This window comes from Candoia aspera, chromosome 3, assembly GCF_035149785.1.
Source record: "Candoia aspera isolate rCanAsp1 chromosome 3, rCanAsp1.hap2, whole genome shotgun sequence".
NCBI classification, from domain to species: Eukaryota; Metazoa; Chordata; class Lepidosauria; order Squamata; family Boidae; genus Candoia; species Candoia aspera.
In genome coordinates this window covers 141812475-142375869 of record NC_086155.1, presented here as the reverse complement: position 1 = coordinate 142375869, position 563395 = coordinate 141812475, and the positions used below count along the sequence as shown (strand labels likewise).

The window sequence follows — 563395 nt, the reverse complement described above, 5'->3', positions numbered from 1 at the left end:
CCATGGCACCAGAATCAGTCTTCTGGATGATCTTCTGACAGATCCAAGTTTTTATCAGCCTCCATAAGGCCATGAAGTGGGGGCCATCCTCACCTTGGTACGCAGGCTGTTCACAGGAGAGCTGTTACAGAGAACACCTGCCACTGAGCCTCAAGAGAAGCGGCTTAGATTGCCATAAACAATACGTTCATACAGTATAATGTTATTGTTAAATACATTTTTCACTGTTCATAATCAGCTAGTCCTCTAAGTAAATGAGAGGCAGAATGTAATGCCTGAATATCTAAGATACTACATTTCAAGGAAAAGTGTCAATAGGAAAAGATAAATTTAAGCACATTTATATTGAGATGATCATTTATCAAGAATCTGCAGCAAGATTTTGTGCCCTAAAATAAACTTAGAATACATTTTGCCACTTCTGAGCACATAAACCAATTCTGCCACACACATACATATGGAACATTCTCCCATTTGTTCATGTCTGTGTTCATGTATTTGTTCACATACATGAACAAATGGGAGAATGTTCCACATGTATGTGTAAGAACATAACAACTGACTTTTGAACTGACATGTTTTGGACTTTAATCTGCGAGCACATTACATTATCTCTCACTGCAGGAGAGCAGTGAACCACAAATATTACCAGAAAATGTCAGGGTACTGAGATGTATTCAAATCATCTTCTTAGCATGTAATTTTTGTTTTAATACTGTATAGCATTTGCATCTATGGAGATTATTCTGCAATGCAAAATATAAGTACATGGAAATCTATACATTGAAACACACATCATCCATAAAGAAGTTGTTCAGGTAAGGTCAGCTGTACTATTTAAACATTTTTCAGTAATACAAACTTTCTTGCGATTATAATCAATGAATGAACTTTTAGACATCTTATAATATGTGAGCAAACAAACAGAAAAATCTAACCTTCATTTACTACAGTTCCTTGGCAACTTTGTAAAATGCTCTTTGTACGTGGAGGATGGCATAAGTGTACATGCAGAAATCAGAAGAATCATTTACACTTTACAACTGCATGGTTTATTTCCAGATACAGGAAATTATTTAATGGGAGATGTTCTTCCACCAATTGGAAATGAAAAAAACAACAGAACTTTTCCACTTAGTTTGAACAGGGTTCAGGGTTGATCTAGGGTACAATGAAATTGCTTCAGTTCCTCTAAATTGGTAAGATACCAGGAGACATGTGTGGACTTCCAGTCCAGTCCCATAAATATTATGGAGAAACAAGACCCACTGATTTTTGCTGGGATTGTGCCAGGTACACATACATTAAACAAGAACATTAATCATTTTACCTGGACATTACTGTAGTATATACTTTGCCCCTTTGCCCCTTATGCAAAGAAGATCTCAGAACTTATGCTTTATCTTGACTTATGCAAATTTTAGTGGCCCATTTGTAGAAACTATTATAGGCTGCATTAAATATGTTCCTTCTCTCTCAAATGACAGCCCATCTGCTTGACCTCAGTTCATACATATTTATATTGCCCTTTCAATTTTTTTCAATAACTTTCAGGTAAGAGACACAGAACTGAGGTTACACAGACCAGTGCCAATATTGGTATTCATGAACTGTGGTAGTACAATTCATGTTTTAGAAAGACATGCAACGTAGAGTTTTAAAATGCATTTTTTAAATTTTTTGCTCAGCTTCTAATTAGTTGACATCAGCTCAGCTCCTATATACCATATTACACTTCTGGAAGTAATTTTCCTTTCAAAGAAATGAATGACAGTCAAGTATATGCATGAACCCATTGAATTTAATGCCTCTGTTTAATCATTCAGGACAAGTGCTAACTCTTACAACAAGTGGCAGAATCAAAAATACTGATTTAATCACACTGCTTTCCCACTCCAGTGAAAGTGTCCAAATGAGAAGCACTGAATGTGTCCTGTTGTGCCTCCCTGTCTTTCCTTATGCCCTGTCAATTTGTGTCCAGGGCTTGTCAAAGATATTTGCTGCATGACAAGAGATGGGCCTTTCCATGATATACAAAGCTGATTATTGGCTGATGAAATGTATATCAATGCCTGTTATGGGATGGAATCCTGCATTGTGTGATGCATCTGAAGGTACCAGACTACTTGGAAAAGTGGAAATTATTGTACTAATGTTGGAATAAAGCCATGAATGTCAACAGTACATAAACTGTGTTTTCTCAGTGGCTGTCCCCACCCTCTGAAACAGCCTACCTTCTGAGGCAATATTTCTCAATCTCAGCAACTTTAAGATGTGTGGACTTCAACTCCCAGAATTCCCCAGCCAGCCATGCTGACTGAGGAATTCTGGGAGTTGAAGTCCACACATCTTAAAGTTGTTGAGGTTGAGAAACACTATTCTGAGATATGGACTGCTCCCAACTTCTTAGCCTTTAAAATGCACTGAATGCTGTTTTGTTGCACAGAGGTTTTGGGCACTGATGATGCAAGGATTATTTAGTAGTAGTGAGATATACCATTGTTGTGTCTTAAATGTTAGGGTTTACTTTGCTTGTTTTGAGTGCAAACCACTTTGGGCTTACTGAGGTAGGCAGCATGTAAAGCTTTGTAAAATAAATAAATCAATAAACAAACCACACCATTCCTACATTCCTTTAGGAAAATCTGGGGTCAACATGAAAGACTCAGATTATGACTCCCACAATTCCCAACTGGCATAATCAAAGACTGGGAATTATGAAACTGTAATCTGATACATCTGGAGGACATTACATTAGGGAAAATTGCTCCATTCGTTTAAAAATATTGATATGGCTTGCCAAGATAAACAAAGCAACTCTTCATTTTGAATTCCCCTTGCTTGAAAAATAATCATGCTTTTTTAAAAAAAAGAATAAAGTTTGAAATTAATGGAGTTTCAAAAGACATAAATGTTATTTCTTTATCCCAGAGTATCTCTTTAACTTTATCCATATCTTAATGATTCCACTGAAGTTTCAAGGTAATTGAATAAAATATGTTTTTAGAAAGGAACATGAAATACAAAGGGACTACAAGAGACATTTTCAGCTGCAATACAGCCTTGTATTTTAGTAATGTTATTAAATTACACACAAATGCAAAAGCCTCCTGATGTCCAGCAGCTTTGAAGAAAAATGTCTCGCTGCATTTTCTCATATATATCAATCAGGTCATCTCCGATTCTCTGCTTTGCTTTATAGGGTAGTTTATGTGGTTAAAGTTTTAAAAGAAAATTGCAAATCTATTTCATAATTTTTCATATTGCAGGGAAACAGCCTTTCAACTTCAAACTGAAAGCATGGCTACCAGATTAGGACTACAAGAATTTAAAGGTCCAGGAGATGGCAGCAAAGACAGACAGAATACTGTAATTCTTTCTTGCCATCTGGTGGCTACCTGGAGTTTTGCAGCCTAGCTCCTGTAGCCTGTTAATTGACATAGACCGATATCCTGGAGCTCTAGACCTCTTGACTTAAATGCCAACATTGTACATCTCTCAGCCTCATGCCAAACTTATTGTGGAAGCAAAACTGCAGTTTGGTTGACTACTGTCCCTTCTGTTTTTGCAGCACATATTTCTTCCATTGAATAAATAGCCACAGTTAATCATTATACTGTCAGTCAGGTTTAACAAAAGTCACAACTAAATTGAATTTCTTTTTACAGTTATAGATACAAAAGATATCAAAAATGGGATAAAACTAATGTCAGATTTTGGAATAAGCAAATTTTTGCTTTGCCCTAATCACAGAAACTGCTGCTGATACAACATTTAACCAGGGTTAAGTTTAAACAGAATGTTCTGGTTCATGCTTTGCATTAAGCCATATTGTGATTGGTTTGGTTTAACCTTATGGTGCCTTTTGGGGTTTTATAAACCCAGCGATTGTAGCTTATGAGTCAGTGCAATGTGTGAAACCAGCTAATTGTGGTTTCCACCTGCCTGCACAGCTACAAACATGTAGAAGAGGCATCCTTCTTCCTCCAGTTAAAGCAATATCATAAATCTGCTGTATTAGTCATAACTGCTCTGTTTTTTGTGATTTGGAATTATCCCAGAAAATGTAAAATTAAATTATATATTGTGTTAGAGCAATTCTTCATCGTTTATATTATTTGGAATATTTTAGGGTTATATGATTAAGGCTGGAGGTTAGCTAAAAGTAAAAGGAGATGCAATTTGTGTGTGTGTATGTGTGCATATGGTTTACATTTGCTGAATTTTAGAAGTGATTTCAAAGGCATCCTGATGCGTATTTTCTATGCTGAATTTTATATCCCTTTTAAAGTTCATTTTGTATGATTTATCTGATTGCTGGATATGTTTGGATCTACAAAGTCCCCCAAAATGATGCTATCCAAAACACACTGGGGTTCATATTAGAAAAAAAAGAGTTGCTTTCACAGTTGGGAACAGAGCTGTGCTGAGCCTTCCTTTTCTATCAGTCACATGTCTTAAATATTATCCCCCTTTGACATAATACAAGCATCTCCCGGGAGAGAACCTTCCTTGAAGTAGCTATACATTTCAAAGTCCTATCCTGCAGATGATCATAGTAAATGTAGATGCCAGGAGCAGACACCGTAAGAGGAGGGTTACCCATCTGATGTAGGAATGGAGTCACTACACAGAGGATTGATTGGTTCCCACCCTGCTGCCCTTTCAAAAAGCATTAGAGACCTGGAAGTGCTCCCAGCCATGGAGGTCGGGGGGTTGGTTGGAGCCCATGGGGGATTCTTAGTTTACTGTATTAGATACGTTTTCTTCCCAGTGGTCACGATAGGTTTTATGTAATGTTCCATTTTAATTTATTAATTGTATGGTGTTTTTATCTGTTAGCCGCCCACTGTGGCCAGATGGGTGGCCATATAAACCTAATGAAATAAATGAATGAATGAATGAATGAATGAATGAAAAATATCACATTTATTATTTTTTAGTCCAGTGTCACACTGAATCAAGACTCCTCCATTCAAATCGTATTTGTGCTGATCCAAGATCACGCTGGGACCCCATGTTCTCAGGATGTTGGCTCTCTTTAGCAGCTCTTCTGTGGATGAACCAGCAGACTTCTGATTCAGTTGTGGCATTAGAGGAAACATTGCAAAAGTACTGGAAATGATCATGCTGGAGGTGTGGGGTGTTTTTTTATTGGCAAGAATTCTCCCTTCATTCCATCTTCTAGCTCTTCCTTGTCTCTCCCCCTCCCTGCTCGACTCAGGACACCATGGCATCTCACCACCATTACACCATACTTTTTAAACTTGAAAGGTCAGGCTTTTTTCCTAGTTGTGAAAACAACTGCACTATGGCAATGACAAGGACGGGTCTGAGTCACTGACTAAATGCTAATATTTGTGGCTGGCTCATGGAGAATAGTGAGTGTTCTGATGATGGCAGGGAACAAGAAAGCATTTGTGGTTGTGGGAGTCTAAAAGTGAACACCACCCAGTTGTATTCATCTGTAGTTGTTCTGCAGTTCTATTTTTAATTAGCTATGAAAAGCTTTCTAAAGGTTTTAATTTTTATGTGTTTCAGCATCCATCAAGCTTCCTACTTCATGACTATGTTGAAATGTGTTGCTTTGCTTTCTTTCATATGTTTACCAAGACTGATATAAAACATGTGGCATGCTTCATCAGCAAGTCCTAGTAAAAGCTGGGTAAAATGACAAAGTATAAAAATGGCACTGCCAAAAATCCAACATGATTATTTCCCCACCAGGAGATGACTAAGTAAAAGAGCATGCTTATTCCCAAAGGGTTTCAATACGTTTTCCACCATGCATCACCCAAAACAAACTCCCCCTTCATTCACTGAATATGCAGTTCCATTGCTCTTTAAATGTTTGGTTCTCACTCCCTGAATGGGGTGACTGAATTATACTGCAGAGAAAAAATAGGATCTTCTTGACAGCTATTCAGAAGAATTAGATCTATGTTTTTGAAAAGGTGTACTGATAGGCTATATGCAAAAAAATGCTGGTTCTTTCTGGCATGAGCAACAATAAGTTAAAGAATGTTCATGAAATCCAGTGAAAGCAATGTGTTTATTAGGAACAACAAAAAGATGCAAAAGTGAGTGTGCAAGAGCAATGAGTTCTTCAGAATTCATTAAGCAATATTTTTAGTTTTATTTATTGTGGATTGTCTTTATTGTGATTTTATGGATTTTTTGGCTTCAGATATTGGAAGTCACCTGGAGTCATTAGATGTAGAGGAAGGCAGAGACAACATTGGCAAAAAAATGCAAGATCCATCAGCAGGTAAGAGACAGTAAATGTGGGAGGGTGCGAAAGAGACTCAAAAGAACCATGGCTTGATTCTGTCTGGTATCAAGAGAGGCAGCAAAGAGATCTTGAACTGACAAATGAAGATAAACAGAATATAGCCAAGTCTCACCCTAGAGAGGAAAAGGAAAGAGAAGGACAATGAAAAGGAAGATCTACTACTAACTCAGGAGTGAAAGAAGAAAAGAAATCCAAATAAGAATGGAATGGGGAGAGGCCCAAAGACAAAAGAGAGGAATGAGACAGGTAGACGCAACTACATTTTTACAGATAGAAACAGCTAGGTTATTCACAATTTTATACTGTAAAAAAAAGAAGTGAATTAAAGGTAGGCAGAATAAGCAAACATGAGTATAACTGAAAAATTATTATCTTAAAAAAAACAAAGGAAGGGAGAAAAGGAAAGGATGGGAAAAGAGACAAAAAGTTGAATAAACAAATGAACTGAGAAGAATCAAAGCTAATCACTTGGTTTTCAAAAGAGCAAATAGAACTCCTCAAAGAGAGCCTAGGAGACAGTGAGGAATGATTGCTGCAGCAGTAACAAATCTCTCCCTCCCTCCCTCCCTCCCTCCGCTGTGATTGGGATGAACAATCCCAAGAGTTCAGAAGCATCTTTTTCAAGCCATTATAACATCAAAATCATTTGGGGTATGTCATCACATCATCATACAGAGAGTATCACCTGATGCAACTTCATGCAAGTATGTAATGATGTTGCACACATCACATGTCCCCCCTTGTCATGCGCTGCCTACCTCTGAATAACACTCAGACACTGGTTTGCGGATCAGGCTCTGGTTTATTTGCAGGGCAGGTACAGCGTTGGTAGAAAAAAGCTGAGAGTGACAGGAGCGCGCTGGTGCGGGGTTTAAATACCCCGCGCCGGTCAGCGCCCCCTCGCTCACGGTCACGTCACTCCCCTTTGTCCAATACGTTGCCCTGCCGGTGGGTGAGGGTTTCCGGGATCGCCCATCATCAGGTTTCCCATTCCTCTGCTGATTGCTTTCAGCTGGGCGATCCCCGTTGTATTGCCGCTGATGGCTTGGGTGGCTCCGTGATCCGTTTAGCTATTGTTTGTTAGCCGTTAGTCGTTGTGGGTTGATGGCTACTTATCTTGTACCCCTTCACCTATTTCCTTGTCATTGTCATGTGTGCCATTGCGCTGATGACTTTAGCTCAACGGCACTCATGACATACTGCCCCCTTTTCGAATAGTGTTCTCCCCCGGTTTTCTGGGTTTTCCCCGTGGAGCTGTCAAAACGCCACATTTTTTTTTTTTTTTTCAAAGTTCCCGCCGGAGTAGTTGTCGCCCCTCCCTTTGCTCCTCCCTCTACCACGTGCCTTCCCAGGGTGTGTCCATGGTGCGCATGCTCGGGTCCTGACCTGGCGTGCGCATGCTCCAACCACACCCTGTTTGTTTGGCTCAGTTCGGCGAGGCGAGAGGCGTGGCTGGTCGGGTGCTTCTCAGCTCCAGGTAGGGCCCTTCTTTTTCTTATTTAAAGTGCGTCGCCTTTGTTGTGTCTCCTGGCCTGTCACTCTCAGCTTTATGTCATGCGCTGCCTACCTCTGAATAACACTCAGACACTGGTTTGCGGATCAGGCTCTGGTTTATTTGCAGGGCAGGTACAGCGTTGGTAGAAAAAAGCTGAGAGTGACAGGAGCGCGCCGGTGCGGGGTTTAAATACCCCGCGCCGGTCAGCGCCCCCTCGCTCACGGTCACGTCACTCCCCTTTGTCCAATACGTTGCCCTGCCGGTGGGTGAGGGTTTCCGGGATCGCCCATCATCAGGTTTCCCATTCCTCTGCTGATTGCTTTCAGCTGGGCGATCCCCGTTGTATTGCCGCTGATGGCTTGGGTGGCTCCGTGATCCGTTTAGCTATTGTTTGTTAGCCGTTAGTCGTTGTGGGTTGATGGCTACTTATCTTGTACCCCTTCACCTATTTCCTTGTCATTGTCATGTGTGCCATTGCGCTGATGACTTTAGCTCAACGGCACTCATGACACCCCTTTCCTACCAACAGTTGCCCATGCAAAGGTCATTCTGACTAGTAGGTGGGCCTATTGATCTCTGAATCCTATATTCTCACTCTTTTCTCATTTTTTCAGTTCTTCATCAAGCACCAAAAGATCCTATTTTATTTTTCCAGTTGTGCCTAGCCTACTGAAGTCTTGATCTACATATAAGAGGTGGAGCTCTGCAGAAGATTTAGTATCAAACCAGAGATTCCTGTTCTGACCTGGATGAGTTAAAATTCTTCTCAGATTGTCCCCCTTGGGCTGAGTCAGAGCACAGCCGTACAGTATAAAACATATAAGCAAGTGTCCCACCAGCAGAAAAATTATACCTACAGAGTATCAGCATGATTTGCATGGTTCCTAGATTCAGTAGAGATTTTAGCCGCCTCCTTTTTTTGATGAAAGATCCACTGTATCATAGACCTATGAAGAAGTTCATGCAAGGCTGGTTATTCAAAACATTGGCTATGATTTAACAAAACCCACTGTGATTTAGGGTGAGGCTATTGAAGGAGGTTCTTATTGGTAACTGTTCCCCCATGCTATAATTCTTTGCTGAAGGCAGGCTATTTTCATTGCCAAGGCCACTATGTCAATATTGTTGGAGTTAGATTTTATTGGGATATGTTATTTGTTTCTGACTAAAATGCTCTAAATTGTTGAGTTTTAAGGTTTTAACTATACTTTACTTCTTTTATTTGCATTTTATTGTTATCTGATTTAAATTCTGATTTTGCTGGGATTACAGGATATAAAGTTAATAACTACTGTATATTAATTAACCACTGCCAGCAAAAGTCAGAATTTTTCAAAATCCAGTCTGAATATTCACTATTTCTTATTAGCATGCTACGGCCAAGTTGAAAACTCTTCAAAGATACCTTCACATTTCTTTTCTTGGCCTCTCCTTCCCCACTGAGAATATAAATCTTCCTCTCCAGTTCTGTTTTATTTATTATTTCGTCCCAGTCTGATTTCTATTTTGTGGTTATTCAGGGAGGCATATATGCACTGTCTGACAGGAAACTTTAAGCTGAATTAAACTCAGAGATTTCTTCCCCAAGGATTAAATAAAGTCTGGAATGGCGAGAGACATGGGATGAGGTCAGAAGTAGCCCTTGGTAGCAGGCCATAGAGACAAATAAGATTCACAAATTTTCTTTTAAATCAGGAGTCAAATCCTTTGTAAACAAGGGCTGATTTATTGAGTTTGCTCCCATGTACAAGACTATTCTCCAGGATTCCACAATTCCCACCAGAAGAAGAGTGGAGGTGACCTTCAGCACCTCTCCTCAGCCTTTTGTCCCATGAGATTCTGCTCTGGAGGTCTGGGAGATCAGATTCCTCAGGAGGAGAAACGAGGAAAATCGCCACCTTTCTGATACCTGCAGAGGATTGATGATGGTACTGGTGCAAATTGGTGACATGTGCATGATGATGTCATCACACAAGTCTCAGATGTTGAAGTGCAAGTACAATATGATGCATTAGCATGGTATCGTTACGCATATGTAATTCTGACATCATCATGGTTTGATGTGGATACTGCTGTCCCCAAGGATCACCCCTGGACCATTTTGTCAGTGATACCACATATTAAGAAAGGAGCCTATGCCCCATGAGCAACACCACTCGAAATGACCAGATAAGGCAGTGTTTCTCAACATTAGCAACTTTAAAAAGTCTGGATTTCAAATCCCAGAATTCCCTAGCCAGCATGCTGACTAGGGAATTCTGGGAGTTGAAATCCAGACTCCTTAAAGTTGCCAAGGTTGAGAAGCACTGACATAAAGAAACAAATAGGCTTCATATCAATACCTAGATTGACATGGGCTTTTAGGGCTCAGAGGGAATGACAATGTCCCCATTGTATAATCCCTTCTCTTCCTTAAAAACAAATGGATGGATGGAAGCTTTTGCAAACAGTTACATTGTTCTTTTTGGAAACAATGATAGTGCTTGCTCCCAGGATTAGTTAAAAGAGTGAATGATGGGCATATCATGAGATTCCATGGTCAAACATTATCATCATTATTAATATAATTCCTCTCCAGAAAAAAAATCCATTTTGTACCTCCCCATGAGCAAATTATAATCCAAATAAATTTAAATTTGCATGCATATAGTAAGATACTATGGGTGTTCCTTCAGTACCAGTTGTTAGTAGAACACAGCCCTGCTATAGCAGAAATACCAGCTCTCTGAACAATATATTTCTCATTCAAAGAGAGTATTTGTAGCTCAGGGTTGAACTGTGGAGTCCTTGGTGCTCTCTGAGCCTTGTTGTTTTCTTGCAGATGTTTCATTGCCAGACTAGGCAACATCTTCAGTGTGAAACGCACTGAAGATGTTGCCTAGTCTGGCAATGAAACGTCTGCAAGAAAACAACAAGGCTCAGAGAGCACCAAGGACTCCACATATTTCTTATTGATCTCCTCTGTTTTAAGTTGGGCAGATATTTTACAATATAGAGCACAGTGGGATAAAGCTTTGTAAATCATGACACAGCAACAAGGCAAGGCTGGAGCCATGGAAAAAGGGGGGCAAGAAGGAGCAACACCCTCTAGTCTGTCCAAAGCTGCCCCAGGCCCTGGAGCATTCTCAGTTGCAAGGGGAGAGTTTGTGGGTAAGGGAGGTTTGGTGTTGCAAGAAGCAGCATCTGAGTATGGAAAGCAATAGAGACACATTCATGCCTGTTCCTGCTACTCCTTTATAAGGGTTTGTGTGCACTAAGAAAAGTTGAACTAGGCCTAATGCTGAGAATAAATACTTCAACTGATTATGGGGATCTCTTTTACTTGCTTTGTATCCTTAAAGGTGCAGCAGCATTGCCTCCTGAAGAAAAAAAGTTGGCAATGAATTTTTTTGTTTTTAATGTCAATCTGGTATGAGTGCATTCCAAGATTTCCTTGGAAAAAAATTAGAACATTTCTTAAAAATAACGTAACTTCAAAGTGAACTGATTATCCTACTCCTCAGAGGCTTTCTCTGTCTCCTTCAAGTATTTTGTTTTCTTCTCTTTATGGATAAAACACTCAGCACATATTTCTTCATGGGCTATTAATGTAGTCCAGTTGTTAAACTGATTTTTAAAATCCACTCATGGGCACTCAGTTAGAAAGCAATAAGATGTGAACATTATTCAACAGAAGAAAAGACGTGCAGAAGAAAGCTCTCAGAGAAACAAAAGGTGTTTTTGGAAATGGAAATGAATACATTTCTAGGGGCACATACCTGGAATATTGCAAGTTTTTTGTCAAATAGTCACCCACTCATTCTAAAACACATGACCTTCTTTCTCATATTTCTTCCTGAAGTGGTTTACTCATCTGGAAAGCTATGCAAAATGTGATCACACCACTGGTCCACTTAAAGGCATTATTTCATTCAGAACCTGTATAGGTAAAAGATTTAAGTGATCCCCATTTTTTGTGCTGGATTCTGGAGGTTTACTTGTATTCTTGCAATTTATCTTGATGACATTTTACTTAAAAGCAGAAACTTTTATTACCTTTCTTCCTGCATTGCTGCTTGCCAACTACCCTTCTCCCACTGAAATTTCTGACTTTCTAATTCTATCTTTACCTTTCCTTGGGTCACTGCTTATCCTCCATCAATTATATCTTGACTTCTATGACAAACTTCACTGTTTCCATAAGAACTAGGAATGTGTTACTCCCTAAATCAAATACACATTACAAACAAAATGGGGCTAAATGTATGTTCTATGTATCTGCTTGCATCTGAGTTTTGAGGCCAGTTTTCAAACATATGATTGCTTTGGAGTTATTTACACAGGAGAAGTCATGACGGAGAAAGAGAACAGGTGACCTTTTCCTTGCTTGCTATTTCTAGGCTCCAAAGTTCTGCTTCCTTCTTTTTCTGCCACAGGCCTCCAAAACCATCTCATTTTAGTACTTAAACAAGATGGCGCTCTAATTATCCTGAAGTCAAATTTATGAAAACATACTGATGGTTATGAAAAGTAATGAAAGGATATTACTTTTGTGATAGGGTAACACAGCATCTCAGCGGCATTTGTGAAATTTAAACTACTGTAGATGTTCAAGTTTTGAAGCACCAACCAGAGGCTAAATGAAATATGACATAAATTCTGTTTAAGTATTATATATGTTACTTGTCTAATATATTCTCATGAAGCTATATTCCTTCAAAAAAATTAATTTGTCTAATTATTCTTTTGGGTAAATGTAGCTTCAGTGCATTAAGGATATGTAGCAAAAGTGCAGTACTATCCCTTTAACTTAAGTAACATTGTTCAGAAAAGGTGTATAGCATACTCTGAGGAGAGCAAATGAAGCTGATTTTTGTACAGGCGCATAGAGGGCAGGCTCCCAGACAGAAAGAGCCCTAAAAATAACTAAAACTTTCAATACTTATGGGTCATTAAAGCATATGATCTTTCCTGAGCTTCCTACTTCTCCATACTTTGAGGAGTATATCTCATGCTCATGTACTAAAACCAGCAGTTATTACTGTGGACATTTTATCTATTACAATACCTATTAGCTGCAACTGCATTTTGGAGAACTCCCAAGCAGAACCTCAAGAGCAGAAGGGGCCCTGGTGTAAGTCCTGCCCACATTGGCTTTTAATAGTCGCATTGCAAAAACATTGAGGTCTATTAATATGTTTGGGCTTTGTTCCAATAGCAGGCCTTGAGCAGTTAAACAGAAAAAGCCCACTCTAGTGGTGATGAAACCTAATAAAAGCCTTTCAGGCACTGCTTTGTCATGTTGACTATCAATTAAAAGTTGCATTGTTAAGAATGACTTAGGAATTGTGACGAAGTGTCTGAGCTGGAACGTCTTGACTGAACATTTTGTTTTGCTACCCATTTCCTACAAGTTTGGTGATTCCACCAGAGACTTTTTGAGAGCAGCCACTGGAAAGTTTTGAGCTTATTAAATGGCTTTCTTTATGCTGGCAAATACAATCAGTGATCAGTGGGTATCTGGCCTCTGCACAGTGAGCTGCTTTGGGTTGGATGTGCTATCAGTCATGCCTAGGACAGAGGAAGCAATGGCTTATATACAGAAGAGCTAAGAGCAGCACTTCAGGAAGCATTTCACAGAGGAAGCACTTCATTAAAAAAGCATGCAACAAATCTCATGCAAGCTCTGACACAATGTAAAGTGGCAAAAAGTTATCAGGAAGGAAAGATCAGAAACAGAAAATGTGAAGACGGGTAGGGGCCTATGTATACTTAAAGGATAAAATGTCAGATACCTGAGCTCCAACTGAAGGTTGCTTGGTGAGTTTTGCAAGCTATTCTCCTAGCCTGAGTTAAAGTTCAGTTTCCAAATGTATAAAAATCACAACCAGTATATTCTGGAGATGGTAGACAGCCAGGCCTCCTATCTGTTATGAGGGATAAGACATAAAAGGCAGGCAAGAATCTTCATGTTCTGAATATTCTTGCCTTCTTTATAAAAAGTGGTCTCCCAAAAGATAATTCAATTTTTTGGAATCCATTATTGGTGTGTCAAATCACATTTGGACAGCTATAGGTTCCCTTAACCATGTAAAATTTACATTGGGAGTCTTGGTAGATTCTTGCTTTAGTCATGATTTGAGTGTGTGCGTGAGAGAGAGAGAGGGTCCCTGAAGAGCAGTGAAGGTTTTCTATGGTTTTAAATAGAACCCAGAAACAATGCTGGCTGGGAATTATGGAAGGTCCTGTCCAACACATTTGGAAGGGAGGAAGCTGAGGTGATCAGTACAAGACTGAAGACCACTGTATGTTCAGATTGCCCCCCACCATCACCACATATATGTGAATGGAAACACATTTTATATTATGTCTTTAAATTTATAAAGGTGGAGTTCTTATGATTTTTATTTTTTATTTTTTGATGAATTGCAAACTCTTGGGCAAAACATAGTTCAACTGCAGCCACGGTGAAATCAATAAAGTTGGAATGTAAAGGCCACACAAGAGAAAGAGGGAGACTCTATAACTGTTATCAGGTCTTTTCCAAGAATTTTCAAATCCTAGTGCTATAGCAGCAGCAACACAAGAGCTTTAACAGAATATATACAGGAAGATTGTAAAGAGTAAAATTTGGGAAAATAAAATGCAGAAAGTACTTGCCATTGTTTGTTGTTTTAGTTTTATACCTATCTGACCTCTCTGTTTACAATCTCCCCCAACTATCTATCTTATCTCTGTGTAGACCTATAATATTATATACTGTATGCCTATACAATGAACAACAAACCATCTTGGCATCGTAGGAAAATAGAGAAGATTGTGCACTTGGTAATGCCTAGCACATCGCACAGTAGAGATAAGAAATTGCTTAGTGCATATTTTTCTAATATGCGTGCTTATCTTACCATGACCTCATCTGTACCTGAGTACAAAGTTGCTTGACACCTAATTTGTAACCAATAATCTGTTTGTAATTTGAGTCTCTTTGTTCCTGGAAAGTAGATTTAGTCTGTACTTGGTGATGAGAGGGAGTCGTTCACCTTGGCAGCATTGTTAACCTGTCCTTTATGTGATTGATCAGTCTCTGCTGACCCTCAGAAATAAACTATATGGAGACTGAGTATTGGGTTCACGGTCTGGACTGAGTGGATGGAAGAACCGGATGAACCTTGCTGTAAAAACAGCTGAGAAGGGAGAGGGAGCTGTGATTCTCAAGAGTTTTCTCTCCAAAGGCACACATATAATAGAATAAAGGTATTTCATAAGGCAGATTCTAGGCCACAAAAGTTTAAACCAGTAGCCACTAGCATAATTGTAATTTAAAATAAATAAATCCCAGGGATCTTGTATTCCGTCGCACCCCGCCTCCTTAGGCTCTGTAGCAGCCTCTGCCAGCCTGCCCACACTCCGTGGCGCCCATTCTCAGCCCCCGCTGGCCCGCCTGTACTCAGAAGCGCATGTCCGGAGCTCCTGCTGGCTCCCCATGCTCAGAAGCACCCACCCACAGACCCCAACATCCCACCTGCAGCCCCCGCTGCAGCCCCCGCCAGCCCACCCACACTCAGAAGCACTCCCCCCATGGCCCCTACCGGCCTGCCTGTGCTCTTTAGCACCCATCTGTGGCCCCTGCCTGGGACACCCGCCTCTTTCCACTCAATGACCAGCGTGGTCCTGGGGTTAGGACAGCAACCGGGGTAGCCAGGATTGCTCTCACTAAGCGATGCAGTCATGTGATGTTGTACTTTATGACTGCATCATTTAGCAACGGAAATTCCAGTCCCAATTGCCACTGTAACCCAAGGACTGCCTGTATTGCTGGAGATATTGTAATTACTAGCATTTAGTCATGTAGTGTAGGAATTCTGGGAGGTGCAGTCTCAAAACAGCTGGAGGATGGTACTTTGGGAAAGGTTGATACAGATGAATGTAGCCTAATGGTGTAACAGGTTCTTCTTCCATCTGGATACCATGCAGCTATTCATATTTATAACTATTTATTCATTCATTCATTCATTCATTTATTAAATTTATATAGCTGCCCATCTCACATCCATGACTCTGGGTGTCTTGCAATGTTAAAAACACAGAAACAATACAAAAAATGACCAGAAGCATAACAACAACGATCATTAAAAACAATAAAAACTAATTAAAAACCATTTTAAAAAATCTGCGGGAGAGCACAATCAGTTTCACTAGTGTTACAGACACTTTGCAGGCTTTACACCACTGTTACCAGATCCCTAGGTCAGATGACAAAGCCACGCCCTTCAAGAAGACCGAAAAGGGACCAGTTTGACCTCAGGAGGAATGAAGTTCCAGAGATCGAGTGCTGCAGCAGAAAAGACTCCCTTCCTGGGTCCCATCAGATGACATTCCTTCAGGATTTACTTAGTATGACCATATCAATTGACAAAGGTTGCAGTACAACATGGAAAACAGCATGGGAAAAATGGCAGGTCTCCTTTTTTGTAGTCTTAAAAAAACAACTCTCACTATCAAGTTAACTTTGGCTCTGATATCTTTTTATCAGTTTATTGCTTTGGCCTTTTTACTTACTTGAAGCTTGAAAAGCTCTAAATTGTCTTTCCTAAAGACATCAGAATATCTGCAGCAATGAACAAACATTGACTTAACCTTTTCCTGTAACAATTGCCAATATCTCCAGTTTGAGTCCCTGGATGCATGACTTCATTTCCTGGCTGAATTTCATTAGTTTGTTTTGAAGTGGACAACCTTCATTTTGTTTGCTGGCATATTGCAGTACTTCTAATTTGTTGTCCTTAGACCTGATTATCTTATTTTGACTCCAACAGTGCTTTCTCTGAGAAACCAGCTCAAAACCTCTGTTTTTATTCCTATATCCACTCTAATTCCAGGCAATATCTGTGGTGCCATTAATAGCATTTATGGCCTAATTTACATCGTTGTTGTAATGTCTAACTTAACTTTTGCTATGACAGTTACAAAGAGGCTATTCTTACTGGCTAGTTCATCTCTACTCATATTTTTTTCTTAGGAACACTGGCTTAAAACTTGGCATAGGCTGCTTCTAACATTAAGTCTAGACCGTGCTAGGGAGCTAAGCATACACAGGATGGGGAAGAGGGATCATAAAAGAACACAGCCTATAGTCAGGTTACCCAAAATGTTTTGCATGGGCTGACGTCTCGATGGATTTCGCCACCTCTGCTAAGAGATCAGATGTCCAGCACTCTACCAGCAGTGGCTTAGTAGCAGCTCAGCCATTTCAATAAGGCTGTACAGTGGAGAAAAGGCCCACCGCCTTGGGCATTGTGAGTCCAGCAGGACTGTGATCATGCCGATCCACCATTTTGTGCATGCGTAACATAACAAAACATATGGCCTGAATTGGAGATGGGTGAAAACTTTGATACATATACTGAAGTCTGCCCTATAGTTATCAGTCACAGATATGCTATGCTCTATGCTCTATGCTCTATGCTCTGTGTTCTATATCTATGCTCTATGTCTATGTCTATGTCATCCATATCTATATCTCTATTGATAATTTGCCATCAAGTTGTTTTTGACTCTTAGTAACCACATAGATAGATTTTCTCCTTCTGTATCTATATATCTATATTTAAGCATTTATACATGCATCTCTTTTTTTTTCATCTAGTTTCTCCTTCATTTTTTATAGTATTTTTAGGCTTGGCAGTCTGAAACCTTGAAAAATTGAATAGGGAGAATAAACAAACATGAGGAAGAGAACACTAACCAGGAAAGTGATCTGGAGGCATGGTAGAGAGTTACATGAAAACTCTAATTTGGTGCAGAGCAGCTGTGAAAAAAGTAAATTTAGTTTAAAGATCACTGAGAAAGGGACTAGAATCAAATCTGCCATTATTGTAAAGCTTTGAATTGCAAATTGCAAAAGGGGATACAGTACTTTAAACCTCCCTGGCAGATCATGTCTTTGAAGTGTTTCTTATTAAAAGACAAAAATGATAGGCTGAACTTCCTGATACAAACTACTTTGTATGGCTGGGAAGTTCTTAGTCCTTCTGCCTAGGACTTCTTCCTTCAGCTCAGCCCTAGGAAAAATAGGAAATGATGGTGCTTTGCATCTTGCCGCTTAGAGCTCAAAAATTTAGAATTTATCGAATCTTACACCAAATCCTGAGCACACAAAAGGCAGCTGTTCAATCCCACAGTCTTGCACTTGTGAAAACTTTTTATGAGAAGTTCCCTTTTTAAACCATAGAAGGCTGATCTTGAGATACAAACAGTTCACTGAAACAAGGAAATCTAGGAATGCAAAGAATGGAAATTACCTCACAAAGATTTCCAGGTGAAATCAAAACAGCCCAGCTGAGTTACTTATTAGCTCATATAATAAAAAGATACTGGGTTTCTGTACATAGTCATGGTTTTTCAGACAGAAAAAAAATCTGCCTCCTGTTTCGATGTGGTCTTCATTTTGCCCTTCTTTTTCCCGCTCTTGGGCTCATTATTCAGTTTTACAGAATGTGGAAGATAAACAAAAGCCAATTTCTTGGGGAGACTGGTGCTTTGCCCGATCAAGCCAAATGCTCCATCTCTGATGTCATGGATTGAGCCAGCGCTTCAAAACAATAACTAGCAACCAAGCCCGCCTTCCTAACAACTTCGATTCATGCAATGGCAAACAATAGGATTTTTCACAAAGTTTGTGATTGCAAAGGAAACAGAGCACCTCATAGTGATATAGCAGGATCCCATTACTCAGGAAGAGCAAACTGAGGCAAGTAAATATCAAGATCGATAGAAGATTGGGAGAAGGAAGAGATTCACACAGGAGCACAGTAATAGTAGTTTGAACATACATCTCTGCTTGGAGAAAGGAAAAAAGGCATAGCTAACTTCAACAACTAAAATGCAAAACAGAAGTGGAGGAACAAAAAAGAAAGGGTAAATCAGGTCCAGTATAAATACTGGTGAAGCTACATTTTTTGGGATAAACATAAGAATGTTACAGGTTTGCAGGGAGATTTGCCCCATCCCCAGCAATATTTTACCTCTAGTTCTTTTTTCATGAAATACATCTGTTACCTTGGTAAAATTCTCCCAACCATATCCTCCAAAGCATGAATTAATTTCCACTGAGAGTTATGACCACAAGCCATTGTAAAATCCCAGGCCACCTAGGAGTTTCCTGAGAACCCAGAACAAAGTGGCACAATAATCTTTTCTCTCCCTTATTTGTGGTGTTCTTATCCTGATCCAAATAGAAAGTAATGAGGAAAATAAGACAGCATTTCTGCCTTACATCACTTCCTTCTTTGTAGGGATCTGTTTGAAATCATTGATTGAATCATTTACCGCCAGCCAGAATGTTTACCTTTTTGGATGAATGGGCACTGCAATAGTGTGGGATGTTGCTGTTCTTTTATTTCATGTAATAGAAAACAAGGTCTCTGACCTCTCATTCTGAGCTGATGATTTATTTATGTATTTAAAAGTTTCAAGTACCTATGAATACCCTATCTGTATTTCTATTTGCACTTAGCATGCCTTTTTTAGTGTTTCTTACAGAACAGAAAACATAATGTCTATATGAATGGATCAAAAGCTTGGCAAGCAGTTGTGGGTACTTCTAGGTAGGTATACCAATTAATTTCCATACAGACTAATGCTTTTCTTTGAATATTCCAGGAATTGTCAAGTCATTAGTAAAAGAGTCCAAAGTGCCTCTCATTCATGAATATATGCATGTACTATTTATTTATACCTTAATATCATGAGGAATTGATTAGCAGTTAAAAGATTAATATTACCATCTGGAATGGAAAATATTGATCCAATTGATCATTTCAGATACTGAATCTGATTTTGGATGGCTTGGGGCCATTGCTTCCGCCACCAAAGTAGTGGACTTGGCTGTTGTTTAGGTGGGATCATCAGGGAGGCAGATTTTGCAATAGAAATTCCAAGTGCAGAATCTCTTCTTATTACTGTTAGGACTCTTCAGGAGTAACTTATCTCAGATGGGCAATAGGCCCATTTTTTCAGCCAGCCAGTGGTGCCAACGAGCTTTTCTTCTTATATAGTAATTTTTATTAGGTTTCAAGAGAAGAATAAAAACTACAAAAAAAGCAAAAAACTACAAAGAAAGAAAAAAAACTTTAAAAGTGCAGAAACACAAGAGAAAAAAATTCCAAATTTACAAAAAGATGTGGCTTCCAACTTTTAACAGCAAGGATATACAAAAATTTCCATAATCAATCTCTTACTCTACATTAAACCAAAACACCACATTATTTCTATAAGTCATTCCACTTTAACACATAACAAAAATCACTAAATACAGTTATTCCTCCCCCTTATATTAAAATAAAAAAAGTTCATATAAACCTCCTAAACATCTTTCTCCCCTCCAAAAGACAAAACATATTTAATTATTCCCTTCCTACCACTGTTCTATACATTTCTCTCTACTATAATAAGAATCAAATTAAAAAGCACTTAAACTGTCTGCTATTATACTTAATAGTACAACAATTTTAATAATCCCAATCTTAATAAACCCAAAAAACAAAGATAGTAATTCCATATCTTTAAATAGTAATTCCGTATCTTTAAAAGGGAATAACATCGATCATATCTTAAAGCAACATTCTTTAACCCTAATACAACAGTTTTAATAATTTTAATCTTAATAAACCCAAAAAACAAAGCCAATTCAAAACAGTAAATCCAAATCTTTAAAGGCAAATAGCATCCATCAAATCCTTAAAGCAAACCAGATAAACGTTCTTCAATCCTTATCCCACTTGAAAATAAACCAGAGCATTTACATATCCCCACAATGTGCACAGAGCTTTCCTCTTGAGTGAATCAAACAGCCCAACTCCCCCCCGCCCCTCAAAGATCCCAGGTTCTTTTCATGGCATTCCACCAGGAGACCAATTTCACTTATGGCTTGTAGATCACTCTCTCCCTTAGATTTCTCCAGCTCCATTATCCAATCTTCATCCAGCATCTTGATAAAAATCTAAATCTCACTCTTTAAAAAGACCTTTCTATCACTCTTAAATTCCTCAATTTCATCTACCACATCCCCAACCTGATGGGACATTTTAGATCTCATATTTTCCACAATGTCCTGAATGCCTTGCATAAAAGCTTGATAGAAGTCAGAAGAAATCTGTTTAAAATCTTGGTGGAAGTCAGAAAGAATCTCTTTGAAATCCTCCATGTCTCACGCAGTAGATTATGGCGCCCCCTAGGAGCTTAACCAGTGAGAGCTGAAGATATGGAAAAGTTCTGAAGTGTGTTTATATAAAGTGAGAGTGAGATAGACAGTTCTCAAGGGAAAGTGAAAACAGAAAGCTGAAGGTTCAAATCAGCTGATTCAACGTGTAGGAAATATCTTCAAATTTAATACAAAAATAATAACAGGAAGACAATTGTTTACTCTCAATCTTTGGAATTTCCTTTGGAAGGAAAATGAAATCCAAAACTTAAAATAATTTTTTTTTTTTAAAAGTAATCCCCAAAATAATGTTAAGCATCAATAGAACCAGCTTCTCCTCACTGTAGAAAGCCTCTCTAGGGGTACATATGCTTAAAAAAAAATACAAATTGGTGACTTAGAAATGGGGTGGACGATCTAACCGTCCCTTTAAGGCTACAGTATGGCTTGGAAAGTGATGAAATCCCCACCTCCCAGCTGGCTCTTAACAGTTGAACATGAAAAGCTGTTTGCTATCTTCTGGCTGCAAGCAGCCATCTGGAGGACAGATGGGATGATTCCAGGTATTCTCCTTGATCCAGAGAACATCTCTGGGCTTCAGGAAAACTTGCCTGAGCCCAAAAAAGTTACCGCGTTGTCAGCTCAGCCTGCTGAACCCACGGGCACAGCCATTCAGTCCGCCATTCCCACCAGAAGCCGCCAACAAGCTTTTTAAGTGTTGCAAAACCAGTCTATCCTAAAGGCACATGCCTGAATATACTTGAGGGGCCATAGCCTGTATCTTTGTTGCTTTTTGGTGGAAGACAAAGAAACTTTGTTGTTACTTAAAAGGAATCTTTCCCAGGTTTTATGGAGTCTTTTGCAAAGAGAGGCCCTCCAAAGATTAAAAAAAAAAAACAAGTAGACCAAATAATGGCAAAGGCTTTCAGGGTCTTGAGAACACAAAGAAACTTTGAGGGCTCATACTGTCTGTCTCCTTGATTGGCTTGGCAGGAACTCAAGGCTGAAGCCTGTTAGTGTAAACTGTAAAGCAAATATTCAAAGGGCAGCACAGATTAACTGGCATCAGAGCAAATGAGGCTGCTGCTTCCAGTCCTGCCAAGTCATTCTGTCAGTTTACACTGAGACTTTTCCCTTTTTGGAAGAACCCAAGACTCTTTTCAGTCCTAACCTGTCAAAACAACTTGAGCTTCGTGCAAAACAACCCAATGGCCACCTTCTGTTCCAAGGCATCAATGGGAAATAAACAAAAACCTCTTCTCTGCCTTGAGAAATCTCTGGGAATGTGGAGAAAGGGGTTTCTCCTCACACGTCAGCAGCATTTTGCCCTGGCCTACAACAGAAGTGACCAGACTGCCTTCTTGAGCATATCTGGATAGAAGAGTGAAGCTGTGAGGAATATTATTTTCTGATGGAGCATACGGAGGGAGAAGGGAGCAAACTTTCTTGAGAGAAGGTGGCTGTGTTTCAACCAGCTTAGCCAAGCTAAAAATGAAATTGTCTAAGTATGTACAATCGACTGTGTATATATGTTTGTGCTGTATTTGAGTTTACCTTCACACATGAAAAGAATACATTATACGCATCACCATCATTCCCCCACCCCAGGAATATAGAAGCTATTTGATTCCAGGTTAGGTCCTTGATTTAACTAGCACCTTTTTGTCTACACCAGTGTTTCTTAAAGTGTGGTTCTAGGACCCCTGGGGCTCTCCCAAGACCCTCTCAGGGGTCCACAAAATCAAAATACCAGCCTATATTGAAAAATAATACAATATTAATATCCCATTACACAATTGTGAGTAGTAGTAGTGGAGGCAAATACATCAATTTTAATTTTTAATACGGTGTTTTGTTGTTTATTCGTTCAGTCGCTTCTGACTCTTCGTGACTTCATGGACCAGCCCACGCCAGAGCTTCCTGTCGGTCGTCAACACCCCCAGCTCCCCCAGGGATGAGTCCGTCACCTCTAGAATATCATCCATCCATCTTGCCCTTGGTCGGCCCCTCTTCCTTTTGCCTTCCACTTTCCCTGGCATCATCATCTTCTCCAGGGTGTCCTGTCTTCTCATTATGTGGCCAAAGTATTTCAGTTTTGCCTTTAGTATAATTCCCTCAAGTGAGCAGCCTGGCTTTATTTCCTGGAGGATGGACTGGTTGGATCTTCTTGCAGTCCAAGGCACTCTCAGAATTTTCCTCCAACACCACAGTTCCAAAGCATCTATCTTCCTTCGCTCAGCATTCCCTGTGCTCTAGCTCTCACAGCCATATGTTACTATGGGGAATACCATTGCTTTAACTATGCGGACCCTTGTTGTCAGTGTGATGTCTCTGCTCTTAACTATTTTATCGAGATTGGTCATTGCTCTTCTCCCAAGGATTAAGCGTCTTCTGATTTCCTGACTGCAGTCAGCATCCGCAGTAATCTTTGCACCTAGAAATACAAGGTCTTTCACTGCCTCTATGTTTTCTCCCTCTATTTGCCAGTTATCAATCAAGCTGGTTGCCATAATCTTGGTTTTTTTGAGGTTTAGCTGCAAGCCAGCTTTTGCACTTTCTTCTTTCACCTTCATCATAAGGCTCCTCAGTTCCTCTTTGCTTTCAGCCATCAAAGTGGTATCATCTGCATATCTGAGATTGTTAATGTTTCTTCCAGCGATTCTAACCCCAGCCTTGGATTCCTCAAGCCCAGCATGTCGCATGATGTGTTCTGCGTACAAGTTGAATAGGTAGGGTGAGAGTATACAGCCCTGCCGTACTCCTTTCCCAATCTTAAACCAGTCCGTTGTTCCGTGGTCTGTTCTTACTGTTGCTACTTGGTCGTTACACAGATTCCTCAGGAGGCATACAAGATGACTTGGTATCTCCATACTGCTAAGAACTTGCCACAATTTGTTATGGTCCACACAATCAAAGGCTTTAGAATAGTCAATAAAACAGAAATAGATGTTTTTCTGAAACTCCCTGGCTTTTTCCATTATTCAGCAGATATTGGCAATTTGGTCCCGAGTTCCTCTGCCTTTTCTAAACCCAGCTTGTCCATCTGGCAATTCTCGCTCCATGAATTGCTGGAGTCTACCTTGCAGGATCTTGAGCATTACCTTCCTGGCATGTGAAATGAGTGCCACTGTTTGATAGTTTGAACATTCTTTAGTGTTTCCCTTTTTTGGTGTGGGGATATAAGTTGACTTTTTCCAATCTGATGGCCATTCTTGTGTTTTCCAAATTTGCTGGCATATAGCATGCATTACCTTGACAGCATCATCTTGCAAGATTTTGAACAGTTCAGCTGGGATGCTGTCATCTCCTGCTGCCTTGTTAAGGCCCATTCAACCTCACTCTTCAGGATGTCTGGCTCTAACTCATGACCACACTGTCAAAGCTATCCCCCATATTGTTATCCTTCCTATACAGGTCTTCCGTATATTCTTGCCACCTTTTCTTGATCTCTTCTTCTTCTGTTAGGTCCTTGCCATCTTTGTTTTTGATCATACCCATTTTTGCCTGGAATACACCTCCGATGTTTCTAATTTTCTGGAAGAGGTCTCTTGTCCTTCCTGTTCTATTGTCTTCTTCTGCTTGCGTGCATTGCTTGTTTAAAAATAATTCCTTATCTCTTCTGGCTAACCTCTGGAATTTTGCATTTAATTGGGCATATCTCACCTATCACTGTTGCCTTTTGCTTTCCTTCTTTCTTGGGCTACTTCTAGTGTCTCAGCAGACAGCCATTTTGCCTTCTTGGTTTTCTCTTTCTTTGGGATGTATTTTCTTGCCGCCTCCTGAACAATGTTGCAAACTTCTGTCCATAGTTCTTCCAGGACCCTATCTACTAAGTCCAGTCCCTTAAATCTATTCTTCACCTCCGCTGCATATTCCTTAGGAATATTAGTGAGCTCATATCTAGCTGATCTGTGGGTCTTCCCTAATCTTTTTAGTCTGATCCTAAATTGTGCAATAAGAAGTTCGTGATCTGAACTACAGTCAGCTCGGGGTCTTGTTTTTACCGACTGTATAGATGTCCACCACCTTTGGCTGCAAAGGATGTAGTCAATCTGATTTCGGTGTTGTCCATCTGGTGAAGTCCATGTATAAAGCCGTCTCTTAGGTTGTTGGAAGAGAGTGTTTGTTATGCAGAGTGAGTTGCCTTGGCAAAATTCTATCAGCCTATGTCCTGCTTCATTTTGTTCTCCCAGGCCATGCTTACCTGTAATTCCAAGTGTCATCTGACTGCCCACCTTAGCATTCCAGTCTCCTGTGATGAAAACAATGTCTCTTTTAGGCGTGTTGTCCAGTAGGTGCTGCAGATCCTCATAGAACTGCTCTACTTCAGCTTCTTCAGCCTCTGTGGTTGGGGCATATATTTGGATCACTGTGATGTTACATGGCTTGCCCTGAATTCAAATTGAGATCATTCTATTGCTTTTTGGATTGTATCCAAGCACTGCTTTAGCCACTTTACTATTAATTATGAAGGCTACTCCATTTCTTCTGTGGTCCTCTTGTCCACAGTAGTAGATCTGGTGGTCATCTGATGTGAGTGGCCCATTCCAGTCCATTTCAGTTCACTGACGCCCAAAATGTCTATCTTTAATCTTGACATCTCACCAATAACCACATCCAATTTGCCCTGGCTCACAGATCTTACATTCCAGGTTCCAGTGGTGTGTTGATCCTTAGAACATCGGATTCACCGTTCACCACCAACACCGTCAGCTGCTAGCTGTCCTTTCGTCTTTGAGCTAGCTGCATCATCACGTCTGGGGCTAGTTGAACTCATCCTCTGTTCCTCCCCAGTAGCATTTTGACCATCTTCCGACCTGGGGGTCTCATCTTCCGATGGTATACCGACATATCTCTGGTTGTACTGATCCATTTAGTTTTCATGGCAAGAATACTGGGGTGGGTTGCCATTACCTTTCCCAGGGATCACATTTAGTCTGACCTCTCTGTCATGACCTTCCCATCTTGGGTGGCCCTTCACGGTTTAGCTCATGGCATCATTGAGGTGCTCAAGCTCCAGCACCACAACAATGTAACGATCCTTTGCTGAAGTTTTAATACGGTAAATATAGATAAACATAACCAATACAAATTTAGGCATGAGATGGAAGTAAACATCAGCAATGCTTATTCAGTAAAGCAGGGTAGGAAAGCTGTGGTCCTGCAGGTATTTTTGAACTACAACTTCTAGCCTTTAGCTTCATTGGCTGTGCTGGCTGGGGCCTCTGGGGGGTGGAGTCAAACATGGAGTCTTACATGTTTCCCACTCCTGCCCTAAAGCCACGTTTCACAACAAACAGCAAAAAGCAGTTGGTAGGGGAGTTAGCCAAAAGGCCCACAGAAAAGGAGGGATATGAGAAGGGGACTGAAGTGAAACAAGTTGCTCATTTAGGAGAGAGTTTTGGCCCAATAGGTGGCAGGAGAGAATAGGTGGTGCTGTTTAAAGGAACAGGTTCTGTTGCTGAGTGTTCAGAAAAAGCAGACAACAACAAGCAGCAAATGCTTCCAAATTAATGAATAAAACTCAAATGTAACATGAAGTAGGAGACATGCAGTTTTCTTTTAAGTACCATGATCATTTAGTGCCATTAATTTTAGACTAACCTTAATAGCATTTTTATATCTCATTCTAGTGAGCAATGTTAATGTTGTTTATTATTATTATATAGCAACAATGCTCAACCCAACACACATCTACATTCATGGACTTTATTCACATAAGTTGATAATATTTTAGAATTATCTATCAATCATTCCAGGAAAAAGTTTTGCAAGTAACTATCTGAAAGCAGATAGAAAGGGAATCTCTACTTAGTTTTAAAGAAATAGTTGCTTCTGATAGTTTGTGGCTGAGAATTGGGAATGGTGGGGCACCATTTGAGTTTGAAATTCACCAGTTCTCATATTATTATACTATTGTTTAGCATGAGAACAGCACCTAGCCAATCTTGCTAGTTTTGCAACCTAAGCATGGTCAAATCTGGTCAATACTTGGATGGGAGACTAATAGGAAACTCCAGGATTTATATTAGACTGGGAAGTATAAATAAATAATCCTGAAGAAGTCAGTAAGTTAATGGTAAACTACACAAATGTGTCCATGAAATCCCAGGAATCAAATTCACCACAAAGGACATTAATAGCTCAGCATAATCCATGCAAAATAGACAAACTTTTCTGAATCTCAGCATAAACAAGTTCCTGAAATGTTCCAGCTCAGTCTTTACATTTTGAAATGCTGAGCTATAATGAGTATAGGAACCACTTTTAAAGATGAAGTAAATGAAGCAACATGACTGTAATGGAGAACAATTACACTTGGAGCCTATACTTTCATTCTTTTCTTCCTCATTTGATAGGCAAATTGCATTTGATACAGCTGAATCTTCCTTATCCTGTCAGGAATGCAATGCTTGATTAATGTGGGTGGATTTAAAAGTCCCCAGGCAAAGGAGTGGGAAAACTCTAGGTAATAGTATAACAAGGGATCATTTGGAGTCCTCTGAGAATGTTTGCAATGTTTATGCTATCTTGGCACACTCCTTCTTGCCCCACCTTTTTGATGGATAATTTCTATCTTTATTTAAAAGAAAAACCCACAAATGAATAGCTCCTATAACTTTCCCGTTTTGTTGCAGCTTGCCAGATCTTCTGATAAAACATGGAGTTCATTTGCATGATGTTTTCTGGAACATTTGCAGGCTCTCAGGTAATATCTATGAATAGCTTTGAAGGTTTGCATCAGAAATGTTGCAGAACAAAGTATTTTCTGTCTGTCATTCGCAGCAGCTCCTAACCCATCTATCTTTTGATATTCTAGGTTTTATTCAAATGCAAATTTACCACATGGAGAGTGAGTACCATTCTATCAACTAGAAAAGCTTTTTCTGGACTTCAGCTGCTATCTGTAATGCCTCTCTCACACATACACATACACACACACAGATCAAGGCTGCAAAACTCTAGACAAACAATTAGTGCCAACAAAAATGAGAGTTTTTGGTATATATTATGAGAGTTGAGCTCCCACATGTGTGGAGGGCAGCAAGTTAGAGAAGGCTGCTAATAGCTATCACTGATAAACAAGAAGTGCCAGAAATACTATGATCTCTTTCACCTATCCCAAATTACAAAATTGCCTGAGATTTTATTAAACAATCCTTTAGCAATCCCTTGTTTAGGCTGTGCCAGAGGCACCTGAAAGAGGGATTAGCTATATACTATAGTAACTACTAAGTGCTGAATCAATAATTATACTTTAATTGCCTGGTTGATATGTTTCCTGTAAAGTGGTAAATGAAGATAAGTGATGAATATTCAACACTAGCAAAAAAAAAACAACAGGTCATGTATTCAAGTTTGCTTCGTCATTGCTTAAGTTTCTGACTTTCTTTGATCTGTCCTTCAACTGAAAAGCTCATCTTTGATGTCATTTATGAAGGATGGAGGTAATAGAAATTATTAAAAAGCTGGTACCCTTCAATACCTAGCATGAAAGGCAGGTCATTTCCATGTTTATTCCTCCCCTGTTGTAAACTCTTCTTTCTTTGTAATACCTTTGACAATCAAACTGTACCATGAGATTCTTTGACAATGTACATTTCCCAGACTTTCCAGATTAACCTTGCATTCTCTTTATCATATGAGCTTTTCTTCCAAAATCAAAGCTTGAAGGGATTTCCTTTTGAAAATCCAGGCCTTACACTTTCTAAATCCAGCATTTTGGCAATTACCTAAATAATTTTTTTAATGGGATTGTTTGCAGCAACTTTCAAGATAATCATCACTTTAGTTACTTGAAGCAACATTGTAATCATACATGCTTCCAATCTTGCAGGAACACGATAGCAGCCTTGTCATCAACATCAATTTCTCTAGGGAAGAGTTTGTTTTCCTTATTTTGTTAAATTGGAGTTCTCATGAGCTCCCTAAGGATTTTTATGGGGGGGTTTTTTCATCAGCAAAATATAATGCTTTTGTACTGAACATTTCTTCAAGACCTAATTAAGTACACAGGAGAATACTAAGTGTATGGTTATTGCATACACTTATTCAGCCTGCTGCTGCTGCTGCTGCTGGGGATCGTTAGTAGACACATGGAAATGAATCACTTTGGCCTTACTCTCACAACGTGCTTAACCAAGTCAGTCATTAACCCAGTCAAACCTCCTTGCCAATAATTCTGACAGCCCACATTCATGCTGGGTCAAAAGTTACCATTTTGGGAATGCAAATCACCCATTCATTTTCTTCAGAAAGTATGTATGTATGTATGTATTTGCTATGTTTGTACGCCATCCATTTCCAAAGACTCCAGGCAGCTAATAGTGAAGTATTTGATATTCGGTGAGCCTTCACCCAAGGTTTCACATTATAAATAGTCTTTTCTGCTTTACCCAGGCAGAGAGCAGCAGGAGTAGCTTGGCAACTGTAGCCAATCATGTTTGGAAATCATTGCCAGGCCTTGGCTGAATTCTGTAATAGGAAGGCTTGCTATTAATTAGGTGTTTATGTTTTCACAACATGGCAGAATTGGTGAAGTTAGTTTAACTTTATGCAAGCATAGGTCTGTTTGGAGCTAAATCTTAACATGGTAGATGTTAGTTGATTGGATGGACATTTGTCTAAGATGATGTATTAGTGGATGTCTCAACTTTACAGGGGGCTGGACAGATTATCTACAAAGTCCCTTCCAACCTAATTCTATTATTCTGATTCTACTAACCTTTGATGTTCTATCCCTAATTGACCCTGTTAAGAGGGTTATGAGAATAGACCTATAATAGAGCAATACTGTTAGGAACTGATTTGGGGTCAATTATCCAGGAACCTGCAGGTCAGGGAGGAAAAGAAATGCTGGCAGCAGGTTAGAGCAGCAGTATAGCCAGGAAGGATTGACTTTTAATACCTGTAAGGTTGGGGAAGAGCTAAAGCTGAACCTTTCCTTCCTTCCTTCCTTCCTTCCTTCCTTCCTTCCTTCAATGTTTAGATCCTAAACTAGCACTTTATTTATTTCAAACTGGCTGGGTACATATTAATAAAAAGTTCTTCCTTTAGTCCTGGTTTAATATGTGTAGACCCAAGAATTATGGTTTTAGAGTCATGGTTTATGATTTAGTATTTTTTGTGTGTGAATCCAGATATTATGGGCTTATCATGCCTAATAAATTATACCTTAGTGGTTCCCAAACTATGTACTGCAGCACCCTGGGGTGCCACAGCAAACTCACAGGGGTGCCATGGGATATTTAAAATTTTTGAGGGAAACATGGTGATATTCAACATTTGTTGGATACCACATAAACTACTAGCTCAAGGTAATTCACAGTTGGCCTAAGGGTGCCATGAAAAATTTACAGAGATACTAAGGGCTCCATGAACTGTGAAAGTTTGGGAACCTCTGCCTTAGTGTGATGTGTGAAACCAGCTGCTGTGAACCTGGCTGTTGTACAGAAAGAAAGTAATAAAGCCTCCCCTTCCCCATTTTCTGAATGGTAAACTTGTGAGAGAAAGCAGTCAGAGAAGTGGGGAGTGGTAAATGGGGTGGAGCAATCAGGGCAGTACTGAGGAAAGAATAGCCTGGATAATGAATACAAGAAGCAATTTCAATGGCCATACTGTGACTTGCATTGTGAAAAACCTCCCCTGGAAGCATAGGTAAGTGCACTCTCGCCTTATATTAGGTCCTTTGTGTGTTTTGAGACTGCAACTAGCAAAAGTATTCCCCTTTAACACATGCTATATCTGCTGTGCTGTGAACCATGCAGTCTTTTGGAAACTGCTTAATAGATTCCCAGGTGTTTCTTGGTTGCTGGGCCGTAGAAGTTGGTCCTGAGAAATATTTCCTTTAGTTGCTTGCTAATAAAACAAATCAGGTGCCTCTTCATGAGGGTTTTTTTTTTAAATCTCCCTCTCATACTTTGTTTGCCCAGCAAGGGCAATGCTACTTTCAGTCCAGTATGTCCCTTGCATGCAGGAAGGGTCTTAAATTGACTCCATCCATTTGTTCGATATTGCAACTATTCTACTAGAAAATCAGCAACTCATTTACCATCACCACCAAACAAAGGGAGTATTGAAACAGCCCGTGTGTTTTTATGAGTCATGATATCAGTGGCTACACTGTCAGAATAGTCACACATGAGAATTCCCTATAATGATCTTGTATTTAGCAAGCCCAGCTTGTCTAATGAAAGTTCAAGCCAGATGTCCAACAGTTACTACACCCATTCTGATAAATCATTGTCTTCTAATTACTGATATCTGCAAAAATCCAAAAAGCAGCATCATGCATACATTATTCTATTATTCCATTCCTGATTGTGGTTCTGCTTCCACCTACTGTAAGCCTTCTAGGTAACTAAAAATATGACCTATGAAAGGGATTTCAGTTCATAAAAATCTACACCAAATTTGATAGTTTTAAAATTGTTAACAAATGTCAACAATTTTACGAACACAGCTGTCATACTGGAGATTACAAAAAACTGCTTATTCATACATTGTTTTATCAGATCATGGATAAATACATTATAAATTCATTTGCTAACACATTTTGAGGGCAAGTGCATTAATTATAATCAGTATTTAGGATTCGTGACCAAAACTTATGCAGGATCTTTGAACTCTCAATACTGAAAAATTCTTGCAGAATCATCTCTAATGTGGCATCATCTATTCAGAGATGTAGGGCAATTTTTTTTATTACATGTAAGATAGAACATCTCCTGTCTTTTCTCAGTAGCATCTGAAGTATGCAGAGATGACATCTGTTACAATGAAGAAATTTCATTTTCTGTCAGTCAGAGAAATTCAGTTAAAAACTGACAGGCAAGTTGTATGTGTTATTTCAGGCTTAGATACAACCTATAAGTGAGTGACAGAGCATATTTGAAATGTATGTAGTAATGCTATTTATAATACATGAACCAAAATAAAATCCAATCCTCTCTTCTTCCACTGCCCCCAATAGCTATGTCAGGCCAGCAAAAACATGTTAAAAAAAAAAAAAGAGGCAGGGGGGACTCAGTCTAGGCTTGCTAATAAGAGGTTACAGGAAGAAAGTCCAGTTTTGTGCTCACAATATTCTCTGTGCCTTTGTGCTCCAATAGCTTATTTGTGAACAAGTAGCAATCATTATAGATAGGTAAAAATTAACATCTGTACAAGTGTAAGTCATTAATTTGAGGACTAAGTTAAAGAATGGTACATTTTGTCCAGGCAGCTACAGACTGCTAGGATTTTGTTCAGTCTTGTTCAAACCAAATTATCATTTAATTTCCCAGAGCTCTGGGAAATGTTTTGATTAAATAATATATTCTGATAGCTGCAATTTTGCAGCAGACTTGCATAACATGACAAAAATAACATAGTGCAAAGAATTCCTCAAAGGAAGCAACAGTAAGTGTACATTGTAACTGACTAAAAGCAACCTTTCCACTAATGTAATTGTAGAAAATAAAATACCTTGTTATTTAAATGGAAGGAAACAAGTGTGAAAGCTACTGCTATAACATACCTTGCTTCTCTGACACACCTTTTCCCCCAGTTAAAGGTTACAGACACGAGAGTTTTAGTAGTGTATAGATATACAGGTGGAAATCTTTTGGTCTTCATATTTTTTTGAAATAGGCAGGACCACCGAAGGTTCAGCTGCATTACAAAACAACCAGGTGGGATTTTTCATTTTGATGAAGTTTGGGGAATGGGGTTGAAAAGTCCTTTTCTTTCTTATTGAGTGAAACCCTATGTTTATTTATCTAATACAATTTGGAAGTTGCCCGACTCTAAATGACTCTAGGCAGCATACACTTACAAAAGCAGGTACAAAGGTAACAACAAAATAAAGCAAGAGAACATACATAACCAGAAGGCAAACTCTTAATATCAAAACATTCTACAAGGGTTTTAACCAACATCCTGCCCCAAGACCTGGGAGAATGTGCACTTGAGAGCCAACTGATAAACAGTGCAGCTTGCAAAACAGTGGTGTCATCTGGGCATATCACGGCATGTTCATCACTGCCTGTGCTACCACATTCTGGACCAGCGGTAGCTTCTAAGTAGTCTTCAGGAGCAGCCTGATGTAAACTGCATGAGGTGATTAGAGTGTGAACCACTATCTGAAGGATCTTCCAATCCAAGAACAGGCCCAACTGAAACCTGACTGAAACCGATTCAGGTAATCTGTTTCCTCCAGGGTATTCTGGAGTTGTTGCCGAACAACCTTCTCAGTAAGGGAAAGTTGTCCAGAATTAATGGGTCCAGCAATGGCTTCTTGAGGAGAGGGTGCACACTGCCTCTTTCAAGGCCAAAGGAACCACCCACTCTCTCAGAGATGCTGACACCTCCACATGGACCCAATCACAGGTCTCCCCCAGGCAGCCTTAACAATCCAGAAGGGGCTTCTATCTAGTAAACAGATGGCTAAGCTCATAGTCTGAAGGACTTTCTTCACTTCATTAGGTTTCACAGGCTCAAACTCATTTCAGATAACTCTACATAATTCTGGTATGTTTCCCATTAAAAAGTGGAGGCTGTCTGGTAGCCACATCTATTCAGTCTGGAGGCTGAGTGGAACCATGGGATTGCAGGTTTTTCACTCCTACCTTAATAAATCAGGTATTTTTACTTTTTAGTCAGAAGATCAACTTTTGTTCTGCGCTTTTGTAGTCTTGCATTGATGTGGAAACTAACACATGTGGCAAAGCAGAATACCGGCACAGATGGAAATAATTGAGGTTTATGAGAGGACTACTGTGCCCTCATATAAATTCACTGTTTAAACGAAGAAGAGTGATGCTTTTATTGCATGGCAATATGCCATTTTCTGAGCTTTGATTGTGCCTGTGCTGATGAAAAGCACATGCCTCCAGCCAGTACCCCATAATCTGAGGAACCTTAGCATGCTAATACCCCTGCAGATCAATAAATCCAACTGTTTGCCATATTTTCTTCAGTACAAGTGAATAGTACCAACAGTAAATTGGAAAGAACATAAGACTCACTAGAGTTGACTCAGCCATCTGTCTGTTGAAACGGTGGTGTAAAAGTTTAGGGGTGGGAAGCAAAAGCTATTACATAATGTAACACCCCATATTCAAGTTTTGTGGTGGCTAATGCCATCATGTATATAAGGATCTCCAAAATGCACAATAGATTGCTAGCAACTTAAAATTCTAAAATTCATCTGGCACTAGTTAGCATAATTCCTATTTTATTTTAAATGCTTATGATGTAGCATTCTGCATATTGCATAATACAGTACTGTATTTCAGTATGCCAATTGGCAAACAGGACTGCAATGTGCTCATTTTTCTCTGGAAGAGTCTGTGCCTTTTAATAGGTGGATATGCAACAAAAGTATTTGTATCAAATACTGTAGATATTGTCAAAACTATTCCTGGTGAATTTTTACTTGTCATGCAGCTGACAAAGGTACAGCTATTGTACCAAAAAAAAGAAGCAGCCTTTTAATTACCACAGACTCAAATGCTAAAACTCAATAAGCAAATAGTTTATAGTGTATTTTCAGATTTTATATTACTTTGCTTTTGGCTGGGGGAATGGAAACATTAAAGCAGAATTGACAAACAGTCATTATGTTACCTCTTTTTATTAGAACAAGCATTAATAGAATTTGGATATTTCCCACCCCTTTGGGATTTGTTATCTCACAAAGATAATTCAGTCTTAAATAGGTTGATCTGAAAAATCCAAGGGAGATTTCAGTCTAATCTTATTTAATGCTGTATTACGCATAAGTATCACACTGTAGTTTTTTCATATTCAAACTGCATTAGCTTTAAGGAAGAACTGTGTTTTGCTAGAGGTGCATTTTCATAAGAATGCTCAGTATGTGGAGTGCCGAACTGATCCAGGCATTGCTCGTAAATCACCAGCGCAGAAGGTACCTTCTGAAGCAGTGTTTCTCAACCTTGGCAACTTTAAGATGTGTGAACTTCAGTTCCCAGAATTCCACACATCTTAAAGTTGTCAAGGTTGAGAAACACTATTCTAAAGCTTGCCTCATAACTCACAGAGTCAGTTTACTCAAGCATAGAAGAGACTTTACCTTGGCAAGGTAAGGTCCCCTGCCTTCTGTGGTGCTAAAAATCCCCTATCTAGAATGATGGTGTCTCTGTGGGGATGGGGAGGTAGAAACAATGCAGCATGTGCTACTTGCTTGTCAGTAATACAACAATGTATGAAGTATCTACAGTGCATCACTGCTAGTGGACTCCCCAGGCATTTCTATTTGTCTTGCCTACTGTCTGGCAAGAACAGACTGGGGGAGATGGGCGGTAATAATAAAAGTATGATAAATAAATAAATAAATAGTCCACCATAACCAGAGTTGTTGCATGTGAGATGGGTGGTAGAGAAATATGACAAATAAACAAATAAATAATGTGGAAAATTTTGTGTGGCAGCATGTAAGATCAGGAAGATGCTGGTTCCTCCAAAATGGCTTTGACTTTTTTTATTGTTTTGGTTTTTAGTACCTACTATGGCAATTTTGACTATACCTCCCCCTCTTCTTCATATGATTTCTTTACTTTTTATATTTTATTGTTCTATGCTAGCCTTTGGTTTAATAAAGTTTAAGAAGACTTAGTGTCCCTATTGTTGCTCAAGTAAAATATTTTTTTTTCATAAGTTAGAAAACTGATGAAGACAAAGGTGGTAATGGAGCAGAAGTTTGCAAATATTTTGTGAAATTTTCAAGTCCATTATGTTACTTTGTTGTTGTTGTATGCTTATATTTGCATATCTTATGTAATTAATCTTCATGTTATGTGCATTGGGATAAAAAATTGCCCATAAACTGTACTGGATGGCTATAAAGACTTGAAGCCAAAGCTGTCACTGATGCTGGCCCAGAGAGTTGTCAAGAAGGAGTAGCCTTTCCCAAGGCTATTTAACCTAGCAGTCAACTCAGCCTGAATTCCATACAAGGTATACTGAAAATAGGGAATATGGTAGCCAAATTCTTACTCTTCCAAGGAAATTCCATATGTCCTGTTCCTTTTCTTTTACAAGCATTTGATAGGTAAATAAGTCTATATTTTTCATTGACAAAATTCAGGTATGACTCAGGGGTAAGGCACATGAAATCTTAGTTTTCTTTGCATGGGACAAAAGGAATATGAGTTAGTTTTGCAGCCTAAAAGCAAAAACGGGTATTCAAAGACTATTTTGCAGATATTTTGTAATTCATATATTGTAAATGTATTGTAAGAATACATTAATAGGTTCAAATAATCTTTAATGAACTCTTACCCTTATACCCAATCTCTTAAAGCTTGTCAAACATATCTAACCATGTCCTTTAAGCAGATAAACTTTTTTATTGGAGAACTCTTATTTATAATGCTCACAAAGAGGCCTTATAGCAGTTAATATCATTCCGGGGGAACACAGGTACATGCACTGTAAAGTTTGGTATGTACAAATAGCAACTCATTTATTGTACACAGCCTGCAAATTCCTTCCAATGTGAAGAGATAAAACTTTGGAGTCCCATACAGGATAATGAATGTCCAATGTTAGACAGTCAAGCAAACTTGGCTTAATTCTGCTGGCTAAGCACAATCATCTATTGATAACACATTTGAATTGTGGATTCTTGTTAGAGAGGGCATAATTACCAAATACAGGAGATCCTCTAACTTAGTGGTTTCTGGCGTTAACTTCATAGGATTAAATAGAAGCCACAGTATATAAATTAAATAGATATGGGGACAATAGGCATTTCTGTCTCAACTTTTCCCCCTATTCCTTAATTTGAGCCACTGTAGATTTTTTTTTAATCAATTCTTACATTAGCTGCTTCTTCACTGTAAAGATTCCTCAGGAGAATAATTAGCTATTTTGGCACACATTAAACTTAATACGTTCTACGTCCTGGGTTGATCTATATAGTCAAAGGCATTGCTAAAGTCAATAAAGCAAAGTAAACTATTGTCTTGTATTCTCTTGCTCAATTTTATGTTTTGATTTCATGTCTTTTCTGAAACCTGCCTATTGGAATTTCTTTAGTATTGACCTTTTGTATTTGCAGGATCTTAAGCAAAACTTTGCTTATGTGATGAATAAATGCAATGGTTTGCATATTATTTTTCATCTCCCTTATTTAGTACTATATAAGTATATAAACCTATCTTTTCCATTTGTTCCATATTTGTTGACATAGATCTGTGAACATTTTAACTGCCTCTTATCTTACAGATTTAAACAGTTCAGTAGATACTAAATCTGCATCTGCTGTTTTCATATGGAAGCTGAACAATTACCAACATACAACACGTTCTGCATAGTCAGTTCCCAAATATATTCATTCTCTAAAAATATTTCTGTCACTCTATAATCCTATTTGTAAAGAACTTCAGTATAACTTCAGTCTCCATTTTCTTTAATTTCATCTGCATATATCAGGTATCTTTGGAGCTTATATATTTCTATCTTAGCAGTAAATTTTCTTGTGATTTATGTGAACATCCTTTTCTTATTAGTTTCCTCTATTTGCTAACATTCTTGATAGATCTTGTTCTTTTTCTTTTATGTTGGAAGTCAGTGTTCAGTCATCATACACTTTCTTGTTGTCAAAGGATTTTATCCTGTCTTTCCTTGGCTATTTTGTTAGTCATGTGGTTTTTTTTCCTCTATGGAATTTTGAAGAGTTTATTTTATTTCAGTTTTCACATCTCTTACTTCTTTCCATAGCTTTTTAGGTTCTCTTTCACTTAAGTGTACTAAATCTATTCTTACTCTGATGCTATATTGTGTCCATATATTCATGATCTGCACCACAATCTGCACCTGGAATTATACTGGCTGTCTAGATTACACATTTACACCTTTTGTTCAGTATTACTGTATATAGTTAATTTGATTCTTGTGTTGTTCATCCACGTGTAGAGTCTGAGTTTATATTGCTTCAAAAAGTATTGACAATAAACAAGGAATTCATTTTGAAAAGCTTGTTAACCTATGCAATTAATACACATTTACCCAATCGAAGAGTTCCTGTGACTCATGGTTCTTCCATGTCTCTAAATTTTGTGTTCCAACCAGTAGTTTATCGTTTCTTGATGGTCTGTGTAGCACCTCTGACAATTTATCATAGAATTTGCCAGTGTCTTTCTCCATTGTATTTGTAGTAGGTTAATATAGTTGTCATGAGTAAGGATAGCGAGCAGGGGGCTCCCATCCAGGCTGTTAAGCGCATGCGTAGCACTGAGGAATTGGGCAGCCATTCAAAGAGACACAGATCGGGACCGCCTTAACCTTTGGGGTTTATATGTCTGGGTTTTTCCCACGCTTCTTCAGTTTGTTAGGATTGATGTCCTAACAGCCAGGAACCACGCTGAGACAAGGAACTGGTCTCTAATGTTTTATTGCTTGTACATAACAGGAATCCTAACAAACTGAAGAAGCGTGGGAAAAACCCAGACATATAAACCCCAAAGGTTAAGGCGGTCCCGATCTGTGTCTCTTTGAATGGCTGCCCAATTCCTCAGTGCTACGCATGCGCTTAACAGCCTGGATGGGAGCCCCCTGCTCGCCATCCTTACTCATGACACTTGTATAACATTGAAGTTTACTGATTATCCATTAAATTTAATAGATATGCACTGTTATTTATTGGCTTATATCACGTTCTTTTTTAAGGGATCCCCTGAGTTTTTGTATAGAATATAGCATATATCCTATATTAGTTTTTTGGCTTACAGTTTTAGGGAGGTGTTTTTGATCTGATATTTTACCTGGCATCTATTCAGAGATTAGGCACATGACAGATTTCTAGTAGGAAAACTTGAATATCAGCTACATTCTTATGTAAAGATGGAATAGCTCTTGTTTTTTACTTGTTTTGCTTTACATTCTCTCATTTCATGTTTTCCTAATCCCATTGGGCTGGAGCTAAATTTAGTCATTCTAACCCTCAGATGGCACTGGGTTTTAGTCTTGCTATTTTAGTGGATTTACTCTAAATGCAATTATTTTACACACTCCTCTTTTTTAGGAAGTTCCACATCAATTTACCGTGGCTTATATCCAAACACATAATTAGTGATATCTTTTTGAGTGTCATTGGTTCTCCATTCCTTCGTAATGGATTTGTGCCCTGAATATATAATGTAGTCATCTGAGTTATAGTGGCCCTTTCTGGTTCACCTAAATTCACTTATCCCTAAGAGTTTAATTTTGGACAGTTTATGACAGTTTCAAGTTTTCCTTGGTTCAGTCCATTGACATTCTGTATTCTGACTGTATGTGTCTTTGTGCAATAAAGAACTCATTTTTCAGTCCTGGCAGCATCCCTGATTTTGCAGCATTAATCTGGATGCATCATCATCTCAGATCTATTCGTCAGTTCAGTACTCTAGTATCTAGAAGAGTACCTTCTGACTTGGGAGTGGGGGTGTCTCAACGTCTGGCACCCAAACTTGTCTAAATGTTTTGTCTGTATAGTTTCTGTGGCAACAGTACAGAAGTGCTTTGTCAGTATCATTTTCCAGGTTTGATTCAGGGGTTTCTTTTCCTAAGTGGGTTGCTTCCCTTGTGTCTGCAGAGCCACACCTCCCATCACATTCATTGCTGCATCACCTGCATTGCTGCATTACTTTTACCCTCCCCCTACTCCCTGTGACTTTACCAGCAAGGACGATCCTACCAGGTGTTCCTGTTCCTGCTAGTGTTATTCTTAGAGACAATGGAACTATTGAGCCCCCCTGCTATATCAAGGTATAATCTCCTAGAAGGCAAGGTGAAATAGGCATGCAGATAAAGGACATACAATAATTCCTGAAGCATGAAGTTACATAGCAAAGAGAAGGATAAGCAATACAAATTGCAACTTATCCTAACCTCCCTGCCACTCACCCACCCACTCTCATATGTTACAGGAGACACTTTTCTTGGTGCCTGCCAGGGTTCTACCTGACTTGAATATTCAAAAGTAATCAATTTTTTAAAAGGGAAAAGGTGACATACCACCTCAATCATATACCAAAGCAAGTCACCTTTGTTATGTTCTCACCAGTTTGTCTTCGGGTAAATTGGTGCTTTGTGACTGGCCATAACCATCCTGAAAATGTTTTGTAAATGGGATAGCACTCTTAGGGCAGCCATTTTATTACTGTCACTCTAACCTCAAAGGGTTGGAGATACGGTGCCTAACTGTTGATGAAGACTCAAGATTAGCTGTTATTCCCTACTGAAAAACAAATTCACTGTACAGCAACATGTTATTCCATATGTAATGCTTGTGACAGGTCCATTTCTTGATCCAAGCTAGAATTCAGAAAGTTCTGAAATGCAATCCGTTCTTGGATTTATGTTAGCTTGGAAAAGCAAAGGCCAACCAGCCTTTCACTGCAAGGGAAGAATGAACTACAACATAAATACCTTTTCTAAACTTGATTTTCTCCTGCCAACCTAGCAGTTTGAAAACATGCAAATGTGAGTAGATTAATAGGTTCCACTTTGGTGGGCAGGTAACAGCGTTCCGTGTAGTCATGCCGGCCACATGACCACGGAAGTGTCTACAGACAAACACTGGCTCTTTGGCTTTGAAACGGAGATGAGCACCGCCCCCTAGAGTCAGACACGACTGGACTTAATGTCAAGAGAAACCTTTACCTTTACCTTAAACTTGATTTTATTCCAAAATCTTAATACTAAGAGCCCCTGAACACAAAAACTGGCAATTTTTCTTTCATCAAGAAGCAAACTACTTATAATAACTATCTTTTCTTTTGCAATACTGTGTTAAATGAAGCCAGTGTTTATGTCTGATATGTAAGCCTTCTTGCATAATTGGTGGTGCGTCCTCAACTTGGTGAATCACAAGTTATGTAGATCGGACATACCTTTTAATGCATGTATTTGAAAATTGTGAACCCTTTGGTGAAGAACTATCCACAAGGCTGTAGCCTGCTCTTAATGATGAGCTAGAATAGGATACATATTAAATAAATGCATTCTGTATGTTGATGATGTCACACAGAACTGAGGAACAGTTTGCATCACAATATCACTCTGCACACATTTGCTTCTCCTTGCCTTCCTTTTGGACATGTCAATGGGACCACCATATGAGAAAATTGTGGCATTTTGGCTCTTACTGTCAGTAGCATATAATTTAAAAGTTTTTTTGAAGTTACATTATATGGCAATGATTTGGGTGATGTTCATTTTTTGCTGATGATAAAATAAGAAATAACAATAGCAACAGAAAAGGGTCCATCAGAAATAATGCTTTGTAATTTTTGTCCTCTATAACTGTTTTTAGGCAAGTGCTTTATGACTTCTCTAGTGGAGAAACACAAATCAGTGTGCTTTTTCTTATCCTTGTGTCAGTATAACAAATCTGCTATAAAAAAATTTAAACTTGAAACCTATTGCTTCTTATTCTCTTGAGGAAACTAAAGTAAAAATCACAAGTTGCATTAACATACTTTTTATTTCAATACCCAAACTACAGTACAAGATGCTTAACCAATGAAGATTTTAGAAGTAGAGGCTGGAAACTAGAAAAATGATATACCTTGCAATATTTGTCTGTATTATTAACATTACTTCATCAACTTGGCAATCATTTGCAGGAGATTCTAGCTTAGTGAATCTGAATAACAGCTGAATTTACATTTTAAAAAATAAGTCAATCAGCAGTTGTGTGTGTGTTTGTCAGTTTCAGCAATCCTAAATGTAATATGTAAATGTAATATAAAACCTGCATAATATTTAGTGGAGTTTATAATCCATTTAATTCTGTGCCTTCCCCTATATGCCATCTTGGATTTAGCCATTAAGGCTTTAAGACTTCAATATCAGATCAGTTTTCCTTCTCCAATCCTATCTCCTTTTATTTAACATGCTTAATTTATTACTTAATATGCTGTGGATTTGATTAAGACATTAAAAAATATATATCCCCGAAGAAGAAAAGGGCAAACCACTTGTGTATCCACTGCCTGAACATATCCTGGTCAAGCTTGATTTGAAGGCAACTTTCCTCTTTTAATTTAACATATGATTGCCCTCAGCGCTTTTTGCATTTTTTAGTCCCAGTATAGATATTTGAAAATTCCAATCATACACCATGCCCTTTCAGTTGTAAGTTGGAAATGTAATGGCACATACATCACCCACAGATCACAATTAAGCCTCAATAATAAATTATCTAGTTTGCAATGCTGTGTGAAATTCCTAGGAGTAAGAACAGCAGGGGGTGAAATATTTTGGACAGAGCTCCTTTCCAATGATAATATCTCACTTTCTTTTTGCTTTCTATTGATTACATTGTACAAATTGCTATAGTTTTAGTTTCAGTTTTCATTCATCTGTGACTAGTTTCTGTGAACATTACACAGGAATAGCTGTCCAAATCATCTTGAGTTGTTGCCTAATCATGTTGCATTGGCATAGCAATTGATGAATACCATTTGTAAGTTGGATTTTGCTGTGGGTACAATAACTATAGGCATTTATTTCATAACAGCTTTGGTGCCTTGGCAGTTGTTGTTGTTGTTTATTCGTTTAGTCGCTTCCAACTCTTCGTGACTTCATGGACCAGCCCACGCCAGAGCTCCTGTCGGTCGTCAACACCCCCAGCTCCCCCAGGGACGAGTCTGTCACCTCTAGAATATCAATCAACCTCTATCAGCCTTGGCAGACACATTGGGAATTCACAAGTACAGGTGATTTACAAATTTAAACAGAATTGTGCATTGTGCAGGCTTACTTGTAGAATAATATCATACATGCAGTATATGTGTGGATTATATACTGAGTTATGTTTGCTATATGTTTGCTTTGCCTGTGATTATTTCCTTTGTATACTGCAGATGAAAATAGATTGCAGAGTAATCTATCATTTACTGTCCTATATAGTCTTCCCTGGAGTAAACCCACTGATATAGTGGGATTTATTTTCATATGACATGAATAGAATTTAATTAAAACTACTTATTACTTATGTTTTTATAGCCAGGTATGAATTTAACATATGTAATATTCTTTGATTTTATTAGGACATATCTGGAATAAAATGCACATATATTAAAACCTAAAATCTTTTTAAAAATAAATTTTAATTAAAAGATAGAAGTAAACTTAACATTAACAATAAGTTAATATGTACATGCCTTAACATATCAAGAGTTGAATAAATAAAGTCTTCAAGTCAACCCCATTCACCTTACAAAAATATACTTATGATCACCAACTAATTTCCTGTTTATATGGTGAGAAAAGAGGTCTTTTTGCAAATTCTCACATAAACTTCTTAAGTCAGTCTAGAATCACTATCTTTTTTTTAAAAGATTATATCATAATTAGAAATATGTAAGAATAATTGTGTGGGAAATATTGCCCTTTGAAACTAAGAGATGTTTGTTGTGATGTTTATTTAGTAGTTTCTAAAGAACAGCTGGAGAGCCAATTTGGTGTAGTGGTTAAACCACTGCGATAGAAACCGGGAGACTGAATTTTAGTCCCGCCTTAGGGACAAAGCCAGCTGGGTAGCCTTGGGCCAGTCATTTTCTCTCAGACCTAGGAAGGAGGCAAAGGCAAACCACTTCTGAAAAATCTTCCGAAGAAAACTGGAGGGACTAGTCAGGCAGTCGCCAGGAGTCAACAGTGACTCGAAGGGACAAAAAACAAACACACAAACACTGGTGGATCTTGGATGAGGGAAATAGGATTGCTTTGCATTTGTTTTTCAGTGGAACTCCTACTCTTGAGTAGCGATAGCCTTAGGAGTTGGCAGCACCTAACTAATTTTCCCTGCTTTATTTCAATTTGACATTCATTCCTATTTACTTCCACCATTCTGGCCCCGCACATGGAGCACCATCGGGAACCAGAAGTATCTGTAGCAATAGCCGAGACTGTTTCTCCTTAACGAAAACAAACCGCCTTCTGAGCCTGGTGCCTCTCGCGGCAGCGCCACTTTTCGGCGCATTCATTGGCTAGGCTTTGTCTGGGGGCGGGGCCTGAGGAGGGAGGGGGAGACCGAGAAGATAAAGGAGCGCTGTCTCCAGAGAGCCTCAAAGCACTGAAAAGACTTGAGGGTGGGGGGAGTGTAGTAGCGGGGACTGAGGCGGCTGGCAGGGACTCTTCGGGGTGCGTCTTGGCGGCGAGGGGCAGCCATGCTGTGCTATGTGACCAGGCCGGATGCGGTGGTGATGGAGGTGGAGGTGGAGGCCAAAGCCAATGGCGAAGACTGCCTCAACCAGGTGAAAAGCCGTGCTTCCCTTCTCCCCCCTCCCCTTTGCACCGGGGCGACCGTTCGGGGCTCGCGGCGGGGCCCCTCTCGCGCGCGGCCTTTCCTCCGCTTCGTCCGGATGCCGCGCGCTCCCCCTCCGGCGACCCATGTCGCTCACGCGCAGACACCGTAGGGAAGGTTGGCTGGCTGGCGCGGCGCGAGGAGGAGCCGTGGCTACTGACTCCTCGCTCGATGCAGCGGCTCCGAGTGAAGCCAGAAGGAAGGCGACGTGACTGTCCCCGGTGCGGTGCCGCTGCTCTCTTTCTCATCTCCCGCGCGCTGCTTGCGAGCCGCTCCGTTTGTTCTTCGGCTGACTTATTCGTTATTTCCCCGCCGGGAAAACCCCTCCTAGCCCCCTTTTAACTGCACTAGCCACGTGGCGCTTTGCAGAGCTGATGGTACTTGTTCGACTAGCACCCCCTGAGCTGTGCGCTGCTCGGGGACACCCCGCCGGGTTTCATGGACCTGTTGGGGATACGGAGGGAGAGGGAACAGGAGTGCTGGTAAGAAAACATTGTAATGCAGAGTGCTTCTAATTTTGACCGGTTCTTTTCAATGAGCGAATGAAGCTCGTGGTTTGATGCATTGCTCCAGCGGCAATAGCTGCTTATGTTCTACAGGACGTTACAGGTTCATATTTTAGTTAATCTGTAGGCAGATTGTTTATGTTTTTGGTTTTATGCTTGCAAATTTGTTGAATCCTTGAAAGCCTTAGATGTAGCTTCCATAAGAGTACTCTGAGCTGACTTCATTTTGAATGCATATTCAGAATACTGTCTCAGCCAGTGTAATGGTAACAAGTGGAAAACTGTTTGGGTAACCTTGTTAGGTAAATGGGCATCTTACAGCATCCTTCTCTGGTGCTCATTACAGTAATGTTTACGATATTTAACTTGTAATCGTAGGTTTGCAGGCGACTGGGGATTATAGAAGTTGATTACTTCGGACTCCAGTTTACAGGGAGCAAAGGAGAGAATTTGTGGCTGAATTTGCGAAATAGAATATCCCAACAGATGGATGGCTTGCCTCCTTACAGATTCAAACTGCGGGTCAAGTTCTTTGTGGAGCCACACCTGATCTTGCAGGAACAGACAAGGTAAAAAGAAATAAACCTCAATGAAATTTGTTTCTATTTGTATATTATTTTTAGTGTGCAGCTCCATAGAGTAATCATGACTTCTGACTTTCAGCATACCTAAGGTGTCTAATTTTTTCAGTTGATTTTAATTTTTATGGTATTCTTTTAATTAAGTATACTATATTGCCAGAAGGCAATCCCCTGAGCTCGCTGTTAAAAAGCATTGGTGTTATGTAATTATTAGTGTTCACATATGGACGTGGCAACAATTCATCTAGTTACGGAAGTTCTAGAAGTAAAAGTAACTCCAAGTATTGGCTCCGGTGCCCGACAGTAACCTTTTAGCAGTGTTATTGCAGGTCATTTTAAAATGTTCATGACAGGAAACTGTTCCTCCAGTGTTTTAGTTTACAGGACTCCTCCTTTAGTCTGTGTCATATTACAGTAATATTCAAATTGCTGTTTCAAGCTACAAAGAGAAAACAGATGTTTTTCTTAAAAATACATAATACAATTCTAAACTGGACTTAGAAGTGCTCACGAGAACATTGTCGTTGCACTTTTAATGTTTACTTGGAAGACTACTATTTTATTTCTGGTTTGTGAATGGTAACATATCTGAGCTTAAAACTTCAGGGTGCGTGTCCTTCATTTTTCCAGCAATAGTTTTTGTAAAAATTTCCTGTATGTATGGTGGAAGAATATTCCTTACATAGATTGTTTTAAATCCTTGAATTATAGTTTGAAGGGTTCACTGAAGCTGTTAATCATCTTCTCTGTGTAGAATCAAAATTATAACCTTGCTGACAGATGACTATGTTAACGCATCCCTAAAGAGGAGCCCTGCCCCTCTCTTATTCTATCTTTGTGAGGTAGAATAATTTGCTCAATATTTTGCTTAAAACCTTGTAACAGTGCATCACTAATAATTATTCTTTAAAATATAGTTACATTTCTGTGGAGTAGTGCAGAACATGACTTATACCAACTTGAGATTCTGTTGGAATTAAAATGTACTGATTTTTATGCTGTGATGTACAAGTCTGCAATGTGATGATCAAAATTTATGTTGTGTGTCAATCAGCAGGGTTTTTGGCCTGCTTTAAAAGATTATGAATGTTAGGGTACTTCCAAAGAATGAGATTCCAAGTAAAGAAGTATATTATTTGATACTGCATAATTTCCCCCAATTGTTAGTATTTTCTCCTTAGCCTATTTAATAAGTGAAGAAAATACAGATTTGGAGGCAGTACCAAATGGAATAGATGGAGTATTGACACAGAATATATATATTTTTAATTTTATTTTCTATCCCTCCTTTATTATTTTTATAAATAACTCAAGGCAGCGAACCATGTGCTCATATTTCTTCCGCTTCTCATACGCGTGCATCTATCCTTGGTAAAACAAGTTATTTTTTAAAATCATATTCTGAAAGGTATTACAGTATGGAAGCTGACTCCCAAACACTTCTGGGTGTGGCTTATTTTGCAGTTGTAAAAGTCTCTGGCTTGAAGGAAGTCGTCTGCTCCAGAGAAGGAACGACAATGTAACTATAGGTCATTGACTGACAGTAACCCTTGTTAATAGCTGCTAGGCTGTTCTACCAAATCAGCAGCTGCTCCCCTGGAAGAAAGAGGAGATTCTGAAGAAATTCGCTTCCTGATTGGTCTGCCACAGTTGCCTCTGGCAGAAAGTTCTGCTTTTGTAGTTGAACTGTTTCAAAGAACTTGTAGCAGTCTGCTATAACGTTTTTTTGTTATTTATTTTCTAAGTACTAATGGATAAAGATTATGACAAAAGTTACCTTAAACTTATTTCCCATTTAGTGAATAACTTAATTTCTCTAACTTGAAGTGAACTATGTTAAATGTACTACTTTGTTCAAATGGCTTCCTGCAGTTAAAATGCAGGTTTCATTAGAAATTTGCAGTTATTAAGTATTTATTTGTAACTTGTAGTCTAAACATTAGGCCACTGCACTAGATAAAATGTTTGCTTATCTAAGTGTTGTAAAATCTGTTGCTTCTTTCTGAGATAAGTGCCGAATACCCTTAACTGTATGCAGTAGAGTTGAACGCCCAGAGTTAACCTTTCCCCTGATTAATCAGCAGTGGTGGTTGGAGCCTGTGAATCTTTTGTCCTTTGCCCAAAGTCTGATATGATATGGCACTGTATTATATACCAGTCTTACCTATTTTTCCTATCTGATTCAGTTCTTGTGGACTGAGAAAAAGTGAAGCTATTTCCTATTCTTGCTCTCTTTCCTGAGCTACACTGGTAGGTTGGTGTATCCTGCCAAAATAATAGTTTGGCTTTTACTCACAAATATTCAGTAAGGAAGAATATTAAAAGTTTATTCTAGAAAGTTGTTACTATAAGGAATGTAAAACCAAACATTAGATTAGATTGGCACTCAGCAGCAACAGAGTTTCATGTTAACTACTGGGCATGTTCAAAGAGGCACAAGTGGTGAGTCCAGATTCAGATCTCAAAAAACCCAACTTCAATAGGGACGAGATCAATTAGTTTTGAGATGTCACTAGCTGTATATTTAGAATCATATTTCTGAGAAACAGCCTAATATATCACATTATGGGATATTGGAATTTTTCTGTATCTAACTGAATGTTCTTGTACCATTTCACATTTTTTTTTAAGGGATCCCCTGAGTTTTTGTATAGAATATAGCATATACCCTATATTAGTTTTTTGGCGTACAGTTTTAGGGAGGTGTTTTTGATCTGATATTTTACCTGGTATCTATTCAGAGATTAGGCACATGACAGATTTCTAGTAGGAAAACTTGAATATCAGCTACATTCTTATGTAAAGATGGAATAGCTCTTGTTTTTTACTTGTTTTGCTTTACATTCTCTCATTTCATGTTTTCCTAATCCCATTGGGCTGGAGCTAAATTTAGTCATTCTAACCCTCAGATGGCACTGGGTTTTAGTCTTGCTATTCTAGTGGATTTACTCTAAATGCAATTATTTTACACACACTTCTTTTTTAGGATGTTCCCCATCAATTTACTGTGGGCTTTATTGTGGTTCCATTTTTATTCACAATTGCTCTATCCTTCTGTTATTAATTGGGTATGAAGGCAGAAGTTAAACTTTTTATCTTAAAATAACCCTCTTCTGTTTTTACTATTGAATCTTTTAAAAACTTTTTAACTTTTTGAAACTTAAATATTGTCTCTATTTCCGTTTCTGAAATGTAACATTTCTTACATTTAATATCATCCTTGTATTTTATAGTTAACATTTTCATTCTTTTAGATAGAAAAATTAGAGCATTATGTAAAATAATCAGCAGCAGAAATATTTTTTTAATGCTTGAGCAGTCTTAAATGTTGCTAAGTTTCATTTCTACATTACAAAAAAATAAATTTCCTGTTTTAGGCATATGTTTTTCCTGCACATAAAGGAGGATCTTCTGGCTGGTAATCTTCAGTGTTCTTCTGAACGTGCTGTTGAGTTAAGTGCATTGCTTGCCCAGTTGAAGTTTGGTGATTATAATCAAAATACTGCCAAATATCACTATGAAGAGTTCAGTACAAAGGAGCTTACCTCTTCTACTTTGGACAGGTAATTTTTGTTGTTAAGCTTTCAACACAGCAGCAGTACATAAGAATGATTACTTGCAGGTTTCACAATTTTGTTTTGTCTTAAATGTGCATCTAAACTCATTAGATGCAAGGGTTTTAATTTTTGAAAGCATTATTTGGGGTGAAGTTATTGTAATATTAAACATGGGCTGCTTTTTGTGAGAGAATTAGTTTTTCTTGCCAGTTCCATTGGGCTGATGAGAATAGTCAAAGTGATTAATTTTGTCTTGAACTTGAGGGGGATGTAAGTATGAGGTCATGTTTTTGATTCAGTAAATGAATTTTCTCAAAGAAGACACTAACTTAGAATAATAATGAATTCAGTAAAAATTGTAACTTTTTCATCCTTGGTGTTGTTTATGCCTTTTAATTAATTGCCTTAAAATTAAGTCAAGAGTTATGAGTTTTCTGAAATCTGTTTTTAAGAGCCCCAAAATAAAATCTGGGATTTTCTAGTTGCAAATCAGTACATTTAAATGATAAAATATAATCAAAACTAATGTTCAAATGTTGGATTTAAAGATCAGTCAGTTTTGCTTAAGTGATTAACCTACTTTCATATTTTTATCTACAGTATTACTGCAAAACATAAGGAACTTGAAGGCCTTAGCCAAGCTTCAGCAGAATATCAAGTTTTACAGATTGTGTCAACACTAGAGAACTATGGAGTGGAATGGCATTCTGTTAGAGACAGCGAAGGGCAAAAACTTTTTATTGGAGTTGGTCCTGAGGGCATTTTCAGATGTAAGGATGACTTCATTCCCATCAACAGGTGATTACCAGAAAGTCCTGCCTGAAAAACTTAATCAAAAGCTTGTAAAATTTCAAAGGATTATGAGGCATGTTGCTCTTTTAAGTGAGTCGCTTGCGTAAGGGCACTGAACTTTTCTCTCTGTGTATTGTTGAAATGGATTGTTTCATTCAGGTTTATTTTGTGGGGGGAAAGATGCTAGCTCCAAACTAGATTTCTTTACTGCAGAACATTCAGGGATTCTTTTTATACCTCAAAGCTGCTACCAAAATGTTATAGAAGGGTTAATTTATATTTCTTGAAGTGGCAACATGTTGGCAAAGGTGGTCATTGTTATGAAAGGTGGTTTCATTTCTTCATTCCAAAAATGGTCAATTCATCTTTAATTTTACACTGCCAGCCTGTAGTTGGTCTGTTTTTGTTTTTGTTTTGGTAACAGCATTTTCAGGCTTAATGTTATGGTTTCATTCTTTATATATATTTTTCCATTGCTTTAGGATTGCATATTCAGTTGTTCAGATGGCTACACAGTCTGGAAAGAATGTATACTTAACGGTCACTAAAGAATCAGGAAACAGTATAGTCCATCTTTTCAAGATGATCAGCACCAGAGCTGCTAGTGGGCTGTACAGAGCAATAACAGAAACACATGCATTTTACAGGTTTGTATTTCTGGGAAATAGAACAGCTTTACCTTTATATATTATTTTTAAGTCAAGTTGTGACCTTGACACTGTTATATAAGTGGTTTGTCACACTGTGGTTCCAGGATGTTGTAAACAGATTAAGTGGATAACATCCATTTTAAATCACTAACTTTGAAATCTGTGTTTCCATTAACCACAGCATTTTTTTCTCAAAGTGATCTTCCACATAGTTGTTTCAGTATTGGGATATTAAGGGGAAAAAAGTTGACTGATTTGTGTTTCTTTTATATTTTTCCTGTTAGGTGTGATACTGTTACTAGCGCTGTCATGATGCAATATAGCCGAGACCTAAAGGGCCACTTGGCATCCTTGTTCCTGACAGAAAATATTAATCTTGGGAAAAAGTATGTATTTGACATTAAGCGGACATCTAAGGAAGCTTATGATCATGCAAGACGAGCTCTTTACAATGCTGGCATTGTGGATCTAGTTTCAAGAAATGACCAAAGCCCCCCCAGTTCTCCTCTTAAATCTTCAGAGAACAGTATGAACTGTAACAACAACTGTGAAGGTCTCAACTGTCAGCAAATGAAAGCTCTCCAGGAAAAGCTTCGGAAGCTTAAGGAGTCTCTGCTGTGTATGGCATGCTGTGAAGAAGAAATAAATTCAACGTTTTGTCCATGTGGCCACACTGTGTGCTGTGAGACATGTGCTGCACAATTACAAGTAGGTATAAAATCAGTTGCCACAGTAAAGTACTACATTTTGTCTTGTTATTTCAAAAAATACTGGAAGGTCTTTAATTCTCAATAAAACATACAATAACATTGAACACGGGATTTAAAAACCAGTTCATGGCTAGGTATAGCCATGCATCAAGATACTTTGAGGGGAAGAAAGGGTTAGGCCTTACTGATCAATGCGCTACTGGCCCTGTTGATTACTTGCAAGTAGTGCGTTAAATATAAAAAGTGAAACCAATCTTTAATTGAAATCAGTAAATGTTGCATTCAAACTAAACATTTTCTAGAATTTCAGTGTTTCCTAGACAACTGTACCCAAATATGGGTAAATTTGCAAAATGTTCTTTGTTGCCATGTTCCAGTTCTGGAATCTCTGTCCTTGCATTCCATCAGAACAAGTCAGTCCAGATGTTTCATATGTTCATTTGTTTCTGGAAGTCGATTCACTTGAACCAGAAATGGTTGGTTGGGCTCCAGACAATCCACTTCTGGAAGTACATAAATCTTTAGTGGAATGCTTAGAATATTTCTTTCCAGAAAAGTCTGAAAGTTTTGGAGCTGGACCATTCCAACATGGTATGTTTTGCATATCTCTTACAAATACTATTTGTGTGGGTGCTGTGAAATCTATCTCAGTAACATAATTAGAGTTCTGTGGCCTCCAAAGTAAATTTTTCAGATAGAGATACCGAATAATGAAAAAGCACAATAGCATAATTAGAGGTCTCTAATCAGTAACATAATTAGAATGCTCTGGCTTCCAAAGTAAATCTTTCAGATAGAGGTGCCAAATAGTGAAAGAGCACAGGGCTGCTTGTACCTGCAAGGTTGCAGCAACTTCAGATGTGCGAGAGAAAGAGGGATGTCTGCTGCTACTTCGCTGTTGCAGCAGCTGATCTCACAGCTTTACCTGCCTAGTCACTGTGAAGTATTCCTTTCCCACCTGGGGAGAGAAGGAAGAGGAAGCTAGAAGCAGTAGCAGAAGACACTGGCATTGGAGCTACCATGCCTGCATTGCAAAAATCCAGACCGCCACTAGATAACAGAAGAGATACAGAAAAATCTTAACTTTTTGTTGCCATTGCCATCTAGTGGCGGTCTGGATTTTTGTAGTCCAGATATAATTGTCCACATTGGAGCCCCATAGATGTGTTTCCAGACCGTAACTATTTCTGTGCCCCTATTCCTCCTTTTGGAAAGGAGTCAATGGAAGCAAGCAGTTGCCTTGTAATAGTTTTATGTGTATGTGTGTGTGAATATATAAAAAAATCCATTGAGGTTTTTGGTATAAGTATTTAAAAATAAAATTCAGTATTAGCATCTTCTGTTTATGGGAACTAATAAAACTTACTCTGGACATTCAGTTGGTAACGCTGCTCCTGTGTTTTCCTTCTAGTTGTGTCCAGTCTGCAGATCTCAAATAGAGCATGTGCAGCATGTATATTTGCCTACCCATACCAGCTTGCTTAATTTGACTCTAATATGACCATGCACATGTTACCTTCTGAACTGTTCCATACTTCCAAAGTCCTGCCCTAATGCTCCAACTCCACTGATAAAGAAGAACTATCACTTCTGCATCTGCCAGCAATTACTGGAAGGACCACAACGAAACTGGGAAGGGGAGAATACGAGCAAGCTCTTTTCAGAGCAGAGAGAATAAATTTTAGAGGATATACTGTGTATGACTTGTAGACAAACTGGTCTTATCTGAAACAACATTATTAATAAATTGGTAATATTTTGAGAGAAGAGATGGAAATTTACTCTGCAGTATCCAGCAGTAACTCAGATAGTTTTACGCATTTTATTAAAATTGTTTTAAAGGTTACTTTATCTAGCATGACCATTCCCATTTATCTTTTAGAAAGACTGGTTTTTAATATGTACATCTATTGTAGTATAATTTAGTTTCTGCTTTTGTTTTACTAAAGTAAGAAACTTTTTAAATTGGTGCACTTAAGAAATTAAGACTGCAGATTGCAAAGCTTTAAGCAACTAGCTGGATTTATTTCAGATCTTGCAATCAGATTACTTGCAAAATTACTATCAACATTTCAGTCAATTTGGCAGCCTGTTGGGTACCTAAGAAAATGTGGATAAACACTTAAAATGTAACTTTGATCATCTAAAGAATTTTTTTACTTAGAAAACTCAGCTGTTGTTTCTGTTCATATGCCTTGTGTTTGGAGAAATGTTCCTCAGATTCTGTAATCTTAGTGTTGTTTTCTTAAAATGCAATTGTGTTAAATTTCTTAAAACCATCTACCACGATCCCTATCTTACCTTGGCATTTTGGACTTTGGTCAACTAGTGAATGCTACAGAATATTGAAAGCTAGATGATCATGTGCAATACTAGCTGAAATGAAAGCTAGAGAAGTCACTTTAACTGAGACTTTCTAAATATACTTTTCATATTGCCTTAATGTAGCAGTAATATGTGTATGCATTTGTTTCTTTGCACAGACATTTTGTCAAATATTAAAACTCTACTTTTTTATGGCACATGAGCATATAGACCTTGTTCCCAAAAAGATATTTATTTTTTCACTTTGTAAAAACGTTTTGTTTCCACATGAAGCAAGAGCTTCTATATGATAGAAAACTTCTCTGTTTTATATATTCAGGTTAATAAAGGACTTTTAAAATAGATTTGGCAATCTTCTCTACATCTCACTTGTGTATTAATCTTAAGTATTCAATTCATCACAAAACATTTGCAACCATAGCTATGATGCCATTCTCTTGCCCATACTTGTATATGGCTGCAGTGTGGTGGGACATGTATGAGTACTTGACCTATAGAACTAATGAAGTAAAGGAGCTTTGCTTACATAATGTCCAGGTCCTTCATGTATGATTCCATGGCTTGGCTACAGATTAATTTCCCAAGGACAAGAAAGGAGCTAGTACCCTTGTAGCTGATCAGCTACTGAACCAGCTGGCAGAGAGGGAATGGAGGCATTTGGGAAGGAGGTGTAGATTATATCAGCATAGCACCCCTTAGAGCTATGGATTGAGGGAATTTCAACCCTAAATGTAAATTACTGAAAGCTCTTTTGGACAGAAAAGGTGGAATAGAAGTGAACATCAAATAAGTAAAACAAGCCTGCCTCCACTATGAGCTGTCAGCTAGGATGTGTAGTACTTGTGAGTGGAAAACCTTGGGGCAGAAGTTTAATTGTAGTTAAGCAGTTTTATTGGAGGGGGGGCATATGTATGTAGTTGCATTTGTAAGACTTCTAGGTTGCTCCAGTCTATGATTACTGGGCAGCTTACCAAAAAAAAAATACAAAGGTAAAAAAAAATCTAAAAGTCTGGAAACAACAACTAAAACACCACACAGGTCTGACACCTACTCTGACCCAAGGACTAGAGGACTGGCCAGTTGCGAGGGCTCATTTAAATAAGGGCATGGTGAGAGCCATATAACTCTCAAGGGGAGTGTTCCAGAAGGCATGGCATGACAGGAGGTCCATTTCTTGAGTTACACCAGATGCCACTTGATGGGTATTGGAGTATGCCAACTTAGAACATAAGGGACTGGGAGAAACTACTAGAGACACGGAATCCCTCAATGAGATCCTGTGCCATGAAGGGCTTTATAGGTGATAACCAGTATGTTGAACTACAACTGGAAGCTTGCTGGTAACCAGTGCAGCTGACAAAGCAGAGGTGTTACATGTGCATGCTGTGCTTTGACCATAGCTGCCCAGACCATCACATTTTGGACTAGTTGCAGCTTCTGAGTGGTCTTCAAGGGCAACCCCATGTAAAGTGCATTGCAGTAGTCCAGATAACAGGTGATGAAAATATAAGTGACTGTCCTAAGGGGCCTTGTGGTCCAGGTATGGGCACAACTGGTGTACTAGATGAACTTACATGAAGGCCTTCCTGGCCACAGCTGCTACTTGCTATTGAAGCAGGAGGCATAATCCAAGAAACTCCCCAGACTGTGTACCAGCATTGAAGGGGGAAATGGGAATCTGTTTAGGGCTAAAAATAGAGCCACTCCAGACTCAGGCAGTCAAAACAGCCTCAGCCACTCGGTCTTGTTAGGGTTGAGCCTAAGCCCATACTCACCCAAACTGCTTCCAGACATTTTTTTTTATCCTGCCTTTATTATTTTTATAAATAACTCAAGGCAGCGAACACACCTAACACTCTTTCCTCCTCCTATTTTCCCCACAACAACAACCCTGTGAGTGAGTTGGGCTGAGAGAGAGAGACTGGCCCAAGGTTTGGTACATACATACATCTGAAGGGTCACCTGGTTGGCCTAGGGCCAAAATGTATAGCTGGGTAACATTAGCATGCTAATGATGCTTGAAAAGGAAAGGTAAGAGCATTGAGCCTTGAGGTATTCCACATAAGAGAGGCCTCTAGCTCAATTTCTACCTTCTCTCTTAATACTGACTGGAACTGACACAGAGATGAACAACAGGAATACTCCTAATTCCAGTAGGCAGTCCAGAAGGATACCATGGTCAATGGTATTGAAAGTAGTGACAGAGATCTAGTACAGCCAGGATGGTTTCACTACCACAGTCATCTACAAGTGCAACCAGTATTGTGGTGCTGACCACCTACTCAGCAACATTCCCTTTTGAGGCAAGACTGGATGAAAATTGTCTAGAAAGTTGGATCCAGCAAAGGATTCTTGAGGAGGATGCTTACCACTTCCTCCTTAAAGGTGGGAGGCACTGCCCTTCCCTCAGAGAAGCAGATACTACCATGGAGTCCTTGGTGCTCTCTGAGCTTGGTTGTTTGCTAGCAGATGTTTCATTACCTAACTAGGTAACATCATCAGTGCTCTACATATCTACTAAGCAGATATTGCCATATGGACCCAAAGGCATGTCATCTCCCAGGTGGCCTTCACCAGCCAGGAGGGTCATGGATTTAATACAGTCTCATAATCTAATCTGAGATGAAGTTTGCAATCAAAATGACATTTTAGTCCCAGATGTTCAGGTATTTGCTCACCTCAGCAGCCTTTGAAGCCTTTATTTGGCTCTGAAGCCTTTATTTGGTTGCCTTATTTGGTTGGAAAGTTAGTCAGCTTTTATTTAAAGTTTATTTTTCTGTCACTCTGGGGTGGAGGATCACTTTACACTGCAAACTGGATGCCCTGGAAGATTTGTGGGACTCATCACTGCTGCTGTTGAGAAACCTTTTTCTTTTTCGATTCCATAACCAGTTAACCACCTGATCTCCATCCAGTTTTATTCTTCCCTTTCTTTTCCCTTCTACCTGCATCTCCCCACTTCATTCATTCATCTCTACCTGGGGTTTAGTTGGCTGTTTCTGCTGGAAAGAGGGCAGGGCTTTGAGAGTGGTATGCAAAGGAAAGGTTGGTGCATGCAGATAGGATTAAGTTTATAATGGAGGTACCTTATTTCACAGGCAATTAAACAGTAATTCAATATTTTGTCCTAGCCCCATCCTTTTGGGACAGTGGCTTCTGGTGCACATTTGCATGCATATATATGCACACCCACATGTACAAGTGTGCCACGTACACATATTTATTGGGAGGGGAGAAACGCCAGGATTTACTTCATTTATATTGAAAAGGCATGATGGGAAAATGTGTTTATTATCATATTTAAATCCAGTCTTCTTTTGGTGGGGAAATCATCTTAAATTAAATCTTATATTTTGGGGGCAAATAATATAAACTTAAATATGTCAGGGTACTACATCAACATTTGTATTAAACTAGTATCTCTAAAAATTAGATGTACATATAACACATGAGCCAGGCACAGTCTTGTGTGATATGTGAACTTTTTAAATAAATGCTTTCTTCAAAAACACTTTGATACTCACCTTGGAAAAGAGATGATCTATTCAAAAATATGCAAAAAGTACTGTAAGTTTGCCAAGTTTCCCTGACAAAAGGAAGCCTTAGTGAAGAAGGGCAAATCGTAATCCACTTATAAAGGTCGTATTTTTGCCTTCTTGATCTACAATGTGGCTGTGCCTGTCTAACTGAAAACAATGAGACAACTATATGAAAGATAAAGTGTTAAGATAAATGCAACCTTTATTCAGGAGCATGTGAATGATAAGAACTTGCTGATTAATCCTTGCAGGTGATAAAGTTCAACCTTCTGTACTCCTCTTCCTAGGAAAGAGATAAAAGATTAAAAGTCCCAGGACAAGCTATATACTAGCATTTTTATTAGACACCTAGAAAATTCTATTTATAAACAACCAATTCTAAATTTGTTATGGAAGAGCTCTGATGAGGTGTTAAAATTTCAAAGAAACCATTAAGCTAATAGTACGTTTATAGAGGTAGGATTTTTGGTCCTCTTTCTGAATTGTTTGCTACTAAAGACAACAAGGCTGGATATTGTGTGGTCTTCCAGATGTTGATGTTGGCCATGTTGGCCAAGGTGATGTTGGACATGTTGGGAGTTTTTGGCCCTACACATCTGGAAAGTGGCAGGATAGGTAAGACTAAATTAAAAAGCCACGTTCCCATTTTTTAAAGGGCAAAAAGTGTAAGTAATGGATGACACAGAGTGCATGTCCTTCATGCGTAAATTACTCATGCATGTGTAGCTCATCTCCTCTGTGCTTATAAGGCAAGGAACCAAAGGAATGGCATTGGCAGGGGGACCTCCCACAAATACAGGCTTCTGTTTTCTTGCTGCAGTATTAAGACATGAGACCCACAGCACTGCATCTATAGGGAGAAGCAAGCTTCTCAAATAGAAATCTAAATGCCTTAACTGTTGGGCAATGTTTGTACATCAAATAGAGGGAGCATTTTCAAGCTGCAGATCTCTGTTCTTGGAAGACTGATTTTCCTAGCAGTTGTTAGGTTTGCTGCTTCTTTAGTATGGTGGTAATGGCAGCTCTTCATAAGCCCAGATGCGGTAAAATTTCATTCCCAGTCTCAGAAACAGCTCATGTGATTGAAAATAATAATACCCATTAAAAAAATTCTGAATTTCAACCAGGTATCCAGAAATAAGGAATTTGCAAATTATGGTTCCTGTCTTCACAGCTTCAGTGATGCAGAAATGGACACCGAGCCTGACTCTCATATACTTTCTCTTGTCTTTCAGCCCAAATTGCCTTGTCCTGCACTTGGGGGCAAAGCTGAAGAAAATGCTCTGTCAGTGTTTAACAAGATATATGCTAAACAAAATTTCTGAACTTCTAACTTGGACAGTCAAGTTCTTGCAAAGTTTATTTTCAGTGATGTGTTTAATTTAAAGTAAAACCAGCAATTCAAGCACTGTCAGAATGTCAGATAGGTTCCATGTGGGTTGTAAATTCTAAAAAAGTCATCTTTTGCCTAGCTCAATCTTATGCTTGTTTACTTACAAAAGCAGCATGAGCTACCTCCCTTCTCTTGATAACAAGAGTTGGCATGCTTTGGGTCCCATCAATTAAAGAATGCTACCTGATGGGACCTAGGAGGTGGGCCTTCCCTATCACAGCACTGGCCATCTGGAGTAGCTTGACCTCAGAGATTTGAATGGCTCTCCTCTGATCTTGTTCACACAAGCCTTGAATACTCTGATCTTCTCTCCAATAGATAGTGTGGTGGGGTCCCTTTTGGGAATATAGGGAATTGAGAGTTATGTTTTTATTGCCTCAAGATGTCTTTTTTGTTTGGCTATTGTGTTTTTTATTGTTTTTAATATTGTACACCACCCAGGATCATTATGGAGTCAGGTGGCTTTAGACATTGGACAAAAAAATAAATAAAAGTTTGGTTAAGCTCTATGAAAGGCAGGGGCCGTTATATAGAAGAAAGCATTCTCTGAAGTAGCATGGAGTCAAATCATATAGGACTTTAAATGAAGGTAAAGGTAAAGGTTTCCCTTGACGTAAAGTCCAGTCGTGTCCGACTCTAGGGGGCGGTGCTCATCTCCGTTTCAAAGCCTTGGAGCCGGCGTTGTCCATAGGACACTTCCGGGTCATGTGGCCAGCATGACTCACGGAACGCCGTTACCTTCCCGCCGAAGCGGTACCAATTAATCTACTCACATTTGCATGTTTTCGAACTGCTTGGTGTGCAGAAGCTGGGACGAGCAACGGGAGCTCACCCCGCCGTGCGGTTTCGAACCGCCGACCTTCCGATCGACAGCTCAGCGGTTTAACCCGCAGCGCCACCGCGTTCCTGGTTTAAATGAAAAGACCAGAATATTTATGAAATGTATTTCAGAATTAATTAGAATCAATCAGAAATTAATTGGCAGCTAATATCATGCCTTCAATACAGGTGTAATAGGGCTGCTTTAAATTTCCCCAGAGACCAATCTGACTGCAGAGTTCAAATACAAGTTTCTGGACTAGTCATAGGCAAATTTATGTTAATTGTAGCGCAGTATTCAAGGTAATTTTTTTCCCGGCATAAGAGCTGAAGCTGATAAAAGGCAGTCCTAGCTGTTGCCCCAGTCTGAGAAACAACTGCATACCTGTTTCTTCTAGGTCACTACAAGATCAACCCCTTCCCTGGAATTCTGAGATCTCACAATAAAACTCCACCTTGTCTCCTCTGGATCTGATTTCCAGTCTCTCATCCAACTCTGCTGACTCCAAGCAGATATGCAGGGGAGTCACACGTTACCTGAAGAGGTTACTGAGGAATAGATTTCAGCAAGAGTGCCCAGTTCCAAATATCATGACAATTTACCCAACCAATTTAATGTAGATTCTGAAACACACCAGAGGTGGAATAGATCCGTGAGGGACACTACACTGAAGCTCCTGTTTCCAAGCAACAGTCTGGAATGTATATGCAGACAGGACCAAGTTCCTAAATCTGCAGAAATATATCTTGGTATCAAAAGTCACTGAGAGTTTAAGAATTAACAGAGACAAATGCTTCCTTGGTCAATCTCCATCAGGCCAATTAAGACATTCTGAAATCCATGGCTTGCTCTAAAGTCAGTGTGAAATGGGTCATGGATTCAAACTGTGTCAGTGACTCTAACAAATGCTCTGTTTCAAGTACCAGTCAGGGCACTCACAGAATCATTGGCAGATTCAACTACAACTCTTTCAACATCTCTTGTAAAGTAACTGGATCCCACAGTCTTTTCAGGCAGTCATCTTAATCCATCTACTACTTCTACAGAGATAAGGTGTACTACTAATACAGTCTTAACCAAATGCTGATCCATGAATGACAATTAAAAAAAAATACTAGGCTTATACGCTGTACAGTACCAGTTATTTCTGAGTTTTAGCAGTTTGCAACCCTACCATATATAAACAGGATTAAAACAATATAAAATATAAACCAACCAAAATAAGAAAAAGCCTTAGAAGGGCCTTGAAGACCTGGATCTTCGCTCAGGCCTTTGTCACAAGAGAGTGAAGACCCTTTGCTTCATCCATGCCTAGTCTGTCATTCTTGCCATCTTTTATTTGTTTTTACTGGTCATTATTTTATTTTCCTTGTTTTAGTTGTTGTGAGCTGTCCAGAGTCGCTGGGTGTCAGGTGGCATACACATTTGATAGATAAATAAATAATAAAAAAATAAGCAAAGGCAGTAGCAATATTTTCCCATGCTCAAGAACTTTCAAGGCATCCTCACCCATGGGCATCTCCTGGAGCATGTGACTTACGTGATGTGTTGTCCCTCTGACCAACTGGAATAAGCTTATGGTGCTCATGCTGTTATGAATTCCTGATCCAATTTAGACAAACCAGCTGCTCAGTGGATATTGAGGTCACCCAGCTTCATAAATCTGGAGATATAATACTGATATCATATCATTCAGATATGAATCTCCAACATATCCATGGTCCCAAAAGTGAGGTAGACCTACTCAGTATGAACCATTTCTTGTTATTGGAACAACATTCTGTTCCTCACACACACACACACACCTGCTTTTTCAAGTGTATAATAAAGGTCAGTAGCTATATTATAAAGAAGGTGATTAATCTTGCAGAACAGGAAATCCTTAGAATAAAAATACACATTCAGGTAAAGCCATGTGTAGTCCTAGGCTTACGACCACAATTGGACTGAAATTTCCATCGCTAAGTGATACAGTCGTTAGGCAAAACATCATGTGATCACATCACTTAGCAATGGCAATCCCAGCACTCCCCATTGCTGTCATTAAGCGAATTCCGCATGAGCTGCAGAGTGCGCGCCGGACTCTCCAGGGGTGCTTCCAGCACGTGCTCTGCAGCTCACGTTAGAAGCTGCTGGCTGTTCGTGAGGCTTTCTCCTTCCTCCTGCAAAGCCCCAGAGCCATAGTGCAGTACAAAGCCCAGGCCCAGCCCCTGAATTTTGATCATGTGGCCCCATGGGGGTGCTGCAATGGCTGTAACTTTGGGGACCGGTCTAAGTCCATTTTTTCAGCACCGTTGTAAATTCCAACAGTTGATGAACGAATGGTCATCAGTCAAGGACTACCTGTAACTATTTCTGTATTTCTTAAATAATAAACATATAAAAACAAGCAGCTAATATACAGAATGTACCCAAGGTCAGGCCCCATAGGCCAATCACAATATGTTTTATTAATTTTATTTTATTTTTTCAGAGAAAATGTTACTGTACTTAGGAATGTTCAAAAGTCATGCCTCAAACAAGTAGGGAGGATTTAGAAGAAAAGGGCAACCAATTCGCCTGACTTTTGGTCCGCTCTGTATATTTTTAAACACTTATCTTGAAGGTACTTAAATGATTCCATCCATTCTGTATGTGTATGTTTAGGAAAACTAAATTGGTAATTAAATGGGAAAGGAAGATGGTGATTTCTTCAGGCTGTTTGCAGCTGGAACATAAACGAGGTCTCTGTAAATATACCTGGTTCATGTATTGTGCATTTAAGTTTTGTTTGGACATGATTGCATTTTTTGTTTGTTTTGTTATATGCAGTGAGTACTTAGTTTTATTTTATTTTATTTTCCTCCTTTCAAATCAACCAGACTCTTCCCTCCCCCCTCCCCCCAGCATCCACCCATAAAGCAGATTATATGTTCTGTGCTAATCAAGTACTGTACTGTTAGTCAAAACAAAAAATGATTCACAGGAATAAGAATTCAGCAGCAGCTGCCCTGCCTCTACTTGCCTGAATTCTTTGGTAGTTCTTATTCATTATCAACTTACCCACCCAAGAAAGAGCAGCTGCTATTATTTTTATCATCATCATCATCATCATCATTATTCACAACCATGTGAAATCACAGCTCCCAGTTCTTTAGCTGGTGATGGCCTTCATTCACATCGAGTTCTTCCCAAGAACCTTGGATGTCATAATGTATTGGTGTTGTGTTATGTGTGGATCCAAGAAGTGTGGCCTTTTGTAATTGACAGATCGAAATTTTCTTAATGTGCAGATTTTCTAAGCGTTGTTTTTTTGGAATGGTACTCAGTGTGCTGATAACCACTAGGACCAGCACAGCCGGTTTATGCAATAATATGTCAACTTTGATTTTCAGATCTTGATACTTTGTGATCTCCAATTCTTTGACTTCTATTCTACTATCCCCTGGTATTGCCACATCAATTATCCACACTTTCTTCTTTTCAACCACTGTTAAATCTAGTGTGTTATGTGCCAAAACTTTATCAATTTGTATTCAGGTATTGTAATGGTTGCCTAATCCCAAATACTCAGTCTCACAAGCTCGGGCTTAAAGATAACTGATTTATTAAAGGAATAGTATGCAAATACAGAGAAAGCTGAGAATGAGCCAAAGCGCGCGAAATACAAACTAAATACCCTCGCTTCAAACCCAATCCCGCCCCTCACCCCACCATAGTAACCACCCCCTCCCAGGTGTTGGCAACCGTCACACATCGGCCTGGGAAAGCAACCTTGAATACATGTCATAACCCAAACATACATTCCTGCAGAACAGCAAGGAGATTACAGCCTGGCACGGCTGAAATTCCCCTCCCCGCAAATGACAGACACGGAACAGGAAAGTGACATGTGAAACGTTACGATGTATTCAAACCATTGGAACGATGAACATGACAGGTATCTCACAATATTTTAACCTCATTTTCAACTACATTTTCAAGTATATATGTTCCCACCAATTTTTCATTACTGGCAAATGATAATTTTTACAGATGTTCCAGTGAATCATTTTGGCAACTGTGTTATGTCGTTGCTTATAGTCAGTTTGTGCGATCTTGTTGCGTGAACTAAGTATATGATCTATTGTTTCTTCTGCTTCTTTGCACAATCTGCACTTCGAATGATTTGATGATTTTTCAATTCTGGCCTTGATTGCATTAGTCTGAATAGCTTGCTCTTGGGCAGCCAATATCAAGCTTTCAGTTTCATTTTTTAATGTTCCAGTTGGAAGTCATTGCCAGGTTTTATCCTTATCCACTTTCCCCTCAATCTTTTGTAGAAATTGACCATGTAATGCTTTTCCTTGCCAGCATTCTTTTGTGTTTCTACATTATTTCAATACTCACATTTTGTTTCCTGTACATTCAATAAGTTCAAATTTTTAACTTGTCAGTGCTTGTTCTTGACTGTCTTTCCATAATCAACCAATACATGCTTTTCTTCTTTGACAGATTATCATCATCACCACCATCATCCTCAGGTAATCTTCAATTTCTTAAGTATTCTGAAAAATGAAAAAGAGACGTATTAGGGTTGTGCAGGGCCTTGGATTTGAAGGGAAAAACATGCTCTGGAGTGTGAGAGGCCACACACTCATGTAGCACCTGTCTGCAATTCCTTAAGATAGCTGTGGCCTTTACCCAGATGGCACAGCTGCCCTCCACAGCTGCAGCACAAGCCAGGGAAGAAACACTGAAGAAGTTGCTGATGTGTTGCATGCACATCTGCTCATGTTCCAAAGCACCCTATTCTCGTTTGAATCTTAAGTTTTGCACAGCCCAAACACATACAGGAAATGGAAAGGAGGGACTGGTCAGCCCAGGAGGGTATCTAAAGGTAAATAGGAAAATGTAGAAATAGTGTCAGAAATTCACCAATCAGATTGGTGAAGGATGCTTCACCAAGGATTTCATCAAGTATGTTCAAGAAAAAAGGAAAAGAATTGGTATACCAGTTACTCAGAAGACCTCAAAGAAAAGGCAGAGCTACTCAGCTCATTGGCTGCCCCATGGGCAGCATGTGTGTCAACAGGAATTCTGAAGAGCAAGATGAATCAGAGTCAGGGAGTATCTGTTTATTCTGAAGGAGCTTAAACCTCCAGAGTAGATTAATAGCATTCCAGGGTTCTGTGGGAACTTGCTGACAGCTTGGCCAAACTCTATCCATTATCTTTGAGGAATCCTCGAGAATAGATGATTAGAGGATGGCATAAATTGCTCTTATCTTCAAAAATGGAAGAAATGCAAAATAGGGAGAATTTGTTACAAATTTGTTACAAACAAATAACATCAAGAATTGGAAGCATTCTAAAGCATTTAATAAAGACATCAACCTGTAAGCACACTGAAAACAGTGCAATGGTTAACAGAAAACAGGATCAGTTTGTCAAGAATAAGTCTTGCTAGACTAACCTTATCTCGTTTTTGATTTGGTAATTTCCTTATTAGATTGTGGGGATAGATACATAAAAGTAAAGCATCTAGATTTCAGCAAAACATTTGCTAAAGTATTTCATAAAATTCTGATTGGTAAGCTGGTTAAATGTGGGCTGTATAGAATGGCAGTTAAATGAATAAGAATTCAAAACAATTTTGTTAAGGAATGTAGTTTGAAAAATAATAGTATGAAATTTAACTGACATAAATCATTTATTGTAGGGCTTCCGGTGGGAACACAGACTGAACAGCTGTGTCCCCAGGCTCAGAGGGCAGAAATGACAATGCGGCAGTTTTTTCAGGCTCAGGCAGGTCATTCCTGAAGCCCAGGAGTGCTTTTCCGGGAAAGGAAAACACTTGGAATCACCCCATCTGTCTTCCGGATGGCTGCTTGCAGCCAGATCACAAAGAGTGTTTAAGAGCAGCCAGGAGGCTGGGATGTCACCATTTTCCAAGCTGTGCTGTAGCCTTAAAGGGACACTAAGACTGGTCACCCCATTTCTAAATCACCCAATTTATATTTCTTTTAAGTATGTGTACCCTAAGAGAGGCTTTCTACAGCAAGGAGAAGCGGGTTCTCTTGGTGTTTATCATTATTTTTGGGATTAATTTTTTTTAAAAAAAATCTTTTAAAGTTTTGGTTTGTTCTCTATCCAAATATTAAGGAGAATTGAAAGTAAATGTCTCCCTGTTATGATTTTTGTTCTAAATTAGAAGATATTACCGTTTTCCTACATGTTGAATTGGCTGTTTTGAACTTTCAGTTTTCTGCTTCTACTTTCCCTGGGGAGCTCTCACTTTCAGTTGTGTAAACACATTTCATAATTCCTTCATATCTTCGACTTTTGCTGGTTAAGCTCCTAAGGGATGCAATAATCTACTGCTTGAGACCTGGAGAATTTTAAACAGACTTTCTCTGACTTCCACCAAGATTTTAAACAGATTCTTTCTGATTCTTACCAAGTTTTTATGCAAGGCATTCAGGACATTGTGGAAAATATGAGCTCTAAAATGTGTCATCTGGTTGGGGATGTCGTGGATGAACCCGAGGAATTTAATGAGAGAAATGTCTCTTCGACTTAAGTTGAAATGCTGGATGAAGATCAGATAGTTGAGTTCAAGAAATTAAAGGGAGACATCGAGTTGAAAGCCATAAGTGAAACTGATCTTCTCATGGAACGCCATGGAAAAGAAGGGGTTATTATGTATGGGAGGTCTCCTGAAGAGAAGTCAGAGTTCTGGAGGGGGGCAGTTGGGCTGTTCGATTTTTTAAAGAAAAAAGCTCTGTGTGCATTGTGGGGATACGTAAATGCTCTGGTTTATTTTGAAGTGGGATAAGGGTTTAAGAATATTTATCTGGATTGCTTTTAGGGTTTGGCTGACTTCATTTATCTTTAATGATCTGGATTAAGATTATTAAGGTATAATAAAAATAATAATAAATGTATGGTTTTGGGTTTCATATGATTAAGATTATTAAAATTGTTGTATTATCAAGTATAATGGCAGACAATATGTTTTTTAGTTTGATCTTTATTGTAGTAGGCAGGAATGTGTAGAATAGTAGTAGAAAGGAAACAATTAAATAAATGTTATCTTTGCAGGGGAAGTTGATTAGGAGATATATACAGTATAATATATATATGTGTGTGTGTGTGTGTGTGTATTTCTTTTAATATAAGGGAAGGGAGCAACTGTATTTAGTGATCTATATACTGTGCCAATATTTATAGAAATAATGTGATTTTGGTTTAATACAGAGTAAAGGATTGATTATGGAGAATTGTTTTATATCCTTGCTGTTAAAAGTCAGAAGTCACCTCTTTTTGTAATTTTAAATTTTTCTCTTGTGTTTCCACACATTTTTAGTTTTTTCTTTTTCTTTGTAGTTTTTTGTTTTTCTGTAGCTTTTATCTTTGCTTGAAACTTAGTAAAATTCTTATAAAAAATAAATAATTTATTGTAGGAAACAAACAGAATGCTGGGCATGCTGGAGATGAAACCTGTGGCTTTCAGCATATGAAATATGAGCACTGAGATATACCTCCTCTTCTAAAATTAAACACACAGTTGCATTCCCATATCACTTTTGGGGGGACTAGTCAATATTTCATGAGGTTGTCCACAGTTCATAGGGATCCTAACATCATTTGCAGTGGCAGGAAGAATAATCCAACATGCCTGTAAAATTGTTGCTGTTTTTAGTTTGCAGAAATAAAACAATTTTTAACCAAATATATTACATGGCCATCTGATATCTTTCTACAACGGTATCAGAAGGTTACATGTTTTACTTGTGCTGTTTGAAACTATTGCTGTCCTTAGCATTCTGTTTATCATTAAAGAAATGCGTTGAGAATGATTATTTTTGTCCAGTATGAAAAAGTGTGAAAGCACTTTGTTGGTGAGGGACCCTGGCATTTTCATGCCAGTTATGCCAGAGATCAAACTTGGTCTCAGAAAACCTTCGCTAGTTGATGTTAGTGTTTAGAAAGGGAACCAATTGATCGCTGTCACTGTTTTCTTCCTTTAATTGATTTTTTTCTGACAGTGCAATTGGTGTAATCATTTTAAGTGCTTTAGCTTGGCCAAATGCATCAACTGTGATTTGTAGGTTTTTCCAAGCAATGCTGTACTTGCCTGAATTTAATCAAAATGTGGTGAGAAGTGATCACTTATTTTTCAAACTGTTGGTAATTAAATCTTTCCTGGTCTTCAGTTTATAACAGCAAGACATAAGTTTGATGTATGTGAGGTGCAAGGAATGCACTTTTTCTTCACTGTTATCTTTGAAAATGCCACTAACAAGAAAGAGGCCTGTGTTCTTGGTATTAAAAAATCAACATTCTGTGTCAAGAAAAAAGTAGTTCCTCATTTCTTCACTCTTAAAACTTGGTATCTGTTGCCATAAGTATGCTGAAGTGTTTTCTGTTGCCCTGATTAAACATTGTTGTTTGGTGTGACCTTTGCTGGTCAGACTTGAATCCCATCCTTTTTAAACAGAGAAACCATTTCTAGCATTGACAGGAACTTAGAAAGAAGCCATAAAAAGCAGAAAAGCACTAAGTAAAGGGGTTGCCAGAACAATCTATTAAAAAGCGTACAGAAAATAAAATCTGCCTCCTAAGTTATTTTATTTTCAGATGCTGAGATTGTGGAAGAAAGGGAAATTACAAGATGTACGCAGACAGACAGAATCTTCTGTATACATTCAGGTCAAAGGAAAATATCAGTGAAGACCACGTTGGACAAGCAAAATTGGCTTAAATGATTTGAAGGCTTGAGCTGAAAGCAAGATGACATCTCCCATACATAGACTCCAACCAGGCTAGTAGTTAAACCTGAATTCTAATGTGGTTGTGTTCTCCTCTCACCTAAGGGCAGAAGAGTTATCTTACAAGGTGCATGGTAGACATCCACCATTGTTCTTCAGTACTTTGGTCTTGCTCTTGCCACCACAATTCTTCACTATTCAGTGCCTGAGGCACCTGCCTCATTCAGCCTTGGGACAGACTGGGCAGAGGCATCCACAGGGGGAGTCAACGAAGTTAAGATGGAGGCTGCAACCATGCAATTGAAGGCCCTACCTTTTTTACACGCACTGCACAGGCAACACCTGTAAAAACGCTCCAGGTTTTGACTGCACAGGCACAGCCGCCATCTTGGTCTTTTGGCTGCCTCTATAGTCCCCCCTGCATGTGGGCCTGCAAAAGAGGAGCACATAAGGAAATGAATGATTATGCATGAAGGTCAGGAAATGGCTGGGGACAGCCAAAGGGTTAGTCAGCTTAGCCCAGTAAAATTTAGACATCTGGCCTTCAGAGGTAATTTTTCCTCAGAGGAAGACTAAACCTCTTTATTGGAAGTCACACTGAAATCACACTTGTTTCAGTTTATTGTCTGCTAAAGTAAGCTGCCTACATACCACAAGAAAGCAATTCTTCTGGAGCATAAAATGTATTTTCTAATTTAGAACATACCCATCACATACTAAACAGCTTTCAACTGCTTGTAGCATCTGAGGATTCAAAATTCAAAGCATAGCTCCTTCATTTTGAACCTTCCTAGCATGAAATACTCTTTCCTTTTTTCCATTTTTGTTTTTTGGACCTGTTGTATTCCCTTGTGCTTCAAAGGAAAACCATATTGTTTATCTCATCAGTGACACAATTGTGATTTTGTTCTTCAGACTATTCAGCTTTATTTCAAGACATTTTCTGAACAGACTACTTCAGAATATTTTCCTGGTTATTGAACTTATCCACAATTTTATTAGTCATTATTTATTTTCCAACTGTATAGATGCTTTTGTACCTTTCAAGTTTCTGGTATCAAGTACACTCTCTTAGAGAACCAAAGCCAACAAACTTACTAGCTGTATTCATAACAGTTTTGTTTCTTCCCAACTTAATTTCTGGTCTAAAGGATCTGTTTTATTCAAGCAGGAATGTCCCCTTATATATAACATATCACACAGCAAGGCAAGCTAAGATACTTAGAAAATGCTTTTTGAAGAAAAAGAGAAACTGTTAAAAATAATAATCAAATTGATCCAAATAAAAATAAGTAATAATCACAGATATCCAAGATATATGTGATTACTACTTGATACTACTTTAAAAATACTCAAGTAGTAATTAGTGGTGGGGGGAAAGGGGGATGAGAGGAAGGCTACCAAAATGCCCTTTTTAGTATGTTTTTTATCGTTTTTTTTTTTTTTTGCCTTTAACATTTAAAACGAAATATAACCATCATTTATGTATGTTTATATAGGGACGCGGTGGCGCTGCGGGTTAAACCGCTGAGCTGTCGATCGGAAGGTCGGCGGTTCGAAACCGCGCGGCGGGGTGAGCTCCCGTTGCTCGTCCCAGCTTCTGCACACCAAGCAGTTCGAAAACATGCAAATGTGAGTAGATTAATTGGTACCGCTTCGGCGGGAAGGTAACGGCGTTCCGTGAGTCATACTGGCCACATGACCCGGAAGTGTCCTATGGACAACGCCGGCTCCAAGGCTTTGAAACGGAGATGAGCACCGCCCCCTAGAGTCGGACACGACTGGACTTTACGTCAAGGGAAACCTTTACCTTTACCTATGTATGTTTATGTATTCCTTTCCCTTTGTTTGTCTCTTTTTTGCATGTTTTACTTAATAAAAAATGTTAAAATAAATGTACTATTTTATTTTTTATGTTATTTATTTCAACATTCTTAAAATATTTATTCCTGACGCCAAGGCAGAAGGGCAGCATTTTCTTCTTCCTGCAGTTTTTTCCCTCTTCCCATTGAAACAAATGGTTTGAAACATTACTGCAACTCCAGATTTATGTAGCTCACAAGCCTGATCCCCCTCTATTGAAGAGTGAGAGGCCTTGAGATCTGGCAGATTCAAACCTGCCTAAAATAGCGCTCTTCATACTTTCACCCAGCGGAAACCCTACCAATGCTGCAGCTCTGTCTCCATCATCATCAGCAGCAGCAGCACACCAGGTGCCTAAAGCTAGCAAAGCTTCCAAAATAAGAGAGTCTCTTCCAAGTCTTCCTACCCCATCCTTCTGCTGACCTCTACTTATCCAAATAGAAAATGAATGGGAAGAAGGATCTCCTGGAAGAAGTTTTCCAGGAGTAGTGCTGGAATAGTTTAGATTTTATGCAACAGGGACAGGTTGGACTAGATGACAAAAGAACCTTTCTTTTGGTGATTCAGTAATTATTGAAAAGATAAGCACCATTCTATTAGTGTATACTTTGTCACAGGACAAGTCACAGGATATTTAAAAGACGAAGAGAGGATGATGCATTAATTTTAATGAATTATTTTATGGAAGCTCTGTCCCTCTGTATTAATATAATGAGAAATTATTGTGAAGGTTTTACCAGTTATGCTGTTTTCAATCCACACTTATAAAGAAATCTTTTAACTGGAGATAGGTTCTTTTTGACAATGTAAAGATACTGTACATAAGGACACACATGGATATATTTAAATACAGATGGAACTGGAATGCTTCTTAAACATCCAAATCTCAATAAACTTGTTTCAGTAAAAGGTAAATCTGCCCTCTACTGGTTCATCTACTGAAGTATCTTAGTTTGCTAGGAAAATTCCCACAAGGGTAGAGAAGCAGGAACATGATTGTTTAATGGGTGGCCATATAAATAATAAACTAAACTAAACAATTTTCTTAAGGGTGCCAGACAAGTCGAATTTATTAATATCAAATACATAGGAAATAATTTTTTAAAAATCCAAACTTTCAAGCAACCCGATCCCAGTCTGTTAATACTTGCTTGTCTGGAGGGAAAAATGGAGACTAATATAATTTATTAGGAACATGCAGGTTTGCTGTCTGGTAAATCTCTGAAGGAGGGAAGACAAATACATTGCAGCCACCACCACCAATTTATACTGATTTATTGAATTTGCTTTAGTTGTTTAGGTCTGTCATGTATATGTTATATAATTTAGAAGGCATCCAATCGACATCCATAAGAGATGTTCTCTGTCATTAAGCCCAGACGGGTATCCTAGCCCTTCCCTTTATTTGGGGGACAGAAACTCAGTCCTTTAAAAACACAAAGGCAGAACTGGAGAGGGCACTGGAAAGACAGCTGGCTGAACTGGGGATCACAGTGGGGTGTACCGTCTTCCAGAATGCCCAAGAACCCCAAAAAAGTGAGAAGAACAGATGTTTCAGAAAGTTACTTCTGAACAAATAGGTAAAAAGAGCAAGCAGGAATTTGCATGGAATGTTTTCTCCCTTTTTTTCTACATGGAATTACATCAAACATAATGCTTTTACTTCTCCGTCACCCTGGAATCAAAGCTCAGGCTGTGGATTATATTACTTTTATTTATAATTTTCTTGCGGTCTACTTGGAGGATTTATTTCACATTTTTTTGTTTAGTTGCTGACCCTGATTAAAGCAACTACATAATTCGTTTTCTACAATTTAGCATCTATGCATTTTGGGTTTAAAGTTAGGAGTGCATTTTCTGCCCCCCCCCCCCAACATTTGATTAGTATTATTTTTTTGCAGTTCAGAAATTTTTTATTTTTTGAGAAAAAATCTTTGATCTTAAAAAAATTTAAAAAATAGAAAAGAGACAACCCCAAACAAACTAAAAATACAAACTAAGAAACAAAAGAAAGAAGAGAGATAAAGTTTGATTTTGTTTATCTCTAGTGAGGTTGGTCTGTCTTCCAAAGATGGTAGGAAGGGCTGAAACCTCTAGACCAGGGGTTCCCAACCCCAACCCCAGGGCCATGGACCAGTACTGGTCCGTGGCCTGTTAGGAACCAGGCCGCACAGCAGGAGGTGAGCAGTGGGCGAGTGAGCGAATTTACAGCCACTCCCCATCGTTCACATTACTGCCTGAGCTCCACCTCCTGTCAGAGAAAGCAAACCCATTGGCTGCTATCTCCAAACGGTGCGAAGAAAAAATAATAAAAGGTCGGGAAAAAGAGGAAGTGCTTGAATCATCCTGAAACCACCACCACCACCCCGGTCTGTGGAAAAAGTGTCTTCCACAAAACCGGTCTCTGGTGCCAAAAAGGTTGGGAACTGCTGCTCTAGACACATAACCCAGTGATATTTGGCCAGGAGATAGCATTATACTGAAATTATTTCTATTTTTAAGCTTTTTAATCAGCAGAGAGGTGTTTCTCTCACACCTCCACCTTGGGGGAGGATTTCTGGAGGAATAGTGATGGCAGCAGCAGGCAGCAACATACTAACCCGAAGTAGGAAGCAGGGCCAAGTGGGATCACCCAACGGGCTTCTAGGAATGGAGATTTCTGATCCTATAGGTTCTGCTATACCGCTAGAGGGTTATATAAAAAAACAGTTGCACTGAATATTATCATTTCTATTTATAAAGCTGAAATGAATGCAGCAATGATTATAAGGCTGCCTGGAGCAGAGGTCTACTTTATTATCGAGATTTCTGACCATTTAATCTGTAGAACTGAAGATGAAAACACAGCCTGTTAACACTGTGTTTTCTGAGAAAATCAGATGAATAGCAATTTCTCTGATTTGCAAATGTTACCTCTGACTTCATTTAAATGTAACCATCTGTGGAGAGAGATATGGAAATGATTTAAAATTAGAATATTATTTAAGAGCTGAATCCATATATAAGGAGAACTCAGAGCAGTCCATTATTAAAATAACAATCACTTTGCCTGGAAAATAATAAACATTAGGAAACAAATTATATTTTCTAGTGTCCAAGGCATAGTGTAGAAGCGTATTACAGAAATACCAAGCATCCCAGCTTATATTAACTGTGCTACATTTTACCAAATAATTCCTTTTTTAAAAAAGTTACAAATATGCCTGAAGTCAGAAGTAGGCCTTTGAGACTCATACACTTGCAGGAAGACAACTTTAAATCCTGGGAATCTCCTTACTGTGCTCCTCCTCCGTGTAACTCCAACTCACCTACTGGTGTAATTGTGCAAGCTGGATTAAGGAGATAGACATGCTTCCTTCACTTACCTTGCATAATTCTTTTGAATGGCTGCAGACATGAGTCTAGGAGGAAAGTACAAGTAAATGGGTACTGTAATCAGAAACAAGAAAGTTTTATCTCTTAAGAAAAAAAGCGTCAGCAATTCCTCTTGTAAGATTGCACTGGATCAGTTTCAGTTGGTGATTTCTGAAGATGGCAGAAATGAGGGAAGCATGGCTCACCATCTATTCTTCAGGACCTGGCTCAACACGGTTGATTTCATTAATCAACCATGGTCTTGTTGATATCATTAAGGAAGGGCAGGATGCCTTCATATTTAAAGAAGGCAATGGTTAGACCTCTTCTTAAGAGGCTTACCCTGGATCCCTTAGTGATCAGTCTAGGCCGGACTCTAGTGGTTGGTACCTAATCTGCTTCAAGTTGTCTCAGAAGAAAAAGGTTATCCAGAACCATTTTAATTAGGCTATGGAAAGTTCTGTAAGAGTAAATAAAGAAGGAAAAAACAACTCTATATGAAACTGACCCCTGACCACAATCGCCTATGTGAAAGGTGGTGAAAGGTCCCTTGTGCAAGCACCAAGTCATGTCTGACTCTTTGGGGGGATGCTCTTTTGCCATGTTTTCTTGGCAGACTATAGTGGGGTGGTTTGCCATTACCTTCCCCAGTCATCACTTTCCCCAGCAAGCTGGGTACTCATTTTACTGACCTCGGAAGGAGGGAAGGATGAATTGACCTGAGCCGGCTACCCGAGAATCCAGCTTCCACTGGGATTGAACCCGGGTCGTGGGGAGTGTTTCGGTTGCAGTACTGCTGCCTACCACTCTGTGCCACATGAGGTTCTTTTTAATAGCCTATAGGTAAAGGTAAAGGTTTCCCTTGACGTAAAGTCCAGTCGTGTCCGACTCTAGGGGGCGGTGCTCATCTCCGTTTCTAAGCCTTAGAGCCGGCGTTGTCCGTAGACACTTCCGGGTCATGTGGCCAGCATGACGACACGGAACGCCGTTACCTTCCCGCCGAAGCGGTACCTATTGATCTACTCACATTTGCATGTTTTCGAACTGCTAGGTGAGCAGGAGCTGGGACTAGCAATGGGAGCTCACCCCGCCGCGCGGTTTCGAACCGCCGACCTTCCGATCGGCAGCTCAGCAGTTTAACCCGCAGCACCACCGCACATTAATCTTCTGTTCAACCAACAATAGCTTGTTATGCTATCTTTTTATGCTGCTATGCTTTGTAGCTGTCAACATAGCTAGATAATAATATAAACACTCCTAGACTGGATTGAACTGGATCAATCCAGCATCCTGGATTCCATATTTATCTACCTGAAACTTCTTGAAAACCAAGTTCCGTTTGATCTTTCACAAGAGAAAGTCATATTGATGTTTCTGTAATTGAAGCCAATCTATTGTAGTACTCAATTCTAAATATCAAAATCCACCTTAATATGAAGTCCAGTAGATTCCTGAAGGCATCTTTATCAGTTGATAAAGCGATTGATTAAGGAAGTGAGTAATTTATCAAAATTGACTTCCAGTCCTTGGGAAGTCCTTGCTTAATGACCCGCAATCCTTGCGTAACAATGGCAACGGGGACTGCAGGGATTGCTTTTGCTAAGCGATGTGGTCACGTGATGTCGCACTTTATGACTGCATCACGGAGTGATGGAAATTCCAGTCTCAATTACCATTGTTAACCAAGGACTACCTGTATACAGAAAGCCACCTCTTTTGCTTTTTATTTCTGGGAAAATAAGAAAAAGTGTTCAGGAAGTACTGATTTGCATCGTTAAATGTAAAGTTGCCTTTACCTTCCAGCACCCTGAATCAAAAGTGCCCATTTTATTTCTTTGTGCAACCACTGTATTAAAAAGAATGGTGAGAAACATAGAGAACGAAAAAGAACGGACAGGGATGGAGAGATACAGCGAATGTCGTTAGTATAAAGTACATTTAATTAGATTTCCTTTTCTCTTATCTCTGCCTTTAATTTTTTCTTCTTCACCGCTTCTTACGCCTTTTCTGTGTTTTGTATAACTTTCCCTTACCCTGAAAGAGAACAGTGTGAGGGATATATATGTATGCGTTTAACAGAACTTTATACGTATTAAGAGATAAGTTTAGCAACTTCCTCCCTTTCCTAATATAGACTTAGGTCCTCTAACCACAACTTTCCTGCCTAAAGATCTGGCTGCAGCTTACTTAAAATTCTCAAATAGTACCTGCGGTTCCTTTGTCACTTACACACGTATGGGCACCTAGTACAGTTGACTTGAATACTAGTAATGACTAGTATACCCTGAACCAAGCTAACGCCATGTTTAACTCCATGACCTTTTAGTATACAAAACAATAAGATGCACAAACAGCACAGACTATATCTGGGAATGCACACTGAGGTAATGCCAGGTGCGGAGATACTGAGGAATTCACAGGAAGGGCATTTCACTAATAAGCTAGTTTCTCACATATTTTGTTTTGCGTATGGTTATAAACACTTTACCAACCAGCCCCTTGGCAGATCTGCCATGGCAGAACACAGCATACACGCCTAACACACATAACAGGGATCACTGCTTGTTTACTCCTGTAAGTTTTTATCTTTAATAAAGCTTGTGATCACGCTCACTTTCTTCTCCTCTTTCTTGGAAATCTCTCATGGATATTGGCCCCTGGAGGGTATTTACATTTGGGCATTAAACAGCTCCTGAACAAATCCAACATACATACAAATAAATAACAACAACAACAAAACACCCAGTACTAATAATGAAGCTTACATTGGAAAAGTCAGTTTGACAAGATGATTAGATACTATCACTGATATTATAAGCAGGAGCTTACAAGAACTCAAATAAGCAGCTGCTGACAGATAACTCTGGCAAACTGTTGCCCATGAGGTCACAAAGAATTGAAAGTGATTGAACTGAACAAAATGTGTAGAAAGTGCCATCCTGGGAAGATCTGAATTAGGAAAAGTGAGGCACAGGTTTACACTTACTCAGCCATGGAGGTAGTAACTAGTTGTAAGTGTAACACACTTTGCTAGAATTAAAGGGCAAGTATGGAGAATCATGCATATTGCTGGTGTAATGGAGGAAGAATGGAATACACACTAACAGATTACTTCAAAAAAGAAATCTGAGAATCCCTGAAATATTTTCAGTATCAGAATCTGTCTCACGAGGATCACAGAAGATATACATACATTATTACCACCCTATTTCTAAGCGCTGTTTAAGGCAGGCGTCACAGCTGGGTACCTGCCAGATCTGTGGGCACTACAACTCCCAGAATTCTCAGAGGATGTGTTGTCCCACCCGGGATTCTGGGAGTTGTAGTCCCAGCACAAGGTACGGACAGCATGTCTTCAAGGAGCACTGTTGCGCTAGCAGCTGAGCTGCAAATTTAAGGCGAGGGGAAGATTTTACTCACCTCCTCTTCCCCGGGATTTAAACATTTGTTTAAACAACCACAACGGCAGCGAAAGATTGATCAGCCCAAGAAATACAATGTAAGGAAAGCCCTTCTGAAGAACTAACGCACACCATTGACCAAACAGACTGCGGGGAGGAAAGGAGGAGAGAAAAGGATGCACGAAAAGGAGAAGCTCCAGTTATTTTTCCAAAGACACAAATAAGGAACATTTGGGGAAAGCCGCTATCCCTTCTGCCCTTGGGTTGCCCTTAATTCTCCCTCACGCTCCCGATTTGGGGCGGCGGCGTCGAATTGCCTGCACCCCCGTTTGCCCGGTTTCCTTGCCCCTTCCCGGGGAAACCAGCACCGAGCTTCTTCCCGGTGCCTCGTCCGGGTCGGCGCCTGCACTCCTGCATTAACGGCGGCTGCCGCCGTCGCCTCAGTGCAGCAACGTCTCTGGCTCGCCGCTCCTTAACTGCATTGCTGTAGGAGCGCGCAACGCTCAGGCGCAAGCGAGACCTGCAGTGCCGGGCGGAGAGGGGAAACGCGAGGTCGGGCGAGGAGCCGGCGGCGGAGAGGGAGGCCGTCTGACCTGCCTCCTGGCCATGTACATTCCGTGCCAGCCCGCTCCAAATAAAGCTATGGGGCTGGGACGCTGCCTCCCGCTTCCTCAAACCCTATAAATACTCACCCGGCCCCGAAGACCCGCTCGGGTGGCTTCTGGTCTGCCTGCCCCCCGCTCAGAAGAGCAGCCGCCGCGGGAAGGGAAAGCCAAGCCAAGGCAGCGCAGCCCAGCCCGAGCGCCCCTCCTCCCAGCCAAGCCGGCGAGATGCCCCGAGTAGATGCAGATCTCAAACTGGACTTTAAAGATGTCTTGCTCAGACCTAAGCGGAGCAGCCTCAAAAGCAGAGCAGAGGTGGGGGCATTTCCAACCGAGCATGCCTTTTCTCTCTTTTTTCCCCTTTAATACGCGGCGTCTGACTTCAGTATAGATAACCCCTGTTCTCTTCCTATTTGCATTTCAGGCTAATGGATTAATGGTTCCGCCCGCCCTTCCCGCCTCCTGTCTTTTTGTCCCTAATTCGAAGTAAAATAATTTCAGAACTTTCCATGTCTAACCTCGCCGGTGAGGTTGGCCCTGGGGATCGGCTACTGCTTTTCTTTTTTCACCTTTTGCAGACTGCGATCCAAAGGAGAATCTTAACGGGGTTGTCAAAGACAGTTTATTCTCTTTGCTCGCTCTGTCGTGACCGGTGCATCTGATGGAATTGCTTCCAAATTTGCAAAAAGCCAGCACGGTTGTGGGGGGCGGAAGGAGACCTAGAGTCAGATTGCATTGTGCTCGGAACTGTAGAGGCGCCGATAAACAAGTGGCATGACATATCATTTTGCGGGCGAAAGGAAGGGAGAGCGGTGGGGGGGCCGCGATTCAAGTTACAAACCGCGCACCAGAGGCCTGGCCTTTCTTGAGTGGAAGCAGGCTAGAGAGGCGATTTTCTGAGGACGGCAGGTCAGGTGCCTTGAATAACTAAGTACACGCACGCACGCACGCACGCAAAGACACAGAGAAGGGGGGGGTGGAAGTGGAATAAAAAAATCCTTTGGGGTTTAGCAGAAAATTAGCTTATGTTTGGTCATTAATCTAACAACATTTATTCTTAATTCAGTTTTATTTAACATATGGCCTTCAAAAGGATGTTGAAGAATTCGTATTTACACGAACAGCGGCGTTCCACGTGTAATGGTCAAAATGTCACCATTGACTTTGAACGTTGAAGCCCCATGCGTTTTGTAGGTGCATCCCTGTCACAGCATGTACAAAGGGACAAAGCTTTGATCACTGCTTGTAACTGACCATTCCTAAATGAAGGTTTTTAGAGCAGGTTTACAGAACAAGTCTCCAGGGGCTGTGGGAAACAGTCAGTCCCTCTAGATGATCCTTGGCCAGGATCTGACAAAAACTCTCCTTTTCCTTACAGCACCTTTATTTGTGCAACTGAAAAAAGGAAGTGGATGGTTGTGAATGAAAATGCAGGGTTCCCCTCTCTCCCTCTATTATGCAGATTACTGCAATATCTTTGGTTGAAATCAAATGGTTTGTATAATTACAATTATTGCTCCATGATTGCAGGCTATGTAGACATTTGTCTACATAGCTGTCTTTAAAACACATATCTGTGTAACAAATTACTGTTATGGGAAATATTTCTGGAATATGGGTTTCCAGCATGCGTCCAAAATGTTTACCATGACCTATAATTTTCCTGTGGTTGGGAAGGACTTTGAAAGATATTCTAGAATTGTGGGGCCTTTTTAATTGAGTGAGATTGGAGCTAAAAAATGGTTACAATCCACCAGGATATGTTTGATAAATTTGTGTTAATTTTAAGCCTAATCACTACACAATCTTGAGCATCGTTCACAGGTGCAGGTTGCAAATTTATAAATTAACAGTGGCTTCTAGTGAAATAACATTAAATATTTCTTTTGGTGTAGTATGACCATTATATTCACATATGGATTCCATCTTACATGTGAATTTGAAAGTAGGCCCTGTTGGATTCTATTAAACATTATTGGAATAGAGTAGCCATCAGCCTTGAACCTGAGCTGTTTTTCTCTTATTTCTGGAAACAGAATGTTAGGTATTGACTCTTGATTCTTTCTGAACATGACATATGAAATTCAGTTTTGTTCTTAGGATGGATTTTGTGGGTGAGGTGTCCTCCCCATGTGAATATTTAGTACATGGAAGGGTTTGGGGGTCTTGAGAGTGTCACATAATCCAGGAAGTTACACCCACCCACACCTATTGCATATAAACTATTCTTATAAATCTTTTTATCATGCTGAATTGGATTTAGCCAGTTACACATCAGCTGAGCCTTACTTTCTTTAATTATGATTTGTTGCTTATGCCAAAGTTGTGGGTTGATACCTAATGCTAAACTATAATTTGTGTGTGTGTTTGTGTGCCTTCGAGTCAGTGTTGACTCCTGGTGACTGCCTGGACAAGTCCCTGCAGTTTCCTTGGCAAGGTTTTTCAGAAGTGGTTTGCCATTTCCTGCTTTCTAGGGCTGACAGAGAGTGACTGGCCCAAGGTCACCCAGCTGTCTTTGTGCCTAAGGTGGGAGTAGAACTCGCGGTCTCCTGGTTTCTATCCTGGTACCTTAACCACTACACCAAACTGGCTCTCCAAACTATAAATTAGGGTTCACAAAACTAAACAAACAAAATTTTTGTTTATTGTGATATATGAATTCAGCCCCCCCGCCCCTCCTCCATTGGTAACTTCTGCTCTCTTTTAATTCCTGAGTTGGAAAAATAAGTCTAGGTAACTCCCAATGAATTTGGAAGATTTTAAATCTGTTTTTCTTTGCTGTTAAGAATGGCAACTAATATATATATAATACAACTTATAACAAAGTAATTCCAAAACTGGTAGGCAGGACAATTAAATAAAGCTGGTAAACCTGAATATAATCAGTATCTGACACCAGAACATTGTCTAAATATGATAGGTCTTCAGAACTGATTACACTGTCAAGACTGCTACTCTACTGGATTATAATAGCAGCTGGTTTCATAATTTGGAGATATCCAGGGTCATTGATGAAGGAATGATCACATTTTCTAAACTGAATTTTAGTGCATAGATATGGAGAAAAAGATGTTCCCTGAAATTACTTAGTGGCCAGACTAAAGTAGCATTAAAAGTAAAAATAGTGCTCTTTAAAGCAAATTGGTAAAGCTGGGGAGATCCTGTAAAACTCAAATTATAATTTCACAGGTAGTAAAACTTCTTGCTAATTCTGGAGTCCAGACCAGTTGCAATTTCTGAAGAGTCTCTGAGGGCAGCCCATGTTAAGTATATTGCAGCCCTGTTGGGAGTTTACTAGAGCAGGTACCATAATGGACAAGTACCTCTCTTTCAAGAATTGAGTTGTTGATGAAAAAACCAATAAAGCGTGATAAAAATATTCTCAACCACTTCACTTTTGTCATCTAGGGAGCCCTGGGTCGAAAAGTATGTCTGAATTACAAGTTTACCCTTTCTGTGAGCATGTGATTCCATTGCTCACCTTTGCTGACAAGTTAATACTTGATTCGAATTTCAGGCTCTTCTTGTGGTCTTGGCCAGCTTATTGCCTAAACGGGTTGCTTTACAGTGCTAGAAACAAACTGGCTGGCTATCTCCTTCCTTGCCATTTTAGTATACTAAAGCATTTATTATGAGATTGTAGATATTTACGTAGAGAAATAATTATTTAAACCTGTTATCTTAGTGTTTACATTTTCCTAACTTTATGCCTTAATTCTATATTGAGTGCATTTTTGTCACTGGATATGAATAAAAAGCAGTGCTTCTTCCTGATGCAAAGCACAGATTGAAAAAGGTGTTGTTTTTACAGGTAGACCTTACACGTACCTTCACGTTCCGTAACTCCAAGCAAACCTATACAGGCATCCCCATTATTGTAGCAAATATGGACACTGTGGGCACTTTTGAAATGGCACAAGTTATGGCTAAAGTAAGTGCTTCTTAATTCTCCTGTCCTATAAAAAAGAAATGAAAATAACATTTGAATTAATTTTAAGTCATTGGAATCACTTAAGCCATTGACCTTGAGGTGGTCTGTTGTCTGTAGTAAATGTCATCTTCCATAGAAAGTCAATTTTATGACTTGTCTGAGTTACACCCATGTGAAGCATAAGGCAATTAAGGATAGCCAATTTTGAATATTGGTAAATTTTGTAAGAAAGTTACCCGCTTATTGAAAGAGGTACTGTAGTTAAGTTGTGAAAGAACTTAGCTGAATTTGTATTATTCTCAAACAGCCCATTTTTCCCCTCAAAGAATCCTAGGAACAATACATCAGTGAAGGCAGGACTCTTCCACAGGTTTTTTTTTATTCTTTTGATAAGTGTTCCCAAGATTTCCTGAATGAACTTTTAATACTTGGGAGCTTGAAATGAATTTCATTGGAATGGTCATAATATGTAAACTACATCTAGAAATTTCACTAATGTTAATATGAAATTAAAATTTCATAAATTAGATTTTCATTATCTTTAAGTTGAAAACATTTGTCATCTATACTATAACTCTTGAAGGATTCCACTGAACATCAGATTAACATACTTAATAGTTTTACTACTATATACAACATGGTATAGATTTGGTAGTAGTATTTCAGATGTGTACTGAAACTGAATTAAAATGCACTGAAATAGTACATTTCTAGTTTGTATATAGCTCCATATTCTCCTTTGTAAGCCACAGTCATCTGCTCCTTCATTCATTCAGTTTATATCCTGCTCTTTTATTTATTGATCTCCAAACAGTTAGCATCAATAAAAATATACCATTCAAAATAAAAGTAAAATAACTACACCATATAGACAGAAAATTACATGTAGACATACATGCATGCTTATCACACTATTCCCTTTCAAGGTATCATGCAGAGTGCAGAAAAGGAGTAAAAATTATTAAGCTAAAGAAGTTAAAGGCATGAAATAAAAAAAAGGAGGAAAGATAGCTAAAACTAGTTTACACCAACATCATTCACTATACCTCTCTTTATCTTTCTCTCCCTCAATCTTTGCTTCTATCACATTCATACATCACTTCATACATTGTCTTTTGATCTTTAGATGTTTCACCTCTCTGTTTTTGAGGATATCATCAACTTTATCAAACCACAATTTCCTCAATCTTCCCTTCCTTTTGACTCATTTACTAATTTATTTTGTGAATTGATCTTCATTATTTCTCTCTCTGTATGTTCAAACCACCTCAATGTACTTCTTGCCTACTAGTTACTCATTTTTATATTCAGTCCCATTCATTCTTGACTTTAACTCTTGTTTGACCCCATCTAATTCTTAAGTAGACCATTCCTGTTGCAGTCAACTTATTAAAATGTTTCTCTTAACAATTCCAGTGCTCACCTTCTTGCTCTCTTGGCCGCATTCCTCGCAACTATATTTTTCTCTATATACCCATTAAACGGTATTTTCTTCTCATATTTTGTAATAATAATTCTCTCATATGACTTTCTCATGTACAACCTTCTACTTTCTCATCTCACCCGACAACCTTTTTTCATACTTCCAGTTTACCTCACACTTCTGTGGTAGTCTGTAACAGTTCTTAGATAAGAACAGCTCTTTTATCACAGTTCTTAATCATTTTTTTCTCTAATGGATTCTTAGTATAATTACTAAATTGTTCTAGAAGGCTTATTATTCAGTCCTATAATGATTGAATTCAAATAAAATGATTTACAAATAATGCTAAGATTCCACCAATTTGGAAATCTATGGCAGTTATACTATATATGGACAGGATTCATATTTTAAGCCAGTTTCTTGAATCTGGAGGACTGTTGACCTCCAAAGGAGCATTCAGCCAAAAGCTTTAACTCCTCACTGCTGTCTCTTTCATGTGTAGTCTTAAGATCTCTGCATGGCTTTCTATTTCTGTATGAAGGTAACATCTTCCTATTGCTTAAACAAGAACTGTTCATATATTGCAATGACACCATGGATCTTTATTTTTTTGTGTGTGGCTGCATCAAACAGTATAATTATACCATATTTGTTTGTTTGCTTTTCTAGTACACAATGTTTACCGCAATACACAAGCATTACTCTCTAGAACAGTGGAAGCTGTTTGCAAGTGATCACCCAGAATGCCTAGAGGTACATTTTCACAAAGTTAATGTTTGTATTAGACTGTGTTTCTTCAAATACAAGAAAAACTCCGATATATCCTGTACTGTTTGCAAGAGAGTGCTTTATAAGGGTAAAAATGTTTCCAAAAGATACTAGACCTCTAGGATTAGAGGGACCCAGTGTTATGGGGGCAGTGGCACTTGTGGAAATTAGAGTGCATGTGTGGATGCAGAGACTGCCCAGTAACAAAATGACTGTTGTGATCCTACCAATCACAAAACACTCATTTACCAGAACACAAACCGGTGAGGGTACCCTCACCATCATATCTAGCACAACCAGATACTCTGCCACAACCAGCTCATGTGCTTCCAGACAAAGCATTGAACTAGAGCTATTTGTCATATTTATTTTCTAAAAAATATATTTGGAACCTATGTGAGGCCTTGAGGCATTCTTGGAAAACTAGATGATAGAAGATAGCCCTTTGTTTAACAGGATGCCAACTTCTTGCTGATAATTATTTTTAATTAAAATAATATTTAAAGATAAACTAAATGTGGCTGACCAAGGAGCCTGGAGGGCAATAGAGGTTGTGTTTGTAGGTACATTGGTGCTCAGGCACCATGTTGGTATTATTATTTATTTATTATTCAAATTTAATTACCACCCATCTCCCCCAAAAGAGGGACTCTGGGCGGTTTACAATAAAATCAAACTCCAATCAGAAATGTTAAAATCTCATAACATTATATTTTTTATTTCCACACCATCGTGGCTACCCCATCCTGGTATATCAAGGGTATAATACGTAATATAATAAGAAATAATATTATAGAACACTGGAAAGATGTGTGCATATCTAAATGATCATTAATAGATTTATTATGTTGTGCAATCCTTTTCATGTTTCTTTACAAATAAATTCACTGATAAATGCTATTTAGGGTTTCAGCCTTAATGGCATGGAAGAGCAAAATGTTAATGGAAGATAAAAACCAAGTTTAAATTATTAAAGTTCTCAGTAGATGATTTGTTGGCAAATTTAGAAAACACTGTATAGAGGAAATACATTAAAGTAAAGGTAGCCTGAGGGAAATAGGTAAGAAAATGGTTTATTGATCAGTGGTAGGCTGTGAAAACAGCTGCAGACACAGTATTTTATTCAGGCAAAAACCCTGAGGTCAAATAGGAAGTAAAACATTGTACAATATGTAAAACAGTTTTGCAAAAGAAAACCCAAACTAAATTTTTAGCTTTGTAAATGTCATTGAAAGAAATGAGAATTTTTATAATAATGCAGATATATTCTAAGTGGCAAGGAAGCAAATACTTTAAAAGAATAGACAGAAGATTGTCCTGGTAGGCTTGCTAATCTCAGTGTTTCCAAAGATACAATATTGATAAATTAGCCGAAGGCTTCATTAATTTTTGGAGATTTCTAGGCCAAACCACAAATCACTAGCTTTTGTCCCATTGTGTTCAATCTGAAAATTCCTTGTTATTTTACAACTTGTTTTTGGAGGGTGGGTGGGTATGCTTATGCATGTGTGAAATTGTAGTCAGAGCTTGAGATGCGATGGTATGAATGTCTTCAAGGGGTTGTGGGGGGAGGGTAAAGAGCCCAGATGACTTATTTGGGAGAATGTAGGCTTTAAAAGTTATATAAGGGCTTCATAGATTTTGTAGTTCTTTGAATTTTGCCTAGAAACAGTCTTAAGAGTTGTTTTCATATAGGAGTCACATGCTGCATATAATCAGCCTGTTAATAGTATGAACAAATCATTTTAGACCAGTTGAAGTTTCTAAATATTTGGTGCACTAGTCTCATTATAGTACTTATGTTGGGTGTAACTAAGAGATGTGTCACCATGGAGCAGATTTGGCATCTTCAGAAATGGATGTAATCAGAGAACAGCTTGATTACATCTGAGAGCTTTGTATCAATTTGATCTTGATTACTTCGTAAAACCAGACGTATTCCTGGTATTCTCAGTAGGTTAAACTGAACTCCAGAGAATATAAAGGTATCTGGGACAAGCTAAATTCCTATTCCTTGATTGGGTTTTGACTAGCCAGGGGCACTTCAGTGTAAGAGAAAAATCTCCAGATCCTGGCCAAGGACATCCATTTCTCCCTATCCTTACCGCAAAACATTCTCCTTCCAGATTCTGTAGCTACTCCTTGTAGCATGCTCACCAATCTCTCAATGATGAAGGGAAGGGCTCTGTTTTACATGCAGGAGGTCCCAGGCTTAATCTCTGTCTCTTTCAGATAGAGTTGGGAAACCCCCAGTTTCAAACTCTGGAGAGCTATTACTAGTCAATGCAGATAGCTCTCAGCTATATAAAGCAGCAAATGGTCTGATACAGGATGAAGCTTCTTATATTCCTAGTTAACTTTCTCCTTGACATATGAACTCATCAAAATTAGGAAAAAAGTAGGTTACCAAAAATACCAAGGATGTTCTTAAATGCTGTATTCTGTTTCTGTCACAAAAGAGATGCAGCCTACATGGCAATAAATAAATAAATAAATAAATAGTTGTAGTGGAGTGCATTATTCACGCACATTTAAAACTTCATCCTATATTGTAGCTTTGTTGTGTTCCTAGAAACCCCCCCCCCCTGAAAAGTCACATATTTAATTGTCTTAGGTATTTTCCCATTTGGCTTCTTCTGCAAAGCATAGCAGTGTGAATGCTTTTGACCTCATTTCTATAAAAGCCTTAACCGTTCTCATCTTCTTTTTCCAGCATATAGCAGTGAGTTCAGGCAGTGGGATGGCTGACTTCGAGAAGCTGATAAATATCATTGAAGCTATTCCCCTTATCAAGTACATCTGCCTGGATGTGGCCAACGGTTATTCAGAACACTTTGTGGAATTTGTGAAAGCTGTCCATGTCCAGTTCCCAAAGCACACCATCATGGTAGGGATTGGAGAAGTAGGGAGATGGATAGGTTTGTAATTTGGCAAAAAAATTTCTTGATTCCAGCAAATGTATTCCATGTCCTGTGTCTTAGCAAGGAGGGACCATAAATAATAAAGTTAATAAAGAATTTAGTATGTAAAAAATCCAGGTTTAATCTATAATACCTCTATAGGTTGTATAGACTCCAGTATGATATCTTGCTGTCAGTCAGTATAGTCAATAATGTCAGACAATATTGAACAGAATTGATGCATGGTTTGACTTTGTATTTCTATTCCAGGGATGGGTGTTCTTTTCTGCTACCTTTGCATATTGCTGTGAGGTGATCTAGAGCATTCCATTCCCCCCAAGTATACTTTAGAGGGCATTACATGAGAGAGATGCCAACACTTCACAATACATTGATAAAATCATGCAAGATTTCTGGGATTACAAAAAACCCAACATCTTTATTTTGGGATGGACCAGGAGTAGGCACTACATAACCATCCCTCTGTGGAAATGGCTTTCCACTCTCATCTTGTTGTACTGGAAAGCAGATAATTAGCTCTAGAGCAGGGTTTCAAACTGTTCCCAAGAACTTGATGCATTTCTCTGAGAGACTAAAAGAAAAAAATAGAACTCAGCCAATTTTCTATCACTAGAGCTTTGCCTCTTGATCAAGGATTCCAGGAATTGTTTTTTTTAAACTAATGTTTTCTGCAGCCTGAAAAAGCTTGAAAAACCTGATCTATATTAAGTTAATGGTCTACTTGTTCAAATAGTGGATAACAGGAGCTGAAACCTGATGTGAGATCATGGCTCATTTTACGGTTGTTGTTTTAATTGCAATGTTCCTTGCACTAGGCAATTTGGATTTGGAACAAGGAAAAAATAGTTAATAACTTATGCTGGTAGACATTTCTGCAGCAGTAAGAAGAATCAGCATTATCAATTTTGATTCATTTTGTTTCTGAGTTATCTTACAAATGAAAGATGGAGAATGAACTCCACAAAAGGGCCCATTCGGACTTCTTTCTATAGTACTATTTGCATGCATGCACACATTTTAGAGTTTTAGTAATAGGCACATCTTTAGATTTATTTATTTATTAGAAATTTATGAGGCTGTCCAACTCTAAAACAACTCTAAGTGGGATACAGTAAAAACAATAACCGATAGTTAACAATATTATATTTGTGATCTCATTTCTCTTTATTTAAAAGGGTAAGCATGTAAGGCTTATGGGATAGGTTGTGCTGAGATATAGGGCACAACACAAAGATTGGCACGTTTGTTAACAGGATCATGTGTTGAATTGTAGAGGTAATAATGTCATTAGCGAGTTTTAGAATGAACCAGGGATTTGAACCTGGAATCTTCATCTTGAAGGCTAGCTTTCTAGACTCTGTATTGTACAGGCTTTAATTTTTTTTTATAAAAAATAGGTCTAGAAATACCTACAATATAATTTTGAAACGTATAATATTGTTTCATGCATTGTAAGCTTGTTAAAAATATTCAAATACAGTATTAGCACAGAAGAATGGTCAGTGCTTTTCCAAAATACAGGTGAGTAACTACACAGGGGACCTTTCACACACAACTACATTATTATTAGGAACACACCATTCCAAGCTTGTTGGAGGAAAGATGAGTTACGTCATAACAAAAAGAAAAAAAAAATCATGCACAAGTAGAGACATTGAATATGCAAAGTGGTGGATAACTGATTTTCGGTAAATGCTAATAGAATGTAATATTGCCTCTTTTGTAATTGTGAGCCTTTTCTGAAGAAGTAGTTCATCATGAGCAAATCAATTTTTGAAGCAAAATGCTTTTTCTTTTGTGTCTGGTGTGACCATTGTTATCAATGAGAAAATGCCTTTCTATAAAATGTGACTTATTTAGAAGAGTTTCATGGCACTGAATCATTCAGTCAGAAAGGGCAAGTTTTTGTCCTGATGTTTCTGTTCTGATCTCAACCTTCCTGGCTTGCTGTATTAAGCAAGATTTCCATTCTATTAAATAGAAGCGTTGATTGTGCAAAATGGACTATAAGAATGTACTTGCTATGTATGGAGTTATGGCTATGATAATGTTCCCCTTTCACTATTTTAAAGAAATGTAGATAAGAGATACTAAGAGAAGGGGGGGACACCTAACTTGCTAGAGTGACCTAGCATAGGAATTATAAGATCCAGTTAGTGCCCGGGCAAAGAAACTGCCTATTTTAATGGAAACTTTTGCATTTACAGGATAGAAAGTAGGGTGTCATACACCTGCTGATCACCTGAGAACTTAGGGTGTAAATCAGCCAAGATGATGATTGATTGCTGAACAGCACATTGGATAATCACATCCCCATCTTAAAGGAGTTTGTGGCTTTGAAAATAAGGCAGTTTTCTGCATACAAGTGAAAATGCACAATGTATGTAATCTGCTCAAAGTGGAGGGCAGGCAAAGAAGGAAGGAAGGGAGGAAAGGGAGGGAGGAAGGAAGATAGGTAAATACATTTGTTCACTGTTGCAATCATTGTGGATTTATTCATTATCTGTAATACTTTTGCCTACACTTCAGGCAGGCAATGTAGTAACAGGAGAGATGGTGGAAGAACTTCTTCTGTCTGGAGCAGACATCATTAAAGTAGGAATTGGACCAGGTAAGCCGGCTAAAAGTATAATTGCTTGAATCACTTGCTTGTACATTTATGTCAGGAGTATTTTCTTTGCATCCTTACTGCCTATAATAGTGCTGTAAACCTGGGAAATACACTTGTAAAATAGGTCACATTACATGCCTTGATGGGGCTGTATTCTAAGATTACATGCTATAATCAAGGAGCTTCTTCTGATGAGTTGCAAAGGAAAGAAGGTGACGCTCCACTGAGTTTAGCTCAGTCATCAAGGTTCAGGAACTTGGAGTAGTTTGGGACAAGCGAAATGAACCTTAAATCCTTGTCTGTGAAATAAATCACAGATTCCTGTTGTACAGCTGCTATGAGGATGAACAAAATGAGAATTACCAACATAAACAAAGCAGAGAATTTTACAACAGATGAATCAGCAGCATTTACTTCAGGGAAAATTATTCCTCTTTACACATGTAAAAATGGAATCTCAAGGAAAGTGTATCTCTGAGGAAAAGGAAAAGGATCCCTGAGAAAGAACCCATTTCTTGGCTATGAACATAAACCCTCTCGCACATATCATTTAGATAAACTGCTAGAGAACAGAAATCTAAAGACCAAAAAACTGTCTGATGCAGTGTGTGGATGGACAAGTTGGAAGGAAGACTGGTTTGCGGGTATAAAAAGATAGGGAGAGGTAGAGTGAAAAGCGTTGCTGTAAACTCGTTCTAGTTATATTTCCTTTTCTTTTTCTTATTGTATGCCTTTAATCTCTTTGACTTATAACTTCCTTTTTTGCGCTTTGTGTAACATTACTTTCCCTCAAAGGGAAAATAATGATGACTATGTATGTATGTTCCAACATCTGTGAAAAAAATCTGCCTTCACATAGTCTGGGAAAATACACATTCTGATAATGATGCAGAGAAAAAAAAATCTAAATACCATAAGTATTTGTGTCCTAGAATAGCTAGGCATGCAACTCTTTGTTGAAGACACATTGCTGAAAGTGACCACAAAGCCCTTAAGTTCAATGCAGAAGTAGGTGGATCATTGCCAAATGACACATTTGATTTGAAAAGAGAAATCTTTTCCAGAATTAGGAGATTGCTAAAAAAGAAGCTGAAAGACGAAGTCAGAGTCAAGTCTCTCCAGAGACATGCAAAAATTATTTAAAATCACAATACGAAAAGCTCAGGTAGAACATTGAATAAAAAGCAGTACAATTGTGCCATTGAAATTTGGCTGTTTTGCCATCAGAATTCAATGATGTGAAATTGGGGCCTGGGGGAGGGGACATGCAGCCCAAGAGAACTTATTGCCTACCTATGTGGGGGAGTTAGCCAATAATTGATGTTAATTTTGCTGTGGATTTCCTGACCTAGTGGAGATGTGGATTTGGTGCCTCCAAGGCTGGGTCTAGCCCTGTTTCCTATAAAGAAAGGAGTCAAAAGAGGAAATGGGTATTTACTGGTTTTGTTGCTCTTACCTTTCAATCTTTATGGGTCCTATCAAGTGTTGTTTTGCCTTTTGTGGATATTATGTCCTGTCCCCTAGTAAATAGTTCTCTCATTCTGTCCAGTCCATATAATTTTATTATGTGTGTGTATATGTGAAAAGGCTTTCATATGGTTCATCTATCTGAAGGCATCAAGGACTGCATTTCATCTAAATTGCAAGATGCTATGATGTCCTATTTTGTTTCTTCTTAATGCCTAGGTTCTGTGTGCACTACTCGGATAAAAACTGGGGTTGGCTATCCACAGCTCAGTGCAGTAATTGAATGTTCAGATTCTGCCCATGGACTGCAGGGACATATCATTTCAGTAAGCAGAATCTGTGTTAAATTCCATAAGTGAAAACAAGGATCCAGAAGCAAAGTCCCAATAAGCAGAAATCAAGGGAGATTTTTCTTGATTATTTTAAACTTTTCTATTTTTTTTTTTTAATAACTTATAGACCACTTTCCTGGTCAAAGATATAATTCTGCTCATAAAGATTTTGGAAGCTTTCAGGTATTTGTTGCCTCTTGTATTATGTTTGGCAAAAAACTATAGAAACTATAATTGATTCTGGCATACAGAGCTCATCCTTGGTTTGCACCAGTTGCACCAACAAGGTGGTTTACAGAACAATCCCATGTAGAGTGCATTATAATTGTCACTCTTTAGTGCATGTGTTTAGTAACAGAATATTCGCAATTGGTGCAAAGTGAAGGGAGTATAGATAGATCATCCCATCCCACTTTTCTGTGAATGTCTTCATTGTGCTTTATAAATTACCATAATGGTTTCTACTATCAAAGAATTTTTTTTAAAAAAAAAGGTATTTATTTAATACCTTCCTGCACATGCTGAAGGATGGAATGCAAGGCTAAGTACATACTTCACTTTCTAATTTGTACAGAGAAATAACATCAGGCTTATAGAATACAGTAAAATAAATCAAGAAAAATAACACACCAGTCAGTCCATGGATATTCCAGAAGTGCCCTTGAAAAGGGAGTAGATTTTCCAAAACACTTTGGGACATATAAAACCTTCTTTACTGACACTTAGGATTCTTCCCCCTCCGTCAGTGCTTGCCACCCTCCTTCACTGTAGTGAGATTAAATGGAGGAAAGTGGGCATCTTCCTTAGTGCCCCTGTTTTTCTGAAAAATCTCCATATCCACAACCTGATGCTGATGACTGCTTGTGTGGGCGAATATATCTGATTAATTATTGGAATAAAATTATGTCTAAATCCCATTTCCAGAAAATTTTAAAGAAATCTGCATGCTTTCAAGACAGACCACATAGTAAATGGAATTTTAATCTGTTCCTTTTTTTGCGGGGGGATGCCTTCAAGTCAGTGTTGACTCCTGGTGACTGCCTGGACAAGTCCCTGCAGTGTTCTTGGCAAGGTTATTTTCCGAAGTGGTTTGCCCTGGCCTCCTTCCTAGGGCTGAGAGAATGACTGGCCCAAGGTCACCCAGCTGGCTTTGTGCCTAAGGTGGGATGAGAATTCACTGTCTCCCAGTTTCTAGCCTGGGGCCTTAACCACCACACCAAACTGGCTCTCATAATGTGCTTAGTGTATTGAAATTAAACCTTTTATGAAAATAAGGTTGACGCCCTCAATTTTCTAGTTCTCATTCCTATAAATGCTTAGGCCAAATCCTTTGGCCAACACCAGTTTAAATTGTCACTGTGTAACAGTAACAAATGGAGATGTATGCACTGACCTCTTCCCTTGTTTCCATACTTTATTCAGGATGGAGGATGCAGCTGCCCAGGAGATGTAGCCAAGGCTTTTGGTGAGTACTATCTGTTGCTGAAGAGTGGGAAGTGCATTAAGATGAATCTACTCCAATTAGGAATAAACAGTCTGTCATTTTGCTTGTATTTTTTTTTAAATCTCAACTTATTCCCATTCCACTTCTGAAGAAATGCACAAATTTGGCAGGCTCTTACTCTGTAATGAAGCAAACAATCTTCTCACTCATTCCTACTAGGATCGGCTGATCCCATGATGGAGAGTCTCGGTTGCAATTGTCTGTCATATAGCTGTTAAAGATGAGGAACCTGTCAGAAAAGAGGTCCCTGTGCTCATATAGCTTCAAGAGTAGGAGTAAACACAGAGTTTCAATTCCAAACTTTTAAGGATTATTCACAACTCAAATCCTTTTTTCCTATGATGGATGACTCTGCCAGTTTTGTTTTCCTTTCATTCATCTCTGACACTTTAAGATCACAAGTTATTTCCATCTCCTAAAAAAAGCAGAGTGCAATTTTGTTGTAAGACACCTGGAATGAAATCTGCATCCATTGTAGATAATGGCTAAAATTTATAACATAATACTTTCTGTAAATTGATTATCTTCCAAGTATTGTGGGAATATAAAATAATACAAACAGTGTAGGTATAAAATGGGACAGATAGTTTTATAGCCTGATGCAAATGGATTTGTTTTTCCCTGTTTCCTAGTACTTAAGAACTACCACTAGTATCTGATACTACTGATAATAATGATACTGATTGGATATCAGTAGTGGTACCATTAACCAGTAGGTTTTTGAAAGTTCTCATTCTCTGAAAGCGCTTCTCTAAATAATGATCCCAATAGGCATATGCTCCTCAGGTACTATATATGCATCATTTCCTTCTACTTATTTTCCCCTGATGTTACTGCTTTTATGGATGTACATTTATACCAAAGAGCTTGTTGTTGTTGTTTATTCATTTAGTCGCTTCCGACTCTTCGTGACTTCATGGACCAGCCCACGCCAGAGCTTCCTGTCGGTCGTCAACACCCCCAGCTCCCCCAGGGACGAGTCCGTCACCTCTAGAATATCATCCATCCATCTTGCCCTTGGTCGGCCCCTCTTCCTTTTGCCTTCCACTCTCCCTAGCATCAGCATCTTCTCCAGGGTGTCCTGTCTTCTCATTATGTGGCCAAAGTATTTCAGTTTTGCCTTGAATATCATTCCCTCAAGTGAGCAGTCTGGCTTTATTTCCTGGAGGATGGACTGGTTGGATCTTCTTGCAGTCCAAGGCACTCTCAGAATTTTCCTCCAACACCACAGTTCAAAAGCATCGATCTTCCTTCGCTCAGCCTTCCTTATGGTCCAGCTCTCGCAGCCATATGTTACTACGGGGAACACCATTGCTTTAACTATGCGGGCCTTTGTTGTCAGTGTGATGTCTCTGCTCTTAACTATTTTATCGAGATTTGTCATCGCTCTTCTTCCAAGGATTAAGCGTCTTCTGATTTCCTGACTGCAGTCAGCATCTGCAGTAATCTTTGCACCTAGGAATACAAAGTCTTTCACTGCTTCTACATTTTCTCCCTCTATTTGCCAGTTATCAATCAAGCTGGTTGCCATAATCTTGGTTTTTTTGAGGTTTAGCTGCAAACCAGCTTTTGCACTTTCTTCTTTCACCTTCATCATAAGGCTCCTCAGTTCCTCTTCACTTTCAGCCATCAAAGTGGTATCATCTGCATATCTGAGATTGTTAATGTTTCTTCCAGAGATTTTAACTCCAGCCTTGGATTCCTCAAGGCCAGCTTGTCGCATGATGTGTTCTGCATACAAGTTGAATAGGTAGGGTGAGAGTATACAGCCCTGCCGTACTCCTTTCCCAATCTTAAACCAGTCTGTTGTTCCGTGGTCTGTTCTTACTGTTGCTACTTGGTCGTTATACAGATTCTTCAGGAGGCATACAAGATGACTTGGTATCCCCATACCACTAAGAACTTGCCACAATTTGTTATGGTCCACACAGTGAAAGGCTTTAGAATAGTCAATAAAACAGAAATAGATGTTTTTCTGAAACTCCCTGGCTTTTTCCATTATCCAGCGGATATTGGCAATTTGGTCTTTAGTTCCTCTGCCTTTTCTAAACCCAGCTTGTACATCTGGCAATTCTCGCTCCATGAACTGCTGAAGTCTACCTTGCAGGATCTTGAGCATTACCTTACTGGCATGTGAAATGAGTGCCACTGTTCGATAGTTTGAACATTCTTTAGTGTTTCCCTTTTTTGGTATGGGGATATAAGTTGATTTTTTCCAGTCTGATGGCCATTCTTGTGTTTTCCAAATTTGCTGGCATATAGCATGCATTACCTTGACAGCATCATCTTGCAAGAACCAAAGAGCTAATGCTGTTAAATTCTTAAGTGAAAAGTGTGTTGCTGTTTTAAGAAATCCACTCATGAAGGTTAAAGCATTAACTTTAATGAGTCAATTCCTTAAAAGAGCACATGATTTTTCAGCAGTAAAAAGCCTGAAAGAAGACAAGTCACCTTAATGAATAGCAGAAATGAATCTGCTTGTGTAATGTTCAAATAGACTTACTTTGAATAATTTTTGAAGCATGCACAGCCGTAATAAACAGAATCTAAACTAGTCTGCAGTGTTGTGGATGAGTACAAACAAATAAAAGTTTAAACAAAGTAATAGTTTTGAGTTGAAAAAAAGATGCTGGTTAGTTGAAAGGCCAATCAGAAAATAAGAACCACAACTCTGTGAGTTAAATTTCTCTTGAAGATTTAAATTAATGGATTTGGCCCTTAATCTAGATTTCCAGGTTTTGTAACTAAAAGTACACCTCAGGTTTGTCCTTGGTAACTTATGCCTTAGAATAGTGATGAACAAGATGAAACTCCCCCCCCCTCATGCAGCTCCCCAATATTCCATGATTGTGCCACTGTATTCTAGTAAAAAATGGCTGAACTTGGGTGATGCAGTTTTGGGGTTCTTTTTCAATAGTAAGTCTAGAAAGGGAGAGGAAGGCTCTAGGACAGTGTTGGCTGGGGTATTCTGGGAGTTGAAGTCTGCACATCTTAAAGTTGCCAAGTTTGAGAAACACTGCTCTAGGTAAAAACAACTCCAATTTCTTCCCTCAAAACCTCCCTCACACCTCCACAAGCACTCCAGACTTGGGCTCACAAAATTTGCCTCTTCTGCTGCTGAATTTTCACAGCATAATTTCAAGTTATATGGAAGACATCATGGGCTTTTCCAGGTAGGAACTGAAGAGAGTGACCTATCAGTTCTCCTCACTTTCTCACCCTGAAAAATGGGAAACCCAAAAATCAGCATCATTCCTTCATGTGATATCATCACCCTTCAACTACAGTACTCCATTTGATTGGGTGAGCAAGAGCTCCCATCTTGGGAAAGTTTCCCAGCCTTGCCTTTGATATCTCTCCATTTGGGCTACCATAACTTATATACTGGATTCCTTGGAAAAAATGTTCAGAAACTGCAGCTAATTCAAGATGTCATACATAAAATATTGATTGTGGGGCAGCGGACTGCCTTAGTGAAACTTTTTGGTTATTAGTTTAATTTTGGATGCAGTTCAGTGTTACTCTTCTAAACTCCTATCAGCTTCTTTGAAGAGTGGTTCTTTCATTTAGAAGGCTGCCTAGCTATCAGTTTTATAGAATGGATGGTTATGCAACCCAGAGGTATCTTTTGTAGGAAGATGGAATTTAATTTAATATAAGTAATTTAATTTACTTAATTTATGCACCGCCTGGCTTCACAATGACTCTGGGTGGCTCACAACATGACAAAAAGAATAAAATACAATGTAATTTAAAAAAAAACCCAACCCAACAACAACAAATAGGATAAGTAAAACCTCAGTGGCTTTGGAACTCCCTGCAAAGGGAGGTTAGACTTCCTGTTATCATTCCATAATAAGGCTACATTTCTTATTAAGTGTTTTTGTATTTAACTTTATTTTTAACTATCACGGTACCATCGTTTGGAAAAAAGGGGGGTTGTAAATGTAATAAATACAGTGAAGTTGAACAAGAGTGGGTGCCTTCAGCAACCCCCATCCCCCGATATAATTCATGAACAAGAAGCATTTATTCCAGAACAGAGCTTTGGAGACTCTTTCCAATATAGTGATGGTCCATTTATTCTTAGTCTTTTTCTTTTCTTTAAACATTTATTCCACAGGATGAACCAACCTTTTATCTAAATAGTCCCATAAATGCTTAAGCCTTTACTACAGAACTTTATAAGAAACTTTTTGAAAGTTAAGGCAAATATCCCTCGGATTACACTCTGCATAAACTTACTGACATCTCACAGACACAGAGCTGTAATGGAGTTAGTGATTTTTTTTTCCAGAAGCATTACTGAGACATCTTGAACAAGACTTGTACTCCTATATTTCAAAACACGTTATGCAATAATGTTTGCTGTCTACCTGGAACAGATGTCGCCTGTATTTTTTTAATCTTTAAAAACTGGTGTTATATTTTTCTAGCCCATAGACTGATGGTAGTGGCATATATCACATATATTTTACAAAAGCGGCAATTTCACACCTGACTTCTTTCAGAATGGCTGGATGGAGTTCTTCTTCAATTTGTTTGCCTTGCATTCCTCTTCCTTTCATCATCACTATCTGCATCCCTTCATCAGGTTCCTTTGCTGAAAATGTCTCTGGCGCCACAGGTTTGTGTCCTCTATCTTCTGCGGCGAAAATAGATACAAAGAAGTCTTTTAGTTTTTCTTCAGTCTCCACATTCTACTGTACCCTTTAAGTCTACTGTTACCCACTGATCTAGTTGCCTTCCGATCCAGTTTCCTGTAATGCCACTTGTGCACAAGCTGTGAGATAGAAAACACACCTCTACATTTTTTTTTTGTGGCCACCATGAATTTCTATATTTACATTTATTTTACAATTAAACTTCTTTCAAAATTGCATTTTTCCCAAATGTGAGAAAGCCTTCTTCAACTAATGTGGGCATATGCCATATCCTGTGACAGAGTTTTGTGGATTGAGGTCTCTTCCTGTTATATGTCTCTAAATACTGTCTGTGTGTTGTATATATAATACTTGAATTGATGAGGAGATTGCAATTATTAATGCAGCCCTGATCGTTAGCCCTGCTATGTTGTTTTGGCTTAATCCCTCATATTCATTTTTTTCCTTTATGCCAATCACAGGAGCTGGTGCTGATTTTGTGATGCTGGGGGGCATGTTTGCAGGACATGATCAATGTGCTGGCGAGGTTATAGAAAAAAATGGTAAAAAAGTGAAGCTCTTCTATGGAATGAGCTCTGACACTGCTATGAAGAAGCACGCAGGCGGCGTTGCAGAATACAGGTACCAGGTGTACTAACTTTTCAGCATAATATACAAGGCCACTGCTTGAAACTCTAATTTGGTTAATGTGATATTGGCAGCAAACAGAAGCGCAACCTTCTGCAATGTGCTCCACACGGGGCTGCCTTTCAAGGCCAGTTTGGAAGCTGTAGCTGATCCAGAACGCAGTGGCATGGGTAGCAATGCAGGTGCCTCAGTACACCCATGTAATACTGCACTGGCTCTCAGTAAACTTCCAGGTACAATTTAAGATGCTGGTTATCACGTGTAAGGGCCTGCATGGCACAGGAGCAGGTTACTTGCAGGACTGCCTTTCTCCTGTTGTCTTTCCCTGTCCTTGAGGTCACAGAGAGTGGGCATGATCCAAGTCCCTTCTCTGAAGCAATATGACTTAATAGGGCCTAGGAGATATGCCTTCTTTGTTGCTGTGTCTGTCCTTTGGAATGAGCTCCCCCTGAAATTTGGATGGTCCCGACTCTACTGGCTGTCCATACAGCTGGACTGTGGCTTTTCTCCCATGCACTGGCCCAGCATGGTAGATGAGCCAGTTCTCTGACAAGTGTGTTATTGTTGGCAGCCTTATGTGTTGATTACATATTGGCTTTGTTGCTTATTTTGTTTTTGCATAGTATTTATTTTCTTTGATTCTGAAAGGGGTGGCCTTACTAATCAAATCAAATCATAAAGCAAGCAAGCTTTTAATGTTGCGGGGGGGATTAAGATGATGGCCAACACATGATTGAAACTGTCCCTTTTATATGCCTGACACAATGTATTTAAAGAAGGGGTGGAGTTTCAATCACATGGTTGTCTTGAATTTTTTGCCACTACCTCCACCCCTCCAGACACTCCCAAACACGAACACTTGGCTAGTTGCAAGCTCAGAAGCACATACTAGCAATCAGTCTGGAAGTCTACTCAGAATGTCATCACTCCTTCTCCCACCCTCTGAAAATTAGATTCTGATGACATGGAGTATGCATGGTGATCACAATCCAAAACAAAGTCGGGGTGATTTCATTGGACTTAATGAATCTGGCCCTGCCAGAGTTGGCAGCTGCATAGGTAGTAATGGGTCAGGAGCAGTTAAGGTCATGACTGCTCAAGAGTAGGGTACCACAGGACTTGGCTTTCTCCTCTGTTATTTAGGACCTATATGAAACCACTGGGAGGTATCTGTTGGTTTGGGGCAAATTAATATTTGGGAGGTATAAATTTCTGTAATAAATCAAGAAGTAAATAATTCCTCTAGTTGAACAGAGGAACGACATCTTCCAAGGGTTAAAAAGATTGGACTTTTTAACAACTTTTAAGTATATTGTGGGGATTTTCATAAGAAGCAAACAGGTGTTAATATATTCCCTTCAGTTCAGAAAAGCAGTCCTATAAAGTGGCATTCTCTTTGATTAATACTAACCCCCAATATATATACTATCAAGATTAATTATAAGCACAGTGAACAAATGCCTGTGGTTAACTTCCAAATTGATTTATTTTGGACTGGAATACAAGCAAATATATCTGTTTGGATGAGATAGGCACTGTGGGAAAAAAAACATGTTTTAATATTGGAGGAGACAGCCTACCAATGCAAGTAAAACTGTTTCCCTCTCCAGAGCCTCAGAGGGCAAAACAGTGGAAGTACCCTACAGAGGAGATGTAGAAAATACTATCCGTGACATCCTGGGTGGTCTCCGTTCTACTTGTACCTACGTGGGAGCTGCCAAACTCAAAGAGCTTAGTCGAAGGACAACCTTTATTCGGGTAACTCAGCAGCACAGCCAAATCTTTTCTTAGCCAAAGAAGAAAACACTGGGTCTTTGGAGATGTGAAATTTGCTAAGTTCTCTTTCTCCTCCACCTCTTCTTCTTCTTCTTCTTAATTTGTAGGATGGGAAGGTGATTATATAGCTTCTGCCGACATATTCCAAGCTAGGAAAGAAGCAGGTTGCTTAATACCATTATTGTAGTGGTGTGGGCCTGATGAGGACAAGCCGTAAACTGCCTCTATGTCCATGATTATGTTTTTGTTCAGAATTCAGTGGTATTCTTTTTATAGCCTTGTCTATGTAAGAAATCTAGTTTGATCTTTAAGAACAGCCCATCGTAGGGACCTAGATCTCCATTCATAAAGCATTTGTCTGTTGGATCAGCCCTGTAACCAGTATAAGCAAAGCCATTCAGGGTTTTATATTCAGAGTTTCAACTGCTCCTGCAATGTGTGGTGAAAGTCAGAAGACCAGGAGAGCAGCTCTGAAGCCCAGAAAACCCTTGCTGCATGGATACGGCCCCAGCATGCCAGCCTGCCTTAGAATAGCACTTACGTAATGAAGAAATGCTGTTTTATTTTCACAGAGGCATCAAGTGCCCAATTTTTAATGTGTGATTATATGAAAGTTCTTAAAATGGTTGATTAAATAGTTACACTCAATTTATTGTAATGCTTTGTTAGGGAATAGGTTTCAACATTACAAATGGAGATACCCTTTCTGTTCATTCATGTCATTTTAAAGAAGAAACATGTAAGCTAATGATGGTGGCTAACTTTCTCAAATGCCTTTGGGCAAAGACGGAGAAGGCACTACAGCTCCACATCTGAGCCTACTGTGCAGAGCCAAATTAGAAAAAAAAAACCCATTCATCAAAAAAAGATCAAGTGCTTTCAAAAACTACAAAACGGAAGTAGAGACGTTTCTCTGTAAATTGAGCAGTCTCAGGTACAGGTTGACTAACTCCAGTGAAATTCAATTCATAAGCATTGGGCAGGAAAATCAGGTTTAACTATCAGGCCCCCGTGTGCAGCCCTTTTACTTACTTGTGCATGTAATATGTATCACTGCATTCATTTCTATTAAAGAAGATTCAACATCTGTTGTTACGAAATGTTTGAAGTAGGGTCAAGACTGGCCTCTTTTCTTGTCATTAGCAGAGAGTATGGGGTGGGGGTGGGGTTTAATTACTGAGTCACTGCAATCCAGCAGTCTTCCTTAGAAACATTGATTTTAATCAAAGAATATGTGGGCATAGCAGGGAGGCAAGAGATATATGGTAGGGGAACAATTGAGTATCGTAAGGAACAATCCCCCCATCATTTACTGATTATTTTACATAGACAGCTAAGAAATAGGCAAATTATCACAGAAAAGCAGAGTGATTTGGAAAGAATCCCAAACAAAGAATATCATTCCAAATCTGCCACCAGTTTTCAGTTTTCATGGGATGATAGAGAATGGGATGTTGTATGTCTCAGATGCACCTAATTAGATGTTCCATAAAAAATATGAAGAAATTTGATCTTCCATATTTAGGTCCTGGCAGTAGATACTATAAGGGTGTCTGCCTTCTTGTTACGTCCTTCTAGTCTTGAGCCTCAAAGGCACAGACACTGATACTTTTGTAATCAAATCGGAATTACAAGGGTTTCCCTGCCAACCATGTTTGCCATTATTGGTTCGGAGGGCCCATTTGTGGGACTAGATTATTTTAATTCATGGGTTGATTTCTCATAAACCAGGACTACCCATCACACTCCTCTTTCCTCATGAATGTTCCAGAACTGCTCTAGAACCTTCTGGGCCTGATTTGGGAGAAACTACATGGCATTCTGCATCTGTTCACTGATGAAATGGTATTGTTAGATATTAGGGATATTCCATCTTCAAAGGAAAACAACTCAAGCAGCAGGGCTAGGGTCCGCTTTTTGTGATCGGACCTTCAACTAACCAAGTATTTTGTTTGGATTAAACTTGGATTTCTTTGCAGTCTTCCCCTTTGTATTACAATTACACACTGATTTAGGACCTGTGCGTTAGGACTGTCCATGCTTTAAAAATGAGTCAGAAGGAATGTTTCAGACTTGGTATCAACAAGTATGAGTCTGTAAAAAGATGTGGCTGCTTTAAGAATCAAATTAACAAGTCAGTTTTTTAAAAATCACCATCTTTTTTGGGTCACAAAAAAGCCTGAAAAAAGACAGGCTGATTGAATGAATAGGAGAGAGGACTTCTGGTTGTGTAAGATCTAGATCTCATTTTCCATATCACTGCTGTAACATGCACAACCAATTCTGGGACTAGTTTTTCACAATTTTAGGAGGCAAACTTTTTATGTGGAACCTGATGGATGATATGCAGAGGAGATTCACTACTCTAACACTCAAAGCTGCACACCTCCAATGTAGTTTTACTGCAAGTAAAGTTCCTTATTTTTTAAACTACCTGACAGAATCTTAGTATACCATTTTTTTTATTTTCAGTGTCCATGTAAACTTTGAGTAATTGTTAATCAAAGTGTAACATACACGTTTGTGACACTAGACTTGGAGTTTTTTAAATCTCTTTTCTGTCATCCAGTGGTTGTCTCATTTTTTGTAGCCCAAATCTGGTGGCTGACTTAAGTTTACAGTGAAACAAACAAAACAAACCACTGATTTCTTTTAGAGGAATGATAACATAAGGCCATACTACAAATAACTCTTCTTTTCTTGGGCTGATTTATATACCACGTACAAATATTTTAAAAATCCTTTTTTCTATAGAGAAATTACATTCTGCATTGCAGAACATTGTTACACTTGTCTGTGTTGATTCCATCATCTGTATATGGAGAAATTAAGGCACATTCAATGGCATTTTAAAACCCATTTTCCCATTAAATGTTCCCACTTACTCCACTGTGGGCAGGCAGGCAGACCTAACTGTAGCAGCAGCAACAACAAAAACAAGGATATCTATGCAAGCAGAGGAAGTGGTTTGCATGTCCAGAAATAATGCAGGTGCAGGTGCAGGTGCATCTGAAATATCCCGATAGATTTTAAAAATACAACAAGGAATCATACAGTGACAGGAACCACACCCCTCACTAGCATACGAGAATTCGAAACTTTGGATACAAGGCAACTCCATGATATAAAACAGGGAAGTCTAAACAGACCATATTATGCTAAAATTAAAATTATTTTATTGGCTACTTGTTTCCAGGCGAAATACAAAATGCTGGAGAATTACTAAGTGACTCAAGTCTAGGTTACCTAAGCAAATGTCTGTTGCTTTACAATCGTACCACATGAAAATGAGCCCTGGAAATCTGTATTTGCCACAGGTTTGCCTGATCATGATTTTGAATCAAGCCTGCTCCTGCGCTCTGCAATGGAAATAACAGGGATTAATGACATTGCTGACCTTGAACAAGGCTTTGGAAACAGAACTTTCTAGTCTATTTAATAGGGTTGTTTGTAATTGTTGTATTGCGTAATTTGTAAGCTTGGGATCTTTCATAATTAGCGACTCTTAGCTGTTCAATAAATGACAGAAGGGGATTCGCTATGGAAGCCTAAGAACTGTCTTGCATTTAAGAGTATTTTTCATAGGCCAGTTCTTAATAGCATCAGCCAACTTTCACACAGATAGAGGAGCTGTGTTGGTAGTTTAAGTGGGACATTTTTTTTTCTCAGATCATCTGGCCTCTGGGAAAATAAATGCCACCAGGCCTCATTTTGTGAGTACAGGTAGTCCTCGCTTAACAATCATTCATTTAGCAACTATTTGAAGTTATGACAGTGCTGGAAAAGGGACTTACAAATAGTCCTTGCACTTAAAACTGTTGCAGTGTCCCTGTGGTCCTGTGATTGCAGTGTCCCTGTGGTCCTGTGATTGCAGTTGCACTTGGCAACTGTTGCACATTTACGAGTCACAGCATCCCAGTCAAGTAACCACCATTTGTGACCTTCCCAGCCAGCTTCCAAAAGCAAAGTCAATGGGGAAGCCAGCAGGAGGTCGCAAGTTGCAGTCATGTGATATCTCAACAGCCATGGGTGATTCACTTCACAACCATAACTGCGACTGCTGGAACTGCCGTTGTAAGTTGGCATAGTTGTGTTTTGCTTAATGACCACTTCGCTTAGTGACAGAGTTGCTGGTCCCAATTAGGGTTGTTAGTGAGGACTACCTGTACCAAGTACCTGCACTGTACAAAAGGACATAATTGCAACCACTTTATCTTAAGCTTTGGAACTCTGAGTTCTGGAATTGCCACTTTTGTGATAAATGTTCTAAAGCACTGTTCATTTTTTCCCCACTTCCAAAGTTTTCTTCATGTTAAGCAAAACAAATCCTCACTATACAGTTTGGCAGTACTAGAGTCAAGCAACTGGAAAAAAATGTATGTCAGAGCTTGCTGCAAGTTTTTAACGTGATTTGTAAAAAGGGATAAATGCAAAGCTAAAACAAAACTGAATGATAAGTACATTTGGAACATACTACCATAAACTGCATTGTTAAATTACCTGGATCAGCTGGTAGCAGGGGTCAAACTTGACAGCGCAAATGAATGCTTGTGTACTATTTCAAAAAGTTCTGCATTGGATAAGGTATGCATGAACCTATATGTGTTTTTGTTATGGAATTCTGCAATCTGTGAACAAAACTTGTAAAGTAAAACCTCAAGGGAAACATTCATATGGACAAATTGCTCTTTCAAAGAAGAACCACCACCAACCCCTTATTTAACTTAAACATTACAAAGAACACTAATTTGCAATTGGCACTGTTATTTTATTAGTACGAGTATACTGAAACAATAAACTTGTACTGGTATACAGACAATTTCTTTAAAACAATTTTGTTCAAATTTTGAATCAAACATTGTTTTATTATCATAATGAAATAATTTCTACCTAGAAAACCTGCAAGCACCATCAAAGAAAGGGACCATAAAATTCAATAAACAGACTCGAGTGTATCCTACAAATAGACACACCACGATTAGAAAATAGAATATGAATTCTTCCATTTTTTAATATTTGTTTTAAAAAAAGCTAGTGCAAGTACAATATTTTACACTGGAATTACAGAGAGTATGCACGCATATGGAAAAAGTTCTTGTCACAATAAAAGCTCTTACCTATGTCGGTATGCAATTTCTCTTCTCATTCTTTAAGGTGCAAAACATTCCCTCCCTATTTCTCCTTTGTACTGGCCATGTCAGCCCAATATGACCTCAGCTTAAAGCTATGGTACCCCTTTCCCTAGGCCAACATCTGGCAGGACATTGAAAATGTAGTCATTTGACTAAAAGAAAAATGCACAGCATGAACTATTTATTGATTTGGGAAATGTTCATCAAGAATTTGCTGGGTGCTCAAACCACTGATGAAATGCTACCAAAACTGAAAGTAGGCATATGAAAGCTGTCTATTTAACTTAACTATTTAAATGCAAGAGATACTTTCTGAAGTCATGCCTTATTTTAAAAACACAATCATAATTTTGAGAGGCAAGAATCCTGAGGTACAGTAAAAACATGGGGAAAATGATCAATCAGCGAAGTAAATACATGTTGTCCAGGCACCCAACATTTTGAGGCATTTCAAGTACTTGAGGCCTATTCTCTGGGGTTAAATAAATGCAAAACAATTTGCAATTTAAATTTAATCAAACAATCATTAAAAAGATAAAAATTAAAAATATTTAATCATTTCAAAATTTATCTTCTACTACCAACCACAGAGCCTCAAACAATGTATGTTACATTTGCATCATTTTGGGGGGCAGTAAATAGTTGCATTTACTGTACTCATTCTTTGTCTCTTGGTTGGAAAAGATTTATTGGCAGCCATTTTAAAATTAAATTATAACTTCAGTTACAAAGAGATAAATTGCAGGAGAAGCACACATGCTTGTAATTTTCTGAGAACTCTCCTGGTGCCCCATTTTTTTGGCTGGTACATCTCTGTCTGCCCCTGCTAGTTCTGAATACAGATTTAGAACTCAACAGAATACCTTAATGATTTTATATAATCTGATGTTTAGAGCTGTCAACAGTTCATAAACTGCTGTTGCATACAAAATTGTTGTCAAAGCAGGACCTTTGTAAGTTGCAAGTCTGGACCTTTATAACATCACATCGCTGGCCTCAATGAAGCTGACTTCCATATTTATTATAAGCAGTTCCAGCACCAGCAAGTTAAATCTATTGCAGAAGATACATCCAGTGCTGCCTATTGGCTGGCTGAAGAAAAGGGAACCAGAGCTTTAATCAAGTGAAAGCAAATGAAAAAAAAAAAAAAAAAGCAACCTTAATAAAGCCTCTGATCAATTTTCATGGAAGACTCAAGTCCTTTTCAATAACAGTGAGAATAAACTAATTTTTGTAATCCCTATTATAGAAACACTAATCATTAACCAAATGTACTTCATTTGATTGTGTGAGAGACCATCCCACTGCACCTGAAAGGGTCATATTAATACAGAAATTACACCCCTTCTATATTAAATACCAGAATTAGACTCAAATTATTACTAGAGACTACATGGGAGAAGGAGAGAAGGATTCAGAAAACTATCAGCCTTCCCGCATCCCTTCATTTTAAAGGCTTCCTATCGTAAATATATTTTGGACCTCTTCCTCAGAAGTACTAGTTTTCCTAGATTCCCTTCATTTTTGGTGTGCCAGTAATAAACATTTCCAGAACCAAATGAAAAATAATACAAACTCTCTGTACAACTGCTAGAATAACTAACATTGTCTTTAACAGTTCCAGGCATAAAAAGAGAGGTGTGCAAGTGTATGTGAGTTTGGGGAAGAGGGGAATTACAGGAGGCAATATGATCTCCCTCACTTCTTTATTCACTTCGAGAATCTCTTGTAACAAACACTTTTTGTCCACTCTGAAATTCTTTGGGCTGTTTTGTTTTTTTAAGTACAGGAAGTGCCAAAAAAAAAAAATCATCCTTAGAAGGTATAATGACATCCCAATCAAGTTCCAATCTAAATTAAGGAGGGACAAACAGCACTAAAATGCTGTTAAAGGTGAATCATTCTCCCCTGCCCCAATAATGTGATTTATATAATGAAAATACAAACCTAAGTATAACTGACTTTGAAACCTGTTAATTAGGCATTCTTTCCTGCCAGAACCAATCGGATCATCTAGTGAGAGTTTTCTATATACAAAAAAAAATGTAACTTTCACCCTTTCTCAACTTTTGTATTTTATTTAATTTTTACAAACAACACACGATTTTCAACATATCCATCGCTTTTCAAATACTGAATGAATCATTCCAACATTCGTTTCTTTTGTGCAATTTTTTAAAAAACATTACCTGTACTCCTCTCAATGTGAGTGCTTCAAAAATGTTTAACCATCTCTTCAAATTAGGTTCACATAAAAAAATATTCCCACAAGTTATAGTGCTACAAGTAAAGATCCTATCAGTAAGGTAACACATCTGAAGCGAGGTCATCTATGTAAAAGAAACTGGACTCTGGAGTAGAAGTGTGCAACTTGTTTGGAATTTCCCCATCAACAGAAAAACACAATACTGCATTGGAATCTACAAAGGAAATCAACAGAATATTTCTGTGCTCTCAAAAGCAACAATCACAATTTGGAGGACTATTCATTTCTTTTTCAGGAATCATCAGGGTAATAAATATAAAAAAGCAAAACATTAACCACATTCTGCTTAAGATCAGATACAGAACTATGTCCCTTTGTTTTTATATTATTACTGTGTCTTTCCCTGGGCTGGGCAACATCTATCCATAATAATCTGAGGCGGAGGAATCATATTGCTGCTAACAGTGTTGATTTCACAGGAGATGAGACAAATGCTTAATTGCAGTTAATTAAATAAAGGGAGTGAGCAGAAAGAAAATAGCTACTAGTTCACTTGTATGATTATTAACAGAAGTGTTCACATGGGGCTATAATAAAGTAGGGCCTATTGTCATCTGTCACCACTCTTTCCATACAGAGAAGTTCCCTTCTGTATGTGGAACGCCACTTCTGAAATTCTAAGCACTGATGCCACAAAGCCATGCTGTTAATACAAACAGATGGTACTGTGGAACTTGCTTTTAGACCTTGCTTTACTATTTGCTACCATTGCCACTGGGCCACATATCACCTGCTTTCTTTCCCTTCTCAACTACTAGTGAATAGGTGTGGCTAAGTCTACCACTAATCTCATCTATAGCCATTTTCACTGTATAATTTGAGACTGAATGAGCAGAAAGTCTATCCACAGTCATCTAATATCAAATTTAAGTCTATGGCATCATCCATAATAGCAGTTGTATTAAGAAACAGCAAGTGAATTTTGACACACAAGTGGGCCTTCAGTGAACTGGGCATTCATTGAAAGGACTGCTCAATGCATAGTTCTGACCTGCTAAAATGAGTATTTTTAAGTATAGTTAGATCTATGATTTCAGAGGGGTAAGCATACATTCACTTTAAACATTTGGGAGACTCATGCCTACTTTCTTAGACTGAATCCTGAAGAAAGCAAGAATTTACAACACTGTGGCCTGGATATATATGGCATTTATTTAAAATAATGTTTAAGAACCCATGTCAAAAATTAGAAGCACCACAAAATATCTTTAAAACAGTTTTCTTATCTTTTAATTAAAAATTATCACCGTTGTAGGATTTCCCTCCCCCCCAGCTTGGCAACATATCGAAGTAAAACAAGCCACTGTGTATAAGATGTCTTCTCTATCATCAAAAGCTACAGCTCCGACTGGGTCTGTTGCTTTATACTGCACACCAGATTAATCTTAAAGTTAGTTCATAACCATGCAGGAAATCCAAACGTCTCCTTGGAATTGAACATCCCTACTCCAGAGCAGTAAAAGTGCTCCTTCTGGTCACATCAGTGTACCACACCATATACCAGCCCCATCCCTGAGTAAGAGGTTTGAAAGGTTTCTAAATGTTCCTTGATTTAGGGTAATCAAGCTGTGATGTCACTTCCTGGCTCCCAAACAATAGAAAAATACCAGAAGGGGGGGAGGGGGAAAGCCAGGAATTAGGCATGCGATTTTTTCCAGGAAAGGAAAGGAAATGGGGGTAGGGGGAGAAAAAAGACTTTTTTTTTTACAATCCAGATTTACATGAAGAATATGAGGTAAGTGACATCACACTCTGAAACCCCACCATGTGGCCCAGACAAACTGAAATGATGCCTAAGTTAAACACTATTAAGGAACAGTCATTTTATATAGAGATATATAGATATAGATATAGATACATTTATTTAGAAATTCCTATAAAGAGGTTCTGGTATTTTTTTCTTTGCCCTGACTAATTTTATTGGTGATTGTATAGTTTCATTGTAAACTAAAGAAGGTCTGATACAAAAATAAAACAAGGGGGAAAAAACCTGGTGTCAGTTAATATTGCCATGTGGATACTGTACAGACTTCTTACAATGAAATTAATCTTAAAATGTCCTCTACAACTGTCACTATTTCAGCGATTAGAAGGAATTGAAAAGGGAGTGACACTGTGAACCAGAGTTTACAAGTTGCAGGAACATGCATGGCATTAAAATATTTCATGTGAAATTAGGTGCCTTTCAAAAAGAGAAACTAAGGCACTTGGGAGCACAAGACTCAACTCTCAATCCCATTGATGAAGAGGACAAAAGAACCCAACACAAATTCCACTGCAAACATCAATAGGACTAGAACTTGCCTTGAGTAATTTTGGAAATTGGGAAATGTAGGACATAAAAATGTCATATAACTAGCCCCAATTTATAAGCTCATTACCACAACCAAGAAAGCAAGGTAAGATGCTCTAAGGGCAAAATTATACGAACTCACAGAAGATAGCTACAATCCAAAAGCAAGCTTTCATCAGTCATAGAAAGACAAAGGGGTGCCATCTTCCTATACAAGACTGAATTTATCCACATTTCCAATGAAAGTGAAGATTAGTCATGACAGACATAAAATAGAATATGATGCTGGTACTTCTCCAGAAGACTGCACCCACCTAAGAGTGCCCAGTAATTCATTACTAGGCATTCATCTTCACAGAATGCGTCTCACGTCATATCATCTTTTCCACCATTAACATCCTTTGAGGGAGAGAGATATCTAATAATATTTTTTATCTGCTTGGATTTTTTTTTCTTTACATGTGAAGACCAACAGGGTATACTAAGAGCTGTAAGAAGCCCTTGGTCTAGGGTGTGCAACTTGTTGACATCCAGAGAGATTTCATCCCTACTATAGTCAAAGGAAGGCATAAGACCCTACATTTAACACTCCAAAAATGATGGCATGAGAAAGGTCTGTTGTCACCATTAGGTGAATCTAAATTGGCACATAAAATATTGCACATACTAAAAAGAAGCAAAAGCACAGCAACGGGAACAATGTTTGGACAGAATTAACAATTGCAAGTTCTAAGTCTCTAATGCAAGTAGAGAACAAATACATTCCTATTGCTTGAACCATTTATTAGTATTGGTTTGTTTGTTTTGTTAGTGTTAGTTTAATAGATGTGGTCAGTTTTGTAATCCCTGCTTCTTTATATGTGTTGTTCTCTGAGGACACATGAAAATAGTGGTACTTATGGGAATGAAATAGGAATTTTGCCCCATATTTTACTGTTCTTCTTGCTATCAGAAGTTGAAGTGAAAACAAAAACAAAACAAAAACAAGCCAAAATAAAACTTCAATAAACAATAAATTGAAAGTGCCCTGAGCAGAGTTTATGGAAGAATAAGCAAATTCTCTGAGCAGAAATGTTGGAAAAAAAATACAGCACTAAAAAAGCAATATGATTGTGAGAAGGAACCTGCCCAGTGATTTGGTGAATTGAAAGGTCATAATAACAATTCAAGATAGATTTTCAAGCTATTTTAAAACTTAAGCACATTTTTGGTGCGTCCCAAAAATTGGTACAAAAAAGGATTCATTCTGGTGTGAACGAAGGTTCAAGTAACAAAGAAACACAATTAAAGAGAGGGTTATATTGGAATTTTTAAACATATGTATAGTATTTAGGCAAGTGGGCAGGGAAATGAACATTTGGAGAAATTGTTCATTTAAAGTTCTGTTTTGATTTCTAAAATTTAGATTCTTGCTAAGAAAGAAATCTGATATTGATGGAGTTATGTGCAAGCAGCAAGACATCAGGGTCAAAGATAAAGAAAAATGATCTCCTGTAGGGCAACTAATTGAACTACAAATTGGTTAAACTCAGCTAAGGTCTCAATTTATCATTCACTTCAGTAGCAGGAAATGCCAGTTGTCTATTTTGGCTTAATCCATTCCATTCTGCAGACAATGGCCACTTTAGGGCAATTGAAATGATCACAGAAAAGAAATCAGGGTAAGCAGCCTGCTTATATAGGCAGTGTACCACATCTTCTACCTTACTTGTTCTTTCTTTGGATTTCATCCAAACCAAACTGCAAGTAGGGAAAGAAGATAACTGATGATCACCCACCTAATCTGGTAAGCTGGAATACAGCACTGATGCCAACATGTTCTTGCACCATTTTCACACAAGACACTAGACATCTTTGAGGCTCCCACATAATATTTGTATTACATGTGAACATATTTAATAACACAGAAAGAACATGCCCATATAGAGTTACATTACAAATTCAATGGATACTCAAATTTAGTATCATGTGTGAAAATGCTCACAGCATCTCTTTTCAGGAGATCCTGATCTTAAAGCTTCAGAAATTAATGCAATATTTTATTATCTAGACTTTAAAACAGGCTAATAGTTTAAGTGATTTTTTTTGGTTGGCATATGTTCAATCACTTATCTGTGAGTAATCAACTGGGTTTTAATGCGACTATTCATCAGAAACTGGTTTTAAGATGGAAGCCATTAAATCAGCAGGAGTTAGGATCTTTGAATCCACTCTTGAATTTATTTCAGATTTCTGAGATCAGTCATATAACCACTGAAAGAGTTTAATTGGATAAACTTTTACCCATCATCCTGTTGTACCAAATTTTGACAGTAACATTATACTTCTAATCAGAAGAAAAGTAATTGAAAGTAAGAAACAGTGATTTTACAATAAAAAAATAAGAAAGAATTAGAACTGAATTAAAACAAACACAAAAATTGCTTCTGTGTCAAAATGACTCTTATGGAAAACTCAGCAAATCTGAAGAGAAATTCTCAGAAGCTTTTCTGGTTCAGGGTGACAGATATGATACAAAGAAACTAAAAGAGATTGAAAGGAAACCTAACCCTATTAAAATGGCCTAGAAATTAGGCAGGTTAGTAAATAACTGCTACATTTGTTTAAGCATTTTCAGCCCCTCTCCCTTCCTCAAAAATTAAAAACTGCAGGAATACCACACAAATGATAAACTCAAGATGTGCAAATTGCAAGATTCTTTAAAGTCCATCTTTTTCAAAAACACTGGACAATATTGTTTTTCTTCTCATTCCCTTATACTCTTTCTTATTCTTTTATTATCTGTCAGCTTGCATATACCTTTAACTTTTTCACAAGCATAAAAGTTTTAAAAGTGCCTCCTATTAAGTAGTCCTCGTGGACAATGACTGTCACATACGAGTTCATAATTCACATTCATCCCTTTGATACCACATGAAAACTTTCAGCATCTTGCTTGTGAAAAACCTCTACTTTGTATGTAGTTAACAGTGTTGAAGATGTCAATATTCTCTTTCCCCCACCCCAAAAGAGAATAAAACAAAATACAGGATTTGCCGAGTGTTAGGATTCTCAGCAAGGAAAGTCTGATCATCATTTTAAGTGCTCAAAGACGCTCTATGTTCATCCATTTCCTTGTATCACACCGAAATTTGAAAAAAAGTGGCACTAGTCCTAGTACAGAATTAAAAAAAAATAGTACTAGAGTTAAAAAAAATGCAACCTAACTGCAAACAATTTTTATGTTTACTTTCCCAAAGGAAAGTACATAGTTACTTTGTGGAAGCAAATGTTAGCAGCAACATGCTGTATACAAGTTACGATACCCACAATTTGTAACATGCTATATTGACACCAACAATGTCACACTTTAAGCAAATTACCAGTTTTAGCAAAGCAAGAATCAGCTGCTACGCTCTTGCTATGCCACTGTGCTAGCAAGTGGAGATGAAATCTCTATGTGGCAGTCTCTGAGAAGAACAATAACAACAACAACAATATTAATAAAAATAGTGCAGTTAGGCCCCTCACTCTGGGGCATGGTATAGGATTGGGCTGGGGGAATGGAAAATACAAGAAAAAAAAATCAGAAAATTAAAAAGAAAATCACTTTATTGTGCAAAGCCCGAAAGAGTGCTCAGTTCTCAATTATTGCCTCTGGACTAGACTTCATCAGAAGTCTGTTGAGAGAACCACCAAATCACACTGCTATGGAACTCTCAATTCCACTCTCTGATTGAATCAGGCAATAGTGTTTGTCTTTCCTAGAGTTCTCTTGCCAGATTAATTCTGCTTGAAGTGTTGAAAAACAGGTGCCATGTCAACATTTGCTTCCACAAAGGGTGTGTGTTCACATGTCAAGCAGATACTGCCCTTACTGTAGCTCTTGATAAAAATAATCACCAATGAACACCTAGGTGGGGGAAGTATGCACCTGTCTCCTGCATAATACCAACTGCAACTATAACAACGTTATAAACATAAACCTAAAATAAGATGATAACATGTAAATACTCGGTTATTTAGCCTACAGTACAGTAATCTGGATAAAAATGACAAGGGATATTCTAATTTCCTTTCCCTAATAGACTTCACTTGCCTACATTAGATCGCCCTTCAATGCAAATCTTAACCTCCTGAGGAATAAAAGAAGGCTTGGGAAGAGTCAACGGTGGCTCCTCTTCTGACTTCTCTAGTTTCCGTGTTTCAGGGGCTGACCACCTCCTCTTCCGAGTTGCCGTGGGCTTGCTGGATTCTGATTTGGTGAGTAGAGATGCTGCAGGTAATCCTATTTTGTTTGGAAACTTCAGTTCACCATTTTCAGATGTCATCTTTGCACCTCCCTGATCAATCCCATTTTCCTGCTCTGCATACCTATGTCTACCACCAACTAGACTGTCATTTTTAGAGTGCTTCAACAAGATGCTAGCTGAGTCCATGGACTGGCCCTTTTTAATTGAGCCATTCTTCAGATTCTTGAGCGTAAGTGATATGCAGACATCACCAACAGAGAGTTTGGAACACGGCAAATCAAAGAGCTGGCTTGTTCTCTCAGGGCAGCAGGATGACCAGCCTTGTCCAAATACAAAAAAGGGATATTCTACCAAAACTTCAACACTGACCTGTAAAAGGGAAAACAGAAAACATGGATATGAATTTTTGTATGTGCATTTTCTTGTTCTTTACATGTACATTTTCAAAGCCTTATAAATGTATTTCCAGAGAATGTGATCTCATTCACAGAAGAACACACCTATAGCATTCAGATTAAGAAAATGCTAGCACTCCAAGATTTATCACAGCCATGGCAGGAGAAGTAAAAACGTAAATTCTCTTTGTATACTGTACTTCTGAAAAGAACCTTCAAAGGTGGTGGTGGTGGTGGTACCAGGTAAAACTCTGACTCTTCAGAAATTCTGCTCAGGTGTATTGTATCTGGAGTGCTCAACATAAGTAGTTCAAATAAGTCCCTTCCCTACAACCGTCTCTCAAAGCCTTTGCATGTGAGCATATATGCATATTGATTTTCACATAAGCAAGATGGACATATACATATAATCACTTGGGCTCTTCTCCCGAGAACACTTTGCAAAGGTGATTTACTGAAGTGACCTCACCTGAAGCTAAACGAGCAGGTTAAAGAAACATTTGTGAATCCTTTTTGGATTTTTTTTTGCTAAGAAATTGATTTGATTTTGTACAGAGATAGTTTCGTAAAGCAAAACTATTCAGTAGAAGATAAAGTAAAACAGTCAGGAAGTTGTGGAAGGCCTTTACTTATTCTAACCAAATTGGTAATCCCTGTGTTTAACCACATCCTGAATATATCCAAAATCACCACTTTATGTTCTTGCCTATTCTGTAGATGTTCCAAATTTTATTCTTCGTTTTTAAAGAGTTTTGATCATGAAACTCAATTCTCTGCTGCAAGACCTTCTGGGAGTTTGCCTGGTATATGTTTCTTACTTTTACTTCTGACCTTTCCTTTCCCTTTTTGTATGGGACCAAATCTATGTTTCCAGTCCAAAGCTTCCTTCTGGGCTTGTGCTAATTTGTTGCTGGAGGAGTGATGGAACTAAAATAAACATCCTTAAAGGCATTAAGATGGGAAGACTGGACTAAACAATCATGCCAGCAAAAATTGGAAACCTATATAGGGACATGTAACATGGGAAGGTCAGCCAACCTGAAAATTACTGTCATGGAACCAAGTTGCAGGGAAAATGTTCATAATCAATGAATGTAAAATAAAAACTACTGTTGCAGATGTGCTACACAAACTGATGAAGTAGCAAAAATAAATGTACAAACCACTTTTAAAACCACAAGATCAAAATGTTCTAAGGCAGAATAAATACAGGTTGCGCCTGGAACTGGGAATGTTAATTATTTATATGGTACAGTATATGTTTCCACAAATGAGTTCTTCAATTATATTCTTTAGCACTTTGGGGCATTAAATCATATTGCCTGCTTTAAAAAAACTGGCTTAATTATGTAGCACATTAGAGGCCAGATCCTACATTCAAAAGAGATTTTGGGTTGGGGTAGCAATCAACAAAACATTGCTGCTGAGAAATCAACTTTAATTTCAGTAGAGATTCTCAATAATTTAACTAGAATTAATAGAGGTTGTGCACAATCATATTCTGATGGGGCAGAACCTAAGTCATATGTAAGAAACTGAAATGTAAAAATGAATCTATTAATCTACTTAGCAAAATTATGATCTGCTTCCAATATGAGTTACAGTTTTATCAGTTTTTATTCTGAAGAATAATTTAACAAGATTAAAAGTTTTCACCAGAAATGATCATAGGACTCTGAGGCAAAACAGTATCTGCTTCTAGTTGTTCACATCCCTTCATTGTCACATTGCTATGGAAGCAAGTACAGCTGCATTATACAGCGTGAGGCAATTGATCCAACTAGCTCATCAACCTTTTTAAATCTGGGCTCTATAGCTGCCAGAATTTCCAGTCAAGATGGCCAAATTGGGAATTAGGAACAGTAATAATAATAAATCTGGAAGGCTAAGGTTGTGGAACACCAAAGTCTTTTCAAGCAATCCTTACTGCCTCATGATAAGTCCTTTTGAATACAAAGTAACTGCATCTACCACAAATTTAAGACCTTTTCCCATTGATATATTAGAACTATATGATATTTGTAGCTCTGTCTTCCAAGATTAATACAGTTCATGCATCTGATAGTGGATACTGGTCTGTGAAAGTTTAAGCAACAATAAATTTATTAGTCTTTGTAACCACAAAACACTGTACTATATCCGCTGTTATCTTGGATGCTGTAGCAATTTTGTTGTCTGATCTGTGATTATACAGTTCTTTATCCATTTATAATGTCAAATGTAATCAGTGCAGAATTTTACTCATATAGGAAGTGATTTTTCAGTGTTTATCAACAGCCTGGCCTAAGCACTGCAATATTTTTGGGATGCATTCAGACATATACAATATTTTTTCTCCCATACTTTAAGCCTGGTTTTTGTCTTATTCACAGCCCACTCAATAGATTACTAACCCATGAATTAAATGTTGATTCAATAGTCCTTCCTTGTGATTCAGTACACACACACACACACACACTCTTTCAGTAAGTTAAAACTCAGGGAGGGAGAGATAAGCAAATCTGTGATGTCTCTTAATTTCAGCCAATAAGTAGTGCTTAGAATTCAAGCTTTTCCCCCCTTTCTGAGTAGTCTAGTTTGCTTTCTCTTCCACAATACATTCCTCTGCTTCAGATTGTCAGAAATGGAATAACAATAACATGTCAAGAGGAAAACTAAGAAAAAGCACACTAGCTCTGTCCTCTCAAAGCTGCCTTTAAATGTTTAATGCAATACCACAGATATCCCATTTGAGCAATCTTTAAGAAGTCTAGCACTACCTTATCTCACAACTGCAGATCAGAGGAAGAAGAATAAGGACATCAAAGCTATCTAAGGAGTTCATGGCTGCAGGACTATGTATGATGTACTTCTAGACTCACAGTCACTTATAGTCACACACACTGTATATTTCAACAAAGTTCTGTCAATACACTGAAGATACATTCCAAATGAGAGATGCAAAAACCTATCTAGCTGGATGTATTTATTTATTTATTTTTAAAAAAACCTTGGTAGAAGAGTAGCTGCTACTACAGAAGAACATGATTGATCTGGGAAAAAATCCAACTCCTGGAGTCTACAGAAAACCTAAATTAAACTCACATTTCTACATGACTGTCTCTGCATTCTGGAAGCATCTCTTGCAAGAAGCACAGCTGGTAAAGTATTTTAAGGTGATGATATCAGCTACATTTTGTTAGACTTCTGCATAAAGTGACACTTTAATAGAAGAGGTCACCATCATTTCTTCTACCAGATGATGGCACTCTCAATCTCTGAAAGGGAAGCTGTAGTGAGACTGTCAGTGAGCAAGAGAACATACAAAAACACTGCTTCCACACTTCTGGATCTGGCACAAAAGCCGTATTATAGCCGTACAGTATTGGGCAATATTAAAAGACTCAAGGATGCTAATGAACTGTATTATGGACTGTCATAGACACAATGTTTTACATATACATATTTTCTGCAGGTATTTTTTCCTATTTTTTCATTAAGTGCCTCAGACTATCTGAAATAGTCAGCAAATTTCACCCATATTCCAGGTTGAAAAATGTTCCACTGTTTTCTGGGAGAATTCCTGTACTTTCAATAATGATATGAAAGGCAGGAATATATTTTTATATCACTACATCTTCATATTCAGGGCCAGTTCTGCCACTGCTAAAGATACCAGATCCTATTGGGGCGGGGGGGCAAAGGAGATATTGGCAGCCTTAGAAAACTTCAGCCAGGAAGATCAGAATTAGAAGGCAACCATAAACCTTTAAGTTACTCAGTAACCTCCTGCCCTTTGAAACATACATCCTTTTGGTCAGAAAAACGCTCATGGTCTGTCTTTTCTACTCTGGTTTTCTCTTCTATTTCTGGTTGCCAATTTCTACCTATACCCAAGCCATATCCTGTTATTTCAAAACCTTATTCTATCTCACACTAGATTATGTTCTTACCAGCCAAGACTCCTCCAGTTTGAATTCTTTTTTTGATTTTGTGTGCACCTTAGCTATCAAAAACAACTGATCTTTTTACCTGAGATGTGAACAATGATTTTGGCTTGCCTCTAGTTTCTCCTCATGTAAGCCGACCCTGTAATTTATTGCAGTACTCTGCCTTTTGTAACAACTTAGTATTGCATATAAACAGATGAAGTTTTCCTATCACTGAACCAGGCCAGGAAAATAATATACAGACATACTATTTTGTAATGTGGTTTATGTGAACTACTGCCCAGACACATATACGTGCATTCACCTTGTATGTTATTATATTTCAGACATATTTTCTAATTAAAAAAAATTTATAAGTGTCCTTACATATGATCTTCAGATATATAGATTAAAAAAAACGAAAGAGTAAAATCTTACCCCAGGCCTTTGATCCTTAATTTTCATTCTTAGAACAATACTTCAAAAGGCTCATTTCTTATAGCAAATTTTTACATAGGAAACCATTACTGATTCTCACATATGCCAAATATATGGGCACTACTTTATTTCAGTACCAGTGGCATGGGATAGGTGACCTTGGGTATGTCTTCAAACTCAACCTCAAGTGTCCACTGGTACAGCAAGACTTCTGGTAACCTATTCTCATAAAATTGCTTTAAAGACGAATTCACAGCCTTACAGAACTGGAAGTTTATTCATGAACAAAGAGCCCTAGAGAACAGGTGCCTGGGGATATTTTAACCACCCTTTTAATATAATTTTAATTTAATTCAATGTAATTGTCATATTTCTAGGCTGCCCAACTCTCAGATGACTCTGGGTAGCTTCACAAATTAAGAACACAATAAAATCCAAAAGGAACATTATACAACATAAAGTAAAATAAAACTGGTACGTGGAGGAAAACCACAAAAACCCCACATGCCTCCACTTCAACCATTAAAATGAGATCTGCCCAAATATCTACCCTAAGCAACCTTGCGACAGGCTTGGGGAGACAGCCAGATTTTTAAAGATTGCCTGAAGGCAGGCAAAGTGGGGACACTTTGGACAAAATAGGAATAAAGTTTTTATATTTCCTCTCTTTTGTAAATGGAAAGAATTGTATAGAATTTGAAAGATTAAAATTTCTTAATCTTAAAACAAACCATGTTTTGCTGTGATGCTCAAAATGAGAGAATGTTTTTGTTTTATAATTAGTTCCCATCAATGTATTATTAGGAAATTTGTATTCCAAAGTATTACTAACTCTTCCAGCCAGAAATGACTTGCCTAGGTGTTTGTCAAAAACAAATGAGTATCTCTTGCCAAAATATCTATCCTTTTTTCACTGGCTTATCAGAACAGATCATTTTATGTGAAATAAGGAATCTAATCTGGAACACTATCTTTATAAGGTTGGAGAGTTTAATAACCACAGTGAATCTGAAAGTGATGCCAGAGATAGCAAGAGCTCCTGGTATGGACAGTCTTAAAGGAAAGGGAGGAAGCTAACAGTAATCCAAAACATGTTGAAAGCAAGTAAGGCTCTGCAGACATGAAGGAAGCCAACTCCAAATCAAGGCAATGAAAAGCCACTCTTGTATTTGCCAAAAAACAAACAAACCTGTTTGGACATGAATGTAACATGTAGGCAAGGTTAGGTGCCAGATTTTGAGACATCCCCTGAACAGAAGGCATTTCTATAGTTACTAGGGAAGAGCATCAACCTAGGGAAGAGCATCAAACTTCCATTATTCAGTCTGGAAGAGTGATGTGTCCAGACCAAAGTTACAAGGAATCTTATTAATGCTAATGACAGTACTGAAGGATGAGTTCCTCATTTTATAAGGATAAAATGTCAAAGGGAAAAATAAACATATAAAATTGGATACCTTACAATCAGTGATCTTAGGTAGATAGACCAGTCAATAGACAGAATGGCTCTCTTTAACTCAGTTCGGATAGTTACACAGTTTATTACTGTGGACATCAGTCCATATGAAGGGAGAGACTGACCACAATACTCAGGAAGGATATTGTTTAGTATGTGCTAGGCTATAACCAAATAAACAAGAGGATAATCTGTTAGAATTAATAGGTATCAGTGTAATACAAGTGTATGTACATATTTACAGACACAACAAAGGAAGACACTGAGGAATTCTATGGCAAATAGAAAGGGGTACTAGGTACAACATCAAGAAAGGATGCAATACTACTAATGCATGTTTGGAATAATGGAGGAATCTGGAGCTTCAGGAAGATTTGGATTGGGTAAATGCAATAATGCAGGAGATACATTAACAGAGGTTTGCAAAAAGAATTATTGACAACAACTGCTTCAAAAAACATAAATACAGATTGTACAAACAGAACTGGATGCACATCGCTGAATCAGATCAATTCCATAATAGGAAATAGGAGATGGAAAAATGCAATCCAGTCAGCTAGGACTCTTGCAGTACAGACCACGAATTCTTAAGTGTCAAATATATAGTTTAGACTTAGAAAATTAAAGAGAATGGTTATGCCAGACAGTCACAACATAAGGAACAGGTTGAGGTACATTTTATTGTTATGAAAGAGAAATGAAGGAGCTATGGAAAGAGATAAGAGATATTATAGAAACCAAAATGGGGAAAAAAGATTCAAGAATGGCTTTCAGGACAAATTATCATGAGAATCTGAGGAAGACAGGATAAAAGCTTTGCAAAACAAGAAGGATGTATGACAACTGAACTCAGGCTTGCAACACCAAGGAAGAAATGCCAAGGAAAGGTATCTCAAACAAGAACATCAACTCAGAGGAATATAACAAGAAAAGGAAAATTATAGATCTTTAAATAACAGGAAAGTATTTAGCTGAAATAGTAATAATCAAGTATAATTATGGAAGAGATATAATAAAGGCAAATGAGGTTGAGGAGTTAGGGTAGAATAACAACTATGCTGAAGATGGAAAGAATATCCCTTTACAAATGAGATTACAAAATTACAGAAACTTTTGCAGAGAGAAAATATACTCCGGAAGTACTTCTACTAGAAACTGAGGACTGACAGACTACAGACCAGTTTTAAGTATGAAACCATTTGGTGCAGATGAAGCAGCCAGTGAACTGTTTAAAAATGCAGGAGAAAAGGCAATTATAGTGCAAACAGCCCTGTCATCAAATATAAAACAAGGCTGTGTGACCTAAAAATAGGAAAAATCAGTGTATATTCCTATACCAAGGAAAGGTAATGCAAGAAAATGAACAAATACCTCACACAAGTAAAGTTTTGTAACAGATTTTATACAAAAAAATAAGAGAAATCTCAAACTAACAGGTTTCAGAAAAGGCAAATTAACATAATATCAGTTAACTATCATAACACAGATAAGAACAAGAGAATCCAAGATTTACCTTGCTTCATTGATTACAGCCATGCCTTTGACTCTAGATGATGCCTGATATGGAACCTAAAGGCTAAAGGATGTATCAAAACACCTAAATTATTCTTCTGAGGAATCTTTACCATGAACAAAAAGTAACTGTTAAGAACTGAATTTCGAGAACCAAAGTGAGTCAGAATAGGGAGAAAGATGCAAATTGTCCCCATATCTGTTTAACTTATACCTCAAATCCATTATGGGAATGGCAGGATTGGAAGAGATGACAGCTGGAATCAAAATTGGAAGTTCGAGATGTTTTGAGATATGCAGATGATACCACTTTGTTAGTTGAAAGGAAAAAAGACTTTAGAAGAGCTCATTATGAAAGTGAAAATGGAAAATGAAAAATGAAAAATCTGGGTTAATATTAAATATTAAGAAGATAATGTCAACCCGCATGCTTAATGAATTTACAGTTGATGGTGAAGAAGTGAAGGCAGTAGATAGTTTGATTTATCTAGCCGAATAATAAAGATAGACAGTGTGCTGTAGAAATGTGCTGGAGATTAATCTTAGAGAGGAAGGCAATGACAAACTCAGACAAGATCATGAAGGTTAAAGACGTTTCAATAACAGTGAAGGTTAGAACACTTAGAGAAATTGTCTTTCCAGGGGTAATGTATGACTGTTGAAGGTGGATACTGAGAATGAATAAGAGACTGAAGGTAGATGCTTTGAATTATAGAATTATGGATTATTACTATGATCAATTAGTTCTGTACCAAATAAAGGCTGACTGGTCTCTTGAAGTGATGACTACCAAGAAGAAATATGCACAGCTGTTATCAAGTGAATGATGGGCTAAAGAAAATAATTACATGTTGGGAAGTTAAGCAAAGGAAAAGAAGAAGACAATGGGGTAAGATGGTTGGATAGTATTAACAAGACTATTGGAATAGAAGAGCTATGAGTTATTACTAAAGATAGGTCAGTTAACAAGGGCTTGTCTCCGTAGTCCTAGGAGTTGAACAGATTCAATGACACCTAACTAAACTCATTAATCTGCAGATCCTTCTAAGTAGTGGAATGTAGCTTCAAAGAAAGTACTGCAAGTTTTCAAGTTCAAACCACCCACTGTGTCTAACAGTTCTAAAATGTTACTGAGTAATGGGAAGATCAGAAGGAAGGAGACTGGAGGAATCAGTTATTTTGGCTAGGAACACAGTCTTTTCAACTCTTCTTGCTACTATGAAGCAGGCAAAAAAACCTTTGAAAAAAACATCTGCTGACATTTCATTAATGCTGACAGAAATTTGTGACTAGATACCACAAGGTTAAGTGTTTACTGAAACCCTTAACCCGAAACCCATATTTACCATGCCACTCATGAAAAATTATTAGCGCACACACACTGCTACAGATAGAATCTTAAAATATTCCTGGACTGCAAGCCATGGATGTCTGTATAGGTTCTTTCACTCTTCCCCACTCTGTTCTGGCTTATTTTTCATTATTTTTTTTTAACAAACAAGATAAACTTATAGTTTAATTTTTCTTTGTTTATTAGAGTTAAAGTTAACTACTAAAGTTAAAGTAATAAAACCGAATGAGAAATGCAGGTACCTATGTTGGTTCTCCATTGTTCAATTAATTGGGAAACAAAGTAGTAACTATAAGAGTGTGCTTTTATTTGGGCAAAGTATAAGGTCATAAAACAATGATCCACCATTCCTCAAACAGGAGAGGTTTTGTTTTTTGTGGTTTTCTTTAATGCCTAGCCTAAAGAAAAAGTCTGGCGTATTTGAACTCTGTATATTTTAATTAGTCCCAATAAAATGTTCATCCTTCTGTTACTTTGGGATTTAATCCAAAAAGCAGAATATCTATTAAGCATGTTAAGTCACACAATATTTATATTTCTTTGGTTGTATAATAATGATTTCATCAAATTGGTTCCTCTGTCATTGGTATAATTTGCGTAAGTCGATTCACACACACAACTAGTCACCAATCTATTAGTCTGAGGCTAAGAGACTAAGAATCAAGAGCAGGGATAATAAGGATATTATGTCTACTTTCCTAATTACTTCTTCCCTCCCCCTATAAGCCCTTGTGTTGATTACCTGTGCTCGGTGCTCTCCAACTGCAAACTGTATCATAGCAATGCCTGGATTATGGCTGTCATCAATTCTTTCCACGGTGCTGGAGTCTATTTTCAGGTCACTGCTAATTTCTGCACTCTGTATAAAGTCTTCTGTTTTTAAGTCTTCTACCTTCTTCAGCTCTCCATTTGCCAACTGAATGATAGAGCCTTTCATAAAATAAGGAGGCAATATAGCAGGAGCTGTTGCTGAAGGTGGTACTGGCTGGACCAGGGGGAGATGGATCTGGGCCTGGACCACAGCTGCCTGGTAAGCCGGCTGGCTTACTAGTGACTCAGCACTGAAATTCTCATTTTTTGGAATGGTGGTTGTTACAAATGTATGAGGCACTGCTGCCAGCTGGGGAGATGAAGTGGCTATAGCAGGTGATACCCCTGAGGAGTCAATATCTGCACTTCCTACTGGTATTAAGAGAGGCTGGGTACCAGGGATCACCAGATGCTGTGGTAGATTTCCAGGATAGCCAAAGGCTTGCTGTTGACTGCTCAGATAGCTAATTACTGGTGGCTGAGTCCCAGTGTAAAAGGCTGTAGCTGGCAACCCAACAGGTAGCTGCTCTGAAGCACTGTGGGTGGTCTGAATGACTGTGTGAGGGGATAAAGTGGCAACTGCTTTCACCCCTTCATGACCAATAGTCTGTTGTGGAGATAAAGCATAAGATCGGTGGCCTGTCTTTCCTAAATGCAAGCTTCCCTTTTCATTGATGGCTGAAGGAGGTGTTTCTCTGTTGATGCTCTGCTGAACCTCCATGTCTGCAGTAGGCGTACTGCTGTTGGGGACAACCATAACAGAGGGACGGACATTGGAGGAATCTCGTGCAATATAATCAGAAGGACCAGAGTGGACCACCACATGTCTGGCCTCATAATGATGAGGAGATGGTTTATTGCCTGATTTGATAAGATTTACTTCAGAAGATGGTGAGATGCCATATCGTCTACTCTTTTCTACTTCCCCATTCAGTATTTCCTTTGCTTGCATAGCCTGCAACCTGCTGCTCTCAGATTTCTTAGTGGACTCCCTAGTAACAAAATGGCCACCAGAATCTGCATATTGCACTACCACCTGGGAGGAAGGGCCAAGGGCGAATGCATGAGGAATCACTGTCTGGTGAGGATGCAAATGGACTGGGATGGCTGGAGGAGAGACATTTCTGACAGCACTCTGAGAGCTGGAAATATGGACATATTGGTTTTGCTGAGTAGGTGGAGGAGATCCTGCTGTGATCAATCCAGGTGTCCTGACTAAATGCGGCTCAACTTTTTGGCCTTGTTGGCTAAGATTGCTCATGGTGGCCAGCAAAGAAGTATATGCCTCCAGCTGCGATCGCTGGGATGGAGTGGTTGCAACAGCAGTGGCAGAGGCTGCTGTGGTAGTTACAGAATTAGCTGTTGGGGAAATTAGTGGGGAAGGGATGAATCCGGCATATGGTCCACTATACTGAGGCCCAACAAACTGGAAAGCATGCTGCAGGTGTGCGTACTGCACCGGCGAAACAGGTGTTCCTGCCTGTGAAAGTGCAGAGGGGTACACTGTGGAAAGTGTGGCAGAGGCTGGAACAGACCTAGGAGCACTAGGTAGGGAATAATCCATTCCTGTAGAAAGTGATTTGTGTAAACCTACTCCCTGTTGTGAACCAGCCTCCACTGAAGTACCTCCAGACCGATTCCGCCCACTGCTGTGGCTGCTGGTTGTACTTGAGAGCCATGTTATATTATCTGCACGGTGATTTTCACTGGCCAGAACTAATGGCTTCACCTCAGAAGGCAGGCTGGTGGCAGGGATTTCCCGCTTCTTGGGTGGCAGGCATTCATTGCTTCTCTCCTGGTTGGATTTCATTTTTCACTGGCCCCTGCCCTTATCTTCTGTGGCTTCACTGCCTGGCTGGCTCTGATTTCAGTCTGTTAAGTGGAAAATCACATCTGATTTCTGATGTGGATCCAGAGACTTCATGAGGAATCATCTCCTTGTGACCACAATCTTCTACCAGCATCTCTGGAATGAGTGAGAAAGAGAAAATAGAGAGAGAGAAAGAAAAGAGGAAATCAAAATTTTAGCATGAAGAAAAAAAAAAGAAAACTATGAAACTAAGAACATCCAATCAATTAAAACTCTAACCAGCAATTTTACAGCTACAGCTTAAAACAAAAGTTTCCAGTACATCATTGTTACTAAAGCACCAGGCTAATCAAAATTACTTTTTTTTCCTCAGTATATTTCTGTGGGCAAATTTTAAAGAATGTATCCTTCAACCAGAAAGTCTAGGTAAACTCAGGAACAAGTCCTATTGCAGGACCTATTTCTAGGTAAGAATGTGATGCTAATACAGTAAAAGCTTTGTTTAACAGACCTCAGTTTAGTAGACTTTGGATGCAATGGACAACATTTTCATTTGGATTCCACTGCATTTAACAGATTAGTGTATATCTAGGCTTACTCTGTTAAGTAGAGGGTTTGTCCATAAATCAAGGTTTTATTGCAAATGCTGCCATTTACATCAAGTAGGAAAAAGACACAGAATGATGCAAATAACACAAATTGGGTTTTAACAGATACCCCCTCCCTCTAAATGGTTTTGTAAATCAAGTACTTGTTGATTACAAGATGGCGTAGCTAGCTGACAAAACAGTGAGACTTTCAACTGGAAATGCCTTAACGTTTTAGACTGTAGTACACAAGAAAGGAAAAGAGAGAGATTTGGAGGTAATTTGATACTCATACTGAGTTAAGTATGATACTGAATAAAGACCCAGTTCAGTGTAGTGGTTAAGGCACCAGGCTAGAAACCAGGAGACTGTGAGTTCTAGTTCCACCTTAGGCACAAAGCCCACTGGGTGACCTTGGGCCAGTTACTCTCTCTCAGCCCTAGAAAGCAAGAAATGACAAACCACTTCCAAAATCTTGCCAAGAAAACTGCAGGGACTTGTCCAGGTAGTTGCCAGGACTGACTTGAAGGCACGCGTGCGCGCACGCACACACACACACACAAAGATACTGAATAATTGTAAGGATAACTCATACCAATAAGCTAAATCAATATAGACTTTTTCAAACAATTACAAGATGGGGGAATTCTTTTGCAGCCCTTATTAAGAGCTCTGCTCTGGGCCATGTGAGCAGGAGAGGAGGGGCTTGGAATGGAAGAGTCAGCGACATTCCAAGCGCTGTCCAAGTGCCCCACCCATAGGGATGTTTTGGGGATATTGTTTTCCTGCAACATTTTTCTCTGCAGCCCCCAGATTGATCTGGTGCAGAAATCCAATTTTTCTTTTGCCAGCTTTCCCTGCCATACCAAATTTGATCCCAATCTGTTCAGTTTTTAGAAAAATTATCTTATACTGAGTCCCAAGGTCCTCTGCATACTTTTTTTTACAACATACCATTGGATGGAAACAGTAATGAAAAGAGTTCACAGTTGCTACCATCACCGAAAGATAAGGCATACATTCTAAAGTTTAATCAGGGTTGATGTAATTATTGCACCATTTTCCTCAATTTAGTATTGCAATTTCTTTTTCCTTACAAACTTCTCCTTTCTTTATGGATTCTGAATTACCAAGCAGATTGGAGCAGCCCTGAAGTGCCAATGATCTCATTATTCTGTTTATTTCTGGACTCTGTTTTGACTTTTGTCCATGTGTATTTTGATGGAATTTTCAGTTTGTGTGTGGCAGCACTTAGTCACACTATTGATTAAAACACTACACTGTAGTAAACCATGCATGAAATCACCACAAAACTGAAAGAATAAATTTAGTTTATTTATTTTCCTCTCCTTTTTGTCCATTGTGGAAATCAGGGTTCCCTCAAGGAAGTAAGAGGCAATCAATGAGACAATACTAAGGCAGGAGACTTACCTTTATTTATTTCCTGCACACACATTTTATCTAGGTCAGAAGCACAGTCAAATATGCCTCTCAATTCCTAAAGTGTTATGCTATAACTATTGAGATGTCTCCAGCTCTTTTTTCCTCCATTTTTAAAGCATATTCTTCAGAGAAGTATATATGTAGGATTTTACTTTTTGATCCTTTCAATCTGTATCTGCATACACAAGTTTAAACTCTACCTGCATGGTTAAAATTACATATTACAGTAACCCCATATGCAGCTCTGATCGTATCAAGTTCCCTTGTTCCTTAGTAACCAATGAATTGTGAGCTGCAACTGCTGCATGATTGAACTCTGTGTAGGAGGGAAAACATTAACAAATGACTGGGAACTATTGTGCATAAGGAGCTTGGTTCAGTACAATTCAGGGGAGGAGGTGAACTCATATATAAAATAGGATGAGAACAGACTTAAACAGCAGCTTAATATTTCAGTAATATTACAATTAGATTCATAACGGAATATTATTATTAGAACAAAACTGAACTGTTACGATATTATAAACTATAATATTTTGGTACTACAGTAATACTACTGTAATACTACTGTAGAATATACATGTATTCTATCCAACCCGCCAACCAAATTTAGAGCACAGAGCAAAACAGTCATTCCTCCTACCACTGGCCTAACTCCATTAAATTAACCAGGTATTCATTCAGTCAGGCATTCCCTGAAAGGAAGAAAAAACACCCGATTCTCTTTAATATACTGCCTAACAGTCAGCAATATGCACAAAGAGTACACCATACTAATCTCACACATATCCACTTAAGGCCAAAGGATGGAGCTTCAAAGCATAATTTTTCGAACTGTTTAATATGAATTAAATTCAGTATTAATTAGGGATTTAACTGCACACGTTTCTTTTTTGAGTCTGCAAAGGACAGCACCCCTCTTTGCAAACAAATTACAGGTTGACCAAAATGTAACCATTTTGAATAATAATGGTAGGATAGCAACTGAAACATGTAACTAGAAAGCTAGCAATTTAAAAGACTGGTGCCAGTTTGCTATAATATGACAACACAATAGGAAAATGGGGAGTAGCCAAGAAAAGAATACTCAGTACCCTGGCACAAAAAAATATTGGCACGATCCAGTCCCAATCATTTGTTGAGTAGACCCACTGGACTTGTTAGGGTTAGGGTTCACTGATGCAAAGAAATTTGACTCTAATGCTAGGAACAGAAATTTAATTAATAGAACTTTTTCATATGTTTTTTAAGATTTACTGGACATTTACAAACCAATACAAGACTCCCTTTTCAGGAAACTGAAATGAGATATTCTTTTGCAGCTTACAACATTCAGTTCAAATCTTCTTGGATAAAGTGCTTATAATCACTCAGAGAAACTACCCTTCAATGACAAATGTGTTATACAGTCTTTCCAAGCTGATATACAAAAAGTAGAAAAGAAATACTACTACTTATTATTACTATTGACAAGACAATGGAAATTGCACCATCTCCTTTCTATTCACTACTTTGAAAAACTCATCAAGGATCACTCTATGTCTGATCCTATACAAAATGGAAAAAGGAAAAACTTGGTAGGAAACTTACCAATAAATGGCTCATAGTATTAATAACAGTATAATACCAGCACTTCAGTTGTTGCATTGGTTGCCATTAGGGTTCAAGGTGCTGGTTTAGCCTATAAAGCTCTATATGGCTTGGCACCCATGTGTTTACAGGACTATCTGCCAGACCTAGCTGTCCTGCATGTTCATCCTAAGAGGGGCTGCTGAAAGTCCCCACCCCACATGAGGTGCAAGGAGTGAGGCCTAGAGATAGGCCTTCTTGATCGCAGTCCCTATAAGGATATAAAAACTATAATTGATGAGTTGGCATGGATGGTGGACCTAGACTGCTTTTGTAACCTATCATTTTTGTGGATTACGGTTCTATTTTTTGTTTACTACTGATTTTACCTTCACTGGTGTTTTTAAACCATCCTGGGACTTTCGAAACAAGGTGATACACATTTGGTTGTATAAATAACAGTACATAACTAAAAAATCATTGCTCTTCTGCACTAAGTGGAAAATGGAACCTCAGTTGGCTTTCTGCATGCATGAGGCTTTTTCCTGTATGTACATCTTATGTCAATATAAGTGGGTGTGACTTAGCTGCTGTGGCTGTGGAAAGCATAGGTCCCATTTACCTGAGCAGCTTGTTGAGAAGAAAATCCCTTTTCCCAAAGGAAGTCCATTATGAGAACATCCATGATATGCCCTCATAACCCCAAATGTATCCACTGGACCTTCCACTGATCAAAATGAGCTTTACATTCAAGATGTGATTTATTAGAGCAAATCAATTAATATAAGTATTATAGCCTATTAGTACCCATGTCAAAATTAAGTCTTTACTATATTATTTTGGATTAGAAGTGTTCAACCAGTAAAATTCCACATACTACTAAAATGGTGATGACCAGAAAGTGTTTTTCTTCTAGTTTTTAATTTATTTTATTCTTAAAAATTCAATCTGTACACCTAAACATGAAAAACTGTAATACAATAAAAGTAACAGAACAATCAAAGAAGAAACAAGGATGGCAAGACCAGGAAGCAACAAACACACCCATTCCTCAAAGGGGGTTACATTCATCCTAGCCAAAGATCTGAGTGAAGGACCATGTCTTCAAGGCCTGCTAAAATGCCAGGAGGGTGAGAGCTGTGAAAGAGAAGGCATGCTTCTGAGGTCACGAGAGATGATATTGTTTAATTGAAGGAATCTGTAGCACACCAACCATGCTGGATCAAAGCAGCTGGGCAGATACTAGGGAAGATAGGCAGTTCCTCAAGTAGCCAGGCCCTACGCCATATAGGGTTTTACAGGTAATGACCAGTCCTGAATCACACCCAGGAACAGGCTTGCAACCAGCGCAGCTCATGAATTAGATGAGTTACATGGGCATACCAAAGCATGCCCATCACTCCCCATGTCACTGCATTCTGGACCAGTTGAAGCTTCCAGGTAGTCTTCAAGGGCATTACAAGTCAAACAGTCAAGTGTGAGGCCTGTTGTTTATACATTTTTTGTTGTTGTTTATACAACAATTTATAAATTGTGTGAAGACTTAGCTCTCTGGAAAAGGCTGTAATGCTGGGAAAGGTGGGAGGAAAGAAAAGAGGATGACCAGCAGCACGATGAATGGACTCAGTTACAGTGGCAATGGCTGCACTGTTGGAAGATCTGAAAGATTAGGTTATGCACATATTGTCATGGAGAAAAATCTATGTGGTCACTAAGGGTCAACACCAATTTGATGGCCATCCATCCATCCATCCATCTATCTTTCAATGTCTGTTATCCTTAGTATCAGGCACAGATGTTTTTTCTTTTTCTATATTATTTATTTACTTTGTATGTTTTCTCAATCTTTACAATGTATTTTAACGTATGAGCGTATTAAGATACCCTCTTTGTATTTTATTTTATTTTTGTAAAGGACGTTGCAAACTCTGTTGAAAAATAGTCTAGAAATCTTTCAAAGAAATTTGTAGGAGTTGAAATTTTTATGGTAGGAAAATAGAAACAGCACTTGGAAAACATGGGAGTATAACCAGGTATACTGATTCTATACCAGATTATGGCAAGTTTTGGGGAAGCAGCCATACTTCTAAATTATATGTACAAAGATATTGGAAGGAGGCTGCAAACTTTAATCAGTTTATAAGGAAGACTCATCAAGTAAAACTTCGTTGGATACAAATGTTTTCTGGAAGAAAGACAGATGGCTGTTTCTTCTAACAATAAGTGGCAATTTTCTTTGTTAAAACTGTCACATTTTTTAATATTAAAACAGCCATGTGAATTGTTACTTATTTCTTTGACAAACCTTTCCAATGAGTATTTTGGAAAACTTGGTTGCAACTATTTTAGCACAAGCCAGATCAGCTCAAAAGAGAATGGCTACCATGTCCAGAAATAGAACATTTTTTAGTGTTGCCTCTTGCCTCCCTTTCTCTATGTAGGCTTTTTTCTCCTACCTCAAACACACACACAAGCTTTAACTCCCTATTTTAATTTGTGTATACAGTGCTTTCACAGCAAACAAAAGATTATTTGGAATAGACAATATACTGTGTGTTTGGTACAACTAACATATAGGACACTTATGTTACAACTGTTGCGCTACAAACAGAATGGATAAAAAAGTACCCAAACCTTTTGTTATAGCTGGTTAATTTACTGTAAGGACAAGGAATTAACATGTTTCAGTACATGCAAAATGGAGACAAAGAATGCCTCTTTTCAAACATAGTTATGGGGGAGTATACACAATAATTTCTTGCATAAATTAATTATATACCTTCCTTCTAATATTGCTAGATGTTGCCTGCTGCTGCGGATTAAACACATTTGCATCTTGTAAGCTTTTTTTAAAAAATCAACTGATGCATATATTAACTAAGGTAACTTACAAGAACATTATCCTATTTTAAAATCTTATCAGTAAAAGGCAAGATTTGATTCACACATAATGCCAAGATTTAATATAGCTTGTTTGGTTTTAGCCGATTGTGATATACAAACCCATTTCAAGATGGAAAGGTGGCTTACCAGCTACAATGAATGGATTCGCATTATTACATTGAGCAAGGAAAAAAAATGAACAAGTCACATTATACTTTAGTGTTATAAGTAAAACAGCAAAATCTCAGATTCACATTTCAAAAGTGCTTCTGCCTTCATCTACCTTGTTGTGATATTCTTTTCCATTTGGTTTGTTGAGATTTAATCTGACTTGCTTAATAATGCTATCTTGTCACCAATCCAATGGTATAAGCCAAAAGTGAGGAATATAAGGAAGCAAAGCTTGGCTTGATCACATTAAGAATCCTGGTATAATTGAACAGTTATGTAAAACAAGAGTCAGCACTAAGACTCTAAAGGCTAAGAGTCAACAATGACTTGATAGTACATCATCATCATCATCATGTAAAACAAAGCAAGCATACCACTATTCTTTTTACTCTCATTGCTTACTCAGAACTAATCTATAATAGGCTTAAATAAATTTATGCTAATGGAAATTGGGTTGGGGAGGAGGAAAATGGTTAGGATTAGCGTACAAGTAGTCTTCGCTTAATGACCATTTAATGACCGTCTGGAGTTATGCCACTGAAAAAATGACTTACAACCATTCCTCACACTTATGACCGTCGCAGCATCCCTGTGGACATGTAATTACAATTCAGGCACTTGGCAACTGTCGTGCATTTACAACAGTTGCAGTGTCCTGCAGTCACGTGATTGCTATTTTTGACCTTCCCAGCCAGCTTCCGATAAGCAAAATCAATAGGGAACTGAGTGATTTGCTTAACGACCATGTAGTTTGCTTAACAACTACCACAAAAATGGTCGTAAAATTGGGTCTGGATTCACTTGATGACTATTGGCTAGGGATTAGCAACCTAAATTAGCAACCTAGCAACTTAGCAACCTAAATTTCAGTTCCAATTGTGGTTGTTAAGCGAGGACCACCTGTATATGTTGGAAGGAATCAGGAATATCATGCTCCTCATGGAAAGCTTTTCCCATCATATCAGATCACTCAGCAAGTGTAATATTTAAAAGCAAGTTCCCAAGTCTGTTTCTCAATAGTGTATAGCATGTTTGTGTTGTTGAGTCAGCTAATAGGAATAAGATGCAAAGCATGAAACCTGGGAAACATTATTCCAAACTTGTGAAAGGGATTTTAGAAATCAGTTATATGAAAGTAGTGCTGCAATAAGGTCAAATTATTTTTAAAAGTGTCTTTGGTATTCAAACTCATTAGTAATGTAATCCCAGATTCCTACAATAGTCACTTTTCATCTTGTTACAAATGCTCTTCTTCTGGACATTTAAATAGCAAAGAAGATCACATCTGTAATCAAATCTGTACAGAACAGCAACTACAAAAAGCGCAATAAAAAGAATGCTGTAGGCTACAGCTGTCATTCTCTTCTATGCAGTGATGTTGCATTATGGGGCAAGAAGAACTTATTGAGGAAAAAGTAATGGTTATGTTCAGGTTTTGTTATCAGATGTTCACTTGGGGCAAGTTAGCCATGTCTGAAGGGTTGGGAGCTGCAACTTAGCCTCCTGAACATCTGGAAGACCATGGGAGGATATGATCCTCATACACAAGAGACCAGGGGCTGTTTTTCACATTTCTAGAATTTAAAGGTTCAGAATTGAAGCAAGAGACTTTTGGGAGGCAAACCACTTCCATTCTCAACAATCACCCCCCCCCCCCAATATCAAACAGTTAAAAAACGTGCTACCAATTTGGGGTAGTACAATGGTTGAATTTCGGAAGCATGACTTGGATCATTTTTCAAGATTTCCTGTGGAGCAGGGTTAAGAAAGTGAATGGAAGTGGCTTGCTTCCCAAACATTTCCCATTTCCATTCACATCCTTAAATGAAAAAAAATAACAGTGCCGTAAATTGCCTTTTGGCAAAAATTTTATGGTGTTGGAAAGCTGCATGAGGCTTGTGAGATTATAGTAAGTACCACTTCCTTTTCTTTAGGAAATTTGGAAGACTGCTCAAGCTTGCCTAGGATAGGTATGTCCCAATTTTTTGTGGCCCAAGTTCTATTGGGCTTTTTCATGGTTTGAGGAATCACTCCTCTTGGACATGGTAATATGGTCAAATACTTTGGGGAGCGAAGTAGAATCAAGTTTTCTTGTCCATCTGCTAAACTCAGAAAAAAATTAGGACAAGCTGTTTCCTGTAAAACATCTTCGCTAATGCAAATACTTGCATTATTCTTACTTCACAGATATAGCACCCTTCATTGTATTTTAAATTTTGGAAGTGGTGCACTCTTATAGCCTAGTAACAGAAATTGATCCAATTCTCAGTATTTCAGTGGATATCTCCTAATGTTTCCATATTATGAATATGGAATTTATTCAAGTGTGATTTGGCATATTCTTACACACAACTCCAGTTTTTTAGTGGCAGTTCTGATAAGCATAGGGTTTTCCAAAACGCAAGTACATTAAAGAAAATCATTATTCAGAAGCTGAATTTGGACATATAATCTTACATTCTGATGCATTCTGATGCTTTTTCTATCTCTAATTATATTCTATTTAGATGTTATGGTCAAGATTGGAGACAGAAGAAATATATGAGAAAAACATCCAGGCAGGCCAAGACTCCACACTTAGCTTCTTCCCTGGACTTGTCAACTTTTCAATTTCAATGACTGAAAGAGAAAACTCCCCTTCAAGAAATCTTTACAGCCATTGCCAGATTATGAATGAAATCATGTGGTTTGTGAATTGTGGATAGTCTAAAAGACCAAGAGAAAAAAATGCTTAAGGTTACTTCCAATGCAAATTGTGATGCACACTGAATCAACAGATGCAGACATACTCTGCATGCAAAGGTGAAGGAAAGGGGAAGCATTATTAAATATCATGTGAGCATTGTTACATTTTCTCACACTTCATATCTCTGTTTCAGTCAAGACAATACAGTTGTACAGCAGTAAACTATGAGAGAAAATCTAGCCAAAATAAATGTCTGTATGCATTAATTGTTTTCTTTCCACTTATTAAAAATTCAACCTATTCATTGTCTTATTAAAATTATAGCATTAAACTTGTCTATTTCAGCAATTTCTAAGCTCTCAATCTTCATTGTTTATGAGGGCTGTTATGGCTATGCAAAATTTCAAATGGCTAATACACTTTGAATAAGGTTAAATTGAATTATACTTTTGACTTGAACTCAATTGTTTTGAGACACCAAATCAAATCATGTGCCTTTGAATCACTTTGGAGAGATTTAAGGCAGTTTAGCAATTCAACTATCCTTTGAGCTTTGTAGATTTTTCGAACACTGTTTCTTTTTATATAGGTAGCCCTCGTTTAGAGACTGCCTCATTTAGCAACCGTAAAACCATAAAAGTAACTTGGTGACCAATCCTCACATTTATGACCTTCGCAGGTCTGTAAAGCAAAGGAAACCTGAAGTAAGATCATAAGCACAGTTGCAGTTTTACTTAGCAACTGCTTCATTTAACGGCCAACTTGTCAGTCCCAATTGTGGTAGCTAAACAAGGACTGCCTGTATATGGTGTTATGGGCTGATACTGACATGAGTAGTTGGTAGTCTATAAGTGGTGTATGATTTCCTTATTTAAGCTCTCAGACTAGAGAGACAGAGCTGTTATCTTATGTCATGCCCTCATACTAGAGGTTACATTGCTCCCCCACCCAGAGGGGGACTATTTTAGTATATATTCCTGTGATTTTACACACTTCTTGACCATCAGGGAGGAAGTGTCCCAATAAGGACTAAACCCAATAAGCCTCCTAGTAGTCAAGAAATGAGTAGTTGACGAGTAAGTTTTATCACCTCCACAAGCCCTGTATATCAGATTGCTTAGTGGAATGGTGCTCTGTGTTTCATTCTTCTACTAGGGTAGCTGACAGAAAGAGAGATTGAGTGATTTAGTCTATTGCTCTTTCTTGTCTGATTTTTTACCTTTCCCCAAACCCATAGCCTTTCATCCTTGTCCTTCCTACACTGTCTGACCTGTACAGTTCTGCTATTCTCTGTCTCATTTGTTTGCAATTATAAAGCCTTTTCAGTTGCCCCTTTCATTCCCCCCTCCCTTGATTTTTTAAACAAACCAATTCTTCTCTGTTTTGTCTTGGACTAAGTGAGTTTTTCACTGCACCAAGTATGAGAAAATCTGCCTTTTCAACTTCTGGGTGTACTACAGACGATTTATACCACAGGGTTTTATATACAGTAGTGGTATGATATTTCTCACACATTTTTAGTTTTATGTTGAACAAGCATCACATAACCTGTCATTCACAAGAGAAGGCTAACTCTGCCAAAGAGCTACACCAACAAACCTACCAGCCCTGAAAAACAAATAATCATAATGTGGTGGTGGTGGTTTTCTTAAATCTGTACAACTTTTTAAACCATTGGTGAAAGATTTTTAAGTTGGAATAGGACAGTTTCTGCATGGTTCAGTACAACTTCCCTTTAGACTTTCTGACAGGCAATTTGGAAGTTACCATGCTGCCTTGTCTTTTTTTTTATAAGAATTTTATTAAGTTTGAAACAAAGATAAAAACTACAAAAAAGCAAAAAAAAACCTACAAAAAGAAAAGAAAAAAAAACTAAAAGAGTATAAAAGACAAGGAAAAAGAATTTTGAAGATTGCATAGAGGTGACTTCCGACTTTCAACAACAAGAATATAAAGCGATTTCTATAATCAATCCCTATCAAACCAAGATCACATTATTTCTATAAATCATTCTACTAGCACATTATAAAAACTACTAAACACAATTGCTCCTTCCCCTTATATTAAAAGAAAAAGAAATATAGAAACCTCCAAATCAATTTCCCCCCCACCAAAGACAGCATTTTTATATTTTTTCCTTCCTACCAGTATTCTATATTTCTGTCCACTATAATAGAAATCTAATTATAAAAACATTTAAAATGTTTACTTCTATATTTAACAATACTATAACAATCTTAACCCCATTAAACCTAAAACCAAGCAATTATTATCTTATAAATCTTAAAAATCAAACAAATCTAAAAACAATCCAGTAAAACTTAATCCAATTCATTAAAGAAAGATAAAATCATACAAGCCTTAATATCGATCCAATTAAACGTTCTTAATTCTCTACCCCACCTCAAAATAAACCAAAACATTTACATATCTCCGTATTACACACAAGGCATTTTTCATACAGAAATCAAACAGCCCAACTGCCCCCCTTGGAAACTCAGACTTCTCAGTAAAAGAAAAAAACCTCACAGAACAGAGCCTCTTCTTTCCCATAACATTCCATCAAAAAAAACCAACTGCATTTCTGATTTGCAATTCAGTCTGTTCTTTTAACTCCTTCAGCACCAAAATCTGGTAATCTGGCACAACAAGAGCTTCAATTTCGCTGTCGGTAGAAACATTTCCTTCTTCATTAGAATCAACTTCTTCCACAACCTCCTCAGCCAGATGAACCATTTTAAAGCTGATATTTTCTGCAATGTCCTGAATATCTTGCAGAATAGCTTGACAGGTATCATAAAAGATCTGTTCTGTAGGGAGATTATTTCAAAAAATAAATTGCAGTAAAACCCTTGACTTCAGCAAAGGGTCGTTACCTTGTCATGGTGGAGCTTGAGCACCTCAATGATGCCATCAGCTAAACCGTGAAGGGCCACCCAAGATGGGAAGGTCATGACAGAGAGCTCAGACTAAATGCGATCCCTGGGGAAGGTAATGGCAACCCACCCCAGTATTCTTGCCGTGAAAACTAAATGGATCAGTACAACCAGAGATATGTCGGTATACCATCGGAAGATGAGACCCCCAGGTCGGAAGATGGTCAAAATGCTACTGGGGAGGAACAGAGGATGAGTTCAACTAGCCCCAGATGTGATGACGCAGCTAGCTCAAAGCCGAAAGGATGGCTAGCGGCCGACGGTGCTGGTGGTGAACGGCGAATCCGATGTTCTAAGGATCAACACACCACTGGAACCTGGAATGTAAGATCTATGCGCCAGGGCAAATTGGATGTGGTTATTGGTGAGATGTCAAGATTAAAGATAGACATTTTGGGCGTCAGTGAACTGAAATGGACTGGAATGGGCCACTTCACATCAAATGACCACCAGATCTACTACTGTGGACAAGAGGACCACAGAAGAAATGGAGTAGCCTTCATAATTAATAGTAAAGTGGCTAAAGCAGTGCTTGGATACAATCCAAAAAACGACAAAATGATCTCAATTCGAATTCAGGGCAAGCCATCTAACATCACAGTGATCCAAATATATGCCCCAACCACAGAGGCTGAAGAAGCTGAAGTAGAGCAGTTCTATGAGGATCTGCAGCATCTACGAGACAACACGCCTAAAAGAGACATTGTTTTCATCACGGGAGACTGGAATGCTAAGGTGGGCAGTCAGATGACACCTGGAATTAGAGGTAAGCATGGCCTGGGAGAACAAAATGAAGCAGGACATAGGCTGATAGAATTTTGCCAAGACAACTCACTCTGCATAACAAACACTCTCTTCCAACAACCTAAGAGATGGCTTTATACATGGACTTCACCAGATGGACAACACCAAAATCAGATTGACTACATCCTTTGCAGCCAAAGGTGGCGGACATCGGTAAAAACAAGACCTGAAGCTGACTGTAATTCAGATCATGAACTTCTTGCACAATTTAGGATCAGACTAAAGAGATTAGGGAAGACCCACAGATCAGCTAGATATGAGCTCACTAATATTCCTAAGGAATATGCAGTGGAGGTGAAGAATAGATTTAAGGATTTAAAGATTTAATAGATTTTAGACTTAGTAGATAGGGTGGTGGAAGAACTATGGACAGAAGTTCGCAACGTCGTTCAGGAGGCGGCAACAAAATACATCCCAAAGAAAGAGAAAACCAAGAAGGCAAAATGGCTGTCTGCTGAGACACTAGAAGTAGCCCAAGAAAGAAGGAAAGCAAAAGGCAACAGTGATAGGTGAGATATGCCCAATTAAATGCAAAATTCCAGAGGTTAGCCAGAAGAGATAAGGAATTATTTTTAAACAAGCAATGCACAGAAGCGGAAGAAGACAATAGAATAGGAAGCACAAGAGGCCTCTTCCAGAAAATTAGAAACATTGGAGGTAAATTCCAGGCAAAAATGGGTATGATCAAAAACAAAGATGGCAAGGACCTAACAGAAGAAGAAGAGATCAAGAAAAGGTGGCAAGAATATACAGAAGACCTGTATAGGAAGGATAACAATATTGAGGATAGCTTTGATGGTGTGGTCAGTGAGCTAGAGCCAGACATCCTGAAGAGTGAGGTTGAGTGGGCCTTAAGAAGCATTGCTAATAACAAGGCAACAGGAGACGACGGCATCCCAGCTGAACTGTTCAAAATCTTGCAAGATGATGCTGTCAAGGTAATGCATGCTATATGCCAGCAAATTTGGAAAACACAAGAATGGCCATCAGATTGGAAAAAATCAACTTATATCCCCATACCAAAAAAGGGAAACACTGAAGAATGTTCAAACTATCGAACAGTGGCACTCATTTCACATGCCAGTAAGGTAATGCTCGAGATCCTGCAAGGTAGACTCCAGCAATTCATGGAGCGAGAATTGCCAGATGTACAAGCTGGGTTTAGAAAAGGCAGAGGAACTAGGGACCAAATTGCCAATATCCGCTGGATAACGGAAAAAGCCAGGGAGTTTCAGAAAAACATCTATTTCTGTTTTATTGACTATTCTAAAGCCTTTCACTGTGTGGACCATAACAAATTGTGGCAAGTTCTTAGCAGTGTGGGGATACCAAGTCATCTTGTCTGCCTCCTGAGGAATCTTTATAACAACCAAGTAGCAACGGTAAGAACAGACCACGGAACAACAGACTGGTTTAAGATTGGGAAAGGAGTACGGCAGGGCTGTATACTCTCACCCTACCTATTCAACTTATACGTAGAACACATCATGCAACATGCTGGGCTTGAGGAATCCAAGGCTGGGGTTAAAATCGCTGGAAGAAACATTAACAATCTCAGATATGCAGATAATACCACTTTGATGGCTGAAAGCGAACAGGAACTGAGGAGCCTTATGATGAAAGTGAAAGAAGAAAGTGCAAAAGCTGGCTTGCAGCTAAACCTCAGAAAAACCAAGATTATGGCAACCAGCTTGATTGATAACTGGCAAATAGAGGGAGAAAATGTAGAAGCAGTGAAAGACTTTGTATTTCTAGGTGCGAAGATTACTGCAGATGCTGACTGCAATCAGGGAATCAGAAGATGCTTAATCCTTGGGAGAAGAGCAATGACAAATCTCGATAAAATAGTTAAGAGCAGAGACATCACACTGACAACAAAGGCCCGCATAGTTAAAGCAATGATGTTCCCTGTAGTAACATATGGCTGCGAGAGCTGGACCATAAGGAAGGCTGAGAGAAGGAAGATAGATGCTTCTGAACTGTGGTGGTGGAGGAAAATTCTGAGAGTGCCTTGGACTGCAAGAAGATCAAACCAGTTCATATTCCAGGAAATCAAGCCAGACTGCTCACTGGACGGAATGATATTAAAGGCAAAACTGAAATACTTTGGCCACATAATGAGAAGACAGGACACCCTGGAGAAGATGCTGATGCTAGGGAGAGTGGAAGGCAAAAGGAAGAGGGGCCGACCAAGGGCAAGATGGATGGATGATATTCTAGAGGTGATGGATTCGTCCCTGGGGGAGCTGGAGGTGTTGACAACCAACAGGAAGCTCTGGCGTGGGCTGGTCCATGAAGTCACGAAGAGTCGGAAGCGACTAAACGAATAAACAACAACAAAAGTTGTGATTTTGCAAGCCAGTCCAAAAACTCTGTTAAGGATAAAAAACAAGAACTTAACATATATCCATGCTTTAAGACTGGAGGCTGTACTCTTAGGCCCAATATTAATTAAGATCTAATTGGATGGTACTGGTTAGGGCCATTGTGACACTGGTCCCACAATTTTGGAACTGTCAAGAAGGAAAAGGTCACGAACTCTATATAAGACGTCAGGCAACCAAGGAAACAGGTTTGCTATATCAAGTCTAAATTTCTACAATCAACATGAGGATTTTCTTTTCCTATGAAGGATCAATAACTAATGGGAAAAGTGAATCAGGGCTGCAGCTAGAAACATGCATGGATTTCAGCTTGCATTAAATCAGGCTGAGGACCCCAAAGGCTACAATTTCTCCTTTGCCCCAGGTATAGACCTTACAGGGCTATGTCTTTAAAACCTGTACAAGAGACAAATTGTGTGTCTTATTACAAGACAAAGAAAGCAAGAAGACTCAAGAATCATTGATTGAACCAAAAGATCCATTTTATGGTAGCATACTTAATAATATGTTATTAGCCACAAATGCTATATGGGACAATAAATCCTTTCTGTTATAATGATAATTTGAATAATACAGTAGAGCTATCCATGTTTCAGAAATTATTGAGAAGTAGTTTTTTGGACCTCACATAAATATAAGCATGCTACTCATGCTTATATTCTCTCTGCTACTCATTATAGCAGTTTACAGGAAGTCCTTGCTTAACAACCATCCGTGTAGCAACTATTCAAAGTTATGACAGCACTGACAAGTGACTTACCACCGGTCCTCGCACTTACGACTGTCACCGCATCCCCACAGTCACATGATTGCAATTCAGGCGCTTGGTAACCAGCTTGCACTTAAGACAGTTGCAGCATCCTGCAGTCACACGATCACAATTTGTGACCTTCCTGGCTGGCTTCTGACAAGCAAAGTCAATGGGGAAGTCAACAGGAGGTCACAAGTTGCAGTCATGTGATGTCTCACTTAATGACCATGGGTGATTTGCTTAACAACCATGGCAAAAAGGGTCGTAAAATCGGGTGTGGTCACATAATGCCTCACTTAATGACTGCACTGCTTAACAATGAATTTTCTGGTCCCTACTGTGGTCATTAGTAAAGGACTACCTGTAATGAAGGAAGTTCATTCCAAGAAATCCGGAAGAAAGATGCAGTTGCTTTCAAGAGTTGATATTAATGTTGTGAGCTGGGGGTTAAAAGTAAAATAAAAAGTGTCTCGATTTCATGAGGAACAAGGATGAAAAATTTGACCTTTAAAACATTTTGCATACGCATCAAAAGGAACAGGGAAGTGACAGCTTATCTATTGTAAAATTGGTGATGGGGCAAGGTAATGTGCCTAAACAAAGGGGAAGTATGCCTCCGGACCCTGAGCTGGAGGGAGGGGGATGAAAGATATATGAATGTCAAATACAGTCAGTAGGACAAGAATTTGTAGTCAATGGTGTATAAACTGCTGGCTGGCGCCGGCAGAGATATGTTTGTATTAGAATGAGACCCTGAAACAAGTAGGTGATAAGAGTTGCAGGAACATCCTGCTAACATATGAATATGGCAATTAGGTCATAAAATGTTTTGGAAATAGATAGAAAGATTGTGAGCTGAGCCCTCGTAAGAGGGGGAGGACAGTTAGGGTATAAAAGTTTTGTGTTAACTTCGTTCGGGGTTCCTTCTTGCACGGAGGGACCCACCTTTGCAAACGCGTTACAAATAAACTCTTTTCTCTGCATCATCGAACCTATTGATTGGAATTCTTTTGGGAGGTTTTCCTGCTGACAATGTGATTCTTAAAGCAGCAGCATTTATTTTCCTGCAGGAGCCTGAAAAAACGTGGGCTGCCTTTGCCTAAGGTCCAAAGTACTTCTTCTGAATCATTCTTTAGGAAGCACGTATAGCCCATATACATACCTCTTGATACGGAATGGAAAGTCAACCATATAGGATGCACTGATTACAAATGGGCCCACAACACAGAACTGAATGTATACTTCATACTGAATTTAAATATTGCCTTTTCTATGGAATGCATAATTTAAAATTTGATATTCCAGCCATATTTATGTCATGTTGTATGTGTAGGTTGGCACTAGGACATTTTAAATACAGGACAGCACATTCTTTAAATATTTAAAAAAAGTAAAAAAAGAATTTTGAACAGGCACCTCAGCCCTCTCTCTAGCAAATTGGATATTTTGTAGTATTTTGTCCATCAAAAAAATCTGTGAGGAAAAAATATCTTTCTTTCTCAGTAATGTCCTAACCCAAATACATGAGATATATACAGCAGTTCATGACACCGATATAAACATGAGGTTCCATATGTTACACATTTTTAGAGATTTAATATAGTTGAAACTGTGGGAAAGGTACCAAAATGGCAAGAATATAAATACTATACCCACTAAATAAAAAATAGATTGTCTTTATAGAATCCATCTGTCCCTCTTCAAAAGTATATCCAATTAAAGTTTATACTGGTGTTATTTATGGACTGCACAATAAAAACAGAGTCATGGATTTAAAATACATATCTTGATTATTCATATTTTTTACATGGAATAACCATAAAATCATTTGCAAGAGGCAAAATATCATTTTACAATGATCCCAGGAAGAGGGATATGAATGTGCTTTATCAGATTCATGTTTTTGTCCCAAGGCAATGAATCCATGATTGTTACAATTCAGTCCATGGAGACAAACAGTATGTTTGATTTGATGGTGGCTGTGTGAAGCTTATGTAAGAGAAAGAGAGAGAGAGATGGCATCCACTGTACTGGATCTGACTTTTCTGTCTCTCTCTCTCTCTTGTTCAGAGTCTTCCTTTCTTGGGCACACATTGTCCATTTTTATATTCTTCTTCCCTTGCATGCTCTCTCCTACCTCTTCCGATTCCTGGATTACAATTTTTTCTTCCCCACTATAACCTTTCTGATCACAGTGGTCTCTCCACCTAGTACCAGTGTTGCTCTGTTTTCATTCCTACCATCTTTGTATTCACTATTAGGGGAAAAAAAGGCTTAAATGTTATTGATTCAGGTAAAGGGTACAGTGGATTGGGGAGGGGGGCAGCAGGGGTCAGAGATGGTCTTCACTAGTGGCATTGCATTTGCAAGCATTGCATTGGGAACACACCAAAAAAAGGCATCTTGTTTCTGACATAAATTTTCGTATTTTGAAAAATATATTCATATTCAGCCTTTCAGAGCCTTAAATCAGTTTGAACATTTCCATGACATGCCCATGGAACTTAATTGAGAATAAATGGGCTATACAACAGCTGAGCTCAACAAATTAAAAAAGTGCAGGCAACTGTTTTTGAAAATAAGCTATTACACATATACAAACTGATAGGTTATATGACTTTACAGTCAACTTTGTTGAAAACTTAAACTTGCTTGATCTTGGAAACAAAGGCTATAGAATCAATTAGCAGTTCTGCTAACCTTAAATGGCCTTGACAGGTGGATACTCTTGAGGAGAACACACACTTCTTCTCTATTAATAAAGTGTAAGTGTGAACAGCATGTGTGTGCATGTGTGATCGAGCATTTGTTTTCAAGAAGCATAAATTATACAGTTACTAGGTTTTAGCAGTCATTCCTTGAAGCTATGATAAAATCTTTGGCAAGGATGCTTACCAAAGAATAAAAATCTTATATTCAAAGGCTGACAAAAACTCTGGAACAAAGTGACAATGACAAGTAAAAAGAAGTTGCAAGTAAAAAGCTCTTGGATGATTAACTGGAATCAGAGAACTCCACAGAGCATGGAATTGTGTGGGGCAGTATCAGATTTGCATGGAAAAGCTAAATTTGGTAAGTCATGTAACATCATCCATTTCACAGGATAACTATAGTTCCAGCTAACTGCTGTAACTTTTTCTCTTGGAAACCTTGGCAGCTCAGAGAAGTGCACTCCATTCTCTTCCTATGAGCAAAGAAAGACACGATTCCTTCTTCAATCCCAAAGGAAGTGACTCAGTGCTCATGCCCCAAAGGGCTTCCTATCCCTGCTTTATTGCACAGTAAAAATCATCATCAGTATCATCCATAAGGACTTCTTTTGGACCTTGCATAGTTATTTTTAAATTATTTCTCATAAAAATATTTTCAGATGGAGATAAGGGTAAGTAGATTATTGACCAGAAGTCAGATGTTTATGAAATGAATTCATGGATGGCAGAGGAGGGAGAGTAGAAATAATAAATGCAAATTAGAAGAGTTTATCATTGTCCAGCCTGCCACAAGGGACTGTGAAGAGTTAGTAGTACTTCACTAAGAAAAACAGCAGTGGGGAACAACATGAAATAGTTAAAAAAATGTTTTATGGCCACACACATGCTGCGTACAATCTCTAACACTTACATTCCAAAATATATTATTGGATTAAAAAGGGAATAAATTCTGATATAACCTTTGTGATTCAGGAAAGAGCCATGTTTAAAAAGTAAGCAATGCGAGAGAACATAGAAAACATTAGTTTAATTGTGACCTGCCTGCCACACTTCCTTGTTCTTTATCCCAGTTTTTCATATTATTTATGAGCTGTGGCAAATATAAGGCAAAATGGAGAAATAAAATAAGTGGAAGATGTTTCATTAAAAACTATGGTCTATCGTTACCTCCTATGTGACATTCAGTTGTGCTGTGAACTTTTAAGATGCAGGAAGACAAAGAACACCAACATTTTGAGATCGCATATAAATAATATATATAGTACCTTATCGCAAACTCAAGGGTTACCAAATATCAAGGTTCTCCAAAATTATTCCCATGTTTTCTTGTCGTGCTTGATTAGCAAAACCAATCTGTGGCAATTTACGATTCTCTGTAAATCCCTGATAATGTACTTCACAATCTTATTCACAGCTTTATAATATTCAGTTACATAAGAACTGTGATGTTGCAGAAAATGTTAAGTGCATCTGTAGCACATAATTATAAAATACATATCACAGCTAACAGGCCAGGAAAGAGAAGAATATGTAAAATATGAGAAAAGGTTTGAATAATCAGTGGAATAACTGACAAATGAACATGTTTCTCTAGAAAAATGGAACTCATCTGGCTTACAGTTGCTAAAAGAGCTACTGAGGCTGGCTTTCTCTTCCCAACCCAATATCCTATCATGTAGTGATCAGGTGAAAAAGAAAGTTTCTTACTGAGAATTTCTATTCCCAAATGGTTCGAGAACATTTGGTTAAAATCTCCATCCTGGCAAGCAGAATGTGTATCTTCCCCCTTGCTTCCCCAAACTGGACAGCAAAACCTACCCCTTAAGGGGTATCTGAGGGCATGCAAGGAACTTGTAGAGGATATTCAGTCCTCTGTTGGGCTGGGAAGCCAGATAATTAATTTGTCCTAGTTGCTCTTACCACAAGCAGTTTGTAAATGGCTTTCCAGGGGAAAGGCATTACAGGGACTCATCTTCTCCAATGGAAAGGCAAAGAATTGGAGACAGCCCAAGAAAATGCTTTCCTCCTGATGCAGAGGCACAGGGAAAAACTAGAGCAACATTTCTGCTTGTTGCAGCTGGAATATTTGGCTGCCTGCAACAAGATGCTGGCAGATTACAGATGCTTCTGTGAGTATGACATTTCCTTTTCTTCTGTGGTTTCTGCAGGATATTTCAAAACTTCAGGATACATAAAGCCAGGATTGTTGAGACAGTGCCTCCATAAGGGCACTTGAAAGCCAGACCAAATTAGGTGGTTTCTATAGATTTCAGTTCATATGCATAAAAAAAGTATATGCTCTGCTTTCCCTGGTATTGCGCATTAACCACTTGACCATCTGGAAAGTGTTATCTGTCAATAAGGAATCCACAGATAATGGTACTGCAGAGGAAGATTTTTCAATTAAACTTAATTCTGAAATATCTTCAGGCATGCTTGTTATGTGTATCCTTGCAATCCCTAGGGAACTAGTGCTGAAAACAGCAGAAGGCAGCATGAAAAAGAGAGGAAAAAAACACTCATAGTAAGATTGATTGTGTTACAAGGGATGACCCACCATAGCATGCAACCCTCAAGTAACCCCCCCTCCCACATTTATTTACTTTGATTTATGTCTGCCACAATCAAGGAGACTCTCATTGGTTTACAATATATCTATAAACAATTGTTTTGTGCTGCATATCCCTTTTCTATACCAAGGTATATTACCTTACAAAAATGTATGTACCTTGCTACGATTAAGGGTTGCTATTAGTTCTAAAACTGTAATTTGGAAGCTGGTGGAGATAATAACTTCCTGAGCACAACACACGACTAGCAATTAAGCAACTCCCCTACTCACCAGGACATCAAGATTTCTTTTAATTCCCCTTCAGTTTGTTCATTTTATTTTTTGTTTGTTTTCTTTTTCTTTCCTTTTGAACAAAAAGAAAAATTGAGAAGGAAGGCCCATAATAGGTTGGCAGAGTCATAGGATCTTAAATAGAGGATGGGGCAGTATCTCTTCAAGGTGTCAGTTTGCAAGTCTGTATCTCTTTTGAGACAGGAACACGTTTTAAATCACTTTCCTTGTTGATGGGGTGAGACAAAGCTGTCCCTATTCATTCCTAAGAACATGAATGTGCAGCTTTGAATGGACTTGTAGGAGCTCTACTTGGAGAACTAAAATAATGCTGCTGTGATTAACACCCCCCTTTAGATAAATTATTTCCCATTTTTTTTCTAACCATCTCAAATTTATAACAACAGCTGGATAAAGTAATTCATGAAAATCATATTATTTAGAAAACAAATGTAGTGGATTGTGTTTGCCTGACATGCAGTTTATTCTGGTTATTTGGGGATCTTGTGAAAATTGAACTGCACTACAAATAAATTTTTTTGTCTCCACTCTGCTTTAATTAAAGTAGCGTATATAGGGGTGTATATGTGTACAGATAGTCTTACTGACCACTTGCTCAGCGACTGTTCAAAGTTGTGACAGTGCTGAACAAGTGGTACTTACAACTGGTCCCTGAAGCTCCAGTCATTGCATTCCCCCCGTGGTTGCGATTTGGATGCTTGGCAACCAGCTCGCACTTATGACAGTTGCAGCATCCTGTGATCATGTGATCATCATTTGCAACCTTCTCTGCTGGCTTCCCATAAGCAAAGTCTATGGGGAAGCCAGCTCAGAAGGTTGCAAGTCACTTTGGTAAGACCCCCTAGCCTTCCTGTGCTCGTGCCCTACCATCCATCACCTGGCCTTCCTGCGCTTGCACCCTGCTGTCCCCCGGCTTTTCTGCGCTTGCATGCAGCCTGTGCCAGGCCTCCCAAGCCCTCCCCGACATCCCCCAATTCATGTGCCACCTGTGCTGGCCCACCCAGAGCCTCTCACACCCTTCTGTGGCACCCCCATGTTCCTTACCTGGGACTCTCACTGCTTCCTACTTAACAACCTGCATGTCTTGGGGGTTACAGTGGCAACCAGGACTGCTGGGATTCTTGTTCATTAAGCAATGCAGTCATGTGACATCATGCTTTACAACTGCAATCCCGGTCCCAATTACCGTGGTAATCCTCAGATTACCCGTATGTATGGCAACATGCTATACATGGCTCTACAGTTCCTTATCAACTAATGAAAAATTATTTTTACATATTAAAGCTATTTCTAATCACCAAAGACCTTCAGTAATGTTCCCTTCAGTGGTTATGGTACAGAAGAAATGAACAAGGGAAAAACTGTTGAATTAAGCAAAATCTGTATGTAAAAGTAACTCAAATAACTAATATTCTGAGTTTCTATGAGTAGCATTTCTTCAGTGTAATTTGTAATAATATCACACCTCAGCTTGCACAAAGGCACTGCAATGTATAATAACAGCACTCTTACTAGATTTTCTGCATGGTTACAAAAGCCCATAAATTTTTTTAAAAAATGTAAATGATTCAAGAAGATACCCTTGCAGTTTTCATAAAGTCTGTTATAATCTGAGGACCCAAGAAAGATCCCTGCTGGCAAGACAACATCACTTTTAATGCTTCATTAAAATAGCTCTTTTGAGCATTTTACAGGAAAAAGCTGATAGGCAAATGAAGCAAATACATTTTTTTAAACAAGTGTTTTTGCTATTTTCCATTATATCTTTCATGCTTATATTCTGAACATGGTTTTACGTAGCTTCCCAGACTAATAGTTCTAGTTTGTCCTATAATGATATGAAGTTATATGCAGGCACACATTAAAAAAAAAATGACTAGGAAGGGAAGGTAATGCTGAGATTCTCATGAGAACAGAAGATATGAATTTTTCATTGCAATGCAAAATTTAAATAATGTTGTCTATTTCCAAGGAACAATTATAAATCTTGTTATTTCAGGGATTATGGCTATCTCATGGAATAGCCGTAATCCCAGAATATGATTAAGATCCATGTGATAGCTAGTATGTGGCACTAGTAGCCCTGCCAGGCTTCCAGTGTTCTTTAATTTAACCTTAGAAAACTAGAGTAAATTTCAGGTAAAATGAGAGCCTTGAAATTTCATGTGATATGCTTTGGCTGATAGGGATGGGGAACTCCAGCTGGTGCTCAATATTAAGTTTTAATTTAAATCACAAGTGCACAACCTGTATTCACGCCCCCAAAACACTGTTACTGAATTATAACTTTTTATATGATGTAAAAAAAATAGTAAACCTACTGCAAACAACCAAGTTAATAATATTAATTGTAATCAAATATAAATTAAATCAAAATTAGTTTTTCCCTGGTTCCACCTTTGTCCTGATCCTACCGACTTTTTAAATGAAAAAGACACATCAGATAGCATATGCAATGGCCAAATACAGGGACTGGTTTTAAAAATATTACACACTTCTGATTTAAATACATATAACTACTGTATTTACCCATAAAATCATGGTAGCACAGTTGCCTGTTCCAACAGTCTATACAATGAGGTTTGCTGTGCATTTTTGGAAAGGTATATCATTGTGTCTTCCTCTTACATTACTTTTTTATGCACACAAAATATAATACATAGTAGCCTTAGCTTTGAGCTGCAGTGGTTTGGCAAGAGAAGAGAGGCAACCCAAAGCTGCTCTCCTCTTCTAATAAATGTTCTATGAAAAGTAGTTCTTTTTTTATGAATTATTCATTATGTTTGTATTCCTATTTACAAATTTTGCATGGTGTGGAGAAAATGCTAGGAAGAATTTTTTTTTCCTCCCGTAATACTAGTCCTGTAATACTAGAATGCAAGGTCAGTCAATAAGTTGCATGCTGGGAAAGTAGAGCTGGAAGAAAAGGATTTCACACAGAACTACCAAAGAATGAAACCCGTCAGAAAAAAATGTGATGATGTCCATTAACAGGTTTTTCAAAGGTTAAAATACAATTCACCAATGATAAGGCTAATGGCTATTTTTTTATATATCTGTTCATTCGTGTCCGATTCTCAGAGACTGCCTGGACAAGTCCCTGCAGTTTCTTGGCAAGGTTTTTCAGAAGTGGCTTGCCATTTCTTTCTTCCTAGGGCTGAGTGAGAGTGACTGGCCCAAAGTCACCCAGCTGGCTGGCTTTGTGCCTAAAGCAGGACTAGAACTCATAGTCTCCTGGTTTCTATCCCAGTGGTTTAACCACTACACCAAAATGATTCTCAATTAAAGATGGCTATATGATGCCTCAAAAATGGCTGAAGGAGGCAAATGTTCCTTGCTCTTGAGTCCTACAAATATTGTGCCCATCAAGTGCCAGTTTAGATCATCCTTTGGTACAAAACAGCAGGGCTACTTTTTTACAGTTAAGAATCTTTTCAAAACCTAATACGGAAAGATAATTACCGAGAGAAAATGTTCCTACAACAGTTGCTAAAATGTATTCCAGCCTGCAAAGAAAGTCACTTCGTCAAAAACAGAACAGTGGTTGAATATTTCAAGATATTAAAGAGATTCTTAAATCCATTCTCTAACAGAAACCAGCTCATTTTACCCTGAATGGTCATACAGTAGATGGGTGTTGTACACCTAATTCATTTTCTTCTGCAAATCCTCACAAAGCCAACTTCTGCTTCTTTTGTTACTGCAGTCTTCACAGACACTTAACACAATACTAGGCAATAGTTATTTCTCATGGCTCATCCATGAGTACCACAAGAGCAGACGATTCTCCACTGATGAGGTTTATTTCATGCAAACCTTTATTGCTTACATGGCTAGAATTTCTGCATGCATGAGTATATATGGTAACGCAGAGAACAGACACATCTATTTCTTCCCAAATGCACAGGAGACCTACTGTAAAAGCAAACAGGTTCCATTAAGACCAATCTGAAAATCCATATCATTTTGTTTAGTCTTTTTACCTACTGTAACTGAAATAGTAGACAAAGAGGCTGGCTTATTGAGATACTGTATGGCAAAATAATGTTTCCACAGAGAGCTGTGGGGGAAAACAGAACTACTGCTTTTATCAAATAAGCACACATTTCATATTTGCAACACAGCCAGCCAGATTTTTGTAACTAAATCCTGAGAAAAATGTGAAGAACTGTTGACTTGAAACATTTTTTCCCAATGAAAACACAAAATGGATTTTTAGTAGAGAACACGGCGCATATACATTCATTTCTACTCAACAAAGTATGTCTTGATATAGATTTTCTCTGCCTGGATCTCTAGTTTGGTAGATTGCACAGCTAGGATAGTTTCAGGCGTCTGTGTTTATAGATCTAGTCTATGAAACTTCATTTTTCATATTGTATTTGATGCTTATGTTAAGATCTGACTTTTTATGGAATTAACAAATTCCATTATTAAAAAATAATCCCTAAAGCTCATTGACCTCCTACTCTGTAAGAATTCAATGCTTAGTATCAAAATATTATACTGAAAAATTATTGTATCATGGACTGTGTTGGTGGTAAAGTGGCAATGTCTTGTAAATTATAAGTTATCAATAAGTACGATAAACAATGCTGAAATATCGATCATGGTGTTTGCCCTCTCTCCTACTAATATGTGACTGTAATGTGATACAGTTTCATGTGATGTCAGATTTCCTTTCTTATGTGTTTGTTTTCCAAGAGAGGAATAGTGCAGAATACATTCTGTTAAGAATGTATATATATTTTAAAATAGTTAAGAGCAGAGACATCACACTGACAACAAAGGCCCGCATAGTTAAAGCAATGGTGTTCCCTGTAGTAACATATGGCTGCGAGAGCTGGACCATAAGGAAAGCTGAGCGAAGGAAGATCGATGCTTTTGAACTGTGGTGTTGGAGGAAAATTCTGAGAGTGCCTTGGACTGCAAGAAGATCAAACCAATCCATCCTCCAGGAAATAAAGCCAGACTGCTCACTTGAGGGAACGATATTAAAGGGAAAACTGAAATACTTTGGCCACATAATGAGAAGACAGGACACCCTGGAGAAGATGCTGATGCTAGGGAGAGTGGAAGGCAAAAGGAAGAGGGGCCGACTGAGGGCAAGATGGATGGATGATATTCTAGAGGTGACGGACTCGTCCCTGGGGGAGCTGGGGGTGTTGACGACCGACAGGAAGCTCTGGCGTGGGCTGGTCCATGAAGTCACGAAGAGTCGGAAGCGACTAAACGAATAAACAACAAAACACTTAAAACCAGTCTAATGTTTATTACAATGTTATTCATCTGAGTCTTTATTTGAATATTAGAGGTTAGCATTTCTGAAATAACTTAAATACCTCTCATTTGTCTTCAGTATTTCACAAAGCTGGTTCTGGATGAAAGATCTATTAAACATATTTTACACATTGGCAACAGAGAGCAAAATAATTTCAGGCACAGGGTAAGTGGGTTGGAATGGCAGCTACAAATACACTGGGAGATTGTTGTATGCCATCTGTACTGGGAGGGGAAATATCAGAACTATGCATGATCTTGCAGATGTACCAATTACATAGCTATAACTATGTAGCTATGTAGCTTTCCAGAAGTGTTCTAATCAACATTTTTTTCTACTTTGAAACTATTCCGAGCAAGCACCAATCTACTTGGTTACCTATTTATGGGAAAGGCACACTGTCTTATGCTGCAGATATAAATAGTCCAACATAATAATTGATTTGCTGCATGGACTAAACCAAGAATGACTATTATGTTTGCCTAGAAGCTAGCATCCAAGAAACATTCCATATTCAATAATTTAAAACTTGACAAAAAGGAAGGGTATTTCACTTTCTTCGCACTGGTAGCCAGCCTATCAGAGACTATTCAACATCCATTTATAACAAGTATGATTTTTCCTCACTATATGAGGGAAAATATATTTCATATATATTCAAATGTAATTATTGCTTTCAGTCTTGTCTGAAGTATGCTTGTTAGAATCAACTGAAATTCAATTTATGGGTGTTGTGTGTAGCTTTGGCCAATATGATGATGAGAGAAAGTTGCACTGAATCATCTACTTCTTTCATAGAAAGACATGCATCACCTGGCTTACTGGATATTAACTGCTTATGCCGGCTACACTTCTCTTCCCAAGCCTTTGTGTTTCAGGCAGGAAAGTGAATGCCTCAAAGGCCAAGGGTGTGAATATGGGCAAAGAAAGAGCAGAGGGGCAGGGCAGGAGTACAATTTTATTCCTTCTGCTAGGAAACAGGAGGGTGTGAGATTAAATTTCACCAACTATATGCCATACTCACCATTCAATGAATTACAACAATAATAGTGTAAATGAGCATGAATCTTATTTTAAACATATAGAACAGTTGTCACCTCCTATATGGAGAAATTAATGTAACAATGGACCTTTTGCTGAGGGAGTGGTATTTAACAACTTTAAGACTTGTTTCTTGTACTTTGTGGCCTTCTTTGCCACTGTGGTAGGGTAGATCCATATCCTGGAACACTTACTGTCATTAACATTTCAGATAGTATGTTGCCCATTCTGATGGCTGATAAAGGCAACATTGTCTAGTTTCAGGATATTTTTTGAATCTATTGCTTATAACAAAACTCCAATATTTTATTGAACTACAGAACAACTTTTGGAAGAACTCTATACAGGGACTATTATGAAAAGGAATTAACCTATATGTCAGTGTTATAAACCTAAACGTAATTATTTACACTTAAATGAATGGTATTCACCTCTTCCTTCATCTTCAACTTGATAGTCTTGACAAGTGCTGCTTAAGGCTGTAAAGCAAGACAATTTTCATGCTTTCGGTGATGGCTCATATTCTAACAGTTAAAACCACTACTCAGTGCCCTGATGTATAACACCACAAAAACCCTTGTTTCTTCCAGTACTGTTCTGAATGGTTAAGTCTGCAGGTAAATTCTTGGGTGACCAAGAGCAACTCCTAATTTTCTCTCACAGTAAAGTGATTTTGCTGAGCAGCTTTTTTTCACAGCTTGGCTTGTAATGAAGCATTGTGAACTCGTCCACGGCTAGAATGAATGCTTAGATGACAATACTGGAATTCAAAGCCTCACAATATGGCCTGAAGTATTTCAAAGCAACTGCTTTTTCTTTGCTCCTATTTATCTTTTCTTTCTCCAGGCATTTAGAACATTCTTCTATTCCAGATGCTATTATTAAACCTTGCAACAACAGCTTGATCAAGTCTTAATGTGCAGATAGGCCACTCTATATAGAGAAAAAGGATTTCCACCACTACCACCACTGGAGATACTGTTTCTAGGCCAAATATATAATTTGCCACTCTCCAGCTCATCCATGAACAGCAACTGCAGCTGAAATGTATAGCAGTAGCAATCTGTGAAGGCTGAAACTGGTAAGGCTGGAAACTAAGAGTCTGAGACTAGATAAGGCCATTATCAAGACATGGTACAGGTGCCCTTCACATCCAAAGCTAACAAATTAACAATAAGTTCACTACTATGTAAAGGCAGAAAAAGAGATGCAAGATTCAAATCATGGGGCTATTATAAATATTATATTTACCTGACAACTTGATTCTGTACTAGCTGATCTTTATTATTATGGGTTCTGTATCAATAACAAAAGGATCTCATCTATTTCAGCCTTGTCCTGGACTCTTTGCTGCAAGCTCTTTAATACGGGCTTGAGTTCCTGGGCAGAAATTTTATTACCAAGCCTTGGGTACAATTTTCTGACATAACCTCTGCCATTATCTAAACTACTTTTCCAAGTAATGAGACAAGAATATACTTCCATAAAGTTATATGTGTTTTTTTGTGATTTAGACAATTGGCTATCCTCTTTTTAGTACCAGAAATAATTTCTTACTACGAAATATTCCAGGCTCCAGTAGTTTAAACTGAAAATGGACTGAAAGACAACAGAAACACTTTTTTCAGGCCAAGGAACTGGAAAGAATATACACTACGTAAAGTTGCAGAATTCCCTCTGCTAAAATCAGGTGAGGTCTCTGAAGTAGTTTTTTCAGGCTGAGGAATGAGTTGGAGGTGGCGAAAAAAACGTCAAGTAACGGAAGTCTGACAGCTCTTTGAAAGGCTGCTCTGTGGGTGTGCATGCACACCTGTGCATGAACATGCAAGAAGGAAAAGACTGGGTCTCCATTTTAAGTGTTTTGTGTTAGGATCATGCAAAGCCTTGAAAATATGTGCTTTGCAGCACACAAGAGCATACTCAAGTCACTTCGTATTCAGGTGTTAAAGCAACTGTACCATTTACAGGGCTTGCCTAGTGCTTCATAAACTACTCCTAGTTGCCTCCACATGTGACCATTGCCACTTCACTACACCCAGCCTCAATGACAATAAGAAATTCATCAAGGAGTATTAATGAGTATTTCAGGCTTATAATACGTAGACAGGGAGAATGTTCACAGATGACACTTCAGCAACAAACACATAACATACAGAGTTTTTATTTATCCAAGGACGTTAACAGAAGATTTTTCATTATTATGTTTTATCTCTGTCACTCACGTTTGTCCCACACAATATATTACAACTGCATTTTGAATATTGTCTATAATTCTGGTTACCGTACTTTGAAAAAGGTACTGCGGAATTAGACAAGTTACATAAAACGAGAAGGAAAAGATCAAGGAGCTACGGTACACTCTGGGGGGATTATAATGTTTGGGGAATTTTAGCTGAGGAAAAAGGGTGAATAAGAGAGAGCAAAGGTTGCTATTTGTTGCTCACTTCAGGAACAACTGCTATTCAAGGATGACTCAGAGAGTGGCAAATTACACCTCTGCCATAAAAGCAGGAAGGATTTCTTCTTGGAGTAAGATATGATGACATCATTATCATTGTTACCAAATGAAATAGAAGGCTATATGATCCAGGACAGAGCATGAACCCATTAATGATTATTAGTCATTACGGCAATATATTATCTCCAGTATCAGAGGCAGAATACCAGTTGCTGGGGAATGAAACCAGATGAATTCTCTTGTACTCACCTTGGCTTTCCATAGGCATCCAAATAACAATTGTATGAACAGACTGCCAAACTAGGTAGACTTCTGATTTAATTCTATAAGTTTCTTATGTTACATATCTGAAGAATTGTATATAAACCATCTTTACACCATAATATAAAACTAATTGTTTTTATCCAGGATTTTATTTAGATTTGTAGTTTTCCTGAGGAAAAAAGGGAGAAAAGGTAAGAACAGGAAGAAAAGACCTGATTATGAACTCTTTCTCTGCTTTGATGAAAGCAAGAGGTCCTGGAGGGGGAGGGAAGAAGGAATAGGATGAGGAACTACAACAGGTTACAGTTATACTCACTGCACCTAAAGGAAAATAGCTTGGACAGATAATAGATTTATATTTTGAAAATCAAATTTAGTTACTCAAAATGTCAATTCTTTTTCGTTCTATGCTCCAAGGACCTGAAAGGATGTCTCTCCCCCACCCTCCCTACCACACTTATTCAAGTTACTGGCTAAGCCTTTCATTTTAAAGACTCTTGTGAATACCAGTGCAGGCGAACATTTTTTTTTAAAGTAGGCATTTAAAACTAAAATGGTTAAGAATATATCTAGAACACAAGTCCATTTATTGTCTGCTGCAGGCAGAAAGTTGGCATAGAGGCCATATAGAAAAGTGGGGTCTCACATGATATAATGGGACCAAATCTCAATCTAGTTGTAGGTCATGATGGACCAGCATCTGGGTTAAGTGAGTGGCATGGTCTCTTTCTCTAACATAGGATATGGTAACATTCAGAACTGGGGAAGAATTGTGAATGATAGTAATGCACATTAGCTAAGCAGAGGAAGATTCGCAAGTAAAAAATAAAGCTTTTTAATACGTAAGTGTGTGCATAGTCTCAAACATGAAAAATGGAATCCATGACTGAAAAGGAGCTGGAGTCAGCTTTATCCTCCAAAAATTGAAGGATTAACATTCTCAACGATTTCTCATTGGAATTCAAATATTAAAAGAGACAATTTTCAAGGAATAATATACAAAGAGACATGGAATTAGGAAGAAATCTGCCAGAGCAATCAGACTGCAGTTACATTTTATATAACTAAGTTTGAAAAGCAAACTATTATCCTAGCTAAGAACTATTTATAATAGTTGTGAAATACACTCACTTGTAACACATAGCTCTACTCTAACTGGGATGGCACATAGGCATGTCATTACTTGTCATTGCCACAACAATTATTTCACAAGATGGGAGATTGAAAATTTGATACTTCATCTAGTTTTAGACTAAACTATGCTATTAACTGAGATTGTGATCTTCACTGAAAATTAGAAGCAGATTCTGTTTAAATCAATCAAATACACCTCTAAATACATATCCAAAGTAGAAGCCATCTACTGCTTAGTTTGAATTTTGCAAATCAAAATACTATGTGTTGAAGAAAAGCTGCTTTTACAGACATGCAGTAGTATCCCACCCATAAATGCTCTCTTTAGATTTAAATTCAGATATGAATAAGACCAATCCCTCCCCTCCTGTACCGTAAAATGCACCACTTTTAAGAGTGCTTGAAGAAACTATAAAATATCGCTGTATTTTAAATCAGTAAAAACTGTTCTTACAAAAGTTCCTTACCGATGTTTAGCTGGTCCATAAAAAGAAATATATTGAATGGCTCTGGTTATGTTTGCCAATGGTAAGGAAGCCAATGTGGAAGGTGCAAATTCCTAAAACATTATTATATGATCAGGAAAAATGTCAAGACATCTTTAAAACTGAGTAAATTTTGGGCAGGCTTCTCTCTCCTCTTTAGATGAAACTGACCCACTGCTTTGTCTTTCTACACAAACTACGCACGTGGCTTCTAGACAGAAGAGACAAGCTTTTAGAATTGGAATATTTTTCAAATATTAGGCTAAAAATACTTTTGACTCTCTCCTATGTTTTTGTGCCAATTGCCAATACAATTAAGAACAAGACACAGTTTAGTCTAGTAATTAAGGCACCAGGCTAGAAACCAGGAGACTGAGAGTTCTAGTCCCACCTTAGGCATGACAGCCAGCTGGGAGACTTTGGGGCCAGTCACTCCCTCTCAGCCCAACTCACCTCACAGAGTGGTGGTTGTGGGGAAAACAGGAGGAGGAAGGAGTATTAGGTATGTTTGCTGCCTTGAGTTATTTATAAAAATAATAAAGGCAGGATAAAAAAAATCAACAACAAGGCACAGCAAAAACCACCAGAATGTGGCTATGATTAAAGCTTTGATTACACTGATCACTGTAAACTTAACACTAAATAGTCAGAGGTACCTGAGATAGATGTACAACCAATTCAGGAAGTGTAGTAGCCTTGCCTTCCTGTCTATTTAATACAACTCTGTTTTTCATTTTACTAAGCAAAATATTCTCCTTTTCAGCAGTAAGAATGGGACAAAAGGTTGTAAGATTTGTATTTTAATGTGTAGGCACACAATCTGCACTTCCTATACAGATCTGTAAGCCATAATGTTTTTATAAAGCAAAATCTGCAGTTTTATGAATTTTGTAATACAGTCAACTATTTTATAATATGTATATTTAGGAAAGGTATTCCTAAAAGCCTTTTATGGAGAGTTCCCTGGAAAATGTGATTCTTAGGAAACTGAGAATAGAAATGGCATAGGGCCTGATTACTTGAGGGACCACTTGTCTCCCACAGTATCTACCTGGCAGTTCAATCTGGCAGAGTTGGTGCACTCCGGGTTCCATCAATTAAACAATGACATCTGTCTGGACCCCAGAAGTGGTCCTTCTCTGTATCAGCATGTGCCCTCTGGAATGATGTTCCTGCTGAGATTTGAATACCCCTCACCCTACTGATATTTTGCAGGGCCCTGAAGATGTGACGAACCTGACTCCATTACTGCACAGCTAGATTGCATGTCTCTCATGTAGCCTCAGAATGTTGTATATTCCCTTATAAGGGCATGACTTGTACTTCCCTATTCTCTCTGTACTCCCTCCCCCGCCCTGATAGAGCTGCTGAATAAAAAGGAGGTGAGGGCGCGGCAAGGGGCGGGCAGTACCAGCACCCTCCTGAAATGTAGCGTCTCTCCTCACAAAAGAATCTTGTACCTAACGTTGTCTTTTCGATCTCACCCTTGCGAGGGAATCGTTGGCTCATTCCCCCCCCGGGGAATCTCATAGACCGAAGGTTGAAGGACTGGTCGCGCGACGCGACAACTGGGGGCTCGTCCGGGATCCCTTCGGTCTCACGGTGTGATCTCTGTCTAGAGGTGCACTGCCTTCACTCTCGTTACTACGCACCTGGTAAAGGCTCTGCAATCGTAAGTAATGGGCTCCCCACTCTCCAAAGTTTCGTCAGTTCATAGGGACGAACTTTATGATTTAGTGAAGAAGGCTAACTCTTGTCAAAAGGCTAACGGTACGACCATCTTTCCCATTTCAAAAAAATCGGTGACTCAACTCCTACTGTACATGGAGAGACACTGCCCTGTCTATCCTTCAGAGGGGTCGCTCAAAGCATCCACTTGGGAAAGGATAGGAAAATATTTTCATGATACCCCACGAGCACCCGTGCCTATTTTGACTGCCTGGAAGGCTGTCATGGCGGCCATCAACACTCTTTACCCTCCCTCGTCTTCCTCGGAAACTTGCCCTTCTCCTCCCGACCCAAAACTCCCACCCCCTCTTGCCGCCCATCTCGATGCTGTCTCACCACCACCCCCTCCATACCCAGCCGTTCCTTCTCCCCCTTCAGCTCCAACGCCCGACTCCCCTCAACAATACCCCCTCGGAGGCACCATCACTGAACTCCTTTCCTCCCCTCTCTCATTGGAAATGGAGAGTCCCTCTGCCTTTCCCATGACCATCGGCCTAGGGGCGGCGGGAGGAAATTTGTATAACAATATTGAACTTAAGGTTTTGAAACAAATCAAAGATGCTGTAACCACCTACGGCTTGCATTCTCCTTTTACTAGGGGAGTTTTAGACTCTTTAGTTACTGCTAACACTGTTATGTTATTGTATGATTGGAAAATGCTTTTTTCCATGCTTATGACCCCGGCGCAATATGTTGTGTGGCAATCTGAATACGACAAAGGGGTGGAAGTAGAAATTAGAAGAGGTCTTCCCGCAGGGGTGACCGCAGATCAATTATTAGGAAAGGGACAATTCGCAACCTTAGTCCAGCAACAGAACTCCCCCCGTCGTAGTTTTGCTATCATTCACATGTGCGCCATGAATGCTCTCAAAAGAGTGGATGATTCCGACTCTCAATCCACCCAAACGTTTCTGAAAATTATGCAAGAACCAAATGAACCATACGCTTCCTTCATAAGTCGCCTTCAGATTGCTTTAGATCGACAAATTGATAATGCCACGGCTAAACAAGAGCTGCTAATGAAACTTGCTTTTTCTAACGCTAATCATGACTGCCAGACCATTCTGCAACCCGCAGTCAATCAACCGGGTGTAAAACTTGCAGATTTCCTGCAACTTTGCAGAATCGTTGGCACCACCTCTCACAAAGTGAGTGCCCTCGCTGCCGCCATTACCACCTCGCTGCCTTCTGCTAACCCCTCCTCTCAGCTCCATTCCCCGGAAGCCCTCGCAGTCACTCGTCATGGAAATTGCTTCAATTGTGGGAAGCCGGGCCACTTTAAGAATCAATGCCGTGCACCCGGGGGAGGTGGTGCGCCCCCTTCCACTCAGAGGGGGCCGCCCCCCCCTTCCAAACCTAAAACTCCTTGTCCCAGGTGCCGCAAAGGCTACCATTGGGCCTCGCAATGTCGCAACAACTCCTCCCTTCATCAGCCTTCGGGAAACTAGATCGGGGGTTCTCAGCTAACCCCGCCCCAAAGGCTGAATTACCCATCACCAGCTTCCCTGTGGAGTTGGCAGAGGATCTTTTGTATGACGATCCAGGGGCTGTCCTTTCCCTTCCTCTCGTTGTCACGCTGAATAAACCCCTTCCTCCTCTTACCCCTGCTTTGCTCATTCCCAACTCCTCGCTCACGCTTGAGGGAATGGTTGCTGCTCCCTATTTGTATGACTCGTCAGATCTGACACGAATTGCTCTGGCAGGAGTGGGAGATAGGTGCTTTTCCTTAGATAAAGGAACAGTTGTCGCCACGCTCATACTTCTCCCTTCTCCTGATACGCCATCATTGTTTGCCTTGCAGCAACCAGTCCACACCTCTAAACCCACCCTGTCACGCTAAATGGTCGCTCTTTCGAAGGCTTGATTGACACCGGCGCCGACGTTTCTGTCATTCGTTCCGCTGAATGGCCCTCCTCCTGGTCTCTCGCCGAAGCCTCCTCGGTGCAAGGGGTAGGCGGAGCACAGGCTGCTAAGGTCAGCTCTCATTGGCTTTCTGCTGCGACTGCTCATTCTAGTATCACAGCCTATCTAAAGCCTTATATCCTGCCTTTGCACTGCAACCTATGGGGCCGTGATTTGCTTTCACAGTTCCACGCTTTTATTCAACTTCCCTAATGGCTTCGCAGGACCCTTTAAGGCCTCTCTCTCTCTCTCTCAAAACCTCTGTGCCGGTATGGGTTGATCAATGGCCACTCACCAAAGAGAAACTGGACGCCTTACATATCTTGGTCCAGCAGCAGTTAATTGAAGGCCATATCGAAACCTCCACAAGCCCATACAATACTCCGGTATTTGTCATCAAAAAGAAGTCTGGCAAATGGCGCCTCCTGCAGGATCTTAGGGCTATCAACACCATCCTTCAGCCCATGGGACCTCTGCAGTGTGGACTTCCCAACCCCAACTTGATTCCGGAAGGGTACGACCTCATTATAATAGACCTCAAGGATTGTTTTTTTTCCATACCTTTGGCACAAAAGGACAGAATTATTTTTGCATTTACGGTACCGGAGCTCAACAATTCAAAGCCTACCGCTCGGTACCAGTGGAAGGTCCTCCCACAAGGCATGTTGAACTCACCTACAATGTGCCAATTTTTTGTTGATAAAGCATTGCAACCCTATAGATCCCAATTTCCGCATTTTCTTGTGTACCATTATATGGATGACATTTTAGTCGCTGCTGAGGGCCCGAAAGGGACAGTTCAAAAAACTTTTCCTACTCTTCTGGCCACCCTAGCAACGGCAGGGTTACACGTTGCACCAGAAAAGGTCCAGTCTCGTTACCCAATGCAATACCTAGGCCACAAAGTTTTAGCCTCCACGGCTGCCCCGCTCCTACCTATGCTCACGCTTCCCCAGCCGACCACTTTGGTCCAATTACAACAATGTCTGGGAGTCATTAACTGGGCCCGCGCATACCTCGCTTTAACTACACCCATGTTATCACCTTTATTCCAAGCGTTAGTGGGTTTGACAAATCCAGCTGACAAGGTGTACCTTACAGAACAACAATTGCATGCCCTACAACAGGTTAATGCCGCCCTTGCGACCCAATGGGTGGACCGTGCGCTCACGGACAAACCACCCTCTCTTGCCATTCTTTCAACACATCAATTATTGACTGCCATCATTGTCCAAACGTCTGATAAAAAACATCTACACATTTTAGAATGGCTACACCTGCCACACACACCTAAGACATCCATCATCACCAGAGCGGCACAAATGGCCTCTCTTGTTGAGAAAGGCCGGAAAAGGATTAGAGCCTTAATGGGACTGGATGTTTCCACCCTGTACATTCCCTTTAAGGTTACTCAATGGGAACCCCTCCTACAAAACTCCACTGCATTGCAGGATGCCTTGGAGGACTGGTGTGGCCAGGTGTCATGCCATCTTCCCCCTGATCCTCGATTGCAACTGTTGCGAACAGTACCTTTCACACTAAGCTCGCCGTTCGTTCAACAGCCACTCAAGGAAGCTTTCACTGTTTTTACAGACGGCTCCAAAACCATAGGGGCTTGTACATGGCAAAATAATTGCAAATGGCATAAACGCCTAACAGACCCACAAGCATCCGCCCAACAGGCTGAGTTAGCCGCTTTTCTGTTAGCCTTGTCTCTTTTCCCAGAACAGCCTTTGAATGTTATATCTGATAGTATGTATGTCACTCAAATGGCTGTGGCCATGTTTGATGCATATATTTCCCCTGTTACCCCCCCCTCTCTCATGACGCTTTTTTTGCAGCTTCAAACTTTCCTGAAGGACAGGACATCCCCTTTGTTTGTAGCGCATATTAGAAGCCACCAACAGCTACCCGGTTTCCTGTCCGAAGGCAACCACATGGCAGATGAAGCTTGCAAAATTATGGCCTCTTCCCCTTTTCCTCCGCAGCTTTTAGCAGGGGACAGCCATGCTTATTTCCACCAAAATAGAAAGGCCTTGGTGCGCCAATTTGGCATTACATATCAAGAAGCTACCGCCATTCTTCAACAATGTCCAACCTGCAGTTTGCAGGCAAAGTGCATCCCTGAGGGTGTTAATCCCAGGGGTGTCCAAGCTTGTGACACATGGCAGATGGATGTCACTCATTATCCCTCCTTTATACCTTGGAAGTACATCCATGTATCTGTGGACACTTACTCGGGATTCATTCTGGCAACTTTGCAAAGAGGAGAAGCCACGAAAAACGTAATCAATCATTGTATTCGCACTTTCGTCACATCGGGATGTCCCAAAACTTTGAAAACTGACAATGGCCCTGCTTACGTCAGCGCTCCCTTTGCTGAGTTTTGCCGTAAGTGGTCCATTACCCACAGATTCGGTATACCATTCAACAGCCAAGGTCAGGCTATTGTGGAAAGGGCTAACCAGACTCTAAAGAATGCCCTTGATCGGCAAACGGGGAAAAAGGCTTTAGGCCCCCCGAACCTCCCGATGTTACAAAATCTCCTTAATCTCACTTTGTATACTTTAAATTTCCTTAATCTTACCGGTACCCCCTCTGCTACGGCCGCATCTCGACACTTCTCTAAGCCAGTAGTTCCCTCTTCCCATCCCCTTGTTTATTTTAGGCAACTGCCCAGCCCTGAGTGGAAGGGCCCTGCGCAACTCGTCACCTGGGGGAAAGGCTACGCTGCTGTGCAACTTCCTGATCGAGTGCTTTGGGTTCCTGCTCGCTGCATCCGGCCATATCATGGGCAGCCTCCTGACAAGCACATCCTTGATCCTCCTTCTCTGTTATCTCTCTTCCATCTCTGCTCCCCTCACAACGAACCCTAAAACAACCTCTCTCATTCGAACCCATCGTTTACGCTACCCTGCCACCATCGGCCGCAGCTCAGCATCCAACGCCATGGAATGTCTTCAACGCTCTCCCATCAAAAGAAAAGGCACCTTCTGGCGCTGGTTCCGCGACAACACCCTTCTCCAAGATGGCGATTCCTACTCCATCACTTATCACTTCCGCCAAACTACCCTTGCTGTCACCAACGTACAGCTGACCGATCTAGGACAATACCACTGTGAAATAACAAAGTTAGTTAAGGGGTTCGCCACCTCATCTCGCCTTACGCTTACCTTGTTTCAACTGTCCCTTCCTGAGCCCGCCCGTTGGCGGGGACGACGCCTGCTGGCATCCGACGCCCAGGAATCGCATCGCCCTTACAGTATCACCTGGACAATCCGCGATGCCTTGGGTCAGATCCTGAATACCTCCTCTTGTTATAGCCCAATTGCATCTTGCTTCCCTAACCTGTATTTTGACTTTGCAGAAATGCTTCTAGGAGTGACAGCCTATAGGAGGCTGGACGGCACCCCATCGCCCAGCCACTCCATCGTTAAAAGGTATCCCCTGTATGTGTGCCCAGGACATGACACCCGCCCTGATCACGTGCACGACTGCGGAGGCTTAGCAGATTACTTTTGCAAATCTTGGTCCTGCGTTTCCACCGGCCACATCAACTGGGCCCCTCCATATAAGACTGATTACATCACTCTCACTCGGTTGAGAGAGGACATTACGTGCACCGCAACCAAAAAGGGTGCGGCAGGACAGGGGGGTTGGAATAAATGTAATCCGGTTGTTGTACAATTCACTGCTGCAGGGAAAGCTCAGGGGAATGCCTGGGACTCAGGTGTAAAATGGGGAGGTCGTATGTATGCCAGATGGCCCGGGTTTCATTATGGCAACATGTTCTACATTCAACGACAGGTCACTCTCCCTCAGTCCCCACCTCTTGGGCCCAATGCCGACGACATTCACTCCACCTTTCTTAAACCCCTCAACAAACAAAGAAACCCCCTTGTCTCCCTTCTTAACTCCTCCTTTTCCCTCGTTCACACCGCTTCTAACGTATCTCGATGTTGGCTCTGCTTGTCTTCCTCTCCACCATTCTATGAAGCAGTCGGTTCTCCTGACCCTATCCGGAACTCTACCTCAGCCTCCTCCTGCCGCTGGCAAAACACCACGTTGACTATCACCTCTATAATAGGACAGGGCTGCTGCCTTGGCCGTGTTCCTGCTGACTATACTCAATATTGCCTTAATTCTTCTCATGATCACTGTGCCCTCTATCTCCCAAAAAATCGCTTGAACATCTACGGTTACACCGGCCATGGTGGCTACGGTGTACTCTATACTGCCTCTGGTAATATCTCTGCCCGATTGACAGGCCAATACTTCATCCCTGGGAACAACTCTGTTTGGGCATGTTCTTCTGGCCTCACCGCATGTGTATATGGGGATGCCTTGTTACAAACTAACACCTTTTGTATTCAGGTGCTCCTACTCCCCAAAATCTCCATCTATTCCCCTGAAGAACTTACCTCCATCCTGGAGCCCCCTCATTACCCCATAAGGGCTAAGCGCGAAGTAGTGACTGCTGTAACCTTATCAGTCCTACTGGGCTTAGGTGTGGCCGGGGCTGCCACCGGTGTATCAGCCCTTATTGTCAATGATCAGAACCTGCGTCACCTTACTGCTACCATTGACACTGACCTTCGCGCTATCGAACAATCTATTGTGGCGCTACAAGATTCCCTTACCTCTCTATCTGAAGTGGTTTTGCAAAACCGTAGGGGTCTCGACCTTCTGTTCCTCAAACAAGGGGGACTGTGTGTTGCTCTGAAGGAAGACTGCTGTTTTTATGCTGACAACTCAGGAGTAGTATTGGACTCTATGAAAGAGCTAGATTCCCGTTTAAAAACAAGGGAATCGGAGCGCCAACAATCCATGTCATGGTATCAAAATATGTTTAGCATTTCCCCGTGGCTGACCACACTGCTGTCCACTCTGTTGGGGCCCCTCCTTTTATTGATTCTCGTATGCACCATAGGCCCCTGTGTGCTGGGTCGCGTTCTCCGCTTCTTAAAGCAGAGACTTCATACATTGGACTCAGAGGTATCCGAGACGAAGATTGCTGTTCAACACCTGGTCACTGCTGTAGGTATGGAGAAAACACCACTCTTGGGATGGTCCTCTGATAGTGAATCGGAAATGGACAAGGACCCCCAGTCACACTACCCCCCGGAAGAGGAAGCTGGGATGGGTCTCCTTGGACTGAAGAGTCCCTGGCTCCCCGACTCAGACCCTCTGGGGGGGGAACAAAATTAAATAAAAACGGTAGAAATGTGACGAACCTGACTCCATTACTGCACAGCTAGATTGCATGTCTCTCATGTAGCCTCAGAATGTTGTATATTCCCTTATAAGGGCATGACTTGTACTTCCCTATTCTCTCTGTACTCCCTCCCCCGCCCTGATAGAGCTGCTGAATAAAAAGGAGGTGAGGGCGCGGCAAGGGGCGGGCAGTACCAGCACCCTCCTGAAATGTAGCGTCTCTCCTCACAAAAGAATCCTGTACCTACCGTTGTCTTTTCGATCTCACCCTTGCGAGGGAATCGTTGGCTCATTCCCCCCCCCGGGGAATCTCATAGACCGAAGGTTGAAGGACTGGTCGCGCGACGCGACAATTTTACTAAGCAAAATATTCTCCTTTTCAGCAGTAAGAATGGGACAAAAGGTTGTAAGATTTGTATTTTAATGTGTAGGCACACAATCTGCACTTCCTATACAGATCTGTAAGCCATAATGTTTTTATAAAGCAAAATCTGCAGTTTTATGAATTTTGTAATACAGTCAACTATTTTATAATATGTATATTTAGGAAAGGTATTCCTAAAAGCCTTTTATGGAGAGTTCCCTGGAAAATGTGATTCTTAGGAAACTGAGAATAGAAATGGCATAGGGCCTGATTACTTGAGGGACCACTTGTCTCCCACAGTATCTACCTGGCAGTTCAATCTGGCAGAGTTGGTGCACTCCGGGTTCCATCAATTAAACAATGTCATCTGTCTGGACCCCAGAAGTGGTCCTTCTCTGTATCAGCATGTGCCCTCTGGAATGATGTTCCTGCTGAGATTTGAATACCCCTCACCCTACTGATATTTTGCAGGGCCCTGAAGATGTGGCTCAGGCCTTTGGCGAAGACAATTGACACCCTTTTTCTTCATTTTTCTTGTTCCTATTCTGGTTTGTTTTGTGTTGTTCTTGTGTTTTTGCATTGTTCCTTGTTTTAAATGTTTTTAACAATTTGTAAACAGCCCAGAGTTGCTGAGAACTGGGTGGCATATAAATTTAATTTATAACAACAACAAGAAAAACAACAACAGCAACAACATTTACTTCTGGAGAAATGTATGTGAAATTGCATGGTGAACATCCATGCAGTTTAATTTGTGAAACTGCAAACTGAGAAGCAAAATGAAACCAACCTGGACAAGTATGTCTTTCTTCACAGCTGCCACAGCTCAGATAGACACAAGCACTGCATGTTGCAGTCTTTGCACTGGGCAAGGCAGTTTAATAATCCTAGCTGGGGAAGATAGATTTCCAAGATACCTTCTACTTTTCTTAATAAAGCTTTCTTAATCAATAGTTTATTTTAAATGCCCTAAAACTTGCAAATTCCTTTGGGAATATACAGTATTTTCTTGAATAAACTTAGCAAATGAATCTCTATGTGCATACTGGATTTCAATGCGTGGCACTTTATTGAGCATTTCTTTCTAAAACACTAATACCTTACCTTAGTACAGCACAGATCCAAAGCATTATGGTAAAACTGTTTATTATTTATTAGCCTGAAGCAAGTCATAGATTGTATGCATCTGTCATGCTCTGGCTGTCAGACATGAGCTGGAGTAATTAACAGGATGTATGAAAGCAGATGTCATGAGCTTCAAGATGGATTTATATTCATTACTGCAACAGCAGCAGTGAATAATAGAAAGGAACATTGCAAGTAGATATACTAGAGTTCATATAAAATAAATATAATAGTTATAGTGTATTTTTGTGTTTTAATATTAGTGCACTGCAAGGACAATTTTTATTTAGTTTCATGAAACCTGGTACTGGTTGTTTTAGCAAAAAGAAGGAAGCTGTTTTATAAAATACCTATGCCGTTTGGTCTTTTCAATTTTTAAAGAATGCTTCACATATACCATAGAATCTTCAGGAAAAGGTCATTAAAACAGAAGATACAGTTTCAAAACCCCATGGTCAGATTTCTTCTTTCAGATAACTTTCTTGCTAATTATAAAAAAAAAAATCAGCAGATTCAGCTATCTATGTTATTACCATGGTCTGTCTGGTTTTTTTTGTTTGGTCAGTTTGATGGCAGTAGATTGGCAGAATTTCAGTGGAAAGATTCTCCCTTTTCCTTTAGAACACTAACTGGAATGGAACAAAAATTCTAAATTTTTCCTTCTGTCTTCTAACCAGGCAGTTGGGAGGATGTTTTAAAATATTCTTATGCAAAATTGTTTAGCAATCTGGCTATTTGAAACTTCTTTCCTTCTTCAAACTGTTCTAAATTCTGAAACCTTTAAATGTCATAGAAGCAACTCAAAAAGCAAACATTACTCAGGAGTATGCATTTTAGGGAAAGCAGGCATAATTTGGAGGCAAATTTATATGGGAAAAGCCAGAGCATAATATGAAAAGGTCTGGCACTGACTAGGAGAGCAAACTGCAGTGACTGGAGATTTTTTCACTTGCGTACAACCCATAATCAGCATTATATTCTGCCACGAACACTTAAAAGTTTAAAAACTAAGTAAATAGCATCCACCCAAACCATTTTCATCAGCCCTTTGTAATATTAGAAAAACAAGTAAGGAGGGGAAATGTTGCCTCTAAAACTCCCACAATATGTTACCATGAAGTTAACAACAATTTGTTTCATTTAAAGCGACTGTAGAACTGCTTATACTTCCTTGCCAGCTATTTTTGTTCAACAAGACTAAAACAGATTTCATACGGCTTCCAGACAGTGGGAGGGAAACGCAATCTCACAGTTGAGTGCTTCAATAATGTGCCAAACAAATGTTTCTGCAGTTCCTACTTGTGGAAGATACACTGGTTCTAATGGTGCCAATAAGTTAAAAGAAGCTGCTTAATCTAGTGTATAGAGGCAACCACAAAATATGAAGATTTTGTTAACATGACAAAATGATGCAAGCGCTCCCATTTGTATACAAGTGTATGTCACAATGCATGTAAAACAAGCAGCAGCTTCTGTCACAATGCATCCAATAAATCAGTCATAAATGACTCAGTATATCCTTTTAGTTCATGGATTAGAAATGAACAATGTGTTTTTGCATCTCTAGTTTAATAGGTGAAGAAAAAAACTGATGCAGTCCCTAAGTTCTATAACAAAAGTTCAAGAAGCTACTGCACATGGAATAGGATCCAATTTGTTAACATTTCCTTTCTCATTCTTTTAACTTTTGTCTGTTTTAGGAGCTATGACAACAGAACAATAGGCCCGTTCTTTTCCTACAACTTCGACAGTGTGTCACTCTGGTTTTCATATGATTTTATTTAAATAGTGTGCCCAGCAGTGATTGACCAGTTTATTTTTCTTTGACATTCCTAAAAAGCAAACACAATAGCAGGAAGAAACAAAGAAGGAGCACCTATGAAAACAAGGAATGAGCCATAGCACCAGACTGGCAAGATTTAATCATATTATTTATGCTACTGTTACTATTTCTCTATGAGGCATTTATTTCCACAACATGTTAATTAAAACCTCTTCAGAGGCATTATGCCTCTGTTTTGCTCTTTTCTTTTCCTTTGAGAAACTCTGACAGTATCCCAGATAGCTATTTCAGTATTTTATCAAGAAATAAAGAAGTAAGTATTGGTACTGTGTGAGATACTAGTAAGGCCTATATGAGAGGGTTCTTTATGTATCAAAATAGGTGTTTGAAAAGGAAAGCACAACAAAAAACTCAAATAATTTTAGATCAAATTAAGTTAAAAGAAAAAGAGCTCCAATTAAAGCCATCTGATGAGGAAATAAATCGCCAAATAAAATTTTTGCAACAACAATTAAAAATACTTACAACAGATGAAATTGAAAGGAAACTGAGATATATCAAACAAAGAAACTTTGAACATGCTAATAAAGCGGGTAAATGGTTGGCATATAAATTAAGAAAAGATAAGGAAAAAAAAACATTACCAAAATTCGAGAACATGGGGAAGAATTAGTTGACAATGAAAAACTTAAGGCATTTTATAACTTTTTTACAAATTTATATAAGAAACAAGAAAAATCAGTTGACAAAATTGAAAACTATTTGCTAAAACACAATTTAAAGAAACTAACTAAAGATCAAAAAGCAACAATTAACAACCCCATTACAACACAGGAAATTATAGATGCTATTAGAAAACTGAAAACAGGCAAAGCCCCAGGACCAGATGGTTTTTCTGCAGGATACTATAAATATTTCCAAGATCAAATACTACCACCATTTAAGGATTTATTGAATATGATTGTATCAGGAAATCCAATACCTCAATCTTGGTCTGAGGTGAATATTATATTAATTCTGAAAGAGAAACAGGATCCGACACTATGTAGAAATTATAGGCCTATTTTGCTACTGAATAATGACTACAAAATATTTACATTAATTCTAACTGAAAAATTAAAAATTATATTACAAGAAATAATTGATCATGACCAAAGTGGATTCCTACCCCTAAGACACATAAAAGATAACATAAAGACTATCATAAATATAATAGAGTATGCCCAAATTCATAATGAAAAACAGATTATGCTACTCTTTTTAGACGCAGAAAAAGCCTTTGACAATTTAAACTGGAATTTTATGCTTAAAACCTTGGAATTTATGGATTTTGGCAACACATTTATAAAGGCAGTCAAAGCAATCTATACATTCCAAAAAGCCAAAATTGTGATAAACGAAGATACAACACAAGAATGCGTAATAGAAAAAGGTACCAGGCAGGGTTGTCCACTCTCCCCCTTACTATTCATATTGGTTTTGGAAGTCTTAACAGAGAATATTAGAAAGGAAAATCGATTGAGGGAATAAAGGTAAAACAAGAAATATATAAATTAAGAGTGTTCGCAGATGATTTAGTTATTACCCTACAAAATCCACTAACATCTCTTGACTACTTATTAAAAATGCTACAAGAATATGGAGAATTAGCTGGTTTCAAAATAAATAAACAAAAAACAAAAATGATAAACTTAAATACGTCACAAAACATTCAGAATATATTAGAAAATAAATCAGGATTCTCTAGTGTTAAAAAAGCCAGATATTTAGGGATAGAGATTACAGCTAAAACTAACGATCTACACCAAAACAACTCTGCAAAAATATGGAAGGAAATTCAACAAGACTTAGGAAAGTGGGAAAAACTAAATTTATCACTTATGGGGCAAATCTCTGTAATCAAAATGACTATCTTGCCAAGGATGTTGTTTTTATTTAAAAATATTCCAATATTATTAACTGACAAAACTTTTAAATTATAGCAAAAAGACCTATCAAAGTTCATTTGGCAAAGGAAAAGACCAAGGATTAGACTTAAATTAATGCAGGATGCTAAAGAACGAGGAGGCTGGGGTCTTCCAGATTTTAAATTATATTATGAAGCATGTGGATTATTATGGGTAAAAGAGTAGAATACTTTACAAAATGATAGATTATTAAATCTAGAAGGCCACGACCTGAAATTTGGTTGGCATGGATTCCTATGGTATAACAAATTGAAAGTAAATAAAGTATTTAATAATCATTGTATTAGAAAGTCCCTTCTTAGAATTTGGGAAAAATATAAATCTACTCTAACACCCACTCTACCATTATGGATTTCCCCGCAAGAAGCGTGTAGTAGGAAAGAAAAAACAGGAATTTGCAAATGGCTAAGATATTTGGACCTAATAAAATTTGAAGGGGCTATATTTAAAATGAAAAGAAGAGATGAATTGGAAAATGAAGGACATCCATGCCAATGGTTTTTGTATTTTCAATTAAAGGAACAATTTAAAATTGATGCCCAAAGTTACAAATTCACAAAAGATTCAACCTGGTGGGATAATTTAGTTTATGCCAACAATGACCACATGATTTCCAAAATATATAAAATGTTATTACAAATAAGAATGGCAAATGTACAAATTAAACTATGTATGATTAAATAGGAGAGAAATCTTGGACATCACATTGACTATGATGTTTGGGAAAGAATGTGGACCAAAGGGCTGAAATTTACTTTAAATTATAATTTAAAAGAAAAGTTTTACAAAATGATGGACATGTGGTACATTACTCCGGACAAAATATCCAAAATGTTTCAGAATACTTCAAATGTCTGCTGGAAGTGTAAAAAAGAAACAGGAACATTTTATCATATGTGGTGGACTTGTAAGAAGGTGAAAAAATGTTGGACATCTATACACAATATAATTTGTAAAATGTTGACTAAAGAAATTAATAGAACACCAGAACTCAATTTATTGGGCATCATGGACAAGGATTTGGAACATGAACATGGAAAACTTTTACGATATTTGATCACCGCAGCTAGAATTACGTATGCATCAAAGTGGAAGGAAGAACTGACTCCCTCAATGGAAGAATGGACATTTAAATCCCTGGATCTGGCCCAGATGGCAAAACTTATGGACCAGCTAAATTATAAAAATGTGGAAGATTTTCAAAATGACTGGACCCCCTTCTTCAACTATGTAGAATCAACCCAAAAATTAACATAAATGTGTAAAACATATGAATATAATACAAGATGTAAATATTATGTATTTGACTTATATAATCTCAATAGAACTGTAGAATTATTGTAACCAAATTAGTGAATTGTGAAAAGAAATTATTTAGTTAAGGTATAAAATTGTATTACTTAGGGAGTTGGAAATCCATTTCCTTTCTTTTAAACCTCTTCTCTTTCTTCTTTCTCCTTTCCTTTTTTCTTTCGCTTGTTTTTGCATTTTATGTTTATTGTTGATTTGTCATTCTATGTATTATTTGTGTAAATAATTTAATAAAGACTATTTTAAAAATAAATAAATAGAAGAAATAAATGTGAACAAAATAGTGACATAAGAGTTTTTCTTTGGAAACAGGCTCCCAAATTTTCATCCCCACCTTTCAAAATGTGCTCTGTACTCCCAAATAAGTAGTCATAAATCCATCCTTTAGCCTAATTCTGTGATTTGGGATATGTTTTGCCATTCCTTGCTTTCTCCACATTGTAATACAAATGGGACAAATTCCCATCTCTCCCTCAAATATCTTCTTCATATCCTAGAACTCTGAAGAGATAAGATTATTGGCAAGCCTAAAGGATATACTCTCCAAGGCAGTTTATGCAAATGCAAAGACAACTAAAAGCTGTAGATGTACTATTCCATGTCAGATGCTCCCCTAACTACAATTCTTTGCAAGCTGATCTCTGGTTCTTCATTTGTTATCATAAAATACATTCAATTATTCCACACAAGAAACAAAGTTACATAGGAATCATTGTTTAACAGTAAATATTGTGTGAATGGGTCTTTGCTGCCAGTTTATGATGTGAGGCAAAGGATCCAAGAAACTGTAGGTAAAGATGTGTGGAACAGTTTAAAACAAAGCATGGGTGTGTCAAAAGTTTTGCTTCAAGCATGGAACAAAATGTAGCTACACTTTTCTGGTCTCTGAAGTTTCCTAATAGTTGCTATGGGCTTAGGGTAGGTGGTGTTATATAGGGAAGTGGAATGCTGGAGTAAATGGCTCAGTGCAGTTTATTTCTATTTCACAGAGAAAGGACTAGAACTGCTGGGAGGAACTGGACTTCAACTGGACTTGTTTGCTAGGTATTCTTACAGACAGCAGAGTATCTTAACGAGCAGCAGAGTATCAAAGTGCTTCAGGTCACGAAGGCCTATGCTTTGCTGCCTGAAACCCTGAGTCAGCAGAGGGAAGGACAATAAGCATCTTTGATCTTGGGGAAGCTTAAGCACTTGCTTAGACATCCCCCAAGTATCCTTCCCACTGCTGGCAGCAGTAAGCCATGGACTGGCAGTTAGGCACCAGCTTTCAAGCAGAGCAAGGTGCCAGCAATGATTTAAGCAGCTGTTTGGAGACAGATAAGGGTGCTGAATGATCAGTACCAAGGTCATCCCAAGGTTGCTACAAGTGCTCATATGGAAATTATCATAAAATCACTGGTTATTTTCACTGCAAAAGGGGAGTGAAAGGAGAGAAAGATGCTACAGTAGATCATCACTAAGCCAAGCTCAACTTACCCCAACAGTTTATTCTTTGGGGTGTGCTCTTGGATAGAACTGAACTGATCTGTTGTTCGAATGATTCCTTGAGAAGCAGTAGCTTTGTATATGGCAAGACATTCATTCAAGAAAAGGAGATTAGGCCACATTTCAAGAGGTGGTGGTGGGATGCCCAGTAAATGTTGCACTCGCAAGAAGAGTAACAGCCAGAGCCCTGGGTCTGACATGGAATTCTCCTTGGTGCTAGCATGACAGCTTCTTCTTGGGGCAATGCCAAGGCAAATAAAGATTCAGCCTGCTAGTTTAGCCACTATCTCAAAACATTCCACTCTACGCTACCTGAATGAGCAAGAGGAAAGCAGATGACAGATTTGTCCTGTTTTGGTTATATCCAGTTACACTTATCCAGTGGTACACTTTTTTTGCCCCACCAACCAACTTCCCATCCGAGAGGGTGTTCCCTAAGGTAAGTGACATGGTGACACTCATTGCTCATATATAGATGCTGATTCGGTGGAGCAACTTCACTTCCTTAAGGCAAATCTGTCCTGCTTGACATTGCCGACCTACCACTGAAGGGGACTGGGGACCAATCTTTAATCTCACCCATCAGGTGGTGAAGGGTGAATGCTGTTCTTCAGACAACTTCCCTTCCTCATATTTACAGCCTGTCACTGATTCACCTGAGCATACTGGGATGAGTCACTGGCTTATGTTGCCTGAAAGATGCACATTGTGTCCTTACAGGCCAATCTGATTCTCCTCACAATAGATGGAGGTCCACATGGGTCAGCTATGTCACCTTCTACTAGTCTATGTACCATCTTATTTTTTTATTTTTATAAGAATGTTATTAAGTTTAAAGCAAAGATAAAAACTACAAAACAAAACAAAACAAAAAACTACAAAAAGAAAAAAACTAGAAAGTGTGAAACACAAGAAGAAAATAATTTTAAAGATTACATAAAGAGTTAACTTCCAACTTTTAACAGCAAGAATATACAACAGTTTTCCATAATCAATCCCTTACTCTATATCAAACCAAAATCACATTATTTCTATAAATAATCCCATTAGCACATTATAAAAATCACTAAATACAATTGTTCCCTCCCCTTATATTAAAAGAAAAAATATATATATAAACTTCCTGATTGACTTCCTCCCCCTAAGACAACATTTACTTAATTATTTGTTTCCTACCAGTATTTCTGTCTACTATAATAGAAATCAAACTAAAAAAAACTTACAAATTGTCTACTTTTATGATTAATAATACTATAACAATCTTAACCATATTAACCCTAAAACCAAATAATTATTATTATACCTTAAAAATCTCAATAAAACATTAAGAAGAAATAAATACAAGTAAACTTTAAAAGCAATCCAATTAATCTTAATCCAAATTGTTAAAAAAGAGTAGAATCATGCAAGCCTTAAAATTAGTCCAAATAAACATCCTTAAATTTATCCCACTTCAAAATATACCAGAGGATTTACATATCTCCATAATACACACAAGGCATTTTCCATAAAAACGTCACAGACCCCCTTAGAAACTCAGACTTCTCAGCAGAAAACCTCCCACAAAGCAAAGTCTCTTCTTTCTATAACATTCCATCAGAAAAACAATTCCTTTTGTGATTTATGATTTGGTCTGTGTCTTTAACTCCCTCAGTACCAGAATCTGGTCATCATCATCCAGCACAACAAAAGCTTCAATTTCGATGTTGGTAGAAACACCTCCATCTTCACTAGAATCAACTTTTTCCACAACCTCCTCAGCCAGATAAAACATTTTAAAGCTGATATTTTCTACAATGTCCTGAACATCTTGTATAATAACTTGACAGGAATCAGAAAATTTGTTTGATCTCATGAAACTCTGAGAATGTCTGCTTAAGATCCTCCATGTTACAGGCAGTAGATTATGGCACCCCCTAGATACTTAACTGGCAAAAGTAAGAGTTAATAGAAAATTTCTGGCAGTGTTTAAAAAAGTAAAAGTGATAAGGGGCAACTTCCCAGAGAAAAAGCTGATGACTCAAAACAGTATAGGGAAAAATTAAATTCTTCAAATTCAATACAAAAATAATAGCAGGGATGCACTTATTTATTCTCAGTCCTCCTTAATATTTAAATGGGGAAACAAGCCAAAACTTTGAAAGATTCTTTAAAAATTAATCCAAAAAATAACGATAAGCACGAAGAGAGATTGCTTCTCCTTGCTGTAGAAAGCATCTCTTGGGGTACATAAACTTAAAAAATATAAATTGGGAGATTTAGAAATAGGGTGGCTTGACTTAGTGTCCCTTTAAGGCTATAGCACGGTTTGGAAATGGTGACATCCTAGCCTCCTGGCATCTCTTACCAGATTATTGCCAATGTTGTTCACGATCCTCTGGCTGCGAGGCACCGTTCTGGAGTACAAAAGGGATGATTCCGAGCATTTTTTGTCCATGAAAATGCTCTAGGGCTTCAGGAAAAGCCTGAGCACATAAAAAAGCCGTGTTCTCAGAACTGCCTGTGGAGCTCGCGGGCACAGCTGTTCGGTCAGCCATGTCCCCACCGGAAGTTCTAATCTATGTACCATCTGAGTTGCAGTGGGATTCAGGCATTGCTCCCCTATGCCCCCATCTACTTTTTCATTGATGATATTACTGGGCTCTACTCACTGAACTGGTTGGGTCAGACAAGATGGGCTGGTAACCATATAGCCCAGAAAGAAGGGAGGGACATTCACAAGTTCATGCCAGAGCTACTTTTTAAAGATTCCTTGCTATGTAGAAATTGGAATTCACTGGGTTGATCTATAAATATTTAGCCTGGAAAATAAATCAGGTAAATACAGGTAGAAAGTACTTAGATGCAAGGGTGTATTTGTCAACATTGCTGTGCTTCACACATAAGTGTTTGTAATTCAGAGGGACTACAGGTTAAAAGACTGCTAATACACTGTGAGTCTGTTAAGTCTGTTGAGTAAGGCATGCTTGTGCATGTTCTCGTATCCTAATGCCTTCTAAAATAGAGTGAGTCTTCATTTCCACAGGAACTCTCAAAACTCAATGTATCAGGACACAAAACTGCAACAGCATATCAACACTATGCTAAATAAGCCAATATTTCCATTGCTCTGCTAAGGGGATTTATTTTTAAAAAATGTTTTCCAATTTTAAAAGTGTATCTTTGACCAATTTTTATGTAAGCTAAATGCCAAGCAGAATTCAACATAGATTACCATGCCATCTATTCTTATGGTCTTGTGATGGAAAACAAGGGAACAAAAGTTTATCCCAAGTTTCCATTATTTCTTAGGGTCAGAAGACTTGAAAGTTGGAACACCATTGGAAACTCAGAACTGTTTGAGCTTCTGGATGGGGTTCTTTATTCTGAATGCAAAACAAAACATGTTTTCCATTTTGTGCACATGCCTAACTGAAGGCTGTTTAAGTGATAATCTTCCCTCCAGCCTGGGAGTTAGACCCAACCCATAGATATGGTGCACATATTGCAAAAAGCCATGGTTTGTTTAACCATCATTTATGGCAGAAACCAAAACTGGCTGTGTCAAGGCAGCATAATTCACCATAAGCAACTTTCTGTAGACCACAATAATTGGATTGAAACAATATGCTAAGCCCAAATGAAACAAACCACATTATAATTTGTGCAATGGGTAAACCCTTCCATAACCTCTATCCAAGCAGGAGTTTAATGAAACATAATTCAACGTGAAGTTCATTCCTCTTCCCCTTATAGTACTGCTTTAAGGCATGAAACAGAATCATTTAATATTATTTTCAATACAGTCTAGATTTATTAAAACAAGTAAGTTTCTAGAGTTCGTTGGGCATCCAATAAATTTAAATAAATAAAAAATAAATATCTTTAAACTGTATTTAATGATTCTGGCTTGTTTCAGAAACCTATAAATAAAAATTAACTACAGCACCTGCCTGACAGTGAAAGCAGATCCCTCTAATCTTCCTGCAGCAGTTACACTGAAGGCACATGAATCCAAAGATCACCTACACAAGTTGTAGAACTATGCAAAATTTTTCAAGTTTGGAATATTCCCAAATATTTCATGTTTAGAACACTTCCAGAATGATTCAAGCAGCAGTCCATTTTGAACTCAAAGCAACTGTATTGGGCTTGACACATTTTGAATTTGAAATGCTTTGCAAACTTCTAATAGCATGTGTGAACCAAACCATTATGTCTGAACGAAGTCAGTGGGTCATCCAGTGAGTGATGCCATTGACCAGTTTTGAAACTTGGTTTTCAGTGTACCACTTTCGTCAGTATACTGGCTCTCATTCTATGTTTTTTACATATATATATATATATATATATATATATATATATATATATGAATATACATCATTTTATTTGGATAACTTGCTCCTTTTGTTTAAAAGAACAAACAGAACAATGTCTACCCAAAACAATTTGATTGCCAGTTACAGATTGCTAACTACAGTGGCAATCTGCATGACTGTGTATGTGTATAAGAAGGAAGCGCCAAGAAAATTTGTAAACAAACATTTTTCACCAAGAATTCCTTTGTTAGAGTGAAGGAAAGAGTCTGCTCTTTCAGCCTGTAAAATTTCAAGCTTTTCGATATAGACAAGCCATGACTGTGAACAAAAATACCTTTATATATATGTAAGCCACATGTCTGAATTCTGTCTCAAAAAAAGTCAGTTATGCAAGACTAGAAATTACTGAAAATACTTAAATGGTAAACGTACTTCTCTTACTCATACATGAACAGGACTGCAACCTCAAAGGATAAATAAGTAATATACCATGGAAAATGGAAAGACAATAGGATAGGATTGATACAGATTGTTAAGTATAATAAAAGCTACTTTTAAAAGTAAACCTCAAACATATAAAAGAGTCAATCATAGCTTAAGAGAATGGAAGAGCTTAAGAAAATGGATTCTTAACAAACAATGCTTTGGTCTAAAAATGGCCATTTTTTCACAACATAACTAACACCTAATTGGTATAATTTGCACACAGGGCTGGCCCTGGTTTGTTTAACCTTGTTCATTTAACTGACCACAATTTGCTGAGTTTACCCTATTTGCTAAACCATAAAACACTGTTTACACCTTTTAATGACCAAGTTTACACATCACCCAAAGCCAAAATGACCACAATGGCTTTGTGTGATGTGTAGCCACAGCAATTAAGCTGGACTGTATTTTTTTTCACTTGAACTGGTTACCTGTTCCAGCAGGAAGGCAGATTCCACCTAAATGTTAAGCAGAAATAAACTTCCTAACTGAGTAATTCAGCAGTGAAACCAATTGCCCAGAAAGACAGTGAGCTTCCATTCACTGATGAGTTAAAGCAGAGGCTAGATAGCCATCTATCAGGAACATTTTAATTAGGATTCTTGCACTGGGGAGGGGGGTACTAAATGGCCCCTTCCAAGTTTATAGTTCTACCTAAAACTCTTGACTTTTTAACACATGTAGCAAATCAAAATGAGTTTATTTTGTTGCACTTCCCCTATCTTCTTTCTTCTGTTTTTTACCCCTTTTCTACAGACATAACAAAGCAGGATGAACTTGGGAAAATTGTGGTAATTGTGGGTCTCAAAATTGGAGGCCTCAAGCTTACAGAGCAATCTCCACTTGTACTGGGAAGGACAGATATGTGATTTCAATAGTTTTCAGTGCCAATGGATGATGCAATAGATCCCCATGGCAGCATTCAAGTCTCAATGTTACATTTGAGAAAGGGAAGGGAAATAGGCGGAACCTCTAGATCACCATTGTGTTCACAGTTATATAAGCAGAAATATAATAGGGGATACTTGAAAGTGGTATAAAATTAAACTGAATTCTATTTAAAATTAACTAAGAACTATTTTCAGCATTTTTGATGTCTCATGAAGCCAGTAGATGTTATCTTTAACGGAAGCAATTCTTCCATTTCTATATACTACAGAGATACTACAATTTCACCTATGTGTTATTTCTAGTAATGACTCATAACCCCCTACACAATTCTAAAAACATATTTAGAATAGCATCACTTCACAAAATATTTTTAAAGAAGAGCTTACTAATTATTAACAGCAAGCCCACTCATCTCCATCTTAAATCTGAAGCAATCTGCAAACTTGTGCTTAATTCTGCTAAAAAAAAGCTTTTGTATAATCTGACATAACAGTAAATACTAGTTGACTATTTTACCACTGTTGTTGAACAAGAAACCTATTGCATAACTTCAATTCAAACAAGAGAAATTTCTAAGTACACAAATATCTTTTCTGGACAAATTTCTAAAATAAGGGCATTGCCACTTGCCAATGAGCTGTCTAATTTTAAATTGTTACTGAATTGGTTTGCCTAGTAAATAACTAGTGTGGGTAATTTTAATAGGGCAGCATGTTTAATAACTCACCTAGTGATCCAATTAAATTAAGAACATGGTTTTTCCTCAAGAGGACAAGACAGGCTTTTCCATTTTTGTGACAATGACATATCTATTTTTCAAACTGCTACCTACACTTAAATATTAATTACATTTGCTTCAAGAATTTAATAAAAAATTGAATAAAACTCATAAAAGGATCAGAAAATACAGAAATGCCACTTTACCAGTCTGGTCACTAGTTGCTGCATTCCACAGCCATTTATTTTTTTACTAGTTCAGTGGAGCAATGAAAAGCGCCCCCCCCCCCCCCTTTAATAAGTTTAGTGATGGAACCATGGAAGATGGACCTGTCTTTTTCTGTTCTAACCAGGTGAAAATGGTAAAATGGTGTTTCCTCTTTTCTTTTTTTTATCCCAGTCAAGGTAGTGTAAGAAGCAGAGGAATCCCCTAATCAGGGCTACATTAGCCTAAACATTTAGACTATTGTTTCGTGCAGACTATGTTTATCACTGAATTCAAAGTGAAAGAACGGGTTGAGAGCTGGAAAGAGATTCTTATGCTGGTTTCATTTCCAACTGGTTTACACATTGCAGGAAAGTGATGGTACTGGGCTGTTACCCAAGACACACTATCACTGAGCTTGCATACAGAAATTAAACACCAGAGACAACAGACTTCAGAAACCATAAAACCTAAGTAGCTACACACATTCCAAAACAAACTATCTTTTGTGATGTTTCTAGTTCAAACTTGTTGTCTATTCCTTAGAATGGATCACTCAACAAGCTGGAGATGTAAAATTGGGCATCATCACTATATTAACGTTACTTCATTCTATGTTGAATTTGAATAATGCCTCCAAGTTTTACCTGGAACATACCTGGAAAAAGCAGACATTGTCTTTACTTGTAAAGGAAGTACATTTTGAATTAAGTCAGTGAGTGAGTATGCATTTTTACTCACATCAATAACTGAGACAAAGCTGCTGGCTTAATATCCTAGCTGACATTCAAACATGCTGATTGCTGAACATTCTAACTTCAGAGTTCACTATTTTAAAAATGCAAGCAACCAAATATCTCTCTCAAAATAAGTTCTGAGAAAGACCTGTTTAAATTCAGATCCAAAGAGTGAATATGCAAATAGTATTCATTTATAAAAAAAGGTAGACCAGGCATTCAAAAAAAGGGTTAAAGCACTTGAGTTTCAGGTGCTATTACAGAATGGTCCATATTATCTTTTATTCAAGAAAACACTTATATATTTTTACAGCTAGAATTTGCTCAGATCTGTCAGAAAGTAGTGTTATTTACAATTCACAACTAATTCAAAATTTCTGTTTTGTAAAATAGGCTACAACTACTACTCAAAATCAAGCCTCCAAAATATTTAAAGCCCTTCAGTCCCGAAATATTCTGCTACCAACAACACATAATTTTTTGTAAGAAAGTATTACAAAGCATCTCAAAGAGTCTGAAAAGTTAATCCATGGTCTATTGCAATTATTTTATAGCACAGTATTAAATCCTTTTGCACACTTTTACTAGTCAACTGAAATAGCGAAAGAACAGCCAATTTTCTATATGCATTTTATCTTTACATAAAGAACAGTTTAAAATTATTTACTAGATAACTAACCATTATATAAATTAATGCTCAGTTTTATAACTGAAATTGTGTAATGGGAATGTACTGGATTTGGCTGATCAGACACAAAGGCAAAACAGATTAATTTCAAACAAATTTAATTTATATGGGACTGGAGGTCCATTCCAACTGTGGCTTCCATGAAACTGGTCCAATCTGTTTTTCCAGACTCTGTTATATTGCCTAGCTCTGTTAGGTACACTGAAAATCAGAAATGATCTTCAGTCACCTATGTCAAATGCTATGGGATGTGGGACTGATATCCCTTTATCTCAGATAAGGCCTCCCATCACCGACCATTGCAGTCAATCACCTTGAGTGCCCCAAATATAGCATCTTAGGAGAAGAATTTAGGGGATTCAGAAAGATATTTCAAATCAAGTCAGAAGTAAATGCAAGATTAAGATTATTGCATTTATCCTGGAAAATGGACTGAAGTACTAAATTTGTTTTTACATATTTATGTTAATCTTATGAGAAGAGGAACATGATTTATTTACCAACCCATGTATTATATTAAGACATATTAAAAATATAAAGAACTGTATTCTACTGGGTAAGACAAATTACAATATTTCGCTGGAAGGTTTACAAGAACTGCAGAATTCATTCATCAATCCATCAAGTAACAGGGAGTTCCACCATGCACTACTTCATTTTACATACAGTATTGCTTTATCTCTCTCTCACACACACACACACACACACCATATTACAGACAAATGGGGAACAGGGCTGATACTACATAAAGCTATATAATCTCATTTTTACTTAAAGAAAGCACTTCTCACAAGTTTTATATAAACCATTTCCAAATTGTGAACTTTGTGCATGTGGCACTATTCAGTTCCTTGCTGGGATGAAAGGAATGTTATGTCCCCTTGCTTTCTGAAATCTTTGGTATAGTGTGAAGTTATTAGCAAAAGCAGCAAAAAAGTGAGTTCTGAGAAAGCACCAGCCTGTCAGCACAGTACGTCAGTTGGGCTGCTTACTAAAACACAGATCCGTCATGGGGCTTCAAGTAATTAATAACAATGTAGTAACTGAATAGTGAAACAGCAGTAGTATGTATGGATGGAAATCACATTTGTTGTGGCTTGGAGGAAGAAATAAAATGCTGGCAAAATTAGAATTATGTGAAAATCAAACATATTTGTTGCGGAGAAGAAACAGTATTTCATAACTTATTATAAGCTTAAGACATCTTATCCTTTTGTAAGTAACCTTTATTTGCATTCTTCTTATTACTTCTGGAAAAGAGTAAAAAGTGTTCATTTTTTATGATGCTGGATGAATAAATTCCTCAATTTTATTCTATTGTATTAATGAGAGGGTGAATGATGAACCCTATAAAAAAAATAGGACAAACATTCCTGAGTAGTGCTATCTAATATTATTACTATGCATCAGGCCTAAATTAACAATAGTTGCATGTAATTTATATGTTCTCCCATTACACTGCTATCATTGCCTCACTATTGTTGCCTTGTTTCCCTCAACAAGGCATTCCGAAAGCCTGTGAACACCTGGCTTTCCCCCACAAGCACTGGGCTAGATGTTAACTGAACCCAATATAGATGAATGTGTGTTGTCAGTTTATTATAGTGCCTCAGGTATTATAACATGGTAATTTTGGATGTCTGGATTTGTGTTTTGAGGTTTTATAAATGTGTATGTACGTGCATACACATATACACACCTGTACCTAGCTGGACTAATAAAAAAATACCGTATCTTGATAAACATATGTACGTATGACTCTAATTTAAAATACTTGGTTTGATCCTATTTAAAATCTTCTGTGTTGATTAGATCAGCTTAATCAAATTTTAAAAACAAAAGAACCAACAAAAAAAAATATTTCTCCATTACATCCTGTCAGGTGTCACTAGCACTTAAATGAAAGCATAAACTCTGATAGTTGCCTGGAAAAATTTTCCACGCTTTCACTGTTCTAACAAGTGCTAGTCACAACTATTCAGCCTATCATTTCATAATTTAGATTCTGAGAAATCAATGAAAAGTTACTAATATCTGAGCAACTACAAAGCAACAACTACTCAAACATTTGCAGAATGTTGTACAGTATTTCATAAACCTGAGACATGCTGTTTATAAACTACAGGAGGAGAGCCGTGATAGTTTATGATGGTTGAACTTCTTAGTTGGAAAAGGTGCTAGAAAGGTTCTACAACACTCCTGACTGTGAACATAGTAATTTCTTTAAGCAAAGTGCATTTTTGTTTCAAAGAGAGTAAAACCTGTTCCAAAGATACCTAGTAAACACATTTGCACTACTTGAGGAAGTACTCAATCTAGAGTAGCACAGGAGATAGAAACCTGCAACAGTATAAAGGAATATGCACAGAAACCTATCCTGTTAATCCCTCTGATAAATACTTGCATCAGCTTAAATTTACTACTACAACAAGTCTTAGCTGATACTCCTGAACGTAGCTGCAGAAGTATGATAATTTGATTGCACTTTACATACAGCAATCTTTCTGGGAAATCAAGTTGGAGGGGGGAAAAAAACCAGAGGGGTAACTCTCTGTGCTCAATTCATGAAAAAATATTTTTAAATGGATGCAAAAGGAGAAATGAGAAGGCTGTTCCCAGTCATAAGCCAAACTGAAGCTGCTTTAAGACTGTTTAAAAAAATCCTGAAAATGCAGGTTATTTTCATAAATCAATCTAAAAAAACCTGTTAGTTGAGGGAACTTTGGGGAAGCCATCTTGGAAAGGGAAGGCTATATTACTATGTAATATTAAAATATTACCTATATTACTGGTCCATTCTTCTGGGCCTTTACATTAAGATACTATATATACAGGCAGTAAAATGGTATCAGGTTCTTTATAAAACGAATGATTGGACTATATATAACAGGGCTATGTAAAAAACAATGATTCTAAAGAGGTACTTCAGAATGCACAGATGTGAAGCAGCCTTTTCTTTTCTTTTCTTGTTTTCTGCATGAGCCTGAAAATGCTAGAATGGTGATATTGTTTCACAAAGAGTGATTTGTGAAGAGACACTATTAGGAAAGAATTTAGTATTTCACAAAGTGCACATAAAGGTTATGCAATTAGCTCCCCTAAAATGTGGTTGACAGTCATCTACTTAAAAGTTTTTTTTTTAAGACTCTGGAGACAGAAGACAAGGCTAGCAATATTTTATATAGCTATATAACGTTGATATGAACAAGCAGAGGGCTATGTCCTTTTTCCTGTTTGAAAGGTTCCCAAGATGCTTCATTAAACACCAAGGGAATCACAGTGCTTTAGTCAGATCCAGTGAGAATCTTCTTAAATTCTGAGCCTATATATAAGGCCAGCTGCCACATCATAATTCTCCCTCATCTGTTCATTGAAATAACTTGTAGCATTGCAAGCTTATAGTAATTTTTGAGATGCAGCTGCAGTCATGCAAAATTACCACATGATGTCTCTGCAAAGTAACAAGGACTTCATAAAAGGCACTGACACTCTCCTACCAAAAGGAACAAAGAATTTATTCTACAACATTTTAGGTCTATTCTTTCCCCAGACTGTGTTACTGAGTCTCTCTGGACATCGATTTTGGAATCAGTATGCCAGATTTGTGGCAGAGAAGTGCTATAAGGAGTTTTTTTTAAAATAATCTTCCTATATTTTATAAATATAGAAATACATTTTAAAAAATATTTTAGAACATTTTTTGCAGCACGTCAGCTTACTGGTTTGTAGCGTTATTAATCTAGATTTAATAGAATCAAATCCTGAACACTATCATAAAATATGTTCAGCTTAACTTACTCCCTAGTGCTGATCATAACGTCCTATCAGTATGTGGATCTATCTAGTATCTTAAACTGTAATAGCCAGGATATTTCAACAGTTTAAAGTAAAATGTATTTATGAATTTGGAGGGCTGAACTTACAATAGATCCAAAATCACTCTCAAAATCATATTTCTGTGTTGTCAGGTCCAGATCATTTTACTGCAACCTGTCTTTAGATGTTATATACATAGGCCTTAGAAAATGAGTAAAATGATAAATGAGCAAAGGAGGATCCTGTGCACTGCCAGCTCTGGCTTTATCCACTGTGATTTTGAACCTGCTACAGCTGGAATGCATTTTCTAGAAAAGAACCATGATGGAATGCAGCTCTTTGATTGAAATAAAATCCCCCTTCCCTGGTATAAATAATCAGTTTTTTAGAAAAAAATTCTAGAGAATGGTTCCGCAGACAAGGAAGCTTCAGCTTCTTTGTCCGAGCTGCTAGCAGTATCTTTATTTTCCGTGATACTTCTGGCCACACAAAAGTCCCACAGACATTACTAGAAAATAAAAGGGGTTGGCTGTTTGGAAAAATGTGCATTAGCAGGGAAGGGGGGAAAAACAGTGTGGCAAAGGGCATCTAAGGGGAGATAAAAAGAGTGGTACGGAACAACTTGCGTGTAAAATGGAGATCTGTGACCAGAGGAGCCATTTTAGTGAATGTGCAAGGATCCTGGGGCAGCCATTTTATGAAAATATCACAATATGTTTTCAAAATTACAATGTACCTACTGGCTTTAAAAGATTGCTTACCACTATGCTGCACTGTCTTTTATTCTAAACAGAAAACAAATCTGCCTAGGAACTTAAGTCCATTTATTTGAATTTGTTTGTCCTTCCACCACTGAATACAAAATGATCTTTGCATAATTTGAATTCTCCTTCTTAGCCAATAAGCATCCCATCCAAACCCTCTATTCTTACCTTTCTTTGTGTTTTGAATGAATGCTACTGCTATGCTCATTTAACAATGCAATGTTTGTAAATGAAACAGAAAAAAAAACTTTTAACTTTTCCTGGCTTCTCTCACTTTGCTCTCTATTAAAAACAATATTAGCTTTCTCCCTTGTTGACTGTACTTCTGCAGTATTGCCAATTGGTCTTCATTCTAGATTTCTGAAACATTCTAATCTTGCTACCCAGAATTCCTAGCTATGGAGCAGCTACAGATTTTCCATAACGTTGTTGAAGGTTTCACTTGGCCTGCAAATAAGCTAGCTTCTATCAAAAATTTCTTCTCCTGACAACATTTCTATATTTTTAAATTTCTGGATTAAACAAGCACACCAAACTTGTATCTCTATGTCCGTTAGGTACCAGGTAAGCCACTGTAAATATCAAAGTTATCTGTATGTTTTCGGTAAACAATAAAGGAAAAGACATGGGGATTAGCCTCTTCAGTGGTTGTGATTGGTACTCCTGCCCAAATTTCATTTGAATACTCATGCTCATCCTGTACTTACAAATATATTAATTATGTGAGAATAAAACTTATTCAAATAACGTCCTTCAAATAACTGAATCAAAGCATACCTCATTCTTATACATAGCCCCAACCAGCTGGATGTAAACAATTCAAGGAACTGAAAAAGTCTTGAACTTTAGCAAGACAGGACTTTATGGTACTGCCAACATGCACTTTCTTTTGACGTGCCCCAAAGGTGAGCACTAAAAAAGAATTATTATTGCAACAAAGCACAAAAACACTAAGCATCCTTCAATCAAGGGCAAAATTTACGTATTTTTATAACCACTACTTAGAATGGCCGGATAGTTGTAAGATTAACAGGCCTCATGATTTTTAATATATCCAATATTTCTAAGGCTGAGGTGCAGTGTGAAAATACAATAAAGGCTAAATTTTAGAAGGAGGACTGAACACTGAGAAACTGGAATTCCTCCAAGAACAAGATGGCTATTTTATTGATTGATTTGATTTATATAGCCACTCATCTCACACAAGTGACTCTGGACAGCTTACAGGATTAAAACACACAAACCTACCACACATAACACCCCCAGTGCCCAAAGATACCACCCCCCACTCACCATCAGAGGGAACTCGACATTGTGGTAGAAGTAGAAATCATCGGAATAGCTTCTAGTAAGATGCAAGGTACCACAGTAGTTACAACAGTCAAAAGAGGTCTGGAAATGGCAGCAGTCATTTATGTTCTGCTTCTTGTAGTTGATATCAAGGTCAATGATAAAAACAACAATCCCACTCACAAGGATAGAACTATACAGAACAGGATAGCCAAAACCACTGGTCTTGGTCCTTTTCTGATATCTATCAGCAGTTCCTCAATCAGTCATGCTACACTATCTCAGAGAAAAAGATTGTCATGATATCACAAACAATTTTATAACAAAGCCCTAGTTTTTGTATAGACAAGTGTCCCCTAAAACACCTGAGAAACTGACCTATTGCTGAGAGATATGAATAGAAGAAATTCAGCTTTTATTTTCACCAAAAAAGCCTCTCTATGTAAATGCATTTACACAACTGGGTCACCAGGAATGTGGATTTAGTCCCTAAAAATTTTCTGATTTACTGTTTAGGCCTAGGTTATTACAGGTCCTCAGTTGGACAAAGCAACAGCTAGTCTCCCCAAAGATTCTGGTTTTCACTTAAGAACTGAGAGAGGGGGCAGGGAAAGGAAAAGGAAAAACAAGTAGAGCCTGCCTACAAACATCTAAGCAGGAGGTTATGGTCATGTTTGTCCAGTCATCCTCTCTACAATGAATATTTGTTGAAACCTAAGACATTATTCAAGGAGATAATACATAATTACTTTAGCTAGCTATTTATTTGGAATTCTGTGTGCCTGGTTATTCCTTTGTTTCCTTTCTATTTCATTTTAAAAAATAAACTCATTTTTATATTTACGAGTTCTAGCTTCATTGGTTTCTCATTCATTTCTCATTAAAACCTTCCTCATGTTCAAGACTGCAAGGTTACACAGCAACCTCTTGGGTTCAGGATTAGCACAAGAGTTTTTATATTCTATATAAATAAATATAATTATTTTTTATTGAGGTAATCCTAGAAAAAGGGCTGTGCCAGCTATATTATCTCTCCCCCCGACTGGTAACAGATTAGCAAAAGCAGCAAGAACTACTGAAAAGTAACTGAAAGACATGAACTCTGGAGATCCATACTGCATGTAGCAGTTTCAGAATCAAATGGTGCAGGTGATTTTTGTATTTACAAAGCTCATACTAAAGAAAAGTGTAAATTGTTAACTTTTGCAAATAAAATATTCAAACTAGTTGCAAAAACATACTTTTAACTATTATTTTCTTTTTGGACTATTGTTCACATTACTTAGGTACTATTTGGAAAAGTGTTTAGATGTATAGCATCCTAAAGTATGTTATCAATAGACATTTATCAATACACAAAGCATCTATGAATTCAAAATAACAAGGGCCTGGAAAGTTTAATAAGAAGAGATGTTGAAATTCACTTTCTTTTCCATGAAGTGATTAAATATAATATTCAAACAATAATATTCAGGTATTTGGTTATCAGCCTAATTTGAAAAGCCATTTTGAAAGTGGTTTCCAAATATAAATCAGGTCTTTTTTAATGTTCATAATGAATTAATGCTGGTTAAGGGAGACATAACTGTGTGAAATAATTGTAAGGGTTGAGTCTGAGTCAGACTCAGAAAACGAAACCTATGCTGAGTCATGAAAGGAAAACAAAACTTATTGGGAAGGATTTGGGGAAATAGAAACCAGGAGTGACTCAGCAAAGCGGGGAAATTTGAGAGGCTGATTGGGCAGAATCCAGAGGAAAGTCTGAATCCTCCAATCAGTGCTTGAGAGAGGAGAGCAGAGAAGCGCGCCAGGCAAAATGCCAGTCATGACTCCAGTCCCAAGTCTTGCCGCTCCAGCCACACTTTGTCTTGCCTCCAGTTTCGAGTCCTGCTGCTCCAGCCACGCCTACTTTTGCTTCCAGTTCCAAGCCAAGTCCTGCTGATCCAGCTGTGCTGAGTCTTGTCTCCAGTTCCGAGCCAAGTCCTGCTGCTCCAGTCATGCCCAGTCTTGCCTCCAGTTCTGAGCCTTGTCTTGTCGCTCCAACCGTGCCTAGTCTTGCCTCCAGCTCTGAGTCTTGTCTCATCAGTTCAGCCATGCCTAGCCTTGCCGCTTCTGCCGAGCTTACTCTCACCTTCAGTCCAGAGCCTCGTCTTGCTGTATTGCCAAGAATTGGTTCTACCTTTGATCCTGCAGATTTACTTTGTTGCCTTTCACTGCCTGGATGGACTTGATTATCTAACTTACTAAGGTCTTCCTTCTGATGTAAATAGTTGTTGAAAATAAAGAATTCTTTTTGTAATTCTGTCTGGACACAGTCTGAACAGGACAATAATATCCAGACTCTGGGAAATGAATGACTTTACAGTTGAAATGGACATCAGCACTTATTTTAAGCTTCAATTATATTAACAAGAAAAACATGAGATTAAAAAACCATTTTCAGTACTACTCCATCCTGAACAAATCCTCTGAATATTCATTGCATTGGTTTTCAGTTATCAAATTTAACTTTTGCTTTCAGTATAAGCTACAATTTTCAAGACAAAGAGCCTGTTTAAAATATACTATACATCTTTCAACTAGCAGTATTATCATAAACAACATTGTTATTGTTCTGTTGTCAAATCCATGTTACAACCCTAAAAACAGGAAAATTATGCTAAGACAATTAATATTGAATCAAAAGGCTAATGATACAATGGAATGCAATTTAAAAATAGATTTCTCAGAGTTGTTATAACAACATCTTCATAATATCTGGATGTCAGGAAGAGAATCAAGCAGCTTTGGTGTATCCACTGAAAGGCTAATTCTTCCATGCTAGAAGAGTAGGAAAGTAGGTAGCTTAAAATCCAAGGTGAGTAAAAAAGGAAATGATATATGTTTCTTTACTGATTTTTTAAAAATCTGTTCAATTGTGTCTGATTCTTGGAGACTGCCTGGACAAGTCCCTGCAGTTTTCTTTAATGAAAGCCAACAGGATTATCAGCTTTAGGTGACCAAAGCTCTTCAAATTTTGTGCTACCAGTTAGCTCAGAGGTGGTCATTTTGCTATAGAAAATCTATGGTTGTTCTAATTTCTATACTTCATATATGTTGGGGGAGGGAAACTTTTACCACCTCCCTTCATATCATGCATAATAGCAGATTGGAATAATGAAGATGACATAAAGGAAATGAGAACCAAGGATCATTTCGATTTGACTGGAAGTTACCCAAGACAATAGCGTAAAGGAAGTCCACAAAAGGACAGAGTTTTGAGTTATGTTTTGATGTGATGAAAGTAGCAAGTTGAAAATAGATAAATTAATGATACCAAGCAATTTTAGATTCCTGATAATTTTATATGAAATAAAATGAACTGTTATAAAATACTCAGGAACATCACCTCTTCTACTGTAAAATTTGAAGTATTAGAAAAAGGAATTTGTTTCCTACAAAATAAGTTTGCAATTGTTTACAGAATACAGTTTTAACCCAGTGGACTTCATGAATAAAAGATAGCTGATTAGACTGAGCCTTACTGAAAATAGAGATTTATTAGAAATAGAGGAGGAATTGCTGCTGGTATACCATCCTCCCTGCTATCCAGCAGCATCCCTGCTTGAGCTGCTGGATTCCATTGCTAGGTTGGCAATAGAGTCCCCAAGGCTGTGGTCCTCAGGGATTTCAATCTGCCACCTGGTGACGTTGTATCTAGGTCAGGTCAGGAGTTCCATGGCAGTCATGGACCTGTCCCACTTCAATCTTTCAGGGTTGGTGTGCTCTGGGTTCCTTCAATAAAATAATTTCATCTATCAGGACACCTTCTCTGTAGCAGTGCCAGCCCACTGGAATGAAATTCCCTCTGTAAGTCCCCACTCTGCTGTTATTCAGAAGAGTGGTGAAAACCTGGCTCTTAACCCAGGCCTTTGGTAAGAGAGAGTGTCCCTTTGCTGTCATGCTTGCCATCTCTTATTTTTTATTTATTTTCTTGTAATTTCTTTGTTTAATTGTTGTGAGCCACCTAGAGTCATTAGGAGTTGGGTGGCATACAAGTTTATAAATTATTTGAATTTGTACTTGAAACATAGCTTGAAGAATTCGTTCTAGACATCTGAAAAACAATGGCATCTCCTTATATCACCCAACCAATTTCTTTTTATTAACTAACAATCAAAAAGCAATCAAGGTGGTTGTTTTCTTCTTCTCTGCCTTCTTTCTGACCTTTGTGGCATCTGAAACGTTATCAGTATCTATAATGCTAACTACAGTATCCAATATAACAAGAAATATGACCCTTATTCTGGCAAAATATAGACAACTCTAATACCATGAAGTGTTCATAAACTTCATAAACTTCCTACCCACGTTTAAGAGTACTGCAGATATTTTAGTAGCAGAAGTGCACCTGGAATAGCCATCAGCAAACATGCTATTCTCAACAGAATAGTTTTTCTCCCATAAAGATTGGATGGAATATGACTGCTTTCCCTTCATGCATCAATAACATTAAACTTTTTTTGGATAGGTGCCAACTGCAGCAAATTGAAAAATGGGATTGTTGGCTGGCATTACATGCTACTTAGTTCAAGATCATCTTGCCACAATTATTCATACTCCATTTATTGTTAAGTTTCACAAAAAATCCATTATCACCCATTTTTCTTTTCAATTGAATGTCTTGCATACTATTGAAGCAGACTGAAATCGACACAATTTTTTATGGATGGATCATTCCCCAAAGCAGTACTATTCAATAGGACTTACCTTTGAGCACAAACTACAGTGTAAGAATAGTTTCTGATATCCACACTTCAGGTTAAACCTCCACTATTTAGATCAGTTGTGAAATCCTAATCAAAGTCTAAATCGACCTTCTCCAATCTGATGCTCTTAAAATAAATTGGAGTACTTAAATATTCCTGCAGGCTGGGATTAAAGCGAAGTGCAGTCAAAGATTAATTATTTTGGAAAAGCTAATCTAAAATAATCCTCTATTTGGATTTTAATGCAAAATCTTCACAGAAAAGGTTGAATATACTACATCCTTGGGTGATTTGCTTTTTTTTTTCCTTTTTAAACAGAATTTCTATTGATTCAAAAGTAAAGAAAAAAAGTAAAATGAGGAACTCCAGTTTCAAAGCTTGATTATAATTATATCTATTTAGGAATCTGACTGATTGACTTCCATAGGGTTTATGGCCAAAGACAATTTGCTAGGAACAGAATGTATTGTATTATTTTTTTGAAGTAATGAAAAAGTTAACATACTTTTTTTTTAAAGGAGGGCTAGACTTTCGTTGCAATGAACAATTATTAGTTGAAACACATATTCCTTCCTGCTAGTCTCAACTACATCTTACTTAAGAGGTAAAATATGTTCTTATTAACTCATTCACATTTTAAATCTGTATAAATGAACATCAACCTTTTTGTTCTTAGATAGTTTGGGGATAAAGGACAAAACAAGCAGGTTGCAATCTTCTTTTTTTCCCCACTGATTTACTTTGCCTCATATCTGTTTCAAAAGAATGAAAGCTCAGCAACTCTAAAAATCCTTGCTGTGTTAGGTTACCAAACAGCCTCAAAATAGCTGCCTTAGAGTGGCTCTTATGACAGTACCTGAAGACAGTGGTTCTGCAACAGAAGCACATGATACAAAATAGAACCCAATTAATAGAACATGCTAATCATTGATGCTAAATAGTTACTATTTTGGCGAAGATCTTGTAGTCCTTTGAACCCTAATGTACAGGTTGCCTACCGCGTTATGCCTATTTAAAGGAATGCAGCAGCTGTCTTCTATGGCTCTTACTCAAGAACAGTGCCTGAGAATAAGTCATTGCCTTTTCTAAAACACATGCTGGCCCCATCCCTAAATATATGAGGTGGTACACAGAAGTATGTTGCTTATAGGAACAGAAGCATATGAATCTTTCAAAGCCTGTAATTCTGGGGAGGAAAACCCACATAAGGTAAAGCTGTAAATAGATGCAAACAAGTTTTTGAAGCAAACTAACCTGGAGTTTTAAATTGTGTCAAAATTTTCCATTTATTCTGTAATGGAAAAGAGCTGACAATTCTCCAAAGAGATATACAACCATAAGTTAGAACTGCTTTCCAGTTTTATCTTCTTGCATAAAGTTTTTTTCCATACTCTCAGAATTCTGTTGTTGCCACATAGTACTAATGAAATAATTAACAGGCATACTCTAAGCCTAGGGAAAGGGAGTGTTATGAAGTCTGCCAGCTACTGCAAGAAGCAGCATGACACAAGCTTCACAGGTTACTCAATGACTGGACTTGCCAATCTTTATGGATCAATACCACCTAAAAATTCTGGGAATTCTATATTGCAAGCTATGGGATTTCATTGGCTAATCTTAAACTACAATTCTCAGAGTTTCCTATTGTAATAATGAAGGCACCCTCAGGGTTGAGCCAACCCTTTCCTCCGAGGTACTTTGGTCTTGAGGTAACTCATACCTAGGGGTGAACAGCAACTGGAAAAGTAGGTCCCTTTGCTGCCAACCCCCCCTGTTACAAACCAGTTTCTCCTTTCCACGCAAGACCTCTGGGGAACCAGGAGAGGATTGAAGGGGAAATCTTCACCCTACCCCACCCCAGGTCTAGCTAAACTACTAAAAGGGAAACCAAACAAAACTGTGGGGAGTCAATAGCTCAGCCAAGCTGAGGTGGGTGCTAGAAGATTCTAGGATTTAAACCAAAATTAACTTTATTAAAGGGGCCAAAAGAAGATAAGGTTATACACACACAACACAAAGTTAAAAGGAGATAAAACACAATCCCACCCCCGAAAAACCCTAATGCAATTCCAGCTACAGCCAAACAACTCAATTTCCAGCCTTGCCTGAGGTAACCTCCCATCCAGGTCTCCAGCCAACTCTCTTCAAAACCCCAAAAACTATTCCCACCCCAAAACCTGACAGAAACCACTTCTTTTCCTTTATTGGCTCTTGGGGATCTGGGCACATAAGGCTGTTTGTTATAAAAAGGGCCAGCTGCTCCCCACTACACCTATCAACAGGGGATTATTGTTAAACCACTTTAATTCCATAATGTAAACAAGCCAATAAGAACCAAAGGAGCCAGAAAGGAAGTACTCAGCAGAAGGCCAGACATTCTTAAAGAATTACTAAATTCTCAGACTATTAAGTTGCATGAGCTATGGATACAGTTTCATAGGGTATACCAACTATTCTGAAATGAACTCTGCAACATTAAAAAAAACTATCATAGCAATAAGAGACTTGTCAAATGGAGATACTTAATCCCCTTTTTTGTCAACTGCTACTGAGATAAATTCTTCATTTACTGTTCCAAATTTAGTTGTAAAAATCTATTTTCTCAATTCTGTTAGAATTAGATTTGATGATATATTACTCTAGAACAGTGTTTCCCCATGCTGTCTGGGGAATTCTGGGAGTTGAAGTCCATATGTCTTCAAGTTGCCAAGGTTAAGAAACACTGCCCTAGAATTTAATGCTGAATATACAAGTGACTTTCATTACTTGCTGTTCCAGCCTGCCAACCACAGGTTAAAAAAACCCCTGGATAATTACACCTTGAAAAGATGTACATTACACATCTGGAAAAGCTGATCTGCCATTACATACATGCAGAAAGTAACAATAACAAACAGATAAAAACCTTTATCATGGATACTGAGGTCTCCTCTCCTTTTAAATACTATGGACATGTAAAACCATACAAGATGGAACTATAGATAACAAATTCTACTTTATGCACATAACAGTAGATTTAGTCATATACAAAGGGAGCTAAATGCAGTCTCTTCAGTATGGGGGTTTGGATATGGGAACCTTGAATATCTGTTCAGCAATGAAACTCACCAAGTAATCTTGGATAATCTAATCTGTATTACCTAGCTGTTGGGAGGCTCATAGCGAAATAAAACGGTAACCCCCTATAGAATGAGTGCATAAATATTTCTTCTTAAGGCTTAATACTTGCATATATCCATCTTATATAGGAAATGGAACATAATGTTGAGTTGCACATATTTTTCTAAATTGAATTATATCCCTAATTACCAATGTGTTTAATTTGTAACAAAATATCTTGGGTAAAATGCAAAAGAATAAAAGAGGGGATAAACTAAGAAGGCAGTGATGATGCTTTCTAAATTGTATTTTTAATTTTTATTTGGCTCTAGATCTGGTGATGAAACATTTAGAAATGCAAAGAAAGCTGTGGTCACAAGTAAATACTGACTACACTCATCATGCAAAGCAAAAACAAACACACACACCTCCATCACTTATTCACTTAAATGATGTCATTTTTTCAGGAGATTTATTCCCCATCTCAATCCTAATAGACTCCAGGCAGTTTACAGATACTGTTTGCAAAATACTGTCTCTTCCTTTAAATGTAACAGGAACATGTATTTCTAAACTCAACAGCTCAATTGTTGAATGAGCTTTGGTTGTCTTTTTAAAATCTTCCAGTTCTAACAAATTAATAGGCTACAGTTTACATAACAATGATAAAGCCACATATACCAAGAACTGTCACCAAAACATGAACTACCCTAAAGAAAAAGTGCAGAATCACTCTTTTCCATTTAAGTATTACAGAAAAACCAAAAACAACTTTTACGGTGACTGGTGTAGCCCAATCCTAAGGATATTAACTTAAGTGCTTCCTGTTAAAAAGTAAGAGTACATAAAACGGTGGCCAAACAAGTCTGATACTATATAATTTTAGAAAAAAATAATTGACAAGTTAACTTAATCTCAAGCTTGTTTGTTGAGAATGGTAACCTACTGTAATTCTAAACTAAAGTTACTTACAAGTTGCATTGAATTCAGGTGGACAGAGTCCAAAATAGATATGTGAGTCTAGAATTACTGCTACCTGTGAATGCCCTCTTCTGGATAATGTCACAGAATTAATTTATATTGAGAAAAATAAATGTTTATTTTGACAGCTAAGATAAGCATAAACATTTCTAATACTATTTTGCCACACCTTCTTTTGAAGGCTTTATTGTTGAAATATACTGGTAATACTCTTCAACTGACATATTTTATGTTTCAAAGAAATTTCAACTATTATCTCCCTTTTCTTTTCTTTTACAGACCCTAAGAACTGTGGAAAAGATAGATCTGTGAATATTTAAAAAGTCTGACTTTAACAATTCTCTTGGTTACTCTTATGTAAAGAAAAAGACCTTTCATAAAAACCATCATGACATTAGAAGCACACTGACTTACTAGACAACTCAGACCACGTCCTCTTCTTACTGCAAAATCATTGAAGTTTATTTGTCATCATGGGTAAGTAAGTGAAAAGTGGCATCAATCCTTCCTCTGATTCTAATTACCTAATGCCAAATATAGTTACACAGGCAGTTTTCAATAACCATTATTGTATAGCTTACTCACACCATTCACTGCTGTCTTCTGGATATCCCAGATTATGCTTCCCCTTGCAGAATTTGCAGATGTTACTGGATTGCTGATAGGTCCGTCAATACTGCTTCTTTTAAATAAAAAATTTAAAAAGTAGTGAGGAATAAGGTGAGGAAAAATATCACTATATCATATTTCTAAAGATCATTGGCTTTGAATAATTGCAACTGAAGACCCACCTCAAAGTGCTCTTAGAATCCTTGTGTTAAAAAGCACAAACTATAGTGTATTAATTTACAATTTCTAATCCCTATTTTTTGTTTTCTACTTCCAAATATGTCATAAACACACACTTATGTGTATATAAATGTGTATGTATGGCAATGATTCAGTAAAGAAATCCACAGGGATAGGCTTTATAATTTCTGTATGTATTCTTTTGTTTAATACATAGGGATTAAAAGATCTACCCACATACCAAACTATGCACGGTCAGAATTGTTTGGAGGCCAGGTAACATTGTACAATTTACACTATATGATACACTATACAATTTTGCTGTGCTGTGAAAATTTCCATTTGGATGTAATTCATACTTGCCACTTAAACACACACATACAAACTATAATCTGCAACATTATTTAAGAAGCATTCAATATGTTCACTGATTCCTAGCTTGAATCTCTACTAAGGAACATTCTGTATGGCTTGTTTTTTGACATGATTTGAGCTATTTTTTTTAACAGACGAATTTTTGCTTCCTACTTATCTAAGACATATAATAGAAGGCTCAGAAAATTTTGCTGGTGAACATATAAAAACCTTCCAAATGCTAAATTAGAAATTAACCCCCATATCATGCCAAATTATTTTTCCATTACAAGTACCTTATACAAAGAGATACATCTGAAGCACATGGAAAGTCTAAAGCATTAAATTCTAAATTTACCAGGTTTTCTTGGAACAGGGGCATGAGTTCATAGCTAAACATACAAGCAATCTGCAGTTAAACTGCATGGTAGGTATACTACTTTCTGTGTAGTCAACATTTATGAACCTAAAAGCTCATGTTATATTCTCTCACCACTAGTTAAATTAGCCTAGCCTAGTACATCTATTCTGAATGGATTTAGAATACAGAATGGGAACACTTAAAGCATGAGCGGTTAAGACATCTATTTATTTGAGGCAAGAAAAAGAATACTAGGCCCAGATGAGAGCCTCAAGGAGAATACTGTGCAGCATGATGATACAACCTGAATGCTGCAATATGTTGAATCAGGATTATATCTGGCATGGCACAACTCTTTGGCTAATGATGTTTCTAGCTGGCTTGACTTGAAAAAGTCATTGGTAAGAAGGTAAGACAGATAGAAAGAGGCTGATAACAGCACATAACAGGCTGATTTCCTGTCTTTCTCTCTCACGGCTCTTGTCCCAGAAGATACCCTCAAGGGCAATTCAAGTGAAAGATCATCTGGCCAGAGAGTTCTGTCTGTTATCTAAACAAATCCTCTGATTCAATTGATTGTAGCAGCTTCTGCTAGATAGCATCTTCTTTTGAATCAGAAGCAAGCAAGCAAACAAATGGAAAATGATATGTTTATTCCTTCTTCAATTGTTGATACTGATGTTTCTGAAAATAATGATCTCAACCCATTAAATCTAAATTTGGTTTCTTTAACAAAAACTTCGTCACTGCTTCTTGCATCCTTCAAAAGGCATTTACTCCTCCAAAGTCCATATCTCCAAACCAACTCTGGCAGTTTTCAATGGTCAGAAAGTCTGTCCATCCTCATGGAACATAAAAGTCCCCTGAAATCATTTTCACTATCAGTCAAGAAGCCTACAGTTACTCCCACCAGGAACTCTGCTCCAGCCGGCATCTCCCTGGCCTCATTATTACAAGCCTCCAAATGTGCCTTATGATTAACTCTGCCTACATTAAGTTTTGGACTTCATGCAGTAACACTGCATTTACAAGGATATCAAATTCATTTATTAATTAATTACATTGTTTTTATACAGGTTTGCCTCACTTTATGCTAGAGTTATGTTCCCTGAAAACTTCGTATTAAGCAATTCACATAAAGCAAGACAGTGAACCAGGGAAAAAAGGGGCGTTGTGGGGCATGATACCAAATTTTGTAGCCCAATTGTGTTGTGCTCATACATTTTTAGAGTCTTATTCTTAAGCACTCCATTCCTCAGCCATGTTTTCTTCCTGTTCTCTGTGTATAGCAAAGGCATTTTTGACATTTTTTTCTATAGTGGATTTCTAACATGCATGGTTATCATGGCAGACAGAAGCAGAATGCATCGCAACACTATGAATTTTATTAGCATTCTTTATTATGTTGTGCACAGTAGTTTTGCCCAGGTTAAAAGCTTGTCTTAGGGCAGAGGATCCTTCACCAGCTTCAGCGGGATGTGACATGTCCACTTTTGCTTCTAGTGTTAGAGAGGTTCTTTTCTTTGCTTTTTTGGATAAGATGTTGATGGGCATTTTGATCTGACTTTAACAGTAACAGCTATTGTACGTATGGAAGCAAGTGGGAGACAGGAACACAACTTGAACAACCTCACATTTACAGTGGTAAATGTACAAATGATGGCAGAAAGGGGTTTTGGCAGGAAAATGTTCAAGCAATTTTGGTGGGAAGAAGTACCAGCATTTTCCTGGCCTTTCGTGCAAATGGACAATGCTGGCAGAAACTGCAATAGCCTTTAGTTTTTCATATAAAGCAAATTCTTAGATTAAATAATCAATCCCTTAAAAGGGAATTTGCATTAAGCGAGGAAATAAGTATTTGTTTAATTGTAATTTTAAGTGTTATTCTATGCTATTTCAGAGAAGCCTACTCCAAAAATAGTTCAAATGTTTTAAACAAGCAAATATATTCCTGGATTGTCTTATTTGGAAAACAAATTATTAACTAGTCTGTGCATTACAAATTCATACTACAAGTTAAATCCTACAAGTATTGGATGGAAGCAAAATTCCAACATGACTGCATTTTTTCTTTGTTTAGCATTGTTAAAAAAATAGCTAAATTCAATAAAAAATACTAATTTTCAAATAACAATAGAAACAACACTGTTTGACAGAGAGGTCAGACTAAATGCGATCCCTGGGGAAGGTAATGGCAACCCACCCGAGAATTCTTGCCGTGAAAACTAAATAGATCAGTACAACCAGAGATATGTCGGCATACTATCGGAAGATGAGACTCCCAGATCAGAAGATGGTTAAAATGATACTGGGGAGGAACAGAGGATGAGTTCAACTAGCCCCAGACGTGATGACGCAGCTAGCTCAAAGCCGAAAGGACGGCTAGCGGCCGACGGTGCTGGTGGTGAACGGCGAATCCGATGTTCTAAGGATCAACACACCACTGGAACCTGGAATGTAAGATCTGTGAGCCAGGGCAAATTGGATGTGGTTATTGGTGAGATGTCAAGATTAAACATAGACATTTTGGGTGTCAGTGAACTGAAATGGACTGGAATGGGCCACTTCACATCAAATGACCACCAGATCTACTACTGTGGACAAGAGGACCACAGAAGAAATGGAGTAGCCTTCATAATTAATAGTAAAGTGGCTAAAGCAGTGCTTGGATACAATCCAAAAAATGATAGAATGATCTCAAGTCGAATTCAGGGCAAGCCATCTAACATCACAGTGATCCAAATATATGCCCCAACCACAGAGGCTGAGGAAGCTGAAGTAGAGCAGTTCTATGAGGATCTGCAGCACCTACGGGACAACACGCCTAAAAGGGACGTTGTTTTCATCACGGGAGACTGGAATGCTAAGGTGGGCAGTCAGATGACACCTGGAATTACAGGTAAGCATGGCCTGGGAGAACAAAATGAAGCAGGACATAGGCTGATAGAATTTTGCCAAGACAACTCACTCTGCATAACAAACACTCTCTTCCAACAACCTAAGAGACGGCTTTATACATGGACTTCCCCAGATGGACAACACCGAAATCAGATTGACTACATCCTTTGCAGCCAAAGGTGGCGGACATCTATATAGTCGGTAAAAACAAGACCTGGAGCTGACTGTAGTTCAGATCATGAACTTCTTATTGTGCAATTTAGGATCAGACTAAAGAGATTAGGGAAGACCCAACAGATCAGTTAGATATGAGCTCACTAATATTCCTAAGGAATGTTCACCTTCCTAAGGAGATGAAGAATAGATTTAAGGGCCTGGACTTAGTAGATATGGTCCCGGAAGAACTATGGACAGAAGTTCGCAACATTGTTCAGGAAGCGGCAACAAAATACATCCCAAAGAAAGAGAAAACCAAGAAGGCAAAATGGCTGTCTGCTGAGACACTAGAAGTAGCCCAAGAAAGAAGGAAAGCAAAAGGCAACAGTGATAGGGGGAGATATGCCCAATTAAATGCAAAATTCCAGAGGTTAGCCAGAAGAGATAAGGAATTATCTTTAAACAAGCAATGCACAGAAGTGGAAGAAGACAATAGAATAGGAAGGACAAGAGACCGCTTCCAGAAAATAGAAACATTGGAGGTAAATTCCAGGCAAAAATCGGTATGATCAAAAACAAAGATGGCAAGGAACTAAAAGAAGAAGAAGAGATCAAGAAAAGGTGGCAAGAATATACAGAAGACCTGTATAGGAAGGATAACAATATCGGGGATAGCTTTGATGGTGTGGTCAGTGAGCTAGAGCCAGACATCCTGAAGAGGGAGGTTGAATGGGCCTTAAGAAGCATTGCTAATAACAAGGCAGCAAGAGATGACGGCATCCCAGCGGAACTGTTCAAAATCTTGCAAGATGATGCTGTCAAGGTAATGCATGCTATATGCCAGCAAATTTGGAAAACACAAGAATGGCCATCAGATTGGAAAAAATCAACTTATATCTCCATACCAAAAAAGGGAAACACTGAAGAATGTTCAAACTATCGAACAGTGGCACTCATTTCACATGCCAGTAAGGTAATGCTCGAGATCCTGCAAGGTAGACTCCAGCAATTCATGGAGCGAGAATTGCCAGATGGACAAGCTGGGTTTAGAAAAGGCAGAGGAACTAGGGACCAAATTGCCAATATCCGCTGGATAATGGAAAAAGCCAGGGAGTTTCAGAAAAACATCTATTTCTGTTTTATTGACTATTCTAAAGCCTTTGATTGTGTGGACCATAACAAATTGTGGCAAGTTCTTAGCGGTATGGAGATACCAAGTCATCTTGTATGCCTCCTGAGGAATCTGTGTAATGACCAAGTAGCAACAGTAAGAACAGACCACGGAACAACGGACTGGTTTAAGATTGGGAAAGGAGTACGGCAGGGCTGTATACTCTCACCCTACCTATTCAACTTGTACGCAGAACACATCATGCGACATGCTGGGCTTGAGGAATCCAAGGCTGGAGTTAAAATCGCTGGAAGAAACATTAACGATCTCAGATATGCAGATGATACCACTTTGATGGCTGAAAGCGAACAGGAACTGAGGAGCCTTATGATCAAGGTGAAAGAAGAAAGTGCAAAAGCTGGCTTGCAGCTAAACCTCAAAAAAACCAAGATTATGGCAACCAGCTTGATTGATAACTGGCAAATAGAGGGAGAAAACATAGAGGCAGTGAGAGACTTTTTATTTCTAGGTGCAAAGATTACTGCAGATGCTGACTGCAGTCAGGAAATCAGAAGACATTCAATCCTTGGGAGAAGAGCAATGACAAACCTTGAAAAAATAGTTAAAAGCAGAGACATCACACTGGCAACAAAGGTCCACATAGTTAAAGCAATGGTGTTCCCTGTAGTAACATATGGCTGCGAGAGCTGGACCACAAGGAAGGCTGAGAGAAGGAAGATAGATGCTTTGGAACTGTGGTGTTGGAGGAAAATTCTGAGAGTGCCTTGGACTGCAAGAAGATCAAACCAGTCCATACTCCAGGAAATCAAGCCAGACTGCTCACTTGAGGGAATTATATTAAAGGCAAAACTGAAATACTTTGGCCACAAAATGAGAAGATAGGACACCCTGGAGAAGATGCTGATGCTAGGGAGAGTGGAAGGCAAGAGGAAGAGGGGCCGATCAAGGGCAAGATGGATGGATGATATTCTAGAGGTGATAGACTCGTCCCTGGGGGTGTTGACGACCGACAGGAAGCTCTGGCGTGGGCTGGTCCATGAAGTCACGAAGAGCCGGAAGCGACTAAACGAATAAACAACAAAAATAATTCCATTTTAATCATATATTTGCTTTAAAATATGATTAACTTCCTCTTTACTCTCACATGAAATAAACCTGTACAGATTCATTCATCTCAATGAGGCTGGGATGAGAGAAAGCAATGATTCTTTTTTTAAAATAATGTAATGTGTGTATTATTATGTGTTTTATAAAACAATAAGAAATGTGCTCTTTTCCTTTTTAAAAATTAAAGAGATCAAACAATCTAAAATCAGCATGTTTGTAAAATGCCCTTTGCCATTTCACATACTGCTCATCATAATGAGTGGGTTCCAATAAATTGGGGAAAATTCCCAAGGTTCACTCTATACTCTACTGAGGTCAAGGGCAAAACTAACCATAGCTAGTCTTATTAATAAGACCAGAGTTATTTATTTCTTTACTTTATATCCCTCATTTACAGTCACAGAAGATCATTAATGTAATTAATAACACAATAAAATACAAACATTAATTTAAAGAACACAAAGGAACTACAGTCCAATGGAGAATTACATTCATGTTAACTCATTCACTGGACATATGCTGGCTTCACAGTGTTGGACAGTGGTCAGAAAGCAATTACCTTTCTCTGTAATTGAACATTCTCTTGCTAAGATCAGCAGAACAAAGATGGCCTCCATCCATTCTTGGAATAAGAAACCTGCTTAACCAGTTGGATCTGACTGGTTAAGCTGACCCTTTGAGACAGAGCTGTGGGGAGAGGACCAAGGAATGGGATGGGACACCTGCTCTAAGCGCATGGCTGCCATATAGGTTCTGCACAGAGACCACCTCTTTTCTTCCACTGTACTTGAGAGCAGCAGCTAGAGGCAGCATACCAGTCCACATGGGCAGCTAAGTCTGCTCCTTCCAACAGAAAACACCAGCCAGAGCCTGCGCGGGTTTAGTCAGGGGTCTTTTCCCCTCCTGTTTAAAAACTTCCTGTCCCTCTGTTACCCCTACAGGCCTCTTCTTTCCTTTTCCTGTCCACAGTTTTTTTCTTTCTGCAGTTCATTGCAAAGAGCAAACCTTGGTGTTGCTCTCCTGAGCATCTGACTTCACTTTTTTCTCTTTTTCTGCAGCTGAAGCAAGCCTTCTATTCTGCAGTGTAATCTCTCTTAAGAAGCTAGTGCAGCCTCTCCAATTAAACTGCCCTCTGCTCAATAAACAAAGAGCATTATTCAGCAAGTCCATCCTTCAAAATTGAGGCCCTTGATGCTTTTATTGAAACAACCAGTTATTACAATATATTAGATGTCAACAGAAAAGTTCTAAATAAAAAAATAAGCCTTATCTGCATTATCCTCCTCTAAGAATTTAGCACTTTTTCTAAAAAAAATTCAGATTTTTTTTAAAGGACAAGCTAATAGCTGTGAGCTCACTTTTGTAATGCACACATTATGGGGGGTGTTTCATTGTTCCAAACACACACACATGCTTTGCACAAATATGTAACAAACTTTTCAATGGAGAAATTCAGAAATGTAAGATAACAAAATTAATACTTTGCACGCTGAAATAAGCTCACAATGAAGTCAATTACTTGCTTGCTTTCATGTGGAAAGCACATGGTCACCTAATGTTCCTGAAGCAGCATCCCAATATGCACCAATGTGTACCATACCATCCTGTTACATTAACAGCTGCAGAAAAGGGTCCATGGCTACATAAAAAAGCCATTAGAACCAGGGCAGAAGTGAGAATGATGCAAGGACAAAGGTCAGTTAGTAAACACCAGCTAAGATGCTAGTAGAAATGTGTTACCTTCCCCCCCCCCCTTTCTTGCATTATCCTCTGTTCTGCTCCAAAACTTTTATGGTTGTACCTGACATAAACCTACCAGGTTCAGTTCCCACCTCTGAAACAGTTTCCTATGCTTGGAGACTGTTCTCACTGCTGAGTTCCCTCCTCTCGTGTTGCCAGCCAGCACTCCCTGCAGCTGGGTAACTGCAGTGTATAGGGTAAGACAATAGCAACTGCTGATGCCTTACCTCTGTCTTCTTCTCTTATTGCTGCCCCCCTCCCCCCAGCAAGGAAAAAAATAGTTTAAATACTGACTATTGTCTGAGGGATGATATAGGAAAGCTGCTCCTCCTGCAACTGTGAAGGATAAGAGGTAGGGCAAGGTGGGAGAGAGGAAATCAGGATTGAGGATGAGGGGGGACACCTCCTGCTCCAAAGTTCCAGAAGGAACACTTCACAGTGTTTTGTCTAGGACTGAGTCAACAGCTAATTGGCTCCACTTTCCAAACACCTAGGAAGCCCATGATATTATGGGGATGCAATGTGATAAGGCACCAATATCAGCCTGTTACAGTTGCTGTATGAATAAGGGGCCTTGGACGAGTGACAGAAGGCCCTGGTAACTCCAGGTTTGTGTGCTACTGGAAAAAGTTGCTTTCAAATGGCCCCCACCAAAGATGATTGGGATAGAAATGAGTTTTCTTTTCCACCTTCTCCCATTCTTTCAGAGCCTCTCTTCACTGAGGGTCTTTTATTTATGTTAGATTTTAGAGAAGATTAGAAGCAGACAGACTCTCCTACTAAAACAGACTGGATACAGTTGGTGAGCTTTCAAATTTTGCAAATCAGATGCAACCACAAATATTGCAATATGCAAGGATATGGTGGGTGTCTTTCACACCATACTATCCTATGATGTAAAGTGAGAGACCATTTGCCTTCTGATCTGGCTATCTATTACGTTCCTTACATCTCAAATGGAATGAAAAATGGATCTAATGCTAGTGATTACTAGACCATAAAGCATTTTATTATTACTTTTAGCAAATAAAATACACTGGTGGCAAAGAGATTCCATGTGTAGAAAAAGTAAAATAATTTTGTTTCATAATTTAAACAAATTTACATGGATGCAAATTCCTTTTGCTTTATTAGAATTCTAAAAACAATCATTGATTTCCATAGCATTTAAACAACAACTCTTTTTTTGGTCAACAATTGAACACATTTTTATATCCCTGCTTAGGATTTACAGGAACTAACTGTACATAAAATATACATATAACAGAATATATAATTATCCAAAATGCGAAGTCATAAAGAACAACTGTCCTTGAATCATAGCTGAAATTATCCATAAGTAAAAAGAAAACCAAGTGCTTTAGCTCAACTTCAAAGCAAAATATGGTCTACAAGGTTAAAAGACCCAACTGCTGATTGCTACATGCAAGAACATGAGGAGAACAATGATTATTCTGTGTAGAGTATTTCCTCCTAAATCTGAATACTCCACCCAACTCGCAACGTCTTGAATTTATACTGAAAAATGTAATAAAATGCACAATTGGCTTCTGTACTTAAGCCACATCAAAAGATTTTTCCTTCCAGCTCTTCAACAGGTAATCTTTGGATTTATTGCCAAGTTCTTGTTATGTGATACATAATATTGAATCCACTAAAATTTCTGTAGAAGGCAAGCATAGCTTACAGAACCACGGAGAATAATATTAAAGTCATCATTTTAATGAACTAGTTTTGTTATAAATGTAAGGATTATTTACTTCCTTGAACTTCTGAAGCAGAAGTAACTTAGTTCCATATAGGTCATGCAGATGAAAAGTTAGAGGATAATAATCATGCTGTACAAGGTAACGGGGGAAAGTTAATCAACCTGTCTTTGGTCCCATCATTAACTCAATCTGAAACATCCAGGCTAATGATGCTTAAAACAGTCATATGGAATAGAGTTGGAAGAAACTGTAAGATTAACAAGGTCGACTGGAGCATCTCTGACAGATGACCATCCAGCTTCTGTTTGCAGACCTCTAGTGAAGGAAAACTCACCATATCATGTAGCAGCCTATTACAATGGCTGACAGTTTCTACAGTCAGGAGGTTGCTCCTGAAGTTTAGCCTGAATCTTTCTTTGTGGATTCTGGTCTTGCCTTCTGAGCAACAAAGAATAAGATCACTCCCTCTTCTGTGATCTTCAGATATCTGAAAATTGCTATCATATCTCCTGTTAGTTATCTTTTTTGTAGGCTGAACATACCAACTTGCTTTAACTATTCCTCACTGGGCTTAGTTTCCAGACCCTTCACCATCTTGGTAGCCCTCTCTGAAACTTCTTCTGCTGGCCTTGGTTCTTTTTCAGCTGTGGTGCAGAGAACTGGATACGGTACTGCAATGGGGCCTGAACACAGCAAAGAAGAATCAAACAATTACTAGCTGTGATAAATACTCCATGCTCCTGTTCAAGGAGCCCAAGACAGCATGTGCCATTTTAGCAGCTGCATCACATTGCTGACTTATGTTTAAGTTGTGACTGACAAGGTCACCCAGACTCTATATCCTTTCAAATGTACTACTGCCAAATCAGGTCTCCTCCACCCAATATTTATGCTTTACATTTTTCCTGCCCAGATGCAGAATTTTATGTTTCTCCCTATTTGTTTCAGTCCACCATTCAAGCCTCTCTAGAACTTTTTGAATCTTATCTCTCCACTTTGAATCCCACCCCGTTTCATCTGCAAATTTGATAAGCCCCATGAACTCCTTCATCACTGATAAAAATGTTTAACAGCACAAGACTCAGGAACAAAACTCAACAGCAATCCATTTGATACTTCCCTCCAAGCTGAAATGGAGCCATTAACAAGACTCTTTAACTGTGGTCATTTAGCCAACTGTAAGTACATACAGTATATCATATCCTATGTAGGTTTATTATACCATGTATGTAAACGAATCTTTAAATCACTAACCCCCAGGAAATGTGCATGTTAAAACATGTAAATATTTCAATTTTTTTTGGTATGCCCAAGAAACCAACAAAGCAATTAACAACGTGATATGGTTTTACTGAAAGCCACAGGACTGGAATATGAATCCACTGAACAGGGCTTTCACTTGTTGGAATCATCTGAAAACTGGGGAGAAATAGAGTGCAGGAAAATAATATGAAACCAAAAGAACGGGAAACTTCATATGGCAACATAAAGAGAATGTTAGCTCCAGTCTCCTAACTGCTTCCTGTCATTATCCATGAGTTGAAGGGAAAGCTTCAGAAAAGGGGGACTTCTTTGCTCTTCTAGGCTTTATACACTATTTACTGCTCAAGAAAAGCAACGACTCAAGATCATAAAGGAACATTACATTGGCAGAAAACTTTCAAAAGTGATCCCCCAATTCATGAAAGGCAAAAAGGATGGCAATTAAAAGGGTAAAACTGAGCTGTCTGCCCGCCTTCTCTTTCTTTATGTACTTAATTTGCTTAGAATCAGAACCTTTCTCCTACACCCAGAGAATGTTTAAGAAACAGTGTGTCCTGTATTATGTAGTCCTATTTTATTTTAAATATTATTTTAAAGAATAGTAATCATCAATTACATCTATTTGTAACATACTTGAATGTTTGTAGGTAGAGAAAAGGTAGAGATGGGACTACAGTGTGAAAAACAAGAAAGAATTTCTGGGGTCCCAATTCTGTTTGAAAATTCATTTTAATTTTTTTCCTAGTAACAGCCACTGGAAGGCAGAGATAATTTAAAAGAAGAAATAGCAGCAGCAAAGACAATAAATATAGCACACAGTCTCAGTGAGAGCATAGTGAGAGCATAGGTTGGTAAGAGTGGGACAAAGCATGGAATCTCAAGTTGAATCCTAGGAACATTAAGTTGAGGAAATTCATAGAGGGAAAATTTCCTGGTCTCCTTTCCATAACTGACACTGTGGCGCATCCCATGTTACTATTCCAGTGAGGCTTTTGAGGACTCAGATGGCTGCAGCCAGAAAGGAAAGCAATGGGAAACTTTCTATAAGATATATTACATAGGTGATATATATTACATAAGTGAATGAACCTACAGCAAAGGATTGTTACCTTGTCGTGGTGCTGGAGCTTGAGCACTTCAATGATGCCATGAGCTAAACCGTGAAGGGCCACCCAAGACGGGAAGGTCATGACAGAGAGCTCAGACTAAATGCGATCCCTGGGGAAGGTAATGGCAACCCACCCTGGTATTCTTGCCGTGAAAACTAAATAGATCAGTACAACCAGAGATATGTCGGTATACCATCGGAAGATGAGACCCCCAGGTCGGAAGATGGTCAAAATGCTACTGGGGAGGAACAGAGGATGAGTTCAACTAGCCCCAGACGTGATGACGCAGCTAGCTCAAAGCCGAAAGGACGGCTAGCGGCCGACGGTGCTGGTGGTGAATGGCAAATCCGATGTTCTAAGGATCAACACACCACTGGAACCTGGAATGTAAGATCTGTGAGCCAGGGCAAATTGGATGTGGTTATTGGTGAGATGTCAAGATTAAACATAGACATTTTGGGTGTCAGTGAACTGAAATGGACTGGAATGGGCCACTTCACATCAAATGACCACCAGATCTACTACTGTGGACAAGAGGACCACAGAAGAAATGGAGTAGCCTTCATAATTAATAGTAAAGTGGCTAAAGCAGTGCTTGGATACAATCCAAAAAACGACAGAATAATCTCAATTCGAATTCAGGGCAAGCCATCTAACATCACAGTGATCCAAATATACGCCCCAACCACAGAGGCTGAAGAAGCTGAAGTAGAGCAGTTCTATGAGGATCTGCAGCACCTACGGGACAACATGCCTAAAAGAGACGTTGTTTTCATCACGGGAGACTGGAATGCTAAGGTGGGCAGTCAGATGACACCTGGAATTACAGGTAAGTATGGCCTGGGAGAACAAAACGAAGCAGGACATAGGCTGATAGAATTTTGCCAAGACAACTCACTCTGCATAACAAACACTCTCTTCCAACAACCTAAGAGACGGCTTTATACATGGACTTCACCAGATGGACAACACCAAAATCAGATTGACTACATCCTTTGCAGCCAAAGGTGGCGGACATCTATACAGTCGGTAAAAACAAGACCTGGAGCTAACTGTAGTTCAGATCACGAACTTCTTATTGCACAATTTAGGATCAGACTAAAGAGATTAGGGAAGACCCACAGATCAGTTAGATATGAGCTCACTAATATTCCTAAGGAATATGCAGTGGAGGTGAAGAATAGATTTAAGGGACTGGACTTAGTAGATATGGTCCCGGAAGAACTATGGACAGAAGTTCGCAACATTGTTCAGGAAGCGGCAACAAAATACATCCCAAAGAAAGAGAAAACCAAGAAGGCAAAATGGCTGTCTGCTGAGACACTAGAAGTAGCCCAAGAAAGAAGGAAAGCAAAAGGCAACAATGATAGGGGGAGATATGCCCAATTAAATGCAAAATTCCAGAGGTTAGCCAGAAGGGATAAGGAATTATTTTTAAACAAGCAATGCACGGAAGTGGAAGAAGACAATAGAATAGGAAGGACAAGAGACCGCTTCCAGAAAATTAGAAACATCGGAGGTAAATTCCAGGCAAAAATGGGTATGATCAAAAACAAAGATGGCAAGGAACTAACAGAAGAAGAAGAGATCAAGAAAAGGTGGTAAGAATATACAGAAGACCTGTATAGGAAGGATAACAATATTGGGGATAGCTTTGACGGTGTGGTCAGTGAGCTAGAGCCACATCCTGAAGAGTGAGGTTGAGTGGGCCTTAAGAAGCATTGCTAATAACAAGGCAGCAGGAGATGACGGCATCCCAGCGGAACTGTTCAAAATCTTGCAAGATGATGCTGTCAAGGTAATGCATGCTATATGCCAGCAAATTTGGAAAACACAAGAATGGCCATCAGACTGGAAAAAATCAACTTATATCCCCACACCAAAAAAGGGAAACACTAAAGAATGTTCAAACTATCGAACAGTGGCACTCATTTCACATGCCAGGAAGGTAATGCTCAAGATCCTGCAAGGTAGACTCCAGCAATTCATGGAGCGAGAATTGCCAGATGGACAAGCTGGGTTTAGAAAAGGCAGAGGAACTAGGGACCAAATTGCCAATATCCACTGGATAATGGAAAAAGCCAGGGAGTTTCAGAAAAACATCTATTTCTGTTTTATTGACTATTCTAAAGCCTTTCACTGTGTGGACCATAACAAATTGTGGCAAGTTCTTAGTGGTATGGGGATACCAAGTCATCTTGTCTGCCTCCTGAAGAATCTGTATAACGACCAAGTAGCAACACTAAGAACAGACCACAGAACAACGGACTGGTTTAAGATTGGGAAAGGAGTACGGCAGGGCTGTATACTCTCACCCTACCTATTCAACTTGTACGCAGAACACATCATGCGACATGCTGGGCTTGAGGAATCCAAGGCTGGAGTTAAAATCGCTGGAAGAAACATTAACGATCTCAGATATGCAGATGATACCACTTTGATGGCTGAAAGCGAACAGGAACTGAGGAGCCTTATGATCAAGGTGAAAGAAGAAAGTGCAAAAGCTGGCTTGCAGCTAAACCTCAAAAAAACCAAGATTATGGCAACCAGCTTGATTGATAACTGGCAAATAGAGGGAGAAAACATAGAGGCAGTGAGAGACTTTTTATTTCTAGGTGCAAAGATTACTGCAGATGCTGACTGCAGTCAGGAAATCAGAAGACGTTCAATCCTTGGGAGAAGAGCAATGACAAACCTTGAAAAAATAGTTAAAAGCAGAGACATCACACTGGCAACAAAGGTCCACATAGTTAAAGCAATGGTGTTCCCTGTAGTAACATATGGCTGCGAGAGCTGGACCACAAGGAAGGCTGAGAGAAGGAAGATAGATGCTTTGGAACTGTGGTGTTGGAGGAAAATTCTGAGAGTGCCTTGGACTGCAAGAAGATCAAACCAGTCCATACTCCAGGAAATCAAGCCAGACTGCTCACTTGACGGAATGATATTAAAGGCAAAACTGAAATACTTTGGCCACATAATGAGAAGACAGGACACCCTGGAGAAGATGCTGATGCTAGGGAGAGTGGAAGGCAAAAGGAAGAGGGGCCGACCAAGGGCAAGGTGGATGGATGATATTCTAGAGGTGACGGACTCGTCCCTGGGGGAGCTGGGGGTGTTGACCGACAGGAAGCTCTGGCGTGGGCTGGTCCATGAAGTCACGAAGAGTCGGAAGCGACTAAATGAATAAACAACAGGTGAATGAACAATTACACTTTTACACAAGGAAATTGTGGGGCTGGGGGGGAATACTACTGTAAGATTCTAGGTTTATCTTTTGATACACAGCTAACCTGGTTGTCCTCTGCAGTATACGAAAGCAACCTGCCAAGACTTATTTCAGTAAAATGCACACATGATCCTGTACTAAATCTGTTCATTAACAAACAGTAGAGCATTCAGCACAGCAAACTTCCATTTCTGTTTTATGCTAATCCTGTATCTTTAGTCCACAATATATAGACTAAGAATAGGAACAGATGATAAACCCCTAGCACAAGCAAGTGGCATATCAAGAAAAAAAATCCAAATTATTTTATTTAAAATTAATGTTTCCACAGAGAGATTGAGATTAGTATTTAAATTTCACACAAACTCAGTGAAGAAAATATAAACACCAGCATTCTGAATAACCATACAATACAGCATTTTCCAGCTTCTAATTCCTCTTCACTGCCAACCTTTAGACTGAGGACCATGCCTTCATGAGAGAAGAATAATCCATGTTCAATAATCCTGCTAATGCGCCTGTTAAAAACCATGTCCATCTGCAACTGATCAAAACAGCCCACCAGGAACTATTTAAAATTGTAAATTCACTTTCAACCAAGCCTTTAAACTGAAATGAGTTCTTAACTATCATACTTACCATATTACCAGGATCACAAGTGAAAATAATGGTGCTTGAAGTGTTAAGCATTGCTATTCAAATTATGTCCAAAAGGAACCTAATTTCTTTCCCTTGGATATAGTTGGAAGGCAAGGAATGGTCCTTCTAATTAATATTTTAACACAGATTTTTAAAATGAAATCCTCAAAGTGCCCATTTAAAAACTGTAACAATAAAAACAATAAGAACAGCAGAAAAACAAAATAGCAAAATGTTCAAAGGCCCTGGAAACTCAAAAGATTTTGTTTTGGTACTAAAATAGCATCTGTGAGCACCAGATAAAGGATTGCAAAGATCCAGCATCATAACTGAAAAGGCACCTTCATGGCCTAGTTACTTCCCTCTGACAGCACCCAGAAAAGGTTTTGTAATTAGATTATCATATGGGCAACTTTGTTTGAGAGAAGCTGATTAGGACAAGTTGCAAGTCTTAACAGCCTTGAAAATAAGTGTTTAACATGGGGCCTGAAATAAGCCTGCAACTGCTGAAGCTATTTAGAACTGGTGAAATGTTCTTTTTCCATCTAGGTCTATTAATCTAACCTAGGCTTTCTCAACCTTTTTACCATGGAGGAACCTTTGAAATAATTTTCAAGTCTCAGAGAACTGCATAAAAATTGCAAGAAATATGAAAACTTCACAACACAATTCACTTCTAAACTACACAATTCCCATTTTACAATGCTTACAACAACAGCAAAGTGTAAAAATTTACGAAGCATAAACATTCCTAGTGCAGTGAGTGTGGCACACAAGATACAAAAACAATGTTTATTTTTTCAACCATAAAATCCCAGTTGAGAAAGTCTGCAATTTGTTCTATATTACCTAATTCAGATAACTTCAAAAATTTCCATTGGAATTACAGTGAAACTGTGTCCATTATACTGAATATCTAAGTCTACCTTATGTGTGTAATTATGCAATGACTTAAATGACATAAATTGTCACAAATAATAATCTATGCAAATCATCTTAGGTAATTTAGATACAATAGAATTTATCTGTTATTCTCACTCAAATTTTGTCTACCGCATCAAAAGTCTACTAAATCTGGATCCATTAAATGAAGGGTTCAGTGTTAGGTCTTCTAGCAGTCTAAACCAATTACACAGATATTAAAGTGGAATGCTTGAAATAGAGCCTAAAACACAATTTGAATCAAGGCAGCCTGGTTAGAACTTAAGAGTAGTGGTTTTTTAAAATCACAACTATAGTATGTTACCATTTTAATACAATGAGAATAGAAGGGATTACTTCCTCTAGATGAAATGGGGTTAAATAATGTGCCAGTATTCCAAAACAGCAACAATCTAAAATACTCACATGCAGAGATTTCAGACATACTTAATTAGAAAATAATAAAGACTTTCTAAAAACAGAGAGCTCTTCAGTTACCACTCTTGCCATTGTTGGCATGAGTTGCAAACCCAGACTCCTTAAACAATTAACAGCATTAAATTGTTACAATCTGGGAACAGTGTAGCAATGCATGGAAAATGTCATCATCCAGGAGTCAATTAGCAGGCAGGAAAGCTGAAGGGATTGGCTTAACAAAACTGGCCTTGTGAAAAAAACACGAAGACATTTTCTCTTATAAAAATGCAGCATTCTTCGGAAACAGTAAGGTTGCATTTCCTTATGTTGTAAAAAATGAAATACCCTGAAAAGCTCAAACTCTTTTTGGATTCCTAACAACAGCTCTTCATAAAGGACAGTAAAATTACTTTATGAAGAGCTGACCCCATTAGCTTATTTCATCAAAATTAAAGGTAAAGGTAAAGCTTTCCCTTGACGTAAAGTCCAGTCGTGTCCGACTCTAGGGGGCGGTGCTCATCTGTTTCTAAGCCTTGGAGCCGGCGTTGTCATAGACACTTCCGGGTCATGTGGCCAGCATGACGACTCGGAACGCCGTTACCTTCCCGCCGAAGCGGTACCTATTGATCTACTCACATTTGCATGTTTTCGAACTGCTAGGTGAGCAGTCATCAAAATTAAATTCATTATATTCTGTATATTACTCTCTTACATCAACTGTGCAACACTTGTTGATAAGAAAGTGTCAGAGTTGAGCTTTGCACCTGACTCAGTTATACGGAATCTGTCAATTTCTTTTTCCCAAGGCTTTATACTCGGAAATCATTCTCTATGTGCTGTGATTAGTGTACTCTGAAAGCCAAAGACTTCTCAAACTCTGTTTAAAAACTGACATATCCAACCACATTTCAAATTTAGAAGAAAATAATTATTACTCTGCAATCTTGTCAATTTTACAGAAGTGTTGCCTCTCTCTTTTATTACACCTAACAGCTAATCTATATTCAGAGATTTAGTTCAAATTGTAACTAGATGTAAACGAGAAAATGCATTTTTTTCTCTTAGAAATAACGCAATAGCCCTTTCTTTTGTTTTAGTAAACAAAGAATAGTTTACAAATCAGTACCACTAATAGTGTGACCATGTAGACTGAACCCTACACACAATTCATCAGGCGTTTAGAATACTAATTTGGACAGTGTTACATTTCATTGTAAATCTTACTATAATTTTTAAATACCCCAACTGTATTTCTGCTGTGATTCTTCAGTGTTATTATTAGCCATGAAGACTACTAAGCAGAGAGAACTGATTTTACATTCCCTGATTCACTTTGGTTTTGTGCTGTTACATTTCTTAACTGGCTTATTTTATAGCACAAGAGGAAATAGGAAAGAGAGAGAAAAGAGAAAGCTCTTTAATCCCACTTGTGCACAAGAGACAAATTATCTTTCTCCTGCATTTGTTCTTTTGCTGCTTCTAATCTTGAATAGTTATGCAAACACAACAATGTGCCAACGGCTATACAAAGTATTAAAGTAATATTTGACACTTAAATTGGAAGCACAGCACAAAAAGAAAATTAAACAGCAAAAGCTGTTTAAGTTTTAAGCTGTTAAAAAGCATCTGTGGCATCTGCTTTTTATCTCTGCACCCAGGTAAGGTCTATCAATTCTGACTATAGGATAGGATAAGGAAGGATTCTATTTCTCCAAACTGGAAGCTCGTAACTTTTACCATCCGACTGCTTTGTTTTGCACCATGTCACTATTATTATGGTGCAGAAGCATTCTATAATTGCTGCATCCTTGCTCTTCTTGACCTCTCAGCGGCTTTTGATACCATCGACCATGGTATCCTTTTGGGTTAGCTTAGGGAGTTCAGGGTGGGTGGCCCAGTTTTGTGCTGGTTCACCTCCTTCCTCCAAGGCCGGTCCCAATCCGTGTTGATAGGGAGCAAGAGATCTGGCCTGCAGCCCCTCCTTTGTGGGGTGCCACAGGGTTCGGTACTCTCCCCGCTTTTTAACATCTACATGAAACACTGGATGAGATCATCCATCACCATGGGATGAGGTATCATCAATATGCAGATGATACTCAACTATACATCTCCATCCCAGGTGTTGTAAGTGATGCTGTGACCACCCTCTCTCAGTACCTGGATCAGGAAGCCCTGCTCTCAGTCACTTGTGCCCTAGTCATCTCCCGTATAGATTACTGCAATGCGCTCTACATGGGGCTACCACTGAAGAGTATCTGAAAGCTACAGCTGGTTCAGAATGCAGCCGCATGAGCAGTCTTGGGTGCCCCAAGGGTGGTGCACATAACACATTTGCTGAGGGAGCTGCATTGGGTGCCAGTTTGCTTCTGGGTCCAATTCAAGGTGTTGGTTATGACCTTTAAAGCCCTACATTGCATGGGTCCAGGTTACCTGAGGGACCGTCTCATCCCCATTGCATTGACCCATCCCACCCAGTCAGGCAGGAGACATGTTATAGATCCCGTCCATGAGAGACTGTCGACTGGCAGGGCCCAAGAAGTGAGCCTCCTCTGCCATGGCCCCCACCCATGGAACACTCTTCCCCCAGAGGTGAGGCAGACCCCTTGTCTCCTGGCCTTCCGGAAAGGGTTAAAGACCTGGCTCTGCCATCTCGCTTGGGGTGGGAAGGGGGGTAGTCAATCCTGGGGGTGGCTAGTGCCTTAAAGTGGTTCCCATGTATTTATGAATTTAAATCAGAACTTCTAATATTGCCATCCCAGATGCTAATTTATATTTATATTTAAGATATCTTGTATTTATTGTATCTTAATCTCTTTTTAGCTTTACTGTAAATGGCAGAGTCCCTCTTTTGAGGGAGATGGACAGTGATGAAATTTGATAAATAAAAAAACTTGCCAGAATTTTTCATTGTTTCACTGATCATAGTGAATCACAGTAATGTTTGGCATACAGATTTATAATATTTTGAAGTTTACCAAACCCTAACAGTTTAGAGGTCTTTAAATGTGGGAAATTACTCAGTTCTCACGTGAAAGTTTTCGATGTTGTTTATATGCTTAACTGGCTACCAATTAATCCAACCTTGTGGTATTTGCAATGATCAAGATATATATTTACACTTTCTCCCAAAGTAGCTATTGGAGAGGGGGAAAGTTGCACATTCCTAACATGGCTGCATGAGGGATATAGCCAGGGAGAAATCACCATTTGTCAGAATGTTCACTATAACCTTTGGCAGTACCCCTTTTGCAGTATGTTCCTGTTGTGAATGTTGTTCCCCTGCCAGCCAGCAGAACTCAGACATCCCCAATGTACAACCTCTTAGGCAGACTGCATACTTTATGAGGAAGAGATGTTGCTTGTCATGAAGAGAAAAAGAGATTCCCCCCATATTCTTTCTCTTTCCCCCAAAAGATTCTTCCACACAGCTCCAGAAATATGTGGGCAAATACAGGTAAATTGAAAAGTAGAGGAATTGTCTGTTAAAGAATATTTTCTGTAGAAATAGGAAACATGTCCAGCTAGCAACTTCCATCAAGATTTTGATTTCTCTTTATTGTGTTTGTGCTATGTTTATGATTTGTTAATCCTTGTAGAAATTAGGAAACTGGAGTTTTAATGTCAGCCTCAAATCATATTCCAGCCACATTCCAAATCTAGTATTAGTTAGATTTATTGTCTCTTTATTGGGAATTTGGGGATGTAAAATTCATATTTGTTGCTGACTATTTTGTACTCTGTTTGGAGCATGATATTGTCTTTTTTAGATATGCCTTTTTAACAAGTTATATTTATGACTTTTAACATGAATGTCTGAAGTTGGACATTTAATGTTAACAAGGGATTTCTACATCTTGTCTTTTATTGTTTTGTAATAAAGTGTGATTCCATTTATCTCATGTGAGATTGGTCTATCTCCCAAAGAAAGGCTGAATCCTCTACCCAAACACAACTAAGTTTGCAGCCAGCAAATAAAATAAAGTATTTATTTTTCCCCTCATTTTTGCCTTTTAATTACCAGGAAGTCAACATAGGTAGTGGGAGCCCTAAATCTCTTATAAATTGAGCTTGGGGGGGATTGTAGGTGAAGTATGCCCCAGAAATAGGAAGTGACATTCAGAACTAAAAAGCCATTAACCCAAAACAGGAGGCAGGGCCAGATCAAGTAGGCTTTTGAGAGAGTGTGTTGAGACCTCTAGCCTTCTCCGCTATAGGCTCAGTCTTTCCCCTATAGCTCCCTACTATATTGCTTGCTTTTGTCCTTACTTTTGGCAAATGGGCACTCATACAAGCAAATAATTGTTACGTTTTAAGCCTGCTGCTTCTTCTTTTTTAAGTAAAAGGATTTTAAAATGTAAAAATTTAGATGGGATAGGGAGTCTTATTGATATTAGAATAAGAATTCTGTCTGTCTGTCTTATAGAAGACTGCCAGACTGCATAATGGCTGTTTGTGCACAATGGCTGATCTTGAAAAAAAACCAAGAAGGGTCAAAACTGTTAGTATCTGAATAGAAGACTACCAAAGAATCCCAGGGCTATAGACTAAACTGGAAAGTTGAGAAACATACCAGAAATATTAAATGGCAAACCACTTCCATATTTTTTGCCAAGAAAACTATCTGATTTGCCCATGTAGTCACCAGTTTAGCTTGACTCAAAGAGTGTTTATCTTAAATCTTCTGATTACAGATAGTCCTCAACTTACGACCACAATTAGGACTGGAATTTCCATCGCTAATTGATGCGGTTGTAAAGCATAATGTCACCTGACCGCATCGCTTAGCAATGGCAATCCCGGCAATCCCTGTTACTGTTGTTAACCGAATTCTACCAGTCGTTAGCCAAGGACCCACCTCAATCCAAGCTATTCCAGGCTCGGTCCCTCCCAGCCCCAAGCCTCAGTTCTTCCAAGTTAAGGGACTGCCTCCCTTTCAACTTCCCCCAACTGCCTGTTTTCCCCATCTCTGCCCTTTTGGCCGCCCTGCACCTTGCCTTGTGGAGCAGCAAGCAGCTCCAGAACTGTGTGGCTCTGGGGCTGCTTGCCATACTGCAGCTCAGGGGCTTCCTGGCATGCCATGGCTCTGGGGCTTCTTGAAGCCCCTGAGCTGCAGTGCAGTGTGAAGCCGCAGGTGCCCCTGGAAGCCTCAGGTGCCCAGCACGGCGCAAAGGGGCTTCTTGGCATGCTGCAGCTGCAAGAAGCCCTTGAACCACAGCACAGCATAAAGCCCTTCACAGCATGAAGCCCAGCCCCAGCCCGGCCCAGCAGTGCAGTGCAAAGCCACAGCCACCCCAGCCCAGTCCCAGTCACCCTTGACACCTGCACTCCAAAGCCCCTGCCACCCTTCACTTCGCCACCCCAGCAGACCTTTGCCATCTTCTTGTTCCAACTGCTGACAAGGCATGCCCAGTCTGGCCCTTCGCAAGGCAGCTGCTGGCCATGTGAGGCCATCTTCCACAACTGCCATGCATGACCTGGGGAAGAAAGTCTTGTGTGGCCAGCAGCTGCTTCATGAAGGGCCTCCCCAGGTCATGCATGGTAGGCATGCCTGGTCAGCAGTGGGAGCAAGATGATGATGAAGGTCAGCTAGGGTGGCAGGGGCCACAAAATGCAGGGGGCCGAAAGGGCAAAAGTGGGGGAGAGATAAGCAGGTGGGGAGTTGAAGTGCCCCTGTGGTTGTAAGTGTTGGCAGGCTGTCGAGTGCCGGAATTTTAATCATGTGACTGCGGGGGGCACTGCAACTTCAGGGATCGGTTGTAACTCTCTTTGTTCAGTGCTGCCGTAACTTCGAATGGTCACTGAACAAATGGTTGTAAGTCGAGGACTACCTGTAGTCTTCCTCTTTGAGGGGGAGGAGTTTTTTCCCGTAATTTTATTATACATATAAAATGCAGCACAAGCCAAAGAAAATCTGCTCTTCCTCTCAATTCTTAACTAAGTCCCAGGAAACAGGCAGAAAACAAGTCTTTGCTGCCACAATTTGGAACATCCCACAAGGACAAAAGAAAATAAATGCACTTCAGTATCTTATTTCTAATTAGAACTGAAGCAGAACTGTGTAATTCTAGGTTAAAATTCATCTTGTTTATCAGATATCAGTTCACTGTTCATCACAGCAAAGTAGCAATTAAGGTAATTAAACTCTGGACCTACGAGTCCAGATATGAATATGGACTGATGACTTGTATATCATATGGACTCATATGATATACAATATGAGAATATGCTCATATTGTCTTACAACATGTGATTAGATGTGGTATAACTAATGGAGAATGCATCTAGAAAAGAAGGAGCATGAAATGGAAATATGGCACCTATACTTGAATAACTTCTTTATCAGGGATAGGCAAATTTGGGGGGGCTAATAGCTAATATTCAATTTAGTGCTGTGTAGAAGCACAGCATCAAAAAGTGACCAGGTCCAAAGGTAGGTAGGTAGGTAGGTAGGATTTAAAAGATATACAGTCAAAACTTTAAGCCTAACAATATCTGAGGCAACTCCTCATAATGGAAGACAAAAATAAAATGTGAAATTTTGCTGGTGTTTGTGCTAATTCCTACGCATGACATTTTTTTACTAAAAAGCATCAAAGAGTGAACAGGGAAGAAACCATTTATGCAAGAGTAACATCAATTGGCTATGCATCAAAATAAATATTGCACTGAGCAATTTATTTTCCCTTTGCTGTAATAAATGAAGGATTTGTTGATATAGCAAACTCATAATTTTGAAACTGGAATTTACTTGTACATAAAATATGATTCCTAATTTACTACGTTCAGGCATTGAAAATGCTGACCTACAATGTGCCTGAGGGACCCAGTGCTAACTGCACACATAGCTAAATGTTAAAAAAATTCTTAAGAAAAAGAGGTAAAGTTCTATTACTCAATTCAGCATATGAGAAAATTGAGAAATAGCTACACTTAATAAACCTACTTCCATTGTTTGGGATACTAGCTCAGTAAGCAGCTTTCAAGTGTATCTATGATTCAGAATGCATAAAGACAAATTTGTATATTGCTTTTTTCAACTTCCTGTTAAGTAGAGGTTGCCCTAGTTTATTTCCATAATTCTACATCTTACATTAATTTAAAATGGTATTAACAACCAAATGAAGTAATATAGTTGTTAATAATGCAAGGTGAGTAATAAAAAACCCCTCATCTCACCCATGAGCTCATCAATGGCATTAAACACAATGTTACCTCTTAGACTCAAACTTTTACAATGTAAGGATATTGATACTCACCTGTGTTAAACATCGTGCATTATAGTGAAGATGGGAGAATATGCATTTAAATTTAGGGCAAGTGATTTTCTTTGAAGTATCCTATAAAGATGCAGAGAAGCATTATCATAATAACACTACACTGGATATTTCAAATCATACATTTGTTGGTGTGCATGATATATAAGAAAGAGGAAAAATCAACAATGGAATGGAAAACTGTGGCAGGAATAAACTGCGCATAAGTAGAAAAATTAAACAAAATTGAATTTCCCTGCTTCATTAGACACAGTTTAAGAAGCTGGTTAGGTCTACGATGGCATTACATGGACACATCTCTTTTTGCACCCTAACCATAATTACAATCAGCAGAAGCATAAGTTATATTAGTCCTAAATGGAAATTGTTACTGCATATTCAGTATCATGATCATAAATTCCCATTGTTATAAGTGCAGTTACAATATCTAATAGAGCTCCATATATTGTTTTAGACATAATATGTTTATTAAACCTCTCTGAAGAAAGTTACTTTAGAAAATGGGATTGTGTATTAGGGGTATGCAAGTCTGTCAGAAGAGGTGCTTCGCAATGTACAGAGGCAACTTATGGATAAGTAGCAAGTCTGGAAAAAAACACAGCTGCTTTAAAGATCTGAAGACAGGAGCTTCTTATGTACTCCTATGCACTGCAAAGCACCTCTTTCAAAGCATGTGCATAACTGTGATATCCTAGTTTATAGATTCCTAGTCTATCATGACTAAGCAGTACCATTCCTCTCTGGGAAGAAAAATACTGCAAAAGATACTTCTGTGAAGTAGTTACACTTCACACCATATTGATTTTTACAGCTGCTTCTTGTTCTTTTCCCAAGGAAACTTGGAAGATGTGATAGGGTTTTCTTGTTTTATTTCCTTAACACTGCACCCCAGAGCAAAAGTCAAGGCAGTTCAGAGTACCATGTAGACTTAATATTTTTTTCTTGCATAGAGCTACACTATTTTTCCTGCTTTTATCTATGCAGCATTTCGGATGACTTCCAGATTAGGCAAATTACAGTTAGTAATAATATTAATATTAAATAAGAACTGTCTTTAAATTATGATCTGAATGAATTTGTAAAGTATGATATATATGCAGTCCCTGATTAATGCAGACTACAGTAAATTCAGACCACTTGACAAATATTAACTAAACCAAAACACATTTAAGCTACATATACAAAAATGGGGGGGGGGGAGAATGAACATTTGTTTTTCTACTCATCACCCTTGCATTTATATCGTACAAGCACTTGTACAATATTAGTCTATGAAGAATGTCTACTATTTACATACCTTATCTGAGTATACTTTCTCTAAATGCTTTTATTCACTGGATAAGAATGCAGAGATGCAGAGAAATGAAAAAAATATATAATAGAGAATATATAAATTATGAGATACAGGACAATGGACATTAGAAGGCTGCACCTGATTCAGTAATATTCTCCCAAAGTTTCAGAGTCTGAAACTGAATTATCACCAGAACCTCCAAAGTACTGCTTGATATACAGGAACTGGATAACTGCCTGATGTCAGCAATACAGACTTCAACTGAATGAAGATAATTTACTGTACAATAAAAATAGGGTCCCAACTGGGCTGACCCTCAATGACTCCATGATGAATCATTGCCTTCCTCTTTACTGATTAAAAGTGAATCTTAATTCCAAATAGATACACTTTCACAACCAGTGCCTCCCAACATCTGGGGTAGTGTATATCTAGTTGTTCCCTAGAAGGCTTGCCTATTCCCAAAATGACTTCCACACAGGGCTACCAATCTGGCTGTATGGTCATGGAACAATACTTGATGGCAGCAAAGAGGTACAGGAAATTTACTGTTTGTTGATACCTAGTTGCACCTACTTTTACAGCCCAGATCTGGTAGCCCCAAATATGGCAAGTTACAAAAGACTTCATTCCCATACTGAGTAAGGTTAAAAGTAAAGTAACTTACCAAAGAATCTAAGTAAAGGGTAGAAGCATAGTCAGAATTAAAAAAACACTCAGAATCACTCTTTTCAATGAAAGGTTTTCAAATCCAATTTATATTTCACAGAAGTTTAATTAATGAGGCTCAGAAATGTTTAATTGAAACAAGAAACTGTGAAAAAAAGCACAAGAGGGGGCTGAACCCCAATTCCAAGCCACACATTTTCTCTACGAAGTAGAACAAATTCCCCATTTCTCATAATACAAAACAAATATACAGTATACAGTTACCAAATCCAAAACCACATGATACTACAAGGAAGTACAACCTACAGCACCCTCTTCTAGCTTCCTGGGCACTCTGTACACATGCCTCTAGGTTTTTTCCCCCTTTATGATGGCATCTTTCAAACACGAAGCGCTGTAATTTCTAAGAATGTCTTTGGTGCCCAAGTATTTCATGTAAATAAGAACCAGTGTTTTCTTTGCAATATACCAGCCTAATAAAATAAAAATCTAGAAAAAAATCTTTTAAAAAACTGGAAACAAAACAAAACTGGAGGTTCTTGTAGAAATGATCCACTATTGTAAGGACCCAAGACGTACTAGTACCTTTATCTTTATTCATACATAATAATGCAAGCCATGAACTGGCAAACAGGGATGCCCCAAAGGCTCATGTACTCCCTTCCCCTCTTAAATTCTGGTTTCCTCCTAGCTATATCTCCAACCTCCAACTTCAAAGCATGGATTGCCATGGGTTTCTGGTAATCAAGGTAAACTTAAGAAATAGAAGAGAGAATCCACATGTAGTGGAGGAGAATGAAGGCGCACACAAGTTCTAAAAAAACTCCAAATGTCAAGCCAGAATTTAGCATTTGATCAACCAAGCAAGCTGTTGCATTATAGCAGGGTTTCTCAACCAGGGTTCTGTAACACCCTAGGGTTCCACGAGAAGTCACTAGGGGTTCCCTGGGAGATCGCGATTTATTTTAAAATTATTTCAAATTCTGGCAACTTCACATTAAAAGAGGTAAGGTTTATTCTTTATTTTAGTTTAAGAACACTGTTAATGCATATTTATAACACATATATACATGAAATGAATATAATACTATTGTAACCTCTGGCCTATATTTGAGCCTGAATGTGCAGGGGTTCCCCGAGGCCTGAAAAATATTTCAAGGGTTCCTCCAGGGTCAAAAGGTTCAGAAAGGCTGCATTACAGTATGACACAGATGAGATTGAATCATTCTTCCTGTCAACATGTATTATAAACTGAAATTTAAAATTAAATTAAATTTTAAATTTTAAGTTAAAAGGAATGTTTTAGCCTATTGCTGCTTGCACAGTTGTTTAACTAAAAAGTATATTTCAGCATTTATAACAGCCCCAAATTAGTAAATGTTGTATTAAATAAAGTATTCTGCCTCAGTTACAAAACTCCTTTTAATACTGATTCCCAGTCACATGGTATCTTCATCTTCTTCTTCCTGATCAGAATATAGTATTAAATTTAAACAGACTTTGGAGGAAGAAGGTCTTTCATATTATTAACATGGTATACAAGTTCCATTGCCAACTGACGTTAAGTCTTTTCATGCACCTATCTTTAGGTTTGTAATGGAGGTGAAGGGAACAAAAGAGATACTAAGTAAAAGGACTAGAGCACCAGGAACTACTGATGTTTTAGCTACTAATTTCTAAATCCAAATAGCTCCAGGCTAAAGAAAATATAAAATGTGTACCAAAACCACAGGCTTAAACTTGAAAAACAGAAACGAAGTTCAGTCCTCAGTTCTGCAAATATTCTTAGTGAAGTTCAAAATAATTATTTCAAAGGAATAATTGTTTTTTAAATTAAGATGTGTATAAAGGTATCAGAAAATTAAAAAACAGAATATTAAAAGATTACAAAACTAGTGAATCTTAGAAAGGTAGCTGTAAGATAATGAGACAGTCCATAAAAGTTACATTCCTTCATAAAGAAGAGGTAGAGGGAATGCAATCACATTTGCAGAAAATCACAAACTTAGATGGGCTACCTAATGCTGGGGAGAATTCTGCCTAGTCTTCAATCTTCCATTTTGGGGGAAGTTTCTCAAGAAATTAGTGGAATTCAGTTTGGATGTAGAAAAGAAACAATATTGGTTGCTCTGTTTGTGACCTTTGGTGGAACCTGGATGGGTCGAGTGCTCCCTCCTAATCCTTTTAGACCTCTTGGTGGTGTTCAATTTCATGGATTATGGTATGCAGGCAAGCCAATTCTTAGATGATCACAAGAAAACAGCCCAATACCAGATTAAGTATTCACAAAGCAAGAGACAAACGGAAAGCATCTATCCTGCCCCAAGGAGATGGGCTTCCAGCCCATCACAGCACATGGGAATAGAAAGAAGTGCAAGAATTTGAATCTTGAATTCACTATAAGCAGGTCTTGCAAACAAACAATCAATGCTTTCAACTCTGTGTTGCCAGCTGCTGGTGTTCAAATAATAATCTACTACCTGAACTCTCAGAAAGATCAGTAGATCAGTGTTAACAGCACCATTTATATGAGAAAGAATGCAACAAGAGCACATGGACATTCATATATCATAGGAGTACATAACTATTCTTTAGAGTCTTTTACTTTTTTTTAAAAAAAGAAGTTGGATTCCAAAGGTCATAGGTTGGTGGGTACAGTTGAATTTTTCAGCTGAGTTTTAGACATCTGTTGAGGTTCTTTAGGAAAGGAGAATCAATGGCAATAGCCTAGCAGAGGTCTAAAGATTCATGTTCTATGCTATGTCAATGAACAGAAAAATAAAACATGTCACTGAAAACCGCTGCTTTGCTTCCATATCTCAGTCATGGGATCTTGGGAGGCTTCAGAGGATATAAAATTCTTATAAAGAATTTTTTCACTTGTGATCTTTGTTCATCATAATTAGAAGATAATGAAATTTTCCAGTAGATATAATTTATTGTAATTGCTATTAAAAGAGGGGGAAACATGAACATGCTCACCATATCACACTGAACAATCTTCTTCAGAATTTTCTGCTTGGTTTTCAAATATATCTGTATACCATCTGATCTTCTCACCTGCAGGAAGAAGATAATGAATATTTTCTTTTTTACCTTATTTTCTTAATTTTTAACACCTTGTAAAGGAACAAAGCATATCATTAAATATTGAGTTACAGAATTATTTTTCTTCATTTATTTATAGTTAATGTATCTGAGTAAAAATTCTCCAACAGTTTTTAAGAATTTTTAAGTGGCTCACAATTTCATACTGTGATACAATTATACCATAACAATTCTTTTAAAATTATTGACATGAATGGTAAAAAAAATCTGAACAAGAGTAAAACAGTAGATAGAATAGCACATAAAAATCTCAGAAAGACTTGTTCTTTTAATCACGAAAAGCACTGAAAATGTATGTACAATTAGGTTTTGCAGCTGTTAAAACAAAAGCAATTATTCTTTGAGGGTTTTGCCTGTTCTCTGCAAGAGTTATCCTGAGATGCACTGGATATTTACACAATCAGATCAAATACAATTATGTATTTTACTGAATGCTTCTTCTTTTAAAACCCAGGTAGAAGGCTGCTGATTTGTTATATTTATCATCCTATAGTATTGCTACTTCCTGGCTGCATTATAGACCAGGAGTCCCCCAACCATGGCCTCTGACCACTGCAGATAGTCCTACGGATGGAGGGAAAGAATCTTGCCTATCTCTGAAGTATTTAATGATATGTTGATTGCTGTGTAATTTTCTGTTCAAACACCTTTGTGTAATACAGTGTCCTCTGAATTTAAACACTGGTGTTTTTAGTTGATGTGAACATCTACCATCTTTCTTTGCATGTTCAATAATTGGAATGTGGGACTCTAAAAATGGATTAGTGTTTTTTTTAATGTTGGGAGTACAATTCCCAGGATTCTCAGCCAGCTTGATCAGTACCTAATTTGTACCTCACTATTTGTGATACTCTTATTGCAGTACATTTAGATAGAATAGTTACTGATTTCCTTTATTAATAAGGGTTTTTTCTACATCATCAGTGTAACTCCTTTTTTACTGGCCATTCATCTATTTCCCGCCAATGCATGTAACACATGAAATCAGTTATGGTTTAGCGTAGTTTAACTATTCTACTGAGCTCACATAACAGTTTCTCAAAGCACATAAGGATTACATTCTGTCCATGAAAATATGCAAGGTAATTTTTCAGCATGTACACCTTTACTTGAATAGAATTATCAGTAATTTTCATAGTGCTTAGTTCTTTGAAATTAGGCATGCTTAATTGCCACACAAACCGATTCAGCACCATTCTCCCCACAATTCTCTCCATGTTCATTAAATGCAACAAGATTTTCTATATATAATGCTTATGAATATTAAACAATTTTGAGCTGTTTCAAGTAAATGGCAACAATTTGTATGCAGGAATTATGATTTAGGCAGTAAAAACAAAAAACTGTTAAAATATCAGATATATCAGATCACCTAAAAGTATTGTCTTACTCATAAGAAAATGCCGGACCTTTTGAATAATGATTGAACTGCATTCAGTTTGCACTATATTAAATGTTAACACTAAAATAACTTTTTTTTAAAGAACAATGCTTTTTCTTTCCCTTTATACTTGTATCATCTGATATCTCTCAAGGTCATGGTCTTGTAACTTAATAAAAATTACATCATTCTCCTCTATCCATCTGTAGGAGAATTACATCATTGATCAATAATAATGGTCTGTGTTTGCAATTACCATATTATTCATAATAAAAGAGCTACTTCCACTATTAAAACAAGATACATCGTTCGCAAATAAATCAATCTTCTTTCTCGTTTTAAAGATTTATTTTACCACAAGGCAAAATTTATTTTACACTCTGTGAATAAATAGGTAAATGAAAAGCAGACTACAGTTCTCTCAAAGCAAATAGCCTTTACCATGTTTAATGATCCCCAGGATGAGGGTTATTTAGATTCAGCTACCATACCGCAGATTTTTTTAACTGGGAGAAATCCAGTCTTATAACTGTAAACCTTTCCCAAAAGATCTTTAGTTATAGAGCTCACTGGATACTGTAAAGCATCATCTAATTCCATCCACATGAACACTGTTCCTTTGCCCTGCTATCATGCTGAAGAGTCAACATATTAGGCTGGTATAGAAACAAACTTCTCTGGGTATAACAAGTACCCAAGAATTAACAAGATTTATCAATATGCTTATATAAATAATCCTACGCTTAGTCAAACTCACTGGTGGCTATCTTCAAACTGTTTACTAGGTAATGTAAAATAAGCAGCATGATGGTATGGTGTTATAGGCTGCTGCTGGTGTTACAGGCTGGAGAAATGTGTGCTCCTACAAATGCTGCTGAACTACCCTAATCAGTATGCTGGAAGTTGCACTCTGAAATTACCCAGGAGGCACAAGGTTTTCCATCCCTTCTTTAGAAATAATATTTTATTTCAACAAAAAAAAGCAGGATTAAATGACAGAGAAGTCTGATCTTGGGCTTTTTACATATTTTTCTATGATGCCATAGTTTCCCCATCAGCATTCTAGAAAGAAACTTCAAATCTACTTCTCCAGTTGTTTAACTGTTACTCTCTGGTGACCATTCCCATATGTCTCCTTCTAGCCATTGAAAACCATTCCGAAAGTACAGAAATTACCCGTACTGTAGTCTTTCCTTAAATAGAGAACTGCTTGCTTGATTTAGTGCCCTACTGTAGAAGAATGCCTGCCTTCAAAATGCAATTTTAATAAAGCAGTGAAAAAGTCAAACATTAGCAATTTAGAATATGAACTGCTAATTCCCAGAAGGACTGCATCATATGCTAATCTTGCCCATAGAGTATCTTGTGGTGGTTGTGCATTCTGATCATTTACATTTGTCCTAAACAACCATCAACTAACTGTGGATCTCGCCATTAAATCACATTGTAGCTTTGCATTATAATCACGAGTTTTTAAAAAATGCAGCAGAAAGGGGAAGTAATATACATTGTTGTTTCTGAATATTTCACACAAATCCCCAAACTATTCTTTAAATTTTGGGAGCATCAATAGGAGCTGGAATTTTCTTTGATACAAATTCTAAAATGTATATGCCAGAAAAATTCAAGTGCATATTCACCATAAAAATTAACGGTAGAAACTATAACTTAAAACAAATCATGCTGAAATAAAAGAAAATGCTCAGACCTGATTAATATCAACAGTAGAAAATTAGTGTCAAGAATATCCCTAGGACTTTATTTTTGCCTATGAAATCTTTTTTAAAAAATTAAAAACATTTTTCAAAATTGGAAAGCAAATTCTTTATAATTATAGGACATTGCAATTTGCCACAAATAATCTGTCTTCTTAGCAAGTTGTATACTTCATAAAACTTGTGAATGTATGTAAATTAAGTGCTCCCTATTTCATGACTATTAGTTATATGTGGACTTCCGGTGGGGATTACAGTGGCTTGAGCAGCTCACCTTTTAAGCTGAACCGGTGATGCAGCGCTTTTGAGGATCGGGCAGGATCCCTGGACCCCAAAGCATTCTCAGGAACTAAGATGAATCCAGGAAATTATCTCATTTGTCCTCCAGATGGCCATTCCTCACAAGTGGATCGTGAAACAGAGTTCCAGCGATCAATGGGTGAGTGCAGCGGCTGGGAGGCAGGGCTGTCATCTCTTTCAAAACTGCATTGAAGCCGGAGTATGGACATTAAAACCAACCACCCCATTTCTAAAACACATTACTATTTATCTATTTTTCCATTTAAGAAAGGCTTTCTTCAGCGCAGAGAAGTATATACTCTTGGAGATTTTTGTTATTTTTTGGGATTATTTATTATCTGATTTGGAATTTTGTGATTTGTTCATTTAGGGTAAGGACCAAAGCTGGGATTATTGGCTGTTTTTTAAAGAAGCAAAATAAATTTGTATGTTTGTTTGTTTTTTACAAATCTGCATTGGAGGAGCTGGATCTTGTCATATTGATGTTCCTGTGGGAAAGTGGTTTGTTGCTATAACTTCTGTCAGTGCTGATTGGTTTGAATATATAAACAACAGTAATTGGAGAACTTTCCCCTGCCTTATTGGAATTCTATTTTGACTTTCAATTTTGGAGTGTTCTTTGCTTGTATTTTGCTTGTATTTTGCATTTTGAAACACTAGAGGGAGCTATAGACCATGGCAATGAGAAGAGTACAAAGGCGAAATTCAGGAGTCACGAATTTTTTAAAAGTATGTTTGAGGAGTTCACTGCTAAAGTTGCTTAATCTATCAAAAATAAATTTCTGGAATTCAAGAAGAGATTGGGTGATAAGTTGGAAAAGACTGCTGGAGATGTTAAACAAGTAAATGACAGCGTGGAAGCTTTAGAAAATAAGATGGAGACCAGAGATTTGGAGAGAGAAAGAGAACTGGGTAAGATTGTGTTGCTTGAGCTTAGAGAAAAAGAATTCTGTTTAAGACGGGGGCGGGGGGGTTTCCCAGAAAAGAGAGATGAAGATATAATATAAAAGATATCTCAAGCATTAGCAAAACTTCTATAATGGGAAGAAGAAACAATGGAAGAGGAGTTGGATAAAGTTTTTCATATCAACTCGAGATACAACTCAAGATACGCAACAATTAATAAGAAACCAAAAGATGTTCTGGTCCATTTTGTTAGGAAAAGAACAAGAAATCAAGTTCTGCAAAGTCATTTTGATACAACATTAAGAATTGACAATGTGGATATAATTGTCTTAAAATAGATTCCTGTTAGGATTTTAAGGAAAAGAAAAGAATATCTGACAGATGTTTTGAAACAGAACAAGATTGCATTTTGTTGGGATAAGTTAGAAGGCTTAGATTAAACTCCATTCCAAAAGCCAAGGATTTCCTTGCCAAATATGGGGCAGGCTTGCAACAACGCTCTGTGGAGGATAAAGAAAAAGCTCTACAAGATTACCAAAAAGGTAGAGGATACTGAACGGGATGATGGATTATTTGCCTAGAAATGGAATACAAATACATCACTTGGAGTATAAATGGAGCTAATGCTCCTCAGAAAAGAAGGGCGATTTTTCACCATTTGAGAAAGTTAAATTATGATGTGACATGCCTACAGGAAACTCATATAAGAAAAAAAGATGTTAAATATTTGACAAATAAATTTTGGAGGGAAGAATTTATTTCTGCAGGTTGGAAAAAGACTAATGGGGTTTTTTTTATATGTTAAACCAGAACTAAAACCACAGCTTTTAATTTCTGATGAACACGGTAGATGTAGATCCGTAGCAGTTGAAGTACAGATGCAAGGACTTAAATCTATAATTGTTGGAGCATCTATGCCAAATAAAGACAAAGAGAAGTTCTTTAAACATCTTATGGACCAACTGCCACAATTTTCCTATCAGAATTGGTGTTTGTTCGTAGATTAGAATGGAGTAGTTTCCCCACTTATAGAGAGAACTTCAAGTAAAGAAATTAAACTTAAACAAGGGAAACTACCGAAGTCCTTTTTTTACTTGACTGATAATTTGGTTTTGGTGGATTCTTGGAGACAACAATGGAATGGCAAGAGAATATGATTTTTTTTCTGAAAGACACAAATCTTTTTCAAGAATTGATACGACATGGATTTCAAAGAACTTGGCTAATAAGATTCTTAAAGTGGATATTTTACCTAATACCTTTTCTAACCATAATCTGGTTAGTTTAGTAATTATAAAATGATTAAGATGAATGTCTTACCTAGGATGTTATTTTTATTTCAGACAATACCAATATTGACAAGAGATGCACCATTTAAAAAATGGCAAAAAGATATTTACAGAGTTTATATGGCAAGGTAAAAAACCAAGAATTAAGTATAAATTGTTACAAGATGCTAAGGAAAGAGGGGGGTTAGGATTTCCTGATTTGAAATTGTATTTTGATGCCTGCTGTTTGCTTTGGATGGAGTGGGTAACTTTGAAGAATAAGAAGTTATTGGAGTTGGAGGGACATGACTTGAGGTTTGGGTGGCAGGGCTATTTATGGTATGAGAAAGTCAAAGTTAATAATGGGTTTTAAAAATCATTTCATTAGGCGTGCCATACTGAGACTTTGGAGTAAATATAAAACAAGATTGTCTCCTAATGTACTTCTTTTGTCACCCCAGGAAGCTTTTTTTCAAAGAGAGATGAGTGTGAAATCATCACAGCTGACAAATGCTAAGTTACTAACTTTTGTGGAAGGAGAACCTAAGTTAAAAACAAGAGAAGAACTAAAAATGGAGGGTTACATTTGTCATTGGTTTGCTTTTGTACAACTGACAGAATGATTTAATTTGGGTAAGAAAATCTGTAATTTTGTTAATGAAAAAACCTGGTTTGAAGTGGATCTATGTACTAATGATGAGCATGTTATTACTAAGATGTATAAACTATTATTGCAAATGAACTTGAAAGATGAATGTGTTAAAGACGGTATGATTAAAAGGAAAAAGAATTTTGGATATAATATCATGCTTGATCAATGGGAAATTATGTGGAACGAAGGTCTGAAATGTACACTGAATTACAATTTGAAAGAGAATTTTTACAAGATGATGTATCATTGGTATTTAACACCAGATGAACAAATATAATGTCTTTGATACATTTGTTTAATTGGTTTCTTTTTATCTAGTTTTAGGACTTGTGTGGAGAACAGATTGAATTTTAGGTCATATTTATGCAGAAATATTGAAAATTCAAAAGGGTTCAAAAACTTTTAAGCACCACTGTATATAGGACCTGCTACTTCAGGAGGAGTGTCACCCCATCCAGAATTACAGCTGGAGCTGACAGACAGTCTGCCTGAATAAATAGCAATTCTATCTTACTAGGGTTCAATTGCATCCCGTTTCATCCTATCCAAACCTCCTGACATCAGGTCAAGACTTCAGTGGCATCTCTGGTTTGTTTGATGGTGGAGGTATAAAGCTGTGTATGATACCTCACTCATTCATGACCTTTCTCAGCAATTTCCTGTAAATGCAGGAACAAAAACAAATCTAACTTCATCAAGGCTTGTTTAGCAACCACAATTGGGACTGGCAGCTCTTGTCGTTAAGTGAAACAGTTGCTCAGTGGGAAATCATGTGACTTGATTGTGCTTTCCTTTCCTCCACTCTCCCATCCTTTGGAATGCTCACCCTGGCACTGGGATAATTTGCAAGAAGGGGTTGTTTGTATTTACAATCACTGGAGAGGAAGGGATTACAAGAGAGTAAGCAGGCACACAATGGGAAATACACTGAGCTATTTGCATAGTGTGCTCCCGGCTGCCAGCGCCACTGCATTCCTTTAGATATTTATTCCCTACTGTGTGCCTGCTTACTCACTTATAATCCCTTCCTTTCCAATCTCTCTGCTCTGCAAGGGGGGAAAAAAAAGAAAAACATTGGATCAGGCACAAGACAACACGTAATGTAATGGTGATCATATGACTGAGGGTTGTAAACGTGGGCATTGGTCATAAAGTTATTTTTTCAGCACTGTCGTAACTTCAAACAGTTGCTGAATGAGACAGTTAGTAAGCAAGGTCTACCTGTACTGTCTATCTTTTGTTAGATTTCTAGAAATAAAATATTTTTACCCATTTGGTAAGAATTTATTGAACTATCCACTGTATAACCATCTGTTCTAAAATAAATTATAGAGTTAATACAAAATATCCAGAATATTCATAAGAATGGTATATAAACAGTAATGATTACAAACAACTGAAATCCTATCCCATATTCATCTTGTGATTCCTAGGCTAGAATAAGGTAAAACCATTCCCTAGTGCACTCCCACAAATCCTCTTCTTCAAGCTATTTCCATTTTTTGCTGATTTGCAGAATCACACTCAGCTTATTTCAACAGCTAATAAAGGTGAATTTATCTTTAGTTTCAGTCTTGAATAAGAGCACCCTATATGAGCTATAACACATTTTTAACATGTAATTATGAGTTACTTGAAACACTCTTATTTATACTCCTTTATTCTGTTTCTTAAAGCTCAAATTAATGAGAAGCAAGATTCATTCAGAAAGCATTTTAGGCTTTGAACAAAAAGATGATTTTATTGCTAATGAAGTATTCAGACCAAGAGTTAGCTTTTACATTTTTGAGGATGCCAAGTATTTCAGAAACAAGTGACTAAAATTATGTCTCTGTTGAGCAGTAATAGTTTTATAAAGTAAAAAAATCTTTATAAATAAATGCATATATAAGAAATGTAATACTTTCATACAGCCAAATAGGTTATTACTTGTTCTGGTCATGGTTGAAAATGCCCATTAAACTGTACTTCAAGATGAGCCCAGAAGAGCTCTTTGACCTGCCCACACTTATATACCAGTCATGAATATGTTTAAGTCTCTTAGTGAAATTTTTGGACTTTTCAAGGCAGGCTGTAAAATTTGAGTTTGACAAGAAGAAAGCTCTGTGTATAATACTGAGATATGTAAACGCCTTGCTTTACTTTGAAGTGAGATAATTGTTTAAATGTGTTTATCAGTATGGTCTTTTGCAGGTTTAGATAAACGGTCTTGCCGTTTGGATAACACTTATATTTTTGGTAAAAGGGTATTAATATAGTTACTTTTCTAAATATATAATAGTAATAAGGTGTTGGCAGGTTACTTTTAGTTTAAATGCTTGGGTTTACCTTGATAATTGTTTAAATATGTTTATCAGGATTACTTTTTTTAAGAGTTGAGATGGATGTTTTTATTTTTTGGATATTTGTATAAATATACCATAGTAATAAGACGTAGTTAGGTTATTTTTTGTTAGTTTAGCTGGCAGATAGGAGTAAATTAGAGTGAAGAAGGATAATGTTTATTAGTTTAATAGGTGAAAAATTATGTTTGAAGGGGTTTCTCATGTTCTTTAACTGGGAGGGAAGATTTATTTTAGAAGGGAATGCTATATTGAGAATTGAAATGTTTTATAGAAATAATGCTTACTATAATTTAAATTGGAATAAGAGAGTGATACTGATTTATCTATATCTTTACTGTAGAAAGTCAGAAGTCAGCTCTGTAGTAGTCTTGTTTATACTTCCACACTTTTTAGTTTTTTCTCTTTTTCTTTGTAGGTTCTTTTGCTCCATCCTTTTTAGTTTTTATCTATATGTTGAAAAAATTAATAAAGTTCTTAAAAACAAAAAAAGAAATAATATCTCCAATGCACCTAAGCGGTACCCCCAATTTTCCCTTTTGGGGGGGGTCTCCTGAGTTCTGACATTAGGGAGGGAAGGGTTGTGGGAGTAAGATCCAACATCAAAATACTTCCTCAGAATTAAAGCTTTCTCTCTTTCCTTATGGAGGAAAGAGACACTGTCCAAGGTACCACAGTACTGCAACATAAATCGCAATATATAGGCTGAAAAGTGATATGAAAGCAGCCAGTAAAGCCTTCCCAGTTACATAAAAACCTGTAGTCCATTTCTAAGGACAGTCTTCAAAATAAAATACAAATGACAGTCAACTTAATATATTACTGATATCCATCCCAGAAAAGTACAAAAGACAAATAATACATTCAAGACCAATAGCAGTTGAAGAAAATACTATTTTAAAAATATACAGAACAGATTACTTTTTAAAGCCTTTCTAATGCTTGTACTAATAGGATTTGACTAACTCCAAGATGGCAATTTCTACCACAGATGTGGAAGCATTACTAAAAAAAACCCCTTTGTTTCATATTCATCAATCTAGCTATTCTCAATAGTGGTCACTAGACCTTCACAGCTGATCAAAAAGTGGAAGTATTTGACAAGACTGAAGGCTATCCTTCAACTAGTGGGGTAGCAAGCAATTTAAAGGTGTGAAGCGTAAAAACAGCACCTTTTGGGAAACAAACTGGTAAGAATGCAACTGGGGCAAAACAGAGCTTGCCTGATCAATATGAGTGGCTTCTACCAATACTCTGTGGCCCTACATAAGAACATTGCATTGCATTAATCCTGCCTGGATGTCGCTAGTACATGCTTATCTAAAATAAAGAGATGCTCTTTTAAGGTAGATTGGTTTACCAAGTGTGACCCTTAGCTGGTGAAAAAATACCCCTGACCTATGATAGATCCCATACTTCCTAATTGATCTTTAAAGGAAATATAAACCTATAAGGAGTAGGCTTTCTTCTTTACAATGCCTCTTTCACTTTTAGACTAAGGTTCATTCACCGCTAAAATACTTTCAACCATCAGTTCAAGCGTGCACGAATCTGATTGTATACAGATGCATTTACTATATGATGGCTCATAGAGGCATTTTCCATACGAGTCAGCTCAATTGTTTGGGTGTTGAGTTGCACAGCACTTAGATTAGATCACTGGCCTGCTGTCTCTATAAGAAAATGGACCAACTCACATGATAAATGCATTTAAAGTGACTGAACTTACACAGGCAAGCAATCTGTGGCTGCTATCATATCCATTTCAGTCCTGAGACCGAATACCAAGGGAGTTAAAGAATGCTTTTACAACAGCTTATATTATTCATTTCTCAAACTGAGAATCAATCTGCAATGTTTTTCTCTCCCCAAGAGCACAAAGTTAACATACCTCATTGTTTTGCAATTTCACTTACCAGAAGTTTCAGTTATACATGCATTCATTGCAAGTTTGTTACATTTATTAAACAAACATATATTAAACAAATGATATCCACTTTTGAGTTTAAAAATAAATCCCACTTGCAAAACTCCCAGAGCTATTAGCTATGTAGTCAGATTTTTAAAAGATGTGCTATAGACTAATTTAGTCAACCTGCCACATTCATGTGCATACATAACTATCCCACTGATGATGCTTTTTACCTATAGTTTTGAAAGCTGCTGGCTTTTAAAAACATTTGTAACAAGTGCTGCATTCCAACCATTATAACAAGACTAATGAGAAATTTGCATTTTATAGCATTATAAAATGGTCAAAGTCAACTTATCAAAGGGTGTGTGTATGTGTGATTGAGTCATGTGATGGTTTTGCCAATGAGTTGTGTCATCTTTACAAATCCTGCCCATCAGAACACTTGGGGAAGTCCTGGTCTTCTACTTGTGTCTGTCTTCTGTGAAAATTAGAACGGTTCACTTGGGTAGGGGGAGAGAGAGGGGGAGAGGGAGAGAAAGATTAAATTTTGTATATTACATGAGGGGTCTGAGATTATATCAACTACTTTATTTCAAGAGTTAGCAAATTTCTGAGGAACAAGGGCTGCAACTCACTCTTCCAATGACCTGCAACATCAGACATGACATTACTGGAAGGATGTACAAAATGTTGCAAATGAATTTAGAAGACGAGTATATTAAAGACTGTATGATTAAAAGGGCTAAGAATTTTGGATGTAACATTATGCGCGAACAATGGGAGAACATGTGGAACAAAGGTTTGAAATTTACTTTAAACTACGATTTGAAGGAGAACTTTTATAAAATGATGTATCATTGGTACCTAACACCTGATAAGTTGTCAAAAATGTTCAATGGGATATCAAATGTTTGTTGGAAATGTTTTCGTGGTGAAAGAACTTTTTACCATCTTTGGTGGACATGTGAGAAAGCTAAGAAATTTTGGGACCAGACGCATTAGTATTCAAAAGATTCTTAAGGTGGACATAACAGTTGAAACCAGAACTGTTTCTCCTGGGGCTGATGGATAAACAGCTTGAGAAGCACTATGGGACTTTGCTTCTATGTATGATTACAGCAGCAAAACTTTTATATGCTCAAAGATGGAAAGATCCACAAATTCCCACAATGGAAAAATGGATAGTTAAATTAATGAAATTGGCACATATGGCTAAGCTAACAGCATTGATAAGAGAAAATACTGTGACTGGATTTGTTTCTACTTGGAAACCGCTTTTGGACTATTTGCTTGTATCTGAGAAAAATGAAGTTTTGATCTTGGGTTTTGATGATTAAAGGGTTTGATTTTATAGAAATAATGTTACTAAAAGTTTAAGTAAGAGATTAATTTTGTATAATATGCATTTATAGCTGTGTCGGAGAAGGTCGGAAGTCACCTTCTTTTTCTGTATTTTTTTAATCTATCTGCACTTCTATAGTTTTTCTTTTTTCTTTTTTTTTTTAGTTCTGTATTCTATCTTTTCTGTGTTCTGTACTTTGCGTTTTAACTATACTTTGAAAAATTAATAAAGTTCTAAAAATAAAACAAAGGAAGGGTGGTGATGACACAGGAAAGGGTTAGTGTATTTTTTTTTCCAGTCTGTTTTTCTGCATTTTTATGAATGGGAATGAACATGCAAAACGTTGGTGGTACAATTTTAGGCTGGTTTGGGAGATTTGAGGTTGCTTGCCATCCAGAACTTTTCTGTTCTTATTTCTTTCCTCATTTTGGAGGGGAAAAAAACTACTTTTTCTGCTGAATTTCAGTTATATCATCTTAGGGTTCTGGAATGACTTGGGTTGTCCTCCTTGCTTTACATTATAGCGCATTATATACACAACAGTGATAATGCACACACTTAAACATTTTTAATTGTTATGTAAGCTATTCTTGTCTATGAACCATGCCAACAAGTCTGCCAGCCCAGAAAAACAGGTTATTGAAGGATGGTAGAATCAATTTTTTGAGAAAGCTTAACTTTTTTTTAAAGAATTTTTATTTTTAAAATAAAGTAAGATTTTTTTTTGTATTGATTCAGAATGACTTCTCTATAACCTTTCCACTGGGTAATTTGAAGGTTGTTGTGCTGTTTTTTTTCCTCATCCCTACCATCTCTGTCTTTGATGATACTGTATATATGGGCAATATTTAAAAAATGCATCATAGTGAAACTACTGAAACTAATCAGATGTATGGTCTACATACATGTGGTTTTTATCCCATCTGACCAAAAAAGGAAGCAGTTGTAAGAGTTTTGATGTTTCCCCATTATAGGCTATGGTTGATTATTTGAATTCAAAAGTTTAAACTGAATTGTGACATTAAATAATCAAATTCAGCTGGAATCTAGCACTTTCACAGCAACTGTATTTATAGTATTTATTCAAAAAGAAGGTAAGGTTCTTCAATTAATATATTTTAACAGTTGGAGGCCTATGGAGGCAGACAGATCCTTTAAGATAGATGCTGCTAAAAGAGAAGATTTGCAGGCACCTTGTTACAAATAATTTAAACAAAAGGCTACAAAAGAAATTAAGAAGTCAGTAACTGCTGCTTTTGCCTTACCAAGAATGTCATGGAATGGGAGGTAGGCCCATGAGGTGGGAATGCAGGGCACAAATACTTCTGCATTGCCAACAATGAAGAAATCAAAGGGATAGAAAGGAGAAGGATATAGTCTATAGGTCTCTTGAAATTTGGTCTTGTTACCAAATCTTGTCTGCAGGAAAGATGAGAAGTAGCAGACCATTAAGACTTTGGGAGACTCTATATGTTGGGCTGGGTTGGGCTAGACAGAGGGCAAAACGGGAGAGCACAGCCACACATCACTTTTTCCCACTGGCACAATAATTCCTTTCCATTGTTAAAATATTTCTGTATTTTATTTTGCAGATTAAGCATCACAGAATTAATTGATCACTTTTTATTTTCCAAGAATAAATGTGAATTTGAGCTTTTAGCAATCTCTTCTTCGCTGTTTAATGTACTGAACTCTCCTAAATTTCCAAATAATCATGGACTTTCTTATAATAGTAAATTGAAAAAACTTCAGAAAGCATATAACTCTGACAACAGAATCCTATGCATCTTCTACTTAGAAATCCAATTATATTCAATTAGGCTTTCTCCCATCTAAGAATGTTTAGGATTAGAATCGGAATAGTTTTCTTGACACGTACTGGATTCTCAAGAACATCTTTTTAACCAACACACTCTCTCTCTCTCTCTCTCTCTCTCTCTCTCTCTCTAGGAAAACAGAAGCAAATTTGAAATAACTATAGAGAGATGTTCTTAAGAGAGCTCAGAATCTGATGCCTATATTATTAAATAAATTATGCAAATTCCTAATACTATTATAAAATAGAAAAAGTACACCACTTGTTCACACATATACACCGATCACCATATTACATATTCTATTTTTACTAGTAAAACATTGTAGAAAAGAAATTTATTTTTATACTAGCATGCCACCCACTCCTAATTAACATCAATCTGTCTTCTGTGAACAGTACATGTTGCAAAAATGTGTGCCCTTGTCTACACTAGGGTATTTTGGCAAGATGTTCCACAGTGTTGCTAAAAACGAAAGTTGTTTTACCCATTGCTGTAGGAAATGCATGAATCTTTATTCTCTTGTGACTTTTCAGAAAAATAATCTTTTTTACCTTTCTGTGATTTTTTTCTATTTATTAACGTAACCCTATTGTGACCTTTTTGACTTGGCTCCTCCCAATTTTACCATCACTGGTTCAGCTGTTTCTTAGCTCGTTAGCCATAAAAAAAAGCAAATTAAGTGTGATGCAGAACAGAGAGAGAGCAGCTACACATAGGAAGGACAGTCTAAATGAATAGACATGAGGAAAGGGCAGCTAGAACCGAAGACTACAACTGAAGATTACAGCATTCATCCACACATCCTGCTTGCTCTGGCACTGGTTTCTCAAGAAGGGGATGTTGTCTTCAACCCATCTCCAGCTCCAGCTCATAATAAAGGCAACTTCCACTCATCTTTTTTTGCTCCACATCAAAAGTAGTGCTTTCTGACTTGTGCACAAACTTTCTGACTTATGCACAGACTTGTGCACAAACAGTGAAAATTTAAAAGAGTAATTTTGTATTCGGAAATTGGTGCCATAAAACTTAAAAGCATGAAGGAGCTTCATTGGGTATCCTTTACAACAAAGGCTTACAACTAGAGACTCCCTGTATCAAGGCGATAAAGTGGTAAAAAATATATTACACCCAGATTCTAATCCCCACTCAGCCAGGAAGTTCACTGGTGAAGGTGGGCCAGGAACTGTCTCAGCCGATTGGCCTCATCCATTGTAAACCTGAAACTGCCTTCTCTCTGCCTGGAATTCTCTACATATGCCGCTATTCTTACTCTTAGAATTCCTTGCCAACAACACATCTAGGAACTGAAGTCCCAATTATTTCCGAGGGAAGTAGACTAAGGAAACCTGGAATAAAACCCAAATAGGGGAAATACATGAATGTGGTTTTAAGTACAATTAATGAAAGACAGAAGACAAATATGAGGAAGGATGGGAGAGAAATTTGATCCTGAACATATATTTTGGACTTTATCTCTTTACACAATAAAAATACACATGGGGAAGAGGGTTAAACAGCACAAATTAAAAATCAGGTTGTTTTATTTATTGGAAATGTTTATTGAATATGTACATGGCTGCTTTATCTACTTAATAAATATCAGACTAAAACATGCATGAGAATAAATGAAATAGAGAATGGTGCAACACTGAACAAAAGTAAAGACAAGAATGTGAGATGTTTCCTTAGTTATTTAATGTATTTAAGGATGAATATATAAGGAATAAATGTTATGACATTAAAGGTATGTATATTGATTATGGATGTGAATGTATGTGCATTTTAGTAAGCAGTAGTACAGTGCTGTTAGTTAAGAAGCTGAACGATTTGCAAATGTTAGATTGTATGATACAATGAGGAGCATGAATTTTAAAACTGATGTACTGAAGATCAAGGTAGTTGTATTTGAAAGGAAAAGTGGGGTGAATGATTACACGTTATACATAAAAGGTAAAAAATAGAGCAAGAAGCAAGAAGAAGACTTGCTAAGATGAGAAAATGGAGAAATTTTAAGATGTGCAAAAGCTGGCAGAAAGTGGTAGGTAGTACAGAATCTCTTATGAGGAATGAATGCTTGTCAAAAAAAGGGAAGATGGCTGTGTCTGAGAATGTGCTTCGGCCCACCCACTATTATATGGAATTAATGAGTACATCAGGAAGAACGTAGAAATAAGTTGAATGCCATAAAAATGGGTTTATTAAGAAGTGTGCAGAGCAACAAAAAAAAAGGCAGAAGGCCAAGGATGCACAGGTAATGAATGAATGTGGATCAAATATAAAGTGAGTAAGCAATATGAAAGAAATACACTAAGGTAATTTGGGCATATTATTGTTTATTTGTTTAGTCGCTTCCGATTCTTCGTGACTTCATGGACCAGCCTACGCCAGAGCTTCCTGTCGGTCGTCAACACCCCTAGCTCCCCCAGGGACGAGTCCGTCACCTCTAGAATATCATCCATCCACCTTGCCCTTGGTCGGCCCCTTTTCCTTCTGCCCTCCACTCTCCCTAGCATCAGCATCTTCTCCAGGGTGTCCTGTCTTCTCATTATGTGGCCAAAGTTTTTCAGTTCTGCCTTTAATATCATTCCCTCAAGTGAGCAGTCTGGCTTGACTTCCTGGAGTATGGACTGGTTTGATCTTCTTGCAGTCCAAGGCACTCTCAGAATTTTCCTCCAACACCACAGTTCAAAACATCTATCTTTCTTTGCTCAGCCTTCCTTATGGTCCAGCTCTCGCAGCCATATGTTACTACAGGGAACACCATTGCTTTAACTATGCGGGCCTTTGTTGTCAGTGTGATGTCTCTGCTCTTAACTATTTTTCGAGATTGGTCATTGCTCTTCTCCCAAGGATTAAGCGTCTTCTGATTTCCTGACTGCAGTCAGCATCCGCAGTAATCTTCGCACCTAGAAATACAAAGTCTTTCACTGCTTCTACATTTTCTCCCTCTATTTGCCAGTTATCAATCAAGCTGGTTGCCATAATCTTGGTTTTTTTGAGGTTTAGCTGCAAGCCAGCTTTTGCACTTTCTTCTTTCACCTTCATCATAAGGCTCCTCAGTTCCTCTTCGCTTTCAGCCATCAAAGTGGTATCATCTGCATATCTGAGATCGTTAACGTTTCTTCCAGCGATTTTAACTCCAGCCTTGGATTCCTCAAGCCAAGCATGTCGCATGATGTGTTCTCGTACAAGTTGAATAGGTAGGGTGAGAGTATACAGCCCTGCCGTACTCCAATCTTAAACCAGTCCGTTGTTCTGTGGTCTGTTCTTACTGTTGCCACTTGGTCGTTATACGGATTCCTCAGGAGGCATACAAGATGACTTGGTATCCCCATACCACTAAGAACTTGCCACAACTTGTTATGGTCCACAAAGTCAAAGCTTTAGAATAGTCAATAAAACAGAAATAGATGTTTTTCTGAAACTCCCTGGCTTTTTCCATTATCCAGCAGATATTGGCAATTTGGTCCCTAGTTCCTCTGCCTTTTCTAAACCCAGCTTGTACATCTGGCAATTCTCGCTCCATGAATTGCTGGAGTCTACCTTGCAGGATCTTGAGCATTACCTTACTGGCATGTGAAATGAGTGCCACTGTTCGATAGTTTGAACATTCTTTAGTGTTTCCCTTTTTTGGTGTGGGGATATAAGTTGATTTTTTCCAATCTGATGGCCATTCTTGTGTTTTCCAAATTTGCTGGTATATAGCATGCATTACCTTGACAGCATCATCTTGCAAGATTTTGAACAGTTCAGCTGGGATGCCGTCGTCTCCTGCTGCCTTGTTATTAGCAATGCTTCTTAAGGCCCATTCAACCTCACTCTGCAGGATGTCTGGCTCTAGCTCACTGACCACACCGTCAAAGCTATCCCCGATATTGTTATCCTTCCTATACAGGTCTTCTGTATATTCTTGCCACCTTTTCTTGATCTCTTCTTCTTCTGTTAGGTCCTTGCCATCTTTGTTTTTGATCATACCCATTTTTGCCTGGAATTTACCTCCGATCTTTCTATTTTCTGGAAGAGGTCTCTTGTCCTTCCTATTCTATTGTCTTCTTCCACTTCCGCGCATTGCTTGTTTAAAAATAATTCCTTATCTCTTCTGGTTAACCTCTGGAATTTTGCATTTAACTGGGCATATCTCCCCCTATCACTGTTGCCTTTTGCTTTCCTTCTTTCTTGGGCTACTTCTAGTGTCTCAGCAGACAGCCATTTTGCCTTCTTGGTTTTCTCTTTCTTTGGGATGTATTTTCTTGCCGCCTCCTGAACAATGTTGCGAACTTCTGTCCATAGTTCTTCCGCGACCCTATCTACTAAGTCCGGTCCCTTAAATCTATTCTTCACCTCCACTGCATATTCCTTACGGATATTAGTGAGGTCATATCTAGCTGATCAGTGGGTCTTCCCTAATCTCTTTAGTCTGATCCTAAATTGTGCAAGAAGAAGTTCGTGATCTGAACTACAGTCAGCTCCAGGTCTTGTTTTTACCGACTGTATAGATGTCCGCCACCTTTGGCTGCAAAGGATGTAGTCAATCTGATTTCGGTGTTGTCCATCTGGTGAAGTCCATGTATAAAGCCGTCTCTTAGGTTGTTGGAAGAGAGTGTTTGTTATGCAGAGTGAGTTGTCTTGGCAAAATTCTATCAGCCTATATCCTGCTTCGTTTTGTTCTCCCAGGCCATACTTACCTGTAATTCCAGGTGTCATCTGACTGCCCACCTTAGCATTCCAGTCTCCTGTGATGAAAATAACATCTCTTTTAGGCGTGTTGTCCAGTAGGTGCTGCAGATCCTCATAGAACTGCTCTACTTCAGCTTCTTTAGCATCTGTGGTTGGGGCGTATATTTGGATCACTGTGATGTTAGATGGCTTGCCCTGAATTCGAATTGAGATCATTTTGTCGTTTTTTGGATTGTATCCAAGTACTGCTTTAGCCACTTTACTATTAATTATGAAGGCTACTCCATTTCTTCTGTGGTCCTCTTGTCCACAGTAGTAGATCTGGTGGTCATTTGATGTGAAGTGGCCCATTCCAGTCCATTTCAGTTCACTGACGCCCAAAATCTATCTTTAATCTTGACATCTCACCAATAACCACATCCAATTTGCCCTGGCTCATAGATCTTACATTCCAGGTCCCAATGGTGTGTTGATCCTTAGAACATCGGATTCGCCGTTCACCACCAGCACCGTCAGCCGCTAGCCGTCCTTTCGGCTTTGAGCTAGCTGCGTCATCACGTCTGGGGCTAGTTGAACTCATCCTCTGTTCCTCCCCAGTAGCATTTTGACCATCTTCCGACCTGGGGGTCTCATCTTCCAATGGTATACCGACATATCTCTGGTTGTACTGATCCATTGAGTTTTCATGGCAAGAATACTGGGGTGGGTTGCCATTACCTTCCCCAGGGATCGCATTTAGTCTGAGCTCTCTGTCATGACCTTCCCGTCTTGGGTGGCCCTTCACGGTTTAACTCATGGCATCATTGAGGTGCTCAAGCTCCAGCACCACGACAAGGTAACATTTGGGCATATACAGAGAATAAATGAGGATGAACTGCAAAACACTATGTGAAGAAAAAGTGAACAGGTTGAGAGAAAGGGGAAGGCCAAGGATCTCATTTTTAGATGGAACGGATGAGATCATCAAAAAGCAAGAGGTGAAAAGTTTAAATAATAGAAGGCAATATATGAATTGTTGTACAGATGTGATCAGAACAACTGTGATTTGCAAGGTAAGAAAGGTATGGGAAGATACTGCAAATGTTAGTGTAAACTAGATAGTTTGTTTCTCTCATCTCCTTTTTCATTTTTTTCTTATGCTTACTACTTCTTAAGTTATTTGCTAAGCTCTGCATGCTACTGCTTACCCCAAAAGAAAATTGAATAACATAGGTATTACATATGTACATTTTTTTTGCAGTGTTAAATATCATGGCACATTAAAAACAGGCAACTTCATCTGTGTGAAGGCACTTGAAAATATATATAATCAATTGAAGAGTCACTACTAATGGCTTATATAACATAATTTACATATAATTATACAATTAATTAGCGTAAAACCACATGCATTATATCTTCCACATGCAGTGTTAATTAGGTAACTGAGAATTTATCACAGACAAATGTATGTACTGTTTTTTATTTGTAAATCAGAATGGTGTGAGAGCCATATTGGGTGATGAAATGATGCAGAGTAGAAGAAGGCCATGTCACATACTTGGTTTTATTTAGGATTTTCCATTTCTCTCAGACTGAGGGGGATTATTTTGTTAAAACTATTTAATATTTTAAATCTTAAAACTTTTTTTCCAATGTGTTTCCTTTCTCATTATGGCAAAAAACCACACTACCGGTTAGTCAAATTACAAGAGGCTTCATTCAGATGCAATATAAAAACAGTATTTAGGATCTGTAGGATGCCCATTACTGACATATATTTTTAAAAAAGCAATGCTATGTACAACACTTTATTAATATATGACATATTAACAATTCATCATCCCAAACATACAGAAAAATACTATGGATAAAGGAACTGATATGACATGTCCTTCAGAAAGTTATACTCAAATATTAAAGCTTCTTTTAGTTTTCTATCCCATTCATGAATCTTAGACCCATTCAAATTATTCCCTTTTTTCCACAATGATAATACATGCTTGAGGTTGTTTCACGAAAGCCCCCAGATCTGTCCCAGGGAACTGTACAATCAACCAGAGCAGTTTTTAGGAGGAGGGGCTGCAGAGGAATGAAAAGCCAGTCTGGTCTAGTGGTTAAGGCAATGAGCTAGAAACCAGGAGACTGAGCGTTCTAGTCCTGCCTTAGGCATGAAAGCCGGCTGGGTGACCTTGGGCCAGTCACTCTCTCTCAGCCCAACTCACCTCACAGGGTTGCTGTTGTGAGGAAAAGTGGAGGAGGAAGGAGTATTTGGTATGTTCATCACCTTGAGTTATTTATAAAAAATAATAAAGGTGGGATATAAAATAAATTAAATAAAAATAAATAAATAAAAAACTACCCTCTTTCCACAACAGAAGCAGCTAATTAATTGGATTTCACAGTGGCAGATTTACTAAGTGTAAAAGTCCTTAGCATGAGGTATGGATTGCATGTCCCAGTTCACAGCTCAGCTTTACATGAATTCACTCAGTGGCCTTGCATAAAGCACTCCCTTGTCCTTGGAAATACATAATAAATCTCATTGTTTCAAGGGTGCTTATCAATTCCGGTTTATGGCATTACATGCTAGTGTTGTCATTCTATTATTTTATTCTACCATAGCTACCTATGTGCCGAAACAGCATATAATATATACATATAATAAATAACAAAATGGCAACAAGGGCTATACAAAGCATCCAAGAGGAGCACTTAACAAAGCCTATTAAAACAAGTAACACACCTCTTCTCAAACTATTAAAGCAACTTTAAAGCTCATATAGCTACTCTAAAGGCTATTTCCAGATGTCTGTAGAGAAGTAGAAAAGTCACTGAAACAAATGACTGCACCAAGCACGCTTATAGGCAGGGAGGTAGGAACAGCCCTTGAAGCAACTATGGAACTGCTTTAACATACGCTAACACATTTTATAACATGCCTCTTTAAAATGTTTTTCACCATCCATCCTAAGAGCACATGGAGGATTATTACAGATTTCAATAGGCCTTTCAAAACATCATGCTACACCAGACAATCCATTAGGAATTCATACTTACATAAGCAAAAACAAATCAGCAACAAAATAGTTCTCATTTGTTACATGAGGATAGCTCTTTAAGGTTTGACAAGGTTTTTGCAAAATTATGAGCTAAGTTCTAAGAACACTTTCTACAGGATTTCAGAGCAGTATGATTTACTCACTTTATAATAATTATTTACCAATATATTCACAAAAACAAAATACGTTATCAGCACCTGTACAGCAACGCACTAATTTTAGTTGCAATGGAAATCTAAAACAGAGAGTGTTAGCCTGTTACTCCAATTGTATATTTGTGATGTTTAGGAATTTCTCTCTTTTCACTATTAGTCAAGACTGCTTAATTTCAGAGCTACCTAGAGAATAATCTCTTATGTGGTTCTTTATGTCTGCCATCTGGTTTCAAATCAAGCAATTAAAAAACCGAATAGGAATAAAGAAATACCTTATCATTTACTACACTGCACTAATTTTTTTCCCAATTCAGAGCTTCAAGAATACTTAGTGCAATATTTGGCTCTTTGAAGTTATATTAATATTAGAGACATATAGTCACTTTTACTTCCACTAAATGGGAGATTTGCACAATCACAAAACAGCTGCCATAGTCATGAACCGAGTCTAGAGGTAGTCCTCACTCAACAACCTTTCATTTAGTGACCATTTGAAGTTCCAGTGGCATTGAATGAATGGTAATTAGATCTGGTCCCTGAAGTTATGGCCGTTGCAGCACCCCCATAGTCACATGATCAAAATTCAGGCATTGGCAGCCCGCCCACACCTACAACTGCAGGGGCACTTCAACTCCCCCCACCTGCCTATCTCACCCCCATCTCTGCCATTTTGGATGCCCTGCACTCCACCACCACTGCTGGCCCTACCGCTGTGATGGATTTTGGGCCAGAGAAAGGAGGGAGCGCATTCCAAGGAGATAAGCATTCTCACAGCCTTGAGAGCCTTGACTGGCAGACAAAGAGAATTAGAGTAGCCCCTCCTTAGAATTCCTGGGGTATTTACCCTTAGGTTAGTTAGGATAAGTTTAGTCTGGCAAGATTCTGTTTTATGGTAAGAACTATAAAGAACTAGAGTTGGAATATCGGCTCAGCATCATTCTTTTCTCAATCTCTTGACAGCCGCCCCCCGTTGACCTTCGCTATCTTCTTCCTCCTGCTGATGAGGTGTGCCCAGCCTGGCCCAACACGAGGCAGCTGCTGGTCACACCAGGCCTTCTTCCCAAGGCTGCATGCGAGGCTTTGGAAGGCTTCAATACCTCATGAGAAAGCTGCACACGATTTGGACAAGGCGCAATCTTGAACTTGAGTCTCTCTATTGCAAGACCAGCACCTTAATCACAACATTACAGGTAGTCCTCAAGTTACAATGGTAATTGGGACTGAAATTTCTGTTGCTAAGCAATGCAGTAGTAAAGCGTAACATCACATGACCGCATCGCTTAGAGACGGCAAACCCAGCAGTCCCCGTTGCCATCGTTAACCGAATCCTACTGGTCATTAGGTGAGGACCACCCCAATCCAAGCCGTTCCCAGCTTGGTCCCTCCCAGCTCTGAGGACTGCCTCCTCTGCCTCCTCTTCAACCCCCCCCCCTTTGGCTGCCTTGCACTCCACCACCTCTGCCAGCCCTGCATTCCGCTCGCCCTGTCGCCCTAGCCTCAGCCAAGGAAGCACACTGGGTGACTATGGACCAATCATTCTGTCATGTTCACTGATTCAATGTAGTTTATACATCGTAACATTTCACATGCCATGGGGCTGACATGCGTTTCTGTTTGGGAGGGAGCTGCTGTGAGACCTTGTGCCAAGCTCTGTATATGAAATCAGTACAATGGAATGTGTTTGGGTTATGTTATCTGTTCAAGGACTTTTCCCACAGACCATCACAAACCGTTAGGAGCACCTGGGATTGTGAACTTGAGAAGATTCTACGGGGGGAGGGATTTCATTTGCACCAAGGGTTTTTAGTTTGAATTTGGCACGCTTTCATCATTCTCAGCTTTCTCTGTGATCCTGCATACTATTCTTTAATAAATCAGATATCTTTGAATTCACACTCATGAGTCTGATGGTGTTTTAGAATAGGCAACCTTTACATATTCCCTCTCAGCCCAATCTATTTTATAGGTTTCTGTGCTGAAAAATGGGAAGAATGCAATGTACATGCAATGATCTGAATAAAAGACAATATAGGATTCTAACACATACATAAAAATAGTAGCAAAACATTTTTTTCTTGCGATGTGCTTTTCCCTCTACTAAAAAGAGCACACTGTTAGAACAATGTTTTCTAATGGTGCATACATTACTTGATCAGAGCCAAGAAGACTATGAAATAATCTATAAAATAAATTTTCCATAATTATTTTCTTTCAGGCTATCTGCTACTACTGAATGTACATCTCTGAATATCATGAATGCTCAGAGGGTATATAAGTAAAAAAGCTGGTCAATAATGTTATGGACTCTCTTAAACTAATATAGAATAGTTACACTGGTCTCTAAAGCATATAACAACCCAATCCAAATATACAGCAACATGGGCAAGGGGGAAGATAGGGAGAAAAAATACTCTTTCATATTCAGTCAGATGATAAAACAACAACCCTCAAGCTTCATTTCCAAAGCAGAAGAAATGAGTCAGAAGGAACCTCAAGACATCTTATCAGCCGGATCCTCATACCATTAAAAAAAAATCTATGAAAAGGTTTCTCTAGTGAAGTATTTCTCTGTTCTGTGCCAAATGTTAATTGAAATACAAAATGTAAGAGTTTTTACACCCAAGCTCTTTAGAAGCAAGAATGGGATAAAACATGCTATAATGTTATAATAACTACTGACCTGAATCACTTTTGCCTTCAGAGAGAAAAGTTAACAATTATCACATCACTTAGTATCCAGAACACCTGTATGTGTCAAGGGCATAAGCTGGAAGTATCTAATGTTATATTGCACAAATGAGTGTATGTCTTCTATCCATAAGCTCCAATTCAAAACCCTGAGGTGCAAATGCTGCACAGTCAGCAGTTTTGGCTCCCTAAAAAAAAAAAAAAATCCGTGGGAACCTCAGCAACAGATTCTGATTCACAGCAAGGAATTACTACAGAAAGAATTACTAATGTATACATGACCACTTAAAGATACGTTTTCTTTAAAGTCATCTTCCTAAAATTTTGGTGAAATAATTCTTTGCCCAAGTAAAAGCAGTAAGTCACCAAGGCTTTATTACCACAACCTACCGTCTGAAGTTCTCCCTATTTTTCATATCAACTCACTCTACATCAATACCTTTTGTATGTTTTTTTAAAACTAGATTGGTAACTAAACAAACATTTTACCCTCCTATAGCTAAGGTGATTATGAGTTTTAAATATGTAAATGTACCGATCACCCAGGAAATCATTTCATTCTTCTTTCTGAATCTGATAGTCAAAGCTAGTGAAGCAGTTTGTGGCTGTTTAGATTTAAATTTGTGCAAGATTATGTTCCCCCTTAAATCCCACATCCTATCACAATGTTGGGGTGGGGAGGAATGTTCCTGGGAGGGATGAGTGAAAAATGTCAGATGTGTAAACAAAGAATATATACTCCCAGCAGAAACATCAAAAGCATGAAGGTCATTCCAGTAAACAGGCAACTACTTTGGGCAACAGCAATATAGAAGACGCTAGATGCAGATAATCACTTTAGAGGCAATGGCAAAGGCATCGTTTCATACTATGCAGGAAAAGGCAATGGAAAACTTCATTTACCATTTTCTTGTATTTTACCAAGAAAACCACATGGAGAGAAAAGATAAAGTGCTGGATGACACTCACTATGCTACTGAAGAATAGCTAAGGATCCTTCAGAGTGCTAACAGTGTTCATGATGCAGCTATATCAAAGCCTTTGGGATGTCTGGTTGCTGAGGTTGCCACACAGAGGAAAAAAAAAAATCTGAAGCTGCATAGACAGAATTACAATCAGAACATGGAACTTAATGAATATGGGAATGCTCAACTCAGTAAAAGATGAAATGAATCAACTAACATTGACATCTTAGGCATTTGTGAATTGAAATGGACTGGAATTCAACAATTTTAATCAGAAGATCATACTGTTAACTATTCAGGACATGAAAAACAAAGAATGGACTGCCCTGCTTTCATGGTCAGGAAGAATATAGCAAAGGCAGTATTTGGGTAAAATGCAGTCCATGACCAAATAATATAAATTAGACTTCATGGACAACCCTTTAACATGACAGTTATCCAAGTTTATACCCCAACCACTGATGCAGAAGAAGAGGATGTTGACTACCTGTATAGTTAAGTTCGATCTATAATGACAGAACATGAAAGCAAGATGTACTGCTTGTAGTTGGAGAATGAAATGCCAAAGCTGGAAATATTAAGGAGGAAAATGTAGTCGGAGTGTAAGGTTTGGGAAACACAAATAAAGCAGGACAATGACTTACTAGTTTCTGCCAATCCACTGATTTCTTCATTAGTAATACAGTCTTCCAACATTCAAAATGGCACCTATATACCAGATAGAGTACACGGAAATCAAATTGAGTATATTATTGATACACAAAGGTAGAAGAACTCAGTTATAAAAGCAAAGATGTAGCCAAGGGCTGACTGTGGAAAACACCACACACTGCTCATACGTAAGTTCCATAAGGTCAAGCTAAACTGGTAGAAGAAAGCCTACCAGTTTGCACAATATGCTCTTGAGCATATACCCATCATTTTCTAAGAGAACATAAAGAATCACCTGAAGCCCTGAACTTCCCTTATAGGGAACCAGAGGAACTGTGAAATAAAATCAAAGAAGCTAAGGATGAATATAAAAAGAGACTACTAAAGGCCAAGAAACCGAAGAAACCAAACTGGATGTCTTTGAAAGTATCTCCAAACTCAGAAGGAAGTTCAAATTCTGAATTGGTCTACTAAAGGTCACCAATGGACAGACAGTAACTGATTCAAACGAAGTGACAATAACTGAATCAAACCAAGATGGAAGGAGAATACTGAAATTCTGTACAGTAGAGATGTCAACTTCCAAGATACTTTAGAAGATATTCCCTATTTACAAGAACCTCTAATACTAGAAGATGAAGTGAAATCAGCACTGGTCACTACCAAGCTGGAAAGCTATAGAATTGATGGAACATCTACAGAAATAGGGCAAGCAACAGAAGAATCAATATAGGTTAACCAAACTACATGTGCAAATCTGGAAAATGATACAGTGGCAAACAGATTGGAAAAGGTCAGTCTACTTGGCAATAATAAAGAAAGGAGACTTAATAAATGTGCAAGTTATAGTATATCCTTCTCTATTAACTCTGCTTGTTGCAAGCCAGTTGCAAAGCACACAAATGGTGATCAAGTGACCATGGGATGCTGCAACAGTCATAAATGTGAAGATTGCTCTCAAAGCTTTTATTTACACCATTGTAACTTCAAATTGTCATTAACTGAGACAGTCAGTAAACAAGGACTACCTGTATTTGATTTCAGTCTTTAGTCTTTAATTAGTATGTAAGGTAAAATGCACTTAAATATGTTCTCTTGATTTCAGTAGGGTTTACAGATAAGCTTGTTTAATACTGAAGCCTTGAATTAAATAATATAAAGGCTAATAATATTGAATAGTTTTTCTAAGCTGCTGTTATGTGGACAATATTTTAACCCAATGAAGAGCTGCAGGAAGATTAGAATGATGTGTTTCTCAAAACTTACATAATTCACTGGGTATACAAAGCTCATAAAAAAGCAAGAAACCTTCCTTTGCAACTGGACTGATTTTCAACTAAAAATCATATTCAGAAACTACTGGAAACAGGCAGTCCCTCAGATAGCCAGGCCCTATGCCATGAAGAGCTTTAAATAACCAGTACCTTGAACTGTACCCAGAAGCCAACTGGCAACCAGTGCAGCTTACAGAGCAGCAGGGTCATATCAGCATAACACAATGCTCCCAGAAATGCCATGCCATGGCATTCTGGACCAGCTATAGCTTCCAGAGGGTTTTCAAAGGCAGCCCCATATAGAGTGTGTTATAGTAATCTAACCACGAGGTGACCAGGACATGAGTGATTGCCTGAACGACATCCCGGTCTAGAACAGGCAGATCTGGTGCACTAGATGTACCTGTGCAAAGGCCCTCTTGACCACAGCTGCCACCTGCTCCTCAAGCAGGTGCTGAGAATCCAACTGGACCTTAGAGAGAGAAAGGAAGATAACCTTGATAGAAATATGCAAGAACCGTTACCTAGGAAAAAGTGGCTGAAATATTTTTAAAATCCAGAGCAACGAGTTTACATTTGGAAGTGCTTCCCTGATTCATTGGAGTATAAGGTGAGGGAGCTACAGCACGATCAGACTTGCAAGATTCTGTTATTATTTCATATGGAGTTGATTTCTTGTCTGGTCTACCTAGTGGGGCTGACAGACGCCCAGACTGTATACCAATCTTGAAAGGGGAAGTGCAACTCCACTGAGAGTTAATGATGGAACATCCTGAGAATCAGGATGGCCAAATAAACATAGCCACTTGGTCTTGTCAGAATTGGGCTTGAGTCTGTTCCTCTCCACCCAGACTTGCACAGCCCCCAGGCACTAAGTTAGGACATACTGATGCCTGACCACAAACCAACAGATGAACTGTCATGAGTAAGGATGGCGAGCAGGGGGCTCCCATCCAGGCTGTAAAGCGCATGTGTAGTACTGAGGAATCAAGCAACCATTCAAAGAGACACAGATCAGGCCCGCCTTAGCCTTTGGGGTTTATATGTCTGGGTTTTTCCCACACTTATTCAGTTTGTTAGGATTCTGTTTATGTAGCAGTAATAAACATTAGAGTACTACTCCTCGTCTCAGCGTGTGTCTCACTGTTAGGACATCAACTCACCCATCAGTTACATGTAGATGTTAAACAGAAGGGGAAAGAGTGTTGAATTCTGCAGCAAGCCACAAATAAGGGACCATGGTGGTGATCTCTCCTCACCTGTTAACGCTGATTGAAAGTAGCCACAGAAAAAGAAGAACCACTGCAAAATGGTGCCTCCCACCCTGAACCTGCTCCAAATGGATACTGTAGTCATGTGAAATGGATTCATCATCCTCATTTCAGCTGTGCCACGGGTCATTGACAAGCTTGACCAATTCTGTCTCCACACTAAATCCCTGAAATCTGAAATGGATCCAGATAATCCACTTCTTCCATGTGCCTCTGGAGCTGAAACCCAATGATATTCTTCACCACCTTGCCTAACAAGCAAAGGCTGGCGACTGGACAGTAACTGTCCAGGACCTTTGGTCCAGCAATAGTTTTTTGAGGCAAGTGTGCACCACAGCTTCCTTCAAGACTGAAGAGACCACCCATTACTCAAGGAAACCAATACCGCATGGACCCAACCCCAGGTTACCTCCCAGGCAGCTTTTACCATCCAGGAAGGACTTGGATCTAACAGACGAGAGAACCCTGTCCACTTCCTTAGGCGTCACAGTGTCAAACTCACTCCAGATAACTCCACAAGGCCTTGCCTCAGGTACCTCAACTGGACCTGTCCAGTCAGAATTCAACTAAAAGAATCTGAGTGACTTTATCTGCCAAATAGCAAGAATATTGTCAGGGTTAAGGCAAAGAAACTACACTGAGCCAGGAATGAAGCTCTAGTCTTTATTGTTTCTACCATGCAAACAGAATCTTGCCAAACTGAGCAAAACTAGCAGGTTCTGAGGGGAAAACTTCAGAAACCCTAAGGCAGGTCCTGCCTGACCTTCTTGGCTAGGTACCCAAGGTCTTCTACACTGTGAGTGCATTTCTCCCCCTGGAAGGCACCCCCTCCTTCCTCACCTGTGATCTCCATAACATCACCTTCCCCCCCAGAGACACATTCCATCACAAATATTCCTTGCGCTAGCCCTGCAGATGGTCCTGTTGCCTGTTCCTCCCCAACAGGGCTAGGATGCCTTAAACAGAACCCGACACCTACCAGAGGTTGCATATTAAACCTGGTTTTTGACTTGGTACAGTTAATACATATTCTGGCCTTGGAGAACATAGTCATCAGACCATTGCTATGGTCAAATCACTTTCTTGCTGGTGCCACCCTCCCACATAGAAGATAGGGCCTGTTAGATCAGCCTGCCCCAGGTGGCTAAGGGGCCTGATAGGGTTCCAAAGGAAGCTTGGGGTTTACTCTGAGGGTCTGGTGGATTGTTTAGCTGAGGCCTTAGTTGCAGCCTATAATGGCTGATGCTTTAGACCAGATTACCCCATGCAGCCTCTCTCCATGCACTGATCCCAGGATGTATCTTAGTTTTCTCAGGAGCACTAGGAAATGGAGTGAGTGAAGAGATGCCTGGAGTGCCATTGGAGGAAGACAAAAAGTAGATCCACCTAAGAGTAAGTAAGAACCTACACTATGGATTACATCACAGCCATAAGGGTAGTGAAACATTCTTATTTCTCCACCCTTATTGCATCTGCTAGTAGTTTACCCTGAGACCCTGTTTAGGTTGAATCAGTCTCTGCTGGGGAGGAATGGGCCACAGGATTGTCTCCAGGACTGCTATGTGGAATATTATTACTATCTGGCAAATAAAGCAAGAACAATTTTTGCAGAGATACAGAAGTAGTCCATTAAGGTAATTTATAAATATGTTCATAATGAAAACTGTCACATTCAAAATAAGAATATCCATCTGCAGTTTTTTGTATACATGTATACAAATAGTGTGTCTCAGGAAAAATCATAATTCATTTCAAAGAAAAGATAATTATACTTTTGTCAGTCCAGTTCTCAAAATTCAATAAATCTTATTATTCATCCATACAAAGAAGGTATGATTTATATAACAGAATTATCCATGATATACAAACCAAATAATATACAAATAATTGGTTTCATGAATGCCACTCTTTTAAGAGTAAATGGTTCGTTTTATAACTGTCTACATTTTTTAAGTAGGTTTTCAACTTCTGTTCTTTTGAATTCCTGGCAATCCAACAATATAAATCCATAGGAAGTGGAGATAGTTTTTTAAACATTTTTTTTCAAAAGAAAGTTTAGGAAGGCAAGTTATTCAGTTCACTCAGTGAATGACAGCAATCAAAAGATAGATCACTGTTAAATATAAATAACAGCATTTTAAGAGACTAGCTTAGTGGAGCTGAGAAGCCAGAACATGGTTGGAGTACAAACCATGTGCATATCTATTTCATAATTCACCCCTTTTTTTGTGCTGGAGCCCTTGGAGATGTAACAATGGGAATAATTAAGTAACCACCAACTATGGTTTACGAACCGTTTCAGTTCCTGATTCTGGTTTCCCAGACAGCAATATTCTTTGGGGGGGGGAAGGAAAAATGGTCAGTTCTCATAATTATTATGATAACCCCTTGTGCTTTTATTTTAATTTTTATCCTACCTTTTTGCTTACAGATAAATTGTTACATTTTGTGCATATTTACATCCAACATTTCTTCTCCAAAACCAGATCCCATTTCATTTAAATAGCAAAAGTTATTCAAGCCTACTGTTTTCATGCTTCACCATTAAGGATATACAGCAATAAGAACTGCTCCATAGATCCCACTGTCAGTGGATCCACAGCAAGACGAATATTAGCCAGAACAAAGTATGGGAAGAAAAAAGCAGTTTGCAGATGGCAGATTTACTTTCCAAAATTATAGGGTAGGTAAGTAGTCTCTTATTCTTTTAACTTTTAAAACATCTAAAAGACTTACAGTAACTCAAGGATCTTTGAGGAGTAGGGTATTTCTTCCCTGCAACACCCTATCCATATGATGTTGCACAGTCACATACTGTAGTTTACTTGGATGCTCCCAATGTATTTTACATAGTAGTTGTGAGGATTGGATGAAGATTATACTTATCCCTACTTCCCAGGTTATTGTAATGACCTGAACGCTCGAGCATTCACCAAAACACTTTGTGCTCAGTTAACTGTTTAATAAAGTGACGTGTCCGATACAAGGCAAAGTTGTGAATGGCAGTTTCTGTGCAAACTACAGTTTAAAATCACAAAACCTCCAATTCCCCCCCAACTCCCCGAATAGGCATGTACCCCCCCTCCCTGGTACCAGCAGATGGCTTGAACGGTTTCTGCCCATTGACCTTGGGCAAGGGGCATCTAACCCAAACAATATAATTCACACTCCAATCTTGCTCCCCCCTCCCTGCTGGCGACTTGTAGTCTGCTGACACGGGTTTCTGGGTTTCTTCAAAATGGAAGCGAGTTCAATCAGATGTTGTGTGTTAACATTTGGTCAAGGAGTCTGACAGTTATATTCACCACAGCATTCCTCATCCTTACTATGCTAAAGGGGGACACAGTTTTTAAGATATGTATCAATGTTCATCCATGTTCATCTTTGAAATGGAGAATTTGTGGCCTCCAGCTGTTGAGCAACATAATACCCAGGTCAACACACTGAAACAGTGAGGGATGCTGTGAGCTGTACTTCTACAAAATCTGAGGGATCACTAGCTTCTATTCTTGCTTTACAAGATCTAAACGACCCATATATTTAAAACAGAAATCTTAACTGCAGAAAATTAGCATTGGACTAGCATTGTATGCTAACAATCAATCAAGTGGACAAGTTTGCCACTTGTCAAATAAGTTAAAGAGTGAATATTTAAAGAGTATAAATTTAGATTACATAAATTGTTCTTTAATCACATTAACTTTTTAAAAGTACAGTAAAACCATACAGTTAGAGTTGCATTCACTGTGAAGTCTTTGGTGTTCTCTGAGCATGGCTGCTTGCTTGCAGACATTTCATTACCCAATTAGATAACATAATCAGTGCTAATGAGTGTGGGGTTTGCTCCCTGTTTATATACAGCAGCTTGCCCTGCCAGTGTTGTTGGGGGCAGTGGCTTTCGCCTTGGTAATACCTTGATTAGGGTACTGTTTTCCACTTTGTCTGTCTGGTGTTAATCCCTGTTTATCTGGGTGTTGGTTGCTAGAAAGGATGTATTCTGGTCTTTTTGTTTCCGTCTTAGCTTTTTTATCTTCCCTTTCAAATGGTGTGTAAATGTGGTTTGCCTCTACGTGTCTACTGATGGCTGATTTGCTTGAATGCCAAGCTTCCAGGAATCCTTAGCATTTTGGCTTTAGCTTGGTCTAGGATGCTCACACTTTCCCAGTTGAAACTGTGGCTGTGGCTGAGTATATCCATGTGTTGTGAGATTGTTTTTTTTAATAATGAATTTTATTAAGTTTTAAGAAAAGAATAAAAACTACAAAAAACTACAAAAAAGAGAAAAAAACTAAAAAAGTACAGAAACACAAGAGAAAAAAAAAATACAGAGGTGTGGCTTCCGACTTTTAACACAAGGATATAGAAAATTTTCATACTCAATCTCTTATTAAACCAAAACACATTATTTCTATAGATCATTCCACTAATAAACACATAATAAAAATCACTAAGTACAGTTGCTCCTCCCCCTTATATTAAAATGAAGAAAAAAGAAAATTCATATAAACCTGTTAAACATCTTTCTCCCCTCCAAATGATAAAACGTATTTAATTATTCCCTACCACTATTCTATACATTTCTGTCTACTATAAGATTCATATTAAAAAGCACATAAATTGTCTACTATATTTAATAATACAATTGTAATAATCTCAATATTCAAAACAGTAAATCTAAATCTTAAAGGCAAATAGCATCAGTCAAATCTTTAAAGCAAACCAAATGAACATTCTTCAATCCTTATCCCACTTCAAAATAAACCAGAGCAGTTACATGTTCCCAAGATATGCACAGAGCTTTCTTCTTAAGAAAATCAAACAGCCCAGCTGCCCCCATCAGAAATTCCAGGTTCTTTTCATGGCATTCCACCAGGAGATCAACCCTATTTATGACTTGCAGATCACTCCCCTAGATTTCTCCATTATCCAATCTTCACCCAGCATCTCGATAAAGATCCCAATCTCAGTCTTAAAAAAAAATCACTCTTAAATTCCTCAATTTCATCCTCCACATCCTCAACCTGATGACACATTTTAGATCTCATATTTTCCACAATGTCCTGGATGTCTTGCATAAAAATTTGATAGAAGTCAGAAGAAATCTGTTTAAAATCCTGGTGAAGATCAGAAAAGTATCTGTTCGAATTCTTCCATGTCTCACCCAGTATTAAGAGCACAATCAGTGAAAGTCAAAGATATTTGGAAGTTGTTTACTTGAAGTGAGAGTGAATTCTCAAGGGAAAGTGAACAGAAAGCTAAAGGTTCAGATCAGCTGATTCAACATGTACGAAAATACTAATATCTTCAAATTTAACACAAAAATAATAACAGAAAGATAATTGCTTACTCTCAGTCTTTAGGATTTCCTTTGGAAGGAAAACGAAAATCCAAAACTTAAAAAAAAAAATTAATCCCAAAAATAACGTTAAGCACCAAGAGGGCTGGCTTCTCCTTGCTGTAAAAAGCCTTTCTTGGAGTACATATACTTTAAAAAAATGCAAATTGGTGATTTAGAAATGGGGTGGCCGGTTAGTGTCCCTTTAAAGCTACAACGCAGCTTGGAAATGATGTCCCCACCTCCCTAGAGCTCATACCATCAACCGTGAAAAGCTGTTGGTGATCTCCTGGCTGCTAGCCACCATTCCAGAGGACAAATGGGATAATTCTGTGAGTTCTCCTTGATCCAGAGAACAGTTCTGGGCTTCAAGAAAGCCTAGTAAAGGTAAAGGTTTCCCTTGACGTAAAGTCCAGTCGTGTCCGACTCTAGGGGGCGGTGCTCATCTCCGTTTCAAAGCCTTGGAGCCAGCGTTGTCCATAGGACACTTCCGGGTCATGTGGCCAGCACGACTCACGGAACGCCGTTACCTTCCCGCCGAAGCGGTACCAATTAATCTACTCACATTTTGCATGTTTTCGAACTGCTTGGTGTGCAGAAGCTGGGACGAGCAACGGGAGCTCACCCCGCTGCGCGGTTTCGAACCGCCGACCTTCCGATCGACAGCTCAGCGGTTTAACCCGCAGCGCCACCGCGTCCCTTTCAAGAAAGCCTGCCTGAGCCCAAAAAAAAGCCACCACACTGCCCCCTCCACTCATCGAAACAGTGGGCACAGCCGTTTAGAATGTCATTTCCACCAGAAGCCCAGCAATCCTCATGCCTGTGAGATTGAGTTTTCATCGTGTCTTCTGCTAGTTGGTATTCATGGATGTGCTCTGCTAGTCTTCTGCCTGTCTGTCCTACATAGTGGCTGTTACAGTCCTTACACTATATGTTGTAGATGACTCCTTTTTTTTCTTCTTGGGCTACTAGGTTTTTTGGTTTACTTAAGGAGCTTTGGAGGGCTTTAATTGGCTTCTGTGCTATGGTGATGCCGTGTTGTTGTAATAGTCTGTTGGTTGTTCCTGAGCTGTTTTTGATGTATGGTGGTGTTATCCTTTTCATAGCTTGTGTTGGTTGTGCTGTGGTGGGTTGAGTGGTCAGGCTCTTTGATAAAAGTTGTGTGTGTAACCATTTTGTTGGGAGATGTTGTATAGGAGGTCTCTTTCCTTCTGGGTTGCATTCACTATTTAATGGACTATACTTTTATTCACAGATTACATTATTCTTTTAAGAAAATTAGCACACTTAACTAAAAGTATTTAATGAAGCACTAATTAGTATTCCTATTTTTCCCCAGTTTAAACATTCCTTTGAGAAATAATGTCAGAAACATGTGATGCATCTTTTTAAGGTTTGGGGAATGGTATTAATATGTGCATGTACTCATCACTTTTGCTGAAAAAAGGAAAATTCTTCAAAAGTGATGCAGGGCTAGGCAAGAAATAAACCTAAAGGTGTTGTTCCTTATTGCAAAACAACGAGGAAGTAAACTGAATCCTGTAATTAACAAATTGAAGAGTAGTAACTGACAGTGTTAGTCTCATATCATTCCCTTTCACTTGTTCAAATAAAGATTGTATTTCTCATTTTGATTTTCCAGCTTGCTGACAAATCAGTCTGTTTTGCAGAGCACTTCTTGAGCGGATGGCTAGAGCAAGTATGGCATATTTGCAAAAACAGTTTACTCAACCTTATTTCCATAAAATGCAATGCAAAATGGGAGGCAACACTCAACATTCCTCTGCAGCAAAGTGCCTGACAGTTCTGTGGCTTCTTGCCATCTGCTGGAGCACTTGCTGTTCTTTGCAAAAGGCGTGGCAAGCAAATTAGAGGTTATGAACACCTCTGACAGAAGGAAAAATTCCTTTACAACTAGCTCACTAAAATAATTCTGCCATGCAAAAAGAAAAAGCAGAAAAGAAAAATAAAAACATAACATTGCATACTGCAAATAACTCGAATGTTTCAAATTTAAGTAAAGTCACCCATGTGTTGTGTTGTTAGGGAAACTACTAGCATTATTTAAAGTGTGTTTAGTAGTTTCTTTATTTCACAGGAGACACATTTCAAGTCCGTAGACAAGATGTAGTTCTCACAAACGTAATAAATCTGTATCTGGGTTTTACACATCAAAGATCAAATAGGGAACACAATTTTATGTTGAAGGGATTTTATACAGGAAACAAGCTCAAGTGAATGAGCCTTGCTTGTGTTCCTAAATGATATAGCCCAAACGCTTGTTTAGTACCTCACTAAGAATTACATTCAATAAAACATCCACTTTCAGGGCTAAAATAAAGAAATAAAATCAGAGTATTAGATTGGAGAGCATCATGGCTCCTGCTGTGGTGGGCAATTATCCCAAGAAATTTCTGCCAGAGCAATCAATCATATCTTGAACTTTTTTCTGACCCTCACTTCAGGCACTCAAGCCAAATTTAACTATTTTTGTCATGAGCATGGATGGTGAGCAGGAGGGGGCCCCTATCCAGGGGGGAAAACGCATGCGTAGTACTGAGGAGTTGAGCAGTCATTCAAAGAGACACAGAACAGACCCGCCTTGACTTTTGGGGTTTATCTGTATGGGTTTTCTCATGCTTCTTCAGTTTGGTAGGATTTTCTGTCTACTGTAGCAGTAATAAAACACTAGAGACTTATTCCTCGTCTCAGCGTGGTTCCTGCTTGTCAGGACAATTTTTCACACATAAATACAAGCAATAAATGGGAGTACTGATAGTTATTTTCCATCATTTGTATGCTGCCCCTATTCTGTTGTAGTAGGAAGAACTAACACACAAGACTAAATACAATTATTCTTTATAAACAAGATGGCAGACAATACTAACAGCTACAGCTCTTTTAAACTGCATGAACTGCATTGGGCCAAAAAGTATTATTAGCACAAAGCACCATCAGCACACATAACAGCTTCCATCCAAGACCCAAGATTGCTCACAATACAATACAGGTAGTCCTCATTTAGCGACCATTCAGTTACGACAGTGATGAAAAATAACTTTATGACCAATCCTCATGTTTACAACCTTCGCAGGTCTGTAAAGCAAAGGAAAGCTGAAGTAAGATCATAAGCAGTTTCACTTAGCAACTGCTTTGCTTAATGACCTCTGCTAGCTGCTGATAAGAGTTGCTAGTCCCAATTGTAGTAGCTAAACGAGGACTACCTATAACACAATAGCAGAATAAAACACAGTAATTCAACATCATAAAACCCTTGAATCAGAAAACATAATAAAAATATCTCAACTATTCTATAGCAGAAACCAATCTTGTAATGAGCCATTCCCCAGACAATCCAATTCAAAGGTTTTATGAAAAAGTACCATCTTCATGGCCCCCTGGAATGTCAACAAGGAGTAGCCAACCTGACCTTGGGGTCAAGTTATTCCAAAGTTGGAGGCCATGACTGAGAAGGCCTAACAACCACTGCATGGCCTCTCATCCTGTTCGTACTGGAATAGTGTTCTCCCCAAATATGAATTCATTTCAGTATCAGAAATATGAAACCAACATCAGTTACAAACAATATGGAAAGCATCCTAACACAGTAAATAGTTCTGCTTATGCCACAGACATACAAAGCACAATCTAGAGTTTGCTGATGCTGTATCAATCACCAAATAATGATGGGAAGCTGCAACTGGTGAAAAACGCAGCAACTGGTACAGGGATGGTATTATGTTGTATTGAACGATCTGCACTGGTTGTGACTTGCACACTGGGCACAATTTATGGTGTTGGGGCTGACCTTTAAGCCCTAAGCAGCTTAAGGTTTTACAATATAAATGGTCACATCTTCTATTATAAACCTGTTTAGCTGTAAAGATATATAGGATAGTCCCTTTCGAAGATGTCCAGTTGTCAGAGGCCTATCTCTCTGGCACTCAGAATGGGTTACCTCCAGCATTTCCCCAAGATATAAAACGTACTACCTCAAAATTTTAGTACCCTTTAAATGTATTAAATGATTTTAGTATTTATGCTAACATTAGTTTTAATTTGTATTTTTAATATTTTTATTCTGTGTTTGTTCTTTAAACATTATCTGCCTTGAGGCAGTGCTGGAGTAGAAAGAGATACGAATCAAATAAATAGACAGTTGCTTGACATTTATATATGCTACTTTTACCATATGGAGATATGCTCAAAGAATGAACCATGTGTCTTGAGACAAAACCATTCTAAAGTACTCAAACACAAATAAAATATGAACTAGTTATTTATATGTAATTACAGTTCTTTCAATGGTCAACCATGAACTGACATGTGTGGATAACATACCTGCACAAAGCCATGTTTGGAACTTTCTATATCTTACAGAATTGAACACCCTCCCTCCACATGTACTGTGCAACTAGGACTTGCTCTCACTGAATCACTTCAGTTCCTGACACAGTGGATCTGAAGATGCATATCCTGAAAATCTATGGATGTGAAAGTTAAGGATAGAAATGAGTGCACCTCAAAAATTAGCAAAGATTATGAACGTCTAAGCTTACTACCCTTGTTACGATGGTAAAATACTTAGAAGTGCAGGGATACTCTCAATTGTCCCTTTTCTGTAGAAGGAGGGTGGCTTACAGAATTAGACTGGAACTCAATATGGTAATCCTGCAAAACTACTAAAAGTACCAAAAGGATGTTAGATATGGAAGGCAGTGTACATTAAAGTGAGCCAGGCAGTCCCTGAATAACTGGTGCAGAGGAACATCAGTGATGCCACTTGGAGCTTTGAGGCTCACAGCTATGACTATACTGTGCTGGGTGGACCAACATCTTGTGAGAACCCCTGGACCTACAACTCTATGTGAAAGTTCAGCAGTCTTTCATCAAGATATATGTGGCATGATAGGTGGTAGGAAGAGGGGACAAAATAGACTTGCTGCAGCCCCATTTCTGTGCAGTTATACCATAACTTTTTAACCCAATCCAGGGTGTCATTAGTCTTATTGCTGAATAATCCATCCTCATCAAAGGGAAGGTCCTTATTCTAGCCTTAGCTTGCAATGTTAGTCCAATGGAGCAAAGCCAGGCATAGGGATCCCAAGCAATAAAAGAAGCCATAAATTTGGCTGCTAAGCCAGCTGCTTGGCAAATGCTACTTCTATTTGAAAAAACTGGGCTATTTGCCTCTTGTCCTCTGGCAAATGAGACAGGAATTGAAATATCTTCTTCAACATAAAATGATGGTATTTCATCATACCTACTTGAAAGTTGGCAATATAGAGAGAACTCCAAAATATTTTTAGCTTGTTTCTAACACCATCTTATTTTCTATCCTACTTGTCTGTGGGTGGTAAATTTTGTAGATGGTAAATATTGCTGATTCTGTGCCTCTTTCTCCTGAATATCCCCTTCCTACATCTGTATTTGAAGAGAAGACAGTGATGCCAAGACAGTACAAACTGGAGTGTCACTGGCACTAGGGGTACTGATGAAGGCTATCGCAGAGAAAAACTTGAAGTTGCTGGAATGGGGGGCTTTCCACTTTTTTCTTTGTGCTCTAGTCAGAATCAGCTGGGACAGACCTCTTATAATGCTTTGAACCCCTAATGGGCAATTTCCTTGGTGCAAATAATTGCATGGCCAAGACCTGCTTGTAATATTTCAGAATTGTCTTAAATACTAGCTCATACATGAGTGAAAATTTTCAGTAACAATGAACGTAAATTTGCTTACTGACAATCACTTTGCCAGGCATTTAATCTGTTTGTTTCATCAGTTGTTAGAACAGATCTTCCTAAGAAACACTGGCTGTTTGGCAAATTTTTGCTCTCTCTACATCCATTTAAAAAAATGGGGGGGGGAGAGAATGTTTAAATATAAAACACAGACATATCACACATCCAGAATATTTATATTAGTTTTATTGTCAATTGCATTCCTGTAAGTTTAATCATCTGTAAAATGACATATGAATTCAGCTTACATGGCAGAGACTATTCAGAGCACAAGGTCATTAGATACCATAAGAAATGGCATAATGTCACATTTACAAGATAATCTAACCATGAAGACTAAATCATTTCCAGTCATCACCTTTAGTGTTGTCGGCTCATTGCACTCAGTTCTTATTCAGACTGAGGCTAAAGCTATGGCATTACACAAAGTAGTTGGTATTTATTGCAATACAAAGCATCAATATGAAGCATTATTAATTCCAACTATTACTGAAATTCAAGGAAACAAATTTAAATCTAATGAAACTAAATGGCAAACTGTATTCAGAACATGCATTCTAGTATTTGAAATATCATTGTCTGATATCTGAGGAAATATGAGGGGAAATGTGTCAACATATAATAATAGAATATATCTAAAAAAATCTGGAACAGAGCAAAAAAAAAGCTCAGAGGGAAAATGTTGATTAAGAAACAATGACCTCATGAAATCATATCCCTTGACACCATAATACTTGCAATTAATATTTATGATCAATTGTGGTTTTGTTTGTATTGTTCCATCTTAACATTTAATTTTAAAAAAAATTTCCCCTCCTGTTTAGCGCAGGGTTAGCTTAGAAGACAATGTATTTGAACCATATTCCAAGATGCACTCCTTTACAAACATACGGTGCCTGTTCCCTTATGCATAAATGCAAGCACCTCTACTTCTTTATTGGTATAATTACCTTCAGCTACCAGAATTTGAAACAAACGTGTGCCAATTCAATCAAATACAATCTACTGTTTTAAGACTAAGCACTGTAGTTGTTTGTATACAGTATATATGGTAACAGATATGAATGCATTTAATTCTTAGTTTAGTTTTCCAGTGAATCCCTACAAGACATGATACAAATCATAACTACCATGCCTTGCTACCAAGTCAATCTTGCTGCTACTGTAAAATATTATTTTTGTTGTAATGGGATTAACCAAGAGCCTGGCTAGCAATGGGGGAAGAAACAAGAAATCTAGCTGTGGCTGCTCTTAATCATACTTTGTAGGTTATTCATAAGTTTTTCCCTTACTCTTGATGATTCAGTGCTCAGTATTCACAAATGAGTAACTGTATTTGCCTCTCCAAAATTATTTTAAAGTCATCTGAGTTCTAGCAAACCACCCCTATCTGTTCTGAAAAGAAGCAGAAAACAAAGATAAAATAAATGTTTGACACTGGAGTTCAAAAACAATTTGAAAGGCAAAACACTGTCATGAATGCAAACTAAAATCATATAAGTTATAATAAAGTTCTTAATAAGAAAGACCAATAATATGTAGTTAGATATTTGTTTTTAAAGAAATCTGCCTTACAAATTATACTGAATAGCAAACGAATTTCAAGGTGGTCCTAAATAACTCTCCAAACTCTTTAGATATAAAACTGAATAATATCTGTAGTGGATGACTTCTTATGAAATCCTACTATATCACTAAGAGTCATCTTGTGAAATCATTGGTTTTTTAAAACATGTTACTGGCTGGCTAAAACTGCACATTAGCAGTCTTGTTTAACCAACTGCCTGCAAAAGTGTGTGTTCTTAGATGTTTAGATAAATCTGCATTACATTCACCTATTTATATACATGACATTTCTACTGATATACTTGACATGCAGGATGTTATTTATTTCATACATAAATACTCATGATTTTATTAAGACACAATACAGCAATATTAACTCCTTCATGGAAAGGCAGAAGACTTTTACTCCGAACATTCAAAGCCAGATAGGGAGGGAGGAAAATCAAATTAGCATGTCAAAGAACTGAATACTGTTATTCTGAAATCACTAAATATTCTACATGCATGAAATGGATGCACGAAAGGGAATTCAACAGCAATTATGCCATAGCCTGGATGCCTCAATTATAATTTGAAGCAGCATAATTCAGATAAGCAGTAAGAATCCTATAGAAAGCCATCATTTTTATATAAATATAATTTTATGTCAATTCCAGTCATTGAGTAATATTGATTTTTTATTAAAAATTCTAAATAGATATTGAAAAGGGAAATACGACTAGACCTGAGGACCTATAATCATAGAAAGAATCATTAAGTTCAATGCTGCAATTCATACATAAATCAGAATGCCTCATCAATCCTATCTATCTATCTATCTATCTATCTATCTATCTATCTATCTATCTATCTATCTGCTACTGCATACTGGCCTATTACTGTTTGGCTCCACCCACTAGAAACAAATTTGAAAAAGCTTAGAGTTTTGTGTCACAGTACAAACTTACAATGAACGAAGATACAACAATAAAACCGTGACAAGTAGTATTAAAATACAACAATGCATACAGATTCTTCCAGTAGGACAATTAGCCTTATCTAGTCCCATGCAAAGAGGGAGGGCCACTCAAGCTATAATGGCCTTGTTTGTTCCACAAATCTTCCTGCTGAGTACCTGGTAGCAATAATTCTGTGGAGGAATGGAGAAGTACAAGTGGCAAGGCCACCTGACATGGTTTTTGTCAGGCTCTTTCCCTTCCAAACGTTTCCCATATAGCAGTGGGTGGAAAGACTGGAAGGGTAACATTCAAAGGCAGGGATATACCATGTTAAAATCAATATGGTACAACCTAATTCACTTACCTTCACAAAAGAAATGAGGAAGAAAGGTATGACAAAATTATACCTTTTGAGATTATAAGATCTCAACAAAGTAAAAATATAGTTTAATGTGTGTAGATTTCTATCAGCTGATGCTAGAATGCCTAATCACCATGACTAGTATTATGCAGTGGTTATAATAAAATAAGCTATATATTGTATTGGTTTCCTTTGTGGGGTATAAGAATTCCTGAAAACAGGAATGATAAATTACAGAATCTACTAAACTCTATATTCTGTTAACATTGTTATATCAAAGCTATTTTTCATCTGAAAACAGGAATAAAAAAATTCCTTATTTACCCATGTCATTTGTTTAGATATTAGATTTGTACATTATCCTTCCTTCAAGGAACTTAAGCCCATATACCCACTTAGCTTCATAATACCCCTCTATCAGTGATAAGTCAATGGAGAGTTTAAGGGCTTAAGTTCAAATCATTTGATTCTTATTGCTTTACTAATAAAATTCAATAAAAATTCCCATTAGATTGCTATATGTTCATTGTATTAACATTACCTGCCCCCCATATCTATCTATCTATCTATCTATCTATCTATCTATCTATCTATCTATCTATCTATCTAGTTAGTTTTATTTCTTCTTTGGGATGGCATAGATGAGTAATTTCCTATGAAAGCTGTTCCGCATAAAAAATGGTAGGCAAAAATGACAGACAATATTCCTTACTTGTTCTAATTACAACTCTATGCTTGTAATAATCAAATAAGAATAGAGAAGTACAAGACATGAAACCTCAAGTATCTTTAAGATTAACACATCCTGCACTTATCTAGTATTACAAAAAAATACCTTGCTTTGGGCAAGTTTGGAAATTAAAATTATGAGGTACCACGAATATTATTATTTTCAAGAGGAAATGTGTACTTAGGTTTTCTAATTAAGTAAATGATGCAAGATTGCTGATCTATCCCTTAAATTTTAGTTATGGAATCCTAGGCAGTTTTTCCTGTTCATTCAACTGAAGAAAGCCACAAAAGACCACTGGCTGATTATGACCACTTTTGAAAAGCACGTGTATTTTAAGAAAATATACCTTTAATTTTGTCAAGTTAGATTATACTTTCTTGGTAAGCAGGACTTTGGGAAATTATTCTTGTTTAATTACCGGCCACCAAAAAGAAAAATCAAATAAAAGAAGCTGGAAGATCTGAGCAAATACATAAGAAAATTCTAAATAAAGCCAAGCATCAGCTTCCTAAGAGATTCTACAGCATTTAGAAACGAATGTATCCTAAGGAATTCTGACAGAAAATTCAGGTTAATAAAAATACTGGAAAAATATTTGCTGACGTAATTAGCCATGGAAACAACAGTCAGATAATTTGCCAAGATTATCAGCAAGCCATCTATTTTATTATACAGTAGTGACAAAAAATTGTGAACTCTTTAGCGATATTTATTTATTTATTTTTATTTAATTTATTTTCTATCCCACCTTTATTTTTTTATTTTTCATAAATAACTCAAGGCAGCGAACACACCCAATATTCCTTCCTCCTCCCGTCTTCCCCACAATAGCAACCCTGTTAGGTGAGTTGGGCTGAGAGAGTGACTGGCCCAAGGTCATCCAGCCGGCTTTCGTGCCTAAGGTGGGACTAGAACTCACGGTCTCCTGGTTTCTAGCCCGTTGCCTTAACCACTAATCCTACAGTACTGTGACTTACAATGTGATCACAGCTTAATCTAAATCCAGTTAATAAAGAGATTCTGGTTAAACAAACCACACATAAAACATTGTACTGTGTCAAGTCTTTACTGAACACACGGAGCCAACATTCACTGGAAAAAGGATGTAAAACCTAAGGCTAATCAGGTTTCTGAAGGGGATAAATTGAGTCAGATATTCCAATCAATGAAATGATAAACAAGTATGAGTTTTGAGTAAGTAAGCTGCCACCATCAAAGTCTGTTCTTTACAACACAGGTCTGTAAAAGTAAATCACACCCTTAAGAGATCTCTGCAGATCTCAGAAAAAGGGTTGTTATGGCTGGAAAGGCTACAAAGCACTGCCAAAGACATTAGCTCCTTCAGTTCATGATCAGTTGTTACACTTCCCAGGAAGATTGTAAAAAAAAGGGGGGGGCAGGGGGCATAGAGAACAATACTCCAAGAGGTCATAGGTAATGGTAAAAACTCTTGCACTGCATTCTAGTCCGCCATAGAAATTTGGGTCAGCCACACACTCTCAGCTCAACCTACCTCATAAAGTTGTTATGAAGAAAAATGGGAGGAAGGAGACCACAGGGGCCACTACGAGCTTCCAAATGAAAAGTCTGGCTATAAATCAAGGGAAAAAAAACCCTTGAGGCTGTTGCTTTGCTTCACAAGCATGCTAGGTTTCCATTTATTTTTTAAATCTTTAAATATAAGATAAAGAGGTTGGCTCTGCTACAGAATGGGTAGGGGAGATATCCAGATTCTGAAAACATTATTTTGAGGTTAATTCAGAATTATTACAATTATTATTGTAATATGAAAAGTATGATTTGCTTTCCTAAAGCCCATTTAGTATTTTTGTGACTTAGACTACAGGTAGTCCTCGACTTACGACCATTTGAAGTTATGACAGTGCTGAAAAAAGTGACTTATAATCGATCCTCACACTTACGACCATTGCAGCGTCCCCATGGTCACATGATCAAAATTTGGCAACCGGCATGTATGATATTTGCGACCTTCCTAGCTAGCTTCTGACAAGCAAAGTCAATGGGGAACCACGTGATTCACTTAACAACCATGGTAATTTGCTTAATGGCTGCCTCAAAAAATGTCATAAAATCACGTGATGCCTCACTTAACAACCACACCACTTAACGACAAATTTTCTGGTCGTTTCTTATAACGTATTGTGGTTATAAGTCAATTACTACCTGTAAATTTCTACTGGCTACACTCTACATAAAAATTTCTGTACCTACTCTTTAGCTCAGTGTCTTAGCCACTATGTTACACAACTTCAATCTCATGCTTTCCATTCCCACAAAATTAACTATAATTAAGTCAGAGTAATTACACAAAGCACAAAAGTTTGAAATCTGCAAACTTTAATGCACAATTCAAAAGAATATTTTCCCACCATTCTTTAATCCCAGCTCAACTGAGTTTTCATAAAAACTCAAATCCACCCTCTGCTTGCCTGATTACTAATTATGGAGTCTGCCAAATAAATTTAACACTAACACGAAATTCTCTCTGAACATAAAGTGAAATAGATTTTCTAACCACTGCTTACTTATAAACTGTAGATGGGCCTATTAACCAATCACGCCTTTGGCTCTGCATTTTCTTTTTAATACCAGATTTACTATCCCTCCCTCAATTGTGCCTCCAATTGTCATGTTCATCGTTTCAATGTTAAAGTGCATCGTAACATTTCGCATGTCATTTGGCTGATGCGTGTTTCAGTTGGGAGGGGAGGAGGACTCTGTCTCCTGGGATGTTATCTGTATTCAGCAGGGTTGGAATGTGTTTGGGTTATCTTGTGCGTTCAAGGTTTTCTTCCCAGGACATCAGCAGAAATTGTTACCAGCACCTGGGGTGGAGAATTTGAAACGGTTGGGTGAGGGGAGGGATTACGTTTGTGCCGAGGGTTTTTAGTTTGTATTTGGCGCGCTTTTCCTCATTCTCAGCTTTCTTTGTATTTGCATACTATTCTTTAATAAATCAGATATCATTAAGCTTCTACTTGTGAGTCTGGTTCTGTTAGGGTAGGCAATCATTACATAAAGCTGAGAATCTTAAAAAATTTACCGTTAGCCCCTTTCCGAGTTTATCTTGTGAAGGAGTAGTGCTAGCGATGACTGAACCAAAACCTCAAGCCAGGGAAAGCGAGGACACAAACAATGGGGAACCCGACTCCATGGTGAGGAGAACGGAGAGGGTCCCTACTCGAGAATTATCTGAAATACAGGAGATGTCGTGTTCCAGTCCGGAAGAAGAGGAGGTTGGAGGAAAAGGAGCCTCTGAGCCTACCGAAGGATCGCCAGGCAAGCTGATGACTTGGGATGAAGCACAGGGACCCCTACCAGGGACGTCCAAGATGTCTTGGAAGCAGCGGTACCCAATGTCCCCAATTGTTGTGAGGCAAGACGGGGAAGGGAAAGAGGATTCTCAAACCCCGGAAAGGATAAGACTATTGGAGGCCAAATTTGAGTCGATGGAATATATGTTAAAGAAACTGTCAATGGACTGGGGGCCTCGGGAGAGGGGGAGAGGAGAATCAAGCACCAGGTATTCGTCCCCTTCTCCTCCTCGCTCGGAAAGAGGTAGGAGAAGGCACCGGGCTGAGCCACAATCGCACAGCCCCAGGTATTCGTCCCCTTCCTCCCCCCCTCGATCGGTGGAAAGAGAAAGGAGACGGCACAGGGCTGAGCCAAAATCTCACAGAGTGAGAATTTCGAGGTCCCCTCTTCGAGAGCAGAGATCCCCAGTACCCAAAAGAAAGTCAGACCACCCAGACGGGGCGAGGGGCCCACCGGGAGCAGGGGTCAAAGACTTTATAGTCAAATTTGACGGGAATCCAACTAAGCTGTCATTCTTTCTTACCAATGCAAGCAGTTATATGGATGAATTCGGACCGTATTTCCGTTCCGAAAGGGCCAAGATCAATGTCATTGCCACCAAACTCAAGGGGTGGGCTGCTGACTGGTTTGTCCAGTTAAATGAGGCGGACACTCCTGAGCTGGAGGACTTTGAAGAATTTCTCTGGGCATTAAAACTGCACTTTGTGGACCTGTTAGCCAAAGAAAGGGCGAAGAGGGCTCTTAAAGAGCTCAGCCAGGGGCAAAGATCCATAGCCGATTACGCTCTGGAATTCAAGGCTTTGGCTGGAAAGGTTGAGGACTGGTCCCAGGCCACCTTAATAGAGCTGTTTAAGGATGGGCTGAACATGGAGGTCCTGCGGTGGTCGTTGGGTAGAGACGACCCAGATACTTTGTATGAATGGATACAGTTGGCAGGGAAGGCTGAACATGCCCATGAGACCTTCGCACACAGTAGGAAGGCGTTGAGACACACGGCGCTCAGCAAGGGATCCAGACCCACTACCATGACTGGAAAACCTGGGAAACGTGCCTGGGAGGAGGAGAGGGAGCACCGTTATGCCAAAGGGCAGTGCCTTTGGTGCAGGAAGGAGGGCCACAGGGTGGCTGCTTGTCCAAAACCCAGGTCAGATGATCGGTCCAGAAAAGCGGCGGCCAAATCGCCCTCACTGCCCAGGAAAATGAAGGCAGCCAAGGCAGAGACCGCGGTGGAGGAGGTTCCGTACTTCGGGGTAGAGGAGGAACACGATCTAACAGAGCCGGCGGGAAACGCCAGCCACCTGCTCTAAAAAGCGCCTGTGGGCAGGTGGTGGATGATGGGTGCGAAGATGTTTCGGTGAGTGCAAATTGTCCCACGCTGAATGTGAAAGTGAAGTTAGGCTCCCGCACTAGGACCGTTGAGGTTTGGGCGTTAATCGACTCGGGGTGTTCCAGATGTTTAATGCACCCCGACGTGGTGGCTGCTTTGGATTTACCCAGCTTCCCATTGCAGCGGCCCATGATCTTCACCCGACTGGATGGTTCAACGGCGGGAGGGAAACCGATGACTCATTTCACGGGAACGGTGGCGTTGCAATTGGGCAGCCATCATGAGGGGTTACAATTTGTTGTAGCACCCGTGGGTCATCCCTTTGTCATCTTGGGGATTCCCTGGTTAGTCCAGCAAAACCCCCACATAAATTGGGTCCACAGGACTTTGACTTTTTCTGATGGCTTTTACCAAGCTCCTGCAGCGGAACAAGTGCCCTGTTTGTACCATGTCAAAGAGGAAGGGGGGTAGACCGCAGGGGCTTTTGCAGCCTGTTGCAAGCCCTTCTGGTCCATGGGAGGAGGTTTCTGTGGATTTTATTGTGGACCTCCCTCCTAGTCAGAAAAAGACTGTGATTTTTGGGTGGTTAAGGATTATTTTTCAAAGCAAGCCCATTTCATTCCGTGTGCTTCCATTCCTTCAGCCCCACAATTGGCACGTCTTTTCCTAATCCACATCTACCGGATTCACGGTAGCCCCTCCCGCTTGGTCACGGACCGCCAGACACAGTTTACTTCCCAATTTTGGAGGGTGTTTTTGAAACTGGTTGGCACTAAACAGGCGCTGTCCACTGCGTCGCATCCAGAGACTGACGGATCTACAGAGGTTTTAAATTCGACCCTTGAACAATTTTTAAGGTCGTTTGTAAACTATCAGCAGGACAATTGGGTTGATCTCCTGCCTTTTGCTGAAGTGGCGTACAACAACGCTGTCCATCAGAGCACGGGGCACACCCCTTTCCGTGTTGTTTTTGGAAGGGATTTTGTGCCTATCCCTGAGTTGCCACAACCTTCTACCCAACCCTGTTCTGCTTCGGATTGGGCTGCTAGACTGGCTGATTCGTGGCCAGTGATTCAGCAGGCGTTGGCTGATGCTCAATCTACCCATAAGCTGTACACAGACAAACGGAGAGCCCTTCAGCCTGATTTTAAAATTGGGGACCAGGTCTACCTGTCCACCAAATTTATTAAGTCTCCACAACCATCCCAAAAGTTGGCCCCTAGGTTTGTGGGTCCTTTTCCCATTGTCGGGATTGTGAACCCTGTTACATTTAAATTGGATTTACCTCACAATCTGAAACGTTTGCATCCTGTGTTTCATTGCAGTTTGCTCAAGCCTGTCAGCCACTCGTCCCGTTGGCATCCACAGCCTCCACCTCCTGCTCCGATCATGATTGACGGGTAGCAGCATTTTGAGGTGAAGGAGATCCTTGATTCTCACAGGCTTCGTGGAACTTTACAGTACCTGGTTCGTTGGAAGCACTTCCCCCACCCTGAGTGGGTGTTTGCCCGTGATGTTAATTCTCCTGTTTTAGTTAGACACTTTCATTTGGCTTATCCTCTGAAACCTGCTCCCTGATGAGTTACTTATTTTGGGGGGGGCGGTATGTCACGTTCATCGTTTCAATGTTAAAGTGCATCGTAACGTTTCGCATGTCATTTGGCTGATGCGTGTTTCGGTTGGGAGGGGAGGAGGACTCTGTCTCCTGGGATGTTATCTGTATTCAGCAGGGTTGGAATGTGTTTGGGTTATCTTGTGTGTTCAGGGTTTTCTTCCCAGGACATCAGCAGAAATTGTTACCAGCACCTGGGGTGGGGAATTTGAAACGGTTGGGTGAGGGGAGGGATTATGTTTGTGCCGAGGGTTTTTAGTTTGTATTTGGCACACTTTTCCTCATTCTCAGCTTTCTTTGTATTTGCATACTATTCTTTAATAAATCAGATATCATTAAGCTTCTACTTGTGAGTCTGGTTCTGTTAGGGTAGGCAATCATTACACCAATGAGGTAAAAAACACTATGTGCTGGAAGCTGGCATCCTTATGCTCTAGAAGGAAACTGGCAAGCAGGTCTGGGTGGCTTGCAAAATGACCCTAGCCTAAAAGAGAAGCTCAGAGACTCTTTCCATGAGCCCCCAAATTCTGATATCAGGAACAAAATTACATTAAAGTGCCCCAAGACTTTCCAAGATAGGTATGTTATTTAAAATTGAGCACACATTCGTACAGCTTTCCTATTTATGTTGCTGATTGCTACTTCATGGTAAAATAAAGGCAAATTGAGCTGAAAGATACCTGCATCAGTAGTGCCTGGCAACTCTGTCAAGAAAGTAAGCAAATACCAATATTCTTTAGCAACACTTTCATTAATGCCAGCAGGACAGCTATTAACCAAGCAAGCCACTGAACTCTGCTATCATTTTAACTTATGCTTCTCTTCATTAATCACTCTTTTCATACTTTAATTTCATACTAGGATATAACTTTTCCTAAATACCAATTGGCCAGTGCAACAGAGAAGGGTCCTGTCCTATCCTTTCAATATTTGCTCCCTTTAAAAATCTTTTTCAGCCTTCCTTGTAGCAATTTAAACTAGAAAATTACAAGCTGAGTTACTATTAAGTTGAGCGTGCTCATCAAGTTATCCAATCATGTTAGTCAAAGTAGAGTCATCTGATAATCCTTTTTGGAGTAAAGTACTTCATGGCAAAATCTGTTTACTTTTTTTATTGCACTTAACCCTATTGTGATTGCATTGGCCATGCAAGTGATTATAGGAGGAGGTACCACCCTGCAGATACCACTGTGTGATATTCCATCCTGGTGAAGGCACAGGAAAAACCATGACTGAAACTCAAGCATGTATGTAAGCTTCTGAACACCTCTAAACTTGCTTGATGCTTTCCCTCTACTGTCAACTCATGTAAAATCTGCTCTACGCTAGACTCCAAGCGTGAGGCAGGGTCTGTGGAGATACCAAGGGATCATACTTACCATGTTATCTGGGAACAGTTTGATCCTGTTGGACCCAAGAAAGTGGACAGGATCCTCCAGACAGTAAATGCCACCACTTGCCAATTAGATCCATGTCCCTCCTGGCTGGTGAAAGCAGCTCAGGAGGTGACATGTGGTTCGGTCCAGGCGATGGTTAATACATCCTTGTGGGTGGGGCTGTTTCCAGCTGCCTTTAAGGAGGCGCTGGTACAACCCCTCCTCAAGCAACCATCGTTGGACCCTACTGTACTGGATAATTTTCATCCAGTCTCCCACCTCCCCTTTTTGGGGAAAGTGGTTGAGAAAGTGGTGGCATTACAACTCCAGAGAATTCTGGAGGAAATGGATTATCTAGACCCCTTTCAGTCAGGTTTCAGGCCAGAATATGGGACAGAAACGGCACTGGTCGCACTTATGGATGATCTCTGGCGGGAGCGGGATGGGGGTAGTGCATCCATCCTTGCCCTTCTTGACCACTCAGCGGCTTTCGATACCATCGACCATGGTATCCTTTTGGGTCAGCTCAGGGAGTTGGGGGTGGGCGGCGTAGTTTTGCACTGGTTCACCTCCTTCCTCCAGGGCCGGTCCCAGTCGGTGGTGATAGGCGGGGAGAGATCTGACCCTCGACCTCTCCTTTGTGGGGTGCCGCAGGGCTCGGTCCTCTCTCCTCTCCTATTTAACATCTACATGAAACCGCTGGGCGAGATCATCCGTCACCACGGGATGAGGTATCATCAGTATGCCGATGATACTCAATTGTGTATCTCCATCCCAGGTGAGGTAAGTGATGCTGTGACTGCCCTCTCTTGATGCCTGGGGGCTGTAGGGGTCTGGATGGGGAACAACAGGCTTTGGCTGAACCCTGGTAAGACGGAGTGGCTGTGGGTTAAGGGTTCCTCCGTATCTGGGACTTTGTCATCCTTAGTTCTGGATGGTGTTGCACTGCCCCAGACAGACCCGGTGCGTAACCTGGGGGTCCTCATGGACTCACGGCTCCTGCTGCAAGAGCAGGTGGCAGCCGTGGCTGGAAGGGACTTTGCACAGCTTCGTGTTGTGCAGCAGTTGCACCCTTTCCTGAATCGGGAAGCCCTTCGGTCACTCATGCCCTTGTTATCTCCCATATAGACTACTGCAATGCGCTCTACATGGGGCTACCCTTGAAGGGTATCCGGAAGCTTCAGCTGGTCCAGAATGCGGCCGCATGGGCTATTTTTGGTGCCCCTAGAAGGGCGCACATAACACCTTTGCTACGTGAGCTGCATTGGATACCAGTTTGCTTCCGGGTCCAATTCAAGGTGTTGGTTATCACCTTTAAAGCCCTACATGGCATGGGACCGGGTTACCTGAGAGACCGCCTCTTCCCTGTATCATCAGCCCGTCCCACCCGCTCATGCAGAGAGGGCATGCTGTGGACCCCGTCAGTAAGAGAATTCCATCTGGGGGGGTCCAGGAGGCGGGCTTTCTCGGCAGTAGCGCCCACCCTTTGGAACATCTTGCTCCCGGAGGTAAGATTAGCCCCATCGCTTTTAGCCTTCCGGAGGAAGTTGAAGACCTGGCTCTGCCACCAGGCTTGGGGCAGGGAGGAGAATCGACATACTTGGGGTTGGCTGGTGCCTTGAAGTGCCCCTCCTACATGATGGTCGAAGAGATCATAGCCATCTGGGTTTTACGAGCTGGGGTAGTTAGGAAATTGTTTTGGTTTAATGGGGTTTTATTGGAATTTTGCCGTGTATTTATTTGAGTTTTTACTGTATATTTATTCTGTGTTGTAAACCGCCCAGAGTCCCTCCAGTCGGAGGAGATGGGCGGTGACAAATTTGATAAATAAATAAAATAGCGACCATTGCCTATGGACAAGATATACAGAAGCAGTCACCAAGTAAGATCTATGTTGATTTGAACCTCCCTATTTAAGGATGGGGAAGGATAGGTTATATAGTACTTGCAGGTACACATACACACACATACATATTTCAACCACAACTCCTATACTTTTTTTAATATGATGAATGTGAAAGAAATAGACCAATCTTGAGATGCAAGAATAATCTGTAATTAGTGTTCAAATTTATCAGGTCTTAACTGATGTCAACAAATCCAAAAACCTAAGTAAATCTTTTTGGTTAAGGCAGTAATTGAAAGATCCTATTACTGATCATATGCTTTTCTCCCTCAGCCTCTCTAAATAAAAGATTGTTTTCTTTTATTCTGATATTTTACTGATTTCCCAAATTCTGAAGTGAGAACTGCCTGACTGAATCAGGTGGGGGCCATTTTATTCTTTCCCTGGGGCATCTGTCAAATTAAAAGGGCAAAATTAAACTCTCACTTAATTTTAAATAATCTTCTGATATTTTACTGATTTCCCAAATTCCAAAGTGAGAGCTTAATTTTGCTCTCTTAATTTGACAGATGCCCCAGGGAAAGAATAAAATGGCCCCCACCTGATTCAGTCAGGCAGCGAACAACTCCCCCCTCTTTTTATCCAACAGAAAGTAAGCCAGCTTCCATCACACCCAGCTCAATGTTGCCAGGAAAGATAATTCTCTCTCTTCCTTCTCTCCTTCCATAATCCAGACATTCTTTTTCCCCAAGAGCACAGCATTTCCTGCTTTTATTTTTCATTCCTATGTAAACAATGCTTGCGCAAATGTGTTCACTTTAGCATGTGTGTGTATGTCTCTGTGTTAATGCTATATATATAAACTATTTGCTTGGTGAGAAGCCTTGCACTGCATTTAGTAGGGTTTTTCTTTTCCCATTTTACTTGCACAGTATGCATGCTCTGTTAAGCAAATCACTCTTCAAAATGCCTCCTGGTTCCCCACCTTTATATGAATTCATTCTTTATCTTTCTCTCATAGAAATGATTGTATTAAATTTATCAAAGAATGTTATCTGCTTAAGTTCTCTGGGTGGCCCTGCACCTATTAATGATCACTACTGAATACCAAGTGATTGTTGGACTGCCTTGTTTGACATAAGCTTCAAATATTCTTTAATAAATTATATTGATTTTTTATAATTTTATTTTTTAAAGTCCTGAACAAGTAAGTTTGGTTAATAATGTTTGATTCTGATTTGTGGGAGGCCCTTATTCACTGTATCTTATTCAGAAATTGAGACTTTGCAAAACCTTTTTACAGTTGCACAAGTCCAAGGTTTGTTTCCAAAATATTCATTCTTATACCACTAAATTATGGTTTACTTTTATGTCTAAGCTGATTCTATAGAAGTGTAGAATGCAACTATGTACAATAAGCCTAACTTTTACCTCACAAATGGGGTTACAAATTCAAAGAACTCCACAGAAATAAATAATGTAGGCCTTTCCAAAGAAAGACTGTTTATGCACAAAAGGATCATCTCAAATATCATCTAACCATCACAATCCTAGAACAGGATCCCTACCCATCGTATCTGGGGCCCCACTATGCTTGAAAATGCCTACCTTGGTGCCTTTTTGACTCTTTACCACATCTGACTTTTTAGATTGTCTATTGTTCTACCCACCTACTTATTTTTTTTTTAAAAATGGAAATTTATTATATTCTTTATATCATCTTTATTTCCAGTACTGTAAAAAAGGACAATAACAAGCAGGAGTAGAAAAGAGCATACTTCAGGAAGACAGCTAGTGGAGCTGGCATATGACATCTGATAAATTGTGTTTCCCCCATGGCAGTACACAGTACAGCTCAAAATATCAAACGTGTCCATCAGCCCTAAAAAGTTGGAATCCTGCTGTAAAGTGTAAATACTTGGTATTCCTCTCATATCAAGCTCTGAAATAAGGAAAAACAATGTTCTACCTAAACCAGCCTTTCTCAACTTTTTGACCCTGCAGGAACCCTTGAAATATTTTTCAGGCCTCAGGGAACCCATGCGCATTCAGGCTCAAAAAGAGGCCAGAAGTTACAAAATTACTATATTTGTTTCATGCATAGGCCTGTATATATATGCATTGACAGTGCTCTTAAACCAAAAACAAAGAATAAAACATACATACCTCTTTAATGTGAAGTTGCCCAAATTTGAAATAATTTTTAAAATAAATCATGATCTCCCAGGGAACTAGTGACCTCTCGCGGGACCCTAGGGCTCCACAGTACCCTGGTTGAGAAACCCTGACCTAAACAATCCTCCCTTATTGAAAGCACTGCTATTTTGAGTAAGTAATGCAAAGTGTAAAATAATGTCAACTGTGAGGATGACATGTTAAAAAAAAGCCACAATCATTTACTACATTTATGAAGAAAACCTAAACATCCATTCTACTCCATAATTCTGCTGGCCTGAGTATTTTCATCCATTCTTCTTTGGTAGCAAAGAAAGAGATAACAGCATGCAGAGGTCCAGTGCAAGTAAGTAGATATGTCAGACGTTATACCAAGTGGTTTCTGAATATAGCTTTAACTGAAAATTCTCCTAGTAAATATAAGTCAACATTATCAATTTCTAGTGGCTTTCCTACCTAGATAAAGTACATGTGTATTATATTTATACATCTTTAATTAAAAATGCATTTTTATCTTTCTTTCCAAGTCCCACATTCATGTTTTTTTTTGGTACTGCCAATGCTTATCATGATTCATACAAAATAGTAAATAAATCACAAGTCTTTTGTAACTCTTTAGGTATTTATTATATTATAAATGTGAGAAAAGGATACAGAGCACCTTGACAAACAGCTACAAAATGGTTTAGCAATATTTTGTTTCCAAACAGTTGTCTGCAGGGCTGTTTTTTTAAGGTGCATTCTGTCAGTTATTTAAGATCTTGAGACAAAATTAAATGAAGATTGATTTATTTTGACAATGCTGTAAAAATACAATATAAAAGTTATTCATAATTTCTATGTTCTGTTATGGGCTTGTCTACATTACATATGCATGTTTATATAACACATTGGATATGCCTGCCATTGTTCTGGGTAAATTCTCAGGGCTAGTATAAAAGGGTTCTCCCAGGATTTTTAAAAAAAAACTTCCCTAGTTTACAGCCCTAGAATTCATTTGTGATCTCCTATCCAGGCTTAGATATCAGCCAGCTGCTGCTACCTGATGAAACAATAGTCATCTTAATAATAGATACACAAAGCTCCAATGTGATCCATACACTCTTTTCTAAGGCCTTGGCCTTATACCTGTCAAACAAGAAAAAAAAAATGATTCAGTAGAACAGCTTTATTCTTTTCTGTCTCTAATGCCCTGAAGGCAAGAGCCAATTCCAAGAGACTATATCCATCCATTAGTGATTTTTTTTTCCAAAAATAACTGATGATCAATTCTATAATAATGAAAGGGGAAGAAATATGTTGTGTTCCCTCATATTAATTACACTTCTTTTTTTAAACAGACTATGCCTACTGTCCTAACAACCAGGAAACACACTGAGACAATGAACTGGTCTCTAATATTTATTGCTAGTACTTAACAGGAATCCTAACAAACTGAAGAAGCGTGGGAAAAACCCAGACATATAACCCCCAAGGGTTAAGGCGGTCCCGATCTGTGTCTCTTTGAATGGCTGAACAATTCCTCAGTGCTACGCATGCGCTTGACAGTCTGGATGGGAGCCCCCTGCTCGCCATCCTTACTCATGACACCTACAGTTTAAAGAAATGTTTGGAAAAATTGCTGGCATTTGGGGAAGGTGTACACCAAAACACTACAGCTTCTGTAAATAAGCAAGTAGACAAATTTTACTTCAACTCAAATCATCTACATTTATATGTAGGCTGAATATTAAATAAAACTACAGCTCATCTAAATGGCACGTTCCAGTAATAATAACACACAATCATAAATGCATAGAGTTTCGGTAGCCAAGAAAACATAATAAAATATAGTCAATAGTAAAATAAGTACTTATATGCTGATTTCTTTATGGTGATGTAAACAGACCACAGCAGTCTTACAGGATAATTATTTCTCACCATCAGCAATTACTGTGAGCCATTCTGCAACTGTAGAAGTTAAGTACCACCACAACATACTCAGTTTGCAGCCTTGGAAATTATTACACAGAGTACTCTTATATATTGATAGTGATTTGAGAGTTCATCTTTCAGGACTAGAACTCAGAGTCTCCTGGTTTTTAGCCTGGTGCCTTTAACCACTACACCAAACTGGGTCTCCTAAAACAGGTTTCTAAAGTTCATTTATGTCAAATGAAATTAATGCACTCATCACTTTTCTAAATTCTCAGTGTACTGCTAAGGGTAACACATGAGGTACCACACCCTACTAAGGAACGCTTAGAACTTCAACTGAATATACATGTCCCCTGTATAGGACCACATTTTTACACTCAGAATTTTAACAGATTCTGAATGGTTGTGAATGTGAAGCTTATCTCACTACAGCAACATACCACAATGCTGTTTTCATGTTAGTCCAACCACAACCCAATTCTATTTTCTCTACTACCTCCTTTTTGAAGATCACACAAACAAATGTTAAAAAAAAACTATGCTACATGCTTGGCAATCTGGACAGTTTTTTCCAAAAAATCAGTATATTAACTAGAAGATTCATATACAAGAAAACAGCCTGCAAGAAAATTATATATACATAGATATAGACATAGACGTGTATGGGTGTAATAATACTTCAGTTATATTTCTCTCAAAGTCCTTTGGGAACAAAACTGCTTATTGTGGAGAGAGATGCAAACGTTTTTGGTATTAGATGAAAAAAATTCAATGTCCTCTTGAAACTAAATTGAATGTTTTAGAAAAATGGAGTGATATGGGAATAGTGGATATAGGCACTGAGCGACTATTTACAAAAATAAAACAAATTTTAAAATAGCTATTATTAATCTTTAAAAGATTATAGTTTTTCCAAGTTCCACTTTATGGAATAATATTGAAATATTATAACCAATGCATTCTCTCAGCATCTCCTTGTTCAAAGCATATACACCCACATAAGTAGAGATTTAAAAAACGCATATACTGACAGTCTAAAAATAGTTCTTGCTGTTCTATATATTATCTCTTGTCACCACAGATTTTCTCTTTACACCACCCCAAAGCATTCTGCTCTATTTGCATTGTAGAAAATGAATTTTCCATAGCCAAAAAAAGAATGTTATTCAAATGAATAGCCCTGTACTACAATGCAGATATAATATATAGATTTCATTTGAACACCACCTTAGTTAGCAAGACCAAAAAAACCTCAATGGAAAAGAGAAACTCTGCAGGTGTTTTCCCTTGTGAAATTTTATTGATATTTAAGTACAGACAAACAAAAGTAATGGAAACAAACTTAAACTAGAAAGCATTTTTGTACTCAAAAAGGTTCTTTCCAAAATAATATTCCAGCTGGTAATCAAGTAACATCCAATTATCTTCATGGGTCAGAAAAAAGTCTTTCCAAAAGAAGAAGCATGAAGGATAATGAAGGATAGGACTTTGAAACCCCTCTATTTATATAGCAAATAAAAGTGCATCACATTTCTAAGAAATTGTTTTGCTTGCCTGCATCCTTTGCCAGCTTTCTTTGTCTCTGCAGAGATACTGCAGTCTTACATCAGCCCTTACAAATCATACGAAATTGAGACATGAAACTATGTTAAACTGTTAGGCTTTCCCTTCCCCTCTGCCCGAAAACACAATATATAAGAAATATAAATTCTTTTGAAATCTTTAGTCAATTTGCCAGATATTAGTGCCACCATTCCAACTTATAAGCTTCCCATCCACCATGATTTTTTATATGTTAGAAATTGCAAAGACCCCTGCTTCAAGTAGGAACCTTATCTCAAGTATTTGCGACATATTCCAGTGCCAAAAAAGTCATACAATATTTGTTAAGAAAACTACTTCTTTACTGAAAATGGAATACATATTTTCTCTTTTATTTTTATTCTATATAAAGTAATTCTTGTACAAGCATGCTAATGGATTTTGTTGTTGTTTGGTATGAAACAAACGAAGTGCAAAAATAAAAATAGTATTTTTATTTTTGCACTTTGTTTGTTTCATACCAAAACTGGGCAAAACTGAATTTGAATAAAATACTCTTGAGTAAATTTAGCTCACTGAATGATCTGTTGACAGCTGATCAATGTGACAATCAAATGCTTATATATTTCATTAACCCAGGTATAATTAACATATATTAAATTAAATCAAATATAGCTGTCATGAGTACTGATGGTGAGCAGGAGGGGGCCCCAATCCAGGGGGGAAAACGCACGTGTAGTACTGAGGAGTTAAGCAGCCATTCAAAGAGACACAGGTCAGACCCGCCTTGACTTTTGGGGTTTATCTGTCAGGGTTTTTCCCACGCTTCTTCAGTTTGTTAGGATTTTCTGTCTAATGTAGCAGTAATAAAACACTAGAGACCTATTCCTTGTCTCAGCGTGGTTCCTGACTGTTAGGACAATAGCATACAAATCCAACACAATCTAATCTGTAACCTGAACACAGTTATGCACAATCATAGCCCCGGTATATAGGCAAGGGTGAGGAAGGAAAGACAAAAGGAGAAAAAAATAGGAGAGGAATCCCGTGTATGAGGTTGAAGAAAGAAAGCTGTCAACCATATCTAATAATGATATGCAAATACAGCTATATGAATGAATTCATTCTGGTTTTCATTTTACATATCAGGTACAGCCTAAAAAGATGTATCATTCTATAGTTAGAAAAACCTTAAGTATTACAACGTTACAACTGCAAAATACAAAAGCTAGTATCAAAAATACAGCTAGTTTGCTTGATCCTAAATTAAAGGTTCTAGGTTCTTCACTTACGAACAGCAATAATTCAGTAATTGTAAAGCAGCATGCTTGTATAGTCAGCTGCTTCACAGCAAACCTCTAAGGCAGTCCTTCCCAAACATTTTCCTTCATTACCCAAAACCGCTTATCAGAAAGTCCTTTTTACCCAAAGTAGGTAAAATTCTTTAAGTCAATTTAATGGGTTCATGTGTCATCACCCAAAGAAAAACCACTTTTATCCAATGGGTAATTTACCCAAAATTGCATACAAGAAAAGCAAACAGGGTGGCTTTTTGTCTTTTTTTTAAATTTACCTTTCGGGCATGCGTTTGATAGGGTTCCCCCCCCTCCCCCGGGGAAGAGTTTACATCTGGTAAATCTGGGCACCAAATTTACTCAGCTGTGTAGTTCTGGCTTCTAAGAAATATGCATACCAAAAGTACTTTTGTTATTTCTCAACGGGCAAAACTGCTGCTGTCATCAACAGGTAGACTAGTATCAATGTCTTTCCATCCATAGGTGTTTTTGTCTGATTCTCTGTTTGTATATGCACAAAACCAAGCTAGTAGCTATCAACTTTACAGACACCCTCTCCATCCCCCTAAAACCATTAGCACTATAGCAGGACACCTCAATGGAAGATTGCAGTACACTTTTAGCTTTCCTTCCACCAGCAAACAGGATAATAATGCATACCACCTTGAGTTCCTATATGAAAGGTGGGAGTAAGGTAAGGTAAGGTAAGGTAAAGATAAGGTAAAGGTAAAGGTAAGGTACGGTAAGGTAAAGTAAAAATAAAAAGTCTGTTTTGCAGGAAGGGCATGGTACATTTTCGTAGCTACAACTCTTGTAGATTTACAGTACACTACTTTTTAAAATCAATGTTTAATGTTCACCAAGGCTAAAACTCTTTTCTTTAATGAAATAAGACCCAAGATAAAATGATAAGGAATTCCCTATCTTATTCCTACTATAACATTATTAAAACCTTGGATTTCCAAAGATTCATCATCGCAATTATAAAAATGGTTTAAAAAACAAACAAAGAAGTTACTTCTCAGAAATATGCATCACTCATTTATTTATGCCATTCAGACAACCGTTCTATGATCACAAGCTAAAGATAAAGTTGTAACATATCTGGAGATCATTAGTTGGGGTGGTTTAGGATTTTAATTCATACATGAATGAGGAAAGCAACTGTCACAGCCTGTTCTTTCATAGACACTCATGTCTCCTTGCACAGAGATTACAGTCAATGACCTGACAAATGGCCATTATGCATTTGTAGCAAGGTACATAATTTTTTAGAGGGTAGATGCCGCAATGCAAGAGATTTTTGCTGGGAATTCCCAGAAACAAATTCTATGCTGAGTTAAAACCAAAAACCTACTGCTTTCTATGACTACTTGTTACTCTAAATGAAGAAAAAGGTGAAACTATGCTAATTAGGATAAAATTGCTTGCAGTGATATTTTTCTATCCATTTGCAAAGTAACAGATTTCTAATAAGGGAAAAGCCTGTATTTCTGTTTCCCAATTTACTAACTTTTTATTGAGAAATGATTGTATTACAGTCATTTCCTCCCAGAGCTTATGCCAAGAGAGCGCTTCGGTGATCATTACAAAAGGATGGAGAATGAAGAGAATGAAAAAGATGAAGCTCTTCACTACAATTCATATTACTTGTCTTTGTTTTTTTACACAACAAAAATAGCACAATGTAGTCTGAGTCATAAGCTGCTAAGCATGCTATTCGAGCATTTGGAGCCATAGTGCAGAAAGGGAACTTTGTTTTTGCTTTCTTAAATGTTGATTAAAATATCTACCATGAATACTACCAATGCAAACAACGTTGAATTCCAAAAAAATATTAATATTGTGATAAAATGCATCAGAATATATGATTTAAATCCATTATCTTCCCTTGAAGTCCCTGACTTTTTCCTAATACATGTATTGTTAACCATATTGACTCTTTGGGTATCTTACACAAACAATTGACAAAGGTTTTGCGGTCACAAGCAACAAAAGCAGCTTACCAGAAAGCAGACCAGGGAGAGCAATTCTAATGTATTCCACTTCTGCACATAGCATGGGACTTCTGATTACAAATGCCTGATATACTTAAAGACAATTAAGTTTCACTTCCTCTGATATTTTGTTTAACAGGCACTTCATTTAATATGCCGAAAGAGAGTTCTTGAGAACTCAAAAGCTTACTCACTATTTTAAAATATTAATTGGTCCTAATACAGAAATATTCTCCCACTATGGTTTGTTGGGGGGGGGGGGTTCTACTCTACTAGAACACTCTGCAAGTTCAAGCATAGATCACATATTTCAGACTTGCTTCCACTTACTAAGAATTATCACATAATTGAATAACCCAAATCAGAGGGTCTGGCGTATTATAGTGTACAAGGAGAGAAATAGCTGCCACAAAGAACGCATCACTTGAAGAATTCATAATAGAGAACAATGGAGAAAATAAGAAGCAAGGGCAGTAGCAAACCTGATAATAACATGCACCTTTCAATTATACAGGCTTAGGCTTGGCTAAGGTTGTAGTTACAGGAGCATTCAGGGACATACTAAATTTAACAGTCCTCTTGCAAACCAACAAATAAAACTTAATATTAAGTTAATCATTAAAGCAGTTAAGGCAGGGGCAGGCAACCTGGTATCTTCTAGCTCCCCAAACCCCTGACCACTGTGGTCATACTAGCTCAGAGTACTGGGAGCTATAATCCAAAATTCTTGAAGCATCAGATCACCTAATCCTGCCCTGATATATCAGAACTTCATTAGTACTGAAATTATGAGTCCATGCTAAAGATTTATCCATTTTCCTAAACGCTGAGAGAGCAGAGGCAAAACCCATTTCTAAGTAGTGGTTTCCCAGTCAAGCTCATTTCCCATGCAAGAGAGGATAGGGAAAGAAAAAAAGTGCCAGGAGTGGAAGTAAGCTATGGGCAAAGGAGCAGTTAGCACCAAGGCTGATGTATCACTTTTGATGTTACAAACAAATCTTCTGGTTCACATCCTCTTTCTGCAATATTGTTAAGAATACATGAATATGTCACTGTTGTGTCTACTTTAATCCTTTAGCAATCTCTCTGCATGCACTGGACAGAAGTATCGACGCAGTTCTTGATACCCAAAACAAATTAAATACAACAATTTCCCTTGTATCAAAAATGGTTTCCCATTACTTACTTCAAATGCCAGGAGGGTTCCAAAGTGCCCCAGTAATATCTTCCTTTTGCGTCCCTTGTACTACTTGCTGCTGCACTTTTTTGTGAAGTCTGTGCATTAAAACTCTTTCATTGTGCTCCAGGATGCTACAATTAAAAACAAACAGGAAATATTTAGAGGAGAAATGTCAACTTCAAGTGATTAGTGGGGAAATCCCTGAGCTGTCTGTTTTAGATTGCTTTAGTAAGCTGGTTTGAGAATCAAAATGAACAGTTAAGTGGACATTTCTGAGGTTTTTACTGTCTCTGTAAGCTAAAAAATATTGTGGGATAAATACTGTTTGCCTGTTATCATTACTTGATTATCAGCTTAAGTTCTACTGCTGAACAAACAGAATGTCAACACACAGACAACAGGAGTAACCACAGAGAAATCAGGACAAATAATTGTTGTGATAAGCAAAATGGATGACTTGAAAGCTAGAGAAACCAAATGAGTTACCCTATCTTCATAGCCTAATCTAAAGATGTAAAGGCTATTTTAAGCCTTCTGCTACCTTAAGCATCTTCTTCATAGCTATATGAATAATTCCACCTTAGTATGAACCTAGGTCTTAATTTGCTTTATATATCCAGCGCAGAGATCAAGGAGGTTGCTTGCTAGTTTAGATAAGTATAAGAGACTCTCCATTCTAGTTCCCAGCAGTCATCTTAGACCATTAACTCCCATCATCTCCAGACAGCAGCTGGGAATGTTGTAATATATAATTACCACTTTCTTTAGCATGCCAAAAATAATAGGTAAAAATTGTAGTCGCACATTTTTTAATCTTTTCACTGCCTTGTTATGGTAGGATATAAATTCATTTTGCTCAGTCTGCAGCTTTGTTTCGACTCATCTGGTCAATCATTTTTTTCTCTGCATGAACAGAATTCTCATACCAACTATGGCATTCCAGAGTTCTATCAAAGGAATACTACCAATGAACAGAAATATCATTTTCCAAGAATTCTACAGTACACTCATAAGATTTTACTTTAAAAATATTACATATACAAAGTTGCATAAACACTTTGCCCTACTGCCCTATTTCACAGATTGTTAAAAGAGTATCAAAGCAACTAATTTGTTAATAATTGATACTGGACATTTGGGGGTAGCTATAAAAGGTGAGTTGTTGTGGTAATTTTGAAAGGGGAGAGAAAGCATTTATCTATTCAGATCAAGGGCAATACAGTGCAGGAAAAATTGCCCTGGACACTATCATCATACAGCCAAATCTAACTATTTGAACTGCGACATTATCACTTTTACTGACTTGAGATTAGTTGGTATCTTTTGATAGAAAAAATGAAGGGAAAGGAAATAATGGCAGAAACAATGATAAAGAAAACAGAATTAAAGAGATTAGGAAATGTTTGGCCTTTTTTATTAATTTTTGTTGTTTTGTATCCTCTGTTTTTTATATCTTGACCTATGAAGAAAAGTTCTGTAGAATTCAAATGCTTTCATGCTTGTTTTTGTTATTTATTATGTTGGCCTTAACAGAAATATTGCCCAATTATAGAGGTTTTTTTAATTGCTCCAGTGTGCAAAATGACCCAAAACAATTGGATTTGAATACTGAATCTCAGCTAATGATGGTAACAGCAAAAAGCATAAGAACAGAAGAACAGTCCTGCTAGATCTGGCCAAGTCCAACCTGAGAAAGAAATTATCCTGCATTCTGATTATCACACAATGGTGAACAACCAACGTGGTGCTTACAAGAGACGGAAGAAATACTCTCTTCCCATTATTGCAATTGGTATTCAGAGGCATGCTTTCCCCAGAACAGAGATAACACTGGGCCTTAAATAGACTTCAATAAACCTGTTGTCCATTAATTTATCCAGTCCACTTTTAATAATCCAATATGTCAATGTGTCTTGAGGTAATTAATTCCATAGATTAAATGTGCATTTTATGAAAAACTATTTTTTTCTCAGCTTTAAATCTCCTTTCAGCCAGCTTCATGGTATGACTGCTAGTGTTTTAAGAGAGGGAGAAAACTTCTCCCTTTCCATCTTCCACATATGATTTTACACATGTCAATCATCTGTTGCCTCAATCACCATTCTTCTAAGCTAATGATTCCCTAGCATTCAAGCCTTTTCTGATAAGAAAGGTACAGGTACTCCTCAAGTTATGGTCACTGGGACCGGAATTTCCATCACTAAGCAACGCGGTTGTAAAGCATGATGTCATGTGACATCACTTAGCAACAGCAATCCCAGCAGTCCTCGTTGCCATCGTTAACCGAATCCCAGTGGTCATTAGGCGACGACCCACCCCTGCTTGGTCTCCCCCAACCCTGAGCCTCGGTAATATAAGGGACTAACTCCTCTTCAACTCCACCTACCTGCCTATCTCCCATCATCTCTGTCCTTTTGGCCACCCTGCACAGTGGCACTCCTTGGCATGGCGCCAGGACTGAAGTAGAGGCCCAGGGCCTTCAGCAGTCTCAGCTGGCCACCACTGCCCCTCTATTTCAGCCCCAGCGCTGCTGGCACAACCACTGAAGAGTGCCACCTCAAGCCTCGCACCGCGGCCAGCCACCCCAGCTCCACTGTGCAAAGCCCCAGCCACCCCCACCACCCTGCGCTCTATAGGCCCTGCTGCACCCAGCTGACCTTCACCATCCTCCTCCCACTTACAAGTCCACCCAGTCTGGCCCTACGTGAGGCAGCTGCTAGCCTCACCAGGACTTCTTCCCAAAACCAGACACACTGTTCTTGCGAGGCTTTAGAAAGCCTTCAGAAAGCTTCCGAGGTCTTCTGAAGCATTGCAAAAAGGCTGCACCTGCTGTTCTCCAAATCACACATGCCATCTCACAATACTTTGGAAAGCCTTTGGAAAGCCTTCAGAAAGTTTCTGAGGTCTTCCAAAGCACTGCAAGAATGGCAGGCGTGACCTTCTTTCAATGCTTCAGAAGGCCTCAGAAGCTTTCCGAAGGCTTTCTGAAGCATTGTGAGAACAGCATGCATGGCCTTGGGAAGAAGACCTGGAACTTCCAGCAGCTACCGTGCATAGGGCCAGGCAAGACATGCCTGAGCAGCAGCAGGAGGAAGATGGCAAAGGTCAACTAGATTCAGCAGAGCCTGCTGAGAGCAGGGAGGTGGGGTGACTGGGGCTTTGCGCTATGATACTGGGGTGCCTGGCCACGGGGCTTGGGGCAGTACTCTTCGGCAGTGGCACTTGGGCTAAAGTAGAGGCCCGGGGATGGTGGCAGCCGGCTAACATGGCTGAAGGCCCCAGGCCTGTACTTCAGCCCCATTGCTGCTGCCACCAAGGAGTGCCACTATGCAGGGCGGCCAAAAGGGCAGAGTTGGTGGGGAGATAGGCAGATGAGGGGAGTTGAAGTGCCCCTGCAGTTATAAGTGCAGGCGGGCTGCCAAGCACCTGAATTTTGATCACATGACTGGGGGGGACGCTGCTGCAACGGCTGTAAATTTGGGGACCAGGCGTAAGTATCATTCATTCAGCGCCACCATAACTCCGAACAGTCACTGAATGAATGGTCATTAAGTGAGGACTATCTGTATTCGAGGCCCCTGATTGTTCTGTTTTTCCTCTTTGTTTTCTCAGATCTTCTTATAAAGTTTTTCAAAAGTGGTGACCAGATCTGATTATAGAATTCCAGATATGGATTTACAATAGAATTGCATTAGCAGTTTTGTTTCCCAATGAGCCCTAGCACCCAGAGTAGACATCTTTATTGAATTATCCACCATAATCCCCCAGAAATAATATATTCCACAATTACAGACAGCTCAGACACTTTCAATGTTTGTGTACATGTATTATATATGTATATATATATAGAGAGAGAAAATATATATAAAATTCATTATTATTTACTTATTTATTTCTCAAATTTATACTACCGCCCATCTCCCCCCAAAGAGGGACTCTGAGAGGTTTACAGTAAGTTAGTCAATTAAGAATTAAAAACAGTAATCATAATAAAACATAAAATATAATACAATACAATATAAAAATAAAAATAGAAGATAAAAAACTAGATGGCTACAAAAGATAGTAAATATAAGGGGAGCACTCTAAGGTGCCAGCCATCCCCAGGAATGACTACCCCGCTCCCCACCCCAGGCATGGCAGCAGAGCCAGGTCTTCAGGGACTTCTGGAAGGTCAGGAGGGATGGGGCTAGCTTGACCTCTGGTGGCAGAATGTTGCAGAGGGCGGGTGCCACTGCAGAGAAGGCTCATTTCCTGGACCCCGCCAAACAGAGTTCTGTAACTGACAGGGTCCTTAACATGCCCTCTCTGCATGACCAGGTGGGATGGGTTGGTTTATTTTTATGCCTCAATGTATCTAACTCTACATCTATTTAAATAGAATCATGCTTGGTTGACCAGTCACCCAGTGTAAAGAGATCCTGAATGATTTGGTATCACCCATAAAGATCACCAGCTCAGTATCTCCCCCTTAGTCAAGAACATTTATGAACAAATTAAAAAGACCAACTCCAATACAGATCCTTTAGGGACTCTGCTTCTTACTTCCCTTCACTAAGAAAATTTCCTATTCATACCTATTTATTTTTTTATTTCACCAGTTAGCAATCTATAAATGGATTATCCCATGACTCAAGAGCTTCTAATGAAGAACTTTGCCTATTTTTTTTTAACTTCCAGGTGTTCAGTGCCAGCAGGATCAGCTCCATCCACATGCCTGTTGACTTTCTTCCCTCCCTCCACCAAAAAAAAAAAAAAGCCCCTCTGATGTGCAGGGGAGATAGGATGACCATTGGAGAATCTAAGCTGATTTTCTTTCAGAAAGGCCTATCCACTTACACGTTCAGTTATTCTTTCCTTTGATTACCATTTATATAAGTCACTGCCAGTTTGTTTTGCAATCACAATTCACTTGCAGGATTGCCTCCTCCCATACAAATCTGTTCAGCTACTTGGGTCAGCAGAAGACTGTAAAGACTTTTGTCTTTAGGTTCACGTTTGAGGCAAAGTTATCAAGGGGGAAAAAAAAGGAAGAGGGAGATAAATGAAGAACCACTTAGCCCTCCCCCCCCATTTTTTTCAATCCAAATGGAAGATAGTTTTTCTCAGATTTTTAAATTCACGTATTAAGAAGAAAACACTACTTGTTTCTGAAGGTTGAGCTTGCTTTTTCAAAAAACAAAGACCCAAATCAGATTTAACAGGAGACCATGGGTTCTCATCACAAGAATGAAACCACAGGATAGCCAGGCCTTACATGCTGTCATTTTCTTTCCTTGTGTTGTGGGTACAAACAAAATCCCTTTGCTTCCAATTTAAACATTATTCCCCACTATACCCAAACTAAGGGAGTTGTATTTTTTAAACTATAGTTTCAGAGCAAACCATGATTTAAAACCATGGGTTTGATCCAAGCTTGTTATAAAATCACACCTTTAAAAAAAAAACAGTTCCCAGATGTCTGCTGTAACGAACTGTGGTTTATTTTTTAATTATTGGACATTAAAACTTCTATTTCCTTACAGCTGAGGAGAGTTTAAGACTTGCTCACATAAAATAAAAACAATGTTTTCCAATATATCAAGACTAGAACAAAGCAAGAGTCAATAACCATAGCAAAGAGACTTCCTAAATAAAAAATCTAACATGACATCAGACAAAACAAAAACAGTAAGGATAAAAGAAAGGAAAACAGGCTTAACTTACTTCAAATTAGATGCTAAGCAATTCTAGATGAATAACTAAACCTGTGCACCATCAGTTTTCTCCCCATTCCATATAGTTTTTCAATCATGGTCTGAAGCTTTTTTAAGGATAAACATGTTATCCAAGCTCAGTTTGGCTGCCACTTTCAGTTAATATGAACTGTATTTTGAAAGCAGGGTTAATTAGGAAAAAGATAGCAGAGTGCTTTTTCTATTTAATCACCCAGAGTGACTTAGTATGGTGCGGAAGTACTGTTAATGTTTCATTGTTCCTCTAAAGGCTGCTATAACTGGTATGTGCTACTAAAGAAGCAGATAAAACCATTGTCTCCAAACAGATGGTCCTGCTGCTTTCCCTAACAGGGCATGCCAGTCCAGCTGCCAGAATATCAGTAAAAGGAGATGGCAAATCCTCACTATCTGTTGCTTCTTTATTCTTTCAACAGAAACTCAACTGGCCGCTGCAATATTAAGTTATGGTAATTTTACTGCTTTCAAGTTTTGTAGGCTGTTTCATACTTTTTAATTTTATTACCTTCTTATACAGTTTTCTCATATAAGATAAGCAATTCTAAGAATATTTACGCTAAAATGTGCGGAATAAAAATAAATGTAATGAATATGAATCTACATGTTTTGTGGTGGTAAAACTGACCACAAGACAGACTTCTGAAAATGACAGTAAATCAGAATTCTGATAATTTATGGATTGTGAACAAAATATGTGCTAAAACACATAGCCTGAATGGGTCTTCTTATGAATCAGTACAGTAAAATTAGCCAAGGACTGAAAACTTAGTAAGAGCTTGTGAATGATTGCTATTAATAAATTTACACATCATTTTTTCATCTAATGATCACAAAGCAGTTTACAGCAATAAAAACAAAATATGAACAAGAAAAAAAAAGAAAAAAAAATTTGAAATTTGAACCTCCTACAGCAATCAAGAACAAACACAAAATGAGGAAGTAAAGGCCTGAATAAAGAAGTGTGTCTTAAGCAGTCTGCAAAATTGAACTGCAGAAGCAGCTTGATTAATCCACAAAAGCAATGAGTACCATGAAGGCACCCATCACTGAGAAAATTCTCTACTATCCTTTGGGTACCACGCACTGCCAGCATAACAGTAAATCCTCCTCCATCTCAACTGGCACATAGGAGAAGTATTCCAACAAATATTAAGCTTCACATTTTTATTGATTTATTATGGAATGTTTGAATTTTCAATTTATCAAATTTTACAGGTAGTTCTTGCTTAACGACCATTCGCTTAGCAACTGTTTGAAGTTACAATGGCACTGAACAAAGTTACTTACAACCGGTTCTTGCACTTACGACTGTCGCAGTGTCCCCACAGTCATGTGATCAAAATTTGGGCACTTGGCAACTGGCATGTATTTACAACAGTTGCACTGCCCCCAGGTGACGTGATCACCAAGCTCACCATTTGTGAGCTTCCCAGTTTCCAACAAGCAAAATCAATGGGGAAACCGCATGATTCACTTAACAACTGCATGGTTCACTTAACAACGTGATTCACTTAATGGCTACCACAAAAAATGTCATAAAATCGGGTGCAGTTACATGATGCCTTGCTTAACAACCTCAATGCTTGACGACAAATGTTCCAGTCCGTACTGTGGTAGTTAACTGAGGAATGCCTGCACTTGTTTGTTATATACAGTAGCATGATGGTATTATGTTAGTCTAAGCCCCTTAGACTGAAGGAGTAGAAGTAGCATAAACAAATAAAATAAATGCCTTATAATTCTAGGGCCTTATAAATCTTGAAGGTGGTTGAGAAGTGAATTGATGTAATGAGAAACAGATGTAATGTGACATTGGCCATGCATACATAATAATAGCTGAATGGTAGCTTTCTGTAATACCTGAAGTTGTTTTCAAGAACAGCACTGCTTGAAGTGAATGACAACGATCTAGATATGAAATTACTACATTGTTGATACAGTGGTGCTTAAAAGTTTGTGAGCCCTTTTGAATTTTCAATATTTCTGCATAAATATGACCTAAAACATGGTATGTTCTTCACACAAGGCCTAAAACTAAAAGGCGAACACTGCATTCATTATAAGAACCTGTGTAACATGTTGGCAGCATTACGATAGTTTGGACCTGTTTCGCTGCCTCTGGACCAGGACGGCTTGCCATCATTGATGGAACTATGAATTCTGGATTGTATCAGCCTATTCTACAGGAAAATGTCAGGGTATCTGTCCGTGAACTGAAAGCTCAGGAGGAAGTGGGTCCTGCAGTAAGACAATGACCCAAAATACATCAGTCATATGACCAAAGAATGGTTAGAGCAGAAGAAAGTTAATGTTTTAGAATGGCCAAGTCAAAGTCCTGTCCTCGATTCTATAGAAATGTTGTGGGAGTACCTGAAGTGGGCAGTTCATGCAAAGAAGCCCACCAACATCCCTGAGTTGAACCTGTTCTGTAAGGAGGAATGGGCTAAAATACCTCCAAGCTGATGTGCAGGACTAATCAACAGTTATCAGAAACGTTTAGTTGTAGTTATTGCTGCCCGAGTGGGGACACACCTGTTACTGAAAGCAAAGGCTCGCATTTTTTTGCCACATGCAAATAGGTAGCTTTGGATTATTTTCCTCAATAAATAAACGAACAAGTATAATGTTTTTGACTCATTGGGTTCTGTTTATCTAGTTTTAGGACTTGTGTGGAGAACAGGTTGTGTTTTAGGTCATATTTATGCAGAAATACTGAAAATTCAAAAGGGTTCACAAACCTTTAAGCACTACTGTAACTCTGGCACTTTAGTCTGATCCATAAAGGACTACAACTAGTGAACCATTACATACACACATACACTAGAACACACACATTCATTTCTACAAAAAGACTATTTTTGATTACAAAAAGGTGAACCCTGTGATTCTTGTAACAACAACAAAACTCATTAAATAAGATGGCAGTTATTCAGGCCCGCAACTAGGGTCCATGTCACCCGGGGCAAACATGGATTCCATGCCCATTTTGGTGCCCCCCCCAGCGCTCATTTTGGCACCCCCCTAGCGCAGCCCCGCTTGCCCCCACCCAGTTGTGGCCCTGCAGCTACTTAACTCTGGCATGGCTAAAGAACTGCTCTTGGAAAGAAATATCAAATCTAAGACATATCCTCAAGACAATCAGTCCATATATCTAGGTGGTCTCAAACATACTGATTCTTTCCTCAGTATTTCAAAGATTTGCCTATTTTTTTTTCTCTGCTCACTGATCTCATGTAGATCTACAACTTCCACTATCCTCAATCAACATAACCAATTCTTATGCTGGTTTAAAGGAGTCCATTTTAGTTCAAAGAATTATGGTAGGCATCAGGATGGCATAGCCTTCAATTAAAGATCCTGGAAAAGGAAAGAGAAGTGAAGGAAAGAGGGAAAGAAATGAAGATATTATAGATAAGCATTTTTTTTAATGTGAAGTCATCCGAGGCCCTGAAAACCACAGAAAAAACCGTGTGTAGGAGATACAGTCATTCTTTTCCAAGAACTTTCCTCAAAACTCCACGTTAATTTTTATGTTCAGCATATTTTCCATTTTTTTCCCCAGTGAGAAATCTATAAAAGTTTCTTCAGCAGAAGAAAAAGAATCTGGAGCAGGTCTGAATATTACTATGACATTGTTAAGAAAACAAAATTCTACAACATCTGCATCATTAACGTAAGGTCTTAATACATGATGCCACATAGAAAATAGATTTGGCAAGGAGGTTGGAGCTGGTATGTGAAAATAAGCACATTATCTCTGAGGTGTTTATAAACTGTAACATATCACTTTGCTGCAGTTGACAGCAGCTTAAATCAAACAAATTAAACCCCCCAGTTTGAATGATTATTTGCATTCTCTTAGGAACACTTTTCCATATTTTAAAGTTAAAATCCTGACCTCTCTTTAAATGCACAGTCAAAGGCTAAATGCAAAGAGACCGAAACAAGCTCCAAGCAAGAACATACATCAGATTTACCATAGCCAAACATAACAAAGTATAAAGAGTAGGATGGTTAATCAGTAGAGTAATGGATAAGGTGTCAGACTAGGACTGGAAAACTCAGGTTCAAGTATACCCTCAGCAATAAGCTCACTGAATGATTCAGGGCTTCTCAGTCCAATTTACCTTCCAAGATTGCTGAGCTCCTAGAGGAAAGGCAGAATATAAATCTAATAAATATCAAATAAAATAAAATAATTATTGCACATGTTTTTAAGATTCTTACCTTGCCTATCGTATTTGGGACTGTTGTCATCTAAAGACTATAGTATGCAGTATTACGAAAGCAAAGCTGGTCACAAAAAGACACCATTATTTTCAATTGGGTGGCAAGTTTTAAAAAAAAAACTTTACATCATCAGGATTTCCAAACCATTAAACTCCCTGAATGAGCGTATTCATAGGAACTTGGCTTATATGTATAAAGGCAGGGGGGAAAAACTTACTGTCTTGTACGTGGTATACAGTCCTGTCATAGTTCTACTCAATTCCATTTAATTTAGTTTTTAGGAAAGACGTAGCCAAGTATTTTAGTTGAAATAATTAATAATGATTAATTGTCTATATCAGATTTTAACTTTTCATGTTGTTAGCCACTTTAAGTAACCTTGGTGCAGAAAGGTGGGAAATATATTGAAACACAACAGTAACACCACATAATTATCTCAAGAAAACATTTTTATTATCAATGAACGCATTACACTGGATATAAGAAGTCTATACACCCCTATTAAAATCCCAGGTTTTTGAGATGTGAAAAAAATCAGACCAAGATACAGTAAATCACTTCAGAATTTTTTCCACCTTTAATATAACATACAAGCTGTACAAGTCAATTGAAAAACAAACTGAAATCTTTTAGGGGGAAAAAATAAAAATAAAAAGCTAGAACAACATGGTTGCATAAGTGTGCACACCCTTAAACTAATACTTTGTTGAAGCACCTTTTGATTTTATGGCAGCATTCAGTCTTCTGGGGTAGGAGTCTATCAGCATGGCACATCTTGCCTTGAGAATCTTTGCCCACTCTTCCTTGCAGAAGCGCTCCAAATCTGTCAGATTGCGAGGGAATCTCCTGCACACAGCCCTCTTCAGGTCACCCCACAGATTTTCAATTGGATTCAGGTCTGGGCTCTGGCTGGGCCATTCCAAAACTTTGATCTTCTTCTGCTGAAGCCATTCTTTTGTTGATTTGGAGGTATGCTTTGGGTCATTGTTGTGTTGAAAGGTGAAATTCCTCTTCATCATCAGCATTTTAGCAGAGGCCTGAAGGTTTTATGCCAAAATTGACTGATATTTGGAACTGTTCATAACTCCCTCCACCTTGACTAAAGCCCCAGTTCCAGATGAAGAAAAGCAGCCCCAAAGCATAATGCTGCCACCACCAGGCTTCACCGTGGGTATGGTGTACTTCTGGTGATGTGCAGTGTTGTTTTTGCACCAAACATACTTTTTGGAATTATGGCCAAAAAGTTCAACCTTGTTCTCATCAGGCCATAACACATTTTCCCACATGCTTTTGTCTGACTTGATATAGGTTTTTGCAAAATGTAGCTGGGCTTGGATGTTTTTCTTTGTAAGAAAAGGCTTCCATCCTGCCACCCTACCCCACAACCCAGACATATGAATATGGGAGATGTGACCCTACCCCACAGCCCAGACATATGAAGAATATGGGAGACTGTCACATGGAGTACACAACCAGTACTTGCCAGAAATTCCTGCAGCTCCTTTAATGTTGCTGTAGGCCTCTTGGCAGCCTCTCGGACCAGTTTTCTTCTTGCTTTTTCATCAATTTTGGAGGGACATCCAGTTCTTCGTAATGTCACTGTTGTGCCATATTTTCTCCACTTGTTGATGACTGTCTTCACTGTATTCCATGGTATATCCAATGCCTTAGAAATTTTTTTGTACCCTTCTCCTGACTGATACCTTCCAACAATGAGATCCCTTTTAAGCTCTTTGCAGCTCTTGCTGTAAGAGGCAACTGAGTAAATGTCAGAAAAATCCTACTAGAACAGCTGAACTTTATATGGGCCTGATCAGAGTCACTTTAATTGATGGCAGGTGTGTACTGACTATTTATCATCAGTTTGAATGTGATTGGTTAATTCTGAACACAGCCACATCTCTACTTATAAGTGGGTGTATACATTTATGCGTTATTCTAATTTATTTTTATTTTTCCCCCTAAAAGATTTCAGTTTGTTTTTCAATTGAATTGTACAGCTTGTATGTTATATTAAAGGTGGAAAAAATTCTGAAGTGATTTATCTTGGTCTGTTTTTTTTTACATCTCAAAAACCTGGCATTTTAACAGGCATTTTTATATCCACTGTAACTAGACCTCTGAAAATCTGCAGAATTTGAGCCTAAATATCCTTCCCTTAAAACCAACCCCAGGAAAAATAATCAAATCAAATCAACTTATTTATTTCCTATGCACAGAAGGAATAATTCAGAAAGCAGCCTGAGGTGGAACATTTTCTTTTAGAATTGGCCTTATATTCCCAGAGCTGGTATAAGGCTCAAAATTCATGTCTTTCAAAAATACCATCCATTTAAATAATGTAACATCTTATTATGCAGTGATTCCTAATTACTATAAGGTATTGATATAAAACAGCTCATGTATTTAAAGAAGCTAAGCAAACAATATAGATTATTCAAAGAAATATGTAAGTTATCCTTCATTAAAAAGGAATCTCAGTCATCTATTTTAACACTTCATCTCTGTCTCCTAGAAACAGTTTATTGTATATATTTGAAAATACAAATTATGCCCTAACTTATCTTTATGTGACAATAACTGTTCATGTTTACAGAGGATATTTGAAAGAGATATACACCAGTGATAAGCACTGCTGATCAAAGTAGGAATTATTTAACCGGAAAAAAAGAAAACAAATGGGCCTCTCATCCAACAATTCTTCTATTTTCTTCAATGATCCCAATGACTATTGGATTTTTGAATCTGCTTCATTTTCCAAACAACAATGTGCATTAAAACAAAAAAGGAGAACCCTAAAACCTGTGTGGTGTGGCCAAAGAGAGGTTGAGATTATTTCTACACATAGATGGAATAGTTTTCAGATTAAAGCAAATGAACATGATACCCAACACTGAGCACCTCTCAGACAAAAATCAAACCTTAAGATATGGCATATTCTTTAATTCATAAGTTTTAGAGCAAAATACTGGAAGACACCAGTCACCAAGTACTAAATGTAACAAATACATCTTGTGGTTTGAGATGGCTTCTTTAAAAAAACTAAGTCACTCAAAAATCAAAGACCTTATTTTCCTTAAATGTGAAATAATTTAGTTTGCATTTGTATTTAAGCTAGAAAACAGTGAAATTGAGCATTAGCCATTATGGGATTCATAATAACAAAACAGAACACATTTTGTATTTTTTTATCTTTTCCTCCAACCTCCAATCTTAATTCTGGGAATTGTTGGCTTAGCTTCTCCTCTGAGTTAGTAGAATTGTCATAATAGAAATCTAACCCATGCAACAGCTTGGGGACCAACAGAAAATGTCACTTCACTCTTACCATCCCAGGATCCTTCCCCTTCATAACTTCATGTCTATGAAAATTAAGTTTTGGGTATACAAGCTTTGCAGTTTATTATTTAATTTTAGTGGGCTTGTGTGCTGCTCCAATTGCTGATATACCCAAAATCCATAAATCAAGTTACAAAAAATAAACAAAAAAATTACAGTGATAAAGCCAAAGCACATCTACATACATAAACAGGGGAACATCAATTACACTAAACAAATATGGCAGTGGAGTCCTTGGTACTGAGCTTGGCTGCTTGCTTGCAGACATTTCATTACCCAACTAGGTAACATCATCAGTGCAAGTGAGTGTGGGGTTTGCTCCCTGTTTATATGCAGTAGCTTGCCCTGCCAGTTTTGGTTTCCTCCTTGGTAGTTCCTTGGTTAAACTATTATTTTTTGCTTGATGTTTGCATGGTATTAATCCCTGCTTATCTGGGTGTTGGCTGCCGGAGCAGGTATGTTCTGGTCTGTTTCCTTCTTAGGTTTTTTTATTCTCTCTTTTGAACAGTGTGTAAATATGGTTCATGTCTATGTGTCTATTGATGACTGATTTGTCTGAATGCCAAGCTTCCAAGATTTCCATAGTGTTGTTTGCAAGGGCAGCAGGTGGGCACTGGGGAAGGTGGACAGGCTGGCAAGGGCAACAGGCAGGCTGGAGAGGGCCGCAGGCAGGCACTGGGGAGTGGGGGGCGGGGGTGCTAAGGAGTACAAGATCCCTGGGATCTCGAACTCTGTAGTAGGGCTCCTTGGGAGAAAAACCAACTTACAGGAGCAACTTGCAACCTTACCTGCTGGCTTCCCCATTGACTTTGCTTGTTGGAAGCTGGCAAGGAAGGTCCCAAATGGCGATCAAAAGACTGTGGAGATGCTGCAACTGCCGCAACTTCACAGACTGGTCTTAAGCCCCCTTTGCTCAGTACCGTCATAATTTTGAATGGTTGTTGAATGAGTGGTCATAACCCAAGGACTACCTGAGGAGGCAATTGGGACTGGGAACTCCATCACTAAACAACATGGTTGTAAAACGCAATGTCACATGACCGCATTGCTTAGTGATGGCAATTCCAGCAATCCTTGTCGCCATCATTAAACGAGGACTTCATGTGATCACGACTTCTAACTTCTTGCCAGCTTCCCCATTGACTTTCCTTGTTGGAAGCTGGCAGGGAACATGGAAGTTGTGATCACCTGACTGCAGCTTCCTGCAATGTCATAATCATGAGCTGGGCACCCAGATCACAATCATGTGACCATGGGGACGCTGCAATGGCTGGAACTCTGAGGACCCGTCATAAGTCCCCCTCGTTCAGTGCCATTGTAACTCTGAACAGTCGCTAAACAAATGGTCATAACCCAAGGACTACCTTGGAGACACTTTCTCCTATCTCCCAGATAAAATTCAGTAAGTGCTGTGTACTGAAACAGGAATATTTAGTTAAGGTATTTTTTTTCATCCAGTCATAAATTGAAGCCTGGATACTCAGATTTGGAAACAGGACAAAGTAGCAGCACTCATATCATCAGCTAGGCTGAGATAAGTTCTAGTATATAATTTAGAATCATACTAGAAGGTGGGTATTGTCTGAGTAAATAGGGATAATTTAGCCCGCAGAGGGATTTCTGTGTAAATTTTTCATGGCAAAAAATAAAGCAAAACAAAAAAAAATTATGACATTTTTCACATATAACTAGCCTGCTCTATATACTTGCCCAAGTGGCAATGCTTTCCTTTAGTACCTCTACCTTGTGGGATAGCCTCCCATCAGAGGTTCAATCAGCACCTATCATAGAATCTTTGTATAAGGCCATGAAGTCAGAGCTCTTCCATAAGGCCTTCAAGATCTAACTGTGCCTACCATTAAGCTGAAATTGATGCAGCTGCATTTTCATAATTATTTTTGTTGCTTTTTTTTTACTGATTGTTTCAATTGTAGTTTTATTGTATATATGCTGATTAGACTGTAACTGTCAAGAGTCAATTTGATTATGATAATCTATAAACAAACAAACCAATTTATTATCAAATAAACTTTCATGAATTACATACCCATTTCAATTAATGCATCTAATATTGTCCTTGACAGCCAGTTTGGTGTAGTGGTTAAGGCATCAGGCTGGAAACCAGGAGACTATGAGTTCCAGCCCCACCTTAGGCATGAAGCCAGCTGAGTGACCTTAGGCCAGTCACTCTCATTCAGCCCTAGGAAGGAGGCAATGGCAAGCCACTTCTGACAGCTCACCAAGAAACCTGCAGGGCTTGTCCAGGCACTCACCAGGAGTCAACACTGACTCGAAGGTATCCCCCCCCCCAAAATTGCCCTGGAAGATCTGATTTTAAATTCCTTTCTTCAAGGAATTAACATTTTATGATCAGCGAAAGTATCCCAGTGAGATAAAATATTCCTCTACTGATTTTGGAATATTGCTATTTTTAATGTTAGATTTGTGTTCATTTATTCTTTATATAACGATTGACCAGTGTGGAATGAACTGGGACACATCATGCCTTCATCAGGAAACAGCCAAGGAAAAATTATTGGCACCATTTCAATGGATTAGATACCAACATATCATACAAAATATGCTTGTATGTATGTATGTATTATTAAATTTGTATGCTGCCTCCCAATTAACTATGTTAATGCAAAATAGCATTATTCAGACTATAAAAAAGGTACTACTTGCCTCATGAGCAGCTGGGATACTGAAGTTGAATAAGTGACATCTAAATCAATGGAGGCATCTGTTCACCTATGCAACTCTGGCAGAGGTAAGGATTTATCCATTCCACTCACATGGTGAGAGTATCCTTTTCTGAACAGGACCAATTTCTCTGTCGTTTGCTTTTTTATCATCACAATCTGTTTTATCTTTCACTTCTCCTTTCCCTATTCTCTTTTTTCTCACCTCTACTCTAACAAAGTTGAGTGCGTGTGTGTGTGCATATGTATATGTATAGGTGAAAGATGGTGAAAGGTCCCCTGTGCAAGCATTGAGTCATGTCTGACCCTTTGGGCGGACTCCGCTTTCGCCATGTTTTCTTGGCAGACTATAGCAGGGTGGTTTGCCATTGCCTTCCCCAGTCACCTTCCCCAGCAAGCTGGGTCCTCATTTTACTGACCTTGGAAGGATGGAAGGCTGAGTTGACCTGAGCGGGCTACCTGAGAATCCAGCTTCCGCTGGGATCGAACTCAGGTCATGGGGAGAGTTTCGGTTGCAATACTGCCACCTACCACTCTGCGCTACACAAGGCTATATGTATATGTATAATCATATTCCTTTTGCAGGATTTACTCCATGCATCAGATAAACTGAACTGTGGTACATGAAATTTGCCATAAGAAACTAATTTATCTTTAAGGTGCTACAAGACTTAGTAATAACTCTGCTGCCTTGTCTGTCTGGACCGCCACCAGGGATCAATGGGCTCTCAAAAGGTCCACTGTCTCTCAGCCCCTTAAGGCAATTATTTAGCTTACACAGTGGGGGTAAGGACTAAAGGGGAATTAGGTTTCTTAGATTAAAATTTGTAAAATTTTGTTATCTCCTCCCATGATGAATTTCAAAACACTGACCAGGCCATTTCCTCATGAAAATCAATTCCCACCTCTTTCTCTCTATCCCAAGCTTTTCATAGCTTTTAGTCTAATTTAGATCACAACTGCCCAGTTTGTTTTGGGTTTGTGAAATTTTTCTAGTTCTAATAATAGTATTTTTAATTTATGCTTTCTTTTTTTTACAAAAGAAGATGGGTTTACTTTGTTCCAAAAGTAAAGCTACTGACAAAGTCCCATAGCAAAATCTCCAAAAGCAACATAGTAATGATGGGATACAGCATATTCTTTTATGGATAAGAAACTGGTTAAAAAGAAGAAAATGGCATTGAAAAAACTGGACAATTTGGAGGGAAGTTAATAATAGGATTCCTAAAGTGTTTTTACTGACATTAATAGTAATAATGTAAAAACAGAGACATGCTCCTTTTTATAAAGAGCAACTACCTGAACTTATTAAAATATAATGTGCATTACAGAGGCACTTCTGGCATCACCAGACTCAGGAAAGCATTGATTCCTTGTAGAAGAGGCATGACTATAAGCAATATATAAGAGATACCTATATTGGTCAAAGAGTGCTTACTGGGATTAAATGTATATATAATTGAAGGTGGGTTAACAAATGTTACTAATGAACCGGAAAAGAAGAGTGAAGTCCCTCCTCTGCCATGCTATTTCTGGATAATTTGTGGGTTTCCATTTAAATGATAACAGTACAGCTTGCAAAACTATTTTCTAAAGGTGATACTCTCTTTGCTATTAATGTGATTATACCAGCTCTTCTTAAAAAAGAAACACGTTCAACTCTTAAATTTGCTCTCCAGAAAAAAAAAAAGGCAAAATAAATCCTATGCATTCTACTGTCATCCAAACAATGGTATATTTCAGCCGAATGGTATAATGCTATATGGTCTCTTTCACCTCAAGTAAGCAAAACTCTTTAAGTTACTTCAACATCATTTATCAAACCTTGTCACCATAGCAACCTGTACCTTTTTGTACATAGCCACTAGTACTGAAATTGAAACGAAAGGGACTTTCCCCACCTTCAAAGAAACCGTATGTCATGTGGCCAGGGCTCTCCAATAAGCACAAAACTATATATGCACAGAAACCCATGGAGGTGGGGAAACTCCTATAATCTTCTCAGAACTTCTGCTGAGAAGACATTTCTGGAGTAGAAATAGTAAGCATAGAAGAGTACTACTGTCTTGTATAACACTGATACTCAGAGACACTACTTCGAAATACCTTATGATCTATCATACATCCACCTTCAAATTCAATATTAGAAATAAAAGCACCATAAAGCACACCATGTGATCCTAAAAACATTTGTTAAGAATGAAGAGCCAATGAATTTTGTGACAATTTTTCAAGTGTATGATCTGATTTCACAATTTTAAAAACAGTAAAACTATACTTTATCTTGCAAATAGTGTGAAGAATTAATCAGAAAATATACATGGAATAAAGGGTTGGCCATCCTACATATGAGAGAGATAAGATGGTAATTAAATGACTGTTGCTGGTTTGGGTGGCAGCAGGATATATAACATAATGTAGCCATGAGCTTAGTTTTATTTTCATTCTTCCGAAGGCAGTAACTGACATTTATACAGCACCACTTTTAAATCATATAGATCCATTAACAAAATTCTTCACAAATCATAAATAAAGTACAAGTTTGAATGAGATACATCTCAACAGTTCTCAAAAACAGTACATTTAAGTGATCAACTCTCTCCCTGTGCCATTCTGAGCTGTATTAAAGGTTGCAACTATTAAATTAGAACCAACTGTAAACTGTTAAGCTTAGTTTAGATTTACTTATGCAATTCATAGGGCTGCACAAATACTTCAAAAGAAGTGCTTCGTGATGGCCAGGCACACATCATTCTTTAAATTATTATAGCAGTCACATCTTTTCCTAGGTGTTTGGGGCTGCTTCATAAGCAGCTCCTTAAACTGCATGCGCATGTACTGACAGCTTGCTTCCCTGGGAAAAAGGCAAAACAAAATGGCTACGCATGCATACCTACGTGGACACAGCCAGGAACCATTTCCAAAGCAGCTGCAGGAGCCTGGGAAAAGTCATAACTACTGTAATGTTCCAAAGAGAAATATTTTGTCACATTATGAAATGCGTGTTTTGAAAAAAAAAAATTGGACAGCCTTAGTCAAAAAATGTAACATCACAATGATACTACTGCTAAAGATTCTATGTGGTTTGGGTATGATACCATAGTATAACAACAAGAATAAACTGAAAGTTAAGTAAAGGTCTCATATCAACATAGGATATTCATTTTTGTTATTACAGATTAACTCTCTGAACACTGATCTGCTTGATCTTCAAAGCTAGAATTAGAGGTTTAGTTCTAAAAAAAACCCCCAGCATTTCCCTCATGAGTCTTATGCACGTTTTCCAGCCATTTCAAATTAGCTGGCACTGGAACTAGTTTTTGCCAAAGCCTTGTCACCGTTTAAAAAACAAAATGCAGCAGAGATAGAATAGCCATCACAAAACAGATGTCCACATTTGAAACATTTGGTTATCTATATATTCCCAAGTTGGTACATATTAAGACAAAGGACAGCTGCCATATGGAATAATTGTTTAACACGTGGTCTATTCTCCCCTGATAAAAATAGCACACACTAGACTCTCAACTATAGGATCAAAGTATTTCGAAGGAAGATGAAGAAGCATCAGACTGGTGGCTTGGTGTCTGATGTAGATATACATGGATGTTGTATAGCAGAATTCCCAGAGTCTGAGACAATATGAGTCAGTAGTTTCTCCTGTCTCACAATAAGCAATGTGGTATGATCTTCCTCACCATGAATCTAGGACAATATGAATCCCTAATTATCTTTCAGGTACAAACACAAAAGTGGGATCCTGCTCTGAAGCTTCAAAATTGGGATGAAGTAGAACATCCTTCAAGCAAACTCTGAATTGGAGAATTAAAGTAATAGAGGAGGGGGCAATATTATAGTTGGAGATGATAGAGGTATCCTTCTTAAAAGACTATTGCTTGTCCTGGCAATGCCTCTATCTCCCTGGATATCTAAGACAGCTATGTGTTTGTATTTAACAGATCACATTACAGCCTTCTCTTAGATATCCAAAGAGAGACTTGTATATCTCAACTAGAATTGGCTGGAAGAATGTCATGGACAGAACCATTATTAGTTCTAGGTCACTAAGTAACCCAAACTAAGTAGAATTCTAGAATTGGGCTATGGAAGGAAGATTATGTGCCAACAAGTTGGTGTTGAATCTTAGCAACCACATAGATCTTTTCCATAAAAATCTGTCCCTAACATAGTCTTTCAGGTCCTCCAACAGTGTACTCATCACTACCGTAACTGAGTCCATAGACTTTGCTGCTGGTCATCCTGTCCTTCTCTTTCTTTCTACCTTTCCTAGCATTAGAGCCTTTTCTGGAGAGCTAGGTCTTCACATAATGTGCCAAAGTAGGATAATTTGAGCTTGGTCATTTGTGCCTGGAGTGAGAACTCTGGGTTGATTTGTTCAATGATTCATTTGTTTTCTTGGCTGTCCATGGTATTCTCAGGAGTCTTCTCCAACATAGAAGGAAAAAGCTTAGAGCAAACAGAAATGGCACCAAGGATTGAATGTGATCTCAAAATCGATATAGGTGCCTGGATCCCTTTTTCCCACAACAATGCTTAGAAGCAGAAGGGCCTATTACACCGTGTCTGCTTCACAAATGTTTGACAATGTGGGGAGGAATGCACAAGGCATTCTGCTCCACAGCACAAAAGAGTAAAACTGTCAATAAGTGACAGCTTGCCACCACACTTAACACATTTATAAAAATTATCTCTAGTGACCATAAGCCAAAGGAAAAAAATCAATCTTCTCTGAACATTCATGCACAAGAAATAATTTCTATTGTTTTTCAAAATGTGGAGCATTAACAGAGGTATCTCAGGCACAGTTACTCAAAAAAAAAGTTACTGTATTCAAATGAAAGTTACTATAACTAAGCACCTCCAAAGAAGGTACTTTTTAAAAAGTCTTTTACAGATAGTAAATTAAGATGCCTGATTTAAAGGCCTTTTTTTAAATTGTTAAGCCATAACAAGCACATTCTGTGCAAAAAAAATTGGCACTTTTAAAAAATGCAAACTGAGGTAAAATGAAAATATATATGGTTAAAAATCCTAGTATCTATGATCAAAGAGATCATGGGTCTGTATGCTCTTCATTATTTCAGTAATTTCAGATGACCAAACTGGGTGATCAAATCACAGGACAGATAAAAAATAAAACATATTTATATATAGTATATAATTACTGAAGTTGGCATATAAATCTTTGACATGCAATCAACTCTGGGAATCTCAACTATTGTAGTACTGAAAATCAGAACATCTGTGCAAAAGCACTTTTGAAAGATGCCCTATTTTAATGGAAATGGCTTCATGAGATGAGAGTAAGTACAATGACTTTTAAAGTATAAGCATACTGCATTCTACTATTACAGAATAAATCAGTAGGCACATAAAAATAAAATACTTTAGAAATCCACATGGGATTATCAATAAACTCTTGTAACTATCTCATGGCAATTGAAATAGTTTTAAAATTAAAAATCATATTAATAGGATTTTCCCATTTCAATCATTCCTTTTAGTTACTCCCCACTTCAGTATTTCAGAGGATACTTGTGTGCCTTTAGTACTTGACATGATCATATTATAAGGTTAACCCTCTTTAGAGATGCCTGTAATAGATTTACTTGAAAATAAAGTTCAGAACAATAAATAACAGAATATGGTTAACTTACTTAAATTCAGAAATATTGCCAACTCTCCTAATATTAGGAAAGTTCATAAATGTAATCTGATTTATTTAAATACAAATCTCAAGAAGCAAAAGAAAAAAAATATATTTATGATATTTCCCCAAGAAAAAGCCCACTCACACAAGGACTAATCTATGACTAATTCAAAAACAGGAAACTTTCAGAAGTCACAGCTTCTAATTCTGCAAAAGGATAAATATCTCTGAAATATGTTCTTAAATATCACTGAGTTAAGCAGATGTTCATTGTATGTAAAACATTTACCTGAACAACATAGCTTCTAAGAACAAGAGCATGACAGTTTCCCAAGTAAAAACACTGCAATAGATTTTCAATGGTCATTATCACTTTCGGGAATTCTAACAGCAAGAAAAGCTCTTGAATTAAATTATCTAAATTAAACTTGTAGTTCCACTTTCAGTATTTGATGACATAAAGCATTGTGGTTGAAATTTCAGGCTTATTATAGAGCAAGATATACTACAGAGAGTCAGTAATGAACTGTAAAGTTCAAAGCTGAATTATTGTGTAAAATCAAGATAACTTCTGAAATTCTTATTTTTAAAATGTAACTATAATAAACTAGCAAAAAACAGCTGTGACATTTAGAAATACTAGTAATGCATTTCCCACACTCCATGTATGATGCTGCTTCAGCCATCATAAAATTCAAAATAGAGCAGAACCTGATGGAAGGCTTCACAATTTCCTAAGAAAGCAAAACAAAAGAAGTAAGGTTTTTAAACACTCATTAAACATGGCTCCCAAATGAATGCAACCTTCTCATTTATCTGTTTACTACAGAAATTACTAGTGGAAACAGGGCACTATATTAAAACTGAGTGGGTCCTGAGCTTTTTTGTTGATAGATATCCACAAGGTGACTATAGATCAATATAAATTTCCTAAAATCAATCTATAAAACTACGTCTGCAGTCTTAACACACTAACCAGGATACAAGAATATGATGATCTGTGGGATTTACTTTAGAGCAAGCAGCGTTAGAATCCATGGGCAGCAGTTACTGCGGTTTTAGTTAACACAGAATTAATGATGAGCCAATGATACCAATTCCTGGATTGTATATGTATTTAGGGATAATCTTGAGTTTAATATTAAAAATATGCTTCCCTTACTTTCTTGGACAATTATTAGACCTTCAGGTTATAATAAAACTAAAAAAATGAACCCACAATTTTCAAGTCTGCTCATCCCTACTTTAAATCATGCAATTAATGTAAGGTAGAGCTGTGCAATTTTCACTGGCCTGAGGGTTTCAGCAAACTTTAAATAGTGTGATGTGATGAACAAGGCCTCACAACACAGTGGCAAGTAGTATCACATACATTTAAATAGTGAAAACAAGATTTTTTTAATTGGGGAGGGTTAGAGAAGGAAGGCTTAGTAAGAAGGCAGCAAGAGGAAGAAATTGGAAGGAACACTAGAAGAAAAAGGCGGGGGGGGAAGTGACTATGACACTGAGGTTTATTGCTTGGGAGAAGAAAAAGGATGAGGTACCAGATGTACTGGGGATGACAGCACAGTGAGAGATTGGCAGCAGAATGAGGCAGTAAATAAGGAAGATGAGGTGGTGGCGCACTGAGTCAGTGACACTGAATTTGATAGCAAAATCTGGGGAACTCTTCGGACCACATCTAAACCCCCAGTAGATAGCAGGTTATACATCAACTATGTAAAGAAATAAAATAGAAAAAAGATACAAAAGAGGCCAACACAAATAAAAACCAATAAGGATAGGGCATGTCTCATGTGCTTACTTAATTATTTCAGCGGGTGGCATAACCTCTGACAGATTTCAGATAACTAGCAGTGTTATATGTAATACAGGTAGTCCTTAAGAAACACAACCTGGAATTACAGAGTAACATTTCTGCCCTGGATCACTTCTAGGAGTAAGCATAGTCCCAAAGTTCATTATTAAAATCAACTGCCATAACGCTAAAATATATAGCATGGTCTCAGATTAATTATTTCTGCCGATGGAACCATTCCCATCAACGTACCCATGAGGGAATAATTTCCTCTCCCCCATGCAGGCTCCCAGTTGCAGAAGGAAATAGGATAATTGAAGCAGTTGATGGCCATGAGGCTACAAGGAGAAAAGACAGGATTATTGTGCTAACTGAAGTCTATCCAGGGGACTCTGGAAACTGCCCCTACATATTTATGCTATTTTACACACATGTATTTGAAACTAAGGCATAAAAACCCAGGAGAATTTATCTTTAAGTATGCCTATTATAAGTAGGTAGCATTACCTACCTGACCTTGGCTGATCTCAGAAGCTAAGCAGGATTCACTTGATTAATACTAGAATGTGGAAACACCTAGGAATTTCAGGGTTGTTAGATAGACTGGGAATTTTTTTTTAAAAGGGGGGGGGTACGCAAAACATTTAAAATTTGAATAGCCTCAAATTCAAAGTGTCATGTTTCACATTAAAAACCAGTCATTCTGGAAGTTTCAAACATTTTCAAATTTTAGAAATTGAAATAATGTTATTTTGTGCTCGAGGCATGTCCAAAACGATTGAAACAAACTGTTCCAAATCAAATGGTTCAAACTCAAAACCATGGTGTTTCAAAACCAAAATAAATCAAGGGGCAATGAGATCCTCACTCAGACAGTAACGGTAGTTTCAAGTATGACTCTTTGGTGACACAGAGTACACACAGCTTTGTTGCTCGTATGAATCCTGAAAAAGCTACATGGTCAGATGTGAAATCTGGTAATTAGGCTAAATCTGAATCTAACAATTATCATCCTTAAAGTATGCATTAAATATACAGGTAATCCACACTTAACCACCACAATTGGGACACAACTCCATCGGTAAGTGATGTGGTCATTAAGTGAGACATCGTATGACCACAACAGACTTACAACCTCACTTCTGCCACAGTTAAGCAAATTGCCCATGGTCGTTAAGTGAGACATCACATGACCGCGACTTGCAATTTTACTGCTGGCTTCTCAACTGACTCGGCTTGTCAGAAGCCAGCTGTGAAGTGCGCAAATGGTGAACATGTGACCACAGGACAGTGTGACAGTTGTAAGTGCAAGGACCAGTTGTAAAGTTACGTTTTCACTGCCATCGTAACTTTGAATTGTCACTAAACAGACAGTTGTTAGGTGAGGACTACCTGTAATAGCAATTATGAGAGCATTAAAAGCTACCTTGAGTTGCTATGTAAGGTAGTCCTAGTTTAGTGACCACAATTGATTCCAGCGACTTGGTTGTTAAGCAAAGCTGTCACTAAGTGAAAATCATCTGACTGTGACTGTGCTTATGATTTTATTTCAGCTTTCCTTTGCTTTACAGTGTCTAGAGGATACGATCCCAAACAGTCGGGTGAGCCCAAGAGGCAGGGAATGTTTCCAAAACTCGACTCACAAGGAAGCCAGATAAAACAGCAAATTTTATCACCCTTTTCCCCAACCCCCCACCCTTTGGAATGCTCACCCCAATGCTGGGATAATTAGCAAGAAGGAAATTAATGTTTGCATTTATATTCATTGGAGAGGAAGGGATTACAAGACAGTGAGCAGGCATACAATGGGGAATACACACTGAAAGGAACGTGCTGGAGCCAGTTGTTTGGCTAGTGCACTTGCAGCTGCAAGATGCCAGCCACTTAGGCAGACAAACAAAAGCCTTCAGTGTGAAACTGATCAAGGTCTGGTCAATTTTGGGGGGCAACACCAGCCAGCCTGAGGTTCTAGTCAATTAATCAAGGTCACAGAGCTGAGCTTGTAAACTTGCCATTAGCACTTTTTAGGGAAGTGCTGCACTGTGGAGAAAAGCAGCTCAGGAAGAGACAGCTTGTTTAAACAATCTCTCCACTCTACGAAGGGGCAAAAAACAGGGGGAAAAAACTGGGTCAGGCACAGGACAACACAATACCATGCTAACTGACTGTAACAGTGAACATGTGAAAGAGATAGAGATGCTGCGAAGGTAAATGAGGGTATTGACGCAAAGTTACTTTTTCATCACTTTCGTAACCACAAATGGTCGCTGTCTGAGGCAGTTGCTAAACAAAGACTACCAATAGTAGATATAGTATGACATTCTCCATATATCATTGCGGGTTACATACAGTATATACCATACTACAAAATCCTGCCTAGGTGTAATAGAAAAATATGGTTATTTAAGGGACAAAATAATGTGTTTGACATTTTAACATGCTATTGTTTAAAAGATGTTAAAAGAGATTTTTATTTTTCTCACATTAGCAAGCATTATATACTTAAAAACTTTATACCTCAAATTAGCTACTAAAAATGAGAGCAATTCACAGAGGATGCTATAGTGGATTCATGATTTACTTTGTGGGATTAGTCAAGGGCTAGATAATAGGGTCACCTGGAGTAAGGGATGGGAATGTACCCTGTATGTGATGCATTTGGGTGCTCAGTTTAGGGACTAAACCAGGACAGGACAGGACAGAGCTAGCATGTGTAATTGAGAACAGGCTCGGTGAAGATGGAGGGGTATTCCTCCCTGAGATTTGCCCAGCCATGTTTCTGGAACTATACCAACCTAGACTCCAGAGACAGGATGTGTGGCAATTATATGCCATGGGGAAATCTAGTAGCAACCAACATACTGCTCCACAGGTGACTGTGAGCTTCTCTATTTAAAGTTGAATACTAGGGATAGGTTAGGTGTGATATTGGTGTGCTATCTTCTCTTTTGCCCAGCAGGATCTGTTTGAGCTCTCTGACCTCACTGATAAATAAATTACCAAACAAAATGGTAAGAGTTGTAGGGCTGCCAGATTCTATAATGATTCTGGGTGGCATACACTATTAAAAACAGTTTGGAACGAGGCAACAAATGTCCAGGAAGAACAAAAAAAAAAACCCATACCATTTTAGCATAAAACATTCCCAAAAGGGACCTGTCACATATCCAAGCTTAAGTCTTGGGGAAAGAGCTGGGTTTTAAGGGCCTGCTTAAACCTACATTTCTTCCAACAAGAAAAGTCATACCTCCTCTCAGATCCATAGATAACATCAATGTTATAGGCCAACATCTTTAATTCAATGGTTGAGCCCATCCTATGAATGCACAAGGTGTTAGTTTCTAAGATTTCTAAGTGGGGCTTGTCCTAAAGAGTCCTGAAGAGAAATTTCTTCTCTGTGTAACTAATATTGGATTAAATGGTTCAACTGCCTAATTAAATACAATTTTCCTATATTCTTAAATCATCTAGTCTAAAGGCTATTTAGCTTCCCTTATGAAACAAGCTGCTTTATACCCTTCATGCTGCTTCTGTAGTTATGACTTGGGTCACTTGTGGGTTCATCAGAAGAGACAAGAAGAAACCCATTATAACACATAATGGGTCTTATCTAGATAAAAGCAAGAAACTCTTTGAAGCTGAGCTTTAGTCTTGGTGAAAACATAGAGACAATTTTCTGGGCATCAGTGCACTATCTTCCTTTTCCTCCCATAGGAGACTATTGGAATAACATTTCACGTTGAATCTGGAACTATGAAACCATCTCAGAAAGAAGTCTAGATAAAAAGATGCCTTGCCAATGCCTTTTCCAGGATTTTTTAAAATCTCCCAATCTAGCCTATAGTTTTGGAGTTTCTTGATGGTTTGCTAAGTATTAACCATTTCTGAACCTGCGCTGCTTTTCTGAGAACAGCCAAAGTTAGCTAGGTGTTGTTACCCACACCTTTAAGCTAGACCGAAGACAAAAAGCATTTATGAGAATTCTTGCACAAAACTGGGAGGTTGGGGAAGGGAATGCCTAAGGGAAATAAAAGGTTCCCCAACAACCTCTGCCTATGTCTAATATCAGTACTACTCCCAAAGGATGTCTTTTTTTACTCAGAAATCCTTCTATCAATGCTACATAATAAAACAGAGATTTCTGGGAAAAGCAAATATATTCCCATAGTAACCATTAGGAGAAGCATAGCTGCACCCCCTACCCATTTGTGAAAATAGGTTGAAAGCTGTTTCATACTGTCTATAATTTAATTATATCAATGTATTACTTCTCACCATGCTGAGAGCAGTATGGGCTTGTTTACTAATGGAGAAATCATAGCTATGTGAAAGGGCAAAGATCTGCATGGAGAAAACGTCAAGCTTATCTCATAATATCTCCAGTTAAAGGGATACTGGGTAGCAGTCACCTAAAAGTTTTATTAAAATCTCATAAAGCCACTACTAGTTAGTGTGCATGGTTCTGAACCTAACAAAAATCAATAGTTTACTCTCAGTAGGGCAGCTGTGAATAGCTGTGTATTCCTATTTTTGGATGGATTACAAACCTCCTACACAAATTTACTTAAAAATGTGGTGATATTAAAAACAAACAGAAAGCATATTTTGTTTTCATATGAACATGAAAACAAAACAAATACTACTAGTTTACCATTTCTTCCCCATTAACTGCCAATCTAGATAATAAATATGGTGTTTGAAATGCAGCTATCCATAAAAGCCACTACAAAGTCATGTATTCTTAGAAAACTTACAATTTTTTTGTTTTTGAGGTCGGTACAGAATAGGCTACTAAAGAGTAAATATATAAAATATAAAAGCAAGCTTTATGTAAAAAGTCTTTATATGACTTTCATTCCTATAAAATGGGAGTAGAGCACAGTTTCTTATAATAATTCATAAACATCCCTATTTTTCTTTGTGCGCTCTTGGCACGTAAAAGAATGTATGACAAAGTCACAGTACTTATAAATCAATGCATGCTGTGAGCCTGTAAGTTATGGAGATACGGAAGCCCCAGAATAGGTATAGCACAGCATTTGCATATCCTTACTCTGTGCTACAGAGGTAGGACTTTGTCATATTCAGACTTCAGTGTTTACATGGTTAAAATATCTTTCTAACACTTATGGCCAAGTCTGAACATCTGGCATCTCCAGAAGCATTCTAATAGTGCAAAAGTACACCTTTCTGTATCATATGGGTGTGTCAAAAATTACCTGTACTTCAGCTAAAGATATTCTGCAATCCGTATGATAAAAGAAAAGTTATAGAATTTGATATTACTATTTTAAGAATCAAAACTTGCTTATTTTGAAAATAAAATTTCTAAATACCCTTAAATACTTCTAAATAGACATTAAGTTACCTGTTAAAATATCTATTAAAAGCACAATTAAGTCTATACAGATTTTTCAGAGGATAAAAAGTTAAGATTTAAACATAACTCATTGCTATCTGGAAATAATGGAAGTTAAAAAAAAAGTGACCCTAGCTAAAGCAAATACATCCAGATTGGCATTCTTCGTATAAAATCCAGCTTGTTTTTGGCAAAAAAAATTTGCTTTATGTATACATAGCTTTATCTATAGACAGGAGAGCTAAGCAGGCCTTGGTATTTATCTGCATTCTATCAAGCACTGACTTGATCTTAAAGAACATAAAAAGAGTTTTAGGACACACATTCATTTTCACAGATGAGATCAAGTTACAACTGCTTTGGCTTGCACACAGAGGGATGATAGCTTACTTTTAAATCACATTCATTTGGAATTTCATCATACCAAAAGCAATCACTGTTCACTGTCATTCTATTCCATTAATCACATTAGAATAATAAACATTCTTGGGCATGTTCTCATTACACAGTGGCCTTTCCTTCCAATCCTTTACATACCCAAGCTATGCCTCACTTTCCCATTTCTGAATGCAAACAAGAAAAAAAAGGCTGTTCCCTTTTAATACAGCTTGGGCTCATATATTTTTCTTGCAATGAACTATTTTTATGTTTTCCTCATGTTAAAGCTGCTTCTTGAATATTGCTTAGGTAAGAGATATCATTTTGTAAAGGAAATGGCAATGGTTTGTGAAAAATGTCTGGCAAAGACCTAAGTTTTGACTGTATTATCTGTTTTATCAATCTGTTTTACTTACAGATCAATAGAATAAGCAGATATAATTTGGGGTATGACTGCATCATCCTCCAATTCAGTAATACTTTTGAGGGTGTGCTTCAATGAAATAATTACAGAACATGTTCTGTAACTGCAATCTTTCTAAGAGCAAAGGATCATAGGTACTACCTGTGCCAAACCATGCCTAAGGTCCATCTAGTTCTGACAGTCTAATAATACCCAACCACATATGCACAGGATGCTTAAAAGCAAAAGCACATGGATATAACATTAATAACATATAGGCCTGAGCCTTGGGCAACTGAAGTACAAAGCAAGATTGAGACAGTATTTACCTGACTCCAGTATTTAGCCATTCTAAATACAATATTTAGCCAATCTAAATACTTAATCTATCACAATTCTTTCACATATGATAGGAAGTTCCTACTAAATTCAATTTTGAGTGATACATTAGTTCATTTAGTATTTTTTGTATCAGTGCCTCTTAGTACTAGAAATAATGGTGGTAATGAAAAACAATCTTTTTTAAAAAATAAAATATCTAAACCAGAACATTTGAAGTTGACATTCATTTTCAGATTGTTTTAAAAAAATTCCTCTGATGTCTGATATCACAGAAGGAAGACAGGTTTGCAAAACTACATAAACATATGTCAACTTTAAGCACCAAAGAAATGTGAGATTTATAGAATAAAATATTAAGTATGGGAAGGCAGCTGAGGAGGTCTCTGATCATTTTCCGGACCACACACATTTCAAAGTTTCCTACTCCCTTGACATGTGAGACATAAGGATAACAACAACAGATTTCAGGACTGTTCATATACAAATCTTTTACATTAAAAGGGTGAGAAATAAACCTTACTATTTCTGTATTTATTCAAATGATTTATATACCACTACAATGGTCAGCTTATTATTTGGAGTGTACTGTATTATTATTATTATTATTATTATTATTATTTAATCCATTCAATCATGTCCAATTGTTAGAGACTGCCTGGACAAGTCCCTGCAGTTTTCTTGGCAAGGTTTTTCAGAAGTGGTTTGCCATTGCCTCCTTCCTAGGGCTGAGAGAAAGTGACTGGCCCAAGGTCACCCAGCTGGTTTTGTGCCTAAGGCAGGACTAGAACTCATAGTCTCCCGGTTTCTAGCCTGGGGCCTTAACCACTACACCAAACTGTCTCTAATTGTATTATTACATATTATCATATTAGGACTGTACAATGTTTTGAATGCAAAGGGGAAAATATGCTTTGGTGCACATGCACATGCACTTCTGTTGCAGAGAGCAACCACATGCATCCAGGAAAGCTGGTTTCTGCTTTAAAGCTGCTTTTACAAATTGCATATAGGTACTACCAGGGCCGCAACTAGGGTCTGTGTCACCCAGGGCAAACACGGATTCCGTGCCCATTTTGGCGCCCCCCCTGCGCTCATTTTGGCGCCCCCCCAGCATGGCGCCCAGGGCACATGCCCCGGTTGCACCCCCCTAGTTGTGGCCCTGGGTATTACATGAGTCTCTCTCATACTCTCTAAAGCACCTTCTTGCTTTTGAATCAGATGGGCTGCAAAACAGTAATAAATATTTTAAAAAGTACTTTATTTTAAATGAACTGACATTTTGTATAAATTGGAACAAACCTTTTAATAGCAAATATACAGTTAACACTGATGTTTAAATATATATGAATCTTTTTCAGTTTTATTTACTGTACAATTTGCACAAGGACACATTTATTCCATCTCATTTCTGAATTAATTTCCAATTTAAAAAAAAAATCACTCACATGCAGTTTTGTACTTATTTTTTCTAAATAAACTTTTTTAAATAAGATTTTAAGTCTTATTTTTTAATAAGACTATACTGCAAAATACAAGGATTACAAAGCAAGGTAACTGCATTTCAGTTTTTTACATGAGTTCAAAAAGCACAGATGCAAGCAATTCATATTTAAAAAAAGAGAGAGAGAGAAACAGGCATATTTTGCCCTTACTTCTACTTGTTCTGTGCTCTTCAACCTTTCAGTGGGCACATTTGGAATTTTCCTGGCTAAGAGCAGCAGCATCAAATAACTGCCACAGTACTGATGGTTGGTCACAAAATGCAACTTTTCCAGAAAGCGAATCAATAAAACTTGGAGAAAACAATAATAAGAGTCAACTTCTACACTTAAAATCCTTCCTCTGATCATACAGTTCTGTCCCAACACTCACTTCACAAAATCTAAAATGAATTTTACTCAGAATTAAATAACTTGGCAAAAAAAAATAGCAAATATGAAGCAGAGGCTGGCTGAATCTAAAATGCTATAACATCAATTTGCTTCACAAGGTGCAACACTCTTTTCACAGGACAAATACCCTCCAAAACAAAACAGAATCAACCAAAGCACCCATGGTACATTAAACAAGGACCCAGAATTGACTAACATAACATATAGCATTTAAAGCCCTCAATTATTAACCAGAATGACTTTCATGTCAAAAATACCTTACTGTCATGGTTACTGTTCCAATGTTCCTGAAAAACATCGTAACGGGTTCCCATGCCATGGGGCTGAGACGAGTTGCTGTACAGGAGGGGGCTGCTCCTGTTCCTTGTACCAGGCTGCGATGCGATGCGAGGAGTGAAGAATGAGGAATGCATGTTTGGGTTATCTCGCCTTGTCAAGGATGTTTCCCGCAGACCGGCAGGAACAGTTAGGGGCACCTGGGGCATGGAATTGTACTGACTTTGAAGGGAGGGATTGGGAGTTGCTTGGGGATTTATTGGGAGACATCCTGCGCTTTTACTATTCTCAGCTTTGCTTGTGATCCTGCATACTATTCATTATTAAATCAGATATCCATGAAAGCCCTGTGTGAGTCTGATGATTTTGAATAGGCAATCACTACACTTAGCCTTCCAATCAAATAAACTATATTGACAGACGATAGCCAGCAATTTTTCTCCTAAAGGATCTACTCAATTAGAAAAATTCAGAGAAATGTATTCTCATTGAACTACAGATTTTTTTTAGCTCCACAGAACTTGGAGTTGCCAATTATTGTAGTAAATGTCTATATTTCTCATTGACAGCTATATTCATTACCTCCAGTTATACTTCCCCATTCAGTCAACTTTGCTCTGATTCTTGTCACTTGAAGAGAAACCAATATCAATGAAGGTCACAACAAACCTCATGTTTCTACTTGTTGTTTCCCTCAACTATTAACTATAGCTCTCTACAACAGCCTTCTACCAGCTTTCAAGCTATCTTCAATAATCTCCGTTTACAAAACATGGGCAAATAAAGAGGAGGAGGAGCAAAGACAAACACACACTGCTAATCCACAGTTATGGGAGGAAGGAGGAGGAAATGCTCACAGGAGAAAGACAACCATAGGCTCCCACACCTAATTCCCCAACTTCCATATATCTAGTCACAGTTTCATTATCTGCAGTACTACCTTGAAATAGAACCTTCTTGAAAAATAAAGGGTACACATACATGCACACAAACTTGTATATGCCAATCAATACTTTGAAGCCACAAGCTGCTAACTGATCACTATCTAAGATTTAAGTTAGCACAATTTTGGAATATGTAAGTGATTTGTTTATGCCAGGTGTTCTATCAGCCTGTTAAGTGGTAACAAAAAGGCACTGGCTTATTCTCAAGTCACCTTTTCCTGCATTGGTCTGTTATATCAACTAGACCAGACAACTTTTCTTCTTTAACTGTATGGAATTGCTTTTTTCCATGTTTTTCATCAACACTGCCTAAATAAGCTTCCTTTTAAGAAGATTTCAATGGGAGTTTTAAGGTGTGACTTATTTTTCCTTGTTCTTGTTTATAGATTAGATTGGCAGGTATGCTCAGGAAAGAAGCTCAGAGCTTAACACAAGCAAAAAAAACAATACATTTGTTCTATCAGATTAAGTGGCAAGAAAGCTGGGAAAATATACTTCCTTACATATGTTTTTTGTTTGTTAAAAATTACAGGTATGACAAGGGCATGCATAAAACAGCTAAGCTTCATAGCCACCAAAAACAAAGGTGCATGCCTATGAATTAAAATTAACTAAACAGTAATCACCTAAACATTAACTCTCAAGAAAGAAAATCCCTTTTCAAGGACATTAGAATAGGAAGACACTAACTTCTATTCAACAAGTAGATATTTCTCATCGTCACTTCCTTTCTCTTCTAGTTATGACTAGAAGCATACTTCACTTTTTCTTCCTAATATTAATAAATGTGTGCTTTACTCACTAAACATATAGCTTCTTTAATATAATTTACTAAACTCTAAAGACTGCTTCTCTCACACCCTATTCAATTTACTAACTAGTAAAATGCTTTACTAACAAAAATGAATGCAATTACAAACAATTGTACAATTTGACTGCTGCCTTATCTAAAGACTCTACCATTGCCACCATTGTTCATCAAAAATAATATCCAAGTTGGACTACAATAATGTATTCTACTTGGAGTAGCTTTTCAAGACATTTCAAAAATTTCAAGTGGTGTAGAATGTAGTCTTTTGACTAGAGAGTTAGGTGATTTAAGTAACACCTACATTGCATTAATTGTACTGCATTTCCAAAGCTACTGCGTTTCCAGAGACTCTTTAAAGTGATGATTTTAACCTTAACAAAGATCTGAACAATTTGGCATTGATAATTATCACAGCTTTTATTACCCTTTATATTGCTTTTTATAAGAATTTTATTAAGTTTGAAACAAAAATAAAAACTACAAAAAAGCAAAAAAAAACTACAAAAAGAAAAGAAAAAAAACTAAAAGAGTATAAAAGACAAGGAAAAAGAATTTTGAAGATTGCATAGAGGTGACTTCTGACTTTCAACAACAAGAATATACAGCAATTTCTATAATCAATCTCTTACTCTATATCAGACCAAGATCACATTATTTCTATAAATCATTCTATTAGCACATTATAAAAACCACTAAACACAATTGCTCTTTCCCCTTATATTAAAAGAAAAAGAAATATAGAAACCTCCAAATCAACTTTCCCCCCACCAAAGACAGCATTTTTAATTTTTTTCCTTCCTACCAGTATTCTATATTTTTCTGCCCACTATAACAGAAATCTAATTATAAAAACATTTAAATTGTTTACTTTTATATTTAATAATACTATAACAATCTTAACCCCATTAAACCTAAAACCAAGCAAATATTAACTTATAAATCTTAAAAATCAAACAAATCTAAAAACAATCCAGTAAATCTTAATCCAATTCATTAAAGATAAAATCATACAAGCCTTAATATCGATCCAATTAAATGTTCTTAATTCTCTACCCCACCTCAAAATAAACCAAAACATTTACATAGCTCCATATTACACACAAGGCATTTTTCATACAGAAATCAAACGGCCTAACTGCCCCCCTTGGAAACTCAGACTTCTCAGTAAAAGAAAAAAACCTCCCACAGAACAGAGCCTCTTCTTTCCCATAACATTCCATTAAAAAACAACTGCATTTCTGATTTGCAATTCAGTCTGTTCTTTTATTTATTTATTTATTTTTATTTATTTATCAAATTTGTCACTGCCCTTCTCCTCCCACCAGAGGGACTCTGGGCAGTTTACAGCAGTAATCAATTAACAATAAATATACAATATATAAAATACAGTATCTAAAAATACAGTTACAGGTAAATAATAATTATAGATAAAAATAGAGTCCAAACGGCAGATGATAATTCAGTCCTTGTATGCACTGAGCACTGTAGGGCACTAGCCATCCCCAGGCATAATCATTCCCCTCCCCACCCCAAGCCAGGTGGCAGAGCCAGTCTTCAGTTTCTTCCGGAGCGAAGGGGCTAACCTCACCTCCAGGGGTAGGAAGTTCCAGAGGGCAGAAGCTACTGCAGAGAAGATCTGCTTCCTGGATCCTGCCAGACAGAATTCTCTTAGCGGTGGGGTCCACAACATGCCCTCTCTGCATGAGCAGGTGGGACAGGTTGATGTAATGGGGAACTGGTGGTCCCTCAGGTAGCCTGGCCCCATGCCATGTAGGGCTTTAAAGGTGATAACCAACACCTTGATAACCAACACCTTGAATTGGACTCGGAAGCAAACTGGTGTCCAATGCAGCTCACACAGCAAAGGTGTTACATGTGTCCTTCTAGGGGCACCAAAGATCATCTGCGTGGCTGCATTCTGGACCAGCTGAAGCTTCCGGATACTCTTCAAGGGTAGCCCCATGTAAAGCGCATTGCAACAGTCTATATGGGAGATAACAAGGGCATGAGTGACCATTCGAAGGGCTTCCTGATCCAAGAAGGGGCGTAACTGGTGCACAACACGAAGTTGCGCAAAAGCCCTCCTGGCCATGGCTACCAGCTGCTGTTCGAGCAGGAGCCGTGAGTCCAGGAGGACCCCCAGATTACGCACCAGGTCAGTCTGGGGCAGTGCAACCCCATCCAGAGCCAAAGATGACAAACTCCTGGATACGGAAGAGCCATTAATCCACAGCCACTCCGTCTTACCAGGTTCAGTTGAAGCCTGTTGTTCCCCATCCAGACCCCTACAGCCCCCAGGCACTGAGAGAGGGCAGTCACAGCATCACTTACCTCACCCGGGATGGAGATATGCAATTGAGTATCATCAGCATATTGATAATACCTCATCCCATGGTGACGGATGATCTCACCCAGTAGTTTCATGTAGATACTAAAAAGGAGCAGAGAGAGAACCGAACCCTGCAGCACCCCACAAAGGAGGGGCCAAGGGTCAGACCTCTTGCCCCCTATCACCACTGATTGGGACCGGCCCTAGAGGAAGGTGGTGAATCAGCGCAAAATGACGCTGCCCATCCCCAACTCCCTGAGCTGCCCCAAAAGGATACCATGGTATCAAAAGCCGCTGAGAGGTCAAGAAGAGCAAGGATGGATACACTGCCACCATCCCGCTCCCGCCAGAGATCATCCATAAGTGCGACAAATGTTGTTTACATCCCATATCCGGGCCTGAAATCTGACTGAAAGGGGTCTAGATAATCCATTTCATCCAGAACCCTCTGGAGCTGCAACGGCACCACTTTCTCAACCGCTTTCCCCAAAAAGGGGAGGTGGGAGACTGGATGAAAATTGTCTAGTACAGTAGGGTCCAGTGATGGTTTCTTGAGGAGGGGGTGTACCAGTGCCTTCTTAAAGGCAGTTGGAAACAGCCCCCTGCAAGGATGTATTAACCATCGCCTGGACCCAACCACATCACCTCCCAAGTTGCTTTCACCAGCCAGGAGGGATATGGGTCTAGATGACAAGTGACAGCATTCACAGTCTAGAGGATCTTTTCCACTTCCTCGGGTCCAACAGGATCAAACTGTTCCCAGATAACTAGGTAAGAACGCTCCCTTGGTATCTCTACAGACCATGCTACATGCTTGGAATCTAACTTGGAATGAATCTGATTTTATTCTGCAGATGCTCAGAAAACTCCTCTGCACAGCCCTGTAGGTGGGTCAATGAGCCCACCTTCCCAAGAAGCAATCGAGTGATTTTAAACAGGTCCGTCTGGCAGCATTCTGTGGATGTGATAAGGGCGAAGTATTGATGCTTTGCCACTCTTATCGCCACGAGGTAGGCCTTAATAGCAGATCTAACATGTTCGGTTGGATTTGGTCTTTGTCTTCCTCCAGCGGCACTCTAGACATCTCTTAACCCTCTTCAGAACCCTCAGCTGCTCCATAAATCATGGGGAGTATCGGGTTCGATGGGGCAAGAGAGATCGCACAGGCGCAATCCTGTCCAAGGCCTCGGCTGCCTTGGGCTTTTAACACCTTTTAACTTCTTCAATACCAAAATCTGGTCATCTGGCACAACAAGAGCTTTAATTTCGCTGTGGGTAGAAATATCTCCTTCTTCATTAAAATCAACTTCTTCCACAACCTCCTCAGCCAGATGAAACATTTTAAAGCTGATATTTTCTGCAATGTCCCAAATATCTTGCAGAACAGCTTGACAGGTATTGTGAAAGATATGTTTAAAGATCTGTTTAAACTCACAGCAAAGATCACAACGGAACTCTGAGAAAGTCTCCTTGAAATCCTCCACATTTCAGGCAGCAGATTATGGCGCCCCCTAGATACTTGACTGGCAAACGTTAATGAGTTAATAGAAGATCTCTGAAAGTTGTTGACACAGGAGAAAGTATGCTAACAAGCAGCTCTCAGAGAAAGTGAACAGAAAACTGAAGATTCGAAACAACAGATTCAACGTGTAGGAAAATGTTAAATCCTTCAAATTCAATACAAAAATAATAGCAGGGAAACATTTATTCTCAATCCTCTTCACTATCCAAATGGGAAAACAAGCCAAAGCTTTAAAAGATTTTTGAAAATTAATTCCAGAAATAACGACAAGCACCAAGAGAGATCATTTCTCCTTGCTGTAGAAAGTCTCTCTTAGGGTACATAGCTTTAAAAAATATATAAATTGGGTGATTTAGAAATGGGGTGGCTCGACCTAGTGTCCCTTAAGGCTACAGCATGGCTCGGAAATGATGATGTCCCAGCCTCCTGGCAACTCTTACCCAATTGGCGCAAACACTGTTTGCAATTCTTAGGCTGCAAGTCGCCATTCCAGAGGACAGATAGGATGATTCCAGCATTTTCTTTTTCCATGAAAATGCTCTGGGCTTCAGGAAAAAACCTGCCCCCACCCCAGAAAAAAAAAAACGCTGCCCCAGAAAAAAAACACCATTGCTGTGAGTTCTGCCCATGGAGCTCATGGACACAAGTGTTCAGTCAGCCATGTCCCCACCAGAAGTCCCAGTTGATAGTTATTGTTGCATTACTGCCCATTGTGAATTTCCTTAGAAGGGTTTACCACCTGAAAGGGAAATCTTAAAAATATTTAAGATAGAGAGACAGGTATTTTAGACTTTCATACTCTTCAATTTCCAAGTAATAGATCAGGATATTGCAGGACATAATAGGTAGAGATATTGCAGGCCATAAATAAATTCAAATAAAATAAAAACATCTCAGAAATCATTATCTGAATGTAATAAATACCTTTGTATCACATGAACCAGGAATCATCAGAGGTCATCCACAGAAATTGCTTTCATAATGGAGTTTGGTTCTGGAAACTGAATATTAGAATTGTAAAAGGTGGGATCTTCTGGACAGTGTAACAGTTATAATCCTCACTGCCTACCAGGTTCTGTCAAGCATACTCATAGTTCTCAGATATATGCTTTGTACTTCTTTATATCTGTATATCTTCATTTGCACATTGCAATTAAATCCTAGCAAGACAGAGTTGTAAAAAGCGATCAGGGTTGGCAATGGCTCTGGGCAAGACACATTCCTCCTGAAGAAGCAGATCAAAGATTTGTAGATTCACTTTGATTTAATGCTTCTACTGAACAGCAGATGGAGGCTATGATCAAAGGAACCTTACCCAATTTCAGCCAGCATACCAGTTGCAGCCTTTTTTGGCATAGGAGGGACAGGTACAGGCTCTACTTGGAAGACTACTTGGAAACACAAGCTGGTGGGTGAGACTGTTTCAGCAGTGCTACGCCTATACTGCGGACACTGCACTGAATGCTAATATATACCTATACAATTCAAGGGCTTGGGTTTTTTTTTAGAACTTTATTCTTTTTCAAGATACAGTTAAGATACAAACAAAAGAAAATATAGAACAGATAGAAAATAGAACTAAAGAAAAAAGAACAAACTATAAAACTGTCAGTAGAGAGAAAACAAAAAAGTGACTTCCGACTTTCTCCGATACAGATATAGTTAAGTTTACAAATCTAGTCTCTTACAATTAATTAACCTATCTTAACATTATTTCTATTAGAGCAAACCATTTAATCTCTAAAACCCAAAATCAAAATATCATTTTTTTTCTATTACAAGCAAGTAGTCCAAAAGTGGTTGGCAAGTTAATATAAATGCAGAAACAGAATGATCTCTTATTAAAGCTGTTAGTTTAGCCATCTGAGCTAAGTCCATTTGCTTAACAATCCAATCTTCAACTGTAGGTATTTGTGGATCTTTCCATCGTTGTGTACGTAACAATCTTGCAGCCATGATCATGTATAACATCAAGGGCTTGGTCATGCAGGGTCAGCAGACTCTCTTAAAGGTGATCTCATACATATTATGGACCCAAGCCATATAGGGCTTTATAGATCAAAAACAAATCAAGGGCTTGGTTTTGATCTATAAAGCCCTATATAGCTTGGGTCCATACTACATATGGGATCATCTGTAAGTGAGTCTGCTGACCCTGTATGACCAACTTAGGAAGTGATGTTTTATATCCCCTCCCCTTGAGAAGTTAAAAGGGCAGGGGCTCAGAAACAAGATTGTTCTGTGCCCTGTTAATCTTCAACTCTCTACCCGCTGGGGGTACAATAGAGAATACTCAACTCTCTACCCCCTGAGAGTACACAGGAGGGCTACAAAGACACTGCTATCCCATGAGGCTTTGGAAGTCTAAGGCACTGATTGCCTTGTGTTCTTTTAATACCGTCTGTTGTTTTAAACTGATTTATATTTATCACATTTTCATCTGAGCTGGCTAGAGTTTCTGGAGTGGAGCAGTACAGTACAGAAGATAGACAGACAGAGTTTTGGACATATATGTTCATTAAGTGGCTAAATCAAAGAGAACAACTCATTTCTACTAATTTTATGAGACCAAAAATCTAGTAAATGCAACACAGTTTCATCAAAGTAACTGGTTTCTGCTTCCCTTGGGCTCTGAATTTGCACCATCTGCTGAAGTTAACAATAATACAGCAGATGTTCTAACTAGCCAAAAGGAGACTTTCCTTCCTTCCAGAAGTGGATTTCCATAAGCAGACCACAGACAGCACTTTTCTTACCAGTCTACTTAACAGGTGACTTCAGCCTTTTTATTGCAAGCTGCTTCCATCTACCCTAAATCACATATCATATTTATGTAAGTGCTTTGCATGAATGTTATGACTGTATTCCAATGTCAGTCACATGGTTAGAAAGATAGGAATTTTACCCACTTACAGTTAAAACCACAGCCAGTTAACTTTCTACACAGGGTTTTGTTTTGTTTTGTTTGGCACATTGGTCGTCGTTCACTCCACAAATTTTCAGTATCCTTGCACTTGTCTCAACCTTTGAAGGACGGCATTAGGGCATTGAAGGGGGGATACAGGTATTATCAGTCCCCATTCCTCCAAACAAATAACCCTACACAGGATTACTGTTTGAAGGCTCTAGGGTGCCAGCTGAGTTAGAGGGAACTGGCCAGACAATTCTAAATCCCAGGTGATAAGTCTTGATATTCCCTGGGTTGGCCCTGAGATACTGGATAGAGGTGGACTACTGATGACTGGATCTGCCCCGTGTGCTATGCCAAAATCTGTTCTAAGATGTAGCTAATAAAACAATGATTAATCCAAAAATTATTAGATGCTTCTACCTGGTCTTATATTCCACATCAATGGTAATAGGAATAACTTATTTCTAAGTTTATGCTATTAAGATTACAGACTTCCTTGGTTTCAGAATATATAATCAATATCAACATATGGATCAGCTTGAATATCTATGATATAAAAGAGGAACAAAAGAATAATGACATGCATTCCTAATCTACTGAACGTGAAACTCAAGTGCTAATTTCTTGCCATCAATGAGCAAAACTAAAAGGATTTGTTGCAAGTGGTATTGTGACAGCTTGGCTGTTCTCTGGAACACTGTTTAAAATAAGCAGGAAAGCCAACCCTTTCACTTTATCATCTCCATAGTATTTTTAAAGAATCAACCTAGGAACCCTGTGTCAAGGTTTAATTTTTTTTTAAATCTCCACCAGGAAATTAAAAACTGATGGAAGAATATTTTTATCCTTGTAGACAGAGTTCATCTGAGACAGGAGTAGTGATATAATTTTTATCTATGCAAAAGCCACTATGAATGGTTTGAAGTCTTGGGGGAAAAAAACAACTTTGTACAATAGGATTTGTATTATTTGATCAATAATATTTTGTTCAGAAATCCATCAACCTCCACAAGCCCTGATGTGCTGCTTCATCTTGATGTTGGTAGTGGTTCCTGGGAGGGATGAGCAAAGAATGTTGGTAGTATATACCAAGAATCAATCAATCAATCAATCAATCTATCTATCTATCTATCTATCTATTTAATCAATTTGTATAGCTGCACATTTCAACAAGTGACTCTGGGTAGGGGACAATATTAAAATAAAAATAAAAACAATCACAAGTACAAAAATTAAAAATACACAGCAGCCAAGAAAAGTGTCATAGTCAAGGATCGCTAACACAGCCAGGAGATGGGTTCCTTCACACATTCAGGGCCCCAGGCCCGGGCACAGAACCAGGTCTTTAGGGCCTTATAAAAGTCCAGCAGGATCAGGGCCATCCTAATCTCTGGAGGAAGAATATTCCATAGGGTGGATGCTATGGCAGAAAAGACGCGCCTTCTGGTCCCTGGCAACCAGCATTCCTTAGCTGACAGGACCAAGAGGATGTCCATCCTGTCACACCAGATCAGATGGGTAGAAACAACTGGGGAAAGACAGTCCCTCAAGTAACCCAGTCCCAAGCCATGAAGGGCTTTAAAGGTAACAACCAGCACTTTGAATTGCACCTAGAAGCACACCAGCAACCAATGCAGCTAACAAAGTAGTAGTGTTACATTTGCCAAGTAAATGGCACAATTTACTACGCAGGCTGCCACATTCTGCATCAGTTGAAGCTTCCGAATGCTCTTCGAGTGCAGCCCCATGTAGAGCACATTGTAGTAGTTCAGACAGGAGGTCATGAGGGCATATGTTCCAAGCAGGGTCACCCAAGGTGTGAAGTTCATCCCAGATGCTCACCTAAAGAAAACAGGCACCTATATTGGGCAGAACCGATATAGGAAGATGCTGGAGGCAGATAATCACTTTAATGATAATGGCAAAGGCATCAATTCATACTGTGCAGGAAGAAGGCAATGGTTAACCACTCCCATATTTTTACCAAGAGAGCCACATGGATAGAAATTATAAAATGATTGATGATATAGTGCTGGATAATAAGACCCTCAAGTCAGATGGCACTCAACATGCTACTGAAGAGCTAAGGATCTTTCAGAGTGCTAATAGTGTTTATGATGTGGCTAGATTAAAGCCTTTTAGATGTCTAGTTGCTAAAGCTGCCATACAGGAAAAGAAAATTTGAAACTGCAAAGACAGAATTACAGTGGGAACATGGAACGTAAGAAGCATGAAACAGGAAAGCTCAAAACAGTGAAAGTTGAAATGAAATGACTACAAATAGACATGTCTGGCATTAGTGAATTGAGATGGACTGGGATTGGACACTTTTAGTCACCAGATCACACTGTTTCTTACTCAGGACATGAAGAACAAAGACAAAACTGTGTTGCTTTTCTAGTTAGGAAGGGTATAGCAAGGACAGTACTTGGCTACAATGCAATCAATGACCGAATAATATCAATCAGACTTCATGGACAATCCTTTAATATGACAATCATTCATGTTTATACTCCAACCACCAATGCAGAAGAAGAGGAGGTTGATGAGTTTTATGATCAAGTTCAATTTGAAATCAATAAAACATGGAAGCAAGATGTGCTGCTTGTGACTGGAGACTGGAATTTGGAAATTTGAAAGAGGAAAATGTAGTTGGACTATATGACTTAGGAAACCAAAATGAAGCAGGAGACTGACTTATCAACTTCTGCCACTCCAATGATTTTTTCATAGCTAACACTATGAACACTATGGTCTTCAAACAACCAAAACAATGCCTCTATACATTGGACATCACCAGATGGAGTATAGAGAAATCAAATTGACTATATCACTGGTAAAATGAGGTAGAGGAGCTCAATTAGAGCATCAAAGACATGGCCAGCTGCTGACTGTGAAACAAGTAAGTAAACTAAAGAAGAAGAATAAAGCCAGCCAGTTTCCAAAATACAATACTGAACATATATCCACCATTTTCAAGGAGAACATCAGGAATCACTTTGGAGTCCTGAACCTCACTGATAAAGAACCAGATGAATTATGGAATGAACTTAAAGAAGTTATGAAGGATAAATGTGAAAAGAGACTACCAAAAATGAAGAAAGAGAAGAACGCAAACTGGATGTCAGAAAAAACCACAGAAACTGTCAAGAAGAGAAGAGAAACCAAAGCCAAGAAAGATAAAAATCTCAGAAAGAATCTTCAGAGTTTCAGAGAGCTCTTAGAAGAGACAAGAAGCGTTATTATAACAACATCTGTAAAGACACTGCAGATGAAAACAGGCATGGAAAAACCAGCAAAATCTTTCTAAAGATCTCTGAAATGAGAAGGCAGTTCCAACCTCAAATTGGTATACTAAAGGACGCCAACGGACAGATAGTAACCAATTCAAAGGAGACCAAACAAAGATGGAAGGAATATACTGAAATACTGAACAGTAGAGAACAGTAAGTATTCCCTACTTACAAGAACCTCCAGTACTAAAAGAAGACAGTGATGGCACATAATCAATCAATAATCAATGCATCCATAAATTAAATAATACTATATTTTAAAATTGTATTGTAAAACAGAATTAGCAGCATCTAAGTATTGTACAAAGGAAGAGTAATACAGAGATTGTGGAAACAGAATATTTGCTTTCTTCCACTTCCATTTTCTACCCTACAGAATACTCTCTAGTTTGTATGGGCAGAATTTTTCCAGTCATCAGTTACTCAGACTTTAAAATATCACTTTTTTGTAGTTTCATTTTGACTAGCATTTATTTCTGAAACTATCGTATGATACTGAGTGAGAAATTGCCAAACCAGCAGTATTCTAGCCAATTAATCCTATATGCAAAAGGACAATAAAAGGCTATGCTAACGTCTATATTCACATATAATACTAAACTAATTTTAGCCATAGTGTCTTGAACAAATCAGAGTCTATCATGGAGATGACCAAAGGAATCATATCTTGTTGCAGTGAATTTTTGAACTAGTATCTTCTTGTAGCAGTGAAGAACTATCAGTCTGTTTTCTGTTTATTGTGGGATGCATGTTATGCTTTTATTTTTTATAATATTTTGTGTATGAAGGATGGTTGACTGGGCGGTCTTGCTTTTCTTGCTCTATTATGAGGAGATTGTTACTGGATAGAGTTTCTTTTCTTTTTCTTTTTTGGATGGCCTGTCTGTTTTGCCAGTATATTCTGCTGAGCATTACTAGTTTTCTCTATGAACCTCACTGTTTCACGCTAAAAACCTTCTATTCCAGCATTCTGTGGCCATAGCCACCAACCAAGTGACTACTGGAAGCCCACAGAGAGCATATGAACACAACAGCCTTTCCTGCTCATGGCCCCCAGCAACTAGTTTCAGAAATGTACTTGCCTTAGAAATGGAAATATATAGGCAACATTACTGATCACTGTCAGTACCTTTATCTCTTATGAATTGTCTAGTCTGCATTGTATACCATTCAAAGTGGCAATAAACGCTAAATCCTATGGTAGCAAATTCCATAATTTAAATATTCTATAAAATTGTGCTTCAGTGAAATTGGCTTTTTTCCCTATTAAAAATGAATGTAAATATCTGGTCTGGCACTAGAGTTCAAACTACTCAGTCTTGCAATCAGAAAGAAATTGGCTATGGAAAGAAGACTGCTGGCATGGAGAGATGACAAGCCAAGGGAAAAAGCAGGTAAGCACGGTTTAGCCCAGTGTTTATCAGCCTTGGCAACTTTAAGATGTCCAGACTTCAACTTCCAGAATTCCTCAACCAGGGGAATTCTGGGAGTTAAAGTCCAAACATCCTAAAGTTGCCAAGGTTGGGAAATACTGGTTTACTCTGAGCACTGTTTTCTTTTATAACTCCTGCATGGGCTGTCTAGGACATAATACCAAATCATAAACATGTAGGATTCAGAAGTCAGACATGAGAAACCACCTTTAAAACAAGCCAGTATTCATAACCCAGCATCAAACCATGGCTTTAATTATAACTTCTTGAGCAAAAATAAACCACATATTATGCTTTTTATGGTTCAAATGTAAAAAGTAGCAGATCACAGATTACAAAATTAATTCTATCTGCTATCACTCCAAAGTGTTTCATGTAAAGAAAAGCATGATATTGTTCTGCATTGAATTACATGGTGCATCATCCAGAAAATAACTCAGCCTTCTACTCTATTCATAAACGCTTGGGAGAAACCAACAGAACTTAATTTGCAAGCATAGGTAAAGGTAAAGGTTTCCCTTGACATTAAGTCCAGTCGTGTCTGACTCTAGGGGGCGGGGCTCATCTCCAATTCAAAGCCGAAGAGCCAGTGTTTGTCTGTAGACACCTCCGTGGTCATGTGGCCAGCATGACTAAACGGAACGCCGTTACCTGCCCACCAAAGCGGTACCTATTAATCTACTCACACTTGCATGTTTTCGAACTGCTAGGTTGGCAGGAGCTGGGACTAGCAATGGGAGCTCACCCCGTCACACGGATTCGAACCACCGACCTTCCAATCAGCAAGCTCAACAGCTCAGCGGTTTAACCCGCAGCGCCACAAGCATACAGGGAAAGAAAACAGAATTATATTAGTAGCTTATGTTCAACTAAGCTTACTAACAGGTATTGTCCCATAGAAACTCCAAAGATTATGATTATACTATTACATACCATACCAGCAGATATGCCAGAAAAAAACAGTATTTCCAAGGAAAGCCAAACCTAATTATGAGGTTGTGGTACTAATGTATTGCCAATGTCTCATAACAGTTTGTCAAATGATCAGTAGCTATCATTCATTATATTATGAGACATTAGAGTTTCTTCCATTTTCTCCACTTTTTTCTAAAAGCCCAATCCATGAAATATATTTTACTTGAATCAAAGCAAACTATAAAATTTTAATCAATATTTTACATAACAATGGATTTGATAAATTTAAACACTGACAAGCAAGGTTGACAACCATGCCTGAGGCAAATTCTTTAAACATTTTGTGACCCACCTCTAAGTTGTTTGCAATCCCCTAGAAGGTCATATCCACAGCTTGGGAACATCTGGGCTGGGAAAGACTTTCTTGACAGTATGATTACTTCCACTTATCTTTTTTGAAATTAGTTCAAAACCTAAGTCTGACCTTTTGTTTATATTTATTTATATTTTTGATTATATTTTCAGGGGGTCATCTCCTTCTAAATGATACAATTATTACCTTCTAAAATTTAGATGGACAGCCATCTGCTGTTGGTATCAGAAGACAGCAAAGGCCAAGTAGATAAGGAAAAGGCTGCTATTCCCAAATACTCAATTTCAACAAACCACTTTTTTAATAGTAATTTTATTACAATTAAAAAAGTACAAACTAATACAAACTAAAAAAAGAAAGAAAAATAGAAAAAAGAAAAAATAAGAGTATAGTAAAGAGTAAGAAAATATATAAAGAAATGACTTCCCCCTTCATCACAAGTATAAACAATTTAAGTAATTTATCACCTTCTCTTAAAATATAACAAACGATCTCTTCTTCCCATATCTCATCTTTTATCTATAAACAAATCCTTAAAAACCTCATCATTTCAGTCCTGATCAGCAAAAGTCCATTAAGGGTTACCAGAGATAACAGCACATCTATTTTAACCTTGATCAAATAAACCAACCTTATATTCCTTCCTTTTACTTTTAACAATCTTGATCTTTAGTTCCTTCAAATAGTCTCCTAGAACTTGATTTCTGTCAGGCCCAGCCCAAGAATAACCAAGAATCAGTCAAACTTCAGTTCTTTATTTGCTCACACTGTATAAACAGAATCTTGCCAGACTAAAGCAACTCTACCTAACCTAAGGGGAAATAGAGCCAGTTTGGTCTAGTGGTTAAGGTGGTAGGCTAGAAACCAGGAGACTGAGAGTTCTAGTCCCGCCTTAGGCCTGAAAGCCAGCTGGGTGACTTTGGGCCAGTCATTCTCTCTCAGCCCAACTCATCTCACATGGTTATTGTTGTGGGGAAAATAGGAGGAGGAAGGAGTATTAGGTATGTTTACCACCTTGAGTTATTTATAAAAATAATAAAGGTGGGATAAAAAATAAAAAAAAATAACCTGGGAAAGCTCTAGGGCAGGGCTATTCTAAATCTCCTGGTTTTCCCACAAATGCCCGCTGGACTATGTTTCTTCTTATCTCCTTCCCCTTCTTGGAATGTGCTCCCTCCTTCCTGAGAATCAGCAGCACTGCCAAAATCCACCACAATTTCTTTGCATTTTTTCTTTGTCCCTTCTCACAAAATTCTTCAAAGCTTTAACATCCAATATAGGAAAATTATCCAGGTCACTCTCTTGGTTTGCTATTTGTATATCCCTCTTGGTTTGCTATTTGTATATTCCTTTTAATTAATGGGACATCGGCCAGTTTCTTTTCTATGTCCAGTGTAGTACCTTTTTCCATATCATTCTTACAGCCTGTCATTTTTAAATCCACTTTCAAATCAGTCTCAATCTTGTAAGGTAAAACTTGTTCGTCTTTCATAATGTCTTTGAAACACAGACTATCTATAGAGGAAAATACTCTTAAATTAACTTCTGGGTCCATTGTTCAAAAATATCCTTTAATATGTCCAATGTTAAAATGTTTTGCTTCATACTGTATTAGTAAGTCAAATTTAAGTGTTTTTCGCCTTTAATAGTAATCTTTAATTCCTTCTGGTTCCCTCTAGTGTCCAACATTCAAAGTTTTATCCTATCATTTTTTTAAGAGAATTCAAAATGAAAGTATTTTCCCACAGGAAGGATTCTTATAATTATTTCCAAAATCTTATTTCAAATCCATCTGGACCCTTAGTCCATTTGTAACTTTCCAAAATTAAAGTTCTAATCACCTTTTGCTGTTTATTCCAAAACAAACAAACAAACAAACAAAAAACATTAAGTCCTTAAACTTGTATTTAAAACTTCTTTTGCTAAGGACTGAAGGAAACTCACCTGGTGCTGATTCAAAGATTCGTAATAGCTGAAAAGCATTTAACAAGCAATTTCCAAAAGTGATTAGAAAAGAAAGTATGAGAACCCAGTGTCCTTTTGAAGGCACCAACTGTGGTTTGAGCAAAAAGATGGCTATTCCCTCATCTCCCAGAGCTATAAGCCCACCAAAGACCACTGTCTTGTGGCCTCCTCACAAGAAGCAACTGTATGGAGCACTTGTGGGCAATCTCAAGTCCTCTCCTTGTCCAGGGAAGAATTACGAAGAGCCTGTCTACTCACTGGCTCTTCATTCCACCACGGTCATCTGCTGTATATTCAGTTCGCCATTTCTTCCCAGAAGTCCAATTACCCAACAACTCAAACTTCTCAAATACCAACTGATTAGAAAACAGTATGCAAGTTTCAATGGTTGTAAAGATTTTCTCTTTGAAATGCCATGCACGATGAACTACAGCAGGTGACTAAGGGCTCTTAAACATCTTTTTAAAGTTCAGCAGAAGATGGCCCCAAACTTCTCAGAATAATAGCACTGCAATCATGCAAATGTAGAAAAGAAATGCCATTCTTTGCACCATCATTGCCACAGAACAGGATCTAACTTGTTTGCTGGATTCATTTCATATTTATACTAGCATTCCAGTTATTACCCATCTGCTTCAGTGCTACTAGGTTTCTGATGAACAAAGAAGCCAAACTAGCCTTATCAACAAAAAGGGAACAGTCAGAAGTGACCACATCAATCACCTGAGTTTCCTCTACAACAGCAGAAAGAATGGGCACTAACAGAAGCACAAATCCAACAAGCTGGAAATATTCTGACAGCTTGCAAGAATCAAGGCAGGTCAGCTACCACAGACACATTATTTTTACTGATTTCTTACCTCTAAATACAGAAGCAAGTCTATACTCATCAGGAAATGACAGGGGTGCACACACAATTCCACCCCTTAAGAAGCCTTTATAGGTTTGACCTTAAAACAGAGTCATCTTGAGTTCTACTTGCAAAAAAATCAGTTTGTGCCACTTCCAGAATAGTCAGAATTGCTTGTTTCAAAATATTCCATAATAGTGAATATTTACTAGGGTAAAAAAAATTTAATCTGTTCAATCGTGTCCAACTCTCGGAGACTGCCTGGACAAGTTCCTGCAGTTTTCTTGGCAAGGTTTCTCGGAAGTGGTTTGCCATTGCCTTCTTCCTAGGGCTAAAAGAAAGTGACTGGCTGAAGTCACCCAGATGGCTTCGTGCCCAAAGCGGGACTAGAACTCACAGTCACATGGTTTCTAGCCTGCTGACTTAACCGCTACACCAAACTGACTCTAAGAAAGTATTAAATACAGGGTATAGTTGGTCCATGACATACTGAGATTGAACCATGGTAAACATCATATTCATGAGTTCTTGAGCTCTCAACAACATACCTTGTCTCTCATACTGAAATCCATAAAAAGTCAGGAGAAAAACTGCCTGTCCCCAGATCCATTCTACTTACTTACAAGTTTAAACAGAACATTTAAACAAAACATTTTACTTACTGAATATAAAGATGTCCTACTTTCCTTTAATATAAAGTCTTCTCAGGCCTCAAATATCCACCTTTGTGCTACAGTTTTCTGTTAAAAAGATAAGACATTTATCATCTTCATGAAGTTCAAAAAATGTAATTATAAAGGCATACGTAAAAAAGAGAGCAAGTGTATATACACAAAGAGTTGAACCATTCAGTTTTAAAACTAATCAGGAAGTGGTCAATCATCCATTTGATTTGGAACTGTCTTAAGCTTTTTAACCAACGTGAGATTGTGACTGATATATTTGATGAGATTACATAAATACTCTTAATACAGTTCTTGTTATTTCTAAGTGATGAACAAAGCTATATAGACTGAAATATGTTGGCAACTGGAAATGGGAAGGTGGCTGTAATTTCCAGCAGCAGACCTAATTGAGGGTTACAGTCATTACTCACAGTGGTCTTCCATAGTGGCTTTTTTAACTGCTCCCCCCTCCAGACTACAATCTCATTCTATATATACTATCATTAAGAGATAATGCATTGGAGGCAGCAATATTCCTTAGTAAATATGAAAAAGAACTAAAAAAAATAGTACCTCAACAGGCTTTTTTTTCTTGGTTTATTTGTTGAATCAAGAATAAAGTAATCATAGCTTTATATAGAACGTTTTTAATCTCTACTCTATATAATGGTGATATACTCTGGTCCAAATAACATAAATTAATGTGATGAGCACACATTAAGAACTTCTAAATAAGTTGTAAGGTATTATAAAAGAACTGCTTTATAGTTTTTTTCATGAATGACCTAACAATAAGACAGTGTGTTACTGTCTAAAAAAAAAATCACCCTGCTAAATAATTCAATATACCTGAAAAAAAAGTTGTATTAGAAATGCTAGTTTTATAATTCTTTTTAAATATTTCACTGCAACAATAAGCAGCATTTTATTTTTAAATTTACAAACAACATATAGGAATGGGAACTAAGCCTTCAGGAATGTAGTAATTTAAGTATTTAGGACTTTGTAGATCAAAGACTGCAGAACCTGATTAATGCGTAAAAACAAACAAGGAGGATGTCAATATTTTATTAAGAACAGCAAAATCTTTCCTATATCATTTGAAACCTGCCTTGTAATTACTGTGTTTATATAAAATGAATCCTAGGAATACATAATACAGTTGTTTTTTTTTAATGTTTCAAAATAGTATTGACATCCAGCCATAGAGCAAATTTTTCTTTTTAAAAATGCTATGGATTAAGGAGAACTCATGCAACCACAGAAGTCATAACACAGCAAACTATGATCTGATCCTATCTTGGAACAGTTGTAGTCAACTTCCTATAAAGCATGCAAAGATTCAATTCCTGATATGAACTTCCTTAAAACCACTTAACCGTTAGCCCTTTGCTCCACCTCAATATTTTCAAACTGCTTCTTTTTATTTCTAATTTTAAAAAATACAGGTTTTTATATAATCTGAACAGAAATGTACCAGCTGGAAGTGCACTGAAAATTTCAATTCAAAGACTGATATTAACTGAAAAACAGTTAGGTAGGTGAAAGTATTAAGGCTGCGCAGTTTGTTCAAAAGAGGTGCTTTGCAATGTATGGAAGTGCTCATGAAACACCTCTTTTAAAACTTTAAAACAGCCACATCAGCCTCACACAACTGATTCAAAAGCTGTTCCTAGGAGTTTCTGCAATTGGATGTATGCATGTCTGAAATGCTGGGCACAGCTTCTGAAGCAGCTGTTTAAGCCTGTAAAAAATACACCTGCTTTAATGGTTCTTCACCCCCCAAAAAGAAAGAGAGAGATGTTTCATATGCGCTCTTGCACATTCTGAAGTATTTATTTCAGAAGACTTTACAGCTCTAGATAGTAACAATAACTACCGCTAATACCACAATGCTTCAGTTACAAAATATCCTATGAAACATAACAAAATGCAAAATTCACTATCCTGTTTTCAAAATAACATAAAACAACTACCTATGTTATTACAGCATGAACACTACTTTTTCTGTGATAATTTCTAAGACAGTTCTCTGTCATCTTACTAAAAATGTTTTCTGAAAGGGAAAAATGGAGAATTCAAGCACAGCAACATTACCCTACAATATATTTTTATTTCATGCTTTCAAGCTTAATTTTATTCGAGGAGGAAAAGCAAAATGTTTCACAGCCTAAGAAAATGTTTTCTGCACTCAAGCTATCTCACCCCACCACCATACTCCCACAGTAGTTTCAGTATTACTTCAGTTCCGTTAACATTCACACACAGCTCAGCTAATATCTGACTGCTCTTGGCTTTGCATTCATCTGACCTCAATATACGTTGTTTGTTCAGAAAAATGACACTGCTCTGCAATGAATGAGAATAGACGATACGCGTTACATTTATAAAATAACCCTATTATTAACTAGAAAGCCACTAAGCTTTAAGTCATTTCGTCTAAGATAAATCCACCCTAAGTCATTCACCTAAGGGTTACACAGTAATTTTTCTGAAAAGGTTATGCTGATTTGAAAATTCTTTTTCAATGGTGAAATTAGAAATAATCACAAAAAATGTCTTTCATTTATATTCTTCAAAGATGTATGTAATACCAGCTGAGTAATATAAAAAAACTTGGATTCTACAAAGATCTGAACACCCACTTCGGTGGCAATTTTTTGCCTGAAGCTGTGTACCTTTTCCAAGAGCAAAACCACTTAGGCACTGGTTCTTGACTGCATCATATTCTATAAGCCAACATTTAAGCATTCAGAAAAAAATGTGTATTTGGTATAGGGGAAAAATGAAAAGATGGAAAAATGAAAACCTTCTATATTAAAACCTTAAATGTAAGTTTTAAAAACAAATACTAGAGATTTGCTAGGGACTGGATGGGAAAAGTGTATGTATAGACCCACATGCACAAACACGGGAAAGACTGACAGCAAGTTAATTAACTTTAACACAGGTAAGCGTTAAGTCTAAAGTTTGTGAACAATATAAATGTATACGTTCCACAGCCAAATCAAACTGCAGCTGAGGTAATAATCCAACAACTAAGTACTTTGATTACTGCGTATTTCAGAACCAGCATAATAATCTGTATCAGTTATTACAAACTAACTCTGTGGCAGACAACCTTGTGCCTTCCGGTTGTTTTGCTTAGAACCCCCATAATCCCTTGCCACTGGCAGTGTTGGGTAGGATTTATGAAAACTGAAATCTAAAACTTCTGGAGGGCACAAGTTTGCTCATTCTGAATCAAACAGAGAAAACCTTTCTAGAGCCAAGTTTTATAGGTAAGAGCTAACATCTGTCCCTAGCCCCATTCAATTTCTTTCTTAATCCAAACATTTTGCATACTGTTGTTTTTCGGTTTTGTGAATGTAATTGCTAAAAAAGTGTACCATCATAGAGAGAAAATGTAGTAATTACATATCTAAAGGCTTCTTTGTTAAGCGTAGAAAGTAATACAAACAGGCTCTAAGAAAAATATTGCCTATTTTGAGGAAAGTAGGATATGCTTGGAGTCCTGTACTACAGGCTTCAGAAATTTAACAGTTTCCAGATATGATCCATTTCATCACCTGTCCTAAAACTGAATACGTAGATCCATTCAAGGGTAGATTTTCTATTCTATTCCTGTGTCTCCAGAAAGGCCAAATGATCCTAGCTAAGCATAGCTTCTCAACAACAGAGCACTCATTATCATCTCAGAAGAATATCTGACATGTTTTGCAATGGCAACTTGTTGAAACCCCATCATGGAAAGTTCTTATGGCCTGGCAGTCTGTGTTCCATAATCAGGTTAGAAAGAGACATGTCCCCACACCCCACCCCAAAAAACCCCTTGGTAATTAGCTATTCAAAGAAATCAATCTCAGAAAGAATGTATTTTTCCCAATTATATCCAACCTATGACCTTCAAAGTCCACAGGAACTGAATGTGTTATTTAAGATGATCCTTCTGGAGCCATTTCTTACAAGATTAATTACACTTTTTTTTTTAATCCATTCAATTGTGTCCAATTCTCAGAGACTGCCTGGACAAGTCCCTGCAGTTTTTTTGGCAAGGTTTTTCGGAAGTGGTTTGCCATTTCCTGCTTTCTAGGGCTGACAGAAAGTGACTGGCCCAAGGTCACCCAGCTGGCTTTGTGCCTAAGGCGGGACTAGAACTCAGTGTCTCCCCGTTTCTAGCCTGGTGTCTTAACCACTATAGCAAACTGGCTCTTAATTACACCATAGATGAAAGGCAAAAAATTCACAGCCTTCTCTATAGATCATGTTACAAGCCAAAAGAGGAATAATTTGAAACCTCACCGGCTATTTCGGGACCGGACCAAGAAATGACACTGAGCCAGTATATTCCAACTCTAGTTCTTTATTGCTCTCACCAAATAGACAGAATCTTGCCAGACTATCCTAACTAACCTAAAGGGAAATAACCTAAGAGACTCTAGGGCCGGGCTACTCTAACTTTCTTTGTCTCTCTGCCAAGGCTTTCCAACTGCGAGTCCTCTTATCTCCCTGGAATGAGCTCTCTCCTTCCTGAGAACCAGCAGCAGCCTTGAAATCCATCACAGGTTATCACCTTCTACCAATGGCTCCAATAAATGATGCTTATGATAAGCTGCCACTGCCTGCCACACCCTAGTCTGTTCAGCTGGAAGGTTTTTTATCCTCCCCATCATGCTAGACAGGCAAAAAAATTAACCAAGGCAGTTTTCATTCCCAACAGAGGCCATAACGCATAATAATTCAGCTTCTGGGAGTCGAAGTCCACCCATCTTAGAGCCGCAAAGGTTGAGAAACACTGACCGAGAGAGAAAAAAGTGACCCCACCAGCTTTTTTAGATTTGGCAGAATTTATTTAACCCACACTCATCACCAGAAGGCATTCAAAGACTTTTAACTTATCTGGGCTAAGTTAAAGATCATTTGAATATAAAGTTAAAAATATATAGCCTATATACAAAATTTACTGTGTCATTTAACTTTACTCATTTCTCAAAAGAAGGAAATTCAAATAAAAGTACCAAAGAAAGAAATAAACTTCTGGTTCTGCTCTTACAGCCTATACAGCCTATGCATTAAAAAAATGTCTAGTTCTAGTTCTGTACATTTTTTACATCTTTATTACAGTTAACCTTTTAAAAAAAAATCCCTTATTTCTAGATCTTGCCCAGCATTTCTTTGTGATAAAAAGGCTTTGATAGTAGTACTGGTATTTAAATGTCAAGTATGTGGAAAATACACTTCCTGGGTAATCTAAGGTATTTGGAGCAATTTTTGGTGAAATATTAATATTGATAATGAGTTCTATTTTCAATACCCCTGACTGTAAGAAAAGAGGGTTTAAAACATCTATATTAAAATTTCTCTTCAGTCAATTTTGCCTGCAGTTTTATAACAGTTCTTTTGCATTCCTGTAAAATGGTTATTCTGGTTTCCAGCTTTTATTTATTTATTTTGTCCCCGCCCATCTCCTCCCATTGGGAGACTCTGGGTGGTTTACATACAGTAAAAATGCGATATATAAATATAACATTACTCTTAATAAATAAATATAAAAATAAGAGTAAAAATAAGATTAAAAATGAAGTCCAGATGGCAGAAGAATCTAATATAGCCCATATGTGGGAGGATTGGTCTAAGATACCAGCCACCCCCATGTGGAACTATTCCCCTCTCCACCCCAAGCGAGGTGGCAGAGCCAAGTCTTCAGGCTCCTCCGGAAGACCAGGAGTGATGGGGCTAATCTCACCTCCGGGGGCAGCGTGTTCCACAAGGCGGGAGCTACTGCAAAGAAGGCCTGCTTCCTGTACCCCACCAAATGAAGTTCTCTTACAGTAACATGCCCTCTCTGCATGATCAGGTGGGATGGGTTGATGTAATGGGGAAGAGGCAGTCCCTCAGATAAACTGGCCCCATGCCATGTTTTTTCCTTCCATCTTTCCTGAGGAAAGTGATACTATAGAAATAACTGAAACTATCTATAAACAAGGTATTATCAAATGAAGAATGCAATCAAGCTGGAAAGATTCTTTTTCTATTAATTTACATCAATGTTTATAATTGTGTGCTATTTATTGTGGTAACCTACCTTCAGAACGAATTTTTAGAAGAAGCATGTATCCATAACTTAAGATCACTAAAAGTACAAAGTTTATCATAACTCTTACATTATCTATCCTTACCGTAATCAGTTCATTATTTCCTATACTATTGAAAGAAAAATAAAACCCTATGAGAATTACGTGGAACAACTTACCAAAGTTGAAGCTGAAGATTCTTTTTTCTGAATAACACTGCCCGAACTTTTGAGTTCAAAATAATTTATTGTCATTATACACCTAAAAATTACTTGAATAAACCAGTTCAGAGGTTTTACTTCCTGAAACTGCTGAACCGCTATCATAATGGCATGGTCCAGAGGTAAACAGAACATTCTAGAGTTCTCTAGAATATTCTATTCCTGCTTTGACAAATTTTGCACGTCCCTACTAGAAAAGGATCCAAACTGAAACAAAGAAGGGGTGTTGCTAGTTAGAATATTTTTAAAAATATCTCTACATTTCAGATGGTTAAACTATATAATTTTCTCATGAGTAAAGGGGGAGGGTTCCTGGAATGAAATCAATTTCAGACAGCTCTCGACTCTGAATTCATTTATGTAATCAATTAAAAAAAAAGACAACATTCTGAGAAATGCTGACAGTTTTAAAGATCCTTCAGCTGACAAAACCCAAGGAAAAAGGGATATAACTCACTACAAAAGTAATGGTCTAGATAAAAGCAAAGTTTGGCTGTAGTATATAGTAACATTCCTGCAAATAAAAATCTCAATGGAGGACAGTCCTTTGTAAGCAGAAAGATACCAAATGTGGAAGCAGAATGGAAGGACAGTAAGATATCTATTCACAAGTTCTTCTCACTCCTGCATAGATTGATTGATTGATTGTTTATTTATTTATTTTATATCCTGCCTTTACTATTTTTATAAATAACTCAAGGTGGCGAACATACCAAATACTCCTTCCTCCTCCTATTTTCCCCACAACAACAAATGGAAACCTGTTTGTGAAGCTCAGAAAGAGAGAGAGAGAAAAATACGTTCATGGCCAGGTAATTATTCTTTTTAAACCACAAAATGTAACTGCAAAGCATGTGTCTATTCTATTTATGAGAACAGCTCTGATTCCCATGGAAAGGATGGTTCAGCAGAGAGTCAACATTAACTCACACTAGTCTTTATAACTCAAGACCTGGAAAATCATGTCTGTTCCTAATATGTAAGAATATAGTTTTCATTATTCCAAACCATTCTACTCTTCAGGGATGGTAACATTTGTAGTTCAATACTGTTAGGCTTCTGTAACTATTACCGTAAATGTACAAAAAAATAATCCAGTTTCTGACAATTAACTATTATCCTAAAGATATATAAAACAACTAAAGGAAAATAAAAAGCATAAGGCTTTGGTAGGTGCAACACACTGTACTTCACTAAAAAAAATTGTTAAGATATAACTGTTAAAACTCTTTTAAACAGCACTAAGCACTTTTCAGTATGCCTAAGTAGCATTAGGTTTTTACTTCTCCCATTCCTTTCTTCTAAATACCATTTTGTACAAGTTGAACTTCTGAAGGGAAGACACAAACTGGTAATGTTTGTACGACTTTTTTATGTGTGTTATTTAAAGTATACTTTTGCTACAACTACAATTTCAAATATACAATACTACCTGATGAGAAATCTAAGACAAGATAAATACTCCCTCTCATCAAGCCTAACTCCTGGTGACTATACAGATACATCCACGTTGTGTTGTTGGCAACTGTTCAGAAGCAATTTGTCATTAGTGTCTTCCAGCGTGTTTTACTCCCATTTTATTCTTCCAGGATAACATGTGAATACAGTGAGGTAACTGACTACAGATGATTCTTTCTACTAGGGTCTAATTTTTGTGAAGATCAGAGAACCAAGTTGTTAACAACCTCTATCTTTCTTAAACTTACATATAGCTAACATTTTTCACAATCACATAGGTCTCAGATTCATTCTTATTATCTGGCAGTCCTACCCCTATTAGTGTATTAATTGAGGAGCATAAATATACAGCTAAGCAGTACAGTCCCAAGCTATTTGTCTTGTCCTCCTCCTAAGAAAAGAGCAGAAAGACTACAGTTACGTTACTAGAGATAATATACATAGAATTACAGCTCCAGTAATTTCTTGCACTAAAATTATGCATATAAATAATGCAGAAGAAAATTACAGAGGTCTTACTCCTTTACTTATCATCATAGATAGTTTAATGAATATAGCTGAATCAGAGCAGAATTGCTTTATGTTCTTACTCATGCAAATTGGGGATTGTTCAGGAGACAAAAGATCATTTATGGAGAAACGTTATGTTAACTGGATTTTAATTTTAATTTGCTAAGTAGAACGTGTTTCTAGGATTGTGCAGCACTTTGGATTCACTTCCAAAAAGGGTTTTCAGAGCATGTGGAGACGTAAATATAGCACTTAACTGCAACATCTTAAAGCAGCTGTGTCTTTTCCCAGGACTGCAGAACTGCTACACAATCCAAGGAAAAAATGCAGTTGCTTTAAGGAGTTACACACAGGCCCTATGCTCACAGTCCTACACATTCCAAAGGGCCTTTGGGGAACTGAACCCGAAACACTATGCAGCTCTACGTATCTCCTAAACAGTTACAGTCTTTTAGAAACACAGAAAATTAGCCATTAGAACAACATAAACTGATATCACTGAAAGGCTAGATTTGGGGGGGGGAAAGTGTGAATACATAATTTCTATGCTGTAATATGTGTTAAAGAACAAACCCAACCTTAAAGTTAACCTCAGTATTAGCTTCCAAAATTTCCCAATTAATCCCAGCACATGCTTTGAAATCTTTTCAGTAATATGTATAATAAGATGGTAGCAGAGAACCAACAATTGAAAAAACAGAATATTTTGTAAGACTTGTAAAACATACATATTTAACAGGTTAAGATAACTGTGCTTGCCACTATTAACTACAAAATAACAGTTGTTTACATAACTGGAGCTTGAGCACCTCAATGATGCCATGAGCTAAACTATAAAGGGCTACCCAAGACAGGAAGGTCATAACAGAGAGGTCAAACTAAACATGATCCCTGGGGAAGCTAATGGCAACCCACCCCAGAATTCTTGCCATAAAAACTAAATGGATCAGTACAACCAGAGATATGTCGGTATACCATCGGAAGATGAGACCCCCAGGTCGGAAGATGGTCAAAATGCTACTGGGGAGGAACAGAGGATGAGCTCAACTAGCCCCAGACGTGATGACGCAGCTAGCTCAAAGCCGAAAGGACGGCTAGTGGCTGATGGTGCTGGTGGTGAATGGCAAATCTGATGTTCTAAGAATCAACACACAACTGGAACCTGGAATGTAAGATCTATGAGCCAAGGCACATTGGATGTGATTATTGGTGAGATGTCAAGATTAAAGATAGACATTTTGGGTGTCAGTGAACTGAAATGGACTGGAATGGGCCACTTCACATCAGATGACTACCAGATCTACTACTGTGGACAAGAGGACCACAGAAGAAATAGAGTAGCCTTCATAATTAATAGTAAAGTGGCAAGAGCAGTGCTTAGATACAATCCAAAAAGCAATCGAATGATCTCAATTCGAATTCAGGGCAAGCCATCTAACATCACAGTGATCCAAATATATGCCCCAACCACCGAGGCTGAAGAAGCTGAAGTAGATCAGTTCTATGAGGATCTGCAGCACCTACTGGACAACACGCCTAAAAGAGATGTTATTTTCATCACAGGAGACTGGAATGCTAAGGTGGGCAGTCAAATGACACCTGGAATTACAGGTAAGCATGGCCTGGGAGAACAAAATGAAGCAGGACATAGGCTGATAGAATTTTGCCAAGACAACTCACTCTGCATAACAAACACTCTCTTCCAACAACCTAAGAGACGGCTTTATACGTGGACTTCACCAGATGGACAACACCGAAATCAGATTGACTACATCCTTTGCAGCCAAAGGTGGTGGACATTTATACAGTCGGTAAAAACAAGACCTGGAGCTGATTGTAGTTCAGATCACGAACTTCTTATTGCACAATTTAGGATCAGACTAAAGAGATTAGGGAAGACCCACAGATCAGTTAGATATGAGCTCACTAATATTCCTAATGAACATGCAGTGGAGGTGTAGAATAGATTTAAGGGACTAGATTTAGTAGATAGGGTCCCGGAAGAACTATGGACAGAAGCTTGCAACATTGTACAGGAGGCGGCAAGAAAATACATCCCAAAGAAAAAGAAAACCAAGAAGGCAAAATGGCTGTCTGCTGAGACACTAGAAGTAGCCCAAGAAAGAAGGAAAGCAAAAGGCAACAGTGATGGATGAGATATGCCCAATTAAATGCAAAATTCCAGAGGTTAGCCAGAAGAGATAAGGAATTATTTTTAAACAAGCAATGTGTGGAAGTGGAAGAAGACAATAGAATAGGAAGGACAAGAGGCTTCTTCCAGAAAATTAGAAACATTGGAGGTAAATTCCAGGCAAAAATGGGTATGATCAAAAACAAAGATGGCAAGGACCTAACAGAAGAAGAAGAGATCAAGAAAAGGTGGCAAGAATATACGGAAGACCTGTGTAAGAAGGATAACAATATTGGGGATAGCTTTGACGGTGTGGTCAGTGAGCTAGAGCCAGACATCCTGAAGAGTGAGGTTGAGTGGGCCTTAAGAAGCACTGCTAATAACAAGGCAGCAGGAGACGAGGGTATCCCAACTGAACTGTTTAAAATCTTGTAAGATGATGCTGTCAAGGTGATGTATGTCATATGCCAGCAAATTTGGAAAACACAAGAATGGCCATCAGATTGGAAAAAATCAACTTATATCTCCACACCAAAAAAAGGAAAACACTAAAGAATGTTCAAACTATCGAACAGTGGCACTCATTTCACATGCCAGTAAGGTAATGCTCAAGATCCTGCAAGGTAGACTTCAGCAATTCATGGAGCGAGAATTGCCAGATGTACAAGCTGGGTTTAGAAAAGGCAGAGGAACTAGGGACCAAATTGCCAATATCCGCTGGATAATGGAAAAAGCCAGGGAGTTTCAGAAAAACATCTATTTCTGTTTTATTGACTATTCTAAAGCCTTTCACTGTGCAGACCATAACAAATTGTGGCAAGTTCTTGGTGGTATGGGGGTACCAAGACATCTTGTCTGCCTCCTGAGGAATCTGTACAATGACCAAGTAGCAATGGTAAGAACAGACCACGGAACAACGGACTGGTTTAAGATTGGGAAAGGAGTGTGACAGGGTTGTATACTCTCACCCTACCTATTCAACTTGTATGCAGAACACATCATGCAACATGCTAGGCTGGATGAATCCAAGGCTGAGGTTAAGATTGCTGGAAGAAACATTAACAGTCTCAGATATGCAGATGATACCACTTTGATGGCTGAAAGCAAGGAGGAACTGAGGAGCCTCATGACAAAGGTGAAAGAAGGAAGTGCAAAAGTCGGGCTGCAGTTAAACCTCAAAAAAACCAAGATTATGGCAACCATCTTGATTGATAACTGGCAAATAGAGGGAGAAAACAGAGGCAGTGACAGACTTTGTATTTCTAGGTGGAAAGGTTACTGCAGATGCTGACTGCAGCCAGGAAATCAGAAGATGTTTAATTCTTGGGAGGAGAGCAATGACAAATCTTGATAAAATAGTTAAGAGCAGAGACATCACACTGACAACAAAGGTCCACATAGTTAAAGCAATGGTATTCCCCATAGTAAAATATGGTTGCGAGAGCTGGACCATAAGGAAGGATGAGCCAAGGAAGATAGATGTTTTGAACTATGGTGTTGGAGGAAAATTCTAAGAGTGCCTTGGACTGCAAGAAGATCAAACCAGTCCATACTCCAGGAAATCAAGCCAGACTGCTCACTTGAGGGAATGATATTAAAGGCAAAACTGAAATACTTTGGCCACATAATGAGAAGACAGGATACCCTGGAGAAGATGCTGATGCTAGGGAGAGTGGAAGGCAAAAGGAAGAGGGGCCGACCAAGGACAAGATGGATGGATGATATTCTAGAGGTGACGGACTCGACCTTGGGGGAGTTGGAGGCGGCAAAAACCAACAGGAAGCTCTAGCGTGGGCTGGTCCATGAAGTCACAAAGAATCAGAAGCGACTGAATGAATAAACAACAAAGGTACGTAAATGTATCTTCAAGGTGAACCCTTTGCTTATCGAGATCATCTAAGGAGGTTTGCCTACAGTTACCCACAAGCTCATCTGATGGCAACTTCGGGTCAAAACGTATCTTTTGCCACCCTATCTCTTAGAAATATATTCTCTGCATAGTTGAAGGGCCTAACGTCTTTATTAGCTTTTTAAAAGGCCCTTAAAACATATTTTTATATATTTTGTATATTTGTTTTCCTTGTTTATAACACCTTTGATTTTAAATGTTTTTACTGTAAATTGCTGAAAGTTCAATAGTCGATATATTAACTTTATAAAACATACAAATAAAATGCATAATTATTAAAAACTACAGATGACATAATATTGCTAGGCCCTACAGACATCAGTCTATTGTGTGAATTTGCCCATTCAAATAAACCTCAAGTCTTAAACAAGCTTTGAGTTCAGATGTCAACAATACACCCAATGGGACATAATAGTTTCCACCTCAAGCACTGTATCCAATTCTGAGTATCACACGACAAAAAGCACTCAGACCAAATAGAATAGGTTCAGAGGAGGATAAAAAAATATCATCAAGGGACTGGAAACCAATGTTAACTATGAGAGATTGCAGTTACTGGGTTTAAGTTGAACTGCTGAAAAGGCAAGGCTGAGGGCAACATGAGAGCATTCTTCAAATACCTGAAGGAATGTCAGAACATGGAAGAAGGCCAAAACCTGTTTTTTGTCATCTAAGAGCACAGGACATAGCATAATGAAGTTACAGCCTTTCCTAGCCAATCTTCCTCACCTACTCAAAAGCCATTTCCCTCATTCAGACATTTCTTTGTAAAGTGTGTACCTTAAGTGTGCCCTAGGGCTACCCCCTCAGAAGTAGGTGAGACCACTGAGTGTTCCTTAGATCCAAAAGGCTCTGTCATCAGCCTATGCACAAATATTTAGAATTCAGAGCAAAAATTAAGTTGTCCTTGGCAGTAAGATAATACAGAAAGGAAAATACTTGATCCAGCAAACATTCCTCCCAACATGGAAACTGCTCCCAATGTTGATTCATCAATCTGAAAACCACTAGGGTCTCCCATATTGTGCTGGAAATTTCATCTGCTAGATCAGAAAAAAAGCACAAGACTTCACATTCCTAATTCCAGTATGAAATGGGAGGAAATGAATTCCAAAGTGAGTAAAGGTTTCCCTCGACATTAAGTCCAGTCGTGTCCGACTCTAGGGGGCGGTGCTCATCTCCGTTTCTAAGCCTTGGAGCCGGCGTTGTCATAGACACTTCCGGGTCATGTGGCCAGCATGACTCACGGAACGCCGTTACCTTCCCGCCGAAGCGGTACCCATTGATCTACTCACATTTGCATGTTTTCGAACTGCTAGGTGAGCAGGAGCTGGGACTAGCAACGGGAGCTCACCCCGCCGCACGGTTTCGAACCGCCGACCTTCCGATCGGCAGCTCAGCGGTTTAACCCGCAGCGCCACCGCGTCCCTTCCAAAGTGAGTAGTTACCTGCAATTACTACATCTTTTAGGTTTCCATTTCAATATCTACATATATATTCATCAGGTTATTTCCTTTCAGGATAAGCAGCATTATATAAAGGTCAGAAAAGAAGAGATAGTAAGCAAAAGAAAATAAAGGCAGAAGATAAGAAGGAAATCTAACACCAACATCATTTGCTATACCTTGCCATACAATTTTCTTCTTGCAAATCATCCTTGCTTCTATCATATTCATCCATACACCAATTCATACACTGTCTTGTTCTTTAAACTACTCATCTCTCTTTTTTAAGAATCTGATTGACTATAACTAACCATGATGTTCTACTCCTTTCAACCCATTTACTCTTCCTTCATATATTTGTTTGCAATTCAGTCATCATTCATTCTTTTTACCTCAACATACTTTCATACTGATCACTTGTTTTCATATTCCGTCCACATTCACCACCCATTCACCCTTGATTGTATTGCTTATTTTATTACACACTTTTCTGAAGTTACCCATTTCCAGTGCGTTCAACTTTTAAAAAGTTTCTCCTGATGTTTTCAATTGTCACTTCTACATAAGCACTTTCTACCACACAGCCATTCTCGCTTCTTTTAACAAGAATTCGCTCCTCACAACAATCCACATACTATCTACCAGTATTGGCATGTCTTAAAATGTCTTCATCCCACTTTTTGCATCTTGAGTAACCTTCAAACACTTCAGTGGCACCCTGCAATTTTTTTCACTCTCTTCCAAGTAATTCTATCGTCCTTTTATATTTCCACTCATTCTGCTGGGAGAGAAATTTATGTTCTAATACTTTTACATAGAGGACTCATCCTTTCTCTTCCTGCAGTTGTTCTATTTCCATTCTCATTTCTTTCACTTATTTCCTTTTCTTCAGGGTCCATTTTTTCCCCAAGAGCGACTCTTGTCATTACCAAATAATGCTTTACCTCACATATTTCACTAATTCTCTCACTTTTTCATAATAACCATCAGATCAGTCATGCTTTTAGATTCATCCCTTTGCCATGCGTATACATGAATAGCCTATGTTTAAGCTATTTATTCAAAAACATAGACCTTTTTCTAAGGACATACTTACTAAACAATTACCATTTTCATTCATTCTTGGGTGCCTGAATGGCCCGATCACTTTTTCATCTCACATCATCAAACAGAATCTTTTCCTTTAATTACATTACTTAAGAATGTTATACAATTTTCCTGGTCGTAGGTCGAGGACTATCTGTATTTTAGGTCAAGAACAAAAGCAAGGCAAGCTATAGTAATTAAGAAAAGTACCTTATGAAGTTCCCTGATCTACAGAAGAATACCAAGCCCTAAGACTTACTAGAATACATTTTTGCTGTTTTGTTTCCTAAATGTGCTGAGAACAAAAAGATTTAAAAACTCAGAGAGCTGCAAACAACAGTTAAAGGTTTCAATACTCACTGGGCACAACATAGCCTACAACAATACTTAAGGATATATTGGGATGTTTTTAAAACATAAATCAGCTTTGATTAAAGAGATAGATGACTTATTAACAGCCATTGTTCCATTTTCTTCCTTCAGCACTGAATTCTTATGGCAAGACAGGCAGCATTAAAAAAAAAAGTATAATACCCCTATATTCTCATAAATGCTTCTGAAGTTCAGATTAAATGTAGTCTGTTTAACAATTCCATCACTATTAAGTAACTCATTAGAAAATAAAGAAGGAATTATCAAATGGGAATTGTGAAGTAATTATGTCTCTGAAACAGATGACATACAATTGCTAAAAAGAGGGGGGTCTCTCTTAGTCATATGTCAGAAATTAAGAGGCTTCTAATCTGGAAGTACAGTATTACATCTCATTTTAACCACTAATGGCATGTTGATAATAAACCTGCTATTTAGACAGTAAAATAATCCAGACAGACTATTAACAAAAAAATTCTCCTAAGGTCAGCCCACACAAAGGAGAAACAGTGCAAGTATTTCCAGTATCAATACCTTCCAACTTAAATCCAGGTACATATTTGTATAATTTCCATCATGTATTCATCAGAATGCAAAAACATTATTTTTACAATCAAGGCACAGTATGTTTTTGTAAGTGTGCACATTGATGTAAACAAATCAGGACACTATGTGAGCCTACAAGTACAAGGAATAGCAAGATGCCACATATTTATTTTTATTTATTTAAAAGACTCATATAGCCATCCATCCTTTGCACCATAATCTTGGGCATCATTCAAACAGCAATACAAACAGTAAAAACAGTTAAAACATAAAACATCATAACATCATAATTATGAATCTATCTATTTTATTCACCTTATAAGAACATGTATTCATGGAAAATCAGCAACTAGAATCCTAGGGAAATAAGATTTCAGTGTGGAAGACAAACAGAATTAACTTTTTTCAGTGTCCTTGCACTGATCAGCAATGTAAATGCAACGGGAATTATGAATACAAATAGGTCATTCTAACTCGAGGATATTGTTGAACTGGAAATAGCTACAGAAAAGAAGTGAAAAAGGTGCCTACAGAACAGGTTGTTTTTCTTTCCCTAATACAAGATGTCACTGGAATTGTATTTCATACGCTGTTTTACATACTATGCCATAACTTGGAATTCTAGGACTCTGAAGAATCACTGAACCATTATTTTCACTAAAGAACTCTTCACTAAATTAACTACAGCATGGTATACAACTGCGAAAGTAGTACTAAAAAATTCCTGTTTGGAGTTGGAACATTAAAAAAATCAGGTTCTGATATGAACGATTTAATGAAAATTAAGCACCTTAAATTTTGTCATTGGGTGAAACTGAAGTCACACAGTACTTCAACTGAATGAGACCTGTATTTGTAATTATCTGACTGAAATCTTTAATTCTTTATTGAAAGAAATAAAAAGATACAGGTAGTCCTCAGTTAATGACTGGCCTATTTAGTGACCATTCAAAATTACAACAGTGCTGAAAAAGTAACTTTATGACCAGTCCTCAAACTTATGACCATTGCAGCATCCCTGCAGTCACATGATTACAATTCAGGTGCTTTGCAAACAGCACACATTTATAACTGTCGCAGCATCCCACAGTCATGTGATCACCATTTGTGAGCTTCACAGCCAGCTTCCAACAAGCAAAGTCAATGGAGAAGCAGGCAGTAAAATGTGAAGTCCCAGTCATGTGATGTCTCACTTAATGACCACAGCACCCTGACATCTTAAGTCCAGCACGGTCACACGATTTTCACTTAACTGTATCACTTAGCAACAGAATTGCCAGTCCCAACTGTTCATTAAGCAAGGACTACCTGTCCAGCAAAGGCAACCATTGTCCACTATTTTCTCATTTCTTCAATTGTTTTCTATATCCAAGCATATATTTTTTGTTTATATAAAATGTATGTACATAACCTTGCAAAGCATTTGAAAGACGGGCTTTACGAATATGGGAGGGCATAAGAAGCACCTGTTTTCATGTCATTAAAGCAGCTACATTGTTTGCAAGGCTTATGTAGAAACTTTGGAAGCTGCTCTCAGCTCTCTCCAATGAACAAAGCAAAGGCACTGAGCATGTCAGTGCATGTGGAAACAGAAGGGACCACCTTCAAAAGCAGCCATGTCAGCCTTGAAAGTCATTCAGCTGCTTTAACAGTTCAAAAATATGTGCTTCGTATGCACTCCAGCAAAATATCTCAAGTATTTTGCTCAGACCTAGAAACAGGCTGAAACTTAACACAGCAAGTGACATCGCTGTGGGCCTACTTCTGTAAAAATTATGCCACAAAGGAGAATTGGGTAAAATTGATATTATTTTTACTTTTTTATTAAGAGACTAATATTTCACTTCCAAGATGCTCAATTTAGCACATATCTTTACCTTTTATTTATTAAATTTACACTTGTATTTCTCTCAATAAGGCAGTCCATCCCATCTCCCAATATCCTCATGGCAATTCTGTGAGGACAGAGAGTCACTTGCTCAGAATTGCACACCGCTCACTATGTTGAGCACGTTCCTAAACTGGGTTTTCTCCAGGCCTAGGCAACCAGTCCTAGTCCTATTTTTCATATGTTCACAAGAGACCACTGATATTTTAACTAAGAACTGAAGGGATATGTTGCCTTTCTTAAATTTCTATGAAAGAGGTTTGAAAATCTCAATTTTCATTTGTAGGATATTTTATCTCCAGCATTAGGGGGAAAACAGAATACACACATGAAATGTATCTTAAGGAATTTGAATACAGTGAAGATTCTTGTGAAAATTACATCAACACTGAGGCAGTTTCAAGAATCTAGAGCTTCGACCAATATTAACAGCTGATCATCAACACTAAATTGACAACATTTTTAAAAAAATTAAATACCCCTTAATACAATTGAATAGAGTGAAAGCAAACTATAATTAATTCGCCTGTTCCTGTTGAATAAAGTTCTCTCACTCAAACAGCAGGGGGCACTAATACCTTCCCCATGTTGAAAATTTTCTTTTTTTTAAAAAACTAGATTACTGTACAAACAGCAATACTCATTTTAAATATTTTTACAAAAATATGAAAAAACACTGATATGCATAAAAGCAACAATTCAAAAGAAGCAGGGCAAATAACAAAACTCTAAGTATTCACATATATTAGTACTCCAAACATTGTCAGTATTGATCATAATTACTCTGCAAATATGTCCATTGTTCCACTCCAGCAAGGAATACTACATGCAACACTTACTATAGGCACACACTCAGGTGGTTTGTTTGTTAAACTGATGAATCATGCTTTCATCTTATTGAACAAGGATGACAACTGCATCAAGGTAAGAACTGTACACACTCCAGAACTGTAGAAGTCTGTACTGTACTCTATTGTCATGTACATTTAAAACTAAGTAGAAACATATACGATAGCTTACATTAGACACAACTGCAGTTACCCCAACCTCCTTTAAAATTTGCTTTGATCATTAATGGGATTGAACTATATTATAAAAGCATCCCTATCAGCCACACATTTCCTTAATCAGAACATAAAAACATAAGCAGTGCCCTGCTGGATTGGACCTCTAGCCCATCTAGACTAGCAGTTTGTCCCAGCAAACGGTCTTCAGAGACAGCGACACTGCCATCACACCTAACTGATATTGATCCCTATGACTTCCAGGAATTGGTCCAACTGTTTTCTGAAGCAGGTCCAACAATTTTTTGAAGCCAATGTTTGAAATGAAGATTTAAGATGCAAGAAATAGAAATAATAAAAAAAATAGCACATTTCTAATGATTCAGTGTGGGCTTGCACAAATCATTCAGCACTGATTATGAAGAACAATTTCATCAATGAAATATCAGCACTTTTAAGAATTTTCCCACTAAACATTGCTGTGATAATTCTACAAATAAGCTCTTACCAAATAACAGAATTCTTCCTAATGGTGAAATCCAAACTGGCCCTGAGGAGGAGCATTAAAACACACTAACAAGCCTTTATATAGATCCTAAAAGAGCACATAGGATCGATTCTGAGTCTGAATAATGATCAGATTAAGCAGGTCATAACAAGAGTGGTTGCACCATAGAAATCAAGAGCTGTCTATTCATCGCTCACATTGTAATGGTGGCTAGTAACTGAAATACACATCATGCAGTACTACTGCTGGCACCAAATAAATATTAGTGCTATTATAATATAATTTACCAATCTGTTCTATCAGTTAGTCTGTAATTTTCTTTCCAGCAACAAAGCATATAATGGTACAAGTATGAAACTGCTTTATCTAGCATTCATCATTCAATGTCATGATTTAACCATGCTACTTCCATTTCAGCTAGGCACTGCAAAGTGTAAATTGCACATCTTTACATCTTAACAGTTCTTGCAATTACTCTTCTTTAAAATGCAATACCGTATCTCCCACCCACAATAAAACGTGTATTAGGCACTGTGTAATTTAAAGGCTTTTCTATGGAAAGGTAAGTGGAATGCTAAATTACTTTTTTTCTGGATGTAAACAGAAAACAGCAGGAAATTATTTTGTCAACTCTCAGCGCACACAGTAGAGCGGACCCTAGGGACCCCCAAAGGGTTCTTGGGATAACAGGAATTCAGTGTGACTCAGGGATTAATCCAGGAAAACAGCACAATGCAGAGAACACGGTGATCTGTAGATTGAGGAGAGTAGTAAAGTATAAAAGAAAGAGGATGCACAGGAACAGCTCTTTAAAACAGGAGAGGTGATTAGAAGAGGAAACCTCTCCAGTCAAACCCTGACAGTACTGACACAATTGTAGTATGTGTAACTTCTATATAAATGTGTACATTCATGGGACTCAGATATGTTTTGTTTTGCTTTGAAATTCCATGCGTACTTAGTATTTTACTATGTTGATTAATAATGGCAGTGATTATCCATTTTGAAACTTTATCAAAGTGCCCTTGTTTTGTAGATAGAAAGAAAATGTTAGAATAACTTGTTAAATAAAAAACTTCACTCTGCCCACTCCCAAAGTCCCTTACCCAAGATGATCAGATACTTCTTGGGGCCACTATTGCCCTCACATGCTCTAGAAGTCAAACAAGCAACAACTGAAATGCAAATCTAGTGTACTCATGCAATTGGGAAGACATCTTACTTTATACCCAGAACATAACAAACATGGCATTCATGGAAGAGATCAATAGGGACAATCAATCCTTAGAAGTTGAACTAGGCTTCAAAAGAATCTCGAGGCAGAAATGATAAACATTTGAGATAGTGCACTTTGTGTGACACTTCCAGGGCTGAGGAGTAAAAATTATTTTGAACACAAGAGCATATTATGTTTTGTCAATAACATAAAGTTATAAATTGTATCCAGAATCAGATCAAATTAAACTCTTCTGAAGATGTGTTATCAAAAAGTAGGTACTATATTCTCACCTTATTTAGGGAAAAAGAGCACCTTTTAAGGAAAGGTAAAATTTGTTGCTGCAGTTGTCTTGGAGAGGTGAAGAAAAAACTCAGTGCTTAGATTGTCTCTTCAGCTTGATGGGTCTGTGATTGAAAATCTGAAGAGAAGCAAAAAATATACAGAAAACTGTTATAATTTACCACCCATTTACAAAGTAGCAAGCATATGAAATGTGTTTTGAATAAAGCAGAATAAAGGATGAAATGGGCTATATCTCACATAAGTTTATGCTACTGTAATATCTATTAGGCTGCAATCCAATACACATTATCTGGAAATAAATCCCACTGAGCTCAATGAGGATTACTTTTGAATATGCTGGATTATACTACTAAAATGACTCAATAGATTACATTGCTAAAATGCCTCAAAGACCTCTACAATATCTGCAATCGACTAACTGGGTAGTATTGGTCAGAATTCAACTTCAGAAAGGAATCCTAAAGAGGCTTGAGAAGATTGGCTGTGTCTCTCAAACAAATGTGGATTTATTGCAGATGCATTGGTACAGTGTAGCAAACATCTAAAGGATTTTTTTATAGTTTCAGAAAATCATTTAAAATCTGTGACCTTTAAACTTAAGTACAACTTTTTTTTGTCTTTACCTTTACATCAACCTGTCTTAGTGTGATGTAAAAGCAAGCAAGACAGGTGCTTTTTAGTATATCAGCTTAATTTTAATGAAATTAAAATATGCTGTGTTCTTTCTCTCTCCCCCTCTACAAAGCCAAAAAATGGTGCAGCAAAACTCAAAGGACCTCATCATGTCAAAAGATAATAGCAGAGCCGCATCTCCCTGTTGTGAAGTAGACAAATCAGCAGTATTTAGTGACAAATATTGTAACAAAAAAATGAAAAAGCAGAATATAGCAGGCTTTCTCAACCAGGGTTCCACAGGACCCTAGGGTTCTGTGAGAGGTCACTGGGGGTTCCCTGGGAGATCATGATTTATTTAAAAAATTATTTCAAATTCGGGCAGCTTCACATTAAAGAGATAAGTTTCATTCTTTATTTTTAGTTTAAGAACACTGTTAATGCATATATACCGGCCTACACATGAAATATTATAATTTTTTAATTTCTGGCCTATATTTGAGCCTGAATGTGCAGAGGCTCCCCAAGGCCTGAAAAATATTTCAAGGGCTCCTCTAGAGGCAAAAGGTTGAAAAAGGCTGGAATATAGCATTCATAACTTTTAGGATTTAGACTGAACTATAGCTATTTGAAAGACACATCACAAAACAGCAGTTGAACCATGGAAGATAAACCATAATGCAAAGCCAGGGACAGACAACCAACTGCCCTCCAGATATCTTCAATTTCAACTCCTACCAGCCCTAGAGAGCACAGCCAAGGGCTAGGGAATGCAGGAGTTTAAAACATCTGGAACACACCAAATAGCCTGCCCTGGGTTAAACTATAATGTTATTCTGACTTAATGTGATATGAAATTCTATTCATTGTGGCCTGTAAGCCATCATTTCTTTCCTGGAATAGATCATACATTTCATTAACCCCAAAACAAAACAAAAAAAACCCTGAACCAGGCCAATGTAAATGAATTGCTCTAATATGACACAACAGAAGCCAATATTGCCAGATGACACATAAGAATGCTATTGCAAGCCTCTGCAACAACAGAGAAAATTCACCTAAATATGCTCTTCAGATAATGCTGGCCATCACACAATTAGCGATACTGACACATTTAATTCCGCTTAGCACTTGGACAAGATTGTGAAAACCAGCTTATGATGTTGTTACAGGGACAATAGATGCTACGTGTACAGATCAAATGTTTTCCTTTACAAAAGAAGGTTCTACAAGAGAAGCTTTTTCATTAAAATGAAGTATCAGAAAATAAATACCAAGAATCTGAAATTATTATAGTATATTTTTTAAAAGCATAACCCACCTTATTGGAACATCCAATAGCATAAATAACATATTGTGAGAAATTTAAATTTGTTTACTTCTCTATCAGAATGCACCATTCCCAGAATTTCAGCAGAAACTTTCTAGTTTAAACAATAATAGAACAGGAAAGTGATTTAATAAGAGAAGTTTTAGGATCAGCTGAAGTACTTTATCATCTCTTTCCTCATATTTAGGGTTGCCATGTTATTCGTAACACACTCCAGCCAAGATTTAAAGTACAAACTCTTACAAATGTAAACAAGTACATTACATTCTTCCTTTCTTTTGGTCAGACTGTTTTATAACATATAGTTTCATGTTTCTTGAATTTATATGCTGAAAAGCAAAACATTCCTCCTTGAAATTGTATGTGTGTGTATGTGCATACACACATACCCCTCCGTACTTTTTAACTCCAACGGTAAAGTCTTTTTTAAGTCAAACTAAATTCTTTGTGACTTTATGGAGATGTCCATGTCATTTTCTTGCAACAGTACAGGAGTGGTTGCAAGAGAATGGCATGGATGTTTCTTCCAGAACGTTTTCTCAACTTCCTAGCCTAGTATACAGTAGATTAGGAAGTATACATCCTGGTGGTCTCCCATCCAAGTACTGACTTTGCTTAGCTTCTGAGCCCAGACAAGACTGACCATTCCCTAGCCCTTGGCTGTGCTCACTAGGGCTGGTAGGAGTTGAAATTGAAGATATCTGGAGGGCAGTTGGTTGTCTGTCCCTGGCTTTGCATTATGGTTTATCTTCCATGGTTCAACTGCTGGAACTTTATATTTTTTCATTTTAATTCAAATTAAGCTGAAGATTTAATCAAATGGGGCACAATCTATTAAGATTTCCTCTGCATATCCTATTTAAATAAGGGTGGTACAAGAGACCTTCCTTAGTGTATTATATCCATTAATTACTGATTTCCTTTTGTAAAATTTCACCAAAAAGATCCACTGACTTATTAAATCACAATCTCCTAAAAATTGCAGAATAAATTCACATCTTAAAAATTTATCCAGATGCTCACATTATCTTTAAATTCTAATATACAGTGCTACCTGCAGAACTCTGTAGTTTAACCCTGCAGCGTTTTTTTTAATTCATTTCTTATCTTAACCATACTGGCACAATCCTATATAAGTTATGAATAAGTGAGTTCACTGAATTTATTCCCAGATAACTGAATAGAGAATTGCAGTCTAAATCTATTATTTGTACTAAGTACATGAATTGCACCTAAACAGTTAATTATTCACCAGATCAGTGGGTCAGCAAAGCACTCGATTCTCTCAACAAAGAAACTGCTTCTTAACAAATTATGCCTGAAACCAGTAAACATTTCAGACAACATTCACTATAGTGGTAGCAAAGGGGGGGAAAATTGAGGCCTACTTTTGTTCTCACAGATACCAATATATGTAAAGCACTGCCTCCAGCTGTCAGAAAGCAAAGAACTAGATCATATATTTTATTACACAATAGGTGATTCTACAGTAAATACTACAATAAAGATTCTCTGACATGATTTTAAAAATATATATAAGCAGGAAAGGTTGTGTATAAAATATAACTTAAAATAAAAGCCCTTTCACTATGTTTTGAAGTCCAAGGTGAAAGCACATCATTCTTCAGACATCTCAATCACAGGTCTAAAGCATTCCTACGCACTCATAAAGGTTTATAAACAAATCAATCATATCATAGTAGCAAGACTATGACAAAGAGACATTCTATAAAATTAAGTCTGTGTTCCTCTTTCTATTCCCTGTCACATTCATTTGCTTTCTGTTTCCAGACTGCTGGCTTGGACACATTGGCTCAAAACAGATATCTGAACAGAACGTGATGGCGACTGGAAACTAATAACAGCCTTCCTTAATAGGACTGCTAGTGTGAGAAACTGCTCTGAAAGACCATGAGGAGAAATGAAGCTGAGACTCGGCAGACAGAGAGAAATATGCCAGTCCAGTAATTTTAAAACAGAGATGAAGAACATGCTTATAATCAACAATACTAAAAAAAAGTATTAAACATTATAAACATTTCCAGTTTCAAAACTGTTAATGGGGATGAAAGTTCTGAATACTAATAATGTGATAACTCAGTTTTGGAGCATAGCAAAATACTTTTTTTTTTTAATCAACATGGGACTAGAAGTACACAAATACGAACCTTTGGCATTGTCAATGTGTTTTTACTTTGCATTAAAAATGTATTAACGATAATAAAAAGCTTTCCTCTTCCCTAAATTTAATATTGTGCTTAGAACAGTAAAACTAAATAAAAATAAACCTATTGGAGAATTATCTAAACCATTAAGGAGACTGTTAAAATATTTATATTGTGCTCACTATGACCTTCAAAGAAATATTATTAAATTCCAGTTAATTTTCTCTAAAACCTTTCTTAACCTGATTGTAGCTAAAACAAGTAAAATCTATTTATGTTACATTTATGATACATTTTACTCTAAAATTAATTGTTATTTCAATGTTACCTGCATTAGTTGGTGTAGTTTAGATTAAAAATAATTTCTACAGATTGATAAACTAAGACAACAGGGTCTTTTTTTTTTTTTTTACTTTTGCAAGACATTGGAAGTATCACATATGATTCCTGCCTTGGTCAAGCAACCAACTCAAATTCCTTTACTGAAAAAAAAATTTTTTTGACTATAAACTCTGAACAAGTTTTAAAAAGCAACAGACATTTGTTCGTCTCCTAATAATACATGTCCATGGTATTTGCATGCAACACAACTTTCTATTTACAAATGCCTTCATGGGGAAATCTAGTGACACTATTCAGGATCCAAGATGAGAACATTATCAAGAATTACTCACAAACCTATGTGCTCCTGACAAACATGGGGTAAATTTTAGAAACTGGGATGTAAAAGTCATTCATCAATCAACATAATGGCTAGAAAATGCATTCCAGGAAGTAGCAAGCTATTATCTTTGCAATATTTTCTTAGGGTTGGAGCCTTTAAATTCCTACAGTGGTTTGATGTTCTGAACACACAAGGCACATTTGGACAGTAAAGAAGACACAGATACACATAAACAAGCTGTATCATAGTAGTATGAAAAAAACAGCAACTTCCTGGGGCCACTCTTGTGAGAAGATAAAGGGACTGATTAAATATTCTAAAAAGCTTGTTTCATTGCAGAAGGGGAGGAATACAGAAGAAAAGTATGAAATCTCAGTTCTCAGCATCAAATTAAATACTCAAATATCAAATTAATCTTTAAGTAATCCAATTAATTAAATTTTATGTTATTAAAGAACTGCTGTCATTCAAAATATATCTGGGTAGCCCCACTGAAACAAAGAGGCAAATAGCAAGGTGCCAAAGCTGTCTGACCTACAAGTTGCCCTAAACAGTTTCTTCAAAGTAAAATAACAATTATCATAAACCAACTGCAACTCAAAGAAAGTTAAAGTTAAAAAGAAGCTCCTCCAAATTTAAAAGCAATCACAAATGCTTTCTGGTATCTCAATTAATAATACCTTTAGCTTAAACTGCTTTCAGAAACTCCTGCAGAGAAGAGAGATGAGCCATTACCACTCCTCATTATTTTACAAGCCTCTGAAAAAACTAAAATTTCAAGAGAATATGGAGCAACCAGCTTAACCTAATTTCTACTTTTGACAATGAGTCTGCTGCTAAAGATCTATAAACAACAAAAATAAAAAAAATCATTACTAATGCTCTATAGAAAATCTTATGAATTGCAATTCCTAGATTCAAAGTTGAAACTCTGCTCCAATATTACGTGCAGCCCCTAATATTTTCTATTTCAAATTTCATGCAAATTATGTATATCACATGCAAAGAGTAGATAAATAGTACACAACTGATTAAAAAGTTGTCCATCCCTGCAATATAAGCCCATTTGAGGTACTCCAGTCACAAGAAAAATGCACCTGAATGGACAATGAATACCGTCTGTTACCATGGCACCTCAATCTAATTACATGACTGATCAGGGCTAGAGAGAGTGCACTGAAACCTACACCACTGACATGTCTCTACATGATCGCGTGCACACACACACACACACACACACACACAGAAATGTGGAAAATCTATCAGCTTTTTGCTTACAGTTGACGAGAATAAGGACAGTTCTGTTCAACACAACTATGACCTGTAAAACAGTTAAAAGGAGAGAAAAATAACAACCTATAACTCTAAGCAATACACTATCTCCTCAATTATCTCTTCCTCATTCATAACCCTTATTCTAAGAGCAATAAAACTAGGCTGTCCTCACCAGCCAGACAAACAAATCCACATTCACTGATGAAATCTGAATTTGCTGTTAAGGTTTCATTGGAAACTGAAATAAACTGCCCCAAAACGTCAGCAAAGTAACTGGCTACACTGAAGCATATGTCATTACTAACCATGTCAAAATACAAAATGTGGATTGCTAAAGATCCATCATGAAATATTTCATATTCAAATATATGGGTGAAAAAAGAATCCACAAACTAATACATGCAACTACGTAATTGTGGTTACTCAAATACATAATTGTACAAACTAATGTATTATGCATATCATGAAATTATAAATTTTGGGATTTCCTTCCTCCTCTAATTCTATCTGGGTTCATGATCACTAGGGAAAATATTATTCTGGAGGAGTCCCTATTGCATACCTTACGGTAAACAAAATAAAAATAGCTTGTTCTTGTTAGCCCCATAGTGTGGCATTATATAACAAGCTTTCAATTTGCTCTCTTTTCTATCATTGCTTTCTGATCTTTTTTGCTGCTCTTTTTACAAAACCCAAAGCACCTCCAGTATCTGCCTTTTAAAATGTTATTTTGTTGTTACTATTAGCATTTCAATACAGATCAACATATCCAGAAAATACTTTCGCTCTAACATCTGAGGGGGCTACGCAATTGTTTAAGGCTTAGAGATTAGATTAAGGCTTCGGAAAACTAAAATAGGATAACTTTTTAAAAATAATTGAGAGTGAGTGAGGGGAAGCAGGACAGCACCCAGAGACACAGAACATAATTCAAAGGTACTAATACTCGAAATTTTCTTTCTTCTCCCCCCCTTCATTTTTTTTTAAAGGTGGGGAAACTCTGTCACGTCTACAGAAAAGCCGATCGTTCCTGGAAGCCCGAAGAATCTTGGCAGCCCCTTGGAGGTCCTGCACGGTGCGTATTTTCTCCCAAGGAAAGACTAGCGGAAGGTTAAAAGCAGAAGCTGCCGGGGAGGATGTGTCAAGGTGAAGGGTAGCGCAGGCCTCCACCTGTAACGGAGCCCTACCTCCTTGCCTGGTGCCCAGCAGTGGCCTTTACTCACTCACTGACTCCTTGCTGTAGTGCCGGAGGAGCCGCCAGCCGATTTGGGGCCTGAATGTAGGAGCATAGTGAAGAAGCTGGAACTGCTACTGCTGCTGGGCACATCCCTGTCCCAGCGCCGCCTCCTCCTCCTCCTCCTGCGCCGCCTCTTCGCTTCATTCACCCCTCCGGCAACCACCCAGCCCCGTACTATACAGTGCAGCGACGACTGGCCCTCCCTACTATCAAGCCGGGGGAGGGGAGAAGGGCGCGCGCTCCTCTGCTCGCCCTCAGCAGCCCAGCCGGCCTTCAGCAGCAAGAGGGACGCAGCTCTAGCCAGACGGCGCCGGCGGCCAGCGCAGCAGCCGGCGGAGGGCGTTGCTTCGGGACACGCTCAAACTCCGGGGCCTGTACTAACGCCACACGCTCCTCGTCGCCCGACTTCTCACGCCAATGGTTCCCCGAGCGCAGTCACGCACTAGGGCAAAGCGGCAGGAAGGCACAGGCAGGCAGCTATCTCGGCACCCTGCTTAACGCCAATGCACGCCCTGGATACTTTAGAGAGGAAGGAAAGCAAACGAGCACACAAGCCAAATGCGCGCGGGGCGGGGGGGTTCATAGGACTTCCTGTTCTTTCTTTACTCTATGCTTTTGTGGATGGGGGGGATTTCTCATATGCATAGAATGCAAAGAATTTCAGCCAGCACCACCCACAGCACATAAAAATAAAACCATTCTGGCCTGGTTCCTCCTTCCTCCCGCTCCAGCCTCAACACGAAAGCCGGAGGGGGGGCGGGGGGAGAGAAAACGAGAGGAAGAAGGAAAGAAGAGATGCAATTACAGGATTCTAGTAAGGGTGACTTCCAAGCCTTGACATAACAGAGCATTACGTCGCCCTTCCCCCTTTCCAGTAACCTTGTATGTGTTTTTCCAGCTGGAAATATCTGGAGGCTTGGAGGGAGGGGGGAGAAAGAGAAGCGAAAGCAGAGGAGGAATTTTAAAAAGCCACTTACTGTATAAAGTGTCAGTGGAGACTGGGGTGTGGGGAAGGCAGACCGGAAAAAAAAACTTGCCAGCTGATCTCAAGGGCTTGGGCTTTTTTTTATATCTTTTTAAAAAAATATTTTATTTCTCTTCCCCTTCGGTGTGATACAGTTGCCTCCTCATCAACTGTAATAGAAATGATGTCTGTGTGTAGAAGCTCGCTTCTCTCTTCTCCAGTATGTAAATGTGTAATAGAAAGCAAATATGGAGCAGTTGGCTGCCTCTGCGTTAGCTCAAGGATCCTACTTCATGCAAAGGGGTGGAGGAGAAGGAGGCAACTCTTTGTCAGACGGCCAAGAGAGCCACACAGATTATTGCATACGCACAACAGAGCCTGGCCAAGCCAGCCTTAACCCTTTCCAAGTTTCTTCCTTGCTTTTAGCAAAGAACGTGGGGTTTTGTTACTATTGCATGTATCTTTGCCTTTCCTTCATTATCCTTCACACTAAGTTAAACACTTATGCACACTACAGGTCTGTCATCTTCCTTCTCTGAAGTCCCCAATCCCCCCTGGATATGAGGCAAGGATTGCCTTTTTTAAAGAGACTTTTGCAAGTGATACCATTTTGAAAAAAAATACTTAGAGCCTTCTAGTATGCATCTGTACTCAGAATGGACATTAACTTCAATGGGGTTTGCACCTTCATAGGTATTTTGACCTAGTGTATACCCTTTATGCCATGGGGCCCAGTTACTTGATGGTTTCTGCCTAATCCACTAGGTTCCCTTGTTGAAACAGCATCACCTTGTGAGGCCTTGGAAGTGTATGTCCCTGTCATGGCACCTACCTTATGCAACAGCCTCCCCACAGATACACAGAAGTTGGCCTTCCAGAAAGCAATGAAGACCTGGCTTTCCCCCCAGGCACTGGGGCCAGGTTGATGGAACCAGCTGTTGCGGTTGATTGATGGATGCAAGTTTTATTAGGGCTTCAACTTTTGTCGTTTCATATGGCTTTGTGTTCTAATTATATTGTGTTTTTATTCTTGTTAGCCACCTTCTTTCTGGTAGATGGGCAGCCATATAAGTTTGTTTAATAAATAAATACATACATACATAAGATCTCATTACTTTTGACCATGGAGAAATGTTCTACTTAGTCCCACAATAGAAATATTTCCTTGAAGGAATATGGGATCCCAAATAAAGAATAAGAAATATTCCTTAAGTGAAAAAAGTATGCATGGGAAAGGCCTTAATAATAAAAAGACTACTGTAGATGCTGAACCATATTATCCTTTCATAGGATAATGGACTACTGGACGTCCCCTCACCCCTCCCATTTTATTATGTTATAGAAAAGACAAGGATGTTTTATGGAGAAAACCTATATGGAGAGAACTTGTTATTTATTGTAACAGTTAAAATGAAGCATTAGTCAAAATTGAAGATGGGAACTGATTCCCTGTGATTAACTGAATATATGATTAGCCTTTTAATTTCCAAAAATAGATTCAATCTATTTGAATACCTGAGGTACTTAATGCATGTCCATGAAATTTATGTTAACATGACATGCTTACCTATCGTTAATCATTGTGAAATTTTCTGGGTTTGCATAATGCTCTGAATCATAAACTAAGCACATGTGTTAGGTTTGCACAACGTGGTTCCCTAAAATGAGATTGGCCAGATCGTTCGATGTGTTTTGTAAATATATGCCAGGTTTTAAAATGTGAGTGCTCCTGTGGAATTATGTATATGGAACAATATTACTCAGAAAGCGTGTTCAGGTTCCCAAGATACTCAGACATCAAATTATGTTAGAAACACTTAAGAGGTCCACTTTACCCCAAAATGCTATATTGACACTAACTCTTTTAAGGACTTTCAGAGCAACTAAAAAGCAAAAGGTTAAGATAGTACCCAGCCATTTCATTAAAATAAAAGACCAAGGCCACTTCTGAATCAAGAGAGCTGGTTTATCAGATCTGACAATTTCACTTCTAGACAACCTGATAAAGTTTGATGAAATAAATAAATTTTCATCTGGAGTTCTATATTAAATGCAGTAATTTAACAAAGCTTTCTGCTTTGTGTGGAGTAATTGCTATATGCAGCTAAAATAATTACTTAATCAGAATTGAATTATGTCCTGACCTGCAAGAAATGGCAAAAGCTGTAAGAAATCAATCTGAACTTTTTCAGCTTAATGCCTAAATACACTAAGGAATGTATTATTGATGGGAAAAATCCAAGTTATCACAATTTAAAGCACACCCAAGAGAATCGGACATCAATTGCATTTTCTCCTTGCTAAGTCAGTCTCTTCTACTTTTATTTTATTTTATGCTATCAGCTGTTCTGACCTGCCACAACCAAGACAATAATTCCTTTATTTCCCTTTAGTGACCTCTATGAAACAGAACCTGAGGCCCATCCACATCAAGGCTAGAAGCCCTGTAGAATCTGAGGCTCTCTCAACAATTATACTGCATCAGCTGAGTACAACCGCATGATATCTAGAATACAGGCTCCAAATCCAGATCACTGATGCATGGAGATATAGAAAACTCTGCTGCCATCTTGTGGTGATCCAGTTTTTTGCAGCCTAGATCTGGTATCCTTAGCGTACACAGTGCATGTGGACGATTCAAAAATTGTTCAAAAGAAATGCTTCTGCTTGAATTTTATCATATATTTATTATAGCAGCTCCTCTTTTGTTCTGGCTTCCTTGCCAGCCTGACACAAAAAGGTGCTGGTGCTTTTAACAGTCAGTTCATTAAAGTTAATGCAATTCTTAAATCAGCCACACCATTCCTCTAAAATAGTGGGGCTATTTTATTAAGAGCTGAGAAGTGCTGTGCTCACACAAAGTCTACAGCCATTCTTCTGAATTATTTTTAAAGATACACAGCCATAATATGGGTGTAGTATAGGGCTACTTATATAATAAAACTCATCCAATGCCTTTGTTCTTTATTCAAGAAAAAAAATCTGAGTTGTGAGGATCTTTTACAATAGTGCACAAGTAATGTGCCAGGAGATGAGCTGTTACTTGAAAAGACTCATCCAGTTCAATTGTTGGTAGTATAACATATATTATTTTCCACATGAACTTATGAATATAAGACAAATCTCAGCTTGATATTCTAAATACACATATACTGTTCAGAAAACATTCCACAATGACATATGAAATCATGTATACACTATATATACTGCATATAGTGCAGATATATTTGTGACACTGGAAAGACATAACATAGCTTTACATTCAGATATACTGCCTTAACATCATCACTAAGTATTGGCAAATATTTCTCACAGCCTTCAAGTATTATATTCCAAAATAATTGTCATAAAAATACCATAATTGGTCCCACTACAGCCTCTAGTGAGCAAGAATAAATCATTACTCAGAAACAATCACACAAGCTATGTATCTACAAGAAGCTCAAAGAAAACCCTTTTGGATCCAGCCAAATACTTTTAGAATAGTTTGACTTGGGGCAATTCACTCATTCACAACTTTATTTCAGACCACATCCCTTTAGCTCAGCTCTGGCAGATAGGCCAAGTTATACTACCAGTATTTATGTTTTTTTCCCTTTCCTACTTTTTTTTTTTTTGCAATTTCCTTTTCTTTTTTTCAGCCAAATCAGGCCTTCTCAAATTGTACTAATTGTTCTGTGACTGGCTGGCAATCACCCCCTTAGGAGGTTGTGGTTACTGAATATTAATAAATCAAACATTTTCCAGATATCCTAACGACAGACTAAAATTAAGTAGGAAAGAAATGTCATCTAATAATTCTGGAATTATCCATTTCTTTATTGTTCATTCTAGTGAAGGATCTCAAAGGTTTCAATTTAAATCAAGTGTTTTTAAAAATCAAATAACCTGAAAAGATAAATTTATATATATATATACACACACACACATTTGTGTGTATATATATATTTTATATACATTTTATCTAACCTGAAAGATAAAGTATATTTATTATAACTTTTAGAATGATTTATATGACTTTTTATTTCTCTTATATGTATTGTAGAAAAAAAATGTAAAATATGGTTCAAATGTCTCTGAGTCTGAACTTCTTTCTTAAATATACATAATTATCCATGCTACTGAAGAGATCAAACATAATTGCCAAAGGCCTTGCTTATATTGTTACAATTCCACTTGAAAAACACATAGAATTCCTTTTGAATTAGGATTATTATTCCTAGCTTTAATAGGATTCATTTGTCATTATTGTGAGGCCACTGTAGCTTGTTATAGATGCTGCTGTTAGGGTAACAATAAGCTACAAGTTGTAAAAATAAGTTGCAAGGTTGTAAGCAACAAGCATACATAGGACTTGCACATACTTTGTTAACATTTCCTTCCTTCCTTCCATCCACCCATAATCCATCTGGATCTTGTTTTGAATATGTATACCAATGTCTGTGTACAACAATGATAGTAGAGAGGCCTTCTAAACCAATGTGGCAACAGTTCTCATATGACAGTAGTGAGTCATTCTGTTGACTTAGATAATTTGAAGGGGTGGGAATGAACTTGGTCATGCCATTGTCCCTTATTAAAGAAAGTCATGGGGTGATGGAATCGGACTCTGGAAGGAGAAATATTCATATCAATTTTATTTAATTTGGTTGCATGAGCTGTAGGAATTTTGAGACAGGTTTTTCTAAGAAGATGATCTGAACAAAATTAAGGAAAGAACAGGGATCTTAGCAGCTTGTGGGAGAAATATAACTTATTTAGTATTTATCATTTACATATTTCATATTACGTGAACTCAAATAAAAGAATTTGTACACAGCTTCTATTATGGTTTAGGGATTCACTGTATTTAATAGCAGATTTTACTGCAAATTTTTGCCACTGGAATCCTTTTACATTACAGGTAGTATTTCCATGTCTTCATCACTTAAAATTATCAGTATATCTTTCCAAAAGCAATGCTATATTATGCAAGCATGTTAATGGACTTTAAGCCACACTTATCAGGTGAACTTCTTTGACCTGTATTATGCTGAAGGCTACATTAATAATGCAATCCTATGCATGTCTACTCAGAAGTAAGCCGAATAAAATTTACTCCAGGACAAATGGGTAACAATCAAGATTTAAGTTTAAATTATCGTAAGTCATATTGTGCTGCTTCATCATCAATATTTTTTCCATTCTCTCTTCTGGTAAACATTCTTATCTAGCAGATAAAGCAATATAGTTGATAGAAAAACATTAGAATGTAAAGCTATATTTGCATATTTACAATGCTACATTTTTTTCCCCAAATTAAAACAGCCAGATCTCATTAAGAAAACTGCATTCAATCCAAGTCAACTATTAAAATTATTTAAAATCCCAAGATCCTGGCTGGTATCACCACTGACTGACATTGATCACTATTCTTTAAGGCCTGTAAATATATATTCAAACATTTAAAAACTCCCTTGTTTTCTAAAAGCTAGTAAACATACAGTTAAATGAACATTATTATTATTTCAGGGAATAAAATACCTCAAAGTCCATGTAATTTTAGAATTCTTCAGACTGTAGAAATTAGATCATGTTATCACACAATGTTCAGAATTATTCAAGAAAGCAATGTGGAGACAAAGATTGGCAGCGTTAGCCAAACATTGCTACCACCATCCTATGTTTAGTATGCCGGGGGAGGGGTGTTCCAAAAAAAAAAGTTGAAAAGTATTTAAAAGTAAAAGCAAACTTGAAGGTGGCTGAGGTTCATATACAGTAGATTCAATCTCTACTTTTGCCAGAAAAGAAGATTAGACAGTTCTGGATAATGCATACTTTCTCTGCATAAGCTTAGTACTTAGTGCTATTGTGGAAATATAAACAATTATGATAGAACATAATCTTGTATAGGCCCTTGAGGAAGAAAACTGTTATGTCCAATTTAAATTACAACCTGTTTATTGTTTGCTGCATTAATTATTGTAACCTGTAGTTTGCATACTAAGTGGGATTCTAACACAGAATCTTTAGCATATATCCAGTTGGTTTCTAATGAATACTCCAGAAACAATAGTTACAGGGATTGCTACAGAAATTCAGAAACAATTGCTATAGCATCTGCCAATCACTAATACAAGTACCTTCATCTGAAAGACCACTAGTCCAGTTTAGTTGTACAGCTACTCCTCAGTTAGTGACTACCTCAATTAGCAACCATTTGCAAATATGGTGTTAATAAATGGTAATAAAAAATCCATTTTATGACCAGTGTGTGCATTTACAACCAAATTTTGTGCACCTGACAAGAAAAGCCTTCAGTGTGAAACTGATTAAGGTCAGGTCAGTTTCAGGCAGCAGCACCAGCTGGCCAGTGGGTTCTAATCAACTAATTAAGGTCACAGAGTTGAGCTTGTTAACTTGAAGTTAGCACTTTTTAGGGATGCACTGCACTGCAGAGGAAAGCAGCTGAGGAATAGACCGCTTGTTTAAGCAATCCCTCTGCCCTGCAAGGCAGCAAAAAAAGGGTGAAAAAACAGGTCACAAGAACTTCATCTGAATAAGATGGCAGCAACCAGTGATCTTCACAGCGTCTCTCTCTCTCAGTCAGGTGTTCACTTAGCAACCATTTTGCTTAACAAGCAAGTTGTCGGAACAGAATGAGGTTGCTAAATGAGGAGAGGGTGTATTAAATCATGGTATCTCTTAAGTAAATTGTTTCACATTAAAAGGGAATTTTTACACTGATAAAGTTATTTGTTTTCTTTATTGTAAAGATTTCTGTGCCATCCTTCCTTTTATGGAGATTAAGGACAGCTCCACAAACCCTGATTGCTGCAGAAATATTTTGAAATTGTATTCCTGCTTGCTCCCTGATTCTAGAATGTTGCTAACCTCTTTTAACCCAAGTTATAGCATTTTTCATTGGTTTATCACTGTGAGCAGCAGTAGGCTCATCAAATGTGTTCAAGTTACAAATATCTTGCCAGGTTCTGTATTAAAGTTCTTGGTTTTAATGAGACGTACCATTCTTGCCATTTCATTTTGAACTTTTACTTCAAGATGTCCATCCATTACAAGCGATACCTTTTACTGGAAGGGATCTCTGATTCCAAATATAAGGAAAGAAATTGTGAGCCTGCTGCTTATCATAGACATATAGTGTCAGAAGTTTATTGAGGCAAGGACCTTTGCATTGCGCAAACTTGGTGAATCTACCACAGTCAGACTATAGCATTTCTACCTTTCCACTAACATCATTAAAAGAACTCAGGATGAAATGGTGGCTTGGATTTGCTGGGAGGATAAAGTAGGAAAGTTTTAAAGTAAGAACTAAAGAGGAAGCACAGTCCTTCCTGTCAATTTGTATATTTGAAGGTTACCCTGGGCAACTTCAACTTTTGTTTGGCATTTCAGCTACTGTTCTGTGGGCCTTCTGTGTTCTATCTTGTCCCTTTTGCAATTAAAGATGTATATTGAACTATTGGGAGAGGATCTGGAGCTTTGCGATCAGATGTCACCAGCACAATGATGACGTCCAGGTCTATTACTTCTTGCTATCTCCTTAAACATTGCCTACATTCAGTAATGGCTAGATGAGTTTGAACTAACTGGTATTACATCTAGATAAGACAGAGGTTAGTAGGAAAGCAAATTCAGAGAGTGGGTATTGGCCCATCATAGGCTGTATTTCCCATAAAAGAGCAAGTTCATCATATCGAAGTTCTCCTTGGTTGTCCGCTATCTCTCAACCAAGTAGCCACTGAGGCAAGGAGCATTTATGGACATTTGTTTGTACTGTGTGGCTGTGAATAGTTCTGAACCAATTGGATACAGCACCATTTCCCATCTTCATCACAATTACTATATTCTACATGGAGTTATAATGCAGAACTAAGCTGTTCACCAGTGTACAACATCTGATCTATATGCTATCCATACTGAAAGACCTGTACTGATTGCCAGTTGCTTTCTAGGCACAATTAAGATTAATTTAAAAGTTGAAAGCTCTATATGACTTAGGGCATATCTATCTGATCCTTTCAAGATCCAGAGATCTGCAGAGTTGGACTTTGAAGAAACAGGAAAGAAAAAACATTGGCACTTTTGAGCTTTGGTGTTGGAGAAGACTCCTGACAATATTGTGAACAGCCTAGAAAACAATCAAATGGATCATTGAACAAATCAACCCAGAGTTCTCACTTGAGACACAAACGTCCAGGCTCAAATTATCCTACTTTGGAAACATTGTGCGAAGACCTAGCTCTCTGGAAAAAGCTCTAATGCTGGGAAAGGTGGAAGGAAAGAGAGGACAGGATGACCAGCAGCAAAGTGGATGGACTCAGTTACAGTGGCGATGAGTGCACCATTGGAAGACCTGAAAGAACAGGTTAGTGATAGATCTTCTTGGAGAAAATCTATCTATGTGGTCACTAGGAGTCGAAAAGGATTTGATGGCACATAATCAATCAATTAGATATAATGGTGCATAGCAGAAAACCTTTGTACAATAAATAAAGTGATATTTTTTAGAGAGCATGAGCTTTACAGTGAAAGGCAGATGTCTCAGTTCTGATATTGTAAAGATTTCAGAGTGCCCTGGGAATGACAGAATTTTTTTTTTTGCAATATTAGTCTGTATTTCTTGGTATTTATGTTGTAAACGTAATGCTGCAGCCTGAAATAAGAGAAGTTCCTCAGACTGATTTTTATGAGTGAAATAAAAGACTTAAGAGATAATAGCCTCTATGGAGGAATAAATAAAGCAGTGAACCTTAGGGGGGGGAAATCAGTATTTGGACATGTTTTCAGTGTGGGTGTAATGTAGTGAGTTGCACAGGATTTCTAACAATAGAAGAACATTCACCATTCTTTCCCAGGGAAAATATAGTATGTCAGTTTAAGATTAATTTCATGTTGGAAATAGTGGTAGTTTTAGTTGACAGGAAGATTATTCTTAATGTAAAAGAACTCCAGGATAATAACAAGACAGTTGGACATAAACATAACTGCCAAATTGCACTAATCAAGTGATGTGACAGAAGACTGAAAATATTTTTTTTCTAAATTATTAAGAATAAGCATACTTCTGAAGAGATTAATATTTATATTTTTTATTAAAAGGAAGCAATAAAACTATGGAAAACGCAGAAGAGAGAAACAAACTCTCTTAGAAATCAAATACCATAGAATTTAAAAAATGGAAAACATTTGATTTATATCTGTAGATTCTTTCACTGGGATGGGTGGTTGTTTACAAGAAAAAGATGACACTGCTTTCCTGCCCTGGGTAGCGGGAGAAAATATTTCTACATCATGAGAAAAAGAGAGAAGTCCATTAAAGATAAATGATTTTATCTTTAAAATCTTTGAGAGAAACAGAATTTGTGTGAGAACTCCATAACGTTTTGGTTCCAGTTTGCCCAGGCAGTGTTTGGGGTCACAGTTACCTAAGGAGAGGTACCGGAGTTGTGTTTTCCTTTGGAATTAAAACCTAACTGGGTTTCCTCAAAGATGAAGAAGTACTATGGGAAAATATCAGAAGAGAAGAGGAGGTAGTATGGGATTGCTTCTTGTAATTTGGTTAAAGGTAAGGTAAATTCATGAATGGGAATCACCCTGCACCTTCCCAACTTGGTGCCAGTCATTTCCCAACTAGAAACAACTGTGACCTTTATAGCTGACAGGATTCATCTTACATTTAAGGGTTTATCTGCGATCATTCTCTTCCTGCTGAGTCTAATTCTGTATCCACGTTTTCCTTCAGGGCTGTGATGTCAGAAGGCCTCTGATGTCACTGTAGAGCTCCCAGTGGCACCCTTCCTGGCAAAAATTACCTATAGAAGCAGCATAGAATTATTTAGGGACATTATTGTTCAGTGTAGACTACAGGATTTGCATGCAGAATTGCTGTTTTCTTTTCCCAGCTGTAGTATATATACACCGATACAGGATTAAAATGTGGAGTTGTTTCCCAGCAACACTTGGGTTCAATTCCCAAGAGTGTCTTATAATTATCCTTGTGAAAAATCATTATCCATATGGACTATTTTCATGAATGTTTAAATGGATTCTTCAAAGTCAATGCTGTATCAGCTGAAGGTCTTTAAGAAAGAGGGAGACTAAGGAAGAGGGCCCACCATCAGGGCTCCACTACAAAGAGAGTGATTTGATTTGATATATGATGGTATCTTTTGGCCTTTTGGTAATTATATGAGAAGCTGTAAGAGGATAGAATGGTTTGAATGGATAGCAATATGAAGGAGCAGAGGATCAAATGTTTCAAAATCAGATGTCATGAGCCAGAAAGATCTACAGGACAGAATCATGGCCAGTAATCAATCAAATAATGAATAAATATTATTGAAGATGTCATATTACACAAAAGCGGAGAAGTGAATGATAAGAGGTCAAAACTACAAAATGGAGTCATGCCATCACTGGATGCAGTTATCAGTTAACATAGGCAGTAGTACCTGAAGGCAGAAAAGAATAAGCTGGTGGGAATCTATTCTTAAGATAATAACATGTTTTGCTCCCTCTAAAAATCATCAACATTTCATAAGATTTCAACAAGATCTGCAAAATCTATGAGCCCTCCTATGAGTACTCCACAATCCCACAAGATTTCAGCATTCTTATAGAAGATTTCACTGGATTTTGCTTTCTAACCTTTTGCCATCTTTTAATATTTCAACCATTTTCATAAAATTGGTCTATTACTGCACCTCTTGCGGGTCTGCTCTGGCACCCAGGAATGTTGTACTGATGACCCTGCCTTAAGAATTTTGAAAGGCTTTAGCTTGAGAGGCAGCAGACTCTGAGGATCTCTTTTTTAAAAAGTTTCTATGGCAAGATAGTTGCAGATTCTCTAATGCAATCTCTTGTCCTTAATGACTTGTTATTTCTCCAGCTGCTTTGGACCTAGCCTCAGAATGCCAAGGCATTCAGGGTTTTAAAAAAGGTGGTCCTGTGGTGAGCTAAAAGGCAGACAAGTGACAGATCTCAAGCTCTGGCAGCAGTACATCAACAGGGGCTGCTCTCAGATAGAGTTCTCATCTGCAGCAGCCATAGAGAACAAAAATGGATAGTGAGGGATCCTTATTTGCTGCCTGCATTGGCAAACAACAGCAGGAGAAAAATACATAGCAAATGTATTTCCAATATTCTTCGAAATGTAATTCCCAGTGATCTTCTCCCAGTACAGCACCTGCACCCTAGAAAGTTACCCTATGACAACTTACAACTTTCCCATATCACAAAGCTGTGTCAAACCATTATCAAAACTGAGTTTAGACAAGAAAGTTATCACAGCTGGAATCCCACTGATTTCTGTAACTCTGTCTTGCATTCTGCATGGCATCTGGTTATTCTTGCTCTCTATCTGTTGTGTAGCCGTGTCAGCTCAAAGAGGGCCCCCAACATTTCAAGATCATGCTACCAAAATTGCCAAATTTTGGCAAGGTTCTATATATGACACAGTTAAGAATAGAAAGGGCAAGCTGCTCCCACATCTACCCTTAAACCCACCTAAAGGCCCAACCCCACAATTTGTCAGGCCATGTCCAACCCAATTTTGGGTGGTTTGGAGAGATCTACTGTAAAGGGTGGGGATGGATATAGAAGCCTCTGGAAGGCAAACTGCTCCCATCCACATCTGTAATTCACTCACCCAAATTGTAAAATTGCTATTTTGGGCTGTTTGGGGAGTGGGGTGCAGGAGTTTAAAGGGAGGGAATGGGAGGCTTCCTGTTCCAATTCCCACCATTAAAACACTGGACAAAAAAAGGCTTCTGGTGATGTCAACAGATAGCCTCCTATGATCTTCCACAAGGTTTGGAGACTGAATTATTGCTCTCAGCATTAGGATCCAGCAGCCATATTCCAGGAAACAGACCTATTCTGGTGCCCAGAGCTTTCACACACGCTCAAGATACTCCTTCCAAGGGGCAACAGTGCTGGGAGGGCTACCAAATTTGGACTGCAAGAATCCAGATGACCACTGGATGGCAGGAAGGCTTTAGTTTTCTGAATCTCTTTGCTACCATCTCATATTTCCCTAAATCAATACACACTGAGTCTTCATAGCCCACTTCTTGCCATTTAACCTCCACCTATGTGCTGCTTAGACAAATGCCTAGGTTCTATTATAGGTTCATGGCAGCCCTGCAGCATATTACAACCAAATCTCTCTCCTCTCCTCTCCTCTCCTCTCCTCTCCTCTCCTCTGGCTGAAGGCTGGCTGAAGCCCCTATGTTTGTGGGCCACCAAGTGGCTGCCAGCCCTGTCCTGACTGTATTTATGCCACTATCTATCACCAACTTAAATCACCCAGAATCAAACAGAGGAACAGCTCTTATCTGTAGGCTGATGAGGAATTCCTTAGCAACAGACTATTGACTTCTTGCTAAGGAATGCTGAGAAAGATGTCTAGGTAAGCAGTTTTTCACCAAAAATTCAGCCACATTCAACTTGCTTCTGGGAGACAAGGCTTTTTTCTTCATTCCTGCTGTATCACTACAGCATCCTGGGTTGACTTTCGCCCAGTTTGTACACACTGAAGGTTTTTGTTCTAGAACATAAGAACTAAGAAATGCCCTGCGGGATCAGATCCTGGCCCATCTAGTCTAGCAATATCACAATGGCCAACCAACTGCACAAAGAAGTCCACTGTTCTCCCAGCAGAGGGCCTTCAGAGTCAGTCCCATTGTCATCAAAGCTAATAGCCATTGATCCCCATGACTTCCAATGAATTGGTGCAACCCTTTTCTGAACACCTCAATTATGTCTCATTCGCCTCCTTTCTAGACTTAAAAGTGCCAAATATCATAACCTTTTCTCATAGAGAAGTTGCTCCAGTCCATTGATCATCCTAGTTGCCCTCCTTTGAAACTTCTCTAGTTCCATTATATATTTTTTGAAGTGTGGCGATTAGAACTATACACAATATTCCAAATGTGGTTGCACCATTGATTTATATAAGGACATTATGATATTGGCATCTCTATTTTCAATACGATTTCTTATTATCCTTACATCACTTTACACTTGCTCACATTGAATGACATCTGCCATTTTGATGTCCACTCCCCTAATGTACAGACATCTCTTTGAAGCTCTTTGCAGTCCCTTATTGTTGCTACCACTCTGAACAATTTAGTGTCATTAGCAAACCTGGTTATTCTACTAGGCATGCCTGATTCCAGATAATTTATAAATAAGTTAAAAAGCATTGGTCCCAGGACAGAACCCTGAATTACTTCACTAGTTACATCTCTCCATTTTGAGATATGTCCATTTACTCCTATTCTTTGTTTTTCTATTCTTTAGTCAGTTGCTCGCCTACAAGAGGACCATGCCTTTTTATTCCATAAGGAGACTGATACACACCAAGAACCATTCCCTCTCCTATGTTCACTTCCACAATGATTTAGTAATTTGTTCATCAGCCTTGCAAGTGTTTAGGAAGTTAGCACAATGATTGGAGTTAAGGTAGGGGATCCCCTGTTTCTTTTCTTGCTGCAGTGTTACAACCTGGAGTGGTGGACTCAGATCAAAAGTAATCCTTTCCGAGGCACAAATCCCATAGACTCTTCTTAAAAAGACTTACTTATGTGAAAGGGATGAAGTTACAAGAATTTCAGCAACTAAACTACATTATTCCCTACTAGAACAGATTTTGTAATTTCTTTTTAATGGCTTTTCCATAAACTGGCAAGGAAGTAGGTCTAATTACTTGTAATAGAAGAACCTTCAGGTATCTACACAAGCAACATCTGAATCATTTTCACCTAGGGAAACCACTCCTTATATTGAGGGATTCCTCCCACAAAGGTATTAGTGATCACCAGTGTGGTGATTGATGATCTAGCTAGAACGGGCTTTGAGATGGTCTTCACCTGCCTGTCCTTCTCCAAGTCATTGTTATATCTGTTTTATGTTATGCTAGACAACCTGTGACCCATTGGGTCATCATTTCAGAGATATTTCCTTACCAGATTCCTCAGTGCCTTCAACAATGGCAATGCTCCTAATGTGCTGCCTTCACTGGAAAAGTTCTTAAAAATTCAGGGAGATATTCAGAGATGTATCTGCCTTGAAAATAGCCCCAGTTGAACTGTATAGCCCAGTCAAACATCAAGAGTTGACCACAGGAAATGTTTTATGACATTTTGTATTATGTCATAAAATGTTTTATGATAATCTTTATGTCATAAAATGTTTCATAAAAGTTGCCAAACTTCTATTCCATGGGAGTCATTGGTCCTGGATTTTGGATGCACTATGTAAGTTAGCACATCTGAGGTATCTTGGTTCAAAAATTGTTGGCCTGAGATACACCGTTTCACCCAGTTAATGGTTACATGTATCAGACACCAGAGCTTTAGTAGTATATAGATAGAGTTGGTTTGCCATTATTATGTTACATTGGACATTTATAATTTTTTCATTTCCTATTTTAACATTGACCTCTTTGTAAAGCAGAACCCTGTAAAAAATAATTCAATTGCATATTGACCCATCTTTTATATAATTTATTTTTGCCAATAGAATTATATCCATTAACACCATAGAAGAACACCCACCCACCCCCTTCATTATGAACCCAAATCATCTTTTAAATTGATCTGTAATGCACGCTAGTCATTTCGCTGTTGAGAGGTAAGATGGAACTAGCTCTGGGGTGCAGTGAGCCTGTGAGCCTATTTTTGCTTATAGATGTTAAAAAACAGTGAGTAAGGTAAAGGTAAAGGTTTCCCTTGACGTAAAGTCCAGTCGTGTCCGACTCTAGGGGGCGGTGCTCATCTCCGTTTCAAAGCCTTGGAGCCGGCGTTGTCATAGACACTTCCGGGTCATGTGGCCAGTATGACTCACGGAACGCCGTTACCTTCCCGCCGAAGCGGTACCTATTGATCTACTCACATTTGCATGTTTTCGAACTGCTTGGTGTGCAGAAGCTGGGACGAGCAACGGGAGCTCACCCCGCCGCGCGGTTTCGAACCGCAGACCTTCCGATCGACAGCTCAGCGGTTTAACCCGCAGCGCCACCGTGTAAAGAACATAGATTTCCCCATTTTTCTGTACCTAATTCTGTCAGCATCTATTGCTGTCATTTGTCATCATTCTTTCTCTGCTGAGATCTTTTTCTTCTTTCTCTTTGCTTTTTCTTCTCCCTCAGGTCTCTCTTGAGCTTTCTCTTAGCTTCTTCTCTCATCATCCTCAACTGTCACCAACTGACTTTCTTTTCCATGCTTTCTCCAATATTGAGTTCTTCTCTCTTTCCTGCCCAGAATACCATAGTCTCACAGAAGGAGGCATTTTAAATACATTTATTTGGAGATGATGTTTAATAACTTCCACTTCTAGCTTCTTGGAAGCTGATGGCAAAACTGTAGATGTGGATACTCCAAGGAGCCATTGCTGGACCCAGCTTTATTGGACAATTTTTGTTCAGTCTCCAACCTTCCCTTTTTAGGGAAGGTTGTTGAGAAGGTGGTAGGCCTACAGCATCTACAGGCTCTGGTGGAAGCAGATTATCTGGACCCATTGCTGTCTGGGTTCAGGCCAAAATATAGCACTGAGACAGCATTGATCATGCTTGTGGATGACCTTTGGTGGGCTCAAGGTGGGGTGTAGTGCATCTATTCTGACTCTTCTTGGTCTCTCAGTGGTTTTGGATACCATCAATCATGGTATCTCTCTGGGCTGGCAGAGGGGGTTGGGAATGGGAGTTGGCTCAGTGGTTCTCCTTTCTCTGTGGCCAGTTCCAGTTGGTGTTGGGGGAAGAGGTCCAGCCCTAGGCCTCTGCTTTGTGGGCTGCCACAGGGCTCAACATTTTCTCCACTCCTATTTAATATCTACATGAAATCGCTGGTTACTTTTGGCACAGAGTGAACTTTCATCAGTAAGTTGATGATACTCAGTTGTACATCTCAGCCTTGGACTGTCCAAGTGATGCTGTTGAAGAGTTTTCCCAGTGCCTGGAGGCTGTGCACAACTGGATGGGGAGGAACAGGCTTCACCTCAACCCTGACAACATTGAGGGGCTATGGATTTTAGCGCTACTTGTATCTGGTGATTTTCTGCTGTTAATTCTGAGTGGAGTTACCGTCCCCCAGGCAGAGTTGGTATGCAATGTGGGGTGTCCTCATGGCTTCTGTTGAGGAGCAGGCGGCAGCTGTGGCTAGGAGAGCCTTTACACAAATGCATCTTGTGTGCCAGTTGTACCCATTCCTAGATTGGGAGGCACTGCTCATGGCTACTCAAGTCTTAGTCACCTCCCAAATGGACTATTGCAGCATCCTCTACATGGACCTGCCTTTGAAAAACATTCAGGAGCTTCAGCTGGTCCAGAACACAAGGGCACGGGCAGTACTGGGTGCATCATGGTATGTCCACCTAATACCACTGCTACATGGGCTGCACTCAGGAGGCTTCTAGGTGCAATTCAAGGTGCACTGGGGCTGGGCTGTTAGTTTGGGAGCTCCAGCATCAATGTATGTTGTAGGTGTAGTGTGTTTTTAATGTGAGGGCTTTGACTCGGGTTTTGTTGCTGTCATTTTATTGAATGTTTTATATTGTATGTTTGCTGCCCAGAGTTTGTCGGATAGATGGGTGACTTTATAAATTTGATTAATACATCATAAATAAATAATTTATGGATCAATACATACAGCATTATAGAGTGTTGCACATCTTGATTTTTAAAAATCCTCCTAAAACTTTGTATTGTGTACAGAAAGTCAATATTCAGATAGCATGGTTGTGTGGAAGTATAATACTGAAGAAAAAGCATTTTCCAGTATGTTCTTATCACTAACAAAATTTTTAAAGATGCCCACAAAAGGAAAACCATTATTCATGAAGGATTTGCCTAGACTTAAAATAAGCCTTGACATAACTGCATGAGGAAATTCCTCAGGATTTGCTCAAAATATTACCGAGAGTGGGAAATAATGGCTTATGGGAATTCTCTAGAATTTACTTGAACCATCACAGATAACAATAGAACTAGTATGCAGAAGCTATAAAAAAATATTTTGATCTCCAAGTTCATTATTTCTCTTTCCCTCTTTCCTTCCTTATCATTCTCTTTTAGTTCACTATCAAAATAAAACTGTTGGCAAATGTGAACAAAATGATAGAGAAAAGTACCAATCACCTGTCTTCAAAAAATCCTAATCATCTGATAGCTGAACTAGCTAGGGTAGATGTCATAAAGGGACAAATAAGAGTTACTATGGTAACCTAGCTCAACAATGGGGAGTCTTCCTCTTAAGTTTCAGGGCCAATATCCTGAAATCCCATTCACTCATTTAAAAAAGATTAATTGCAGATATAAGGAGTGTGAGCTTGGACTTTCAAATCAGGTTTTAACCTTTTCCTTATCATTTCCCCAGTGAAAATCAAAACTGCCTACCAAATGTCCTGTTAAACCACAGCAATGAAACAACTATCCCACAATATTGGAATTGCCCACTATTCCTTTTATGCGCATTTTAACATGATAGTGTTGAAATGCTGTATAAAATCTTGAATTTTATATTTTGTATTTTTGCACTTATATATTTATATGCATTTATTGTATATGTATATGTATATATTGTTTTATTTTAATAATATTTCTCTATTTTTAACTGTTGTAAACCACCCAGAGTCGTTATGAGATGAGCGGTAAAGAAATATGACAAAGAAATAAATAAATAAATAGTTGGTAGATTAATGGATGAAACATATTAATTTATACCAGCAATTCTATGATAGCAATAATATACAATTTATTTACAAAAACTGTTGTCCTATGCCAATAAACAGCTTGCCTGTCATTTATAGGGGTACAGACATATTTATTTCCTTAGTTAATTTCCTATATAGTTGAGATATAAAACAAATTAATGTAAAACATAAATTAAAAAGTAAATAAATAAATGCATAAGAACCACAGTTTTAAATAACGCTATCCCAAACTATTTGACCTTCTTTGATTTGTCTCACTTGAGAAATTGGGGGTGAATTAAAGGGAAGTGAATAGAAATAAAGGGTCCTAAAGAAATTTGCAGCCACCTAGAAGATAAGGCTCCATCCCTTCCTCTCTGCTCACCCCTACTGAATTTTCCCAGAAATTATTTGTTTCCTTGTAAAACAAGTTGAAATTGCAATGTCCCTTCATAAGTAGGTAATAATCCTGTAAAGTCCAGGGGCAAGATTCAACCCATTTTTAATTTAATGATGCTATTCAACAAATAACAAAAAGTTTCTGTAGGAAGATAGAATTAGCCTGATACCTCCAACAGAAAGTTTCAGAGCCTAGAATATTTGCCGAGAAGGGCCTCTCTCACATTCCCACCAAACATTCCTCTGATGATATTACAGGAAAAATGCATCCTTTCAAATAGCCTGGTCTTGGATTATAGTTGTATGGGGCGAAATGGACCACAATTACCATTTAGAATTGTGTCAGTAAATGGACTGGTAGCCAGAAAAGCTGCTGTATTCTAGCTGGAGCTGTTTGGAACCCTGTTCAAGGCCTAAAGATACGTCAGAATAATTCTTCATGTGCTTAAACAGACTCCTCTCACATTGTTCAGACAGTCAATAAAGTTTAAATCACATTGTTGTTAGAAAAGTATGGGTACTGTATAAATTATAACTCAGTTTTGGTGTAAAGTAATAATCCAAATTTTAAACCCAAAGTGATAAGTTGATTTTTTTTTCTTGCTGTCAAACGAGGTAAGTGATAGCTAGGTAAGTTATTTTTGTTCTCTTTCTCAATCTTTTATCTGCAATATGGAAACAATAATATTGAACTACTTTTTAGGAGTACTGGAAATGCAAGATAAGTTATATCACATATTTGTAGTTACACACACACTTTCACATTCAGATCTAAAAAGATGCTTTGGAGAGTGCAAGGTGTGAACTTTGCCCCTGTCTACAATTCTTTAAAGCAGGCATATATTTTCCCAGGATGAAAGCCCTTGCAGCTTTCATGGAAACATGGAAAAAATGTGGCTCCTTAAAGAGCTGCAGATAGGTGTTAGGTGTGCCTCCCCATACACCCTGAAGCCCTTTTTCTAAATGGTTTAGGAAGGACTTCACTGCCCTAATATTATGAATATGGAATAGCCTTCTAGATTACTCTTGGAAAGCGGTGCAACCTTTTCCCTGACTATATTTGTATTGCTGTTCAAAATGAAAAAAGAAAGGGAGAAGGCTGGGAGTTAGCGGAAAAGAAAGTACTGTCGGTTTGTCCAGCATGGAAATGTTTGTGGCTAGAAAGCCTCTAATTAATTAATTAAGATCATTCTTTAGATCTGAAGTTTTTAAACTACTAGGAGAATTCATGGGGATTTTTCTCAGAGTAATGGATCCCCTTACTGCAAACATTTCCCACCACACAAGGTATAAGAACAAGCGCCTGTTTTCACTGGGTGCCAGAGCATGGAGTAAATATGGGAAAACTAATTTTAACTGATTAAGTTATTTATTTTACATCTGAACATCATCCCTTACTATCAAATATTCCAGGGCAACATGGAAAATATTTTCATCAAAGAAAAATAAAGGGGTACAGAAAAACCACATGCATCACAGAGAAATATATGCAGAGTTCCCACTTGACTAATGCTGAGATTCTGTATGAGAGATTCCTTCTTCAGTTCTGATCTATTGTTTCAAGAATCTAACTGGATTTCAAAGAAATGCTAAGTAATTCTTTCCATGGAAGGAACAGTGATTAATCTGTGGCTTAATACATTACATCCTGCCCATTTCCCAGGTAAGCCATGCCCAAAAGGATATTGCATTCCTCATTTCCATGTTCCCCAGATATAATGCCCAAAATAGTTGTGTAAGCAAGCCTACTTGTATATTGATGCTTCATGTAATTCATCAGTATGCATTGTGAACCTTTTTCTCAATCCAAAGTCCTTTAGTTGTATAATAGTCATTAAATATTATTAAATAATTCCACTGAAAATTATTCTGTTAAAGGATTTGAATGAATGAGTGGAAACAAGAAAAGCAAATACAGAAAAAGTGACTGAGATCTAAGAATGAATGAAAACAGTTATTGGGGGGGACAGTATCTGCTTTGAAAAGGTATGATTGTTCAAATACATGGTTTAAGCATGTCAGTTCATGGAATATACATGGAAAGGGGGCAAACTGAAAAGCATGTTTGATTTGATTGTTTACAATGAAATATTGAGAGATTTAGTAAAAGATTCAAGGGTTATGAAATGTTCTGAATGTAGGACAGACCATTTGTATGGTAAATGTCAAAAGTGGATCTTGGGAAAAACGGATTGGAAAAAAATAAGTAAAAGAAAATAGTGAATGCTGGAAAAATCTTTTATGAAAACATATTGGAAGATAGGTTAATCTCTCAACAGAATGAATAAAAAGTAGATGTACTGAAAGAGATGTTTTGCTTTGAACAAAACAAAAAGAATTATGTTACAGAAAATTAAAGAAGCATATGGAGTTATGCTAATAGGAAGTATAAAAAAGAATGTTAGTAAAATGATGAAATGAAACAGGCTATGGTTGAGGGGAAAATACATATAAGAATGACTGCTGAAAAAATGAGAGAAAGAAATATACATCTAATATATATTGAGAGAGAGGGACTCTGTGTGTGTGTGTGTGTGTGTGTGTTCATTCCCCAGGATTGGAAAAATGCCATTATTGTTCCCCTGAACAAAGGGAAAGATAGCAAGAGTGAATCAAGAACTGCAGGGGAATTAGTTTATTAAGTGTGCCTGGGATGGTGTTTGGCAAAATTCTGATTGAAAGGATACAAGAGGTAACAATGAGCAGTATTTTGGCAGTACAATATGTAATTATTTTCCAGAGCAGATTTCTGTTCTTCAGCAGGTGTTGAGACATGTATGAGTGTGAGAAAGAAAGCTTATTGCACATTTGTTGATTTAGAGAAAGTGTATGATAAAGTGAATAGGCTTGAATTATTAAACAATTTGCACAAAGATTGGTTGAGATAAAACATGCATGAGAATAAATGGAATGCTTAACAAATTGCCATTAATAAGAATGTGCTTCTGCCACTTTGTTATGCTAAGTAGAATTGGGCATAGCAGGAGAACCATACGTTGAATGCGGTGGGAATGGACTACTTAAGAAGAGTTAGGGCAAGCGACTGTTAACCAGAATGGCCAAGCAACTGTTCCTGGGAGGCCAAAATGGAGATCACTCTTTTTTAATCCTCCACTCACCTTCAAAGCAACCTCAGGGCACATTTCTCTGCAGTCACTGTTATGTGGCCTTGAGCACTTCTGTTTGTTTGAGCTCATTTTGTTGCAGGGTAACCTCAGAATTTCATTGGCTACTTTGCAGAGGAAGGACTGCCCTTTCAACTAAGCCAATGCTTGTTATGCACGCTAATTGTTTCTATACCTCTATAAGCACTGCTGAAATAGCATAGTGGTTAAAAACTTCACTTAAGATAGAGATAGTGGCTGGTTTCAAACCTAACTCTCACATGTATAATTACAATTGCTCTTTTCTTCAGTAGGTAGTTTTCCTCCTAGTTTTTTTTAAGCTGAGGAGTTTACCATTTTATCCTTTTTTTCCAGTCACCTAAGGTAGAAGGGTTTCACCCCCAGCTCCCAGATAGCTCATAGGTTATTTAGGCTATTTGAGAGCTGGAATGAAACCCTTCTACTTCAGGTTACTAGGAAAATGTTAAAATGGTAAACTCCTGGACTTTTTTTAAACCTGAGAGAGAAATGAGAAGTGTGAAGACTATATTGTTATTGTTATTATTTCCACCCAGTTTTGAAGTGGTAATCTTCTTTATGCTAAGTGAAGATCCTACTCACTGTGCTATTTCAGCAGTGCTGATAAAAAGGAGGCACAGAAACAAGCGCATGCTGGAAAGAAGGAAATTTTTTTAAAGCTGCTTGTTGTCCCTGCATCCATCTGCATTTTGATGGTTTAAAATTGTATATATAAATTTAACTTTCCTTTGTCTCTGTGTGAATATATACATATGTGTTGGCGTGTGTGTATTGCCATTTTCTTAGAAGAGAAAAGTGGGAAGGCATAGACAGCAATAGGAATTCTGCAGCGGAAGGAGATGGTGATCTGAAGTCTGGACAGAGTACCTTGCAAGTTATTGCCAAAATGTCTCAGCACTGAGAAGGTTTTTTAAACTGACTAAGAATCAGGCTGGCATGTTCATAGGACAGGAGCAGCTTAAATAATATGTGTGGATATCAAAATATTTAGAATCCTTTCTAACTTGGTGTGAGAATCACCTTGATCAAGTCCCTAACAGCCTCCTCTGACCACCATTGCCAAAAATTCATGGTGCAGTTTCCACCCCTTTGAAGCAGGAAAGATGCAAAGCCTACAGTATAAACCCTAAGTTAGGCTTCATATAGTTTAAAAGGCAAAGTGGCTCTGCCCTAACCCCCCCGCCCCCCGCCCCCAATAGATGATCCAGCTCTTTCCACTGTAATAAGTGCAGAATTTCTTTGGGTACATAGAGTATGTCTAGTACATTGAGAAATACAAGTGTATGTCCTGATACATTATGTATAAATGCAGAATAAACTATTTTAATTCCTGACTGTTCATATTCTTTGCTATTACATTTCTTCAGAAATTTACTTTTCCAGTAAACTGCTACAAAGAACTGTTGCAACTTATGTATGTTGCATTGCAAAATTCATAGTTCATGGTCACAGTGACAACTTCTCATTTTTTTGTCATTCTCAGTAGAAGATTGATCCAAATCAGTTTCTATTTAGCCGAAACAACATGTCATCTCCATTCACTTTAGGAGGCTTTGAAGGTCGACTTTGACAACAAACAATTCTGCTATTTTATCATGGCCTGTTAATTGGTAGATCAATGGATGATATAGCATATTACTAAGCTATATAGTAATTAGCAAACATCATAAAAACCCCGTTCATTCTACGTGTGGAAACACTGAAGCTGAGACTAGGCCGAAGGACAATCAGTGGCAAGCCACAACAGACATATTACAAAACATTTACACATCAATGCTCCTCCTCTCCCTGCTTCATCATGACTGACTTAGTTCTCTGTTTACCAACTCAAAACTGTCATAGACAGTGTCCTCAATTGTTGCATTACAGTCCATTTTGCCATTTTCAATAGTAGCATAAAACAAGGGTGCAAACACTGAGTTGGTTCTTCTAAGAGGCTCACCAAAAATTTGTGTGTGCAAAAATGAAATAACTATTTTTGTGGAAAATGTCTTATGGTCAGAAAATCAGCCCCACCCCCAATGGTGTGTATGTGTGTTCAGAAGGTCCAAACTCAGACATGTCATGTTCTAGAGATGTGATTCTCCCACCCCACCTATCCAACATTATAATGTCTTCTTGTTTATTTTCTTAGGTCTTTCACATCTATATAAGCTACACTTTTTTGTTAAAATCAGCCAAAGAATTTGGTGGCCATATTGTTTTCAAAATGGAATGGAATGGAATGGAAACTATAACCATTAGGTAATAGACGACTCTCACCATACTTTCAAAGTGCTCCACTTTTGTTTTTCTCTCTCTCTTGTACCTTTGAGGCAGTATTGACTCCTGGTGACTGGACAAGTCCTGCAGTTTTCTTGACAAGGTTTTTTCAGAAGTGGGTTGCCTTTGCTTCCTTCCTATGGCTGAGAGAGTGACTGGCCCAAGGTCACCCAGCTGGCTTTGTGCCTAAGGTGGGAGTAGAACTCATGTTCTCCTGGTTTCTAGTCTAGTGCCTTAACCAGTACACCAAACCGGCTCTCCGATTTGGCTCTTTTTAATTTGCTTTTTTTTTCTCTGCTTCCTAATTTTAAAAAAGCTTATCACACTATCCATCTCTGTGCTCTGGTAAGTCCTTCCAGAATAGTGCTTAGTATTCAGTAAACTTAATAAATTACCTCTATGCCTATAAATTAGGCATAAACTTTAATAATATAAATTAGGCATAACATATAATAATAGAATTAGGTATAGATAATTTATTTGTGCAGGATTATGTTAATAGCCCACAAATTGCAAAACATGGATGCAGAGAAAGTCCAGTAACTGTGAAGCATCCTAATTTTACAGCTTAGTTAATCACTGCAAAAAAATAAAAAAAAAAGCTTCACTGTCTTTATGCTCTTGCTCCAGTCTCAGCAATGCTCAAATGCTCTTTAAGAATCTGCTTTCCTGAGTTGATATACTGTATATGTTTCACTGATTTATATTTCTCTCATTCCCCACTCATATTTCTCATGAGATTTTTGAAATCCAAACCCTTATCAGTACCAATCTTCAGTGCTCTCCAAAGGGTTTTTTTAGCTTACATTCCTTCATCTATTTCTAATATATTCTTCATTGCTTTTCCGATCTCTTATAATGGAATATAAAGATTTTCACTTTCTCATGTCAAATGCTTAGACGCAGGTTCCCCAAAATAAGAATTCAACATAAAAACACTGCAGATTTCTGATATTTCTTCTGATAAGAAGACCATTTTATTCTCCACACTATATGTTATTACCTAACAGAATGGACACAGGAAACAGACTGTAGTTCTTCTGAACACCGGGCAGGTACAAGGTGGAATTCAGAGTAGAAAATGCAACAGGCCAAGATCAATACTCTATCAACTCTTCAAAATAAGTCAATTCTGCTAAGTATTTAGGCCAGAAGCTGAAAGTTTGATTGCTTGTTGTTTTATTTGTTTGTTTTGTTTCATTTAACTTGGTATACTATTGACTGCTGGAATTTTTCAGCAGTTTTCCATAAAAACAAACTAAATGATTTTAATTGATCAGTGGTTAAAAGCCTGTTCTGAAAAATGTGTCAAGAGCCATTTTTAAAAGCTAATAAAGCTGTTAAGCTCCTCGCCTTTGCAGCAAGTACATTCCAAAGACATTTAGAAAGGCTTTTGAGTATCTTTTGTTTGGTCAACTCCCCATAATAAATGGATGCAGAATGTTTACAGTTAATCATGGGATCAACCTGAGAGGAACCAATCTGGAATGAATCAACTCCTGACTTAGTGAAAGATATAAGCATTGCTGAAATTATTGGAAATGGATAGTGAGATTTCTAATACATTTAGTATATATGTATTTGATTTTTAGTCTTGTATGCTGCCCACAATCATTATGGAGTTGGGAGGCCTTACAGATTTGATAAATAATATGTTTGCTAAATAAATACATGTGGAAATGGCATAACAACCAGAAGAAAAACCCTCCTGGATTTGGCCAATGGGTCATCTAGCCCATAATCTGTATCACATAGTGGCCAGTCAGATGTGATCAGGAATACATGGACAGGAGCACAATACAGGTGGTCCTCGTTTAACAACCACTCATTTGGTGGCCGTCCAAACTTGTGACAGAGCTGAACAAGTGGTAGTTACGACTGGCCCTCGAAGTACTGGCCATTGCAGCATCCCGCAGTCACATGATCACAATTTGCAACCTTCCCTGCCAGCTTCCCACAAGCAAGTCAATGCAAAAGCTAGCAGGAAGTCACAAGTCATGATCATGCGAGGTCCTCACTTAATGGCAGTAACTGGAGACTGCCAGAACTGCCATCGCTAAGTGGCATGGTCACATTATGTCACGCTTTCAGACCGCATTGCTTAGTGGTAGAAATTCTGGTCCCAATTACCATTGTTAAGCAAGGACTACCTGTAGGTCCTTTCCAATACAGCCCCCTACACGCTGTTATATAGCAATCAGCCACCAAGATTGGTAGCAATGGATAGAGCTTGGCCCTTCATGAATTTATCCTGTCCCCTGTTAAAACTGACTAAACTGATTTACTTCATCACACCTGATGGCAGCAAATTCCAAACTGTGCACCAAAAAGAGTGCAATATTGCTTTTATCTGCCCTGAATCTCCTTAACATTTAATTTTAATGGATGACTCCAAGGTGAGAGAGGAACCCTGAAGTTAGAGAGTGGGAAACTTATCTCTAACCACATTTTTTGTACCATTAATGTTTTGTGTATCCCTGTCATATCCCCCCTTACTAGGTATGGACAAATTATCCAGGATTCTATTAAAATCTGAGAGTCAAAGATTGCAAAGATTTGATTCAAGTTTAAGATTCAAAAGCAGCAAGATTTGATTGGAATAGTTCCAAGAGTTGATTGGAACATCTTAAAGGAGAATCATCAAAATACCCACAAGTGCTTCATTATTTGGCATAATAGGATGGAAACAGCAAAGATGATAGGTTCTTTACATTAACCTTGTAAATTTCACCCAGCCAACTTCAATGGTTCCAGTGCAACACATTTTTAAAATGTTCCTCCTGAACCTCTTTGAAGGCAGAAATAACAGGTATGAGCAACCTCCAGCTTGTGCAATACACAGCCTATAAAACCTTTGCTGAACCAATGCAGAAAGTGTCTTACTCCAAATTAAAATAAAAATCACCTTTCAAAAACTGTTTAGAAAGCAAGCATTTACTAAATGCAAATAGGCAACCATCCTCCAACCAGCTTCTTTTGTGGGCTGGCGGCCTCGATGGCATCCTGTAGTTCATTGGCCAGTTACTCATGTCACTATGAAACAGCCCATTGCACCATTCAGCTCCATCTACATGGAAGAAAAGGCACAACCACTTCTCAGACTCCGCAAAAACAAAAATAATCAGGACAGCCATCAAATTTCCAAGTTGAAATCTCTCTGAAGCCATTCAGAGTCACCTGATTTGACTGAATAATTTTTGAAATTCAGTTTGAAGTAATTCATTCAGAACTACTTTAAGTCAAATCCCTTAAGTCAAGACAGGTTGATTACTGACCTGAGGATCTATAAAGTGGAAATGAATTGGCCAGTCTTCATACTATCCTAATATGCACCCCTCTACCTCCTCTCTCCCCCCACTTTCCTTTTTTTCCCTCTGTCTGTCTTGTTAAGCATGTTGATGACTAATGTGATTTGGTAAAAAAAAAAATTTACTTGGGAAGACATGAGAGGGAAAAGGAGAGAAATTAAAAGTTGGAAAGAGGGAGAGAGAGAGATAAATCAGAATAAGAATGAGAATGAGGGAAAAAATCGAATCAGTTGAATGTTTGCAATAGAGTGTCACTACACATACACAAGAGATCCTCGGTGACAATGTGGTGTGACTGCCATGATAGTGAATATACATCAGTCTTTATCCCCACAACTACAACCTTACAATCTATCTAAAAGGCATGAGTCTGAATGACTCATTACAAGGACAATTAGGTTTGATGACAGATCTGTTAATCCCAGAATCCAATGTTCTTCCTGACTCCCCACCCCACCTCACCCCACCAGTCAAAGCATTACATCAGCATTTCTTAGCCTTGGCAACTTTAAGATGTGTGGACTTCAACTCCCAGAATTTTGTGGGAGCTGAAGTCCACACATTTTAAAGTTGCCAAGGCTGAGAAACATTGCATTACATAATGAAGACTCAAAAAGGACTACAAATCCCTTTCTAAGCTCCTCAGCAGCATAGTTGAGTGGAACTCCACAGAAGATCTGAAGCAGAGAAAAATGAGAAATGCCTTTCCAAGGTCTAGTGAATTTTAAACCATGCCAAAAAGCTGCATTTTGTATCAGGGTTACAATTTGTGCCAAGCTGAGGCACAACCCTAATGTACATCTTTAATAACATGAATACCCACAATTAAAAGCCTAAAAATAAATCAGAAGCAAGAAATTGGTTAAGGAGATGTTGAGATTATTGAATAAAAAAGGAGTATTAAAAGAGACAAGGTGATTGCAGGGAGGCTGAATGTATTCTTTGTGGCTGTTTTCGCTATGGAAGGTACAGACAGGGCAAATACGCACTGACATTTTCAGGAAGGAAATCTGAAGAACTGAGGCAAATAGCTGTTGAGAAGAGATTACACTCTAGGCCTTATTCACAGATTGGAAACAAATGAATCACTAGGTCCAGATGGTATCTAAGTGTTCTTAATAAACTCAACCATGAACTGATTTCTGAACAAAAAAACGATTTATTCATTGTATTTATATACTGCTTCTCATTGTGAAAAATCCAAATGCACAAACTAATTTTTAAAATGTTTTGGAATAAAAAAGAGAGGAACCTTTGCTATATGAATGAAAAAAATGGTTGCCAAACTATATTTGCTGTCAGCTCAGGAATATTCTGCATTCTCCATCTGCTGTTGAAGCAGGATTTGGACCCAAAATTTAGACCCTTAGTTCCCCTTCCCCAGCGAAGGTGTCCCTGTTCAACTCAGAGTATGAGGTCAAGAGATTGCATAGGTGCAAGCTCAGAGATATTGAGCAATACAGTTAACATCTCAAAGCCAGTCATTACAGGGAGTTAGAGAGGGGCACAAGTTTCCTATCCCAGATGTAGGAGATGTCTTGGGGAATGATTAACAATATCTCCCTAACTGTGCTTGCACTTAAAATGATTAGGAAGAAGGGTGCAGCATCCTTTTGTGATCTTTAAATCAGCTCAACTTTTTTCAGGCTTCCACACTACCCTGAGAAAATATGCTACTGCTTTAAGAATTCCACTAATTAAAGTTAATGTGAAAACAGCAAGATTTTGTAAGAATGCAAAACCTCATGAGATTTGGCATTCTTTTGATTTTGGCCACCAAACAATATTTTTATTTTAGTATATACAGCATGGACCATGTGCAACATAATTATGGACCACCAGTGGTCCACAGACCAAAGGAAGGGAACCAATGAATGACAGCATTTATATGAGTGCTAATAATAGTAATAAAAAATGGCCAAGTCCATTTTTTCTTAGAATGGATACAATTGGCATACTAGCCAAAATTATACAAAAGCATATTTGGCTATGCTCACATTTAAGAACAAACCAGGTTCCAAAGGTATTCTAACAGTTTAATACAAATATTTTAAAATATAAGACACAAAGCTGAACTCAAAAAAACCACTATTGACCAAAGATCAAAATGTTAAATAGAAGTTCCTAGTATGTGAAGGAATGGCCTTGGGAACAGGGAAGGAATGAGCAAATCGCTAAAGGGGAACTTTCAGAAAAGATTATTCAGTCCAAAGAAAGAGGAAAGAAGGAGAAAGAAACTCAAAAATAACCCTACCTTGATTTTGTTTGTTATAAGATAGGGCAGAGAGAAACTATGACAGGCTTTCAGGATTCTGTTATTCTATCCTAGGACAATCAAGAGCATTCCTGGAATTCCTGTTTCTTGACCTTGCTTACCTTGAAGAGCTGACACAGTATCACCTTCTTCAAAATCCCACAGGCTATTCCAGACAGGATCCAGAGAAATATTGTAGGTGATGGTATCTCCAATGCTAAGAGATCCAGCAGACCTGTCAGAGCAGCACTTGCACTGACTAATTCTCTTTGTACTTGTCCCTTCTAAAACCCTGTTCCAGTATTGAGTATCATGATAATAGATAATGTTGAAGCCCTGTGTAAAAACAGCACACTAGTTTAGTGTATTGATTAGATTTACAGCAACTCATGTTTGAAAACAATTCATTGGATTTGACTGGCATTCACTGCACTGAAAATGTCTAAAGTTGCAGCCCTGTATACTTTTAACTGAGTGTAAGTCCCACTGAATGTCTGAGAGTTTTGCTTCTCAGTGAAAATGTATGGAATTCCATTGTAAGTCTCTGTGAGGCTCTGTGAGGCATGGCGTTACTCTCAATGAAAATTGAACTCTTCTCATGTTTAACATATTGTACAATATATTATATTGACTGAAATTACCCAAATCAGACCACCATAGCTGTCCTTGAAATAATTCTCTTACAAGATTCCTCCCCAATGTCCACATTTTCTTGTCAACACTGACTGAAAAGTGAGGAGTCGTATGCCTTTTTCTGTTTATATTCTGCACAAATACACAGTACTGAAAAGAAATAATAAAAAAGCAGGTACACTTACAACAGATGCATGTGTGATTCTTATGAGAAATTTAAAAATAGAAATAGACATAAATAAGAATTGCAGAAACCAAAACGACACCCTTGTGTGTTTACTTGGACATGTTCCCAAGGGGCTCAAACAAATGCTTTTTAGTCTGGAATGTGCTATTTGTGAATGTTAAAATGAGACAGAAAGATAAGGGGGCCATTTTGAAACGGTATGCCTTCTAAGAAGTGATGTTTTAACGTTCAGTTTAAACATATAGAAAATGTAAAAACAAACAAAATCAGCAAAATGATTTCAGCAGCACTGCCAAGCAGCACCTTCCAGAATAAGCATTCTACTTGCCTGAACTTCTAACAGGGAGAAGCCGGAAGGAGCAAATGGGCCGGAAAAAGTGCAAAAATGAAGGAATCCGCACATCCCTCTTGTGATCTACTAAATTATAGGTGGTGTTCAATAAAATATTAGTTATCTTTTTTGTAATATGTCAAAAGCAGCTTGGATCAAATTAATGCAAGTTTGTAGTTAGCTTGAGATACACGCCACAGGAATTATTTTTCTTTTTGGAATTTTTTGTTTTCATTTAAAGGAAAGATACAGACTAATGTAGATTAATTGTAAATGTATGTCTTGGCTTCTCTCTTTTGCGATGATTTAATTAGTTTCCACTTCAGTTATGAATTAAGCCCTCTCCCCACCCCTAGTTTCCCTAATTCTAATACCCTAATACTTCCACATCTTTATGTATGTTCTTTCTAATATGTATGTGTGTGTGTTTGTGTGTGCACACGCATGCGCTTCCCAAGTGTATTTTTCATAAATAGTTTTCCTACCATAAAGAGGTTTTGAGAACACTTTCCTTTAATGTACATATTTTGCGGGCATTTTTAAGTTGTGACTGGCAGTATAAAATTTTGAAAAATGTTGATTTTGGCAAGGATATTTTAGATAGTCTTGTGCATTCCTAAGGTACAAAATTAGTAGTTATATATTAAAATTCAGACCAAAGGATTTTAACTTTACCCCAAATGTTCATATACACAATTCTGTAAACCTACATAGGTGCAAGGATCCCTTTCTCAAAGGTACTTAAATTCTACTTGCCTTTTGAGAGGCTGGTTAACACTGGCCATTAATGTTGTTGATTTGATTTATTTTAAGTCTCTACATGCAAAGAGACAGCAATTGTAACAGATGCTTTTTGACAGCATAAAATGACAGTATGCTAGCTTAACTGTAAATTACAAACAATCCTTCTTTAAGTAGAAAATGACTATTCAGAAAGAGGACATCAGCCAAGAGTGTTTGTAAACCAAATGGAGGGAACAAATGATTGCAGAAACAGAACTGTTGGGAGAAGTTGCCCCCCCCCACAACCCCAAAAAAGGCTGGTACAGTTTAGAGTTGCCAGAATGAGACATCCACTAAGGATGTTTTGTACATAGCAATGACATGGACCATGGACTGCAGAGGCATGAAACCAAACTGCAGTCGAGCCCAATGCCAACTGGAAGGCAGAGCACTACAAAGTGCAAGCTTAGGGCAAAGAAAACCATCAAGGCTACCATCTTAAAAGTGTTGGAATTATCAGGGGTCAACTCAGCATTGTCTCATAAGCATGAGGGGGTCTCTCTAGCAAGATGTATCTCTATTGTGCTTGTGGGATGTCACGTGGGTCACCTGATTTCCTCTTCTTCCTTCTTCTTGGGCTTGGGGATTAACAGTCTCCATTACCTCAAGGGCAGACATGCAAACAGGGGGGCTGCATAATGCAGGTCTCGTCCTCTAACGTCTCGCTTGCACGCACACTTTCTATTCCACACAGAAAGTAGCTACAAAGAACCAGTGATGATTAAAGTGCTTTCTACTCTGAACCTACCTGTATCCAGATCTGCTGAATAAAAGTAAGCTATCTCTATTTTTTTCTTCATCTAACTACAATGTGAAGACTGAATTTGTTTCTGAACATAATTAAGCTTTATGTGCAAGTTCCTTTTTTGGGTTCACGCTTCTACTCTGCAAGATTGCTGTTTGCTGCTTGGAGTTCTTTTATTAACCTTTAAAAACTCCATCAAAAAGAACATGAGAAGGGACTTATGGATGCTGCAGAGGCAGTTTGTGGGGCAATTCTCATTTTACTTGGAAAGACGGACTTGAGAACAAAGTGGATGCTTAACGTTTCTTCTGCCAATCTCTTACAGTTTATGAGAGCACAAAAGTGGTTGCTGTTCTGGGCCAATTTCATAATTAAAATATATCTAGTATTTGATTGGAAGTTGAAGAATTCATAGAAAATTGAAGAATCTGCATGAAGCAAAACCTGCATTGGAGGGTTTCTGCTTCTAAAGCTGGCCTAGAAACGTCCTAAACAAATATTAATAACATTGTTCCCAAATAGTACTTCTGCTTGCAAATTTAAAAGTAAAGAAGAGAAACAGAACTATAGTTATATATCCTTCATATTTAAGCATTCAGTTGTGTATATTTACTCTCATCACCCCTCAAGTAAAATTTTAATGTTGACCTTTTAGATAGAGATCAGTGCATTCATGAACTTGGGCTAGTATCTCATTCAAAAGTAATGAAAAAGCTGAGAGGGAGGGAGGGAGAGAGGGAGGATTCTTTGTCATATTTAGTTTAGATTATTGCAGTACACTGTATAGGAGCCAAACTGGTATGTTCTAGATGTTGGCAGAATGCTGGGAAAGCCTTTAGCCCAGGAGAGATCAGAAAAGTCACACACACCAGGCATATCTATAAAAATAATTTATTTACAAAAAAGCAAAACATATTTAAAGGACTTAGCTCTCATTGAGAGCTACCTAGCTTGGCTACATATCGGCAGAGAGAAAAAAAGAGGAAGTAAGAAACAAGTCTGGGCAGGATCCTCCCCCCAGGTGATTTGCATGAAGCACATGAAAGGAGACAATCAAATACAACCTCTTCACCTGGCCAAAATGATTAGGTACAATAGCAGTCTTAATCGTTAGTAGGAAAACCTCAACACTAGATATGTTGAAACAGCATGAGAGAATGGAGCAGGCAAACACTGTCTGCCATCCTTTCACATAATCTCCCAAACATATCAAGATATGCTTGGAGGTGGTAAGTTTAGCATGAGAAAAAGCCGAGAGAGAAACAAATAAGGTTTTCGAGCAGACAGTTTCTCATGCATGGGTGTGGAGAGAAAATTGAAATGGGCTAAGGAGGTGGCAGGAAGGAGCAATAATTGGTATCAGAGATGGAGAGATAGCAAAGAAGATGGCTGGCAAATCAGATTGGATGTTGGCGGTTTTAGCAGAAACCAGTTAAAGGGTTGACCAAAGACCACTGAATAGGGTTCCTTGGTGAAGGAAGATCAGCAAACATGGAGTAGGACCAGTGAAAGGATCAGTCTATTCTGCACAGAATTCCCAAGGAAGAAGAGGAACCAAAGTTCAACTTGCCACTAGCCATGAGATATTGCCAGCTAAGTTTATCTGAAGCTCTGGATTAACTCTAAGAGGAATTTAGTATAGGTATACCCTTAACAATAGCTTAGGCACACTGACTTCAAAAGGCAGTCAGGAAAATAGTGAATTGCTGAATGGCAGAGCAACTGGAGGCATAAAATGTCATTAGTGCTCTTACTGCTTTCCATAACAGCTTTTATCACAGTTATGCCAAAAGGAGGGACAGGGGAATCAGAAGATCCATTTGTTTATTTGCTTTAACTGTAGGCCACTTACAGCTATAAAAGCCAAACTCTCAAAAAATTCAGAGTTTTTATATCTTACAATGTTATGAATAAAAAAGACTCTAAACTGGTTTACAAAGAAGACTTGAGTGCTGTGCTTTTGTCTATTCAGTTATCAGGATCCCTGCATTCCCTGTGATGTGCAACTTCCAAAACTCTCAATCAGTATAGCCAATGGGACATGTTACGGCTGCTAGAATGCTACATGCTCAATATTGGAAAGGCTCACAAATACCATCAGAAGAGGAATGGATAATTAAACTACTGGACTTAGCCCAAATGGCAAAATTAACGGACTTGATGAGAGACAAGAACACTGTCAGTTTTATGGAAACATGGAAACCATTAGTGGACTATTTGCTAGAGACTGAAAAAGATGAAGTAATGATTATGGGATTTTCATAATAAGGATATTATGGAATAGAAATAATGGAGATTTATATATATAATCAGTAACAAGAGAATAAAGTATTATAATCTAGATATTTCTATAACTCGGTTATGTGGAAGTCACTATTTTGTTTTGTTTTGTTTTCTTCCTTATTTCTGGTATGTATATATCAATGTGTAAGTTGTATGTACACATGTTATTCTTTTATTTCTTTTTTGTTTGTTTGTTTTTTCCTAGGGTTTACTTATGTTTGGGGTATTTCTTATTAATGTTGGTTATTATTGTGTTGACAGGTCTGTATTTAGAAGTTTCTCTTTGTTATTTTTTTTTGTTTTAGTTTTTGAAAACAATAAAGTTTATGAATTGCAAAATTCTCAATCAGTATAGCCAATGGGACATGTGAGGATAATGGAAATAACTGAGAAGAAAAAAACCTCTCTGAGGAATTGCTTCTGAAATGTTCAAAACTTCAGCCACTACAGAAGTTAGATTTGTGATTTAGAACTCCTTTTTTCAGGAAATATAAAGTCAATATTGTTAATTGGTTATTACTCTGTTTCAGAGCATAACCCACAGCACTCAATATACTTGTAAAGCCATACATGATTTGGAGCTGGGATACTGAAGTTTCCCCTACATGTGTGTGCAGACCTAACACAGACTACTATCGTCACTACAGCCACATTTGGTGACCTGTTGTACGCTGGATTCAGCTGAAGCTAGGATCTTGAGATAGAGTATTTGGAATAGATTTTCATTTTCCCTGGATATCAGGAAGATGGATCTGACCTTCATTTCTTCATGAATCTCCAGTCCCAAAATATCTATTTGGATCTGAAATGTACTACAAAAAGCTATAATACAAAGAGGGGAGGCAGGTGGGGGTGGTGGTATCCATTGTAAAACACCATGGAAAACAGTGAGAAGGAATTGATTAAAAGCAAATAGATCTGCCTTTAACTTGTAATTTGTTGGCCCACTAAATATTTTCTGGAAGGGGTGAAATCCTGGAAATTGAGATAGATCCTTGTTGTCTTCACTTTATTGTCACTTACATTTTTATGTTGAGCAGAGTTAATTAGCTACCTCCCTTGCTTAATGACTAGTTTATTTTATGGGGGGAAGGGGAACAGTGAATTAATTCCTTACACTTCTGCTGTAGTCCCAAACACTTCGCTACTATTCAAGAAGAAACATTATTGTTCCTTCCTCATCAGCACCTCTTTTCTTTGCAGAAAAACTCAACTTATCTCTTTGAAATAACTCCCTCCCTCCCTCCTTCCCTCCCTCCTTCCTTCCTTCCTTCTTCCAGGAGCTTATATATATATATATATATATATATATATATATATATATATATATATATATATAAAAGATATATCACTTCATATATATATATATATATATATATATATATATATATATATATATATATATATAAAAGATATATCACTTCCAGTTTCCCCCCACCATGACTACCATGTGAGGTAGGTTGGATTAAAAGTGTCCCACAGATACCCAATGTACTTCCATGGCTGAAGGTGGATTTGAATTTGGATCTACCTACTACTAGTTCAGTACCTCAACCACTGAACTACACAACTGGGTCACAGCTTCCACTGGTAGAAATTCCATCCCTTTCTGTCCCCAAACAATGCATATTTGCCCTTTAAAAAATAAACAGTAAAGCTATAGTTGGAAAACTTTGCATCTATTTCTATTAAATTAGACCAACTTCATCCTAACATAATCATCTGAATATTCTCTATATTAGGGGAAAAGAAGGATGTCTGATGAAGTGATGTTTCTTTAGAATACATTTTTTTCCATTTTCAGTGTTATTCACTGCATAATTCAGAGCTATGAATATTCATTGTTACAAGAAATAAACATCAAAATAAAGTGGTGATCTATAGGCCAATATTAACATCAGTAAATCTTGTGTTAATTTCTTTCTTGCTACCACTGCTTAAAGATTTACAGCAACAAAGTTATCTGTCTATAGAATTTTCTGAAAAATTATGTATTTATGTACACATATTCACATATATACAGTATATCAAAAACAAACGATGTCCTAGTGTAGCTGTCTTAAAATTAGGAATTTGTATGCCAAAAAAAGGACAGCTTCAGAGTTAGCAGAACTAGAATTTTAAAAACTTGTTCCTCTATTAGGTATCTCCCAACCTCCAAATGCATTCAGTATACAAATCCTATTCTGATTTTTAATGGTATATTTTCTTCTCCTCTCTTAGGAAATATTTCAGTTGTTTTCTGTTTCACAGAAGGCTTTACAGAAGCATGATTCTGGTTGTCCAAGATCTCCTGAATTTCAAGGCTCATAAACCAGCCTTCTGGAATTTGTGACGTTACAATGCTCAGACAATGTCAGTGAGTCAGGAAGTAAAGAAGAAAGATTCATGAAATAAAATATTCTGTTACCTCTACCACTATCAGTTGAGGTGCTTTGAACAGCACAATGTTTTCCCTTTTTTCATATCTATATCATGGTTAGTTATATGATTCTTTATAATGATAAGATACTAATAACCACAGTATTTAAAATCACACACCGCCTTAGTTAACTTGGAAAGATTTTAACTTAGCTTGAAAGTAATTGAATCCACATGTACATCTGTCTGGATGCATAAAACTAAAGGCCCAACATAAATCACAAGCATCTGCTGAGTGATTCTCATGGTGATAATAATATTTAGCATTTGTCTATTGCTTTGGAGTCTAGACTGTGTAAATCTTAAAGCAACCCCATAAAGCAGGCTGATATAACCCTCTGTAACTACAGATGTGTGTGCTGAGCTGCAAAGAAAGAGATGGATCAGGGAGTGAGATCCTGGCAACACTTAAGATTTAATCCATAGAATTCTTATTTTATAGCTCAGTCTCTTATTACACTGTATCAGAAAAAATATATAGAAGACTTTCAAAGTTCAAGGATTGAAAGACAGTTGTGTGGATGGGCTGAACCACTAGAGCCTGTCACTTTAAGAATTTCTCTGTAAGCGATTATCTCCATTTCATGAATTATCTGACCTCAAAGGATGGTGTCTTCCCAGCTGCGGGTCTCTCTGCCTCTCCAACTCACACTTATCTGTTGTATATCCCTGGGCGGTTGGCAGATGCTGATCACAGATTCAGCACATATGACATTAAAGAAATTTTTTAAAACAGATAATTGAAAAAGTGTGCTTAACGTCATATTTCTTTTAAGGAAAAAGCACCAAAATGATAAAAAGTGATTAAATGAGAAACAATAAGAAGCAATATTTTCTTTTTCCTTCCTATTCCTTCATTGAGGACTAGAAAAGAACTGGGGAGGACTAAGAAACTCTCAGTTTCTTTTGTTTTCTGCCATGTGAAAGGTGTCCCTTTGAGAGGCAAACAGGACCCTCACCTTACACTCAGATCTGCACGTTTATTCTGAGCAGTGTATTGGTGGGGCTTGGGCTCAGTTAGTCCAAATCTCCCATCAGGCAGGGAGAGAGGGTGATGCATGGCTTTCTCTACATTAATTTTAACAAAACCTCTTAAGAAACAAGTGAGGTTGATTTTGCTCATCCAGGGAATGTTCCATGTAATTGATGATTTGTCCCTTCAGGCAACATATCTTGTTTTCATGATGGAGCAGGAGAAGATGGATTTGGGCCTGGCATCCAGCACCAAGAAAGGTTTGCCACAGTTGCTTTCATAGATATGAACCTACAGTTCTGGAGTCCTCTTTTCTCCCAAAGCAAAGTGAATGAGAGTTAGGAAAGAGGAAGCATGACGGGTAGCCCTCCAAAAGGCCAGGTGGATACCCATTTTTCATAGCAGTCTCTTTTCACGAGGGGGTAGCACTAAGTGCTGACCTTGGGGGAGGAGGCACCATTCCCTAGCAGTATGTTTCCTTTTACTAATGACAAAGGATGAAATTAAAGAGTTACGGTAAAGTAGCTGTCAAGATTTTGCCAATGAAATAAAATCTAAAGACCTCTTAATCTTAAAGAAGGTTAAAAAACTATTAAGAAGGTAAATATAATTACTGTGGCATATTTGATACAGTGCCAACTTGTAGTAAATGTAGAAAACAATATAATTTTGCCAGGATACCATCTTTGAGTGTTTTATTATGCTGTACACTCTTTGTCTGCAGTGCAGGACTGATTATTTGAATCCTGATGCAATGCTTATTAAAATGGCCATGAAAATTAATAAGCTGGAGTGGTAGAATGCACTCTTTGATAGAAAAAAGGGGGGAAAGCCCTATTTGCTACAGGCCTCGTCCTTCCCTGATTCACATTTTGTTAACTATCTGGTGTCACCAGGGAGATGCGAAGTCTTTATAATTACAGCACAGGCCTGAAAAAGAGAAGGCAAAAGTAGGTTTCATGCATTAATGCAGAGTTTCCTATATGCCTTTATGGCCTGCCAGTTTTTCTTTTGCCCATTGGAACACAGAATGAATTGTGTCTCCAGATTCGATTATATAAGTGGCCTCTGAAATGAATTTTCAACCATTTTTTAGAAAATAATTACAGAATGCCCTTTGTCATAAAGAATTGCTTCTTGCAGTCCTGCTGAGTAAGATGTAAAGAAAGCAAAGAGCCTTGGATACGGCGGCCAGTGTCCTACTAAGCAGCGAAGCTTGTTCCTTTCACTGGCCCTTGGAGAAAGAATTCAGGTTACTCTCAGCACAATATTAGTGTTCTGTTCAGTTATGTACACGAATAGCTTTGTAACTGTTCCTTGCTTCTAGGTCAAGGGCTCTGCCTGTGGCGAGGTGCCAGCTTTATTCCTGGGCTCTCATAATCCCTTGAAATAAATCAACTTTCCATGGAAATCCTCAGCAGTTCTACTTCAAACTATTACCTCTCGCTGGATGCTCTTTTATACTTCTGTGGTATTAAAAATCACCAGAAGGGAGGGAAGGAAACAATACAGTTGTCCCTGAGTGGATACAGAGCTCCAACTATAATCCAACCTGTATTTTATTCGAGAGTTGTCTTATATGCAGCCCCAGCTCCAGATCTGAGCATTTGTAATAATGAAAGGGCCTTGGATTAAAGGTATGATCTGTTTGGTTAACATTGACTAAACTAGGAGTATTATTACAACTAAACTTCAACCCAGACAGGCTGCAAACCTGTTGTTCTACTTCTAGGTAGCAGGTTAAATTCCAAGATAAGTTAAATGATATCCCAAATGCTAAGTAGATTATCAAGAGAAAGCTAATGCTTTTACTCTATTCATTTTAAAATATACAACATGTAGGGTACATGTGGTGTTCCTTGAGGAATGTCAGAATTATATTTCAGAAAATTTAAGGTTTTCAGTAAAATACTGAATGGATTATTTTCCATTAGGAAATCCAAACTTCCTGGATTTGAAAACTTAATACAACATGTGTATTTTTCCTTTCCCAAATGAGCTTTAAAATTAACTAGCTAAAAATCAGATAACCATATTCTGTGGAGTCCTTGGTGCTCTCTGAGCCCTGTTGTTTTCTTGCAGACATTTCATTGCCAGACAAGGCAACATCTTCAGTGCGAACATCTTCATTTCACATCTTTGCACTGAACACCTTTGCACTGAAGATGTTGCCTCATCTGGCAATGAAACGTCTGCAAGAAAACAACAGGGCTCAGAGAGCACCAAGGACTCCACAGTTCAACCCTGAGCTACAAATATTCTCTTCAATTGATAACCATATTCACTGTGTCTTTCCTCCTTTATATTCAAAGAGATCCAAATTATACTAGAGTTTTCTGGCATCTGTTAAATAAACTGATGTTTTTGATTGGGAATTTTGGAAGTTATAGTTCCAACCCCTTGGAAGATGCCATGGTTGCGTTACTGTATTATGACATTATTTTTTTCTAAAAATCAAATTTCATTAATCTCTACCTGAGATCATATGATTCAGCATAATATTCTTTATTATAGGGAGATCTAAGCTGTTCTACATTTACTTATATGGTTGATGAAAAAAAGTTGAATGGAAACTTTGGAGGAAAAAAATAAATAGATTATTAAGACTTCTAATATTTGCTGTGATGCAAAAATAATAATGCAGAATTTAACTGAGATCTATTTATTCATGGAAACTCATATTTATTTGTTTATTTATGCTGCACTGTCTTTACCAGCAGGAGTTTCATGCAACACGAAACAACAAAAACTGATGACACTAATCTTGCCATTTTTAGTAAATACTTTGGCTCATGTCTAAATTATGACTGTACTCCAAAATACATTGTTTTTTCCCCAGGATTAAAAAATGGAAACCAAAAATGGTAACACAATTTAGCAGATTGTACTTGTTTCATATTAAAAAATAAATAGAAGTAAAAGTTAATCATAAATTCTCAGTCATCCTGACAGTGTTAGAAAAGAAGTATGTATTTCCAACAGGAAGTTATTACCATAATGGAATCAATCCGTTTTAGAACCCACTAAACCTTGTTCTTCAGACAAGGTAAATTTGGCTGTTGTTACAAAGCTGTAACAGAATGTACTTGGCCTTAAAAGACAAGATAAACAAGTGATCATAAGTAACTCCAACAATGGTATCTAACATCAAGCCCAGAAGTAAAGTGGATGCAAGACTGAGACTATGGTATTAACTCTGTATAGAACTGTCTTGGCTTGCTGCCACCTAGAGACCAAAATAAGTAATGCAGCTGGTTTCTACTGGAAAGCTTTTCTTATTTGTCCACCCGTAAATAAACAGTTTGGTGTAATGGTTAAGGCATCAGGCTAGAAACCAAAATACCATGAGTTCTAGTTCCACCTTAGGCATGAAGCCAGTGGGGTGACCTTGGGCCAGTCACTTTTTCTCAGCCCTAGGAAGCAGACAATGCCAAACCATTTCTGAAAAACCTTGCCAAGAAAACTGCAGGGACTTGTCCAGGAGGTCTCCAAGAATCGGACATGATGGAATGGATTAAAAACAAAAAAAGATATGACTTCATGTATTAATGCCTTCTAGAAGCTTTCACAGGGAACTGGGGAGCTTTTAAGAGTAGAGATTAAAACATGAGAACAATAAGCTGCCACTGGAGATGGACTTTTTGATGTGAGGAGATGACACTTGGGAAGAAATGTTTTGGAGCTTGCATAAAAGCCCAGTGCCATTCTGCTGTTCTGTTCATTACAGCAGCTCAACCCTTCCTTTTTCAGACTTCAGGAAGGAGCAGCTGCCTTAGAAACTGTACAAACTTTAATGGGTCAACCGTGTGTTTATCTTTCCAATGCTGAAGAATAAGCCCTTTAATTATAGGCAAAACATGGAGAATCTACTTTCTCTGTCCAAATGTCAGCTGCCAAGCAATAGGAATATAGCTGAAAAGAATATGAACATTTCCAGTCTTGTCCCAAAGTAAGAGCTCGCATGTAACAGCTTCCTCCCCAAATGGAAGGACACTGAACAAATGTAAGTTTAAATGAAGTATTTATTTAATTAATCATTTTTATAGCCACCCATCTCAACAAGTGACTCTAGGTGGCAAACAGTATGAAAATAAAAATAAAAACACATACAGCAAGTACAGACATTAACATGTATAGCAGATGAGGAAGTATCACAGTCCACAATCACTAACGCAGCCATCTCACTGCATCTCCAACAACACAGCCCTACTAAATAGTTTCTTAATAATAGGAGATAAACCTGTTCTTGCACAATACACATCATGCTGTAAATTATTAAAAAGAAAAAGAAGTGGAGATAATTGGATAATTTTAATACCTTTGCCCAGTCAGCTGTTTTATGAACAATAGTTGATTTTGCATAGCATCTTGCACACTCTGGATACTTCCAGATTTGTGTGATTTGGGGACACCTAATCATTGCTTTTCTGCTTCAAACTGCAAGTAGAATATGAATTTTATATGCTTTATGACTGAAGAGCATGGTACAAGTGTTTTAAGTAAACACGCATACTTATGTAAATATATATTTATATTATTGTAATAGCAGTGGCAGGCAAATAGACCAAACAAGGTAAACAGTAAAGATAAAGTGCTCCTCAATGCCTTAAATTATAATTGCACAGGTCACTAAGAGAGTAGCTTAGAACTTTAAACATAAAAGTTTTTTATCTCGTCACTATGATGAATGCAACACATTACGTTATCTGTAATTGTTACACAGTTTTCTATTCCTTTATTCAAAACATTAATCCTCCCTTATATCTATGCAACCTTGCCTTTTTCTACCTGCAACAATTCATTCAAATATTCATATTAAACTCAGATCCAATTGCAGAAATATATGCATATGCATATTTTACTAACAATAACTATAAACATTGTCTTAATTATACAACCTCTTGCTGATATTTAAAACTAGATTTCAGAATTTGGTTTAATCTGTAGTTTCCCCAAAATATCGTTTAACCAATCTTCTTCCTTATATATCAGCACCCAGGGCTGCAACTGGGGTGGGGGGGAACCGGGGCATGTGCCCCGGGCGCTGCGCTGGGGGGGCGCCAAAATGAGTGCAGAGGGGTGCCAAAATGGGTGCGGAATCCACGTTTGCCCCAGGTGACACAGACCCTAGTTGCGGCCCTGTCAGTACCAATAGTAGAAGATTCCTTACAAGCCACAACAGGAGTGATCATCTTTTTTTAGGTGGATGGCCACATTGCTGGCTGCGAATCTTTTTCAGCTGGCATTGCTGAGAGTGACAAAACTAGGGTTTGTTGTGGTAAGCAGTACTATGAAGAAGAGGGCTGCATAAACATGTCTCCAGATGTTATCTGGCCGATCTGGACTTCAGCCCTTTTTGCCTAGGCAACAACTTCTGCATATCTCCATCACAGTCATCTTCCTTACCCTCTTCAGTACTTTCCCTTTACAAGGACATAATAGTCAATTTTCCCATTTGCCAACTCACATTAAAACCACCCCATGATTTCTCCAGATTGATCTCCTGATCTCAAAACACCTAGCGAGGTGTATATATTTACCAGTGTGGAACTCACAAAGCATCTTCAGGCAATCACTGTCCAGTCCAAGCTAGCAATAGCTGATCACAGGGAATGCCATCAACCACTGTTCACTTTTTCTGTTTTATCCGAATTGGCAGTCATTGGTGTACTGCCTCCATAGCTTCAATACTCCCTGAATTAACATCCCTGCAGAAAAAGGGAAACAGGTAAGTTTTTAACATCGCAGAGCAGGGAAGAGAAAGAACCTGTGCATTATTCCACATATCTTTGTGCACATTTGTTTAGAAGTTTGCAAAGCATTTTTGAACAGGTTTCTGTGAAAGCAGCTGCAAGAGGAAAATCCATTTTCAAAATGATTACCAAATGAACAAAGAAGTCTCAAAACCCTTCTGTTCACTATGGCACTAGATCGAGCTTGCAGACTTTGCCCTTTGAAGGAGGCATTCTGGTGAGTCCTGTGAACTTACTATCTCAGCAGATTTTGCAGGTGCTGCCTGGCAGCAATCCCTGTGAGAGGAGCAGGCCAGCTGAACTGAGGACTTTCCCCCTAGCTGGACTGAATGAAATCTTAGCCTGGAGTTAGAAGGTAGCAATATGGCAGATAGTCTGTACAATGGAAAAGCAATGCACACAATCACAGAATGACATTTGAAGAATATGTTTTGTCCATTTCTGAAAACTTCAGCAAAGGATCGTTACCTTGTCGTGGTGCTGGAGCTTGAGCACCTCAATGATGCCATGAGCTGAACCATGAAGGGCCACCCAAGACGGGAAGGTCATGACAGAGAGGTCAGACTAAATGCGATCCCTGGGGAAGGTAAAGGCAACCCACCCCAGTATTCTTGCCATGAAAACTAAATGGATCAGTACAACCAGAGATATGTTGGTATACCATCGGAAGATGAGACCCCTAGGTCGGAAGATGGTCAAAATGCTACTGGGGAGGAACAGAGGATGAGTTCAACTAGCCCCAGACATGATGACACAGCTAGCTCAAAGCCGAAAGGATGGCTAGCGGCCGACGGTGCTGGTGGTGAACGGAGAATCCGATGTTCTAAGGATCAACACACCATTGGAACCTGGAATGTAAGATCTATGAGCCAGGGCAAATTGGATGTGGTTATTGGTGAGATGTCAAGATTAAAGATAGACATTCTGGGCGTCAGTGAACTGAAATGGACTGGAATGGGCCACTTCACATCAAATGACCACCAGATCTACTACTGTGGACAAGAGGACCACAGAAGAAATGGAGTAGCCTTCATAATTAATAGTAAAGTGGCTAAAGCAGTGCTTGAATACAATCCAAAAAACAATAGAATGATCTCAATTCGAATTCAGGGCAAGCCATCTAACATCACAGTGATCCAAATATACGCCCCAACCACAGAGGCTGAAGAAGCTGAAGTAGAGCAGTTCTATGAGGATCTGCAGCACCTACTGGACAACACGCCTAAAAGAGATGTTATTTTCATCACAGGAGACTGGAATGCTAAGGTGGGCAGTCAAATGACACCTGGAATTACAGGTAAGCATGGCCTGGGAGAACAAAATGAAGCAGGACATAGGCTGATAGAATTTTGCCGAGAAAACTCACTCTGCATAACAAACACTCTCTTCCAACAACCTAAGGGACGGCTTTATACATGGACTTCACCAGATGGACAACACCGAAATCAGATTGACTACATCCTTTGCAGCCAAAGGTGGCAGACATCTATACAGTCAGTAAAAACAAGACCTGGAGCTGACTGTAGTTCAGATCACGAACTTCTCCTTGCACAATTTAGGATCAGACTAAAGAGATTAGGGAAGACCCACAGATCAGCTAGATATGAGCTCACTAATATTCCTAAGGAATATGCAGCGGAGGTGAAGAATAGATTTAAGGGACCGGACTCAGTAGATAGGGTCCCGGAAGAACTATGGACAGAAGTTTGCAACATTGTTCAGGAAACGGCAACAAAATACATCCCAAAGAAAGAGAAAACCAAGAAGGCAAAATGGCTGTCTGCTGAGACACTAGAAGTAGCCCAAGAAAGAAGGAAAGCAAAAGGCAACAGTGATAGGTGAGATATGCCCAATTAAATGCAAAATTCCAGAGGTTAGCCAGAAGAGATAAGGAATTATTTTTAAATAAGCAATGCGCGGAAGTGGGAGAAGACAATAGAATAGGAAGGACAAGAGAGCTCTTCCAGAAAATTAGAAACATTGGAGGTAAATTCCAGGCAAAAATGGGTATGATCAAAAACAAAGATGGCAAGGACCTAACAGAAGAAGAAGAAATCAAGAAAAGGTGGCAAGAATATACAGAAGACCTGTGTAGGAAGGATAACAATATTGGGGATAGCTTTGACGGTGTGGTCAGTGAGCTAGAGCCAGACATCCTGAAGAGTGAGGTTGAATGGGCCTTAAGAAGCATTGCTAATAACAAGGCAGCAGGAGACGACAGCATCCCAGCTGAACTATTCAAAATCTTGCAAGATGATGCTGTCAAGGTAATGCATGCTATATGCCAGCAAATTTGGAAAACACAAGAATGGCCATCAGATTGGAAAAAATCAACTTATATCCCCATACCAAAAAAAGGGGAACACTAAAGACTGTTCAAACTATCGAACAGTGGCACTCAGTTCACATGCCAGTAAGATAATGCTCAAGATCCTGCAAGGTAGACTTCAGCAATTCATGGAGCGAGAATTGCCAGATGTACAAGCTGGGTTTAGAAAAGGCAGAGGAACTAGGGACCAAATTGCCAATATCTGCTGGATAATGGAAAAAGCCAGGGAGTTTCAGAAAAACATCTATTTCTGTTTTACTGACTATTCTAAAGCCTTTCACTGTGCAGACCATAACAAATTGAGGCAAGTTCTTGGTGGTATGGGGGTACCAAGACATCTTGTCTGCCTCCTGAGGAATCTGTATAACGACCAAGTAGCAACAGTAAGAACAGACCACGGAACAACGGACTGGTTTAAGATTGGGAAAGGAGTACAGCAGGGTTGTATACTCTCACCCTACCTATTCAACTTGTATGCAGAACACATCATGTGACATGCTGGGCTTGAGGAATCCAAGGCTGGAGTTAAAATCGCTGGAGGAAACATTAACAATCTCAGATATGCAGATGATACCATTTTGATGGCTGAAAGTGAAGAGGAACTGAGGAGCCTTATGATGAAGGTGAAAGAAGAAAGTGCAAAAGCTGGCTTGCAGCTAAGCCTCAAAAAAACCAAGATTATGGCAACCAGCTTGATTGATAACTGGCAAATAGAGGGAGAAAATGTAGAAGCAGTGAAAGACTTTGTATTTCTAGGTGCGAAGATTACTGCAGATGCTGACTGCAGTCAGGAAATCAGAAGATGCTTAATCCTTGGGAGAAGAGCAATGACCAATCTCGATAAAATAGTTAAGAGCAGAGACATCACACTGACAACAAAGGTCCGCATAGTTAAAGCAATGGTGTTCCCCGTAGTAACATATGGCTGCGAGAGCTGGACCATAAGGAAGGCTGAGAGAAGGAACTGTGGTGCTGGAGGAAAATTCTGAGAGTGCCTTGGACTGCAAGAAGATCAAACCAGTCCATACTCCAGGAAACAAAGCCAGACTGCTCACTTGAGGGAATGATATTAAAGGCAAAACTGAAATACTTTGGCCACATAATGAGAAGACAGGACACCCTGGAGAAGATGCTGATGCTAGGGAGAGTGGAAGGCAAAAGGAAGAGAGGCTGATGCTAGGGAGAGTGGAAGGCAAAAGGGCAAAATGGATGGATGATATTCTAGAGGTGATGGACTCATCCCTGGGGGAGCTGGGGGTGTTGACGACCGACAGGAAGCTCTGGCGTGGGCTGGTCCATGAAGTCACGAAGAGTCGGAAGCGACTAAACGAATAAACAACAGCAACAAATTTCTGAAAAAGACTTTTTCCCTTTATGCTCATGCATCCTTCCTCTTTTATATAAAGATATACATACGATCTCCCACACAGTGACATTATTTTATCTCACAAATGTGTTCATTTCAAGGTCTAATGGTTTGGATTTCTTGTTCATGTCTTTATTGTTGTTTTAATTTGTTGTTTGCTACCCAGAGTCATATGTCAAGGGAGCAGCCATACACATCAAATCAGTGTATATATAATCCGTCTCCTACTCATTCACATACACACATTTTCCCCTTATGCAGACATGAAGGGACATCCCTACCCTCTCATCCTTATGCCCTTGAAAATCTACTATCCATGACAAGGTGCTTAGGAAAAGTTTTCCATCTTGCCACTGGTTTTACTGCCTCTATTATTCTACCTTGAAATGTATGGTCTAGTGGTTAAGGCAACAGGCTAGAAATCAGGAGGCTGTGAGTTCTAGTCCCACCTTAGGCATGAAAGCCAGCTGGGTGACCTTGGGCCAGTCAGTCTCTCTCAGCCCAACTCACCTCACAGGGTTGTTGTTGTGGGGAAAATAGGAGGAGAAAGGAGAATTAGGTATGCTCACCACCTTGAGTCATTTATAAAAATAATAAAGGGTTAGGGTTAGGGTTAAAAAATTAAAAAATAACTCTCTAGGCACACTTTAAGGCTGGCCCTCTTAGCACAATTGATGATGCATCTTCCACTTCTCACTAAGCTAAAATCAGCATTTGCTGATCTTGAAAAACTAAGTAAAGTCTAGCCTGGTTAGTATATGGAAGAGAGAGAACCGGCAAATTCCAGGGATTTAGGCTACACTGGGAAGTAAAAGAAAATCCTGAAAAAGGTGAAAGTAAACCACTTCCATATTATTGCCAAGAAAACTGTACTGTATAGAAGTGCCCATAAAGGCATCAGGGGAGCTGGACTCAAAAGAGATGTTACTTTTTAAAGTTAGGGGCAAACAGCCATGTGGGGTGAATTTCCATGGGTAGCCCCCCAAACTATATCAAAACTTGATCCATAATCTATTCTAGTCAATCTGATCTTTCTTGACTTCTAGAGCTTCTAGAGCTAAATAGAATTATGCATTTTAGGCTACTGTTTAAACAATTAAGGTGTTGAGGTTTTTTACCCAATCAACATGTTATGGAAACTACTGTGAATAATCATATTATTAAGAATCAAAGGCTATCTCCCACACCACCAAATTATTTCATTTAATCTTTCCAAATGGCTTGTGTTCCATATACATGGAGTATAGAATAATTCAAAGTAATCTTTCATTTTTCAGTCTCATATACAGTATTCCTGTTATTTTTACTTTAAGTCCATTTTAATTTGAAATAAGTCTATTCTTTCAGTTTATATCATTTTCACAGAGGGTTTCATCTGCTATTTTGCTTTCTCTTTTTCTCACTTAGAATACTTAATATTTTTTTATTTTTCTGAGGTTATTCTTGTCACTTGGATGCAAATTACAGTATCTTCATGTATTACATGACAAATGTACTTTAGGAAAATGGTTTAGATACAACGCTTTGTCAGAACCAGATTAGTCTAACTGCCTCTAACTCTGGACCAAAGGAGCTACCAACAGTGTGCTGAGCCATAATGGTATGTGGGAATGACCATGGGAGACAGGAGGAAGAGCCGCAGACTGGGCAACAGTCAGTTAAGAGGCAGCTGAGCTGGCAGAAGGAATGAGGGCATGGCAAATGTCTCAGAAGGGACCCTCCCTAGTTTCATGGACTGTAAAGGCAAGGGAGGGATGTACTTTCAGACTTGCAAGATTCTGTTAATGTAACTTTACAAAAAAGTTAGAGCTAGTACTTCTGGGTGTGCTTCTTGTCTGGACTACCTTGCAAGGCTGACATGAGCATTAAAAAAAAAGAATATATCTTCCCCACTGCAGTGAGAGACCCATGCTTTCTGCAAACCTCCTGAGAAAATAGTGCCCCGTTCACTCTTCCCATCAGGTTTTCCCCTCCCTCTGTCTTGTTTATATAGCTTTCTGCTAGTGCTGGACAGTGCACTGTTTTGACCCATTCCATGCCTTATGGGGTGGTGGTGAAACTGAGTCTCTGATCTTTGTCTTTCCAGCCTTTTTCTGAAGTTCTTTCAATTTTCATGTAACACAATGTCATTTTAAAAAAGAAAAAAGAACTTCCCAGCCATTGTTACAGGATATTTTCCATGCGCTGTCCCCAGCTGCTTCTCTTTATGCTTCCAACACTACTTTTCTGTTAAAAAGTGAGGAAAGCAAATACACTGGAGATAAGGCACCTGTAATGATTGCCTATTCCAATAAAAGGAGTCTCATCAGTAATTACTAGAGAAAACTAATTTATTGAATGAATAGTATGCAAAGTACGAAGAAAGCTGAGAATGAGCAAAAGCGCGCCAAATACAAACTTAAAAAGCCTTGCTCCCGTTGCGAACCCTCCCCTCAGGCTAGCATAGCAACCACCCACCCCAGATGCTAGCAACCGTTAGAATCGGCCTGAGAAAGTAACCTTGAACAGCAGAGATAACCCAAACATACATTCCAGAAGATCACAAGTCAGCACAAAGGAAATTTACCAGCGTGGCCAGGCAGGCACGCAACTGCAGATATGACATGTGAAACGTTACGAGGAACCATAAACATCGGAACAGGAACATGACATACCGCCCCCCCCCAAAGAAAAAAACTTAATTGTTAAGGCGCAGGTTTATCAGGGTAAGCAGCGTGAAACTGAGCAACCAAGTGGGGAGAGCGCACATGTTGTGCAGGGACCCACTCTGGATGAGAGAAATGCTTCCAGCGAATCAGATATTGCAGAGTGGAATGGAAACGTCTAGAGTCTAGTATTTCCTTGACTTCGAAATGTTGTTGACCATCAATCATTATGGGGGGAGGTGCAGGCGGCTCAGGATGCCAATGGGTAGACTCCACGAATGGTTTAAGCAAACTGCAATGAAAAACAGGGTGTAAGCGCTTGAGATTGTGAGGTAAGTCCAACTTAAAGGTAACAGGATTAATCTGAGCAACAATAGGAAATGGACCTATGAACTTGGGCGCCAGTTTTTTGGATGGTTGAGGGGATTTGATGTATTTGGTGGAAAGGTATACTCTATCCCCTATTTGAAAAAGAGGTGCCCTTTTTTCGTTGGCATGTCGTTGATAAGTGGCTTGAGCATCGGCTAAAGCTTGCTGTAGTTTTGGCCAGGAATCTGCCAGTTGTGAGGCCCAATCGGTCGGGGAGGTGGGCGAAGTAGACGGTGGAGGCAATTCAGGAATAGGGACAAAGTCATGGCCGAATACAGTACGAAAGGGCACCGCCCCAGTACTTTGATGCACAGCATTATTGTAAGCAACTTCAGCAAATGGCAGGAGGTCTACCCAGTTGTCTTGTTGATAATTAACAAAAGCACGTAAATATTGCTCCAACGTGGCATTAACCGCCTCAGTATTTCCATCCGTTTGGGGATGAAAAGCCATGGATAGCGCCTGTTTAGTGCCCAATAGTTTCATAAATTCCCACCAAAAGCGTGAAGTAAATTGTGTTCCTCTGTCGGTCACCAAGCGGGCAGGGCTACCGTGTAATCTGTACACGTGAACTAGAAAGAGGCGTGCCAGCTGTTGTGCAGATGGTAGAGACGCACAAGGGACGAAATGAGCTTGCTTCGAGAAAAAATCCTTAACAACCCAAATGACAGTCTTTCTCTGGCTAGGAGGTAGATCCACAATAAAATCCATAGAGATTTCCTCCCAGGGGTGGGAGGGATTGGCCACTGGCTGCACAAAGCCCTGGGGTTTCCCCCCTTTTCGTTTTGCAGTAGCACAGACAGGGCAAGACTTGACATAGGCTTTTACATCTCGCCGGAGGGTTGGCCACCAGAACTGTCGACGCACTAGATGAATAGTTTTTGTAAAGCCAAAATGCCCAGCTGTTTTATCGTCATGAGACCTGAATAGCACGGTTTTGCGCAAGGTTACAGGCACATAGAGGCGATCATCTTTCCATGCCAAACCTTGCTTCAAAGTAACCTCGCTCTGATTGTTTTGCAACCAAGTATCTGATTTCAACTCTGCCAGAAACCTTTGTTGCAAATCTGCAGGAACGGATACATGTATCGCGCTAGGACCGGCAGGGGTGTCAGGTTGCTGCGCTCGCGTCTGACTGCGAGTGACTGCTGCTAGTGCCATTTGGGAATCTGTCCAGAGGGTTCCCACCACATCTGGGGCTGTTCCTGAATCCTGGGGTTGGCGCGACAGTGCATCAGCTAAAAAGTTTTTCTTTCCCGGAATGAATCTGAGTTTAAAATCAAAGCGGCTGAAGTACTGAGCCCATCGCACTTGCTTAGGGCTGAGCTTACGAGAGGCAGTAAGGGACTCCAAGTTTTTATGATCAGTCCACACTTCAAAAGGGTGTGCCGCCCCCTCCAATAGATGCCTCCAATTCTCCAAAGCGGCTTTCACCGCAAAAGCCTCCTTCTCCCAAACATGCCAGTGTCTCTCTGTCTCAGAGAATTTACGTGACAGATAAGCACAAGGCTTTAATTGTCCTTGCTCATCGCCTTGCAATAAGAGGGCACCAATAGAAAAGTCTGAGGCATCGATTTGCACCACAAATGGTCTGTCAGGATCAGGGTGTTGCAAGATTGGTTCAGAGGTAAACAGTCGCTTGAGTTGGTCAAACGCCTGTTGACAAGCAGGCGTCCATTTTAGGAGTGCCCCTGGATTCTTTGATTTGCGGGTGTCTCCCACACCCTTTGTTTTGAGTAATTCAGTTAGGGGTAAGGCAATCTCAGCAAATTTTTTCTAAAAATGGACGACAGAAATTCGCAAATCCGAGGAACGATTGTAGTTGTTTGCGTGTGCGTGGGGGCTCCCATACTAAAATAGCCTCAATTTTGGCAGGATCCATTTCAATGCCTCTATCTGAAATCCTATACCCCAAATAATCAATTTGTGTTTGATGAAATGCACATTTGGATAGCTTGGCATACAATTCAGCATTTCTCAATTTGGTTAACACTTGCCTAACCAATTGCACATGTTCCCTCATGGTTTTTGAATATATTAACACATCATCTAAATAAACCAAAACCCCATTGAACAAGTGGTCGTGCAAGACCTCATTTATCAATTGCATAAAAACCCCAGGTGCCCCAGCCAATCCAAACGGTAACACTTTATACTGAAAAGCCCCAAATGCACAATTAAAAGCTGTTTTCCATTCATCCCCCTCCTGAATGCGAATGCGATAATACGCCTCCCTTAAGTCCAATTTAGAGAAGATTTTCCCCCCCGCCAAGTGGGCTAACATTTCCTTGATGACCGGGAGGGGAGATTTGTTTAATAGGGAGACTGCGTTTAACCCACGGAAATCCGTGCATAGTCTTAAAGTTCCATCTTTCTTTGATCTAAAGAGTACTGGAGCACCCACTGGTGAATTGGCTGGTTCTATGAAGCCCCGCTGTAAGTTTTTGTCTATGAATTCACGAAGAGTAGCCAATTCCTTTGGGGTCATTGCATATACCTTTGGTCTGGGCAACTTGGCATTGGGAAGAATTTCAATGGCACAGTCAGTTTTCCGATGAGGCGGCAGCCGATCTGCCTCCTTCTCCCCAAACACATCGGCAAAGTCCTGGTATTGGTCCGGTAGCCCTTCCAATGGTACAGCGAGGGTATGCAGCGTTGACACTGCTGCCCTCCCCACATTGGTATCCTCCTCCTCATCATCCCCAGGAGGGGCTTTATAGAACCCATCTGCAAAAGTAACAGTTCGGTGTACCCAGTTTATACTAGGGTTCTGTTGAACAAACCAAGGCATCCCCAGAATGACCAAGGGACCACCCACCAGTGCAACTACAAAGGGCAACTTTTCCCAGTGGCTACCCAGTTGCAAAGCCACTAACGCTGTAGACTGGGTGACTGGTTTTCCCCCCGATATAGATCCATCCAATTGGGTGAAAATCATGGGACGTTTCAACGGGAAGGTGGGTAACTCCAAAGCAGCTACTACATCAGGATGCATTAAGGAACGTGAGCATCCAGAATCAATCATAGCCCATAGTTCCACAGTTTTTGTAGGGGAACCGAGCTTAAGTCTCACGGTTAACATTGGGAAATTTCCACTCACCGAGACATGATCGCGCCCTTCTTCTTCCACCTGCTCTTTGGCGCTTTTTAGAGCAGGTGGCTGGAGTTTTCCGCCGGTTGGGAGGCTTCTTTTTTGTCTTGCCCACCATAAAACAAGTCCACATCCTCCACCAGCTCTGCTACTGTCGCTTTCAGCTTCCTCGGTGCCACTGGTGATTTCCCCCCCGATCTGTCTCTCCGTTCCTCTGGTTTCCTGCGGGGACATGCAGCTGCCAGGTGCCCCTCCTTACCACACCGCAGGCACAATCCTTTGGCAAAACGGCTTTCTTTTTCTTCTTGCCACGACCGTCTCACTGGTTTGCTAGCAGTAACTGCTGGCCTTGTAGGTTTCCCCATCGCTTGTTGTTTGGGACCTCTTTTAGTTTGAGTATACTTAGCTTGGGCTTGCTCAACCTTCGCAGCCAATTGTATCCACTCATACAGCGTTGCTGGGTCGTCCCGTACAACTGCCCATCGTAGTATATCTGGTCTTAGTCCATCTTTGAACATCTCTACAAGGGTGGTGGCAGACCAATCCTCTACTTTGCCGGAGAGTGCTTGAAACTCCAGCGCATAATCCGAGACTGATCTGGAGCCTTGAACCAACTCCCTTAGGGCTACCTTTGCTTTTTCCTCAGCTAGAGGATCACCAAAATGCATTTTCATTGCCCACATGAAATCCTCAAAGCAATCCAACTCCAAAGCATCCATGTCAACCAGTCGCATGAACCAGTCTGCTGCCCTCTCCTCTAGTTGGGTCGCGACAGCATTAATCTTAGCCCGCTCAGAACGAAACACACTCCCAAACTCTTCCATATAGCTGTGTGCATTAGTCAAAAAAAAATGACAGCTTTGTAGGATTCCCATTAAACTTCACATTAAAGTCTCGATATCGGACCCGGGTTGGGCTATCGTGTCTCTTTTTGTGCTTAGCCTTTCGTGGCTGTGGTGGCTCTTCCTCCTGCACCTCTGGCGCTATTTCTTGAGCCTCTGCCAGTCGAAGTTTCACACGTCTCCCCCCCTCCCGGCTCCGTCCTCTCTCCTTCTGCTCCCTACTTGGGGAAGGTAAGGAGGCTTTCTTTGGAGGCCTGCTCGGCGGGGGCCCTCCCCCCCAATATTTCCGTTGCTTTCCCTGTTTGTCTACTGGGGGAGGGGGGGTTGGGGACGCGGAGGTGTCAGGAGAGTCACTACCTTCTTCACCTCCCGTCTTTTCCTTTTTCTGAGTGTCCCTGGTAAAGGTTAACTTTGCCAACAAATCCTCTATGGATTTCATCCTCGCCTCCAGCTGCTGGGATTTCTCCGTCTCCATCTCCGTTGGTGTCACTGCCCTTGTCCTTTTGGTGATCTGCACGGTCGGAAACAGCGAGGAATACACCGGCTTGGCTGGGGCTGGTGGCGACCCATACAAGGGTCCCTCCGTCTTCTTGACTACCACTGACTTCACTGCCTTCTCCGTATCGCAACTGGAATCCGTTGCCTCGGAGAGGTCATCCGACCCTGGCGTGAGAGTCCCCTCTCTCCGCGGTCCCATGGGCTCTTGTTCCCCACCTCTGGAGAGCTGACTTTCCCCCGAGCCGGTGGTTGAGGTTGGGGCAGTTTCAGTCATCGCTAATTAAACTCCTCACAGGAAACTGGATGGATGCTAGCAGACTGATATTAAAGATTCTCAGCTTTATGTAATGATTGCCTATTCCAATAAAAGGAGTCTCATCAGTAATTACTAGAGAAAACTAATTTATTGAATGAATAGTATGCAAAGTACGAAGAAAGCTGAGAATGAGCAAAAGCGCGCCAAATACAAACTTAAAAAGCCTTGCTCCCATTGCGAACCCTCCCCTCAGGCTAGCATAGCAACCACCCACCCCAGATGCTAGCAACTGTTAGAATCGGCCTGAGAAAGTAACCTTGAACAGCAGAGATAACCCAAACATACATTCCAGAAGATCACAAGTCAGCACAAAGGAAATTTACCAGCGTGGCCAGGCAGGCACGCAACTGCAGATATGACATGTGAAACGTTACGAGGAACCATAAACATCGGAACGGGAACATGACAGCACCTGAGATTCAATTTAAGCAAAGGAACACATGTGCAGGGAATTTTGGGTGCCCCCTCAAACCTGAAAAACATTTAGTCTTAAGATGTAGGCTGGTCTCATCCCAATACCTGAATTCCTCATTTTTTATGGGACTGGAGGTTCTCTGGGGAGTGCAGACTGGACCAACCTTTTCAGAATACATTAAGGTGAGGAGTGCCAGGAGGTCAACATTGGGTATTCTCCCCATTTTGCAGTAAGTTCTGCCAAGTTTTTGTCCCAGTGCCTAGAGGCTGTGTGGGTTTGGATGGGGAGGAACTGTCTCCAACCCAATCCTACCAAAACTGGTGGCTGTGGATGTTAGGGACACCTAGATCTGGGGATATTCTATCTTTACCCTTGGATGAGATGGCACTTCCCCATTCAAGAGTGGTGCGCAATCTGGGAGTCTTCCTGGACTCACTCCTGCTCAATGAGCAGGTGGTAGCTGTGGCCAGGAAGGCCTTTGCACAGCTTCATCTGGTGCATGAGTTGTACCTTTTCTTAGATCCTACTACAGGGACTATCTGTCTCCCATAGTGTCAACCTAGCCTGTTTGATCCAGCAGGGTTGGCACACTCCAGGTTCCTTCAATCAATGTCAGCCCTATAAGGTAGACCAGAGTAAGAAACCAATGCCATATAGGTCAGGACTACTTTTATTATAACAGCTATTGCAACAGAATCTTGCAAATCTGAATGTGCTTCTCCCCTCCCTCATTTTATCTTCATGTGAACTAGGGAAGGGCTTGTCTGAGACATTTGCTCAAACTAGTTTCTTGGAATAGGATCAAGCTGTGCTTGTCTGATCATCGCCTTGGTTGCAGATGTTCCTCCTGTCCTTCTAGGGCATTCCCTATGGCCTCTACAATCAAGCAGTATCATCTGTCAAAACCCTGCAAGCAAGGTACCTGCCCTCTGAAATGAGGTTCCCCCCAAGATCCGGGTGGCTCAGATCCCCCCAAGATCTGGAATGCCCCTGATGGCATTCTGAAGGGCCTTAAAGACCTGGCCCTTCTCCCAGGCATTAGGCTAGGGTGACTGGAACCCCTTGAAAGGTGTATGTTGCTGTTGCCCAGATTTACCACCTTGTTCATTGTCTATTTTATCTGGATTGTATACAGTATTGCTGTTTGCTTTTATGCTCTGAGCTGCCCAAAGTCAACTGGAGTTGGGTGGTGTCCAAATAATAAAATAAAAAAATAATAAAACAAAACAAAACAAAAATTGTTGCTATGTGCCCTCTGATTGGCAGTGAGGATCTCTGGGTTTCGGTCTTCTGATTTTCACCCGTACTGGCGCTTCTCTGTCTGCATGGCTGCAGCTGGTTCCAGATCTCTTCCTAGCCAGAAGGTGATCTCAGTTCAGTGCCCCCTTTTGTTTCACTCCTAACACATACACCCCTTGCACTCCCTTTTCCCTCTTATATGGTACATGAATCTCATATCGCTGGATATTTTCTGCTTTCCCCTGCTTTTCCACACATGATGCTATTCTCCTTTTCCTCCTTTGGTCCTGGTCTTTCCCCAAAATCCACTGCACTGTCATTCTCTGTCTGTGGGTATATGTGCTTTTTTCTGCCTCCTCCTCCTCCCACTCCTCTAATAATAATGGTTATTATTATTGTTCAGAATGCTGGAAAGAGTTTGGCCTGAGAGATCAGAAAAAACACACACCAGGCATTTCTATAAAAATAAATGTATTTACAGAAAGGACAAAAACATAAACAGTTTCATATCCAGATATCCTGGATAGGCACAAAAGCTTTACAAACTCATACACACACACACACACTCGCTGCGAGTACGACTGAAAGGGAGGCTGTGTAAAAGGAAACTAAACAAGTCCAGGCAAGCTCCCCTCCAGGCAAATCAGCAGCTTTTCCTTATATGGTCATTCTTTTCACACCCCAACCTGAGGATACTTAAGTTTGACCTGCCAGAGTGATTTGTTACCATAGTAACTTGGTGGCTTGATCCTTGCAAAACAAATAAATACCAACAATTATTACTACTATTATTAATTTTGCTGTACCAAGGGTAAACATGACTATGTAAATTTGTTTTAGGAATAAACTATTTTATCTCACTGGTCACCAGGTGGATGAAGAGATAAAGAGAAAATGATACGTACACTAGTATCTGAATCCTACACTAACCCCATAAAGATTTATTTGTACCAGGAATACTATAATATCATATATCATATATATCAATATAATAAGATAAGAATTAGCATATTTGCTGTAGCAGTTCGAAAACATGCAAATGCAAGTAGATTAATAGGTACCGCTTCGGCGGGGAGGTAATGGCGTTCCGTGTAGTCATGCTGGCCACATGACCACAGAAGTGTCTACGGACAAACGCCGGCTCTTCGGCTTTGAAACTGTCCTAACAGCCAGGAACCACTCTGAGACAAGGAATAGGTCTCTAGTGTTTTATTACTGCTACATAACAGAGAATCCTAACAAACTGAAGAAGTATGGGAAAAACCCAGACATATAAACCCCAAAGACTAAGGTGGGCCCGATCTGTGTCTCTTTGAATGGCCACCTAATTCCTCAGTACTACGCATGCACTTTACAGCCTGGATGGGAGCCCCCTGCTTGCCATCCTCACTCATGACATCACCCTCCCCCCCATCCCAGCCCCCTCCCTTCCAGAGGCCGGACAAGATTCGACGTCTCCTTCTAAGGTCCCATGGGAACTGGGCAATGATGGAAAGTCTTCAAAGGAAAACTCCTCCAAGGACGAATCAGTGCTGCTCTCCAGGTCTGATAACGCTTCTGGCCCAGGTGGCCGCTGCTGGAAAATAGCTAGATAATTAGAAGAGTCGTCCCCCCTCCCCCCTGGGAAATGCACGCCTGAGGTGGAGGGCTGTGGGGGCCCCCCCTCCTCTGTAACTGGAGTCAAGGCTTCAGGCGGGGGTGGAAGGTGCAAACTTACGAATTCCTCTGCCTGCTCATCCAAGTGAGGAATCTCTGGTAGAGTGCGAGGCTTGGGTTTGTGAGGGAAAAGCTGATGGAATCGATGAACCAGTGCTGGAGCATGTACATCTCTGGCATTCTCCCACGTGCGCTCTTCCTCAGGGTACCCTTTCCAGTGTATGAAATATTGGATGCCCCTTCCCCTCCTCCTAGAGTCCAGAATTTCCTCAACTTCGTATTCCTCCTCCCCATCCACAATTACTGGAGGGGGGGGGGCAGTTGCGATCGTAAGGCACTTGGGGGAGGGTCTTTGGCTAGCAATGATCTGTGAAACACTGGATGGACTTTCATGGATGCTGGTAGCTGTAAACGATAAGCCACTGGATTTATCTGCTGTACCACAGTGAAAGGGCCCACAAACTTAGAGTCCAATTTCTTGGAGGGTCTGGTAGAGTTCAAAAACTTGGTAGAGAGCCACACTCTGTCTCCTACTGCAATCGCTGGCCCCTCTTGTCTGTGAGCATCTGCAGCTCTCTTGAAAGCACTCTTTGCCCTGTTCAGCTGCTCCTTTAACAACTCCTGTGCGGCTTGTTGCTCTTTAAGAAAATCAGCCGCGGCTGGAACAGTTCCCTGCTGGGAGGAGGTGGGCAACACTCGAGGGTTAACCCCGTAGAGTGCTTGGAAAGGAGACATCTTGGTAGAGGCCTGCACAGAGTTGTTATAAGTAAATTCTGCCATGGGGAGCAGGGCTGGCCAATTGTCTTGCTGATAAGTGGTGTAACACCTGAGATACTGCTGTAACCATTGGTTAATTTTCTCGGCTTGCCTTTTACTAGCAGGATGATGTGCTGATGACAGGTGGATCTGGACCCCTAATGACTGGAAAAGGGCCCTCCAGAACCTGGAAGTGAACTGGGCCTCTGTCACTCACCAAGTGATTCACCATGCCTCTATACCTAAAAACATGGTCCATGAACAACTGCGCTGTGGCTGGTGCAGATGGGAGGCCCTTGCAAGGAATAAAATGCGCCATTTTTGTGAAAAGGTCCACCACCACTAGTATGGAAGTCAGCCCCTGGACCGGGGGTAAATCAGTGATGAAATCCATGGAGATTGTATCCCAAGGCCTACTGGGGGTGGGTAGGGGTTGCAAGAGTCCTGTGGGCTTCCCTGGGAGAGGCTTGGCTCATCTGCAGGTGTGACAAGAAGCAATGTAACCCTTTATGTCTGCAGTCATCTTAGGCCACCAGTAGTCTCTCAGAGCTCTATGGAGAGTTTTGAAAACACCTCCGTGGCCTGCCGTTTGATGGTCATGGCAAAGTCTCAGTACTTCTTCCCTCAATGAAGGGGGAATATATAATCGCCCACTATGCCAGAGAATTCCTGCCTCCACATTGAATGGGGGGGCAGTGTCTTGCGGGCCCCTCTGGAGGTCATCCATCCTGGCCCTGGCATACAGGTCCTGTTGCTGCTGAGCTCTGACTCTTGTAAATAGGTCCTCTGCTTGTCTGCCTGCTGCTAAAATCTCTGTTTGGTTCCCCCTCATAGACTGATCAAAGTTGTGAGGTTGTAATATAGTAGCCTGTACCTCCTGGTGAGTGGCAGGGGTTGCCTGAAAGGATCAAGACAGGGTGTCTGCCAAGCAGTTTTGCGCCCCGGGCACATAGGAAATAACAAAATTGAAACGGGAGAAAAACTGGCTCCATCTGATTTGGCGTGGGGTGAGGGATCTGGTGTTTTGTAGAAGCTGTAAATTCTTGTGATCGGTGCAAACTTTCACAGGAAAGGCTGCACCTTCTAGCCAGTGCCTCCACTCTTGGAATGCTGCTTTAATTGCCAGCAACTCCTTGTTAAAAACATCATAGTTTCTCTCTGCTGGTGAGAGCATGCATGAAAAAAAGGCACACGGAAGCAATGTATTCTCGGTTTTGTTTGTATATTGCAATAACACCGCCCCAATGGCAATATCGGAAGCATCTGAATGCATTATGAATTGCTTCGTGGGATCAGGGTGTCTTAACAGCAGCTGGGATGCAAAACGTTGCTTAAATTCTTGGAAGGCTGCTTGTTCTCTCTCCCCCCAAATGAATTTTGATCCTTTCTTCAAAAGCTGTGTGAGGGGTCTAGCCCTGTCACTAAAGTTTTTTATGAACCTCCTGTAGAAATTGCAAAATCCTAGATATCTTTGTACTTCTTTAACATTTCGGGGAGGTGGCCAAGAGAGAATTGCCTGGACCTTAGAAGGATCCATGGATATGCCTTCTGTTGATACTTTATAGCCCAGGAAATGTAATTCAGTTAAATCAAAGGCACACTACTCTAGCTTGGCGAATAGCTTGTTCTCTCTCAGTCTTTGTAAGACATTACGTACATATGTTACATGAGTTGTAGCATCCTCAGAGAAAATTAATATGTCATCTAGATAAATGACCAGATACTTATCTAGTAAATCAGAGAAAATTTGATTCATAAATCTAGAAAATATGGCTCCTGCATTAGACAAGCCAAAGGGCAAAACAAGGTACTCAAATTTACCAAACCTGGTGTCGAAGGCAGTTAGATATTCGTGCCCCTCTTTCATCCAGATCAGATTGTAGCATTCCTGAGATCCAACCTGGTAAAAATGCGTGCTTTCTGTAAGCGATCCAGCAAATCAGAGATTAAAGGCAAGGGATAAGTTTCTTTTTTTGTTTGTTTATTTAAAAAACTGAAATCGTGGACCACTCTCATGGGTGTCTCCTGGGTTGCAGGTGCCAACGGGTCAGGCTTCTTTGGTACGAAGAAGGTAGGAGCAGACGCTGGGGAAGCAGATGGTCGGATGAAACCCTTTTGGAGATTAGAATCCAAGTAATCCTTTAAGGTGGCTAGTTCTTTGGGAGACATGGGATATTGTTTCCTTGCTGGAATCCTGGCTCCTGGTATCAACTCAATGGTGCAATCACAGTCCCTATGGGGGGGTAGTGCTGTGGCCTCTTGTTCGCTGAAAACGTCTGCGAAATCTGCATACTTGGCTGGCAACTGGACCCCCCTGCTTCCGTGACTGCGTTGGTTGCTGGAGAGTGGAGAGCAGCTTGAATCTTGTGGTGCTGGCATTCCTTAGCTGGGAAGGAGATTGCTCCCGTAGCCCAGTTTAGCAATAGGATGTGGATCCTCAGCCAAGGCGTGCCTAGGATTACAGGCACATTAAGCGATGCAGTAACATAAAGCTGGATCCACTCAGTGTGGTCTCCCGTTGTCAGTTGCACCAGTTCTGTGAACCTTCTAATCGGCCCTGCCTTGAGGGGCTGGCCGTCAATGGTCTCCACTTCTATGGGACATGGCAATTCTATGGTCGGGATGTTGAAGTCTTGTACGGTCTGCACATCAATAAAATTGGTTGAAGCTCCGGAATCCACGAGGGCCTCTAGCTTGACCTGGTGCTCTGGGTTGACGTGCATTATTACTGGTAAGTAGTAAAAGGATTGCCTGGAATCCTCGGAATGAGCCCTCCTTAATTGATTGATGGTCTCCCTGCTGAGCTCTGTGGAGGGAGACCGACGGAGTTTCCCTGGTTGGAAGCAGAGGCGGAGATGGCTCTTGTTTCAGCTGCTTGCCCTGGGGGTCTTACTGAAGTTGCTTGGCTTCTTGCTGGGCAAGCTCTCACCATGTGCCCCTGGGCTCCGCAGTAAAAACAGAGGGCTCTCTCTCTCCTTCTCTGCCTCTCAGCCTCAGAAATAAGCCTCCTGCTTGCCCCGATCTGCATCGGCTCCTCTGGTCCTGAGTGAGTGGATGCCACGGAGAGAGCTGGAAATCCTGGAAGCGCTCTGAGGGCCCTGTTTCTCCCCGGCTGCATCTGCCTGAGCTCTTCTAGCCTGGAATCTATGACCACAGACAGTTGATATAAGGCTTCTAGGTTAGCTGGTGTTCCCTGGTGCACTAATTCATTCTTAATTTCTTCATCCAGCCCCTGTTTGAATTGGTCTTTTAATGCACTCTCATTCCAGTCCAGATCTCCTGCTAACAACCTGAAATCAGCAATGTAGATTCCCACCCTCTTGTTACCTTGCTTGAGCTTCCGAATCTCCCGGCTGGCAGTGACCTCTCTGATCGGGTCGTCAAAGTGTGCTCGGAAACTTGCCAAAAAGTTCTGGTAGTCGTTGAGAATCGGGTCATTGTTCTCCACCATGGGAATAGCCCATTTGGCTGCTGGTCCCTTTAGCAGACTTAGGATGAAGGTGACTCTGGTTCTGTCTGTGGGAAACTCTGCCGGTCTACTGTCGAAAAACATAGTGCACTGTGTGAGAAAGGTTCTCAACTGTCCTGTTTCTCCTCCAAACTTCTCTGGTAGACTGCCCTGAGATCTCAAGACTACTGGCGGAGCTGCTGCTGCTGGCGCCAGTTGTGGGTTAATTGGAGCTGGTTGTTGTAACTGCTGTAGCATGGCAGCTTGTAATGTGTTGACCTTTAGATCTACCTGTTGTTGGTGTTGTTGCAGGGCTGCTGCCAATTGTTGGATGGTGAGCCGAATTTCTTGGTTTTCTGAAGACATTTCCAAATGTATCCCCTTTAAATTCCTTGTTCCTCCCTCTTTCGATGGGAGTAGGAGTTTGTTAGGATTGATGTCCTAACAGCCAGGAACCACGCTGAGACAAGGAATAGGTCTCTAGTGTTTTATTACTGCTACATAACAGAGAATCCTAACAAACTGAAGAAGCATGGGAAAAATCCAGACATATAAACCCCAAAGACTAAGGCAGGCCCGATCTGTGTCTCTTTGAATGGCCACCTAATTCCTCAGTACTATGCATGCGCTTTACAGCCTGGATGGGAGCCCCCTGCTTGCCATCCTCACTCATGACAGAAACAGAGATGAGCACCGCCCCCTAGAGTCGGACACGACTGGACTTAATGTCAAGGGAAACCTTTACCTTTACCTATACTCTCAAAACAAAACTTAATTTTTTTATCTGGTTTTCAGGCTTTCATGAACTTTCACACTGTCTGGATCTTACTGTCCCAAGGCAAAGTTTATTCATTCCAGGGATTCCAGGTAGTATTCTCAAAGGTGACAATTTAAACCAGTGTTTCTCAACCTTAGCAACTTTAAGATGTGTGGACTTCAACTCCTAGAATTCCCTAGCCAAGTGCTGGCTGGGGAATTCTGGGAGTTGAAGTCCACACATCTTAAAGTTGCTAAGATTGAAAAACAGATTTTCATCATCCTGACCATGGCCAGTGTAATTATTTGCTTTCCAGTACCACAGAAGTAATCTAAATACAGTATTCCATTTCAGTATTAATCATTCCTGTGTGCCAAAGTCTCTGCTGAGATCATCTGGTCACAAGCGCCCACACCCTTAAAGCAGATCTGGAACAAAGAATTTGCTTTATCATGTTAATTGAATTTTCCATCAACAGCTTGGGTCAAATGCATCCTGATTTAAATTAAATATTTGTCTTGTCTTTCACAAAAAAGTATGAATCAGAATTGCCATGTTTAAGATCTGCTCCCCTCAATTTAATTTTGAAATTCCATGTTTTTATTGCCATGGCTTTTGGTATCAATCCTACCGTTACTGACTAAGATACAAAGAACAGTAACCACAGAGATCAAAATAATCTTGCAAAATTATGTTGAAAAGCATTAATTGTCTGTCACATCTGTAAGATTATGTGATCTGAAGAGAAATCTGAGTGAGCTATAGATGCACCCCCTGAATTTATTAATTCCATTTCTTTCAAGAAAGTACAGTAGAGTACTTATTTTCTTTTCTTTTTTAATAGATACTTTGGCAAATTGAAACAAACAAGAAATTCCTCTTGTTCATAAATACCAACAGAAATATTTTGATTCTGAAGATCTGATATTTGTTAGTTATATGCCAGTGATTCTTTTTTCTTCTATGCAGCAGTTTTAGATTTGGGAATTCATTTTTTATAATAATAAAATTTGAAATTGTGAGGATATCTGAGACCAGATCTCTTCCACAGGCAATTTCACATCTGACCTCTCATGGATCTTTCTTTTCCTCTCAGCTGTTTAAATGCTTCTATTATTTAGAAATTATAAGAAATAGTATTTAGAAAGACATTCCAAAAGTTGTCTCTTACTGATAGACTTAAAACTAGTGGTGGTCAAAATCCAGACTCAAATCAAATCAAATCAAATCTTTATTACAGTCATAGACTCAGTTTAGATGCACAAATACTATAGTAAGGTCCTTTCAAAACTAATAGGACTAGTGACACACAGATAAAAGGAGAGGGGTAGCAGAAGCATTGTCAAAATGGCAACCATGATACAAATAAGAAAGGGCCAGAGTTTGGGCTGTGTGGATGCAGGCACCATCTTGTCTTTTTTTATGCCCCCACCCAGACACCCCTGCGGTAGGGAGATCCTCAGTGACCATAGGCTTCAAAATGGCAGGTATGACTGGATGCTCAAAGTCCCACCCCTTTTACATGCATGCAGTGTGTACAACACATATTAAAAGTGGGTGGGGCTTTAATCTCCCAATCCTGCCCATCCTTTTGAAGCCAGTGACTGTCACTGGGGATGCCCCTGCTCTGAAGGGAGGTGTTAATGTTGATCATCTTGTTCACCTGACTTCATTCCTAGAGCTTTTTATTTGCTTATAAAACTGACTTTCTGCCATAATAATAATATCCAACTTCTTCATAGGAGAGCTATGAAAGCTTTACAAATGCTGCTTTTTGAAGTCTCTCTGTAATGCCATAACCTAGAAATAAATCAACATTTTTATTGAGCTTAAGCCTAATACATCTGTGGATTATCGTGCCAAAGTATATGTTCCTGTATAACAAAAGCTAGATACAACCAGCTGGCAAGAAAATTGGTTTCCTAACACGAGCTATGGGTTAAATTGAGACCAATCATTTCACTCTGAAGGCAGCTTCTTACCTAGAAGCAGGGAACGGTATTACAGCTTTAGCAAAATATGCCACATGTTTTCTAGGAAAAGATAGAATGGGTTATATGTAGCCCATAGGCTAAAATAGCTGTCCAGCTGTCTACTGTTATGAGAATTTTAAAATCTCCAATATAAATCTAGAGGTATATTTCTAGCATCTGTGATTATAAATGGCAGGTCATATGAGCAGATTCTGTATCCCCACTGTGCTGAGTCACTGCTATGTCAAAGTCCAAGTCAACACAGTGTAGTTGTAATTCTTCAATAAAGGAACAGCAAAGACAGCAATACAATAGCTATAGAAACAAACAAAACATATGCCATAACTCCATCAGACACTCCACATCCTTGGAAACTCGGCTCTTAGCTTGTACTGTTATTTATTTATGATTATTTATTCACTGTGCTTGTAGACCTCCTTTTTTCTGAGAGCTCAAGACAACTCACAAGGGGATCTCCCCTAATTTTATCACCACCTCAATAACTGTGAGGTGAGTTGGCTGAGACAGAGGAAGTGACCTAAAGTCACCCAGTGAATTCCTTGGTCAAGTAGTGAAGTGAATCTGGAACTTTTCACTTGTCATGTTCACTGATTCAATGTAGTTTATACATCGTAACGTTTCACATGCCATGGCGCTGACGCGTGTTTCTGTTTGGGAGGGAGCTGCTGTGAGACCTTGTACCAAGCTCTGTATGTGAAATCAGGACAATGGAATGTGTCTGGGTTATTTTCTCTGTTCAAGGACTTTTCCTGCAGACCATCAGAAACCGTTAGGAGCACCTGTGGCTGTGGACTTGAGAAGATTCTAAGGGGGGAGGGATTTCGTTTTCACTGAGGGTTTTTAGTTTGAATTTACCCGTGCTTTTACCATTCTCAGCTTTCTTTGTGATCCTGCATGCTGTTCTTTAATAAATCAGATATCTTTCAATTCCTGCTTATGAGTCTGATGCATTTTAGAATAGGCAATCATTACATCACTCTAAACCATACTCTCAAAGCATAAGCCTGCTTGTTCGTGCCTCTCTTCATCCTTCTCCATCTTCATTAACCACTGAGAAGGTACCAATGGATGAACAGCAATATCTGAGCCATTATGTGGTGCTGTCCAGTTCAGCGCAATACTACTGTAGATACAACAGGAAAGTTATAGAGACTACAGTATTCTCCCCAGTACTAATTCTCATGGTACACTGGCTGGAAGAGAATTAATGATTCTAGCTAGAAACATTAGAGTAATTGTTAAAGTCTGCCAGAGGGAAGTTGAAGAACTAAATGGTGAAGAAGGTGAAAAGGAGAGGCCTAAAATGAAGAAATCTACCATAAATCCCATGGATTCGAACCATTATGATCTAGTCTCCAATATTTTTTAAAAAGAAGATTCTATAAAGGATAGCAGATCTTCAGTTCCAGACAGTTTGGAAAGGAATGGATTATTTAGAATCCATTTCAATCTGTGTTTCCTCAGGATTTGACACAAAAGAGGTTTGGTAAGTCTAATTACACTTCCTAGAAAACAGATTGTGGGGTTGTATCCAATGAATACAGTATTTTATGACAGATTGTGTTCTAACAGTGGAATAGATTCTCTTAACCTGTCATCACTCCCAATTATCCCTAAACTAGTTACTGTAATGCATTTTATATTGGGTTACCTTTAAAACAAAGGTAGAAAAAGCAGCGATCAGAATGCTAATGTTGGCCAGAAAATATAAATGTATGACCACATTTGTGCCAGTAACACAGGTTACCTTTTTTTTTTTGCAAGTTTCAAAGTACCTGTTATTACCATTAAATACTTTAACTCCTCCCTTTTTCTTCCATCTCTCTGTATTTCCAGCCTCATACAAACTGCATAGCACTATAGCCTGGATTTAAAAAGCTCAATATGAGATAGATTAATTGAAAAAGAGATTTCATGCTCAATTCATTCAAAGGTTTCATGGAGGGAAGGATAAGGAACCATCTTGAGCAAAGCTTGGCCTCCTCTACTCATTGATTACGCAAAGGCGTTTGACTGTGTGGACCATAACAAGTTATGGCTAATATTACGAAGAATGGGAATTCCAGAGCACTTAATTGTACTCATGCAGAACCTATACACGGATCAAGAGGCAGTCGTTAGAACAGAAAACAGTGGCAATGAGTGGTTCAAAATTGGAAAAGGTGCGCAGCAAGGTTGTGCACTTTCACTCTACTTATTCAATATGTACACTGAACAAATAATTCCAGAAGCAAGAATGTATGAAAAAGAATGGGGTATCAGAATTGGTGGAAGACTCATTAACAACCTGCGATATGCAGATGATACAACTTTGCTTGCTGGAAATGAAGAAGACTTGAAGTACTTGCTGATGAAGATCAAAGATTATAGTCAGCAATATGGACTACACCTGAATGAGAAGACGACGAAGATTCTCACAAATGGACCAATAAACAATGTCACAGTAAATGGAGAAGAAATTGAAGTTGTCAACGATTTCATTCTACTTGGATCAATGATCAGTGCCAAGGGAAGTAGTAATCAAGAAATCAAACGATGTATCACACTGGGAAAATCTGCCATCAAAGACCTATCTAAAGTTTTCAGAAGTAAAGACGTCAGTTTAAAAACAAAGGTGTGTCTGATTCACTCCATGGTCTTCTCAATTGCCACATATGCCTGTGAAAGTTGGACATTAAAAAAGGAAGCTAGAAGAAGAATTGGTGCATTCGAATTGTAGTGTTGGCGAGGATTATAGAAAATATCATGGACTGCCAGAAGAACAAACAAATCAGTTTTAGAAGAAATACAACCAGAATGTTCCCTAGAGGTGAAGATAACTAGGCTTAGACTCTCATACTTTGGGCACATCATCAGGAAAGTCCGATCGCTTGAAAAGGACATCATGTTTGGTAAAGTCGAGGGCCAGTGGAAAAGAGGACGACCTTCAATGGAATGGATTGATACAATCACAGCAACAATGGATGCAAATATTGGAACAGCCAGGCATATGGTGCAAGACCGAACAGCATTTTGTTCTGTTATACATAGGGTCGCCATGAATTGTAAACGACTTGACGGCAACTAACAACAACAACTCATTTATAACCTGAAGCATACACTTGAAAGCTGTTCCTTCTAATTATGTGGCACTTGTAATTTCCTTTTTAAAACCTGCAAAAGGAAGGAAGGAAGGAAGGAAGGAAGGAAGGAAGGAAGGAAGGAAGGAAGGAAGGAAGGAAGGGAGGAGGATGGGGTCATGATAACTTTGGAATCTATTTGGGAAGAAAGGAGCTTAAGCTGACTTCATTTATGACCATCTCCATTCCATTCAGCCTGGTGCATAGAAGTAGCTGTGGTCCACTTCTATCTTCTGTTCTTCAGATCTTCTTTTAAAAGGTGCTGCTACCCAATTTATGTTCACAGTAAAATCAATAGTACACTGATTGCACTGATGTTACTATAGAACCTTGACAGATATCAGATACCTCTTTTTCATCACAGAGTGATGGTGGCAAGGCTAGTGATTTCCAGAGCAGAATTTTTTATAGAAACAAGCTTGAAAGATTTCCTCTCTTTACAACAGCTGAACTTGGAGAATAAAAAGCACTTCCTTCAGTCTCTGCCTCCTTTGTATAATTAAAACAAAAACAAAAACAAAATCATTTTCATTAAGATATACATTGCCATCTGAAATGTCGGAATGACTGCCAAGCAGCTGCCAGAATAACGAAGTATATTATTACATCTGTTCAACTAGAAGACTTCGAGCAGAATATCTCCAGCCAATTGGGTAGGAGGCTGACGACAGAAAAGCCCATCATTTAATGAGCAGGTCCCATCATTTAATGAGCAGGTCAAAAGCCCAGGTCCTCTTCCATGCCCTCATTCTTCATGAACAGACTTCTAGTTGTTTAGACCCGTGTCTTACACAGCAGCCTCAATATCCTCTGTAGAAGATAATCAATCCTCCCATAGCTGAACTATTGGGTTTTTTGTTCTCTTCAATGCCTATTTAAAACAGAACCATTATAAACGTACTGGGAAACCCTACAAACTTGGTATTCACCAAGGGATTGTTGTTGGTTTTTAATAGATGGGCCACAGTTCTTTTAAGTAAACTGTGAGATGCTGGAAGCAGAGGTGAAGCTCTTCTATCTCAGGTGCCTGGAAATTGGCAAAACTGCATATTAAAAATACATAAAACAAAAGGAGAAAGAGGAAGCTCAAAAAGAATAATATGATTTTTTTTTAATGTTCCTGCTGAGTTTTGGACCAGCAACTTGTAGGTTCAATTCAATTCAATTGATTTTATTATGGTCACTGACCAGTACAAACTTCTAGGTTATGAGGCAGCATTTACCTGACTGCTACTGTAACAGTCAGGGTAAAGGTGGGTCAAAAAGCCCTTAGAAACAAATACACTAGTAAAAGGACTGTTTTAATAAAAGCTTTTTCTTGTTCTTGCATGTTTGTACATTCTGATGCTTTAAATGTGTATATACTCATTTAATTTCACTTTGTATGTGTGTATTTCATTTTCATTTCTTGGATTTAGATGCCATACAACTCCAAAAGGACTCAGTGTGTGTATGTGTGTGCGTGCGCGCATGCGTGGGCGCACCATTTATATGTGTGTGTATATATGTATGTATTCATGCACAACCTCACACACATGCACATATAGTGTACATATATGTATGTCTCCAGGCAATAGTTTTCCTATGGAAGCAAAAGACTTTGAAAAAGCAGGATAGAAAGAGGGTTGATGCTTTTGAAGTTTGGCATTGGAGAAGACTCCTGAGAATTCCATGAACAGCCAAGGAAACAAACAAATGGATCATGGAACAAATGTGGTTTAGTGGATAGGATTGGCTAGAACCAAGGATTGGCTAGAACTTGTTCAAATATCCACAAAGTCATGAAAGTTACTCCTTGTCTGACATTCTAACCACTAAACCACACCACTTTTTAACCCTGTTTCAGAAATATTCTTCAGCCTAATCTCCCTCCTTCCTGCCCTACATGACAGACAACCATGTAAACTAACTGAAATATAAATGTACTGATACGTATAGGATATGTATCACCCACCTTCATCTGCAATGTAAATTTAATCCTCAGCACTAGTGAAAGAATCCATGGCAGCAGTTCTGTGCAACACACCTGACCTAGCCAAATACACCAGAATAGAAATACCCAGAATAATGGACCTCATCAACCTCTGCCTTATGACCTACTTTCAGTCTGATGGACAAACATACCAATAAATCAAAGGAACACCCATGGGATCACCTATTTCAGGACTCATAGCAGAGATTGTAATGCAGCGTCTGGAAAGGATAGCACTCCCATGCATACAACCCAAAGTATGGATCCAGTATGTGAATGACACTTTTGTCATAATAAAAAAGGAACAACTGGAGGAAACACATAAAACAATCAACAACATCTTCAATGAAATAAAATTCACAAGGGAAGAAGAAAACAACACACTACCTTTCTTGGACATCCTCATCAGCAGAGGAAATGATGGCAAGTTAGAAACACAAGTCTACAGGAAAGCTACCCACATCCTCCAAGTGCTCCAATAGCAAAGTAACAACCCAAACTCCCACAAGAGGAGCTGCGTAAGAACATTATTCAGATGAGCACTAACATACTGCAGCAATCCAGAACACCAGAAAAAGGAAACAGATCATCTGTACAGCATCTTCCAGCAAAATGGATACCCCCTCAACTTTATCAAAAAGTGCCTCACCACTCAACCCACTACAACCCAACCAAGGGAAATTATGAAAAGGATAACACTGCCATACATCAGAAACATCTCAGAAACCACCAACAGACTGTTACAACCACATGGCATCACCATAGCACATAAACCAACTAAAACTCTTCAAAACATATGAAGCAACCCAAAAGACCCAATAGCCCAAGAAGAAAAAACAGGAGTTATTTACAACATACACTGTAACAGCCACTATGTGGGACACACAGGCAAAAGACTAGCAGAGCGAATCCACAAACACCAACTGGCAGTCAGAAGACACAATGAAAACTCCTTAATCTCACAACACATGGAGGGACTTGACCATACTTTCAACTGGGAAACTGTGAGCATCGTAGGCCAGGCCAAATCCAAAAATGCCAGAGAATTCCTGGAAGCCTGGCACTCAGACAAAGCAGCCATCAACAGACACATAGAGGTAAACAACATTTACATGCCATTCAAAAGAGACAACAGAAAAACCAAAAGACCAGAACACCTCCTCGCCAGCAATCAACACCCAGATATGCAAAGATTAACACTAGGATTAACACCAGATGAACAATCAAACAGCACAATACACCTTAATCAAGGAACGATTAACTCAGTCAATCAACCAAGCAGCAAAGAACAGCCCAATCAAGGAACTCCCAAGGAGAGAACAACACCCCCACCAACACAAGCTGGACTGTATATAAACTGAGAGCAAGGCCCACTCCCTCTTTGCACTGAAGATGTTGCCCAGTCTGGCAATTAAACATCTGCAAGAAAACAACAAGGCTCAGAGAGCACCAAGGACTCCACAGTTCAACCCTGAGCTACAAATATTCACTTCAATACCTCAGCTATACATAAGATTAGTTCAAGGGTTATTGAAATAATGCCCTCAATGGGCTTTGAGCACTTCAAAAGTTATATAAAGGCAAAGTGCTGTAATACTGGATGGATGATATACCACACACACAAAATCTATTTCCTTTTTTTCCTAAAAGAAATGTGCCAAAATGAAATGAACTGTTTTCCTATTGTAAAGATGCAGCTTCAAATATATTTGCATTGCTAATTTCTTGCAGACCTTTTGACCTAAAGACAAGGAAGAAAAATCCTTTTCTATGAGAAACAGTCTGCTTAAACATGCTCTTTCATTCTACTGATGGAGAACCACATTGCCCTTTACAAATGCGACATCACCTTGTAACCGATGCTAATTATCTGATCAGATGGCAAACACAAACGTTGCTCAGTTCCATATGAAATGTGTTAGTCTCAAAAGAGGAGGGAGTGGGAGGAAAGCCCTCTTTTTTCAAGCTGATTTACAGCTCCCGGGAAACTCCATTTGCCTTTCAATTCAATGCAAACCTTCTGCAACTAAGCAATAAATTCACAGAAGAAAAGAAGAAAATGCAATCTTAATTGGGAGCATTTCAGAGAATTGCTTGTTTCACAGCCAAAATGATTTCTTCTGATAAGAGAGAGAAGTCTAGGCAACATAAAACATGACACATAATTTAGCCATCAGATGAGCTATGTGTGTAACAATATTGATTTTACTTAAGGCTCAATAGATTCCTGAATAATCACAGCTCCTTCCATGAATAGGTAACTCAGCCTGAAATCCTATATTTGTCCCCCCACCCGTTTTTGTTCTTGTTGGACAGGTGACAAAAAGCAGAAGCTGTCTTTCCTTTGACTGGCCAGAGGCTGCCTAATTCTGCAACCTTGCGCAATACATGTGCTACAATCCTGAAGAACTAAAACATAAACTGTCAAAGCAAAGCTTCATGGAAAGAATGCACAATTGCATCTGGATGATCACAAATCTGTCTGCCTGTGTGTCTGTGTCTGTGTGTTTGTATTGTTTTATCTGATTCTGGCAGACGCCTCCTGAATGACTTTTCTTTGCACGTTTGTTGCATGGCACCCTTCCAAGCTAATTTGTGAACCTTGTTTCACACCGTTTTTCAAAGTAGGTCATATGCAGTAATCTCAGCTGCAGAGAGATACCCTGTCAGCAGCAGTCACCAGAGGATACAGGGAGGACGGCAGGCCCAGCCAATCACAGTGAAGGTTGCTCTAAGGAGCAGGCGAGCGGTGCAACAGCAGCCGCTTCAAGGCCGTTCACATCAGGGTGCGTGCCTTGTTCAAACAGCTGACAGAAATGCTCCAACAGAGCTGGCTTCACTCTTTGCCATTAACAGCTGTCCAAGGGCCAACCGTTCTTTTGAACACACCAGCAGCAGGGCTTAAACATTAACCTTAATGAAAATACAGAATAAGGAGAAATCTAACCTTTACTCAGAGGAATCAGACTCAGCTCATGCTGACGTATAGAATTTCCAGCAGAAGAATTTACTAGTGCTTCTAGCTTATTGCCTCATAGTAAAATTCACTCAAGTGTTCCTCATTTCATTACAAATGTTTGTACATATTATGGCTTGAAACAAAGAATGCAGAGTTATACACATTCTTTCAAAATTGCAAGTATGCTATATTGGGGGGGGTTAACCTCAATTGAAAAATAAATAGTGGCAGGAATGTGATATAAACCGCATATATATTGCTATGAGCCTTCCTTTTGACTAATACAGCTATGTTGTCATATGTTCAGCATTATAGATTTGGCTGTCATGTGGATAGATAGACATGATTTCACTTGCTTCATGTTAATTATTAGTCTCTGCTGAGCAGCTAACTTCATTTATCGTGCAGCAGTGTTTAATTGCTTAGTTTTCTCTGACTGGATGACTTCCATGTATGGCATATTGAAATTCCCACTGGCCGTGCTAACTGGGAATGAAGAGATGTTTAATCTAACATAGAGAAAAAGAACCAGTTAGGGAAAATTCCTGAGGGCCTCATAGATTCAGAGATCACATGTACGTCCAGGGGCATCCTGAAGCCATTAGGGGCCTGCTAGAACCACATAATGGAGCAGAGTTTAACACAGTGGAGGAGCTGCACACAGAAAAAGAATATTATCTTAAATAGCTTTAATGAGCATGTTAGAGAAACACAGGTTATTGATCTTACATACTCAGCCCTCCCAAGCATAAACAATTACACGCTTAGACAGAATAAGTTCAAAGTAAAGTAAAAAAGAGTTTTACTGACTTTATTCTTGGTCCAGTTACATTTCGTCTTCGGTGGAAAAATGATGTTCCTTGTATCTTCTGTTCTTTCTAAACTTAATTCATCCTAAACTCTCAACCCTAATTGCTGCCAAGAGCTGCGTGGAAGAAAGTGGGAATTCCAGGCCCACCGCATGGCGCCCAGAGATAGAGAGAGAGCAGCACACAGCCATGTGCTTGCTCCTGGTGAAGAAGAAGGAAGAGAGAGAGAAGAAGTGGGAGTGGCAACAAACAGCTTCCTCAATAGCACAGAGAGTTTGCATCCTAGAGCAACCATCCATATGCTAATGTGGCATGCTGGATTTGCCAGGACTTCCAACACATCCATGGGGGGTGGGCAGGTCAAAAAACAAAAAAATCAAGCCCCACCTCTTGTTAATATTTGTTGCTGGACAATATTGCCCATTTCTGCCCTCCAAAAATGTTTGTCTGCCTATTCTGGTGACACTCACTATTCACTCTTCACCAATACCTGAACATTATGGGTACTAGAACACTCTAAGCATGGAAGTGGATGCTGAGGTAGCATTCTAAAAAATAAAATTCCATCTAAAACTCTCTTACAGTCTTGAACTACAGTATATAACCTCAAACAATGTATGTGGGGTATTCCTCTGCCAGCCAAATATTTCTGCCAATCTCATATGGAGAAGATTTTACTTTAGTAGGTGGTACAAGGAAAGGTTCTAATTTTGATGGGCTGTAATTGGGACAGGAATCAATACTGGATTGGGGGACATTTGTATACTCTACTTGAAGCCACTGGAGGAACTTTTAGAGCAAATGAGATCTTTACTCTGTCTCTGGAAACACTCAATCTATATAACGTAGAAGCAGAACTTTTTTTCTTCTTTCCAACCCAACAGAATATTGGAAATAAATTATTTAAAGAGAGTGATAACTGTCTATCCAGCTGTTTGTCCATCAGCATGATAACTCTTTGAAAACTAAACAAAGCAGGATTAACTTGGGTGTGGAAGGAAAAGCTGGCACAAAAAGGATTGAGTTTAAAAATGGGCTAGATCAGGCTGGGGCCTAGGGAGAAAAAAGAATCCTGAAAAATTTCTCCAGAGCATCCCTGTGGGAGATGCAACTTGGCAGTGGCTCGGAATGTTTCGGACTCCTCCATTCTAAGCCCCCCTTCTCTCTGGTTGTGTAGCCCAGAGTGGAGCATACACCGGCTGAGTAGTGCTTCCCACTACACACAACACACATCGACACAACATAAGGAGAGAGCAGAAACACCTTGCAACATGTTACTTTGCAACACCAAAGAAAATCCAGACAACTCCTATGACCGTTGCTGGCAAAGGGCTTGGAAAGAATTCCAGACCTCAGTGGGAAGTTGGAAAGAAATTATACAAAGCAATTGGAGTTCTGCCCATCTGTAGGTCCATGAGCATGATAGCTCTCCAAAAACTGAACAGAATTTGATCAATCAATTTGATCAGAATTTGTCATTTGTGAGCCACCCAGGGTTATATTGCAAGAGATAGGCAGCTATATAAATCTTTTACATAAATAAAACTGGTGTGGGTGGAGAGCCTGGCAAAGAAAGTTTGAATTTAAAAATAGGCTGAATCAGACTGGGGTCTTTGGGGGAAAAAAATCCCCCCTCCAATTCCCAGTGCTTCCCTATGGGGTTGGCAGCTGGACAGCTGCATGGAATGTTGGCAACTGCACCAGTCTAAGCCCCCTTCTCTCCTCCCTCCCATCCTGTGATCCAGAGTAGAGAATATGCAGCCGGCCTCATGCTTCCTATTGTACGCATACACACAACTCATATGGCCATTGTTGGTAAAGGGGTTAGAAAGAAGGAAACCATGCCCAATGTGCTTTCCCTACCTTGTTTCCCTCCCCACTCCCAATATTATTAGTGCCATATGACCATGCAATAAAAATGGCACAAGATACAATCCCCATTCATGCCATAGCTGAATAGGGACGCTCATAAAATGAGCCATTTCCCCTCCTCAAGATGCCCTTGAGTCCAACTAATCTGAACAACCTTCCTCCAGTTGGTCTCCAGCATCAGAAGGCCCTGCAGGAAGTGGATTATCTGGGCCGTTTTCGGTCGGGATTCAGATTGGGGTATCGTAGAGATTATGTTGTTGTATTTGTTAATGAACCTGGGGGATGGGGATGGTGCATCATCCTTGATCTCCTAGATTTCTCAGTGGCCTTCGATGCCATCAACTATAGTATCCTTCAGGACTGGCTTATGGCACAGTTTTGCAGTGGTTCTCAAAACTTAAACTTCAGCCTCTTGGCAACAGATAAATGGACCACCCCTGATTGCTTCCTGTATCTGGGATGCAGGCATATCTCTCATTATATTAAGAGACTTAAACAATTCTGTAAAACATCCAGAAGCTTTCCTGTAATTAATAAGCTTGTGCATTCATGATTTTCACAGAATACTAGTCATGTGCACATGTGGTAATAACTCGGGTCAGTTAAACTGGTGAATGTTGACATTATTAGCAGTATTTGATTAGATTCTGGCTGGGTGGACTGCACCCTGGTGCATATCTATATTCCAGGGAAGAAATCACCTTTACATATATCAGAACTAGAGTAATTTATTTGGTAAATAATGTAATTAGCCATTTTGGTAAGAATGACCAAAAATAGGATTATAACAGTCTACACAGTCAGATCATGGACAGCAGGGCTGCAAGTAGGGTCTGTGTCACCCGGGGCAAACATGGATTCCGCGCCCATTTTGGCACCCCCTCAGCACTCATTTTGGCACCCCACCAGCGTGGCGCCCGGGACACATGCCCTGGTTGCCCCCCCCCCAGTTGCGTCCCTGATGGACAGTAATTGATGAATGATATTGTAACTATATTGAACCTCAAAAATCATGAAATAACGAAGTTGGAATCTGATACCATTAAATTACTAACCATATGAGGCCTGTTGATCAGTTGAGAATATAAACTAAACATTATAAAATGGTTGTTAATAGAAACAGTTAAAAATTTTTATTAAACACATGAGTATTTAGCTACAGCCCTGATGATTTTCCCCAAAGATCTAAATGTGGAAGTCTTGTCTTGGGGGTCGGGTTAGGTGAGGTGTTGAAATATGTATATTTCACGTATTTCTGCACATGCTTCCTGATGTGGTCGGATTTGAGAAAATCTGTACCATTTCCATTTTGTTGATTGAATTAACTGGACTGATTTTCCTTTTATCTGGCAGATTAAAAACCTGGATAAAAACGGGTTTTAGCATGGTTTTCATATATAACAGCTAGATGGATAATTGTGACAAATAACAATAGATTAACAACACCTTATCCTTATTTGTTAACATAGCACTAGAAACCTATGATCAGCAAGCCATGAATTTAAATGCAAATTAAATTAAATCAAACTTTCCCTGTAGACCTCAGTCATCATTTTATGCTCCCTGAAGAGAAGCTGAAACAGACAATGGTATACATTAGTTTGTTCTCATTATGCACGAAGATGTCCTGAGCAGAAAGTTTAAGACATCCAGTGTAACCATTTTTACTGAGCAAATTACAGTGAAACCTTGTTTGAATTTAAAGAGTGGGTTGGATAATATTTTCAGAAATACTCATACTGAAACAAGGGAAGGGGACCATGTTTCCCATGCAGCTCCAACTCCATATAAGGGATCTGGAGCAAAGTGCTCCTTTGTGGGCTGTCTCCTCTGTTAGTACTGTAATTCCTGAATAAATTCCTTACTGACTTCTCTTAGGGCGAAATACTCTGGCTTTGTGAAATTCATTCAGGGGCCCTGAGTAACTAGGTATTTTAATTGGCAGTTGTGCTGTTCTTAGAATGTTGTTGCTGTCAGTAAAGCTTAACGAAATAGCATAAGTGATTAAAGAAATGGTAAGTGCATATCCCAAGACACCTATATTCTAAATTTACGTTCTTGTCATTTAGAGATATACAATATAACTTCAGGCAATATGATTTTATTCCAAGTATATTTTTAAAATATTGTAAATTTCTACTTATTCATAGGTTATGTGTCTAGAATAGCTCACAGGGCATTAATAATGAAATAAGTCCATCTATATTGCTAATCTGAAGTAACATATAGTCTTTTGTGCAGACACTTAAGGTATATGGAGCTTCTCATTAATAAATATTCCTTATATCAAATGTGGTAAAATATCTTAATGAATGTTGGAAGAGGCAATGATCAGTATGGGTAGTTCTCACTTAACAACCAAAATTGGGATTGGAATTTAGGTCACTAAGTGATGCAGTCATTAAGTGAATCCAGACTCAATTTTATGACCATTTTGCAGCAGTCATTAAGCAAATCACATGGTTGGTCAGCAAACCATGTCGCTCCCTATTGATTTTGTTTATCAGAAGGCTGGGAAGGTCAAAAATGGCGATCGCGTGACCATGGGACACTGTAACTGACATAAAAGTAAGACACTTTTTTCAGCACTATCGTAACTCCAGACGGTTGCTAAATGAACAGTCATTAAGTGAGGACTACCTGTACTTCCTTCCATTTTGCAGGAATGCACATTCATGCTTTCACCAGCCAGAAGCCTGTAGAAGAAGAAAAGACTGCAACAGCATTCTTTATTCTAGCTAAAACTTCACTTGGCTGGATCCAAATTTAGTCATGTTTAAAAGCAACAATCAGTAGAACTAAAGTTATTATGAATAACTTTTCTCAATGACTTCAGTGGGCCTGACTTGAACTGGATCTAACCCATAAGTAGAAAAGAGGATTATTTATAGCTATAGCTATAGATATGTAGGTATAGGAATTATAGCTTTATATATAATTTCTCCCCTATGCAGTCACAAAATATATTTGAGCAACACCTTAGAGATTGAAGAATGAATGACTTTTGTTTTTAAAATCTCTAAGTAAAAACAAAAACTGCATATATTTTTCTCTAAGTACCTGGATACATTTGTAAATACACTTATTATTTGAGACTATTGCCTTCTTTAAGAAATGAAAGCTCAATTGGCCAGCGGTTATTAATATTACATAATATTATAAACAGAGACAATCCTGGCTATTCTGGATGTGATAAACCTGTTCCATTTAATTTTTGCAGATATTTCTGCCCACCCACATGTTTGTACCGCAGTTTAGGACACAGATCTGCAAAAATAGATATGCAATTCTTACGAAGCAGATGGCAGCCTTTACTCCTCATTACATGCATATTATTATCCACTATTGTATACAGTGCCATTTATTCAAAAGCACAAGCTGTAGTTTGCATTTGTTTAACTGAAGAACACGTTTCCCATGCAAAGTCACATAGATAAAAGCTGATACTAGCAATCATTAGATCGATGGATTATATGAACATGTGAGCTGCAATGCTAAGTGGCAGAGCCAGGAGTGTCGGGAGGATATGTGACATGCATAAAAAATGGGTGGAGTTTCAATCGCACATCTTGGCTGCCATCTTGACTTTTTTGACCATACCCTGAAGACACCCCTGGGCAAAACAAAGAGCATGCTGAAGAGCAAATGACTGGTCAGAGTCTTTGTCTTTACAAAGATGTAACAAGAAGCTTTCAGTCCTAAGTCTAGTAACTTGAGAACCTGAAAGATGTGAACCTACTTATTGGTCATATTTTGTCAAGCATTCCCTGTCCACAATCAGAAGAACCCAGCAGAGTGTGCATCCGACAGGCAGCAGGAGAGGCAACTAAATGGAATCAGAGATATTTACATCTTTATGACAGTTCTACTGCTAAGAATTGCAGGCTGCAGAATGGATGTGAGTAAATGAGATAGTCCTCTGGTCTCTCTAGAGCAGAGCTTTCCAAACTGTGTGTCGCAACACGTAGGGTGTCGGCTGCAGTGTGTAGGTGTGTTGCGCGGTTGAGGGATCATACAGGTACTGCACATGCGCAGTATGCATAATTGGGTCGAAACAGCTGATTCTGTCTGACTTCCGGTGACACGGCCGCACCTGCAGTGTGTTAGTGTGTCACCAACATGAAAAGTTTGGAAAGCTCTGCTCTAGTGCATAGATGAAATAACACCAGGTCTAGGAATAGCATTACAATGGCATTTGTCATTTGTGTAAAATGCCACACTGGCAGATCTGTCTATAATTAGAAATCAGACAATCAAAAACAGTATGGAGCTTAAACAAAGGGATCTGAAGAACTTAAAGTTCATCAACCCATACACAACTTTTTTTGAAACAGTTTTCAAAAGCTCCAAGAGACGCTTCACCATTTTATAGTTTCAACTGATGCCTAGTACGGATTTTGAAACAGGATGCTAGACGAGTTGGATCTTTCCTATGATCCATCTCAAGGTTTTGCTGCTAAAACCTTTTTCAAACTAACATGCTGGTGATGGGACAACTCTGGCTCTGGAGCTGCTTCTGAGCACTTTCAGGCAAGGCTTTTCTTTAACAATAATTCCACTCTGCAGAATGTTATGGTAGTGGGGTACTGCAGATGTTACTTCTAACCCACCCAACCCCCATTTTCTCACACTGCTTCTTTCATCTCCCCCTCTCTCTCTTTTTCCCCTTCCATTGAAGAAAGTTATGTTGGGGTAAAAAATGGAATAGCCTTGAAATGAGTTTGCATTCTTCGCCCTGCTCTGCTAATTACAAAGCCCACCATTCCCAGCAGACTGGCGCAGCTTTGAAGTTTAATCTACAGCAACAATAGTGTCTCTCTGAGTTTTTCCCCACTGCTGAGTCAAAGTGATCCCCACCCATCCTTGAGCTGGCAGAAAAATATACCAGCGTGAAATGCGCTGCCGCCTTTGCTGATCCCTCACCCTGCTTCTGCTTCATCTGTGCTGGCTCACTGCCACATGGTGCAGTTGTAATTATGTATGTGCAATTGGTGATAAGCTGCCCTCCCTCTCCAGAATGTCACTAGCAGGAGGGGAGAACTTCACCAATGGGGTACATCTTTCTGGCATCTCTAGGCTATCTTCCTGTGCTCCTCCTCCAGTACCCTATTTTGTTGTAACCCAAGTTGAATAGAATTTTTTTAAAAATCAGAGTCACAAGGGGAGCTGAATCACATCCAGTGTATGTGAAGTATGCACTTCTCTCCCCTTCCTTTCCTTCCTTTATGTAGCCACGAAATGCCATTTCCTAGATTCTTTAATATTCTATTCAGGAGACAGTGGGGGGATGGTTTGATTGGTCCCATTACTTTAGTGTTTCTCTATTTTACTAGTACAATGTTTCAAGCCCCAGCAAGTAGTTTTCATGACATTTCAACTCCAGTTCCCACTCTTTAGGGAGATGACATCAGAATGTTGGCAGATGAGGCAGAATGGGGACAGGAAGGGAGCATGCAAGCATTTACTTGAAACAGGCAAAAATCATATTTCCGATCCCACCCACTACTGGTCACCTGACTTCACCTTCAACATAATGGGTGGTGAAGCATAGTAGATTTTACAGCCCATGTGGTTGTTGTTGGATGCTGTTGCCAAAGGGTGAAAACACATTATCATTGCAACAGGTAAGGATGGCCTAAGCCTGTCTCACCCTGAGAACCACATGAAGATGACATCTTAAGGCAACACAGTAGGGCATGTTTGTACTCTGTTCCATTGTCCAAGGCAAGTCTTGTTCTTTATTGCTCTTTGCTTTTCTGATTAATACCAATCTGAGGAACCCATCATAGTATTTTAAACAATGATGTCCTTGTTACCTAAAGAACTTCCTCACCCTCAACAACCTTCTTTCCTCAAATTCCACACTTCCTCCTTAAACATATTTATAACAAGTTTTTTTTCCAGCAGTTTTGGAATACGTGTAAAAGTTGTACTTTTGCTTTTGACTGAATCAGCAGGAAAATCTGTTTCTTTTTAAAGCTTCATAAATATAACAAAACCCACTGAGAACAGGGTCTCAAGGAAAAAAAATGTATCTTTTTAAAGAAAGTGTTCTCAATCACTGTAATTATGTCTTGTAAGGTGCTTTCTTTTTAAGCTTAAATTTTAAATGTACAAACATAGCTTCCAAGAGTCCTGGGGGATGGGAAATTGGCATTCATCTTTGGAAAAAAAGGGGGAAAAAACCTGGATAGACAGATTTTAAAGAAAGACAGATGTACTTCAGATTCATATATGTACTGGGTTGATAATAACTTACTGTTACATATTGATTAAAAAAGAACATAAATTATATTCAGTTTTAGTGATGAAAAAGCTTGACTGTCATGAATGGGTAGGGGAGCTTTGCCACCTTAAAACAAAAATAAAAAGCTGCACATATGGACCATACATCTCACACATGTTAAAAGGAGCAGGGCTTCAATCGCCGTATCACATTTGCCATTGAAGCCCATGACTGTCACTGTGGACTTCTCTGGAAGCAAAGCAGCAATCAATCTCTCAGATAATAAGTTCATGAGTTCCAGTTCTCCCTCCTTTACCTTGTTCCAACCCTGTGGATGAAATTGCTTATAGTCAAATGTGAGTGGCTAATACCCAAACTCACAGTTTGATTTACCAGCTTAAACGGGACATTATTTCAGTGATGTGCCTCATAAAATGAAGAAGACAGCTCCCCTTCAGTCATATTAAGCAAAGAACTCCAAATAATGAAAAGGGAGGAAAGCTAGATAAGCTTTCATACTCTACTGAAATCCCGGAGGGAATGATCACGGCCTTCCCACAACTCTTCCGGCATAGATAGAGCAGTATTAACTCCAGCTGTATTGCTATCTCAGTGAGAAGAAAATTACAAGGGTTGAATTCATGGAAAACTTCAGGCAATCTCTAAACAAATGGACTTCTGATTTAGAAGTCAGGAAAATGGCATAGCTGGGATCCGTGGGGAACTTATATTTATGAAAGGCCAAGCTATTAAATTTGACAAAGATTTGGAAGCATTAAAGAGAATTATTATTTCCCATGAAACCAGAATTAAGACTGTAGAAGAAAAGGAACAATCTCATAACAAACTTATTACAAATCTGCAAGCTGAACTACTTAAAAGCCAAGGGCAACTCACCAGACACAACTTGACCTTTGGGTGTGGAGTAGCAAAATCCTTTGTTAATTTACATGGAAGAATGTATTCAGAAAAATCATCTCATTGCTGGTTGCTTATAAATTAAGTGTAAGGGACAATCCTTCACTGAGATCTGCCCCTATAATTGTCACATTTCTGATGTCCAGCACCAGTGACCAGCTTTTACAACTTTAAAGAGAAACTACCAAATTGAAACATCATGAACATAAAATTTATCCAGACCTTCCTTCACAAGTTTCAAGTTCAAAAACAGTTTTGCCCATACAACAGCAAGGAACAAGAATGTTAAATATATTTTTGTAGCCAGCAATTTTCTGCCTTTCTCTGGAGAAGAGATCAAAAGATTTACAAGTGCATCCGCCGTTATGGAATTTTTAGAGGCTTTTCACTTATCTAATGAGCAACAAACTTTCTTTTTCTTCTTTTTTTCTCTTTCCTTGAACAGTTGTTGCTGTTATATGAGTATACCGTACAAGCTTATTTTTCTGTGTTCCATTCCCAGGGTTAGAGGGCAAACAATGAGAGGCAGTAACCTAAGTTAAAACAGAGGTTTAAAATAGTTATTTTCTTTCTTCTTCATCCACTTTTTTATATTTTCTACAGTTACAGTAGATATTTTCTTTTTTATCACATTTTTGTATTATGTTTAATTATTTTTAAAGTTTTGATTCATATTCATTACTTAAATGTTCTTTCTCTACGTACTTGCTGTTTATTAAGCTTACTAAAGTACAAGATGTCCACCATGTTTTAAAACTGACTTTGAGAAACATTTTGTCTACAGGGAAGCATGGCACTTGAAGTAATTAATGAAATTTAAAGAAACTCAGATTTTTTTTTAAAAAGGATAAACGTGCAACAAGGTGGAAAAATTATAACCAGTTATAATTATGCTGCAATTATTCTACCCAATTAACAGTTTTTCTTGAGGTCCAGGGACAAACATGTATTAAAACACATGGAATAGCCATTACGTTTGTAGCAGCTCAATTGTTGTCATTGTTGTAAAGACAGCTATTGTCAGCATTGCTCTGATTAACTTTATGGCCTCACTAAGAACATTCCTGAAACAGTCTATAGATATTTCTCTACTTTATATTTTCCGAACTATCAATCAAGAATACCTGCTGGTGATTTTAACATAATCCAAGCTAGACAGATACGTTCCATAAAAAAACCTTTTCCTTCCTCTCAAAATTGGAAAATATTACAAGCATACATATTAGTTATTTGGCATTTTTAAAATACAAAGTGTAAAGAATATACTTTCTTTTTTTTTCTCATGTGCAACATAATTTTTAAACTATTTTATTTTTAAATTTCCCCAACTACAGTGGATCAAAATGCAGACTCCTCAGCTGGCCAATTTCAGTTTCAGACGATGCTCCAATGACTCTCATTCTGAAATGTAAAATCTATAAATTTGCTAATTCCAGATGGTATCTAAATGCTTCCCTCATAAGAAATGCTTCTTTTGTGGAATATATTAAGAAAATTGTTTTTTTTTAAAAATAAGCAGGGGTTCTACAAATGTGTTAACCCTTTGGGATTACTCATTGCCATTCATTCAGCAAAAAGGAGACTTAGAGATATTAATCTTTTACAATTAGAAACGATGGTTAAAGACTCATTTTTTTTCTTATAATAGAAAGACCAATCGTGAATTATGCCAAGTATTTTTAGCAACTAAGGTTAAATTGGGACTATTACATTCAGAACAATATTCTTTGTAATGTATTAATCCGAACTATTGGAAATCAGGAAAGAAAGCTGGAAAGGTATTGGCTCACCAGTTGAAATAACAAAATTTCAATGAAATTTCATATATGGAATTCAGACCAACAATGGTGAATTATATGCACAAACAAAATCTATTAATTGCCAGTTCTTTTATTTTTATATTCAGTTATAAAAATTGGAGACATTTGTAAGAGAAGATAAAAGTATTTTGGGGAGGAGGAAAATGGAAGAGATCTCTCAAGATTAAAAAAAAATCTGGCACAAGAAATCATAGAAATAATTCAGTTTATGAAATTGGGGAAAGCCCCTGGACCATTTCCAGCTGAATGGTATTGTACCTTTATGAACATACTGGTTCCTATATTATTAGAAGTTTATAATGAATAATTTAATTGTTCTACATTCCCTGTATTGTTTTATAAGGCCTATATTGTAGTAATATGAAAGCCTGAGAAAGACCTCTCATCTGTGATTAAATCACTGTAATGTGATCTGTCATTTAGCAGAAGCAGCCAGGGCCTCTGAAGGCCTGCTGACCAGGAACTTGGGTTGAGATCCAGGGGTTGGAACGAAGAACCGGTAATAAACACTGGGCCCTTGTTTCCCAAGAGTCGCCTTCTTCTGGTCTTCTGCCATACCTTCCCTAACCCATCACCATTATGATGTTCTGCCCCCACAACCCCCCCAAGACTCCCAAACAACCTACCCCATGCCCTCTGGCTCTCAAAAAAGGGGATCCCCACATCATTCCTTGATACTCATTCATCCTAAAAGAGGAGGAAACTGAGTCCTCCACGCACTTTAGCTTGCGGTCTCAGCATCACGGGGATTCAACTGAAGCCAATTTAGTGGCCTGCTAGAACCACTGAAATAGAGCAGAGCTTAACACAGCTTAGAAGCTGGCACAGAAAAAGAAAATTATCTTAGATAGCTTCAGTGAACACATCAGAGAGACACAGGTTATGGATCTCACACATTCAGCCCTCCCAAGCATAAGGAATCACACGCTCAGACATATTAGGTTAAGATAAGTAAAAAAAACCTTACTGACTTTATTGTTGCTTCTGTTACATCCATCTTGGTGGGAAAGATGAAGTTCCTTTGTTTTTCTTTTCTTTCTAAGTTCTTAGTTTTGCCCTAAACTCTCAGCCCTACAGCTGCCAAGAGCCGCATGGAAGAAAGGGGAATTCCAGGCCCACCACATGGTGCCCAGAATGGAGGAGAACAGCACACATCCGTGTGCTTGCTTCTGCTGGAGAAGAAGGAAGAGAGAAAGAGAAGTGGGAGTGGCAACAAGCAGCTTCCTCAGAGTTGCACTGTGGGACAACTTAATTTACATGTTAATTCACATGCAAATGAGGCATGCTGGATTTGCCAGAACTTCCAACATCAACAACCCCCTCCTCACACAACCTACCAACACTGGCCTCCCCCACCAACTGCTCTCACTAAGCTGGCCAGGGGTTGTCCCCATTCCATACAACTCATACATTCCAATCCCCCTCCCAGCTCTCACTTGAGGGAGGGCAACTCACCCCAACCACAGGACACCCCCACCCTTCCGGCCTCAGTCTGGGACCCAGAAACAAAATGGCTTTCGCAAAGGTGGAGGACCACGACAGCCCCAAGGCACCTGCCCTCCACTGTTGCTGCCCCTCCCAGTTCAGCCTATCACAACCCACAAGCAGTCTTCTGAGTCCTTTGCAGAATCCTGTGCAGCCTCTCAATCCACAAAGGCCATGTAAAGCAATGAGCCATGCTGCTGTCTGTCCCTGGGGCAGGCTGATCTGTGGCGCTGAATCTCCCAAGAAACAAAGCATTGCCACTAAATGTCACAAAGCCATATCTAGGCAATGTCGCAAACCCCAATTGGGCAACTTCAGTGTTGGCGCCAAAAACAAGAAGGTTTTAAGAAATGTAGAACTTCTTAAGGTTTAAGAATGAAGTCAATTCATCAGAAATATTATTTTGTGTCTATTGGGCTTCTGTTTAAAAAAAATTGGACATCAGCTTTTTTTGTACAGATTTTGTCCAGTCATAGCTTTGTTCTGGTTTCAAATCATAGCATATGTTAATACAATTTTGGAAAGAAATAAAGAAATTATATATGTACGTATGTACATATGCATGTACATACTTACTTTTATTGAATACAAAAAAGAGAAAGAAAAATAAACAATACACAACATTATAAAGAAAGAAGAAAAAAAGCAGCTTCTGGTGGGAATATGGCGGACTGAGCAGCTTTGCCCGCGAGGTCCGCGGGCAGAACTGGCATTGTGGCAGTTTTTCCAGGCACAGGCTGGTTTCTCTTGTAGCCCAGAGCGTTTTTCCACATCAAGGAAAATGCTTGGAATCAACCCATTCATCCTCCAGACAGCGAGTTGCAGCCAGGAGACTGTGGACAGTGTGCACAATCACCAGGTAATACTTTGCCCGGAGGCTGGGATTTTATCATTTCTGAGCCACACTGCAGCCCTTAAAGGGATAGTAAGTCCAGCCACCCCATTTCTTGAACACCCAATTCATTGTTTTTTTTTTCAAGCTTTTGTACGTCAGGAGAGGCTTTTTACAGAAAGAAGAAGCGGACTCTCTTGGTGGTTATCGTTATTTCTGGATTTAATTTTTAAATTTTTAAGAGTTGGCTTGTTTTCCCATTTAAAGCTTAACGAGGACTGAGAATAAAGAATTGCCTTCCTGTTGTTATTTTTGTATTGAATTTGAAGGATTGAATATTTTCCTACACATTGGATTTTGAATCGTCAGTTTTCTGTTCACTTTCCCTGGAATTGCTTGTTAACGCACTTTGCTTAGTGTCAGTTTCATTCCAAACATCTTCCTGTTTCAATATATGGAGTTTTCTATTAACTCATTAACTCCTATCTGAATGAGTCAAGTATCTAGGGGGTGCCATAATTTACTGCCTGAAAATGGAGGATTTCAAGGAGGCTTTTTCAGAGTCATGTTATGAGCCAGAGCAGACCTTCAAATAGATATTTTTAGAGTGTTGTCAACCTATTCTGCAGACTAATCGGGACTTTGGGGAAGAAATTATCTCCAAGCTGTGTCATCTGACTGAAGATGTTTTGGAGGAAGATGAAGATTTTGACAAGGAGGAAGATTTTTTTTACTGACAGTAAGACTGAAGTAATGCCAGGTAAAGACTACGTTTTGGCACTGAAGGGGTTAAAGTGACAGTCTGGGCTGCAGATTACATGGAGAGTTGCAGATTACATGTGGGATTGTTAGGGATTTCTGGGAGATTGTTATGAGAGAGAAGAGATTTTTGTTGAGAAGTTTGAGTTTTTAAGGGGGGCAGTTGGGCTGTTTGATTTTTTGCAAGGAAAATTTTGCTGGTAAGTCTGAGCTTTTAGTGGGGGCATTTGGGCTGTTTGATTTTTGCAAGAAAAATGCCTTGGGTGTAATAGGGAGATATGAAAATGTGTTGGTATACTTTGAGGTGGCATAAAATTAAGAATGTGTAATTGGACTGATAATGAGGCTATTATGATTTCATTTCTCTTTAATGATTTGGATTAAGATTTATTCGATTTTTCTTAAGGTTTGTTTGATTTGTAAGACTTATAATAATAACTGCTTGGTTTTTTAGGTTTAATAGGATTAAGATTGCTGTAGTATTATTAATTATAAAACTAAACAATTTATATTTTATAATTTGATTTTTATTATAGTGGGCAGAAATATATAGAACAGTGGTAGGAAGGAAATAATTAAATTAATGTTGTTTTATGCGGGATGGAAGTTGATTTAGAAATTTATATAAATATATATATTCTTTATATAAGGAGAAGGAGCAATTGCATTAGTGATTTGTATATGTGTTAATGGAAGGATTTATAGAAATAATGTGATCTTGGTTTGATATAGAGTAAGGGATTGATTATAGAAATTGCTGTATATTCTTTTGGTTGAAAGTTGGAAGTCATCTTTCTATGTAGTTTTCAAAAATTCTTTTTTCTTGTGTTTCTCACTTTTTTAGTTTTTCTCTTTTTTGTAGTTTTTTTGCTTTTTTGTAGTTTTTGTCTTTGCTTTAAATTCAATAAAATTATTTTAAAAAAGAAAAAAAAGAAGAAAGCAAAAGGAAACAAAAAAGAAAACAAGAGCATATGTTCATACATACAGTATATGAGTGTGTGTGTGTATATATATAAAACTCGTGTGTGTGTGTGTCTGTGTGAAATTTGTGTGTGTGTGTGTGTGTGTGTGTATCATACGTATCTTGACTCATTGACTACTATGTCCACACTGGTCTTGTGTCTCCTTCTATGTAGATAGATGCACAGATGAAAAATACATTTCCTTCCCACATCCCAGTATAGAGGAACTGAGGAGGTTCAAACTTTCTATCCTGAAATGTTGAGAAAAATTCTGCATTTTGATCTGTGAGCTCCTAATTGCTCTACAATATTAGTGAAGACAGGTGTGTGGGTCTTTAAATTCACTTTAAAATGGATTTATCAAGAAGCTGATCATAGAATGATGTTTCTTTCTTTTTCTTTTTTTGTCAGAAAGCTAGCAATTTCACCTTTTTCTTAAGCACACTTGAACGGATAACCTCAGGACCTGTTGTTTTCTTTTCATTTTGTTAATAAGGACCATAGCTTCATCTCTGTCATAGCTATTCACTCCAGTTCTCTCTTGCTGAAAATATTAATTCAGGAACAGACACCTACCATGTGAGATTCTTCAAGGGAGAATGGAACAATGGAAACCATTTGACTTCTCTGCAGTATCTTTGTCTTCTTTTATTTTTTTCTTTTCACTGAAACATTATTTTAACTTTATAAATCCAACAGTCCAATGGTTTACTAACCAGTTTTCATGCTTCTGAGATTTATGACTTACACTATTTGTCTATCTGTGTTTGTTTCCAACCCCAACCTATCAGGAAATAAGCTATCATTTTCTGGTAATTGTAGTCAGAGGTGACACTGAGGGCTATAAGGAATGAGTTTGGAGGCCACATGAGACCCATGGGCCACAGGTTGCTACTTGGTTCTAGAGACTCAGAGCGGCATTTATATTTCACAATAAACTAATCTCTTAAAGGCTACTGGGTGCATTTATTATCTTACAAAAACATATTTTGTTCTCTAATAGTTCACAGAGTTTGAATAAACATTGTTTACATTTATGAAGATTTATTTAATTTAAGCCTACTTGGTGTAAACCTATAGAGATTTATATTGTGTTAATTTATGGAACACAGTACAGAAGGCTGAGAGTGATTTGCATCACATTTCTTCCCACGATTTGCTGAAATATTCATTTCCAGGTTTTCCCACCCTTTTCTCCCATGTTTTCTTTGGCAATGTCACAGATGTTTGGGCAGCTTGTGCTAGAAGAGACTGTTTTATCAGAAGTATATTTGTACATTTTATGGAATGTACTGTAGGTAATCTGCATGCCAACTTAAATGACTGGCTGTACATTAATACAATTAATGGCCTCCATGAATATTTATTCCTATTCAAGTTGAAGAACAGCTATGCATTACATCACTGCAGCTTTGATGCAGCTGTTCAGTCAGAAAAACCCTTCTATCTCACTCTCTGTCAACTGCATAAACTTCACCAGTAATACTGCCAATGATGGATTTATGAAAGCAAATAAACCACTAGATTTTATTTAGTCATAAGTTGATTTATGGCTGCTATCTTCAGCCCTACCATGGACTTTAGAAGAGATAATCAATCATGTACAAAAGCTGTTAATATTGTTTAAAAATATATCAGCACCACCTTTAATGTACCATGTACCTGGATACTAGAATTTATAACTTCTTGCTAGTTCTTCATATCTCTAGAATATTCAGAAGAATGGAAAACCAATACATCATTTTCAGACCACAGGTATGATTTGTTTACTTGCCCATAATGGTCTTTTTTTGTATTATCATCTGTGCAAAAAAGAAAGTTAAGGATTTCAAGTATTGTTTAAAGGCCATCTGTAAGATGCTAAAGAGACATAGCTCTCACCTTTCTACTTGGTTTCTAATAACTATGGACATAATCAATCAATAGCAGATTATAGTGATATAATAGAAAGCTGGACTCTAACTCTATAAGTTAAAACTGAAGAATAATAGTTACAGTAAAGCAACCTACTTTTCTATGTGATCATATGGGAGAACCACAAATTTTTGATCTAGTGATTAGGGCAACGGGCTAGAAACCAGGAGACTGAGCGTTCTAGTCCCACCTTAGGCATGAAAGCTGGCTGGGTGACCTTGGGCCAGTCACTCTCTTGCAGCCCAGCCCACCTCACAGGGTGGTTGTTGTGGGGAAAATAGGAAGAGGAAAGAGTAATAGGTATGTTTGCCACCTTGAGTTATTTATTAAAAAGTAATAAAAGTGGGATAGAAAATACATAAATAAAATAAAAATAACTTACCAAGAGGTAGGGCAGTTACCATTAAATCATTATTGATCTCAACATGTCCCATCTGAAATAAGTTTTAATATCCATTGTATATAGCCTGTCAAATATCTATGACTCAGTGATACAATAACATAACACCTTGATATGGTGAAAGGGCTCAATGGCTTCAGCTATCTATTGATAGATAGATGCTGGCAGATATAGCAGCTAAAAGTATCCACAAAGTGAATGAGGCCAGATGAGGCTCAGCAGGTTTGGAGGAAGCCAACCCATTCAGGGGAAATAAGTCTGAAATTGAACCTGGAATTAAAAAAAAACAAAACAACATTCTTCTGTATTATTGCCAAGAAAATTGTATGGGTATGGTGAAAAAAAAATAGACAAATTTGGGTGCCAGATGATAGAATACATTATTCTAGTTACTGGGGAAGAACACTGAACTTTTATAAATAGATCTGGAAGTAAAGATGTAGCCAGAGCAAAGTCACAAAGAAGTTTAATCTCTAATGGGCTGTTGGACAACTGATTATTTTTCTGAGGAACATTTACAGCAAACAAGAAGTAACAGAACAGTTCAAAACAAGCAACACAATGACATGGGGATGCATTTTATCCCCATGTTTGTTTACCTTACACAATGAATATATTGTAAGAATCAAGGATTGGGAAACATTTTAGCTAGAATCAAAACAGAAGGCCAAAGTGCTACTGATTATGTTACAGATGCATATAGGAATCTAAAAATCAGATGTTACATACCAATGAATGGTGGTAATGGAAGAAAGAGATGAGTCTAGGAGAAAATTGTGCTACATTCTGAAAGAATGAGGTCTAAGGATAAAATTACTCTGCTAGGTGACATGAATAAGTGGGTGGGAATGAGACAAGAAAGTATAGAAAAAAGTAATTGGACCATTCAGAGACCTAAGAATAAATGAGAAAGGTAACTGGGGAGTATCTGCTTAGAAAAAGGTCTGTGTTTGTTTCAAATATATGGTTTAAGCACATTCATACCTACATATGGCAAAGAAATGAATATACATTTTAAAGCATAATTTATTTGTTTATGATGAAAGAGTGAAATAATTAATGAAGAACACAAAGGGAATGAGAAGTTCTGCATGAGGAACATACCAATTCAAGAGTAGAAACTGAAAAAGTAGACACCAAAGAATAGGAAATAAGTAAAAAAAGAAAATAAAAATGGAACTGCATGAAGAGAATGTAGGACTCCTGTATGAAAAAGTATTAGAATACAGATTCCATTTGCAACAGAATGAATGGAAAGTAGATATAAATAAGGTGGATGTGGGAGCTACTTGGAATAGAATGAAAAGAATTATGTTTCAGAATGTAAGTGAAATGAGTGAAATTACATTAATGGAAAATATGAAAAAGGATGCTTCGGGTATTAAACTGAAGGAATGCTAGGAGGAGTATTTTTGAGATTTGTATGGGAATTATAATGATGTCAAAAAATGAAATTGAAAGGAATACTCTAAATATTAGTGTCCAAGAAAAAAATGATGAAGAGGATGTATAAATACTATGAGAATATTGAAAAATGGTCAGGCTGCAGTTGTAGATGGTGTAACTGGAGGAAGGTTAAAATATGACTTCTTAACATATGTGAAAACTGCCTCTGTGCCTGAAGATTGGAAGAATGCTATTATTGTTCCTCTATTCAAAGGGAAAGGTAGAAAGTGTGAACTGAAGAACTGCAGAGGGAACAGTTTGTTAAGTGTGGGAAGATGTTTTACATAATTGTGATTGAAAGGGTGCAAGAAGTGACAATAAGCAACATTTGGGAAGTGCAGTGTGGCACTGTGACAGACAGAGTGGATATGCAAACAAGATTTTTGTTCTTCAGTGAGTCATTGACAAATCTATGAATGGGAGAAAGAAAGTAAATCTTTTGTTGATTTAGAAAATGTGTATGATAAAATGAATACATTTAAATTATGGAATTTGTGTGTGAATATGAAATTGAACGTAGGTTATGAATATAACATCAGCATATTGTAGAAGCATATATAATAGTAAATGGAATGCTTAGCGAATGGTTTGCCACTAAGCAAGAAATATGACAAAGCTATATGATGGTGGTTTAGTATATTTATCTATAACTATATAAGGAACTTCAGCAAAGGATCATTACCTTGTCGTGGTGCTGGAGCTTGAGCACCTCAGTGATGCCATGAGCTAAACCGTGAAGGGCCACCCAAGACGGGAAGGTCGTGACAGAGAGGTCAGACTAAATGCGATCCCTGGGGAAGGTAATGGCAACCCACCCCAGTATTCTTGCCGTGAAAACTAAATGGATCATCAGCTAGATATGAGCTCACTAATATTCCTAAGGAATATGCAGTGGAGGTGAAGAATAGATTTAAGGGACTGGACTTAGTAGATAGGGTCCCGGAAGAACTCTGGACAGAAGTTGGCAGCATTGTTCAGGAGGCGGCAACAAAATACATCCCAAAGAAAGAGAAAACCAAGAAGGCAAAATGGCTGTCTGCTGAGACACTAGAAGTAGCCCAAGAAAGAAGGAAAGCAAAAGGCAACAGTGATAGGTGAGATATGCCCAATTAAATGCAAAATTCCAGAGGTTAGCCAGAAGAGATAAGGAATCATTTTTAAACAAGCAATGCGCGGAAGTGGAAGAAGACAATAGAATAGGAAGGACAAGAGACCTCTTCCAGAAAATTAGAAACATCGGAGGTAAATTCCAGGCAAAAATGGGTATGATCAAAAACAAAGATGGCAAGGACCTAACAGAAGAAGAAGAGATCAAGAAAAGGTGGCAAGAATATACAGAAGACCTGTATAGGAAGGATAACAATATCGGGGATAGCTTTGACGGTGTGGTCAGTGAGCTAGAGCCAGACATCCTGAAGAGTGAGGTTGAATGGGCCTTAAGAAGCATTGCTAATAACAAGGCAGCAGGAGACGACAGCATCCCAGCTGAACTGTTCAAAATCTTGCAAGATGATGCTGTCAAGGTAATGCATGCTATATGCCAGCAAATTTGGAAAACACAAGAATGGCCATCAGATTGGAAAAAATCAACTTATATCCCCATACCAAAAAAAGGGGAACACTAAAGAATGTTCAAACTATCGAACAGTGGCACTCATTTCACATGCCAGTAAGGTAATGCTCAAGATCCTGCAAGGTAGACTTCAGCAGTTCATGGAGCGAGAATTGCCAGATGTACAAGATGGGTTTAGAAAAGGCAGAGGAACTAGAGACCAAATTGCCAATATCCGCTGGATAATGGAAAAAGCCAGGGAGTTTCAGAAAAACATCTATTTCTGTTTTATTGACTATTCTAAAGCCTTTGACTGTGTGGACCATAACAAATTGTGGCAAGTTCTTAGTGGTATGGGGATACCAAGTCATCTTGTATGCCTCCTGAAGAATCTGTATAACGACCAAGTAGCAACAGTAAGAACAGACCACGGAACAACGGACTGGTTTAAGATTGGGAAAGGAGTACGGCAGGGCTGTATACTCCCACCCTACCTATTCAACTTGTATGCAGAACACATCATGCGACAAGCTGGGCTTGAGGAATCCAAGGCTGGAGTTAAAATCTCTGGAAGAAACATTAACAATCTCAGATATGCAGATGATACCACTTTGATGGCTGAAAGTGAAGAGGAACTCAGGAGCCTTATGATGAAGGTGAAAGAAGAAAGTGCAAAAGCTGGCTTGCAGCTAAACCTCAAAAACACCAAGATTATGGCAACCAACTTGATTGATAACTGGCAAATAGAGGGAGAAAATGTAGAAGCAGTGAAAGACTTTGTATTCCTAGGTGCAAAGATTACTGCAGATGCTGACTGCAGTCAGGAAATCAGAAGACGCTTAATCCTTGGGAGAAGAGCAATGACCAATCTCAATAAAATAGTCAAGAGCAGAGACATCACACTGACAACAAAGGCCCGCATAGTTAAAGCAATGGTGTTCCCCGTAGTAACATATGGCTGCAAGAGCTGGACCATAAGGAAGGCTGAGAGAAGGAAGATAGATGCTTTTGAACTGTGGTGTTGGAGGAAAATTCTGAGAGTGCCTTGGACTGCAAGAAGATCCAACCAGTCCATCCTCCAGGAAATCAAGCCAGACTGCTCACTTGAGGGAATGATATTAAAGGCAAAACTGAAATACTTCAGCCACATAATGAGAAGACAGGACAGCCTGGAGAAGATGTTGATGCTAGGGAGAGTGGAAGGCAAAAGGAAGAAGGGCCGACCAAGGGCAAGATGGATGGATGATATTCTAGAGGTGACGGACTTGTCCCTGGGGGAGCTGGGGGTGTTGACGACCGACAGGAAGCTCTGGCGTGGGCTGGTCCATGAAGTCACAAAGAGTTGGAAGCGACTAAACGAATAAACAACAACAACAACAATATAAGGAATGATTGTGGTGATGTTAGAAGTCTGTATGTACAAAGTACATATGTGTACTTTTTTATGCAGATAATGCTATGTTGTTGACTAAAAACCTGAAGGATTTGTAACAAATGTTTTATATATATTATATGATGCAACAAAGGGTATGGATCTGAAATTTAATATGTCAAGGACTATGGTAGTTCTTTGACAGGAAAATGGAGTAAACAAGTGCAAATAATATATAAATGGTAAAAAAAAAACTAGAGAAAATAGTTGAATGGGTATGCCTTAGTAGAATGCTTACTAAAAATGGGGAAACTGATGGAGAAATTTTAAAACATGTAAATATTGGTTGAAAGGTAGTAGGCAGTATATTTTCTGTTGGTACAAATTATTTTTTTAAAGAAATAATTATGGCTCTACCCATTCAGTTGTCTTCAACAACGCTTCTATCCCTCTCATTAAATGCAAGAACTGCCCCCTACCAGGTAATTATTTGGAGAAAAAACCTAATCTTTCTATTAAGTAAATATAGTAAAAAGCTTTGGTAAGACAAGTCTCTCAGATCTACAAAAAAGTAGGATGTATAGTTTTTCAGATAATAGGTCCCAACAGATAGTTCCCATTGTTTCCAGGACACAGAGTACCTAAACAGGGCCTGGGTGGGGAGGAACTATCTGACTCAATCCTACCAAAACCAAATGGGTGTGGTCTTGGGGCCACCTGGCTCCAGGGATATTCCATCTTTGACACTGTATGGGGTTGCACTTATCCATTCAAGAGTGGTGTGCAATCTAGGGGTCTTCATGGACTCACAGCTTCTGCTCAATGAGCAGGTGGCAGCTATGGTCAGGATGGCCTTTGCACAGCTTCAGTTGTACCCTTTCCTGGATTGGAGGCCCTTCAGACAGTCACTCATGCCCTAATCACCTCACAACTGACTAATGAGCTCTACATGGAGCTGCCCTTGAAGACTACCTAGAAGCTTTAATTGGTCCAGAATGCAGTGGTGCGAGCAGTAATGGGCATGCCTCACTGTGCCCATGTGAACTTCTATTTCGTGAGCTACAGTGGTTGCCAGTTTGCTTCTGGGTGCAATTCAAGGTGCTGGTTGTGACCTGTAAAGCCCCACATGGCATAGGCCCTGGTTACTTGAGGGACTGCCTACCTTCCAGGGTGTCTGCCCAGCCAATTTGAGCTGACAGGGTTGGCATTCAATTTAGCAATATCATCTATCAGGACCCAGGAAGTGTGTCTTCTCTGTTGCAGCCCCTGCGCTCTGAAATGAGGTTTCCCCTGAGATGCAGATGGCTGCTACTCTGTTGGCTTTCTGAAGTGCCATAATCACCTGGCTATTCTCCCAGACCTCAGGCTAGGGTGATTAGTGACCCCTTTGCTGGATGGTTCTGCTGGGTTCGTAATCTTGGTCTTCTTCCTTTTTTTCTTTTTCTTTTTCTTTTCCTAGTTTGGTTTTGTTGTTTATTTCCATTGTATTGTTCTTATACTGCCTGGTGTATTGTGAGCTGCTCAGAGTCATTTGGAGGCCAGTGGCATCAAAATAAAAAAAATAATAAATAAACATTAAGTAAAGCAGGGTCCTCTTCCATGCTGTTAGCTTGAGGCTAAGCATGTCGGGTGAGTGGATCAGACCCTTCTAGTAAGCAATAAGTGCTCTGAAAGAGGAGCATAGTGCAAACCACTTTGCTTCCATGTGCCAAGGAAGATTGGAATGTGATTTGCCCCATTGTTCTTTTTTCCAGCTGGGAAAGTGAAGCAGGAGCCCTGGCACTCTCCCAGGTTGCACAGAGAGTAGCTGAGATCAACTTGAGCTCTGTAGTTTGCCCCATGTGATGTAAGTAAATATGGAAATACCCTCCGAAGGAGCTGTATAATGGTAACAGGCATGCATCATGAAAATTCTGGGGGCTATGATCAGTTAGATCACAAGAACTTTAAATTAAAAATAATAGTTTGTTATGACAAATCAGAGAGCATAACAATGCAGTTCAGAGTCTTTGTGTCTATGGATGCACACCAAGCCTTCTGCTGCAGGAGCTAAATGATATTGGACAAAGTTACTGCTTTAGCTTTATCAACGCATTGATATCCTAAAGGTCCATGACTTAGCCAAAGGTTTTCCTTTTTTTGAGATAGTGAAATTGTCAGGGATTCACCCAGAGCTTGAGAACAGATTTTTCTCCAGAAAATCAAACCTGTGTTTAGGATCTATCAGCAAAGAGTCATGGACATGGCTCAGATAGGTAAGTTGCTTCTATTGCAGATCAGTTATCTAGCCTGATACCTTAACCACTACACCAAATGATATGCTGGCATATATTTCTGCCAACCTAAAGGATTGGTGGATAACATGCTAACTTGACTGTGAGGAAAAGCCCAACGTTGTACTTGTTGGAAGTGCTGGCAAATCCAGCATGCCTCATTAACGTGTAAATTGAGTTGTCCCACAATGCAACTCTGAGGAAGCTGTTTGTTGCCACTCCCACTTCCATTTATCTATCTATCTATCTATCTATCTATCTATCTATCTATCTATCTATCTATCTATCTATCTATCAAATATTATCACCGCCCATCTCCCTCACAAGGAGGGACTCTGGGTGGTTCACAATAAAATAGAGTTAAAAACCAAAACAATTATAAATACAATAAATACAATAAAAATAAGAAGGTAATGGAATCAAGATGGGCAAAAGTTCTTTATCAGACCATGAGTGTAGTAGGTCCATATGAAGTCACTCTAGGGCACTAGCCATCCCCAAGTACAACTATTCCCCCTTCCATTCCAAGCCTGCTGACAGAACCAGGTCTTTAATCTTTTTCAAAAGTCCAGGAGCGAGGGGGCCTGTCTCACTTCTGGGGGAAGGATGTTCCGAAGGGTGGGAGCTACAGCAGAGAAGGCACACTTCCGAGACCCCGCTAGATGGAATTATTTTACAGATGAGGTCCATAACATGCCCTCCCTGCAGGACCAGGTGGGGCAGATCGATGCAATTGGGATGAAATGGTTCCTCAGATAACCTGATCCCATGCCATGTAGGGCTTTAAAGGTAATAACCAACACCTTGAATTGGACCTGGAAGCAGACTTGGACCCAGTGCAGCTCACGCAACAAAGGTGTTATGTGTGGAAACCTTGGGACACCCATGATTGCCCGCGCGGCTGCATTCTGGACCAGCTGAAGCTTCCAGATACTCTTCAAGGCTAGCCCCATGTAGAGCGCATTACAGTAGTCTATATGGGAGATGACCAGGGCATGAGTGACTGTTCGAAGGGCCTCTCGGTCCAGGAAAGGGCGTAACTGGCGCACAACACGAAGTTGCGCAAAGGCCTCCTGGCCACGACTGCCACCTGCTCCTCGAGCAGGAGTCGTGAGTCCAGGAGGACCCCCAAGTTATACACAGGGTCTGTCTGTTTCCCTCTCTTCCTTCTTCTCCACCAGAAACAAGCACACGGATGTGTGCTGCTCTCCTCCATTCTGGGCACCATGTGGTGGGCCTGGAATTCCCCTTTCTACCACGCAGCTCTTGGCAGCTGTAGGGCTGAGAGTTTAGGGCAAAACTAAGTATTTAGAAAGAAAAGAAGAACAAAGGAACTTCATCTTTTCCACCAAAATGAATGTAACAGAAGCAACAAAGAATAAAATCAGTAAGAATTCTTTTACTTATCTTAACCTAATGTGTCTAAGCATGTGATTCTTTATGCTTGGGAGGGCTGAATGTGTAAGATCAATAACCTGTGTTTCTCTGATGTGCTCATTGAAGCTATCTAAGATAATATTCTTTTTCTGTGCCAGCTTCTAAGCTGTATTATAAGCTCTGCTCCATTTCATTTTTTTTATTTTTAAATACTTTATTAGAAACCGAAATAACATAAACAATGTAATACATACAAATACATATAACAATGAACAAAGAGAAAAGAAGAAAAAGAAAAGAAAAGAAAAGAAAAGAAAAGAAAAAGGACAAAAAGAAAAAACAACAAAGCTTATTAAAAAGTGGTTTCTGACTAAGCTGTGATTTTGGATCTATAGTTGTGTTCTCTTAACTTCTTCGCTATTTTCAATCTATGTCACCCCTATTTCTAATTGATCATGTGTTTAGTTGCTAAGTCTGATATACATATTGTTACCTTTTGCATTGTCCTTATATAATCAAGAATAGGTTGCCATTCATTCTTAAAATCATCCATATTTTTATCATTTAACAGGTCCGTTCGTTTTGCAATGTGGGCCAAAGCTCTGCTCCATTTCAGTGGTTCTAGCAGGCCACTAAATTGGCTTCAGTACTTAATTCAGAATTAGCAAAAATTACTAGGAGAGTCTGGGATCTGCTATGGATTAATTTGGGGAGTCATGTGAGTTGACAAAGGAGCAAGGAGAGGCATACAAGATGAGGATAGAACACACTTTCTTGTTAACTAATTCTGAACACAATGTGTGAACCACACATACAACAGAATGGAAATGGAATTTATAAAAATGTGAGATTAAGCTGCAGCATTTTGAGACATGTGGCATGCCTTTCATGTCACACATTTCCTTCCCCCAGTTGAGGCATGTCACAATCCAGAGAACAAATCGCAGCCAAAATCCAAACTATTATTATGTCCTTTGCTAAACTGAGACATATGTCAGAAAGCAAATCTTCCATTCTAATATTTTAAGACTATTCTAAATTTCCCTGGCCCATATATGTAACCAAGAGAATCTAGAAACCAATAATGCACCAATATGTACCTTGAAATGTAACTAGCAGTTGGAATTCCTAATTAACAGCTTGGATCCTCCAAGAGCTCAAATGGCAAGAGCCCTCCGATCTAATAGCGAGTGGCAACATTTTAGTTTTAAAATAAGATGTCTCTTCGGGATTTTTCCTTCGTGTTAATAGAATACCATCTGTGGGGGTGGCGTTGCCTGCATTTCACCCTTTATAACCCTAGCACCAGATGGAGATTGGGTCAGTGTGGTAGAGCTGCATTTTGCATGGATTAGAGGGCTTTACAAAGGATTAGGCATTGGCCAAAATGACACATGGTAATCAGAATAACTTGATATAATCAGAAGCCTTATGACTGCAAGACTAGGCTCAAGCCAGGCAAACAGATGCTGACCTGTGATAGGGCTGATTTGGTTTATCACACTTTAACTTGACCACAACCTCTTCTTTTCTATTCAGATGGATTAAGGAAGATTCTCCCCTCCCTTTGGGGGATAGCAAGGAAGCAGCGTGCTAGACTTCAAGACGCCCGTGGTGAAATTCTATGAAAATGGCCTTCTGACTGTTTCCTGTGGGGATGTTCTATCATGTTCTTTCTCCTCTCTCTTCCCTTCCACACCCTGCTTTTGCCTTCAGCTTCACTACCTATGGGGTCCCAGTTCAAAATGCTGAGGATTTTGCACTTCTCCTTTTCAGTTTAAAGGTTGCACAATTCCACCATCCTGAAAAATGTGCTCAGTTAACCTCACAGAAGGTAAGGTAGTAATTTCTAAATTGTGCAAGGGAGTCACATTTTGTTATTGGTGACAGGAAAGAAAGAGAAAGCTGCTAGCCCGTTGATACTGAGAAGCTCAGCCATCCCTCTGATTTTAACCAATGAAGTTGCCTCCGGGTACTCAAATTGCCCTACAGTCAAGAAGGCAGTAAGGGCTTAGAGCCAGTCCGAAAAAGGGAAGCTGTATAGACGTTTAGCCTGCCCCATCTGTGAATGAAGTGTGAATGGGCTATGAATGCACTTGCAAACCCATTTCTACCTCCTTGCTTCTGTCCTTTAAATCTCTCATCTCACTTCAGTGACAACATACTTAAGGGCCTTAATTTATCTTTCCTGGCCAGAACCCTGACACAGCATTGTTGGAATTATCAGGGATCAACTCAGCATTGTCTCACAGGCATAGTAAGGGGGTAGACTTATCTCTATTGTGCTTGTGGGATGTCACATGGGTCACCTGATTTCCTCTTCCTCCTTCTTCTTGGGCTTGGGGATTAACAATCTCCATTACCTTGTGGGCAGACATGCAAGCAGAAGGTGCTGCAGGAATGCAGCCCTCCCCCTACCATCTTACTTGCATGCAGACTTTCTATTCCACATAGAAAGTGTCTACAAAGAACCTGTGATGATTGAACATGAAGCTACCTGTATCCAGATCTACTGAATAAAAGTAAGCTATCTCTATTTTTCTTCATCTAACTACAGTGTGAAGACTGAATTTATTTCTGAATGTAATTAAGCTTGATGTGCAAGTCCTCTTATTTGGTTCACGCTTCTACTCTGCAAGATTGCTGTTAGCTGCTTGGAGTTGTTTTATTAACCTTTAAAAACTCCATCAAGCATAACTCTTACTCACATACACAATTCAACTTGTTTTCAAGGGGATACAGATAGAAGCCCTCTGCTTGGAGGATGTTGGAGAAAAAGCTTGTCATGTGCAAGCTGATCACCCAAGTAGGCCTGAAGGGCTGACCTCTAGACCAGTCAAATACCTAAGGAGAACTTAGCAAATGAATGAGGAATCCAGAACAAGCAAATACCTCTCAGGTTAACTTGGTCATGAGCATAAAAGTGTTGCCCAACTGATATTGTAAGTTAGCTGATCTAGTACCCTGGCGCGGAGAAGAGAAAGATTCCCCCAAGGGTTGTACCAAAAAACCCACTTGCATCCACAATCAGGTTAGATACTCTATTGACTTTTGCACAAAGCACTCTGGTAGAAGAGCTTGGGAAGTTAGTCTTTTTTACCATTTATTCACATCACATATAACTCATATGTTTAGGAAAAACTCTGTCTGATAAATGAGCCCATAAAAGGCATCTACCAGAATTTTACATAACTCAAAATCTAGTTTTAAGTGCACCTTAAAACTTGTATTCTTATCCATTCTCCATTTTTGTTGTCTGGAAATAGTTTTGGTTCCACAAAAAAATAACATTATGTACTCCCAGATTTTTTTACCAGCCCATCACAATGGGTAGCTTCAGAAAGACACCAGATTCCTAGTTGGCCTTTAAAAAGTCATCTACTTTGCCTGCTTTCTTCTGAAAATAAAGACTAATTTATTTTCTTTGTTCTAAGAAAAGTAATATTGGCATTTTGATTTCTTATTTTCCTGCTTCTGTCTCTCTTCCAGTCTGCTGCTTTTTCTCTTTGAACTGTTGGAAGGAAATCTTACCAGGTCCGTTCTGAGCCAAGAATGAAAGTTCTTAAGCAATTGCTTGAAAGTGCAGTTTACCAGAGTTCAGAGAGGAGGCGCTCTGTGGTCAGGCTCCCTGCTGTTTGTGTTTCCTGTTCTGACAGTCCAGGTTCCCTGCAGGGCTGTGGCCTTGTCTACTAGCCTGGACTGTTCACCTTGGAAGGAATCTTTTGTTATTTAATTACGGAGGTCTGTTTGGCTGGAGGAGAATGTCTACCTAGATGGGCTCTGCAAAAAAGGGGCAACCTTTTGTCTTACAAGGTCTCTGATTAAATCTGAAGGGAATCTTTTGTCTCAGCAGGCTTCCTGACACATTTTTAATCACTTGCAGCCACTTTGTATGAACCTATTATATTTCATAACTTTTAACCTTTTACCTTGCTCAAGGAGGAGTGATATGGCAGGAAGACTGTGTTAGGGTGGGGGTGGGGGAGACAGAGACAGTGTAGCAGGGAGCAGGAGATCTTAATTTCTTCCCACAGAACCAACTAAATTTGTGTTTCTCACCTGTGTATTTGAGCTTCCTCATTGAAGTTAGGTATCCTATATTCTAATTTGATAAGCACACTTTTAGTTTCATTTGGTATGGCATCTTTTCTATCCTTCCTTTAGTTATAGAAAGTATTGGTCCAAGTTCCATGCTGCTTATCTCACCAGCATTTGTATTCTCAGTCAACGTTGCATTTTGTCTCCTTTCTTAACATGAAGTAATAACATTAATAAACTTTGATCTAAAATTTGATCTGGTTGTGAGGTCTGTGGGGGAGGGAGTTAAAAAAGTCAAGATAGTGGCCATGACCACATAAATGACATGAATAGTTGCCTAGTAACTTTACAAACATTTTTTATCCCTTCTGAATTGCAATTGGGAATTGTTAATGTTTTCTACTACAGATTAAGGTTACTATGGTAACTAATCATTTTGGCCAGGTGAAGAGGTTGAATTTAATTGTCCCCTTTTCACGTGTTAATGGTTGCATTGCCTAAGGGAGGAACTTGCCTGAACTTGTTTTAGTTTCAGTTTCCCTTCTGTGTAGGCTTGCAGAGAATATGCAGCTGAGAGAAATCTCTCCTCTCAGCAAACAGCCTTTAAATAAGTTTGTTTTCTGTAAATAAAATTATTTTTATAGAAATGCCTGGTGTGTGACTTTTCTGATCTCTCCTGGGCCAAATGCTTTCCTAGCACTCTGCCAACAGGAATACGGGGCTAATTTTCTGCTACCCAACTGTCGGATCTCCTCACTCTCTTTGCCTTCATGAGTGGGACTCATGCCAACATGAGTGCACCTGACCCTATCAAAAGAAGGCATCCTGAAATCGTCTGATTTCAGGCTGAACTTATGTGCTAGTAGACTTAATAATACTTATACGCAACTGGACAAGGGAACTGAAAACCATTAGAAATCAGAAACATCACTGTTCTAGAAATGAAGCTAAAATTGGATTAAAAGATACATGCAAAAACATGTCCATTCATGGGCTATGATTGACAGAGCAATTGTTTCCTACCCTTCACGCAATCTTCATTACAATGTTCGTTCCTATAACCAATATCTGAAAGAGTGTCTCCTAATATCCTAACTGAAGGTGGTGGCTGCAACTGTACATCTGAAATCCTGCCCCTTTTTCCATGTATCAGGATGCATTGAAAAAAGGGACAGGATTTTGAATGTACATCAGGATGCATGGAAAGAAGGGGTGGGCTTCAGTTGCATGGTTGCAACCATCATCTTGACACCCTTGGACATTCTTGTCTTCTAATGAAAAATAAGAAGCTTAACTCGTCACTTTGCTATAAAAGCCAACAGCCCCAACCCTACAAGGTAGTGTTACTAAATAAGAGTATCCTCCTCCCCCTTTATGTTTGTGATATGAATGAAAGTATGTACAGATGATCAAAGTCCAGTAAGTACTATAATCATCCTGATGTATGCTTTGATATGCACTTTCTCCATTACACTTTTTTCCATTATGTACACACAGGACCTGCAAACGCTCTAATATTCTATCTTTGGCAGAAGAAGCTGACAGACCCAAAGCGCTGTGGGTCTTTTATTGCCTGCCTACCTGACAGTTTTCAAACAGACAGCATGTACCTTTCAAATATTATCTGCATGAATAATTTGAAATACAAGCCTTTTGTACCCTTTTAATGGTATTTTTTTGAACTGACAGTTCTAAAACTTTATGACTTTAGAGGAAAAAAGTACTTTCCTCAACTGCCTAGGGTCTAAGGCTGACAAGGTAACAAAGAAAGAAATACACCAGTATTTTATTCCTCTCAACCTTGCAATTATTTAATATTAGTCAGGCAGGATATCGGTGGCTATCTAAAGTACACAAAAGTCATCTGTTGGTGTTAATATTTTGAAACGTTCTGCAATACACAGTGTGCCTTTAAGACCTTTAAGCTTTCAGATAAATTAATCGGTCTGACAGTAGCAAACATTTCACCTTTGATAGTTTCCAGTAGATGTTTTTCAACACATAATATTTGGAGAACTGTTGTATTTTAAGGAAGGGTTTATCCGTCCTTGAAACTCACTACACGTCATCACTGAATAGCTTAAACTGTTTATCTAATTTCTGGGTTTGAGATTATATAGAATATTATGCTGTCATATGAATATACTGTAATAATCCAATTTTCTAGGGAGGATGTCCTTTGTGTCCCACTCATTTCACCAACCTCTTACACAAATCATCTCACTTCCTACAAATCCCAAGAAGCATTGCTCCACTCAGATTGTGAACTAGCTGCTTTTCTCTCATGGCCTTCTGAAAAGCTTTTGCTTCAACGGGATTCAGTCAGAGATGAAAAGGGAATATTCTGCATGCCAGAGAATATGGAAGCCTTACTTCTCTTTTCTTTTATTCCCATTCTACCTCAGTCAAATAATATCAGTCAAAGTACATGCCTGCAATATGAATGGATGCCAACTGGGGTCAGCATATGGGTACATATGCAGTCCCCACCCCAACATCACTTAGTTATCCTTAAAAAACTGAGATTTGAAAACGGCTGGGGTGTTTTCATCCTGAATATGCTAATAATCAGAAACCCTGATGAGACAAGTTCCTAGTGCAGAGAACCTGTGAGCGTGTTCAGCTGGACACACAGTGACAAACATTTGTCAGAACTCTGACTCTGCACTCACAAACCTCTAAGGCAGTCAGATGTACAGCAGGTGGGATGTAAAAGAATTTCTGTCACAAACTGTACGGGAAGCAGATTTGGGAATCCTACTCTCCCCAGGTTTCACACAAAAAAGTGCTATCGTTCATTAAACGATATTAGTGTCCTTCCTCCCAACCCCATTAAATAAGTAAGTAAATAAATAATAAATGGTTTAGATAAAGAATGTCTTGCTGAAAATGGTGTGCAAACACCAGTCATTACAGTACAAAAGAGAACTTACATTGCATTTTTTAAAACCTGTGGCAGAGAAATTGCATATCAAAGAATGAAAGCAGAGTGATTTTTCATTGAAAGGGAGTTCTTGAGCAATTGACATTAACAATTATGTGAATTAACTGAAGATATGCCAAAAGCCTCCATATGTTCTAAGATACTGCAAACATGAATGAATATGAAATTTTCTACAATGTTTTTAATCTGTACAAAAAACCATCAGACTGGAATACTGCTGTACTAACATAGGCAATAAAACATGCTTGTGTGATATCTTTAGCCATTTGCACATTGCTAGTGTACACGGCTTTGCCCACTTATGTTGCATAGCAGGCACGTGCTTGTCTAGACCTATACGTTGTCCTATACTAATTTATATTCTTTGATATTAATCATAGAATTGGAGAGTCCCTGTAGGTCATCTAGGCCAGCCACCTGATCAGTGCAGACAATCTAACGCCAAAGTATCAGCAGCGCATTGCTGTGAATTCTCAGCTTGTATTCCTGGGAAGGAGATTTACTCATCTTCTAGTAATAGATTCCACCATCAAACTCTTCTTGCAGTAAGGAGATTTCTGCTAATTTTTTGATCCAAAATGTAACTCATCATATTCTCTCTCTCTTCCCTTGACTAAAAATACTGAGTTCTTCTTCAGCTTTTTCTCATGGGACTTCTATTCCATAGCCTTAAGTAAACTGGATGAAAGTGCTATGCTTGAAAACATATTTAAATTTTATGCAGCAACACAGGATAAACATCATTTTGATATAGTTAATCACTATTCTATAATATACCCCACTGGAAACCAGTTTGCTAACAAGGGTTTTAGAAGAAATTCTTACATGCTTTGCTGATACCAACTAAATTGCATCCACAACATTCCCAAAGTTTATTAAGCTAGTAACCCAATTTTAAAAAATAGATAAAAACTGTATGGCAGAATTTGTTCTTGCGAAATCCATGCTAGCTTCTACTAATCACTGCACTATTTGAAGCTCGGTCAGCAATTTCACATAGATGGTTATGAAAGTTGTCTAATCAGATATTTTAAATGTCTAGTTCCTCAGTAGTTACCATCTTTACATGACTTATTCTATAGCTACTATCATTTTGTTTTTAAAAAAGATCCCTTTTATTTTGATTTTAGTGGCCAAGAAAATCTGAGTATCTGTTTTGGGAACAACATTACACAAGAAGATAGAGAATAATTTAAAAATTGTGTTTTATAATTTAAAACATGCCTCCTTTTTCCTTATAATCTGACTTGATTTTGGCTTTGCTGTTTGTAATGTGGATTCTTTGGGTCTTTTATACCAATCAGATTTCATCTATGATTGCTCTAATGACTGTGTTTATTTCTACATAGCTGCACCTTTACCTCTTTGCTTGCTGGGATGGTATAGCAAATTCCAGTAAGAAATTGAAGGACTTGGGTACACTGAAATTCCATAAGAGAGGGTTGGGGTGGGAGAAGATAATGCTAATTCTCATGAAATACTTGAAAGACAGATTTAGCAAAGGACAAATGCCTGCCTGAGCGGGATAAGTTCTCATTTTTTAATTGTTATGCTTATTCTTTCCATATAGGAGAATAAGGGGAATGACAGTAATGCCCTCTTCCATGGAAAAATGGCTGTTGCTAGGGGATGGTTGTGAATGACATTACAGGAATATGCCACTGACTTTGATGTCATTAGATAGCAGTGGTACTGATCCAACCAATCATATAGCCCAAGAAACCAGAAGTTTTTTACTCAGTTTTGCACTTACATAACATGGTATCTGGTATAAGCTAACAATTGAAACAGCAAGAACTAAGCTGATACTCATCCATTCACAAATTAGATTTGCTGCTTTGGTTTTTATTTCTGATGTTTATCAAATGAACAGGGTTTTTTTTTAAGTTCATGTTCTTTAAAAGAATATGCTTGTAACTCATGCTCAAATCCTGTGTTGACGGTTATATGAAGAAAACTGTTCATATTTGGTACACATCTGATGCCTGCCAATCCTGTTATTTGAAAAGCCTTCATGGTCAGTTTGACTACACAACATGCTATCGCTTCCCTTTTTAAAGCTAAATAAAGGGTGAGCAAAAGGATAATTAGGCTTCCTTCAACAAGGAGGAAGTGGTATCATCTCTTCCAATGAAAATAAGGAGCAGATCTTCATTTTTTGATAGGAATTATAGGGCTCTTAATCAGCTCTCTGAATCATGGTGAAGAAAAAGCAGTATCAGATACCATGACAGAAAAGCTTTTCAATGGATCAAATACTCAAAAATGCCATTTAATTTTCAGAGCTGTAAGGGGGTAGTTTGGCTTTGTGGAACAGAAAGTAACATGAAGACAGAGATGGAAGCAGTGGAATCCATATCCCATTTTGAGGATGGAAGACTTCTTGAGAAGGGAGGGATAGTGACTAATTCTCCTGGAATCAGTAAAGTAGAAATAGTCGTCCTTACTTTGAGCATTTTTGTCCTGAAAAGACCAGTCTATACATGATTACAATATGGTGCCTGTGTCTTCTACAGTTAAACTATGGGGCTATTTCTATACATTGATGACTTAATTATGTTAGGCATTAGCAGATACAATTGTGCCATTTTTAACATGACACCTTTTGATTGCTTAATACCATAGCAGCACTCAGAGCAGTTATGAAATACTTCCCTTCTTACGAAAAAATGCTTACTGTTCTAAAAAGTATGCCAAATATTTTTCAACATTTTTTTCCAAAAAAGGCTAGCATATTTACCGTTTCTAGATCCTTTTAAGAATAGAACTTTGGAAAAATGTGTCTCAGCCATATTAGTAAGCATATATTACCAGTCTACAATGATGATTTCAACAGTGATATAACTTCCCTAAAGTAAAATAATACTTTCCATGCAAAACTGAGTTTTAAAAAAGGAATGAAAAGAAAGTTCAAGAAGTATGAATTCTATCAGTCCTTCCTCAGAATTTCATCATAGCCATGGGATGTTTTCTGAAACAACAGAAAGATTCTTGAGATGATGTTGGCATAGAGAGGCATTTAAAATTTGCTAAGGCTCTGTAAAACCAAGTGTATGTCTGAAATTCTAAGATGTAAAATTTTTGACACTACTCCAGGTGAAGCAAATTCTCAAGAAACTCTCTTCATTCAATGAGATGAGCTTACCAAGTAAACAGTCATTTCTGGCTAGGTCTCCAATACTAGCAACAGCTGTGAATTCAACCAATAAACAGTTTTATTTTCTGCTTGTCAGTGAGCTCCTGGAACAGATGCAAAACTCAAAAAAAAAAAAAGGTCACTGAAACATGAAAGGGAATGCATCAGCTTGAAAAACTGTAGAGTTAGATTACTGCTGTAGTTCCTGTAACACCAACTTGTTTCTTATTATCCCAAGTACTGTCCTCCTCCTCATCCTATAACTTTACACAATTTTCTACTGTACCCCTATATCCCATAAAAAAATACAATTCATAAATAAATAAGTGTTGTAGTTGATTCAAAATGACCGCTTCCTTTTGAGAACCTAAAATTTGTAGTAAAGAGGGAACTTACTATTTGTAGTAAAGAGGGAACTTACACACAGACCTGCAAGACATTTGTTTCAGGTGCACTTATCCAGAAATACTTACTGGTAAACTACCTCTTAAAATACAGTCAGGGAAAGTCTTCCTTCATTCCTTCCTGCGAGATTGAGCAAATAAATGCTAAAGAAAATAAAATGACAGAAAGACGAAGGGCCGTTCAAAATGAAAAAAAACATGGTTAGCATAATGGAGGATCCTTACAGACATAGGAGTAACACTCTTTTGGAAGAGCACTCAACCTGTTTTTAAACACATTTGGTGGCCTTTTGAAAGACTGCTAGACCCTTTTTAAAAAAAGGGTGCTAGATTCTGCCTGTTATTTGTTGCTGGTTTTGACACCAATGAGCACTTTACAGATTTTCTGTTGCTTCTTTCTGACAAGGAATTTCACACAGCCATTTTTTTTTACTATTTTCATTCTTTTAGGAGGGGGCTGCCATTTTGCCTACTCCAACGCCACTTTGCACATTTTGTGGGCTATTTCTGGGTGCTGCTGGGCACAATCACTTGCTGTCAGCATTGTCATTCTCTTGAGGGTTTATCTATTGGGGATATATGAGGGTTGTGGTGTGGTCAACCAAAACCTGGTTCACCTTTTTTTGCCTGGCTGACACACCAAAGATGCAGCCAAGAGGCATGGGGTGAAGAGGGAGGGAGGTCCTCTGATGCTCCTCACAATTCCTATACCATGCTGGGTCCCGTGGGCTACTTCAGAACATGGTTCTCAAAGAATGCTAATCCCACATCCAAAAAACAGTCGGATGAACAGGTGGATTGGGAGCATAGGATGAAGCAAGTTCACCTCACATTTTCCTCCATGCCACCAACCTATGCTTTGGCACTTTTCCAGAAAATCTCTAGACTGTTGTTCATAAATAGCTGGAGTGTCAGGGAAGAACTTGAAAAACTGCTAAAACTCTATTTCAGGCACTCACTTACACTTTAAAGCATTGGGACTACTGAACTTGATGGATCTTGCCTATAAAAAACATCCATACCAAGTCTTTTGTTCTGGGGCTAACTGCCCACAAGTGGGTAAATGGATAACAAGATGACACATGCCATTTGCCACACCCTCCAGTTTGCAATTATTGTATTGCTTCTACCTTACCTTCACACCATCATTTGCTCCCCTCCCCCCCAAAATAAAACAAAACTAAGCACTAAATTGGATAGCAATAGTGGGTTACACTGCAGATTTGTCATACAGTTACAGCTATGAGTTCCTAGATTTATCAATTATTTTCTATCACATATTGGTCATTTCTCCACCAAAGACGACCTGCCCTTCCTTTCCCAAAAGCTACATTAAAAACCAATCAAGAAGTTCTTTCTCCAGCCAGTCAGTATGTATCATTGTCTGTTCATTCATTCGTTCATTCATTCATCTGTGCATTCATTCATTAGCCAAATACACAGAAGGGCTGAAGCAAGTTTATTATTCACAAAGTCGTTAGGCACAGCAGAGCTAGTACACAGTGCGTTGTATTCTTCAACCTGGTAGTCTCCAGATGTGCTGGATCACAATCCATAATGAACATGAAATGTTATGCTGCCTGGGGAGCTGTAGGGTAAGTCATTTGGAGAGCAGTGGATTGGGGAGAATGGACTAGAAGTTTGTTTGTTTTTTTTAAAATAAGAAAGTTCAGTTGGGTGGAACAATGCCCCCATCTTCCATTATCTCTCTTACAGATGACGGGGAGTGGGAGTTCCCTATTCTCTTTTGAAGGATCTAAAATCTCCTATAATACTAGGAGCTACTGTGCCCTGATGCCTAAAGCATTCATCAGATTTACAACGATTATCAACTTGCAAACTTTGGACATTTGCTATTCTATTTATATATTGCATTGGCTACCAAATCATCTGTAAAGTAACACTTGGGATCATGCTCAAAGCTAATATACAAAGCTTTTAATCATTAACCTATTGAACCATTTACCACTCTTTGTACTAAATGCAATTAAGACATGTTGGGGGTTACAGTGTTGCCTTCTACATATTTGAATTCAGGAAACAAGGAACTGAACTCTATCTCAGCCCTGAACTCTGGCTTAGATATGTAACTTACCTTCTTTTCCCCTGCCAGAGTGAGAAAGAAAGTGAAAACTTGACAGCCATCAGAACAGCATGCATGTTTCATTTGAAAGGTAAAATTCCATGTCAGGTTGAAGCAATTAGTTTGATTATGCCTCTATGTCCTAGTGTGTCAGATGAAGGTCATAAGGACAGACATGCAAAGAGACTGAAAAAGTAAAATCTTCAACTTGACTCCTGGAGACTCTGTGGACACATCCATGTGTTTCTCTTGGCAATAGGATAGAAATGGTTTGCCACTGCCTTCATCCAGAATGATTTTTGACTTCTTAGTTTAGCCTATCACCTTGGCATTCTCTGATAGTCTCCCATCCAAGAATTAAGCAGGCCCAACCCTGCTTAGCTTCCCAGACCAGAGAAGGTCAGCCGCATTCTTCCACCCACACAGACACATATAACCTTTTTTCACATTTAACCCTTGCTGCTATGTCTGTTTCTGGACAGGACCATATAGGTGAACCTTCTAAATAAAGCATTTTAAACTATTCTTTAGAAGATTTTTAAAAACTACAGTGTTGTTTGGCATGTACAAAAAATAGCTACATCTGTTCCAGTGAATATTTACTTCTCACACAACAGCTTATAAAATCCTAGCAGGCGTAGCTGTGTCCAAACAGTATGTTTTAAAATTATTATTGGCAGGAACCCATGAAATCCAAAGTGCTAACACAGATATCATAAACCACATGTACTGGCAGCTGCTGAAAGAAACAGTATGAACTGATAGACCACCAACAGATCTTGCTCATATAGTAAATGTTGCCTAGATCATTGTTTTACAAAATCAGATTATTTGAAGAAGGAACCCAATAGAAAGGCACAAAGAATGCTAGTGTGACATAGTGTTAATATAGGGCTTGGAGTATAGGACAGGTGTATCATCTGACAAAGCAAGGCAGCTGCTTGAAGCTACAGATGTCAAAGAGTTAGAGGACCGAATTAGATGGGCCCTGAAATGTGCCTTGTAACCCCCAAGAAAGCCTGTTGCCTTCAAGTGTGGTGGAGGACACCCTTACCCTTGAAGTAGAATTGAAATAAAATTCAACTACTTTTCCAGTTGGTCTATACCGATGGAGTGGAGGAAGGTGCCATCTTTCTTTTGGTTTCAGGCTGCAGAATATCTTGGGCCAGCTTTGCCGGGGTAGGTCTAAATAAACAGTCACAAGATTTATATTTGACCCTGGGCTGGCCAGTCTCATGAAGTTGTTACGACAAGCTGGGGCTATGTGTCTTGCTTTAAAGTCTTTAGAGAAGGAAAATAAACATAGTAGAAACCTATTTAACAGAAACTAACATATAAGGCAAATCCTGGAGATATTAACCTCTAGCTCTCTAGCTTACTTCCTGTTCAATGCCATTCTTATTCCTTATCTAAGTCCCATATAACATACACACAGAAATGTATATCTCCCTGTGTGTAATATACCAATATGTTCCCTGAGATGCCATCCAGATACCTTTAAGTTATATTTCTATTATGTTCTAATATATTCATTATTAAATACATAGTGCACTGCACATTATTTTAGCTTAACTCAATCTATGACCGTTAAACTTTGGGAGACTACAATGTCTAGCACAGGGTTTCTCAGCCAGGGTTCCATGGAACCCTAGGTTCTGTGAGAGGTCACTAGGGGTTCCCTGGGAGATCACAATTTATTTAAAAAATTATTTCAAATTTGGGCAACTTCACATTAAAGAGGTAAGTTTCATTCTTTATTTTCAGCTTAAGAATACTGTTAATGTATATATACAGGCCTACACATGAAACAAATATAATACTGTTGTAACTTCTGGCCTATATTTGAGCCTGAATGTGCAGGGGTTCCCCGAGGCCTGAAAAATATTTCAGGGGTTCCTCCAGGGTCAAAAGGTTGAGAAAGGCTGGTCTAGTATCTCACACAAGGAATACATAGAAATTTCCTTTCTTCTTGGTCCAGCACAAGAGAGATGATTATGCCTGTCTTCTTAGGTGTTTGTTACAACTCCTAATTCCCCTAATTCCTCTACTGTTATGGAGTGGAGGCCCACCTCTCCTTACCAGATTTCACCAATTTGATACCTCTTAAAAGTCTTAGAACTTGTAGTCCCAATACTTTTGCAGGGCGCTAAACTACATATCGGTGTGTATAGAATATGTTTTCAAACACCCCCACAGACAGATAAGTATTATTTCAATCAAGTTAATAAAATATTTTTCTTTTTTTATTTCCTCTTAGAGATATATATTACACTTAGGAAAAATGTACAAGGCTTAAAAAAAAAAGGTTGTGAAGCTTTGAAGCCTAGAAAATTCTCTGTTGCTTTGCTGCAAAGCCTCAGAAGCCAGTAGAGATTATCTATGCAGTTTTTGTAGTGAAATCTGTTTTTTAAATTGTGAATGTGAAAGCAACTTTGTGGAGATGCACAAACAGATATTGATTTATTTCCACTAGCTTCTGAGTATAAGGTTGGGTTGGTAAATCAGATTCCATTCACCATTCCTAAATCAGATTCCATTCACCATTCCTAAACATTTCTCTGATGTTATATGATCACTCTTGATTGATTATGTGCCATCAAGTTGGTGTTGACTCTTAGCAACCACATAGATTTTTTTCCAAGACAATCTGTCCCCAACATGGTCCTTCAGGCCTTACAATGCTACCATATCTAGTCTGCAAATGTCTAGACAATTATTAGATGGCAGCAGGATTGTCCCCAGGGTATGGTCAAAAAATTTAAGATGTTGCCCATGATGGCGCAATCAAAGCTCTGCCTGTTTCTTATGTGCATGGCCAACATCTTTATTTTCTTTACCACATCCTGTGGACTTCCCAGAATGGCAGCAAAGACCTAACATTTTTTGTATCTCTTCCCTGTTCTTGAGTTAGCCATCCAGGTTTTTGTAACCTAAATCTCGTAGCCTTCAGATGATCCTAAGAAGGTTCATCTCCAAAGGGCTCCAAGTATCTATCAGAAGTTGTTGTGCATCTAAGCCACCTTTTCCTCCTCTGTGATTTTCTCTGGAAACAAATGTGATGGGAGACTCAGCAGGAAAGACAAGAGGGCACAAAATGGTGGAAAACATTGTCTAGACCACTAATAAAATTGCATTAATAAGGCCAGGCAATTGTGGAAAATGAATCTCATCTGAAAATACCTTTATGCTGAAATTATACATATGACAGTATCTTTGAACTCAGTGGAACGTGTGAATATATGTGCAAAGAATTGTGCTGTAAATTTTATTGCTACAACACACACACTAATTACAGATGCACATTTTGGAGATGCAGAGATGTACCTATGTAGTTTGGCGTTTCATGGTAACAGTGCTGCTATGATAGCACCAAAAGATGATGATCATAGATCTGTGACATCCCATTTCATTTAAAGAAATGTCAGCCATGATTGAAATCACCCTGAGACTTGTGATATTACTCTTTGCACCTTCTCCTGGTCATAGTGTCCCCAGGAGCCACATCTGCTTGTCTTTCCCAATTCTCTAACTCAGTGTTTCTCAAATTTGGGAACTTTAAGATGTGTGGACTTCAGTTGCCAGAATTCTCCCAGAATTCTCCACCCAGCATGGCTAGGGAATTCTGGGAGTTGAAGTCCATACATCTTAAAGTTCCCAAGGTTGAGAAACAGTGCTCTAACTGCTTTAGAAGGCTCAGATATAATGTAAGGTCCACCTACTGTATGAGATGGTTCTCACAATCTTCATTGTCTTTCTTGCCTTCCTCTTCCTCCTGAACCTTCTTCCCCAAGAATGGACCAAAAGCATAAGCTGCTGCTTCATCTGCTTTATATCCCTTCTATCGTAGACCTCATACTGCTGCAAGCAACCCAGTCACATTGGTGGTAATTCTTTATCTTTCACGAGATATCCTGGTCTCCAAACAAGCTGAACCACATTGTTCAGTCAATCGCGTTGTAACTTGTTTATCAGGTTCTTGCCAGCAGGGCTAAAACATGGACATGGTATTCATACAGCCATCTAAATCCACCCTAAATCCAGAGCATGAAGGAGGTGGGGACAGGTGGAAATCCCCTAGTGTGGAATGCAGAATGATGGAAGTCATACTTATATTAAGTAAACCTTGTCCCGGTTGAAGAGAAAATTGCTAGACCCAAGAATGAGACATTTTAATATTTTTAATAATGTATATTTGTCCCTTATTGATCACACAAGTGATTAATCAAGCCCACAGTCAATTTAATTAAGTTATATCATCCATCTATACATATTTTTAATCAATCAGTAACTTCCTCCAGAATATATCTTGGAGGTGTTCAGTTGCTCTTTTTTTTCTCCTGTTACTAAGCTCAAGGAGGATGAAGTTTTCTGGATGGTTTTTGCTCAGGGAAGGGAAAAGAGTATGTTTTAAAAACTTATTTATCAGTTTTTCTCTTTGATTATCGACAAGAAGACTGCTTTATTGGTTTACAATTATACTTCTATAATGTTCACTTAATTATTTCCAGTGGGTTTTCAAAATGAGGCTACATATTAACATTTACTATTAGCAGCATCTTGCAATAAATATATCCACTTTTTCTCCACTTAAGCAAAAATAAACACAGAGAAATTTGCTCCACTAAAAAAGTCAATGAGATAAACACAAATTTAACCATTTCCATTTTGCAGCCATTTACAATGTTGATTATTTTTGTTTTGCTGAGTTACTAAGTGGATACAAAGCCCAAATGTCATTGGAAAATGTTCTATACAACCTCATTAATTCATTTATTCATTCAGTTCTTCACCACTTGGAATTTGGGTAATTTGAATTATCCAGATTAGGCCCAGTATCAAATTAAATCAAATTAATAAATGGTTGAACTAAATATGGAGGGTAGTAAGATAGTCTAATCTTGGCATAGCATGTTTTTATTATTCATTGTTGAAACATAGACTGATGGAAAATTGCTTATTCTAAAAACCTACTTTATTCCAACCTTTTTTTCTGTAAATTATACCATCTTTGTTTTGTTTTTCAATTTGGCAAAATCAGCGCAATTAATGTCACTTCAATTTCATGTTGTCCTTTATTTTAACAAAAAGCTGTATTTTAGAAGTCATAACAGCAGATGGCAGCACCTAATGACCATGGCTGATCTTGAAAAAAAATAAGCAAGGGCAGACCTTATTTAAAAATAGAACATATTCTAGAAATCATGGTATTATACATGTCCATTACTATAGAGGATTGCAGTTGTACTACAGACTGCAGTTGTAGTGGTTGGGTTGGTTGGCTGGTTTTGTGATTGTTATCAGCTATCTTTAATATAATATACTATACATAAAATATTTTCAGGTCTGCCCTTCAGGCCTGAATTGATCACACAACTGGTAAAAAGTATGCAATACAGGGATAGCCAAGTAAAAAAGGGAGCAACCCTTGTGATTTTCGTATTTTCAGCCAACTCCGCATCACACTCATTAAACTCAATTTTTATTTACCATCACATCATCTATTTAGGGATGCTTGAAGTCTCATATAAAGCTCTAAACCATTTGTTGTAAACAAGGAAGGCAACAGAACTGTTTAAAAAAGTGTTTTTCAAACTTGACAACTTTAAGATGTGTGGATCCAGCATAACCGCCCAGAGTCCCGTTTTCGGGGGAGATGGGTGGTGATGGAAATTTGAAATATAAATAAATAAATAAATGCTGTCTGGGGGATCCTGGGAGTTGAAGTCCACACATATTAAAGTTGCCAAGTTTGAAAAACACTGGTTTAAAGGAACTCAAATAGGTAATTTTATATTCCAGATCTATTCATCCAATAGGGGGCTTTTCTTTAGATGGTAAAAATATGTGTTACTTCACCAACTTACAACTGTGGTAGGCCGTATTTGGGAGTCCTCCCAGTGAATGAACACTTGATATTTGCCCCAGAGAATTGTCCTGACTGTACCATTGGCAATTTAAGCATGTAGGTGCAGCTGAAGGGTTTAAATCAATGATCCGCAAACTTGGTAACTTTAAGATGTGTGGACTTCAACTCCCAGAATATCCCAGCCAGCATGGAAGATGGGCTGTGAGCCTCCCCGACCTGGTCCCCCAAATGGTAAGCTTTCCTGGAGAGCCCAGAAAGCAGGAATATCTCAGATTGCAACTACAACCTGGAAGTGAATCTGAAAACTGAATTATCTGGGCTAGAATGTTCCTTTGAATAAGATAAGCTCTTCACCATCATGCATACATCTGGAGACTGGAAGTTATTCTTATCAGATATCAAAGAAAAGACAGAGACTTGTAAAGAGCCAATAAGAGTAGGGTAAGATGCTAATGACATCACAGAACTAAAATAGGTTGCTGTACCTTTGCTTAGTAAACACAAGTCAGATTTGCACTTGGGCAGAAATTCTGGGCCTGCCTGGCAAACAAACAGAATGCAACTGAATCCATTCCAAACAAGTCCCGCATTTGACTCCTGATTTCAGGATTACATTTTATTTATGATGAATTACAGAGAAGCATCCCGGAAAGAGTTACCCTTGCTCTGAAAGGCAAGAAGTGAAATGATAAAAAGTTGCATCCTCCTCAGGGGAAAAAAAAAAGGAAAATCATATTTTTAAATTCACCTGGCTTCTCCTAGTGGTAAAAACTTCCAGGGATACAACAAAATTACTAAGGCTGAATTTCCTTTGGAAGAAGGTCACTGGAGGCATATTAGCTTTCATAATATTTGCATTTGAGCACAGATGGATGCACAGCCTAAACACTTCAACAGACATTCAAAGTCCATTATTTCCTGATCAGATCTCCTGAGAAAGACAAATGCTGAAAAAGTCGCCTCTTTGGGTAGCTTCCTCTGGGTTACCTTCAAAACCTGCAGTCTGTTGTTTGTCACCCATAGCTGGTGTGCATCCTCCTTTTGGCTAGATAAATCATCTTCTCCAGCCATCTCCCAACCTTCTGGTTCTGGGCCACTTGCCTGTACCAAGAAAAGGCTGTCTAACTAATAGTTCCCATGGAAACCCTCTGCTGAACATCCTTTGTAGAAGACTCTGACCAAGTATTGGATTAAGGCACTAGATGTAAATCCTTAACTCAAAGAGGGTCATATTAGATCCTGAAGGATTTCTTGACAGCCACATTGACTACCAGGAGGCAGGAAGTGACTCATTTTCATTTTAGGACTCATCAGATGTACATAGACATATCTTTTCCTTGGGGTTCATACCAGGGTGGGATTAAGGCCAACTGGTGCCCTAAACAGAGTCCAACATTCATGCCCCTTGGCCCTTCCGTTGCTTAACTGACAAGACATTAAGACTCAATAAGTGCTGAAAACTAAACTTGAGTGTCGCAGTGAAAGAGTTAAGGGCATGATGGCTAGGGGAAAGCTCTGTGGTGCCCCACTTCTCCTGGTGCCCTAAACAGATGCTTATTTTGCTTCATGATTAATCCAGGGCAGGTTCAGACCCTCTGCAAGGAATTGACCTCAGGGACCATTGTACTTTAGATAATATAGTGCATTAGCTTTAAGAGCTATCTATGTCTTGGCATTCAGTGGAGTTGCAGGAACAGATACTGTACCTAAAATCAGTCAGATTATTGGCATATTCACTTCACCTTCCCTTAAGCTCTCAGAGTAGAGTGATACATCACACCATGTCCTCATGTATGAGGTTTACATGACTTCTACCACCACCCTACCTTGGAGGGGGGAAGTTCCTCTATTTTTACACAGTAAAGTTATATTGGCCACCAGGAGGCAGTATGTGACCAGTTTCATCCTTATTGGGATAAATAAAGTCATTCATCTGTATTGGTCATCTTTATTAGTCATCTTTGATCTCCCACCCCCCAATCTGTATCTTTCTGTTCTGAGAGTTTAAGAGAAATTGGACTGAATATACCATTCTGATAGACTGACAGCCATACAAGTGAGTTGAGCTGATGGTGAGCCTAGTACCAGGGGTAGTAGAATGAGGACAGAAATGTATAGGGACAAATGCATATCCACATATTCAGGAGCTTGCTCACAAAGATCTACCACCTTGGGCTCCTTTCCATGTTCAGTTAGGATTAATGGGGCAGAGGTGAGGTTAAAGCGCTAACACTCCAGCAATCAGATCCAAATCACTGCTTCTATCATAAGTACTGATGGTGAACAGGAGGGGCCCCCTCTTGCTCACCATCAGTACTCATGACAGCTTCCTCCATTTTGGCTCTTCTCTATCAGGTTTGGCTTTAGCTCTGCCTAGCAATGTCAGGCAGCCACTGGACAATTATCTACAATATAATGTAGCCATCAAAAGAAGGAAAGGTTGCTATCTTTGTCTTAGAGCAGTGTTTCTCAGCCTCAGCAATTTTAAGATGTGTAGACTTCAACTCTCAGAATTCTGGGAGTTGTTGAGGTTGAGAAACATCACCTTAGAGGAAGAGGTTGAAAGATGAAGGAAAAGTATAGTAGGTAACAAAAGCTGTAGGCAGAAAAATATGCTTCTTACATGCCATGGAAATTACAATTAATTTACGGTTACAATTACAGGGTATGATTTACATACTTTTTAGTTAAAGCATGAATTTATAAGCATTTTTGGTGCTAATCCTCCCCTCCAAAATAACAGCATTGTACTGTTGTTGTTTTTTCCTAAAGAACAGCATCTAAATAGGCCTTTCAGGAGAGTAATATTGCTCTCTGAAGTTATGAACAAAATTTCTTAGGTTATTCAGACAAACAAATGGGACACTGGAATATGATATACCAGAATTACATATAAAAACTGTACTGATGTCAGATAAGCCTGTTATTCATATTTATAGGAGCTAGTTATGAATATTTATGAACATGTCTAATATAAATCACAGCCAGATTAATACCATGCAGTATGCAGATTTTCTTCATATTCACTTGTGTGAGATGTTTTTTCCAAAGTAAAACACATTCTGCAATTTACTCGAGTTCTATTATTATCTCGTATTCAGATCCACTATTAGAAATCACATCTTTCAAAGGAGCTGTTTGACTTACTGCACTTCAAGCAACTCTGTCAGAAGACTTTTCTAAATTTGCACCTGAATATTCTGCCTATGACAAATTTTAGATATAATAACATGAGCTGATGAATAAATTTAACCCATACGATACGCATATCATTGTATCTCTTTTCCATACTAATGATTTGGATAATTTAGGTGACTTACTGATGTATGTAAAGCAGCAGCTGCCTATAAGACCCTGGACATTGAACAACGTCCTCTTTAAATAACCGAATGAATTAAAGTGTGAAAAGTGTACATCAACATCTCTAAAGCCCAAAATGGTGCCACACATTAACAAGCAATGGGATGAGGTATGAGATCCTTGAATATCATTCTATGTCCTATTTACCAGACTTACGGGGCCAGGGGGATCGGGGGGGGGGGCAGGGGGCTTATTAAGGAAATCAGTGAGGTAACAGTAATGTCATCACACTTACCAATCCACAGGAAGAAAACCTTATGCACAGAAAATCAAAGCAAGCATGACAAGTGGGAACTCTGCCTGCCTCCCTCCCTCCTTAACATGTGCTCATGTATGTAATTTTGGGAAAGGAAGGAAGGAAGGAGGGAGGGAGGGAGGGAGGGAGGGATGAGAGAGAGAGATAAGAGATAGATGAGAGATAGAGAGATATGCTTTCCCAAGATTGTGTGCATGTGTACACATACACACATACACACACATTTTGCTTAGGAAGAGGCTCCCATGAATGGACCCATGCTTGGGAATACCAAGAACAACTCTTGGTTGCACACATATCATTCTTTACCTTGTTGACGTATTTCAAGCCCTGGTGAGACAGAGGAGTAGCCCCTTGAAGTTCCTTTCCTGGCAGGTACAAGCTTTTCTGCAGCCCCTTGTAAAAAGGAAGAGCATTTGAACCCCAATGTCACGGTGAGCTCAGGCTCAGATGAGGAGAGCGACAATTCCAGAATTGCCAGATGAACTGCTGCCTGAGTTGCTGCAGGCAGAGGAGATGGGGCTGTCACTAGTCTCACGATGAGGAGTCTGAGCTGCCACCCCCTCCCAGTGCAAGGGCTCACCAGGCAGAGAGGAGAACAGAGCTAGGGCACTCTGCAAGGCTTCTTGCAAGAAAGGAGCCTTGCAGGCACACAACTAGAGTCTGCGTCACCCTGGGCAAACATGGATTCCGCACCCATTTTGATGCCCCCCCAGCACTCATTTTGGTGCCCCCCCAGTGCGGCACCTGGGACACATACCCTGCTTGCCCACCCCCAGTTGCAGCCCTGGAGCCTCGCCCTTACAAGTGAGCAACCCTGTGGCTGCTTCTGTTTAAGAAATGCAGCAAACTCAGGCCTCTCCATTGACAACAACCATTTGTTTACCCAGACTCCCGACTTGAAACCTTGTGACTTTGACTCTGGACCTGGACTGGCTGATGAACCTTCTATAACGTTTGGACCCTTAGACTTCGCTTGACCACTCTTGTGCCCACTGTTTTGGATTGGGACTCTTTTAAGAGCTTTTTGTTTCTCTACTATGTGTGGTTTGCACTCACAATTCCTTTCCTGCTTGTTTATTTACTTCACAAACTTATCAGTAAAGTCTGCAAGTTCCTTCTGTGTGCTTGGCCTGGGACAGGACACCCAAAGATCATGTCCACTTTGGGAATAGGTCAGGTTTACCTAAATGATTCACAAAAGTGCACACAGTACATCAACCCAGATCTATGGAGACTTGCAGGTGATCTTGGAGATCGAAAGAGATTGGTCACTCCAGCTTTTGAGGGTTTTTATTTGGGGCATAAAAATAAAGTATCAAGAATAGAATCAGCATTGTTTGAATATTTAAAAGTAAAAAGAACTAGTAAATGTCTAAATGTGAGGACTTCCTTGAGCTCGGTATGTGCTAAAAATGCTCTGTGCCTATTTACCAGGGCCCCAAGGGGATTGGAAGAGGATTGGGAACACGACAGGGCAGTCCCTTGTCTCCACTGGGGCCTCTCTGGACCTGAAATACCTACAAGGAGGACTGTAATTCATGTGTTTTACAGTATATTAAAGTTGCTCCCATAGGATGACAATAAACACCCAGCAAGCTTTGGCAGATGTTAACTATTCATTGATGGTGTCCTTATAGTAAACTCTTGTTTATGTATCCTACAACAGCTGCTTGGAGCTTAATCCTTCTCTTTTCTTCTTCCCCCCTCACACAGACATGTAATCTCTGGCCACAGACCATCAAATGATCAGAAGATGCATTATTTGCTAGAACTTATGCCAATCCTTTTTATAATGTTATATTTTAGCTGGAAAAACATAGGTCATATGCTGTATATTCTATCTATAGAAGAGAATTGTCTTAAAGGAGAAGAGAACTTTGCCAGCAGACAGCAGACAAGAGGAAAAAGTTCCTAATTTTATCTGGGGGTAGGAGGTGGAGTTTCAAACATTCTCATGTTTTCTTGCCATGTTCTGTCAAAGTGTATTTGGAATGAGAAAATTGTCATTAAAATGTGCTTTGAAAAGTTTACTTGGGTGCAACAATTTCTCCATTAAGTATCTTGACTTGGGATGAGTGCAAATAATATTGGCTCACAGTTCTCATAATTACATTTTCAGTAGATTCTGTTTTCATTTTATTAGGGGTGTAACTTTGGGGGCTACTATTCCACTGACAGCTGACAACCCAGATATCAGACTCTTCTTTGCTAGTACCACCCATCTCTAATATACTCAAGCCAGGAAGTGGGTGGATTTCTTCCCGACTTATAGAGTGATTTACTTAGAAGTTAGGAGACAGCCGGCTAAATTTCCATCCCACTAATCAATGATCAGCCCATTTCCCTTTCTCTCTCTCCCTCTCTCTAGTTCAAATTCTACCATGGAGCCTTTAGCAATTTAGGTACATGGTTGAATACCTTCCCTTAAAGATGCAAAGTGCTGTAGCACTTAAGCTGTAGGAAACCTGCTATATTAACTCCTGGCTGACATGATCTATCAGTTGGCCTGAAATGCGATGTGCAAAGCATAAAGACTGAATGCCCAAAACTGCACATTTGAATGACAGCTTTCTGGAAGTCCCCTTATCCTCTGTTATGAATGTGTTGTGGTGCTTACGTTCTGTTGTATCTGAGTTTTGTTGAGCATTACTCAGCAAAGTCTATTTTGTATCATATTTCATGATGATTCAGAAATCCATGTGAGAGTTTTTCCTCCGATCTCTAACTGTTCTGACCAGGCATTTAAAAACTGTGGGTGTTTCAGATGCAGTTGCTGAGAAATATTGTGGGGAGGGGATGGGATTTAAAAATAGCTGCCACCTTCCCATCTGGAGAAGGATGGTGTACCAAGAGAAGCAAACTGATTTCGCTTCCACTATGTATAGAACAGCCAGCTATAATCATACCTGCTTACTCACCCTGGTTGAAATGCCTATTTGTGCCCAAAGACAATCTCTTATTTCAATATTTTTTTTTGCTTCTCTCCTTTGTTTCTTTTGGTGTTTCCATGACGCTTTCTCTACCATCTCATCTTTTTTCTTTCTAAAAAATACCCACATGTCTCTCTTAATAAAAATAGACAGACATCAGACAGGAAATGGGGCAGATTCTGATTTTTGTTATACATTATTGCCAAAGCATGGGGTGATAATTCCTTTAATTTTCCTAATTACACTGTCCAGTGGTTTAGACTAAGCAAAGGATTTTTCAAAGATTTTTCAAAGCCTTCTGCCAAGGCGATGCAGAATTCAGGGCAGAATGCAGTTCAGGCCATGCCAGCAGCATTTCCCATAATATTATTCCATGAGGAAAGCAGAAGCCATTCAAGCAGTGGGAAATGTGATAAATGACTTTTTAAAAAAAGTTTTTTAAGGAATTTAATCCCTTGTGATGCATGTGGATATCACAGTAAACAAAAATGGGTGCATCACAACAAAGCTATATGAACGTTCTTTGCTTTATGGGCAAGGCAAGCTTCTTTTCTCACCTGCCATTTTACTACAAAATGTTAATGTCATGCTACCTTTGGCAGCTCCAAGCTGGCTAAAGCTTCCCAGAAATTCAATGTTGCACAGCTAGAAATGAATTTTTATGGTAACAGCAGCTCAAGCAATTTCCAAAGAGTTGATTGCCTGTGACAGTCAAGAATGTTGCCTCATCTAATAACTGTTTTAATTGCATTGACTTTTCTTCCCACTTTTTCCTGCTTGACACTTTCGGCAGTTCCTACTAAGAGACTATTATCTGTGACATTCCACACATTTTTGCCCTGAGGAACTCTAGTTCCCAACATCTCCCCATTATTAAGGAACACCAAGGAGAAATGTTCAGCCATTCTTTGAATACATACATTTCTATTGGAAGAGATCAGGTCGTAAACTGAACTTTAAATGTGCCTTCTCCAGAATATATCAATCTGGGCTTGATTCAATGAGACACAATTAAAGGAAGCAGTATCGCCATTATTATTCCACTAATGAGGCATCCCAAGGATTCTTGCATCAGAGTATTTTTTTGATACTGCTACACCAGTAAGGGCTTCTAATACCGGATGTGGCAAAGTTTGACTTCAAAGATATGATTTCAATTTACCGTCATACAGCACCTCTCAATCTGATCACTGGATGGATCTATGCCACAGTTTATGCCATCTTTTACAGTGTTGCCATCCCTTGTTGCTGTAACTACATTCATGACTCTCTGAGTTGTTCTCAATGAACCTACTCCTTACTTCATTGCTTGCCTTGTGGAACAACGTATTTTTAAGAATAAGGCCATTGTGAGTAAGCTGGTCCCCCAAGAACTGTGCAATTACAGCAAGCGCTATTTAAAGTTATTTCACATCTTATAATCAATGTTATTTCAGAATTCCAACTTAACTGAAACACAGCTACTTGGAAATTATTTTTAGACATATTCACTACTGTTGTAACAAAGCAATAAGATTCAAGGAACTTTCCTGTGGCTACTTCTTCTACAATACTTTCCTAGGAAGAAGCCCTCGCTGAGGTCAACCTATCAAACAGGAGGTGCTTGCTCCAGACAGCCTTTTTGCTAGCAGCTGTTTTCTGGGAAAAGCCAATGCCTCCCTGCCCTGATCCACTTTTGCCCCACCTCCCCCGGTCTGCCACCTGAAACAGGAATCTCATGGTGGCTCAGGAGAGCTGACCTACCTCAGAATATTGCATTCAGGGCAAAATGTCTCAGAAAGCCCAAGAATGTGTGGTTTGCCATTAATAGCAGGAATCAAATGAAAATATGACTGGAGATGGAAACTGAAGTAGGTCCACTGCTCAGCAGCTCACCTCAGGCAGTGCCGTGTCTTGCAGTGACCCCTATAACTGTACACCTCTAACAGATAACAGCTTGAGACATTAGGCTTTGGTGGAGGGAGGTAGATTCTGGCTTCCCTTGTCTCACCTTATTTAGTCAATTAGCCATTCAGCAGCAAAAAAAAATCATTCAAACACTTCATACTCATTAAATTTATATCATTATTCAACATTGGTTTATACTGGTGCAAAATTCAGGGTCTTGACATTTGAACATTTTGGTTCCTCATAACATTTTTTAAAAGTGTGTAGAAGAAAACAAATATTTTTAATTAATATGTAAAATGAATGTATTTCTGACTCTTTCAAAAACTGCCTAATTACTAGTTTTCTGGGTGGTGCATAGCAAACAGGTGAGCTATTGTCATGTTCATCGTTCCAATGGTTTGAATACATCGTAACGTTTCACATGTCACTTTCCTGTTCCGTGTCTGTCATTTGCGGGGAGGGGAATTTCAGCCGTGCCAGGCTGTAATCTCCTTGCTGTTCTGCAGGAATGTATGTTTGGGTTATGACATGTATTCAAGGTTGCTTTCCCAGGCCGATGTGTGACGGTTGCCAACACCTGGGAGGGGGTGGTTACTATGGTGGGGTGAGGGGCGGGATTGGGTTTGAAGCGAGGGTATTTAGTTTGTATTTCGCGCGCTTTTGCTCATTCTCAGCTTTCTCTGTATTTGCATATTATTCCTTTAATAAATCAGTTATCTTTAAGCCCGGGCTTGTGAGACTGAGTATTTGGGATTAGGCAACTATTACAGCTATAAGGTAAGAATAAAACAATAACAGGCACAGTTGCACAGGATAAAACCAAAATATAACCCACGGTAGAGGATCAAATACAGACAAGGACAATTTTTGGACAGGCCTAGAATAACTACAACTGCTCTATATTACATCACGTTGTACTTTTAACCGCAATAATAGGATAAATATAATTTTTAAAAGAATGTCATTACCGTAGTCACACATATTGGGCTTGTAAATATATGCATATTTATTATATTATATGTCAGAGATAAATCTGGCCTGCAAATATTGCTTTAAAGTTGTACAATAGACTCCAAATGCAATCAAATGGGGTGGTTCAAATGAAAAGAATGAATGGAACCTTTTGATCTGGAGTCCTATTTCTAACCTTCAATAGGTGCTAAATCTTTATTTGCAGCCCACCAGCAGTAAAGCCCCACCTAAGGGAGAAGCACTGAGAGTATAATTTTGAGAAACTGGATTACAAACTGATCGGAATCCATTAATTTAGGAGCGTGTTAGCAAAACATTTGTCTGTGTTTGACTACAGTGAGAGTTTAAAATGGGCATTAGGATCTAGGAATCTACCTTAAAGTGTTGGCAAATACCTCTACTCAAATCTCACAGGTCTTTGAAGATAGATGTACATTCATTTCAGAATAGGAATGTGTTCAGATACGCTTTTATGCCTTTAACTGGGTATATTATTAGTATTTAAAAGCCCAATACGTGTGGCCAAAGCAGTGACATTCTTTTAAAATTATATTTCTCCTATTATCATGTAAAAATACATGATGTAAACAATGTAATAGAGTACAATTGTAGTTAATGTTAGCTTAATGTTAATGTAATTCTTGTTGCTTTGTTGCCCTCTGCTGGTTTTGAAATATATACATATGTATCCACTAAGATACATAAATATATTCATACATCCACTAAGTGGGTTTGTGTGATCTCATTGTGTGAATTCACATTTTGGCTGGGTCTTCCAGTTACATTAAGCCATCGTATGATTTAGGTGTTTGGGACACACTGTCCCATTGCATTAAGCTATTGTGGTTTGTAAACTCTGGCTTATGATTTAGTGTGGTATGTGAATTCAGATACAGATAGATTGGGGTTCATAGCTATTAATTAGCCATCAACATTTATTTATTTAATTTTACTAAATCCATACCAACTGTAGTCTGGTGCAAAAACATCTGGAATTTCTATACAGGTAGTTTCAAGCAGCACCAATCAAAAGATATTGTGCGGGTCTTCCGTCTTTTTCTCCTTAATTGCCATTTTTGGGAGAAATGGAGAAGTTGCAGAAAAGCATGATGATTACATACAGTTGCATGAATGAAGCAGAACATTTGTTCTAATGGGGAATCAAAAATGCTTGCCATTTTATTACAAATCGTCCAGGAATCTATCAGGGGATTCCAATCTACCTTTCACTTATGGGTCCTGAAAATGGTTGCATTTGTGGTGATAATGTAGGTAATGGTTTACAGCTATGAGTTTTATTTTCCCAGTGGTCAAATATTCCAAGATCCACCTAAGATAATGTTCGCTTTGTTGGTCAGAACATTTGAACCAGCGAAAGGATTGATGAGAGCTACAAAGACAAGGGCTGCTATTTTATTTTCTCTAAGGAGTGTACAGGGCTGTACATAAACCCAGATATAACTCTGATAGTTTTTAGATGTCACATGAGAACAAACTCTTGCAGGAAGCAACCAATCTACAGATTTCCCTTTTTCTGTCATCAGTCAGATAAAGCACTGCAGATGGAGCACAAAAGGCTGGCCTGGATTTACCGCAGAGGATCAGCCGGGGACCTGACCTGAATCTGCCAAGGTTCATGTCTCTGTACTGTACCAACAAAAACCAAGTGATCGTAGCTTGTGCTTCTAAGTGGTACCTTCCATACCAATGTGATAGACTGAAAGTGCCTTTATTCTGACTGTAACTTATTTTTCTCATTCCCAAACATAGGAAACTTTCAGACGATTTATTTTTATCCTTCATAAAATACTTAGACATTTATCTCAGTGGGGTTATCTAAGGACAATTTCACCCCATCACTGCTTTCATTTCCCATCCCTCAAAAATAGTTTGAAGGTAATTCATGATTGTCTTCAAACCTGATGACCTCAAATCTCTGAGAACCAGAACCAGAAATCACAATCAGGCTCCAAGCTCCCACAGGCTCTGCAGTAACAACAATCTTCTCACATCCACTCTATATTTTAAAAAAAAATGAAAGAAATTGCTTGAAGCTTTCCCTACATGTTGTGTGCATCTGTCTGGTTGTATATATATGTACATATACACACACAAATCCCAGCACTTCCCATAAGGGAGTGAACAGGCCTCAAGCCACATTTCCCCCTTGGAAAATGTGATCCAGGGGGCCAAGAGTGTAGCGGGGTAGAAGTTCTTGTAAATGAACCCAGTTCAACTGTTCATTCCCAGTACTCTTACCTTCCATTTGCATATTTAATGTCACATTGTTCTAATGAAGCTTGATTGGTTTATGCAGCAACTTGAAAGCATACCTACATTTGATTACCTACTCTATGTCTCATATAGAGTTGGGTGGCCTTATCATTTTAATACAATAAATAAATATGTTGATATTTTTCTTTAGCTGTTCTTGCCAGCTGAGAACATTAGAAGTCCTTTAGCTTACTGGCATGACTAAACAAATAATTTTTTATTGGCTTAAAGGATCATTCCATGAAATGCAAACACTTTGCAAAACCAGGTATAAATGCAAAGCAGATCCATGTATTATTCAACTTAATAATGGGCATAACTAACTTGGTTTATTATTAGGGCCATTTAATCAAGAATTGTAGAAACTAACTAGTTTTGAAACTGAAGTTCATATTTCACTGAAAAGTACGTCCTAATTCAGTTCTTGCAACATTAGGAGGAATAGGATACACTCTGCAGCTGCTGGGACCAACCTACCCTGCAGCTGGTACCCACATAAGGGTGAAATAAGCAAAGAAGGTATCTTTGCTGCAGGATTATGATACCTATACCAAATGCAGCAAGAAATACACATATATGGGGGGAGATGGATCACAGGTACAGTTTTCTTCTTTGCTCATGAAAAGCTTACATATTGGGATAATTTTAATTTAAAAATAGCTAGTAAATATTTTTGTTGAGATAAACTGGGTCTTACAATATTATTACTTTGAACTAGCTTGGCTCTGTTGAAGTAGTTTTTAAAACTAAAACCTGAGCTTGATTTATCTCAGAGTAGCTTACTGGTGGTTTATTCCACTTAAACATAATTTGGTTCTGATGCCATTGCTATCTCTGAAATTCCATATTTGTTAAAGGTCTTGAAAGGCATAACCAAGGTTCCCAAACTAGAAAATTATCTTTTTTAGAAATGGAACAAAGCAGATGAAATTGATGTAGATTACTTACTTGACCTTTGGACTTACAGGTTTGAAAGTTCTGTTTTTGCAAATTGATGCCAGATTATTTTAAAAACCATGGGCCTAGACTTTTTTTATCTTAAAATGTGGCCATAGTACAGAAAAACATACTTTATTGGAATATTCAATAAGGGTTAGCTACAATCATCTATCTATTGGAAAAATTATTCAGGAATTGGAATATTAATTTACATACTTTGGGGTTTATTACTCTTTGCCATTTCTTGTTTTGACATTCACAATATTGTTAACTTAGTTTTAAAGTGATCATGGCTTCCCAGTATTAGGAATTTATCAAGGTCATTTATGCATGGGAGATGGCAAAAAATATGATTGTACAACACTGGAAAGATACTGATTTGTAACAGTGCATTATTCACTAAAATCTGTAGTTTCAACAAAGGAGCAAGGAAGACAAGCAATTACACCAAATTTCCTTAAAGTTTTATTTTATATGATAAAAATGTCCAAGCCTTCCCTACCCTTTCTCCTTTTTTTAACGTAAGTTCTATTCATATATGCTATACTCGTTCATTGCTAATTCAGATCATAACGGTTGTTGACACTTGAACAATACTGAAAATGAATTTAAAATTTATATTTTTGTTTGAAACATATTGTTATTGCTATAATTATTGTTGAATTATCAACAGCAATAATAGTAGCAGCAATAACAATAACAGCTTTATTTACACCTAGAGCAGAAGTGCAGTTCAGCAGAGCAAAATGCAATGGTTGAAGGCAGCTGAAGAGAAGAACAGTGCCCTTGGAAGCCAAAAGCATTGGATAAGAAGTACTACGATCACATTTCATACCATTTGCCACCATCTGCCAGGAGCTCCCAAATGACTTTCCACGCAAAGTGAAGAGGCAGCTGATGCCTCTCTATGATGGAATTTGGGAGCTGGCAGGTGGTGAGGTTTCTTCTCAATGTATGCCACCAATCATGCTTTGCCAGCAGGTGTTGCTGTCTACCGTAGGAACAAGCAACTTATAGCATCTGTGTTAGCTGAAACCATTTCCCTGCTGACATTGTCTATAAACTTCAAAAAGTGTGTATTACAGTTGATGTTTCACAAGCCAACCAACTTGCTATTTGTTAAATGTTGTGAGCTAAGATCATATCCTCTGGATGTAGAGTTACTGTATAGCATTGATGCCAGAAGCTCCCTGAATTGCATAATTCTGTATGCAATGATGCAGTCAGCCCAACTATGAGCTGGTTCAATTTGCCCCTTGTGTCCTTTCAATACTGTGTATTATTTATTTATTTAATTAATTTTCTATCCCGCCTTTATTATTTTTATAAATAACTCAAGGCGGCAAACATACCAAATACTCCTTCCTCCTCCTATTTTCCCCACAACAACAACCCTGTGAGGTGAGTTGGGCTGAGAGAGTGACTGGCCCAAGGTCACCCAGCCGGCTTTCATGCCTAAGGTGAGACTAGAACTCACAGTCTCCTGGTTTCTAGCCCGTAGCCTTAACCACTAGACCGAACTGGCTCTCATACTGGCCTGGCTACTGGAGTAGTCCCTTCTCACATCATCTCCAATGGCAATGGCTCTACATTGGCTGGGCAGAGGCTGCCCACTTTGTTTTCACAGGCAGGCCCCAGGGAAACCCCAGCTCTAAATCCATTAGGTGCCCTTTTGCACTGTAAGGAATATGTATCTACAGTATGAATGGTGATTGTCAGGGGAAGGACTTTGTGCAGTGAATATTAACAGTTATGCAGTAATTCTCTTGTTGGGATGACTATGAGTTTACTGTCAATGGGAGTTCCTGATTCATTGTTAGTCATATAATTTCTCCTGGTGTCAGAGAAGGACTGTTTTATATCTCTATCTCTATCTCTATCTTTACCTCCCTATCATCTATCTATCAATGAATCATCTAACTATCATCTCTATCATCTATCTATTATCTATCCATTCATTCATTTTATATGGCCGCCCTTCTTAAACAAGTGACCCTGGGTGGCTAACAACAATAAAAAAAACAGCACACACCCCTCTACAAAATAAATAGACAACTGGCAGCCAAAATTTTCTTTAAAAATCAATATAGATGCAATACAAATATTTAAACAAAATTTATTTGTTGTTTGCCTAGTGGACATCCTTCCCTTCCAAGGGAATTCATATATAATAACTTTTAACCCAATGCCTTCTAGGTGTGTTGAGACTAAAATTCTCAAAACTCCCACCAATGCATCCAGAGGACATCCGGTTAGTGAAGGCCGATATAGAACATTTTATGTGGGGTAACTGGGTTAGATCTGTCTCCAAGATATTTTCTGCAATTGAATGCACAGCACATAGGCCTAACATTCTTTTATGTGCTTTGAAAATACAGGAAGATGATGGTCCATAGCTCAAAAGAAACTGACTGATCATTTTTCGAATCACCTGTTAGGCTTTATTATAATTACTAACTGTAAAATATAAACATTAACTAAGCACTGGGTTCCAGAACAATAATTTCTTGACCATTGCTTTAGTTTATTTCCTATACTTAACCCTGCTTCCAGGTTTCACATGACCGCTTTCGAACACTGCTTAAGCTTTCTGTTTTGTGGAGGGCTACTGGCAGGCAACATGTTGTCTTAAGCTCATAGCAGCGTATTTAAAAAGATTATCTATTATACCAGTTAATCCCCTTCTTTATTAGTGTTTCTGTCTTTGAATGTAACATGAATGTAAAATGAAAGAGCCACTGAACTGAACTGAAACATTTCCTCCATTATGTTTGAGAGCGTTTTCTGCTTGTTTTTGTTTTTCTTTTGTTTTGTTTTATTGCCAAGGGAAATATCTGGATTCAAACTGATACAGGAGAAAAGACTACATAAACTTACGTTTTTCTCTCCTTAATGGTGCTTGGGAGCATTCTTGCCTAATCCACCAAGATTTGTGATTGTTATTCTACTGTCCATATAAGACCAAACTGTCCATGTTTAAGCAAGGTCACGTAGGTGGATGCTGAGCAATTATAGGGTTAGGCCATGGACAAAAGACTTTTCTGAGTGTGATTTATTGTAGCAACAGACCATAGCAACAGCTTGAGCTCATAGTGATGGTGCAGTGCTCACACAGTTTTGCTGAAAATCAGAGGGAAGAACTACTTGTCCTACTTTTAACCAGACATTTGTTTTACCCATGGGCTGCACTACTTCCAGCAGAGCAATTGTCAAGAAATCAGCATCCAAGAATCAGCATCATGGCAGAGAAATCCCAAACCAGGTAACACACTGTTTAATCTTCTCTCTGCTTCCACTACTCATGAATAGTTCTAAGGTTGGTGTTAAATTTCCTTTACATTGGAGATCACTGGAGAATGGGGGAGAAGGTTGTACTGTACATTTTGTTTATACACGTACTTGTGGAGCACAGTGAAAACAAATAGCAAGTGTATCAGTGTGCCCTTCCTGCATCTGATTTCTAAAAGCAACAATATGGACCGCTAAAGGTCCCTCAGACAGCTTCCAATCCAATTAATTCCAGCAAAAAGTCTTATTATGCACCCATCACCACTATAACTGAGTCTATCCACCTTGCTGCTAATCATCTTCTTTTCTTTCCTTCCATCTTTCCCAGCATTAGAGCCTTCTCCAGAGAGCTAGGTCTTTGCATAATGTTTCCAAAGTAGGATAATTTGAGCCTGGTCATTTGTGTCTTGAATGAGAACTCTGGGTTGATTTGTTCAATGATCCATTTGTTTGTTTGCTTGGCTGTCCCTGGTATTCTCGGGAGTTTTGTCCTACACTGAATTTCAAAAGCACCAATACTCTTTCTATTCTGCTTGTTCAAACTCCATTATTATTATTATTATTATTATTATTATTTTCCTTAGGAACTGTCTTATTATCTCCTTTCCCAGTTCCAGTGGTTGTCCCATTCCTATAACTAAAGGATATTCTAGGCCATTAAGCACCACCATAGTCTTGAACAGGGTTTCTCAACCAAGGTTCCGTGGAATCCTAGGTTCTGTGAGAGGTCATTAGGGGTTCCCTGAGAGATCACAATTTATTTAAAAAATTATTTCAATTTGGGCAACTTCACATGAAAGAAATAAGTTTCATTCTTTATTTCTAGTTTAAGAACTAAACTAAATATATACAGGCCTACACGTGAAACGAATATAATAATTTTGTAACTTCTGGCCTATATTTGAGTCTGAATGTGCAGGGGTTCCCCAAGGCCTGAAAAATATTTCAGGGGTTCCTCCAGGGTCAAAAGGTTGAGAAAGGTTGATCTAGAAGCATCCTAAGACACCATGCTCTTATATCATAAAAAATACATAAGAAAATTATGTTTATGAAAATGAACACTGGAATAAAGTGGTCTTCTTGTTCAGCCTTGCCTATTTATTCTGAATTTAGTCTTCAGGTTCCTTCTGAGAAAAGTCTCTTACTGCTATCCCCAAAATATAAACATTGCACCTTTTTCTCCTTAATAGATGTTTTTTTAATTGAAGGAAATGAAAACTGAAGTGGGTCTGACTTTGTCTTCTACCACCATAAAACTCTGAATGGGGCGAGGCAATTGTGTTATAAAAACCATTATCCTGAAACACATTTGGTTAATACTGAGCTGAAATGAATTTGATGGACACAAATAGTTTGCAGAAGTTCTGCTGGAAAAATAAAGAATTCAATTTAGATTTTCTGTTTCCCAGGGCACTATTCTGAACAGAGGTAAATGTTTTCAGTTAATTCCATAAAAACAATTCTTACAGAATCCCAGGTTAGCCCCTACAATGGTGATCATGACATGTGTTGGGCAGGATGGCCATTCTTGAGCCCTACCTGGTTTTTTTCCTCTGGTGCTCCTATTGGATATATACTAATATCCCTTCTTAAGTGCTTTTTGTTATTTTTCTATAAAGTAAATTTTTCAGGAAAGGGGTTAGGTTGCTGCATACAGTTGGAATACTTACTTTCCATATTTGTACAATTTTCTGGGAGATACTTTATTAAAGTTACCATGCAACCATAACAACTCTAAGTGGTTGCCTTTAGGAAAATCCACTCCAACAGGTCAAAGCAAATATAATAAAATTAGCAAAATTTAGGTTAGTCTTTAGGTTGCATTAGAAAATCCACAATTGGGCCAATACAAAGTCTGCTTAGAATTTAGCAGTGATCTATGATCAGATGCAAAGTTCTGTTTCCATTATGGGGACCATTTATGATGGAACACAAGCAAACTCAGAACAACCAGGTACTAAGTAGGTCAGGCGTAACTGAGAGTTTCTTGATCTGATGCAGATTTCTTGATCTGATGCAATCCCAAGACTCTGATTCACAGGATAAAGGAAAAATAAAATTTCCATGCTACAAATTAATAAAAAGAAACGTAAAATCATTAAAAAGACAGTTGTAATTACAATAATCCTAGGCACCAGGATTCACCAAAGGCCCTCTGGAACCACCCCATTTTTAATGGTTTTCTGAAGGTCAACATGGGGGTGCGGGTGGGGGGAAATCAACCTCACTTCAGTTGGAAAGATATTCTAGAGAACAGGTACTGTCACTGACAGCTGCACTGGACCTCCTCCAGCAGAAGAGATACTACAAACAACTGCTGGTACACACAAAAAAAGGAAGCTATGAAAAACAACTGGACACGACTCATTCAGGCAGTCAGATCCAATGACTCAGCTTCATTCTGGCATATCACAACAAGCTCCCAAAGCAATTTTTCATCCATGGTGGACTGTTTCAACCCCCCAGGGACCTGTGAGGCACACTTTCAGGAACTCTACATAGACACCTTCGTTGAAAGTGGATGCCCTAGCCAAACTATAGAAAATCTGCAATGTGGGCACCAGTGACAGAGATCAAGAACCTTGTTGCTCAACTAAGGCCAGGGAAGTCCAGAGGAAAAGACCTAATCCCTTCAGAGGCCATTAAAAACAACTTAGACTTCTGGGCCCCCACTCTGACCCCACTCTTTACCTGCATCAACACCTATGGCCAAGTCCCCAAGGTTTGGGGGCTTGCGATCATTGTCCCTTTATATAAAAAAAGGGGAAAGGATGATCCTGCTAATTACAGACCAATCAGCAAGCTCTATACAAGACACCTACAATGGAAATTCCAGGACTGGCTAGAACAAGAAAACATACTTGCAGAGGAGCAAGCTGGCTTTAGGGAAGGCTGATCCACCATTGATCAGGGCCTAATACTCCATCATCTCATTGAAAAATACTCCGCCTGCAACACAACCTCCCTTTATCATAGACTTCAAAGCAGCATTTGATTCCATATCCTGAGCTAAATTGTGGGAAAAACTGGAGGCCTGCTTTATTGACTGACGTCTACTTCATTTAATATGTATGCTACATGAAGGGATCTCACTCAGAGTAAGATGTAACCCGCAGGGCCATCACACCAATGCCACTGAAACATAGAAAGGCATCAAACAAGGCTGCATATTGGCCCCACTCTTATTCAATTTCTATATACTGTACTCCATGGTGGGCCATTTCCACAACATGAACTTTCACTCCCCAAAACTTGCTGGAAGACACATCTCTATTCTACTTTATGCAGACGATGCAGAAATACTTTCAAGAACACCTATTGGCCTTAAAAGAGCACTGACAGCACTAACAGTACTGCAAGGAAGACCAGCTAGAACTCAGTTATCAGAAAACTAAAATCATGGCATTTGCCAAAAGGCCTAAGAGCCACTCCTGGAGCATAGATGGCCACAAGACTGAGCAGGTCTCCTATTTCAAATACCTGGCGATAATCCTCCATCCTGCTGGCAGTAAGAAAGCCCATGGGGACTACATTGCTGAAAATGCACAGAGGAGCTCATCTGCCATCCTTAAATTCCTTAAGGCAAGAGGTAGTCTCTATATGCCTGCCTATATACCACTCAAATTATTTGAAGCCAAGCCAATAGCACAACTTCTTTATGGTGCCCAGCTGGGCCCCTTCTCCAATTTTCATCATTAGAACTTGTACAATCCAAATACTGTATGTAAGATCAACCCTTCAAACCGCAAAATGTGTCTCTAATGCTACCCTGTGACTAGAGATAGGCTTCATGAAAGTGGAGGCTAGAATGTGGGTGATCATACTCTTTTTTTTCCTCTTGGCCTTGCCCCATTAACTATGAGGGATGAATTTCAGTCGACATGGAAACCAGCAGTGGCAACTAAAATCTCATCCTTGGGCTTCTCTCCAGGTCTTCTACTATGGGATATGATCTGGCCAAGGAACTCATTAAACAGCATGTAGCAGACACAGAGCGCCAATTAGATTTAGCCAGGACCCCAACCTTTATTGCCAGTGAACCCAACAGGTACTCTGCCTCCCCTAAACACCGGAGGGCTTTTACTCTGGCAGAATATTATGTCCTCCCCCCAGCTGTCCTTGAAGGGTCAATACAGGAAGATTCCTTACCCAGAGAGATGATGACTGTGCCCTGTGACTCTGGACACACAGAAACGGTAGAGCATGTGCTTCTCCAGTGCCTATATTACAGAAACATTCATACTAGCCTTATCTCACCATTACTGCATAAATACCTAGGGAGCACAGAACAATTCTACACCTCCTGGCTGTTTTCAGACATAAACCCTGCTACAACATACAATGTTGCTAGGATCTCTGCAGCAGTGCTTAAAATTCATCAGATGACAACCTGTGCCATAAGCTACACTTAATGAGCACCTAGTTCACCATACTAGAGTGCTCTGTAATTTGATAGTCTTCCACATACTAATCTTTATGATCCCCTACACCCACCTAATGCTCCTACCCCTCCTTCTAGATTCTAGATTCTTGTTTTAATACATATATTTTACTTTCTGTTTTAATACATATATTTTAATATCTTCTAGCTTTTCATATTTTTCAAGACTCTGATGTATCTTTTATGCTTTTTACCCCACCCTCCTTATGCTGTACCCCACCCTCCTTATGCTGGTCTATGACTGTAATAAAGATTTTATTTAGGTGCTGTCATAGAAAAACAGAGCCTACACAGTATGTAGCTCATGAAAATGGGGGATTTTCAATAGTTCTTTCCCAGGACAATCACCTTGCCTGGGTCAATTCTGGCTGGAGATAGCAGTGCTATCAGTCCTCTGGAGCCAAACCATATAGGGCTTTCTAGGCAACAACCAGCACCTTTAGCAGCACTCAGAGACTGATTGGAAGTCAGCCCAGAGCTTGAAGGACAGGCGTAATCTGTTCATGGCAGCAAGTTGTGATCCCAAGCTATGGAAAGAACCAGACTAGGGAAGCCAGCAATCAATCCCCTCTCCCAGTCTCTCTGCAGACACTCCCAAACGTGTGCATGCAGGCACACACATACACACAGAATATTGTACATGTATAAATAATACTGTAATTTATTTTTAGGCTAGAGAGAATATATTTCTTGGCACAGATAGCATTGTCTCACAAGGTGGGTCAGCAGCTGCAGATGATTCCTGTGGAAGAGATTTGCCAGAAGCTGGAATGAAGAGGTCCCAGTCCATTAAAGAAGAAAACAAATGTCAATATATAGGTGTGTACAGTTAGAGTCATAAATTATAAAAGGGGTGTGTGTTTCATAGGGAGGAGAATGATTTCTTCAAGAACCATTATTCTGTGCAGAGCTGTATTGAGTGCTTCCTGTATAATTTGCATAATTCAGGGATAAGGCCTTGTGATATAAGAAGCAGAATGCATACCCAGCTATCTCAAAGCTACACATGGGTTTCTGCCTCATCCCTGTCTTTCCTGTGCCTTTTCTTGTTCAGGTTCCATGCATATTATAATCCATCCCACAGCTACTCATTAGCAGGCACTACAGCATAATTCTTGGCATGGGCAAAAGGGGAAGGATGCTCTTGAGCAGATTGACTGGTGGCTTACCCGACCAGCTGACCATCTGAAATTGTTAGATTGCCAGGCTGTCAGAATTGATGGTGAGCTACACGTGCATAAACTGCAAAACACAGAAGAATAAGGGCGGGAACGTACAGGAAGAATATGCAAAAACAAAGGCAAAAAAACTACAACTGGGCAATGTGAATAATACTGATTAATTAATTACATGCATATAGAGAAGAGAGTTTGGATTGGCTTGAAAGTTTAAATTGCTAATTGGTTTTACTATAAATCAAACTGTTCAGTAGAAAGGGTAAGTAAAATTAAGAACTATGCAATGCTTACAGACTCTTTGGCAGGGGGTAGGGGGAAGGGGTACTAAAAATTATAGCAATGAAAGATCCAAATTAGTTGAGTTAACGAAAAAATGGGTTATGATTTAATATTTTTTTTAAAGGGTAAAAGTATTTAACTGAATATATTTTAAGGATATTTTAAGAACACAGCTTGAAGGGAAGAAAAATAGATGATCCCAAGAGAATTGTAATTTATATTTTTCCTTCTTTTTCTAACTTTCCTCCATCTATGCATTCAAGCACTCAGTGAAAATATGCATTAATTAATAAATTAATTTGAATGATTGAAAATACAAAAGAAACAAGCTGATTAATCATTCTCCCCCTTCCCTTAAAAATAATTTGAAATATTTAGGTGCCATTAAATCAGTTAGCAAAATAGAAACAGAAAGACAGACATCATCAGACATTTTGGAAGAACTTCGGATGCAAGGAATAATAAAGACTTCATGCCCAACCTCTAAAAACAGAACAGATGATGCCATGGTAAGCAATCTTCAAAATTAGGTATACTTTCAGGTTTGAGTTGATATTTTGTACAATAACCTATGAATTACTCCAGCAATGGATCTATCTTCTAAATGCAAGAACTGATCTATTTCTGAAAGCTCCATTTCTTCCTGGCTACTCCTTACACTTGAAGCTCTTCCCAGAACAGCTTTGTGATCTTGTCCCTCTCCTCCTCCTCCTCCTCCTCCTCCTCCTTCTTCAAAATACATTTCTTGTAAAGTTTATAAACTTTGAATCCCATGCCAAAAATAAGCAAAAGGACATGTAACCAAACAGAATAAGTAGGACTAAATTAATATTGTAGCATGGCAATACCGTAGGGAATTCTCCTATGCCTACTTCATGCTGGTACTGACCATAAATCTCCTGAAAATGCTTTCCATGAGATGGGGGATTAGCTGATTAATATGTAGAATAGCTTATTACCTGAACACCAAACACTAAATCAGGCTAATTTTAATTACAATTTGTTGAAACAAACTAGCTTCATAAACCCTGGTCTCAAGTTGGACTGTTTCAAATAAACATACAAAGATAAGAATAACTGTGTGCTGGAACTGAACTACACACATTGAAAAAATAGAAACTAAACATTCTAACCTTCTCCTTGCAAACATGCCAAGGAATTAAAAGAGAGAGCATCATACCAGAGAAAATCTAGTTTTGTGGCTTTTGAATGAGAATTGATACCTAATCTGCAAAAACACATGACTGGCTTCTGATAATTGTCTACATGAATGTACCCAAATTCACCAAACTAAAAGCTGGTCTTACCCATGTTTATTCTGAACTAAATTCTGATGTATCAATTTTTAAAATATGCTTTAACTTTCAACAAGGTCAAGTGCCAACAAGAAAAAAAAAGCCATATACATGATCCCCCCTCCCCCCCAAAAATCCCTGTGGAAATGCTCAGCATATCCTAAAACTGCATTTCAAATCATAGGTCTCTGTGAAAAGTGGCAAGTGATAAAATGTGTGTTGTGGTCCTCTTGAGGTGCAAACTCTGCCCCTTTCATACTTGCATGCAATGTCCCAACACCAGTATAAAAGGGCAGAGCTTTGATGGATCACACTCCGTCATTTTGCCATCATTATTTAACCAGGTTCTGTATAAGCTATAATGCTGCTAAGTAAATGGAACTAGTGCTGCAATGAACATACATGTAAACCAGCTTGTAAGGTTAACTGATATAGCATTGGCTCAAGTGCAAGGACTTTTGCTATACCAGAACAAGTGAAAGAAGATTAATTTCCTCATGATATCAGAGTTTACAATGCTGTGTAAAAAACAACAACCCAGAGCTATTAATTCACACAGTACCACCAATAATCGAACAGTCACTCATGCCCTTGTTATCTCTCAGATGGACTATTGCAATGCGCTCTACATGGGGCTACCCTTGAAAAGTATCCGGAAGCTTCAGCTGGTCCAGAATGCAGCTGTGCAAGCTGTTTTTGGTGCCCCCAGAAGGGCACATGTAACACCACTGCTGTGCGAGCTGCATTGGGTACCAGTTTGCTTCCGGGTCCAATTCAAGGTGTTGGTTATCACTTTTAAAGCCCTATATGGCATGGGACCAGGTTACCTGAGGGACTGCCTCTTCCCCATTACATCAACCCGTCCCACCTGATCGTGCAGAGAGGGCATGCTACAGACCCCGTCTGTAAAAGAATTTCATCTGGCAGGGTCCAGGAAGCGGGCCTTCTCCGCAGTAGCTCCTGCCCTGTGGAACATGCTGCCCCCGGAGGTGAGATTGGCCCCATCGCTCCTGGCCTTTCGGCGGAGTCTGAAGACCTGGTTCTGCTGCCTCGCTTGGGGTGGAGAGGGGAAAAGAGTTACATGGGGATGGTTGTTATAGACCACTCCTCCCACACTTGGACTGTTTTAGATGTTTCATCACTTGGATTTTTTATTTTTATTTATAGTATTTTTACTGTCTTTTATTTTTTGTATTATTCTGATGGTTTTAATCACTTGTTGTAAACCGCCCAGAGGCCTCCAACGGGAGGAGATGGGCGGGGATAAATTAGATAAATAAAATAAACCCAATAAATAAAATCATCACATCTAGTCAATGGGATCAATAAATTTGTGCCTCTGTTAAAGCAGCATTCTGTGTATCTGTTCCATTTTATCTCTAAATATTACTCCGTAGTCATCCTTACTCCTCTCCCCAAATTAGGATGCAGAGAACTTAACCAGAACAAAAACAAACCTTGCACAATACTGAGAGAAGTGTGCAGTTATGAGGAAGATTTTAGTGAAAAGATTCCTTCTTAAAATCAATACAAACACTGAGGTATAGACAAAAGTTTATTTGTGAAAATAGGAAACAGGAAGAAAAAGGGAGGCAATCACATGCACATTCAATAATGCAAATTTGGCTTAGCAAGTTCCTGTTATCTGCTGGAAAATAATATTAGATTTTGATGTAGTTTATTGGTCCTGCAAACTATCTTAGTTTCTGATTAGATTTTGTTAAGAGAATGCCTACAAAGAACAGTGAATATAACAACTTAGAAGAAACATATAGTAGTTTATCCAATAACTTGATATTCACCATGTCTTATGCTGGTCTGGTTCAGCAGATCAGAAAATTACTTAATGTTTGGCCTCAACTTTTTAATGATCTATACTTGAAGTATAAAATGTCTAAATCCAAGCATAACATACTGCACAAAAGAGCCTAAGTTTAGAATGTGTATCTGGAAATTAAAGGTGAGAATACAGGTTTTCTGTCATGGTACCAATTTACTAGGCACTCAAAAGGACACTGTTGAGCTGTATCAGAACCTCAGATGTTTGCCATAATCACCTTTTAGAATATAATACATTTTAAATTCAGATATACTGTATGTTTACAGAAGTTGTAAAACTGCAAACTACAAGGGTGGAATGAAAAGTAATGCCTCCAATGTTGTAAGTCACCAACAGATGGCAGTACTGACATGCTCCAATGTGTCGTTCAGCATCTGTTCTTTCATTTCAGTTGTCAGGAAGTTGCTATGAGAAAAATGTTGTGTTGCTATTTTCATGAAATGGAAGCCTGCAGTATTTGTCAGTGTGCTTTAGGCAACATGCCATGATTGATTTTTTTTTTTTACTGCAAAAGAGTCCCTCAATGGAAATTCACCATAAAATGTAGATTGTTTATAGTGATGATTATGTTGATGTGAGTACTGTGTGTCACTGGGCCAAAAAATATAAAGATGGTGAATTGGGAAGAGCTGATTTGTGAGATTAAGAACAAAATGGATGACCTATGACAGCAACTGATAAGTTTCACTTGAGAAAGTTTGATGAACTAATTAAGGACAATTGGTAGATTACTCAAAGAGAAACTGCTGTCAAGCCCTGCATTTCACAGGAATGTGTAGATCACATTACTGATGTTCTTCAATATCAAAAGGCTTGTGCAAAATAGGTTCCTTGCATGCTGACAGCAGAGAGGAAAGCTTCAAGAATTGGAATTTGCCAGCAATTGTTGTCATGCTACCAGAATGAAGGTGGGGAATTTCTTCACAGTATTGTGCGGCCTATGAAACACGGTCTCATCATTATGACCCAAAAATGAAGCATCAGCCCTTGCAATATCATCACAAAACTCACCTTTGGGGGGACAAAAAAGTCAGAAAACCCAGGCTTCATGGTTACAGTTTTTTGTGGTGCAGATGATGTTATTCACATGGATTTCAACTCAGAGCACTACACTGTAACACTCAAAACTTTGAAACAACGATTAAGCAGAGTTCTGAAGGATAGGAAGGAAATTTCTCTGCAGTGTGAAAACAATAGGCTTCACACCTTTTCAGCTACCCAAGAGGCAATTGTGAAGCTGAATCTCATTGTCTTACCCCACCCAAAGTACTGTCCAGACTTGGAGTCATGCGACTTCTACCTTCTCCCAAAATTGAAGGAAAGCTTCATGGGCATGTGTTTGACTCAAATAAAGAGGTGGAAAGGATTGTCAGGACCTGGTTGAAGAGATGAAGTATGGAGTTCTTGGTATGTAGCAAATGATGGTGATTATGTGGAGAAATAAATACAGGTAACAAAAAAGCTCATTTCAATAATTATTTTCCTGTTTCATTTATTAAAATATCCCTATTTAAACTAAAGTTATGTAAGTGAAAGCATTACTTTTTATTCAACCCTCATAAATATCATTGAGTAGTTCTTTCTGTTTCTATTTCCTAAGTTTTATTTTCCAATGTATTTCATAATTTGTAGTTTATATTTTTCATGTAAATATACAGAGTAGAACAGTGTTTTCTTTAAAAATACAACACTCCTTCACAAATAAACTTCTATTTCTACAGCTGGTACATACAGAAAGGACACTACAAAAACCACCAGCCAAACTGGAAAAGCTTGAAATTAAACAGAAAAACTCACATGCTTTACCAATGGAAGACCCTGAAAATAAGGTAAAAAAATGCACTAATCTATCCCACTTTACATTAGCATTTGCATATCTAGCAATCAAGGACACATGCAAAATCATAGCAAATGATTAAATAGGGAAGGCCCAGACTGTTCTTCTAATCCTCAGCAGGTATATTACAGAATGCTATAAAACACTATTTTATCCCCAATTTTATTTACCAAAGTTTGTAGAACTGGGTGTCCCAAATAGGAAGATGACTCAGCTCTACTTCTGCATAGCATCTGAATCAGAAGAATATGGGCATATTCCGAACCAGTGCTTGGATGCAATGACCAGTAGAAGAGGGCAATAAACTGGGTATGAATTCCAATTCGTTGGAAGTCTTTGGACTGGGTGGGCCCTGGGTTCAGGAAGCAGGAAGTTGACCTGCTGTAAATGGGATTGCATTCGTAGCTGGTGCAGAATGTGAGAGCCAGGTTGCTGACTGGGGCTTGAGGATGTTGCCTCTTTGCCAGTGAAACAACTGCATGGAGTGCCAGTTACCAGGCCAAGGTCAACCTTTTGATTTTAACATGTAAGACCCTAAACATCTTGGGATCAGCATATCTGTCACACTGCCTTTGCTGTTATAGACCCAGATAATCACTGAGATCATCAGGGGAGGTCTACCATGTATACAGAGAGCTACTGAATGCCATCTAGGAGATGCTCATAGGCAGATCTTCTCTGTGATGATGTCCATGGTTCGGAATGTTCTTGTCTCTGAAATTCCAGAGGTGTTTCCTATTACAACTTTTAGGCTGCTGTTGAAATTTCCTCTCTTCATCCAGGCTTTCCTGGTATGAATGTCAGAAGAATGCTTCCCCTGCTTTTTCATATGTTTTAGTTTTTATTTAAGATTACCTCATATTGTTTTAAGATGTTTATTATATATTTTACTGCTGATTTGACTGAAAATGCTTCAAAAGAGAAAGCTATATAGAAATATATTAATTTAATTTAATTACTATAAATCAATAAATGGAGGTTAGGTTAGGCTCTTTATCTGTAATTCCACTTTGATTTCTCACGTGTTGACTACGTCCATATTAGTAATTTCTTAATTAGTGCTAGTGGTGTGTGTGTTTGTGTGTAAGTGTGCATGTGGGGGGGAGGGACATTCAAAAATATGTTATGCTAGCCTGTCTAAAGACTTATCTCGTTTTAGACAAGAGAAGAGCAACAGAAAAAAGAATTGTTGACTGATAGATCGTCACCAATAATTTCTCCTGAAAGCAGAGTGCAGATAGGCAGTTCTATAATTAAAAAAACTTCCAATAGTTTTCAGTTACCACTCTTAATCGTGGGGACAGAAAATTGGACAGAGAATGAAGAACTGAATGATAATATAAACAATAGTTTTGAAGATTTTACAATGGTGGAGTCAGACAGAACTTACAATACAATACATGAAGTATTCTAACCACCAACATTTGTTTCAAACATTTTAATTTCTAACAATTTTAATTTAATATTGTTGCTACCCATAAAGGCTGCTGTACTCTGAAAATGTGGATTTTCTGTTTTATGAGGTGGCCTTCTGGTTTTCCTTCTCCTTCACTGTTTAAACTTTAAAACAAAGATAAAACACAGTTCCAGGCTGTACCTTGGCTGCGCTTCTGCACTGGCAGATCATAACAGAAGGCCCACAGGAATGAAATGAAAATCGATGCTTGCCTCATGGAGCACTGGCTTAGCTTTTTTTTTTCAAGAATAAAAGCTCTTGTGCCACCTTGTTAAAAGGAACAATGCCATCTCCCAAATTTTAACATTTTCTCTGTGACCCATCTGAAAGGGGGAAAAAATAAGGTTTTCCTAGTCTTGCTATTAGAGATATTTTAATTGGGAAAGCTGAAAAATAAACTTAGGGACAATTTATATATAAACTGTGTGCTATGTGATGAGCAGTCATTGCTTCAAATGTATGTTGTGTTTCATCTATGCATGTGTTATCTTTGGGCCAAGCTAATCTTTGTATTGTTCCAATGTAACCAGAAATACAAATATATACAAATACCACACATGCAAATATATAACATCGAATCATATGGTTGGAAGGGACCTTGGAGTTAAATAAATAATATTTATAAGACAAAATGGCTGATTTTCTCCTTCACTAATTTTAGTTTGGTGGTTTTCCATAATCCTGTTATCAATCCAGGTAGAATTAGTTCAAGTGTATGGATGGTTACATGGACACTGAGCAGTAAATAATTTCCGGATCATCATATATAGAATTCAGCTTGAAAGTGGAAGAGACTGTACAAGGGCCATGTTTAAGTGGAAACAGGCTGTTTTTTAGTATATGCTGGTTTTTATTATAATTGTCTAGTATAAGATCTGTATTCTGTGACTTATAACAGTGGTATCTGTATCAGCCATGACGATGTCAAAATGGCAAGTGTGTGATGTCATTGCACAAATGCTGCAATTATGCCAGTGCACCTGCAGAGGGGGAAGGGGAGGTCTGACTGACAGAGTGTTGCAACTGTTTAGGGCATGCAATATTGCTTGAATGCTCCAAAGGGGAAGAATTTGTCGTGTGATGTCACAATGACACTTTTGTCCTTCTGATGACACCAACAAGATCCTCCAGGGGCTGCTGAATTATATACTAGTGCCACAACATCTGATGCAAGGACATAAATCACAGAATTTGTGTAGTGAAAGCATCATGTGTATGTTGTCATTTGCCCCCTGTGGATGTCCATGTCCTGGTTTATATCCAGCAAGCAATGCCAAACATGGCCAGTGTGAAAAGTGCTGGATCTAGTCATGGTCTGGAGAACCTTCTCAGTGGCAGCACCTACATTATGGAACAGCATCCCACCAGCCAGAGTTTTAGATGGCCCCAACCCTGTTAGTCTTTCATAATGCACTCAAGACCAGGCTCTTTTCCCAGGCCTTTGGGCCAGGTATTTAGATGAGCTTTGCTATAGCTGATGTGCTTTTTGTTTGTTTGTTTATCCTTGGGTGCCAGGATGTCATGGATTTTTAATCCTTGTACGCTGCCAGAATCACCCGTGTGAGATGGGCAGCCATATAAATCATATAAATTAAATTAAATAAATAAATGAACCAGGAGGTTTGCTTGTATCCTATCAACTGAAAAATGATACAATTAAAACAGAAAGTTTACTTTTCTAATGAATATTTCCAGGGTTGTTCAATACATAAAAAACAATTAACCAATGTATTTTCTTTCTCTTTCTAATAAAAATTAATACCCCTGGGGAAGCATGCTACTTTTTTTAAAATGGCCTTGGGATTTCACATCTTGTGTGTGCTATCTGGAGTCAGCCACAAGTAGAAATGAGAGTGCCATACTGCTTCCCTGTCAGACAATAATTGTCAGCCCCTTGAGGTAGCCCAGACAGGAAACCAAAGGCGGTACTTTATTGCAAGGTTACATTAACAAATCTTGCAAGTCTGAAAGCACATCTCCCTGCTTTACTTTTGCTTTCCAGAGAACAAGGGAAGGTCCCTTCTGAGTGTTTCTGAAAGTAATTAAGCTTGATGTGCAAGTTCTCTTACTGGGTTCACACTTCTACTCTGCAAGATTGCTGTTAGCTGCTTGGAGTTCTTTTATTAACCTTTAAAAACTCCATCACTGAGACCCTTTCTCTGCCCCCAATCCTTCTGTGGGCTGAGATATCTCTTGTCTGACTATTGTCCAGGCTGTGGCTCTTCCTCCTGTCTCCCAGGATTATTCTCACAGCCCATTACAATAATACTGAATCCGTCCACAAAACTACTTTCTGAGAACTTTAGGTGATGCTCTGGTGAAGATTGGCACTACAAAGCTTATCCAGAGACAGGGAAATTCCACACTGCAGGCTAAGCTGCTTGTCTCCCATGTGCTTCCAGCTGTTTCTTAAGCCAACTTCAGGAATTCCAGCACACATTTCAGTGGGTTGGTAATGGGACTGGCTGGTGTTCAGTCTGCACTATGGCCACCACGCAATCTGCATTCCAGGCAGGGAATACAAACCTCCCTGGGTGGTTTCTGTGTCGACTAATCTAGCAGTGCCTCCCTTTTCTTTTAGGAATTGTTCCTTCCTCACCAGTTCCTGTGATTTTCCTTTGCTTTCCCAGATGTTTGCACATACGGATGCCTTCACATCCCTTTCCCATATTATCTCCTTTGACACTAATGCAGACCTCCCCCTCCCCTTTTTTCCCACCTTATTGTAGCATGGTTGCTCTAATGCAGCCTTTCTCAACCTTTTGACCCTGGAGGAACCTTTGAAATATTTTTCAGGCCTCAGGGAACCCCTGCACTTTCAGGCTCAAATATAGGCCAGAAGATACAAAATTATTTGTTTATTTGTTTGTTTATATTTCAAATTTCCATTACCGCCCATCTCCCCTGAAAAGGGGACTCTGGGTGGTTTACAATCAAAATTAAAACACATAAATTACAATATAAATACTCTATAAAAATAAAATAATATAGAGTAAAAAGCATAAAATCCAGCAGCGTAGATCTTGTTTACTGGGGAGAGATCTATAATAGCCACCCCCAAGATGAACTGGTGCCCCTCCCACCCCAAGCGAGGCAGCAGAACCAGATTTTTAGGTTCTTCCAGAAGTCCGGGAGCAAATGGGCCTGTCTCAGCTCCGGGGGCAGAATCTTCCAGAGGGCAGGTGCCACTGCAGAGAAGGCCCACCTCCTGGACAATTATTATATTTGTTTCTTGTGTAGGCCTGTATATATGCATTAACAGTGTTCTTAAACTAAAAATAAAGAATGGAACTTACCTCTTTAATGTGAAGTTGCCCAAATTTGGAAAAAAAAAATTAAATAAATCATGGTCTCCCAGGGAAAACCTAGTGACCTCTCGTGGAACCCTAAGGTACCACGGAACCCTGGTTGAGAAACCCTGCTCTAATGCTACAATAAACGAAGTAAGAGGGGGCCAGGTTGTTCTTTCATTCCTACTTTCCTCTGAAGATCCAAGGAAAATTTGTATAAAGAAAGGAAAAACTGGTAGTTGTGTTTCAGAGAATACAGAACTACCGGTTCTTCCCTTCTACAAATTTTTTAAAAGGAAGTTTACCAGTACTGTGGACACAAGTTGGGAAAGTAAGGGGAACCGGGGCAGAAACTGAAAGGGTGACAAGAGGAAATTGTAAGGGCTGAGTTTCTGGGGGTGAGGATTTTTCATGTTAATTGGAGGGACTCCTTGGGCAGGCATTTTATAAGCAAGCGAGATTATAAAGAATGTGGAGAACACAGATTGGAACAAAGTGCTCAGGAGCTTTCACTCTGAAGGGCTTAAGATGGCTCCAGTCAGAAAATAGCTGTTTTGAACTGAAGCTGGAAAACACAGGCATAGGGAGCATTTGCAATGGGCTGGGAGTGAAAAGAAAACAATGTCATCCATTCCAGCACTCAGGGACAATGAGTGGCCCATGCTGGTCATGAGCCAAGCAGAGATTGTGGATCTCTTTGGAGTGTCATCTATGTCAGGTTGCACTGAGGAAGCATTCTTCTGTTCAATTTCCATTCTCATGTTGCACTGTCTAACATTTTTGCCAGCCAGCCTTGAAGATTGCAAGAATAAAGCACAATAAATAGTATCCAATAGTATTTGGCCATGAGTCCTTGATCCCTGCGACCATGTATTTGGGTCCCAGCACCTTTCCAAAATCATCATCATCATCATCATCATCATCATCATCGTGACCAACAGTTGCTGACACCTGCTTGAATGCCCTGCCAAGTTGATCCTGCCAAGGATGTCCACAGGATCAAGATGGTAGTCGCAATCATACAATCAATACATATAAAAAGGGGCAGGTCACATTGTGACTTTTTTTACCCCCTTGCACACCTCCCTGGATCCTGCCCAAAAAAGTAGGTGTAGGTGTGTGTGTTGTGTGTGTGTATTTGTGTGTAAATCCAACAAACTAAAATCCAGATAGCCTGGTACTCTATTTCTTCTTCCTGGTTAACTTAAACTATAAGCCAGAACAGGGGAAGGCAAAGTTTGTGACAGGATGCAAATAAAAGTATGCTTTTTTTTTCTAGCTGTAAGAATCAGAAAGTTAAAGAACAAATCTTGTGCTACGTCTCAGGCTGTAAATCAGGAAATCCAGTTAAAATCCAGTCACTCTATGAATTAGGGGGGCTCAGCTAAACCTCTTTCTTCTTACACATAGTTCTATTCCCTCCCCTCTCCACAAATGGGGAATAAATACCAATTTTACTCTCCTGACAAGAGCTGCACTTAGTCTTCAAGAGATAGGCCAGATGTTCCACACAAACAAGGGGGTTGAGCCACATTCAGAAAGTTTACAGGGCCATGTAGAAAGTAGATGGATCCACTTTAAAGACACAAAACATCCAATGCTCTCACTGTGTTGAATTTCAAGATTGTTGCTTGATCCCTTAAAATGGTGCTGTAGGGCTTAAAACATTCAATTGGGCAGTCAAAGGAAGGACTTCAGGAACCCCCAAGGACATATTATAAGGACCACATACATTAGGATGGGCAGGAGGAGTAAGGTCTCTGACTTTGTGCATGTATGTATGTATTTGTGTGTGACTGCATAGGGATTAATGTGTATGCGTATGTATGTAGGAGGGCATTTGCAGCGGGGTGGGAGAGGTATGAAAGCATTGGCCTTTGACCCAGGTCGAAGTCCCTGCTAGACTATACAATTCACCAAGTGACTTGGGCTACTCCCAGCCTAGTGTATACAGTAGTGTTGGTTGTGGGGAATAAAACAAAGGGAGACTCTAAGTCACTTTGAAGTCTTAGGAAAAGACAGGATATAAATGAAAAAATAAACAAATAAAGCAGTTATGCTACACCTGGCACATGACGTACAGCAATCACCTCTCCAGGGTATGCTTTTTTTAGCAACCATATTATAAACCACCTCAGGCACCGTGATCACCTCAGCCCAAATTATCCTGCATAAAAAACCACATTCATACTTGAGTTCCTTGTGCCAACAGAACAAATTTCTGGATGGAGGATTTGCATATACATTTCTTCTAGAACTGCATTAAGTAAAGCAGAATTCAGTGGAAGAATGAGTTGAATGACATTATGATGAAGTTCATTTCTGAAAGTGAAGATTAGCATATTCAGTTAAGAATGGGAAAACAAATCCCCACATCACTCTGAAATTGGCTGCTAGACAGTATTTATCTGTCAGCCTAATTACCTTGCTGGATTGTTGCGAGGGTAAAATATGTTTATTAAAATGACAGAATATGGGTAAGATACATTATAAATAAATAAATGTTGTCTTATTTGTTACAGGATATAAATGTAACAAATAAATAATTCATTGTTTTATGATAATACTGTCACTCTATATTTGGGGGTATCACACATTCCTAAATTATGGTTTAACAGCTGTTGACATGAATCATCTGTACCAGATCACCTCAGCTAGTTGGGATTCTACAGACTCAATGTTGAGTAAATATTTTAGAAATAAATTTTATTAATTAGCAAAATAAGAGACCAAAATTAAATAGCAATCTTCTCAAAGCATCATTCATTCAAATACACATTCATATATCCCCACACACCTCAATAATTTTGGTAATAGAATGTTACATATTTGAATTGAAATAAGTCCATGCATAAAGAAGTAGTATTCATTCATTCAATGTATCTTGGAGCAGTATACGTAGTATAGAAAAAAAAACAGTAACGTACAAAATACAAAATACAAAGAAAAAAATTATGAAGCAGTATTTAGAAGGAAACATAAATGAAAGAGCCTAGTGGCCATTGTACATGCTCGGAGGTCTCCTGGACCCATAATAATTCTGAATGGTTCATTGAAAAGACAAATAGGAAACAGCCTGAGGAAGGAATTGTCTTGAGCTCCCCGCCACCCCATTTAGTTCTCTAAAAGAAGGTATGATTTATTCTTTGAACATCAGAATGCCATCACTTCTTTTAAGCTTCTTGTAACACTGTGGATGGTCTCATTTGTTTCTTTTAAGAGCTAGTTCAAGAGGGCAGCATCCTGGGGAGACTGAAGTCAAGGTAGGATCAAGATGAAACTGCAGGAAGGCTTTATCAGGATTCTGTGAATTTTTGTGGGGAAAAATCACAAAACGTATATTTTGCCCCCCTAAGATGACAAATCCGTAAAACGAGAACTGTAGAATATTGTTTGTGTGGAGCAATGATGAATGTGTTTGCTTCAGTTTATACTCTCCTCCCAAGTTGGCCCAGTGATGGGGTTGATTGCACTTCAACCCAAAGTGGAAGACTTCACCTACACACAAGATTTACAGTAGTACAGAAAAGCAGGAAAGATTTCAGTGGAAAAGAGGCTGACTTGGAGAGGGAGGAAGTAAAACTGGACAAGCATACAAACATAATCTTACAAGCGAATATGCCTGGCTGGCTGGCATTTTAAACAGGAACATTCCATACCAGATCATCCTTTTGCAGAACCATTGGCAGCTCAGAATATGCAGTGGGTGTGTTTCCTTAGTAACTCATTTATTTTCAATCCAGGTCTTTAATCTGGTCTTTCTGGATTAAGAAAAACTGATCAGAGAAGCGGAAGGAGATACCTCTCTCCCAGCTAAAGATGATGCAAACTACATAGTTCCCACTTGAGAAAAACAGTAAAAACTGCAGTTTAAATTAGTGACTGATTCTGAGACAGACACAAAAAGAGCTGAGTGGATTTGAGGGTGGGCTCTAAAATAACAGGAAGAGAGACACCTTTTTTATGGAGATCTGTTGTAGAGAGTGTTGGAAGTCCTGGCAAATCCAGCATGCCTCATTAGCATGTGCATTAGCACGTAAGTTGAGTTTGTCCCATAATGCAACTCTGAGAAAGCTGTTTGTTGCCACTCCCACTTCCTCTCTCTCTCTTCCTCCTCCTTCCACCTACTGAACAGGCAGCATGGATGCTGCTCTCTTCATCAGGGCCATGCGCTTGGGCCTTGATGAAGAATTCTGCCCCTTTCTTCCATGCAGCTCTTGGCAGCAATTAGGGCTGAGAGTTTAGGACAAATTAAGTTTAGAAAGAACAGAAGATACAAGGAACTTCATTTTCCACCAAAGATGAATGTAACTGGACCAAAGAATAAAGTCAGTAAGAATTCTTTTACTTATCTTTAAACCTACTATGTCTAAGCATGTGATTCTTTATGCTTGGGAGGGCTGAGTGTGTAAAATCAATAACCTGGGTTTCTCTGACATGCTCACTGAAGCTATTTTAAGATAATATCTTTTTCTGTGCCAGCTTCTCAGCTGTGTTAAGCTGTGCTCCATTTCAGTGGTTCTAGCAGGCCACTAAATGGCTTCAGAGAGTGAATGGGCTGGCTGGCAAAGGGGTTAAGTGGTGCATTTCTGCTCAACCTATACAGCTGAAAATAAACACAAATATCACAAAACTACAAACCCCAGTGACCTCCTGACAAGGAAATTCAAAGCTGTAACTAGTATAACTAGTATACCTCTAGAACAGTTTAAAGCTTGATAAGTGAGGTTAGTGTAAGAGTCTTCCATGGCTGATGGTCAGAAACTGAACAGAAGCACTTCTGCTTAGTGTTGCATTGCTGGTTTTAGCTGCCTAAATATTTCTCAGGAAAACACTGGCTGTGGAGGGAACCTTCACATATCTTTTGTCCTGACATAAATATTAATCCTGGTTGTTAGAAAAGCAACATTTCCTACTGTGAGATGGGTGGCGATTTAAAAAAAACTGGGATAGAAAAACATTTTATATGATCTATGTTTTGTGTTCTTTCCTACTGGGTATAAAATATTAACAGCCTAACAGGTTTTAGATGTAACTTCATTCTTATAAAGGTAACATTAAGCACACATGCAGGTGCTATGTCTGTACTATCATTATTTTAAACCATATTTTCATCCACAGAAATATGGCATATATGGATTTAAAATAAAATTCAATAACATGACAACTATAAATATATTAAATTCAAACAAAACCAATGGCTTTAAAATATCCAGGCAGATAAAAAATTGTTTGGTCTGAACAAAAAAGGAAATAGCGGTCATCACAATAGTTGCTCCCTCAAATTGGGAGACCACCACAAAGAAGGCCCTCTCTTTTGTCACAACACAATACCCTTCTGATGGAACCTGGAGGAGATCTTCCTTAATGCACAGGTAGGATGGTACAGGAGATGGTGCTTCTTTAGGCATAAAACTTGGGTTTGCTTTGACAGATGATGGGTTTAGTGTCCTTAGGCGAAGGGAGAACATAGGTTTAGCCTCTCCCATGCTCACTCCCCCTTTGCCTGATCTAGCTTTCTTGAGTAGGCAAAGAGGAACAAATGTAACAGATTGCTAAACCTTTGCTCCCCCTTTGTAGGTCTGAGCAGCCCTACTTTCTGGGATTATTTTCTAAACTGGCTAAGACACCTGGACTGGAGTGCAAAACTAGGACAGTCCTGGTCAAACTGGGATATATGGTAAATTTAGGTTTAGAGCTTTCAAGGTAACTACCCAGATTTTAAACAGGGTTTGGTAGGAGATCAACATCAATGTAATTCCTTTGGGATTGTCATAATATGGCTCCATAAAAATAAGTCTAACCAAATTTTGCAGTGGTTGAGGCTTCCAACAGCTTTCGGGGGGGGCACACTTACATTACACTAATGCGACCTTTTTAGATTCATTTGGCATTTTTCACAGCACAGCTAAATTATAACCTTCCTGGACAGAAACCTTTGGAACTAATGGAGGTGAATGCACCTCATTGCACCACATTAGGAAATAGCTTCCAGGGGTGAATTTCTCTTGCTTCAAGTGATTACCATATCTCTGGTATAATTAAGACAGCAGGGCTCTGCTTGAATGCCTTTGGCAGTGTTTTTAGACCACTAACCAACTACAGCTTTGAACCTGAAAGAAGCAGACATGTCTTACATATGAAGCATTTCATTTGGCAGACAAGACATAGCTCCCACAATCCACACATGTCTTTTCTGTGTTAATTCCAAAATGTGAGCTTCCAGCTTGCCTTAAAATAGATCTTACAAGAATGCTTGAAATGGCCTGCATTCCTGTCAACAAGTGATAAATAACCTTGTGGGTGTTAAAGCTCACCCAGAATACCAGTCTAGAAGAAAGACATCAAGTTACCATTTGGTCAGCAATTTAGAGAGCATTCACAGCTTTCTGAAAAATTACCTCATCATAAATTTTATATTTACTGGGATAATGTTCATTCTCAGTGAAATATATGTTCATATTATTGAACTGATATATATAAACGTCAAGCATTATACAGCAAATAATTACTTAAAAGACAAAAAAACTTATTTTTATTTTAGGTAAGAATTCTATCTAAAATACTTTGCAAATTCCAGGAATTACGCGGGCAGGGAGAAATTAAAAGATTTCTTAAATACACTACAGTACATTGACATGTCTTGATGCCAATCTTCCCCATCTAGAGATATTAGGATCCAGTCCTCAAAATTCCCAGCTAGCCTAGATACTCCAACATAACATGCAAAGTTTCACATTGAGAAGGTTGGGTTAAGAAAAGGGGAATAGATGTTGTTATATCTCACAATCTGTATCTAACTAGTGGTAAGCAAAAGTTTCACCTACACTATATCCATGAATAAAATAATATAGTCTGCCGCAGTGTTATCTATTTTGGTTTTATGCTATGATTCGCTTATTTAGAACCATTCTTGTCTATTTTTAACATGATGGCCCTAAAAGAGGGGTTTTTAAAGTGGGATGTGACCAGGGGTGCATTGTAAGCAACTGGGAGAAGGTCAGAAATGTTTTTTTAAAACTGATCAAGCTTGTACAGGCCGACTTGGAGCATTGTCAAACTGTGCTCTGGGCTTTGCTCCCTGCTTTGCCTGTACAAATCCACCGGCAGTTACGGCACTCCCATGATACAGTATGTAGATTCAGTGTATATAATTAAAAATGCATGTCCTGATTCTTGCCAGATCTATTCCCAATGAAATCATTAATTTCCTGCATGGAAGGGCAAACACATTCATTTATCATTTTAGGGGGATCATGGTTTTGCATAGTTTAAAACCCCTAGCCGAAAGGTTATTCTAATTTTCCAGAGAATGTTAATTCAGGGGTAGTATATAAACATTGCCAATAAAGATTTTAAAAAATCCAGAACCATTCTCCGAATTTCCCCCATAAAAGAACTGTTTAGCCTCATGAAATCAAAAATGCAATTTACTAAAGAACCAGTCTGGGACAAAAAATTCATGTATACACTCAACTAGAAATTATTTTCTTCAGAAAGGATATAGTGGGACATTTTTGCAATTGACATGATAAAAAAGAAGAGAAGGCCAGAGGAAATAATTTGTTCGCACTGTATGTCTTATGAAACACGTCTAAGAAAATGCAATTTGACTCTTTGTTATATTAAGCCATGTTGTTACTTTAAAGCTGCTTGTAATGCAGATCAAGTTGTACAAAGTAGATTGAAACGCATACCCTTGCACACCAGTATCTAACTCCGAAAAAATGGAAAGGGGAAACTTTGATACAGCATTTTCCATCCGCCATAACAATCTACCCTCCATCAGACAACAGCAGAATTGTATAATGCCTCTGATAGGGAAAGGGAAAGCAGATGAAGTTTTCTCATACTAGAAGCACATGGTTCATCCTTGTCATATTGCTGCTTGAGCCTAGGCCCAATGTTGTAGTACAGCAAGAAGAGGAAATGAGAAAATCTGGACCACAATGTTGCAATGTAAGTTTACATACTTGCATCCAATATCAGGACAAAAGGCCAAATTTGTATTATGGCATCACAATGCATGCTTCTTTTTTTTTTCCTTTTCTTTTTTTGCATCATCAGTTTGTATCAGACATTTATGTATCCACCTATTTGATCCAGGGAAGTTGTGCTCAACCTGTTCTGGAAGGATTCCATTCCTTCAAAAAGAATCACGTTTGCAGTCCAGGAGCGCTGATGAATACAAATTGGTTACCAGAGTTCTAAGTGGCATCTGTAGCATGAAGTTCCCTTCAGTACTGGGGAAGGATCTGTTATGTGAATTCTCTTGGACAGACACTGTTACTTCTGACTGACTGGGGAACCCCGCTTGACATTACAAAAAGTGCTCTATGTTGGGCTTCCTTCAAATGTTTCTCAGAAACTGCCCAACATTCTTCAACAATGTCTCTCAGTTCACTTCCGAATACAGTGCAAAAGTTGAGGCTGACTTTTACAGTATAACCCTTGTATCTGAAGAGCTGCTTCTCATGCACAAACCTGTTCATGAATCAAGAGGCCACCCCCAGAGATTGGTCTTGTAATGCCTCCATAACATTCTGACATTAGGAGAGGCTGTATGGCAACCAGAAAAGGTAAAAGATAAAGATTCCCATTTAGTCGTGTCCGACACTAGGGGGTGATGCTTATCTCTGTTCCATGGCCAAAGAGCCAGCATTGTCCGAAGACACTTCCGCGGTCATGTGGCCAGCATGACAGTCATGGAACATTGTTACCTTCCTGCCAAAGCAGAACCTATTTATCTACTTGCATTTGCATGCTTTCAAATTGCTAGGTTGGCAAAAGCTGGGGCACGTGCAGGAGCTCACTCCATCACGCGGTGCTCGGGTCTCAAACCACCAAATTTGCAACCTTCCGGTCGACAAGCCTGGCATCTTAACCACTGAACCACCACGCCCCCTTATGGCAACCAAAGACAGGGTTTAATTATAGCTTCCCAATTTTTGGAACATTTTTCACATGGCTCCTGAGTGAATTCTTATTCCAATAGCAGGTTTCCCATTAAGTAAACACCCAACCTATTTTTATACAACCTCTTAAATATTGTGATATATTTAGCTTCTATGCTATTTTTATTGCTTGATATATGATTTTGTTTTCAGTTGATTTTCAATTGATTCTCTTAACAACCCTTTGATTTTAGAAATATCCAACTTCTAAATACATGTCCCAAATATATTAATATGAAGTCAATCTTTAGAAACCTAGTCCTAGACTGTTTCATAATTGCATGGGATTAAAGTAGATGTATTATGAACAAAATGGCTGGTGAACCCATGATGGGTCATCAGAGTTCCATCACTGCTTCATATGCTATTTTAGAAGACCTTCAAACTGTCTGGAAAGAGGTTATGAGGTCACAGGGGTCATACAAACATTGCCCCTCCCTGAGCAGAGTACCTCATGAGCAGAATCTGTTTATGAGATCTCTGGATTCAGTCCTGCTACTACTTGGCATTGATGATGTTTTTGTCTTGAGTGCTCAAACATTACATACACTATCACACACACAACAATCCTGATAACAGTTCTATGTATCAAAAATTGTACTCTTAAAAAAACAGAGCAATCTTGAAAAATTATTCTGAACATACAATATATACTGGTGGGAAGGAGACTGCACTCATACAAACTATAGGCAGGCAGACTCCATCTACACAAGAAGGAATCTTACTTACTCAGTCTGCTGATAGAATCTATGCCTATAATTTAATGAGTCATCCCTTCAGTTGGCAGCTGAAATGAGGTTTGAAGCCTCCTATGTAAAAGAACAGAACAGCACTGCCATTGCCCGCATCTTCCCATTGCCCGTCATTCTATCATTCTATTTGAGCTAGAATTTTGATTATTTTTTCTCAGTGTCAACTCTTAATTTCCCCCTTGCTTTCTGATCTCAAATTTGTCTTTCAACAATATTGGGAATTGCTGCAAGCAGAATAATAAATCATAACTTCAATTATCAGAAAAATCCAAATGGTACACTTGAGAGCTAAAGAGAATCCAGTTCCTCCCCCAAGTTTAGCATTCACAAAGATTCCATCTATTAGTAAACACCATCCTGTATAGAGTTACCTTAGTTAAGCTTATTCCTGTTCATTTATTCAGGGGTGTTATCTGATTTCAATATTCAGTTTCACAAACGAAACTGTAGAATAAAAGAATGCAAGGCAACAAGACAAGAGGTGTGCCTTGCACTCTTAGACAAGTGCACAGAAAGATAGCCAAACACTGCAATCCTTTTCTTATCTGGAAATAATTCCCATTAACTTTCATAGACAAGATCGGGCCTATGTTTGAAAACCAAAATTCAGGGCACAAAAATAAAGCATCCATATCTAGGCTATTAGGGATGTTATGTGTAAAGACAGATAAAAACTTTATTACAGCCAGAAGCCAACAAAAGAAACCAACAAACAAATACAAAAAACAAACAATATTTATACAGGTGGAACTTGATCTTTAAGAAGCATCTTCTGTGGCATTCTTGAACCTACGTAGCAAAATTTGGTAGCATTGTAGCTGACCTGGAAGTTTTTGTTGGCTAGTAGGAAAGCTACATGATAATGATCTGACTGCCCTGGGATTGTTGGTAAAAAAGAGAAAATTAAATGTTGACCTAAATCCAAATAAAAATTTCAGTGTAGTAGCACATGTGTGATAGTTTCAACTTCCTCCATACTGCAAGAGAAGAGGCAGTGAGTAACAGGAATGTTACATCCCATATATGTCTGAGATAACATCCCAATCAAATTTGCCTGCACATAGACAATCAGTTTTAAAATTGCCCACTTATTAACAGGTGCCCATGAGTGACAGTCCTTGCATTTGCTACCTTAATAGCATATCCTCTGGGGTGACTTTCAAGTTGGGCACTGTCTTTATTTTTGTCATGTAAAATGCCAAGCAGAACATCTGTGCATTATCATGTTACGCCTACTATCTCAATCTTAGCTGTGCCAGATAGAGAGGATCTGTTTTCCTGAGGCCTAACGGGACCTTTCTTAGAATAAAACCAGAGTCTTGGATGATATTAGAGTCTCCTTAAGAAGCATGCCATGTATTTTCTGAAGCACTTCACTCTTAGCATACCCAAGACTCAGGAAAGGTCACCAAAAAGGGAGGCAGGCACATTCCACAATTAGCAAAGTATGATAAGCAGCGTGATAAGGAGTGTGTCTAAACTACAACAGCTACACACTTCTTGAAAATGTTGTGACATGGAGCAGACAGCCCACTACAACTTGTACAACTCCCAGGGGCTTGCCAGTTTCTCAGGAATAACACATCCTAAAAGGTTATGCTTTCTACAAACAGCAAAACCTGTAATTATTTATATACATTAACAACATTCAAGCTACTGAAATATTTTACTAATGTGATTTATGGAAGACCTGAGAAGTAAGAGTGAAATGTAAGGAAACGTAAGGAACAAGTGGTGAAATGAACAGAATTATATATTGCATAAATACAGCTCACAATATTATGGAATTTTGCATCATGCATAGGAGATCATCATGGCTTCTACTGAACACCTACATATGGCACCCCTCAGTTGACCAGAGTTTGCTTTTGAAAAAATAAAAGACCAAGCAATCAATTTAAAAATTAAACCAAAGAAATTAATTCTTTTCCACCAAGTAAATTATTTTTAGAATGAATAAAAATTATTCTATGATTATATTTATTGATTCTGCTATTCCTTTAGGGAAAATAATTATAATACTTTGGCACTTGTCCTCAAGGAAAACAGAGCTTTTTCACAAATAGTTTACCTTAAAATGGAAGGTTGTTATAGATTCCCTGAGAATATGATACAGGCAGACATTTTTTTCTCTACCTGTATGCTGAGCATACCAGTGATACCTTTCTGTATGTCCATATTTATTCAAGAGAGAGTCTCATTAAATGTAGCTGTACATTGCTCCAACCAATTGTTTTTTAATCTCTATTTGTTAATTAGGGTGTGGGAGATGGAGTCTAACAATAGGCTAAAGCAAAAACCTACCACATTATGACTAAGAGGAGAGGTTCTCAGAGTATGTGTTGGGACCCATCCCAGAAGGTCCAGCAACTTGGGGGGTTGGGGGGTATCACAACTTTTGGGTAATCGTGATCAAGCTTTCATAGGCAAAGCAGAAACACTGTCAAAAGTCACCCTCGGCCTGATATGTAGATTAAAAAGTAATGATTAAAAATAAGGGGAACATATATTTCTTGCCCAGACCTAACTCTAAATTTATTCCTAAGATGTCCATACAAATGTACTTATTATTTTAGGGGTTCCTAAAGTTTGAGAACCCCTTACTTAGTGTGATGAGGGAACCCAACCAAAGTAAATATGCATAGCTAATGCACTGCTTACTAATGTTGATAGTTCAACTTCAAAAGCTAAAGCAGCTTTCATATTGCCACCAACTAAACACATCACACATATTTGGTCACATTATTAAGGTATCCAGGATTTTCTAACATTAAGGGTCTCAACCTCCTCAGCCAGAGGGCACATGTAGTACTTTGAACATGTGTTGTGGGTGTTATAGCTGCCACTGAGGATGGAGCCTGTCCGTTTACATAATGGCTACCTTAGAATCTGAACTGCTCTGAAGAAAGGTGCCAGTGACCAGGCACCACCCTAGGGATTCTGGTTTTAACAGGAAGTCAGATATATCTTACCTAAGGTGTAGTTGCACGCTAAAGTTTAGGCACTCCTGGTCAATTTGTGTTTCCATGATTCTCTATGTGAAAAGAAGCCGACACCATTTCTACATGGTACGAAGTTAAATCCAACATCTTTCTGCAAATTTGATTGTAGTCCATTTACTTTCAGATTCAGAATAAGAAAACAGTGAATATCGCAGATCAGCAAGTTTGTTGCAGTAGATCTGACCCATTTGAGGAAGTTGTGGCAGAGATTTTTCCTGGTCTTCCAGACCCTGCTTTGTCTTCAGTAGCTCCATGTTAACTTCCATTTATTTTATTATGTTTCTCACAGCTGAAATTGCTAGCTGGAAGAATGTAATGTTTTTATAGCCTTACTCTACCTTGTAAGAGTGAATTGTTTTCATTTTCAGGAGTGACAATATGTGTTCACCAACAGTAGACCTAATAAGTCAATCATCTATTGGGCCTTATTAACAACTTTACAGTTTAAAAAAAAATAAGTAACACTGAATCAACAGGAAGGGTGTCCAAACTTCTGCACCTGACATATTCATTGTTTTCTTATTTTGAATCTATAAACACTTGCACACAAATGGTAAATTATGCATTCAAATTTGCAGAAAGATGTGGTCTTTAACTTCAATGTAGAAGTTGTGTCAGCTTCTTTTTACATAGAGACTCATCAAGATATACACTTTGACCAGAGTGCCTATACTTTTGTATGTAACTGTTTACTGAGAACTTACTTAGATATATGTATTTTATTTATTTATCCCGCCTTTATTATTTTTATAAATAACTCAAGGTAGTGAACATACCTAATACTCCTTCCTCCTCCTATTTTCCCCACAACAACCCTGTGAGGTGAGTTGATTTGTTTAGAATGCAACAATTATCAGTTTAAAGCCTTCATGGAATCACATGAAATTTAAAATTCGTCAGTTAAAAATGGGTCTACAAGCCAAATGGAATACAGGCTATTTAATGGATTTGTTTTTATACCCACATCCAAATGGATGCATGATCTCTGTTTTAGATATCAAACAAAACCTCAATTTAGTCTGCAATTTTATACACATGTATCTGAGAGTAAGTCCACTGGAACTCAGCGGAGTTTATTTCTGAGTAGACTTGTATAGTATTGCATGGTTAGGTCATAATGCCCTATTCCAAATGTCCTTCTGTGTCATTATATGCTGCAGTAGACCATTGGTAGGAATAAATAGAGTGCAATATAATCAGAGAGCCTTTGTTGTCTTCACCAGCCTCCTGAATGATTACACAGCATTGCTTGCTCTTTGATATGACAGGCATCTGGTGCGTATAAATAAATAAAAAGGTTGACAATAGACTTAACGTTAATACCATTGAATTTGGTAGCAATTGGTAAGCTGGTAAACTGTCTGCTCATAGCTACTCTGACAGAAGCTTATATTGAAGTGTATCAGTTAAAATCATTCACTGTAAGTGATAGCTTCTGGGTGAAGCCATATTAACATATCCCCCAAAGTCACATTAGATAGTTTAATTCTTCATAAGGTAGACCCATACATGTGAGCATTTGGAGCAAAGTCTGATATCATAATCACAATGGATTAAGTTATTCGGGTGATCTTCAATATAATATGCGTATGGCACTCCAGGAGGACACAATGAAGCTTAACATTTCTTTATGCAGAACATAGCCTCTTATTTTACTTCTGATTATCAGTAGCTAGTGTTTCTCTTTAACAAACCTATTCCAACTTCCCTATGAGAGCCAGTTGCGTGTGGTAGATAAAGACACTGGGCTAGAAACCAGGAGATAATGAGTTCCAGTTCTACCTTAGGCACAAAGCCACCTGGGTGACTTTGGGCCAGTGACTCTTTCTCAACCCTAGGAAGGAGGCAATGGGAAACCACTTCTGAAAATCTTGCTAAGAAAACTACAGGGACTAGTCCATGTAGTAACCAGGAGTCAAGACTTACTTAAAGGCACACACACATACCCCCTTCCCCCCAAAACCTTCCCTAAATCTGTGCCCTCCACAATCAGAGGTATCCATAGACCAAAATCTGCAAGATGGAGGAGGTGGTGTCATGATCAAAGCCTGCCTGTCACCTTGTAGATTCTCTCTCTCTCTCTCTCTCTCTCACACACACACACACACACACACACACCTGCCTCCAGTTGTGTTTGACTTTAGCTAGTAATGCTAGCTGGGACTTAGGGAAGTTGCATCCAAAGGACATCAGTTTGAGATACAAACTCTGCGTATCTGCATGACTTCTGTAAGGTTACAAATGCAGTTATTGCCTCATGCTACATTTTTAAACAACAGTTCATTCATCTCTCCTGAGTTATAAAAGTTTACATCTTAATGTGGCATGTTATTAATCATCTTGCAAATGGTCATACTGTAATAATAAAAAGATTTGCAGATAAAGCAGGAACATTTCTGTTTACTGAAAATCTTAAACATGGCTTGGCCTTATAGCAATGCTCATGATGGTTTCAAAATTGTGAGGCTGAGCATTAGTGAATATATTGTTTTTTCAGTTTCTGTAAAAATATGAAAATAGTATCTATTTATAAAACTTTTCTTTTGAAACATATGACATTGTATCTGCTTCCTATGGGACTACTGGCCAACATTTCACATAGAAACAGTAATCCAGAAAAACTGTATTATTCCTATGGAAATTCTGCTTTTGAAACATTCTGATGAGAGACATGGGATATATCACCTAGGTACATTGAGAATGGAATTTAGAATTTAGATAAATATCTTTGCATATGTCTGTACACAGAGGCATCAGTAGGGGGATAAAAAAAAAGTCAAGATGGTGGCCACAAATGCACAATTGAACCTCCGATCTTATCTGAAAAGATGTACAGTATGTTGATAATAAAAGTAATTTTTGTACTCTAACATATTTCATTTTCACTTTAGATAACAGCTTTTATTGAATAAATTCAAGTTGAACACTTTGTACAGAAGTATATTTTGTATATTTCTTTTTATATCTTTCAACTTACAATCCCACTGAAAAAGGGCACTTTTTGTCACCAGAAAAACTGCTTGCCTTGCCATACTTAACTTTTAACTGTCTGGTTTGGACATCTCAGGAAGGCCTCCTAAGACTCCCTTCTTCATCCAAGATTCATAGGACATGGACAAGCCAGCAGCCTCCTTGGTGGTGGCCCCCATATTATAGAATGTGTTATGTTGGCTGGGAAGTTCAGATGGCACTCTCCCTTATTGTATTTAGTAATGATGGAAACTTTCATTTCTTAACAATCTTTTGGCTCCAACTGATTGGTGCACAGACATTCCTCTAGATATGTATATTTCTGTTGCATTTCTAATTGATGAATATGCTGTTTTTTGTTTCTTTGTTGTACACCACCCAGAGCTGTAAAATTGGGGTAGTTAACAAGTATAATAAATACATAGCTGTATTATCTAAAAATTAAAATATGTTTGACAATATAATAACGATACATACAGCTGTACAATTCAAAGTTTATAAAAACTAGCTTTTTGACATTGAAATCTCTAATTTTTAATATTAAATCAACTTGGGATACAATAATAATTGGGATACAACTTGGGATACAGTAATAATGTAAATGTAGGGCTATTTCTCTTATATATTTATTTCTATATATAAATTTTATAGCAATGCTTATACATATAATTTCATTGTGTTTGCCATCTTTTATATTTGTTTTTTTATGTTTTATTAATTTTATTATAATTTCATTGAGTGTTGTGAGCTGCCCAGAGTCATTGACAGTCAGGCGGCAAACAAGTTTAATAAATTATTATTAATTATTATTATATAACATATAAACATAGAGGAATTATGCAGACTAATACACTGCCCGTTAAAAGCTCTATTACTGTATATCAGGTTATTATTATTCTTGTTTCTCATTTTTTAAACATTCCTCCCCAAGTGGGAACACACCTGCAGAGGTATAGTTCCCTGACATGTAGTAAAACAACTGCCTCAGGTGGCAAAATTTAAGTGTTGTGAAAGGATAGCAAATGTGCATTATTTAATTTAGCAATATTAGATTTTTTACTGCCAGGGATTAGGAGAGTTGCTGCAAGATTAATTATATCATACAGCTAAATTCAGTGACTTCCTGTGCTATCTGCAGTGATTCTGGGGGGATGATGAGGAGACAGCAAGATATCTTGGCTAGTCCTCCATAAATATACTTAGGTGTTTTATTAAATGTTTGTTTCATAATGCCTTGAATGTTTGACCCCATAAAGTTAAACTAATTCTGTGTCTGCTTAGACTTAAACACCAATATATTTATCTAAATTATGTATGAAAATGAGACATCAGTTTCTTAAGAGATTCAGTGTCTTAAACAGTAGTTTGAGAATAAAGCTAGAATTATTTAATACCATAAGTTGTTCCATTTTCCCCTAGCAAAATGGTACAACTAATAAGTTAACAAAGCTATGGTCTGAACGCTTTCAGAGAATCCCTGAGTTAAATATGCAAGTAAAGATAACACTTGCCACTTCTACAAGTTTTCCAGTTCAGCTCACTTTATTCACTTCTGCAACTTTCTCTTTTTACCCCTGACCCTCATCTCCATTTAAAATAAAAGATACTGATTCCCCTGATTCTCCTTTTCACAATCAAAATATTAGTATCCTTATTTTGGACCCACCAGAAAGACTTTTGTGCTGTCCCTAGCATAAGAGATGCAGGATAGAAGAAAGGCTTCAGTGGTATTTGGCTTCTCAGAGAAACACAGACCTCTAAGTTTAGAAATAAAATGTTGCAAGGGGGTGGGGGGAATGTGACAGTCCCTGTTCCTAGCACTGGGACAGAACAGAATTGAATAAATTCTAATGAGATCCAGATAACAGAGTTTTAAACAAGAATCTGCAAGATCTGATAGACTGATGAATCCTTGGGGAACATTTTATGGTTCATTTACCTCATTGTAAAACGGGAATAATATCATAATTTAAAAACCAATTTCATTGAATATAGGCAAGTAAAATAAAACAAGACATTGTTTTATAATAATGTCCTAAACATAACTGAGAAGAGAATTGTCAATGATTTTCAAGTTTTATGATGGGTTCATATTTCTTGGAGTTCTGCATCTGTAGATCTTGGCTCCTTTCAGCTGGGGCTTTTTTTGGAAGAAAAACTGTACTGGACTGCTAAGGAGCTTGCTCGTTAAAGTGTGTTCCTATGGATTTTCAGGGATGGGGAAATTGTTGCCCTTCAGAACTGCTGTATCGGAATTCCCAGGGGCAAGCAGCACTGTTGCCAAGCTGACTGGAGCTACTGGGTTTTATATTAAAGCTATCTACAGAAGGCAATGCATTCCCAACCATTTATTAGGCTTCCTTATTCAACCATGAGGGCAGTCAGGTTGGATGTTGTATGGTGCATTGTGTGTCTCCTCCTTCCTGGAAGATATTCCCAGAGAGATAATTATTTTGCCATTGGCTCTCATTTTAAACACAGACTAGCTAAGCAGTGAAAATGGTGATCAATGAAAAACTTAATGAAATGTGGGTACTGGTGATTAAATAAATATCTGACCTGGGATGTAATTCTGCTATGCTGGACAGAGCTGCACTCCCCCTCGAGCATCAGGTTCGGCATAAGAGAGGAGGGAATTCACAGATGCAGAGATGCTTTTAGAGGTACACAACCTGCAGGCTGAAGCTTGCATGCAGATCCCAAAACTTGAGCATTTGTAAATATTCTATTTAAAACTTCATATTCCAAAGTTGCTGTAGGTTGCGACTTTTCCGGGTGGCAAAAGGAAAATATGTGGGATTACTCATATTAACTATGCTTAATTAAAATTTGATTAAATCTTTTGTCTTGGTTCTGACCACTTTCTAAATTTTGGCCCCTGGCATTCCACTCATATCAAGGCCTTGTTCTGAAAAAGTCTGCCCACTGAGAGATTCAGCAGCAGCAGTTAAGGTTTGCCCCTCAGTGTCTTTCTTCTTGGATAACACATTGCACATTCTACATGGGTTGCACATCAGCCTAAGTGTGTTCAAAGGGCTGGTTGGGTCTGGATCCTATCATGACCGGAGCGTATCGCAAACAGCACTGTCTTTCTAGAATGCTGGCTTAGTTTGGGAGCTATGATCAATTCCCTGTGCTGCACAGTCCACAGGATGAGTGCAGGCAGGCAAGAGAGACAAGCTTCCTTCTTCATTCTCAGTCTTTAGCTCATCTCATGACAAGGACTTAAAGTGATGTCTCTTATTGGGAAATGCCACTGCAGGTTGCCTCACTTTCTCACTTGGTGGGTGTGTCCATTTCCCTTTCCTCTTTGATAAGCGCCAGGAAAGGGTCAGAAATGCCTCCTTAGAATGTGCAAACAAGGGAAAGCTGCTATTGATTCTGCTTGCTCCTCCTTAGTCTTTGCATTGGGCAGGATTGAGTTTGCTGCGGTCTTCACCATTCTACTTCCCTGTGAGGGAGTGTAAACTAGCAGAAGAACGAAGTTGTCGTTGCACAAACAGCCGTCTCTGTCCACTCACACTCTGTGGACCGCCCCGGGAAAGGTAGCGCGCGCTTTCTCTTGGCCAAAGCTGGGGAACTCGAGGGCCTCCAGGCCTCGTTGGACGATACTTCCCGGCAGCGCCGCCCCAGGCAGCCGAGCCAATGGGAAATTGGGAGCCCGACGCGCCTGGTGGGCACAAGATAGGGGAAGGGTGGCCTAGACACGGCACCAGACAGCGCAATCCCCGCCTCCCTCCCAGGGCTGCCCAAGGCTGAACTTCTGCGACCAGCCACGTGCCTCTTCGCGCTCACTCGTAGCGAAGTATGGGGGAAGCGGGCTGACGGATCCATAACAGACGACCAAAGAAGGCTATATTGTGCAGCGTCTGGGAAGGCGGAGAGGCAACGCAGCTCCTGTTTTGCAGCGCTGTCAGCCGAGCAACCGAGAGGTTCCCGCTTAGACTGGCGACAACTTAACCCACAGGGCGCCGCTCAGCGCGCAGGTGGAGAGGCTGCCCAACCCCTGACCCCTCCTTCGCCGTTCTCCCCACGCCACGCGCTCGTCGGGTTTTATAACCCTGTCGGCCCCAGGAAGAGACCAATAACCAGAGGGGACTCCGCCCGGCTACCCGCCCCTCTGAGCGAGCTGGGGAGCTCGTGCGCGTGTGACATTTGGGGAAAGCCTTCAGCCGGCGGAAGACTTCCCTGCACTTTCCTCTCCCTTTCTGTCCAACACCGTCTACCTCAAGAGCATCCGACGAGGCTTCCTGTTTGCCTCCGAGCCGAGATCAGAACTGCTCGGAGCGGGAGAAAGAAGGTTTCCTGTTCGGCAAAGGGAGCTGCTACTGCTGTTGCGTGGCTGGTGAAACGGACTCTGGACGGTGAGAGAAGTTGCTTGCAAGAGGGCAGTTCGCGCCGAGCAGCTGGAGAAGGAGGGTTTTCCCCCTCCCCTTACTTTCTTTTTCTTCCTTTTGTTGTTGGGCTGGTAGGAGGGGAGAGATCTTTTTTGGAAGATGCACACGACCCAGAAGGATACCACGTACACCAAGATCTTCGTCGGGGGTCTTCCCTACCACACCACGGACTCCAGCCTCCGGAAGTATTTCGAGGTCTTCGGCGAGATCGAAGAAGCCGTAGTCATCACCGACAGGCAGACGGGCAAATCCCGGGGATACGGATTTGTAAGTCAAAGGCGCTGCCGGGGTGGGTGGGTGAGCAGCTTCCGAAAAGGGGGTCGCTAAACAATGGCGGGAGGGAAGGTAGAGCCGGAGGCGCGGCAATCGCGCAGCCTGTCTCTTTCCCCAAAAAATGGGGTGAAAAGATTGCGATCATTCGGTTGGGAGGTGTAGAGGAGACAAATGGTAAATTCCCCCAAACTTAAGCAACGTGAACAAGGCACTGGAAAAACAAGGTATCAGCTGGGATGCTCCATAATTAGTACAGAACTGATTGCAATCGTGGGACTTTTGTAGGGATACTTTCTTCTCTGAAGAATATGTATATGAGTGCTGTGTCCTATGGATATTTTCTTCATACTTGTTGTATAGGAAAACTTGCTAATGAAGTTTTGGCATTGGATGAAGCCAGCTGGCTGCAGACTGATAGGACATGTTCATATTTTTATCTGCGGTGACACATGCTACTGTGTCACTGGCATGGAGTCCTGCAAACTTTCTGTGCCACTGTTTAGGGAAACAGAATGCTTCAAATAGAACTGGATTTTTTTTTACATGTTTGTTGTATTAACCCCCACCCCAAAATGCTGACACTAAAAGATACTGACTAGTTGTATTTTCATTTGGGTGAGGCGAGTTTATTTCTTTCTTTCTTTGTTTGTTTATTTAATAGGCCACCCAATTCCTAAACACCTGTGGGCAGCTTGCAACTAAAAAACCAACATATAAAAGAATGCAACCAACTGGAAAAGCAAAATACCAACACCAAACCAAACCAGATCAGAACAAAACAAAACAAAAAGGGCGTTCCGCAATCATCCTAATCTGAAATAGCCTATCAGAAAGAGTACTGTTTTACTATATCTGGAAGTACACGATTGCAGGTAACCATTCTGAACTGTGTCGAAGGTAACTGTTTTGATATATTTGCTGTTTTTTATCAAGGTGACAATGGCTGATCGAGCTGCTGCTGAAAGGGCCTGCAAAGATCCTAATCCAATAATTGATGGCAGAAAAGCTAATGTGAATCTTGCATACCTAGGAGCAAAACCAAGAATTATGCAGCCAGGTAAGTAGTTTTTGCTTATTTGATCAGAACTGAGCTTATTACCTTCTAATTTTAGAATGAGTAGTTTGCAGATGGACAGCCAAAGTTCTCAAAATGCACAGTTGTAAAGCACATGTTATCATCTGTGATTTTAATAATGGCCAATTCATGCTGAAGATACCTTGTGTCAGTACGGCACAAAACTCAGTATTGCTGATTCAAATGTAAGAATTAGGTCAAAGAGCCTTTACTGTCGTGTGAGTTGTAGAATGTGGGGCTGAACTTCCTAGAGTTGACATAAGTCATTTGAAGCACAAGATGAACAGTGGTTTAAGTTACTCCTTCCCAGGTATATACCTGCTCTCTGTAGAAGAAATGGGCAAAGAGGCAGCCAGGAAACATTCCTTCTTAAAAAAACAAAAGAAAACATTGACTGTCCTTTTGTCTTGTCCTGGAAACCCTTTGTGCACAAGTGTAGAATGTCCAGTTCTAGCTGTATAGAGAGGTTCTTGCACAATAGATGATTGGTAGAAGTCCAGGAAATGGAAGGTGGGAGTTCAGAAAGCACTGTCTTAAAAATGTAGAAAATTACATCACAGTCTCATGCAAAACCTACTGATTTCTGTAGGTCATGCCCTTAAATAATGCAAATAGGATTATGGTCTCAGTATATGTAAATTGTAGATATATAGGGAGAGATTAATGTGTGTAGGAGCTCTTTCAAAATCAGTTTCTTCTTTTTTTGGTGAGTTAGTTACATTTGATGTCCCCTTTTAATTGGACAGTCTAATTAATCAATTGGACTAATTATTTAATTAACTGGAGAATCTAATTAATTGGAGAGTCATTCTGTTGTATGTCACTCAGAATATGTATTTTCTTTTAATATTGGATTTACTATTTCTGGTACAATGGTTGACAGCATCTGCAGTCAACTTTTGATTTCTAAACCATCCAAAATAAGTTGCTGCCAGCCTTTTCTGTCTATTATAAGCTAAAATGAAACCTGGAATGGCTTCCAGTTTCTTTGTGAGACCTCTTCCTACTTTGCATTTACAGTAATAGTCAGCGACCTATTCTGGCACCATATGTGACATTGTACTATGTCCCAGGCACCTACAAACAAACAAACAACCATCCCAAATTTTATGAGATCAATAATTTGCACAATTGCAACCATTTTTTATTGGTATGTTTTAAATTAACTTATGGAGCCACAGACACCACTGGTGTGTGTAGTTTCTTTGTTGCTGAACTCTCACACATTTCATTTGTTTATTGATTTATTTAATATTTGGTTTGGTCAATATTGTATTCCTGAACTAATGTGCTCTTTGTTATTCAGCCAGGCTAGCTACAACTTAGTTTTGGAGTCTTTTTCAGTACCAAAGTCAGCCTCTGAACAAGTTCTCTTCATCACTGTGTAACTATGAGTAATCATGGTCAACCTCTCCTCTACATATATACATATAAACCCAAGATTAACAGTTATAAATTCAATACTGGAGTTTAAGGTTCTTTCAGGAAAATGAACAAATTATCACTAAAATTCAGTGGCTACAGACATTTTAATAAAAAGTAACCTGTATTGTATGTTCTCTCTAACCCACCAAGCCTGTCACTGAGGACCTCTTCCACTGAAAGCATGAAGACATCCCCACATTCTTAGAAAATTACACATTTAATCCTTCTATTGCATTAGTTAATCCCAAGTCATAATATGTTATGGAGTTGTTTAGAAATCACTTAGGATGAATGCATTCACAAGATGGCCAACAAGAATGCGAAGTTAGAGACTTTTATTGTAAATACTAAAATGAATGAAAACTAAAAAAATATGTTGTCATTTATTTTGTCTTTATATTTAAGTTCAAAACTAGGAAGTGCTCTTCAGCTATTATGGGACTGTATAATATTGTATGTGTATCAGCTTTTAGACACTGATTCAGTTCAGAGATCATACCAACCCACTGTTTGTTTGTTTGCCTTATTGGTATGCTGCTCATTCCAGACAGCTTAAGCTATATCATTACAATTTGGAGTAATGTCTAAATTGATACCATGAATTACTAAACCAGGGTTAGAACCCATTCATTTGATATGCATTTGCAAGCCATGGTTTGTGCAAGCTATGATTTGGCATGATGTTTGAATTACCAAATCATAATTTTTATGTGACAGAATTACTTAATTAACTGCAGTAAATTACATTACAATAAATGCAAATGAGATTAATTCAAATTTGCTTTTTATCCTGACCTACATACAGCTTTGGAGCACATCATTCAAATGCAAACTACAGACTTAGCTTGAAAATTGTTTACTTCTGGTTTAGTTAATGGTTTGTTGAAACAAACTAGGATCAAACCAGTTTGGTGCAGATAAAGTTCCCAGTCTCCTAACCCCAGCTAAGAGATTAGGAACATGAACATTCCTTTCTTTCTTCTGTCCTTCCATCATTAGTTTTAACAATGATGTGGCATTGCCTGTTCATCATCAAGAACTAACCAGCTTAATACATGATAATCTAATTCATGTGAAATCAGTTTTTTTTTACAAAACTTCCTCTTCTTATTAAAAAAAGACCATAAATCATGCCAATGCAACTCTAACTCCCAGTAACACAGGAGTCATGGACATCAGTCTAAGACAGCATCAATGCACCCATATCAAACATTTCTGCATTCTGGCATAAGATCTTGTGAGATTTCACACATGGCTGCTGCAAGCTCATGAGATTTCAGGCAGTTAAAAGGAAAAGTTTTGGGGGAGGTAGGCCAATGTACAAGAGTGCCCAGTACTGCCAGGCACCTGAAAAAATTGCCGACTTCTGTCCTACACCATATTTAAAGCAATCCATAAAAGGCAGCGGAAATTTGTACAAAAACATTTATAATCTCAAAAATGGCAACCAAGGTTAGGAGGTTGTGAATATTACATCTGGCCTAAGCTATAATGATTTATGAGAAGTAACAGCCCTTTATCCTGAGGTATAATATTATTAATATTATTGAAAGAAAAGATTACTATTAGGGCTGTGCATGCTTCAAAAATGATTTGGAGGAAGCACAGTACCTTTCCGCTATTTGGTAAAGCAGACTGATCTTTTTTTCAGGATTGTTTATATGTGAGCTTCCAAAAAAGCACTGGTTGCTTTAAGAGTTGTATTAATTTAATGAGCTGACTAGTTAAAGTTGCAGCCTCTTTTTTTCAGGCTCTGGTGGATAGATGAAAAAAGGTGTGTGTTTCAGTGAATAGCAGAGAGGATGTGCTCATGCAAGCTGGAGCGTAGGTCTCCCAAATTGTTTTCAAAGCATGCAAAGCCTAGGTACTATTTTACACTCTGTTGTATATACCAGCCATATTAATAATTTTCAGACCATGTTCAATCATGTACTCTTTAATATGGGAAGCAATTAAATAATATAGACATTATTTTCTGGCCTCAATGCCTTGAAAACCAGAATTATTTATTTATTAAATGAAACAAAATGCATTTATATTTAATGCATTTTCCATTAAAGGTAAGTGACATTTGACCTGCCTTATATATGCTATTCATTAAGAATGATCCCAGGATAGTATTTATTAGAGGGTATAAGTCTGCAATGCTTTGGTTACTGACATAGAAGTAAGTCCCATTTAACTTAATGGACCTTAATTCTCCATAGAGAGGTAAAAGATTGCCCAACTTGAAGTAATAAGGCAACAGAAAGAGCACCTGTATAGAGAATGTGCTGTTTTGTTGGCAGGTTTTGCCTTTGGGGTTCAACAGCTCCATCCAGCCTTAATCCAGAGACCCTTTGGGTAAGTCTCCTCTAAACCTGTGTTTTGTGGTGGGAAATGGATAATATGTACACATTAATGTCCGTTAACGTGACTGCTGGCAATAATATTATTACCTTTTTTTTTTCAAATTTACAGATTTAAAATGCCCTCACTTCCTTAATGATTCTCCAATAAGCGTTAAAGCTGGGGAGATGATGGCTAGCATCCATGCAGTTAAGCAGTCCTGTGCTGATAAGATGTTGTGGGGAAACCAGGTCTGTGTGTAATCAGCACGCCAGTGTGCCCCCATCAATATTTTTCTTCAGCTAAACTCAATGTTATTTATCTCTTTCTAATCTGACAGGGATCGTTTACAGTTAAGATAACTGATGAGAAGGATATGAGGTGGAATAGTTCTGTTTGGAATTAAACTCTGTAACCAGTAGACTCAAACACACAAACAAGCTAAAATGGTGATTAACGATGCATGTATGTTTTCTTTCTATAGTCCATAGATATCGGTGTGGTTTTTTTTATTTATTGATTACAGTAATGAAGTGGTGTTGATAGCTAAACTGTGTGCTTTTAATTGAAAGAGCTGTAGTGAAAGTTTTGGTGGCTTTTTCATTTTGGTTTTGTTGAGAAGTGTTGACTTTGGGAAGGGGAGCAAAAGAATCTCTTTTTCCCTCTTGCTTTCAAGCTGTAGCCTGTGACTTATTTATCTTCTTTTTAACCATATTTTGTAGTGACTGCTAAATTTGTGTGATACTTTTTTTAATTTCTTTTTTTAAAAAAAAAGAAAAATCAACATTGCTTGCATGTTACATTTTTTTGTTTCGTTCCTTGGGAAGGATGTGGAGCTCTGTGTTATTAACAATATGCGTCCACTTGCACTTTCCCATTAATGATTTTGTCTTCATCAGCTTTAACTTATAGTATTTCTTTAAACGTATGCTTTAACGTAATTCTGTTTTTTTTTTAAAATTCAACGATTAAACATAGAAGTAGAAAATAAACTCTGCTTGCCTGAACACTCTTTGCGCTCTTTTCTCCTTGCTAATCCTTGCTAAGTAAAACTCATGGTGAAACTGGAGAGTAGTTTTGAAATACTGTATCTTATTACCATGAAACACTAGCAGCAATAGTTGTATTTAGCCAGCTGAAGACTGAAAAAGACAATGTCTGCCTTTACATATTACTGTGTTTGCCCAACACACAGCCAACCACATTTTAGTCAAAGTCATAAAATGAGATTTACAAACCACAATTGCTGGGCTCATTTATAATGAACGACGTTATGATTTGGTGTGATGTGTAAATTCAACCAATGAGTTGATCCCGTACAAACAGGAACTTTTTCTTTGATGATAGGGATCTGGACTATAATGGGCCCCCTCTTAAAAAAAGGAGAGAGAGAATTAGAGAAGTGTAAAATGTTGCACCATTCTAGATAGCAATTTTCACCAATTCAGTGTCCCCAGATAAATTTGACATATTTACAGGTTTGGGGAGTGGAACAATAGAGACTGTTGGGGAAAGAAATATTGGCAAAATTTGCTACCCTTTCATCCATAGGATCATATAGTTTCTGGAGTCCCACTTGATGCAACTCTGGATCCAGTTCATTACCTGCAATGACATGTACTTTTCTTGATTTTTTAAAAATGCTTTGATTTCCCCAGCTATTTCTCAACCTAGAGGAAGTAAAGATATAGAAATATTAAATCTCTGTACCATTAACAGAAAAGCTAACTGCATATGTGGGGGGGGTGACTAAGACAAAGTCTTGGGGATGGAAAGCTAAACAGATCTATTCCCATGCACATTCTATTTCTTTAAATTTGCAGCCTGTTTCTCCTTTTGAAAACAAATAAGCAACCCAAACAAATTTGTTAGGAATACCCTACAGTTTTGCTTCCAAAGTTACGATTTTTCAGAAACTTCATAGTCTAGCCATGTCTTAAATTGACTTTTTCATTTCTCCTAAGTGCAAAACTTAACATGTTTTAGCTATTCATCAAAATAAATATCTACCTAATGCCTTAAAGGCTTTTGTTAGTGTTCCAAATCAAATATTTATACAGTACAGTTCACATAAAACAATTAATTTTATCTAGATAGATAGAATGAGTGGGAATAAAAGTATTTTTTTATTATTCTGGCAGGTATCACAAGATTCTTTTATTTTCTTTTTACAACTAGAGAAGAACCCCCTTCCTCAAAACCAGGAGTGAAGTGTGCAGAAAAGAGGAGTTTTTTCTCCCACACTGGTCTCCTGCCACTTGCTATTATTGTGAAATTGCAGCTTCAGGAGGACCATTCATGATGGGATCATAGTATGGAAGGAAAGATTAATTTCTCTCTCCTGTAGCTGCAGTGTGGTTTGGCACTTAGCCAGTCTACTGAGATGGATAGCCACATGCAAAAGACCAATGTTTTGTAAAAGAGGGAATTTCAACAAGTATAGTTTGGCATACAGCCATGGAGATGAAAGAGCCAAAAACTACTTAGTCAAAGAAACTAGTGTAGTAACAGTTGCGTACTTCTGCTTCACAAGTTAAGTCCTCTAAGTTTAATGGGAATTGCTCCTAAGTAAGTAAATACTTCAAATATCTCAAATTGGTATTTCAGTTAAGTTGCAGTCCATAAACTTATGTAAGATAAGATGAAGTCTTCTGTTTTGTCCATTTATGCACTAACCTACAGTTTGTTTACCTAGTATGCAGATATTACAAATGCTTACATTGATTTAATGGCATAGATAATACTACAGTGGTGTCACAGTCAGCATCCTTGAATAACTATTGTGTGTTCAGCCAGTCAAGAGGATGAGGAAGTGCCAGATACAGGGTATATGATTTCATATTTCTAGAACCATTTCTCCATTGAATTGAATGGCATGGTGACACTTGGCCTCAGGAAATTTTTGCATACCAAATAATGTTGCTGTGCTTTGAAATAATTGTCAGATTGCATACAATCCAGCACAAGGTTGTTTGAGCCAGAGCACTATTATTACAGTGTAATAATAATTCAAAAAACTATTTATTATTATAAAATTTTGTAGGATGGGATGGATCTGAGTAAAGATACATAAGGAGTAGTTCAGAGATTGTTTTTCTTAAGAGAACATTTCAAAACATTTGCTGTCTAGTTTGTATTACAGTAAGCAGAGATAATGATGGGTCTTGGTACAATACTTTTTTCAAATAGGAGGGATCTGGATTGCAAAAATCCAGATGACCACTAGATGGCAGCAAAGAAATACTAAAAACCATAACTCTTTGCTGCCATCTAATAGTCACCAAGATCACTGCAGATTGGATATAGTGGCCCAATTCTGCACATACATCTTACAATCCATTGTTTTTATTGTTGGTGCTAGCCATGTATTTATAAAGTTTTTATTTATCCAGTTTTATCTTGCTGTTTCATCATTAAAGACAATTCTATTCTATTCTAGGACTTTTAAACATATAAAGCTGGTATCTTTATTTGCTCAAACTTTTATTTCTTGGAAAATATATGCAATTGTAATTGCTCCAGATAATGTTCTGTTGGGTTTACTTGAATATAGTAAGGGCTGTACAAAGCCTCCTTCACCTCCTCTGGGGTATGCTTGGAGATGCTAGTTTAATCAAAAACTGAACTAAATGATAGTTATTGTGTTTTAGAGTGGCTTTATTTTGGAAAACAATCCTTTGCCCAGGTTTTAAACTGATTTTTTAAAATAGAAAATCTATACTACTTTTACTAGCAACACTGAAATTATTTTCTTGAATTCAAGATGAATTCTTTTTATCCTCTGGCTTTCTTTTATCTTTCTTCTTTCTTCATTTAATGCCTACATTTGGATGTTATAGTAAAACATGGTTCATTGTGACAAAAATAATACTTTAAACTGTATGAATCTGCATTAATGTTAACTTCACTGATGTAAGCCAACATCTTGATGGGTCAACTTTGTTTTTCCCCACCCTCTCCCAAAATCATAACTACATGATGGTTTGGCTGCAGTCATGATAACAATGATGTTGGCTGCATTAACACTAAACTGTGTTTATAAACAGTAAGAAAATTATGCACAGTGGGCATCTCAGATTACATGGCCAATTATGACATAAACAGTTTGCATTTCTTCTTCCCTCGCCAGTCATTTTTCCTAGCTACCTTTGCAGAGGCTGGTCAGCTCTGGATTAAAAAAAAATTGTAAAAACAAAAACCCCAAATGCAGACATCCTGTACCCTGAATGGGATCAGATCCACTGAAAGCAGGATGGGAGAAGTGTAATTCCTCCCCCACTTTCTTTGTTTCCCAAAATAACTTCCTGCCAGCCCTGAAGGGATGGAAAACAAATCAGAGCAGCAGAGATAGCACTACAGCAACAATTTGGGGTCACTCCTGCAGCCTTCCTTGATTTCCAATGGACTAATGGTTGCTAAAACTAAAGTAGTACAGTGGCATGATTGTGAATAGGTGATTGAATTCAACAGATTTGATAGGCTTTCTGCTTTGTTGAGCTTCAAATACTGGCACAGCTTTCCTCTCATATATGGACAAAGCAGGGGAGGGGGGCTGACTAATACAATGAGCTCACATCATGAGTGTTGTCTATAAGAGTGCCTGGGAGACTCCTGTTGTGCTTTTTGTGTCTCACACATTGCTAGAATTAGGCAGGTTCATTTGGAGGAAGACATAGAGAATGACTCAGATTTATTCACCAAATGAGTCAGATAGTGTGCTTGCTAGTAGACTATTTATTTTACATTTATATGCTGCCCACATTGTAAGACTCTCGGCAGCTCACAGCAAATCAAAATGTCATCCAACTATCATCAGAATAAAGTAATAAAACCAGAGGTAATAACCTCTAACTCTGAAACTCCTAGTGCAACTTACAGAGCTGGGCATTCAAGCAAGCTCCAAGCAAATGAAGTTCAGTGGGGGTTTTTTTTTTCGCTTAATGGAATCACTGTATCCTTGTCTATATTCCAACGTAAGTCATCTATCAGGACAGTGAAGGCAGCTTCTGAACCAAAACCAAATCTTTTTCAGAGCCAGGTAAGCATGTACACCAAGGGAACATCAATCCAAAAGCTAGGCAAAAAGACCCCTCCAATTTTTCCTTTATTCAGACACTGGTCTACTTTCTGTCAGTTCCACTTAGAAATTATCTTCTTAGTAAATGTTGGTGATTTACTGAAATAGATTTCAAGGAATTAAATGCTATAGTGAGTTCCAGTAAAATTTATCAAGTTCAGATCCCAAATTATCCCAGAATCTTTAAAGCCTTCAAAGAGAACTTGTTATGCTTAATTTAAGAGTATGATGTAATATTGATGAAATTCCTTTGCTTTTAAATTAAGTAGAAGTATAATATTCTTTAATGTTGTTATAGTCTTAACTGATGAGGTCTAAATATCTACGAAATATTTATTGAACAACTCATTTGAAACCAGGTCAGAACTTATGACCAATTCTTCTGTAAAATATATTCAAAAGTAAAAGTGTTTCCATCAATGCAAACTCGTTTTTGTTAGGTTTATACACTGTAATCAGCTGCAATTAATTGAAAAAATACTAGAAGTGGATGTTTCCAAAATTCTCCTTATTCCCTGTCAGAATTCAAGAGGGGAAATCCGAAGACCTGGAAAGAGGCTAGGTCATTCTCATCACAATGCACCTTGGCTTACTGTGGTGGTGCTTTTATACATGACTTTCTATAATCTAGCAGAAATCTCTTGCCACTTAAATATTTTGATTCCACCGCAACCACCATGGAAATGCTTTCCCCAGTACAAAATGTAGCCTATTATAAGGTAGCCAAAATGATTAACTTTGTGATGGCATTCACACACACAAAAATGTTTAGATCAATGTAAATTAATCATTGAATTCAATGGGGGTTGTTTCTGAATAAAAATGCATAGGATGCAGTTACAAAACTGGAGCTCAACACACATGTAAAAGTGAGTTCTTTTGAAAGGAATGAGTCTGACTCCAGATTTTACAGTGGCATACTGTGGTATGCATTTTTTCTAAAAACAAAAGACCCACTAAAGTTTTTTTTAAAATGGCTGACTTAAAAGTACTACTTACCAGTCCTTGAGCCAGCAAAAAATTATACTGGCATAAAATAGGATACCCGCACTGCCAGTCCTTATCCTGACATAGACACAAAGCTGGAAAAGGATTGTATCCATATTTATGGTACAGAGATTAAGGGATTGCTGGACCCTCCACCTTTGTTTCCCTCACCTCCTACCACACCTCCCACCATATCACTAGCTGGCACGGAAATGTCCATCAATTACTCTCCTTACTATAGATTGGGATGGGGAAGGGCCTGAAGAGGCAGCAAGTTTTGACAATGGCTAGATAGACACTTTAGCAATCTGTCAAAGCTCACTCTGATTTTGCGTATCTGCTCTACAAGTGAATTTAAAGTGAGCCTGACTATTGGCTGTTAGGATCCTTTTGGACATAGTTTTAGCATTCTTCCAGATTAGTGCTATTCCAGAATACCTCTAAACCCATATTGGACTGACAGTTAGACTCCTAGAGGACATAGTTTGAGCACTATTCCAAAGAGCACTAAACCTGCATTCAAAAGCAGCCTGAACTACAGCTAACAGGTGTGGGAAAAGAAGCAGAGAGAGAAAGACAGCTCTCTCTTGCCGCCATGCAGCTGCTCCACCACTACTGCTAGTCAGCTGTTGTTCCGATTAATCCAGGACTCTGATCAGGGGAGACCTCAGTTTGAAAAAACTGGATTCTCCCATTGTCTAGAGCAAAATGGCCCTAGAAGACGGTATCCAAAGACTGGAGGGAGAGCAGCATGCCCACACTAGCCTCAATTGCTGATAAATGGTGAACTTATCCCACCCTCTAAGGTCACCTTGGTCAGTGAAGTACATGAGACTATCTGTGATAAATCTTTTCAGAATATGAGGTAAATTACTGTTTTAATTCCAGTATACCTAAGGAAGAATTAAGGCCTCCGCAGGTATGTGTTGGGGATCAGTTGCAAACAAAAAACAAAAAAAAAACCCTGAGTATTACAACATGTTTTTGCTGTTGTTAGATGCAAGTAAGGAAAGGCTCTATGTTCAGTAGGCTTACTTGCATGAAAATGTATTTTTATTGCAATCTTAGAAGAAAACTGATGAATTTCAATGCCTATTTCTAATGTACCAAAGAAAACTACCTTTGAAAAATCTGGAACAGGGTGCAGATCCAGTGTTTCTCCCAAAAGTAAGTTCAGAAGAACGTTCTTCAATCTATTGTACAAAGATGCCTGAACAGCCTAATGGGAAGCTGCTCTTTAACCTTTTGACCTTGTTGAACATAAAAGGAGTTAGCATTTCAGTATCATGACAATCTCTGCATGCTGGCGTTTCCAACAGATGGAAGTTTACTTTGGCCTTATAAAGTCATTTTACTCAGCTGGAAGCTCTTGTCGCATGACAGATGATCAAAAATAGACCCACTGCAGCTTGTGCTGTCAATCACAATGTGCGAAATGGCATAATAGTGGGCGCCTGCACAGAGTGCATGCATATTGTAGACTAAGAAGTTCTAAAGGGATAAAGTTTCATAATTCTCCCACCTGTTAGTTTCTTGGCTTAATAGAAACAAATTACAGGAGCTTGAATGCATATATGCATCATGATTTTCTAACAAGGAAACAAGTTTTAAAATCCATGATGATGATGCTTCTGTCAGAACAGAGCTATGACTTGACTACGATAAAGTGACCTGCATGTGTCTTTTAAAGATCCTGTTTCTTAAGTCTGATAGAAATGAGCCTTGGGAATTATCTGTTTTTAAGTGAGCATTATGATCAAATTATGTAGGGTTTCATGTTATTTTAAAACCATATAAAAACAAAGTTATTATTGACTTGGCTTTAATACCACAGACATTTCTTTACAGTACACTCAATATAAGGGATGAATCATCATGGCTGTATTTTTTTTTAAGTCCTTAATAAATGATTAATTTTCATTATCTTGTTTAAACCTCTTCTTGTGTGCATCCCTAATGTGTTGCTGTTTCCCTATCCTGGACAGTAGGAGACTAATGATGTAAATATTTTTTTTAGTTAGATTCTTAACATTGAATTGTAGAAGGGGGAGTGATCAGTTTCTAAACAAAGCTGTATGGGTTTTAAGTCGAAAAATTACTTTCCAAGGCAACAATATTCTATAACTAAAAACAGTTTTTTGCTTGGCAACTTCATATGAAAGTTGAAAATAATTTTTATTTAAACACATTTGTATTAATTTGGTTATAATAGGGTGATCAGGTGGACCTAACCTGTCCAACAGACAGAAAGGAAACTTACAACATTGCATGAGAAGCTGAAAGCTTTTATTTTGCATCTGAAGCTACGTGTGTGTGCGTGTATGCTGGATCTCACCAGAACTGCACTTTATACAGGAGGAGAGGGTTTGATTCCCCAATAAAGTGGTAGATGCCAGTTAGAACTCTGGAAAAGATTCTGTTAATTTCAGAGGAAATAATACATTGGATACCATATGATATAAGAGATCAATCCATACACATATTTTTATGCAGGTGGGGAACTGAGCAACTTGATTAGCTCCAGCAACAAGTTTGTGAGCTGGGAAGCTCATCTTTCAGATCATATTTTAAGTCATGCAGATTTCTTTGGAATTTTTTAGGCAAACCATTATTTTTCAGCTTCACCCTTCTATGTATAATAACCATGATCTCCATTGCCAAGCTGTTTGTAAGTAATCCTGAGATAATACTTGAAGCTTTTGGGTGTTGAAAGCACCACAAAAGTATTGTATCTATCTATCTATATATATGAGAGCTTTACTACAAATATCAACATTGGCCTGCTTGTGCTTCTAATGGTACAACAAAGGTAATATTTAATGGTAAGGAGAATATTGAAGTATGTATTTAATAACAGCAGGGTTGTTCCTCAAAATATGTTTCTCCTTTTTTTTTTTTATTAAACACTAGATCTACCTGAACATAATTCTGCCCCAGCTCTCCCTATTCTTTCCAAAGCTATGCCTTATATAGAAATAAACAAGCTGGCACAAAGCAGGATTCCAGTGGCCTGATATGTCATAACAGGTTTGACTTTCATGGCCTTATAACCTCTTCAGAAGTGTGATGCACATCTACCCAGAGGTCACTGTCATGTATTTTAATGGCATTTATGTAGCTTCCCCTCAACAGCCTTTTGTGACGGAGTGAATTGCACTATAGTTCGTTTGACAAGTGTGATTCTTGCTGTGTTTACCACACCTGTGAACTTCTATTTAAATTCCTTTGTCGCCTGTGGTTTTTTGTTTTTTTTTAATAAGGATGACTGAAGTTGCAGAGGAATTAATGTGTGCATAGCAATTCAAGTAGGGTTGCCACGATACGAAACATTTATTACCCTACATCAAATACATTTGAGTAATGTGGGTAATGCATTCAAATTAGCAGAAATCCTGGGAAACCATCAGTATTGGACCATCAGACTAAACATGTAATGTAGTTACAAAAATTGTAAATCTATTCTGAGGTAAGACTCATATTAACTCTCAGTATATTACAATCTTAGGGGGAAACTAGTCACTTCTCTGTGGCTTTACATCCTGTGTCCTCCAGCCCCAAACCAGGATTCTTTCATCTTTCTTTTAACAGATGTACATTTTAAGATTGTTACCAGTATTTTAAAATTATTAGTAGTGTGCCTTTATAGCAATTCTGATCAGTGTTGTTAAGCCAGCACTAACACTGTGACACTGCTATTTTTTAAAAATACATATTTTTCATCAGTGCCTCTCCTTTTTAGCGTCTAAGATGATCAATTTCTCCACTGAAATTAGTTATTGTGGCAACCCTATGCATATAACAACAACTAAATTTGAGTTTGGTTTTTAGTTCTGAACTGGGGAGTGAGGTTTCCTTGTATGGTCTAACTTTATCTTCTGTTTTTCAACAGGATCCCTGCTCATTATGTATATCCACAGGCTTTTGTGCAACCTGGAGTGGTTATTCCACATGTCCAACCTACAGCGGCTGCTTCCACCACACCCTACCTTGATTACACTGGAGCTGCATATGCTCAGTATTCTGCTGCTGCTGCTGCCGCTGCAGCTGCTGCAGCCTATGACCAATATCCCTATGCAGCTTCCCCAGCTGCTGCAGGATATGTCACCACTGGGGGATATGGCTATGCAGTCCAGCAACCTATCACTGCAGCAGCACCCGGGACAGCTGCAGCAGCAGCTGCTGCTTTTGGCCAATACCAGCCACAGCAACTGCAAACAGATCGTATGCAATAGCAGATGGACCTGGCAAGAAAGCATTCTTTGTTGTTATTCCTATCATTTTACCTTCAAGCCTTCCAATAGAAATAGTTTTTAAAAAGGCAATTAACTTTTAAGTAATCCAGCTTTAAAGAACGCTACAATGCAATAGAATATTATAAGAACAAATACCACTGTCTTTAAACGTTATGCCTCCCATAGAATGAATATTGTGGGATAGGTATTGTACGAGTTTCTAAGTATCAAGCATCATCCTATCATGAAAGCATAACCAAAGTAACCAAAACTGATTTTTAAAAATAAGGTGCATTTTACAGTATCCGGGGTAAATAGTTCAGGTGAGCAATATGTAACCTGCATCAAGTTGAAGATTACTATTATTTTATTTTAAATATTGAAAGCACTGACTGTCATTGCAACTTTTCGGTACAGCCTATTTTTGGAGTGAATGAGTAGAGAAGTATTTTTTGACGATCTCATCGTGGGCTTCGAACAAACTAAGAAATACGGCCCTTGGGAGGTGAGGAAAGGGTAGACAGCACCAAAGTTATTTTCTCATCTGTCCTCTCTATGAATGGGACTATGGAGCAAGTGGTGTGGAATAAAAGGGTGTAACAGCTGTACAGACAATTAATGACACAGCCCGTTCTGGAAAGAACACATCACTTGTTCTCATTTGATGAGCTTGTCACATTCTAATCCCTCTCCCCATCCTGTTTCACTTTTAGGAAATTTTGACTGCTGGTGTCAGCTATTCTGATTCTGAAATAGGATCAGCTGTCTACTACAACAGCTTTCTCTTTATATTTACTGTATCTATTCATGGCTTGCGAATAAAGGCAGGAAGAAATTTGCTGAATTTAAATATTTAACAACTGTACTAGGGAATGCTTTTTGAAATGATTTGTACACAAATTAATTCCTATTTAAATATTTATTTGCAAAACATAGGTCTCTTTCATGCGGCTACTTGTTGAGACTGCAATTCTTCAAAGGTTAATTCTATGTGAGCTATATTGTGCCTTAATTGTAATGCTATTTAAAGATATATTTATTTTGAAAGTTGTACGATGCTGCATTCTAAAGAAACCCACTTTAGATGTGAAACTGTAAAATATTGTATTCATCTCATGGTGTAAGTTATTTAGCAGGTTTAGCAGTAGTAGATGAAATAATCTCAGTAATTAAAGATGCTGACATAGGTTTATTATCTTCAATAAGCATAACTTTTAAAAGCTTTTGGAAAGGTTTTGATCTTTAAAATGCTAGTTTCATGATTTTCCCTCTGTTTCACTGACTGTATACCTGTTTTCTTGGATGAAAGTTTGGAAGAAAACCAGTAGGTTATCAGTGAAGCTTACTTACTCTGAAGTGTGCTAAGATACTCCATGTGCTCGTTCAGGAGTAAGACTCAATAAATTACTGTTGTCTATAATAGGAGCTATACTTACATCATTGGTCACATCCATCCATAATAATGTCTGCAAATGGAGACCATGTGAATTGACTGAACGATACAGGAAATAAGCATATGATTTGTCCAATCCATGAGTTTCTATGTATAGACTCTCTTGGTTGCACATGCAACTGAATTGCAGATAAATAGCTCCGGTGCCGTAACAGTAATGCAGAATTGTGTCTGAGTTCCACTGATCTTGATGGGACTTATTCTCAACCAGATATATTAATGATAAAGACTGAAGCCCCAATCTTAAACACAGTATGTGCAGACAACTTCCCATAAAGCAACACCCATAATGTATTTAGAGTGGGTTGTTGGTATTTTCTTCTACAAAAAAAGGGTCATTTTTCAGTTTCATCTCTATATAGATCAACTATTATTCCTTTGCTAGGAAATGCTGCTTTACATTTGTCCTGTGAAACTGCAATAACTTGTAATTTTTATTCTTGACCTAAATGAAATTTAATATTTTAGACTGTATTGGAATCTTTTTATACTTGAACAATTTCATAAAAGGGAAGACAGGATAGCATTTTTATGGATTTCTCCAATGTCACTGGATTTATTTTGAATACTAGCCAATGTTATATAAGATATATAACATGACTCCTGTGCATGTTATTTATTATGTATATTGCTTTATAATGTTTCAGATCTTCTAATCTATATACTTGTATTAAAATAATAAAAATGTCATTGAATCCAACCTTTTTACAGTTGTACAAAAAAGTTTCTTAATGCAACAAGATACCTTAAAATGGGTTTCAAAGTTCCCCTATTGAGAAAACAGTCTGTTCATGTTTTTAAAAAGGCAGATTGAGACAAATGAAATGTTACTTGGTTTGCCTTTAATTATGCAATGCTGTCAAATTAAGTTTTAAACAAGTGTTATTACATGTAATGCTTAATTAACTTGTATAACATCAGCATGATATTCCTCTAAAAATTGGAATGAGACCTATGAATCCATGAAAAACATGTTCTCATTCAGAAATAATATACATTTGTTTTGTGTCTGCATTTTCAAAAACACTCTGTTGAAATAATATGCACACTGTCCTGAGAGTCTTACTGGGACAGATAAAACACTAGAAATTTCCTAAATAAATGACTATACTGATTCAATAAATTCAAGAATATGGTCCTGATGCATTCATATTACATTAGGCTCACTGAGGCTAAACAAGTTAAGGGCAGCCAACTAACTACATATTGAAATTTCTGGTTGATATTTATCAGATGAATGATTATTGTCATTAAGAATTAGTTTTTCCCTAAATTCTGATGGGACTCATTTAGGTTTTCAATCCTGGGAGTTTGCATTCTTTCCTCCGTGCCATCTTTTCCTCATGTGGTTGATACTTGAACTCATAAATGAAGTGTAAGTTGCTCCATGCACAGAATTCAGAGGAAAACAGCTTAAATGAGATCAGACAGAGTAGGAGGAGAGCCATGTTAGCCTATGGTGGCAAAAAATCAGAAGGGATCTAGTAACACCTTTTCCAACTAACAAATTTTATAAAAGGGCATAAGCTTTCATGAGGTATAGCTCACTTCATTAGATGCATTTGATTAGCATGAAAGCTTATAACTTTCAACAAGGTGTGATCAGACGATTCATGAAAACATTGGCTTATGGATGAAAACTTGTGTAGAATAAAAGTGGCTTGTGAAAAGCAAGGAAACAATAACATTTCTTGCACCAAAGCATAGTAATTATAGTGAGCAAGCATAAGCTAGTGCTGCTAGTCAATGTTGTAAGAAAAACCTTTTAAAAAAATGCACTGAGTGCAGGTCTTCCTTTCTACTGCTTTATGTCAATACCACATTATAATTTATAATTAATTCAATATTGGATATATAATAATAATAATAATAGAGATGGGGAAAACAAAAAACCAGGTGCAACATGCAGGGCAAAAATCATGGCAGCCTCAGTTTTGCTACTTTTGGAATTTTTCCTTGTCTTTGAAGATTTAACAAAATCTTTTCAAATAGCACAATTTGAATAACAGATTTTTAAAGCTCAATTAATTTAACAATAACATTACATTAAGGAAGTCCATGTTCATTAAACATTCTGAATCAGATCTATTCTAAACTATTATTTTAATAAGATTTACAGAAACCAGACATGACAAATCAAAAAGAAAAACATAAGCCTTAAAACAAAATATGAAAGAGAAATCTTGATTAACTATTAGTCAAAATTCATGCAGCAGTTGAGATCTTCCAAAACAATCTGTTGACCAATACTATGTTGTATCACTATTTTTCATATATATTAAAAAACATGAATTATTTACCGATAAATAATTTGATTGTATCCATTTATGAGAGTCCAAAACTGTTTAGCCAGTTAGTCCATCAAGAGTGATTACTACAGCTTCATATTGCACTTGAAAACAAAAAAAATGGAATATGACTATAACTATGTTAATAAAGAATGAGTAACTTTGCAGTCTGAACTCTCCCTTCGGAAGCAATCCCCACCCAGTTCAGTAGGTCTTGCTTTGTAGAGGGTTCTTTGTAAGGCCAGTGACAATAAAAGATTCTTAAGAAAAATAACACTTGAAATTAAATAGTAATTTTTTTTTCTCATTTTGTCCTAAACCAAAATCCAAAGTACTTTTTTTTGGTATTAAAATTCATTTGTAGACTCTCCAACAAAGACATGTTATATATATCTCCACTATTTCTATTAACTACCAACTGTGACATTATTTCAGTTAATTTTTCTTTATTTTAAGTGAATTATTCTTCAGTATTTCAGGCAGTATCCTTTCCTGCCCACCTGCCATCTCTCCTAGGTATGTGTGGTGAATGGGGGGTGGGTCTGTTTGGATAGAAATATATATTGTGTGTGTGTGAGAATGGCTGTATGTATCAAAGCAGCACCTGTTAGGATCTTTCACATTTGTGCTCCTTCAAGGCTCTGTGTGGAACCTTATGATCCCACATTCCAGGAAAATTATCTCTTATAATCTAAATATTAAAAAAATGTAAAATTTAGGGGACTGGTGCTATGTATGTTGGTGTGTAATTTTTTATTATGTGGAGTTTCATCACAGAACAGTGTAGTTATGGTTTTTTTTCATAGTAAATTTTATTAAGTTTCAAGAGAAGAAGAATAACTACAGAAAAACAAACTACAAAGAAAAAACTAAAAAGGTCCGGAAACACAAAAGAAAAAAATTTCAAATCTACAAAAAGATGTGGCTTCCGACTTTTAACAGCAAGGATATGCAAAATAATCTCTTACTCTATATCAAACTAAAACACCACATTATTTCTATAAATTATTCCACTTTAACACAATAAAAATCACTTAAGTACAGTTACTCCTTCCTGTTATATTAAAATAAAAAAAGGTTCATGTAAACCTAAACATCTTTCTCCCCTCCAAAAGATAACATCTATTTAATTATTCCCCTCCTACCACAATTCTATACATTTATGTCTACTATAATAAGCATCAAATTAAAAAGCACATAAATTGTCTCCAATATGCTTGATAATACAATAATTTTAATAATCCCAATCTTAATAAACCCAAAAAACAAAAACAATTCAAAACAATAATTCCATATCTTTAAAAGCTAATAACATCAATCAAATCCCTAAGGCAAACCAGATAAACATTCTTTAACCCTAATACAACAATTAATAATTTTAATCTTAATAAACCCAAAAAACAAAGACAAATCAAAACAATAAATCCGAATCTTTAAAAGCAAATAGCATCAATCAAATCCTTAAAGCAAACCAGATGAACATTCTTCAACCCTTATCCCACTGGAAAATAAACCAGAGCAGTTATATATCCCCACAATATGCACAGAGCTTTCCTCTTGAGAGAATCAAACAGCCCAACTGCCCCCCCTCAAAGATTCCAAATTCTTTCCATGACATTCCACCAGGAGACCGATTTTACTTATGGCTTGTAGATCACTCTCTCCCTTAGATTTCTCCAGCTCCATTATCCAATCTTCATCCAGCATCTTGATAAAAATCTAAATCTCACTCTTTAAAAAGACCTTTCTATCGCTCTTAAATTCCTCAATTTCATCCACCACATCCCCAACCTGATGGCACATTTTAGATCTCATATTTTCCACAATGTCCTGAATGCCTTGCATAAAAGCTTGATAGAAGTCAGAAGAAATCTGTTTAAAATCTTGGTGGAAGTCAGAAAGAATCTGTTTGAAATCCTCCATGTCTCACGCAGTAGATTATGGCGCCCCCTAGGAGCTTAACCAGTGAGAGCTGAAGATATGGAAGAGTTCCAAAGTGTGTTGCATAAAGTGAAAGTGAGATAGCAGACAGTTCTCAAGGGAAAGTGAAAACAGAAAGCTGATGGTTCAAATCATCCAATTCAACATGTAGGAAAATGCTAATATCTTCAAATGTAATACAAAAATAACAGGTAGACAATTGTTTACTCTCAATCCTTCTTTATATATGGAAGGAAAACAAGATCCAAAACTTTAAAAAAAAAATTAAAAAATAATCCCAAAATAATGTTAAGCATCAAGAGAATCAGCTTCTCCTCGCTGGAGAAAGCCTCTCTTGGGGTACATATACTTAAAAAAAATACAAATTGGTGATTTAGAAATGGGGTGGCCTGTCTTAGTGTCCCTTTAAGGCTACAGCACAGCTTGGAAAGTGATGAAATCCCCACCTCCCAGCTGGCTCTTACCAGTCGAACACAAAATGCTGTTTGCTATCTTCTGGCTGCAAGCAGCCGTCCGAAGGACAGATGAGATAATTTTTAATAAATTATTAAATTAAATTAAATTAAAATAAATTTTAATAAAGTTACGGCATTGTTAGCTCCACCCGCTGAACCCACGGGCACAGCCCTTCAGTCTGCTATTCCCACCAGAAGCCAGTTAGTTATGCATTATTGTTATTACCTATCCTGCACTGTTACTTGGAAAGCTTCTTCAGCTTTTCAGAGCTGAGACATAACTTAGGAAACTGTCATGAGTACTGATGGCAAGCAGGAGGGGGCCTCTATCCAGGGGGGGAAAACGCATGCATAGTACTGAGGAATTAAGCAGCCATTCAAAGAGACACAGATCAGACCCGCCTTAACTTTTGGGGTTTATCTGTCTGGGTTTTTCCCACGCTTCTTCAGTTTGTTAGGATTCTGTTTAATGTAGCAGTAATAAACACTAGAGACCTACTCCTCGTCTCAGCATGATTTCTGACTGTTAGGACAGAAACAGAGAGAGGAAACACTGAGTGTTAATTTACCAAAAGTATCCTTAGAGTTGTTTGAAATATGTTTCATTTTTCTTTAATTATATATTCCATTCCATTCCATTTAGGAATTCAAAATAATTATTTCACAATGTGTCAGTTCATTGATTATTACTTTATCATTAAGTGCTGTTATTTTTATACTGCTGTTTCTCCCAGAGAAGCTAAAAGTGATTTATAACCAAATAATTAAAGCCCCCAAACTTAAATAAAACCAATAATTCTTAAAATCAATACATTCCAAAATTAAAAAGTTTCGGGGGGGGGACCCAGAGGAGACTAAAATTCTGAGCCACACCCTCTGGTGATGTCATAATGCCAATCACCCAAGCATTGTGGCTTACGGCAGCCAAAAAAAGAGGGGCCAGTCCTAGGACCCCAAAGCCTGCCCCTGGCAAGTTACTTTTACCTCTTTCCAGACCTCTTCTAATTGTACCAATTACTTATACCCATTAACAGTTCCTTATACGAATAGAAAGCTGTAGTTAAATAACATGAATTTAACCTCATGCTTAAAAGGACTTGTTGGATCAAACCAAGGTTCCCCCAGGGTTCCAGAGCATGTATTACTAACCTTGGATGATCTTAAAAAGCTAAGCAGGGTCAGACCTTGATAATACTTGGATGGGAGACCAGCAAGAAATACCAGAGCAGAAGGATAGACTGGGAAGTCAAAAAACATCCTGGAAGAAGGAAATGGCACGCTACTTCCATACTGCTGCCAAGAAACTACGTGGACATGTCCTCAAAGCCACCCAAAACTGAATTAGATTGAACTTGAGGGAGACTTTGCCTTTACTATGAACACCAGGTTGACAATTGCTTTTTATGTATAATTGTGTTAATTTAGAAAATGAAACAGCATATTTGCCTTCTACATGAACTTGCAGCATTGCATAACTATCAAATGCTACATGCAGGATTCTATTAATAAGAAATGTCATGTGGAAAACTAAGTCAGCGGTGTTCAAAGAAACCAAATACTGACTGTGACACAGCACCTTTTCAAGTGAGATCATCTAGTATATTTGACACACAGAAATTATAACACAATAAGTTATCTGATAGAAGTAGAGAAGTGCATGCCCTCTTCAGGAATGTATTTTTTTATATTTGAGGACTCATGGAAAGCTTGTATTATTTAACTGCTACAACATTTGCATTCTATCTGGAAGAACTGCAGGAAAACTCCTGCCTAGAAAGAATGCACAGGAGACCACAGTTAGTAAGCATCCTATTTCTTTTGAAGTTTTTCCAGCATGGTAAGATGGCACCCTCCCACTGGAGTTAGATTTGGAGGCAGACAGGGGACAGTAGTGGAGGACAGAAGAATTACCAGAGCTCTCCTTCCATTTCATTGGAAAAAAATAGTCCAGTGGACTGGAAACCTTCCACAAACAGAAGTAACCTTCTGCCCATGGAAGGAAAACTTGAATCATTAGGAAACCAAAAGCAAAAAAATTAGTAGAGAGGATGTTGTAGGTGGACACTAACAAACAAATATAATGCTATTAATTTCAAGGACAATCTAATTTCATCCTCAGAAAACTATAATCAAGTGATATATCTGCTGAAGAGGGTAACAGAGAAGAGCATCAAGTGGATTCTGTAAGAAAAAGCAGTCTTAAAATGTATGGCTAGGTGGCAGCACCACGACAAGCTTGGCTGATCTCAAAAAATTAAGCAGTATTAGAAGTGGCTAGTACTTGGATAGGAGACCACTAAGAAATACACAGTAGTACTGGGAAGTAAAAAATAAAACTTCCAAACTGTTGCCAAACCTGCCCCCCCATGCCCCAAACCCATGGATTTTCATTTAATTTTCATTCAACTGAGGTAAATTTATAACAAAGCATGAGTATAATTAAAATAATCTAATGCAAAACCCAACATTATTTTCACTGATTACAGTGTTCATGGATTATATGTTATCTCCTTTTTTAATACACTGAATTCTTAACATTAAAATAACCATTCCTCCTTCCACAGCAATGCATCCCATAGCAGTTCTGGCAGTTTGAGGGGTTGCCAACAGTTTCTCTTTAAAGCTTACACAGTTTAGCACCTGACTGTCTGAAAGACTGCCCACATTGATATAAACCTGTTTGGGATCCAGAGTCAATAGAAGAGACCTTCTTAGTGATCAGTCAATACCAGAAGCCTATTTGACAGGCATGTGAGAGAGAGTAACTTCCTACACTGCTCCCAAGTTTATGGATTCCACTTCTTGAGAACAGGTGTGGGCTACCTTCAGACATACCCAAACCAGCCACTGAGCCATGGAAGCCTTCCAGCAATGCTATGAGATCACCAAAAAGAGTAGCCTACAACTTCTGGACCGTTTGGGGTGGATGCAGGGGTACTAGAGTGAATCTAAGGGTGGGAATAGTAGCTTTTCACATCCCAGAGGCCTATGCTCATCCTTATATTACTATTTTGAACTGAACTGGTTGGTGAAAAACATCCCAAAAAAAGGCAATGACAAATCATTTCCTTATCATTGCCAAGAAAACTGCATGACTTCAGGGAGTTGTAATCGAATCCATTAGAGTGAAATTTTGCAGGGCAATCTTTTGAAGGTCAAAGACCACCCTTAACTTTTTGGTGGGTTGTTACAGTGACTGGGGTAGTGATGCAAACTGGATGGAGCCACATCATCACACACACAGGTAGGAATAGTATTACCTATTTTTCATATGTTTTTGTGGAGAATACACAGGGTTATTTATTTTTAAGTGGGCCAACTCTGTTGGCATTTCTTTTTTTTTTTGCATGGACCAAGCCACTAGGTTACCATGGTAATTGAGTACTTTCTTAAGTATCGGCAGGGTGAAGAGGTCAGACTTAATTGTCTTCAGTTTGGGTGTTAATAGCTGCATTGCCTGGGGGAGGGCAGCTTGCCTGGTCTTGTTTAGTTTCGCTTTTGCAGCCTCTCTTCCCAGTTCTCTCTGAGCACGTGTGAATGCACAGCTTGAAAATGTTTTTGTGCTTTCTGTAAATAAATTTATTTTTATAGAAATGCCTGTGTGATTTTTCTGATCTCTCAGGCCAAACGCTTTCCAGCACACTCTGACAAACTCTATTTAAACATTTGTCCTATTGTTCTTGAGTTTCCTCCAACTAAGCTTTATGGTTTTAATTAATCTGAAGTAAAGAATGATGGGAATGAATTAGGATTAGAGGAAATTCTAATTATTCCCCCCACCCCACTGCCTTGGGATTCTTTCAACTGCAAGGGAAGAAAAGAGAACCCTAATGTTTTAAAGCAAGGTTAGACAATCTGGCATCCTACAGATACTCTTGTGGGCACACACTCAGCAATGAACACAGTTAGAAATTGCATTTCATTTTGAAGCAATGAAAAGTTCCAAGGATTCCAGTACTTATTGGATTTCTCCATGGTGGCTCCATCCCTGTGGAATATCATTCTCCTGGAGATAAGATTGGCCCCCACCTTAATACTTTTCCGGAAGGCCCTGAAGATGTGGTTTTGTCAGCAGGCCTAGGAACCCCTATACAGAGCCAATCAGATGGTTAATTTGAGTGTCTGTTGCCGCCATGGGGGTGGGGGGTTTACTGTTTTTTTGTATTATCGGCTTTTAATACTGTGAGCCACCCAGAGTCATCGTGA

The 563395-nt window shown here is 38.6% G+C and overlaps 4 protein-coding genes across 9 annotated transcripts; 3 read left to right on the top strand and 1 right to left on the bottom strand.

Annotated features, from left to right (window-relative positions):
* The first annotated feature begins 44054 nt into the window (after nucleotides 1–44054).
* Nucleotides 44055–53728, top strand: MYLIP (myosin regulatory light chain interacting protein). Of its 2 annotated transcripts, none has more exons than XM_063298926.1 (7): nucleotides 44055–44213; nucleotides 45148–45338; nucleotides 48728–48913; nucleotides 49508–49705; nucleotides 50182–50346; nucleotides 50634–51057; nucleotides 52471–53728. In XM_063298926.1, exons 1-7 carry the CDS (start codon nucleotides 44127–44129, stop codon nucleotides 52558–52560), a joined length of 1341 nt encoding a protein of 446 aa, XP_063154996.1. In that variant the 5' UTR covers nucleotides 44055–44126; the 3' UTR covers nucleotides 52561–53728. The 2 variants fall into 2 exon arrangements, with proteins under 2 accessions (XP_063154996.1, XP_063154997.1); XM_063298927.1 differs by having other exon boundaries at nucleotides 44064–44213; nucleotides 45279–45338.
* Nucleotides 53729–76992: 23264 nt separating this feature from the next.
* GMPR (guanosine monophosphate reductase) lies at nucleotides 76993–100198 on the top strand. Of its 2 annotated transcripts, none has more exons than XM_063298930.1 (9): nucleotides 76993–77402; nucleotides 80899–81018; nucleotides 83111–83194; nucleotides 85923–86096; nucleotides 88660–88741; nucleotides 90428–90534; nucleotides 91963–92005; nucleotides 97170–97329; nucleotides 98946–100198. In XM_063298930.1, the coding sequence occupies exons 1-9, from the start codon at nucleotides 77316–77318 to the stop codon at nucleotides 99124–99126; spliced, it is 1038 nt and encodes a 345-aa protein (XP_063155000.1). In that variant the 5' UTR covers nucleotides 76993–77315; the 3' UTR covers nucleotides 99127–100198. The 2 variants fall into 2 exon arrangements, with proteins under 2 accessions (XP_063155000.1, XP_063155001.1); XM_063298931.1 differs by lacking the exon at nucleotides 76993–77402 and adding an exon at nucleotides 78480–78581.
* Nucleotides 100199–103858: 3660 nt separating this feature from the next.
* ATXN1 (ataxin 1) lies at nucleotides 103859–368914 on the bottom strand. 2 transcript variants are annotated; one of them, XM_063298928.1, is made up of 8 exons: nucleotides 368638–368914; nucleotides 360365–360492; nucleotides 339701–339778; nucleotides 289574–289698; nucleotides 226805–226882; nucleotides 197350–197446; nucleotides 122837–124870; nucleotides 103859–113403 (listed from the first exon to the last, which is right to left on the bottom strand). In XM_063298928.1, exons 7-8 carry the CDS (start codon nucleotides 124712–124714, stop codon nucleotides 112873–112875), a joined length of 2409 nt encoding a protein of 802 aa, XP_063154998.1. In that variant the 5' UTR covers nucleotides 124715–124870; nucleotides 197350–197446; nucleotides 226805–226882; nucleotides 289574–289698; nucleotides 339701–339778; nucleotides 360365–360492; nucleotides 368638–368914; the 3' UTR covers nucleotides 103859–112872. The 2 variants fall into 2 exon arrangements, with proteins under 2 accessions (XP_063154998.1, XP_063154999.1); XM_063298929.1 differs by lacking the exon at nucleotides 368638–368914 and adding an exon at nucleotides 367647–367945.
* A 168143-nt stretch (nucleotides 368915–537057) lies between these two features.
* RBM24 (RNA binding motif protein 24) lies at nucleotides 537058–555205 on the top strand. Of its 3 annotated transcripts, XM_063298913.1 has the most exons (6): nucleotides 537058–537622; nucleotides 537731–537922; nucleotides 538862–538985; nucleotides 542717–542771; nucleotides 549933–549987; nucleotides 552710–552952. In XM_063298913.1, the coding sequence occupies exons 2-6, from the start codon at nucleotides 537755–537757 to the stop codon at nucleotides 552809–552811; spliced, it is 504 nt and encodes a 167-aa protein (XP_063154983.1). In that variant the 5' UTR covers nucleotides 537058–537622; nucleotides 537731–537754; the 3' UTR covers nucleotides 552812–552952. The 3 variants fall into 3 exon arrangements, with proteins under 3 accessions (XP_063154983.1, XP_063154981.1, XP_063154982.1); XM_063298911.1 differs by lacking the exon at nucleotides 549933–549987 and having other exon boundaries at nucleotides 537066–537622; nucleotides 552710–555205; XM_063298912.1 differs by lacking the exons at nucleotides 537058–537622; nucleotides 549933–549987 and having other exon boundaries at nucleotides 537788–537922; nucleotides 538590–538985; nucleotides 552710–555205.
* The last annotated feature ends 8190 nt before the right edge of the window (nucleotides 555206–563395 follow it).

Bases quoted from the DNA above. Each gene is read 5' to 3' on its own strand.
- GMPR (XM_063298930.1), top strand. From the start codon at position 77,316: ATGCCCCGAGTAGATGCAGATCTCAAACTGGACTTTAAAGATGTCTTG. The intron at 86,097-88,659 runs GTAGGGATTGGA...CCTACACTTCAG, and splicing joins TCCCAAAGCACACCATCATG to GCAGGCAATGTAGTAACAGG. The intron at 90,535-91,962 runs GTAAGCAGAATC...TACTTTATTCAG, and splicing joins TGCAGGGACATATCATTTCA to GATGGAGGATGCAGCTGCCC.
- MYLIP (XM_063298926.1), top strand. From the start codon at position 44,127: ATGCTGTGCTATGTGACCAGGCCGGATGCGGTGGTGATGGAGGTGGAG. The intron at 44,214-45,147 runs GTGAAAAGCCGT...TTGTAATCGTAG, and splicing joins GCGAAGACTGCCTCAACCAG to GTTTGCAGGCGACTGGGGAT. The intron at 50,347-50,633 runs GTTTGTATTTCT...TTTTCCTGTTAG, and splicing joins GAAACACATGCATTTTACAG to GTGTGATACTGTTACTAGCG.
- RBM24 (XM_063298911.1), top strand. From the start codon at position 537,755: ATGCACACGACCCAGAAGGATACCACGTACACCAAGATCTTCGTCGGG. The intron at 538,986-542,716 runs GTAAGTAGTTTT...TTTTGTTGGCAG, and splicing joins ACCAAGAATTATGCAGCCAG to GTTTTGCCTTTGGGGTTCAA. The intron at 542,772-552,709 runs GTAAGTCTCCTC...GTTTTTCAACAG, and splicing joins TTAATCCAGAGACCCTTTGG to GATCCCTGCTCATTATGTAT.
- ATXN1 (XM_063298928.1), bottom strand. From the start codon at position 124,714: ATGAAATCCAACCAGGAGAGAAGCAATGAATGCCTGCCACCCAAGAAG. The intron at 113,404-122,836 runs GTAATCAACACA...TCCCTTTTACAG, and splicing joins TTGGAGAGCACCGAGCACAG to GTCAGTGTTGAAGTTTTGGT.